This window comes from Notechis scutatus, chromosome Z (assembly GCF_049901735.1).
Source record: "Notechis scutatus isolate UNSWTSFEM ecotype Mainland chromosome Z, rNotScu1.2, whole genome shotgun sequence".
Taxonomy (NCBI): Eukaryota; Metazoa; Chordata; class Lepidosauria; order Squamata; family Elapidae; genus Notechis; species Notechis scutatus.
In genome coordinates, this window is record NC_142025.1 from 21,845,012 (window position 1) to 22,421,727 (window position 576,716).

At 38.3% G+C, this 576,716-nt stretch overlaps 2 protein-coding genes across 2 annotated transcripts; both read left to right on the forward strand.

Moving 5' to 3' along the window:
• Positions 1-73,124: 73,124 nt before the first annotated feature.
• Positions 73,125-428,907, forward strand: RBMS3 (RNA binding motif single stranded interacting protein 3). The gene is made up of 12 exons (XM_026681344.2): positions 73,125-73,288; positions 97,419-97,477; positions 112,895-112,986; positions 215,542-215,699; positions 234,665-234,744; positions 273,768-273,874; positions 300,498-300,544; positions 350,110-350,206; positions 359,072-359,122; positions 387,463-387,573; positions 417,420-417,500; positions 428,776-428,907. Exons 1-12 carry the CDS (start codon positions 73,146-73,148, stop codon positions 428,905-428,907), a joined length of 1,158 nt encoding a protein of 385 aa, XP_026537129.2. The 5' UTR covers positions 73,125-73,145.
• Positions 281,051-283,290, forward strand: LOC148128785 (uncharacterized). The gene is given in 3 exon segments (XM_087945825.1): positions 281,051-281,061; positions 282,215-283,139; positions 283,141-283,290. Coding segments are annotated over 3 exon segments (1,086 nt in total).
• Positions 428,908-576,716: the final 147,809 nt, after the last annotated feature.

Here is a 576,716-nt window from a genome sequence, read left to right on the forward strand (position 1 = left end):
AATTACTAATCTCAATAGAAGTTCATTAGAAAAAAAAAAAAAAAAGTAAAAAGCCAAGCCTCATTTTGACATCTCCTAAAAAATCGCCATTAAGTCCATCTTATCAAATTCTGTCAAAAATCTTACAGGTTTCTTCTTCTTCTAGGGTGTCCTTATCCCAAATAAATAAATAAAATCTCACCAGCCGATACACTTTCTCTTTCTTTCTTCTCTTCCTTCCGGAGCTGTCCCTGCTTCAGCAGCTTAATGGCTGCCTCTCCGCCGATGGTAAAGGGGCTTCTTCTGGATCCACCAGGGACTTGTGGTGTCCCTGTGATCAACAGAACGCGCCCCTTACTATCACCGTCTCTACGGGATGGTTTAGGTCCATTGGACCGACCAGGGGCGAAGATATCAGCTGTAACTTCGGAGCCCCGAAATTACAGCTGTAGCGCGGCGACGTGGCTCCGCCTTCTCCCAAAAGTTTTTACTTTCTTGAGTTAGAAGGAGAGGCAATCCTTACAGAAAGAGAACTTTGTCTCGATAATATTTCATACTATTACTCTGTTTTCTGGAATATAATTTTGATTGTTCTATCCAAAAAGTTCTTGCATATGTCTTTATTTAATGTCATGTGGTGAATTGTTGTTTCTCTTCATGTAGCTATTTTTCTTTGAGACAGGTGAATTAAGGTACAAACAGGACTCCTTTCTCTGCACAAGCACTGAATATGTTCTACATGGGGTTGCCTTTAAAGGCAACTTGCGAGCTTCAGTCACTCCAAAATGCAGCAATCTATGTATTATCTAGAATCCACTAGTGAAAATGCATTAAATCTGTACTATGTGGTAAATTATAAAACTTTTTTGTCAATATGCATTAAAATTGGCCAAATTTATCTTACTGGAAAAAGATCTGGCAGGTTCCCATTTTGTTAAGGATGAATGAGTGAATACAACTTTTTTTTTTTAAAGCAACATTGAACTTCTGGAATGGCTTTCTGCTGCTAATTAAGCTAACCCCAGCTTTAACTGCTTTCTAGAAATAGTTGAAGCTCTTTTGGATGACATTCCTGGTTTTTTAAAAATTGTTTTTAGAAGTTCTGGTTGTGCTTAATGTTTTGATATATTATTGGACTATAGATGTTTTAATTTTCTATTCCTGTAAAATTGTTGGCATTACATTGAGGTATTAATGTAATAAATAAATACAATTTTGAAATGAAGGCAGCTGTAATTATGATTTTATACAAAAGTGCAAATAATTGAACTAAAAACAGAATTCTAAAATATGGAATATTAGTCATGGAAGTATATCCAAGATATTGAAGGTTGTAATATTTTAGTTTTATAAACTATAAAAATGAATATTACATTCATTTCTCAGTTGTGTCAGAATCACACATTGAAACACCTTTAGCCAAGCTTATATATATGTATATGTGTATGTGTATATAAATATATATAAATGGTGTGAATCTTGAATTTAAAAAGTGCACTGTAATATTTCAGCTAAAAAAGTAAAAATAATGTATGAATGAAGTAAAACTTGTTAGGCTATGTAGGAATAAATAGATATGTAAGAGTCAAGATATCTTATTAGCTTAATTAAGTATTTTGATAATGTATTTTAAAATACTTAAGTAGTTGGACTGCATTTACTTCACATAGAGAACATTTGGTTTATTTTTCAATTCCTGGTTGCTGTTGTTGCCTGAAAATTACACATCTACAGAGAGAGGGGTTTCTCCCCCATAACAGTAGTACATTGGGGGAGGGAGCAGGAAATGAGCATAATAATTTCCTTTAAAAAAAAACAGAAGAGAAAACGACACATTTTCCTCTTCTCTAAGCATTGATTCATATAGTGACTAACATCCACATAGAATTAAGTAAAGCAATATTGAAAGTAGGCAAGATAATATCAACTTTACATACCATGTAATTTGACCTGTAGATTTCAATTCTCACTGCCTCCCATAAATGGTTTTCTATTAGTAAAAGTAACAAGAAGTAAGTTTAGTTTTTCTCATTTGTTGTTCCACTACAAGTTTGTTCAAACCTGATTATCACTTGCTAACTAAAGCAGTGGTCACCAACCAATGGGCCGGGGACCAGTAGTGGTCCGCGAGAAAATTTTGGTGGTCCACAGAGAAATGTCATCCCTAAAGCACCCCAAAGCAATTAATCCAGGCTTTGCAGGAACACAAGGCTGCACCGCCCATGGGAACACAAGGCTTGCATTGCTTGCACTGCAAACAACATGAGGTAGTGAGGGGAGTGGCGAAAGGGTGGAACTTGCCCCACTTGCCCCACACGCCTTGCTTGGCCACCGGACTGCTTCTTTCCGCTGCTTTCTTCTTCTGCTTTTGGCTGCACGCAAAGGAAAGCAGCAATAGTCTTTCTTTCTCTCCCCCAACTACCAGAAATGAGTTTTGGGACCCTGCAAGGCATCCTGCTCCAAGAGCTGCGCCGGCATGACAAGTCTCACAAAGACTCATTTCTGGTGAAGTTTGGGGGAGACAAAGAAAGACTTCTGCTGCTTCTGCTGCTTTCCTTGCATGAAGCTAAACGTCTCTCTCTCTCTCTCTCTCTCTCTCTCTCTCTCTCTCTCTCTCTCTCTCTCTCTCTCTCTCTCTCTCTCTCTCTCTCTCTCTCTCTCTCTCTCTCTCTCTCCCCCCCGAGAACAGAGCTGGAGACAGTATTCTGCAATCCCAATTAAAGAATGATCAATCAGTAGGAAAACAGGTGAGGAATTTTCTTGCAGACTTTTTTTGGGGGATTTTCCTAGGGTCTCTGCTCCGTGGGATTTAAAATTATATGGTGGTCTCTGAGGTCCAAAAGGTTGGTGACCCCTGATCTAAAGTGATTATCTAAAGTGGTACCCCAGAAGACTACTACATCCAGATTTCTTTATCTTGTTTACATATATGGAGCAATCCATGATCCAATATCTAATATCTCAGGATGATTCTTACATTAAGATATAATATGTAGAGAGTCAGTACAATCATGGCAACCAGAACTCTTGAATAGAGTTAAATGAAAGGAATGTGTTGAATGAAATAGAACAAGCTAAAATTAAATCCAACAATGATAGGATACTTTTGATAAGGAGCAAATTGGACTTGGGAACTGAAACGTTTCCTTTTAGGAATATAGTTATTCTTATCTAGAAAGAGGAAAATTACAATTTGGGAGTGCTGTTTCATCCATCTGGATTTGCAGGTGGTAATTCTAATAATGAGCACATTTGGTCAGTGATAGCTAATGTGCCACCTACAAAATTTTCCAAGTTAGTTGAATTAACAGTGGTTATCTTTTCTTGTTATGCAATGTGATTTATGTGGCACCAAACATTGAAAGGTTTCTGGAAATTTCAGTTAGTGCAAAATGTGGCTGGCCATTTGCTAACAGATGCAAGATATTCAAGTTTATTATATAAGCTCAGTTTATGGATCTGATATCGATCTCCTAGGTATAAGAGACATTGTCATTTACACTATGAATGTGCCCAGAATATATCTTCATTGCCATAAACTTGACTATATGTATGGCTGTCTTCTTTTGTATAATTCTCAGACTTTCCAAGTGTATCTGACTATTATGGAATTAATTGGAAAATATGGCAAAAATATACCTTTATCACCAATCTTGGCTTATTAATTAATAAATAATTTGTTGACATTGCCTTTAATTTGTTTATTGATTTGTCAAATTTGTATGACCACCATCTCACATGAAGTGACTCTGAGTATCATACAATAAAACCAATAGTTAATACATGAAATAAAACCAGTTAAAAACAATTAAAACAATAAACATTGATGAAAGAAGACCAAGAGGGGAAAAGATTAAAAAGTTAAAAATGAAATTGTAAAATCCTGTAGATTACATGAAAGATATCTTACATCCTAAAATTTATGAGTTGATTGAGGCATGTCTTCTTTCTTTCTTTAACAAGTCCATAAACTTATAGCAGTCTTCTGATTGATATTTCCTAACTTAACATGACTTCAAAAATATTCAAGCTACAATTCCCACTATTTCCAGCCCACAAAGGCCATATTGGCTAAGAATTCTGGGTGCTGATACTGCAGCACAGGAGAAGTTGCATCAATTTCTAAAAGGCTGGTGAATAATGAATAAAATACATTTAAGAATTAATTTTCTTTTCATTAAAACAGATAATGTATTTGGAATTGTTGTGATTGACTGTTCTAGATAAAGAGATCACAGAGAGGCTATAGGAAGCAGAATATTTTTTCTAAAAAAAAAAAAAACTACACACACACACACACACACACACACACACACACACACCATCTTTGTACATATATTATAATACCAGAATCTTGCTGAATAGCATGTCTGTACTTCTTGAAATGGGTAAGTTTCACAAAATGACTTGAGAAGAAGCTTTACGGAAACCGTAGTCATGGGTTCCCTCTTATTAGTTGGAGAACCATAAAGGTTCTCCACCTAATGAAAAATTATGCTTCAGATGATGTGTACTACTGCAGCAGAAAAGGCTCAGTTTCTAGATTCTCTCAGATGGAATTTTTTCACAGTTGGAACGTGCTGGACCCGATAGGATAGATAGACTAATTGTGAATAGGTACTCCCTTAGGTAACCTAGCCCAATGTCATGCAAGGCCTTAAAGATTAAAACCAGTATCCTGAATTATAGAATTATATTATTTGGGCTGCAAAGATGGAATGTTTCCTGAAAGCTAAGGAACTGTGGGATATTGTGGAAAACCCACCTCAAGCATCCTTAATTGTTGCAGATCAGAGGAAACATGATAAAGCAATGGCTTATATCATCTTAAGTTTAGAAGATAATCAGTTTATCAATGATTTAAAGACTGCAAATGAGGTCTGGGAGAAATTAAGGACTGTGCATGTGAGTGTGTCAGCATGCAATATTGTGCAATTATCAAGAAAGTTGTACAGAGCGAGTTTGCAACTGGAAGAGTCTCTTGAGCAGCATCTAGTGAATATGCAAGTAAATATGCATATCTAGTGAATATGTGGAGTTGGAACAGAGTGGAATGCAGATTCCTAAATCTCAGAAAGTGCTTTTGATTTTAAACAGTCTGGATGACTTGTAGGATATTGTTTCTGCAGTATTTGAATGCAAAACAGAGCAGGAACTGCGTTTGGAAGCTCTTAAAGAGTGTCTGATAGCTGAAGAGCAGAAACACCATTTTAGAAAAAGCCACGAGGAGAAATCCCTGAGGAGTAGAATGGACAATTCCACAGACAGGCTGTCTCCAGAGAAGAGAAGAGCAGCAGGGGATATCAGATTACAACCCAGCAACAGAAGAGGTGCTTCATTTGTGGTGAAATGACTCACTTAAAGAAAGACTGTTTCCAAAGGAAAAAGTTTTTGCAAGGAAGAAATTATTTACAAGACAGAAGAAGCAGTTTCCAAGGAAGACAATTAGCTGATGGACAGGCTGCTGTTGCAAAAGTCAGGTATTGCAGAAGAAATCAATGACAATGGGTTAGTCAAATTATTGTTAATAATTCTAAATTGTTTTACAGGATAGATGCAGCTGCTGGAGATGCAGTAGCCTTGGCAAATGGCCAGAAGGCTAAAGTCATTGGAAGAAGCAGTGTGCAAATTCCATATCTGGAAACAAGATTCAATGATGTTTTGTGTGTGCCTCAAATGGAGCATAATTTGCTGAGTGCCTCTAGTTTAGTCAAGCAAGGATTTGAGACCACATTTGTAAATGGGGAATGTTTCATAAAGCAAAATGGGATAATATTTGCAAAGGGCATAAAGCAAAATAACCATTATGTGTTGCAGGGACAAAATATTCATTGTGCACAAACGTGTCAATGTGGCAAAACATGATTCATATGTTCATCTATTGCACAGAAAGCTTGGTCATGCCAACTACAAAGTTGTTCAAAAGATGAAACAGTTTGCAGAGGATTGCATGTAAAGGGATATAAGGCAAACTTGGATTGTGCAGTATGCAAAACATCAAAGTTCAAAGCATTCCCATAAGCAAGAGTAGCACAATGCAGACAACAAGAGCTCTAGAGCTGGTACATGCAGATTTAGTTGGGCCAATGCAAGCCAGTTTGGAGGAGCAAAATATGCACTGGTCATTGTAGATGACTATAGCAGATTTGGGTTCTGCTAATTACTAAAGAATAAAATAGCGGTGCTACAGCTTGGGGAAAAATTTGGATATGGAATTGATTTAGAGAAATGGCAAAAATTGTGGTCTCAAAATTATAAAATGACAATGTCAACTGCTTATAAAGAAAATGTGTATAAGATGTTTTACAGGTGGCATCTACCCCCGACGAGAATTGCAAGAATGTTTGAGAACAAATCAGATAAATGTTGAAAATGTCATCAGATGCCTGGTTCATATTACCATATGTGGTGGACGTGTCTGAATGCAAAAAGATATTGGACTAAAATCCACACATGGTTGGAAAAAATGATAAAACAACACATAGATTTTAAACCAGAGATATTTTTTACTGGGAATTATACCGGAAATATACAATAAAGAATTGAAATATTTGATTGTAAATGTTTTAACAGTGGCTAGAATTGTATTTGCTAAGAATTGGAAAAATGAAAAAATACCTATGCAGGAGGAAGTTATTAAGAAAATTATGGACTGTGCTGAAATGAGTAAATTGACATTTGAAATTAGAGAACAAGAAAATAAACAATTTTATATGATATGGGATTTATTTTATCAATGGTTAGATAAAAAGACATGGTAATGAAATAGACTAGGAAATTTTATAATAGACTAATAGATTGATATAGAACATATTACAAAAATATATAACCATTGAACGAATGCATAATATAAATGTATAATAAAATCTAGAATATCTTGTATAAAATGATGGAATAATAGTTTAGTCAAATGAATGATTAATAACTGATAAATATATAAGCATATGTTAGATTGACAATGTGAGAACCTATACAACCTATGAGTAAGGACTATGAAAGGATAGCACAAAAAAATTATAAAAAAATAGAGGTGCTATAGAAATTTAAGCAATGGATAAGCTTCGTAGAAAGAAGGTATAAATGACAGGTATGTCAACTGCAAACTGACAGAGATTCAGAATTCATGTCAACAAGTTTTTAACAGTGGTTGGGATAGTTAGGAATAAAACTCAGACGCACAAATCCCTACACAGCAGCTTTGAATGGTGTTGCTGAGAGAGTGGAATCTTCAAACCATGAAGGACTCACTGCTAGAGGATTCAGGTCCAAGCAGGTCATATTGGGGTGAAGCCATGTTGACTGCCAATTATTGTGGCAGTTCCTCCATAAACAATACTCCATATGCAGTGCTATATGGGAGGAAACCATCTCTGGCACATTTAAGGGTGTTTGGAAGCAATGCATAAGTGCATATTCCAAAAGCAATTAGAAGAAAGGGACAACCAAAGGCTAGAGAGCTCAGGCTATGGCCTGGCTCAAAGGACTATCGCTTTGGTGATGGGAGCAAAAGAATAGTGATTTCAAGATCTGCTAACTTTGCAGAGCAAAATTGGAACAGAATTGATGCCAATTTCTGGAATGATCCACTTAGTGATGGTAACTCACTTAGTGACAGTAACTCACTTAGTGATAGTATCAGCATTGAGGGAGAAGAAGCTGAACAAGAAACAAGGTTAGTGGCACAACGGTTTTCAGAGATGAAAAATGTGCACTATGATTTACGCCAACTGTAAAGAGTGGGAGCATTAGACTGGCACTAGCATTGGCAGCTGCACATGGCCATAAAATGTGGCATTTTGATATAACCACTGCATTCCTCAATGCAGAATTAGAGGAAGAAATTTACATGGTTCAAGCACCAGGGTATGAAAGTAAAAAGCCTAACACAGTGTATAAATTGAACAAGGCCATTTATATGCTGAAGCAGTCAGCCAGGAATTGGAATATATGTCTAGCTAAGGCATTGAAATGTCTTGGGTTCAAGAGTTGCAAGGCTGATGGTTGCATATACACTGCAAGTTACAAGGTAGGAATAGCCAACTATTAGCATTTGTGGATGATCTTTGCTTCATTGCAAAGGATGTATCACAAGTAAATGAATTTGCTAATAAGGTGCAGAAGAAATTTGAATTAAAGAATTTGGAAGAAATAAAAAAATCTCGGTGTAGAGATAAAAAGAACTGAGAAAGGTGGTTATATTCTCAGTCAAAAAAGAAAAATTGAACAATTGTTGGACAGATATAACATGAAAGATTGTAATACTGCTCCAACACCTATGAGTACAGATTTTCATTTTGTGGACTTTGATGGACTTTGTTCTTTTCTTTTTAAATGGATTTCTGGAAACCTGATAATATGATAATATGATCATCTTTTGTGACAAAGCAAAGTCAATGGGGAAGTCACATTCACTTAACAACCATATTACTAATTAATAACTGCAGTGATTCATTTAACAATTGTGGCAAGAAAGTAAAATGAGGCAAAATTCACTTAACAACATTTAACAACTATCTTATAAAATGGAAATTTTGGGCTTAATTATTATTACCAAGGACTATCTGTATTTCATTTCGATATCTTATCCTGTACTGCATCACACATTTGATAGATACTTTGAAACAAACAACCACCCAACCACCCACCCCTGCAACTTTTGCACAGTTGGGTGGTCCTGGGAATAACAAAGTTTTGAAGATTAGATCTTATTGCAAGCATTCCTTAAACCAAAATGCAAACAAGTAGATCACAGCCAATTCATCTTAAAATCATTATAGGAATTACAGTTGCAAAGCCATTCTTTTTCCAGCTTTATACTTTAGGGTACTTTCCTGGTACTGCTATAGTCCCAAATTGAAAGATTGTTTCTTGGTTTCTTTACTGACCTTGCTAGATTGTTTGGAAGCATATAGGGAGAGGGAATCCAACAATCTGTGGAATAAATTTGCTTATTATAACAACTCTTTACACAAGTTTTCCTGATGTGATTCAGATACCATTGCTTTAACATATCTTTGATATTTCACTTATATTCCAATTTGCCATATGTTTTGGTGTTGTGCCTCCGAGGTTTGAACCAGGTCAGTCAGCAGATGTAGGCTCGAGTGAGGAGGAAGATCTGGCATTGAGATTCGAGCCTGCATTGCTGAGCGACGTTGAGAGGAGTCTGGGGGAAGAGGAGGAGGAGAATCTGAGAGATGAACCTGATTTATTAGAAGTTTCAGAGACGTCTTCCTCTTCTGGAACTCCCTCCCTGATTGCACCTCAGGTGTTAACTGTTAATCAGGAAAATGTGCCAGAGGCTTCAAGCGATGATGAAATTGCCGGATGCTGGCTGGATGCTCGGACTAGGAGAAGATTGAGACGTCAATCTCAATTAGAAAAGAAACGTCCAGCAAAGGATTAATTAATGAGACTGACACGCCCTTTCAGGGGATATTTAAGGAGCGTGCTAACGCCTTTCCCTGCTCGAAGCAAAGTGGATTTTACTTTGGAAAGAAGTGCGTCTGACTACAGCGTTGTGATTTATGAACAATTCAGCTTTGCCAGACAGATTCCAAGAAGACTGCTAAGGACTGCATAAACAGAGCAGTTAACTCTTTTGGGTCTGGTTTTGTTTTGCTTAAATATCTGAACTTTGGAACTGTGTATTCTCACCTGTGGATACAGGTGAGACCTAACATTTTGGTATGCAATGATTTATATATCTATGCCACCAGTTATTTTTTTTAAAAACCTACATGAAAATTATTACTTAAATAATATAAAATATGTGATTTCTGAGTGCATTTTTATTAAAATACATATTTTAAAAGCAGTTTGATATGCATACACTTATGCAAAGAGCTTTATTATGTTCATTTTTATCCTACCTACTCAAACAGTCATTAAACTCAAAACCAATATAAACATCTTAAAACAAGAAGTAAATCTATATAATTTAATAAAAAGCATGATTTAACAGTTTGAAAAATAACATCATGAGCAGGTCAACTTCCAAATTCATGTTTTCAACATTGTTCATTACATTAAAAGTGAGGTAGACACCTGGATATAAGAGGTAAATTATTCTCGGACCAAAACTAAGAAGATCTATTGGGTTAAAAACTGCATCTGGATAGCTGTAAAGTTTGTAAATTTGTAATTTGAAGGTTGTCTAATAAAACTTTACAAAGGATTTGGATTTAGCTTTAGGAAGTGATTGCTATAAGTCTCAATCATTTGTTTCTTGTTAAAAATTGTATGACAGCTTTCAGGGCATCTTGTCATAATTTAAGTATTCCTGAGAGTGAAAGAGTGTTGGTTTATTTTTTGCATGTAGAAGCTTGATGAAACACTATGGAAAAGCTTTTGAAACACTTGTGTTGAGTTCACAAGAAGATAGAATAGAATAGAATTCTTTATTAGCCAAGTGTAATGGGACACACAAGCAATTTGTCTTGGTGTAAATGCTCTCAATATACACAAAAGAAAAGATACATTCGTCAAGAATCAAGAATCATAAGGTACAACACTTAATAATAGTCATAGAGTACGACAAGCAATCAAATCATAGATGGTAAGGATACAAGTTACAAAGTTACAGTCATACAGTCACAAGTGGAAGGGATGGGTGATAAGGAGTGATGAGATTAACAGTAATAGTAGTGCAGACTTTGTAATAGTTGAACAGTGTTGAGAGAATTATTTGTTTAGCAGAGTGATGGCATTTGGGAAAAAACTGTTCTTGTGTCTAGTTGTTCTGGTGTGCAGTGCTCTATAGCATCGTTTTGAGGGAAGGAGTTGAAACAATTTATGTCTGGGATGTGAGGGGTAATTATTTTCACAGCTTCTTTTTGACTCGTGCAGTATACAGGTCCTTGATGGAAGGGAGGTTGGTAGTAATTGTTTTTTCTGCAGTCTGAATTATCCCCTAAAGTCTGTGACTGTCCTGTTGGGTTGCAGAACCAAACCAGACAGTTATAGAGGTCAGCTGATAGACTAAATAATTCCCCTAGAACTGTATCAGCAGTTCCTTGGGCAGTTTGAGCTTTCTGAGTTGACGCAGAAAGAACATTCTTTATTGTGCATTTTGATGACATTTTTTATGTTAGGTGTCCATTTTTGGTCATGTGATATAGTAGAACCTAGAAATTTGAAGGTCTCTACTGTTGATACTATGTTGCATAGTATTGTAAGAAATGGTAGTATGGGAGGGTTTCTTCTAAAGTCTACCACCATTTCTATGGTTTTGAGTGTGTTCAGTTCCAAATTGTTCCAGAGACACCACAAGGCAAGTTGTACAACTTCCTGTCTGTATGCAGATTCGTCGTTGTCTTGAATGAGAACAATCACTGTAGTATTATCTGCAAACTTCAGTATTTTAACAGATGGATCATTTGAGATGCAATCATTGGTATATAGGAAGAAGAGAAGTGGAGAAAGTACACAGCCTGGGGGGGGGGCTGTGCTAATTGTACAGGTATCAGATGTGATTCTGCCTAGCTTCACCTGCTGCTTCCTGTCTATTAGGAAACTTATGATCCCTTATGTTGTGTCCCTGACTAGCTAAGTCTTCAACCTGGTCCGCATTTTGAGCGGGACCATCTTACTGTTCCCATTGGTTGGTGCCGTTTGACAGCAGACTATATAAGGAGCTGTCAAACGGCATCAACTGGGGCAGTTGGGGCTCCGGCTCCAGCCAGCCGGCTGCCAGCCCAGCTGGGCAGCCACGTTAATCTGTTACTGCTTCAAATAAAGAAACGTTATTCTTCAGCTCCTGTGTCTGCCTGGTGTGTCCGTCAAGACCAATACAACACTGGCGACGAGGGTGGGATGTCAGAAGAGACACCCAGGCAAGAAGCTAAGTCACTGAAGAAAGAGCTGAAGCCACAGAATGTCTGGAGCCGCAGACAGTCTCTGCGCGCGCCAAATTTAAAGAGCCTCCTCAGCAGAGGAAAAGAAGTCTCCCTGAGCTGAGAAGAAAGTCTCCCCGAGCTGAGGAAAAGAAGTCTCCCTGAGCTGAGAAGAAAGTCTCCCTGAGCTGAGGAAAAGAAGTCTCCCTGAGCTGAGGAGAAAAAGTCTCTCTGAGCTGAGGAAAAGAAAGTCTCCCTGAGCTGAGGAGAAAGTCTCCCCGAGCTGAGGAAAAGAAGTCTCCCTGAGCTGAGGAGAAAGTTACTGCCTGACAGGCACTCTAGCCTCCCATGCGAAAGGCACCCCTGTTAGCGCTACCAAAAGCGCAGAAGTCTGAAAAGCCTCCCCAGTCGAGGAACAGACGTCGCCTCAAGGCCCGTGAAGGCTGGCGAAACCCCCGTTGGCGCTACCAAAAGCGCAGAAGTCTGAAAAGCCTCCCAGTCGAGGAACAGACGTCGCCTCAAGGCCCGTGAAGGCTGGCGAAAAACCCCACCCGTGGGCGCTACAAGAGCGCAAAAGCCTACAGCCTCTAGCAGAGGTCCAGATTTCGCCTCAAGGCCGTGAAGGCCGGCGAGACTACACTTCCACCCCCCACCGATCCGGCCGCTGTTACCGTCGCTGCCGCCGCGCCGCGACCCGACAGCCGCTCCCGCTAAGGACGCCGAGCGCCTCCGCTGCAGCCGCTCCCGCCCGAGGACGCCGCTGCGGCCTCCGCTCTTCAGCCGCTGCGCCTCCGCTCTTCTGCCGCCGCCGCGCCTCCGCTTTCCGCCGCCCGCTGCTGCCGCCCGCCGCGCCTCCGCTCTTCAGCCGCCGCTGCCATCCGCTCTTCAACCGCCGCTGCGGCCTCCGCTGCCGCCGCCGCCGCGCCTCCGTTTTCTGCCGCCGCTGCGGCCTCTGCTCTTCAGCCGCCCCGCGCCACCGTTCTTCAGCCGCCGCCGCGCCATCCGCTCTTCAGCCGCCGCTGCGCCTCCGCTACCGCCGCCGCGCGTCATCCGCTCTTCAGCCGCCGCTGCGCCTCCGCTGCCGCCGCCGCGCTGCCTCCGCTCTTCAGCCGCCGCGCGCCTCCGTTCTGCCGCCGCCGCGCCTCACGCTACCGCCGCCGCCGCGGCCTCCGCTCTCCTGCCGCCACCGCGGCCTCCGTTCTGCCGCCGCTGCGGCCTTCGCTGCCGCCGCCGCGGCCTCCGTTACTTCTGCCGCCGCCGTCGTAGGAGCCTCCACAGCCGTCGCCTCGCTCCGCCGCCGCGCCGCGCCTCTCCTGCCGTCACCGCGGCCTCCGTTCTCCGCCGCCGCCGCCGCTGGCATCCGCAGCCGTCGTCTCTCTCCGCAGCCGCCGCGCTCTCCGCTGCAGTCGCCTCCCGTCCCGGCCATCGCCGCCGCTGCCGCCTCCGCCGTGGCCGCCGACAGCCCGAGCGCCTCCTCGACTTCCACCGGCTGCCGAGCGATGGGCCTACTGCGGGTGCAGCTCTTCGTGGGCCTGCTGCGTTCAGCTCCAGGCCTTTCTCCATTTCAGGCTTTTCACCATTGTGGACATGGGTGCAGCCATTGGCTCTGCAGAGATGCAGATAATAAAAATTCTCCCTGCCCCCCTTTCCAATGGCTCTGGGGGGATGGATCCGGTATTTAGGGGGAGGGGGGTGTCAGGCGTTGAACAAGGAAGTTCCATGCACCCACCTCCAGGGTCTCTCCCACCTTGGCTTGTCTCCCTTGTCATTAGCACTACACCCCCCAGGGGGGCGAAAGCTAGGTAGGTGGGAGGTTGGATGTTCTTGTCCCAAGGGGGGCCAGGAGAGCACAACGAGCCTCCAGCCTTAGGGTTCAGGCACCTCTGCCCTACCCCATGCAGGCGGTCACCAGACAGGTTTATTCACCATCTTATCTGGTTCCCCTTCTCAGGCTCCTGCCTTGTGACAGGTGGGGTGCCATTTTTTGTGCAAGCCACAGCTAGACCTGCCATCTCTACAGCGTTGGTTCCAAGGCAGGCAGCTGTCAGTATTTGACCCACAACCCTTGGGATGTGGGGCCCCTACTCCGCCACAGGCGGGAGGTCACCTGGGCAGGGTTGCTTGCCACGTTTGTCAGGGTCTCCTTCCCAGGCCAGGTGCTCGTCCCTGGCCACTAGTTCAATTTCCTCACTAGTTCAATTCCCTGGTTATACCATTGTATTCCCAAAAGGCTGGGCAGCGCATGTCCTTAGCTAGGGGAAAGGGGTGTTGTGTCCCTGACTAGCTAAGTCTTCAACCTGGTCCGCATTTTGAGCGGGACCATCTTACTGTTCCCATTGGTTGGTGCCGTTTGACAGCAGACTATATAAGGAGCTGTCAAACGGCATCAACTGGGGCAGTTGGGGCTCCGGCTCCAGCCAGCCGGCTGCCAGCCCAGCTGGGCAGCCACGTTAATCTGTTACTGCTTCAAATAAAGAAACGTTATTCTTCAGCTCCTGTGTCTGCCTGGTGTGTCCGTCAAGACCAATACAACACCTTACAAGTGTGTTCAGGTACTGCTTGCTGGTTTAATTTAGTTAGAAGAATGTGTGGAGTGATGGTATTGAATGCTGAACTGAAGTCTACAGAGGACCCTTGCGTACGTAGTTGGAGATTCAAGGTGTTGTAGGATGTAGTACAGAGCCATATTAAGATGCAGTATATCTACCTACACCTGAAGCAGCTTTAAGAGATAATTTGACCAGGACTGGAAAATCTTTCCAAATAGTTTGCTCATTACTGATCTATTTATTTATTTATTTATTTATTTGATTTGCCAATTGTTTACAAGATAATAAGTATAAGTGTATACATAGTTGTAAATACATGAAATGGGTACATATAAGAAAAATAAAAGAATAAGAGAAACAATAGGACAGGGACGGTAGGCACGATGGTGCGCTTATGCACGCCCCCCTACAGACCTCTTAGGAAAGGGGTGAGGTCAATAGTAGACAGTCTAAGGTTAAAGTTTTTGGGGTTTGGGGAAGAGACTACAGAGTCGGGTAGAGTATTCCAGACATTGACTATTGCTGAAGTCGTATTTCCTGCAATCAAGTTTGGTGCGGTTTACTTTGAGTTTGTATCTATTGTGTGCTCTTGTGTTGTTATGGTTGAAGCTGAAGTATTCATTGACAGGTAGGACATTGCAATGTATGATTTTATATACCATGCTTAAGTCAGACCGAAGACGGCGTAATTCAAGGTTTTCTAGTTTTAGAATTTCAATTATATGTAGATTATATTTCAATTATATGTAGATTATAGTTTTAGAATTTCAATTATATGTAGATTATATCTACATATAATCCATCCTTGATCAATTATTGATTACATGGCTGCCTGAAATAGTTTACAATGTTTACTGAGGTGCATTACAAAAATAAAACTTTACAATAAAACAGCAGTAATAAAGTATTAATAAAATCACTAGTATCAATTAAGCTTTGATCTTAGTCAATTAGAGAACAATGAAATCAGACACCAGAACAAAACAACCAAGCCCATTCATGATAAGGTTTATTTTTAGAAGTGGATTTTTAGAGCTCTTATATTGGTGATCTGTTTCTTGGCGCTACTCTTCCTATAGATAACAGCAGCAGCTAAGAAAAGATTAAACCATGCGACATACTGCTTGAAGTCTTCTAACTCTGCCTATGGTTTGGTTATTTGTTTAAAAATATATAGAACTGCCTCACTCCAGAAGTAAAAAAAAAAAAAGAACTGAAAAAAGGGTTTGTAACCACATAAATCTAAAACTTCCCCAGCTTAATGCTGAAACACACATTCAGAAATAATATAAGACATAAGACATAAGAATTTATTTGTCATTACACTCGCAAGCGGGTGCAACGAAATGAGGTGCTCTTCCACAAGTAAAACTGGACAAACACCACTAAAAAAGAAAAAAAAATTAAACTAAACACAACCAACAATACAATAATCTCTATACAATTTAAAAATGTAAATACCCCACTACTCTCAGCCATTAGACTCCACAAAAATCTTATGACCCTGCATTCAGACTCAAAACTGCACTTGGATAAAAACTGTTCTTAAATCTGGTCGTCCTTGTTCTTAATACCCTGAATCTCCTTCTCGATGGTAATAGTTCAAAGAGCTGATGTCCCGGATGAGAGGAGTCATTCAATATGTTAAGTATCTTCCTCTTACATCTATTCCTATACAGTTCTTCCAAAGAGGGGAGTGAGCAGCCAATGATGTTTTGGGCCATCTTGATCACCCTCTGAATTGCCTTTTTCTCTGCCACTGTGCAGCTCGAGAACCATACACAGAGACAGTAGGATAATATACTCTCAATTGAACTCCGATAGAAGGTAGTCAATAGACTCTCAGCCAGTTGTTGTTTCCTAAGAATCCTTAGTAAATACAACCGTTGTTGTGCCTTCTTAATTAAAGCAGCGGTGTTTGCACTCCAGGTCAGGTCATTTGTAATGATGGTCCCGAGAAACTTACATTCAACCACCTGTTCCACACGAACTCCCTCTATATACAGTGGCTGAATGTCTGAATGTATACTCACCTCATCTTACAAAACAGGCCTTCAAATATTTATTAACTTTCCTGTCTGTATTTAATAAAATTGCTATATTAGACACACAAATATAGCACTTAGCACTTAGACTTATATACTGCTTTATAGTGCTTTTCAGCCCTCTCTAAGCGGTTTACAGAGTCAGCATATTGCCCCAAACAATCTGGGTCCTCATTTTACCCACCTTGGAAGGATGGAAGGCTGAATCAATCTTGAGCCTGGTGGGATTCGATCTACCATATTGCAGGCAGCTGGCTGTCAGCAGAAGTAGTTTGCAGTACTGCAGTCAACATATACTCCAAATATAAAACTAAGCTTCAAATCGCTCTGTTAATATCTGTTATATTTAACACTAGAAAGGCCAACAAATGGCTTCCAGTCTCCTATAAAATTATTGTGATGACCCAGGGCATGACACAGAGATAATACGAACAGCTGGCAGTTCAAACTGGCCCTTTTGTGCTCCAAATTTCCCCCAAACGCTCCCATGTTACTGACAAGTCCCTGAGCAGGGTGATAATAAACCCTCATACTAACCTCAAGCAGCCTCTGATTGCAATTAGTCCAGCCCAGCGCTGTCTGCACGAAGGCTACACAGCAATAAATCACAAATGTATTTGGTAAAACAAGAACAAAGCAAGAAATTCAGGGAGCAAAATATCCAGATAATCAGTCCAGAACGCCACATTCAAACATCAGCACACAATACTTTCGGAACTCAGCGTTTGTTTTCAACAAATGCCCCTCCCCACAACATCTCCTTAAGTTTCATTCCCCAAGTGTGCCTGGTGAAACTGGGTGGGGCACTCTCCTCGTGAGTGGCCTGCTCCATCTGAGCTGATCCTGTCTTCTCTGCACTCTCCAAGCCTTTGCATCAGTTCTTGCCCCTCGTCTAAGCTCTGTTCCTACCTGCCTGCAGGCCTAACTAATTCCGAAAAGTCTTGCCTGGATTGACTCTAACCTGACTTCTTTTCTCCTTTCATTCAATTGTGTCCAATTCTCATACTGGACAATTCCTGCAGTTTTCTTTGCAAGGTTTTTCAGATGCTTTCTGCTATTACAAATTCTTTCTAGGGCTGAGAGAAAGTCACCCAGCTGGTTTCTTGCCTAAGGCCAGTCTAGAACCCATAGTCTAGTACTGGTTTCTAGCCTAACCATTACACCAAACTGGCTCTCAGATTTGATGGCCATAAGTATATATAATTATTAGTTTATTGCTCCTGTAGGGCAAGTACAAAGGTATTAAGGCCTGATGGTAGAAAGGTTCTATATAATTAATTAGTTAGGCTGCTTTACTATTTTTACAATTTTTATTTCTGGTCATATTCATTTTTAAACAATAGCAAACCACCTGTAATTTTATAAATGCATGAATTAATGAACGATTGAATGCATGTCAGGAATTAAGATATATGTGATCCATGCATTTATAATGGAGAAAAAACCCTAGACTAACTTCTGGATTTCTTCTCATATTAGTTCATATCTTGATCTTTATTCTATTTACTTCTTCACTCAATAGAAGTAGGAATGTTACAGAAGGATTCAGTGTTAACCACTTTATGATATTACATAATTTCACGATTTCACTTTTGAGTTATTAAATTATCAACAACTCAGTTGATTTGAATGCCATTTGTTCAGTGATTCTATTTATGTCTCTTAAGGAGGAAACAGCACTGGGCACTTCACTTGGGTTATTTACCAATTTATTTTTCTTTAGCTTAACTTTGAACTTATGAAGAGTTTGTGATCTATTCCACAATCAACACCTGGCCATTATTGAGCTCATTTACCTTTGTGTAGTCAGTTTCATTTCTGTGTACTCCCATCTGGTGATATCCATGTATAGAAGTGTCATTTTGAAGTCAGTCATGTTGAAGTCAGTGTTAGATATGAAGAAATAATGGGAGTGGCAGAAACTGATGTCACTCTCCTCTTCATTTTGGTTTCCTAAGTCATATATGTTAGGGATAACATTGGTTACCTAACTTAGTTTGGGTAGAATAATATATAAACTATGTTAGTTAGTTTAAGTGTATGTATCACTTTAAACTGTAGACCAAGTTTTTGGATGCGGTTGTAAAATCACCATAAGAGGGAGCAAGAGAGCTCACTGTTTGCTCGGCTTTTACTGGGATGCTGACAATGAAGGATTGATGGTGATAAACTGCGTGTTTGCTGAAAGAAGAAAAGGGGTTTGATTTTTCTTCATATCTTTGACTGCAAAAGAGATATATCACAGGACTGATTGATTGTAAGTTTACTGACCTCTTTTTCGACACTAGACTTTGCAAACTGAATAACCCCCGGATGGACTGAACTTAGTGTATGATATATGGACTGTTTTGACTATGCTATAACTCTTGCTGGAATAAAAACTATTTAACTTGCACAGTGTATCTGTCTTATTGAGTGTAAGCTACTACAACGTTTTTTGTCTCACATATCTGCCTGTCTGCTAGACTGCCGTTGCACGTTCTGCTAGGGTGTATATCCCTAACACTGGTTATGGGCCCAGGTGCACAGTCAGACTAACCAGGATAACAGGCTTATATTAAAGTGAGAGTTTGTGTAGCAACACAATACTGTAAACAGACAGCTGTGTTTTATTAATTATAGTTTTCATATCCAGATAAAGATGGCACAAGTCAATTTACAAAGTTTGTCTCTAATATCCAAACTGGATGGAACAAACTATGTTTCATGGTCTATGAAATGCAGCCTACTTCTACGAAGAGAAGGTTTGTGGAATATAATACAAGACCCACCAGAAGTAGATGCATGGGATCCGGAGGATGAGGAAGATGCCCAGAAAATACAAGAATATAAAGTGAAGAATGAGCAAGCTCTCTGTATAATAGGACTGACTCTCTCTGACCAGCAACTTGTCCATATTCATGGAGAAGAAACAGCTGCGAAATGTTGGGAGAATTTAAAGAAGATTTATGTTCGAGACAGTGTAGGAGCACATATAAATCTTACACGGAAGCTGTTTAGAACACATCTTCAAAAGAATGGAGACATGCTGAATCATATAAACTCAATGAAGAGAATTTTTCAAGAACTGCATGAAAAAGAACTTATCTTCACTGAACTACATCAAGTTTATATAATTTTGTCTTCGTTAGATAAGAGCTACGATGACTACGTAACTTCACTTGAAGTGCTGCCAAAAGATAACCTTACATTAACTGACATTACTGGCAGATTAATTGAAGAAGCCAGGAGAAGGCTTGAAAGGGATCAACTCAGAAGGGAACAACCACAATGTGAAGAAGAGAAAATATCTTCGTCAGCCTATACAATTAGAAAATGTTTTAATTGTGGAAGAAAAGGACATTTGGCTAGATTCTGCAAGAAAGCAAAAAGCCAAAAAGCCAGCCAGAATGCTAAAATGCATCAAAGGGATAAGAAATGCATAGAGTTAGCCATGTATAGCAACGAAACTCTGAATAGTAATTTATGGGTTGTAGATAGTGGAGCATCGCACTGCATAACAAAAGATAAGAAGAGATTTGTTAAGATGTCCACAAGTTCACAGCAGATATCGTTAGCTAATGGATGGAAACTTAGATCTAAAGGTGAAGGTATAGCATATTGTTCTTGCATAAAAGAAAATGTAAAAATGTTATATGTATCACAACTTAAGTTTAATTTGCTTTCGGTTAGAGTTTTGGTTAAACTAGGTTATGTAATTACCTTTAAGGGAGACAATTGCATAATTGAAAAAGAAGGCAAAAAAGTGACTGCAACTTTAAAAGGTGAATTGTATGTGTTAAATGATAATTTAGAGGTGGCTAACACAGTTTATAATAATGTTAAACCTCATGATGAGTGCATACATTTGTTACACAGACGTTTAGGGCATATAAATTTTAAAATGCTTAAACAAACAGTAGAACTATCTAAGGGTATAAAATTGAAGCCTTGCAATAAGTATTTGCACTGCAATGTATGTAGTGAAGAGAAAAGCAAAGTAAAACCAGCAAATAGAGTTAATGGATTTAAAACCAAAGAGCCTCTAGAGGTAGTATTTGCTGATATTATAGGTCCTAAAAAACCAAGCGTGGGAGGTGCTCATTACATACTAAGTATAATGGACCATTATTCCAGATATGGTTTCTGTTATCTAATGAAAACCAAAATGGAAACATATCAGAATTTCTTTAATTGGCTTAAATTCGCAGAAAGAAAAACTAAAAATAAATTAGTAACTCTTATCACTGATAATGGTACGGAATTTATAAACAATAAATTCCAAAATAAACTGAAGATGGCAGGTGTTGAACATAAAAAGTCTGCACCATATAGGCCACAACATAATGCCTTTATTGAGAGACGAGGCCAAACATTACAAGCAATGGCTCGTAGTATGCTGTCAGATTCAGGATTACCTGAGAATTTGTGAGGAGAAGCAATAATGTGTGGTAATCATATATTGAATAATGTTGTTAACTCAACAACTAGTGAATTACCATTCACACGGTGGCATGGCAGAAAACCTGACCTTAGCTACATACACACATTTGGAGCACCAGCATGGGTGCATATCCCTACACAACTGAGAAAGAAAGGGCAACATATGGTTAAAAGGTTATTTTTTGTAGGTTATGAATCTAATCACAAATCATACAGATTCTGGGAAAAAGGTACATCTAGAATTTACTGTAGCGCTAGTGCACAGTTCCTAGAACATGTAGGATGGGAAAAATTGGAGCAAGATTCAAATAAGGAAGTAATTATAGAACCCTACAAAAGACCAGAAAAAATCAGTAATAAGAAGAGTACAATTAAAGAGGAAGTACAGGAAGAGCATATAGGACCAGAACAGGAAGAAATACCAGAACACGAAGAAATAGATAATCAGGAACAGGTAGAACATGAAAGTCCACCTGTAAGCCCTGTAATACCTAGATGTTCTACACGTGTAACCAGACCACCTGATAGGTATCAAGCAAGTGTAGTTTGCCTAGTTAGTAAAGTTCCAACTAGTGTTGAAGAACTTAGGATGTATCCTGCAAAGGATCAGGAGAATTGGCAAAAGGCAATGGAAAAGGAATTAAATTCATTAAAGGAAATGAAAGTTTATGAAAATGCCAAATTACCTCCAGGTGAAAGGTCCATTGGTTGCAAATGGATATTTAAGTTAAAAACTGGTAAAAATGGGACTGTTACCCATAAGGCTAGGTTGGTAGCTCAAGGATTTAATCAAACTGCATGTGATTATGATGAGGTATTTGCACCAAATTTAAAGGCAACAACCTTGAGAGCAGCTTTAGTGTGGGCAGCTAAGAAGAATCATATTATAAACCATTTAGATGTAGAAACTGCCTATCTGCATGCACCATTGCAGCACACTATATATTTAAGGAAACCAGTAGGTATAAAGGATGATAAAAATAATAATGACTGTTGGAAACTGAAAAAGAGTCTCTATGGATTGAAACAATCTGGTTATGAATGGAATCAATATATTGTAAAAGAGTTAAACAATATCGGATTTAAAGCAGGTTTAGCTGATCCATGTTTATTCAAGAGAGAGACAAATGGCATAGTATCATTATTATTGTTGTTTACAGATGATATTGCTTTAATAACGAAGACTAATAATGAAGCTACTGAGATAATATCATTATTAAGTAAGAGGATAAAATTAAAGCATTTAGGAGAAATAAGACAGTATTTAGGATTGACAATAAACAAAACCAATAGTGGCTTTAAGATATCACAAGAAGATAAAATATACCAATTGCTAAAAATGTATAAAATGGAACTTTGTAAACCGGCAAAAACTCCAATGAGTCAGGAATTTTGCAGAACTGATGCTCAAAGTTCAAAATTTGATAAGACTATTTATCAGTCATTAATAGGTAGTTTATCATATATAAGTAATTGGTCAAGGCCAGATATTGCTTATGGCGTTAATCAATTGGCGAGATTTAATGCTGAACCAAATGAACGTCACTGGCAAGCGCTAAAGCGTATATTAAGGTATCTTAAAAAGACAATGCACTATGCATTGTATTTAGAGCCAAAAGATTATTTGATTTTAAGTGCATATGCTGATGCAAGTTTTGCAACAGATATAAAAACTAGGAAATCAACGTCAGGTATGGCTATACTATTAGGTAAAACACTGATTGGTTAGAGGTCAATTAGACAGCAACGTATAAGTATTTCCACAATGGAAGCAGAATTTTCATGTTTATCATTATTATGTACTGATTTAATTCTGTATAAACAGTTGTTGTTAGATATGGGAATAACTGTTAAGGATGCCATTGTAGTTTATGAGGACAATCAAGCAGCCATACGGTTGGCTACAGATATTGCTGTAAAGACTAGATCTAAGCACACTGACCTTAGATATTTGAATGTTAGACAATCTGTGAAAAATGGTCTGATAAGATTGGAATACTGCATAACTGAAGAAAATTTCGCAGATGGATTTACAAAAGCCCAAGGTGCAGTAAAGCACAAGGAAAATTGTGAAAACTATGGGTTGAAATTGTAAATAGATATATATATTATTATATTACCCAAAAGGGGAGAATGTTAGGGATAACATTGGTTACCTAACTTAGTTTGGGTAGAATAATATATAAACTATGTTAGTTAGTTTAAGTGTATGTATCACTTTAAACTGTAAACCAAGTTTTTGGGTGTGGTTGTAAAATCACTATAAGAGGGAGCAAGAGAGCTCACTGTTTGCTCGGCTTTTACTGGAATGCTGACAGTGAAGGATTGATGGTGATAAACTGCGTGTTTGCTGAAAGAAGAAAAGGGGTTTGATTTTTCTTCATATCTCTGACTGCAAAAGAGATATATCACAGGACTGATTGATTGTAAGTTTACTGACCTCTTTTTCGACACTGGACTTTGCAAACTGAATAACCCCCGGATGGACTGAACTTGGTGTATGATATATGGACTGTTTTGACTATGCTATAACTCTTGCTGGAATAAAAACTATTTAACTTGCACAGTGTATCTGTCTTACTGAGTGTAAGCTACTACAACGTTTTTTGTCTCACATATCTGCCTGTCTGCTAGACTGCTGTTGCACGTTCTGCTAGGGTGTATATCCCTAACAATATAACTCAACTATACATTACAGTCTCCAACCACAAAGAGCACATTCTACTTGCCAGTTCACTTGATTTCATATTAAACGTAACCATAAAATTGGTCAATTTCCTTTTCATCTGCATCACTTGTTAGACCAGACGCTTGGATAATTGTCCTATTCAAGGATTGTTTGAAATCTAATTTATACTGTTCAGTCATTGACTGCATTCTACTTATCTCTTTTTGCAGAGTAGCAAAAAGAAGTTACTCTGAAAAGTTAAGGAATCAGTTCTCAACAAATGAACCAGCAAACATGTGGAAAACTCTTAAAAACATCACTGGCTACAGCAAATCTCCTTCCCAGGCAGAAACTAGCAGATGACCTGGATGTGTTTTACTGCAGGTTTGAAAAGAAACTCCAGCCACCTATCTCCACAAACCCCATCTCAAACAAACCAACAGCCAAGCCTCCTACAACTGGACCCAACCCATTGGGTTCACAACCTCTCATGATCACAGAAAAAGAAGTGCAAGATCTATTTCACAGACAAAAGCCAGGAAAAGCACCAGGGCCAGACAAGATAATTCCTTGCTTAAAAGTCTGTGCTGACCAATTGGCCCCCATCTTCACCCGAATCTTCAATAGATCACTAGAGATGTGCTATGTTCCTTCCTGCTTCAAACACTCTACTATCATCCCAGTGCCAAAGAAGCCCCCATCAAGGAACTGAATGACTATAGACCAGTTGCTCTAACATCTGTAGTTACGAAAATCTTGAAAGGCTTGTGCTGTCCCTTCTAAAAACCATCACGGATCCGCTGTTAGATCCCATGCAGTTTGCATACCGAGCAAATAGATTGACAGATGATGCTGTTAATATGGCATGTATTACATCCTACAACAACTTGAATCTCCAAATACATATGCAAAGGTCCTCTTTGTAGACTTCAGTTCAGCATTCAATACCATCAGTCCAGACATTCTTCTAAGCTTCATAAGCTTCCTAACAGACAGGAAGCAGCAGGTGAAACTAGGCAGAATCATATCTCATACCTGTACAATTAGCATAGCCCCCCCTCAAAGGCTGTGTGCTTTCTCCACTTCTCTTCTTCCTATATACCAATGACTGCATCTCAAACAATCCATCTGTTAAAATACTGAAGTTTGCAGATGACACTACAATGATTGGTCTCATTTGAGACAACGACGAATCCGCATACAAACAGGAGATTATACAACTTGCCTTGTGGTATAACCAGAATAATCTGGAACTGAATACACTCAAAACCATAGAAATGGTGGTAGACTTTAGAAGAAACGCTCCTATGCTACCACCTCTTACAATACTACGCAACACAGTATCAACAGTAGAGACCTTCAGATTTCTAGGTTCTACTATATCACATGGCCTAAAATGGATACCTAACATCAAAAACGTCATCAAATAAGCACAACAAAGAATGTTCTTTCTGCGTCAACTCAGAAAGCTCAAACTGCCCAAGGAACTGCTGATATAGTTCTACAGAAGAATTATTGATTCTATCATCTGCACCTCTATAACTGTCTGGTTTGGTTCTGCAACCCAACAGGACAGACACAGACTTCAGAGGATAATTAGGACTGCAGAAAAAACAATTACTACCAACCTGCCTTCGATCAAGGACCTGTATACTGCACGAGTCAAAAAGAAGGCTGTGAAAATATTTACAGATGCCTCACATTCCGGACATAAACTGTTTCAACTCCTTCCCTCAAAACGATGCTATAGAGCACTGCACACCAGAACAACTAGACACAAGAACAGTTTTTCCCCAAAAGCCATCACTCTGCTAAACAAATAATTCCCTCAATACTGTTCAACTATTACAAAGTCTGCACTACTATTACTGTTAATCTTCTCATCACTCCTTATCACCCATCCCCTCCCACTTGTGACTGTATGACTGTAACTTTTTCACTTGTATCCTTACGATCTATATTGACTGTTGCCTAGTATGATTTGATTACTTATTGTACCCTATGACTATTATTAAGTGCTGTACCTTATGATTCTTGACTCTTGACGAATGTATCTTTTCTTTTATGTATACTGAGAGTATTTGCACCAAGACAAATTCTTTGGTTGTCCAACCACACTTGGCCAATAAAGAATTCTATTCTATTCTGTTACCAGCCCTTCAGGATGATGAGGTTAGAAACAGATTGCCAGATATCCTAAAGGCTTTAATCTAGCCATCCAATACATAGCATTAGTCCTTGAAGGGATCCTCAATTTTTATTTTATTTTTATTTATTTATTTGATTTGCCAATTGTTTACAAGATAATAAGTATAAGTGTATACATAGTTGTGAATACATGAAATGGGTACATATAAGAAAAATAAAAGAAGAATAAGAGAAACAATAGGACAGGGACGGTAGGCACGTTGGTGCGCTTATGCACGCCCCCTACAGACCTCTTAGGAAAGGGGTGAGGTCAATAGTAGACAGTCTAAGGTTAAAGTTTTTGGGGTTTGGGGAAGAAACTACAGAGTCGGGTAGAGTATTCCAGACATTGACCACTCTATTGCTGAAGTCGTATTTCCTGCAATCAAGTTTGGTGCGGTTAACTTTGAGTTTGTATCTATTGTGTGCTCTTGTGTTGTTATGGTTGAAGCTGAAGTATTCATTGACAGGTAGGACATTGCAATGTATGATTTTATATACCATGCTTAAATCAGACCGAAGACGGCGTAATTCAAGGTTTTCTAGTTCTAGAATTTCAAGTCTGGTGGCATAAGGTATTCTACAACGAGTAGAGGAGTGGAGAACTCTTCTTGTGAAATATTTCTGGACTTTCTCAATTGTGCTAATATCAGATACATAATGTGGGTTCCAGACTGATGAACTGTATTCGAGTATTGGTCTAGCAAATGTTTTGTATGCTCTGGTTAGTAGTGTGATATTACCAGAGAAAAAGCTACGTAGGATTAGGTTAACAACTCTTAATGCCTTTTTGGCTATGTAGTTGCAGTGGGCTCTAGCACTTAGATCATTTGAGGTGAATATTCCAAGGTCCTTTACAGAGCTTGGGTCATCAACAAGATCTTGACTATTCAGCTTGTATTTTATTTTCTGATTTTTTTTGCCAATATGTAAGACAGAGCATTTATTTGTTGAGATTTGAAGTTGCCATTCTTCGGTAGCATGTTATCTGATCGGATGGTATCATCAATCATTTTATAGTGTCTATTCATGCTTTTGTTTTTGTTTATAAAACACAGGCGCCGTCTTCTCTCATGCAATATGAAATGATGCCTTTGATAATGTCACTAAAATGATCATCTTCCTCCAGCATTGTTTTATATCAGTGCTAGTCAATTAAGGTGCCTGCTTGTTTTAGCTTGGCAGCTGAGATGACCTTCATGCCTTGAGTGGCTCTGAGCATTCTTCCTCATCTCTTCCCACAATGAAGAGACAGCATAGAAGAATTTGAAGGTTGGAAAATAAACGACATACTGCAGATGTAACATCATTAAACATCCACATCTGCCTATCCTAGGTCCTTGGGAAGGACTTGATAGGTAGACAAAAATGCCAAAATCCAGGCTGACTATAGAACAAACCAAATACATGCATGATAATGTATGTGCATACATAGAAGAAAAAACACAAGGGGTTAAATTATTCTTCAATTACCTTTATTATAGTTCAGTTAAATCAGTGGATTGATTTATATTTAGTTGTTTAAAAAAAGTTAATACAAGTATTTTATTCATGTTTGTGTTAAGATTTGTTTGAAGGTGGCAAAATAATTTGCATAATATAAATACTATTTCTTGAAACACACTTCATAGCATGCTTTTTTACCCTGAAGTGTTAAGACTATAGGATTATATATTTTAGATCCCACTTTGCTCCGAAATTTGCTCTTAGCAAGTGAAAAAACTGCATTATGTTTTCCTGTTTGTTGGGTCAGATGCTATGCTTCATCATTCTCTGAAACAGACTGTCAGATCTATGGCCTTATTACCAGATCATCTGCATTGCTAATTATCAATCTGATTTCTGGTAAATTGTATTTTTGTTTTGTTTTTAAAACATACACAATTAGTGAATATTTTATATTAAATCAAGGGAAAGGGTGTATAAGAAATGAAGTGTTAAGGTAATGAAACAAACCAAACACCTGAGAAATTTCATTTCAATTAAAGTTATTTTATATGATTTAAAGTGAAAGTGTATGTAAGAAATTCTGTAGAAGTCAGCAGGCGCTTCTAGAAGATAAAGGGAGAGCAGGAACCATTTATGTGATTTTAATTTTAAATAGAAAGAGCCAACTATGAGTTGAACAATCAGGTTCTTTCTGAAGTGAATAGGACTTAAGTCTGTTCAACAGATGTTCAAGAAATGTCACAGCTTGGCACCATTTAGTCACAGGGGTTTGTTTCAAAATACTGCAGGAGAAAGGTCAGGTACCATCAGAATATTTTATTCTCTTTAGTATATTCCCATGAACACTGTTTAAGGAGAAATAACATTATAAACCTTTGCCTGGAAGAAATCTTGCCTACTAGAAATTCAAATTCAAAGGTCACTTTTTATTCCAAGAAAAGATACTGTACAATTTAATAGTGATTGGTTGCAGAATTTATAGGAACATATGAGAGAATTGGTGCTGATTTGTAGAAAAAGTGAAGTTGTGATCAAGAAGTAGGATTGCTCTTTGTTTTCCCATTACTTCTTTCTGGATAGTTACAAGAAGGATGATGAGGCCACATTAATATATGTGAAAATATTATAGCCACAAGTTTGGATTATTTTCTGAAATCTTATTTACAATTCTATAAACAATAGTATTCAGTCTGGCAATAATGGAGTTGAATTTAATTCGTGTTTTCTAGAGAGGGGAGATTAATGATCTCTGAGAAATCATCAGGTCTAATATATTATTCCTGTAATTTCTTTTTCTACTCCCTATGCAACTCCAACATACACAGTAAAAGTAAGGAATAAAAATAGTGTCCAAGGCTTATTACACTTTTGCTTTGCTCTATTTAATGTCCTTGATGTATACCAATTCCATACAGTGACAGTTAATATGCAAATTGGTGAAAAGCTCCATTAATTGTTTGAAGCTAGGGAAACCCATCTGTGACATCTTGTAACTTGAATTTTCATGTGTGAATCTCCTTTGAGATACCTAGACAGTTGAATTTCTGCTAGTGTCTAATGTTCTCAGAATCTCTGAGGAAGTAGTGATACATTTTTATAGCCTTGATGCTATAGCCCTCCCTTCTTTTGTATTTATACACAAACGTTTGGCAATGATAAAGGAAAAAGAAATAGCAAAGGGAACAAAAAGATATTTTCTTCAATAGTAATCTACTTTTCCCTGAACAAAATGTTTTATGTTAGAGAAATCATAACCAGAATTATAAGTGATAGTTATTTTTATTAATTGCCAGTTGTCCTTTTACATTATATAATTTTATTCCTATTTACATAAAAATGTAAATGAAATATCTGAACATGAACAGAATTGAATAAAATATCCATTGAATATATGTCTCTTTTATCTTATTCTAGATAAATAGATATATTTATTTGTTTTCTTGCATTTTCATCCCATTGAAACAAATTCAGTTCTAACAAAAAAAGCAAAGGGAGTCTAACAAACAGGCTAAAGTTAAAAGATTGCCCTTTATGTTATTCTGGAGTTTTTCAAATGATGTTCCATAGAACACTAAGAGAAGATCTGTTTGCATTTGACCCTACTTTTTTTCCTTCTTCTGTCATGAAACCCTCCCTCAAGAATCTAATGGGGTTTCACTACAGAAAAATCTACATTCAAATTTAGTTGCATTTCTATTATTGGAGCTTTGCCTCTTGATCTGAATGAGTTTTTATGCTTTTTTTTTAAACAGACAGGTTCATGGTCTGAAAAACTTTGAAATCTTGTAATATGTAAAAAAATCTCAAAAGCACAAGAAAGAAATTTAGAGAATTTTAGAAATCAAATTTGAAATGAAGCCATTATTCTTCCAGGGATTATTTCCAAAACATATTAATAAAATTAACATAATTGATTAATGTACATTTTATAGCTGCAAAGATAAATTTAGCACCACATTGGAAAATAGATACATTATTGAAGACTGAGAATGAAACTTAGAGAATATGCAGTAATTGCAACATTAAAAGCATAGACACTACAGAATTTTAACTATATCAAGAATGGCTTCAGTACATACTATACATTATGCAGCAAGGCAAACTTACATAATACATTTATAATATGACCTTTAAAGGGAAAAGGCACAACTAACAAATCAATATAAAAAACACCCAAAACTTTCAAATTGGGAAACCAATTTCGTTTTGGAAGTGAACATTTATTTTTGCTAATCGTAGCCTGATGATCTTGAAACAAAATAAGAATTTAAGAAAGTCCATGTGAAACAGGTCCAGCCCTGCTTTGTTAGCTTGAAAAGCATAGCTAAGCATTTTGCTGTGGTACTTTGGAATCTCCAGAGACAGTTACTGGAATAGCAGCAATTCTGTACCTTTATAGAAATCCACTTACTTGCTTCTGTTTTTCGGTGATGTTGTGGGCAAGATGATGCTTTTGTTATTTTAACAGAGTAAGAATGAGAATATAAAGCCTTATTCAGTAAGTTTTGGGTAGCAAATAAAAATAGTGTAACAGAAGAAACTACATTGGATGATTGGGCAGAGTCAGTACATGATAGGAAAGAAAGCAAAATATTGGTAAATAACCTCCATAGTAAAATCCTAATGTTGTGCCCTCCTCCTAGATGAGGAACAATTCTGTACCTTTTGAACACAAAATCATATGGGCAGTAAATATAACAGAGCTCCATATATATAATTGCCTTCTGAAACCATGGAAGAAGCGCTAATACAGTTGTGTTGGTAAGGCAGTTATCAAATGTCCACATCCAGTTTGTTAAAACATGGGAAATAACTGTCCATAACAAAAGCTTTGTTCCAGTTATATGGGAATTTCCTTCCCCACTTTGCAGACATATCTTCCTACAAAGATTCATTATTATGGTAAAAATTGACTCTTGAAAAAACAATTTTTTTGTGATGTGAAGTCGCATATTACCTTTTACATTCTTTAAAAAATATTAATTACTGTTATACAGTTTGTCAAATATCTTTATTACAATGTGAAGAACTTAGGGAAAAGGCATGTACATTTTTATTTATATATGCCTTTTGTATGGAATTTCCCAACAAATTCATTTCTATTTTATTCTGCTTGTTTCCTAAAAGTGCTCAGTTTTATGAGAAATACAATTAAGAGATCCACTAATTTTTTGTTGATTCAAATATGACATGTAAATTCCTCAGCGTTAAAACCCATAGATTTGTTTAAAACATGCTTCTAAAATATTATAAATTTGCTTTTCTAAAAGAGTCTAAATTTGTAATATTAAAATTATTAGCAATATAATAATAATAATAAAATTTATGTCCTCTTTAGAAACAAACTACTGACTCAATTGTAGAAATGCATGATATAACTAAGATATTAAGATCAAAAATATGAGGATCAGAAAGTAAGTAATTATGAAGTAAGATATATATAATCATGGACCTTCACTGATTCATGGCACTCACCAGAGGACAAATTTTTGTTAATTTATTTATGGTGGTTGTATGTTGTCTACTCCCACAGTATAACGATATAAACAGATAAAAATGCCCCCCATGAATATACTGTAAATACAATTTTAAAAAATAAACATCAACAAATCCGAATATTTGGAGCCTACAACTCCTCCTTCTAATCACAACTCTTCACCTATGCAAGGCAAAAGTACGTTTTCAAACTTTTTCTTAAGCTAGGATGGAAGGCAGAGCTGAACTTATATTAATGTTTAAGAGCTATTTCCTTCTGACATATTTTGACAATTTCCTTATTTTTATAATATAATTTTAAAAGAGTTTTGTGTTCCAACTTACTTCTGCAGAAGCACCAAGTTTTTAGAGAGATAGATATGTTTTTCAACTCTTGCTAAGAACGATGCAGCCAAATTTTGAGTTGTTTTACAGATTTTAATGTATGTCAGATTCCCCATTCATGGATTTGGATATTTCACAGCTAGTATTTGCTGACTCTCCTTTCCAGTTAAGAAGTGAGAAACACATTTGTTGTTCCTTTCAGGTATAAACACAGAGATTTTGTATATTAAATAAGAAATAAGGAAAATAGTGGTAAAAATCTCACAGTATTTGCATTTTTTCTTAAATGTTGCTTATATTTCTTAAAATAGTAGCTATTAATTTGTGCTATGACAGTTTCAAAGTGAAATGCTAAGAACACGTATTAAGCATAAATGTACATTATTAATATAAAGCACATACTTATAGGCAAACAGTGAAAATAGTAATCAGAAATGGAAGAGTGATATTATCTCAAGCAGAATGAGGTTAACAGGTTTTCCTAATTGTACTGTTTTAATATTTGTCAAAGTTCTTGCCTGTGTTTTTGCTTTTTCATTTTTGTATTGGTAGGGTAGTTATGATAATTGTTATTTGGTTTGCTTTTTTGCTATTGTGACATATTACAAATGTTAATTTCTTGGCAGAACTATTTTGGTTTTGACTATGATTGTTTAGTGGAAGTGTGGTATGAATTGTTAGTTTGATTTTGACTGTTGGCTTTGTTGTTAACATTTGTCCTTAATAGTTAGAGTCTTTCAGATTTTTGGATGTTTTATCTCAAATAATGTTAGAATATAAAAAGAACATGAGTAAATTACATTTATTCCTGCTTGAAATGCAGTGTTAACTTTTACCCCTCAAGGAACCCTTTTCTATTTATTTCTTTTTCCCAAGTAAGTTCATCGGTCCATGACTTTATGTCACTTTCTGTTAAAAGTCATCAGCATGGCATTACAACAAATCATTAAAAAGAAAATAATAAAATTATCACACTTTGAAATTAGTGGAAAAATAAACAAGTGTTTTTGTATAAATGTTGATAAAAAGACATGATTTAACATCATTTCTAAAATCCAAAATTATAGCATATTTAAAGAAAAAGTTCAGAAGTTGAAATATGTACTTTGTTTAAAGCCTTTTGTAAACAAAATGGCCTCAGTTATATTAGGAAAGCAATAGGTAAGCAATAATTTGATATTTGTACTTTTTGTTTCTCTTTTGGTCTATTGTAATCCTAATGTGTCAACTGGGACATAATGTTAATACATAATCCTTCCTTCCTTTTCTTCTTATTCGTTCCCTCTTCATTCTCCTTTTTCCTTTCCCTCTTTCCTTCTTTTTCTTTGTCTTTCCTCTTTCCCTTTCTTCTTTCCTATCCCTTCTTGTATGGTCAAATGCAAAAGGAGCAACATTTCTCCTTTTGTTTTGTTTTGCTTTTAGTTTGCTTTGTTAGCCGTCTGCCAGCGAAAACGGAGCTTGTGGGGGCCATGTACATGCTGAATAATAGTGGAGGTTAAAGAACTGCCGCAGTGGGTCTATGACAATTCGCCATGGCTTACTCACCACAGTCAACTTATCACAGCCAGCTCACCATGGCCAACTTGCCATGGCCAGCTTGCTGCAGCCAATTCACTGCAGGACAACTCACCACAGAACAATTCGCAGCAGGATAACACTTACACTAATATCAAATAAATAATGTAATAGAATAATTAAAGAAATGATATAAAAGGAGGGACAAAATGAAATGTGAATGACAAAAAATTAAATAATTTTTATTTATTTTAAATAATTAAATTGAATTGTTAAATTGTCCTGTGGCAAATTGTTCCACAGAGTTGGCTATGGTGAGTTGCCGCTGTGAATTGGACATGGCTATTTGGCTGAAATGAATTGGCCATAGCAAGTTGTCACATTCTGTGCTGCAGTAGGGAAATACTAGATATCATGGGCTGGTTGCTTAGGATGTTTAGACAAATCAGCAAACTAGAGCTAGGGGACTGAAGAACCCTCCACAAGCAAGGATAGTAACTTTTCCTCCAAATATGGTAAATTTACAAAACACCATTTTATATTTGGCATGATTTGATGTACTATAGCAACTCTCTAGGTTTCATAGTTTGAGGAAATAGTCCTATAAATACATTGAAACCTATACTTACCACTTAGTGAAGTTCAACTCCAAAAGTGTGTTAGAGATATACCCTAGCAGAATGTGCACAGTAGTCAGGGGGGAGATACAGGGGTTTTAGAGCCTTTCGCTCCCCCCCCCACTCTGGTGCCTGCCACTTTTTAAGCTGTGCTGTCTCAGCAGCGGCTTGTATTGTACGCTTCATAGCGTTTTGTTGTGCCTTCCCCCCACGAACGCAGTAGAGAGAGGGCGAACTCTCTTCTCTTCAGGCCCCTCGTTCTGCCTGCATTTCGGCAGTTTTTATTGTTGTTGAGGGGCTTTCCTTCTTCTCTGAGCCTCGCGCTGGTCCCGGCAGCCATTTTGGGCGTGCCTAGTGGCCGGCCGCCATTTTGTTTAGCTGTAGAGTTTGCTGCGATGATTTGGGAGACTTATGACAGGACCGGCAGGCCTGTTTGGAGGTTTCTTTTCTGAGGGGGTATTGTGGCTCTGTGCCCTGTTGCCTGTTGATTTCTCTGTTGGTTTGTTTCCGCAGCCTGCTCAGAGGCGAAGGAGAGGCACCTACTTCCCATGTTGCTTGGGAGGCTGCCTCAGGAGGCCTATTTTTGCCTATTTTTACCTATTTTTACCTTTTTTTTAACCAATTTTTCTGCCTTTTTTTGTTAGAAAAATATAAAACAAGTGGTTATCTGGCCTCAGCGTTCATTCAGTCTATTGGCTCTTGGATATAAAAAACCTTTTTATGTACTCCCAAGTGAAATAAAATAGTAATATATTTTTCCTTCTATTGGCATTTCTGCAGTTTAGTTAGGCCCTTTTTGGCCTCACCTCTTATATTATTATTATTATTAATAATAATAATAATAATAATAATAATAATAATAATAATAATAATAATAATAATAATAATAATAATAATAATAATAATAATAAATAAAATAAAATAAATTTAAATTGAACACATATATATTACGATACAATCAAAAATTTTTTTTACCAAAAGGGGGACGCGGCCCAACGATAGGATATCCGGCCCACATTATAGGCCGTACACCTAGGCGTGCCAACCGCCTCTTTATTTAATATTGCTCTGTACCTGGTATTTTATCATGGCAGAAGTCAATCCCAGAGGTCCTTCCTTGAAGGCTAAGTCAGAGACGCACCATTTGCGCAAAAGGGCCAAGGACTCATCCAAGGCTTCTCAAATAAAGAAAGATAAAACGCCTTAGGCGACCAAGGCTTGGGGAAGGAATTCTTTAAACGTTCAAAGGGCTCTCAATCTGTAACTCCAGTTCCTAATTTTCCCTCTGCTTCCACATAACCCACCCCTCTGCCAGAACAACTTTCTCCTCTCAGGCGCAGTTCACCTGTTTGGGGCCTCCAGGTCTCCCGGACACTGAGACTACATTCACGATCGCTGCTGGCTTGTGACCAGAGGAACCATCCGCAGTCCTTATTCCAGACAGCATTAGAGAATGGAGGCAGCTGGCCATCCGCCGAGGGATCGTGGAGGGTATCCAACAGATGACCAGACCAGGTCCTCAAGCGACGGTTCCTGATGCTGAATCAGTCTCTGGCAGATACCTCCCCAAACCGGAACTTCACCATGGTCAGGTATTTCCCCAAAGGGGATATTCCCTTTCCAGAAGGGGTGGAGGAAGTGGAAATGGGCCTCGTGCCCTTCAGGGAAACGGAAAGATCAGATAGGGGGTCCTTACACTATTCTGAACCTCTGACCAGCCCGCATTCATGGGCTTGTTTGAACCCCACTTGTTTCCAATCCTTGCTAATCAAGCGAAACGATATTTCGGGCTTGATGTCCCAGTTACCCTCTAATGCCTCCCCAGCAGCCTCTGGAGTTCCAGAGGATCCTATTTTCAGCTGGTCGTGGAGTCCGAGGTCATTCCTACTCCACTCATTTTCTCCGGCTTAGCAGCAAAACAGTTGGCCTCTTCAGCCCCCTCCCTTCGTTCCCTCCAGTCAGTCAGAGATCTTTTATTCTCAATGCGGATCTCTCTTCCTTGCCACACACCCCAGAGGTGGATGGCTCCATAGTAAGTCTAGCATCGTCCTCTACTCCAACTGGCGCTCTGGAAGCCCTAGGGCCAGAGGACAAGCGGGCCCAGACGACATTACGTCAGGCGCATCAATCCAATGCTTGGGCCGTTTGATCAGCCACGGCTGTATCCTTCTCTCTTAATCCTCTATTAGATGGCTTCGTCAGTTGAAGCTGTATGTCCCCCCCTCTAACACCAGGGCGCACCAGGACTTTTCCACGCTACGGCCGCAGCGGAATTTGCGGCCTACGCTGCCTTCCACTCCGCTAAAATTTCCTCCTGGGCTATTTCCTCTCACGTTACAGCCCGGCGGCCGCTTTGGCTTAAACACTGGCAGGCAGACATTAAGACTACAGCTGAATTGGCTTCTGGTCCCATCTCGGGAGGCAAAGTATTAGTTTGGTTCCGGAACCTTTGTTCATGGAGAGCCTAAATAAAAGAAATCTCTCCCATTGACCTGTGTCAGACAGGAGTCCAGAGTGTCCCAACTCTTTCTAAGGGGACCCGGCCTTTTCCCCTATTAGGCTCCCTTCTTCCCCAGATTTCAGAGAACCCTGCTCTTTCTGCCGGCCTTTCAGGACTGGAGCGACACGGGTGTCAGAAACAGGAGGGGAGTCAGACCATTCCGGGGCGCAGGAAGTAGATCGTCCCAGCGCCCTAGATAAGGCTTCCAGCCACCTACCCCATTGGCGGTCACTTCACATAGTTTGCCGACCAATGGGGATCACCCGCTTCTGATATTTGAGTTAGGGACAATGTTAGATTTGGCCTCTCCCTTGAGTTTTCAGTCCCCCTCTCCGGAGCATTTCAGGGTTTCCCCTCTCCCCAGAGGCCGCACCAAGCGTGTTCTCATGGGAACCACTATTAACACCTCACCAAGATTGAAGCCATACAGCTCGTACCATCCTTGCTCCGAGGAATGGGGTTTCTATTCCCACTTTTTCCTACTTCCTAAACACTCCAGAGACTGGAGGCCCTCCCTAGATTGAAGAGGTTTAAGGTGGTCCATCATGGTTCAAGATGCTTACACTTCGGTCCCTTAGGCAGGGCACTAGGAGGGGAGACTAGCTCACCTTCTTTGCCCTCTCAGAAGCGTACTTCCACATCCCCACTTATCCCTCATTCTTTAAATTTCTGAGACCTGGCTACACTGGTCAACCTTTTCAACACGTGGCCCTTCCCCTTGGTCTAGCCTCGACGTCGAGGATCCTTACCAGGGTTCTGGCGATCCCATCAGTTCACCTCAGAGACTCCCCCATTCACAGTCTCTATTATCTCGATGATATCCTCATGCTTTCTCTTAACAAATGCCACGCCGAAGGGGACGCTAGATCCATCCTCTCGATTCTTCAGGCCCATGATCTGCTTGTACAATGGGAGTAGAGTCATCTACCCCTCCCACTTGAATAGCTCACTTAGCAGCCGTGATTGACTCAGTTGAAGGGACGGTTTTCCCTTCCCCTGAAGGATTTCTCAGTATTCAGAAATTGGTCAGGAACATTAGGCGAACAAGAAGGACGCCATTACTGGTCTTCTCTAGATTACTGGGCAATTTGGTCTCATGATTATTCTTTTTTTTTTTCCTGGGGCCGGCTCCATTCCAGATCTATACAGTGGTTCCTGCTACCTTATCACCGCTCCGGAAGGAGCAATTCGAGAGCCGTGGCAAAGGTTCCCTCAAGGGGTTTCACATCGCTGCCTTGGCGGACCAGACCTGTGATCAACAGGGGCATCTCTTCAGGAGCCCCCAGGGGTTACCCTCACGACACGCGCCAGCCTACCCAGATGGGGGGCCCATATCCACTCGATCCCAGGTCAGGGCACCGGATCAGCATCCGAGCAAAGGTGCAGTATAAACTGGCGGAGGCTTCACACAGTATACCCGGCCCTACGCACTTTCCTTAAGTATGCGGGCGCCTTGTACTGGTCCTGGCAGACAACATTACGACCAAGGCGCATATAAACCGACAAGGGGGGCAGACATGACATCCGTCTCATGAGGGAGGCCGAGCGTCTCTGTCGCTGGGCGGGGACCAACCGGTTTCCCGTCAGGGCAGATCGCATTTCGGGAGTCTCAACATTCGGCCAGACGGCTTGAGCAGGGCCACCTTAGACTAGGCAGGATGGCGCCTTCCTTCCTCCCTGCTAAAATTAATAATGCAGAGGAGGCCTCAGCGATATTAGGCCACCCCCTAGGGACCTATTCGCGTCCCGGCTCAACGCCCAGGTACCGGGATTCTTCTCCAGGTACTCCCCAAGGGGCAGAGAATCACAACGCTTTACATTGGTCCTGGCCCACCGAGCTCTCTTACGCAATTTCCCCACTACCGCTAATCCCCAAAGTGATCCTAAAGCTGATCCACGGGAGGGCGGAACTCCTCCTGGTTACCCCGCACTGGCCCAGGAGACCATGGTTTTTGCAGACCCTCGTAACCTTTCAGTGGGTCCTCCCTGGAGGATCCCATCGGGCAGGAGCCCGCTAGCCCAGGGACCTCTTCAGTACAAATCCTCAGTGGCTTCAGTTAGCCGTCTGGAGGTTGAGCGGGAAAGGCTAAAAGATGAGGGCCTCTTGGTCCAGGTCATCAATACCATCCTGGCGGCAAGGCGGCCTTCGTCTACCCGCATTTATAACGCAACCTGGAACCTTTTTTGCAGGTGGTGCCATAAGCCGTCCGTTGATCCGCTCTCTCCTTCAATTGCACAAATCCTGGCCTTCCTACAAGACGGGTTAGACAGGGGTCTCTCCCCCAACACCCTGAGAAGACAGGTCGCAGCCCTGTCAATGGTGGTCTCTGACAGCTCTTCTGGCTCACTTTCCCACCACCCGCGCATAGGGGCTTTCCTTAGAGGGGCTTCCAATCTGCACCCCCCAGTGATTCACAGATACCCTACCTGGGATCTTAATAAGGTTCTCATGGCATTAACTAAACCTCCCTTCGAGCCTCTCAGGGAGGTGCCACTCCAGTTTCTCACATTCAAAGTGGTGTTCCTTGTGGCGATAACATCGGCAAGAAGGATATCTGAAATAGCAGCTCTATCCATGCAAAAGGACTTATGTGTTTTCCACACTGATCAGGTGGTTCTGAGACCAGACCCCGCCTTTATGCCTTAAATCAACTCGGCTTTTCACAGGGCACAGGAATTGGTTCTGCCTAATTTTTGTCCCAAGCCTTCTCGGGAAAGGGAAAGGCAGTGGCACACTCTCGATGTTCGAAGGGCTCTTCGCATATACATCTATTGGACGCAGTCTATCAGGAAGTCCGAGTCTCTGTTCCTGTCCTTTCAGCCAAAGACGCTGGGTTGCAAGGTATCCCCGTCTACTGTTGGCCGCTGGATTAGGGCTACCATATCCAAGGCCTATCTAGCTCAAGCTCTGCCGGTCCCTAGTGGGATAACCGCTCACTCTACCAGGAGTGCAGCTACCTCGATAGCCTGGGCTACCCAGGCTTCAATTCATGGCATCTGTCGGGCGGCCACCTGGGCATCTCCGTCTCCCTTTATCCGTCATTATAAAATCGATGCTTACGCCTTGGCTGAGGCATCTTTTGGCAGGCGAGTCCTTCAGCAAGTGGCGAGAGAGCCAGAGGAGGTTCCGAACCAGACGGAGTCCCTCCCGTAGGACAGCCATGCTTTGGTATGTCCCACTCTCTGGATGCTCGGAGCAGTTTTACGGAGAATGGGCGTTGGTTCTTACCTGATACGCCTCTTCTCGTGGAACTGCGTAGAGCATCCAGCCCCACCCTAATTAGTCCGTCTGGTGGGGAATCCTGTTTCGGCCAATGATGTTTAGTGTTGTAGTTGAGTTGTATATTAGTTGAGTTTAGAGGATCGTTGCTGTCCTCTCGTCTTCGTAAAACTGGGGGAACGCATGGAGGAGTCACGTGGAGGAGGAGGAGCATTCCTTCAATTATAGCTCAGCCTGTAAGAGTGAAGACTAGAGCACCTCCCACTCTCTGGATGCTCTACGCAGTTCCATGAGAAGAGGCATATCAGGTAAGAACCAACGCCCATTTTCTACCATGCCACCGTGTGAATGGTAATTCACCTGTTGTTGTGTTAACAACATTATTTAATATATGATTACCACACATTATTGCTTCTCCCCACAAAGTTTCAGGTAATCCTGAATCTGACAACATAGTACGAGCCATTGCTTGTATTGTTTGGCCTCGTCTTTCTATAAAAGAATTATGTTGTGGCCTATATGGTGCAGACTTTTTATGTTCAACACCTGCCATCTTCAGTCTATTTTGGAATTTCTTATTTATAAATTCTGTACCATTATCAGTTACAAGAGTTACTAGTTTTCTTTTAGTTTTTCTTTCAGCAAACTTCAACCAATTAAAAAAATTCTGATATGTTTCCGTTTTATTCTTCATTAAATAACAGAAACCATATCTTGAGTAATGATCCATTATGCTTAATATATAACGAGCACCTCCCATACTAGGTTTTTTAGGACCTATAATATCAGCAAATATGACCTCTAGAGGCTCTTTAGTTTTAAATCCATTAATTCTATTTGCTGGTATTACCTTGCTCTTTTCTTGACTGCAAGCATTGCAGTGCAAATACTTATTGCAAGGCTTCAGTTTTATACCTTCAGACAGTTCAACCGTTTGCTTGAGCATTTTAAAATTTATATGCCCTAAACGTCTGTGTAGCAAATGTATGCATTCGTCACGAGGCTTAACGTTATTATACACTGTATTAGCCACCTCTAATTTATTATCATTCAATACATACAATTCATCTTTTAAAGTTGCAGTCACTTTTTTACCTTCCTTTTCTATTATGCAGTTTTCTCCCCTAAAGGTAACTACATAACCTAGTTTAATCAAAACTCTAACTGAAAGCAAATTAAACTTAAGTTGTGGTACATACAACATTTTAACATTTTCTTTTATACATGAACAATGTGCAATACCTTCAGCTTTTGCTTTCATTTTCCAGCCATTAGCTAACGATATCTGTTGTGAACTCGTTGACATCTTAATAAATCTTTTCTTATCTTTTGTTATGCAGTGCGATGCTCCACTATCTACAACCCATAAATTATTATTTACTATTTTGCTGCTATACATGGCTATTTCAAAAAAAATTTCATCTTTTTGATGCTTTTTGGCATTCTGGCGTTTTCGTTTTTTGCAGAAACTAGCCAAATGTCCTTTTCCTCCACAATTAAAACATTTTTTAATTGTATAGGCTGTTGAAGATAATTTTTCTTCTTGCGGTTGTTCCCTTCTCAGTTGTTCCCTTTCAAGCCTTCTCCTGGCTTCTTCAATTAATCTGCCAGTAATGTCAGTTAATGTGAGGTTATCTTTTGGCAGTACTTCCAGTGAAGTTACATAGTCGTCATAGCTCTCATCTAACGAAGACAAAATTATATAAACCTGATGCAGTTCTGTGAAGATAAGTTCTTTTTCATGCAGTTCCTGAAAAATCCTCTTCATAGTGTTTATATGAGTCAACATGTCTCCATTCTTTTGAAGATGTGTTCTGAACAGCCTCCGTGTAAGATTTATATGTGCTCCTACACTGTCTCGAACATAAATCTTCTTTAAATTCTCCCAACACTTAGCAGCTGTTTCTTCTTCACGAATATGGACAAGCTGCTGGTCACAGAGTGTCAGTCCTATTATACATAGAGCTTGCTCATTTTTCAGTTTATATTCATTTATTTTCTGGGCATCATTCTCATCTTCCGGATCCCAATCATCTACCTCTGGTGGGTTTTGAATTATACTCCACAAACCTTCTCTGCGTAGAAGTAGACTGCATTTCATAGACCATGAAACATAGTTTGTTCCATCCAGTTTGGATATTAGAGACAAACTTGGTAAATTGACTTGTGCCATTTTTCTTTGGATATTAAACTATAATAAACTAATAAAACACAGCTGTCGGTTTACAGTATTGTGTAACTACACTAACTCTCAATTTATATAAGCCTGTTGTATCCTGGTTAGTCTGACTGTGCAGCCTGGGCCCATAACCAGTGTTAGGGATATACCCTAGCAGAATGTGCACAGCAGTCAGGCAGTCAGGCGAATATGAGAGAAAGTGTTTTTTAGTTTACACACTCAGTAAAAACAGATACACCGTCTTAGTTGAATAGTTGATTCCATTAAGAGTTTAGCAGGGTCAAACAGTCCAAATATCATTCACTAGTGTTCAGTCAGTTCAGTCCGGAGATTGTTCAATTGCAAAAATCCAGTGTCGAAAAAAAAAGGTCAGTTAACTTACAATGTCAATCCATAAATCAGTCCAGTAAATATCTTCTCACAGTAGATTAGATATGCAGCATTCAACAGGGAACACGCAGAACAATCAACCATCAATCCAGTAGCAATCCAGGTTCTCTAGCTCCCTCTTATGGCAGTTTCTCAACCGCACCCAAATTATATCATTTAGAGTTTAAAGTGAAAAACACATTTAAACTTTGCTATCATGGTTTATATATTATTTACCCAAACAACGTTAGGTAACTATGGTTATTCCTAACAAAGTTTCAGATTTGTCCCCTCTCGTTTCCCTATATGAACTTAACTAAAGAAAAATTAATGCAGTAACCACATCTGTTATTGTCATATAAGCTAAATTTATCAATATCAAACATCGCATTTAGAGGGAGTTAGCCAATGTTGAATGCAAATTTGCACAGGTAAAGATTAGCAAAGTCTGTACATACATAATTTAGCTTGATACTGCTGGAATTTGGGATGGAAGAACTAATCCTCCCAATTCTCCCCTCCTAAATAGAATGATTTGTGGTCTCTTATCTGAAGAATAGCTGTAATGTCTCTAGGTGTAGACCAGTTAAAGGTCTACAACAGCACAAATTCAGTTTCAGATTATGCCTGATCTGTTGCAGCAGACTCACCATTTGAGGAATGGATCAGAAAGACTCAGATGCAATTTCATCCATGATTCATAAATAATGTTCTGTGATGGTCCCCAAAAGGAACAAGGAGTCATGATCCAACAGCATGGTCTGCTTTACATTTCATGTCTCATACTTCAGATATCTGGCTTCCCCCCTTCAACCATTGGGAGAATAGCTAAAGTTAGCATGGATTAGCATCACGGTTTTTTGGCGGGGGGTTATAATTTTTTATGTTTTAACTACTTGTGTTTTTTACTTTATATGTTTTTTCTAAAAAAAAAACTTTGAGAGTTGTCCAGAGTTGGCTGAAAGATGGATAGCTAGCTATGTACAGTAAATGTTATATATACAATGTGTGTGTGTGTGATCAATGAATGAAAGAGTGAGTGAGTGAATTAATGAATCTGATTTCTTGAATTTCCATGAGAGTTCCTTGGACATCAAAGCACGATTCAAGTCTCATTGTATTTTGTATGAGAGAAAGAGTGAAGAGTTAAGAAGCAAGCGAAAGAATGAGTGTGCAGAGAGGTGTTTGGGAGAACAAGAAGAATTAGCTTCTGGCAAAAATCTTGGTATCCAGTACGTCTAACTATAATTGGATGTTGGAATAGCAGTAGATGAGAAATGTATACAACGCAACAGGACCATGGGAGTTAGAATCTAAGAAGTATAGGGACTTCCGGTTTTGAGCTTCCCCAAAGACGGACCTCTGACCACGACTATGCGTGGCTTTGGTCCATGCTTCGGCATCAGAGAGCCCTGATCAACCAGATTTGGGGCAGAAGCCACCTCGTAGGGGCGGCGGAGGAAGGGGAGACCGTCAGCTGGGTAGAGGGGAGTCGCAAATCCCCTACCCGGCTTGGCAATTGCTCCCTCCCAAAGATGCCTGATGCGGTGATCTAAAAGGGGAAGATTAGACTGGAATAAGTTTGTGCAGGAGAGAAAGAAAGGAGCGAACAGCAGGAGAAACGGAATGATATAATTAAATGGAAGGTACCCCACATTTCAAATAATTTTCAAGAAAGGACTTAAAGTGGCAAATAGAAAGAGGAAAAAAAAGTGTGAATTGCTTTTGACAGCGGCAGGGCTTTGAACTGAGAAAAGTAGAAGCTGGAGAAGGAATCATCTAATCAATTTGGATAAGTATATTTTGATTCTATATAGGCACTAATAAAGCTGAACTATAGATTGTTAAAGAGAAAATTTAGTATCAATTGGATTTGACCTTTTTGGAAGATTAAAAAGCTCTGAATAATTGAGAAGAAAAACGAAAAGAGGGGGTGTGGACTTGTCAGAACAAAGAGTGCCATCTGAGTTAAATCTAACTTGTTTTTCCTTCAAAAGACTGTTTCTTAAAATTGTAAGGAAAATTGATACAATAAAATAAGAACCTTGAAAAATTGAAACATTGAAACAAGAAAGAAACAGGAAGATTCTGCCCTTGGATTAATTGTTGATTCTGATATGGATTTGGCATTGGATTAGTTGAGGATTAAAACTTGACAGGAAGAAAATAAAAGCTGACTGTTGGAAATTAACTTTAAAGACACTATTTGGACTAAATTCCTAACTAGAAAGCTGTAAAATGGTGATCTCTCTTCTGGCATTAAAAATGGAACTTAGAAACACGAAAGAAATATTACAAGAACGAGGTGAAATGCTGGGCTTTGCTTCAAAATTCATTGAAAATGCGATAGCAGAGTATGAAAACAAAGACAAAGGTCAGAAGAAGAGGTGGAGCAAATCATAGAAGGGGCCATCTTTAATTACACAGAACAAAGAACTCTGGAAAGAAAGAGGAAAAGAGTTGGAAATAAATATTGGAGATTTGGGAAGTTGAATAAAGAGGGAAATATTCAGAAAATTTAAAAAAGGAAAAAGAATCAGCAGAAATTTGAAGGGCAGAAGGGAGTTATAAATAGAGAGGGGGATAAAAACTGGAGTGAAAGAATAAAGGGGAAAATACAAGGGGAAAGAAAGGATAAGAAATAGGAATAAAGAAATATGGGAATTCTAAAAAAAATGGGAAAAATTGTTTAATTAGACATAGAGATAATGGCTGATTGATATTTGGAGAGGGGATTCTGCAAGGTGCTGGGGATAACATAAATAAATTTGTAGTTGTGAAATGGGGACATAGATTGATAAGATGGAAAATAGAACTGCTATTTTTTGATAATAGAATTCAATGTTCCTTTCCTTTATGCATAGAGATAATTGTAACAAATAATGGAATGTGTTTATTAAATATATTGAAATATTTTAAATATACTGAAATAAATGAAATGATATAAGAGGAGAGCTGAAATAGAATTAACATCAGGGTTTAGGATTAAATGAGTAAATTAATATGTCCTTTTTTCTGAAATTGTAGATAAACCTTATGAAATTAAAAAGGGGAAACCATGCAGAATCTGATTTATATATGTTATGTAGTTTTAAATGGGATTATTAATTTTAATGTTCTAGGTAATAAAATGTTAAACATTTAATGGGATTTAAAAGGGGAGATAATTAATGAATATGTAACTTAGAGGTGGCGCACTTAAACTGATATTTTAGGGGGAAACAATTTATCGAAGGAGTGTTATTAATCAGAATTTAAAAGGAATATACAAATGTGACAGTTAAAAGTACTAAAGTATAATAATTATAAAGTTAATATGTGTGAATTAAATAATGAGATAAGCATTTGAAATAATATAATAAAATATAAAATGTATAAAAGCATTGTTAAGATAAGAAATTGAATACAAAAATTGAATATGTAATTATGGTCATATTTGTATGTATATTTGAAACCTGTAATCATGCTGTTCACTAAAAAGAGATGTTCAAATGTGGAAAACTGAATAAAACTTGTTTTTTTTTAAAAAAAAGAATTTAAGAAATATCAGTGACTTGGTAACGGAAGGATAGGATACCATACATTAAGTTTTTGCTGCTGGAGGAGGATCTTATTTTGATGGCTAGCTGATCATAATGTGGTAGGTTTTTGAGAATTATTGCATGGTGACCAGAGGTGGTATTCAGCTGGTTCACACCTACTCGGGAGAACCAGTAGCAATAATTTGGCGTGGATCGCCGAAGAGGCAGCGACTTCTGGCTGGTCATGCCCCCGAACCGGTTCCTGGTTGCAGCTTGCTCACTTGCCCCACCCTACTTTCACCCCGCCCAGTCATTCCTCACTCCACACTGGGTCCTCGTGGCTTAACCTGCTTTCCCATATGGTGCCTGCTGGCCCTATGTCCCAATTGAGCAGCTCTGATCTTCCTGCTGAAAGGTAAGCCTGCGAGTCACGCTAGCCCCCTAGCATCCCCGGAGCTTGCCTTCCCCTTCCCTACCGTCCCCTGAGCTTGCCAAGGCCCCCCCCCCACCATTCCCGGGATCGCTTGGCTCTCTTTGTTGCTGCTGCAGCCTAGCTAGCATGTGTGTGCATGAGCGTGTGTGTGTGTGTGCATGCGAGAGAGAGAGGGCTGGAGTGGGGGAAGCGCTATCCATTTCTTCCTTTTCCCCTGCCCACTGCTAACTGGAGATCGTTCCAGATCAGCTGTGTGTGTGTGTGTGTGTGTGTGTGTGTGTGTGTGTAACAATGCTATCATTTTTCCATCTAGTTCTTCCGTCTGCTGGTAGATGCTTCTTTTCTTCTTTTGGGGATTAACTCTTAACTATTTTCCCTGAATCCGTAGATATGAAGCAACAAATGGAATGGTTTATAGTAGTTTACTTTCTACATACAGTAAATCAGCAAGCACGGTAGACCCAAACAAGATTAGTGCTGGAAGCAACCACCTTCCAGCGCAATTTATCCCCTTACTCCACCCACCTAAACACTTCTACCTCCACCCTACACTTGTGTCCCAATTATCCTATTACCCCTAATTTCCCAAACCCTATAGTCCTACATCGCATGCTCACTATCCACGATTCCCAGCTATATCCCAACCATACTCCTCCTGTTCTATCCCCTCCCTTAAGCAGTTTAACTGCTTGCCAATTATCCCTTACAGCAGGGATTCCCCCTCTCATTCTGTTACAACTCCTTTCCACCGCTCCTTTCGTCACCTCAGTCCATCCCAGATAAACAAGCTGGCTGGTTAGAGCGTTCTCTACCCCTCTTTTCAGATTAAACTCTCTTCTAAACTATTCAGCCTCTAAACTACTCATCTGACATTGATGACGTTTTTCTTTTGACGAGGCTATCTCTTCTCCCGTCCGCAATCACACTGCTGTTGGGCAAGGATTCCATGGAGTCTGACAGTTTCATTATTTATCATGTGTTAATATTTTACACTGTCCCTACACTACATCTAGAGTGATTTTACTGCTATTCTTTTGCCCAGGGCTACCACATATTTTTCAGGTATTTACATCAATGTCTAGTCCAGAGCATAAATATGTATGTGTTTATTTTGTACATCAGGTTGCATAAGTCCAGCTTAATATGCTATTCTTCGTATGTGATATTTTGTATACATACAGAGAAAGAAGCACTCTTGTGATCTTTGACTTTTAGGCTGTTTTGAGACTTCCGGTTTGCAGCGCTTCGGGGCAGGCAGGAATCTGCGACTGTACGCGGTTTCTACCTGTGCTCACTGCCCGAGTGCCCCGAGCCACCCGGCTTCGGGGCTAAGCCACCTCTGTAGAAGGTGGCGAAGATAGGGGGAATCTGGCAGGGTCGAGAGATATCGCACCTCTCTTCCCTAGCCGGCTAAACCCCCTTTTCCGAAGGCAGCTGAGCGGCGGTCAGCAATGGCCACCACATAGAAGAGCTCAGCCGGAAAAAGAAAGTGCAGGAGGAGTTGTGAAGAAGTGAAAGTGTTTTTTGCTGACTGGGACAAAGTAACAGCGAAAATACTCTGGAATTGAAAACTTGCCAAAGATACATCGTTTCCAGAGTGTGATAAGCGGCGAATGGAAGTTAAAGGAAAAGTTTTTTCTTTTTTCTTTTCACTCTCCTTCCTAACGTGACAGCGATAGAACTCCAAGAGAAATCGGAAAACCCGCATTGGAGGTAATTAAATGCTAAAGGGATATGGATTTCTGAACATTTAAAGAAAAATCTTTTTTGCTGTAAGTGGAAAGGGAGAAGAAAAAAAATTGGAGCAGAATTTGAAAATAAGGAGGAGATTGCCTAGAATTCTAAAGAGCTATTAAATATTAACAAGACTTCTAAAAGACATATTTTAATTGGAACTTTGTGATTAAACAGCAACCCCAGAAAGAGAAATGGAAGAAAGGAAAAAGTGCTAAAAGAAATAGCTTATTTGGATTGTTTGGTGACTTTGGAACTTTTGGGAATTATTTTTGATTAAAAGCACTTGGGTGGTTGTTTTGGAAAAACTTTTTCTCTTTACAATGGCATCGCTTGTGGATGAACTCAAAATTGAATATCAAAAATATAAAAAAGAACAAGAAGGGAAAGATTCTTTGGGCACTCTTTTTCAATTTCTAGAAATGGCGGTTTGTACCTATGAAAAACTGATTACGCAGCAGGACGACTGGGATAAAGAAGAAGCCATCTTCGATGAACAAGTGATTCTATTTGGGGAAGGAAAGGAGAAAGAGGAAAAGAAAAAGGGGACTTTAAGACTTGAAAAAACAACCAAAAAAGAGAAAAATAAGGTGAAAGGTGGATACAAGGTTAGAAAACAACAGAAAGGGGGAAAGCAGAAGAAGAAAAGGGAGGTGGAGAGACAAAGGGGTAAAAAGGGCAAAGAGAAGAATAAGCAAGGGAGAAAGGAAGGGATGAGAAGCCTCAATGGTGGGAAGCAAGATGTAAAGAAACAAAATTCATTTAGAGACAATGGGTAAATTTAATTGAAAAGGGGATTCTGTAAAGGTACATAAGATTGTGTTTTTATATTTGTATTTAGAAATAATATTAGAAAATTGGAAATAACATGTAACCAAAAATGGGATAGAATATTTAGTGTAACTTAGTGAAATTTTTGTGAAGAAAAAGAAGGTAACGAAATAAATGAGACAATTGAAGTAGGAGAAATGGGAATATTTCAATGATATAATGATTTAAAATATGTGATGTGGGGGGGAAATAACTATGGAAAGTATAAGTGTTCCCATAAAAGTATGATATTTAATTGAAAAGTAATGCCTAAAATGTTTAAGATATAAATGAATATTAATATTTATGATTAGTTCTTTATTGACAGAAATAATATTAGAAAATTGGAAATAACATGTAACCAGGAGTTGGATGGAATATTTGGTGTAACTTGGTGAAATCTTTGTGAAGAAGAAGAAAGTAACGAAATGGATGAGACAATTGGGGTAGGAGAAATGGGAATATTTCAATGATATAGTGATTTGAAGTGTACGATGTGGGGGGGGGGAAATGACTATGGAAAGTGTGGGTGTTCCCATGGAGGTATGATATTTAATTGAAAAGTAATGCCTAAAATGTTTAGGATATAAATGAATATTAATATTTATGATTAGTTCTTTATTGGCATTGATAGTTGTTTTAACTACATTATATACCCATAATTTTTTTCCTTTTTTTTTTTTTATAAAAGACATTGTGTAACTTTAGAATGTACTAAACAGAATCCCAATACAAGTTATGTGTTATATTAAGTATTATAAATTTAGGGGAAAGAGCTAAAGGCGTCATACTCCAATCAGTGTACAGGAGAAGTTCTGTTTAAAGAGAAAAGATAAATGGATAGCTGGAAATAGAACAGACAAAGAATGATAAGTATTATGATTTGAACTGAGATGAGATAAATAAAATAAAACTAAGAAAGTTAAAAGAGGGGAGAAGCTATATAGAAAACTGAAAATGGTAACAAGATATGGAATGGTATATAAAATGAATATGATTTTTGAATTTGTGTCTGTACGAAGAGTTGTAACCCGGGATCAAGAACTTTCAGAAAAGATGTTTTATGTTTTTATGTTTTATGTTTTGTTTGTTTATGTATTGTCTTTGAAAATCAATAAAAATTTTATTAAAAAAAATAATAATTACTGTTTTGAACAATATGCGGGTTGTATTACATGAATGGCTATTTTATATGTGAAATTATGAAATAAATTTGAGTAGAGATCCTGGGAAAGTGTCAGAATAACAGAAGAACACTTAGAGGGACCTTGGGGGAACCCTATACCGTTTCAGAGAAATGGTTGTCCAGTCTTTTCTGAAAAACTTCCAATGATTGAGCATGCAGAACTTTTGGAGACAAGCAGGTCCACTGGTGAATTGTTCTCACTGTCAGGAAGTTTCTCCTTAGTTTTAGTTGCTTCTCTCTTTGTTCAGTTTACATCCATTGCTTCTTGTTTGCATTCTTCTTCTTTGGAAAATGTATTGCCTTCACTTCTTTGTGGCAGCTCTAAAAAGCCTGTTGCCTATTACACTCTTGGGTAAAGCATGTGAGCCATTTCCTCCTTTCAGTGATCCATGAAAGTACACCTATAGTATGTAGATAACAAAGTCAAAAAAAGGTGAATAACATTTTTACAGAACTATAGATATGTTGAGGCTGGGTGTGATAAGGAATGGCTGGGAGGGGAGGGGCCAGGGAAGGCACCCCTTGATGTGAGTGACATTGAGTTGGCCACGCCCACCCAACCACATGACCACCAAGCACGCCCACCCAGTCACATAACCACAAGCCACACCCACCAAATAAGCCAGCCCACAGAACCAGACTCTTTAAATTGCATTTTAATGTCTTTTGTCTTCTCTGTAGACTGTTGAAAAATGCATTTTTGTATCACTCTGACCATTTCATCATTTTTTATTTGCTTCATACACCTCCTCTTTTAATAAGTCTGACAAGACAGGCAATCTGTTCTGTCATTGGTTTTTCCCCACAGTTTTCTGTGCTGGAAATAGGGAAATCTGCACTGACTCCAGTTGCGAAGAGCATCTAACATAATGTTTTGTGAGAAAGGGAAACAGGCGATGTCCTTCAATTAAACTATTTGTTCTAGACATAGCTGTAGATTCCAGAGATTTTCACTATCTTATTTGAAGTGCCCATACCACTCTGATTCTGCTAAAGGGGAGAGGAGACAGTTGTTTGGGACTGTGCTATATCTGTGTTTCCTTCCGGCTGGATGCATGTTTGACAAAGAAGATTGGGATTCATATCAAAACGTTTTCGATAATATCCTATAGGAAATGAAATCCAAATGAACTAATTGCCTACTTTATTACATTTATTTGAAAGCCTAGTGTGTAGATATGTTTATCACAGATGGGTTTCCAAGGAGAGGTTGGCGGCTACTGGCTTGATTCTCAGAGATATTCTTCAGAGGTATTCCTGAAGACAAATATTTGATACCTTTTTAAAAAAAAGTTATTTTAATATGCATATATGTAAACTCATTATCCAGTCAAAACATGGCAGTTTGCCTTTCATTAAAGCAAAAACTAACTGAAAGTCAAGTCAGATTAGTAGCTGAAGATAAAAGTAACAGTTTAAGTTTTTAAGAAGCAGTGAAAATAGCTTAAATGGAAAACAGTTGAAAGGGTTTTGATTTTGTTTTTAGCCTATGAGAATGATTGAACTCTAAGGAAATATTGATTACTTGATACTTGCTCAAAGATTATGAAGTCCATAGCAAGAATAATTTAGCAGGATATTTTGTCCAATGCCACTGTTCTTCTATTGTTATCTGCTTTTAGTAACCAGATGATGGTCAGAAGATTTTCAATTTATTTTTACAATAATCAAAGAAGCGAGATGAATGTTTATTGACTCACTGAAGAAATTAAGTTCCTAGGGCCATGATGGCAAATCTATGACACGCGTGCCGGATCAGGTGTATTGCACATGCATACATGCCTCCTGCCAGCCAGCTACTTGTCAGGTATCTGCTGTGCCTGTGCGGGGGGCACGATGCACACAGGAGATGTGCGTGTATGCGCAGGAGGGCGGATAGGTGCAGGCACGCATCGTGCACACGAATGCACGCACTTTGGGCATGCGAGGACGGAAAGGTTAGCCATTACTGCCGTAGGGGAAGAAGGTGGTCATACAGTCTGTGTGGTTCCTTGTCCTGGCAGTGTAAATAGATCTTGTCCAAAGAGGAGAGGGAATGGGAATCTTGCATTAAAGGTACTCTTATTTTTCTAGGTAATTCCCAAGATGCTTTAAAAATAGGTTGGTTATACTTTTAAGGTGCTTCTGTTGATCATATTTATTTATTTGTCTTGCTTTATGAGACAGAACAACAAAACAAGAAGAAATGGATACTTGGCAACATCGTATGTACTGTTAAGAATATGAGGGGCAAAGTATGGAATGACTCCAAGTTAATTAGCCAGAATGTTTTAAAAGCAAATGTTTTAAAAACAAATTCAGTTTTATATTAGTTAAAAACTGTTGAAGAAGATATACCGTATATACTCGAGTATAAGCCGAGTTTTTCAGCCCATTTTTTGTGCTGAAAAAACCCCCCTCGGCTTATACTCGAGTCAGATTCCCTCTGAAAAAAAATGGTGTGGAGCTCTGGAGCTGGGCAGCCGCTTCCCTGCTTCCGTGTTTCCTTTGCAACTTGTAAGCATGGGGGTAATCGGAAGCAGAAAAGTTCTTGCATGAGGATATATTGTTTTTTCTTTTTTTTAACTGTTTTTAGGGGGAAAGACCCACCATCATGTGAGAATGCTCAGACATGAAATCTATCCTCCCGAAAATAAGTGTGTGTGTGGGGGGGGATTTTAACAGAGGGAAGACGTAGGGAGAAGGCAAAAGCAACGGAAGATCCTTCTGGGGAAACTGAGGGGGAGACTCACCCTTGGTCCAGATGAGCCCCCTTCCCCGCCCCTAAGGAAGCAGAGGCAGCCAGCAAGGGCAGGCAAGCCCCACTTCGTGGACTCCATCTGTCCTCGCTCCCACCCAAAGCCACGAAGTCCCCCAATTGCGCAGCCCAGATTCGCCCTCTCCCTCAGGGGGCAGCAACGACGCCCAGTGTTTCCCAAGACAAGAAGCTCCGCCGTGCAATGAAAGCGCCCTGGCTCTAGGCTCGCGGGCTCAGAAAACAACGCAAGCCGAGGTGGCTTCAGCTCCGCTTGGCTTCGTTTCCTCAGCCCCAGCTACTTTCAGTCCACTCGGGAGGAGGAGGAGGTGGTGGTGTGGTGGTGGCTCGCGTTGTTTTCTGAGCTCTAGGCTCGCAGGCTCAGAAAAGAACGCGAGCTGCCACCGCCGCCGCCGCCGCCACCTCCTTCTCCTCCTCCTCTTTCTCCCGAGTGGACTGAAAGCAGCTGGGGCTGAGGAAACAAAGCCAAGCCGGAGCCGAAGGCACCTCGGCTCGCGTTGTTTTCTGAGCCCGCGAGCCAGAGCCAGGGCGCCATTGCACGGTGGAGCTTCTCGGGAAACGCTGGGCGTCGTTGCTGCCCCCTGAGGGGAGGGCGATTCTGGGCTGTGCGATTGGGGGACTTCGTGGCTTAACGCGGGGATTTCTGATTCCCCTTACATGCGCGTGGATATGCCGCGGGCATTTTCTTCCAAACGCCCCACTGGCAGAGAACACTGACTTTCATAGTGAGATCGTTTTCCAAATTAATTGATTCACTTATGATCTCTCTCTCTCCGGAATAGTCAGGCCCTTTCCAGCACGCGCAATCCGCCGCTGCCCCTCCCGGGGGTTTTGCATTTGCAAGGTGCAAGGGGGGGGCGGTGGATCGCACCTGCTGGAAAGGGCTTCACTATTCCGGGGAGAGAGAGAGAGAGATCATAAGAACGGCTCTTGCTTTTTTCTTGCAAGGGAGAGAGTGACTCCTGCCTCCCACTGTCATCATCGTCTTCTTCTTTTGGGTTAGTGAATCAATTAAACCTTTCATGATAGTGAGATCGTTTCCCAAATTAATTATTTTTATTTTTGAAATTTACCAGTAGCTGCTGCATTTCCCACCCTCGGCTTATACTCGAGTCAATAAGTTTTCCCAGTTTTTTGTGGTAAAATTAGGTGCCTCGGCTTATATTCGGGTAGACTTATACTCGAGTATATACGGTAAGTTTATATTATAAGTTTACATTATATTAAGTATCTGGATGTGCAGGTAACAAGTAGGTTAGCTTGGTTGTTCAACTGAGACAATGGTGCAACCGTGCCTGCATTTTTTGTATTGTAGAAAAGAACACATCTTCCTTCTCCTATCCTTACCACTTTCTGCAGGGAGGCAATTGAAAGCATCCTGTCATATTGTATTACTGTTTGATTTTGAAGTATTACTGTTGTCTTTGGAGATTCTCAGTCATCCAGGTCATGGTTGATTGAGAGTCTGAAGAGCTGAAGAAGCTTCTTGGATGAGAAGCAAAATGTCCTCAAAGAAAAAACAGAAAGTTCAACTGCCTTTTGAAAAAGCACCTTTGGGACAAGTATTACTGTTTCAGACAGGAAGGCTATGCAGAGTGGTGAATATGGGGAGAAAGATTATTGGAAGTTCACTTCCGTCTATTCAGGACATGGCATATAAGTGTTGCTTGACCGGGGTCCATAAGTATTGTCTGGGACACGATACATCCTCTCTATGACCAGTTTCCTTTGTTACCTTATTCAAGGAAGCTTGTGTACATAGAAAAGTGACAATAAAAATGTCTGATTTATAATCTTCAAATAATTTAGGGATATTGGTGGGGAATGGTCAAATAAACCAAGATGCAAGCCTTGTCAGTGCACTGAGAGATCTACCTAGTTTTTATGTGTGTGACCATTTGACCATTTCTTGTGGACCTAAGTAGTGAAATAATATATCAGAATCCTGTAAAGCCACAACATAAAACACTGTAGACTTTTCATGAATTAAAGATGCAGTTTCCTACTCTCTCACTCCCTATTGTGCTTGTCTTCATTGTTTAAGCCACATTTGTAAATTGGAAGTGTCTCATACAGAGAAATGGAAGTGTATGTGCACAGGGCATAAAACAGGATAATCTTGATGTGTTGCAGGGACAAAAGGTTTAATGTGCCCAAACCTTTGGAAATGTGGCACAACATGATTTATGTGTTCATCTCTTGCACAGAAAACGTGGCCATGCCAGCTTCAGAGTTTTGCAAAAAATGCAACAGTTTGCAGAAGGGGTAAACTTAAAAGGGTGTAAGGCATACTTGGACTGTGCAGTATGTAAATCATCAAAGTCCAAGGCATTTCCGGTAAGCGAAAGTAGCACAAGGCAGACAACAAGAGCTCTAGAGCTGATACATGCAGATTTGGTTGGGCCAATGCAAGCCAGTTTGGGAGGACCAAAGTATGCATTGGTCATTGTAGATGACTACAGCAGATTTGGTTTCTGCTATTTACTAAAGAGTAAAATAGAAGTGCTATAGAAACTGAAGCAAAGGGTAAGCTCCATAGAAAGGAGATATAAACAACATGTATTTCAGCTACAAACTGACAGAGGTTCAGAATTCATGTCAGCAAGTTTTAAACAGTGGTTGGGACAGTTAAGAATAAAACAGATGCACAAATCCATACACAGCAGCTGAGAATGGTATAGCTGAGAGGCGGAATGGTGTCTTGCAAACAATGAAGGACTTGTTGACTGCTATTTAATCAATAGACTGTTCATCTATAAAAGATACTCCATATGCAGTGTTATATGGGAGAAAGCCACCTCTGGCATATTTAAGGGTGTTTGCATGGGTGCATATTCCAAAAGCAGTCAGGAGAAAAGGTCAATCAAAGGCTAGAAAACTCAGATTTAAAGGCTATGAGCCTGGCTCAAAGACCTGTCACTTTAGCGATGGGAGCAAAAGAATAGTGATTTCAAGGTCTGCTAGTTTTGCAGAGCAAAATAGGAAAAAAATTGATACCAATTAATGGAATGATCCACTTAGTGACTGTGATCCATTTAGTGACAGTAACTCACTTAGTGATAGTGTTCAGGGAGGAGAAGCTAAAAAAGAATTAGAAAAGGAGACAGGAGAGAATGATGACTCAGATATGAAGCCAGAGAGTGTTCAACCACAAGAGCAGTCAATGCCACGCAGGTCAGAGCAATGGAACAAGGTATTCTGTTAGTGAAGTAAAGGTATGTAATGTGTGGTATGAGCCAAGAAATTATAGGAAGTATTGGCGTTACCCAAAATTGAACAAGTAAAGTGGAAATAAACCATGGACAAAGAAATGAAATCATGGGTGAATATAAAGTGTTCACATCTACGACTTTGCCACAGGGTTGCAAAGCCATAGGATGTAAATGGGTATACAAAAAGAAAGTACTACTATCAAACAATAGTATTAGTGGCACAAGGTTTTTTTACAAGAAAAATATGCACTGTGATGAGGTATTTGCGCCAACTGTAAAGAATAAAAGCAAAAGGTTGGCACTAGCATTGGCAGCACACCTGACCATAAAATTTGGCATTTTGATATAATCACATTCTTCAATGCAGAATTAGAGGAAGAAATGTACATGGTTCAAGCACCAGGGTATGAAAGTAAAAAGCCTAACACTGTGTATAAATTGAACAAGGCCATTTATGGACTGAAGCAGTCAGCCAGGATTTGGAATATCTGTTTAGATACAGCATTGAAGGGTCTTGGATTCAAGAGTTGCAAGGTTGCATATATACTAGAAAGTTACAGGATGGGAGTTGTCAATTGTTAGCATTTGTGGATGATCTTTGTTTCATTGCAAAGGATTTGTCATAGAAAAAAGAATGTGCTAATCAGTTAGAGAAAAAAACGAATTAAAGGATTTGGGTGAAATTCAAAACTATCTTGATGTAGAGATACAAAAGCTGATGTCAGATCCGTATATCTGCCATTCTTCAATGGAAGAAGAAGGGGGGGAGTTGGTATAAGTAAACCTTTTTAATGTAACCTGAATATATTAAATCTTATATTGAATCTGTATAACTTGCACATGATATACAACTGGAGGACTGGAGCCAGATGTGTAGAAACTTGTCACCTCTTGGAAAGATAGCAAGAGGAGAAGGGGCCATAAAAATTCCAGCTCTGGAAGATAATCCATGGGAGAAACTCTTCTAAGATATGTTCCCAGAAAAGGGGAGGGGGGAATTAACATGTTGGTTCTTTGTTTGACAAAATCCACATCTAAATAAGGGGAGAGGTTCTAACTCCCTTTATCTGTTACTGTATGCCTGGAAGCATCTTAGATTCTGCTTTGACTAGTATTGGAATTATTTCCTTTCAATAAAGAATTCCTTTTGAAGTGCTTAGCTTTCAGAAGTTAATTCTTTTTTCGGTTGACTGAGAAAAGTCCATTGCTTACATAAAGCAGAATCTGCAATAGAGGTCAACCCGGAGAGGAATTTTTTTTTAAAACTTCACTCTACCAAGGGGACCCTGCAAAAAATATCTGAATATAGCAAGGAGCAAGGGGAAGCCGAATGCTGGGGAGAAACTTCAACAGCTACCCAGCCAGACACGGACTTCGCTTTTTGCCAAATCCCATCAAAGACAGTGAAGTTGCCTGCGAAAATTCCACAAAGCCCTGGTGATCTATAGGAATAAGAAAGAGAGACAACTGGGTTGGAAGAACCAAGGGAGTAACCCTCACCCGAGGTAACCGTAAACCTGGGTGCAAAATGGAACTGGAGGCCCTCTTTAATCAGGAAGAATGGGTGGAGGAACTACTGGCAGATGACCGATTGAAACGGTACATAAATTGCCTTGTGAGGGAAGCCTTAGAGAACCTCAATGTGAGGGATGAACCAGGCCATCAACATAGGGGAGCAAGTGACCCAGAAATTGAGGGAATCCGAGCCGTCACCCATGATCCAGCAGAGAATGATCAGGCATTGGAATAAACTGGAAGACCAGCAACCATACCAGGTACCCGATTCCTTGCCGCCCCAGAGCAGGGGATTAACCCTGGCCAACCCAGAGACATAAAACTGCAGAGAAAAATTCTATGGGGACCCCCAGAAACTGGGATTTTTCCTGGCGCAAGTTCTCCTACATGCAAGAATACGGGCGGAATTTCCCAATCCAGGGGGGCTGAGTGCGAGTCGTCACCCTGGCCCTAGAAGGGGTAGCAGCCAGATGGATGGTGACCCTCCACAATGTCAAGGCCCCAGAACTGAGGATCCTCAATTGATTCATGACAGCTCTAAGCCACCACCTCAAAGACCCCCTTGCCGACAGAAAAGCCCGTGACCGCATTAGAATCGTAAAGCAAGACCATTGCCTGGTAGCTGAATACACCTAGGAATTTTGTGGCCAGCTGAGTCAACTGGCCAGAAGATATCCTAATCTGTTGGTTCAAAGATGGACTCAACAATGACCTGTACACTGCCTCCCTGGCCTGTGTGGCCCCAAACCTCCTGCATGAATGGTACCTGATGGCAGAGGAGGCAGAGATAGACATGACCCGTAACCAGTATCGCAGTGGCAAAGTCTGGAGAAGATCCCCACCCCAGGGAAAGCGGGAATTTTTCAAACCCTAAACCACCATGACTCCAAGACCATCTGGCTGCTTTAAGGGTGGAAAAGAGGGGTACTGCACAGCAGAATGCCATTCGAAAACCTCTGCCAGAAAGCCAGACCACCCATTGGGGGGAAACCTGGAAAATCCAACCCTCGAGAAAAAGGAATTGGCCTGAGAAGCCGAGAAGCTGTGAGGTTCCGGTTTCCCCCCAACCCAGAGGAAGAATCCCCAACACCCTGAGGAGACCTGAGCCAGTCCAAAAGCAATGCGGAAGACAACCTGCTGGTAAGTGACCCAATTGAATCACTCACTCTACCCCTAAGACTGTCTATCCCCAGCCGAGGGAAGGGTGAGGAAGTTGCAGCATTACTGGATTCGGGATGTACCCGTTGCCTAATCAACCCCACCCTAGCAGAGAAATTGGGAATCCAACTAAGGAAAATGGAAAATGCCATTGCTTTTTGCCAATTAGATGGAACTATAGTGGGGGGAGCCAGCCAGTTTTGCCACAGAACCTTTGAAAATAAAACTAGGGAATCATAGTGAGATGCTCACATTTATTATAGCAGCAGGCATGGAAGGGCCACTACTCCTAGGACTCACAGGGCTACGGAAATGGAATCCAAAAATAAACTGGAAGAGAGGAACCATACATTTCCAGAAACATGTAGCATTTGCAAACATCCCAGAGGAAAGGAAAAGAAAGAGAACAGAGAACCACCCATGGCCGGTCAGCTGGCTGAACCCATTAACATCCCCAAAGAGTACCAGGATTTAGCCCAAGTATTTAGCGAGGAAGCTTCTGATGACTTGAGAATCAAACTGCAGAGACTCTGGCATAAACCAGTGCAGGTGGTTCCAGTGGTACTTTGGTGTTGAAGGTAAGGTTTTCCTGTCACCAGATAGACAAAACAGCATACAACAATTAGCTACAGAGATCAGATTCCTCAAGAGGGTACCCTTGGCCAACCTATCAAAATTGTTAGGCAAAATGATCTCATGCATATCCATTATTCCCTGGGCACGACTCCACACTAGATCTCTGCAGTGGTTCCTGCTTCTGTACCAGCGGTCAGGAAGAAGCAACTCCAAATACAAGGTCATGGTATCATCAAAGGTCCTCATATTTCTTCACTGGTGGACCAGGCCAATCATTTGCCAGTTCATCTGGCTCTTCGCAGCTTCCTTCCACAGATTCGGAACCAACATGTATTGATTTTGACTGACAACGTGACAACAAAGGCCCACATAAACAAGCAGGGAGGCACGCATTTGAAACAACTCATGCGGGAAGCAGAGTGACTATGTCTTTGGGCAGAGAACAACCTGCTCTCCATCAGGATGGAGCACATATCAGGTCTGTCGAATACCCAGGCAGATTGGTTAAGCAGGGCTACAGTCGATCAATCGGAGTGGCGCCTGCACCTGAGCCTGTTTCAAGAGGCGGTTCAGAGATTTGGTCAGCTGGTAACAGACCTGTTCACTTCCCCTCTCAACTCTCAGCTCCCGAAATTCATTTCCAGATACCCTTCACAAGGAGCAGAAAACATCAATGCGCTCCACTGCTGCTGGCCTCCGGGTCTTCTGTACGCATTCCCTCCATTTCCAGTGATTGCCAAGGTCATCCAGAAGCTTCTGGAAGAGAGAACGGAACTTTTGATGGTGGCACCATATTGGCCCAGGCAGCTGTGGTTTGCAGATCTCCAAGATCTGTCCTCAGCAGAACCATGGAGAATCCCGCCGGACAGAGTCTCGCTCACCCAGGGCCCTCTTCAACATTTGGACCCTCAATGGCTACACCTAGCCGTATGGAAGTTGAGTGGAGACATCTGAAAAGTGAGAAGTACTCTAGCAAGGTTATCGCCACCATCCAAGCAGCCAGGCACCCCTCAACAACTCGCATATACAATGCCACATGGACTAGTTTCTGTAAATGGTGTGTGAAATCTCACATCGATCCCACCTCTCCATCAGTAGCTCAAATACTGGAGTTTTTACAAGAAGGACTGGACAAGGGTCTTTCACCAAATACTTTGAGAAGACAGGTAGCGGCCCTGGCCTCGGTCGTCACTTGTGGAGACCTACCGTCTATTTCTCAGCACCCACGCATACAGAGTTTTCTTCGTGGTGTCACAAACTTACGTCTTCCAGTGGTTCACCGTTATCCAACTTGGGACCTTAACAAGGTTCTCACCACACTCACGAAGGGCCCTTTCAAGCCCTTGAAGACTAAGAGTCTCTATTTTCTAACATACAAAGTAGTTTTTCTTGTAGCAATAACATCCGCTCATTGTATTTTGGAACTGGCAGCCTTATCAATCAGACAAGATCTTTGCATTTTTCATTCAGAGTGGTCCTTCGTCCAGACTCTATGTTCATACAAAAAATTAACTCGGCTTTTCACAGGGCACAAGAACTTATACTCCTTAACTTTTGTCCGAAACCAACTCAGGGACTGGAACACCAATGGCATCAGCTTGATGTGAGATGGGCCCTACGTATGTATATTCACCGCACAGTGCCTTTCAGAAAAACGGAGGCTCTTTTCTTTCCAGCCAACCACTCAAGGACGCAAGGTCTCATCTTCTACAATAGGTTGATAGTTAAAGGCTGCAATAGCTAAAACATACGAGACTCAATCATTACTGGTGCCCAGGGGCATAACAGTGCCGCAACATCAGCAGCGTGGTCCACGCAAGCACCAATAACAAAAATTTGTCGGGCGGCAACCATCACCCTTCATTAGGCACTATAAAATAGATATTTTTGCCTCAGCTGAGGCTTCCTTTGACAGGAGAGTTTTAAAACGGGTCCATAAGGCCCAGGAGGGGACTCCAAGCCAGATGGAGACCCTCCCGTAGGACAAGCCATGCTTTGGTATGTCCCACTACTGGATGCTCTGAACAGCTCATGGGAGAAAGGGCTTTGGTACTTATCTGATACGCCCGTTCTCTGTGAGCTGTGAAGAGCATCCAGCCCCACCCAATTTCCATCTGGTGGGGTCCTGTTCTGTCCAACGATTAGATAGGGCATACGGGGCGAGGGTGTTCATCTCCTCATCTTCACCAAAACTGGGGGACGCTTGGGAGGAGTCCCGTGGAGGAGGAGCATTCCACAAATTAAGCCCAGCCTATACATGAAGAGACTGAAGCACCTCCCACTACTGGATGCTCTTCACAGCTCACAGAACGGGCATATCGGGTAAGTACCAACTCCCTTTTCCAGGATAATATGGATCATGCTGTGTCAATTCTTCCTTTTATTGCTTATTTAAAATGGCTTGAGAACATCAGACAGAAACAGGAGCCTTTTATAAATTTATAATTAATATGTGTCCTTTTGTATTTTGAGGGGGTAGGGGAGGGAAAGGGGCAAAATTTTTCATAGCCTGCTTCATACAGGATAAAGACATTATTACTTTATAGAATATATATTATAATTTGCATGCCATAATAGAATTCAAAGTACTCTACACAGGTTTAAAAAGAAATTGAATGATGACATATATTGACATATTATTTGAAATCTTATTGTTTACTTGAAATCTTACTGTTAATAGACCACAACTAAACCACATGATAAAGATGACTACCCATTGTCTCCTCTTCTGTTTATTTTGGTTTTGGAAATTTTGAATAGGAATGTAAAACAGCATGAAAGTATTTGAGAATAAACACTTAAAAAGAGACAAGTTAATTTTTGATGATGATTTGTTGCTGCTTTTGGAAGATCCATTAAAGTGAAGTATTAACAGGGAAACTTAAATAATTGGTGCACTTGCAGCTTTCAAGTTTAATCAAAGATATTAACACAGAAAATATGAAAATATAAGATCAAACAGAATTGGTGAATAAAAGAAATGTTAAGATTAACAAGTAGGTATTAGTATGACAAACGGATTTTATCTTGTTTTGAAGTAATTATGTGAACATACGGAGTAAAAGTAAAAAGGATATGTGAAGACAGGGAAAATTACTATTGTTATTTCTGGGCTGAATTTTTGTGATTAAGAGGAATACCATTTTGCTATTTTTGTTTCAGACAATATCTGTTTTGACAGCTAATATACCAACTAAACAATGGCAAAAAGATACACCTAAGTTTGTGTGCACTAGTTAAATGTAAAGTTTTAAAAGATGCAACAGAAAGAAGATTATGTTTGAAATTATATTGTATAATTTAGGTTTAATTTGGGTCAAAGACTGGATGCTTTTGAGAAATAGTAGACTTTTGCAGATAGAAGGCATGATTTGAAATTTGGGTTGCATTATATTTATGATATGACAAAGCTAAAATTAATATAGATTTAAAAAATTATTTCATTAGCTGTGTCATACTGAAGATATGGAATATATGTAAACCCAGGCTCAGCACAAGAAGCATATTATAGAAGAGAAATTATAAGTAAACACAAATGGCTAACTTATTGTAACATTAATTTTTTGTCAAAAAGGGAAAGTAAAATAAAGTCAAGGAAAACATATTGTGCCTGAAGGGTGCACTGGTCAATTATTCTCTTACGTATAATTGTTAGAAAGATTTAAAATTGATTTTAAAAAATGGCTTTGAGCATTGTGAGTTTGAAAAAGAACAATATACAAATAAATATATTATTTCTAAAATGTATAACTTATATTGAAATTTGAAAAAAAGAACAAGTGAAAGAATGTATGATAAATAAGCTAAAATTCTGATTACAATATATAAATGGAACAGTGGGAGAATACGTAAAGTACTTAAATTTACATTATTGAAATATTGAGAGCATTGAAATTTACATTAAGTTATATTTAACATAACTGTTATAATCTTAAAAGAAAAAAATTATAAAAAGAATGTATTGTTGGTATGTATTTCACCAAATAACCTGTTGAAATATATAAAGGTGCTTCAGATTTATGTTGGAAATGTGAAAAACAAGAAGGGACTGTTTACGATGCTTGGTGGATGTGCAAAAAAGCCAGAAAAATTTGGACGGAGGCTAATTCAGAGGATTTTAAAGATTAATATATAATAAAAATCAGATGCTTTTTAAAAAAAATTTTTTATTGGTTTTTAAAACAAACATAAACAAACAAAACATAAAAACATCAAGCCATCTTCCATATATATATATACATACAGTGTGCCGGTTGGTTTACAAATTGTTTTGTGCTTCCATTTCGTAGTCTTCAATTATAATTACATTGTATATAATCTCGTATTTTCAATCAAATATTAAATACATTAATATCATTATTAATCAATCATTTGACTATACTTTTATTCATTCATGCTTTACGAAATAATCCTATTTTACTTAATTTGTTTTATGACAGTTCATATTATCATCCCAAATCTATCCTAGAATCATTTTGTAGATATAATAAGAAAAGAATACATCTTTATATATTTAGTATTTTCTAAAAGTCTACATATTTCATTACTATATTTTATTGTCTAACCATTGATAGAATAGATCCCAAATTTTATAAAATTGTTTATTATCTTGTTCTCTAATTTCAAATGTCAATCTACTCGTTTCAGCACATTCCAATATTTTCTTAATGATTTCCTCCTGTGATGGTATTTTCTCATTTTTCCAGTTTTTAGTAAATACAATCCTAGCCGCTGTTAATACATTTATGATCAGGTATTTCAAGTCTTTACTATATATTTCAGGTAAAATTCCCAATAAAAATATCTCTGGTTTCAAATCTATATGTTTTTTTTGTCATTTTTTCCAACCACGTGTGGATTTTAGTCCAGTATTTTTTAGCATCCGCGCAAGTCCACCACATATGGTAATATGAGCCAGGTGTCTGATGACATTTCCAACATTTTTCGGATTTATTTTTGAACATTCTTGCTATTCTTGTCGGGGGGAAATGCCACCTGTAAAACATCTTATACAAATTTTCTTTATATGCTGTTGACTTTGTCATTTTATAATTTTGAGAACACAATTTTTGCCATTTCTCTAGATCAATCCCATATCCAAAATTCTTCCCCCAAGCAATCATAGTTTCTTTAACTTGTTCTTCTAGTTTAATTTCTAATAAATATCCATACAATTTTTTAATCACCTTTTCATCAGTACCTGTCAAAATCTTATCTAGAAACCTTCTGTTTTAGAATCTTTATCATACTTTGAATGTATTTGTGCATATGAGAACCAATTCATCTTTATACCTTGTTCCTCTAGTTTTTGTATAGATTTAAGTTCACCCTTTTCATTCAATATTTCACCATATCTGTTTGTTCCTTTTTGTATATTATAGGATAAGAAAATGCTTCAATAGTCGATAGCCAGACTGGAATTTTCAAATAACATTGCCTTTTAGTCTTCTCCCAGTTTAACCACAGAGACTCCCGTATATAATGTCTTCTAAAATACCCCTGTGTTTTAGTTCCTTTATACCATAAAAAAGCATGCCACCCCAACAACAGATCATGTCCTTCTAATGTCAACAATCTAGTATTTCTTAATGTTATCCATTCCTTAACCCACATCAAATCTGTAGCTTGGTAATACAACTCCCAATTAGGCAAACCAAATCTTCCTCTTATTCTAGCATCTTGCAAAAGTTTTAACTTTATTCTCGCTTTCTTACCTTGCCATATATATTTCAACACAATTTTATTTAAATCTTCAAAGTAGTCTTTCCCAAGCCTAATTGGAATTGTTTGAAACAAATATAAAATTCTGGGTAATATATTCATCTTGATTGTTGATATTCTCCCTATTAATGACAGTTGTAAATTTTCCCATTTCACCAAATCTAGAGCTATCTGCTGTTTAAGTTTGATATAATTATTCTCTTTTAGTGTACTGCATCTTGCTGTCAAGTATATCCCCAAGTACTTGATCTTATTCGTGACCTGAATTTTCAATAGGTCTGCCAGTTCTTCCTTTTGTCTTGATAGCATATTCTTTGTCAAGATCTTTGTTTTATCTTTATTTATTTTCAAACCAGCCACCTTTCTATATGTCTCTATCTTTTCTATCAATTTTGATACTGTTTCTAGTGGGTCTTCTAAGATAAAAACCAGATCATCTGCAAATGCTTGCAACTTAAATTCTTCCTTTTTAATTTTCATCCCTTTTATATTCTTTTCATCTCTAATATTTCTATTTAGCACTTCCAAAGTTAACAGAAACAACAGAGGTGATAGTGGGCACCCTTGTCTTGTTCCTTTTCTTATATCGATAGAGTCTGTCAGTTCTCCCTCTATTACCTTTGCCATTTGCTTATGATATATAGCTTCTATTGCTTGAATAAATTTTCTAGCAAAGCCCATCTGTTCCAGCAGTAATAACATGAATCGCCAATTCACATTATCAAATGCCTTCTCTGCATCTAGAAATATCAGAGCCATTTGTTTTTCAGGATGTGCCTAGTAGTATTCCAAAGTGTCCAAGATTACTCTCATATTATCTTTAATTTGTCTCTTTGGCAGAAATCCATTTTGATCAGGATGGATAAAATTATTTAAGTATTTTTTAAGTCTTTCTGCCAATATTGAAGCAAAAATTTTATAATCTGTGTTTAGTAGGGAAATAGGTCTATAGTTCTTGATTTGTAATAGATCGGCCTCCTCTTTTGGAACAAGTGTAATATAAGCTTCTGACCATGATTTTGGTATCCTCTTCTTTATCATCTTCATAACTTCTAGCAATGGAAAATTCAACGATTCTTGTAATGTTTTGTAAAATTCTGCCGAAAGTCCATCTGGGCCTGGTGCCTTTCCATTATTTTGCTTCTTTTTTTTTATATTTAAAACAAGTTTTTATTTTCAAGACAAACAATGCATAAATACACATAAACACAAAACATAAAAGCATAAAAAATCTCTTTTCTGAAAGTTGCTTAGTCCCGGGTTAAAACTCTTGGTACAGACACAAGTTCAGTTTCATATTCATTTTACATACCATTTCATATCTTATTAACATTTTCAATTTTCTATATAACTTCTCCTCTCCTTTAAATTTTCTCAATTTTTTTTCCCCTCCTCTCAATTCATATCCTAATATTTATTATTCTTTGTCTGTTCTATTCCAGCCAATCATTTATTTTTCTTCTTTAAAAAAAAAGAAATACTTCTCCTGTACACTATATGGAGTATGATGCCTTTATCTTTTTCCCTTATATTTATAATACCTAATATAAAATACATAACATACATTGGGATTCTGTCTGGTACATTCTAAAATTATACTATATAATCAAAAATAATGCAAATCTATTCATTAGTATTGATATTCATTCATATCTTAGACGTTTAACTCATTACTTTTCAATTAAATCACATACTTTTATGAGAGCCCTATTTTCCATAATTATCCCCCCCCACATCACATATTATAGCTCAATATTTCGTTGAAATGTTCCTCCTTCTTCTACTTCAAATCTCATTTCACAAAAGATTTTACTAGTATACCATGTTCTAATCATTAATTTTAACAATCATTTATATCTTAAACATTTTATCCATTTCAATTGAATATCATGCCTTTGTGGGAACACTTATGCTTTCCACGATTATTACCCCCCACATCACAATCTTGAATTTCATTACTGTAATTTCATTACAGTACTCTTTTTTTCTTAACAAAAATTTCACTTATTTATGTTAGATATTTTATCACATTTTAAGCTACATATTATTTCTAATTTTCTATAATTACTTCTAAATACAGATATAAAAATGCAATCTTATGTACCTTTCTAGAATCCCATTAACAATAAGATCTATCCATTATCTTTGAAAAACTTTTGCTTCTTAATATCTTGCTCCCCACCATTAGAGCTTCTCATCCCTTCCTTTCTCCCTTGCTTCTTCTTCTCCTTGTCCTCTTTAACCCCTTGTCTCTCCACCTCCCTTTTATTCTGCTTTCCCCCTTTCTGTTGTTTCTTAACATAATGTCCCTTTTTCACCTTATTCTTCTCTTTTTGGGCTGTTTTTTCAGATCTTAAAGACCTCTTTTCCTTTTTTCTCTTGCTTTTTTCCGTCTCCAATCAAAGTCCTTTTTTCATCAAAGATGGCTTCTTCTTCTTCTTTGTCCCCATCATCCTCATTCTGCTTCGCATAAATATAAACCGCCATTTCTAAGTATTGAAAAATAGTGCCAAGTCCATCTTCCCCTCCTTGTTTTTCTCTTTCATATTTTTGATATATAGTTCCAATCCATCCACAGGTGATGCCATTGTGTAGAGAAAATGTTTTTCCAAACAACCACCCAGATGATTTAATCAGAAATAATTTCCAAAGGTTCCAAAATCACCAAACAATCCAAACAGACTGTTTCTTTTAAATACCTTCTTCTTCTTCTTCACTTTTTCTTTCTGAGGTTAAAGTAATCACAAATCCTTTTCAAATATATTTTTTGAAAGTTTTTAAACTCTTTGCAATTCTAGGCAATCTTCTCCTTATTTTCAAATTTTGCTCTGATTTTTTTTTCACTCTCCCTTCCCACTCACAGCCAAAAAGATTTTTTTTCCCCGCTGTCACTTTAGGAAGGAGAGTAGAACAAAGAAAAAAAAAACTTTCCCCTTTAGGGTATTCGCAGCTTGTGGCTCTCACAAGGAACAATATATCCTTAACAGCTTTCAAGGTTCCAAATCACTTTCTCCCGTCTTGTCCCGGTTAAAAGCACCTTTCACTTTCTCCAGTTTTCTCCCTCCTGCACTTGCTTACCCGGCTGCAGCTTTCTTTGTGGCGGCCATTACTGACCGCCGTTCCTCCGCCTCGGGAAAAGGGAGTTTAGCCGGCTGGGGAGGGGGTTTGCGGCACCTCCAAACCCCTTGCCGGATCCCCCCTATCTTCAGCTGCCTCTATGGGGCAGCTATATCCCCCAGATCCAAATGGATCGGGGGAACCTTGGCGGCGAACGCAGCAGGGATCGCGCGGTTGCAAATCCCTGCAGCCGCCGAAGGCTAGCAAACCGGAAAGCACCATTATTTTGCTTCTTGAGTGCTTCAGTTAACTCCATCATCGTTATATTGCTTTCTAACATTGTATCAATCTCTTTAGGTATCTGGGGTAAATTAGCATTCTATAAATACTGTTTAACTCTTTCCTCATCAATATTCTCTTGTGTGTATAGTTTCCCATAATAGTCTCGAATGATTTCCTTCTTCTCTTTACTACCATAGCAAACTTGGCCTTGATCATATATTAACTGCAATATTTTCCTTGATTCTTTCTCCTTTCTCAATTTATATGCTAACCATCTACCTGGTTTATTTGCATCTTCAAAGTAGTTCTCTTTAGCACCTCTAATTTTCTGTGCTAATTCTTCTTTTTCTATTAGACCCATTTTATGTTTGGTTATATCCATTTTTAACTTAATGTCCTTTTTCTGTGGCATTTTCTGTAGCTCTTTTTCAAGTCCTTTATACTCATCCTCTTATGCCTTAGAGGCTAATCTTTTCATGGTATTTCTTTTCCTTGTATAGTCTATTATCAAGCCTCTGGCATATGCCTTCATTGCATCCCATACATTCTGGATTGATGTATCTTCTTTTTTGTTTTCTCTAAAGAAAAAAGCCAGTTCTTTCTCCATCCACTGTGTGAAGTCTTTTTCCTTTAAAATAGTATTATTTAACGTCCATCTAGATCTTCTTCTTTGTCCTTTCCATTTAATTGTCATTGGATTGTGATCAGCCCAAGTACTTGTTTCAATATTTATTTCTTGAATATTAGTTAACAATTCTGTTGACATCCATATCATATCTATTCTGGACCAAGATAAATGTCTATTTGAGTAGAAGGTGTATTGTTTAGTTTTAGCATTTCTTTCTCTCCCTGTATCTTTTAAGTTTATTTCATCTACCATTAAAAAAAAAAGATTTAGGGAGAGTCTTTCTGTTTTGCTTTATTGTTTTCTGTGCTGTATAGTCCAGTTTATTGTCTACAATTCCATCATAACTATATTAGCATAGTCCAGTTCAATTATTTTCATATGTAATTTTTTATAAAATTTTATAAAATTTTTTATAAAATTCTTCTTGATTGTCATTCAGGGCATAGATTGCAATCAGGAGTGTTTTTGTATTATTGTCCATTATTTCCACCATTAGTATTCTTCCGTTGTCATCAGTATAAATCAATTTCGCTGGGATGGTCTCTTTAATATATAAAACCACTCCTCTTTTCTTGCAGTAAATATTTTCCCTAATTTTGGCTGTATCAACAATTGTTCATATTGCTTTTTAATATGTACTTCTTGTAGGCAGATTATATCAAATTTTAATTTCTCTAATTTATGGAAGGTTTTCCTTCTTTTAACAGCTGAATTAAGTCCATTTATATTAATTGTAATCAATTTTTTCTCTTCCATGGTTATATTTTGTAGTTAGGTTTGACAGCTGTTGTGGATCTTGGTTCACATTGTTCTTTGGGTTCCTCCTTTCCACCTACTGCACCTTCTTCTTTTTCAGTCGTCATTTGGCAGTCCTCTTGGAATTCAATTAGTGAAATTTCTTTTTCTGCCTCTTCCTCTTTCCCTCTGAAAAATTCTGTGTAAAATGATTCAGCTTTCTCAATTGAGTCAATTCTATATCTCTGTTCTTGCCATGTGATCATTAAACCTTCTGGAATCAGCCATCTATAATTCACCTCTTTTTTAAGTAGCAATTTGGTCAAGAATCGGTATTCTCTTCTCATCTCTCTCACTCTTCTGGGTACTTGTTTCAAGACCACAATCTCCTTGTCTTTGTATTTCAATGTTTTCTCTCTTGCCACTTGCAATATTTGCATTTTAATGGCTTTCTTTGTAAATCTGATGTGAAACTTCTCTTGGTAAGGTATTTCTCATTGCATGTCTTGTGAAGACTCGATAGACCTCATCTATTCCATCCATCATCTTCTCTTCAGTTATTTCCAAAGCTTCAGCCAATATTTCTATCATTACCTCAGCTAGATTTTGTCCTTTTTCTTCCTCTGTTTTGGAATCTAAGATAAAATTCTGATCTGTCCATCTCCCATCTCAGCATACCACTTTTATTTTGTTCAACCACAATTAATGTGTTAACAATGTCTCCAATCTTCTTGTCTCTTTGTTTATCTTCTTCAATTTTTTGGAGTCTCTCATCATACTTCATCATCATTTGTTGGATGTTCTCCACTTTTTCATTGGTTTTCCCTGTTCTTTGTTCGATGTTCTCTATTCTCTTTTCAATATTCTCTGATCTTGTTTGAATATTTTGAATTCCTTGCATAATCATCTGCAGGGTCACTTTTTCTTGTTCTTTTTCTTGCTTTAACATTGTCTGTATTGAACGTTGTCCTCCAGATGGTGGAGAGGAAGAAGTAGAAGTTGAGGAACCAGGAGCTGTTAATTTCCTACTCATTTCGAGCAATTCAAAATCTTCAGGTTCTTCTAGACCTTAATCCAATTGTGAAATAACCAATTGCAGTTCCAAATAAAAATAGTAGGAAAAAAGAAGCCAAATAGTAATAATAATAATAATAATAATAAAAAAAATTCTTCAGGTTCTTGTATACCTTAATCCAATCAATTGGTTAGATAACAGTAAAAATTCAAAAATGAAGGAAAAGACCATAAACACACACACACAAAAGAAAAAGTTGTAAAATCCTAAAAAAGGCGGAAAAATAAAGAATAAAAAGCTAAAAAAAGAAAGGAAAAATTCTTCAGGTTCTTCAATACCTTAATCCAATTAAAAGGTCTCAAATATAAAAGGATGCATAAGAAGAAGAAGAAGAAGAAAAAAAGAAGGCCAGAAAGATAAACAAAAAAATAAAACCAATATGGAAGGTAGATGGAAAGACAAAAATACCAGGAAGGGAGAGAGAAAAAAAGGCTATTCCCTTAAAAAGAAAAGGAAGGGAATCATTAATACTAAAGCTTTTCCTTTAAAATAAAAAGCAAGCATAGAAATTTAACTTCCAAAGAGAAGAAAACAAAACAAAACAAAGACAAGTTCCAAAGAGCCAAAAATCCAAATAGCTATTACAAAAAGTAAACTGATGAGGAGGGGTAGCGCAGCTTTGAAAAAATAAAAAGAGCACACTGCACTTTGTTTAATTATCCAAGGCTCTTGTTATAACTCTCTTCTCCAGAGACTTATCACCTTTTCTTTTCCTATAAGCTTCAACACCAGACTCCAGCTGTTGATAGAAACCCAGAAGAGCACCTGCAATAATACTCTCCCATGCTCTTCCCTCTATCTTATCAAATAGCAATGTCCTTGAAAAGAAGTCTCAGTTCTTTCTCAGCTTTGTCTGGTCAAAAGAGAAATAGAATATTTCCAAGCCTCTAGTTGGCAGTGTTACAAAGTTTCTTTTGCTTTCACTTTCCCCCTCCTTTTCCAAGCAAAATATAATAAGAATTAATTAAAAAAAGAAAAAGATATTTTAAAAAAATAACTAAAAGGGAGTCTCTAGCCTAAAATATTATAAAATCAAAAAGGAGAAAAAGAATAGCTGAAAGAAAAAAACCCAGTCCAGTTTCAAAATATAAGATCATGTATAGAAAATCCAGCAATGAGAAGAAGAAAAAATTACTTTGACATTCCTGTTTAAAATCACCGCTTAATCACTTCTGTCAAAACTTTTACAGATTCTTTCTTTTCCTTAGGGTGTCCTTTCAAATCTTAGAATAAAGAAAAAGTTCTCACCAAACCGGCACACTCTCTCTCTTTCGTTTTGGAGCTGTCCCAACTTCAGTAGCTTTAATGGCTGCCTCTTTGCCGCTGGCAAAAAGTGCTTCTCCTGGATCTACCAGGGACTTTGCGGTATGCCTGGGATTGACAGGATGCGCTCTTCACTTTCACCGTCTCTTCGGGACGGTTTAGATCTGATTGGAACGTCCAGGAGCAAAGATATCAGCAGCGATTTCAGACCTCGCGATGCCAGCTCCGCCCTCTCAGATGCTTTTCTTTTTGACAGACCAACAAACAGTGGGAAAGAGTCATGGAATTTTGTTTTATAGATGGTAACTGCAATGAGATTATTATAGCACAAAGGTGGAAAGATTTGACATTACTCATAAATTGTTGAGATGGCTACATTCACATTAGATTAGATTAGATTAGAAAAAAGATAAGTAAATGTAATGCTGACTGCCTTAACAGTCTTGATGTGTGTGTTTTACAATGAATAAAAAGAATTTATGATATATTATTTCAATAATTAGAAAAATATATTGTTGAAAAAAGGAAAGTTATGTTGTAACCCAGAATAAGACATTAATTTATATCTATATTTAGAATTCCTATAAAGAAAATAAGAAACTATTTCTTTATATTTTATTTCTTTTTTCCTGCATTCTAGCTTTGTCCTTTCTTTTCTTCTTTTTTTCTGCAAAATAATATAAACCACATTATAAATCATAAAATACAATAAAACTAGAAGAAAGGAACCTCAGATTGTAAATTAACCTATTCTTTAAAAGCCTAGAAAAATGTAAGAGCTTGGAGTAAAGCAAAAAAAGTATTATGGAAAAATCAGACATTTTTTTCTTTGGGATGATCATTCTAAATCAAGTGCCTATGACTAAAAAGATTAACTTTTGGAATTTTCCTATTGTTTACAACAGTTCATTTATTACAGTAGCATTGAAAAAAATTACTTATGACCATTTTTCAGACCTATGATTGTTGCAGCATTGTCAAGAGTCAAAATTCAGACACTTGACAATGTATTTATGATGGTTGCAATGTTCCAGGGTCATGTGATCATTTTTTGCAATCTTCTGAGAAGCAAAGTCAATGGGGAGGCCAATTTTCATAATAACTGTGTTGCTAACTTAACAACTGCAGTGGTTCATTTATTAATTGAGGTAAGAAAGGTTGTAAAATGGACAAAATTCACTTAATAATTGTCTCACTTAGTAATAGAAATTTGGGCTCAGTTGTGGTTGTAAGTCATTTCATTACTTAGGATAGATTGTACAATATCCGTGAGCCCTGCACTGTATCTGCCATTTGAAACGCTTTGATATAAACTCAAGGACCACTGCCATAATTGCAATTGTTTTGTTATATGTGTCTGTGGAAAGGGTAGGATAATAAGCAGCATACTTATTAATTGTATTTAATACAATTTATATTTTGTTACTTTTAAACTGCATCCAATGTAATTGGTTTCTTTGCATGCCAGATTTTAAGGAGAATATCTCCAACATGCCAAAGAAATCTGAAAAAAGCAATGTATTCCTGGTGTATGTACAGCCCAGGGTTACTTTTGTAAAACTTATTGTATCTTTTCCCCCAATATTCCTCTCTCTCTTTTTCAGCATTCCTATGCACCAGCTTGCCATCCCATGGCTCCTCCCAGCCCCAGTAGTAATAGTAGCAATAACAATAGCAACAGCAGCAATGGTGAACAGTTGAGTAAAACCAACCTGTACATCCGAGGCCTTCCTCCAGGCACCACTGACCAGGACCTAATCAAACTGTGCCAGCCGTAAGTAAAATTACTTGTTCTGTTTCCCACTTGTTCTGTTTTTCTGAATCACATGTGCAAGGACAGATGGTTCCCAACAACTTTGAACCTTTATTTATGTGCAGATGAAGTAATTAAGTGTGTGGCTTGCCTTTGGGTAACATCTGATAAAAACTTGCATCTTGGTCTGGAGAGTGATAGAAACGTCCTGATAACCTCTGCTGGACAAAAAAACATAATGGTTATGCAGACTTTTTAGGAAAATGTTAAAATGTTCACTTGACACTGAGTAAGGCATGTATTAGTGGTTGCTGAGGAAATTTGTTGCAGTGGAAAAGAGAACAGATATAGAAAGACAACAGACATGTATCCCAATGGCTATTATAGGAGGAACTTTTTGGGTGAGATCTAATCCCTTGAAAATCTTAACCCTTCCAAATTAGCAAGCTATTAATATCAAATATCTGGATAAATGTTGCTTTGAATCTTTTTGTTTGAGTAAAATTAAAGAAATGAAATATATTATTCTTTTATTTCTACACATCTCTCAGCTTCAATGTTCTATTAACAGTATTCCTGTCATCATGAGTTGGTAATGTTTAGTTTCAATTAACTGCTCAGGACTGATGAGTTCATTTGAGTTTGGCATTCTTCTTCCGATCTTTCTTCTCAGCCACTTCAGAATTTCCCAAGCTAGGATGGTCTTAAGTGTTAAATCTTACTTTATCTGATGCTGGAAAAATAGTTTTGCCTTGGGAAATCTATAACGCAAAAGGGGAACATATATACACTAAACGTGCACTGAACATATATCACATATTTATATGCCCATCCTTGGAGTGGATCCTTGGATTTTGAAATTTGTTCATTTGTCTTTATGACTGTATTTGTCAGATTGGTATTAAATAACCTCTCAGATAGGTAAATTATATATAGTATCTATAATCAATTGCTACAGTAAGAAGACATGTATTTCATAAAGTCTTTTATTATTTCGTTTTAGCTCTGTTTATAATTAAAAATATGAAACCAATTCTGTGGAGGAGCACTGTCATCAATTACAGTTATAACCCAGCATTTTTTTGGCTCATTACAACTTACATCCTTCTTTCAACTTTCTACAGTTCTTCCTTCCTTAGGCTTTTGATATATTTCCATATTTCTCTTTTGATTAGCACTAACTTTATCCATTTCTTCTGTTGTCTAGGATCTCTTCCCTGAATCCTTGGTTTTAAAATCTAATGTTTATTTTGTCCCTTTACATTTCCTTAGCCTTCAGTTCAAGCCCACAAAGAATATGCATAATTGTATGTTATGAGGGTACATTACTGTTAGGGAGGATAGTTTTTTAATTCTACTTTCTGTTCTTTTTTTAATGTTGTCACTTAATTGCAATTGTCATTTTTTAAGGAAGCATGGCCGGTAACCCTACTCTTTCCATTGGACTCCCTTGCTTTTCCCATATTGGAGCAGGCTATTCTGAAGAGGATTTTGCAGTACATGCCTTCATGTTGTAGACTTCTTACGCAGGACGTTACAGAGTTAAGTGGCAAGATGGGATGTAGAAGATGAGAAGACCCATCCAGCCCTATATAAAGGCTTGTGATTTCTTCTGGATCAAATTCAGGTAGAATTCAGGTAGTACTCAATTTACAACCATAATTCAGTCAAAATTATGATTGTAAGTCATTGCAGTTATAAGTCAAGGCATATATGACTAGATTAGGTTTTTCAGTATTTTGTAAGGCAGTTGTAAAATGAAAGCCATGATTGTTAAGCAAATGCATTTTTCCTGATGTATGCTTATTTTTTGGCTAGGAACTGAAAATAAACACCAGGCAAAAACATTGTAGATTGCAGCCATGTGACTGCATGATGACCGTAATGGTGATCCAAATGCCAAACACCTAAAATATGATCATGTGACTGTGGGGAAGGTGGTAACTTCAAAAACAGTAATAACTAGCTCGTGGTAGATTTGAAAGGTCTGATGATAAATCAAGGACTATCTATATGAGAAATGCTGATATATTAAAAACCATTATCAATGTATAGCATTATCAATGTATAGCACAGAATAGTACTATGCTGTTCAGTGACAGGCTGCGATCATGTGCAGTTTTGATCTGTGCTCGCCGCTGGAGCGCCCTGAGCTGGCTGGTTTCGGGGCTAAGCCACCCCATAGAGGTGGTGAAGAGGGGGGAGACTGCCAGCAGGGTCGAGAAGAGTCACATCTCTCCTCCCTAGCTGGCCATTACTCCCTTTCCCGAAGGCGGTTGCAGCAGTGGTCAGAAATGGCCACCTCAAAGAAGAACTTGACTGGAAAAGAATGTGCAGGAGGAAGATAAGAAGATAAAGTTTTAGCTGACTGGGTCGACCTGAAAAAGCAACAATATAAGGTACCCTGGAATTTGAATTATAAAGAACAACATTGTTCCCAAAGAAGACTTTGAAGCGGCAAATGAGAGAGGGAAGGGAAAGGATTTGGGTTTTTTCTTTTCTTCCCTATATTGACAACTAAGAGATTTAAGCAAGAAACTGGCAAAAATCCACTTTGACGTTAACAGGCATTTAAGCTGAAAATAAAATGTCAAATAATAAAGATTTCTGGATTCTCAAAGACTTTTAAAAGAAGGAAGAAAACAAAAGGGTGGGATCTGGAAAATGGAGGAGACCACCTGGAAGTGATAGGAATTAACAGTGAAACTTTAACAAGATTCCTAAAAGATACATTTTAACTGAAACTTTGTAACAAGATAAGAGGAAGAGAAAGTGGAAAAAAAGAAGCAAGAAGAAACAGCTTTGGATTATTTGGATTACTTGGTGATTTTTGGATTTTTGTCTATTGGATCTAAAGGACTAAAATTAATTGGGTGGTTGTTTAAAAGTTTTAAAAATTGTATCACTCTTGGAAGAATTGAGAATGGAACTTAAAAAACAGAAAGAAGATGCACAAGAAGGAAGAGGTTCTTTTGGCTTCATATTTCAATTTTTAGAAGTGGAGATCCTGAACTAGGAGAAACAACAGGAAATGCCTGTAGAACAAGAAGGGCGGGACAAAGAAGAAGCCATCTTCAATGATCAAGTATTTCTATGTGGGGAAAAGAAAGGAAAGGGGGGAAAGAGAGTGAAAAATTTAAGATCTGAAAAAACAAAAAAGAATAGTTTGAAAAGTAATTACAACATTAGGAAGAAACAGAAGAGAGGATTACAGAAGAGAGAATCAGAATTAGAGAGAGAAAAAGGGAAAGGAGAAGAAAAGGGGGAAGAGGGAAAGGAAAAGAAATTATAAAGGACAGAAACAGGACATAGAGAAACAGGGAAAATGTTTCAAGGATTAAGGGTATAAGCCTATTTAGAAGACACAGAGATAATGGGTGAAAACTTAATTGAAAGGGGAATTCTGCAAGAGTACATAAGATAGTATTGTTATATTAGAAATAGAAATGAACTTTGAAAATATGAAACAAGTGTGATTAAAATGATAGATAAAATACTCATTGTAATGGAATGGAATGTTTAATAAATAAATGAAATAAAAAGAATGAGAGAATGAAATTAGGAAAGGAGGGGAACATTTCAATTATTATAAATGTGTTATAAAAATTTAAGTGAAGAGGAATATGAAACAAACATGAAAAAATTATGGAAATATTATAAGTGTTCCTAGAAGTATGATACCCTATTGAAAAGAAATGGTAAAGATATCAAAGATTATAACCAACATCAATGATAGAGCTGAATTGGAATAGAATAAGTATTTTATTTATTATTGTTATATATACATTTTCTCTTTAAGAACTTAGTGTGTATTTTAAGAATGTACCAAGCAGAATTCAACTGGAAGTTATGTGTTATATCGAATGTTATAATTGTAAAGGCATAAATTGAAGTTTAAATAAGAGTTGAATGGATAAAAATACAAGATACAAAGGTGTCATACTCCAATTAGTAACTACAGGGAAAAATTGTGTTTAATGAGAAAAGAAAATATGAAATTGAAACAGGACAGACAAAAGTATAAATATAATGACTAGAAAGGTATTGAAACTTAGAAAAAGATATATATATAATTGAATTTAGAAAGGAATGAGATAATTAAAAGTAAGATTGACAAAACGAAGGGAAAAATTATTGAGAAAATGTTAAAATAGTAATAAGATATGGAATAGAACACAAAGATGAATATGAAATTGAATTTGTGTCTGTATAGAGAAGTGATAACCTGGGACCATGCCATTCTCAAAAAAGGAAATTTTACTTGTATTATGTTTTGTGAAAATCCAAATAAATTTTTTATTTAAAAAAAAAAAAAAGAATAGTACTATGCTATATACAGGTGAAACTTGAAAAATTAGAATATCGTGCAAAAGTTCATTTATTTCAGTAATGCAACTTAAGATGTGAAACTAATATATGAGATAGACTCATTACATGGAAAGCAAGATAGTTCAAGCTGTGATTTGTCATAATTGTGATGATTATGGCTTACAGCTCATGAAAACCCCAAATCCACAATCTCAGAAAATTAGAATATTACATGCAATCAATAAAACAAGGATTGTACATAGAATAGAATAGAATAGAATACTTTATTGGCCAAGTATGATTGGACACACAAGGAATTTGTCTTGGTGTAAATACTCTCAGTATACATAAAGAAAAGGTACATTCGTTAAAAATCAAGAATCATAATGTACAACACTTAATGATAGTCATAGGGTACAATCAGCAATCAAATCATACGAGGAAACAGTCAAGTGGGGGGGATGGGTGATAAGGGGTGGTGAGAAGATTAACAGTAATAGTAGTGTACACTTTGTACATAGAGCAATATCGGACCTCTGAAAAGTATAAGCAAGCATATGTACTCAGTACTTGGTTTGGGCCCCTTTTGCAGCAATTACTGCCTCAATGTGACGTGGCATGGAAGCTATCAGCCTGTGGCACTGCTGAGGTGCTGTTTCTAAAGGATCTTCTAATATGAAAGCCAAATCGTCCGCAAAGGCTTGTAATTTAAATTCTTCTTTTTTAATTTTCATTCCTTTTATACTCTTATAAGTCTCTAATATTTCTATTCAACACTTCCAAAGTTAGTACAAATAGCAAAGGTGATAGTGGGCATCCTTGTCCTGTACCTTTTCTTATATTGATGGGATCTGTCAGTTCTCCCTCTATCATTACCTTTGCCGTTTGCTTATGGTATATGGCTTCTATTGCTTGAATGAATTTTCTGGCAAAACCATCTGTTCCAATAATAATAATGTGAATCTCCAATTCACATTATCGAATGCCTTTTGTGCGTCTAAAAATATCAATGCCATTTGTTTTTCGGGGTGTGCCTCATAATATTCCAAAGTATCCAAAATTACTCTCATATTATCTTTAATTTGTCTCTTTGGCAGAAATCCATTTTGGTGAGGATGAATAAAAATATTTAAGTATTTTTTAAGTCTTTCTGCCAAAATTGAAGCAAAAATTTTATAGTCTGCATTTAGAAAGAAATAGGTCTATAATTCTTAATTTGCAGTGGATCAGCCTCTTCTTTTGGAATAAGTGTAATATAGGCTTCTGACCATGTTTTAGGTATCTTCTTCTTTAACATAACTTCATTCATGACTTCTAGCAGTGGAAGGCTCAGCGATTCTTGTAATGTTTTATAAAATTCTGCCGGAAGCCCATCTGGTCCTGGTGCCTTTCCATTATTTTGCTTCTTAAGTGCTTCAGTTAATTCCATCATTGTTATATTGCTTTCTAACATTTTTTCAGTCTCTTTAGGTATCTTAGGTAAATTAGCATTCTGTAAATACTGTTTGACTCTTTCCTCATCAATATTCTCTTGCTTATATAGTTGTCCATAGAAGTCTCGAATAATTTCCTTTTTCTCTTTGTTGCCGTAGCAAACTTGACCTTGATCATCTATTAACTGCAATATTTTCCTTGATTCTTTCTCCTTTCTCAATTTATATGCTAACCATCTACCTGGTTTGTTTGCATCTTCAAAGTAGTTCGGTTTAGCACTTCTAATTTTCTGTGCTAATTCTTCTTTCTCTATTTGACCCATTTTGTGTTTAATTATGTCCAGTTTTAGTTTAATGTCTTTTTTCTGTGGCATTTTCTGTGGTTCTTTTTCAAGTCTTTTATGCTCATCTTCTAGAACTTTAGTGGCTTGCCTTTTCCTGATGTTCCTTTTCCTTGTATAGTCTATTATCAAGCCTCTGGCATATGCCTTCATTGTGTCCCAAACATTCTGAATTGAAGTATCTTCTTTTTTATTTTCTCTAAAGAAGAAGGCCAATTCTTTCTCCATCCACTGTGTGAAGTCTTTTTTCTTTAAAACAGTATTATTTAACGTCCATCTCGATCTTCTTTTTTGTCCTTTCCATTTAATTGTCATTGGATTGTGGTCTGCCCAAGTACTTGTTTCAATGTTTGTTTCTTGAATGTTAGATATTAGTTCTATTGAGATCCAAATCATATCTATTCTGGACCATGATAAGTGTCTGTTTGAGTAAAAAGTATAATGTTTGGTTTTAGCATTTCTTTCTCTCCATATATCTTTTAAATTTGTTTCATCTATCATTTTAAAAAAAGATCTAGGGAGAATCTTTCTGTTTTGCTTTGTTGTTGTTGCTATGTAGTCCAATTTATTGTCTACAATTCCATTGAAATCTCCCATCATAATTATATTGACATAGTCCAGTCCAATTATTTTCATGTGTAATTTTTTGTAGAATTCTTCTTGTTTATCGTTCGGAGCATAAATTGCAATCAGGAGTGTTTTCATATTGTTGTCCATTATTTCCACCATTAATACTCTTCCATCTTCATCAGTATGAATCAGTTTTGCTGAGATGGTCTCCTTAATATATAAAACCACTCCTCTTTTCTTACATTGAGTCAAAGAAGTAAATATTTTCCCTAATTTTGGCTGTACCAACAGTTGTTCATATTGTTTTTTAATATGTACTTCTTGCAGACAAATTATATCAAATTTTAATTTCTCTAATTTATGGAAAATTTTCCTTTTTTTAGCAGCTGATTTAAGTCCATTTATATTCATTGTAATCAGTTTTTTCTCTTCCATGATTATATTTTGTAGTTAGGTTTGGCAGCTCTCGTAGATCTTGGTTCACGTTGTTCTTTGATTTCTACTTGTCCACCTACTGCGCCTTCTTCTTTTTCAGTCCCCATTTGGTCCTCTTGAAATTCAATTAGTGAGATCTATTTTTCTGCCTCTTCCTCTCTCCTTCCAAAAAATTCTGCGTAAAACGATTCTTCTTTCTCAATTGAATCAATTCTATGTCTCTGTTCTTGCCATGTGAACATTAGACCTTCTGGAATGAGCCGTCTATAATTCACCTTTTTTCCAATAACATTTTAGTCAGGAATCGGTATTCTCTTCTCATCTCTCTCACTCTTCTAGGTATTTGTTTTAAAACCACAATCTCCTTGCCTTTGTATTTCAATGTTTTCTCTCTTACCACTTGTAATATTTGTGTTTTAATGGCTTTTTTTTTGTAAATCTGATATGAACTTCTCTTGGTAGGTTATTTCTCACCACATATCTTGTAAAGACTCTGTATACCTCATCTACTCCATCCATCATCTTCTCTTCAGTTATTTCCAAAGCTTCAGCCAGTATTTCTATCATTATCTCAGCTAGATTTTGTCCTTTTTCTTCCGCTATGTTTTGGAATCTGAGATAAAATTCTGATCTGTCCATCTCCCATCTCAGCATCCCACTTTTATCTTGTTCAACCACTGTTAATCTACTATCAATGTTTCCAATCTTCTTATGTCTTTGTTTATCTTCTTTGATTTTTTTGGAATCTCTCATCATACTTCACCATCATTTGTTGAATATTTTCCATTTTTTCATCAGTCTTTCCTGTTCTTTGTTCAATGTTCTCTTTTCTTTGTTCAATGTTCTCTGTTCTTTGTTCAATGTTCTCTATTCTCTTTTCAATAGTGTCTGATTTTGTTTTAAGATCTTAGATTCCTTGCATAATCATCTGTAGAGTCACTTTTTCTTGTTCTTTATCTTGCTTTAACATTGTCTGGATTAAACGTTGTCCACCAGATGGTGGGGAGGCAGAAGTAGAAGTTTAAACGTCATAAGGTATGAGTTTCCTGCTCATTTTAAACAATTCAAAATCTTCAAATTCTTTTAAATCTTAATCCAATTTATGGAATAGCCAATTATAATCCAAGGTGAAAAATAAAAATGGTAGAGAGTAAAAAGCCCAATAGTAGTAAAAAGAAAAGGGGAGAAAATTTCTTCAGGTTCTTCTGAACCTTAATCCAATCAATAGTTGAGTAAAAAGAGAGGAAAAAACAAAAAGAAGTTTAAAAAAAACAAAAAAGAAGAGAAAAAATTCTTCAGGTTCTTCAACACCTTAATCCAATTAAAAAGTCTCGAATAAAAAAAAAGGACATAAAAAAAACCCAAAAAAGATAGATGGAAGGACAAAAAATCCCAAAGGAGAAAGAAAAAGAAAAAAAAGGAAAAATTTTTGAGGCTTTCCCTTTAAAATAAAAAGCAAAAATGGAGATATTACAAAAATAAGAGTTCAAAAAAAAAAGAGAAGTACAATACAGCTGGTAAGGAGGGGTAGCACAACTTAGAAAAAATAAAAAGGACACACGGCATTTTATTTAATTGTCCAAGGCTCTTATTATGGCTCTCTTCTCCACAAACTTCAAAACCAAGCTTCAATGTTGATAGAAATCCAGAAGAACACCTGCAATAACACTCTCCCGTGCTCTTCCCTCTATCTTATCACGTAGCAATGTCCTTGAAAGGGAGTCTCAGATCTTTCTTTCTCAGCCTCTTAGCTTCGTCTAAAACATTTTCAAGCCTCTAGTTGGCAGTGTTACAAAGTTTCTTTACTGTCACTTTTCCCCTCCTTTCCCCCTCCTTTCCCAGGCAAAACGTAGTAGAAGTTAAAAAAAAAGAAAAGGGAAGATTATATATATATATATAAAAGTAACTAAAGGGAGCCTCTTTGCAAAGTCAAAAAAGGGAAGAAAAAATAGATATAAATAAGAAAGAAGCCAGTCCAGTTAGCAAATGTTAAATCGCGATAGAAGTCCAGTAATAAGAAAAAAATAAAAATAAAAAGCCAAGCCTTACTTTGACGTTTCCGTTTAAAAACCGCCACTTATTCCGTTCTGTCAAAACTTTTACAGATTTTTCCTTTTCCTTAGAGTGTCCCTTTAAGTCTTAGAGTAATGGTAAAAAAAAGTTCTCACCAAACCGACACACTTTCTCTTTCCAGTCTCTTCTGATCAGAGCTGTCCCAACTTCAGCAGCTTTAATAGCTGCCTCTCTGCCACCGGCAGGAAGGGCTTCTCCTGGATCAACCAGGGACTTTGCGATATCCCTGGGATCCACAGGTTGTGCCCTTCACTATCACCGTCTCTTCGGGACGGTTTAGGTCCATTGGGACCGTCCAGAGGCAAAGATATCAGCTGCAATCTCAGACCTCCGAGATTGCATGCAGTACTGTCGCGACGTCAGCTCCGCCTCCCCAAAAATACAGGGATATTTTAGAAGACATCATATACGGGAGTCTTTGTGGTTAAATTGGGAGAAGACTAAAAGACAATGTTATCTGAAAATTCCAGTCTGGTTATCGACTATTGAAGCATTTTCTTATCCTATAATATACAAAAAGGAACAAAAAGGAACAGTTAGATATGGGGAAATATTGAATAAAAAGGGTGAACTTAAATCGATGCAAAATCTAGAGGAATATAAAGAGGGTATAAAGATGAATTGGTTTTCATATGCGCAAATACATTTAAGGTATGATAAAGATCTTAAAACAGAAGGATTCTATGATAAATTGACTGATTTAGACAAGATTTTGACAGGTACTGATGAAAAGGTGATTAAAAAACTGTATGGATATTTATTAGAAATTAAACTAGAAGAAGAACAAGTTAAAGAAACTATGATTGCTTGGGGGAAGAATTTTGGATATGGGATTGATTTAGAGAAATGGCAAAAATTGTGGTCTCAAAATTATAAAATGACAATGTCAACAACATATAAAGAAAATCTGTATAAGATGTTTTACAGGTGGCATTTTCCCCCGACAAGAATAGCAAGAATGTTCAAGAACAAATCCGAAAATGTTGGAAATGTCATCAGATACCTGGCTCATATTACCATATGTGGTGGACCTGTGCGGACGCTAGAAAATACTGGACTAAAATCCACATGTGGTTGGAAAAAATGACAAAAAAACATATAGATTTGAAACCAGAGATATTTTTATTGGGAATTTTACCTGATACATATAGCAAAGATTTGAAATACCTGATTGTAAATGTATTAACAGCGGCTAGGATTGTATTTGCTAAAAACTGGAAAAATGAGAAAATACCATCACATCATTAAGAAAATATTGGAATGTGCTGAAATGAGTAGATTGACATTTGAAATTAGAGAACAAGAGGATAAACAATTTTACAAAATTTGGGACCTTTTCTATCAATGGTTAGATAATAAAATACAATAATGAAATATGTAGAATTTTAGAAAATAATAAATATATAAAGATGTACTTTTTTTTTCTTTTTTACTATATCTACAAAATGTTTTTAGGATAGATTTGGGAGGATTATACAAAATAATACTATTTTAAATTATAGTTATATAGTTAAATTATACTTATCTCGCAAAATATGAATGAATAAAATTATTGTCAAATGATTGATTAATAATGATACTAGGGTATTCTATTTCTGATTGATAATATGAGCTATTATGCAATGTAACTGTAATTGAAGACTATGAAATGGACGCACACAAAAAATGTGTAAACCAACAGGCACACTGCTCGTATACTTATGGAAGAAAGGTTGATGTTTTTATGTTTTGTTTGTTTATGTTTGTCTTTAAAAACCAATAAAAAATTTACAAAAAAAAAAAAAGCAACCATGGCCTACCAAAGAACAAATAATAGTTGCCTAGACCTGCATCTGGAGCTTCCATGCTTAATCATGAAATGCAGTGGACTTTCTTCTCTACAGGATGAAACATGAAACTTTGAAGTTATTGTTGCTCTACCAACGAACCTAAAGGAAAAATTCAAAATGTTAAGAGCTATGTAATGCTTAAAGTATTACAGGATCTTGTTGAGCTTAAGAATCCTACCCTTTCTTTCCACAGAAGAAGTAATCATTAACATTAGTTGCCAACTTCTTAGAAAGCTGTATTGAAAGGAAATGACAAATTCCAGGAGCACAAGGGTATATTCACGTGTTCAGACATAACTGATTATGATATCTAGATAGAAATTCTCTTGTGAATTTCTTGTCATGCAGGAAGGAGAAGGACAAATAACAACAAGAACAATTTCCTTTTGAACTTTTTGTTATTTAAATATCCAGAGAGTAATTTTCCAGAAAACAGCAAAAAACTGCAGCACAGTCTTTTTCTCTTCAAAATGAAAACCAAATAAGAATTTTAGAACTGGTTGAGAGTGGATTGATTTCCAAATTTTTATACCCACCAAGCCTTAATTGTACTTCCAAGTTAAAATGGGAACTTTCTCTATAAGCAATTCTTTCTATAGAATTCAGTGGCTAGACTTGCTCTTTGTCATTAAGTTATATGAATTTCCATAGTTAAATGAAGGATTATATATAAATGTAGTGAGGTAGTTAATTGTTTTCTGCTTAATGTACCTTAAGCCCTGGCTAATTCAAGAAACCATGTTGAAGCAAACATGTTAATGCAAGTAGGCAATATTTTGGTACTTGAGGCTACTGTTAAAATTTTGTAGGAAAGAGCTAGGAATTCTAGTAGGCAAAGTAGATGAAGTCATATTGCTTGGTTTTCCTTTTTTTGGCACAGTAGGATGAAGAAACATTTTATTAAAAATACAACATTGATTTTTTTTTGTAGGAGATGTGGTTTATCTTTTACATGTTTTCTCTTTTAGAATGCTGGCGATCTACACTGCTAATTTTAGCAATCAGAGAGAGAAAATCCTAGGGAGTGCAAACACAAGATTAAGAACTGCACACTTGTTTTGGATTGTAAATTTAGACCCTGCTTACACTAATTGTGCAGGATTAGAGTATCATTATGCAATACAGAGATGCTTTGATTTTATTTTTCCTAAATAATTTTATGAAAAAAATAAATTTAGAAACATTAGACTTGATGTGAGGAACACTTTTTTTTCAATAACTATTTGTTATCCATTAGATCAGGGATTCCCAATTCCTGGGCTGCAGACTGGTACCAGTCTGTGGCCTGTTAGAAACCAGACTGTGCAAGTGGCAGGTGAGCAAGTGAAGCTTCATCTATGTATGTGTGGGATCTAGATTGTGCACGAAACCATATCCCTTCTCCCCTGGTCTGTGGAAGACAATTTTTTCTTCCAAAACAACTCCTTGATGCTAGAAAAGTTAGGGGCCACTGCACTAGATGTCAAAGTGGAATTTTACTTACTGTGTATTGAACTAATCTAAACAATTATAGATATATGTGAAGGTTTTAGAAAGATATATTTTATCCCATATTTATCCCCCAGCAATTGCATAAGCAACACAATATGCTTATATTATTTTGCCTGTTACTATCAAATATATCAACCATCAGTTTTGTTTGCCATTTTTAGGAATAAAGAGATTTGTATATACCTAGGACCACCAAATATATATTTCTTCAGAGAGGAGCCGGGGGAAGCCAGCTGCTAGAGCACACTGCAGCAGCTCCTCTTGGCTTTATTTTATTTTATCAATTTTAGTACTCTCACTGGATCCTTTTTATTTAAATAGTATTTTATGGAGAAGATAATAGTGTAGACCACAACACAGACAAAAGTTTTTGTTTTGCTGAGAACTAACAAGGCATGGGGAAAAGAAAGAAGCACCATGGCACTAGCCCAGGATCTCTCCCACCAGTGAAGACTGCAAAACAACCAAGAATTGAAAAGCACTTTGCTGGCAAGAGATCTGTAAGTAAAACTAATGCCCCCTCCATTTCCAACAGTCTTGAGAAGTTAGAACGGGACCTGCAAAGAGAACTGACAAAACAGCAAATATTAGACTTTCCCGATCTAGTGGGGGAGGACCAAAATGACTGCCAGATTTTTTCACAAACAACTAAACCAGTTACAGCTGATATGGAGACTGTGCTAAAGACTAAAAAGGTTAACAATAAACTAATTCAAAGTGAGGAGAGCTTACCATGGGAGAATACAACAGAGTTTATGACAAAGCAATGCCTTCTCACATCGCAAACAGTTGTCTCAATATTTGAACAATTAATAACCATCCAACATGATGTGGAGACACTAAGAAAAGATATCGCTGTCTTTCTGCAAGCACAGCATCAGGCTACAGACCCCATCACCAATGTGCTTACAGCTGACCTGGGTAAATCTCATACTCAGGATGGAAGATACTCAGGGAAACAGTTAAAAAAACCTGTTAAAAAGTGGCAGCCCTCTCAGAAAAAAGCCCTTCTCCAGACAAGGCAACAAGAACAGGAGGTATCAATAGAGAAGTTTCATTGGAAGCCAGGAAAGCATCTCCCCTACAATCACATCGCTCATTGCAAACACAACAGATTGCTTTGAGAATCCATATGCACAGATTAAATTACAGACACTGGATTACTAAGAGTGCTATACTAAATTCCCTAAATCAGCTTCTTCACTGCCACTGGGGGCAGATTGATCTTCATGCTGTGGAATGGCTTCCTGAGGTCCCAAATTGGAAGCAGATACTCCTGTCTTTCAAGCAGCCCACCATACCGCTGATGCTGTTTAAGATGAAGGCACATTTAGCCTCCTTCCAAATCTTTCCCATCAGAGTTTTCTACGAGGAAAAGATTAAACCTTTAATTGTTAACATGCGAGCTCCCATGGCTGCTGTCTCTTCTGCATTCTCAATCTTGGAAAAAAGAGAGAAAGAAAGTGAGAGTCAGCCAGCCTTGGTTGGTGAAGATGTAGTTAACGGCACAAAAACGGGCCTCATTAATGCTTTTAGTGCTCTCCCAAGAAAAGAACAAGATAATATATTCAAGTTAGAAAACATGGAGATCAAAGACCAGTCATTCTGCAGGGTGCCAAGATGTCTGACTACCTATCTAGCGTTATTCCTTTTATAGGGTTTTACACAAGAAGACAAAGGCAACATAGATACAGCATTTGGATTGGTTACATTTGGAGAATAGATGCAGCATTGGTGAAACTTCTTAACCAATCCTTGAGAATAGCGATGATCTTAGAAGGAGAAATCACATGCCGGCTCGTGACAGCTCTGTAACATCTGGTTGATAAGAACAAGGTTAGATAATAGCTAGCTTGGGACTCACCAGCCCGGGAGTGAGATGAGGGGAAGAGGCCCATTTAGGAATAACAGTGCAGTTTGCTGCTCCTGCCACCTACAGGATCTTACTTACCACTACATCTCACTCTTTTTTATTTTGTTAGACAAAGAATAAACATAAGAATTAATAAAGAGATTATAATCATTAGAAGAACAAGTTTATTTGTTTATACAGGGCATATACCTGACCCTGAGGCAATGTAGGAGGAGGTTTAGGGCAAAAAGCGGTGATACATATGTTGCAAAGGGAAGGAAGACACTGAACAAAGCAGCACCTACCCATTAATTAAAATAGCATAAATAATAACTACATAGTGTAAAATATTTCCCATTAAGCCTGTGGGCAACCAAGCCCAAAAGCTTTCCCACCAAGATCTTAAATTATCAATTTTCAAATCCGAGGCCAAATAGTTCAAAATATTAATCTGGTGCTGGATGGTTCGTGACCCATCAGACAAATTAAAACAACATAGATTTTGTAGTGTTTCTCAATGCTTGCATCTCATGGTTGATGGTTGAGACAGCCGAAGAAGTAACATTAATTGTTTTTGCTAAATTACATGCAACAGAGTTAATGTTAAGATGAGCGTGAGCAACAATTGCTGGCATGCCCACTATAGGCAAAGCTAGCACTACGTATTCTGATTTATTAAGTAAGGTTGCTTCAGAGTCAAAAGTACTATCTAGTGTGACACCATGTCGAGAATGATTTGATTGATGAATTTGTTGTTTAGAAAGCAAAACAGGCTGAGGCAAGATCTCTTCAATCAAAAAAGATAACTATGACAAATTAATAATACAAATAAAAAAAGAATTGGAAATGTGGGGGAACTTACAGCTATCACTACTGGGGAAAATTGTGGCAATTAAAATGTCTACCCTACCAAAAATGCTGTATCTTTTTCAAACTGTACCAATAAAATTGGATAAAACCTTTTTTAGAGAATTAGATCGAATAATAAGTAAATTTGTTTGGGATGGGAAAAATGCTAGGATAAAAATGAAATTGTTACAGGACAAAAGAGAAAGGGGTGGCTTTGGACTCCCTGACTGGGAAATGTATTATCAGGTTGCGGCTATGGTATGGATTAAAGATTGGATCAATCTGGAAAATAGAAGAGTATTGTCGATAGAGGGTCATGACTTGCAGAGAGGGTGGCATAGTTTCCTATGGGATGGGAAATGTAAACAACATGCATATTTTCAGAGACACATGATTAGAGATTCATTAATTCGGATATGGAACAAGATTAAAAAGAATCATTATACTAAAATACCAACTGGTATGGTAGTGGAAGCACAAATCTACCCAAATGCAATGGATCTGGGAAAAAAGAGGAATTACAGAGACCTATTAGACACACAAGGAAGATTAAAAATGAGACAAGAATTACAGCAACAAAATATAAAAATAGATTGGTGGCCATACATGCAAATTCAGGCGAGATATCAGAAGGACTAAGAACAATTTGGTTTCTGAATGGAAAAGCATCAATTAGATAAAATTCTACAAGAAATGGAAAAGAAAATGATTTCATGAATATATAACTTTCTGCTAGATTTTAAAATGGAAGAGGAGGTGGTCAAAGAGACGATGGTGGTATGGGCGAAAAATGTTGGCCACAATATAGATCTGGAAAATTGGGAGAGAATGTGGGGATCAAATTACAAACTAATTACATCCACAAAATAAAGGAAAACCAATACAAAATGTTCTACAGATGGCACCTTCCTCCTGCTAGATTGGCAAAAATGTTTAACTCAGACCCAAATTGTTGGAAATGGGGAAAAGAAAAAGGCACTTATTTTCATCCCTGGTGGACATGCCAGGAAGTGAAAAAATATTGGAATACAATTAGACAATGGATAGAAGAAATCACAAATCATAAAATTGAATTTAATCCGGAAACTTTTTTATTAGGTATAATAACACAAAAATGCAATAAAACAAATAGATATATTATGTTACATATATTAACAGCTGCAAGGATTTCATGCGCACAACTCTGGAAGGAAAAATGGTTCCACCGGAAGGCATGGTTATAAAAAAATAATAGATTGCATAGAGATGGACAGGCTAACAATGAAAATAAAAGACAGAGAAGATTCAATTTGTTATAGGGCCTGGGATGCTTGGTATGAGTGGTTTAGAAATAAAAAGAAAATAAAATGGCAATTAGGAAAAGAATGAGGGAATATGTAAATATATCATGGAGAAGATTGAGATGTAAGGATAAAAGATATTGATAATAAAATTTATTTTAAAAAAACAAAAAAACAAAGTCAGTGTCTGGCTGGGCAGTTGTCGAAGTTTCTCCCCAGCATTTGGCTTCCCCTTGCTCCTTGCTATATTCAGATATTTTTGCAGGGTCCCCTTGGTAGAGTGAAATTCTTTTTTTTTTTTTTTAACAAAAAAAAATTCCTCTCTGGGTTGACCTCGATTGCAGATTCTGCTTTGTGTAAGCACTGGACTCTTCCCCTTCGACCAAAAAGAATGAACTTCTGAAAGCTAGGTACACCAAAAGGATCTCTTTATTGAAAGGAACTGATCCAGGTCAAAGCAGAATCTAAGATGCTTCCAGGCATACAGTAATAGATAAAGGGAGTTAGAATGCCTCCTCTTATTCTGATATGGATTTAGTCAAACAAAGAACCAACATGTTAATCCCCCCCCCCTTTTCTGGGAACGTATCTTAGAAAAGTTTCCCAGGGAGTATCTTACAGAGCTGGAATTTTTTATGGTGCCGCCTTCTTTTGCTATCTCTACAAGAGGTGACAAGTTTCTAGACATCTGTCTCCAGTCCTTCAGTTGTATATCATGTGCAAGTTATATAGATTCAATATAAGATTTAAGATATTCAGGTTACACCAAAAAGGATTACTTGTACCAACTTCCCCCCCACCCTTCTTCCATTGAAGAATGGCAGATACACGGATCTGACAGATTATGCTTCTCAGTAAGAAGATACATCCATAAACAATTCTGATTTACTAATTTGAAAATTTCATTCCCAGGAACATCAAAATCCTACTAGAAACATAAAAAATATATGGATAAATTGCCAATATTTAAATCTTGGAAGAATTACTTAACATAACTCTGGAGAAGTGCTATTGTATAGATATTAAAGTATGGGAATAGGAACAAGGAGATTCAGTTCCTTAATACTTTCAAACAGCTTGCTGAATTAATTTAAGATCCTATTTATATATGCATTTTACTATAGTTAAAAATTTAACATTTTTGGCATTTGATAACAAGACGTATTAAAATATGTTGGCAAACAAGTGCTGCTTTGGTAAAGTATATTCTGTACATTTGAAGATGAAACATGATGGCAAGTATGGTTTGGATTTTTATGATTCTTTAGGTAATACAACTTGTATTAATTCATATCACCATAGAAATAGATTGTGAACCAAGCATTGGAGTTTAAGAAAAGCTAGTAGTGCTATATACTTTTAGTGGTTGACTGTGCCTGTTTTATTGATCCATTGTTATTCATAGAATGATAAATTCCAAATTTGTAGTACATAATTTGGAAACATAGTCACAACTTTTAAACTTGATCTTCATAATGGTATATTAATAAATCTATGGTTATTAAATCAAAACTGGACAGTAATAATATAATAATGGGATAGAACCATATCATATGTATTGATTTTATACAGTATGGTTTTTTTTGATATTACTTGATTTCTCATTAACATTCAATAAGCTATCAAACTCCACAGATACTGTCATTAAATTTACACAGGTTTGTGCTTTCCTGCTCAGACCTGGATTGTAACTTGAGAATCCTTCTGCAGTCATCAGTGATCAAGAAGCTCTCATATTGTTCTTTCTCGCATATCAATTATAATGCTTCCTATGTTGGGAAGCCTTAGTCATACTCATTCATGCCTTAGTCATCCATCTGTTGAAATATTATAATGTGCTAATATTGAATAGCATTTGGAAACTATAGCAGGTCTAGAATGTAGCAATATTTATAGTTATGGACATGCCATAATTCATCCATGTTACAACTATACTTTGAAAGCTGCATTAGTTACCAGTTGCTTTCTGGATACAATTAAAAGCCTTTATGGTTCCAAGTCCAGATATTTAGCAGAATTCAAAAGGGTTGTTATTGCCTTTCCAGACAGTAATATCTGTCTGCCTGATAAGATTATTCAGTACACTTGCTCTTAGTACACTTGCTCCCTTTTCTCAGGAACTGCCATCTGGAAGTGTGTCTTTTAAGTTGTAGACCCATTTAAATAATATAGCTTGCTGATGGACAATAGAATAGTATAATTTTAGGAAGCTTTGGGATAGTGCGTACATAATTATAAATAAATCATAATAGATAATTTATTTAAACAGTTTATAAGGACATCCACCTTCCAAAAGTGATTCTGCATGGGGTAACATGTTAAAAGCAGCAACTGTTTGACAAAAACTTCCAAAGCCATAAACACTATCCAAACCATAAACAAAAAGATTTAACAAATAAAGCTGCATAATCTCAAAGCCCAAAAGCCTGAGTGAAGTGCTAGGGGTGGGGGTGATTATTTTCATACATAAGAATTTTGATTTCAATCCAGCAACTTTTATAGGCAAAATGTCTTTAAGCTGTCTTAAAGTTTGTTTGTTGGAGTTATAGTTTACCTTTTATTCAGGAACTGAGGGAAAGATAAAAATGCTTCCTCTTCCTATTTTTTCCACAATCTCAGTCTTGCATGAAAGTTTATGAGATATTTTGAGATATGAGTAGTTCATTCTATTTGTGATAACTCTAGCAGAAGGAACAGAATACAATTAGTAAAAACAGGAGACTTAATTTTCCAGTCACTGTTTATCTTTGGGTGCTGGTTACCTCAGAACTGAAGGCTTCAGAGAGAGGTGCTGGTTTGACCCAAGGGTATCTTTCTTATTCCAACAATGAATACATGATAAAGACAGGTATAGATGGAATGGATTGATAGATAGATTGCTAAATAGATAGATAGTTAGATGAATGGATAAAAGTAGATAGATGGCATTTGTCACTGTTTTCTTGGATATAGTTTGTGAGAAATTATAATTTATTTTGACTGCTATCAGAATTATTGAAAAATACATTTAGAGTTTTACTTTTTTCTTTGAAACGTAAGCATATATTTGTTTTATATTTCCTATTACTATTGTATATTATTTATACTGTATAGAATGCTTGGTATTATTGGTTTGCTGCTCTTTATGAAGTTAAATGCAATGCAATAGACTGCTTTTTATGAAGTTATTTTATCTGAAGGAGCAGGAATAAAAGGGAATGATTCTAAAACATGCTAAAAGTAATGAGATTCATACAGCAATGATAAACCAGAAATTAAATCAATTCTGCTTCAGAAGCCCAAACATTTCTCTAATTCCCACTAATTTCAGCAAAGGTGGTGATTTACATGAACTAGAAAATAACAGGAGCACAGGATTAGTATTGTTTTACAGTCTTATTATTTTTCTAAAAAGCTGTAAAATTGAATTCAACAAACTGATTTCAGACTTTGTTGTATTAGAGCAGGGGTCGCCAACATTTTGGCCTTCCGGGGCCACCAAACTCATAATTTTAAATACCAGGGACCACTAACTGGTTCTGTGGGCGTGGCCTAATTTGTGGGTGTGGCTTGGTGGTCAGGTGACTGACTGGGCATGGCTTGTATGTAGATATTATAAATATTTATATAAATATTGAATTCTTTAAAAAAAAAAGCAACTTTTATCCAAAATCAGGCAAAGCAGGTAGGCAGATTTAGTTGCTCATAGAATCATTCAGTGATCTATCTATCTGCCATCAGCTAGCTCAGTCTGTCACATAAAATTTGCTAGCAAGCAAACTCACAAAATTAACTCACAACACACCATGTATGTAAATACTGAATATTTTATAAAAAAAGAGCAACTTTTACCCCAAATCAGGCAAAGCAGGCAGGCAGATTGAGTTGCTCACATAATCATTCAGTGATCTGCCATCGGCTAGCTCAGTCTATCACTTAATATTTGCTTGCCGTGAGTCTATACTGAATAATAGAACCTTCAGTCCTAAGGGAGGTTCGGCTGTGCTTAAAAGCAGAGCCGAAGATCTAAAGACTAGCTAGAAAGCAAGAAACCCAACCATTTCCTGCTTTCCTGCTTTCTAGCTAATCTAAATCTAATTCCTAGCTAATCTAAATCTCACGACACAGCTGATGGTTGGAAAAAGGAAAAATAGCAATTTAGCAGACAAGTTTGCCAGGTAAGGAGTGGGCGGGGAGGGTTCCCACAGGCCATGTGGGCGGCGCAGCCTTGTGTTTCGGCGCAGCCTGGATTAATTGCTTTGGGGGTGCTCTGGGAGTGAGATTTCTCTGAAGCTGGCCAAAGCCCACCAGTTGGCAACCGCTGAATTAGAGGACTGATAAAGACTGGAGTATCTTTCCTCTCTAGAATCTAAAGAAAATGATTAGGCTGTTAGAGAACTCAAATCCAATGTAGCTGCTCAGCTAACTAGACAAGTCCATTTTGGCAACTGGGTAGTTCTTCCCTTTGGAGCTTCAAAATAAGGAATTTGGATTGCTTAACAGTTTCAAGAGGAGATAACAAATGCCTTTTGTAATACTGAAAAAATCTGCTGAATAAACTAAACTTCACTCCTATTTACAGGAAGAATATTTTGAGAAGCAGTGTGTGCATTCCACATCTTTACTTCTTTATGGCTCATTTATTGCATAAATGTACTCTAAATTGAATATTGCTCCTTCTCTCAAAGCATTTCAATCCCTGTTTAAAAGCTATTTCTTTATCACAGTGTTAATCCTTATATGTTCATTAAAAAAACTCTTTAGTACTAATTTAAGTACTGTTATAAATAGATTTTAATTTAACTGAAATGAGGTTCATTGAACCATTGTGACCCCTGCTTTGTGTTGTATGGTGATTTGCTGTATGAGGTAATTGTACATTGGGTGACTTTCGGGCAGTCATTCTCATTCATAGAACAGTTGGTATGGAACAAAATAGAAGAAACAATGTTATGACTATTATTTGAAGTCTTCTTTAAATTATATTTATCTCTCTGTATATTTGATATATATCTCATATATAAATAAATGATATAGTTGGTACCTTATCATAGGGAAAGTGTTGCCAGCAGTCTTGAATGAAGTTGAAAAGTACCCTATTCTTAAGAAGCTTTCCTATCATCCACAAGTGCTAGATAAACTCCTGGTCTCAAACTTTTCCTTTACACACACACACACACACACACACACACACACACACACACACCTGCTTGTCTTGAGAGATCAATCACTGTTTTGGAGGTTGATATCATTAGTATATTGAAGATACCCAATATAAATGTCCACACTGGATTTCAATGAAGATTCTGATGAAGTTTTGATGTCAGGAAGTTTTGAGGGTTTTGATGAGACAAAAATAACTAAAATGACAAAAATAACTGCAAGACAAAGCTATTATTTCCATATTGGGACTTTCAGTGTGATCCAGTGTTTTTTTTTTTTGATGGGAGATCCTACTACAGAATCAGATCTGTGACTTGAGGACATTTTGTATAAATGGTTTCTGTTTGAAAAGTAGGTAGAGGCCATGATACGGGGTCCTTCTTCTGCTTCAGCTGGTGTGCCAATTGGAACCTGTACCTAGAGAAAAAAGACCTTGCTGCTGTGGCTCATGCTTTTACTACAACCTGTCTGGAACATTCTAATATACTTAGGGCTATCCTTAAAAACTGTTTGGAAAGTGCAAATGATCCAGAATGCAGCGACTCACTAATAACTTTCTGGGTGCTGTCAGCTGGTGCTCCATTCAAAATCCAAGAAAGAAATACTTAGACTCCTTTAATCAGAGAAAAGATATCTTTTACTGGAAATCAAGTGGTAGCAACAAAAGAATTCTGAATCTGAAAAAATGGGCGCGTAAATCACATATACAAAGTAATGGCAACATTCCCACCCCCAATAGTTCAATTGGTTCATCCAATTAAAAGTTGTGTATATCATCATGTGGGCATCTCCAGGTGGTGAGGCTTCTGTCCGTTGACCTTGACATAGTTTGATAAAGAGTTGCAGCTGCACATAGCATAAATAGAAACCTAAGCAAGAATGTACCCCCCCCCCCCAGTTTATACAGTTCTGGTTTGTAACACCTCCAGCTCACTTCCCATAACCATTCTACCCCTCCTCCCCCCGTTACTTATGACAGCCGAAAGATGCAAAGCAAAGGGAGAAAATCTTGAAGGCTGAGAGGTGCAGTTTAAAGTGCTGTTTTTCACTTATAAAGCCCTCTGTGGCTTTGATTCAGGTTAAGTTCAAGACAACATTCCCCAGGTAAAATTCTAAGTAGTCTTTTTGGGAGAAACTGCTTGTAGTTCCCAATTTTTTTAGGGGTGAAGGGAACTGAAACCAAAATGAACTACTTCTTTTTCTGTTATATTAAATAATTACATAAATGCATCCCTCATTTATAGCTATCAGATGGTTTCTTTATGCCCATCTTCTGCAGGATCAGTTTCTAGGAGTGTTGGGAGCAGAGTTCTTTGAAATAGAAACAAGTGACTGATGTAAAAGAATATATGTAGCTTAGGGTTGACCAATCAAGAAGGAAACGCGTCCCAATCAAGAAACCACAAACTCAGAGAAACTTAGCTAACAGTAAACAACAGCCTAATCAAGAAATCACCAAGACTACCCTACCAACACTGACAAGACAATCACTAATACAAATAAAGGGAGTAAACCTCATTTTAATCTAGCACTAATGATGTTAATTAGTTTGGTAGTGAAACATCTATAAGTAAAAAACCAAGCTCAGAGAGCACCGAGGACTCCAAAGACAAGTCAGCTTGCACAATTTTAGGTTTTATGCCAAGTTCCAATGAGGTGGATGTACTCACATATTGCTTAAGGGTTGCATATATTTTATGTTTAATAATAAAATTTTTAATATGGACTTTTTATATATTTAAATGCTTGTTTTATATATGTATTGTTTCTTATTTGATTATTTTATACCATCCAGAGTCATTTCTTATGAGATGAGAAATAAATAAATAAATAAGATTAATCTTGTTATAATCAACATAATCTGAAAATACCACTTCAAACTCCTAAAGCTTTCAGCCTATTTGATTTCCTAGTTGCTAGTGCTGAAACCTACTTCTGTGTCTTAATCATGTTAATTGCCTGAATACACACACACACACACACACACACACACACACGGGTGGGATTCTACCAGTTCGCACCTATTCTCTAGAACCGGTTGTTAATATTCTAGGCAGTTCGGAGAACTGGTTGTTAGAAGAAATTACTGGCCTAATCCTGTAAGGAAGGCAGGAAGGAAACATTCTGGTGTTGCTTACAGAAACTGCCTCTCCGTTAACCCTTATTACATTCTTGGCAGGACTAGACTTCCTGTCTCAGGAACTTCTCTGGAGTTTTTTTCCCCTCCTTTGCTGGTACTTTGCTTGTGTGGAGTGACCATTCAAAGTTACAATGGCACTGAAAAAAGTGACTTATGGCCATTTTTCACACTTACGGCTGTTGCAGCATCCCCACAGTCACAAGAAGCCTGCCTCAATGTGATGATATTGAGTTGGTCACACCCAGCCAATAACATGACCACCAAACCACATTCACCTAGTCACATGACCACCAAGCCACACCCACCAACTAAGCCATGCCCACAGAACCGGTTGTTAAAAAATTTGAATCCCACCCCATATATATTTCTTTATATCTAAAATATTATTTTTCCCCTTTTGTTTTTTAGGTATGGAAAAGTTGTATCTACAAAAGCAATCCTAGACAAAAACACAAATCAATGCAAAGGTAAGTGAAAAAGTCCTTCCCGAAAATTCTACATCAGTTTGATTGACTGGTTTGTGAGCCAAAGTTCAGGCTGTGACAGTGCAATCAACATAATATACAGTATTTTGAAAGCATGTTAATAATGCCAGTTCTTGGAGCTGTACTTCCAGTAACATTGCTCATTAATTTTTTTCATTAACAAACAAAATGAATATCACAAATTAGAACAAATTGCTTCGGCAGCCAAGTAAATTACCTTCTAACTACACAGTATCATCTGATTTGAACGATATGACTGATAATATAAATTGATTTCCTACATATAAATATAAAACTCTTGTGAGAAATGCCTTATTCTATGTTTTATATGTAGATGTCTTTTGCTCCAGTCTTTAGAGAGGAAAACTTTATGCACAGTCCTGGAAACAAGAGACTATACCAACTGAAGGGACAGTGATAAAGTTCCTAGACTGCGCAGAGATGGACAGGCTGACCCTTGAGTAAAAAGATAAAAATGAATCTGAGTACTATCAAGTCTGGGATGCTTGGTATCTTTGGCTAGACAATAGATATAAAAGTAATATAGCAATTGATAGATGAACATGAATGATGACGATGCTATAATGTTATTGGAAATGTAAATATGCTTTTAAACTGTTGGAAAATGTCTAATAAAAATTATTTAACCAAAATAAAATTTTCCTCTCTAAAGACTGGAGCACAATCAAGCCCCACCTGAACAGAACACACCCCCAGCCAATCAGAACACAGCCAACCCCCCCAACCAATGAGAACACATCCCCAGCCAATCAGAACACAGCCAAGCCCCCACCCAATCAAGTCACACCCCCACTAGCAATTAAAAGGAAGAAGCAGCTGCAAGCTCACATTACTCTGAGAAGCACAAAGCCAAAGACACAAGCCTGAAGATGATGAATGAGACTTCATCGAAACGTCGCCTAGACACTTCCAATTTCACGCGGGAGAAAACCCGAATAACCAAAGATCCATATATATGTATATGTATATATATATATATATGTGTGTGTGTGTGTGTGTGTGTGTGTGTGTGTGTATGGTATTCAGCTTTGTTCAGGTATTTTCCCACGTCATTATAGTTGTGCTTTTAAAGTTGTAGCAACGTTTCGGCAGAATCTCATCTGCCATCATAAGGCTTCTGTATTGTGTTCATCTGTGAGTCAGACTTTCACAGCCATTCACAGAGTTCACAGAGTTCGTCTGACTCACAGACGAACACAATACAGAAGCCTGATGATGGCAGATGAGATTCTGCCAAAACATTGCTACAACTTTAAAAGCACAACTATAATGACGTGGGAAAATACCCGAACAAAGCTGAATACCATACATGTAAGTACCCGCGAAAACTTAAGAAACACACACACACACACACACACACACACACACATATATTCATAGATTTTCACGGGTACAGGTATGTAGGTCTAGGTTTGTTTGGGTCTTTTCCCATGTAAGATTAAAAGTATCTTGGCAACGTTTCGGCAAGGTCCCACTCACCATCCTCAGGCTGGTGCTTTCGGCTTCGTGCTAGTGCAAGCAGTGTGTGATCAGAGCTGCCGTCTCTCTATAAATACTGGTGGGGGGGCTGGTGTGCTGGTCTGGTTGGCTGTGCTGCTGCCTCTTGATTGGTTGATGGAGTTGATGTTGGTGTAATGGGCTGTGTGATGGCCTTGTGAGTTTTGTTGTGGAGATATCCTGGATCTTGTGCTTTAATCTCCTGGGTTGTTTGTGTTTTGATCTCTTTTCCATTAGCCTCCTGTGTTGTAACGGCTTGGGTAATGGGTTGTGTGGTGACCTTGTGAGTTTTATTGCTGTGGTATCCTTGGTCTTGTGCTGTGATTTCCTGGGTCGCCCTCAATATAAATCATAAGGATACAAACAACAAAGTTACAGTCATAAGTCACAAGTGGGAGGGGATGGGTAATAAGGAGTGATGAGAAGATTAATAGTAATAGTAGTGCAGACTTTGTAAATAGTAGGTCAGTGTTGAGGGAATTATTTGTTTAGCAGAGTGATGGCGTTCGGGAAAAAACTGTTCTTGTGTCTAGTTGTTCTGGTGTGCAGTGCTCTATAGCGTCGTTTTGAGGGAAGGGGTTGAAACAGTTTATGTCTGGGATGTGAGGGGTCTATAAATATTTTCACACCCCACTTTTTGACTCGTGCAGTCCCTGATGGAAGGCAGGTTGGTAGTAATTGTTTTTTCTGTGGTCCTAATTACTCTCTGTGTCTAGACTGGATATATCCAGTCATCATGTGATTTTGATTAATCAACTATTGCTTTGGGTTAGGAACATTCTTGTGCAACTGTATTTATTTGGGGTTTATACACTACATGTAGTCCTGTTTCCAAAGTTACTTTAATATTTCTAGTCAACTTGCAAGATAATGATAAACTGTGAACAGCAAAAGAAAGAAAAAAAAAGAAAGAAAGAAAGAAAGAAAGAAAGAAAGAAAGAAAGAAAGAAAGAAAGAAAGAAAGAAAGAAAGAGAAAGAAAGTGCTTGTGAAAATACTACTAGTAATAAATCAAAGAAATTGGAGAATTCCTAATGGGTAGAAAAAAACATTCCAGTAACAACTGAAACAAGCTAAATTGCAATGAAATTTCATTTTAATGTATACCAATTAGAGTACATTAAAGTGATAATAAAGCAAGTCTAAGTTTAAGCTATTAACATCCAGCTTTTATGTGCTGTGTATCTTTGCTGATGCCTTTAAAATTTAAGTGAGCTTTCTACCTTTTCTGTTTTGTCTCTATATTCAGTTTCTTTCATCCAGTCATATAAACCTATGAATAGTTTTGAATTTAATATTTATTTACATATGAATTTATAAAGTGCTTCACTCAAAGTTACTCAGGCATATATTCAGGAGCAATAGTCACACTGAATACACGTAACTCTGTTTTTCAGTAAATGTACATACAAATTCCTGTAAATCCCAAATGTGGAGTAATTTTTGAAAAATATCCATAACGTCTCAGATGACTAAACAAGGCTTTTTTTCAAACAGAAGTGCTGGATTCTTTGGAAACTGATAGAATGGATATGCTACAAGGAAGAAAAAATTTGGGGATGTAGAGCCAGGTTGCAGTGTCCCAAGGGCATATGAATTTTTCCAGTGTTGTTCATGGTGCTTCTGACAAGTTGGACTGATTTCAACCTTTTAGATACAGTAGCTACTGCTACTGTATCTAAAAGGTTGAAATCAGACCAACTTGTCAGAAGTAGTAATAATCAAGTAAAGTAGTAGTGATTACATTAAAGTAGTAATCAAGTAGTTGAACTATTGCCCATTTCTGCTTGTCCTCTGTACTACCTGATAGGCCTCTCTTTCCTTGACTCTAGTTCTGGTCATGACCCCAAAAACTGTTTGGGATAGGATTTTTTTTTTTTTTTTTGATATTCATAGCCAACTGTAGTGCATGATTAGCCTTACTCTTCCTGATCACATTGTTCCAGTTTTGGGATATTAACTGACATTCTGTCTTCATTATATAGCAATAGCACTTAGACTTATATACCACTTCATAGTGCTTTACAGTCCTCTCTAAGCAGTTTATAGAATCAGCATATTGCCCCCAACGATTTTGGATCCTCATTTTACCCATCTCGGAAGGATGGAAGGATGAGCCTGGTGGGATTTGAACTGTCAAATTGCAGGCAGCCAACAGAAGTAGCCTGCAGTACTGCATTCTAACCACCGCATCACCGAGGCTCAGTTCTTCTTTCTATATGTTCTTCTTTCCATTTTTAAAACTTGTCTTTTTTTGTTTGTCAGTTTATAACAGATATTTTGCAACCAAGCCACTCACGTCAGGTATCTCCCATTTTTCCTCTTGGTATTGTTTGTATTTATACTTTCATTATCTCTTTCTCCCTCCCTCCATGGAATCTTTCCACCTTTTACCTTAACTCATTAAAGTCTACTCTCTTGAAGCCTGAAACAATTTAGGTATTTTTAGCTTCCAACCTGGGTTGGATAATCATTAATCTGTATCCCTGATATTCTCATTCATGTAATCCCTCAAAGCATGTTGTAGGAAAGAAATGTTGAACAAAAGCACTAAACAGTTAGTTTTCTGTTACTGGCAGCAAAGATTTCTTACTTTTTCCAACAAATGTAAATTCAAAGGTAAATTTCCATGCAGAGGTAGCAAGGAAGACTCCCTATAAGCTGGATAATGAATAAATTGTGCATCCTCATTTTGTGTTAAGATTTTGTTTGGACTCAGGGTACAAATGGAAGTGAAAATTAAATGTATGTTTGCATATCATTATGTAGCAATATATACAGATATGTTCCTTCATAGTTTGCCCACCACATTCCCTTTGACCTTAGAATATAAACACAAAGTTGTTAGAATTTTATTACAATTGGTCCAATGTAATGGTGATAAGCTAATTTTATTTGTGCAGTGGTTGGAACCCTGACAATAGGCAAAATATTTAGGAAGTGATTTTGAAGATAGAAGGGGGTAAAATGCACTTAAAAATTTCCAGGCACCCCATCTGTGTTTAAAGGCACAATAATAACAAAACTTTAAATTAGCAAAAGAGATTTAAGGCATTTCAGGAAAACATTGATTAAATCTGCCAGTGAAATAAATGTGCTTGGTGAGTGATCTAATTAGTGTATACTTGGTTCTTTTTCACTGCACTGCTTATCACTAATTGCTGTTCTGCTGGTCTTCTCCTGACAAGCAGGAAAAAATAAGAATGAGGGATTTGCTACAAAAACAGTGACATTCCATTTTAACTCAGTTGAACCGACTGTCAAGTTAACTGAGAAATTGAGCCTAGGAGTTCCATTGCCATTTAGATTGTAGAAAACACAGTTACTTCATGTCTGACTATGTACACAGATACTTATACTATCAATTTTACTGATTCTTTTAGTATATCTAATCCCTCTTTCTTTATAGATCCACACACATACACAACTTTAGAAACCATAGTTATTACTTCATCTTCAGGATTAACTTTGAATACAGTCAAGCCAAGTTAAAGTAGCTCTTTTGTTTCTTTCAGAACAAGGTTTCTGATGGTTAGTAATGCTGATGGACAATATGGATTCAGAAAACTGAATGTTAGCCATGAACTGTAGAATCACTTTAGTTTAAAGCAAGGTGTATCCTTAGGAATAGAGGAGGATTTTTTTTACTGGACATAGCTATTCATGGGCAATCAGTAAATAAAGATTACTTCCCTGGGCATCACCAACAGGATGGCTTCCAATGAAAACTGCAAGAATGTACTCTTTGAATCACAATAATTTCTATAAGGAGTTTAACATTAGAAAGAAAAGTGTGATTAATGTGTGTATTTTATTCAATATGACAGTAAATTTGGCTTATTAATATGTATTCTCATCCCTTGGTTGGCAATCTCTATTCACTGGGTGCAATACTGTTGAAGACCATTACAACATATTTTTACTTGAAGTCAAAAGAGTCATCAAACTATATGTACCAACAACAACTCCCAAAACAAAACAAAAAAACAGATTACCCATAACAATAAGGAAACTTCAATCCAAAAAGAGATTACTCTGGCGGAAAAACAAATCTGGTCACGTTGCCAATTTCAAAAGCCGATACAAAAATTTATGCCACCAGATAAAGACTGAATGCACCAATTATCACATTAAACAAGAGGAAAACCTTCTAAGCACCAATTCCACCCGTGCTTTTTACAATTTTGTAAACAACAAACTAAAAGACTCAAGGTCCATCCCACCCCTGATAGGACCTAATGGTAAAGACTGCAACGATGACACCATTAAAGCCAACATCTTTAACACATTCTTCGGCTCAGTATTTGTAAACAGCAATGGATCATGCCCAGTATTTCTTAGCCGAACCACAGATAACTACAATGATCTAATACATATCGATTTTACAGAAGACAATGTTGAAAAAGCACTTCGCAATCTAAAACCATCTCTATCTATTGGACCGGATGGAATATGTGCCTACTTCTTAAAAAAGCTACCCACTGCCATAGCCAAACCTCTAAGCATAATCTTTGAAAAATCTTTCAGGACCAGCTCCTTGCCAAAACTATGGTCACAAGCCACGGTCATCCCCATCTTCAAAAGGGAGACCCCAGCCTAGTTGAAAATTACAGACCAATCTCCTTATGCTGCGTCACCTGTAAAGTCATGGAATCAATTATTAACCAATCCACCATCCTCCACTTAGAGACAAACAACCTACTCTCCAATAAACAATTTGGTTTCAGAAAAAAACTATCCTGTAATCTGCAACTCTTACACTGCAAAAACATATGGACGACACAACTCGATCAGGGCAAAGCAATAGACGCAATCTACATAGACTTCTGTAAAGCCTTTGATTCAGTGGTACACGACAAACTACTCCTAAAAATAAAATCCTATGGTATCTCTGGACAACTGCATAACTGGATAGAAGCATTCCTGTCAAACAGACAACAAATGGTCAAAATTGGGAGTGTCCTATCAAATTCTGTACCTGTCAATAGTGGTGTCCCCAAGGCAGTGTTCTAGGACCAACTCTCTTCATACTCTACATAAATGACCTCTGTGATCATATTAAGAGCAACTGCGTTCTTTTCGCTGATGATGTAAAGCTGTTCAATACCACAGACAATACTGCTACCCTTCAAAAAGATCTTGACTATGTATCAGAATGGCCAAACAAATGGCAACTTCAAATCTCAACAAATCAATGCTCTGTCTTACATATTGGCAAAAAAAATCAGAAAATAAAATACAAGCTGAATAGTCAAGATCTTGTTGATGATCCAAGCTCTGTAAAGGACCTTGGAATACTCACCTCTAATTATCTAAGTGCTAGAGCCCACTGCAACTACATAGCCAAAAAGGCATTAAGAGTTGTTAACCTAATCGTACGTAGCTTTTTCTCTGGTAATATCACACTACTAACTAGAGCATACAATACATTTGCTAGACCAATACTCGAATACAGCTCATCAGTCTGGAACCCACATTACGTATCTGATATTAGCACAATTGAGAAAGTCCAGAAATATTTCACAAGAAGAGTTCTCCACTCCTCTACTCATTGTAGAACACCTTATGCCACCAGCCTTGAAATTCTAGAATTAGAAAACTTTGAATTACGCCGTCTTTGGTCTGATTTAAGCATGGTATATAAAATCATACACTGCAATGTCCTACCTGTCAATGAATACTTCAGCTTCAACCATAACAACACAAGAGCACACAATAGATACAAACTCAAAGTTAACCGCACCAAACTTGATTGCAGGAAATACGACTTCAGCAACAGAGTGGTCAATGTCTGGAATACTCTACCCGACTCTGTAGTTTCTTCCCCAAACCCCAAAAACTTTAACCTTAGACTGTCTACTATTGACCTCACCCCTTTCCTAAGAGGTCTCTAGGGGGCGTGCATAAGCGCACCAACGTGCCTACCATCCCTGTCCTATTGTTTCTTTTATTTTTCTTTTATTTTTCTTATATGTACCCATTTCATGTATTCATAACTATGTGTACACTTATACTTATTATCTTGTAAACAATTGAAAAATCAAATAAATAAATAAATAAATAAGTATTTGACTTTAAAGTAGACCCATTTAAACTATGAGACATGAGATAATCATGGTATATTTAAATAATAAATAGCATTTGCTACTATTTACTAATGGAATTTTGCCTAAGTCGAAGTTAATGGAAATATATCTGATGCTTTCAGAGAATGAATATTTATGAATACAGTGTCCTTAGATTTTACATTATACCATTTGAATCACTAATTGTATTTATGGAGATTAAGTTGCACCATAATTCTTCTGTATGATACTATGTGATTTTATTATTTTTAACTATATTTGTTAACTGCCTTGAAATCTCAGATAATGCTGTAAATGATTAAATTGAAAATAGTCTGTGTTACCGTATATGCCGGCATATAAGATGACCCGGCGTATAAGACGACCCCCCAACATTTCCACTCAAAATATAGTTTGTTATATACTCGCCCCCTCTTCCGCACGGCTTCCACTTTTGCACTTTTTTTTTTTTGAGGCACTTTTGTCTACCGTGGAAACGAAGCCCGTGAAGCCGAAAGGAGCAGCCAGCCTTCTCCCAGCTCCCAAGGAAATGAGGCTCGCACCGCCCGGGCTCCGCTGAGGTATCCGGCTGGGGCTGTCAGGAGTTGTTACCGCTGGCGCGGCTCGCGCGGCTCCAGTCCCGCGTTGCCTCGGGAAGGGAAAGGCAAAAGGAAGAGCGCGGCGGCGCTTTGCAATGGCAGCAGCGGCTCCTGGTTTTGCCTTTCCCTTCCTGAGGCAACGCGGACTGGAGCAGCGCGAGCCGCGCCAGCCGTAATAACTCCTGACAGCCCCAGCCGGATACCTCAGCGGAGCTCGGCGTGCGAGCTCGCTTCCTTGGGAGCTGGGAGAAGGCTGCTACTCCTTTCGGCTTCACGGGATCGTTTCCACGGGCATAAAGATGCCTCAGCCTGAGCAGCCGCAGTGCTTCCCAATTACTATTTGCCGGCGTATAAGACGACCCAGCATATAAGACGACCCCCCCAATTAGAGGCATCTTTTTCAGGGCAAAAAAGTCGTCTTATACGCCGGCAAATACGGTAATTAAATTGCACATTTACATTAAATTAAATAAAACATTTAAGAGACATTGCAAGCTCCTCTAAAGTCTGTTCAACCTCCTTCTCTATTACTGCTTGAAATACAGTTTTTAAAAATGTGAATTTAAAAGAAATAAACTATCTGACAGCTTTCTAGCAGATGGTTCATCTCATAAGAAGTCCAACTCTGTTATTCTATTCTGGAATTGTATCTGCACAGTTGCCCAAATAATAAAATGCTGTTCGAAGCCACATAGTTTCTAGAAACATAGATTGGTAGTGTTAAATATTGATGTTCAGAAAAGCAAAAAGATTTAGAATGTAATATTCCTTTTTGTAGTAATAATGGGTGCACAGTTGAGAAATGTGGCATTGTGATATCGCTTTAAAGACAGAGATGAAAAAAGATAATATAATTAAGCATTCCTAAATTGAATCACCGGGAGAGAACATATTAGCTAGCTAGTTTGCCACTTATATTTTTAACACTTAAGGGCTAAGTTATTGGAAAGATAATATCTACATTTCTATGGGGCCCTATAATTCTTGTTGAACAAAATTCTTGCAAGAAGCTTTTCATTTGATGTGGACAATCCAAAATTATTTCTCCATGATAATTAAAAATTAACAAGTTGTCATTCTTTAATGATGCCGTAGCTCTGGCACCTGATACAGAAATCTCACTTAATGATAAGGACAGTTATGTTAATTATGCCATAATATATTTTGGTTAGTTTTACATCTTAATTTGGTGGCAGATGGCAGATCCTACCAATTTCAGAATTTGATTCAGTAACGGAGCTATAAATGTATACCCATTTAATTAATCTTTCTCTCTTATTTTTAATACAGGAATTGCATAAGTGTGCTATTTCTTTTATAATAGGATATTTCAGCTCCTTTGATATATTCTTTTAATAACCTCCTGCATCTTTTGTTGCTACCTATGCTATAGTAATCTGAGTAACATGTAAGGCAAAATTCACACTGAGGCTTCTATCTTTTGTAAATTTATATGGACATGAACCAATGGAAGCTGTTTTAAAGTAAATATATTTAGTTGCTGACAATATGATTTTGATTTAAAAAAAACATTATTGCAATATTATTTTAGAATTACCAAATGTGGCCTCTACACATTCTTTAAAATTTCCAAAAGATTTGGGACAGTTCCCCGAAATTCTCTCTTTAGGCTATAAGAAAGTTACAAATAACTTCCAAAGAATAAGGCTTCCATTTATTGTAATGCTAATATTACTCTTTAAAAAACAACTTTATTATTATATTTTATTAAAATGCGTTAATAAAAATAAACAACTTAATTAAAAATAATATTTAATAAAGAAAAATGAATAATTTATTTTCTGGAATTTAATGAAGTGTTGAGAGTCATAAAAGTTAGATTTTGTAATAAGGTGAAATCCAGGACATTCTGTATCCTCTTTGTCCAATCCAACACCACAATGTTCCATCCATAATTTCATCAAAATTATCTTCTCCATTAAAAATAATTTCTAAAACATTTTTTTCTTCCATCAAATTCAATAGGAACACATAAGCCAGAAAATGTAGGACACTGTTAATATCCATCAGCAGATGTCTTCATGAGAGAAAGCATTGTTAACTTTCTAGGGGAAAAATCATGGTAACATGAGAATTTGCCCTCTTCCATTAACTAGAAAAATGTGGTATGTTCTACAGTCAGTATCTGGGCATTTCTTTGGTACGATAATTGAACTCCAGTGTCCAATTCCAGTCCCCAATCACAAGCAGTTCATATTAAACTAGATCATAATACTCATCAACCTCCTCTACTTCTGCTTCAGTAGTTAGACCATAGACTTGAATCATTGCCATATCAAAAGGTTGTCCATGAGGTCTAATCAATAATCAATAATATACATTCATTGATTGTGTTCTGACCCAAACCTTGTTCCAAGGAAACAAACACAAAACAGAGGTAACAGCAAAACCTTTTAATGATTCTTTATGAATTCCGTTCCTTCACGGTTAAAAGGCTGTTTCAAACTAATTGTCTCTGATAAGAACGAGCCTTGCCAAGGTTGTGCAAGGCTGCCAAGAACTCTAGATAAAGTTACTAAGAAATATTTCAAACACAAAGAACCAAAACACCAACCAAGATATTCCAAACGTCCATAAGGCTTGAGTGCAAAAACTTCTTTGCTTCCTTCAAAGAACTCTGATTTCTCAGCTGGCTTTTATCTCTTAAGGGAGGGGCCATTACCTTGCAGCCTTACTCCCGAGTTGCCCGAGTTGCCCGTGCTGCAGCAGCTGCTTTTTCCTTCAAGCAGCCCTGCATGCACACACACTAGACAAACGCTCCTCGGGGACCTCTTCATCACTGCTGTCAGCCTCCACAATCTCCGAAGGCAGCATTCTACTCCCTGATGGTCCTGGCCCCATCCCTGCATCACACGCAGGCGCCTCATCTGAGTCCTTGTTCTCTGAGACCCCAGCTTCTGCACCTGCTGCCGGCGAACCACAACAGATTGTAGCAAACTACTGCTGTTGTTATATTCTTTCCAACTATAAAAGCAACACATTTCTGTTTTGTTTTTCATATCCTGAGTAATAAATGATGTGATCTTCTCACTGAAAGTGAGCAATCCAAGTCCATCTCAATTTGCTAATGCTTAAGATATCAATTTGTAGTCATTTCATTTTATATTCCTGTGTTGAATTTTCCCATATCTGTGTTTCTTACATTTCATGTTCTGTTATTCTGTCTTTATAGTTTATGAGCTTATTTTCCTGATTGATAACATCAGCAACTCAGATGTTCTGAAGGCTTTAATCTAGCCACGTCATGAATGGCATTTGCATTGTGAAAGATCCTCAGCTGTTCAGAAGCATATTGAGTGCCATCCAAACCTGAAAGGCCCATCATCCAGCTCCACTCAATCATTCTTATATTTTCTGCCCACGTGATTTCTTGTGAAAAATACAAGAATGGTTTACAATTGCTTTCCCTCCATACAGTATGAATTGATGCCTTTGTCATTGTCCCTAAAGTAAACATCAGTCTGCAACATATTCCTATTTGGCTGCTGCCCAATATAGGTGTCTGTTTGCTTTGGCTCCGGCAGCTGAGACGATTGCTTGGGGATATATACACTTGTAAGGTTCTTTGTTTATACCTCCCAAGAGCAACTCCTCCCTATCATCATAAAGCAGCACAGCTGGATTGGCAGCATAAAAAGCATGGAAAGGTTAAAAATCAAGATTTTGAACTCTTGTTCTTTTCCTAGCGGGCATTGTTTACAGTAATAATTTGGACACAGTTTCACTTTAAAAACCTTTAGAGCTAAACTGTAGTATCACTCCAAGTCTTTTCTCCTATAAATAAGATTGTGTTTTTTTTTAGATTCATTAAAAATTAAACTATAAACAAATACAACCATATTTGTCAAAAGCAATCTGATTTTATTTCTCAGTCATTATCTTTTATAATTCTACAATTATAAATGATACAGAATTTAACTGTCTATATCTGCTGGGAAAAGACTATGGAACTTAAGGTATCTTGGATATTTTGGGTTTTACTGATAATTTCTTTAAGCTTATTTTATCTATCTATATTTTTAGCACTTATATTTATTGTTTATTCTTGGGCATATTTTCTTAGGAATGAAATATCTACATATTCAGCATATCTACATCTGCATTCAGAGGATATTCAGACACGCTTCATTTTTTGTCAATTTTGCTATGCTGCAATCTCATTCTAAGTTGTTGAAATTCATTTTTTTTGTCGATTATCTACCTCATAATAACATATTGAAAACAGAATTTTAAAAATATCTGTAAATGTATTAAAAAGAAAAAACTCAACTATCACATTGGTATAAATATTCATACCCTTCATTCAGTACTTTGCTGAAGCACCTTTGGCAGCAGTTACAGCCTCAAGTCTTTTTGGATATGATATGACAAGCTTTACACATCTGAATTGGGTGGTTTTCTGTCATTTTTCCTTGCGAATCCTCTCAGGCTCAGTTAGGTTGGGTGGCAATCATCAGTGGACAGCCATTTTCAGGTCCCTCTAGAGATAGGGTTCAAGTCTGCCTAGACCATTCTAGGACATTCACAGAGTTGTCCCTAAGCCACTCCTGTGTTGTCTTGGCTATGTGTTTAGGATCGCTGTTATGTTGGAAAATGAACCTTTGGCCCAGTCTGAGCACTGTGGAACAGTTTTTCATTGAAGATACCCTTTGCTTCAATCAGCTTTCCATCAACCCTGACAAGTTCTACAGTCCCTACTGATGAAAAACACCCCACAGCATTATTCTGCCATCACCATGGTTCACTGTTGGGATGATATTGGGCAGGTGATGAACCATGCCTGATTGTAGCATTTAGAATTGAGGCCAAACAGTTCAATCTTTGTTTCATCAGACCAGAGAATCTTGTTCCTCACAAGTCTGAGAATACTTCAGGTGCTTTTTTGCAAACTCCAAGCAGGCTTTCATGAGTTTTGCACTGAGGAGAGGCTTCTGTCTAGCCAATTTGCCATAAAGTCCAGATCAGTGGAGGGCTGCAGTGATGGTTATCCTTCTGGAACTCTGTCTCATCTCCACACAGGATCTCTGGAGCTCAATCTGAGTCACCATCAGGTTGTTGGCCACTTCTCTTACTAAGGCCCTTCTAACTCAGTTGCTCTTGGAAGAGCCCGGGTTTTGCCAAATTTCTTCCATTTGAAAATTATGGATGCCATTGTGCTCTTAGGAGTTTTCAGAGCAGCAGAAATTTTATTGTAGCCTTCCCCAGACCTCTCCCTTGCAATAATCCTGTCTCTGAGTTAGGGAGGGATTCAAATTTTTTAACAACCTGTTCTGTGGGCGTGGTTTAGTTGATGGGTGTGGCTTGGTGGTCATGTGACTGGCTGGACGTGGCCAACTCAACATCACTCACATCGAGGCACGCTTCTCCTTGCCTGGCCTCTCGTGACTGTGGGGATGCTGCAACAGTCGTAAGTGTGAAAAATGGTCATAAGTCACTTTTTTTCAGTGCCATTATAACTTTGAATGGTCACTCCACACAAGCAAAGTACCAGCAAAGGAGGGAAAAAAACTCCCAGAGAAGTTCCTGAGACAGGAAGTCTAGTCCTGCCAAGAATGTAATAAGGGTTAACGGAGAGGCAGTTTCTGTAAGCAACACCAGAATGTTTCCTTCCTGCCTTCCTTACAGGATTAGGCCAGTAATTTCTTCTAACAACTGGTTCTCCGAACTGCCTAGAATGTTAACAACCGGTTCTAGCAAATAGGTGTGAACTGGTAGAATCCCACCCCTGTTCTGAGCTCTGCAGGCAGTTCCTTTGACCTCATGTCTTTTGATCTGCTACAGTATGCATTGTCAGCTGTGAGACCTTTTATAAAGAGATGTGTGTTTTTTCAAATCATGTCAAATTAATTTAATTTACCACAGGTTGACTCCATTCAAGGTGTAGAAACATGTCAGCAACAGTCAAGAGAAATGGGAGGAACTTGAACTAAATTTCAAGTGTTGTTGCAAAGAGTCTGAATACAATGTGATATTTCAGTTTTTTCTTTTTAATACATTTACTGGCATTTCTAAAATTCTGTTTTCACTTTGTCATTATGGGGTACTGAGTGTAGATTAATGAGGGGGAAAAAGGATTTTAACAACTGTATCAGGCTGCAGCAAAAAAAAATTGACAAAAGTGAAGGGGGTCTCAATAGTTTATAAATGCTCTGTAAATGGATTTAGTTACACACTTAATATGCATGTTTAGAATGTAACTCTTACAGAATTTTCTATTTTGAAGCAGTTACCATTGAGTTAAATATGAGAAACGAGTTATTTACAGGAACCTTAGCATAAAAATCATAAACTTCATTATATCATTAGCAATTTCTTAAAACAGGATTTATATATTTGTGATATATGGAATTAATTTGAATATTAGATTCATTTATTTTTTTCTTCTTTTAATACATGCATGAGATATTAGTAAGTTTAAAGTGCATTAAATGCTGCAGCATATTTGTGATTGCTTTCTGGTGGATGCATATTGATCTGGTAAATGGAGATGTATGCCTAAAGCTATTAGCACTCTAGTACTAAATAACTATTATAGCTTTTGAGGTGGATGCAAGCTCTTTAGATTGCATAATCATTACAAAAGATGAAGTTGTATCCTTTCTCCAATGAATACATTGCATATATTCCAAAAAGTATTCATATATCTGATATGAAGGGAAGATTCCAAAATTCGGTTCAGTGCAATAATTATCTATTGCATCATTCTGTTAGAAACCTCTGAAAATGTTTAACAAAAGTACAATTTTCTATAGCTTAAAAATGAATGAATTGCTTTGTTTGTAGAGTCATCATTGTAATCCCACAATCAGATTAATTAAGTAACCTATTCTGGATAGATAATAAGCTATTCTGGAAGTGACCATTGATTTTTAAAGATCCCAGGTTTATTTTTGGCATCTCCAATTACAAGGATCAAATGCCAAGGAAAGAGAGTCGTTTGCTGAAGACTCCAGAAAATCATTGTCAGAGCAGACAATAAAATTTTGCTGATTCATTCACTGGTTTGGCTTAATATAAAACAGGTCATGTCTTACTTAACATTTCAGCTGGGTGTGTTGAAACTCATCCAAAATCTTGAAGTAACAATTGGTATTAAATTTGAAAATGTTACATTGTTGATAGGGAAGATTTGGTAAACTACTTTATTCTTTATTCATATTATAATGAATGCTACTTTTCCCCCCCTCCTCTCAAAAGGTTACGGTTTTGTAGATTTTGATAGTCCAGCAGCTGCACAGAAAGCCGTAGCATCTCTTAAAGCAAATGGTGTGCAAGCTCAGATGGCTAAGGTAAGATTAATGTGTGAACATTGCTTGATTGTACTGCTTTATTTTAATATAATTTGATATTAGCTGATAGCAAAAATTCAGATTATTTTTGTCATTCTTTTCAGAACCAAAATGTCTAATGATTTTGCCTTATTCATTTATATTTTTTTTCTTTTCTTCTCTACTGATTTGTTTATTTCTTGGTCATCATCAGTCTTTATGCATTTGTAAATGTTATGTCCTCCTTTTGTGCATCTAAATTTTATCTTGCAAAAAACAAAAATGCAATACATTAGTGTCAAAGCTTTTTGAGCGAATCCAGATGTTTTGTCCTTCATTAATGTGTTAAATATGAACTATAAATATTGGACAATAAGAGAAGAACTGCATCCCTAAGGTACTTTCTGGTCCAATTGCCTCTTGAAAAAGCATCTTTGGGACAACCATGACCTGGATGATTGAGAATCTCCATAGACAAAAGAACTGCATGATTTATAAGAAACATCTAGGTTGGATATGAGATTAAATGGTCCCAAGACTTCAGATCTTAAGGAAGACTTTTTACTTCATGGATAGCCTGTGCAAATAGTTGCTGGAAATATGTAATGCTTTTAGCTGTAACAAAGTGGCCCAGTTGAAAACATATTTAGGATAAGTACCCAAAAGTTAACAACTATTGAGAATGTTCTATGTTTGATAACATGTTTTACATATTTGCGTGCCTGGAGCTCATCCCTTGTAATATAGAAAATGTTTGTTTGCATATAACAGTGAAGATCTAAATTGCCTGGTGTTTATGCTTTCCTAGAAATTTGCTGTCATGAATCCATTGTATCGTGGAATCCATTACTACTTTCTTTTAAATGACCCAGTTCAAATGATATTTCATTGTGTGATATTGGGATCACAATCAAAAAAGGAAAATTAGATATTATGCATTATCCCATGTAATGTTTTTAATAGGGTGCATTTGATTAGTAACAAATATTTTTGTTACTAATCAAATGCACACTAATCAAGAACGAAGGATTCTTTTCTGTTTGTACCCTTTGCACATATAAGATTAAGATATAAGGGATTTCAGTAACAGTTATGAATGTCTTAATTCATATTACCATGTATATGACATTAAATAAGAATTAGATTTCTGTATTTTTAGTCTGAAGCCCTTGTTAATGTAATAGATGTTTCCTTATTTGTTTGTGCAGCATGTCCAAAACCAGATCGTATTTTTGACTGAATGTTTAGTGGAATTGAAGAGTTCACACATACAAGAAATCTCATTTGTGACGACTGGAGTTTTATGCTAAACTCTACTTAAGTTTGATTACATCAGAGATTGCATTATTAGACCATTCATATACTATAGACCACTGTAACAGATTTTAAAACATCCTGATTTATTAATTGACTTTGTTTAAAATAACCATTGTATACCTTCTGCAGCCTAATTAATGTATGGTTTGGTGCTGTAATTTCCTTTGTGTAAAATAAACATAATTTTCTAGAACAAGCAACTGCTACACCAAAGCTACCAAGATGATATCTCATCAAAATATTTGAGAAAACTATTGCCTTTGAAATTTGATACTTTTTAATATGTTTTCTTTGCTGGCAATGTTTTTCTAAACAAGGATCTTATTTTGTACTGTTCTATTCCTTAACATTTTTCACCGAAATAAAATACTCCTCTATTGAATTTTTTCAGAGGAAACTTATGGAAATTGGCTGTTGGGTTGGAGGATGGAACAATGATGCAAAATCAAACTAGGCTTCTCGAGGCAAAAACATGGGATATTGATTCAGTTTAGAAGTTCCATAGTTTCTTCACCTGAAAAACTCATGTTACATATTTTCAATATTAATTAAATCTGTGTATCTACATAATAGGACTGGAAAATGGAGAATGAAAAAGGATTAAAATTAAGGTTGTATAGGAATATACATAAGTGTGATTAAGTTAATGAGTACTGGCTGTCCATCAGTTCTAACTGAAATTAATAGGATAGAGGTAGGAATCTTTGTGTTATTGAATTGCAACTGTCATCCACTAAACTGTGCCATCTAGAGGGAGAGAGCCAATGAAGCAAGTGATACTGAGTAGCATTATGAAATTTTGCATTATGCACATGTATGCAATTTATTTTATTTGTGAATTGATAATTATGATTTCAGCATCAGCTTTATATCTTGAGTATCTTTGGTAGATGACAATTGATGATGTATCTTCAGACTTCTGAAGATGGTTCTATTAGTCTATTGTTCTTTGTCTATATAAGTACTCTTTTTCCTCCTATCAAACAACTTCTATATATGTTTAAATGTTGTAAGTTACTATTGTAAAAGTTGCCTATTTTTTAATGAAATTAATTGCTGTTTTTTTTTTAAAAAAAAATCCAATCTATGCTTGGAATAAATAGCTATAGATATGCAATGTAGAAGTCACAAGAAATATATCAGAGAAGAGCAAGACTATTTTACTTGATATTCTATTTTTTTCTGAAGTAGACCTCCAAGGAGTTTAACAGCCATTTTTTATGAAATTTGAGAACTTTAAAAAAAGTAAATCTAAAGTGGATGTGTTTTCCTCCTATGCAAAGACCGCACAGTCTAAAGACTTAAAATGGTGGAGAGTCCAAATTTACTACTTTATCCTTATGTGATAATAATGTATATTATGTCATGAACAAATATATTTAGTCATATCAAAAAGTTTTAGAGGAATCCAATAATTTAATTACTATATCAGTGAATAATAGACAAAGCCATTTTGCATATAATACACACAGACTTATCACTTATTCAAAAATCCAAATATGCTTGATCAATACTGTAAGTATATAGAATCATTTCCATTGACTTATTCATTTTAATGGATAAAATTAAATGGAAATATCTCCAACAACTCACTCAAAACATTTACAAAAAATAAAACAAAACAATTTTTGCAGATAATACACACATCCTTTTTCTCCTCCAACAGAAGAGTCTATGCTCAGGTTCAGAGTAGGAAGCAGTTGAAAAATGAAACAATGAGAAAATACTAATGCATAGTGGATAATGACTGACACAAGAGAGATCTATTTCCTATAGGCTTTTTTTTTTTTTTTTTTGAAGCCCCAGAGCAGCTTTTAGTGGTTTAGAGGTCACAGGGTTATGGTCATGAAATATAGAAGGATGGAGCACTATGTAGGTGCCCTGAGTTCCTGGAAAAAAAATGGGATATAGATACATGCTATACATGTTTGTGTCAGTGGTGGGATTCAAAAATTTTTACTATTGGTTCTGTGGGCATGGCTTGGTGGGCGTGGCAGGGGAAGGATACTGCAAAATCTCCATTCCCTCCACACCCCACTCAGCTGCTTTCCAGCTCCGTTCTCCTGTGCAGGGCAACAAAAGAAGACCCAGCTGATCAGCTGGGACTCAGGAGGCAGAAAGAGGTGGGACCAATCAGAGGGGGTATTTGCCGGTTCTCCGAACTGCTCAAAATTTCCACTACCAGTTCTCCTAAACTGGTCAGAACCTGCTAAATACCACTCTGGTTTGTATGCCACAGAAGGAATATATAAAATAATAAATATATCAAGATTTTTCTTCATGTATCTTAACATTGTTGCTTCTTTAGAGGTATAGGATGAATACTCTCCTTGCTGCTGGATGAGGAGGGAGTAAAGGATTGCATGACTGACTGGAAAAATGTCATAGAGCATTGAAAATGAAGATCAAGTGACTATTGCAGGAGTAGCTAGTAGCACTGAAGGAGCCATAACTTCCCCAAGTTTCATTCCTTCCTTGAAAAGGAAAATCAGGTTGCAGGAGTAGCTAGTAGCACCAAAGCAACCACAAGTTTCCCAAGTCTCATTGCTTCAGGAGTTATGGGTTCTGGGATTATGAATATATTCTGTAAGTTATCCCATTGGAGGTACCTTGGTTCAAAAATTGTTTTCTATTATGCATTTCACCTATCTAACAATCATGTCAATAATCATTTGGGACCCTTCCATGGTTATATTTTGTAGTTAGGTTTAGCAGCTCTCATAGATCTTAGTTCACGTTGTTCTTTGGCTTCCACCTTTCCACCTACTGCACCTTCTTCTTTTTCAATCGTCATTTGGCAGTCCTCTTGGAATTCAATTAGTGAGATTTCTTTTTCTGCCTCTTCCTCTTTCCCTCCAAAAAATTCTGTATACAATAATTCCGCTTTCTCAATTGAGTCAATTCTATGTCTCTGTTCTTACCATGTGAATATTAAACCTTCTGGAATCAGCCATCTATAATTCACCTCTTTTTTAAGTAGCATTTTAGTCAGGAATCGGTATTCTCTTCTCATCTCTCTCACTCTTCTGGGTATTTGTTTCAAAACCACAATCTCCTTGTCTTTATATTTCAATGTTTTCTCTTTTGCCACTTGGAATATTTGCGTTTTAATGGCTTTCTTTGTAAATCTAATGTGAACTTCTCTTGGTAAGCTATTTCTCATTGCATATCTTGTGAAAACTCGATAAACCTCATCTATTCCATCCATCATCTTCTCTTGAGTTATTTCCAAAGCTTCAGCCAGTATTTCTCTATCATTATCTCAGCTAAGTTTTGTCCTTTTTCTTCCTCTACGTTTTGGAATCTAAGATAGAATTCTGATCTATCCATCTCCCATTTCAACATACCACTTTTATCTTGTTCAACCACCGTTAATCTATTATCAATATCTCCAATCTTTTTGTCTCTTTGTTTATCTTCTTCAATTTTTTGGAATCTCTCATCATACTTCAATATCATTTGTTGGAAGTTCTCCACTTTTTCATCAGTTTTCCCTGTTCTTTGTTCAATGTTCTCTGTTCTTTGTTCAATGTTCTCTATTCTCTTTTCAATATTCTCTGATCTTGCTTGAATATTTTGAATTCCTTGCATAATCATCTGCAGAGTCACTTTTTCTTGTTCTTTTTCTTGCTTTAACATTGTCTGTATTGAACGTTGTCCTCCAGATGGTGGAGAGGAAGAAGTAGAAGTTGAAGAACCAGGAGCTGTAAATTTCGTACTCATTTTAAGCAATTCAAAATCTTCAGGTTCTTCTAAACCTTAATCCAATTGTGAAATAACCAATTGTAGTTCGAAATAAAAATAGTAGAAAAAAGAAGCCAAACAGTAATGATAAAAAAAAGGGGGAGGACAAAATTTCTTCAGGTTCTTGTATACCTTAATCCAAGCTGTAGTTAGATGAAGAAAAAGGCTTGGGGGGAAAAAAAGGAAAAGGAAAAATTCTTCAGGTTCTTCAACACCTTAATCCAGTTGAGAGGTCTCAAATAGAAAAGAGTGCATAAAAATAAACCAGAAAGGTAGATGAAAAAACAAAAATACCAGGAAAGGAGATAAAAAGGCTATTCCCTTGAAAAAAAGGAAACATTAATACTAAAGCTTTCCCTTTAAAATAAAAAGCAAGCGTAGAGATTGGACTTCCAAAGAAAAAAAAAAGAAAAACAAAGACAAGCTCCAACAAAGCCAAAGATCCAAATAGCTATTGCAAAAAAAAAAAAAAGATAAAATGAAATAAAATAAAGCTGGTGAGGAGGGATAGCACAACTTAGAAAAAGTAAAAAGAGCACACTGCACTTTGTTTAATTATCCAAGGCTCTTATTATAACTCTCTTCAAAAACTTTTCACCTTTGTTTCCCCATAAGTTTCAACACCAGACTCCAGCTGTTGATAGAAACCCAGAAGAGCACCTGCAATAATACTCTCCCATGCTCTTCCCTCTATCTTATCAAATAGCAATGTCCTTGAAAAAAAGTCTCAGTTCATTCTTTCTCAGGTTTGTCTGGTCACAGGAGAAATAGAATATTTCCAAGCCTCTAGTTGGCAGTGTTACAAAGTTTCTTTGCTTTCACTTTTCCCCTCCTTTTCCAAGCAAAATATAATAAGAATTAATAAAAAAAAAGATATTTAAAAAAAAGAAATAACTAAAAGGGAGTCCCTAGCCTAAAATGTTACATAGTCAAAAAGGAGAAGAAAAAAAAAGAAAAAAAAATAGATGGAAAAGAAAAAACCAGCCCAGTTTCAAAATATAAGATCATGTATAGAAAATCCAGCAATGAGAAAAAAACATTACTTTGACATTCCTGTTTAAAATCGCCGCTTAATCACTTCTGTCAGAACTTTTACAGATTCTTTCTTTTCCTTAGGGTGTCCTTTCAGATCTTAGAATAAAGAAAAAATTCTCACCAAACCGGCACACTCTCTCTTTCTGTTCTCTTTCGTTTTAGAGCTGTCCCAACTTCAGCAGTTATCTTGCTGCTGACTATCTTCTCCTTCCACTTTTCCCAGCATTAGAGACTTTTACAGAAACCTGGGTTTTCAAATAATGTGCCTGAAATAGGATAATTTGCACCCAGTCATTTGTGCCTTAAGTGAATTCTCTAGGTTGATTTGTTCAATCATTCATTGATTTGCTTTTTGACTATATCCCTGGTTTTATCTCCCCTCATCCAAGTTCAGAGGTGTTATCTCACTGTGGCAGGATTATGTTCTTGAGAGGTATGAGTAAAAGGCATCAGGAATGAATAGTTCTATTCCTATTCATTCCTAATGATGTACTAATTGTCCCAGCTTTAATGGCTGCCTCTTTGCCGCTGGCAAGAAGAATTTTCTCCTGGATCTACCAGGGACTTTGCGGTATCCCTGGGATCGACAGGATGCACTCTGCACTTTCACCATCTCTTCAGGACGGTTTAGATCCGATAGGACCGTCCAGGAGCAAAGATATCGGCAGCAATCTCAGACCTCCAAGATCGCATGCCGTATCGTCGCAACGCCAGCTCCACCCCCACACAACAATAACCCTACAAGGCAGGTTGGGCAGACAGATGATCCACCCAGACAGCTCCCAGGCTTAAAAGAGGTCCAGAACTCACTGAAACAGTCACTGTTTCTAGGCCAGCAATTTAACCACTACATCAAACTGATTCTCTTTCATGCAAAAGTTTGGCTTAGGCTGACTTACATATTTTATTTAATGCTGTGAATGTTCTGGACCTCTTTTATGTTATTTTATTTTAGTTAATGCAGTGAATGTTCATCATCATTATTCTTAAAACTCTCCCTTTTCTAATAAAGGGTTATTCCAATAGTTAAATATTTAAAGGAAGAATTTTCCAAGTTTTCTTACAACAGAGAATTAATTAATTAATTCTTTCATTCTAGTTTTCCCCCCCGAATGCCATCACTCTGCTAAACAATGGATTCCCACTATACTATCAAACTATTTACTAAGACTATATTACTATTATTCTTCTCATCCTTCCTATTACCTATCTCCTCCCACGACTATAATCTTGTTGCTTGTTTCTCTACGATTTATTTTGTTTTGTTTCCTAGTATGATTTGACTGCTTATTTAGTAACCTATTATGATTCTTGATGAATGTATTTTTTTCTTTTTATGTACACTGAGAAGCATATGCACCAGACAAATTCCTTGTGTGTCCAAACAGTTGGCCAATAAAGAATTCTATTCTATTCCATTCTATTCTATTCTATTCTATTCTATTCTATTCTATTCTATTCTATTCTATTCTATTCTATTCTATTCTATTTGGTAGAAAAACTTGAAAAAATCTTCCTGATCAATTAATTAAACAGCTCATTATTTATCTAGAAATGCACATTACAGAATCCATATTCCCACGATTTATTATAACTTCCTTAATAATGTTATTCTCTGGCACCAAGAGTAGTAAGTTCCTGCATAACTTAGTCCTCTATTTTGATATAACTTTTATCAACCTTTTGATAACCTTATAGTACAATTTTATAATATTTTTCAACTATAACTCAGATGAAGAAAATCTTGTTCAGATTTTACATCCCACATTATAGTCAACTGAGATTTAGTAAAATGATAATGTATTTTCTTAATTTTGAGTAGTTTTAGATAAATATATATGTGTACTTAAATATCACTGCATGCTAAATAAAAGGCCAATTTTGAAATAAGCCAAACCAGGGACAGTGAAAAGTACCCTGATAGGTATTTAGACCATCACTGCACTAAAATTTGAACTGTCCGAAATTCCAATAAACTTATAAATTCACTTGTTTGTGAGATTTTTTAATTTTTGTCAATGAAAAATACATTTTAATGAATATAATAGTTAATTATTGAGAGTGTCCTTTTACAATTGAAGGAAGAAATGAATATAATTGATAACAGTGAAGAGTTGCTAGTCTTTTATATCTATAAACCTCATTTGATTGTTTGATACATACTTGTTCATCTCTGACTATAATGATGATCATAGTGTTATTTTCAGTGAAGGTATACCATATGTTTCACTAAGATTTCACAGTTTGTATATATTTAATGATTTATTTTTACATATACCTTTATGTCTTTAAAAGATTAAGGGTGTTCTGCAAAACAACAAAAGCAAAAGCAAACATAATATTGTAGCCAACATAGAATAAGACCTCTCTGGATTTTCTTCTGTAGAATAAATAAATTATATATTTGTATCTGTGTTGATATGTGCACTATTTCTTCATAAATGAATCATATAAAATTGTGTACAAGTGTATGTGGGAGATAACAAATAATCAGAGTTGGAAGGGACCTTATAGGTCATCTAGTCCACCCCCCTGCCCAAGCAGGAGACCATATACCATTTCCGATAAATGGCAGTCCAATCTCTTCTTGAAAGTCTCAAGTGATGACGCGCCCACAACTTCCGAGGGCAAGCTGTTCCATTGGTTGATTGTTCTCACTGTCAGAACGTTTCTCCTTATTTCCAGGTTAAATCTCTCCTTGTTCAGTTTTCATCCATTATTCCTTGTCTGGCCTACAAGTGCTTCAGAAAATAGTTTGACCCCTTCCACTCTGTGGCAGCCCCTCAAATATTGGAAGACTGCTATCATGTCTCCTCTTGTCCTTCTCTTCACTAGACTAGCCATGCCCAGTTCCTATAACCGTTAAGAAGAGTATATATATATATATATATCTAGGTGCCCTTGTACAAGGTGTAATGACAATAAAGTAAACTAAAGAAAAAAGATCCCTGGAAAGGACAGGATAGAGTGTATACAATCTACTCTAACCAGGAGAGAGATGGGATTAAAAAGATTTGTGAAAGTACAGTACAATTTCTTCTCCTGAACATATACGCTTGGATTTTTTTTACAGTCATAGGTAAATCTAATTCCAATTCACACTTTATTTTGTGACTTCCTGCCATAATGTCAAATTTGGTTTTAGAGAGTTAGCCTGGGGAGAGACAAATAGGCAGATAGGAATCCCAAGGTCCTTTATATAATTTCTTTCCAATATTATGTTGGGTTGGAAATAATAAAATTTGGGATATACAACCTTTTGTTTCATATCACAGTTGTGCATTCCTGTTTTGGTTTCATTAATACTTTTCACTTTGGTTTTGTCTCTGTCCACCTTATAATCAGAATTTCATTCACTAAAGATACAATTGTAAGGCATCCAGAAAGTATCCATGATATCAATCACTCCGAGACGTTATCTCTCCAATTGATTTATTAGAAACAGATCTAGCATGTCAAAAGCAATTTCCCAAGTGAAAGTTTTTTGTGCGTTACACAGAATCCACCTTCTCTCCTCCCTTCTCTCCTCCCACTTCTACACTTCATAAATCATGAGAACCAATTAACTGCAACTGGAAATTCTTAATATGACATACACAATAACCTTGAACTTTTCAACTCCTCTAACTCTCTAAAAAAATGTGGCAGCTGAATTTCAAAGCTGACAGGTGTGCCCACTTGAAAACTCCTCCTCCTAAAAGGAAAGAAAAAAAACACATACAGGGGTTAATACATTGTCCTTACTCCCCTCTGCCCCCCCCCCCCACGAGGACCCTTCGGTTTGTGGGGAAAATCCTCATGGAATTGGTTAACCAATTGATCAGCATGAACATCCCAACTCTTTACCCAACTGCCATCTGAGAGGGGATATCCTTTCCATAAGACCAAATATTGCAATCGGCCATGGTGTAATCTAGAATTGAGAATTTTTTGAATCTCATAATGTGTTTCCCCATGTACCATTAACGGTTTAGGGGGAGCAATTGGCAGTGGTTTATCATCGATGTAGTAGCTGGTTTTAGTAAACTACAATGAAAACCTCGACATCAGGTTTCATTTTTGGCCATCAGAACTGTCTTCTCAGTAAATGTAGGGTTTTTAGGAATCCGAAGTGGCCTCCCAGCCGGGAGTCGTGGCTACGCTTTAGTACCAGTAGTCTTAGGGTTGTGGGTACATAAAGCTTAGTCCCTTTCCAAGCTAGTCCATCATTCATTGTCAACTCGGTTTGATGGTCCAGGAACCAAGGGTCAGTCAATAGGGCCGTTTTCAATTCTGTAGTCAACTTATCTTCCAGGTGTTTGGGGTTGTGGTTGGCTTGGTCTCGAGTGGTCACTTGGCCTGCCGATTGAGCTTCTGAAATTAAGGCTTGTACTATTTCCTCTCGGTGGCTGTCAAACTGAGGTTTTCTGGACAGAGCGTCCGCTAGTACGTTTTTCCCTCCGGGGATATATTTAATGTTAAAGTTGAATCGCTTGAAATATTGGGCCCAGTGGACTTGTTTGGGCAATAATCTCCTAGGGGTCTTTAGAGCCTTGAGGTTCTTATGATCAGTCCATACCTCAAAGGCCTCTGGCGCCCCTTCTAGAAAATGTCTCCAAGTCAACAAAGCCCATTGTATGGCGAATGCTTCTTTCTCCCAGACCGCTCACCTTCACTCTGTATCTGTCAGCTTTTTAGACACATAAGCTCAAGGCACCAGTCGGCCTTGAGAGTCCTTTTGCAGCAAAACAGCTGCCACCGCTACATCACTTGCATCTGTTTGGACAATAAAAGGCTTGGTCGCATCTGGGTGCTGGAGGATGGGCTCAGCTGTGAAAAGGTGCTTGAAGGCCTCAAAACTTTTCTGACAGTCCATAGTCCAAGCCAGGGGTTGACTTGGCTTTAGTTTGGTGGGAGATGGGCCCGTTTTTAACAGCTTCATCAACAGGAGGGCAACTTCAGCAAAGGATGGAATGAATTGTCTATAGAAGTTGGCAAACCCCAAGAAACTTTGAAGTTGTTTTTGGGTTCTGGGGGGTTGCCAGTCCAGCACTGCTTTCACCTTTCCAGGGTCTGTTTCAATCCCCAGGTTGGATATTCGGTAGCTTAAGTAGTCCAATGACTCTTTGTGGAATTCGCATTTTGAGAGTTTCACATATAATTTGGCGGCTAGAAGTTTTTGTAGAACTTGTCGGACTAATTGAACATGTTCTTCCATGGTTTCACTGAAGATAAGGATGTCATCCAGGTACATAAAGACCCCCCCCGGTAAAGGTGCGGGTGTAGCACCTCATTGATGAGCTGCATAAACACTGCAGGAGCCCCCTGAAGTCCAAAAGGCATGACTTTGAATTGGAAGCTACCCGGAGGGCAGTTAAAAGCAGTTTTCCACTAATCTCCTTCTTTGATGCGGACCCGGTAGTAAGCTTCCCTGAGATCTAGTTTGGCAAATATCTTGCCCTTCGACAGGTGGTTCAATAAGTCCTTCATAAGGGAGAGAGGGTACATGTTTTTGATGCATACGGCATTCACGCCTCTAAAGTCAACACACAATCTCAACCCACCATCTTTCTTCTCCTTGAACAACACGGGGGCAGCTAGTCTTGATTTGGCAGGCTCAATAAAACCTCATTCCAAATTGCTGTCGATGTATTTCCTTAATTCAGTCATTTTAGCAGGCATCATGGAATACATCTTTAGTTTTGGTAATTTCGCCCCGGGCTCTAATTCTATGGCGCAATCAGTGGCTCAATGGGGAGGTAAGACATTACACTCTTTTTCACTGAATGCTTCAGCCAAGTCTTTGTATTGGTTGGGTACCTGGGGGTTATCTGGGAGAAGGTGGGATGCCATGGATGCTGGCTCAGGCTCTCGGTTCAAGCTGACTGGTGGCTTTGTAGGGGGTGGAAGAGGGGGCAATGGGCCCGGTCCAATTAGGATTTTTCTGAATTCATCCTCCCATTTGATCGTCGGGGCCCATTTGTCTAGCCAAGCAAGTCCCAGTATGATTCATTCTGACATCCTGGGGGCCACTATGAAGCATATGAGTTCGCGATGGGCCCCTAATTCCATCTTGATCAATTCAGTCATCTGAGTGGCTGCCCCCCCAATTAAGGTTCCATTCACTTTCTCAAATCTGATTGGGCGTTTTAGCGGGTTAGTCTTTATGCCCAATTGTTCAACGATGGGGAGTCTGATAAGGCATCTAGAACACCCAGTATCAATGACAGCTTCTAACTCCCCTGCCTCCCCCGTGTTTGGTACCACTAATTTGACCTTGACTGTAAAAGGTATGATGGGATCACTCATCATTGGGTCATCTTTGCAGGTCAGGTTCTCGGGGACGTGTTGACGGTCTGGTGGTCTGTTGCTCCCATCTGCGCAGAGGGGGCTTTCCCAGCTGTGTTTGGTGAACCCGCCCCTGGCTGGAGGTCTTTCTTGATTCTTCCGACCTCTAAGAGCTCGATTAGACTTCAACTGCAGAGCTTGTGGTACAGGAGCAGGGGCCAGACAGTCTGCTGCTCTATGGCCGGCTTGGCCACATTTGGTAACATTTCAGCACCCTGGTAGGTTGGGTACAAGTAGGTTTGGTTGATCTGGTCAGCGGTCTCCTAGCCACAATTCTCTTAGGCAGGGCTGCTGAAGGGGTTTCCTGTTTGGGTTGATGCTGTGATCTAAGCTGAGGGATGTGACATACCACAATTGTAAGGTCTCTGGGATTCCCCTAATTTCACAGGCCTTCTTTACTTCTGGATCAATGGCTTTTTAAAAATAGTGTAAAGTCATTCTTTCATGCCAATCCATCAGGTGGCTAGTGACCCTTCTTAAGTCCCAAATGAATTCTGACAAGGGTTGCTTGCCTTGCCTCATTTCCATTAACTTCTCTTCATTCTCTGCTACCCTGTCTGGATTTTCAAATCTGAGTCTTAATAATTGAATAAATCCGTTTACATCGTATAATTAACTGCAACTGGAAATTCTTAATAGGACATACAGAATAACCTTGAACTTTTCAACTCCTCTAACTCTCTAAAAAAAATGTGGCAGCTAAATTTCAAAGCTGACAACCATGGAGTAGATACATGGACAGGAAATAAGCATGAATTATTATGCACATTTATCTTCATAAACTTAGTGAACACAGTGAAACTTACCTATCTGTAAGAACAGACCTGTGAATCATTAATTGCATGCTAAAATAATGAAAGCTTTGTGTAGTTGATTCAAATACAGATCACTGCTGTTTGACCTCTGTATCCAATACTGTGCCATATGATGTCTCTGAACATAGAGGCTTCATCTGATTGTTCAGAATCAAGATGGCACCACCTACCAAAATGGTGCTGCTGAAGTCTGCCTCGGTGAAATGCTATCTAATGGTTTCTTTATTTTTTATTCTATGCGATTCACTACGGATTTCATACTCATGAGACCATCTGCTAAGAATTAAGCAATGTTTCTTTAAGGAGCAGCTTTCTGTGTCCTCAACCCCACCCCCAGTCTTTACAAACACGGAAGAAATTCTAACTCAGGAAGAAGCAAACTCTCTGAAGCAACGGATTACAACAAACAAACGGAGAAAGAAACAGCAGAGAAGGAGATGAGGTAAAAGAGCGGGAATTTTGAATAGACTAAGGAATGGGGGGGAACCCTCTTCTTTCAATCTTTCTGACTAATTTATATTCACTTGCTAATAAGATGGATGAAATACTCTTTAAATAGATGCAATTCTGATTTTTACAACTTAGCAGCTCTCTGCTTCACTGAAACCTGGTTAAATGAAATTCATGACAACAGCATAAATATCCCAGGGTTTCAGATAATAAGAGCAGACAGAATTGCAGAGTCATCAGGTTTAAAAAAAGGGAGGAGGTTTATGTTTATATATAAACAACAGCTGGTCTCAGGATATAACTATAATATATAAATTATGTGATGAAAACTTAAAGTCTTTACTTATCAACTGTAAACCATTTTATTCTCCATGTGAGTTCTCATTTCTCCTAATAACTGTGTATGTTTCCCCACAAGTGTGTGTAAAGAAGGCATTACTAACTCTAGCTGACCAGATAATGGAAGCTGAAGCCAAATACCCAGATTCTTTTCCCATTGTTTTAAGAGATTTTAACAAAGGCAACTTAAAGAAAAAGCTTCCAAAATATTTTCAGTATGTCAATTGTCCCACCAGAGGCAAAAATACTTTAGACCATTGCCACACAACACTAAGAGATGCTTATCGGTCTTTACCACATGCAGCTGTGGGACACTATGATCACTGCATGATTCACCTCATACCTGCTTATAGACAAAGACTTAAAATTACAAAACCAACAATTAAATCAGTGAGGACTTGGACTAAGGAGGCAAAGCTAAAGCTATAGGCTTGCCTTGATTGCACTGATTAGAATGTTTTCGAAGATACCTCTGTAGACTTAGATGAACTCACAAATACTGTAACATCGTATATCAGCTTCTATGAAGACCTATGTGTACCAACCAGGAACTTGCAAATATACAGTAACAATAAACCTTGTTTCACAGCTAAACTTACACAGCTACGTCACTCCAAAGAGGAAGCCTACAGAAAAGGTGATAGAATACTATACAATCAGATCACAAATGTATTAACAAACAGGAGATCAGAGCAGCAAAAAGAAGCTACTCTGAAAAGTTAAGGAATCAGTTCTCAACAAATGAACCAGGAAACATGTGGAAAACTCTTAAAAATATCACCGGCTATGGCAAATCTCCTTCCCAGGCTGAAGGAAATCAACAACTGGCAGATGAATGTGTTCTTCTGCAGGTTTGAAAGGAAACTACAGCCACCTATCTCCACAATCCCCATCTCAGACACACCAACAACAGCTTCCCACAACTGGCCCCAACCCATCGGGTTCACAACCCTTGGTGATCACAGAAAAAGAAGTGCAAGTTCTATTTCACAAACAAAAGCCAGGAAAAGCACCAGGCCCAGACAAGATAACTCCCTTTTGCTTAAAAGTCTATGCTGACCAATTGGCCCCCATCTTCACCCGAATCTTCAGTATATCACTAGATAGTGCAATGTTCCTTCTTGTTCAAATGCTCCACTATTATCCCTGTGCCGAAGAAGCCCTCTATCAAGGAACTGAATGACTATAGACCAGTTGTTGTAACATCTGTAGTTATGAAAACCTTTGAAAGACTAGTGCCATCCCACCTGAAAACCATCACGGATCCTCTGTTAGATTCCCTGCAATTTTCATACCGAGCAAATAGATCGACAGATGATGCTGTTAATATGGCTCTGCGCTACAACCTACAACATCTTGAATCTCCAAAGACATACGCAAGGGTCCTCTTTGTAGATTTTAATTCAGCATTCAATACCATCATTCCAGACATTCTCCTAACTAAATTAAACAAGCTAGCTATACCCGAACACACTTGTAAGTGGATCATAAGCTTCCTAACAGACAGGAAGTAGCAGTGAAGCTAGGCAGAATCACATCAGAGTACAATTAGCACAGGCCTCTCCCCCAAGGCTCTGTGCTCTCTTCACTTCTCCCTATACACTAATGACTGCATCGCAATTGATCCATTTATTAAAGTTCTGAAGTTTGCAGATGATACAACAGTGATTAGTCTCATTCGAGACAATGATGAATCCGCATACAGACAGGAGGTTGAACAACTAGCCTCGTGGTGCGACCAGAACAATCTGGAACTGAACACACTCAAAACTGTAGAAATTGTGGTAGATTTTAGGAGAAACCCTCCCATATTACCACCTCTTACAATACTAGACAACACAGTATCAACAGTAGAGACCTTCATATCTCAAGATCTAAAATGGACACCTATCATCAAAAATGTCATCAAAAAAGCACAACAAAGAATGTTCTTTCTGCGCCAACTCAGAAAGCTCAAACTGATCAAGGATTGCTGATTCAGTTCTACAGAGGAATTATTGAGTCTGTCATCTCCATCTCTATAACTGTCTGATTTGGTTCTGCAACCTAACAAGACAGACACATACTTCAGAGGATAATTAGGCCTGCAGAAAAAACAATTACTACAAATCTGCTTCCCTTGAGGACCTTTTTACTGCAAGAGTCAAAAAGAGGGCTGTGAATTTACAGACCCATCACATCCTGGACATAAACTGTTTCAACTCCTACCCTCAAAACGATGCTATAGAGCACTGCACACCAGAACAACTAGACACAAGAACAGTTTTTCCCCCGAACACCATCACTCTGCTAAACAAATAATTCCCTACTTGTATCCTTACAATTTATATTAACTGTTTCCTAGTATGATTTGATTGCCTATTTGTACCCTATGACTATATTAAATGTTGTACCTTATGATTCTTGACAAATGTATCTTTTCCTTTTATGTACACTGAGAGCATATGCACCAAGACAAATTCCTTGTGTGTCTAATAACACTTGGCCAATAAAGCATTCATTCATTCATTCATTCATTCATTCATTCATTCATTCATTCATTCATTCATTCATTACTGATCTTCATTCAGAAGAGTGTAAATATTATCTTTTCAGATCCTTTCCATCTTATATATGCTGAAACAGCTCACAGCTCAGGTTTCTTTATAGATCAATATATCAATCTACAATGTGCTAACAGTCTCTTTTATAACATTTTAATTAAAACTGTGCTTGGCTAACTTTAAAATCCTTAGTTTTTTGGTTCATTTCTAAATTAAGCATAAGCAAGGGAAATAATGGAAAATTGAATCCTTAACAATTCAAATTGAACAGACGGTTCAAAGGAAGTTATTTTCTGGTATTTCTGATGAATATTTAAAATGTAGCTATTATAATTCTGTGTGAAAGTGATATGAAGTTATCTTACCTTGAATTTGAAGGGTCAGAAGATCAAGAGACAAGTAAGGTCAAAACCTTAAATATGCTTGAGATCCTGCTCAAAAGAAAAAAGACAAGGGCTCTGTATATCTGGGTATTTTCTGAGCTTTATGCTTAAGTACTTCTCTTCTTTTTAACCTTCTCATTTCATGCACTTTTGAACATATAACACATTGACTTTTTAAAAATGGAACTTGAGATCTGGCTATTTCACAATGTGACAATTTTTTTTCTACCTGAACTTCTTACAAGTAGTCCTCAAGTTAAAACCACAATTGAATTCAAAATTTATGTTGCTAAGTGAAAAATTTGCCCCGTTTTACAACTTTCTTTGTCACATTTGTTAAGTGAACCACTTCTGTTATTGTTATTAACATGGTTATTAAGTGAATCTGGCTTCCCCATTGACTTTGTTTATTAGATGGTCACAAAAGGTGATTGCATGACCCCTGAACACTGCATTTGTCATAAATATGGATCAGTTGCCAGGCATCTGAATGTAAATCACATGACCATAGGGATGCCATAACAGTCATACATGTGAAAAATGTTCATAAGTCACTTTTTGCAAATGCCATTGTAATTTCGAATGGTCACTAAATGAAATGTTGTAAATTGAGGACTACTGTATAAATGGACTTTGAACTCTCCACTATGAAATAATGCACTGCTATCTTCTTATCTAAAACACCACATAGGAGGAAACAAGCTATCTTCTAAATTGATTATCTTTCCTGTTACACTTAATAATTTGAGATCTACAGTTTTCAATGAAGTAATTGCTATTGAAGCTTTTACCTCTAAAGTGTTGTAGTAAAGGCTTGAGGATGTTGATTTAGTTTTAGTTATTTTTTTGAAGACATCAATCAGCTAAGAACTGAAAAAATGTATTAATATGAAGGAAGATAATTCCAATTACTTGTCCAATGTTGAGAGCTACTGACCATGGCAATAATGTGTATTATTGTTGTTTTTGAAAAGTTTCTCTGAAGATTAGGAAAAATGGTGATATACTTGATCACTTTTGGGGGAATCCCTAACATAAATAGATAAAGCTCATTTTAAAACTAAGAATCCCACTTTTAAAAATAATCATAGACCCATTTCATTAATTAACAAAAGACAAAGATCTTAAATACCATATTGGATAGTCATTTAAAGAAGATCTTACCATATAGAATTTGCCCTTTCCATTCAGGGTTCAATAAAGAAAATCATCATGCATCACAATTAACAGTTATTAATGTTTACATTGGCTTTAATCAAGGATAGAATGAGGTTTACTATATTAGAGTCCATAGATACTGCAAAGGCTTTTTGATTTAGTTCAGATTAAATTCTTATAGCCAGAGATGATTAAATATAATTTTCCATTGGACTTTGTTCAAGGATTGAGATTTATGATTTGTCTTCACCTCTGTTTTTTAATATGATTCTTAATCCTCTGTAAGGCAATAATTAGACATAAAAATATTACATTGGTGGAGTATGAGAATATTTTTATATCGATGATATTTTGAAAAATGTGGATCAGTACCCTGCCTAATTTTATAAAAGTGTAACTATTTTTGAAGGATTCTGTTAACAAAATTAATTGGCATAAATTTGTTTCTTTCTCTAGGGGCCTAACATATCAATACAGATATGTAAAAAATCTGTGATATATACTGATCATATTAAATATTTGTGAATATTTCTAAATATATGAAAATAAATATGTTGAAATTTGTAGAATGTTGATAGAAGGGTTAAAATTCCTCTAAGCTTGTGGAGTAAGGTTTATTATTCTTTGTTAAATTTATATTATTAGAGGTATTTTTATCTTAATACCAAATAAATATTTCTTTCAGATTGATAGGAAATGTATTTGGCATGAGCCACAAAAGTTTTCCTTTTAACTGGAGAGTGCTATTTGATGAATGTGCCTTTAATTTATCTGATTTGCAAATATCTAATTGGGTTATTTTAATAGCCACCAGCCTGTGGAATGAAGTATAGTAAATACTACTCTTGATGGGCTATATTGGAAAGTTATTAAATATTTTTGGTGTTTATGAGAAATGCTTGGTACATCATATAATACAGTAGGAAAGGTGTTTTACCCTCAGGATTATGAGAAGTGAAATATATTTGGGTCATAACGGAGAATAAAATGGATTCTGATAACTAGGCTCATATATATTTAACACTATGGAAACATTCTACTGTGACAATTGGTGATAAATGTTATATTAGAAAATTTGGATGGAAACTAGGATTATGATTTTTAACCAGTTGTTATGTAATAATTGTTTTAAGGAGTTTTCTAAACTTCCATTTCAATTTGTCTTGCCAGTTCACAACTGAAGTAGTATTTTGAACTTAAAATGTTTTAATGAACTAGTATGGATCAGAACACTTTTGCTGCCTCAAAGACAGGGGAGACAGTCTTTTAGTTGCTGGAATCCATGACAGAAGGAAAACTTGTAGCACTTTTCTATTCAAATATTCAAGAATATTTTTCAAGTGGATATTTTTGAGATACTCCAAACATGAACTAAAAAAGTAGAATCTCTGTTAAAGTTCCAATGAATTCAAGCCCTTAAAAGCATTAACATAGTTAGGCTGTTATTCTGAGCGCCAAACATGGCAATTTCGTTGCAAATGTTTTGTTCCCATTCGAGGAGACGACGTCAGTGCATTTTGAATTGTATTTGTCACTCGGAACACTGGCCTTTAAATACCTATTTATGTGATGCAACTTAGTGTGGATGTTGCTTGTTCAGGCTACTTCTGAGTCATGGTCTGATTGGATTGGCTGGCTGTTAGTGAGGCATGGTCTTTGGTTTTAAGTACCGTCTGTGTGATGTAAATTAGTGTTGTTTGTTCAGATATTTCTAAATCATGGTCTAGTTTCAGATTGTTTGATTGGCTGGTTGTTGTTACTGTAGACCATTTTTTGTGTGTGATAGTCAATACTTAGGAAGCATCAAAATGAGTAAATGCCAAGATTAAAAAAAAAACAGTCACGTATTATGCATTTGTTATGCATCTAGCATGCTCTAGATGAAATGTTTATGTGTATAACTGTGTAGTAAAGAATAAAGAAACATTTGCTATGTTTATATTTACTACTACGCTCATTGTGAGTTTAATGCACTAATACTTAGTAAGACTTCCATTCAAATATATTTCCTCCTTGCAACTTTTTTCTAAAAACAGAGAAGACAAGGGAGATTTGATCCTACAGTTTATCTATAGAAGTGTGTGTGTGTGTGTGTGTGTGTGCAAATAAATAGAGAAAATTTATGTCTAAATTGTATTAAAGTGTGATTTTAGTTAAGTCACAGCTAGAAAAGATTCTGCATAAGCAACTGCCTTGATTAAGTTTAGAAAACAAAAAATATATAATATTGTTCTTACACTTTTGACCTAATTTGTGAAGGGCATAAGTAACAATTTGTTAATTCATGAAAATAAATCACTATCCTAAAATTTTATACACAATTGCTAATGCAGATAATAGTTAATAGATTTATAATCATGTCATTCGTAATATGCAGAATATTTTCATCTGCATTAATGTAATATCCACAACTCCTACAGGGATAATTTTGTATTGATGCAAAATTTCATGTTATTTATTTAAGAAGCTGAAAAGTGATGACAATAGAACAGCAACAGTCACTTTTGGGGTATGGTTATGATATAAATGAGTCACAGAAGTATGATTTTTAGTAAGATAAAAAATGTGATTACACTGGAAGTTGAAATTACTTTAAATATTTGTGTTATCTCTGATAAAGGTATATCATTTATGAGAATAAGGTTTTGTGGGTCACAATTTTTTCATTATTTCCCTTTTTAATGTCAGAAAGAAAACAATAATAAAAATAAATGTAATTATATCTTCAACAATTAAATGTACCCATAGTCCCTTTTCACTTTACCACTTCAATTTATGTACCTTCTGTACCATAATGAAGTGCTTTTCTTTTAATTAAGGTACAGGATATACACAAATTTAAGTGATGTTATTTATTTATTTTGCAAATAGTTTTTTATTTTTATTTCTTTAAATACATCTGTAGGTAGACAGTGTGGTTCCAGGCTTTTTACATTTTAAATCAAACATGACCATAATCACAGATACATTTTATTTTTCTAATTTCACATCATTACCTATTATCAATTTTCCTCCTTATATTCTCATATATTACTTTATATCCTTTTCTTTATTCTTAATCATTCTCTATATTCATTTACAATATATTCTTATTTTTGTCATATTTGCAAATTTTATCAAATTTATCAATTTATCAATTAGTTATTTATCAATTAGTTATTCATAAATTCATCTTAATTTAAGATTCATTATTTTATCCCTTTTATAATATTGCTTTAGCCACTGTCATGTATATTTCAAAACATTGTAGCTTTTCTCCACCTTTTCCCTTTCTTTCTTTTCCCAACAAACCTTTCTACCCCCCCTTCTTCTAGCCTCTGCCTTACCGGCTTCCCTTCTCTGTCGTATTTCTTTTCCCCTTTGTTTACAATCATCATATTGGTTTTGCACTTTATTTTTCCCTTTCTTAAATGTTTTTTGGATCTTAAGTCCTTAAATCCTTTAGTTTTCTTCTTTTCTCTTCTCTTCTTTTGTTTCTCTCTTCCTTTTTTCTGGATCAAATTCTGAGATTCATTAAAGATGGCTCCTTCCTTTCTTTCTTGTTCCTCTGCTGTCTTCATCTGTTGTAATTTTTGTTGATAATTAGTAAGCGCCAATTTGTCGGCTTCGCGAGCGGCAGGGATTTGCGAGCTGCGCCGATCCCTGCCGCGCTAGCCGTTTTTGGGGCTCCGACCCAGCCGGGTACGGAGCTAGGCTGCCCTGCAGGGGCAGCTGAAGTAGGGGGATCCGGAGAAGGGTTTGGGGTGCTGCAGACTCCCTCCCTGGCCGGCAGAACTCCCTTTTCCCAGGACGGTGCAGCGGCGGTCCGTAATGGCCGCCACAAAGAAGCTGGCAGCCGGGTAAGAATGCGCAGGAGGAAGTGGAGAAAGTGATTGAGAGGAGAAAGTTTTCTTGGCTCCTAGGACTCTAAGACATATTTAATAAAATTCCTGAAAAGTATGATTCTCTGAATAATACCTGCCAGAAGAGGAAAAAGCGGCTGCTTGAAGGTGCTGAAAGGATAGTTTTCCCTCTTTTCCTACGGAATAAATAACTGGATATTAAGAAACCTATTTTTTAGGTGGAAATTGGTTTTAAGCGATGAGTGGGAAGAGAGAGGATTAAGAAGAAAATATTTGTATGCTAAGATTTGTTGGAGCAGATGCCTTAAGGATTTGAAGACTAGAATATATTGTAATAAGATTTTAAACAGATTTGGACTTTCTTTCTCTTTGATTGATATTACCCCAGAAGGAGAAAGTGAGAACTCTGCCTTGGTTTGGACTGATTGATAACTTTGGGACTGTTTTATCTTTTTTATTTTCTTTTGAATATTCTGGTTGTTGTAAGAAGAAAGAAGGAGAAAAGAAAAGAAAAGATTTATAATGGCTCTTTCTGTTGAGGAACTAAGAAAAGAATATGAACAAGCAAAAAAAAATGGTAAAGATGGTGTGGAAGAAGCTTTCCTTTTCACTGTCATGTATATTTATATATTTCATGCACACCCTTCCCTCCAACTTCATCACATTTACACGAATTATATTTTCCATCTTATTTTCGTTTAGCCAATTATATAAACAAATAACAATATAATAATTTTTGCTATATTCATATACTCATTACCTTACCCAAATAACTAACAAATTATATATAACTAAACGAATTATATGTAGAGTATTATCATTTACTATAAACATATATATGTTCTCTATCAGATTCCACATATATTCTTCCCCATATTACATATTAATTTCTTATATCTTTCATAGACATTTATATATCTTGATTAATAATCCTATTAATCCTAGTCTTTATTCCTTTGCTTTTTAGTTTTAATATTTCAACTTTCTGGGGTCATATTAGTAGATAATTCCTTTTAGAATGCTAGTTTGAAGGGATCTGCAGGATTTTTCTTTTGTTGACAGATGGCGTTCTTAATCCAGTTTTCACTTTCCATGCTCTTTTTCTCCCCGTTTCTTTACACTTTTATAAACTTCACCAATTTTCCAAATTATCTGTTATTTTCTTTTTCGAACAGTCAATTCCAGCATTTTAAATAATGCCTTTTTCATGCCGAATCCTGCCTGTTCTGCTTATTACGCTCTGGATGGATATAAAGCAGACAGAGCAACTCCACAAAGCATCCACACAAAGTCTTTTTTATTGGTTCATCAGGCATCCTTATCAACTCACATTTATGATGAGGTTCTTCTTAATGTCCAATCCTTTGCATATCTGAATTGTGGTGTAGAAAGATAATAAAGCCTCATCCCCATGATGATTGAAGTGGCTTCAGGCAAGAGTGAGGGAGCCTCCCCCAACCCAACAAGGGTCAATTTAGTGACCAATCAGGATTACAGATGTGACCACATGACATGGACTACATTTCCCAGGATATCTGAACTACATTTACCATGATGCATTCCCTTAAGGGGACAGCTCTCAATTCCTAATTAACTATCCCAAATCCCATTAACTCTAAACTGTCTGGACAACACTCTCCCCACCTGGAATTGTAAATTCCACTAACTAAGAAAATAGGAATTAACTATATAACTAAGATAAGCAGTAAACAGTAATACTAACTGAATAACAGATAACAATATAACTAAGATAAACAGTTAGCTATATAACTCTTTGAGGTCGAAGGTGAAGGAGGCGTTGTCGGCCACCTTCCTCAATGCTGCGGCCTGTGCTGGTTTTGTTGCCAAGTCCCTTTGTCGTTCATCCAACTCCAGTTGGGCCTGAACTTGGGCCAGTTCTGCCTGTTGGTTGGCCTGGGCTTTGGCCATTTCTGCTGCTTTAGCTGCTACTTCTGCCTACTGCTGTGTCACCTCCTCTGTTGCGCATGGATCTGTGTCTGCTACTGCAGCTTCTACTTCAGCTTCTGCAGTCCGGTCACCATACCTTGCTACTTTGGAGGCCTTAGATGTGCCGCTGCTACGGGACAAAGTCTTTTTTATTGGTTCATCAGGCATCCTTATCAACTCACATTTATAATGAGGTTCTTCTTAATGTCCAATCTTTTGCATATCTGACTTGTGGTTAGAAAGATAATAAAGTCTCATCCCCATGATGATTGATCTGCATGGTAAAGAATTCAGGCTATGATAGAAGCAGCTGCATGGTAATGGATTCAGGCAAGAGTGAGGGAGCCTCCCCCAACCCAACAAGGGTCAATTTAGTGACCAATCAGGATTACAGATGTGATCACATGACATGGACTACATTTCCCAGGATATCTTAACTACATTTACCATGATGCATTCCCTTAAGGCAGGGGTGGGCAAACTACGGCCCGTGGGCCACATCCGGCCCGTTGGTCTTTTTAATCCGGCCCGCCGAAGATTGGTACAGAATTAAGGTTTGATGTGAATGATTGAATGATTGCATTCATTTGATTTTGACTTGTAATGACAGGCATTTCAACACCAGGTGGCGGCCCGTCTGTCAAATTTTAAAAGTCAATGACGCCCCCGAGCCAAAAAGTTTGCCCACCCCTGCCTTAAGGGGACAGCTCTCAATTCCTAATTAACTATCCCAAATACCATTAACTCTAAACTGTCTGGACAGCACACTGCCCAATCACCAGTTCTAATTTTTTGTTCTTTTTTAAATGAAAAATTCCTCTCTGAATTGTTTACTTTCCATTTTAATTTTTCTTTTCCCCAAAAAGTAACTTCCTTAGATCTCCCAGTTTTTCTTTCACTTCCCAGTTGCAGCTAATACAGTTCTTTATGAGAATCCTTTTCTGTTTGTTTTATTGTGGTTATCTTAAAGTTCGATATATTATCACCCAGTCCACAGCATTCACTGCTTCTTTACTCCAGCACAGTCTTAGTATTCCAGACTTCCTCCTGTCTTCATAGTAGCCATTTTAGGCTACCACTGCAGCTCGCCTTTGGAGGGGGGTTTTCTTACCAAGGAGGGGAAATGTGGTTCCCCTCGACCTGCCAGGTAGTCCCCTTTCTTCACCAACCCTACAAGGTATTTCCGGTCCCAATTGGGACCCTCCAACGAGAGAGCTCAGAGCAAAATCGCACACATTTGCAGATTCCGCTCCAACATGATGGAAGTGCAACTGAAGTTCTCAAATTTAAGTGATGTTATTGTTGTTATTATTTATTTATTTGTTGTTCATTTGAAAAATGCTTATTTCATGCCATGTATCTTCAGGCAATGGAGAATATTAAAATCAGTGGTGGGATTCAAATTTTTTTACTACCGCTTCTGTGGGCATGGCTTGGTGGGCGTGGCAGGAGAGGATACTGTAAAATCTCCAGTCAGAAGTAGTATTTGCAGGTTCTTTGAACTATTCAAAATTTCTGCTACCGGTTGTCCAGAACTGGTCAGGACCTGCTGAATACCACCTCTGATTAAAATATTTTAATATAATATCAAATGCAATCAAACATAAACTAGTAAAGTAGAAACTATATTGGCATATATTGAACATTACTATCTTCAGATATCAAATACCAAGATGAATGAGTTTTAAGACTATGCTAAATTATTATTCCTTTGTGTGACTTCAAGTTGATAAAGTTCATCAGTAGATCAAAGTTCACAAATACTTCCATGTTGGAAGTCCCAAAATACTGCTGTGGTAAAAGGATTAGCCAGTGACATCACTATTTCCCAGGGGAAGCCAGTTGTGAGCTCATGTTCCTGTGAAGGTGACCTTTGAAGTGGTACACATTTATTCACTCGCAATCACCTCCTTTCGAACTATGGCAGGAGCTGGAACATGTGATGGCAGCTCAGCCTGCCCGGCAGCAGTAGTAGGACTTGAACATGAGCCTCTGTTTATCATCAACCCAGCATTCTAACCTCATGAGTCAAAACGCTTCAATAGTTCATGAATATATATTGTCTGTTGGAACTCCATCTTTCACTTAAAGTAGAAGAGATAGAAAACACATATTTACATTTGAAACCTGATATGGAATAATAATATTATCAATCATTTTATTATAAAATTGGAGGTGGGGATGGGTGGGCAGACACAATGCAGCAGTATATAAATGACCAGAATGCATAATGGTAGTCTTTTGGAAAAATCCAGGGATTTCTTCTTTAGACACAAGATCATTTTAAGAATGAAGAAGTTGAAGTCCGTGACTTTATATTGCTTGTGGGAATATTTCAAAATGAAACTGCAAGAACATTATTCATTTGCTTATTTTCTATAGCAGATAATATTTTTTTCAGCAAAAGGAAAGAAGATAAAATATTTTTATTTCAACAGCTAAGAAGCAAATCTGATTGCTAGACAACACAAAACAACGAATTTATAATAGCTTAAAGATCTATATTAAAATAATAAGACAACAGATGATATAGATATATTAAATATCACAGATATCCTGTGTTACAAATATTTTTGGAAATACCTGAAGTAGAACATTTATCAGTTTTCCCCCTCCAAATCAATGTACTGTGTTTATTTATAGATTTCTAAATTGCTTTTCAGAAAAGCCCTCCTCAAAATTTAATGGTTCTTATACAAGGATTTCACAGATGTACACAATATAATCATAGAGGAAATAATGATAGCGGTGATCATATCTAATAAACCATCCAGATATTGGAAGAAGTGAATTCTACAAATGTGGGGATAATATGTCTGACACATATAATGGATCTGAAATGCTTGTAACAAATATTTAAATATCTATTGCATCAGATGATACTTGTAGTTTCCACTATTGTATTTGTGCTATAAATATAGTCTTTCCCATGATATCTAACCATGTTTTATGGCTTAAAATTTGAATACATAAAATTGGAAAAAATTTAAACTGTTAAAATCTAGGCATTTTTCTGATAATAAGGCGGATATAGGAGAAATGATATATGTAAAATAATTTCAGGAAAGACTCATGTCTCACCCTCAATTACTGCAATTATTTGCGCTCAGAATAATTCTTTCATTCATTCATTCATTCATTCATTCATTCATTCAGACAGACAGACAGTCAATCAGTCAGTCAATCAATCAAAATATCAGTGAGTTTTATTGGCATTGTTATCCTTAGTTCTTCTCCCTTTTAAAGGAAGTAAAGCAAATGGGATTTATTATTTCTAAGTGTAAATAAAATAATATTGGTGTGGTTTGAATAATTATTTGAAACTTTTAAAGTGAATGTTTACGAACCTGAGCATGACTATGAGTTTTGTTGTCAAATGCAAAAATAATGAGTAGAGATGAAAGAAATCCACGAAGCCAGTTTGTGACATCTGCTAAAATTGAATCTACTGTACTACAAAACATAATAAGATGTCTGCAAACATTTTAATTTTTCTGGCCAAAGATCCCCTGCATCTTAAAAATAGTTTGTTTACTAAAATGTTTACATGAGAAACTACCTTTACCAAAAATGTATGGGATTTCTGTTAGTTTTGACTTTTATCCTTTCAAAAACATTAAATATAGAAGGAAAATATTAGAGAATATTTAACGTTAGAAAATATTGTCAATTATTTTTTGCTTCAAACAAGGAAACACTGACATTAGTATATATCACAATATTAATTATGATGTAATTGTTTCTTGGACTATCATTATTTTGGGCACTGGTTAAATGAAAGACTTTCATACTACTTCAGAGACTACATTATTTACTATTCAAAAGACTAATAATATTTTGCAATTAATGTATTGCAATTAATGTATTGTTTATTTTGGCATTTAACATGGTTTAGAATAGAAACAAAGTTTTCCTTGATCACAAAGCAATTATTTACTGCAAATAATCTCCTTATGGGAAACTTGTGGATGGTTCATTGTCTCACCTGTGTCTGTGATCCAGCAAGGTTTTTTTTTCATCTATAATGAAAAAAAAAATATTTTGAAAATGTACTTCCTGGGTTCTGAAAAGTTCACAAAATCACACCATATTTCAAATTCAGGAAAACTGTTCCATAGGAATTGAGATATGTGCTTAGAAAGACCAAATCTTGCTGTTATTTTTATTATTTAATTTTTCATTGATACAACAATAAGAGTTACAGTTCCCTATGAGAAGAGTGCATTGATTGCACAAAGCATGTTATGAGCAATGAGCAAGAACTTGGAGAGCAGTAGCAAAAAAAGAACAATGGTTTTGTTTTGTTTTGTTATAATTAGTCAAGCCAAAGAAAATAGACATGTTCTCATAGAAGGTTGATGAAACCAATTCCTATAAATTGTTTTCATTCAGAGTTATTCTGAAGAGCTGTGATGGCACAATGGTTAGAAGACTATTTGCTGCAGACTATTTCTGCTGATTGCCAGCTGCCAGCCATTCAGCAGTTCAACCAGCACAAGGTTGACTCAGCCTTTCATCTTTCTGAGATCGGAAAATTGTTCGGGGTAATATGCTGACTCTGTAAACTGCTTAGAGAGGGCTGTAAGGCACCATGAAGAGGTATAAATGTACTATTGTTATTGCTATTCTCCTTTTTGGGGGTGTGGGGGGGTACTCTTTCAAGTCAATATAGATTCCTGGCAATCCCCTGCACATGTTCTGTAGCTTTCTTAGCAAGATTTTAGAAGTTGTTTGCTGTTAACTGTTTCTAGCCTGGCTCCTTAATCACTATGCCATATTCCTTTATTAGTGGACTGTAATTTGACAAACAGGTTCACAGTTGGTTTAATAAGTTTCTATTCTATGTTCAAATATAATTTGTTAAAATCATGCTTCTGACTTTGTGACCTGATCAGTGAGTTTGCAGAAAGCTATTTCAGCTTTTGTGATAACAAAGATGGTGATTAGCAAATCATTTTGTTTAGGGATGTGCAGCTACTTTTATACTTGTTAAAACATTTATACAATTATACAGTTTTTTCCTATTACCTTATTTCTGAAATACATATCATATCATATATTCATGCATACATAAGCACTTGAAAATTTCTTCCCCATCCTTAGTTATGTCACATTTGCAGAATGTTTTGATTGGTGTTCATTTGTGTTCAGACCATTTCAGTCCAGGCTTTATGAAACTAAATATTAGGAAGGAAAGGTGGGATAATTTGCAAGTACAAATGGACACTGTGAACTCTGAAGTGAACCTGACTGAGGCCATCTTTCAGGCTTCAGGATTGCCACAAGGAAAAAGAAGGGAAGGGAGGGGAGAGATAGCTAGCTAGGGGTTTGTAGACAAAACAAAAAGTTTTCCTGTGGGAATCCAGTTCAAACAGGTGGCTGGGGAGAGGATGAGTGGTGTAACCAAGCAACCAGCCAGAACCTCTATTGGACAATGTGACTGATGACTTGGGGGAAGGGGAAACTTTTACTTTTTAATCTAGTGAAAACTGTGCAAACTTTCAGAGTCAGTTTTCACCAGTTGTGCCAATATGATGTATCTGATAAACCATTCCTTGAGGAATCTACCTGCCTCAGAGTTCTGCTTTCTATGGGTGCAGAGGTAGTATTCAGCAGGTTCTGATCAGTTCTGGAGAACTGGTAGCGGAAATTTTGAATAGTTCGGAGAACCTGCAAATACCGCGTCTGACTGGAGATTTTACAGTATCCTTCCCTGCCACATCCACCAAGCTATGCCCACAGAACCGATAGTAAAGAAATTTGAATCCCACCAACTGTATGGGTGCATTACTTGGAACGCTTATTCATAGGAATAAGGAATATAGGAAAGAATAAAAAGGAGTGTAAATTAAATTAAAAGCAGAAATAAGAAAAGAGAAGAAAACAAACAATCGTTCAATTTACTATAGTGCTTTCTTTTCAAGTTCAACTTCTTGACCTATCTATCCCCCTTCTTCCTCTTGATAGTTCATCTATCCCTCCTCTATCCCTCCTCTTCCTCTTTTTATTTGTCCTTATATTCATATCCAGTGTTACTCAACTTTATCCATACCCTTCTTCACCATATCAACATACTTACTTCGTAGTAATCTCTTTCATATTCATTCTTGATTGTGCACTTCTTTCTAAGCATAGCCAATATGCTATGAAAAAGTGATTGTGACAGTTTTTGATTACATAAAGTGGAAATAGTTCAATGCCATTGCAAAGTCCATTTTTGCACATCTCACTGATGTATTATCAAAGGAAACTTGGGCAAAGTTGTTTTATATTTTTGATTCTTTGCAGCTAAGAATCTCTCTTTATAAGTAAGTATTTGATCACAGCTATCCATATTCAGATGTCATCATATGAATCACTTCCTGTGCCCTTGGGAAAGTCATTTAATCTCTGCTTAACTTTCTCTTGCCGTCTTCTTTGAAAAAGTCAGCATACAACTTTAATGTGTTCTTTACAATTTTGCTAAAGATCTAACATTGTTGAGAAGATATTTACTGTGTGAGCAGTAAATTAAATGACTGATGAAATTAATGATGTAAATAGAAGTGTATAAAATGCAATAAAATCTAAAGAGTTAAAAAGAAACCATCAGCTCTGTGTAAATCAGAATATATCAGTGATGTTTCCAAAGTAAAACAAAAATGTATATGGCATTAAATGAATTTACAATCACAATTTTCTTGTAGATTTTAAAATTCTCACTTGATCCACAAATAATTCCAAGGTGTCTCTACTGCTTTTACTTATAAATTATAATTTAATAAGATCATACATCTATTTTTAAAAAAATGAAATAATGAATATTATTATTCATTTTATAATCAAGTGAAAGAGCATTATAGGAAATGAAAATGAAAGAAAAGCCATTTGGTCATTAGTTTTTAAAAGTTTGACTTTGAAGCATAGTTTCACAATTGGAAAGGGCAAATAAATTGCATCTGAAAAACTTATTTAATTTAGCTAGCAACTAAGTTCTACTATTGTACAAGTTTAACTGAATGGAGAAATAGTTACCTCTTGCCCTGTCCTTTGGAATGTCAATGTGCATGGGAGTAATAAATACAGTCTGCTATTTGGATGGTAATGATCAAAATTACAAACAGAGGAAGAAATAATTTCCCACCTGTGTCATTTAAAATATAAATGAGCTAACAAATAACCATAACAACACAAGAGCAAACAATAGATACAAACTCAAGGTTAATCACAACAAACTTGATTGCAGGAAATATGACTTCAGCAATAGAGTGGTCAATGTCTGGAATACTCTACCTGACTCTGTGGTTTCTTCTCCAAACCCCAAAAACTTTAACCTTAGACTGTCTACTATTGACCTCACCCCTTTCCTAAGAGGTCTGTAGGAAGTGTGCATAAGCCTTTCCAGAAGAGACTGAAGCACCTCCCACTTCTGGATGCTCTTCACAGCTCACAGAGAACGGGCGTATCAGATAAGTAGCAACACCCTTTCCCTTGCCAGATGAATTTTACAGTTATTTTATTAAGTTCTTCAAAAAAAAAATGGGTACTTTGATTGGGATCGTCTGAAGTATATAGAGAAATTTTGGAAGAATATTCATTTTAATAGCAGCGATCCTGCCTAATAATGAAATTTACAGCTTGCCCCATGTTTCTAAATCCTTCTTTACCTGTTGCATCAATTTATCATAATTATTTTCCTTAAGTGTGTTACAATGTCCTGTCAACCATATTCCTAAGTATTTAACTTTCTTTATTACTTGTATTCCCATAACTTCTTCTAGTTCTAATTTCTGTTTTTCTGTTAAATTTTTGGTCATTAATTTTGTTTTCTTCCTATTAATTTTTAGTCCTGCTACTGCTCCAAGTTGTTCTAATTCATTCATCAATTTTTGTCCTCTTTCTATTGGTTCTTCAACGAAAAAAATCATATCATCCGCAAACACTTGCAACTTATATTCTTCTTTCTTAACCTTTAATCCTTTTATGTCTGGGTTCTGTCTAATTCGCGTTAATAATGCTTCTAGTGATAATATGAAGAGCAGGGGTGAGAGTGGGCAGCCCTGTCTGACTCCTTTTTCTATTTTTATTGGGTGGGTATATTCCCCGTTTATTATAATATTAGCCTGTTGTGTATCATAAATGGTTGTTATAATATTTTCAAATTTGGTGCCTAAATTCATATTATAAATTTTTTGGATTAAAAATTGCCAATTTAAATTATCGAAGGCCTTATCTACGTCTAAAAACATAAGTGCAATTTGTTTTTCAGGGTGGGCTTCGTAAAATTCTAAAACATCTAATACTATTCTTAAGTTATTCCTGATTTGTCTGATCAGGAGAAATCCATTTTGTTCTTCATGTATATCCTCATTTAACATTCTTTTTAGTCTACTTGCTACAATAGAAGTAAATATTTTGTAATCAGTATTTAACAATGAAATCAGCCTATAATTTTGTATATATAGGGGATCCGAATCCTCCTTCGGGATCAGCAAAATCAATGACCCCCTCCATGAGTCCGGCATCCTGGCTGCCAATAAGACGTCATTAAAAACTTCCACCATAAGAGGTCCTATTTGTTCTGCTATTGCCTTGTACAGCTCCCCTGGGATCCCATCTGGTCCCGGGGATTTGTTGTTTTTCTGTTCTCTATTGCTGATTTCAATTCGAACCAAGTAATGTCTTTGTTTAATAATTCTTCCATTTCTTCCCCAATTGCTTTATCCTTCATTTCATCTAAATAGTTTCTTATCCTATCTTCGTTAACTTCTTCCTTTTTATATAACTCTTCAAAATACTTATGGGCAATTTCTTTTTTCTGTTCTATCTCCTGTTGTATATCCCCCTTTCCATCTATTAGCTAGTATATCAATCTCTTTTCTTTCCTTTTTTTAAGTCTGTATGATAGCCATCTCCCTGGCATATTGGCATGCTCAAAATAAGTTTGTCTAGTTGTATTCAAATTTATAATCATTATCTCTTGTTCAATTAAATTCAGAGAGAAAATGTATAAACTGTCAAAAAAAAGAATCCAAAATTCAGAATGTCAGAAACTTAGATGTCTTGGGGTTGAAAAAATTCTTGATACTGATGATACATTTGAACAGCCTGGTCATCTACAAATATATTCCTATAGGTTCTGGAAATGAAACCAGGTGAGTTTCCATTAAAATGGAAATAAAGCAAATCTTCCTAGCCTCTGCCTATTTTTGAAAATTCTTCCTGAAATCACTCATTCTCCTAGGACACGGGTGATAAACTCAAGGCCTCAAGCTTGATCTGATCATGGGGTGCTTAGATCTGGCCACGGTGGAAACAGCAAAGGACTGGCCTGCAGATCCTTTGCCAGTGAAAACGGAGCTTGGGAGGGCTGCATGCAGCTCTCCTGGCCCCCCCCCTTTTTTTGGCAATGATGCCCTCTGCCAGCGAAAAACAGAGCTGGCAGAGGGCTAGCAAAACAAATTAAAATCAAAACAAAAGGATGAGCAGCCCCAGTCCACTCCAACCTGGCCAGATGCTTCTGCTGGGTGGCTGCAGCTGCTTCCCCTTCAGCTGCTTATTGGCCTGCAGTCTCAAGCTGGGCAGTGGGGATCAAGATTCTGACCAGTTCTGCACCTCTTCCTTCCCAGGCCAAGGCAAGACAACATTTCCCAAAGGCTGTGGGCACCCTCCCTCCTGAGGATAGCAGCAGGGAATCCAGGGAGGGCAGGCAGGGTGATCAGCCTGTCCCAGGATCTGCCAGGAAAAATGCACTTGGGTGGCCGGGCTGCGATGGGGCTTAAGCGAACACAGGAGCTCTGGGCACAGCCTCGCTCAGCACCACCTCGCAGGATGCAGGCAGCAAGCCAGGCCAGATGGAGGCAAACTGGAAGGTGGTGGGGAATTGGGCCCTTCCACTGGAGGGAAGATTCTCAGATTTCTCTCCCTTCCAAGTTGCAGTGCATTGGTCTTGGAAGAAATAGCGCTGGAACCTGACAACTGGCTCCAAGCTTGGCTGTCAGAATTTGCGGGGGTGGGGACGAGGAACAGCAGCAGTACCAGGTTGGAAAGGGGGAAATTGGGAGGAAGCAAATCTCCTCTGGGAGAGAGGTGTCTAATCCTTCCTTTCTGCCCACGTTTTCAGAGTTTTAATGCAGCTACAGATTTGAACTCTCAACTTTCCTGTAATCTCAAAGGAAATCCTGGCTTTCCTTATCCTCCTTAAGTCACTCCCCTGATCTTTTTCCGACCCTGAACACTGAAGGCTGTGGTCCTTCTGCTGGAAGCTGCTTGCTGAGAAGTAAATGGAAGGGCAGCCAATGGGCACTGTCCCCCAAAGAGCCCTTTCTGCCTCTGCCTTTATCAACTGTTTGTTGGGCTAATGCCCCTGGGCTTTCCCCGCCCAGCCTGATCTTCTGTTTACTGGGAGTTTCTAGGAGTGGGGATTGTTAGAGAAGGCTCAGCCCTTCTCTCCCCCAACAGTAGAAAGCAACATCTGGAGAAGTGAGGTTTGTCTGCCTTGCAAGCCTATCTATATAAGTATATTATACCTATATAAGCCCTCTCCAGTCCCAGGTGGGCCACAACCTTCCTATTGTCTGGGTTGAGGTAGAGATGTTCCTCCCCATCTAGATCTTCAAAGCCTCCAGTTCCTTTGCGGATGAAATCACTGGATGATGTCATTTGGTAGAACAGTGTAATACCAGATCATTTGATCTTTGTTTCATAGGGAAAAATCAGGGAAAAATCAAAAAGGAGCAGGAAAACATCAGGCCCTGAGACACCCACACACTGTCCTCTATTACCATGCCTGATCGGTTAGGTAATGTTATTCGGGCGATCACCCAATGCCTGGAGGCTGTGAGGGTCTGGATTGAGAGGAAGCAGTTCCCCATCACTTGGAAGGCTAGGAACAGGACAGGGTCAGGATACTTGCAGGATCCCCTCTCTCTGAGTCCACCTGCCCATCTCTCCAAGCCATATAGGGGAGATGCCTCCAGGACCTCCCAATGTTGTCATCTGGAGAGATCAAGCTGCCCCCATTTCTCCACAGCACTCCTGCCACTGTGAAAAAGATTCCACCATGGGATTCAGCAGCCCCCACCCTTCCCCCATTAATGAGAGAGATCTGGGCCCTTTACCTTTTTTAAAAATATATTTTTATTAATTTTCTTTTTCTTTTTACATTGTAAAACATCATGGTATCAACAACGTTCTTGGCATCTGTACAAGATTTTGATTTAAATATCATAATACATTATATTGCATTTATCTACTATTAAATAATATCTTTAGCTATAATTACTGGGCCCTTTACCTTTATTTGCATTTAGTTTCTTTTGTAAGTACAAGTTACTGAATAAGTATCACCAGGTGCTTCATCACTGGCAGTTTTTAAGAAAAGACTGGACAGCCACCTATCTGAAAAGGTATTGACTCTGGAGAGGAAGAGAGGATTGGTGGGGCAGCTGCATGAGGGAAGACTGGCTTAACAAGCCAGCATCCTTACCATGAATGATTGGAAATGGGGATTTCCTTTCAAGAAGGGCTAGTTTCCTTATGCACAACCCCTGCCTCCTCCTCCTTGCTCTCCAGAGATCTATCAAAGCAGAAGTTCAGAGGAAACTATTTCCTGCAAATTTTCTCCTCTGAGCTTTCACATGCAGCAGTGTTGTCCTCCACTGCCTGTTTTGCTGGGCAGACAAGGAAACACCAACAATGTCTTGGATTGGGAGAAGAACATTTCCTTTGGCGTGCTGTGCAGAGGCACATGTGTGTAAACACACATATCCCATTTCAAGCTTGGAATAAGGTACTGGATAGTCAGTTCTGCCATGAGTCAAAAATGATTTGAAATCACAACTATTGAGCATTATGTGATATGTGATATGTTCTAGTTTCTACTCCTGAACTAAGAAATACAAATATTACTCTATTAAACTATTTGCAATTTACTTATACTCTTGTATTGTGCTACACAAAATTGTACTTATGGTAATTTGGGAAAAATTGCACAAAATTCTGTGTGTGTGTGTGTGTGTGGTTTCCAAACTCAGTAGTCAGATTGGAGAGATCCTTATGTACAGCTTAGTGGCACCCATTTATATTTGAGTTTGACATCAGTGGTGTAAGTAATTGCATATTCTACATGAGCTTTACTATAAGGCAGTGGTTCCCAGAGTGGGTGGTACCACCCCCTGGAGGGTGATGGGATGCCTCAGGGGGCACTGAGAGGCAAGGGGGCCAGCAGGGGGGCGCTAAGAGGTGGCAGGGGGGTGCTGAAGGTGAGTGGAAGGGCACAATTCAGGGGTGAGAAAAAATCCCGCCGCCGCATTCAAGGCAAGGCCCCGCATTGACTTGCACGCTCTGGTGCAAGGAGCTCCGCCCCGAATGCAGCATTGGGAAAAGAGAATGCAGCGTTGGGAAAGGAGAGCAAAGCCAGAGTGGCTTTGCTCTCCTTTTCAAATATCCCACCGCCGCCATGTTTGGGGCGTCGGGGCATCGCCCCAAACACAGTTTTGGGAAAGGAGAGCAAAGCCAAAGTGGCTTTGCTCTCCTTTTCAAACATCCTGCCGCCGCCGTGTTCCACCCCATTGAGCCCCTTGCACCGGAGGCACCTGCCCAAGCAAGTCTGAATGAAGCGGTGCACGAAGTCAATGGGGTGAGCCTGAGAGAGGGAAAGAGAGAGGGAGAAAGAGAGAAGGAAGAAGAGAAAGAGAAAAGGGAAAGAAAAAAGGGACAAAGAAAGAGGGGGGATGAAAGGAAGGGACAGAAAGGAAAAGAAATAAAGAAAAAGGGACAAAGAAAGAGGGGGAATGGAAGGAAGGGACAGAAAGAAAAAGAAATAAAGAAGGAGGGGGAGAGGGAGGAGAAAGATGAGATATCTATTCTAGTCCAATCACCTGCTCCAGCAGGGTTAGAAGGGAGAGTGTGTGTGTGTGTGTGTGTGTGTGTGTGTGTGTGTGTATGTGTTCTCCTTGTAATTTACCAGTACATTTTGGTTTTGTCTTCTTCAGAATTGGCACTGTAATACATTGGGGAAAAGTAATTTTTTAGGGCGGTGATCTGGTCCAATGGATCCTGTTTAAAGCCTCAACAAAATGTGAGAGCTTCCTGATAGTCTTGGCTATGTTTTGTCCACAAAACCTTTTATTAATAGAAGCCAAAGATGTTTCAATGTGCTAGTAAAGATGTTTCAAATGTGGAAAAGGGCCTCTAAACTAGGCCTCATTTCAATCTGATGCATCAGCTCTCTCTCTCTCTCTCTCTCTCTTTCTCTCTCTCTCTCTCTCTCTCTCTCTCTCTCTCTCTCTCTCCCCTCTCCCTCTCCTCTCTCCCCTTCCCCTCCATCCCTCCATGCCCCCTTTTTGTCCCTTTTTCTTTCTTTCCCTTTTCTCTTTTCTTCCTTCTCTCTTTCTCTCTTTTCTCTCTCTCTCTTTCTCTCACCAGGCTCACCCCATTGATTTGGTGCACCGCTCTGCTCGGACTTGCTTGGACTCCAGTGCAGCGGGCTCAATGGGGTGGACCTGCGGGGCTGGCACCTAGAACGCGGCAGTGCCGGCACGTTTGAAAAGTAGAGCAAAGCCAGAGATCGGTAATTTTTGCTGCAAAGAATTGCAAAAGCTTCTGGGTGTCAATGCAATTCAGCAACATAAAATAAAGAAATACAAATAAAACAAATCAACAAGAACCGGCAAAGCATCTCTGATTAGATTTTATTCACTACTAGAATCTAATCAGAGATGCTTTGCCGATTCTAGTCCAATGACCTGCTCCAGCAGGGTTGGAAGGAAGTATGTGTATGTGTGTGCATGGCTGTCAAAACTCCAAAAACAGGTCAAGTAGTTCTGGGGAGGCCAGTCATAAATTAGAACACTTGCTAAGCAACTGGCCATTAAGCGAGGACCACTTGTATTTGGTTTGCCAGTCACCAAACCACACTCACCCAGTCACGTGACCAGCAAGCCACGGCACCAGTCACGTGACTAGCAAACCACACCCACCCAGTCATGTGACCAGCAAGCCACACCCACCCAATCACATTACCAGCAAACCACACCCTCAAATTAGGCCACGCCCACAGAAATTTGAATCCCGCCCCTGGGTGGGGGGCATTGAGGATGAGTTTGTAGCACCAAGGGGGCGGTGGACTGAAGAAGTTTTGGAACCACTGCTATAAGGGCTACCTTAAGACAGTAGCCAGTATAAGGTTAAAAAGCATATATTACATTAAGATTAGGAAAGATTGGATTCATTATACATTTGAACATGATAATTAGCAGTTTTGGACACCCAACTACCTGGACTTCCAGTGACAAAGATGAAACTACAAGTATTTCTTGTAAGGGAATATAACTCCATTTAAAAAATGTGAGCTCATAATACCGGAAAATAATGACATCAATGGGACTAATTTATATTGCTTGGCAACTAGGCAGCCATATAGAATGAATGAATGAATGAATGAATGAATGAATGAATGAATGAATGAATATTCAGATTCAGCCAATATGTTTTCATCCAGCCAACAATTGCTTGCAGATATTAACTTGTTTGCGGTTCAGTTGAAGCAGAGCAAGTGCTGTTTTCAAATAACTTTTATAGTCACATTGTGCTGCACCTTGGGGCATAATTACCAAAATCTAGTGCCATTATGTGAGATTTAGCAACAAGACCAGTGAAATGCCATAAGAAAATCTACCTGTGTTAGTTGCTAAGAATCAACAACTACCAGATGACCAATCAATTAGGGAAAGTAACATTTTATTTATTCGAAATAAATTGTTACAGCAAAACAGGCATTAAAAAAAAGTCTAGGTCAACTCACCACAGCCCACCCATCCTGGCCAACTCACTACAGCCAACCTACCATGGTCAACTTGCGTGGCCAACTTGCTATGGGACAACTCTCCATGACCAACTTGCTGTGGGATAACTCACCACAGGACAGGAGTTATGTTAATATTGAAGAAATATGAGTTTTACTATAAAGGCTACTTCAAGAGAGACAGTTTATAGTAGCCAATATAAAGTTGCAAAGCATATATTATACTAAGATAATAGTATGTTATTTTAATGATTAAACATAAGCATGCCAAAGGAGGGACAAAATGTGAATGACAAAAATTACTTTAAATTATTTTAAATAATTAAATTGATTCATTGAATTGTCCCACAGCAAGTTGGCCATGGTGAGTTGTCCTGTGACAAGTTTGCTGTGGCAAGTTGCTCATGGTGAATTGGCCATAGCGAGTTGGCTGCAGCAAGTTGTCCCATTCTATTCAGTAGCACATCCATTGCCATTTACCTTAATAGGAACATGAAATAATTGGCTGGAACTCTTTCTCTTTCTTTTATATTAAAAATTCTTGGAATGAACTCTCAGCACTGTGGGTTCTTCTTGTACAAGTTTATAAAGATTGGGTACTCCTGGAAGGACAGATACCATTACAGTACTATCTTATACTTTCCTTCACTGTGAACTATCTTTGACTGATGCTGAACATACTGTAGGATCATTCCAGTTTTATAGAGAAGGAAATAATAAAGAAAGGAAGAAGAAAGTTTCACAAATTTATGAAGGGTGTCACTATTTGAAAGCACACAGTTATTTACTATGTGAATTTTAAATATATATATGAAAGAACTGATAAGAAAGAATAATCATATTATTAGATGGAAGAAGGTATTTATTTTGTAAGCAAAACCTCTCTCTTCATATTCTTCTATAATTGCAGTAGGATTCTTTCCTGATAAAATGAGAAATACAGACAAGTACATAAAGATATGTATGTGGTTTCCATTTATCATTTCCCAATAAATCTTTTTGATCAGGTTTGTCTTGCCAGGGGTGCACTAATCAAAGAACATAATGTTTTGAATGAATCAATAAATATTGTGAACATTTTGGCTCACTGAAAGAAGAAAAGGCATACTTTGAACATTAAAAAGAAAAACCCTCTGTCAGTTTCTGTTTGTTATTGTAGAACATGACAGTTATCTGAAGAAAAACAGCAGGATTTAATCTGACAACCCAGTCAGGGAAGAGTGCCACCAATCTAATTATCCAGTATAGTCAGTAATTCTGTGCTTTTCTCAGGATGCTAATCACATTTCCTATGCATTAGGAGCCACACATGCTGTGCTTTTAGGGACTGGCTTTCAGGAAGACTAGCTCCAAGTTAACATAAAATGCAACATATATTTAAAAAAAATTGAAGCCTAAAAACTAGATGATAGCTGCTAAAAGCTGCTTTGTTCTCCTCCCACCCTTACCTTTAGTAATATTTTTCTTATTTCACAATTGTTAGGAAAGAGAGGGGGGAGGCAGGGAGAAAGAAAGAGAGAGAGAAAATGAATGAATGACATGACATGACATGACATGACATGACATGAAAGAACAGCTTTTCAATGAATGCATGACACATTTCTAATCTGTAGAAACAAAGTCTCATAATTTTTTCTGTTTCAAAACAAATCCAAAAGTAAACCAAAGCAATTCTTTGATCACTAAATCTAAACTGTTCTTTGAATTTTTGCTTTATATGCTGCCTGATTAGCAAGGATAGCCCCACATTTGTCACACACAACTGCTTCTTTGTGTCCATGATAAATACTCATAATGTCATCCTAATTGTTGATGTGTGAATGATTATGTCATTGGATGTGAGGATTAGTTAAAAGCTAATCATTTCTTCACCTTCAGAATATAGTCACTATTTTATGAAAGTATCTGTTGAAAATTACTTAAACAAATTTAATTTAATTTTGATGCCTTTGAGATAGGCTTGATTTCTGGTGAGTGCCAGGATTAATTTCTTGGAACTTTCATGGCAAGATTTTCAAAAGTTGCTTACAATAGCCTTCTTCCTAGGAGTGAGAAAGAGTGACTGCCCAAGTTCAACCAGATGGCTTCATACTAAAGTGGGATTAGAACTCAATCTCCTGGATTCTAGTTTAGTGCTTGCACTGGCTTTTAGATTAATTTGGAATAATAAAACAATTCTTATTTGTGGATTTTTTATTTGTGTTTTCAATGCATTCTTATGGATGGAATTGGAAATCTTATTTTCTTTGGGAACTGGTTAATTTTGGTATTCTTATTGTTAAAGTTTTTTTAATAGAATAGAATTCTTTATTGGCCAAGTGTGATTGTCTTGATGCAAATGCTCTCAGTGTACATAAAAGAAAAGATACATCTGCCAAGAGTCAAGAATTATAAGGTACAACATTTAATAATAGTCATAGGGTACAATAAGCAATCAAATCATACTAGTTGGACATTAAGTTGGACAAATTATTGGTTGGCTAATATATAGTTAAGAATGGCAATTATCTGCATACGGTGGAGAAAACTCATTTCTCTTTTTTTAGGATTTACCTGATATTATATATTTTCTTGCTGTACAAATGACATGGCCATTTCTTTAGCTTATAATAATCCCATAATTGGAGAAAGTGAGATTTCTTGGTTGATGAGGAGGAAGAAGAAGAGGAGAAAGAGGAGGATTAACATTCACCAGCTTTGCACCTGTCAGATCTGTGTATCTGTCATTTCATATAGTTCCACTATAAATGTCATTTCATATAGTTCCACTATAAAGTCCACAAAAATCTCTTTCCAGGATGCAGAAAGGTCTGTTACTGTCTGTAAAAGACCAGATTTTCCTTGTCTTTTCTTTGCAGTAGCACAGGTGGGGCAGCTCGCAACATAGTTTTCAATGTCCTTTTTGAGAGACGGCCACCAAAATTGTCTTTTGATGAGGTGCAGGGTTTTTAGAAACCCAAAGTGTCCCGCTATTTTTGAGTCGTGGCAGCATCTCATGAGGTCCATCCTCTGGCTTGCAAGGATATAAAGTTTATTTTCTACCCAGGCCAGGCCATCTTTGAGTAAGCAAGTGTTTTTGTTAGCCTGGAGCCAGTCGTCCTTAAGTAGTGCCTCCTTAAATATTGATGTCATTGTGTCTTCAGTCAGTGATGATTTTTTTTTCTCTTGTGCCCCGGTGATTACTTTGGCTGCAAGTTGGGTCAGTTGGATCATCGGTTTTATAACCTCAATCTTTTTGCTGTTGTATTAGGGTTTTCTGGTCAATGCATTTGTTAAGAAGTTTTTTCTCCCAGGAAAATATTTGAGAGTGAAATTAAACCATTTAAAATATTGAGGCCACCTTGCTTTTTTTGGAGAGTTTCTGTGGATTTCTCAGGGCTTCCAGGTTTTTATGATCAGTCCATACTTCAGAGGGGATTTGGTTTCCTTCCAGGAAATGTCTCCATGTGAGCATTGCCCACCGCACAGCATATGCCTCTTTCTCCCATATGGCCCATCTTTGCTTGGTTTCTGTCAGTTTCTTGGATGTATAAGCGCATGGTTGTAATTGTCTATTTCCATTCTTTTGGAGGAGGACTGCTCCAACTGCAACATCACTAGCGTCTGCTTGGATGACAAAAGGTTGTTCGGGGTCTGAGTGCTTAAGGACCGGTTCTGCTAAGAATAGACGTTTGAGTTTTTCAAATGCCGCTTGGCATTCCATTGCCCAGATAAGGGGTTGCTTTGGTTTGGGTTTCTCCCCCTCCCCTTTGTTTTTAGCAAGTTCGTGATGGGGAGGGCGATGTTTGCAAAAGGTGGAATGAACTGGCAATAAAAGTTTGTAAACCCCAGGAAGCTTTGCAGTTGCTTGCAGATATGAGGTGGTTCCCAATCGATAACAGCTTTTACTTTCTGTGGATCCATCTCTATTCCATCGTGAGATATTCTATACCCCAAGTAGTCAATTTTTTCTTGGTGGAATTCACATTTAGAGAGTTTTGCATGTAGTTTAGTGTCTAAGAGTTTTGTGAGGACTGCACGGAGTAGTTTCATGTGTTCTTCCATCATTTCCGTGTAGATTAAAATGTCAAGATAAACTAGAACCCCTTTATATAAAAATTCATGAAGGGTCTCATTGATCAATTGCATAAACACGGCAGGCACTCCTTGCAGTCCAAAGGGGAGCATTTTAAATTGGTAGCATCCCAATGGGGTGTTAAAAGCTGTCTTCCACTCATCCCCTTCCTTTATTCTTATGCAGTAATATGCCTCTGGTAGGTCTAACTTTGAAAAAAAAATTCCTTTCGAGAGGTGGGCTAACATGTTCTTCATCAGGGGGAGTGGGTACATATTCTCTATGCTAATTGCATTTAATTTTTTGTAATTCACACACAGACACATGGAGCCATCATTTTTTCACTGAATAATACTGGGGCAGCTATTTTTGGTCAGGTGGGTTCAATTAAACCCCTTTTTAGATTTTTATCGATAAATGCTCTGAGTTCTTTTAGTTTGCTGGGAGACATGCAGTACATTTTTGGTCTTGGGAGTTTAGCCCCTGGTAGGATTTCGATAGAGCAGTCTGTGGCACGATGGGGTGGGAGTTCATCACAAGCTTCCTCACTAAATGCTTGGACCAGATCTTGGTACTCATTGGGGATGTTAATGGGTTCAGCCGACTGTCCGGTGATGGCTGATTCTCTGTTCTCTGTCCCTTTCTTTATCCTTTCCTCTGAGCTTTTTGCAAATACTACATCTCTCTGGAATTGTACTGTTCCTTTCCTCCAATTTATTTTTGGATTCCATTTCCACAGCCATGTGAGACCTAGGACTAGCGGTTCTTCCATTCCTGGGGCTACAATGAATGTGAGCATCTCACTATGGTTCCCTAGTCTTATTTCCAATGGTTCTGTGGTAAACCTAGCTAGCTCCCCTCCTGCTATAGTTCCATCTAATTGGCAGAAAGCGATGGGATTTTCCATTTCTTCCAGTTGGATTCCCAATTTCTCAGCAAGGGAGAGGTTGATTAGGCATCAGGTGCATCCCAAATCCAGCAATGCTGCAACTTCCTCCCCCTTCCCTCAGCTGGGGATAAACAGTCTTAGGGGTAGATTGATTGGTTCAATTGGGTTGCTTACCAGCGGGTCATCTTCCAGATTGCTTTCAGACTGGCTCAGGTTCCCTCGGAGTGTTGGGGATTCTTCTTCTGGGTTGGGGAGGATCGGAATCCCACAGCTACTTGGCTTCTCAGGCCAGTCTCCTTTCCTAGAGGGCTGGATGTTCCAGGTTTCACCCTGATGGGTGGTCTGGCTTTCTGGCAGGGGTTTTCGAATGGTATTCTGCTGTGCAGTGTCCCTCCTTTCCACACTTAAAGCAACCAGAAATTCTTGGAGTCATGGTGGTTTGAGGTTTGAAAATTTCTCGTTTCCCCTGGGGTGGGGATCTCTTCCAAAACTTGCCACTGCAGTACCGGTTACAAGTCATGTCTATCTCCACCTCCTCTGTCATCATGTACCATTCATGCAGGCGATTTGGGCCCCACGGGCCAGGCAGTCAGCGTATATGTTGTCATTGAGTCCATCTTTGAACCAACAGACTAGGATATCCTCTGGCCAGTCGACTTGGCTGGCCAGGTCACGAAATTCCTCGGTGTATTCACCTACCAGGCGACAGCCTTATTTACAACTCTGATGTGGTCGCGGGCTTTTCTATCGGCAAGGGGGTCTTTGAAGTGGTGGCATAGGGCCGTCATGAAGCAGTCGAGGTTCCTTAATTCTGGGGCATTGACATTGTGGAGCGTCACCATCCATCTGGCTGCTGCCCCTTCAAGGGCCAGGGTGATGACTCGTACTCGGGACCCCTGGGTTGGGAAATTCTGCCTGTATTCTTGTATGTGGGTGAGTACTTGCACCAGGAAAAATCCCAGTTTCTGGGGGTCCCCATTAAGAGGTGGGACCTTCCACTGCAGTTGTATGTCTCTGGGTTGTCCAGGGTTAATCCCCTGTTCTGGGGTGGTTAGGGGTTGGGTACCTGGTATGGCTGCTGGTTCTTCGGCTTGTCCCACTGCCCAATCATTCTCAGCTGGATCCGGGGTGGTGGCTCGGGTTCTCTGATTTTCTGGTTCCCTCGCTCTCCTGCGTTGGCGTCCTAGTGCATCCCTCACCTCGAGGTTCTCCAGGGCTTCCCTCACAAGGTGATTTATTTACCATCTCAGTCGGTCGTCGGCTGGTGGCTGCTCCCCCCATTCTTCCTGATCTGATAGGGCCTCCAGCTCCAATTTCCACCTGGGTTTACGATTACCCCAGGTGAGGATTACTCCCCTAGTTCTCCCATCCCAGCTGTCTCTTTCCTACACCTATAGACCACCGGGGATTTGTGGAGGTTTCGTAGGCAGCTTCGCTATCTTCGATGGGGTGCACCGAGTCAGTGTCTGGCTGGGTAACTGTCAACGTTTCTCCCCAGCATTCGGCCTCCCCTTGGTCCTTGGTGTATTCAGACATTTTCCTTTTTTTTTGCAGGGTCCCCTCGGTAGAGTGAAGGTTTTTTTTTTTTTTTTTATCCCTCTGGGCTGACCTCTATTGCAGATGCTGCTTTATGTCAGGCTACAGAACTTTTCCCATTCAATCAACTAGGATGAACTTCTGAAAACTAAACGTATCAAAAGGAATCCTTTATTGAGATGAGACAATTCATGTAGGGATTAAAAGCAGTGTCTAAGATCTCTCAGGCATGCAGAGATAGATAAGGGAGTTTAAAACCCATCCCCTTATCTTGATGTGTATTTAGTAAAACAAAGAGCCAACATATTAATTCCCACACCCCCTTTTTAGAACAATCTTTTTCAGAGGTTCCCAGGACACATCTCACTATGGATTTTTTATGGTCTTCTCATCTCCTGGCTGTGCCTCTCAGAGGTGATAGGTTCCAGCCATCTGGGTTTTCTCCCTCCATTGTATCATGTGTGGGTTATACAAATTCGATATAAGATTAAATATATTCAAGTTACATCAAAAAGGATTTCTTTATCAGCCCCCCCCCTTTCTTCTTCCATTGAAGAAATGACAGATACACGGATCTGACAGCACCACCTAAATTCATTACTAATTCAACTAGCTCTAACCCTAAATATGACTTAATTCTCCAAAAGCAAAAGAAGAAAAAGTGACCACAGCAAATAACAATAAACTGTCTTGATTGTGAAGAGATGTTTACCTTTATAGAAATCTACAGAGTGAAAGCTTCCTAGCTTCTATGTGAAGATTGGAGAGGAAAGAGATAGAAATTCCCATCCTTCTGCATTCTGCTTTAATGAAACCAGGAACATTACCCAAAGTAAATCAGAATAAGGAAGGATCATCAGAGAAAAAGATCCTGTCACTTATCAAAAGAGCAAATGTTTTAACTCCTCCATGACATCATGACACCTGCTCTGGCTGCGTCAGTGGCAGGTGACATGGGTCATAAGTGGAGGCTAACCTCGGCCTCTTTCAAAGGGGACATGCTTTTCGGCAAGGCTCTAGACACCATCTTGGTGGAGTTGAGAGACAAGAGAAAGGTCATGCCAACCTGTTCTAGAAGAGGCAAATTTTGCTCTGTACCGTATTTTCATCACCCCTCCTGTAGGGCAATGTATACAGAGGTGGGGTTCTCATGTCCTCAGAGGCCCTTTGTCCCCAGACAAGAACAGCAGCAGGACCGGGCAGGTAGAAACAGGCAGTTTTAGGCCAACCTTCCCATTGGAGGCCGCCTAGCCTTGTTTGTCAGGTGTTGGGAGGAAGTCACCACGAATGCCTGAATCCTGGAGACGGCTAGGTCCGGCCTCTCCCTAGAGTTCCTCTCCACACCCCTGAGGTTTTTCATGTGCTATCCTATTTCCAGGGATAGCTCAAAAAGGGTCTTCATGGAAACAGCTATTCAACACCTGTTGGATATCAACACTATCCAACTAGTTCCAGAGGACCAACAGAGGATGGGATTCTATTCCATTCTCTTTGTAATTCCCAAAGCCTCGGTGTGTGTGTGTGTGTGTGTGTATGTGGAGGGAAATTCTGGATCTGAAATGGCTGAACCACCGGCTTACATACAGGCGGTTCAAGAAGCACTCTCTCCAGTCAATTCTACAGAGCATCAGGGAGGGTGACTTCGTCACTTCAATTGACCTGACGGAGGCCTACCTACATGTTCCTATTTTATCTGCTCATTGGCAATACCTCCGATTCTATTATGCCAGCCAGCACTTCCAATATAGGGCCTTGCCCTTTGACCTGTTGTTGGCACCTAGGACTTTTACAAAGCTGTTAGCTGTTCTAGCAGCCCATCTCAGGGCACTTCCCATGCATGTTCAGTGCTACCTGGATGACATCCTGATCCAGTTCTTCTGCTCACAGGCTAGGGAAGACTTGAAGATCACCATCCAGGTGTTGCAGGAGCACTGTTTTTCTGTCAATGCAGAGAAGAGACACTTGTCTCCTGTGAACCGTTTGCTCCATCTAGGAGCAGTGATGGACACCATTGTATGCAAGGTATACCTATTCCAGGAGCTTCAGATGAGTCTAAGGGATTTGATAGTTCGGATCAGAAAGGATAGGATGGTGCCTCTGGCTTTTCTCTTGTGGCTCCTGGGTAAAATGTTTTCTTGTATTTCCATTGTGCCTTGAGCATACCTGTACACCAAATCTCTCCAGTAATTCCTCCTGCCCTACCAAAGGGCAGGCAGGAGCATCTCACTGGCCAAGGTCAAGGTTCCCCCTGCAGTGATTCACTCCTTCTGGTGCTGGTCCTCACAGGCCCTTTTAGTAGGGAGCCTCTTTAAGGAGCTAAGCCCCTTGATTATTACTATTGAACCAGTCTTTTTGGCTGGGGGACGGGGTACATCTTCAGTCCAGGATGATCCAGGGACAGTGGTCTACGGCTGATCTGGATCACAATATAAACTTGCTGAAACTTAGGGCAGTCCATCTGGCCCTCAGACATTTCCAGGCATGGTGTTGGAAAGACATGTCCTGGTCCTAACAGACAATGTGACCACCAAGGCCCATATAAATCACCAGGGGGGCACCCACTCTAAGGCCCTGATGCTGAGGCAGAAAAGCTATGCCTCTGGGCAGAGAGGCATCATCTGTCCCTCAGGGCTGAGCATATTTTCAGAGTATCCAATGTCTAGGCTGACTGGCTTAGCAGGGCCACGATCGACCATTTGGCGCCTGCATCCTAATTAATTTCAGGAGCTGACGGATCGCTTCAAAATACCAGCAATGGACCTGTTCGCCACCCAGGACAACACGCAACTACGGAGATTCTTTTTCAGGTTTGTGATATCGGGGGCAGAGGGCATTGATGTCCTTGGCCGAGGGGACTCCTCCACGCCTTCCCTCCCTTTCCCCTCATTCTGAGGGTGTTATGGAAACTGTTGGAGGAAAAGGCAGAGATAGTACTCATTGCACCCCAGACGGCCATGGTTTGCTGATCTGGTGAACCTATCTGTGACCAGAACTTGGAGGATATCACTGGACAGGGTCTCTCTCAGCCAGGGGGTCTTGGTCCACCCAGACCCTCAGTGGCTCTAGCTGACTGCCTGGCTTTTGAGCGGGAATTTCTAATCTAGGACAATTATTCCTTCAAGGTCATCCAGACCATTCATGCCTCCAGGAAGCCTTCCACCAATTGCATATATGATGTGACCTGAAGGGATTTCTGCACCTGGTGTGCTAGGTCAAATTCTGCACCTGGTGTGCTAGGTCAAATTTGGACCCTACAGCGGTGTCAATGGCCCAGATGCTGGAGTTCCTCCAGAAGGGGCTGGACAAGGGGCTATCTCCCAACACTATCCAGCATCAGGTGTCAGCCCTGTCTTCGATCCTTTCCTTGGGGGCCAGGGAGCCCTTCACATGGCATCCAACCATGTACAGGTTCATTAGGGGTGCCATGAACTATCAGCCTCCAGTGGTTCATCAATATCTGACATGGGACCTGTCTAAAGTACTACAGTCACTGACTGAAGCTCCCTTCGAACCACTGAGGTCGACCATCCTGCACCTTCTAATGTGGCCTTCCTAGTAGCCATCACATCAGCTCAATGGATTTCGGATTTGGTGGCCCTCTCCATCAGGAAGGACCTCTGTATCTTTCTCCCAAATAGAGTGATTTTGCATTTGGATCCCTCCTTTGTACCAAAGGTGAACTCTTGGTTTCACAGAGCTCAGGAGGTTATATTGCCCGACTTCTGTCTGAAGCCACTACACACACTTGAGAAGAAGTGGCACACTCTGGATATAAGAAGGGCTCTCTGCATATATATTAAGAGGACTTCCCCCTTCAGGAAGATGGAGTCCCTCTTTGTTTCCTTCCAGCCCTCTACCCTGGGTTGCAAAGTCACTCTATTGACTGTGGGGTGATGGATCAGGATGTGCATTGCCAAGACATACAAACTGCAGATTCTTCCATTGCCACAGCACATTCCACGAGGAGTGCTGCCACGACAGCAGCATGGGCTACCCAGCTTCTCTTGAAGAGGTTTGCCGAGCAGCTACATGGTCCTCACCGACCCCTTTAATCAAATATTATAAGCAGGACTCCTTTGCTTCAGCTGAAGTGGCCTTTGGCAGGTGAGTCCTTCCAGAGGGTTCACTCTGACCAGGGGACTTTGGACCAGACGGTGGCCCACCCTTAGGACAGCCAGCTTTGGTATGTCCCACTCCTGGATGCTTTTTCCAACCACAAAGGAGAAGGGGCAATGGTCTTACCTGATATGCCTTTTCTCTTTGGGTGGAGATCGTATACAATCCCACCCTGGAGGAGGTCTGATCCGAATCCAGTGGTGCACGCCATATTCAAGAAAACACCTTCGCCAAAAGCTGGGGACCATTGGTAACAGAGGTATGTTTTCACAGCTCTGACAGACTTAGTCCAATCAGCTAGCAAGACGAGGTCAACCAACTCCTGGATACTATCTCCACCCAAAGAGAAAAGGCATATCAGGTAAGACCAACGCCCCTTTTGCATCAATTATAGCTTCCAAATGCCAAATTGAAGACAAGTGCAACCTCATGTAGAACACTGCTGTACCCAAGTTTATATGTTTACATGACAGAATCCAAAAATTGAATTGCTTCATACCATATTTTTTCTATTTATCATATTATGCATTTTTATATTTCCATTTATACATGAAAATATTTTATAAACTATCTAGAGTAGCTTTAAATCTCACATAGGCTTTATTGCCTTCTGTGAAGTATAAGTGTTTTCCCCAAAGATGTTGGGAGACATTGGAGACCTGACAATTGTTCTATCTGATATATTGGTGGTTGTGATCTTATTTATCATTTTATTACTGTTGTGAACTGCACAGAATTATTTTTTTACAGAATGAGTGGCCATATAAATCAATTAATAAATGGGAGAATATGTTGTTCATCAAAAGTTGGGAAAAACCTGCATTCTTTTTCTTTTCTACTTGGGCACAATAGTAACCCACCTGCCCTGATAAAGAGACATTAATGGATCACCATTGGTCCAACTTATAGGAGTGAAAGGTATACAAAGCAGGGCTGAGAGAATGGTGGATGGATATTTTTCTCTGGTACAGTGATTTTTTTGGTTATATTTGTTTTTCCTTATAACACTAATTGGTTAAGCTGTAAAGGATGAATGACTGGAACTTGAAATTACTGACTGAATATTGACAGTTTTAGCAGAAAATGGAAGATGCATTGTATTGGTGTAGAAATTCAGTTGTTTGAATTAAATGTTCTCAGATTACAAAATTATAGGCAACCAAAATCTGTAGAACTACATCATAAAATATGTTGTGATGTCAAGCTGTAGTAAAAGGCAGTTTTTTCACTTTGTGTCTCTATATGGGTGTAAGGACTGTACATTTCTCTGGAAAAGTTTTGAACATGAACTAACACTAATAAAAGTTGTCCAGCAAGCCTGCATTACACAGACATTCACTATTGCTTTTCACCAGTAATTGGTTGAAATTCTTTTTACCCTTTGCAAAATGTAATGAGCACTATTGTACACCTTTTCCAAATGTTTTTTTTTTAAAATCATATCTAACATTTGCATTGAGGCAAGCTACAGCGATATGATAGCGTAGAACTATACTGCTAAATATAAAGATCCTCATGAAGTTCTGCCCACCTACATGATCTATCAAGCCACTTTTGCCAAAAATGGCCAGTCTATCAGGAAAACCTAGCAATTGGTTCTAGCTGTTGATAGGTTTTGACATTCCCAGACCACAGAAGGAAAAACAGCCAAACAGCTCGCTCATGCTTCTTCTCTAGCCCTTGTTTGATATTTAAGCTGCTAATGGTAGTCCAAAGGATTTCAAATTGAAACTGCCCATACATATGTGTCAGTTATTAAAAGGTTTAGTAAAGAGAATGCCCAAGAATGCAAGGATAATTTAAGGGGTTTTGAGGAAGAGGATATTGGCACGCAGACATCTTTTTTACGATATCACATGATAATCTATGATTGAAAAGAACAAGGATTTTATTTATTATGGCATGTTAAGTGTGAGAGTGTGTGTGTGTGTGTAAGGGACAAAATATATTAAAAGGAAAATAACATTTAGTTATTTTAGTATTTTTATTTTAAATCAATTTTATTTTCTGTGGGCCTCATCCACTTTTTCAGCATATAAATATGAAGTATCCACAATGCCTTCTAGCTAAATTTGCAAGCAAGACATGGAATGTCATGTTCCTGTGCATCTAATACTTAGATTCACAGGCATGTTGCATACTTATATATAATGCCAGTTGAAAAACATTGCTTTAGGCATAGTATAATGACACCCCCCCCTCCCCCAGTATGTCTTCATGGTAAACAGAATTTAAGTAAATAAATAATTGAAACAGCGACAGAGGAAAAAAGTATGTTTATAGGCACTGCAGGATAAAACCTATTGCTGGCCCAGTGCAAGTTGGTAGATAGATGGTGCACATTTCTCTATCTTGGCTCTGCTGTGTGGCCTGAATGTGAATATGTAATATGTGAATATGCACATACAGTACATACATATATTTTTCAAAAGAGAGCCCCTTAGTCTCTTGGATATAGTTTAGCTAAAAATGACATTCAAAAATGAGGGCATTTATTAGTAATTGGTATTAAAATAGGGAGGAGGGACACTTAGCTTACCATGAAAATGCTTACAGCAGTGCATGGAGAAATCATCTAATATATGCTGGCAGTAATTTATAACACTGAGGTAAATATGATCATTTCTTTTTCTAGTCATTTGTGGTTTAGCTTTGCAAACTGCAAGCCTGGAAGAACAAGTTTGATATAATGCAGCTAATGAGAATAAATAAGCATGTTGCAATGTTATTCAAGGGTTATGCTGCTAAGTCTTTTACTCTCGATGCTTTTTAATTTCATTGTACAAACAACACAGACAAAATGGCAAAATCTGTTTGGTTGATCTGTTATACAAATTAAATCCTTGATTAAATCTTGATGATTATTACCATTTGGGTCTTTCTGCTTTCTTCGTTCCCATCCTTTAAACATTGGAATGCATTTGAATAAGCTTCTTAATCATGATTCTGGGATTGTATTGTTCATAAAAATAAGCTATAATAAATCTATCAAGGTAACTTGGTAACTCCTCCTCTTCAGCACATTTCCTCAGGTGGTTCTGAAACAATTTTTTTGGCAATCTTCCAATTTGCCCATGAGTAATTCAATTCAGATTTACCAGCCCAGTGGCTATGTTGTCTTTTGGGAATGTATTTAGACACTTCCGCCATGTATTTATTTATAGAAACTAACAATCTATAATCAACAACCAGTTGCTGTCTAAGTCCATTTCAGTGGCTTTCAGTATCTACATTTCTAATCTTCTTTTTTGCAAACTTCTATTTCCCAAGGGTGCTGTTTAATAATGATTAGATTATATTTTAATGCCAGCATGGAGTCTGATACAAATACTAGTTCACTTGCAACCTCTCTCTCTCTCTTTTTAATGAAAGTTTTCCTTGTAAGCCTAAACTAACTCCTATTCTAAATGCTTTCTCAACAGAACATGAACAAATTCTTATGTTTGGGTATCTGCATGGATATGAGAAAAGTCAGGAAAATGCAATGAGAACAAGCATTTAAGAAGAAGAGGAAATTTTACACTTTAAAAATGTGGTTTCTGTTCAGATAGTTTGTTTCTGGGACTAGCTTGCTTCTATCTTTGAATCCCTCTTAAAAGTTTCAGCTTCTGTCTGTGAAATTGCTTCATGCTGGTACAATGCCAGTGAGATTATATATATTACATCAATTGGCATAGGGTTGAGACAGCCTGTCACTAAGTGAACTGCTTTGTAGACAGTGATATCAACTTGTTTCACTTGTGCAGATGCGCCTCACCCTGGAGTAGCATACCCTGCTGCAGAGACACTGAAGGCCAATTGATGTGTGCAATGCAGATGGCTGAGCTCCCCATGTGTAGTTTATCAATTTTCTGATGATAGTGTTCCTCGAGCTGACATTAGCATTTATGCAATGCTGTTTAAAAGAGACTGTCCTGTCAAATGTCACACTGAGATACTTCGATGCTGGACAGTGTTGTAGTTGGTTCCCTTGCTGCATAACATCCAAGTCTTCCCTTGCATTTTGATTTTGGAAGTAGAAAGCACATACTTGGGTCTTGTTTGGGTTGGGCTTTAAATGGTTGATGGGGTAATATCTTTAAGTGCTATCATAAATTTCCCAGCTACCTCATCAAAAATTGATCCTTCTATAGCCCCTGATGTATCGTCTGCATAGATTAATAGATGTGGGTAATCAGGGACTAGTTTATTGTTCATTATATGTTATGCTATGTTGGAGACGATGGATCTTTTATGACAATCCATTCTTCTGCATTCTTCATCTACTGTTCTTACCATTCAGCATCACATTAAACCTTCAGTTTTGGAAGAAGCTGCCAATGGCCTTGGTAAGTTTATTATTCCTGATGATATTATTTAATTTGCATAACAATATCCTGGGGTTAACAGTTGTAAACACAGTATGTATTGTATCTCAGATACTAAGTGTCTCCTATTTACAATACAGTCCTTTCAGCAGTTCCAAAAAGATTCCACATCCATTTGCACTCTGAATCAGGTGGTCCCAAGGCCACAGATAAACCCCCAAGTGGCCTCAACAGCTCTCAGAGAGAGTGTTAATGACCATATAACTGCAAAGGAATATAATCCTTTCATTCTCCCACCACCACTTTGTCATGGATCATCTCCTAGACCCCTCTCCACAAGTGAGTTCAGAGGAGCCAAGCATTGGTCCAATTGGGACTCAGAGAATGTTAGCCTAATGGAGCAGCTTTAGCTTGGTCAATCAGATGAGTGACAAGCTGAGGCTGAAGGAGGCCAGCTACAGCAAGTTGGTCAGGAGACTCCAGGTGATGACTGGGAGCAGATGCCACCCATTAGCAATTAGGATAAGGTGAAGTCCACACCTCCTCCTGATTCAAGTAGAGCTAAGAAGCTAAGTAGAGCTAAGAGAAGACAAGCACAATGCCAGTAAGCTAGATTACTCATGAGGAGGCTCCCTCACTCTCATTAAAGGTTGCACTGGCAGTGTCTACTTAACTCCATACTGAGGACTTGAGTGTTGCTGGAGCAATGTTCCGAGTTCTGTGCCTTGTGTGTCTTGTATCTTGGCCTGTTTGACTCCTGAACTTTGTGTTTGCCCATTGGACTTGATTACCCAATGTCTTTTGTTGTTCAAAATCCAGAACTGGACAACAGGGGTGCTTTCTGAGGACCAGTTTAAGTGGTTTGAATAAGCACCAAAATAATTATTGCCATACATAGGTGTTCTGTCTCACCTTTCCTCTTTCCCAAAATATGAAAGAGAACAAATTCACACCAACACAGGCAGGCAAGCTGGCTCGGACTTCACAGAGTTAATTCTTTGGAACTGATAATATTCTTGGCATTCCCACATGTCCTGCCTGCCAAGTCCAACCTGATAAAGTTTTACTCACAGAAAATCACAAGGCAGTCCACAAAAATAGTCATTCACGAAGAAAATCTGAAGTAAGGTTAAACTTTGTCCCGTACGAAGTTTCAGGAGAAAACACACCCACTTTTATCCTCTGTGGGGTGTGGCTCAATGACTCAGCTCACTCTCTGACCCTCCCACACCTCCTACGTTGCTGCTCACATTTCTCCCTACGACGCTGCTTAAGATCAAGCCAACACTCTTCCTCTTTACTCCCTGTCAGGGGCTGCTCCGATATGCCTTCCTCCTGATTAATCTCAGGCTGTTCCTCTCGGTTGTCTGATGGAACCTGAGGCATTATCAGGGAGGAAGGTCCTGGGGAGGAAGGCATTGCCAGAGAGGAAGGTCCTGGGGAGGAAGGCATTCCCAGTTCCTCATAATCATCTTCCAGGTCCTCTTCCTCTGACAGCATAGGCTTGGGAATTGGGGCCACAACACATAGGGGTGTGGGAAGCAGGGACAGCAGACATCCTGTCCTAACTGAAGAAGCTTCTTGGATGAAAAGCAAAACACCTTCCTCAAAGAAAAAAAGCAAAATCCAGTTGCCTTTTGAAAAAGCACCCTTTGAGACAACTGGACTACTACTTAACAAGATCATTCATTCATTTTATGAGGTTGCCATAGCTCAAAACCAGTTTAGGGCAGCATCCAATTAAAAACAACATGGTATTTAAAGTAGCAGAAAAAAGAAATCTGTCCTAAAAATACTAAGGATCTATATGGATACTGCAGAAGAGAGAATAAACTGTCTGCATAAAATTACCTGGTTCTGATGGCATGACATCTGATTAATACAAGTGATATCATGTGTATTATGTGTTTATTATGACACAAAGATATCAAGCTTGCATCTGATTTCTAGTCTATTTGGCATCTTTTTGTGAATTCTGAACTCAAAGTTCTGAATTTAGAATTTAGAGGTGAAGATTACTGGTTTAATAAAAATAAGTTTTTGGACTTGGCTTGGTCTAGGATAGTGTTGGTGAACCAAGTGCTGAAATGTGAACGTGCGCATTGGAAACTGGAAGAGCAGCTTCCTGACATGCCACACGGGAGCACCAGAAACCGGAAGTTCAGCTTCCTGGCGCACACATGCATGCTGACCACCTGGTCTTCCGGTTTCTAACATGCATGTGCGCATGAAGACTAGATGGCCGGTGCACGCATGCGCACACTGGAACCCAGAAGAGCAATGGACAACAGCTGGCATGCCCAGACAGATGGCCCTGTATGCCACTTCTAGCACGCATGCCATAGGTTCGCTATCACAGATCTAGGATGATCACAGTTTCAATTTTGAAAGTATAGTTAAGTCTGCCCATGTATTGTGAAAATAAGAAGTTTTCATTATGTCTTATGCTTTCTAGTTGATATTCATAGATGCACTCTGCTAGTCTTCAGTATTCTGCCTGTCTGTCCTACATAATAGTTCTTTTATTGCACGTTGTAAATGATTCCTGTTTTTTCCCCCTTTCTGAAACTGCTGGATCCATATAACTTTATGTTTTATGTTTTACTTAGGATAGTTTTGGAGGGCTTTAGTTGCTTTGTGTACTATGCTGATGCCACATGGTTGTAATAGTCCATTGGTTATTTCTGCAATGTTTTTATGTATGGCAAGGTTATCCTTTTCATAACTTGTATTTCATTTTTTGGTAAAGTTGCGTGGGTATCAATTTTGTTGGAAGATGTATAAATCTGTTTCCTATTCCTGATGTTCAGAGTTGCTGCAATGTGTTTGTGTTGATCTAATAGTGTTCTTATACAACTTCTCTTGTGGGAGATTGAACTCTTATTTTGGCAGTGCAGCACTTGATCGACATGGGAGATTTTACAATACGCTTTATGTTTCTAATTTACCATCATTACTTCTGTTGATGAGGATATCTAGGGTGGGTAATGTGATGTTACTTTCTTCTTCCCTTGTGAATTCAAAGTAATAAATTATATTTTCACACCATTTTACAGGTGTTCAAAATTCACTAAAATGATTAAAATCTCTAATGAGAATTCAGAGATCTAATAAATAAGTAAAATAATTGGGGGATGGGGGATAGACAGACACACAGAACCACTGATCATTATCTAATAGCATTATAGCAGCACAAATAAAAGTATAGAGTTGTTCAGTGGGATAGAAATTTGGTCCATTTTAGTAAAAGAAAGTGCCATGTATCATCATAGAATTTTGTATGCGGTCTATTAATAGCTTGTATTAATTTCAGTCTAATTATGTCAATAAACATTCTCAGCTCTCATTATGGCTATTCTTCCTTCCTTCCTTCCTTCCTTCCTTCCTTCCTTCCTTCCTTCCTTCCTTCCTTCCTTCCTTCCTTCCTTCCTTCCTTCCTTCCTTCCTTCCTTCCTTCCTTCCTTATTTTTATTAAATAATTAGAAGATATATAATATAAAAAGAAGAATCAAAGAGGAAATAAAAAGTAAAAAAAAAATGAATGAACAGGTGACTTAGAAATGTCATCCAGATTTATTTATTTTTAGATTTATTTTACATAACTTGTGGATAAGAGTAATATAATAGATACTTTTTCGATACTTTTGTTCCAGAAATCTTTCATCACTTCTATTACAGCCCTGAACAGAGACTCCTAAGGAAATTTAGTAGTTATAACATTATGAAAATCATTTAATGATTGGTCATTTAATGGACCAAATAATGGTTAAAAATTAGCAAAGATATGATGAATAATTCATGCAACTAAATAGGATCTTTGGAATTATTGGTATAAAATACATAGTTTCTGTAAATCATCCAGAATCTGAAGGAACAATCAAATGCTGTTGACATGAAAGCACCTCTCCAAATTAACAGTGGATAGATTTTAATAGCAAATATGTTTCAATATAACAAAGTTATATTCACAATGACATATGCATTTACAATTTTATTTTTTTAAAAAAATGTTAAATAAATATATTAAGTGAAATCTGAACTAGTGATATTTAACCAGGAAAGAGAGCAAGAGGTGCACTCAGAAAACTGTGCGCTAGTCTAATAATCACACCTCTGAATAACTCAAGAAGAGATGAGTCAATATGATCAGAAAGATGAAGAATCTTTCTATGAGCAAGTTACAAGATATGGTGTGCAGTAGTTAGAAAAAAGATACGTGGTGAGATGTTATGACAGAGTTGACAAAATTATGCATGAAGTTGGAAAAGTGAATAGGAAAATATTTTTTCTTCTCTTACAAGAAACTACTTTATACCAAGACCATTAATTTGCAATTCTTGACACTGACTGTCAATAAGAATTTCTAGTTCTTTAAGAAAATGCCAGGAAATAAATCTTGAACCTTTTACATATAAAACATACATTAAACTGTAGATTTGTTGATACAGCTCAGCATTTTCTGTGAGCTAATATCCTATGAATAATCTAAATTGGTGATCTAATTAAGATGCTTTTTCTTTCGTAAGTAGTCTACAAGAAAATCTCATTGATTAACTTTGACATTTTGGTATATCTTTTAGTTTTAACATGAATCTCAAACATAGCTAGCATTAGCATGCTTAAAATTAGTATTTAAATACTAATTTCCGTAGTATTTAAATACTATGGAAACAGCAGACCAGCAAATGGTACTCATGTTTAATTGAGAAATAGATTGGCTCATTTTCCCAGATGGTTTGGCAATAGTATGAACTAGATGCACAGATAATTTCAAGGTTGGAGGTTCAACAGCCAAGGCATCAATACTAAGAAAGTTTTTCTGCAGAAACAGCATCTAAAGTGGTTCCTGTAGTATCAGGACAATTCTATCCATAAATCTTTGAATAGTCACTAAATGAACTATTGTAAGTCGAGGGCTAACTGTATATTGTTCCTGTGTGCAGCTGCCTCTTTCATCTCAAAAGGAGAAGTTACAATCCAGAATATCTTGAAGGGCCTCAAGCTGGAGAAAACTTCAGAGTGCCAAATTTGGTAATGTAGTTACTAAACTAAACTAAACTAAACTAAACTAAACTAAACTAAACTAAACTAAAGCAAAGGCAGGGAAACTCTGCTCTTCGAAATGCTGTTGAACTGCACTTCCCAGTGTCCCTCTATATTTATCATTTTGACTGGAAGTCATACTTCAGCAATATAAAGAGAAAATAGAGGTTCTCTCCTCTGTTATACAATACAGACCTCTGGAGGATTTGTTTCCCACAGAAAATTGGCACAATGAGTACATGAGTTATTCTCACAAAATTAGTTTTTCAAATTAAAAGTACAACCAAATGCTAGCTTTGGCTAGTGATATTTAATTGATGCTTCAATTGAGACACTGAATCCAAGAGCAATAATGAAACAAATCAGTTGCTGAAATTTTATGATTATAATTTGCTACCTTCCTAAATCCCTTCAGTAAATGTTATTGTTATATGAAGCAGATATCATATTCAAGGGGTCTGAAATTCCTTGCGGGCATGGCTCCCATGCAGCCTAGAGACAAATCTCTTCATTTTGATGTCCATGTGCGGACATCAGCAATGAATTGGAGTGGTTTATTTCTGGGCTGTGCAGCAGTTGTTCCTACCAGGAAATGCAAGCTAGAAGCATGACCTGACCTGCTTCCCCAACTTGAAGTCTGGAGATCTTCAAAAGATAAGTGAGAAAGAAAGTGTATAGCCTGGTGGGATAGAAATCAAGTCTAAGGCCTGTGGGAACCCACTGGGAAGATAAAAAGGCCTTCAGGACCTTGTGGGAGAGAAAAGACCAGCGAGGATCCAAGCGGCAGAAAGTTAAGACAATACGAAGAGCTAAAATCAGTCTTCATTTATTTTAGTTACTAGTTGAAATTTTGTGGGCATACAAGTGGAAAATGGGATATAAAATAAAAACACAGTAAAATCAAATCTGTTCTAAATATCATTTCAAATGCATTGATTTGACATAATCATAGGTTGTCATGCAAGATATAGATATTGATCTTGGTTTAATGGGTTGTGTGAACTTAGTTGTCAAGGTTCCAAGTAATACATCCCATTCAATAAGAACTTTGAGGCAGGTGTATTCCTCAAAGAAGATTTTATTGGGACATATCAAATTGGCACAAACTGGCTCTAAATTCCTGCCAGTTTTACATCAATTAAAAGTAAAAAATTTTCACTTCCCCCCATAGTCTCCAGTCACATGGTCCAATCAGCATGTAGTCCAGCTGCTAGGCGACCTCAGTCTCTACCTTTCGAACACCTGCACCAATGTCCTTAATTCCCAGGGAAAAGAATTTTATTTAGGCTACAACACCCTAGCTCTGTGCTGGCGAACCTATGGCACGTGTGCCGGAAGTGGCATGCAGAGCCACTTCTGCTGGCACGTGAGAGGTCACCTGGAAGAGCCCCACTGTGCATGCATGCATGCTGCCGCCATCCAACAACTGAATGTTGGGTATTTGGCGCACATGCACGGGGTGCGGGGGTGTGTGGGAGATGTGTGTGCATGTGCAGAGACACATGGGGAGTCTTGCGTGCATGCACAGATGCATGGCATTGGGGATCATGCACGCATGCGCAGAAATGCACGGCATATGTGGGGGGGTCATGCATGTATGTGCAGGGGGCATGGGGGCCCCCAGCAGGCATTGCCTTCTGGGTGCTGGCATGTGAGCACATGAGCGCGTGCGCGCGAGCACAAGTTTCGGCATGGCAGCCAAAAAAGATTAGCCACCACTGCCCTAGCTATTCCTACACCCCCCTCCCTGGCCCCTTAGCACCAGGCTTTATTAGCCTTGAAGCAGTGAGAAGAGAAACCTCTCTAAAGAAAAGTTACAAGGAGAAAATGGCCACCGTTAGGCCAACTTCAGAGTTGACAATAGTCACGGTGCATTATTTATCAAGTCATGACTTTTAACATCATGCGTGCAGTCAGTCACACTCTCCCCAGAAATTACACTGGAAACTCATATATGCAACTACTAATGTTACTTTTATTCAGGGGTGGGATTCAAATTTTTTAACAACTGGTTCTGTGGGCGTGGCTTAGTTAGTGGGTGTGGCTTGGTGGTCATGTGACTGGGTGGACATGGCTTGGTGGTCATGTTATTGGCTGGGCGTGGCAAACTCAACAACGCTCACATCAGGGCACGCATCTCCTCACCTGGCCTCTCATAACTGTGGGGATGCTGCAACAGTCGTAAGTGTGAAAAATGGTCATAAGTCACTTTTTTCAGTGCCATTGTAACTTTGAATGGTCACTCCACACAAGCAAAGTACCAGCAAAGGAGCGGGAAAAAACTCCAGAGAAGTTCCTGAGACAGTTCTGCCAAGAATGTAATAAGGGTTAACAGAGAGGCAGTTTCTGTAAGCAACACCAGAATGTTTCCTTCCTGCCTTCCTTACAGGATTAGGCCAGTAATTTCTTCTAACAACCGGTTCTCTGAACTGCTTAGAATGTTAACAACCGATTCTAGCGAATAGGTGGGAACTGGTAGAATCCCACCCCTGCTTTTATTACAGTGAGATTTCGAAAATTATCTTTCTTAATTTACTATGCCTTCCTGAAAGAAAATTATACAAATACAGTGGAGAAATTTGCTCTATAAGAGTTATGCCAGGAGACAGCACCTTCAAAGATAAAGATACATTACCTATTCAGGTGTCCCTCATATTTCTTTGGCACAAACAAAGCCTAAGTCTTTAGGTAGATGGAGATTCTCTAATACATCTTTGTATTGGCCTGACAACATTTGAAAATAAAGCTGCAAATAACTATATTCCAAGCCCTCCCCCAAATGCCTTGCAATATGTTCTCAACCTGTCTTTCTCTGTCAAAATTATTACATCAACAAACAAGGAAATAGGACACATCAGGCTTCTTCAGTACAGCTGCTCAAGCTGTCCAAACTTGATTATGTGTCATAGCTGATGGATGTCACTGCAGTACCTTTCTTTGGTTCTAGGAGTACTCAAGGGGAAAAATATTATGCTGACAAAAACATCAGTGAATAGCTTACTTCAAATTAAATGAATTACTTGTTGTGGCATAAGAAAATACATTGATAAGTCTGGAAGAATCTCACAAAGCTTTGATGCCCAAAGGATAAGTAGTTCCATAAGGAAATACAAATTTGACACCCAAATACTACTGAGAAATAACAAGAAGGTAGTTGTTGTTTTTTCAGAAATATCCATGAAGGGCACAGGTTGCATTTGCTACAACTAATCTGATATAGCCATTAACAATAAACAACCATGCATTTGTCATTTTGATATTTTCAAAATTCATTTTAAAATATCTGTGTTTCCTCATTGATGAGGAAATTTACACTTGTTATTAAATTCTTTTAAGAACAATACAAATAACCTGGATGTCTTCATGTTTTGTACTACCACTGATTGTTATTATGGATTCATTTGCTTGATTAAATGGCATCAATTTACACATATCTAGATTAAACCATTATGTTGAATAGGTTTGTTATCCACGTTTGCTTTAAACAGGCATTTCTATTGTTACTTACATTTAAGTTTTATTTTTTACCACAATGCATTAAGAAATGTCTTCATCAAGAAATCAAATCAGCATAAAACTGCTACTGAGAATCTTTTCATTGTCTCCAGGACATCATGCCTTTCTGGTCTCAAACCAAGTCTTAAAAAGAAACAAAAATAAAATAACCCAAATCAGTCCAAAAATAAACAAAGCTCTGAGGCCCAAAGCAAAAGTCAGTTCCAGAAGGAAATACAAATTTGACACTCAAAATACTACTGAGAAATAAGTGTCAACTTTTTTATGCTCAGTCCCAAATCTCAGTCAAGCATATCTCTATTCTTCAGTACTAATAAATATACTAGAGTCCATATGCCATCTCAATCTCTTAAACTTCTAATATCAATGAAGTATTTTGCTCCAATAACCCATATTATTAGAACTCAACAGCAAAGCAGATACAATTTTGCAACCAACTGACTTCTCTTCTCACTGCTTCAAGACTATTGTAAATCAAAAACTACTTATAGAAATAATTAATATATAAAGATATATTAATTATATCTATAAGTAGTTTTTGATTTATTTAGTTCATTTAGTGATCACTGAAATTATAACAGCATTGAAAAAAAGTGACTTATGACCATTTTTCATATTTATGAGCATTGCAGTATCTCCATGGTCACATGATTTACATTCAGGTACTTGACAACTGACTCACATTTATGATGGTTGCATGGTCCCAGAGTTATGTGATCCCTTTTTGACACCTTCTGACAAGCAAAGTCAATGGAGTATCAGGTTTACTTAACAATAGTGTTACTAACTTAAGAACTGTAATGATACACTTAACAAACGTGGCTAGAAAAGTCATAAAATGGTGCAAAACTCATTTAACAAATTTATCATTTACCAACATAAATTTCGGGCTCAAATGTGGTTGTAAGCTGAGGATACTATATATCCATCTTTCATTCAAGAACCCAAATACACTTAAATTCTCCATTTTACCCCTATAAATACCCCTTCAGCATAACATCCAACTAGTTTCATCAAGGAACATGGATTAATTCAACATCCTAATTGTGATATTATTTTGACTATCTACAGAAGGAAAAGGGAATCCAAGGAAAATATGAAAACCAGAGCACACAATGTAACACACAATTTGAAAGGAAGAAGCCAAAAACTCCAGGACATATTATCTAGAATATTTTGTCAATCAGAACAGAGCTGGAAGAAACCTTGGAGGTCTTCTAGTCCAATCCCCTGCTCAAGCAGGAGACCCTACACCATTGAGATAGGTAGCTGTCCACCTATCTCCTCCTCTTCTTAAAAATTTCCAGACAGTAATGAAGCACTTACAACTTCTGACGGCAAGATGTCCTAATGTTAGGAGGTTTCTCCTTAATTTCAGGTTGCTTTTCTCCTTGAATAGTTTCCATTTTGAGTTAAACTTTTCACAAAAGATAGAAGAGATGCTACTCTGATACTAAAATGCTTCTTAGCTTCAATACGATTCTAATATAGGAACTTCTGTGTAAATCAGAAAGATGAAAATGATTTAAATCAATGAATATATAAAGTTTTTGGATTGTTTTGCAGCAATCCAACCAGCACACAAATAAGTAATTCAGCAGGGTTCATTTCTAGAAAAAAACTTGTTTATATATAATAATATAAAACATGATGCATGTATACAATACCCATGCAACTCTTGCAACGTAGTAACAAGGACAAGGACAAAAAGCAGAAGCTCAGAACTCAGAATCCAGAAGTCAACATCGCAGAAACAATAGAAGCTATATATGTATACCAACCAATTATCCTAAGCCATGCCCAGTTTCCAAGCTGTCTGACATGGCTCACAACAGGTGCTGTTTCTTAATCACCAAACAGTTCCCAATGGCTGACTTGTTGTTATGGCTATGCCAGTTCATAATTTCTAATACTCAGGGGTGGAATTCTACTGTTGGGACCAGTTCAAACAAACCGGTAGTTCCGATAATCATTTGGCCCCGCCCACCTGCCCCTGCCTTTTTCCGGTGCTTTATTTCCTTGTTTTTGAGCATAGCTGCTTCGCACAGCAGAGCAATTTGCTGCATCTGTTTTACTCACTGAGGCTGCAGCAAAAGATAAGTATTATAGCTAAAAATAGTCTTTTCTAAATGTGCGTACGAAGTGCAGGTTTGGCGCATACACGCACAAAGCGTACGCTCACCAAACAGTTATTACATTGGTTGAATCGCACCACTGTATATACTGACAGTTCTAACTCCAGTCTTTGGAGTTTACAAGGCTAAAATAAATTTTATTTCTAGAACCTACTGGAGATTTCATAGAATTTCTAACTGAACTCACAATAACCATTTTCTTTTGATTCTGCAAAGCAGCTCTCCCTCCCTCTCCCCCTCTCCCTCTCCCTCTTTCTCTCTCTCTCACACACACATACCTCAAATATGTGCTACTATTTCAGAAGGGATGTTACTTTCATCCAGATATAATTAAGACTTCCTGGCAACTTATGAAAAAGCTAATTTTCAGCTTACACATTTTGCACCTTGCAAATAGATATGTTTACATTTTTCCTTGTGTAGCAATGATAAGAGTCTTTCAAACCCCAACAATTTCCTTTCAGCAGGGTAAAATAAAATACATATACTATTGTAACAGATAATGAGAGCTACAGCATTCCTTATTTTGCTGAAGTCTAATTCTCGGCATCTTCAGTCAATGTCATGCCCCTGCATTTAACTTTTATATATCGTTGTTGTTCTGTAGCCCCATTTAATGACCAGAGAGTCAAATACCAAGAATATTGTTTGAAGCTGACCCTACCCCATTACCCATCAGTCCGCACTCTCAAAACAAGTGTATGCTGGAAAGCCAGGCTCCATTTGGAGAAGGTAGAAGAAGCGTACCAACGTGTCTACCATCCCTGTCCTATTGTTTCTTTTATTTTTCTTATATGTATCCATTTCATGTATTCATAACTATGTTTATTCTTATAGCTATTATCTTGTAAGAGATTGACAAATCAAATTAAAATAAAAAATAAATAAATAAAAATAAAAATCGTAATATGTGACACATGGTCATCCAAAGACAAAACTACATTCCACACACAGAGCATCATTTGTGAGATTTAAATTGCTTGTATTTATTAATTGTTATGTTCATCAGTAACTCAATATTGCCTACCTTGTATTTGGTTCTCATTGTATATATTCCTATTTTCCCCAATTTCACCATAACCTGTTCTTTCAATAAAGCATTCAGATCTAGGGGATAGGTAGGTTTAGTTGCATGTCGAGCTGCACACAGAATAATGTGTAGTGGTTATAGAACAGTGAAACAGTGGCTACCCGGCAAGTGGGATCCAGGGCAATAGTGGGATCCACATATTTTTACTACCGGTTCTGTGGGTGTGGTTTGGTGGGTATGGATAAGGGGTGTGATTCAACTGGTATAACAATCAGATCGATGAGCACATGCTTTGCTACTGACCTCCTTCAATCCTGCAGTTTCCCTGTGTCTTCAACAGCTGACATGCCGCAATCCGCTGTGCCACACGAAGCAGCTGAACTGGAAAACCAGGAAATAAAGGCCAGAATAGAGCCTGGACAGGCAGGCCCAGCAGCTGATCATTGAAGTGAACCAGTTTGCTCACAAATGATCCTTGGAGCTACTGGTTTGGCTGAACCAGGCCAAACCAGAAGAATACCACCATTGATCCAGGGCAATGACTATATAGAGAACTGCTATTCTGCCAACACAACTATCTGCATATGGCCATACAGCATCCTGTCTAGACAATCACGCACCTCCAGAAGACACCATGTCACAGAGCCAGGTATCTTCATACAAGACAAGGTCTCAAGTCTCTAATTCTTCCAAACAGCCATCAGCCAGTTGTGTACTTGCTATTGCCAGTGCAAAGGCTGAACCAGCAAAAGCATGACCAGCCTTTGCTGAAAAAAGAAATAGAAATGAAAAAAGAGAGAGCATGATTAGAAGCTGAAAGAATGCAGCAGGAAGCATCCCAGGAAATGCAGAAAGCACAGTTAGAGATTGAAAAAATGCAGCAAGAAGCATCCCTGGAAATTCAGAAGGCCCTTTTAGAAGCGAGCCTAGAGCAGGTCACCATAGATAAAGGAGTAGTGGCCACAGCCAAAGTCAAAGCCCTAGAGAGAGCTGTATATTCTGATGATGAATGCAGTAAATGTAGCAATGTGCTTGAGTCAGAAGCTGAACCCCAAGATCCTCTGCAACACACTTCAGAGTATGTCTATCAGCACTCCAGGCCAAGCAGCAATACTCACTCAATAGGAAAGACAACCTACAAGAAACAAGACAATGATGCTACTCAGCACCACTACAGGCTAACAACAGACCCTTCACACCCAAGATACTTGATCCTGCAAATTATTTGACAGGATCAGCCTTCATGCCAGAGCAGCATAGAAAGGACTAGCTGAAACAAGAGACTCCTAAAAGGTATGACCATACAACACCTTTTCACCACTGCAATGTACAATCAGCTAATCAAGCCATCATAGACCTTGCCAAGTTCCTTGCACGACTTGAGTTAGTCACACAAGAACTTGAAAACTGATTGTCCTGGAAGCCATAGACCCTGGCAATCTTCCTTCCAAAATGCCATCAGAGGCTCTGATGCATTGTATAGTGAGGAGACAGATTTAATAATTAAATGGCTCAGAATTGAATCTGCTGAGCATGCAAACCGAATCAGGACAATAAACTACCCTGAAACAGACCTTAAAACAATCTGGGACAGACTTGATGTATACTATGTCTCAGCAGAAGCAGTGGAAAATGCACTGTTCAAAAGATTTGATAGCTTTCCCAAAATATCTAATAGAGACTTAGGGAACTTGGCAATTTACTAATGGAACTTCAGAAAGGGACTTGCAAGGACTTGCATTCCTTGACACAGCCAGAGGTGCCAACCCCATCGTACAAAAGTTACCCTATAACTTACAAGAGCATTGGATCACACATGGCTCCAAATACAGGAGAGTACAATGTTCTATTTCCCCCCTTCTCTGTTTTTGTGGATTTCATGTACCAACAAGCTAAAACAAGAAAAAATCCTAGCTTTGACTTCACATTGTGATGTGCTGCTCCTTCAGAACATAATCCTTGCAAGCCTCCAGTAGCAGTCCACAAAACTAATGTGACTCCTCCAGATTCCTTCACAGGTCTGCCAGCTCCTCTCACATAGTAACTGAGATCAGAGATCCTGGTAAGCAGTGCCCTCTACACCAGAAGCCACATCCATACTGGAGTGATTAGTGGATTAAATAGAAGATTCAAGATCCCTCCTTATTGGACACTGACCTCTATCTTAGCTAAATTTCTGTCTATGGCTCTGGAGCTGCATGAAGCTCTTTGACCCCTCTCCTTCTGCAAAACTTTAATAAAATTTATTTTTTTTAAAAAAAGAACTAAACTTCCATCAAGATAGTGAAGCTAGGTAGTAGCCTGGGATAGATTGCCTCCCATTTTGGGGGAAAGTGATTGAGAAGATGATTGACAAGGTGAAGGCAACAATTTCAGAGGACTGTGGATGAAATGGATTATCTAAATCCTTTTCCATAAGGATTCAGAACCATATATGAGATGTTAAAAAACATTGCTTTTTTTGTCTCTGGCCTGGCTGGGAAGGTCTAGGACAATCTCTCTTGTTGACTTTTCTTTGGTTATCTCTGATTTTTCAGTTCACTTATTCCTCTATAGATCATCTCACTTATCATCAACAAAAGTTCTCTGTCATGTAAAAAAGATCTTGTGAGGATCTTGTATTTTGTTTCTCAAAATAAGGACATTTGTCTTCCCTCTTTGTGATGACCTTTCAGCATAAATAACTCAAACAATTCTTATTCAGCCCTCTCTCCACTCCATACTATTTTCAAATATTTTTTCTATTTCCACAATCCAGACTGTATGGTGCTGGATTATGTAATAATTTTGTCTTCTCCTAACTAAAAGATCAGTGTCAAGAAGTATCAGCAATTATAAGGGGATAGCGTTGCACAGCATTCCCAAATCAATTTAAAATTCCCAAATCTGAATTTAAAAGGAAATTAGGATAAGTACACTGTTCAAAAAAATAAAGGGAACACTTAAATAACACAATGTAACTCCAAGTCGATCACACTTCTGTGAAATCAAACTGTCCACTTACGTAGCAACACTGATTGACAATCAATTTCACATGCTGTTGTGCAAATGGAATAGACAACAGGTGGAAAGCAGAGGCAGTTAGCAAGACATCCCCAATAAAGGAGTGGTTCTGCAGGTGGTGACCACAGACCACTTCTCAGTTCCTATGCTTTCTGGATGATGGTTTGGTCACTTTTGAATGCTGGCGGTGTTTTCACTCTATTGGTAGCATGAGACAGAGTCTACAACCCACACAAGTGGCTCAGGTAGTACAGCTCATCCAGGATGGCACATCAATGCGAGCTGTGGCAAGAAGGTTTGCTGTGCTTGTCAGCATAGTGCCCAGAGCATGGAGACGCTACCAGGAGACAGGCCAGTACATCAGGAGACATGGAGGAGGCTGTAGGAGGGCAACAACCCAGCATCAACACCGTTACCTCCACCTTTGTGCAAGGAGGGACAGGAGAAGCACTGCCAGAGCCCTGCAAAATGACCTCCAGTGAGCCACAAATGTGCATGTGGCTACTCAAACGGTCAGAAACAGACTCCATGAGGGTGGTATGAGGGCCTGACGTCCACAGGTGGGGGTTGTGCTTACAGCCCAACACCATGCAGGACGTTTGACATTTGCCAGAGAACACCAAGATTGGCAAATTCGCCACTGGCACCCTGTGCTCTTTACAGATGAAAGGTTCACACTAAGCACATGTGACAGATGTGACAGGGTCTGGAGACGCCATGGAGAACATTCTGCTGCCTGAAACATCCTCCAGCATGATCGGTTTGGCAGTGGGTCAGTAATGGTGTGGGGTGGCATTTCTTTAGGGGGCCACACAGCCCTCCATGTGCTCGCCAGAGGTAGCCTGACTGCCATTAGGTACCAAGATGAGATCTTCAGACCCCTTGTGAGACCATATGCTGGTGCGGTTGGCCCTGGGTTCCTCCTAATGCACGACAATGCTAAACCTCATGTGGCTGGAGTGTGTCAGCAGTTCCTGCAAGACAAAGGCATTGATGTTATGGACTGGCCCGCCCATTCCCCAGACCTGAATCCAATTGAGCACATCTGGGACATCATGTCTCGCTCCATCCACCAACGCCACATTGCACCACAGACTGTCCAGGAGTTGGGGGATGCTTTAGTCCAGGTGTGGGAGGAGATCCCTCAGGAGACCATCCGCCACCTCATCAGGAGCATGCCCAGGCATTGCAAGGAGGTCATACAGGCACATGGAGGCTACACACACTACTGAGCCTCATTTTGACTTGTTTTAAGGACATTACATCAAAGTTGGATCAGCCTGTAGTGTTTTTTTCCACTTTAATTTTGAGTGTAACTCCAAATCCAGACCTCCATGGGTTGCTAAATTTGATTTCCATTGATAATTTTTGTGATTTTGTTGTCAGCACATTCAACTATGTAATGAACAAAGTATTTAATAAGAATATTTCATTCATTCAGATCTAGGATGTCTTATTTTTGTGTTCCCTTTATTTTTTTGAGCAGTGTACAATATTTAATATGGCTACTGGAGTCTATGATAGAATAGGGTTAATAAGGATCTGGCTCTCTAATAAGAAAATATATTATACTGTTACTAAAAAATTATAAGAATTTACAAATAAAACGCAGTTAACCAAATTTCCAGCGAAATATCTCAGCTAGTTGTCTATACCAATTTCAGAGTCCAACAGGACAAGTATTGTAAACTCTCCTATCCATGATAGCTTGAACAGACACCCAAACACCCTTTCAACAGCGCCTGCTGTTTTATTGAAATTGTAGTCTGTACTATTCCAGCTAGCTCTTTGAAAGGGTGTTTGGATGCCACTATGCATCTGTACTTATAAAGATTAGATTATGGAAACAAAAGTTGAATTGTCAAGCAGGATAGAAAACATTAATGCTTTTGAAATTTGGTATCGGAAAAAACTCTGGACAATACTATGGAAACTCAAGAAAACAAACAAATGGATAATTGACAAATCAACCCAGAGTTCTCTCCCATAGCAGAAACTATCATATTTTAACACCTTATGCAAAGAGTACCTTTCTTTTATGCAAAGAGAAAGCATTGTAAAACATCTTTCCCCCGACAAGAATAGCAAGAATGTTCAAGAATAAATCCGAAATATGTTGGAAATGTCATCAGATACCTGGCTCATATTACCATATGTGGTGGACTTGTGCGGATGCTAAAAAATACTGGACTAAAATCCACACGTGGTTGGAAAAAATGACAAAAAAACATACAGACTTGAAACCAGAGATTTTTATTGGGAATTTTACCTGAAATATATAGTAAAGACTTGAAATATCTGATTGTAAATGTATTAACAGCATCTAGGATTATATTTGCCAAAAACTGGAAAAATGAGAAAATACCATCACAGGAGGAAATTATTAAGAAAATATTGGAATGTGCTGAAATGAGTAGATTGACATTTGAAATTAGAGAACAAGAGGATAAACAATTTTATAAAATCTGGGATCTATTCTATCAATGATTAGACAATAAAATACAGTAATGAAATATGTAGACTCTTAGAAAATAATAAATATATAAAGATGTATTTCTTTCTTATTATATCTACAAAATGATTTTAGGATAGATTTGGGATGATAATATGAACTGTTATAAAACAAACTAAGTAAATTATGATTATCTTGTAAAACATGAATGAATAAAAGTATAGTCAAATGATTGATTAATAATGATACTAAGGTATTTAATTCTTGATTGAAAATACAAGATTATATGCAATGTAATTGTAATTGAAGACTATGAAATGGAAGCACAAAACAATTTGTAAACCAACCGGCACACTGTATGTATACATATGGAAGATGGCTTGATGTTTTTATGTTTTGTTTGTTTATGTTTGTTTTTAAAAACCAATAAAAACTTAAATAAAAAAAAGATAACTAATTTCAATAACTTAGAGAGAGCTTGGGAAGGATTCCATGGATGAGAATCCTCAAGAAGCTTTGAAAAGTGAAATTATAAAAGCCCAGTCTAGCATAATACCAATGAAGAAGAAAAATAACAGCTTTCAAAAGAAACCAGCATGGCTGCATAAACGACTCTGACAAATTGAAAGACAAAATGGATAAGTATAAAAAGTGGAAAAAGGGGTACATAACTAAGGCAGAATATCAGCAAATATCCAGAACCTGCAAAGATGAAGTGAGGAAAGCTAAGGCTCGTAATGAACAAAGGCTTGTGACAAAAGTAAAATATAACCAAAAAAAAAAAAAAAGGTGCTTCCAACACGTTAAAAACAAGAAAAAAGTTAAGGAAATTGGTCCATTGTTGGGAGAAAGTGGCAGGAAGGTAACAAGCAACAGGGAAAAAGCAGAACTACTTAACTTATTTTTTGCATCTGTCTTTACACAAAGGGAAAAAAAGTCCAACCTATCAAAAGCAGCACCACAAAAACAGATTAGGATCACAAGTTAAAATAGAGAAAAAATGGTAAGTGAGCACCTGTCTACCCTAGATGAGTTCAAATCACCAGGACCGGATGGATTACACCTGAAGGTTCTGAAGGAACTGGCAGACAATATCTCAGAACCACTGAACTATATCTTTCAAAGATCCTGGATCACTGGGGAACTGCCAGAGAAGTGGAAAAGAGCTGATGTAGTTCTCATCTTCAAAAATGGGGATAAAATAGATCCAGGAAACTACAAACCTATCAGTCTGACCTCAATACCAGGGAAGATTCTGGAATCAATGAGTCAGTGAACACCTAGAAGCAAACAAAGTAATAACCGAAAGCCACATAGATTTGTCAAAAACAGATCATGCCAGACTAATCTTATTGCATTCTTTGACAAAGTGACAAAATTAGTGGACCAAAGGAATGCTGTCAATATAATTTACTTGGATTTCTGTAAGGCATTTGATAAAGTAGACCATAACCTATTACTTGATAAAATAGATAAATGTGGTTTATCACCACCAGATGGATTCATAATTGGCTGACCAAGTGCATTCAAGTGTAGTCCTCAAAGGAATTGCATCTACATGGAGGGAAGTATGCAGTGGGGTTCTATTTTCGGCCCAGTACTGTTTTAGGCCCAAGGTTCTGTTTTAGGCCCAGTACTCTTCAACATCTTCATCAATGATTTGGATGAAGGGATAGATGGGGAACTCATCAAATTTGCACATGACACCAAGCTAGCAGGAAAGCTAACACTCCAGAAGATAGGCTTAAGATACAGAAGGATCTTGACAGACTTGAACATTGAGTGCTGGCTAACAAAATGAAATTCAATGGTGAAAAAAATAAGGTTCTGTATTTAAGCAAGAAAAACAAATTGCACATGTACAGTATATGTCAGTAACTGTGAAAGGAATCTTGGAGTCCTAGTGGACAACCGTTTAAATATGAGCCAGCAATGTGTTCTGACCCAGGCTTTGTTCAAATTAAAGAAACACACACGGTCTGTAAAAGCAAAGCTTTTTTAATGCGATGCTGGGGATTCCTTGCATTCCCAGCCAAAACTCATTAAACACAACTGTCTGAGATAAGAGCATGCCTTTCAGGGTTGTAAAAGGCTGCCAAGAAACAAAATCCAATTGCTGAGAAATACCAACTGACAGAAGTTTCAGCAAAGGCAAACCAGAGTTTGCAGGGCTTAAATGACTAATCCGAATCTAATTAACTTCTTTGCTTCCTGCAAAGAGCACATCACCGAGGGCTGGCTTTTGTCCCTGATTGGAGAGCCAATCACCTCCCAGCCTTACTCCCAAGTCGTCCCTGCTGCTTCAGCTGCTCTCTCCTACTATCAGCCCTGCGCACATGCACAGGCTCCCCGGGGTCATCTGCTTCGCTGCTGCAGACTCCAAAGGCTCTGAAGGCAACACCTGACTCAGATAGTCCTGGTCCCATCCCTGCATCAGATGCAGGTCCCTCGTCCAAGTCCTCACCAGACTCCCTGACTGATTCCCTTTCGTCCTCACTGTCAGATACCTCTGCCGTCCACACCGGTTGCCGGCAAACCACAACACACTGTGCAGCAGCTGCCAAAAAAGCCAACACAGTTTTAGGCTGCATAAACAGAGGGATAGAATCAAGATCATGAAGTGTTAATGCCACTTTGGTCACTACGACATAAAAAAGTTGTGGAGACTCTGGAAAGAGTGCAGAGAAGAGCAACAAAGATGATTAGGAGACTGGGGGCTAAAACATATGAAGAATGGTTGCAGGAACTGGGTTTGTCTAGTTTGATGAAAAGGACTAGGGTTGACATGATAGCAATGTTCCAATATCTCAGGAATTGCCACAAAAAAGAGAGAGTCAAGTTATTCTCCAAAACACCTGAGGATAGGACAAGAAGCAAAGGGTAGAAATTAATCAAGGAGAGAAGCAACTTAGAATTAGGGAGAAATTTCCTGCCAGTTAGAACAATTAATCAGTGCAACAACTTGCCTCCAGAAGTTGTGAATGCTCCAACACTGGAAGTTTTTAAGAAGAAATTGGATAACCATTTGTCTGAAGTGGTGTAGGGTTTCCTGCCTAAGCAGGGGATTGGACTAGAAGACCTCCAAGGTCCCTTCCAACTCATTCTATTCTATTCTATTCTATTCTATTCTATTCTATTCTATTCTAAAAAATAGAAATCAAGCCATAGGTATCTCAGATCCAGGATTTAATTCCTATATCATGTTTCTCTGCTTTGTATAGTAATCAATTTTTGAAATTTATTTCTTTGCCTTGGATATGGAGACGAAAGCTACTGTATTTTGAAAATGATTTTTTTGGTTTCAGATCTCTTTTTTCCAACTTCCCCAAATTTGGCCCTCATTATGTGCAATGCTTTGAAGGAAAAATGCTGTTTTTGGCATGCAGGAATATAAATGTAACACCTGTTTGTAATTCCTTAAACTGTGGGTATCAAACTCGATTGCGTCATGGGATGTTTCATGATGTTTTTACCTTTGCAGAACCAAGGTGGGTGTGGCCTGCGCATGACAAATCTGGCCTGCAATTTAACACCCCTGTCTAAAACCAAGCTAGTCATATCCTAGGATCTTGTTATAGCTGCAGAAGACAATTTTCTGAAAAGACTGCTTAAAAAAATGGTCAGGTATGATGTTTGAAAACCTCATTAATCTGAAGTATCATTTGCTTCTAAATATGAAACAACTGCACATCAAAACTATTGCATAAATTTGACTTCCGGTTTGAAGGGTTTTGGCAACAGACAGGAATCCGCGATCGTGCACGGTTTCTGCCTGGGCTCGCCGCTGGAGCGCCCCAAAGCCGGCTGGCTTCGGGGCTAAGCCACCCCCTAGAGGTGGTGAAGAAGGGGGAGACTGCCAGCAGGGTCAAAGAGAGCCGCATCTCTCCTCCTCAGCTGGCCATTACTCCCTTTCCCGAAGGCGGTAGGAGCGGTGATCAGAAATGGCCACCTCAAAGAAGAACTCAACTGGAAAAGAAAGTGCAGGAGGAAGATAAGAAGTGAAAGTTTTGGCTGACCGGGCTAAGTTGAAAAAGCAATAACTAAGGTACCCTGGAATTTAAATTTTACAAGAAATAACATCGCTCCCAAAGAAGAGTCGGAAGCAGTGAAAGAAAGTGAAAAGGGAAAGGTTTGACTTTTTTTTTCTTCTCTCTCCTTCCTTATATTAAGAATAAGAAATTGGAAAAATCTGCTTTGGCATCAATAGGCAATTAAGCTGAAAATATAACTAAATGCCAAAGGGACAATAAAGATTTCTGGACATTAAAACCTTTTTCTTCTATAAGCAGGAAGGGAGAGAAAAAGAATAAGGGCAGGATCTGGAAGAGGGAGGAGACTGCCTGGACTTTAAAAGAATCTAAAGTAAAATTTCAATAAGACTTCTAAAAGATACATTTTAACTGAAACTTTGCAATTAAATAGTAACCCCAGGAAGAGAAAGTGGAAAAAAAAGAGAGCAAAAAGAAAACAGCTTGTGTGTATTTGGATTACTTGGTGACTTTTGGATTTTTGGCTATTATATTTGAATGACTAAAATCAATCGGGTGGTTGTTTAAAAATTTCTACAATGGCATTACTTTTGGATGAATTGAAAATGGAACTTAAAAAGTACAAAGAAGATGCACAAGAAGGGAAGGGTTCCTTTGGCTTCGTTTTTCAATTTCTAGAAATGGAGATTTGGAACTATGAGAAACAACAAGAAAAGACTGCAAAACAAGAAGACTGGGACAAAGAAGAAGCCATCTTTAATGAACAAGTAACTCTATGTGGGGAAGAAAAAGGAAAGGGGGGAAAGAGGATGGAGAATTTAAGACTTAAAAAAGCAACCAAAGAAAAGAAAAATAATTCGAAAAATAAGTATAATACTGGAAAGCAACAGAAAAGGGGAATACAGAAGAGGGAAATAGAGGTAGAGAGACAAAGGGGTAAAAAGGGGAGAGAGAAGAAGAGAGAGAAGAAGGAGAGGAAAAGAAGTTACAAAGGTCGGGAGCAAGATATAAAGAAACAGGACCTATTTAGAGATAATGGGTGAAAATCTAACTGAAAGGGGGATTCTGTAAAGGTACATGAAATTGTGTTGTTATATTTGAAATAGAAATAACTTTAGAAAATTGGAAACAACATATGATTAGAATGAGGGATAGAATGGTTAGTGTAACTTAGTGAAATGTTTGTGAATAAAGTAAATGAAATAAAATAAATGAGAAAATTGAATTAGGAAGGAATGGGAACACTTTAATTAGTCAATGTTTTATAAAATATAAGTGAAGAGGGGGGGAAATTGATTATGGAAAGTTTATAATTGTTCCCATAGAAGTATGATATTTAATTGAAAAATAATGTGAAAAATGTTAAGACTGTAATGAATATTAATATTAATGATAGAATTGAATTGGAATGGAATGGAATGTTGTTTTAATTATATACATTTATAATTTTTTCTTTTTTTTTCTTTTTTTAAGAATACTGTGTGTAGTTTAAAAATGTACCAAGCAGAATCCGAATGGAAGTTATGTATTATATTGAATGTTATAACTTTAGGGAAAAGATATAAAGGCGTCATACTCCAATCAGTAACTACAGGAGAAATTTTGTTTAATGAGAAAAGATAATAGACAATTGAAACAGGACAGACAAAAAATATAAATATAATGATTTGAATTGAGATGAAATAAATACAATAAAATTGAGGAAATTAAAAGAGGGGAGAAGCCATGTAGAAAATGTAAAATTGTAATAAGATATGGAATAGAATATAAAAATGAGCATGAACCTGAATATGTGTCTGTACGAAGAAATGTAACCTGGGATTATGCTGCTTTCAAAAAAGATGTTTTAATTGTATTTCTTTTCTTTTTGTGAAAACTCAAATAAAATTTACAAAAAACAAAACAAAACTATTGCATAAATTTATTCAGAGAAGTTTCTGGAGAAGGAGTTGCTTTGTCTCACTTAGGTTCATTTCTGCTGTTAATAAGAGTTTAGATTTGGGGTGATGATAGAAAGAATTATAGTTGTGCATTCTCTTGGTCTTCTGTATTTTTTATGCTTTTTTATCACATAAAGTAAATCAGGATGACCAAAAAAATGCCATAAATATAAGTTTAATAACATTGTATTATCTGAATAATAGAATTAAGGAAGTGGTTAAAATAACATATGTTTTAAATTAATTTAAATGTGGTTTACATTTGAAATAATCAAAGAATTGTAAGATATCCTTTTTCCTTGGAGGATTTTAATTGCATTTATATTAGTACTTGAGAACCTAAACAGCAGTTTTCTTCAAAGCTGCTTCTTTTGTTACTGAACACAGCAGTAGACCATGCATAGATGCTTTTTCCCTTGGAGAAAAAGCTGCTCGAACAAGGTGATTTAGAACATGTTTAATTGCTTTTTGGATTAGTACAGTATTGTTTTTTTAATAATACTTGAAATTTTAAATGGTCTTTTTAACTGAATCTCTTAGTTTTCTTAAAAATAATGCTATCATAGGTGGAGTATAAAATCAGATAACAGTAAAGAGTTAATATTTTCTGAATCTCTTTAGTTCCTCCTAGTGATCATCTGAATTTTTGAAACTGAAGGATGGAATCATATTTAACAGCTATTGAAACAAACCTTAGAAATTGGTAAGGCAATGATTACTTTGAAGCTGTTCTGTTTCATTCATCTAGGCTTTCTTTTAGTAACTGGCACAAGACTACAAATTAGAAGAAATAATAGCAGAGGAAGTTGAAGAAGTCTAGATGATTTAAAACTACATAGTCTAGTAAACGGGAACAGTATTATATAAATGCCTGCAGTTGGTTTGCTGCTTGAATGTGTTTGGTTTGTCTTGAATGTTAAATTACATATGTATCAACTAGTAGTTCCTGGAGATGTCAGTATAGTGGAATTGTTCTTAATAGCAGATGTAGTGTGGGGTGATTGATCCATCCATTTGGGAAACAATATGCCTTTTGAAGTCAAGAGCCGATGAAAGGGCTTCCTGATTGACAGCAATTTATGTTGTTTTTGTTTTTAATTCTTTAACTTCAGACATTTTAAGACAGAGCTTTATAAATAAGGATACTGTCTACTAGGGAAACTGCTGTATTCATAACTCAAGAAATCTTCCAGTAAAAGGCTGACACTCAAATCTCAACGATATAAGGTTTTTGTTTTGTTTTGCTTTTTAAAATGGGGTATAGAGGTTTGTGGGCCTTCTGTTTCTGTTATTAAACCATTATGCACCTACCTCAGGGGTAGACACAAGGAGTGAGATAACAATATGAGCAGAATAAAGTTTTTTCATTCTCCATAGCATGAAACTTCTATATTAAAAATGCCTCAGCTAGATAACCCTAACAGATGTTTGCTCAAATAAAAGAAAGCAACAAATAGTAAAATATTCTCCATGGAGTTAAACATTAAATTGGGTGGGAATTATATACTTTCTCTTACTAATTATTTAGATAAGCTTAATTTTCTGGTATTTAAATTTCAACAATTTCCATTCCTAGATCATGATTCATTTTTCTTTTTTCATTCTGGTTTTGTTGTACAGTCTAGACTCACAAAGCAGTTTAATCACAAATTTGTTGATTTTGGTTTAGTGTGTGGTTTAGTATTTTGGCCATTTTGGTTTCGTATTTTGGTCAACTTAACCATGGTATATTTTTCCATATACCTGGGCATGGGCAGAGACAATATTGGTCATGCTTTTGAATAATCTCTGAAGACAGCAGGATGGAATAGTAAATATGTTCTTACTCTTCTTGACCTCTAGGCAACTTTCAATACCATCAGTGGTATTCTTCTGGATCAGTTATCTGTGTTGGAAGTGGATAGCACAGTATTGGTTTGGTTTATTTCTTTTCTGTAGGGCCAGTATCAGATGGGTTTTTTTTTAATTGGGATGGAGAGGTCCTGCCTTCAATTCCCATCATGTGGGATTCTGCAGAATTTAGCACTTTCTCCTATCTAACACTTCTATCTCACTGAATGAGATAATTTGTTGCCATGAGTATCACTAATATCCAGTTATGAAATTTCACCCCTGATGACCTAAGTGTTTATGTTCATGTGTTGCCCTTGTACCTATAGACTGTGGGGTTCTGAATGGGGGAAACAGGCTTCAGCTGAACCCTGTCAAGACTAAGTTTCTTTGGCTTTTGAGTTCTTCTAGCAAATATTTTACTGTCTTTTGTTCCGTATGGAGTTGCACTATCCCAAATAAATTCCATGACAATCTGGACCCCTCTAGATTGACAACTCCTACTCAAGAATCAGGTGATGCTGGTGGCTAGGAGAGCCTTTGTACTGTTTTATTTGTGTGCCAATTGTATCCCTTCCTGGGATACAATACTCAAAGTCACTCATGCACTGGTCATCTCCAGATTGGATAACTTTTATCCACTCTACATAGGGGTACTCTTGGAAAGGATCTGGAACCTTAATCTTGTGCAAAGTACATCTGAGTGCTCAGCTATGCACACCCCAAGGCAGTGTTAAGTTGCATTGGCTATCCATTAGTATCTGGAACCAAAAAAATCTGGTTTTGATCTTTAAAGTACTACATAGTGCGGCACCAAGTTATTTGAAAGATCACCTCATTCCAGTCACATCTACTCATCCCATCAATTTGAACAGGAGAAGTATGCTGAAGGACCCATCTACCAAATAGTTCCATCTGGAAAGACTCAGACATCATGCCTTTTCTGTCATGGCCACCTCTCTTTGAAACCTCATTCCCCTCATTTGTATTTACCTTGTGGAAGGCCCATAAAACCTGATTTTTTCCCCCATCAAACTTGGGGACCTCATGGTGAGCATGAAAATTTCAAAAAAAATATATCAATGACTGATGTTCTCCATATTGTTTATGCTCTTTATGTTTGTCTGATTTATACATTTTATTTATGTTTTTCTGTTTTATGGTTTTAATTGTTAATATATTTGTATGCTACCCAGGGTCTTGTTTCATTAAATGGGTGGCTATGTAAGTCTGTTAACTAATAGATGGCCACCATAGTTTATTGAGATGGGGGTGAACCCAGATAGTGCTAGAAAGTAAGTCTAGAATATTAATTTGGATTAATATAAATATAAAATATGTTAACTGTTGTTCAGATTATTATTTTCTAGACAGTAACAACACAGTAGCTTGATTTTTCTTATATTCACCCTGAGTCTGACTCCTAAGATCCTTTGATTAAAATAAATATATATCCTCTGGTGGAAATTGTATTTTATATAAATAATATCCGCACTTTTTTATCCAAAAAGCATCTGTCCTATTCTTTGGATGATGTGCCTACTGACACAGCTCTTTCCATCAGTGACAGGAGAAGGACCTTAGATAGGATATAAGAGGCTCCATTTCACAGGAAGGCAGAGGTAGTTCCCATGCCTTGTAGAATCTGTACCTTAATGTCTTTTACAAAAACTCTTTGTTCCTCCAATATTGCCATAGCATATTGTCTATTAAAGAGTTCCTAGCCTTATCTCAACAGTGACATTTAGGACATTGATATGATGAGTCTGACACAAATTCTACTTCTGGTTGTACCAAGAAAAAGAAAACAAAATGGCAGAGTTTAACTCCTTCCCCATTTTCTTAGCAGGAAAGAGAGAAAGCTGGACATGTAAAACATTGTTTGTAACTTATAGGGCAAGCACAAAGAGATTAGAAGTAAGGAAAAATGATAAGAGTACAACCTGGAAGGATTGCTGAGATTAAGAAGGAGTCAAAGCAAATAACTTATCAACGTCAGTAGCTTGCAGAGCTCTTAAAGAGATGGCTGCTCAGACAGAAGGCAAATCCTGATCTACGAGGTACACAGAGTGAACTGGGCCCATTAGTTTTTTCAGTTGAATTGATCTAGCTGAACAATAAGTTTCTCTCTATAGATTATATGACTAATTAGTAGCAAAGAAAATTCAGGACCCTGTACGAGTGAATTTTATGATGCGAAGAAAATAGAAAAGCATTTTATTTAATTTGAACCTTAAAAACATTTGATATGACTTTGGTTGCGTGTGTCAGTTTTTAGGAATGTTCTGGCAAGCAATTAAGGGGATACCAAAAAAAGTTGTAATTAAATCAAAAAGTTTCTAAACAGAGATAGAAATATATTATCCTTATTTAACAAGGCTCTCTACATCTAACTTTATCTGGGAATTCATAAGACAGAAAGAAATTTAGGAACATGTACAAGCAATATATAAAGGAATTATTGTTGTACAAAATAAACAAAAAGTTTCTGTAGTATGTTGGCCATGCAAAAGTTTCCCACTGAGTGGTATCCTATAGAGCACTGGATAAAATTTCTTTTCTCTTAAAATGCTCTGATTGAAATAGATTCTGACGTGACAGGAATGGCAACAAAAGAGCCTACTGCTGCATTGTTATCTTTATTGTCAGAGTACAACATGAGTACAATGAGGTTGGCTGAGCCTCCCTTTGTGCACTCCCCCCAACGCAACTCACAGTGAGGACAGAAGTCCCTAACCCAGTCCCAATCTTATTACACTATGTGACCTTGTTCAACAATGCACTGGCCCCGCAAGTCTGTCATATTATGTTGACATGAAGTTATTTTCCATTCAGAAGTCTGACCGCCCATGGGTATAAACTGTTCTTCAGCCTGTTGGTGTGGCTGGCTATGCTTCTATATCTCCTACCCGATGGTAGGAGAGTGAACAATTGCTGACCGGGATGTGAGTCATCCCTGAGAATTTTCCTCACTCTTCTAAGGCAATGAGCCCTAGTGATGTCATCTAGTGGTCTCAGGGAACAGTCCATGATGTTTTATGCTGTGCTCACCACCCTCTGTAATGTCTTTCTATCAGCGGCTGTCAAGCCAGCATACCACAACGTAATGCAATATGTGAAGACGCTTTCTATTGTGGACTGGTAAAAGGAGGTCATCAGTCATTGTTCCACTTTATTCTTTCACAAGACCCAAAGGAAATGGAATCTCTGTTGGGCCTTTCTGGCCACCTGGGTTGTGCTGATTTTCCAGGTAAGATATTCGCTGAGGTAGACTCCCAGGAATTTAAAGGATGAAAGTCTCTCCACACAGACCCCTCAATGTAAAGTGTGGCGGGTTCCTCTCTCTTCTTTCAGAAGTCTAAAACCATCTCCTCTGAGTTGCTGATATTCAGGTGCAGGTTGTTTTCTAGGCATCATGAGGATAATTTTTGAACCTCCCTCCTGTATGCTGTTTCGTCTCCACCTATAATGAGACCCAATACGGTAGTATCATCTGCAAACTTAATGATCACAGTGGATGGGTCAGACGGTACACAGTCATGTGTGTACAGTGTGTACAGGTAGGGACTGAACACACAGCCCTGTGGAGAGCCAGTGTTAAGCTTCAGGAAGGTGGATGTGACATACCCAGCCCTCTCTGTTTGTGGTCAGTCCCTCAGAACGTGTTTGATCCAGTCGCAGATGGAAGAGGGAAAATCCAAGTCAGTCAGCTTTTTGATAAGGATGTTCGGTAGGATAGTATTGAAGGCCGAGCTGTAGTCAATGAAAAGCATCCTGACATTCCAGGTTTCTCCAGATGGCTTGCTACAGAATGTAAGGCAGTAGCTATGGCGTCGTCTGTCGACCTGTTCCCCCTGTAGGCAAACTGATGTTTGTTAAAGTCTGTTGGGGGCACATCCTAAGGTGTTGGAGAACCAGTCTTTCAAAGCATTTCATCACTACTGACATTAATGCGATAGGTCTGTAGTCATTTAGACAGTTAATTGCTGTTTTCTTGGGAACTGGGACAATAGTGGCTGTTTTCAAACATGATGGAACACAGGCCATTTGCAGGGAGATGTTAAAGATCTTTGTCAGGACCCTGCTAATTGATCGGCACAAGTCATTATCACTTATTTCAGCACCCCACCTGGACCTGCAGCTTTATTGGGATTCACAGCCTTCAGTGAAGCTGTCACTTGATGTTCATATAGGGTGAGTGTCTGGGAATCAGAAGGCTGGGAGGCAGAGGCTACGCGGTCTGGTCTTTTCACCCCATAGTGGGTGAAGAAGATGTTTAACTCCTCTACCAATGAGTGTCAGCATTGACAGTGTTCATGTTGCCCTTATTGTTAGTTCAGTGCTGCAGTCCCTGCCACACTTGCTTCAGGTTGTTATCTGCTAGGTGGTTTTCCACCTTATATTTGTATTGTTGTTTTGCCATCTTAATGCCTCTTCTAAGGTTTGCCCTGGGCTCTCTCTATATATACCTGTCTCCTGCCTTAAAGGCAGAATCCTGGGCTCTCAGAAGTGTCCGTCCCTTGGCAGTCATCCAGGGTTTACAATTCCCATAGACTCTGATGCACTTGTCCGTTGTTACATGTCAGTGCACACTTTGATGTAAGAGAGTATGACATCAGTGTACTCATGCAGGTCTTGATGTTCAAATACATTCCACTCAGTGGTTTCAAAACAGTCCTGCAGCTGACTGAGAGCACCCTCTGGCCAGATTTTAACCGTTTTCATGACTGGCTGAGTTCTTTTCCTAGAGAGACATACTTCAGGCATGATAGAAGTGAAAGATGGTCTGATGTACCCAGGTGGGGGAGGGGGATTACTCTATATGCCTGTTTCAGGTTAGAGTACACACAATCTAAAGTGTTCTTCCTTCTGGTGGAAAGCTGCACATACTGCACAAAGTAAGGGAGAAGTGTCTTTAAACAGGCTTGATTGCAGTCCCTAGCCACGACAAGACCGCTTTCTGGTTGAGTTTCATATCATATAGCTTAGAAAGCACCGCACTGACATTGGCATCAGGTGGAATATAAGCAGCTATATAATTATCATAGTGATTTCTCTAGGCAGATAAAACGCCTACATGTGACAGTCATCAGTTCCACATCTGGGGAGCAATACGTATAAGCTACTCGGCTGCTAACACACCAGTCACTGTTCATATAGATACAGAGTCCTCCCTTGCTCTTACTGGAGTTGCCATTTCTATCAGAGTGATAAATGACTCAACTTGTCAACTCCACTGCCGCATTGGGTATTTCGTGGAGAAGCCTGCTTGCTGCCATCTGCAGCTCTAATTCATCAATTTTGTGGTTGAGGGATCTGGCATTGCTCAAAAAGACACTTGGCAGTGCTAGTCTATGGGGCTGTTTTCAGAGCTGAGGCAACAGATCAGCTCTACAGCCATGCTTTTGTTTCCACTCCTTTTGCTTTCATCGGCACCTCCCCAACCCAATGACAATCCATGGAGATCCTGGAAGCCTCGCTATGCAGTTCGGTAAGTTGTGGGACTACTGAAAATTGCTGCTAATTCCAGACTGACTTGCGAGCCTGATGTTTAGCAGCTCTTCGCATATGTAGCTAAATTTTGCTTCTTGCTGTACACTGTGCACACACATCGATACACATTCCAAACACCACATACTAATACCAGGAGCTTGAGGCCGCTGCGTGTGAATGCACCGCCATCTTGGTGGCCGAAAGGCAGGATCAGGAATTGGGGTGGGGAGGAAAATAGCCTAACTGCCTGTTTGGTGGCAGAAAGGCAGGATCAGGAATAGCGGGGGTGGGGAGAGTAAACTGTAAACTGTTGTGAAGAGCCAGCATTTTGATAAAGCTGCATAAACACTAATGATATATTTAAGAATGTTACTTTTAAAATGCTTTAGAGCTAATTTCAATTGATCTAAATATACTAAGGAAAGTTTATATTTAATAGGATAAATAGCTACATCAGAGGAATTAGCATAAAACAAAATTGAATCATGATAAATAAAATATGCCCATTATTTATTTATGACTACTTCATTTAGCAGCATTTCCAAATTCATTTTCCAACCAGTGCTCACATTTACAATCAAATTTTATGTGCCTGACGTATAGAAATGAGAGTAATGCTGGCATATTTGAATGAGATGTTAGCAAGCAAATGTTCTCTCACTCACTTTCTCTTTCCCTCCCTGCTCCCTCCCTCCCTTCCTCCCTCTCTCCCTCTCTCCCTCTTTTTCTCTGTAACATGGTTTGGTTAACAACAATTTCACTTAACAACCTGATAGTTGGAAGAAAATTTGATTACTGAATAAGGAATAGATATAGTTGCATAAAACTGTATATTATATTTATCATTATTTATCTTATATTTATCATTTTTTAAATAATTATTTTTATGGGGAATTAAACAGAACAGAGAGTAATATGCAGGTATTTGCATACAAACTATGCATATACAAACCCACATGCATCTTTATTATAAAGAGCAACAAAGAATAACTCTTACCCTGAAGAGCCTTGTAGGACAGTGATTAAATGTAGTATTGCAGGCAAACTCTCCCATGGCTTGGAGTTCAATCCTTAGAGGGTTCAAGTTTGACTCAGCCTACCATCCTTCTAAGATTGGTAAAATGTGGACTCAGATTGTTGGTGCCAATAATTTTATTTTTTATTTATTTGATTTGTCAATCGCTTACAAGATAATAGGTATAAGTATAAACATAATTATGAATACATGAAATGGATACATATAAGAAAAATAAAAAAGAAACAATAGGACAGGGATGGTAGGCACATTTGTGCGCTTATGCATGCCCCCTACAGACCTCTTAGGAAAGGGGTGAGGTCAATAGTAGAAAGATTAAAGTTTTTGTATTAAAATATTTAACCTTAGGCAATACATTCCTGCATATGTTGTAAATCAGCAGCACAACAAATAAACCAACAATTGTGAGAACACTTCAGATATTCTCTGCTATTCTGGTTGGCAGAAACAAAAGACATGATTTTTATCAGGGGTGGGATGCTACAGGTTTGGCCTGGTTTTATAGAACCTGTAGCTGTGAAGAGCAGATGACATTGAACTGGTTCGGTGTTTGGCCCACCCGCCTGCCTGGGCTCTGGCTGTCCTTTATTTCCTACTTTTCCCTCCTCAGCTGCTTTGCGCAGCACAGCTTAGGTTGAAAAAGCAGGAAACAAGAGGATTTCCTTGTCAGCTATCCAGGCGGCGCAGCTGATGATTTCTTGCAAACACTGCACACATGGATGTTATGATTGTCTGTAGTTCGGAGAACTGGCAAATCGCTCCACTGGATGGCCCCACCTTACCCCACCCACTCACTCCTTACCTGGCATGTGAGCCATCCAACTTGCCTGGTTTGGTAAGTTGCTATTTTTCCTTTTTCCACCGACCATCAGCTGTTCTGCTCTGCGGGGAGATTTAGATTAGCTAGAAAGCAGGAAATCCTTGGATTTCTTGCTTTCTAGCTAATCTAAAAGCAGAGCCGAACTTTCCTTAGAACTAAGCTTTTCAGTGCAGGCTCAGGTAGCCGATTGCAGATAGATAGGTCTCTAATATTTATAATATTTACATACAAGCCATGCCCACCAAATCACATGACCACCAAGCCATGCCCAGTCAGCAAGCCATGCCCATCCAGTCACATAACCACCAAGCCACACCCACAAATTAGGCTACACCCACAGAACTGGTTATTAAGAAATTTGAATCCCACCCCTGATTTTTATAGATCAATTTTAAACACATTTCATTTACAAAGTCAAAGCTAGAACAGAGAGCTATATAGACATACAGGAATTTTTCTAATTCTGTATCTAGTTCTGGTTTTCAAATTTTTGCATGAACTGAAACTCAAGTATTCCTCACTATATGCACTGTCTTGAATTTTGCATTACAAATTGCAATTTTATATGTAAGGAAAATATATAGAAAATTATAACATACTGTATGAGGAACACAAGCTTCTTTTCCCCAGTTGATACCTACTAATTCAATTGGAGCATCTTCTATTTGCTGGGGGTGGGGAAAGGAAGATACTGGCTTCATTCATAGAATTGCCAGGCTCTCCTCCTATCCCAGAGGTAACAGAAACTCATGCCACTTTATATCTTGAGGTTCATACAATATACCTTTACTTTCATCTGGAATTATTCTTGTTGCATTGCTGTCCCATACAACTTTCAAGTGAACATTCTAAGGACAATGATTGAATGCTCTCTTGGCTGAAATTCCAGTCTTGTCCATCACCACTTTGTGTACTGTATTGCAGCGTCTTGTTTATTTCTGCACTTCATTTTTTTCTTCTCAATTTTACTGTTTACCAATTGAATGTTCCCTTGCCAACTGTTGATTATCACTGATGACCAATAGTGTCAGTAAACATTAAGGACTTTTTATATCTATCATCTGCCAGATTTGTGCAACTGAGACAAGTGGCAAATATTCCTGACATGTTACAATTCTGAAAAAATAATTTAGTTGAAGGACTCTGGGTGACAATTGTAATGTAGCCTAAGAGCATAACGTTATTTGTAAAAATAATAAATGCAAGACACAAATTAAATTAAACAATGTGAAGGAATAAGATACCAGGATTAAGATTAAAGGCCCAATGGAAAAGAAATCTCCAGCCATTGAGATTAAAGGAGAACAATTGTCCTTTCAGTTAAAGATCTGGTTAACTCCATTAAGCGTAGAGAGGGGGTCAGTTTTTAGAACTTTACATTATATTGGTTGATGACTAGGCTTGGCTGCCATTTATTGGTTACCAAGATTTGGGTAATCCAAATGCAACTGATGGCTAAATATTGTTGAAGAGCTAGAGTTTCAGAAAAGATTTTAGCTTTAGTGATCAAAAACCTGATGTAAGAACATAATGTTTATTTGTTTGTTCTCTGTACATTGCCTCTTTCCTTCAGCTCATTTCTATCCATAATTTCTCCCTTCCTTTTCTAGTCTACCTACTGTTTCTCTTATTTCATATCCATCCTGTTTCTTCCTTTTGTTCTTTCCTTTCTCTCTTGCTGAAAGAGACCCATTTCAGCTGAAAGGATGGGAAGAACACTTATATATTATAATTGTATGATCATATATATGAGACAAAATGGTTAGTGTGTGGAGGTCAGTTAATGGAAACAATTGGTTGTTATGCTTTACAGACAAAATTGGTAATGGAAGATTTTGGTTTTCTTCCTCTACCCTTTTTTGGAATCTGGCTTCAGGAAACACAAAGTATCCATAGACTGATAGTTTTGCAAATCACTCATTGTTTACTCACCCATTTGCACACAAAGATTAAGATGAATACACATGTACCAATTTGTTATTTAGCATACTTAGAGACTTGATAATTTAGATCAATCAGTTGGATTATTTAAATTTAGAGATGTTTTCTTTTGAGATAGGTACAGTTTGTGAAAAATATATGAAACTATAAAGGAAAGTCTTGTGCAAATATATAATTCTCTTGGAAAATATTGTAAGCCAAAATATGTAAATATTAGAAGAATTACATATGTATATATATTAATTCAGTAGAATTTCACATTAATCCAGAAATAGGAGGAGCTGAATTAGAGATTGGAGAAATGAGAAATTCAAACAACTGATCTTGAAATATGAAGGAATTTCAAGTATATCCCTAGAAAGTTCCCAAATGGAAATCAAAGAGAATTTTCAAGGATCTAATTTGGATTATCTCAGTATACTTTGCAGTGCTTCTTCCATTAACCATTAGATTTGCCGACCAATAGTGTTTAGGCAGGGGCAACCAACCTTTATTACTTATTAGACCACACTGGCTCATATTTTGAGAGAAAGGTAGCACAGTCTAGTCTGACTAGGATGAATATTAAATTTTCCTGAATGGTATTGCTATTTTTTGCTTTGAAATTAATGAAGACAATATCCGTTTATTCAAGAAAGATGTGTAGAAAGACAAATATTGCTCCCTGCAGTCACACAATTGTGATACCTGATTTTTTCATTGATTATATTTGTGGAAAGTTGGTAAGCAATACAAGAATTCATGATTATAAGACTACAATGATGCCATAAGTTTGCAAATTAAACTGGTCTCAAAATCCTAGAAATTTCAATTCAATGGAGTAATGGGTGCTGAGTTTTTTGCTTGTTCTGTAAGTTATCAGATATTAGGTACCTTGATTCAAACAATGTGGTTTAATGCCCCATTTGGACTAATTTGAGGGTAGAAATAGACAAACACAATGAGAATGTTAGTAATATATGGATAGATTGGTACACTATATTCTTATAAAATAAACAGTAGATCTTTATTTCTCCAAATTTGTAATTATTATATTTTTATCCTTTCTTTCAATTATGTTTATTTGTATCTTATGGTATATATCTCTAACTCTTGCTTTTAAATTCTATTGCCTAAAGGTTCTTAAAGCTCTAAAATTGAAAATACTGCAGCACCCTCTGTTGTCCATAGTAATAGAATAGAAAGGTTGTAACAGACTTTGGTGATATAGTCTAAATCTCTCTTCTCACTCTCTTCTCTCTTCTAATCCACTATTACAGATGTCGATTCAGTCTCAGTTTTAATGCCTTCACTGAAATGAAGGGGAGTTTACCATTTTGAAGTCAGTCTGTTCCATTATTTGTGTTCCAATTTGGGTGCAATTCGTTTGGTGTTGAAGAATGTATGCACATAAACTGTGCTACGGGCCTTCAAATATAATGACAATAATTTTAACCATAGAGTGCGCCATGGCCATAATTTCACCCCATTTTAATTCAGAAAAGAAATCTGGAACATCCCTTGAGGAATTTGCAGTATTCATTTTTCAGAGCTGGGCTTGGGAAATCTCTATAACACATTAGTTTTTTTCTTTCTTTTTTCCCCCTGAACCTTAGGAAAATCATGGTATGCCATAATGTGTCCATTCTTCAACAGATTTATCTATCCAAATGATACAAAGTAGACACAAACTTTCTAATGTAATTTTGATTTTGAAATGAATAGTTTTTGTCATAGCTGTGTGCTGGAGAAAGAGAAAGACTAAAGAAATTTTAAACTATTCACATTCTTCAGGACCATAAAAATTGCAGTCAAGCAAATAACAGCAGTTTTCATTTAGAGCAACTCATAAGGATGAAATAGACTTCATTGTAACTGGCACCAAAGTATTGGTTATCTTGTCCTTCAAATTAAAGGATGACAGCTGAAAAGTGGCTTCTCTCTTGTGGCGCTGAATTTCGCATTCATTAAGCAGAACAAGTGTTTTGTAACTTTGAATGTGACTTCCTCATTATTGGCAGTGAGGCTACAAGAGTAGCCACGAAATGCCAAACCTGCCAAGCAAATAATACCACCTCCAGAAAAGCAATTCATGAAGGAGGAAGACCCTGGGCACAGAAACCATTTGAAAAGATCCAAATGGATTATATACAGCTACCTAAGGCTATCAATATGCTCTTGTCTGCAAGGACCAACTAACCCACTGGGTAGAGGCCTTCCCATGCCGCCATGCTACTGCCCTAGAAACAGCCAGACATCTCCTCAAAGACATTGTGCTTAGGTTCGGGGTCCCCACCATTCTGGACATGGATAGGGGAAAACACTTCATAGCACAAGTCCTCACACATATATTCCAGGCCCTGGGCATTACCCAAAACCTCCATGTGCCCTATTTTCTGACATCATCAGGAGCCGCGGAGAGAGCAAACAAAGAGGTGAAGACCCTACTGGGCAAACTCTGTCAGGAGACACACCTCTCCTGACCATAAGTGCTCCCAATTGCCCTCTTTTATATCAGAACTAGACCAAGACAAGATATAGGTATTTCCCCCTTTGAGATCCTTTTTGGTCGCCCCCGATACCCTACAGTGCCTAGATCCTCATTCCCTTTGCTTAGATAGGGGGGATAGGGTTCTCTCTTCTTATCTTACAGCCCTGCAAAAGAGACTACAGACCCTCTGGACCCAGAGTGTGCTGACACAGACCTTACCCCTGGAAGAAGCCTTGCATCCATATGAGCCAGGAGATTGGGTGTGGATCAAGTTCTTCACCAGAACCTCACTTTTACAACCCAGGTGGAAAGGACCCTACCAAGTCTTACTAACTACACACACTGCCATAAAGGTTGCAGAACAAGACTCTTGGATACATTGGACACATGCCAAGCCAGAAGTCATAGACCATAGCCAAACTCCACCACAATCAATCCCACCCATCAAACTCAAGAAAAATCTGGACACAGATCAATGGACGCTTGCAGCATTCTTCAACACCATTGAACCACACAACTGTGAGGAACCAAGTGCAAACGTTGAATTACACAAAACTGGACTCTCAGGTGTTGAGTTATAAAACTCTATTTTTATTTTTTATTTTTTTAAATTTTTCTCTCACCTTCTCCATTTTTTTCTTTTTCCCCTTTTTTCTTCGTATTTTTTTTAACAAGGAAGAGACTTCAGCCATACCTTTTAGTAATTTTTGAGACTTGACCTATACCTTTTTTTTACATTTTATTGTTACCTTTTTTTACATTGTACTAAAAAGGGGGGGGGGGGAGAAAAGGAATCTAGCAATGGGAAACATGAAGTGCAATATATACTATGTACAAGTGTAACACTTGTAACACAAGCAAGTGCGTTCCTGGAACCAAAGCTTATCCCAGAGAAAGGAAACATATGGGAATATTTAGCAAGGGAAATACTCAACACCACTAACTTTTGCTTAGCAGGAGGGAAATCAGTCAAGGACATCTTAACCACATGCCTAATGGGAGTGGCAACTTGACCACATAACATCATTAACTACACCACATTTAGAAACCTTCCTGACTCCTACGAAAGCATTTTTAGCTGGGGCCACTCTACAAAAACCAAAGATCACACCATGTACACCCTACACATTGCTGCAATAACCACCTCTGAGAGATGCTTTAATGTCACTGGGTGCAGCACACCTAGGGTCACAGAATGCACCAGCCTTAGCAACACAGAACTAAAATGCAACTACACAGAGACCATATAGTTACCTGAAGCTCCCACCAGGGTGGTTTTTTTCCTTTGTGGCTTAAAAGCCTACTCATACCTTCCTGCAAATGCCACCAACGGCCCTTGCACTTTGGGAAGGTTAACCATGCTTACAGAGACAGCACAGGAGAGCCTTCCAAACCCTAGACTCAGACTGTGACTCCAAAGTCTCCCTTCTCACCAAAGCAGAATATATCTCATTGGCAATATCCCTAGTGGGGGTACCTGGATTGGCAGTGCGAAATTCTAGAAATTTGAATAGCCTAGCATGTACCCTAGCAAAAGGCTTGAATTCGACCTCCCATGCCCTGGATGCCCTTAACAGAGAACTGAGGGAGGTCAGAGAAGCCACCCTGGAGAATGGGGCAGCAATAGACTTCCTCCTCTTGAAGCATAATTATGGCTGCAAAACATTCTACGGGATGTGTTGCTTCAACCTAGATGAAACCTCAGGACTCGTAGAGAGGGACATCCACCACCTGAAAGAGCTAGCTCAAAATATTGGTCATGAGCAATCATTCCTAGACTTTTCATGGCTCTTCTCGTGGATACCAGATTTCCATTGGCTCAAAATCCTTACAACAACCATAGTCACGATTTCCCCTACTTTTAATTATAATATAATATTCTCATTATAAAATTCCAATATGATCCATATTTTTTATTTTCTCATATCCTTTGTTTAGTCAATTATAATTTCTATTTCATTTAGTGTGTGTGTGTGTGTGTTAAGTTTTTGTGGGTATTTATATGCACCAAGTTCTAATATAATATGACAACTTAAACACTATGCTTAGCTTCCTGATCGGTGCAATTTTGTCACTTACTACATACCCACTTGTTCTGGTTGAAATACTGATCTCTGGCCCTTAAAAGTATGGGGATACTTCCTGGAAATACAAGCTTAATTCTATTTTGGAGTTAATAATTTTCTTCCTTTTGGATGGTTTTTTTTTTTAAATCAGCTACAGGACATAATTAGAACAAACCCAGTGAAATTAATTATACATAAGTGATATAATTCCTCCCCGCCCCCAAATGCCATAAACATAAACTAGCAATATTCCAGAAAGAAACTAATAAGTGAACTAATGTGCCCAAAATGGACACATTCTAATATAGAATGAAACATGTTTATATATTCATAGTGTTTACTCATTTCGACATGCCAAATGTACCATCTCATTGTTTCCATATTGTAAATCAGCTGTATAACCAAAGCTGTACACAATATTTGCATATTTCAATGTAAGTATAATCTACATCTTATGAACCTGTCTGGTAAATTGGTAGATTAGTAAAATAAAATGGATATTTTATACATTAATTTGCCTGTAATGAGAAATCTGAGGAGCTAAAATTGATGATAATTTTAACTCCCATCATTTCTGTCAGAAGACCGCACACTTTTTGGTTCACCTTTTGTTAAACGTTTCCCCTAATACTTCCCACCATATCTTTATTGTACTTAGAATGAAGTCTGTTTTATCTAGAAAGAAAGAAGAAAGCACTTATTGACACTCTTTTTTAAAATCAGGATTTTTTTCATACTTTTTTTCTTAATTAATGATTATTTGCTTGATAATAAAGTAGGTTAATTTTTAAAAATTGGATGTGTCCATAATGATTTGAGAGTAGTAAGCACTAAAGAGGGCAAATAATGTCTCATTATGACCTTGTTTTATTTTTCTTTTATGTTTTGTTGTTTGCAAGTACATATTTTAATAGTGTTTTACCACATAGCTTTCATGTGCTTTCTGCAAGACCGCTAGGAAGCCCAAATTCAATTATGCAGCTTAGGGAATGCTGCATGGGTAGCCTTGGTATTACTCTATAAATTGACTTCCTACATCTCTGTGGATTACCTTCTAGGGAAGACCTGATATGTTCAGCTGTGAATCTATATATTTAGTTAACTCTATTAGATATATTGAAACCATAGTTATAATTTAATTGCATTGTTGTATATTTGAAAGTATCACTTGTTATATTATGGTATATTGATTCATAATCTGATTCAAACATAACACCGTACATTGTAGATATTTTTCCAGAAATAGCAAAGTTTAATATTTGACTTAAATATTAATCTACTTTAATTAAGTCAAAGTCATCTATGATTTACTTTTCCTCTTGAAAAGGTCATAAGAGCAACAAGTGGATTGTATTTATTAATTCTACATACATGAGAAGAAAATTCAGACAACCCTCAAAGATTGCTGAAAATATCAATGAATGTTTAAAACAGGTGTAATACGCAGCATATCTAAGACTACTCTTGATATTTGCTCAAATTGAAAACTGAAAAATTAAGTTAATTTTATGGTATGTATTTAAAGTCTACATTGAATTTTACAATTCCAAAAGAGGCTTTTTCTGTATTGTACTAAGACTGAAATTAATTGATTTCTATAATACTCTTGTTAAAAATAATTTTCTGTATTGTTCCATCTATAAAGTGAATGTGTGGGAGCATATCAGCACTTGTTTTTGATTGGCTGATTAATAAAATTTGCAATAATTATAGCATCTGGATTTGATAACAATTAGAATAATGATGTTGCAGAAATAATAATATCTAAAAGACAGTGAAGAAGATACATTCACGTTAATATACAAGGTAGGCTTATTTTGTATTAGAGAGCCAAAACTGGCCTACAGGAAATAATAAATGAAGAACAGAAAAAAGAAATGGAAAGACAAAATATTACATAGTCAGTATTGTGAGGCATGGCTAGCGCCTTGGCAATATGACAGAATTCTACGGGGCTCCATGGAAAACGTCAAAATCCCCCTGCCCAGGAGTCCATAGCCATCTCTGTAGGGGTGAAGAAGAGAGGACACTCTGTGAACTGCAGGGAGACTGAAAATCCTTGTGGGAGCTGGGAAAACCCTCTCAGACCAACAAGGAGTGATAGATGGCCATTATGAGTTGTCAGAAGCCACGGCAGCCAGACCAGAAAGTTAAAAGAAGAAGATCATTAAGTGGTGTGTTTTCTCTAGGTGAGATTTTTCTGATCTCTGCTTTAAAAGAAGTCTTGGCTCTCCCTCAAAATTGGACTTAATTGAGAGTGAGACTAAAGAATAAGAGGTGGTATTTTAAACTTTCCATCTCTGGATTTGGCGGTGAAGAGGCTTTTAATCATTAATGAAAAAGACATAGAAGGACTTATTATTTTGCTACAACTAAATGTGGAAGAGATAGAAAGAAGAGACTAAGGCATTAATTGGGGTGAAGTTTTGTTGTCCCCTTTTTTAAAAAATTGGAAACTTTTGACTGTAAAAAAGAAAAAAACTTTAAGCTTTGAAATTAAGGAATGACAGGACTAAAATAGAGGAAACAGAACAAGTGTGCCATCTACTGGTACCTACTGGCAGAGAAAGTGTTTAAGAAGTGAAAGAACTTTTGAATAGACATGAACTAGGGATGTGGATTATAGTAAATGAAATAAGAACAATCTTCTGACACCTGCAATTTGTTTAGTTTGGAAGGCTGGAGCAAAGAGTGGAAGAACTATGACAGTGTAAAATTAGCAGCTCTCTGGCTATAAACAAATAAGTTAAACAAGTAAGCAGGCTGCAGCTGTGAACATTCTGAATAGAACACCTTTGGGTCCCATCCCCCCTTTGTCCTTTCCCACCTCCCTTTGAGATTTTCAAAACCTAGAAGTTTAGAAACTACAAAGTTTTGTCAAATCGGGCTGGATTATAAAATACTCTGATGGAATAGAATTAATTTTTGATATTATAATGGTAGGAGAAGAAAAGAAGAGTGAAATAGTTTTCAAGAACTCTTGGGATATTTTGTGAAAGATTGTTGGAGTCATATGTGGGACTAAGTGGATTACAAATAAACTTTTATAGCCTATTCACCAAAGAGGAAAGAGAAGAGGAATCAAAGACGTGAGAGATATTTTGGTTTGCCTTACAAAATCTTTTAGAACTCTGTGGACTCTAGCAAATTAATTAGTACTCATATTCTATTTCTACATAACATTATCATAAAAAAGAGAAGAAGGGCAAAAAACTATACTTAAAAGTACTTCTGAATTGATATAGGCTATCTGGACAGAAGTGGTAAAAAGATTGATAGAGGAATTTAGTAGTGAGAGTGTGGTTATAAAAAGGTTATTGAAGTTGGGAGGCAACTGGGAGGGAATAGTGGAATAGTTGGGAGTGTGTTGTGAGGTTATTGTTTATTTTATCTGTTTACATTGAAGGATGAAGAAAACTACTTTGGCTCCCTCTTCAGCAGCAGCATCTGCTGCCTCAAGTCCGGCAAACCAGAGATCCCTGGATAACTTTTTGTTGCAGGAAGGAAACACAACGGAGGCGGAAAACAAAAACAATGTTTCAATCAATACAGGAATCAATGACCAAACTGCATGAAAGAATACAAAAAATGGATGATAAAGTGGAAAATATGTGACAAAGAATGACAAAGAATGAAGAAAGAATTTAAAAAGTAGAGGAAAAAATCAGAACAAACCGAGAAAAAGGTGCTGGAAATGGACCAGAGATTAACTCAGGTGGATAAGAGCCTGGAGGCCTTGATAATATCCCTGGAGATGGAAAAGATTGAATACTTCCTAAGATTTCAAAATATAGAAGAAGAGAAAGGGGAAGGCCTCCACGATAAAATGGCAGAGTTGTTGGCTGAAGTGTTGAAAGTGAGCAAGCAGGAGGCACTATCTGAGATGCATGAAATTTTTCGGGTCCACACAGGCTATGCAAGGAGAAATAAGCTCCCCAGAGGAGTACACATTAGGTTCCTGAAAAAGACTACTAGAACGGAAATACTTCAAAAAGCTAAAGGAAACCCAATGGTGTGTAAAGAGAAAGAAATAACAATTCTAAAACAGATACCAAGAAGAGTGTGAGATATAAGACGAGAATATCAATTTTTGTCAAGAAAATTTATTAAATATGATGTACACTTTAGATAGTTGATACCTAAAGGCCTATTGGTGACTTCTACATGTTAGATTCAATAGACAAAGCAATTGAATTTGATGATCAACATTTCAGCATGGAGAAAGAGAAGGAGAAAAGAGAGAAAGCAGATGATAAGAGATAAGAAGTATCGATCGGAGAGGAACCATTACAGTTAAAAGAGAGTGAAATGGAGCAAAAGGAAAAAGCAGAATGGCAGGGAGCTAGAGCAAAAGAACACAGAGAAATAAGAACCGTTAGAACAATCAGATTTATTTATAAATAAAAAAGATAGAAGAATAAATTATTTTAATGTCAGTTAATGTTAACAGATTCAGTGAAAAGGAAAAGCTTTTTCAACAAATTTTAAAAAATGATCACTATAAACTAGTGGAAACCCCTAAAATAAGGAAACTATATGCATTAACACAGCAGAGAAAAAAGAGAGGTAGCCCTCTTCATCAAAGAATCAATAGAATCAAAACAAATTTACAAAGATGAAGAGGGGAGAATCTTGATGGTGGAAGTAATGATAAATTATAAATGGATACTATTAACAGTAATATATGCACCAAATACTGAGCAAGAAGTTTTTTATGAACAGCTACATAAGAAAATTATAGAAATTGAATATGATAACATTTGTACTGTGGGAGATTTTAATGCAATTGTTGATGTAAAATTAGACTATAAAAGTTGTAAAACAAACCAAAAATCTAGGAGAACCTTACCAAAGACCTTTTTTAAAATGATGGAGGAAATAGGAATTAAAGATGCTTGGAGAGAATTAAAACCAGAGAAAAAACAATATACTTTCTATTCAAATATGCATAAATCATGGTCAATAATTGATATGACATGGATGTCATTGGAATTGCAAAAGAATATACAAGAAGTAGAAGGGGAGTCGAGCGTTTGGGCTTTTATTTAATCCAATAAAAGTTAAATGGAAAGGACAAATAAGAAAACCAAGATGGAAATTACAGCAGTCAGCATTGAAAGATAAAGAGTATATACAAAAAATGGAGAAGGAAATAGATTTATTTTTAAAAAAGAATAAAAGTGGAGAAACATCTTTGGAAAATGTATGGGATACTACCAAGGCATATTTTAGATTAGTAATCTTCTATAGAGGAAGGAAAAATAAAGAAAAAAAGAAAAGACGAGATGGATTAGAAGAAGAATATACAAGACTTGAATTGGAATTACAGAGAGACCTTCAAAACTAAATGGTAAAAACCAAATGGAATTAGTAAAACATGAATTAAATATTCTAGAGAAAGAAGAATTGGCACAAAAAACTACAGTAGCCAAACAGAACTTTTTTGAAAATGCAAACAAACTGGGGAGATGGTTGGCATTCAGACTCAAAAAAGAAAAAGAAAAGAAATTGATATAAAAGCTGCAAGATGTGTGCAATTCGACACAAAAATGAAGATAAGAAAAAATAAATAAAAGAATTTTATGAAAGACTATACAGTAAAGAAAATATACTAGAAGATAAAATTAAACAATATATGGAAGAAGTCAACCTACCAAAGTGTCAGAAGAAGTGAAGATAATATTGAATGAAAGAATAACAATGATGGAATTAACAGAAGCAATTAGGAGGCAAAAACAAAAACAAAACAAGACACCAGTACCAGATGGCCTGCCAGCAGAATTTTATAAATACTTATTATTACAAGATACCTTAGGTCCATTTATGCTTGAAGTCTACAATGAAGCATTGTTTGAAGCTAAGATTCCTGAAACATGGATAAAGCAATTATAACATTGATACCTAAAGAAGACTTTGATTTACTACAAATAAAAAACTATAGACCAATATCATTGTTAAATTAAACTATAAAATGTATGCCTCAATAATCACAGAAAGACTGAAAAGATTTTTGAATGACATTATACATGTAGATCAGAATGGATTTTTATCTAAGAGATAAAAATAATATGCGGATGGTTTAGAATACATTGGAATATTATGAGACAAATTCTGGAAAGCCATTTGCTTTCCAGAATGGATTTTTCTTGATGCACAGAAAGCTTTTGACAATTTGAGTTGGCAGTTTATGTTTTTACAATTAAAATATATGGATTTTGGAGAGGTTTATTAATATTATTAAGACCTTATACCATAAACAAACAGCAAAGGTGATTATAAAAGTGACATGACTGAGAACTTCAATATAACGAAAGGCACAAGGCAAGGTTGTCCTTTACCCCCTTTGTTGTTTATATTAACTTTAGAGGTGTTAGCTAGAAATATTAGACAAGACAGTGAAATAAAAGGCATGAGAATAAAGGAGAAGCTTAAGTTACAGGCCTTTACTTAGCTCAGCTCTGGTGGCCTAGAGGTGGAGCAGCTCTCACTTCACAATCAGGAAGCTGTGAGTTCAATCCTAGGTAGAGGCTATTATTTGGAATAGACTCTCTTGCTCGAGCACGGAGTTGGACTACCTGACCTCCAAGGTCCCTTCCAACTCTGTTGTTTTATGATTTGGTGTTCATTTTAGAAGATTCACAGGACCTAAATTAATTGCAAAGATAGAAGAATATGGTGCAGTTGTAGGATTGAAAATAAAGAGAAAACGAAAATATTGGTTAAAATTTTTACAGATAAACAAAAGAGAATTTACAAGAATGATGAACATGCAGATTGTAAAGAAAGTTAAATATTTAGGAGTTCAATTAACAGCAAGATGTGTATCTCTCAAAGAAGATAACTATGACAAACTGAAAGCACAAATTAAAATGGACTTGGAAAACTGAAAAAATTTACAACTGTCCCTATTGGGTAGAATAGCTTCAATTAAGATGAATATCCCGCCAAGATTATTGTACCTGTTTCAGACAGTCCCAATAAAGCCGGGGGAATATTTTGAAGAATTAAATAAGACGATATTAAAATTTATATGGCAAGGTAAAAAGCAAGAATAAAATTAAAAATGTTACAAGACATTAAAACTAGAGGAGGTTTTGGTCTCGAGGACTGGGAGCTATACTACCAAGCATCAGTACTTGCATGGGTGAAAGAGTGGATTAATTTGAGGAATACCATATTACTAACATTGGAGGGCTATTATCTGCAATTGGGATGGAATGTGTGATAACCCGGGGCATGGCACAAAGGCAACACAGTCAGATAATTAATAAGAGTCCCTTTATTACGTCCAACTTTGCCCCCAAAATCCAGGTTACCTTCTGGCTAGAGAAAAACTCTTCTAGGAACAGCCTTTGACTGCAGAAAATTAAGTCCAAAATATGGTCAACAGAAACAGTAACTTTAAGTCCAATCAAGCCAAACTGAAGTAATTAGTTTGGCAGGTCAGGAGCAAGAATTTCAAACTTGAGGGTACAGCAAAACTCACATGGTTGGGAAGATGCCAGGAACACGGATAAGCAACGACAACACAAGATAAAGTCACATTTGCTCCCAGAAGCCTGTCTCATGTAATCTGCCTTTCTTATAAACTGTATTCCCAGCTGTTGCTAATGAAGGGAATCAGGGCCCTTTCCTCTCCTGTAAGCCAAGCAACCCATGTTGCTTTCTTCTATGTTCCTCCCTGTGTATCCTATGATGAAGAGGGGGTGGGCCTGGGTCTAATCCCCTCTCCCTTGTTCTACCTCTCCCCTGCTCTGCCCAGCCGGACTTTGCCCTTCTTCAGTTTCCTCCACAGCCAACGGAGCCACACACCCACTCCCTGTCAGCTGTTCAGCTTCCTCTTCGGATTCCGACTCTGACAGGGGCATGACAGAAAGGTGAGATACATAGCTATTTCCAGAGGCATTACATTAGGAATGCATTACTGCTAGTATGGACCAAAATCAAACAGCAACATTAATTGAAAATACCAGTCTGGTTATCTACAATCGATGCATTGATAAATCTAAATGTTATGAATATGGAAAAAAATCATAAGATACAAAGACATATTAAATGAAAGTAGAGAACTAAAAACTAAACAAGAACTAAATGGAAAGGGATTCTAGACATTCTAGACATTTTAACAGTAGCCAGGATTGTATACGCACAATATTGAAAAAATGAAGAAACCCCCACAGATGAGAATATAATAAAAAAAAATAGTGGAATGTGCAGAAATGGATAGGTTAACACTAAAAATCAAAGAAAAAGAAGACACTGAATATTTTATGGCATGGGATTTTTTTTTAATGGCTAGTTGATAGATATAGAGGTTAGATGGGTGGATTTATGTGAAAATATGGACTATATGAGAAAGATAAACTGATTAGTAAATATTTTGATGGTTATATAATTGATGTCAACATGGAAGATAGTATATTTTATAATAATGATTGATATTATGTACTATTCGTTTGTGAATACAATGATTATGATGATGTTTATATTTTAACACTTTTGACACCGGAAGAATGAAAAAAGCAATCAGCCATGGGACATCCACCGCTCACCCAGTTGGAGTACCTCTGTCACTGCTTGTTTCTTCTGAGGGATGAAAGTGAGTGGCCGCGGCAGTAGCAGCAACAATGGCAGTGCTGCTGCGGGAGGCAGCCTCGAGAGTCCCTGCCCTCCCAGTCAGAGCACCTCCACCACCGCTCACTTCTCCTGGGGGATGAAAGGAAGCGGGTGGCGGCGGTGCTGCTGCTGTAGGAGGCAGCCCCAGGAATCCCTGCCCTCCCAATAGGAACACCTCCGCCACCACTCGCTTCTCCCAGGGGACAAAAGGAAGTGAGTAGCAGGCAGGGTGAGTGAGCATCGGGCAGTCAGGGCAAGCGAGTGAGCAGTGACCGGGCAACCAGAAGTCACTACCAGTTCAGCAACCCACACCAAATCATCGCTACCAGTTCGCCTGAACCAGTGCAAACCAGCTGAATACCACCCCTGGTTCTATCATATGGACAATTAACATCAAAAATGTCATCAAAAACACAACAAAGAATGTTCTTTCTGCACTAACTCAGAAAGCTCAAACTGCTGATAAAGTTCTACAGAGGAATTATTGAGTCTGTCATCTGCACTTCTATAATCCCTATATACCAATGACTCATCTCAAATGATCCATCTGTTAAAAAAGTGAAGTTTGCAAATGATACAACAGTGATTGGTCTCATTTGAGACAATGATGAATCCACATACAGACGAGAGGTTGTACAACTTGCTCCATGTTGTGACCAGAACAAACTAGAACAGAACACACTCAAAACTGTAGAAATGGTGGTAGACTTTAGGAGAAACCCTCCATACTAGACAATACAGTATCAACAGTAGATATCTTCAAATTTCTAGGTTCTATCATATCTCAAGCCCTAAAATGGACACCTAGCATCAAAAACATCATCAAAAAAGCACAACAAAGAATGTTCTTTCTGTGCCAACTCAGAAAGCTCAAACTGCTCAAGGAGCTACTGATACAATTATACAGAGGAATTATTGAGTCTGTCATCTGCACTTCTATAACTGTCTGGTTTGGTTCTTCAACTCAACAAGACAGACACAGAGTTTAGAGAATAATTAGGACTGCAGAAAAAACAATTGCTATCAACCTGCCTTTCATTGAGGACCTGTATATTGCACAAGTCAAAAAGAGGGCTGTGACAATATTTACAGACCCCTCACATCCTGGACATAAATTGTTTCAACTCCTACCCTCAAAATGACACTATAGAGCACTGCACACCTGAATAACTAGATACAACAACAATTTTTTCCTGAATGCCATCACTCTGCTAAACAAATAATTCCCTCAACACTGTCCAACTATTTACAAAGTCCGCACTACTATTAACCTTCTCATCACTCCTTATCACCCATCCCCTCCCATTTGTGACTGTATGACTGTAACTTTGTTGCTTGTATTCTTACGATTTATATTTTCCTAGTGTGATTTGATTGCTTATTGTACCCTATGACTATTATTAAGTGTTGTACCTTATGATTCTTGACTCTTGACAAATGTATCTTTTCTTTTGTGTACATTGAGAACATTTGCACCAAGACAAATTCCTTGAGTGTCCAATCACATTTGGCCAATAAAGAATTCTATTCTATTCTATTCTATTCTATTCTATTCTATTCTATTCTATTCTATTCTAAAGGTCTAAGAGGACTGTTTCTTTTATTTTAGCAACAAGAACAAGACCCCACAAATCTTTATATCTCAAACTTGCCCATTTCCATGGATGAGCAAGAGTTGGAGAATATGCTTAAACCTTTCGGACATGTCATTTCCACCAGAATATTAAGAGATGCAACTGGTGTCAGTAGAGGAGTTGGATTTTCCAGGTAAATAGTTGTTGTTGTTTTTAATTAGCATGCTGGAATTTATTTCCTTTTCTCTTTAGATTTATTTATTTATGCATGGCAAGACTATATTTGCTATTGCTGAAAGGATTTGCAGTCATACAACATGCAGAATAATTCAAGGAATTAAAGGAAATTTATCTGAATATATGGGTACATCTTTTCCAGAAAATTGAAAAATCACTGCTTGACAATAACTTTATTTATTCAAATAACAGTAAAATATCTTTGTGTAATTAAATAGCAATTTGGTTTCAACATGAAACTAAATTGAAATGAAATGTCATTCTTTCTGAAAATCTGTATATGATTATGCTAGATAATTTAATTTAAGATTGAAAAAAGTAGGTGGGAAGAGTGAATATAAATTTACTATAAAATATAATGAATAAGTAATTCAATAAAACAGAAAAGTTTCTTACCAATTGGAATGGGGTATTCCAGGATCGCCGTTGTCATGCCTGATGCTCAGCCATACTATGGATCAACACTCTCCATGCCCCTCTGTCTCACACCACCTCCTTCAGATCCACCATGGTCACCCAGTGTTATCTTTTATAGCATCTAGCCAGTGGGTGCTAGATGGCCTCCTTTCCTTTTTCCACTGATCACTCCCAGGATGATTGATTTTTTTTGAATGAGTCAGTTATCATGACATGACCAAAGTCTTTGTTTGGCAATCTTGGCTTCAAGTGATATTTTTGGTGAGGTTCATTCTAGGACTTATTTGATATTTTTGCAGTCCATGTGGTGCTGGAAGTAATAGTTACTTCCAGCATTACAGTTCAGAGGCATCCACCCTTCTCCTATCTGCCTTTTTCAGAATCAAAGTATCACAGCTGTTAGTAGCATTAACTAATCTGCATTTGGTTGTGAGGCTGATGTCTTTATTCTTCCAGATGTTATATGCCATCTGATCTCAGAGCTATAGTCACCATTTTAGTCAGTTTTTGAGGATTTGTTCTACATTTCCAGAGTATAAAAATTTCCAGGATATAAAAAAGTTAATTAGGGGTATATACGCATTTGTACCAGTGCCAGGGTTCAGGCGATTGCCCCAATTAAATCATGAGCCAGACAACCAGTCTGAGTGGCAGTTGTAGCTTTTGTGTATTAGTTTCAAGAATATTTTGTTATATGCTGAAATTCCCAATACATTTTTTAAAGTAAACCCTGGGGAATACAGTGGGTTGACTCAAAATAAATAAGACTGAGATATATTACTAGTGATAAAGAACAGTAGTAATAAAACATATGAAATCAGCTTTGAATACTGTGGCACATTAGCTTCCTTTCTTTTTGTTGGTACTCTTTTCTTCAAAGTTGGAATTCAGAGATAATATCAAGATTCACAAGAAATCTATTTTAAACTTAATGAAGATGAGACAGTCTGATTTAAAAACAATTGTCCTGTACAACTTAGTTTGACAGCATTAGATTGGATAAATTGTAATTAATGAATACATTCAGCTTGTTCTTCCTTCTAAATTTGTTCCATGTGGAATTCAGTTTATTATCCCACACATCTGTGTTAGTTTTCCTTATAGCATTCCTGAAACGTTCCTCAATTTTTGTCTCATATATTATATATTGTAGAAGAGAAATAATGCCAGATTTTATTTTTAATTTTTTTTTCCAAAAAGTTTTTTTTTATTTTTATCTTTTACAAACATCTCTTTTGGTGAAAAGTGTGGTTCCAGGTTTTTACATTTCCATACAAACATTACCATAATTACATATCTATCTTACATATTCATTTTCTTATAATATCATTACATTTCCATTTTCTATAAATTTTCACAAGTATTATGTTTTTCACATTTATTTTATCCATTTTTAATTCATATCTTAACTTGTTCTGTTTTTCTAATTATACTCTTATCTTCTTTATATAACATCTCAAAATTCTTATTTCTTAATCTATTTTCATTATACTTTTATATCATATTTGCAATGCCATCACATATTCTTATTTCATTATTCAGTAAATTTCATCTTGATTTTAATAATTCCAAACATTTCCCCCTTAATTACCTTTGAGTGCACCACACTTTTATCTTATGCATCATTTAATTTACTCCCCTTTAACTCATATTAAAAAATTACCATACTATGATCATTTTTAGTTATCACCTAGGTACTACATATCCCATATACATTTTACGTTAGATTCCACATGGTATTCTTTTCTTTATTCTAAGACATTTATTTTATCTAATACATTGATCTTTTCAGCTAATTGTAGAAACTGATATTTGTCTTTTTAACACAATTCTCATAGTTCATTTTAACTATATTTTAATTTCATTTAATGTAATTAACATTCTTATAATAATTCTACATGTATTCCAGTTAATTTAACAATAATTCTTAGAAAATAACCAAATAGAAAAGAAAAAAAAATCAGTTCCAAACATTCCATTTTTTACAATCTATATTTTTATACCACTTTATGCATTACCTTGTAGAATCCCCTTTCGTATTCTCTGACTACCCATTATCTCTAGGTCTTCTAGCCATACAGCTTTTTTTCTTTTCTTTTTTCTTTTTTGATTTTCTATATCCCCTTTTTTTCTGGTCCTTTCCCTTATTCCTCTTCCTTTATTTTTCCCCTCCATTTCTGGCTCCAGTTTTTATCCCCTTCCCTCTTTTGAACTTTCTCCTGTAATTCCCTTTTCTGCTCTTTCCTTTTTCTTTGTTTGACTTTCCGAACAATTACCTCTTTAATTGTCTCCACAAACCTCCCGATTTTAATTTCCATCCCCCTCCCCCGCTTCAATGTTTGTTTTATAGTTTGTTCATTGAGGCTGGCCTCTTCTTTAATCAACTCCTCCCCTTATGGTTCTCCTTGTTCGTCTTTGTTCTCCAACGACACCATTTCTAGCATTCGTATAGCAATATTGCACAATTCCATTTTCCTCCATATCATTTCCCTTATACTTCTTAAGTCCGATTTTATTTCCAAACAGTATTCTGCTGTTTTTGTGCACCTCTTTTAATTTTAGTTTTTTTACCTTTTTCTTCAGTATTTAAGTTCAGTCCAGTTGTTCAGTAGTTAGTTTAAACCAGCTTCTAATCATCCACTTCTGTTAAGTTCTGTTTCAATTTTCCAGGGTCAAAATAGTCCAATGTTCATATATTTTTATTGTTAAGTTCCTTCTGTTAAGTTTTAAATTTTTCCCAAAATCACCTAGTATTCCCAGGGTTCAGGCTTCTTTCTTCTTCCTTTATGGTATGCTAGTTTCACTTTTCAGAGTTTATATCTTATTGTTTCAAGGTTCCTCTTACTTTGTATCAAGTTCCAATTGTTAAGGAACCAAACACTTTTTAAAGAGTCACAGAAATTTTTCTTTTATCATTAGGTGGCACTCTCTGTTATGTCCAAAACCTTTTCTTTTCATTTTCCTTTCCCTTTTAGGGTTTTTAAGTTTAAAAAAATCCAATAAATCCAATTATTGCATGCTTTTTCTCTTTTTGGCACATTGAAGTTTAGTATGCTTATTTAGTGCCAATTATATTATTTAATATAATCCAATTAACACAGATATCTTCTTTTAGTTTCCTTTTTCAATTTAATTATTTGTACAGTTCAAAGCCACTTTCACTTATGTCCTAATTTTTTTTTCACTCTGGTCACCGCTTTTCTGATCCTTTTTTAAAAAAGTCTCTTTAAAGTTTTAAATCCGGAGTACCTTATGTTTAGATATTGTGCTTGAGTTGCCTGGTCTCCACACTGTCCATTTCTTCATTGCTCCTGCACAATCTTTGTCCCAGCTACTGTGTTTCTCCAACAATACGGCCTCCACCAATAGGAAGCCCCACCATGTTTTATTGGCATAAAATCAAATTAAGCCCCTCCCCCCAAATTAAGGCCCATATTAAACATGCGAAATGGGGGGGGGGAATGGCGGGGGGCTTGCTGTTAGGAAGTACTTTTGTTGCATGCCCGGATATGGTGCTGCCTGCGTTGGTGGGGCACTTCGTATTGGGAGACCTTTCACCACCGTTGCTTTCCCTTCTCCCTTGCTGCCGCAACGTTTAGAGCAACGCCATGGTGTATAGCGCAGCCATGCGTGACCAGCCAGGTCTCCTCCCTGCAACCGGAGCCCGGCGGAGACACTCGGCTTCAGGTGCTCCTGTTGCCGCTTTCCCTTTGCCTTCGAAGGTAAAGCCAATTCTTGTAAAAATGACACCCTACTACAACAAAGCCTCCCCTGCCCGAGAGGGCAGCCCAACCCCACGTGGGGAGGCGAATCTCCTGGAGCCGCAACGCAGGATCGGCCCACCCCGGGAGAAGCACCCAGCCACCATCCCTGCCTGGCACCGGGCAGAGCAGGAAGAGCTTCACCTGGGGCGCCCAGCACAGCTGACAGGCGGGCCCTCCTTCCTGGCAGCAGAGCTCTCGCCAAGGCAGCAAGCGCCTCCCTGCAGGGCCCTCCGCTCATCCCACCAGGACCGTGGTGGAGCTGTGCGGGCTGGGCAGAGCTGGGAAAGCGAGCCGTGGGTGTGCGCCTGCCTGCCAGCCAGGTGAAAGAGCCGGGCCGACCCAAGCTTGGCTTCCTTCCCAAGTCCCTCCAGCCCGAACCCGAAGGGGCCACCAGGAGAGGCCGCCCGAGGCAGTGAAAGCGCCCACCCATCCGTGGACAGGGAGGCAAGGCGACGGCCTGCGCCACGTCCTCCCCCAAGCTGAGCCCTGCTGAGTCAGCGCCTCTGCCTGATGCCCATTCCTCTGCAGTGTTTGGAGCTGCTGCCGCATTTGGAGATGCGTGAGGATGGGGATGGCTGGGCGAGGGTGGAAAGGATGGGGGCTTCGGGCCTCTCCGACAGCCAGGGAAGAAGCGCTGCCATCACCTCGCCTCCCTGTCCGCGGACGGGTGGGCGCTATCACTGCCTCGGGCAGCCTCTCCCGGTGGCACCTTCAGGTTCGCGCTGGAGGGACTTGGGAAGGAAGCCAAGCTCAGGTCGGCCCAACTCTTTTGTTTGGCAGGCAGGCGCACACCCGTGGCGCACTTTCCTGGCTCTGCCCAGCCCGCAGGCTCTGGCAGGGCCATGGAGGGATGAGCGGAGGGTCCGGCGGGAGGCGCTCACTGCCTTGGTGAGAGCTCTGCTACCGGGAAGGAGGGCCCGCCTGTCAGCTGCGCTGGGTGCCCCAGGTGAAGATCTTCGCACTCTGCCCGGTGCCAGGCAGGGATGGTGGCTGGGCACTTCCCCCGAGATGGGCCGATCCTGCGCTGCGGCCCCGGGAGATTCACCTCCCCACGTGGGGTTGGGCTGCCCTCTCGGGCAGGGGAGGCTTTGTTGTAGTAGGGCGTTGTTTTTAAAATAATTGGCTTTACCTTCGAAGGCAAAGGGAAGGCGGCGACAGGAGCGCCTGAAGCCGAGTGTCTCCGCCGGGCTCCAGTTGCAGGGAGGAGCCCTGGCTGGCCACACGTGGCTGTGCCAAACACCGCGGCGTTGCTTTAAACACCACGGCAGCAAGGGAGAAGGGAAAGCAACGGTGATGGAAGGTGTCCCGATACGAAGTGCCCCACCAACGCCAAGGTCAACAACCAAGCTGTTGCCGCCTGCCCACCCGAGGATCAAGAGGGGGGAATTAAGTCACCCCTGAAAAGACGGCCTAGCCATTTTTTCGGTGGTCAAAAAAAAATAAGGCCCGGCCTTATTTTGTGAGAAACACGGTAGCTCTCCTTCTTCAGGGTGACCATACTTTGCCACCATTTCAGCCCGTCTTCGGGGAGTTTGCCTAGCCAAGGAGGGGAGATGCAGCTCCCCTCAATCTTCCCCACCCCTCCAAGATGGTTCTAGCCCCATTTGTAGCCCTCTAACACAGGGGTCGCCAACCTTTTGGACCTCAGGGACCACCAAACTCATAATTTTAGATCCCAGGGACCACTAACTGGTTCTGTGGGTGTGGCCTAATTTGTGGGTGTGGCTTGGTGGTCATGTGACTGGCTGGGCATGGCTTGTATGTAAATATTATAAATATTTATATAAATATTGAATTTTTTATAAAAAAGAGCAACTTTTACCCAAAATCAGGCAAAGCAGGCAGGCAGATTGAGTTGCTCACAGAATCACAGATTCATTCAGAAATCTATCTATCTGCATTGGCTAGCTCAGTCTGTCACATAAAATTTGCTTGCAAGCAAATTCATAAAATTTGCTAGCAAGCAAACTCACAAAATAACTCACAACACACCATGCATGTAAATATTGATTTTTTTATTAAAAAAGAGCAACTTTTACCCAAAATCAGGCAAAGCAGGCAGATTGAGTTGCTCACAGAATCATTCAGTTATCTATCTATTTGCCATCGGCTAGCTCAGTCTCTCAAATTTGGTTGCCGTGAGTCTGCACAGAATTTGCTTGCAAGCAAAACTTCAGTCCTCAGGGAGGTTCAGCTGTACTTAAAAGCAGAGCTGAAGATCTAAAGACTAGCTAGAAAGCAAGAAATCCAACCATTTTCTGCTTCCTAGCTAATCTAAATCTCCTGTCACAGAAAACAGATGATGGTTGGAAAAAGGAAAAACAGAAATTTAGCAGGCAAGTTTAAGGAGTAAGGGTAAGGAGTGAGTGGGCGGGAAAGGTTCCTGCGGGCCATGTGGGCAGTGCAGCCTTGTGTTTCTGCGCAGCCTGGATTGATTGTTTTGGGAGGTGCTCTTGGGGTGAGATTTCTCTGCTGCCCACCAAAATTTTCTCATGGCCCACCAGTGGGCCACGCCCCCCCTGTTGGCGATCACACCTCTAACAGGAACAACATGGAATGAAGCTGTGCACGATTGCAGTCTTCGGTCCATCCTCAAAGAAAACGCTACCAGAAGTCCTTTATTTTTAATTTTTGATTCAGATAAATTTGGATTTAATTTCATGATTTTTATTACTATCTTAAGATTCAAGATGAATTCTGGAAAGAAGAAATAAGAATCAATTGAAAATCAACATAAAAGCCCTTTCAGTCAGACATGTTTTGAATGAAATCTGCCTTTACTTTTATTACAAAATAAAAATCATTCTGATTTTTTAAAAAAAACCACATGGAAAGAAATATTTGATGTGGAGGCAAAATGTTGATAGCTGTTTCATTCATCCCTGTATGGAGCAGAATATTTACTTCATTGTGGGTAATGTGAGCTTCCCTTGTGCTAATAAGGTGGTATGTTAATAGGCAATGCAACTTGATATAAAAAGAAACACTACTTGTAAGAAATTGTTGAAATAACATTGTCTGCATTCAAATGGCAAACAGAATGAAAGATGAAGTGGTCTCACTTTTATACAATTCTTTAAGTTGCTTTACTAAAAATTTGCTAGCAGGAGAGCTGGACCTGGAACATTAACTTGCATTTGGAAGTTAGGTTTTTCAACTGGAATCCATTTTACAGAATCTGGAGAAGAGAGTAGATGACACATTACACTTTTTAGAGAGAGTTTTTGATTTGTCAATCACTTACAAGATAATGGGTATGAGTATAAACATGAGTAAGAATACAGGAAATAGGTAGGAATAAATGGGGACAATAGGACAGGGATGGTAGGCACAATTGTACACTTATGCACGCTCCTTACAGACTCTTGGGAATGGGGTGAGGTCAATAGTGAATAGTTTAAGGTTAAAGGAGTGGGGGTTAGAGGATGTAACAACAGAGTCAGGTAATGCTTTCCAGGCATTGACCACTCTGTTGCTGAAGTCGTACTTTCTGCAATCAAGTTTGGAGTGGTTTACATTGAGTTTGTATCTGTTGCGTGCTCTTGTATTGTTGCGGTTGAAGCTGAAGTAGTCATTAACTGGTAGGACATTGCAGCAGATAATTTTGTGTATTACACTTAAGTCTAACCGTAGGCAGCATAGTTCAAGGTTGTCCAAAGCCCAAAATTTCAAGCCTGGTGATATAGGATATTCTGTTGCAAGCAGAGGAGTGTAGTACTCTTCTCATGAAATACTTCTGGACTTGCTCTACCTTGCTCAATTGTATTAATGTCCAATATATAGTGCAGATTCCAGACAGATGAGCTGTATTCAAATATTGGCCTAACAAAGGTTTTGTATGCCCTAGTTAGCAATTCAATATTACCAGAGGAGATTAGATTTACAACTCTTAATGTCTTTTTGGCAATGCTGTTACAGTGAGCTCTGGTGCTTAGGTCGTTTGATATGAGTACTCCAAGATCCTTGACAGAATGAGGGTCGTCAACGAGGTCATATCTGCCTAGCTTGTATTTGGTGTACTGATTTTTTTTGCCAATGTGTAGGACAGAGCATTTGTTGGTCAAGATTTGGAGTTGCCATTTTTTTGACCATTCAGACAGATAATCAATGTCGCTTTGAAGGACAGTAGCATTGTTGGTGGTGTTGAATAGTTTTATGTCATCCACAAAGAGGACACAGTTGCTTATAAGGTGATTGCAAAGTAATTTATGTAGAATATAAAGAGGGTGGGTCCTAGAATGCTGCCTTGGGGGACACTGCTGTTAACTGGATCAAGGGTTTGATATAGCACTCCCTATTTTTCCTATTTGTTGCCTGTTTGATAGGAACACAGTAATCTACTTATGAAGGGATCCGGAAATGTTGTAAGAGTTTACTTTTAACAGTAGTTTGTTATGTACCACTGAATCAAAGGCTTTGCAGAAATCTATGTAAATTATGTCTATTGCTTTACCCTGGTCGAGTAGAGTAGTTCATATATTTTTTTAAAAAAAAATTATTTGGGTTTTCACAAAAACATAATACAAATAAAACTTTTTTTTTTAAGAATAGCATGATCCTGGGTTATCACTTCTTCATACAGACACAAACTCAATTTCATATTCATTTTTGTGTTCTATTCCATATCTTATTACTCTTTTAATATTTTCTCCATAATTTCCCCCTCCCTTGGTTTTCTCAACTTTATTTTTAATTATCTCATATCTAAATTCAATTGTATATCTTTTTCTAAGTTTCAATGTCTTTCCAATCATTATATTTATACTTTTGTCTGTCCTGTTTCAATTTCATATTATCTTTTCTCATTAAACAAATTTTACCATGTAGTTACTAATTGGAGTATGACACCTTTATATCTTTTAATTTTATCCATTCAACTCTTATTTAAACTTCAATTTATGCCTTTAAAATTATAACATTCAATATAGTACATAACTTCCAATCGAATTCTGCTTGGTATATTCTTAAAATACACACTATGTTCATATATATATATGTATGTATGTATATGTATATGTGTATGTGTGTGTGTGTGTGTGTGTGTGTGTGTGTGTGTGTGTGTATTCTTAAGTTTTCGCGGGTATTTATATGTATGGTATTCAGCTTTGTTCGGGTATTTTCCCAGGTCATTATAGTTGTGCTTTTAAAGTTGTAGCAACGTTTCGGCAGAATCTCATCTGCCATCATCAGGCTTCTGTAGCGAACACATCAGACGAACACAATACAGAAGCCTGATGATGGCAGATAAAATTCTGCTGAAACGTTGCTACAACTTTAAAAGCACAACTATAATGACGTGGGAAAATACCCCAAAAAAGCTGAATACCATATATATATACATATAAAACAGTAGTAAATAAAACACTCATTCTAATTCAATTCTATCATTAATATTAGTTAGAATCTTAACATCTTTAACATTTCTTTTCAATTGAATATCATACTTCCTTGTGAACACTTACAAACTTTCCATAATTGATTCTTTTTTTTCTCCATATTTCTCTTCACTTATATCTTTATAAATCATTAATAATAATTAAAATGTTCCCATCCTTTCCTAATTTCATTCTCTCATTCACTTTATTTCATTTATTTATTAACAAACATTCCACTGCATTACAATAAGTATTTTATCCATCATTTTAATCTTACATTGTTTCATATTTTCTAAAATTATTTCTGTTTCTAATATAACAATACTATCTTGTGTACCTTTGCAGAATCCCTTTTTCAATTAAATTTTCACCCATTATCTCTAAATAGGCTTATACTTTCAATCCTTATACTCTATATATCTTGTTTCTCTATATCTTGTTTCTGTCTTTTATAACTTTTTTTCCTTTACTTCTTCCCCCTCTTGTTCTCTGTCCCTCATTTGCCCCCTTGTCTCTCTACTTCTAATTCTCTCTTCTGTTGCTTCCTAATATTGTAATTATTTTTCAAAATATTCTTTTCTTTGGTTGTTTTTTCAAATCTTAAACTTTTCACTCTCTTTCCCCCTTTCTTTTTTCCCCCACATAAAATTACTTGATCATTAAAGTTGGCTTCTTCTTTGTCCAAACCTTCTTGTTCTACAAGCATTTCTTATTGTTTCTCATAGATCCAGATCTCCATTTCTAAAAATTGAAATGCAAAGCCAAAAGAACCTCTTCCTTCTTGTGCATCTTTCTGTTTTTTAAGTTCCATTTTCAGTTCTTCTAAAAGTGATGCCATTTTAAACACTTTTAAACAACCACCCGATTGATTTTAGTCATTTAAATCCAATAGCCAAAAATCCAAAAATCACCAAGTAATCCAAATAACCCAAAGCGGTTTGTTCTTGCTTCTGTTTTCCACTTTCTCTTCCTGGGGTTCTATTATTTTGTTACAAAGTTTCATTTAGAATGTATCTTTTAGGAATCTTGTTAAGGTTTCACTGTAAGTTCCTTTTAGTTCCAGGCAGTCTCCTTCATTTTTCCAAATCCCGCCCTTTTATTCTTTCCTTTTCTTTACTTTCCTGCTTTTAAAGGTTTTTGAGTATCCAAAAATCTTTATTATCCCTTTGACATTTTATTTTCAGCTTAAATGCCTATTGATGTCAAAGTGGGGGTTTTTTGTCATTTTTTTTAAAAAACAATTTTATTGGTTTTTAAAGACAAACAAAACAAACAAAACATAAAAATATCCAGCTTTCTTTCATAAATATACAAGCAGTATGTCAGTTGGTTTACCAGTTTTTTGTGCATCCATTTCGTAGTCTCAATTACAGTTACATTACATAATAACTCATATTATCAATCAGAGATTAAATACCCTAGTATCACTATTAAACAATCATTTGACTATAATTTTATTCATTCATACTTTACGAGATAACTATAATTTGCTTAATTTATTTTATAACAAATCATATAATCATACCAAATCTATCCTAAGAACATTATTGTAGATATGATATCAAAAAAAGAAATATATCTTTATATATTCATTAGTTCCTAGAATTCTAAATATTCTATTATTGTATTTTATTATCTAACCATTGATAGAAAAGGTCCCAAATTTTATAAAATTGTTTATCCTCTTGTTCTCTAATTTCAAATGTCAATCTACTCATTTCAGCACATTCCAATATTTTCTTAATAATTTCTTTCTGCGATGGTATTTTCTCATTTTTCCAGTTTTTAGCAAATACAATCCTAGCCGCTGTTAATACATTTACAACCAGGTATTTCAAATCTTTACTATATGTATCAGGTAAGATTCCCAATAAAAAGACCTCTGGTTTCAAGTCTATGTGTTTCTTTGTCATTTTTTCCAACCACATGCGAATTTTAATCCAATATTTTCTAGCGTTCTCACAAGTCCACCACATATGGTAATATGAGCCTGATGACATTTCCAGCATTTTTCGGATTTGTTCTTGAACATTCTTGCTATTCTTGTCAGGGGAAAGTGTCACCTGTAAAACATCTTATACAAATTTTCTTTATATGCTGTTGACATTGTCATTTTATAATTTTGAGACCACAATTTTTGCCATTTCTCTAAATCAATCCCATATCCAAAATTCTTCTCCCAAGCAATCATAGTTTCTTTAACTTGTTCTTCCTCTAGTTTAATTTCCAATAAATAACCATATAATTTTTTAATCACCTTTTCATCAGTACCTGTCAAAATCTTATCTAAATCAGTCAATTTATCATAGAATCCTTCTGTTTTAAAATCTTCATCATACCTTGAATGTATTTGCACATATGAAAACCAATTCATCTTTATACCTTGTTCCTCTAAATTTTGCATCGATTTAAGTTCACCCTTTTCATCCAATATTTCCCCATATCTAACTGTTTGTTGCTTCTTATAAATTATAGGATAGGAAAATGCTTCAATAGTCGATAACCAAACTGGAATTTTCAAATAACATTGTCTTTTAATCTTCTCCCAGTTTAACCACAAAGACTCCCGTATATGATGTCTTCTAAAATAGCCCTGTGTTTTAGTTCCCTTATACCATAGAAAAGCATGCCAGCCCAACAACAAATCATGTCCTTCTAGTGTCAACAATCTAGTCTTTCTTAATGTTATCCATTCCTTGACCCACATCAAATTTGCAGCTTGATAGTACAACTCCCAATTAGGCAAACCAAATCCTCCTCTAATTCTAGCATCCTGTAAAAGTTTTAACTTTATTCTCGCTTTCTTGCCTTGCCATACATACTTCAACACAATTTTATTTAAATCTTCAAAATATTTTTCCAAGCCTAATTGGTATTGTTTGAAACAAGTATAAGATTCTGGGTAGGATATTCATCTTGATTGTTGAGATTCTCCCTATTAATGACAATTGTAAGTTCTCCCATTTCATCAAGTCTAACGCTATCTGTTGTTTAAGTTTAATATAATTGTTCTCTTTTAATGTACTACTTCTTGATGTCAAATGTATCCCCAAATACTTAACCTTATTCGTAACTTGAATTTTCAACAGGCCTGCCAGTTCTTCTCTTTGTCTTAATAACATATTCTTTGTCAAGATCTTTGTTTTATCTTTGTTTATTTTCAAACCAGCCACCTCACCATATGTCTCTATCTTTTCCAATAATTTTGGAGCTGTGTCTAAGGGGTCTTCCAAAATAAAGGCCAAATCATCCGCAAAGGCTTGCAATTTAAATTCTTCCTTTTTAATTTTCATTCCTTTTATACTTTTATCATCTCTAATATTTCTGTTCAACACTTCCAAAGTTAATACAAATAGCAAAGGTGATAGTGGGCATCCTTGTCTTGCGCAAAAGGCATTTGATAATGTGAATTGGAGATTTATGTTATTATTACTGGAACAGATGGGTTTCACCAGAAAATTTATTCAAGCAATAGAAGCCATATACTATAAGCAAACGGCAAAGGTAATGATAGAGGGAGAATTTACAGATTCTATCAATATAAGGAAAGTGGATTTTTGTCAATTTCTTACTCAAATCTCTTAGCTGTCAGTATAAGGAAGGGAAGAAAAAAAAAGCCAAATCCTTTCCCTTCCCTCTCTCCTTCACTGCTTCGAAGTCTTATTTGGGAACAATGTTATTTTTTATAGTTCAAATTCCAGGGTACCTGATGTTGCTTTTTCAGTTTAACCCAGTCAACCAAAACTTTCTCTTCTTATCTTCCTCCTGCACATTCTTTTCCAGTCGAGTTTTTCTTTGAGGTGGCCATTTCTGACCACCGCTGCAACCTGGGAAAGGGATTAATGGCCAGCTGAGGAGGAGAGATGTGGCTCTCCTCGACCCTGCTGGCTGTCTCCCCCCTCTTCACCACCTCCTAGGGATGGCTTAGCCCCGAATCCAGCCAGCTTGGGGCGCTCCAGCAGTGAGCACGGATCGAAACTGCGCACAATCACGGATTTCGGTCCATCGCTGAAGAAGCTCAAACCAGAAGTCAGTAGTTCATATGTTTTTGCAGTGTAGGAGTTGTAGATTACAGAACATTTTTTTCCTGAAACCAGATTGTTTTCGGAGAGTAGGTTGTTTGACTCTAAGTGGAGGGTAATGGATTGGTTAATGATTGATTCCATGACTTTGCACATGATGCAACACAGTGAGATTGGTCTGTAGTTTTCAACCAAGCTGGGGTTACCTTTTTTGAAGATAGGGATGACTGTTGCTAAGGACCATAGGTTCGGTAAGGAGCTGGTTCTGAATGATATATCATAAACAATGCTTAGGGGTTCTGCTATGGCAGTGAAGAGCTTTTTAAAGAAGTATGCACATAATCCATTAAGGCCAATAGATAGGGATGGTTTTAGATTACGTAGTGCCTTTTCTACATTATCTTCTGTAAAGTCAATATGTAGTAGATCATTGCAGTTAATTGTGGTACAACTAGGAAATGTGGGGCATGTGCTATCGCTGTTTACAAAGACTGAACTGAAGAATATGTTGAAGAGATTGGCCTTAATGGCATCATTGCCGCAGACTTTCCTGTTTGGTCCTTTTAGGGGTGGTGTGGTACTTGAGTCCTTAAATTTGGTGTTTACAAAATTGTAGAAGGCGTGGGTGGATTTTGTGTGTAGGAGGTTTTCTTCTTGCCTGCAGTAGTAATTGGTGAATTCTGCCTTTATCTGTCGGCATAAGGTATTGTATTGATTTTTAAAGTTTGCTACATAGCTAGTTTTGTTTTTACACCATAGCGATTTTTTTTATTGAAGTTTCCTTATTGTTATGGGTAATTTGTTTTTGCTTTTGTTTTGGGGGGGTACTAATGGTACATATAGTTTAATGACTCTTTCAAGTTCAAGAAAGAATGCATTATAATGGTCTTCTGTAGTATTACAGCTAGAGACAATGTGCCAATTAAGAAATGATAAGTCAGCAGCTATGAAATCACAGTTGGCTTTTTTGAAGTTGTATTTGATGAGCCCCCTACCCTTCGGGAGCACTGCTGTTCAACAACGCCGGATGCCTCCTTTCATCTAGTGCCGGCCGCTGTCCTGCTGATCATGGTGGCATCTTCCAAGGGGCTAGCTGTGTAATAGAAGGCTGTGAGCAGTGGCGAAAGACTCCGGAGGCTGTTGGTGATGATGTGGTGCATTGCGATGCTCTGGACAGACACTACAATGGCAGCTGCTAATGGCCTTGTTCGGACTTTAAGGATAGGGAGGGCAAACAGGATGATTGTCTCTGGGGCTGCAATAACAATGCCTCTAGGGCTGTAATTGCTGTTAATTGCTCAGGGCTCATCATGAGAGAGGGAGGGGCTGCTGATCATTATTCAGTACTACCAACAGTCTGAGTGGAGTTGAGGTAATGCTGGCCAAGATTGCATCAGCAACCTCCTTGGGAGCGTCAGGAAGACGGGTGGTGGGAGGTTATGGGGTTAATGAGATAATAATAACATGGGTGTGTATAAACGGGAAGAGGAATTGTTACTCTGTGAGGCTGTTTTTGTGAGGGCATTGTTTCTATTTGCCCCATTTCAAACCTGTTGCCTAACCATAGCCATCATTGACAATAAATCTTCATCACGACGTCTGGTATGTAGTGTTACTTGTAAGTAACTATGGTTCTGGTCCTAAGGGCTTTGAGAGTATTTTGTGGATTCATCATTATGTTCCTCTTTGTGAGGGTGTAAGTTGAGACAAAAGTCAATCATACTGTGGTCATTGTTTGAAAAGGGTTCTTGTATTTGTAGGCGATAGATTGAGTTTGAGCTGTTGCAGAAGATGAGGTTGAAGCAGTTGTTGAGTCTAATGTTGTTAGTTACTAATTGATCCAGTCCCAGTGTAGTAATGGCATTGTACAGGGTTGCATGTGTGGGTTCTGATGTACATTCGTTTAGGATCCAATTTATAAAAGATAGATTGAGGCCACCATGGAAAATAAGAGGGTGTGGGCAAGAGGCAGTCCACGTTAGCAGTGAGGTTAGCTTGTTTGCATGAACTATGTCATAATCTGGGGCTCTGTAGCATAGTAAGAAGCGGATTGTGGTATTTAAGGATAGTTCACAGACAATGGTTTCTGGAAGGTGTTAATTTGTATGATTTTAATCTTTTTTAGATTTAGGGACTTTTTATAAAAGATAGAAACTCCACCTCCTCTACAGATTTACATGGTGATTGAGGGCAAGCAATGTTGGAGATTTTTCTTCAAGATGAGTTTTTCTACTGTGAAATATAACTATATATCACATTCCTATGGATATACTGTTTTTCTTCAGAGAGGAACAACTTTATCAGTTAAATGGGATGGTTAGGATAATTTTCCTTGTGTTTCTAGCAACAAAATGAACAAAAGCCTCATTCGAACATTCAAAAATCACAATGCTGACTATATGAACACTTCAGTTATAATTGCCTGCCACCAATGTCATTCAAATAGCAAAAGATTCCTTGTTGTCCAAGTATGTGTTGTGTATAATTATCTACAAGAAAATAAGGAGATTTAACTCTGTGGTACAGTTGAATTCATGCTAGTCTGCAAAAGTCAAAAGTAAAGAATAAAATATTTTTTATTTTCCTTCCTGATATCATATATCTTAAATTAACCTCCCCAATGGCATAGAAAACAGGATAAAATGAAGGCAATTACTGACAATAATGCATTCACCAATTTTATTGCTACTGGATACTTTTACTACTTATCTTGAAAGAGATTAAATCAATCATTGCTTATTTTTATTATATCTCTTTACCTGTTCAGAAATAGTAGATATTTAAAAAAAAACTTTTAAAATTTTATTAAGAAAGCATAACAGCAATAAAAATAATAATAGAATAATGATAATACAATAAAGAATTATATATATAATAGTGATAAAAATAAATTTGGTGAAGAAACTATAGAACACAAAAAACCCCACTGTTACAACATTACTGCTGTTGGATTTATTATCAAATCTTTTTAAATATATAATGCAAGATCATATATAGAAACAATGTTCATATTTTTTGCATATGAAGACATATCAAAAATTAATAAAGAAAACATATCTTGAATCCATTCTTTCACAACTGGAATAATAGATTTCCTTCCTTCCAGTTTGGTCTAGTGGTTAAGGGACAGGCTAGAAAGGAAGAGACGGTGTGTTCAAATCCAACCTTAGCCATGAAAGCCAGTCACTTTCTCTTAGCCCAACTCACCTCACCGGATGGTTACTGTGGGGAAAATAAGAGGAGAAAAGTTGTTGGATATGTTCACCACCTAGAATTATTTGTAAAAATAATAATAGTGGAATATAAATAGATAAAATAATACATATTATAATACTCATAAACTCATGTATTCGGAAGATGAGGAGGAGGTGGAATTGGGAATGCCTTCCTCTCCGGCAATGCCTTCCTCCCTGATTATGCCTCAGGTTTCCGCAGATAACCGAGAGAGACATCCTGAGGCTAATCAGGAGGAGGAGGAGGGCATATCGGAACAGCCTTTGACAGAGAATCAAGCAGATGAATGCTGGCTTGATGCTAGGCAACGTCGCAGGAAAAAGTGTGAGATGCAACGCAGGAGACATGGATGAATCAGAGACTGAGCTGAGTTAGTGACACACCCCACAGGGAATAAAAGTAGGTGTGTTTGCTCTGGGAACTCCGTACGGGACAAAGTGTGAATTTTTCTGTGGAGCTTCGGTGTATCCTGTTTCTTGAAAACTTTAGTGATTAATGCTTCTGTTATCTTGTCGGACTTGGCAGGCAGCGTGTGTGATACTGCCAAGAACATAGCCAGCTCAAAGGAATTAACTCAGTAAATACTGAATCTTATTGCTTGCTTGTATTTGGTCGGAGTTTGGACTTCTCATCTATCTTGTGAAGGTGAGACATAACACATACATACATGCTAAATGGTAACAAATTCATTTGAACCCATCCAAAAGACTTCCTAAGATCTTACCTCATCTCAGTGGAGATGGGGATTCTAAAATATTTTCTATGGCAGTTTGTGACTCTCCAAAGAGGCATGGTGGAACTCATGAAATGTTAAACACCTCATCATTTGATCTTACATGAAAATGAAAACAGTCTTGTGAGAAAAAACAGATTTGAAGCATGCTGAGATAAACTAATTCTACTTTATTGCAAAGTTACATTAATATTGCAAGCTGAAAATACATTTCTCTTCCATCTTCTTTATAGCTCCCCCCAAAAAAAAAACCCTAGAAAGTGTCTCTCCTGAAATGTTGGCTACACCCACATTCTGTGGGTTAACCTTCTCTTATATTCCACAATCACATTATTCCTTAATTGTGGCTCTTTCTCAAGTCTCCTAATGTCATTCCCCCATTATATTTACATACAGGATTTTGCAAATTCAAAACTGTTAAACTAATGTTTAGGAATCATGTAATAACCTGACATCTGTGAATTTTCTATATTAAAGATTTTGTTTTAAGTCCTATGTAAACAAAGTATACAGTATGTACTGCCAATGGATTGCTCTTGGGCCCTGACATTTGAGACCCATTAATTATGAAACTTGAGAAGCGGACTTATTCAAATGATGCCTTCTTCTCCCACTTTAATTCTTTTCCATATTAAATGCACAAAATATACAGCAGCTTTTTCACTTGGCAATTCACAACTCAGGATTTTGAGTATTGACCAATTTGAGAAACTATCTGGAAGCTATTCCAAATATCATTAGCAGATTGGTCAACAAACATAGAGGCTAGGATTCTCTGATCCTTTTGGTTATTCGGGTTTGTCGTATTTTGTAATAATACTCCTAACATGTGAGTTCTCTGCACACAAAACTACTTTATTTTTCTTAACTCCTCCTTTCCGGTTCCTTCTTACTGTGACACCTCAAAATATGTCCCTCACTACTCTCTGTCTAACATTGGTTCCTCTTCACAGTTAAACATCAACATGTTCCATTTACCCTACACCACAGGATCCAGAGTGTCAAGGAGGCAAATCCAGAAGGCTTCAGATGTTTCATCTTCTTTGTATACTATGTGTTATAATTCAAACTATTTTAATGGTTTCTGTCCCAACTCCTGAAGTGCTTATAGTAAATTTTCCTTACCTTTGGAGTATCATCTATGAATCACATCATTGTAGTTGCATGTAAGGCAGTTTACTGACCAGTTTACATTTGTGCTACCTGTCCAAGGGACTGGGTTTTATACTGTTTCATCAGTTTTTTGTCAAATAACTTGTAGAACTTGTCCTTTATGAGGAAAGTATTGATTACTTGCATCATATTCTTCCAGGAAGACAATGAGACAGATATTCAGTAATAATGACTATATTTACTTATTTATTTTTCTTCCTCAGAATGGAATCCACTGAAAAATGTGAAGCTGTAATTCAACATTTTAATGGAAAATACCTGAAAACACCACCAGGTGTGCCAGGTAAGCATTGTCTTCCACTGTTCATTCAATGAAAGATCAATAAAAGGACGGAACTCTGGGGCTGTAAGGTCCTAAAGAATAAATTTCTATTTCCATATACAGTTAGGAGTTATTGCTTGTTTAATGAGGTATCCATAGATCAGGAAAATTTATCACATGTTTAGCTTATCAATTTGCATGCATTCCTATTCCTCAGGTAAACTATTGGTGATTTAAGTATTTAATAGCTGATGTGAATTTTATGAATTTACATGTATTATGCATTTATTTTCTATATATTACTCAAGCTGAGATAAACAGTTATATGGAATAGACATCTGTTGGTTGCCAAACCTGAAGGCATTCTCAAAATGTTTTGATTTTAAAAATTAAACCAAAAACTGAACTTTTACACATTATTACTTTGAATGTTTAATGCAGTTGTAATTTATAGTGACATGCATTATTGTAGCATTAATACAAAATAATTAATGATAATTAATGGAAAAAATAGACTTACTTTTTTATAAGTAATTACACCTAATATTTGGATCTCTTTTCTTTCTTTTTTTTGCTAATCAGTTTTCTTTTCACTTTTTGTCACTTTTAGTTTATGTTAAATCAAAACACTTGAACAATAGTAGTTGATACTAGTTTATTGTATTTCAAGAGACCTGTCTCCTGAATACTTAATTTGTCTTGATGTAAGTTATGTTCTTTTAAAATTTGATTTAATATGCAGTAAAAGGGGGAGAGGAAAGATTCAAGAAAAACATGAAAGCAAGAGAAAAAAGACAAAAATGTATACATAAAAGGCAGTTCCAGTTTTAAACAAAGTTTTGTTTGATCATTAAATTTATATGTCATCCATCTCTTCAATAAAGTGCTTGTTGATGAGTTACTTTTTATCTGTAAAAAGATAACTAGAAAACCAGATAAAACTTTAAAACTGTGTATTAAAGAAAAATAATACCAGGAAACAATAGAAAAATACCAGGAAACAATAGAAAATGGTTTTGCATCAAGAATCTCTGATGGTGATATGTGAAAAGTATTTCAACAAGGCAGTATTAAAAGTTAATCAGATGAAATAGTAGTGGCTATGTTCTCATTAGGTCAGTACACAACCAGTTTATCAGCAGAGAACAAACATATTATCACTAGAATGATATGATATTTCCAGTACAAAAAAGTGATATTTTTGTTTTACCCATGTTCAATAAATCCTTAATTTTTCATATGGTAAATTCCATAACTTTGGCCTATAATTCAGAATCTGTTCTACTTTTTTAAAACTATGTATTCTTTTATAAATGCTATTAATATTCTAATGAGTATTAAACCAAAACAGAAGGTTAGTGTGGCAAGGCTATATCATATGAGCAAATAACCCTGAACAATTTTATATTTCTAATTAAATAGTCAGAAAGCATTTTCTAAAGACTAAAACCAGAGGTGGTATTCAGCAGGTTCTGACTAGTTCTGGAGAACCAGTAGTGGAAATTTTGAGTAGTTCACAGAATTGACAAATACTACCTCTGACTCGAAATTTTATAGTACTTCCCCTGCCACGCCCACCAAGCCACGCTCACAGAACCGGTAGTAAAAAAAATTGAATCCTATCACTGACTAAAACAGTGAAAAAATGTTGATTTACACTCATCTCATGATTGTAACAATATTAATACAGGTGACACTTGGAATTGGGACCAGAATTGTCATTACTAAGAGATATAGTTATAAAGCATGATATCACATGATTGCATTGCTTAGCAATGGCAATTCTTGCTAATGTCATTAAGTGAGAACTGTACAGGTCATTCAGCAATGATCTCACATGACTACAACTTTTACCATTTTCTCCATTGATCTTGGTTTTTGAAAGCTGCCAAGGAAAATCAGAAATCACAATGATGTGACTGTAGCTCATTGAAATGTGATCATTGTAAGCCAAGATTATGATCACATAGCTACAGGGCTAAGTCAACTGCTGGAAATTTAAGAACCTTTCTTGAGTATTCTTCATTTAGCAGTGTTATAATTTTGAATGACCACTCAGAGTATGACCATATTCTGAGGACTGCCTATAGGCAATATTTTTAATAATGTTAATATTATAATTCTAATATGATATATTCCTATTCTTTATTCCTAAGTTTTTTCAAATAACTAATATCTTCTTTAACAATACTTTTTAGTTGTTCGTAGAAAATACTATATTTTTGGAATTGCTCAACATATTTCAAGGCTGACACTAATTTGGGAATTTTAAATGCTCCTACTGCACGCTGGATCAAAGTATGAACTCAAAATATATATTGATTGAGTATACTGCCATTGAAAGAATTGTTGTGCTTTAAATAAATAAAACTTGATTGACAATTAGCTAATCTGCATATTGATAAAAATGTATTCTTTCAAAATACTGACATCACTTTATTGCAAGGTTTACAGCAACCCATCTCTTTAATTCCCTGGATTTTATGGTAGGAATCATATTAGAACTTCAACTCTTTGATGAAGAGAGGCTAGATGGAGTTTGAATCTAAAAAACACTAGCCACTTTCCAAATAACTGTTTCCAATTCCTTTATTAAAATTTTAAATTCAAGAAAGATGAGTATGAAAGTTGCATTTATAACAAAAATAAAAATTACTGTCCAATTGACATTAACACTTACTTATTGTCAGTATATGAGAGTTCATGAATTGGAATAGACATGATAACAAGTCAGCCAATGGTAACTATCTGGTGACTAAGAAACAGCACCTGTTGTGAGTCAGATGGCTTGGAGACTGAGCGTGGTGGCTTCGGGTTACTGGTCTGTATATAAGAGTTAGTTTCTCTGTAATCTTGCTTCTGTGTTTATATTGCTTCTGTGATTATGACTTCTGGATTCTGAGTTCTGGTTCTGGGTATTGTATACATGCATCATATTTTATATTATTGTATATAAACAAGTTTCTTCTACAAATGAATCATGCTGAATTATTTACTTGTGTGCTGGTTGGATTGCTGCAAACTCTGACAGGTTATGGGCCACAGTAAGACTGAACTGTAATCAAACTGATGGATTGCTTGCAGGGGTGGGATTCAAAATTTTTAACAACCGGTTCTGTGGGCATGGCTTAGTTGGTGGGTGTGGCTTGGTAGTCATGTGACTGGGTGGACGTGGCTTGGTGGTCATGTGACTGGGTGGACGTGGCCAACTCAATATCACTCACATCAAGGCACGCATCTCCTCGCCTGGTGTCTCATGACTATGGGGATGCTGCAACAGTCGTAAGTGTGAAAAATGGTCATGTCACTTTTTTCAGTGCCATTGTAACTTTGAGTGGTCATGCCACACAAGCAAAGTACCAGCAAAGGAGGGGGAAAAAACTCCAGAGACGTTCCTGAGACAGGAAGTCTAGTCCTGCCAAGAATGTAATAAGGGTTAACGGAGAGGCAGTTTCTGTAAGCAACACCAGAATGTTTCCTTCCTGCCTTCCTTACAGGATTAGGCCAGTAATTTCTTCTAACAACTGGTTCTCCAAACTGCTTAGAATGTTAACAACCGGTTCTAGCGAATAGGTGCAAACTGGTAGAATCCCACCCCTGATTGCTTGTGTTAAAAAAGTAAAAGGAACAAGGCAGAGAGGCTTGCAGGATGGTTGTTGAATTCAAGTAGAGGTCTCTGCCTCGTTTGGGACAGAAAAACAATATTATTTGGGCTGGAAAAATGAAATGTTTCCTGAAGGCTAAGGAGCTTTGAGATATTGTTATTAATCCACCCCAGGCACCATTAGCAGCAGCAGATCAAAGGCAACATGATAAGGCACTGGCCTATATCATCTTAAGTTTAGAAGATGAACAATTTTTGATTGTAGCTGATTTAAAGATTGCAAATGAGATTTGGCTGAAATTGAGAAATGTGCATGTGAGTGCATGAGCATGCAATTGTGCAATTATGGAGACAATTATAAAAGAGCCTGGTTGAACCACAAGAGAGTGTAGAGAGGCATTTGTTGCATAGGCAAACTTTATTTATTGAGTGTGGAATGAAGATTCCTGAATCTCAGAGGGTGCTGTTGGTGTTAAATTGTCTTAATGAAATGTGGGACATTGTTTCAGCAGTTTTTGAGTGCAAACCAGAACAAGACTTACAAATGCAAGCTCTAAAAGCCTGTTTGGTTCCAGAAGAAAACAAACACCATTTTAAGAAAAGGCAACCAGGAGAAATTCCTTCCCCTCCTCCAAGTTTTTTTATTTTATTCTACATATACACATCAATGCATCAACAGTGTGGCACCTAAACATCATACATTTTAGTGCAAACAAAAATAGCAACATTAATCATATCTCTTACATTCATCAAACTTATATAATTCTAATGTTAATACACATTTTTGTATTAAGTTATAGTCCTTCATTATTTAATTATTCAATATTCCAGTACATTCTTCTAATGCCAATCACCGTATTGTTTAAACATATATGATAATTTCATTATTCAGTTTCTTCTTTTGTTTTTATACATATATTTTATAAAAACATATCTTTTGGCGAGCAGTGTGGTTCCAGGTTTTTACATTTCAATACAAACATGACCATAGTTACATATTCACATTTCTAATTCAATTTCATATCACATTATTACTTATTCTATTTTCTTTTAAATATTCTCAAATATTAAATTCATTAAACTTATTTTATCCAATTTCAGTTTATATCTTAAGTTATTTCATTTTTTAAAAAAATATTCTCATATCTTACTTTACAATATTATCTGAAATTCTTATTTCATTTCTATATTGATTACACATATTACTTTTATCTGTCATATTTGCAATTTTATCACATACTATTCCATTTATTATTCAATAATTCCATCTTTGTTCTAATAGTTCTACAAATTGTCCCCTTTGGTTGTCAATTCGAGCTTACCACCTATTTACCTTGTACTTTCCCTCCATTTATTCCCTTTAATTCATTATAAAAATTTACTATAGTGCAGTCATTTTTTATTTTATTTTATTTTTCTAGAAAAAATTTTTATTTGACATACATTTAAAACAGACAAATCTCTCTATATATATGTATGTATGTATGTATGTATGTATGTATGTATGTATGTATGGCATTCAGCTTTGTTCGGGTATTTTCTCACGTCATTATAGTTGTGCTTTTAAAGTTGTAGCAATGTTTCAGCAGAATCTCATCTGCCATCATCAGGCTTCTGTATTGTGTTCATCTGTGGGTCAGGCTTTCACAGCCATTTCTGTTTTAAATTTGGTGCTAGCCTACTACCATGTTAGAATGTTTTTTTCTTCATCCTGGTTGGTTGGGAGTCTTCGTCTGTGTTTATTGGTCTTGGAGTTTACTGTGTTCTGCTTGATTGGTGTTTCTAATATCTTCTGTCTGTTTTGTGGCGTTTTTTTGTCTTGATTGGCTGGTAACATTGTATTTCCTGTATTGGAGGCTTTTAGTGCGGCTTGGCTTCGAGTAAACGGACAGCTATCATTTATTAGGAAGCTAGGTTTCATCTGGGTGCCTGGTTGGGGTGTGTCTTTGTGCCCAGGTGTTTGCTTGGCTTGTGGTATGGAGATTTTTTTGTTTGTGAGTGCAGGCTTCCAAATAATTGACAGTCTGGTGGAGTCACCTCTTCTATTCATGCTTTCTGGTCTTTTTTCAATCTCTATGGCTTCTCTGATAATTCTGTAGCTGGGGTTTTCTATAGTGGCTAGGGTTTTGGTGCCATTGAAGTGGATGCTACAACCTGTGGCTTTCATGTGTTGGACTAGTGAGGAAGTGTGCTCCAGCTTTTTAACTGCATTTTTGTGTTCATCCAGGTGGGTACTTATTCTTCTATTGGTCTGTCTGATGTATGTGGCAGGGCATGATGCGCAGGTGACTTCACATATGCCTTGGTTTTGACACTCATCTCTAGAACAAAATGCTTAGCCGACGAACAACACCTAAAAAACGAACTACACACACTCACTAATGTACTAACAGCCAATGGATTCCAAAGAAAGAAGATTACCCACCTAATCCAAAAACAAACCCCAACCAAAATCCAAGACAGAGAACAAGAGAACGACAAAGCCCTCCTCCCATATATAAAAGGCACTACAGACAAAATCAGCAAGATCCTCCAAAAACACAACATTAAGACAGCAGTCTGCACAAACAGAAAAATATCCACCATCCTAAGAAACCCTAAAGACAGAATTGAGTTAGAAAACCAAGGAGTATACGAAATCCCATGCACCGCCTGCCCTAACACATACATCGGACAAACCAACAGAAGAATTAGTGCACGCATTGAAGAACACAAGAACTCAATCAAAAAAGAAGAACCGACCTCTTCCCTGGTCCAGCACCTCAAAGCCACAGGACATGAGATTGACTTTAAAAATACCAGAACTATCGCCAAAACTCAACACTTCAACAACAGAATAATCAGAGAAGCCATAGAGATAGAAAAACGCCCATACAGCCTGAATAAACGAGATGATACCTCCCGCCTACCAGCCATTTGGAAACCCGCCCTCATTAATAAACGAGTACCTAACATGAAGAATGACACCAGACCCATACCCACGAAGGCTACACGAGATGCTACCACCACACTTCCACGTAGAAAGCAGATTGACACCCACACAGATGATGAGACACGACCACGGACCAGAAGCCGTACCGCAGCTGCATCACTACCCGCTTCAAACCTCTCCGACCCATACATGAAGCGAACTGACACCCAACATGAAGATGTGGCACGACCACGAACGCGAAGCCAAACAGCAGGATCACAGCTCACCAGCTCAAATCCCCCAGCAACTAAGACTAACCTGAGCACAACCAAGCCCCCACCTGAACAGAACACATCCCCCAGCCAATCAGAACACAGCCACCCCCAACCAATCAGATCACAGCCAGGCCCCCAACCAATGAAAACACACCCCCACCCAATCAGAACACAGCCAAGCCCCCACCCAGTCAAGCCGCACTCCCACTGGCAGTTAAAAAGAAAAAACAGCTGCAAGCTCACATTAGTCCAAGAAGCACAAAGCCGAAGACACAAGCCTGAAGATGACGAATGAGATTTCGTCGAAACGTCACCAAAATACTTCCAATTTTACGCGGGAGAAAACCCGATATATATATACACACATACATATATATATACATTTTTCAGCATATATTGAGCAATGGTTAATTTTTTTTTCTTTATCTTTATCATTGACGTGATCTGCTTTGTTACAATAATTCCTTTGTTCTTTTAATGTTTTAATTTCTCTATATAGTTTATGATTAAATGCACATCTTCTGTCATTTCCATAACTTATCCAAATATCAAATATTACCTTTTCTTTTACCACTCATACCAAATGTTCCATATTTCATAATAGTCACTATCTTGTTTATTTTTTCACAGTTTGGTTAGGCTATCCATCTCAGCGCATTCATGTATTTTTTTAATTACCATATCCTCTGAAGGATGGAAGACAGTTTCCAGTTTTGTGCATAAGTTATTCTGGCTGCAAAGTGTGCAAAATTAAATATTGATATTTTTTTCTCCATGTTTGAATCTATCATACTTAGCAGAAAGGTTTCGGGTTCAAGTTTTAAATTTTGTTTTGTTATATTTAAAATCCAATTTCTAATATTTCTCCAAAATTTCTGAGCACATGGGCCCACCACATGTGAAAATATGCTCCTTGTGTGTAGTTACATTTCCAACAGTTGGGTGGTAAGTTAGGGAACATCTTAGCCAGTCTCGCAGGAGGTAGGTGGCAGCGATGAACCATTTTATATAAGTTTTCTTTATACAAGACTGACATGGTTAATTTGTAATTTGTTTGCCAGATGTGTTCCCACTTATCTAATTCAATACTATGACCCACGTTTTTAGCCCAAATTATCATAGATCCTGTCACTGTTTCTTATTTTAATTTGTAGTCCAAAAGATATTTATATGTTTTACTAATTGTTTTCTTTTCTTCTCCTAGCCATATTTTATCTAATTCTTGTGGGGTCATATTAAAGCCAAATTGTTCTATATCTTTTTTATAATGGGCCACCATGCTATCTCCTTTCCTTGAATTTGGATTTGGTTCCTATTTTTAAGCTCTCCAGTGTCATATAATAAATCTTTATACCTGACAAAATTTTCATAATCCAATACATTTGGATGTGTGACTGCTTCCAATGTAGATAGCCACAATGGAACCTTTGGGTAGTGGTTTTTTTTAAATCTTTCCCCAGATATTGAACAACACATTTCTTACATGGTGCCTTTGGAAATATGAATGTTGTTTAGAGTTTCCATTCCACATGAAAGCGTGCCAGCCAAGTTGGAGATCAAAACCTTCTAATACTAATAACCTTCTATTTTCTAATTTAACCCAATCCTTAAGCCAGTTTACTATAGCGGCATAATATAATTCAAAATCTGGAAGGCCAAATCCTCCTTTTTTCTTGGCATCCTGTAATAATTTATATTTCACTCTGGGTTTTTTCCTCTGCCATATAAATTTAGATATACATTTGTTTAATTCTACAAAAAAATTCTTTTCCAACTTGATTGGCACTGTCTGAAAAAAGAACAATTTTGGCAAAATATTCATTTTTACTATCGAAATACGTCCCAATAGCGATAACTGCAATTTGGCCCAATTCTCTAAATCTTTAACTATTTGCGTTATTAACTTATCATAGTTATCTTTTTTAAGTGACGAACATCTAGCAGTCAACCAGATCTCTAGGTATTTTACTTTATTTACCACCTGCATACCTAATTTATTTGCTAGTTCTTCCTTCTGCTCCTTTGTACAGTTTTTTGTTAACACTTTTGTTTTTTATTTGTTAATTTTTAACCCTGCCACCTTTCCATATGATTCTATTTCTCTTATTAGTATAGGGTTCGCTTCTAAGGGTTCTTCTAATATAAATGCCATATCATCAGCGAATGCCTGGAGTTTATATTCCTCTTTTTTAATTTTTAGTCCTCTAATATCTTGTTTTTGCCTAATTTGTACTAGGAGAGTCTCTTCTGCCAATATATACAATAGAGGAGCTAGGGGGCAGCCTTGTCTTACTCCCTTATTTATCTTTATGGTATCTGTATTTTCCCCATTTATTAATATTTTTGCAGTTTGCATGTTATAAATTGTCTTAATGAATCCTATAAAATTTGACTCATTACATTATAAAATTTTCACCAAATTTCATGCCTATCAATTGTTTAATAAGGAAGTTCCAATTCAGGTTGTCAAATGCCTTCTGGGCGTCTAAAAATATCAATGCCATTGTCTTGGTTGAGTATACTTCATAATATTCTAATATATCCATAATGGTTCTTGTATTTGTTTTTATTTGCCTATGGGGAGGAAGCCATTCTGATCAGTGTGGATAATTCTACTTAATACTCTCTTTAATCTTTCCGCCAATATTGTGGCCATTATTTTGTAATCTACATTTAAAGTGATATTGGTCTATAGTTTTGAATTTTTTGTGGGTCTGATTGTTCTTTATAAATAAGGGTAATATATGCTTCCATCCATGATTTAGGCATGTTAGCATTCTCCAGGGCTTCATTGTACAAGTCCACCAATATCTCCTCTATTGTTTCTTGGAATTCCTTATAGAATTCCAAAGGAATCCCATCTGGGCCAGGGGTCTTATTTGCTTTCTGTGTTCCATTTGCCTTCCTAATTTCTTCTATAGATATTTTATTATTCACATTTTGTTTCTCTTCATCAGTAATTTCGGGCAAATTCTTTTCATTCAAATATTGATCAATAGATTATTCTGGTATTTCTTCCTGTTTATACAATTTCATAAAAAAACTCCTTAGCAATTTCTTTCTTTTCTTGGGTCTGCTTGCATAATTTCCCTTCCTGATCTTGGAGAGCTACAATCATTCTTTTTTCTTCTCCTATTTTAATTTTATGGGCTAACCACCTCCCCGGCTTATTTGCATTTTCAAAATAATTTTATTTTGCTAATTTAATTTTTCGGGCCAGATCTTCCTGTACATTTAGATTTATCTTATGTTTTACCAGATCTATTTCTTTCTTAATGTTTGAATTGTTCGGGTCCTTTTGTCTACTTGTTTCCAAATCTTTCAGTTTCTCCCTCCATATGTTTTGTTGCTGTCTTTTTTCTTTATCCTTTTTAATATTGTAAGCAATAGTTAGACCTCTCACATAGGCTTTGGCTGTATCCCAAAGATTCTGTAGGGAGGTATGTTCTCTTTTGTTTATTTTAAAAAATACGTTCAATTCTTTCTTTAACATTTCAATATATTCTTTAAATCTTAATATGGTATTGTTAAATGTCCATCTTCCAATTTTTCTTTTTCCTTTCCATTTAATTTGAATGGGATTATGATCAGCCCATAGATTTGGCAAAATCTCAATCATTTCAATATTTTCCATTAACCCAGGGTCCATCCATATTTGATCTATTCTGGACCAAGAGTGGTGGGGGTTCGAAAAAAAAGTATATTGTTTTTTATTTGGATTTAATTCTCTCCACACATCTTTCAAGTTAAGTTCTCTACACTGACTGTGTGAGGCATTTCTCATTTAATTCCTTGTTCTAGGCTCTCTTCTTCTTAGTCTGTTGCCTTCCCCTTATTAAAAGATGAAGGGAGTATTCTTCTTTCCTTTGGGGGAGGGGGAAAGTTCTGTAATCTTTATCTTTGTCTGGGATTGCATTATAGTCCCCAACAATGCATACATTAGCATACTCAAATTCTATTATCTCATGGTGAAGCCTATTATAAAAGTCTTTTTGATTTGTATTTGGGACATATATTGTGACTAATAACATCTTTTTCTGGTTTACATTTATTTCAATAAAGAGCATTCTCCCTTCTTGATCTTTGTATATTTGTTTATGTTGCAACCAGTCCTTTACATATACTACAATACCCCCTTTTTTTTTGTTTGCAGTGCCGAATACATTTTACCCAAATTTATATTCTTTAAGATGTCTGCTTGATTGTCTGGAATATGCATTTCTTGGATACAAGTTATGTCAGCGTTTTGTTTTTTGAGTTTCTCAAATATCTGTTTTCTTTTTGATGATAAATTTAAACCATTGATATTGACTGAAAATAAAGTGATTTCTCTATCAGTGTCACTGACTGTGTGAGGCATTTCTCATTTAATTCCTTGTTCTAGGCTCTCTTCTTCTTAGTCTGTTGCCTTCCCCTTCTTCTCTAAGATTTAGTGGTTCAGAGTGTGAATCAGATTCTTTTTCTCCGGAGAGTTGTTCCTCTTGGCTTCTCGTATTTAAGTCGTCTCTACTTTCTTGTTCTTCCTCAGGTCCTAGGTGTCATTCACAAAATTCCTGTGCTTTTTCAGTTATATCAATTTTGTATTTTTGTCCTGCCATGAAACTAAAAGCCCCTCTGGGGTGAGCCACCTAAATGGAATACCATTTCTAATAAGTTGAGTTGATAAAAATTGGTAGCACCTTCTCTGCTCTCTGACTCTCCTGGGTATCTGTTTCAGTGTAACCACTTCATGATCTTTGTATACAAGTGGTTCATCTCTGGTCTTGCTATAGAGCAGGTCTCGTGTTGTCTTCCTCGCAAATTGAATGTGAACCTCTTGGGGTAGTCTATGTCTCTTTGCATAGTGTGTATATATACTCTGTAGACCTCGTCTACATCATTTTCAATTTCCAATTTGGGTTTCTGTAAAGCTGCCGCTATCATCATAATTGCACGTAAATCTTCCTTTCTGTCTTCCACCACATTTTGGAACCTAAGATGAAATGATGCCTTCTCCCATGAGCTGTTCAGAGGATCCAGTAGTGGGAGGTGCTTCAGTCTCTGCATGTCTAGGCTGGGCTTAATTTGTGGAATGCTCCTCCTCCTCCACGGGACTCCTCCCCAGCGTTCCCCAGTTTTGGCTCAGCCTCGTTGTGGATAGGCAGTGCTTTTTGTTCTTCCTTGGCCGAAACGGGAATATTACTCAGCAGGTTTGGATATAGTCCAGTTTGTTTTTTCAGGCTTATAGCCTCCAAATCACATTAAGATCTCCCGACGTTAGCTCTCTCCATCTGGTCGTCGGAGATCATTTGCATTTTCGGGCAGCGCTGTTCCACGCCCCAAAGCAGCGGGCGGCTTTGGCATTGCTCTGAGCCCAACCCATCTGCTTGTTCTACCCCCTGCCATTGTGATTCTGCATTGCCTTTCTCTACATCGGCAATAGCGGCGTGGGCATTTTCGCTCTCATCCGAGTCATATCATTTGATTTTTCCCCTCAGAATGCTGTCTTGGTGTGGAAAGCAGTAAGCTTAATTCTTTCCACCCCTTTCCCAGCCGTTTCTTTTAGCCACAAGGAGAAGCTGGCATTTCCCCACACAGTGGGAGTTTGTTGCTGGGAAGCGTGTGTGCGCCAAAAGTAACGGCCATTGTTTTTGCCTTTGTTTTAAAAACTGTGTGGCTGCGCTGTTCGTTACTCAAGCTGTGTGAGTAGTTTCCTTCCCGATCAGAGGTTTTTCTTCTGATAACCTAAGGAATTATTACACCTCATTTTCTTATTAGATTTGAGGCCATCCGTGCATTATTGTTGACTTAACCCTCACAGACTTACCCACTCAGTGGCACAACAGTGAGCACCCAGGCCCGTGTCCACCTGTGCAGGGAAGCTGTTGAAGGCCTCTATTATCTTGGCCTTTTCAGGCGTTCTTAATTTGGCTGTTTGGATATTCACTATATCAAGCTGTTTTTCTATTAATTTAGATATATATATATTTATATCTCTATACATTGGTAACTATCATTCAATCCAATAATAATAATAATAACAATAACAACAAAATAACAACAACAGCAACAACAACAACAATAATAATAATAATAATAATCTTAATATCTTAATAACAAAAGATATTATTACTGTGATACAACTCATATTATATATACATATATCTTAATTAAAAAAAAACAACAAGGGGATAAGATATTATCAGGGCAACTGGTCCCTTCTTGGATCAGGCCCCTGGGCATGCCAACCGCCTCCACAGTATCGCTTTGAATAACAAGCATACTGCATCTCTTTCAATCAAAATGGCAGGCGGTAGTAGCTCTCAGACCTCAACATCAAGGGTCAAAGCTAAATCTCAGCACAAATCCAAGCAGACAAAAGGTCATTCTAAAGCTTCAGAAAACAATGCCAACAGGTGCCATAAAGCATTAGAAAAACAAATAGATAGGCATGCAAGGGAGGCACACAGGGCCTCACAGGACCTTCTGCCCCCCAGTCCAGTACCGTCTACCTCTTCCCCCCCCTCCTCCCCCCCTAGATCTCTCCCTCTCATCCAGACACAGCTTGGTTTCCCAGAGTCAACAGGCCCAGTTACCTGGAACACAGACCACGCGAAGGGCTCCTGAAGCTACATTCACTCCGACAGCTGCCGGTCTTCGACAGGACGACATTCTTCCAGAGGAAGTTCCAGAGAGAATGAAGACGTGGATGGAGCTGGCAATCCGCCAGGGAATTGCAGCAGGTCTTCAACATGCAGTTCTGACCAGGGAACGCCCTGTAACCACTGACTATGATTCTCAATCGGTAAGGTCGTTAACCAGATCGGAGCAACACTATACCCAGGTACAGTTTCAGGGGGACATTGCCCCTCCAGGGGCTGCAGGAGGAGGAGGAGGAGGAAGAGGCCGAAGAAGTGGATCAAATTGATCAAATGGAACAGATTGAATCAGGATCAATACATGACAGTGACCCGGCCCTGTCAGAAGCGGAACCCCTAGAAAGGGGGATGTCTGAGGATGAGGGCCTTGTTCCTGATCAACCTGTATTTACAGGCTTATTCCGCCCACAATTATTCCGATCACTTTTGTTTAAGGCAAAAAACATTGCACGCCTGAACAAGTCGGCCCCTTCTACCACTCCAACTCCTTCAGAAGTAGGACCAGAAGATCTAATTTTCTTTTCTTTTTTTTAAGTTTTATTTGGGCTTTCACACACACAAAATACAAGTAAAAAACTTTTTTGAAAATAACATGGTCCTGGGTTACACTTCTTTATACAGACACAAACTCAATTTCATGCTCATTTTTGTGTTCTGTTCCATATCTTATTACTATTCTGCATTTTCTATATAGTTTTTCCCCTCTTTTAATTTTCTTAACTTTATTTTGATTATCTCATCTCAATTCAAATCATTATGTTTATACTTTTGTCTGTCCTGTTTCAATTTCACATTATCTTTTCTCATTAAACAAATTTTCTCCTGTAGTTACTAATTGGAGTATGACACCTTTAAATCTTTTAATTTTATCCATTCAACTCTCACTTAAACTTCAATGTATACCTTAAGGTTATAACATTCAATATAATATATAATACATAACTTCCAATCGAATTCTGCTTGGTACATTTTTAAAATATACACTATATTCTTTAAAAAAAAGATTATAATTATATGTAATTAAAACCCTCATTCCATTCCAATTCAGTTCTATCATTAATATTCATTAAAGTCTTAACATCTTTAACATTTCTTTTCAATTAAATATCATATTTCCTTGGGGACACGTATAATCTTTCCATAATTAATTTCCCCCCTATTTCTCTTCACTTATGTTTTATAAATCATTAAATATTCATTTTATTACATTTATTTATTCACAAACATTCCACTAAATTACGATAACTATTTTATCCATCATTTTGATCATACATTGTTTCATATTTTCTGAAATTATTTCCATTTCTAATATAACAATATGTACCTTTGCAGAATCCCTTTTTCAATTAGATTTTCACCCATTATCTCTAAATAGGCCCTGATTCTCCATATCTTGTTTCTGTCCTTTATAACTTCTTTTCCTTTCTTCCCTCTCTTCTTCTCCCTCCCCCTTTTACCCCTTGTCTCTCTACTTCTAATTCTCTCTTCTGCATTTCCCTCTTCTGTTGCTTTCTAATTTTATACTTATTTTTCAAACTATACTTTTTTGGGTTGTTTTTCCAAATCTTAAACTTTTCATTCTCTTCCCCCCCCCCTTTCCTTTTTCCCCCACATAAAATTACTTGTTCCTTAAAGATGGCTTCTTCTTTGTCCCAGTCTTCTTGTTTTGCAGTCTTTTCTTGTTGTTTCTCATAGTTCCAAATCTCCATTTCTAAGAATTGAAATACGAAGCCAAAAGAACCTCTCCCTTCTTGTGCATCTTCTTTGTAGTTTTTAAGTTCCATTTTTAGTTCTTCTAAAAGTGGTGCCATTTTCAACACTTTTAAACAACCACCCAATTGATTTTAGTCATTCAAATGCAGTAACCAAAAATCCAGAAGTCACCAAGTAATCCAAATACTCCGAGCTGTTTCTTCTTACTTCTTTTTTCACTTTCTCTTCCTGGGGTTTTACTATTTTGTTGCCATGTTTCAGTTAAAATGTATCTTTTAGAAGTCTTGTTGAGATTTTACTGTAAGTTCTTTTTTATTCCAGACAGTCTCCTCCCTTCCAGATCCTGCCCTTTTATTCTTTTTCTCTCCTTTCCTACTTTCAAAAGCTTTTGAGTATTCAGAAATTTTTATTATCCCTTTGACATTTTATTTTCAGCTTAAATGCCTATTGATGTCAAAGTGGATTTTTTTTTTAATTTCTTGCTTAAGTCTCTTAGCTGTCAGTATAGGGGAAAGGAAGAGGAGAGAAAAAAACCTAAACCCTTTCCCTTTTCTCTCTCTTTCGCTGCTTGAAAATCTTCTTTGGGAACAGTGTTATTTTTTTTATAGATTAAATTCCAGGGTACCTTATTTGTTGCTTTTGCTGTTTTACCCGGTCAACCAGAACTTTCTCTTCTTATCTTCCTCCTGCACATTCTTTTCTGGTCGAGTTCCTCTTTGGGGTGGCCATTTCTGACCACCGCTACAACCGCCTTCGGGAAAGGGAGTAATGGCTAGCTGAGGAGGAGAGATGCGGCTCTCCTCAACCCTGCAGGCAGTCTCCCCCGTCTTCACCACCTCTACGGGGTGGCTTAGCCCCAAAACCAGATGGCTTGGGGTGCTCCAGCGGTGAGCACGGATCAAAACCATGCAGAGTCACGTTTTCGGTCTGTCGCTGAAGAAGCTCAAACCGGAAGATCCAGAAGATCTAATTTTCAACCAACCAGTAGTCAAGGCAGATGTGATTCCAGTTCCTCACATGTTTTCAGACCTGGTACAGAAACAGTGGGCGTCTGCAGCGGTGTACCCTGCCCCCATGGGATATGACAGGAAATATTTTAATTTGGCCCCTGATTTCTCAAAATTGTTGAATACTCCTGAGGTAAACGAACTATTGTGGGATTAGCTTTCTTATCCTCCATTCCCAGTGAAGCGCTGGAGGCATTAAAGCCGGAGGAAAAATGGGTCAAACTTGCCCTACGCAGGGCCCATCAGTCTGATGCATGGGCCATCAGAGCGGCCACGGCCGCTTCCTTCTTTACCCGTGCTTCTCTCAGGTGGCTCCGTCTCTTACGGGAGCATGTCCCTAATTCCAACATTAGAGTGCACCAAGATATTGCAAAACTTATATCAGCCGCTGAATTCTCAGCTGACGCAACTTATCATGCGGTCAAGTTTTCAGCCAGGAACTTCACAAAGGTTCTTGCAGCTCTTGCTGCTCATCTCTGAGGTGTACCTGTACAACTCCAGTGTTACCTTGATGATATATTAATTTTGTCATCTTCTGTTCATCAAGCAGAGATACTCAGACCACATTACAATCCCTACAACTACATGGGTTCTCAATAAATTGGAAAAAGAGTCATTTAACATCATCGACTCAATTAATCCATCTGGGGGCAATCATAGGTACAGTGGAAGGCAAAGTTTTCCTTTCACCAGATAGACAAAACAGCGTCCATCAATTAGTTAAGGAGATCAGAGTTCAAACAAGGGTACCCCTAGCTGACCTATCAAAATTGTTAGGCAAAATGATCTCATGTATATCTATTATTCCTTGGGCCCACCTTCACACTAGATCCCTCCAGTGGTTTCTGCTCCCGTACCAGCGATCCGGCTGAAGCAACTCCAAATGCAAGGTCAAGGTTCCATCAAAGGTCCTCATATCTCTCCACTGGTGGACCAGACCAGTCATAAACAGAGGTTGTCTCTTCAAAGAGCCCCACAGACTTATCATCATCACCTATGCCAGCCTGTTTGGATGAGGAGCTCACTTTCAATCGCTCACAGCCCAAGGCCGCTGGTCCTCCACAGAACAGTTGTGCAGCATAAACTGGCTGGAGCTTCGAGCAGTACACCTGGCTCTCCGCAGCTTCCTTCCACAGGTACGCAATCAACACATACTTATATTGACTGACAATGGAACAACAAAAGCTCACATAAACAAACGGGGGCACACAGTTGAAACACCTCATGCGGGAAGCAGAGCGCTTGTGTCATTGGGCGGAGAGCAACCTACTTTTCATTAGAGCAGAGCACATTTCGGGACTGCTGAATACACAGGCAGACTGGCTAAGCAGGGCCACGGTCGATCAATCATAGTGGTGTCTCCATCCGACCCTGTTTCAAGAGGTGGTCAGGACATTTGGACAGCCGGTGGTGGACCTGTTCGCTTCCCCCCTCAACACTCAGCTCCCAAGATTTTTTTCCAGGTACTCCTCGCAAGGAGCGGAGAACTTCAATTCGCTCCACTGTCATTGGCCCCCGGAACTTCTGTACGCATTCCCGCCACTTCCACTGCTTCCCAAGGTCATCCAGAAGCTGCTAGATGAGAGGGCGGAGCTGCTTCTAGTAGCTCCTTTCTGGCCCAGACGGCCATGGTTTGCAGACCTCCTCAGTCTATCCATATCAACACCATGGAGAATTCCACCAGACAGGGTCTTGCTAACCCAGGGACCCCTTCAACATCCGGACCCTCAATGGTTGCACCTGACCGTCTGGAGGTTGAGCGGAGTCGTCTGAAGAGTGAAAAGTTTTCCAACAGAGTTATTGCCACCATCCAAGCCGCCAGATGCCCCTCAACAACTCGCATTTACAATGCCACATGGTCCAGTTTCTGCAAATGGTGTACCAAGTCTCAAACTGATCCCATCTCTCCATCTGTGGCTCAAATCCTAGAGTTCTTGCAAGAGGGACTTGACAAGGGTTTATTACCTAATACATTGAAAAGACAGGTGGTGGCCTTGGCATCAGTTCTCACTTGTGGAGGTCTACTATCTCTTTCCCATCACCCACGCATACAGAGTTTCCTTCGAGGAGCCACAAATTTACGCCCACCAGCGGTACACCATTATTCCACCTGGGACCTTAGCAAGGCTCTCATTGCACTCACTAAGGGCCTTTTGAACCCTTGAAATCGTCAAGTCTCCAATTTCTGAGGTATAAAGTAGTTTTCCTTGTAGCGATCACTTCCGCTCATCGTATTTCGGAACTTGCAGCCTTGTCTATCAGACAAGATCTTTGTGTCTTCCATTCTGACCAGGTGGTGGTCCTACGTTTATACCAAAAATTAGCTCAGCTTTTCACAGGGCACAAGAGCTGATACTTCCTAATTTTTGTCCCAGACCATCCCAAGGGTTGGAACTACAATGGCATAGGCTTGATGTGAGGTGAGCATTGCGAATATATATTAACCGCATAGCAACTTTCAGAAAAACGGAAGCCTTATTTGTGCCCAACACTCAGGGACGCAAGGTCTCATCTTCTACAATAGGCCGTTGGCTACGGGCCGCGATAGCGAAAATGTATCAGACTCAATCACTACAGGTGCCCGGGGCATAACATCTCATTCAACAAGGAGCGCTGCAACATCGGCAGCGTGGGCCACACAGGCACCAATAACTGAAATTTGTCAAGCTGCAACCTGGGCCTCTCCATCGCCATTCATTAGGCATTATAAAATAGATGTGTTTGCATCTGCTGAGGCCTCCTTTGGCAGAAGAGTTCTGCAACAAGTCCACAGGGACCAGAAGGGAATTCCAGGCCAGAAGGAGTTCCTCCCGTAGGACAGGCCAAGCTTTGGTATGTCCCACTACTGGATGCTCTGAACAGCTCATGGGAGAAAGGGCATTGGTACTTACCTGGCATGGCCATTCTCTTTGAGCTGTGAAGAGCATCCAGCCCCACCTTTTTTCCATCTGGTGGGGTCCTGTTTCAGCCAATGAATTGTTAGGGCATTGAGGACGAGGGTGTTTATTTCTCTCGTCTTTGCCAAAGCTGGGGAAAGCTGGGGAGGAGTCCCGTGGAGGAGGAGGAGCGTTCCACAAATTAAGCCCAGCCTAGACATGCAGAGACTGAAGCATCTCCCACTACTGGATGCTCTTCACAGCTCAAAGAGAACGGGCGTGTCAGGTAAGTACCAACGCCCTTTCTCTAATTCCATGTGTACCATCGAATCCCGGAGTTTGCAGTAAAGCACTTTCCAATTTTGTTCTGAATCCTCTGATTTCTTCTCCACCATCTCCATTCTTGCCTCTACTAATTTTAATTTCTGTTCATTTTTTATCACTTCTTTCTGCCTCTTTCCAATCTTACTATTCAAATTTTGTATTTCATTTTTCACTTGTCCTATTTCAGTTCTCATCTCTGTTTTCATGTCTTCATGGTTCCTCACTATCAATTCGTGGGTTTTTGCCATCATTTCCTGCATCATAGTGAGCATTGCCTGTACTGTCTGCAGGCTTTGAGCTGAACTAGTTTTTTCTGCCAATAGCATTGCATGTATAGATCTCCACCTCATAGGTGAAGACATCGTTGTTGTAGTTTTCTTTCCTGATTTTACATTTGTAATTGATGTTGTCACCATTTTAACTATCTGTAGCAGCTCTTTCCAATCTACCATCAACTATCCCTAGTAGAGCACTATTTTCCTCTCCTTTTCAGTTCAATAGTAATATTAATGCATATATCATTATATTATTAATTAGCAAAATTCTATATGGAAAATCACAATCAGCTCTTATTTCTATTTTTTCTTATTGAACTTATTCAACTATTACAATACTTAAGAGAATTCAATATTAATCAAATACAGATATATTTACTCACAAAATCAACAGTCTTATATGCCTAATTAATTAATTTAAAGCAGCCAGTTCATTCAAGCAATTAAATTCTTATCTATATATAAATATCAATTAATCTATTTCTTTAGAGTTCTTAATTATATGCTTACCTCCGAATAAAAATATCTCAATTTCTTACTATATGATTATTATTTAAAGGTCTGAGTTCTATATTTATACAACACCCTTTCAATTGTCCAGTTATTCAAAAATTATTAACCAGTATTCTTAGCTCAATATTCTAACAGATATATATCTATTAAGATTATGTTTTACCAATATTATTTAGTTACATCTATGTTTGACCAGTTGAGTCATGTCTATGGATGATCTTCTTCTTCTTCTTCTTCTTCTTCTTCTTCTTCTTCTTCTTCTTCTTCTTCTTCTTCTTCTTCTTCTTCTTCTTCTTCTTCTTCTTCTTCTTCTTCTTCTTCTTCTTCTTCTTCTTCTTCTTCTTCTTCTTCTTCTTCTTCTTCTCCTCCTCCTCCTCCTCCTCCTCCTCCTCCTCCTCCTCCTCCTCCTCCTCCTCCTCCTCCTCCTCCTCCTCCTCCTCGTCCTCCTCCTCCTCCTTCTTTTTTGGATAAATACCTTATTACAGTTCTTAGTTCAAGTTCAAAATGTCATCTTTAAATTTGCACAGTCACTTCTACTGTTTTGTTTCTCCTTTCTGTTTTGGCTTCTTCTTCTTGCTCCTTTATTCTTTTTCTCCACACGTCCTAGTTCCACTTATAAATCTTAGTTATCTTATTTCTTCCTTTTTTCGTTATCACAGTTATCAGACAAATATTGCAATTATAAAGTTTCTTTCCTCAATCCTTTCCTTAAATCTTTCAAAGTATCAATTGTTCTTTCAAGTTTTTACTCTCAGCTGTTCTTCCGATCTCTCTGTCTCACTTGGACACCGTCACTGTCACTTTCTCTTTCTCTTTCTTCCCACAGTGCTCAAACGTCAAACGCCAAAAATATAATTATACAACCCACTTTTCAACTCCCAAGATAAAAGTAAACACTGTTGTCTCACCCTTCAGCTCCTCCGTTTTCAGCACTGCATTAATCAGCATGAATTCCTGCCATTTCTTTAGTTAGTACTTCTTCCGATATTTCTGCCGCTTCGCTACACTGTTTGGTTTGGAGTTTCAATTTTCAATTTCCCTTTGTAGTATAAATCAGTATTCTGGAAATCTTCTTTAATTTCACCTTTCCACTACTCAATTTGCTGTTCTCCACTCTTTGCTTCCTTTCTTCTTCTTTAAGCTGCTGGGCTGCAACGTCTTTGGTTCCGATCTGTACGATCTCCCTCTTCTGCTGCTGGTTTTCGGGGGATTCTCTTGTAATTTCTGGGATGGCCCCAAGATCTCCAGGTCTTCCCCTTTCGTCTCTCTACCCCTCCAAGGTCCGACACGCTCCTGGAAGCCACCAAACAGTGAAAATTGGATCCTTTCAGAGCGGCGATCTCAACTACGCATCAATGCAGCGCCTAGCCGGAAGCCAGTATAGTCATTTTTTAAATTACCTCATTCTACATTGATAACAATATTCTCCTATCTACTACATATCACATATGCATATATATTTTAAGTCAGATTGCACATGGTATTCTTTTTCTCAATTGCCTTATAAATCATCTATATATTTCAAAAATATTAATCTATTCAATTAATTAAAGAAAATAATATTAATCTTTCCATCACAATTCTCATTATTCATTTTAATTTTATTCATCACTAATTGTCAATTAATATTCTTATAATAATTTCCCATTTCCATGTCTATTTCAATAAAATCTATATCTGGTATAACGATAACCTTTAAAAAGAAAAAATATATCAGTTCCAATCTTATCTATTTTCAAATCCTTATTCTTAAATATCACAACACATTACCTTGCAGAATCTCCTTCCCTATCCTTCTTTAACCCATTGTCTCATTCTGCTAACGATGTAATTTCTTTTCATTCTTGTTTGCTTCCTGCCTCCCTTTATTTTCTGGTCCTTTCTCTTAATTCCCCCTTTTCCCTTTATATTTCCCTCCATTTCTCATTCCAGTTATTTATTTTACCCACCCTCCCTCTCTCAATCTTTCTTCTGTAATTCCCTCTTCGGCTTTTCCCTTTTCCTTTGTTTAACTTTCTGAATCATTCCCTCTTTCATTATCACATCAAACCACAGATCTTTAACTTTAATTCCCCCCCCCCTCCATTTAAATGTTCGTTCTTCCACTTGATCTTCAAGACTGGTTTCCTCTTTATTTAACTCCTCCCCCTCTGGTTCTCTTTTTTGTTCTTCCATCTGAATGGCCATTTCTAGTTTTTGTACTATAGTACTGCACATTTCCAAGCTTACTTTCACCATTTCCTTCATGTCTTGTAGATCCAGTCTCATTTCTGTAAATAATTCTCCCATTTTATACACTGCCCCTTTTTCCCCCTTCCTCAATAATTATATCCAATCCAAATGACCAGTAAGTTGTTTCAACCAGCATCTTTTATATTTAATTTCAACAATCAATGTCCATAAATCTTTGTTTCCAGGATCCTTCTATTAATTCCTTTTCCAACTTTTTCCCAGAGTCACTGGGAGTTCCAAAGCAATTTCTTCAAATATCCTTTCCTCTTGAATATTCTAATATTTCACTTTTTCAGGATTTTTATTTTATTATAATAGAGTTCTTCTTATTTTCTTTTAAGTTCCAAAATCCAATTTTAAAAAGACCAAATGCTTTTCAAAGAGTCCTGAAATTTTTCCTGTACCATTAGGTGGCGCTCTCAGTTCTATTTCCACATTCCACCCTTTCTTTCACTTTTCCTTTTTTTGTAAAACTTTTATTAATTTCACTAATTCCACTTTTTAGCTATTATTTCTATTTTTTTATAAAAAATTTATTGGTTTTTAAAACAAACATAAACAAACAAAACATAAAAACATCAAATCATCTTCCATATATATACATACAGTGTGCCGGTTGGTTTACAAATTGTTTTGTGCTTCCATTTCGTAGTCTTCAATTACAATTACATTGTATATGATCTTATATTTTCAATCCAATATTAAATACATTGGTATCATTATTAATCAATCATTTGACTATACTTTTATTCATTCATGCTGAGAAAATACCAACACAGGAGGAAGTTATTAAGAAAATATTGGAATGTGCTGAAATGAGTAGATTGACATTTGAAATCAGAGAACAAGAAGATAAACAATTTTATAAGATTTGGGATCTATTCTATCAATGGTTAGACAATAAAACATGGTAATGAAATATGTAGATTTTTAGAATATAAGGAATATATAAAGATGTATTATTTTTATTATATCTACAAAATGATTATAGGATAGATTTGAGATGATAATATGAACTGCTATAAAACAAATTAAGTAAAATATGGATTACCTTGTAAAACATGAATGAATAATAGCATAATCAAATGATTGATTAACAATGATATTAATGTATTTTGGAATATTTGATTGACAATACAAGAACATATACAATGTAATTGTAAGTGAAGACTATGAAGTGGAAGCACAAAACAATTTGTAAACCAACCAATACACTGTATGTTTATATATGGAAGGTGGCTTGATGTTTTTATGTTGTGTATGTTTGTCTTAAAAAACAATAAAACTTTTATTAAAAAAAAAAGAAACTAGGATCTGGTTCTCAGGAATGACACCCTTTGACGGTCTGTTTTTAATTAGTTCTAAGAGACAAACCACATTCACATGGCCATGTTTTATGGTGAAACAGAAAGAAAGTTAATAAAACATTCTTATATTTCTGACAATTTTACCTTATGAGAGAAAACCAGAAAAGTAATAAATGATTTATAAAGAAAGTAAACCCTGATGCTGTTAAACATTTAGAGTGAGGGTGGAACTGATGTTGCAGCAACATGACTGACTTCCACGGAACTCCTGGGGAATCCATTGATATCCTGACAGCCATTCTGGACCTAAATTGCCTCGGAGGGGTGATAATCAAGGAGGGGATGCTCTGTTGATCCCAGGGACACCGCAAAGTCCCTGGTTGATCCGAAGACAGCCTTTCCAGCCAGCAGGAAAGGAAAGTGGCCATTGCAAGCTGCTATGAGGTTGGGGAAGCTGCCGACAGAAAGAAGAAATAGAAGGAAGTGTGATCAATCTGGGTGAGAAAAAGAAATCTTTTTTTAAAATACTAAAGAAAGAGCCCCCTGGGAAGAACAGGGTGAAGGAAAGAGCCAAAGACAAAGGTGGAGGTGGGTTAATACTCCCCCTGGAAGAAAGCAGCGAGGAAAGCAGTTTCTGGCACAAATAGAGAAAGGAAGTCATTAATTAAGGACTTGTGAATGGATAGTAACTTTAAAACTGGACTGGATTTACTGGATTTACTGGACCAAGCTACAGGAAAATAAGAGGTATTTGCATTTTCCTTTTTCCTTTTTTTCTGATTTTCTAACTTCCTATATTTGAATATAAACTTTGAAGAACTTTAAATAATAAGGAATTGTTATAGTAAAGAGAAATGAGAAAATAATGCAACAATGCCACCTAAAGGCGAAAGGAGAAATAGAAGACAGAGGGAGAAATATATGACCTTGAAAGATAATGGTACTTTGTTGACAGTCAGAGTTAACACTAGCTGATCAAAGTAAGAAGAGAACAATTATCACATTGGAAATGGACTATTATTTAAGGTTTCAAAATATAGAGAAAGAAAAGGGAGATAATTTATCAGAAATAATGGCAGACTTGGTGGCAGGGGCATTAGAGGTGACTAAAGAAAAAGTGATGGTTGACAAAGAAGAAATATTTAGAGTCCAGATCAGATATGCATTGAGAAATAAACTACCAAGGGAGGTACATGTGAGATTTACAAAGAAAGATATAAGAACAGAAATCCTACAGAAAGCAAGAGATGACCCATTGAAGTATAAAGAAAAAGGAATAACAGTTTTGAAACAAATTCCAAGAAGAGTTAGAGATTTAAGGAGGGAATACCAATTTGTGACAAAGTGCCTAATTAAAAAAGGAATTAATTTCAGATGGCTGATACTACAGGGAATAATGGTGACATGGCAGGAACAGAAACACAGGTTAGACTGTATAGAGAAAGCGGAGCAGTTTTATTATCATTTCAGCGAACAAGAGAGAGGGGGGGGAATGGAAGAAATTAGCCATCGGGAAGAAGCTACAGGAGAAAGGAATGGACGACAAAAAGGAGAGGAAAGAGAACAACAAAAAAAATCAACAAGAGAAGAAAACAAAGGAGGCAAGAGAGACAAGAGCGACAAGAACAACAAAACCTTATAATAAATAAAGATATGGAAGAGGAAATAAAGTTAATGTAAATTAATATAAATGGACTGAATTCAGCAAGAAAAAGAAAAATGATTTTTAATAAATTAGAGAAATTAAAATAGGATAATTTGTCTACAGAAGGTTCACATCAAAAAGCAACATAATAAAGTATTGGACTACCCTAAAATGGGAATCTATACATCTCCCTGGCACAACAAAGCAAAAAAGGAGTATCATTATATATTAAAGATACAATAAAAGCCAAACAAATGTTCCAAGATGATGATGGGAGAGTATTAATAGTGGAAATAACTGTAAACAGACATTATTAGTGGCAATATACGCACCAAATCAGAATCAGGACTAATTCTATAATAAACTACACAAGAAAATAATGGAATTGGAGTATGAAAGTATATGCATTTTAGGAGACTTTAATGCAATAGTGGATGCTGAAATGGACTATAAAACACAAAAAAAATACACAGGAAAACATTACCAAAATCCTTCTCCAGGATGATGGAAGAGTTAGCAATCCAAGATGTATGGTGAGAAATGCACCCAAAAAATAACCAATATACATTTTACTCAAATAGACCAGGATTGATATGATACGGGCATCAAAAGATGCAATCTGTAATATACAAGAAATAAATATTGAATCAAACACTTGGGCAGATCATAATACAATAAAAATAATATGGAAGGAACAAAAAAAGAGGTCAAGATGGACAATGAACAATTCAATATTGAAAGAAAAGGAATTTATTATATATATGGAAAAAGAACTGAAATTCTTCTTTGTTGAAAACAGAAGAGAAGAAACCTCACTACAAAATGTATGGGACATAACAAAGGCTTACATCAGAGGACTAACTATAATGTATGAGGAAAAGAGAAATAGAAAAAGGAGACAAGCATAAAAGACATTAGAAGAATATAAAAAGCTGGAGAAGGAATTACAAAGAAACCGACAAAGAAAGGATACACAAGATAAAATGAATTATATAAAGCATAAAATGGAACTAACAGACAAAGAAGAACTAGCACAAAAAATTAAAAGATCAAAACAAAACTTCTTTGAAAATGCAAATAAACCAGGAAGATGGTTAGCATATAGAATTAAAAAAGAGAAGGAACAGAAGTGGATCTCACAACTGATAGATGACAAAGGAAACCTTTGCTATAGAAATAAAGATAAAAAAGAAATAGTCCAAAAATAATGTGGGGAATTATATGAACAAGAGCAAGTTGGAGAAGGAGAAATTAAAGAATACTATTTAAAAAGCAGAACTACCTAAAGTACTAGAAGATATTTTAAAAAATGTTAGAGGAAAGAATTACAATGATGGAATTAACAGAAGCAATAAAAAGACAAAATAATGGGAAAGCACCAGGGTCGGATGCTCTACCAGCAGAATTGTATAAAAGTTTTCAGGACTCCCTTAGCAATACAGTGTTGGAAGTATTAAACAAAGTATTGATAGAAGCGAAAATACCCAATTAATGGGTGGAAGCCTATATTACCCTCATACCGAAAAGAGACTCTGACTTACAACAGATAAAAACTTATAGACCAATATCGTTATTGAACTCGGACTATAAAATATTTGCTTCAATAATGGCAGAGAAACTAAAGAGATTTTTAAACCATTTTATACACCCAGATAAAAATGTTTTTTTACCCAAGAGACAAATAAAAGACAATATGAGAATAATCCTGAACACTTAGGAATACTATGAAGCACATTCAGAAAAACAGATGGCATTGATCTTCTTAGATGCACAGAAGGCATTTGACAATGTGAACTGGCAATTCATTTTGCCAGTTTGCATCATGAACATTTGCATCATGGGGAGAGGTTTATTAAAATGATTGACAATATATTATACACAATATGCAAAAGTGATGGTAAATGGAGAATTGACTGGAAAAATTGATATTAAGAAGGAAACAAGACAAGGGTGTCCCTTATCACCACTATTATTTGTATTAATGTTGAAAGTGTTAAATAGGAATATTAGGAAAGACAAGGAAATAAAAGGGATGGAAATAAGAAAGGAAGAATACAAACTACAGGCATTCGCAGATGATCCGGTTTTTATATTAGAAGACCACTAGGAGAAGGACCCAAATTGATAAATAAGATAGAAGAATATGGGAAAGTGGCAGGATTCAAAATAAACAAAGGGAAAACTAAGATTTTAGCAAAAAACATGACAGAGAAACAGAAAAGAGAGTTAATAGATAGATTAGACATTAGAAAGTGAAATATTTGGGGATCCAACTAACAGCTAGATGTGGAACAATCAAGGAAGATAATTATTATAAACTGAAACAACAAATTAAGACAGATTTGGAAAAATGGGGTAATATGCAGTTATCGTTAATAGGAAGAATTGACTGCCAGATTTGTATTTACTCAGAATTGGAAAAGCGAAAAAATTCCAGCACAGGGAAAGGTGATTGAGAAAATATTAGAATGTGCAGATATGAAGAGATTAATATTGGCAATCAAAGAAAAAGAAAAAACTGAATATTATATGATATGGGACTCATTTTATCAGTGGTTGGAAAATAAAACAAGTTAAAACTGAGTAGATGAATATATAGAGAAATAAGTTAAGATTATTATAAAGATAATAAATATAAGAGATAAAGGTTTATAAAGGAATGTTATATTGATTATTGTTATATTGGTAAGAAGGTATTAATTACAATTGTTCACACAAGATATATCTACCCAGTCAACACACTGTTTAAATGAAAGATGGATTTATTGTAAGTATAAAATAAAAAACCTTGGAGGAAAAAATTTTATTTAGAGTAATCAAAAGCTACAGCATAGAATAGATTTGGATTATTTTCAAATAATAGGCATTTTGTTATTTTTATTTTTGATCAACAACCTTTTGAACATTTGTTGATTAATATTAACTGTAAATGACTATTTTATGACAGTAGACAAGGATCTCAGCTGGGAAGCATATGGAAGGTCATATGCCATCTATCTTAAGCTATGAGGATTTAATGGGGGAACCAAATTAAGTTGATTGAGGAAAAATGCCCTTGATCTTTCATTTTCTCAAATAGATTATTTTTTTCTAAACATTTAGATTTAAATTACATCCCAATGACTACATGGACACATTATGTAGTTTTCTTGGTTTGCTATTGTCTTCTTCTAGGATGTTTATCAGTTTACTGGGCAAATTAATCATGTTCAAGCCAACTGCATTTATGTAGGGTCAGCCAAGGCTACCATGTAGCTACCATTTCTAAATTTAAATGGTAAGTCAATTTGTATTGTTATAAAGTTTGGGATATTATAATTTGAGTGCATCCAAAATACAAGAACAGAGGTGGTATTCAGCAGTTTCTGACCAGTTCTGGAGAACCGGTAGCGGAAATTTTGAGTAGTTCGGAGAACTGGCAAATACCACTTCTGACGGGAGATTTTACAGTATCCTTCCCCTGCTACAAAACCAGTAGTAAAAAATTTTGAATCCCACCACTGAACAATAAGAATTTCATCAAAATGATAACGTGTTTAATTTGTCTTTTTTCTTTGCTTTGATGCATGGAATGCTGATTATAGGAGCATAAAGAAATATTATTATATGTGAGAAATCTACAGTTACATTTAATCCAAGACTGGTGAGAATATAATTCAAGTCTTACCTAAGGACCTAGTAATTATTAAGATAGCATCTAAGAATTTAAGCAGGATGGTCATTTGTAAAATTAGAGTATTCAGGATGATAAATGTATTATTCCCAAATATCTAGGAAGTTTTTTGAGATGGTTAGATAATGTTATTTATGCAATGGGCATGAATTTGGGCAAACTCATAGAGACAGTGGAGAACTGGCATCTTATGGTTCATAGGGTTGTGAAGAGTCAGACACATCTTATCAGCTGAACAACTACAAAGGGAAATTCTTTAGTATCACTTCAAGTTTTCCAGTCATGATTGATAAAACAATGGGTTTCTTCTTCCATATTTACCAATATTTAATAATTATTTCCAGCTGTTTTTCCTCAATACTATTATCAACAGGTACGGTATAGCAACATCCATAACCCAGATTTTTTTTCAACAATTGTTATACCAGGCATGCCATGAACAAGATGCTAGTCTCTTTGTATTTTAAAATTCTGTAAAAACTTAACCCACTTGTTTTCTAAAACCTTATCAACTCGATGCTCCAGTAATTTTTACTACATTCAAATCAGAGTTGGTATTCAGCAGATTCTGACCAGTTCTGGAGAACCGGTAGCGAAAATTTTGAGTAGTTCAGAGAACCGGTGGTAACCTTCCCCCAGGAGTGGGGAGGGAATGGAGGTTTTACAGTATCCTCCTCCTGGAGTGGGGTGGGAATGGAGATTTAACAGTATCTGTCAGATGGTGCTCCATTCAAAATCCAAGAAAGAAATACTTAGACTCCATTAATTAGAGAAAAGATATCTTTTACTGGAATTCAAGTAGTAGCAACAAAAGAATTCTGAATCTGAGAAAATGAGCGCGTAAATCACATATACAAAGTGATGGCAAGGTTCCCACCCCCAATAGTTCAATTGGCTCATCCAATTAAAAGTTGTGTATAGCATCATGTGGGCACCAGGTGGTGATGAGGCCTCTGTCCGTTGACCTTGACATATTTTGATAAAGATTTGCGGCTGCGCGTAGCATAGGATAGAAGCCTAAGCAAGAACTCCTCCCCCAACTTATACAGTTCTGTTATGTAACACCTCCAGCTTGCTTCCCATATCATGTTCCCCCTCCTCCCCCCATTACTTATGACAGCTGAAAGATGCAAAGCAAAGGAAGAAAATCTTGAAGGCTGACAGTCTCCTTCCTCTGGAGTGGGGTAGGAATGGAGATTTCACAATATCCTTGCCCTGCCATGCCCACCAAGCCATACCCACCAAGCCATGCCCACAGAACCAGTAGTAAAAATTTTTGGCTCCCACCACTGATTCAAATCCCAACTTCTGGCAAATATATTATTATTATATACTTTATTCATTAAACATAAAACTCAGTCAACTGAACATTTAAAAATGTATCACAAATACCAGTGACTTAGCACAGGTAGCACAGTTTTTTGCAGTTCCGCTGGTGAGATTGCAGGAAGCTGCAATTTCTTGATGTGTTTTGTAAAATTCTTAGACATGGTATCAAGATCCCCTATGACAATGGCTATCACTGTTACATGTTTCATCCATAACCGTGTAGTTTTGATGACCAGGTTGCGATATTTCGTGATATTTTCCAGTTCTTTTTCTTCAATTCTGGCATCTCCTGATACAGCAATATCAATAAATTGTACGCTTCGGCCCTCAACAACCATAATATCTGGTGTGTTGTGTTCCCAAGTGCTGATCCGTCTGTATTTGAAAGTCCCACAAGATCTTCACCATCTCATTTTTGACAACTTTTTTCCACTTTATGTTCCCATGGTAACATAAAGGTAGGGTGTATCTTTTACATAATGACCAGTGGATTAATTTAGTAACTCAGTTATGACTAGCTTTGTAGTCAGTTTGCGTGATTTTTCTGCACTCACATATTATGTGTGAAACAGTTTCAACTTTGTCATTGCAAAGTCTGCAGTTTGGATTGTCAGTGGATTTTTCTATCTTTGCTTTCATGGCTTTAGTTTGTAGTGCTTGTTCTTGAATAGCAAGTATTAAACCTTCAATTTCTTTCTCTCTTAAGCCATGCCCATGTCAAGTTGTTATCACATTTTCCTTCAATGTTTTTCGAGTGCTGTCCATGCTTTGGTTTTCCATCTATTTAATCTGTCATCTTTTCTTATATTCTGCCTTTTCCCCCCTTATATTCTGCCTTTGTTTCTGTTGTTTTTATAATGTTCTCCATTTTTACAGCCTGTAGCAATTTTTCTGTACTTTGGTTCACATAATCATTCAAACTTTCTTTTTCTTCTTCTACAGTTTGATGGATTTGCAATAGCCCTCTGCCCCCTATTTTTCTTAGCAGGTATAACCTGTTGATGTCACTTTGTGGATGTAAAATATGGTAAATATTCAACAGTTTACACATTTTATGGTCCAGGTTTTCCAGTTCAGCCACAGTCCAGTTGATGATTCCAGCTGGGTAGCGTATCACTGGAACTGCCCATGTATTAATGGATTTAATTATGTTTCTAGAATTCAATTTTGATTTTAATATTTTGTGGACCTTCCTGATGTATTCTTTTTGCTTTGACTCTTTGACTTTTCCATTCAAGATAGCATCTGCTTCCAATATGCTTAGGCATTTGTAACCGTCATCCTTTACTAATGCTTTCACAATGCTTCAATTTCACAGTTCTAGTCCTTCTATTTTTTCCATTTTTCCTCATTGCATGGAATAGTATAGCACATTTTTCAAGTCCAAAGTGCATTCTGATGTTGTTGCTGAACAGTTGAACTGTGTTGAGCATTGATTCAAGTTAAGCTGGACTTTTTAGAGTTTTAAGTCATCCATGTAGAGTAGATGGTTTATCTTGCCATGTTGGCTTGAGATTTGGTAGCCCAGTTTTGTGTTTTGTAGAATTACTGCCAGTGGAATTTATGCGATGTTGAATAGTAGTGGCGAAAGTGAATCCCCTTGGAAGATTCCTCATCTCATATTGACTTCACCAATGTTCTCCCCATTTGCTATTAGAACTGTTTTCCATTTTTTCATATTTGCTTTCAAAAATGTACAAATATTCCAAAGTTTTTCAGACATGCATTAATCTAGCTGTGGAGTAGAGTGTCAAATGCCTTCTTTTAACCTATCCATGCCATATTTAAATTTGTTCTTCTTTGTTTTGCATTTTGTAGTACCATTTTGTCAATGAGCAGCTGATCTTTTGTTCCTCTTGATTTTTTTGTAATTTCCTTTTTGTTCTACTGGGTACAAACTGTTTTCCATCATATGATTGAATACTGAATTTGCCAGTACACTTGTAAAAAGTTTGAACATTGTTGGCAGACAAGTAATTGGGCGATAGTTGCTTGGTTCTATGCCCTTTTCTGGATCTTGCATTATCAAGTATGTTCGGCCAGCTGTTAACCATTCTTCGCTTGTTGCATTTTGAAGCATTTCATCAAATTGAGTGGCCATGCGATGATGGAGGCTGATCAGGAGTTTTAACCAGTATCCATGCAGTTTGTCCAGGCCTCCAGTTCTTGACCTTCTTTACTTGTGCAACCATATCAGTTGTTATTACAATATTTTCCATTTTGTTTTGTGTTGTTTGTTTTGAGTATCTTTGATCTAGGAGGCAGTTTTATCATGCTCCACTGGGTTTTCCCACAGTTGTTTCCAAAAGTTCAAAGTTTTTTCTTTACATAGGTAAACATTAGTATGGACTCGACTTTCATCAAGTGACTGGTAGAAGAGATGTTGGTTTCTTCTGAACTGGACATTTTCACGATATAATTTTATTCATCCTTCGTATTTTTCAACTTCCTTTGCTGCTGCTATTACATGCTGTTGTTGTTGTTATTATTATTATTATTGGCTAATCTTTAGTGAGATTCACAACCTTTGGGGCTGGTTGGTAGCTCAACAGCTCGAGTCCTAACCAAGGACCTAGGAAACTGTTCAGCTAGCGTCAGAAGATATAAGCTGTTCCAAGGAGGGTGTTTTTTTGTAGAATCAGGGTAGGAATATGTGCCTACTTCTTAAAAAAGCTATCCACTGTCATAGCTGAACCTCTAAGCATAATCTTTAAAAAATCTTTCAGGACCAGCTCCTTGCCAAAACTATGGTCACAACCCACGGTCATCCCCATCTTCAAAAAGGGAGACCCCAGCCTAGTTGAAAATTACAGATCAATCTCTTTATGCTGTGTCACCTGTAAAATAAATAAATAAATATTCAAGTCTGATAAATTCAGGATTTCCAAATAGCGAGGTAGCCCTTTAGATATTGCTCCAAGGGCTCCAATTACAATTGGCATAACACACAATTTCTTTTTCCAAAGTCGCTCAACTTCAATTTGTAAGTCCAATATTTTGTGATTTTTTCTTGCTATGTATCTACAATTCGTGCATCACCAGATAGTGCAATGTCAATGAACCAAACCCTTTTCTTCTCAACTATTGTTATGTCAGGCATGTTGTGGGCCAAATGCCTTTCTGTCTGAATTCTGAAGTCCCACAAGATCTTGACTTTTTCATTTTCCAGAACTTTCTCAACCTGATGTTCCCTGTAGTTGTTACTATACTCAAATCCAAACTTTTGGCATAGTTTCCAGTGAATGATTTTTAGCAACTCGGTTATGGCATTCTAAATATTTATTTATTTATTTATTTATTTGTTTGTTTGTTTGTTTATTTATTTATTTATTTATTTATTTATTTATTTATTTATTTATTTATTTATTTCAATTGCTTACAAGATAATAGGTATAAGTAAAAACATATGGATACATGGATACATATAAGAAAAATAAAAAAATAAAAGAATCAATAGGACAGGGATGGTAGGCACGTTGGTGCGCTAAGGCACGCCCCCTACAGACCTCTTAGGAAAGGGGTGAGGTCAATAGTAGACAGTCTAAGGTTAAAGTTTTTGGAGTTTGGGGAAGAAACCACAGAGTCAGGTAGAGTATTCCAGACATTAACCACTCTGTTGCTGAAGTCGTATTTCCTGCAATCAAGTTTGCTGCGATTAAGCTTGAGTTTGTATCTATTGTTTGCTCTTGTGTTGTTATGGTAGAAGCTGAAGTATTCATTGACAGGTAGGACATTGCAATGTATGATTTTATATACTATACTTAGATTGGACTGAAGGCGGCGTAGTTCTAAGTTTTCTAGTTCTAGAATTTCGAGTCTAGTGGCATAAGGTATTCTGCAATGAGTAGAGGAGTGGAGAACTCTTCTTGTGAAATATTTCTGGACTTTCTCAACTGTGTTAATGTCAGATACGTAATGTGGGTTCCAGACTGATGAGCTGTATTCGAGTATTGGTCTAGCAAATGTTTTGTATTTTCTAGTTATTAGTGTAATATTACCAGAGAAAAAGCTACGTAAGATTAGGTTAACAACTCTTAATGCCTTTTTGGCTATGCAGTTACAGTGGGCTCTAGCACTTAGATCATTAGAGATGAGTACTCCAAAATCCTTTGGATCATCAACAAGGTCTTGACTATTCAGCCTGTATTTTATTGTCTGATTATTATTTTTTTGCCAATATGTAGGATTTATTTGTTGAGATTTGAAGTTGCCATTGTTTGACCATTCTGATACATAGTCAAGGTCTTTTTGAAGGGTAGCAATATTGTCTGTGGTGTTGAATAGTTTTACATCATCAGCGAAGAGAACGCAGTTGCTCTTGATATGATCACAGAGGTTATTTATGTACAATATGAAAAGAGTTGGTCCTAGAACACTGCCTTGGGAGACACCACTGTTGACAGGTACAGAATTTGATAGGACGCTCCCAATTTTGACCATTTGTTGTCTGTTTGACAGGAATGCTTCTATCCAGTTATGCAGGTGACCAGGGATACCGTAAGATTTTAATATTAGGAGTAGTTTGTCGTGTACCACTGAATCAAAGGCTTTACAGAAGACAATGTAGATTGCGTCCATTGCTTTGCCCTGATAGAGTTCTGTAGTCCATATGTTTTTGCAGTGTAAGAGTTGCAGATTACATGATAGTTTTTTCCTGAAACCAATTTTTTTATTAGAGAGTAGGTTGTTTGTTTCTAAGTGGAGGATGATGGATTGGTTAATAATTGATTCCATGACTTTCCAGGTGATGCAGCATAAAGAGATTGGTCTGTAATTTTCAACTAGGCTGGGGTCAGTTTGTAAAATTTTGCTGCATCCACTGATTAAATGGTCAACTGTTTCATCATTCTCATTACAGAGGCAGCATTTGCTGTTGGTGGTGACATGCTGAATCTTTGCTTTCATGAAATTTGTGGCTAAGGCTTGTTTTTGAGCAGCCAAGATAAAGCCTTGACTTTCTTTTTTCAGTATTCCTGATTTTAACCAATCCCAAGTAAGCTTTTGGTCAGCTTTGCCTTCAATACTTTTCAGGTATTGGCCATGCATAGCTTTGCTTTTCCAATTTTCAATTTGCTTCTCAATTACTTCTTTTTTATATTCAGCTTTTGACTTGGTTGTCTTCAAAAGGCCTCCTTTATGTACTCCCTTAATCATTGGCTCTTCACTTTTCTGGATGTAGTCATTCAAGCCATGTCTTTCTTCTTCTACAATCTGCTTTACTTGTAGGAGACCTCAACTACCCTCTGCTCTCGGTAGATATAATCGATCAACATCACTTTTAGGATGCAAAGCATGATTCATAGTCATAAGCTTCCTTGTTTTTCTGTCCAAATTGTCCAGTTCCATCTGGGTCCAGTCAATTATTCCTGCAGAGTATTGAATCACAAGTATAGCCCAGGTATTTATTGCTTTTATCATGTTTCCACCACTCAATTTGGACTTTAAAATCTTGTGAATTCTTTGAAATTACTTGGCTGAAGTTGATTCCTTGACTATATAATGCATTAAATCAGAGGCTTCTAAAATCCCTAAGTACTTGTAGCCTGCTTCTGGTTTCATTGCCTTTATCATTTCTTCATTGTCAAGTTCTATTCCATCACCTTCTATGACCTTGCCTGTTTTGATTGCCATTGTTGCATGTTTGTCAATTCCACAGTGCATGCCGATGTCCTGGCTAAATTCTTTTGTACTTTCAATTAGTGAATTCAGTTCACTTTTTGTTTACCAAACAGCTTCAAATCATCCATGTACAACAAACGTGAAATTTTCAATCCTTTCTTTGCAAGTTCATATCCACCGTTCACCTTCTTTAAAATGGTTGACAGTGGTAGCATTGACAGAATAAATAATAGGAGTGACCCTGGAAGATGCCTCGTTTAATTTCAACACCTAGTTCTTCTCCATTAGCCATAAGCTTTGTTTTCCAGCGATTCATTGAAATTTCCATGAATTTTCGAATGTTGCTGCTGATGCCAAAGATTTCCAGGCATTTCTTAATCCAGCTGTGGGGGACTGAATCGAACACTTTCTTGTTGTCTATCCAAGCCATGAACAGATTGGTTCAATTTTTGTTTGAATTCTTCAGAATTAGCTTGTCAAACAGCAGCTGGTCTTTTGTTCCTCTTGAGTTTTGCAGCACCCTTTCTGTTCTACTGGAAGCAGATCTTTCCTTTTCAAGCATCCATAAATTTGATTTGCAATTATGCCAATAAGAAGCTTATAGCTTGTTGGCAAGCAGGTAATTGGTTGGTAATTTCCTGGATCATTTCCTTTGTCTTTCTCTTTCTGAATTAAAAAAATCTTTCCAATTGTTAGCCATTCATCATTTTCAGGCATTTCTATAATTTGATTCATTTGGACAGCAAGTCTTTCATGTAACCTTGTTAATGCCTTCAGCCAAAAGCCATGCAGCTCATCTGATCCAGGTGCGCTCCAGTTCTTTATTCTTCTTGACTGCCTTTGAACCATTTCATTTGTTATTTTCACATCTTCCATTTTGGGCACTTTCATTGTGGACTCAATCTGTTTCATCCAGTTTGCATTTGTTTTGTGCTTCTTGTCATTTTCCCACAGGTTCTTCTGGAATTTCAGAGCTTTTTCTTTATCAGGCTTTTCATTTGTTGTTACCCCGTCTTCCCTTTCCAGGTTTTTATAAAACTGGTGCTGATTTGCTCTGAACTGTGAGTTTTGTTAAAACTGGATTAATCAATTTTCATATCTCTTAATCTTTTCAGCAATGGCAACAACTCTGTGCTTCAGCTCTTCAATTACTGCAGCAATCTCCTTGCATTCCAAATCATATCTTGCAGCCAAGATGCTTTTGATCTGCTTGTTCTTTAGCTGGCCTTGCCTTAGATTCTTCGGGTTGCTCAAGTCTCCACGTAGTTTCTTAATTTTCAATTCCACCCGAATTTTCCACTTTGACTTCCCTTTCTTGCCTCTTTGGTTCTTTTGTATTTTCAAACCCAATTCTTTTGTGGTTATGTAGGCTGCTGCATACATCAGCTGATTAGTTTCAGCTAATGTAGTAATTGGGATGGTTTGCACAGCTTCATTGACTTTCTCCAGTGCATTTGCTAGTGCTTTCCGATTAACTTGGTTCAGTTTTGGCAAGCGCGTTCTTTCAGTGTCTTCCATTTGATCCTTTATTTTCTCAGCTAATTTATCTTTATCTGCTGGTGTTTCTTGATCTTCACTTTTTTCTTGTTCTTTATCTTCACCAATTTCCACAACTTCTTCCCCTCTTTCTTCTGCAGGTTGTTCTTGAATCTGCAATTCACTCACATTATCATTTTTCTCTGTTGGTATGGCTCAGGCCATTAGTTGCTTTCTTTTCAATTTCTCTTAATTCTGTTGCAGTGAAAAAAATGTGGCTCAGAATCACACATCGTTGGTCCATTAACCTTTGTTCACTGATGTCACAGTCCATGCAATTTGCCTTCCAGATCTGCTACATTTGTTTTTGAAATCCACGTTTTGCTGACTCAGATTGGTAGTAAGCTTCCATAATCAAGATATTTTCTTCCCTGGTCCAGATTTTTCGCTTTTTCACTTTTTCTTCCAGTAGCTGGTCAGCCCCATGCCCTGGTTGCCTAGCAGAGGGAGCTGAGCCCTGTAGCTCATTTTGCGAAGAATGCCCAGGAGCCATAGCATCCAACGGAATCCTTGTTAATCTGGGCGACGATTCAGCCGGCGTAAATTTCATTTTTCTTGTATTCACCATGTTTAAATGGGTTGTGGAGCAAATTTTGTCTGGCCCTTCACCTAAGACCTGTCTGATATGGTTGCACCTGTTCATCATAGCCCCTAGGATCACTAGGACATGCAAGCTGCTCAACCATGATAGGGTAAAGCTTCTCGGAGGGGTTGTTATTATAATAATGATAATGATCGTGATCATGATCATCATCTTCATCATGATGATGATGATCATCATCATCATCATTATCATTAATAATAGTAATAGTAATAAAATTAGCATCAGACCTTAGTGACCTTTGTGGTGATCAGTTCTCAATCTGGTGCTTCAAGTCTTCCAACATTGTGTCCATCACCACTGTACTCATGTTCATCGATCTTGCTGCTGGTTATGCTCTTTTTCTCCTTCCTTTCACATTACTCAGCATTATGGAATTATAAAGAAGCCAGAATCTTCTTATAAAGTGACCCTATTATGATAGTTTGAGCCTGGTCATTTGAGCCTCAAATGAGAAATCTGGATTGATTTATTTTATCTATTTGTGTGAATGTTTGGCTATGCATGTTATTCTCAGGAATCTTCTTTTAACACCAATATTTAAAAGCACCAATACTGTTTCTAGCCTGCCTCCTTAAACTCCAACTTTTAGAGGGTTACAGGGAAAGCCATTATCTACATGATATTAAGCATTGTAAATATAAATACTTTAAATATTGCAAGATATACTGCATCTAAATATATAAAATGTTGCCCTTTGCAAATTTTCCAATTCTACATAAAGTAATCTGGTTAGCTTTTTAAATTATTATTTGCTATTCTTTTTAAGGATGCTCTTTTATATCTCTTCCTACTTGTAAAAGTTAGGAATATCTATATTGATAAAGCTATTTCTAAAAATCTCAATAAATGCACAGGGTAGGTGAAAAGATTAACATTAAACATTTGAGGTTATAAGAGGTAGGGATGGCTGAATTTTTCTTTGGAGGCATAGTTAACACACACTGGGTTTTCCTGTCTTTACAGCCCCAACAGAACCTTTGCTGTGCAAATTTGCTGATGGAGGGCAAAAGAAACGACAGAATCAAAGCAAATATATCCAGAATGGGAGACTCTGCCCAAGAGAAGGAGAGGTAAGTCAAAATAGTTATAATTATTTTTGAAGAAATTGACAAACTTGAAGAAAATGAGTTTTCATCATTACTAAAGTCAAAATAAGAAAAATGCAGCAAAATTCAAATGAGTTTAATTCCATTTATCTTTGATTCAGGGGCATGCGCTAGTTATCAAAAGACTTGAGACTTCAACCTGATACTCAATGAATTCATAAAAATCAATATTTTGCAGTGCTGATAAAATAAGATTTTGTACATCATTATTGTTCATTGTAGTTTTGATTGCATTCAGATTGGAACTAACTTAACTTTCATTTTAAAGGGAACTAATATTATGTGAATCCATTAGCACAGCTCTTGTTATTAAATAATATCCAGACATGACAGAAAAACATAGATGCCATACTTTGATTGTGACAGAGAAATTAAGTTGTATTAGATTGGCTTGCTCTATTGCAGGAATGTCAAACTCAAGGCCCAGGGGCCAGATACAGACCACAATGTGGTTATATCTGGCCTGCAGAACCACCCTAGAAACAGTGAAGGACAAGCCCGCGGCAGCCCGGCTCAGGCCAACCAAGTGCTGATTTACAACCTGATGGTGGCCATCCAGGATGGAATGTGGTCAGCCTTAGATCCTTGGGGATGCTCTATAGTCAGTGAGGGGCCACCCCCTCCCCCAGGTGCAATTAGAGGAAGTGGCAAGCTTCTATGGGGCTTGGCATTCCTGGGCACCATCTTGCCCTGCAGGCTGACTGTGTTCTGAGTGCTTCTCTTTCACCCAGGATGCACATGCTCATCGCCCAGGAGGCCGAGGTAGCAAAAGAAAATTGAAATCAGGGAAGTGAAAGGGGGTGTCTATATACCGATATATTTGGGGAGGGAGGGAGGGAGATTATAATGAGAGGGAGTGAGGGTCTGACGGAAGTTCTATCTTAGCACTTAGCACTGCTGTCCTTTTCCCATCCCCTTATCTCCCCCTCGTACCTTCCTGATGGTCTCCCATCCAATAAACTTGACAACAAAACACACTGTAGTTTCTCCTAATCTGTTGTAATTGTCTTCTTCCAACATCTTTTCTTGTCTACAAATTTTTTGTTTTGATGCTGTGTGAGAGGATGACTAAGTAGGTTTCAATTAATGCAAGAAGTAGAAAGTGAATTACCATAGCATTAAGCAAAATATATAATTTTACTCTTCACCTTACACCCAAATCATGGACCTGACATCAATTATTGCTATTTTGGAATATCAGAAAAGAAAAGAAACAAAGAAAACAATAGTAGATCTCCATCCATGGTCATATTTATTTTCTATATATTGATTTGTATAAAATATTTACCACAGTGCTTCCAGAAGCAACAAAGCTAATCTTTAAGTTGCTAACAAGAGGCAAATGGAAACAGGGTGCGTGTGTCCCCCCACGTAGCCTAATCATGATACAAATATACCTTTGTGATGCTCACTATCCCATGAATTTATTATCTATGAATGAGATGAATGAATGAATGAATGGTCAAGTATGATTAGACATACAAGGAATTTGTCTTGGTGTATATGCTCTCACTGTACATAAAAAGAAAAGATACATTCGTCAAGAATCATAAGGTACGACACTTAATACAGTCATAGGGTACAAATCATACTAGGAAACAGTCAATATAAATTGTAAGGATACAAGCAACAAAGTTTCAGTCATACAGTCATAAGTGGGAGAGGATGGCTGATAGGAGTGATTGATAGATTTAATCATATTTTAAAGGTACTGTTATTAGAGTGTTTTCTCATTTATGCCATCAGTTAAATTTTCTTATCAAGCTTTACTTGATGTGAAAGTTAATTTGGCACCATTGGCACTGAATTTTTCACTTGATAATTTATGTCAACTCTGACTGGAAAAATAGTGGAATTAAAAGACAAAAATTAAAACAATACATTAAATATTTTGATAAGTCGTAAAATTTTAAAATATGTTACATTTTGGGCTATTTTGCAGCAAAATCATAACAGCAGTTGCAACTAAGATCAGAATAATGTTTATTGCCAATTCCATGAAGATTTGAGCACATTTCCTTTGCCTCTGGTCCCAAGTCAGCTCATGCCATTCTTCTTTTGCTGCACTTCTTGTTGCACTGGTATATTTGGTGACTATCTCCCATAATGTAGGGAAGGAGAGCAGTCACATAAGATCAGAACAGTACCAATTTATGCTCCCCAAGATGACTGCTGCGTGGTAAAAGCTTTTCTTTTCTCTTACCCATGATTTGCTGATTTTACTGTCAATGCTGGTTCTCTGGCAGTGCTGCATTTGAATGGGAGCATTTAGGAATAACCAAAGACAACTTTTGAATAACCATGGATCCAGTGGGGAAAGAGAGTCTTGAAAATTCTAGTTCCCTCTGGAAGCAATTGAAAAGTCATTGGGCATATACATGTTCCTGCTATCAGGTTCATTTTCTTAATCAATGCCTTGAATCTTGACTTTCACTTTTGAATTTATTTATTTATGTATTTATTTAGCTTGTTTATTTATCTTTGCTTTAAAATTGGATTAGCAGCTGAACGCTGATTTATTTCAATCCCTTTCTGGACTTTTTTTCTTTCCCCCTCTCCCTTGGTGTATATTGTTTTGGATAACTTTGATTCCTTCCATAAGGAAGCATGACACACTTTGGCTGAAGACCTTTTATTTGACTTCTTTCAAAATTAGACTTTCATCACAGAATTTTTGTACTTTTTGAATTTATAAAATATTTGGAATTTATCTTTTAAAAAAAAATTTTTTAACCTTGGATTGAAATATACAGAAAAATTTAGAAAACATCCTGTAAGCACTGGACCCAGGAAGCTTTGCAGTTGTTTGCGAGTATGGGACGGATCCCAATCGATGACAGTTTTTACTTTTTGTGGGTCCACCTCTATTTCCTCGTGGTATATTCTATATCCCAGGTAGTCAATTTTTTCTTGGTGGAATTCACATTTAGAGAGTTTTGCATATAGTTTGGCATTTTGGAGTTTTGTGAGAACTGCTCGGAGTAATTTGATGTGTTCTGCTTTTGTTTCAATGTAGATTAAAATATCATGAAGATAAATGAGAACCCCTTTGTACAAAAATTCATGGAGGGTCCCATTAATTAATTGCATGAACACAGGAGGGGCTCCTTGTAATCCAAAAGGGAGCACTTTAAATTGGTAGCATCCCAGTGAGGTGTTAAAAGCCATCTTCCATTCATCCCCTTCCCTTATTCTAATGCCTCTCGTAAGCCTAACTTTGAATTTTTTTTTCCTTTAGAGAGGTACATATTTTCCACACTGATGGCATTAAGATTTTTGTAATTAACACATAGATGCACCGAGCCATCTTTCCCTTCACGGAATAATACTGGGGCTGCTATTTTTGGTTGGGTAGGTTCGAAGAAACCCCTTTGTAGATTTTTATCGATAAATGCCCTGAGTTCTTTTAATTCTCTGGGGGACATGCAGTTCATTTTCAGTTTTGGAAGTTTAGCCCCTGGTAGGATTTCAATGACGCAGTCTGTGGCATGATGGGGTGGGAGTTCATCAGAAGCCTCCTTGCTAAATTCTTGCGCTAAATCCTGGTACTCTTGGGGATGTTAAGGGGTTCAGCAGGCTGACCGGCCATGGCTGGTTCTCTGTTCTCTGTTCTCTTTCTTTTCTTTTCCTCTGGGCTGTTTGCAAATGCTACATGTTTCTGGAAATGTACGGTTCCTCCCTTCCAGTTTATTTTTGGATTCCATTTCCATAGCCACGTGAGTCCTAGTACTAGTGGCCCTTCCATTCCTTGGGCTACAATGAATGTGAGCATCTCACTATGGTTCCCTAGTCTTATTTTCAATGGTTCTGTGGCAAAACTGGCTGGCTCCCCCCCACCGCTATAGTTCTATCTAATTGGCAAAAAGCGATGGGATTTTCCATTTTCTTTAGTTAGATTCCCATTTTCTCTGCTAGGGTGGGGTTGATTAGGCACCAGGTGCATCCCGAATCCAGTAACGCTGCAACTTCCTCCCCCTTCCCTCAGCTGGGGATAAACAGTCTTAGGGGAAGAGTGATTGGTTCAGTTGGGTCGCTTACCAGCAGATCATCTTCCGGATCGCTTTCAGACTGGCTCAGGTCCCCTCAGGGCATTGGGGGTTCTTCCTCTGGGTTGGGGGACCAGAACCTCACAGCCTCTTGGCTTCTCAGGCCAGTTTCTTTTCCCCGAGGGTTGGGTTTTCTGGGTTTTCCCCCGATGGGGTCTGGCTTTCTGGCAGGGGTTTTTGAACGGCATTCTGCTGCATGGTGCCCCTCTTTTCCACACTTAAAGCAGCCAGCTGATCTTGGGGTCATGGTGGTTTGGGGTTTGAAAAATTCCTGCTTTCCCTGGGGTGGGGATCTTCTCCAAAGTTTGCCATTGTGGTAGTGGTTTTGGGTCATGTCTATCTCCGCCTCCTCTGCCATCAGGTACCATTCATGCAGGAGGTTTGGGGCCCCATGGGCCAGGCAGGCAGCATACTGGTTGTCATTGAGTCCATCTTTGAACCAACAGACTAGGATATCTTCTGACCAGTCGATTCAGCTGGCCAGGTCACGAAATTCCTCGATGTACTCAGTAACCTGGTGACGGCTGTGCTTTACGACTCTAATGTGGTTGTGGGCTTTTCTATCAGCGAGGGGGTCTTCAAAGTGGTGGCCTAGGGCTGTCATGAATCGGTCGAGGTTCCTCAGTTCTGGGGCATTGACATTGTGGAGCAACACCATCCATCTGGCTGCTGCCCTTTCTAGGGCCAGGGTGACAACTCGCACTCGGGCCCCCTGGCTTGGGAAATTCTGCCCGTATTCTTGCATGTAGGTGAGGACTTGTGCCAGGAAAAATCCCAGTTTCTGGGGGTCCCCATCGAATTTTACCCCCAAGGGTGGGAGCTTTCTCTGCAGTTGTATGTCTCTGGGTTGGTTAATCTCCTGCTGTAGGGCGACAAGGGTCGGGTTCCTGGTATGGCTGCTGGTCCTTCAGCTTGTTCCACTGCCTGATCATTCTCAGCTGGATCAGGGGTGATGGCTTGGGTTCTTTTAATTTCTAGTTCCCTCGCTCTCCTATGTTGGTGACCTGGTCCATCCCTCACATAGAAGTCCTCCAGGCCTTCCTTCACGAGGCGATTTATGTACCGTTTCAGTCGGTCATCTGCCGGTGGTTCCTTGACCCATTCTTCCTGATCAGACCCATTCTTCCTGATCAGGCCTCCAGCTCCAATTTCTACCCGGGTTTATGGTTACCCTAGGTGAGAATTACTCCCTTGCTTCTTCCATTCCAGCTGTCTCTCTTTCCTACGCCTATAGACCACCAGGGCTTTGTGGAATTTTTGCCGGCAACTTCACTGTCTTTGAAGTCAGTGTCTGGCTGGGGAGTTGTCGAAGTTTCTCCCCAGCATTCAGCTTCACCTTGCTCCTTGCTATATTCAGACATTTTTGCAGGGTCCCCTCAGTAGAGTGAAGTTGTTTTTTTAAAAATTCCTCTTCGGGTTGACCTCTATTGCGGACTCTGCTTTGTCAGATCTGTGTATCTGCCATTCTTCATGGAAGACGTGGCGGGGGGGAGTAGGTATAAGAAATCCTTTTTGATGTAACATGGATATATTAAATCTTATATTGAATTTGGATAACCCATGATATACTATGGAGGGACGGAAACCTGTCTGTTCTGTCCCACCTGTATCCACAGGTGAAACTTCAAGTCACAGAGTTCACAATACTTTACGTAATCAGAGACAGAAGATTCAGTTGCTCTGTTATCACAGTCCTTTGGCAATCCTCCTAGAATCTTTCCGGCAATTCTGTAAAGTTTGTAAATCAGACGCAGTCCTTTCCAAGGCAACACTCACTTTGTTTCCAGCAAATATTACAAAGTCAGGTGCTCCCTTTTATCCTCTAAGGGAGGGCATGACAGTCTCATTAATGAATCCTTTGCTGAACGTCTCTTTTCTAATTGAGATTGACGTCTCAATCTCCTCCTAGTTCTGGCATTCATCCAGCATCCGGCAGTGTCATCTCCACTTGAAACCTCCGACACACTTTCCTGATTAACAGTTAACACCTGAGGTTCAATTAAGGAATTAGATTCAGGGGAGAGAGAGACCTCTGAATCTTCTAATAAATCAGGTTCATCTCTCAACTCTAACTCGTCTCCCTCTACGTGACTCCCCTCTAAGTCACTTAATAATGCAGGCTCGTATCTCAGTGCCATATCTTCTTCACTCGAACCCACATCTGCTGATTGATTAGGTTCAAGTCTCGGAGTCACAACACCTGTCACCTCTGAAAGAGACAGCCACAGGATGAAGAGACCGTAAAAAATCCTGCTGGGAGATGTCTTCTGGGAACTTCAAAAAAGATTGTTCTCAGAAGAGGGGGGGAATAATCATGTTGGCTCTTTGTTTTACTAAATACACATCAAAAGAAGGGGAAGGGTCTTAAACTCCCTTATCTATCCCTGCATGCCTGAGGCACGTTAGATGCTGCTTTTAATCCCTACATGACTATGCTTTGACTAGTGCTGGGATTCACTCCCTTTCAATAAAGGATTCCTTTTGATACGTTTGGTTTTCAGAAGTTTATTCTTGTTGATTGAATGGGAAAAGTTCTGTAGCCTGACAACTTTATGTAAGCACTGGACTTTTTCCCTTCAATCGAAAAGAATGAACTTCTGAAAGCTAGATATTTCAAAAGGAATCCTTTATTGAAAGGGAGTGAATCCCAGCACTAGTCAAAGCATAGTCTAAGATGTTTCCAGGCATACAGTAATAGATAAAGGGAGTTAGAATCCATCCCCTTATTTAAATGTGGATTTAGTCAAAGAACTAACATGTTAATTCCCCTCTCCCCTTCTCTGGGAACGTTTCTTAGGATAGTTCCCAGGAGTATCTTCCAGAGCTGGAATTTTTATGGTCCCTTCTCATCTTGTTATCTCTTCAAGAGGTGACAAGTTTCTAGACATCTGGCTCCAATCCTCCAGTTGTATCTCATATGCAAGTTATACAGAATCAATATAAAATTTAATATATCCAGGTTACATCAAAAAGGATTACTTGTACCAACCCCCCCTTCTTGTTCCATTGAAGAATGGCAGATACACGGATCTGACACATCCCTTTGGTTTCCTTCTGCTTCAGTGCTCCCTGATCAAGTTTCGCAGACTAAGGAATGACTGAACAGTAGGTGAAATCAGAAAAGATGGTTGGGTAGTATGCAGCTTCTAGCTGAATGTCTTTTTCTAAAAAGCTTGATGAGACAATCATGATCATGCAAAATATGCTGGGGCATAAAAGTTTGGATAAAGACATACAAAAAAGACTTTATCCAGACAAAAGTGATATTTTCACAGCTGGAGAACTAACTGACTTGATTCCATCTATTTCTCTGAAGTTTTAAGCCTGCATACAATGTTAGGACATGATTGAATGTGGAAATGAAAAATTTCTTTTTCCTATGAAGATTGTGGAAGACCTGATAGTTTTATTACACCTAACTAGAAACCACTTCTATTTGGACTTTGATGGGAAGATATAATAATCTATTATATTTAATTAGAAGATATAATATTCTATTATATTTAATGAGACAACAAATAGATAAGAAATGATGTTAAGAAACAAACATAGATATTTGATCCAGGTTGAACTATTTTTTAACTTTTGGGATGATTTGGAATAGATAAGATGCTGTGGTAAACTTTTTAGTAGTGGATTGCAATAACAATTTATTAACAGAGTTTTGAAACTTTAATTTTGTTTCATTTTAGTATTATTTATTCTTCGTCTTAATGATTTTGTTACTAATATAATATATAGAAGACAGGTCAATAAGTTGCAAATAGATTTATTAGTTTAAAAATTGTGGGGGGAGCTATTTCACAGGGGAGGGAACCAATGTCATAGTAATGTATTAATCAGTATTCAGTTAATATGTGTTTATGTGTTTGGGTTTTTTTGATGCACCTTTTTTCTTTTTTTTTCTTTTTTAATGTCTTTTTTCAATTTTTTATTTGTTTTATTTATTCATATAACATATAAAAATTCAATTTCAACAGTGTGTTGGCTGCAATTATTTTTAGAAAATCATAATCAAAATCTTTACAATAATATTCATCACATTGATATTAATTCAATGATAATGACAACAACAACAACAACAACAATAATAATAATAATACCTGGGTATACTGCAGCTGGATAATATCAAGCACGAGCAAGTGAAAAATGTGGTCAGTAAAGAATACACACAAAGGGTCAGAAAACTTCTAAAAAGCAAACTGAATGGCGGTAACACCATCAAGGCTATAAATACCTGGGCCATACCTGTCATCAGATGTACTGCTGGGATCATAAACTGGACACAGGCAGAGCTGGACAGCTTGGATAGAAAAACAAGAAAACTGATTACCATACACTATGTGCTGCACCTGCGTAGTGACGTCAACAGGTTATATTTGCCCAGAAAAGCAGGAGGCAGAGGACTTTTGCAAGTGAAGCAGACAGTCGAAGAAGAGAAGCACGCTCTGGCAGATTATGTGAAAGACAGTGTTGAACCAGCTTTGATGGAGGTCAACAAGAGGAAGCTGCTCAAAGTGCAGCAAATCAAGAATCAATATAGAAAAACAGCGATGCAAACTCAGGCTGACAGCTGGTGTAACAAAGCATTGCATGGACAGTTCCTTGAAAAGATCCAAGGAAAAGTAGATAAGGAAAAGACCTGGTTATGGCTGACCAACGGAACACTGAAGAAAGAAACAGAAGGCCTGATTCTTGCAGCCCAAGAACAAGCCATCAGAACGAATGTAATCAAAGCCCGAACAGAAAAATCTGCTAATGACCCCAAATGCAGACTCTGCAAAGAAGCGGATGAAGCCATTAATCACATACTGAGCTGTTGCAAGACAATAGCTCAGACTGACTACAAACAACATCACAACACAGTCACTCAGATGGTCTACTGGAACTTGTGCCACAACTACCATCTGCCTGTAGCAAAGAACTGGTGGGATCATAAGCCTGAAAAAGTGGTCGAAAATGAGCATGCAAAACCACTGTGGGACTTCCGAATACAGACTGATAAAGTTTTAGAACACAATACCCCAGATATCACGATTGTGGAGAAGAAAAATGTGTGGATCATCGACATTGCCATACCTGGTGATAACAGAATCAACGAGAAACAACTTGAAAAAGTTACCAGATATCAGGACTTGAGAATTGAACTGCAGAGACTCTGGCATAAACCAGTGCAGGTGGTTCACAGTGGTGCTTGGCACATTGGGTGCTGTGCCTAAAGACCGAGGCAAGCACTTAAAAACAATTGGCGCTGACAAGATCACCATTGGTCAGCTGCAGGACACTTTACTGGGATCTGCTCGCATAATCTGTCAATACATCACGCAGTCCTAAACACTTGGGAAGTGTTCGACTAGTGATTTGTGATACAAAACCCAGCATGGTAATCTCGTCTGCTGTGTATACTGTCATTTTTGTGAATAATAATAATAATAATAATAATAATAATAATAATAATAATAATAATAATAATAATAATAATAATAATAATAATATTATTATTATTATTATTATTATTATTATTATTATTATGTATTATGTGTATTATTATTATTATTTTCTTAACAACTTTAACAAATCTCTTTTATAACATTAACCCTTTTTGTATCCCCATGTTTCTAACTTCTGTTTTTATTATCTAACCATTGGTAAAATAAGTCCCATGTTGAGAAATATTTAGTTCCTTTCTTTTCCTTAACTATAAGCATTAATCTGCCCATTTCTGCACATTCTAATATTTTTTTTATTACATCTCATCTGTTGGGATCTCTTCGCTTTTCTATTGTTGTGCAAATACAATTCTGGCTGCAGTTAGTATATGTAAAATCAAATATACCATACCTTTACCATACTTTCCTGGTGGGATGTCCAACAAAAATATTTCTAGTTTCAAATCTATATGTTGCTTTATCATTTTTTTCCAATCAAGTATGTATTTTTGTCCAATATTTTTTGCCTTTGGGCATGTTCACCACATATGATAATACGAACCAGATGTCTGATTATACTTCCCATATTTAGTGGACCTGTCTTTAAACATCTTTGCCAATCTTGTTGGTGAAAAATGCCATCTATAAAACATTTAATACAAGTTTTCTTTATATGCAGTTGACATAGTTTATTTAACATTCCTATCCCACAGTTTCTGCCATTTATCCAGTTCTATTATGTATCCAAGAATTTTAGCCCAAACTATCACTGTCTCCTTTACTTGCTCACTTTTCAATTTTATGCTTAATAAATAGCTATATATTTTCTTTATTAATTTTTCATCTATCCCAGTTAATATCTGGTCTAATTCTGTTAGTTCTTTATTAAAATAATACATTTTAGTATCTCTCATATCAAGATTGTATCTGCACCATGCTATATCCTTCTCTTGACTACTCAATTCTTGCTTAGTTTTTAATTCCCCTTTTCATTCAAAATATCTTTATATCTTATATTTTTTTCCATATTGATAACATTTGGATGTATCAGTGCTTCCATTGTGGAAAATCAGACTGGTTTTTCAAATAGTGTTGTTCTTTAATTTTTACCCATACTGATAGTAGTGCATTTCTAATATTGAAAATAGCTATGTATCTTATCTTTCCCAAACCATAAAAAAGCATGCCAAATCAATTGAAGTTCATGTCCCTCTAAGGTCTTTTGTGCCTCAAATTATTCCATTCTTTCACCCACATAAGTACTGACACCTGATAATACAATTCCCAATCTGGCAACCCAAAGCCCCCTCTTTTTTTTTTTTTTGCAATCTTGCAACATTTTCAGGCTTTGATTTTTTCCTAGCCAAATATATCTTAGTATTATTTTTTTAGTTCTTCAAAATATTTCCCCCAGTTTTATTGGAATTGTTTAAAATAAGTATAATAGTCTTTACAAAACATCCATTTTTCTAGTCGTTATTCTTCCTGTCAATGACAGTTGCAAGCTTTGCCATTTCTCCAAATGTGATTTGATTTGTTGCATCAGCTTATTATAATTGTCCTCTTTAATTGTTGCACATTTTTCTGTTAGTTGCATCCCTAGGTACTTTACTTCCTTGACTATCTGTATATCAGTTCTTTTCATTAGCTCTCTTTTCTGTGTATCTGAAAGATTTTTAACTAGTATTTTGATATTTTCTTTGTTTATTTTCAGTCCTGCAACTTCATCATATTCTTCTTTTTTTAAAAAATTAACTTACGTCCAGTTTCTTGTTGATCTTCTAAGATATTTTCTTGCTTCTCTCTTTTTCCTCATATGACTCAAAATACTGGTTGTAGAATTGCTCTGCTTTGTCTATTGTATCTAGTCTGTGTCTTTTTTCCATCCAAGTCACCAATATTCCCTCAGGTGTCAGCCATCTGAAGTTTAATTAATTGTCTTGTCAAAAATTGGTATTGCTTCCTTGTGTTTCTTACTCTTCTGGGTATCTATTTCAGGACTACTATTTCTCTCTCTTTGTATTTCAATGGTTCATCTCTTGCTCTTTGAAGTATTTCTGCTCTTTTTGCCTTCTTTGAGAATTTCACATGCACATCTCTGGGGAGTTTATTCCTCCTCATGTGCCTTGTGTGTATTCTAAATATTTCATCCATCCCAGCAAGTATTTCCTGTTTGATCACCTCCAACACATCCACCAACAACTCTGCCATCTTCTCAGTCAGATCTTCCTCCTTTTCCTCCTCAATATTCTGAAATCTCAAAAAATATTCTGCTCTATCCATCTCCAGCGTAATTACAGTTCACTCAAGATTCTTATCTGCCTGGGTGAGTTTGTAGTCCATCTCTTCCACATTTTTATCTGTTTGTTCTGTTTCTGTTCTTCTTTCTGGATCCATTGGTCATTTTTAGTTATTATTTGCTGGATGTTATCCATTTTATCCTCCATCTTTTGCACTCTTTCCATCATGTCATCATGATTCTTGGATATGGCTTCTTATTGGAACATTTATTTTATTTCTGTTTGGAAAGTATCCAGTTTTTCCTGTTGCAACATACTGTGTAATGATCATTGATTAGCTGGACTAGATGCTGCTGCTGCTGATGGCGCAGATGTGTTTTTTCTCCCTATTTACTTAAATATGAATTACTTGTCATTTGATTATCTTAAATAATAAGATATTTAGAAGAAACAATCAATAATAAATCAAATGGTACTCTACAATGCTCACTTTACAGAATTAACCTCAAAACAATCCACCACAAAATTCTCTTTCTTTCCCCCTCCCCCTTCTTATTTTCAGTCCCCAGGCAAGAGTAAACACTCTTTACTATTAGGATTCACAAAACCAAATTATCCATAGTCCAAAGTTTTTTTTCAAAAAGTTATTTTCTTCTTAATAAATTTGTAATCCACAAAGGCCCACTAAACCCCAATATTGTGCCAAAAGAACTTATAAGTCACCAAATAGGAGAGCTAAAAAATTCTTCCACTTGATTTAAAAACAAATCCTGCTGCTTTCCAGCTTCAATTTACTCAATCTGTTTAGAATCCATATACATTCAGAGAACTACAATGTTTTAAAAATCACAATGTTTCCCCTCTCTTTCTCTGCAGTCGTCTATAAACAATTTAACTTTCCTTTACTTTCACTTCTAAGTGTTTTTTCCAGACTGTCAATGTTGCTGTTGCTCTATTTCTCTCTTTTTCCTCTCCTTTTAGCTTAACTTTAGCTTAAGCCAAATCTTTTTGGGGGGGTGGGGGGGGAGGGAGGGTTTCCAAGCTCCAAATTTTACATTCTGAAAAGGTTTTCAATTCAGTAATATACAATTAGTATTGTCATTAAAATAACCAGTCCAAATTTCCTCATTTTAAACTTATTTCGTTTAAATAGTTCACTTTTCATTTCAGAATCTATAGTCAGCTCTTATGCTTGCTTGCTTTCCGCTATTCCATCCCCTTCTTTTTGAGTCCCACTTTCACCCAGGCCAAATATTAAGGGGAAAATTCCTCAAAGAAGTTGGAAAGTTCTCACCCACATTGGCCACACTGTTATTCAATCTTTATTCCATTTTTCTCCAATTGAGCTGTCACAGCCTCAGTCAGGCATGCAATGGCCATCTTTTTCTTCCTGCCAGATTGAGAGCTTCCTCTGGATTAAACAAGAATTTTGCAGTCTCGGCTTCTGGTTTGAAAGGCTTCGGCGGCGGCAGGAATCTGCGATCGTGCGCGGTTCCTGTCGCGCTCACCGCTGGCATGCCCCTGATCCAGCTGGATTTGGGGGTTAATAGTCACCCCGTAGAGGTGACTGAAGATAGAGGAGGCCCAACAGGGGTCCGGGGGGATCGCACCCCCCCCCTCAGCTGGCTCAACTCCTTTCTCCAAAAGTGGTGGAGCGGCGGTCAGCAATGGCCGCCACAAAGAAACTTTCATCTGGACAAGACTGCAGGAGGAAGCTGAGAAAGTGAAAGTTTTTGGCTGAACCGGGATAACAAGTAACATCTAAATACCCTAGAAATTCAACTTTGTTAAAGATACATTGTTCCCTAAGAAGATCGTAAAAAGTGGCGGAAGAAAGTTTAAAAGGGAAAGTTTTTTTTCTCACTCTCCTTCCCTATGGAAATAGCAGAAGGAAATCAGAAAAACCCGTCTTGGCAACAGAAGGTAATTAAATTTGAAAAATAAAACCAAGGGGATATTAAAGTTTTCTGAACATTGGAATCAAAAAATTTAAAAATTCTTTTTTTGCTATAAGTGGGAAGGGAGAGATAAAGAATTTATCTTAAGACTTTGCTGGAGGAGATTGCTTGGAGCTTATAAGACCAGAGACAAACTGTAATAAGACTTCTAAAAAATACATTTGGGAACTTTGCAATTGATTCTACCCAAAGAAGAGAAAGTATAAAAAGAAGAAAGTGCTAAATGAAACAGTTTGTGTAGATTAGGGTTGCTTGGTGACTTTGGGACTTTTAGAAACTATTTTTTGAAAGACTAAAAACTTTTGGGTTGTTTAAAAAATCTCACAATGGCATTATCTGTTGAAGAATTGAAAATGGAATTTCAAAAGTTAAGAGAAGAGGAACAAGAAGGGAAGGGCTCTTCTGGATCTGTTTTTCACTTTTTGGAAATGGCGATTTCTACCTACCAGGAATTACAACAACAAGAAAGCTGGGATGAAGAAGAAGAAGCCATCTTTAATGAACAAATAACTTTAGTTGAGGAAGAAAAGGGAAAGAGAGGAAAGAGAATGGAGAATTCAAGACTTAAAAAAAACAACCAAAAAAAGGAAAAATAAGGTGAAAAATCGATACAATGTCAGAAAGCAACAGAAAAGAGGAATACAACAGAGAGGGGAGATTAAGAGGGTGGAGATTAAGAGATTGGGGGGGGGGTAAAAAGGCTAGATTTGACAAGAAAGGAAGGGGAAAAGGGAAGAGAAGTTACAAAGGCTTGAAACAAGATGTAAAAAAACAGATCTTTTTCAGAGACAAAGGGTAAAATACAATTTAAAAAGAGATTCTGCAAAAGCACACAAGATTGTATTGTAGTATTGTATTTGAAATAGAGTTAGAAAACTGGAATATTATATGATTTAATAAAATATTAAAGGGAATATGTAAAATGTTTAAGACTTAATGATAGAGTTTAATTTGCTTTGGATTATTGTTTCAACTATATTATAAACATATCATTTTCTTATTTTAAAATATATGTAGAATGTACTAAGCAGAATCAGAATGGAAATTATATATTATCTTAAGTGTTAAATTTAGGGGAAAGATAGACCCCAGGAAGAGAAAGTTTAAAAAGAAGAAAGGGCTAAATGAAATAGCTTGTGTTTACAGAAGAGAGTGGAGATCAAAAGGGTGGAGATTAAGAGACGGGGGGGAGGGGGTAAAAAGACTAGGATTACAAAAGAGATTCTGCAAAAGTACATAAGATTGTATTCTTGTATCTTTACTTGAAACAATGTTAGAAAACTGGATCTTTATAGGATTTAACAAAATACCAAAATGCATAAATGATAAAGTTTAATATACTATGGATTATTGTTTCAATTATATTATAAATTTATTATTTTTCTATCTTAAAATGTAGTAGGTAGTTTTAGAATGTGCTAAGCAGAATCAGAATGAGAATTATATATTATTTTAAGTGTTAAATTTAGGGGAAAGATATAAAGGCGTCATACTTTAATTAGTGATTACAGGAGAAATATTGTGTTAATAAGAAAAGAAAAATAGATGATTACAGAACGGACAAAAGATATCAGTATAATGATCTAAATCAAGATGAAATAAAATAGAATTAAGAGAGTGAAAAGAGGGGAGAAGCCATATAGAAAATATAGAATGGTAAAAAAGATATGAAATGGTATATAAAGTGAGCATGAACTTGATTTATGTCTGTACCAAAAGATGTAACCCGGGACTAGGCCACTTTCCAAAAAGAAGTTTTATGTTTTTATGTTTTGTGTTTTGTTTGTGTATGTTTGTTTATTGAAAATTAATAAAATTCATTAAAAAAAAAAGAATTTTGCAGTCTCCTTGTGATATATGGAGATCTCTATCTTCATCACCTTTCCAGGCTGACTTAGGTCCCAGAAGACCTTCTAGCAGAAAGAATTTGGCGAACTCCCATAGAGCTCTGTGAAAGTGCCCCATATTGCCATGATGTCAGCTCTGCCTCCTTCTCTTTTTTAATCTCTTGATTATTTTGTATTCTTTTCTTTTTTTGTCCTTTTTGTGGATTTGTTGGAGTTTTGTATTTTAACCTTGTCTTGAATAAAATAAAAACAAACAGAAAAAAATAAGACCAGAACAGTACCATTTGTGTCATGACTCACATTATAAGCAGAATATGGATTAGCAATAACAATATTAAATTTCAGGCTAGCAGGGTTTGTTGATGACTCACCAATAGGATATATACAGTGGTGGGATTCAAAAACTTTTACTACTGGTTTTGTGGGCGTGGCTTATTTTGTGAGTGTGGCTTGGTGGTCATGTGACTGGGTACTTGGTGGTCATGTGACTGTGTGGGCATGGCCAACTCAATGTCACCCACGTCAAGGGGTGCCTTGCCTGGCCCCTCCCCTCCCAGCCATTCCTTGTCACACTCAGCCTCAGTGTATCTATAGTTCTGTAAAAATGTTTTTTTTGACTTTATTATCTACATACTATAGATGTACTTTCATGGACCACTGAAAGGAGGAAATGGCTCACATGCTTTGCCCAAGAACAGGCTTTTAAGGGACTACCAGAAAGAGGGGGGGCAATATATTTTACAAAACACCAGAAGGCAAACAAGAAGCAATGGATGGAAACTGAACAAAGCAACCTAAAACTAAGGAGAAATTTCCTGACAGTGAGAACAATTAGCCAGTAGACCTGCTTGTCTCCAGAAGTTCTGGGTGCTCAATCACTGGAAGTTTTAAGAAAAGACTGGACAGCCATTTCTCTGAATGGTATAGAGTTCCCCGCAAGGTCCCTTCTAAGTGTTATTCTGTTATTCTGACACCTTTCCCAGGATCTCTACTCAGATTTTGGCACCCTCAGACTCTTAGCTATTTAGCTGAGGAATAACAGAGTTGAAAGGGACTTTGGAGGTCTTCTAGTCCAACCCACTGCTCAGGCAGGAAAACTGAGGATGCCAAAATCTGAGTAGAGGTCCTGGGAAAGGTATCAGAATAACAGAATAACACTTAGAAGGGACCTTGGGGGAAAACCCTATACCATTTCAGTATTTCAACTGCAGGTTTCTAAAAATCTTATTTAAAAATTAGATTAATATCCTAATAACATTTTTAGAAACCTGCAGTTGAAAGTTCTTTATGTCTCCTTACCCTGAAGACCCAATTTCATTTGGAATTTAATCCCAAACTGATTGCCTTTTTAGCATTTCTCTTGATACTTCTCCAAATACATCTCCATTTCTCTCTCTCTCTGTCAAGAGATCTAAAGGGGGAGAAACTACAGTACTACTGGCATTAATAGTCTTTCCAAAGACATGTACAAGGGTCTAAACAGAAAATATAAGCAGGAGTCAGAAAATATTAACATTACTGACAAATCCCTCCTGGAAAATCAGTTTTAATGTTTCCAAAATGCAATCCTTTGTAGAGCAAAATGCTCTGGACTACAGACATTGAATGCATGTAAATCAACCCACACACACACACACAAACACACACCTATGTCTCTCTCTCTCTCTCTCTCTCTGTCTCTCTCTCTCTCTCTCTCTCTCTCTCTCTCACACACACACACACACACACACACACACACACATCTGGTCTGACTGGAACGGCATAAGAAGGCAGAAAGCGAGCAGCGAGGGTGGCGACCAGAGCATGCCGCTCGCTTTGTTTATTTTGTCCCCCGAGAGAAAGGCAGAAAGGAAGTGGTATTCCTGGAGGGCAGGGCAGGCGGATGTACTGGGGCTGCTGCACATGTGCACCTCCACCACCCCTCTCAACCCCAGCACAGCGGAGATGCCCTCCGAGGGCTGCCCGCCCACCTGCTGGCCAGGCCAGGTCAGAAGCGGCACATTCCCAGGGAGGAGGCACAAATCGAGTGGCAGGATCTGGGGCATGCAGCCACCTGGCTGCATACTTTCTTCATTCTGCTGTCCCCAGGGAGAAGGCATGCTTTATTTCTGCCTTCTCCCTGGGTACAGTGGAATGAAGAAAGCATGCAGCCAGGTGACTGCATGCCCTGGACCCCGCTGCTCGATTTCTGCCTTCTCCCTGGGGACAGCAGAATTAAGACATCTCATGACAAGGGGGGGCAAGATGCAGGCTGGCAGGGAGTCCAGCGGCTCTCAGCCCTGGCTTGCCTTCCCTGGCAGCCAGGGCTGGGAGGAAGGTAAGGTCGCAGCCACGGACTACAAAAGAGGCGGTTGTAGGGCAGTGAGGAGATTAAGGGCTGGGGCCTCTGAAGAAGAGGAAACTGGACAACGCATCGTGCTTAAAGGAGAGCATGTGGTGAGTGGGCGGCGGTTCCAGGGCAAAGCTGGAGCCAGGGAATCACGTTTCCTGACCTGGCTAAGGTCCCACCACCGCTGGTAATTACAGAGAATGAGGTGCCAGGTCTATTTCATAGACAAAAACCAGGGAAAGCACCAGGCCCAGACAAGATAACGCCTTGCTTAAAAGCTTATGCTGACCAACTGGCCCCCTATTCACCCACATCTTTAATAACTAGAGATGTGCTATGTTCCTTCTTGCTTTAAATGCTCTACTATCATCCCAGTGCCGAAGAAACCTTCCATCAAGGAACTGAATGATTTCAGACCAGTTATTCTAATATTCATAGTTATGAAAATCTTTGAAAGGTTAGTGCTGGCCCACCTGAAAACCATTATGGATGTGCTGTTAGACCCCACACAATTTGCAAATAAATTGATAGATGATGCTGTTAATATGACCCTGCACTATATCCTACAACATCTCCAAAGATCTATGCAAAGGTCCTCTTTGTAGACTCAGCTCAGCATTCTATACCACCATTCCAGATATTCTTCTAACTAAACTTAAACAGCTAGCTGAACTTGACCACACTTGTAAATGGATCATAAGTTTCCTGAAAGACAGGAAGCAGCAGGTGAAGCTAGGCAAAATCAGATCAGATACCTGTACAATTAACCCCCCAGGGATGTGGGTTCTCTCCACTTCTCTCTATATACCAATGACATCTCAAAAGATCTCTCTGTTAAAATACTGAAGTTTGCAGATGGTACAACAGTGATTGGTCTCATTTGAGACAATGATGAATCTGCATACAGACGGGAGGTTGAACAACTTAGCCTTGTGGTGCAACCAGAACAATCTTGAACTAAATACACTCAAAACCATAGAAATGGTGATAGACATTAGGAGAAAACGTCCTATACAACCACCTGTGATGACCCACAAAACAAACACAGTCACAGAAAACAGGTGAAACCCCTTTTATTCCTTCACTTTGCTTCCAAGCTCTGAATATTCTTGACGGAAGACAAAAAGCTCCCACACAAACAGTTACAAGAAGAAGGGAAAAAGCAATACAAACCAGGCAAGGTAAGGGTTGGAGGACGTCCACAGATAACACACACTGGGAAGGACGCCAAACTCAGAGAGGAACCATAAACTAGAGATATTTCCATTCTTTGTTTCCAGCGTTCCCCCGTACGCATGTCCGTCCTCTTATTCAGTTGTCACAGCTGCAGTCCATGAAGAAGATCAAGGCCCTCTCCTCCCGAGTAGACCATGTCTCTCCCTTATCCTCTCCTCCCTGTGTGCCCTAGGATGGATAGGGAATGGGCCTGAGTCCTCCTCTGACTGCTCAGCCAGCCTCTACTCTTCCCCAGCCTCCTCCACAACCTCCAGAGCCACACTTCCACTCCCTGTCAGCTGTTCCTCCTCTCCCTCAGTCTCCACCAGGTGCATGACACCACCTCTTACAATACTAGACAACACAGTATCAACAGAAGAGACCTTCAAGTTTCTAGGTTCTATCATACCTCAAAACGTAAAATGGACATCTAACATCAAAAACGTCAACAAAAAAGAACAACAAAGAATGTTCTTTCTGTACCAACTCAGAAAACTCAAACTGACCAAAGAGCTGCTGATTCAATTCTACAGAGGAATTATTGAGTCTGTCATCTGCACCTCTATAACAGTCTGGTTTGGCTCTGCAACCAGACAAGATAGACACAGACTTCAACGGATAATTAGAACTGCAGAAAAAACAATTACTACCAACGTGCCTTCCATTGAGGACCTGAGTCAAAATGAGGGTTGTGAAAATATCTAGACCCCTCACATCCTGGACATAAATTGTTTCAGTGAACAAACTGTGTGTTTGCGGCAACTGCCAACTGCAAGCTTAGAAGCTACCCAACTGCGGGTGAGTGTCTCCCCCGGCTCCTTATAGATCGGTGGTGCATTTTTCAGTGGGAGGAAGGAGCAGGTAAACGGCTCGAAGATTTACTGTGGACTCAAGTCAGAAACAACTTAAAAAGAGAAGACTCCAGAGCGGAAGGGGTGAGTGTGGAGATTAAGCGGCAGCGGCTTAATTTATGTTTTTACTCTCAAACTGGAAATTAAATGGCAGCTTGAGAAAAGAGTGATTAAAGGAGAAAAAAAGAGAAAAAAGGGGGACTAGACGAGAAGAAGAGGTGTGAAGGTTTTTATTCAGGAAAACTGCCTTTTGAAACTGAGATTGATTGTGAATTCCGATGATGGAAGAACTGGAATGATGTCTACAGTCTCCATTTAAATCAAATCACCAAAAATAATTCTAAATGGCCACCAATTGGTGAGACAAAGGAGACTCATGGAGACTCATTGATAGTCTCCATATAAATCACCCAGCTCCATTTAAACAACCCAGCTGATTAGTCAGCCTGAATTTAAATTCCCACTCAGCTGATTTGACAACCTCCACTAAACCCCCACCCAAACTCCTTTCCAAACTCCAAAGTAGATGATTGGTGAGCTCATTCAAATTTTCTCCATTCAAATCTATCAAACAGCAACGCTTCCTCTTTGAAACAAAAACAAAACAAAACAAAAACCAAAAAGCATGGCTTTAAGGAAAAACAAAGGAACTTTTCACAACCAACCTCCAATACTATACTACTTCCACTATTTCAGTACCTCAAGACCAAATATTTATAGATAATGCTTTGTCTATAATCATTGATTTATCATATAATAGTATAATAATTAATTGTTAAATGACCACTAATTTACTGATTCATTGAACTATAGAGATTTAATACTGTATCATTGATTATCTAGTCGATTGATTGATTGATTCTTAGTGATTCATTGATTGATTGATTTTTAGTAATAAGTAACCTTACTTTTGATTTGTTCTCTAATTTATCAATTAACATTTGTTAATTATCAACATTCATTAAGTAACTGTCTACCTATCACATTAATTAGCTATTGTAATTGTTTAGTGTACTATTGTCATTGACCATGCCAGCCAGAAACTCCAGAAACTCCAAATCCTCCACTACCAAACAACAACAAAAAATATCTCTACCAATGACTTCCCAGACTCCTGTACATGCTTCAGATGTCTTAAAACCATCAACAAAAATGAAAATAACATCAAATGTTACCTATGTGACAATCAAGCCCACCTTACCTGCTTAAACTTAAACAAAGACCTAGCTAACCTCCTGAAAGCATCAGATACTTTCCCTTGTCTAGGTCCATCATGTTTTCCTAAGCTAAACAAACCAAGTACCCTGCCTGAGTTGATAGCATAGAATCACTCATGCACTCAATAGAAAAATGCTGAGCAACACATTTTGAAACAATTATACAAGAAAGCCTAATTTTTCTTGAAAAAAAATACAGCACTGATAAGCGACTACCTATCAGCACAAAATCAAATCCCAATCCAACAACCACTACCACAACTACTACCTCAACTACAATCACAACTACAACCAAAAATAACCACCAAACCACAACCACAAATAATTACTATCCCATCGAATAATTCCACAAATGATATCTCCTTACTCATCAGAGACACCATTGAACGTGATCAGAAACGTCCAAATGCCATCTTATTTGGTCTTGAAGACACCAAAGAATCAGATGACATCACCAAAGTTTGTAATATCATAAGCAACTCAAATACAACAAACATCTCTCCTGAAGATATCATTGAAGTAACCAGACATGGCCCTGAGTCCAAATACAATGATGGCTCGGTGGCCCCAAAATTTTGTAGAGTTGTTTGCAAAAATGAATCCCGCAAACGCATATTCATTCATACAATAAATGCCATTGCAAAAATCAGTCCCAACCACAAAAAACTTCGCTCAAGACCAGACTTATCCATACTGCAAAGAATCCGCTCCCATGAACTCTGTAAGGGACTCAAAAGACATCTAGACAATGGAGAGAAGGATCTCTACATTGACTACCGCGCTGATTGTATCAAAAGTAAGTCACACAACCCACAACTCCACATCCAACCTTACCTAATCCAACCCACCATCACTCAAAACTAGGCACGCATGCCCCTAACTACCTCAATTCCAACTACAACTGACCTTAAATGCAAGCTACTCAATGCAAGAAGCCTTGTGAATAAAATACCTGAATTTCTCCTCTTACTAAATATGGCTAAATTCTACATCATATTTGTCTGTGAATCAAGGCTCAATGCACCTCTCCCTGACTCCATTACCACAGTAAGAGACTATCATGTTGACTGATCAGATCGTGAAATCTGTAGAGGAGGCGGTATTGCTATCTTCTATAAAAAGTCCTTACATCTAAAAAATGTCCAAGTTACCCAAGAGCTTGCTCTTCCTGAGACCATCGTCTGTGAACTGTCCTTAAATATCATATTTCGATTCTTACTATGTTACAGAGCCCCTGATTATGACATCGAACATGTAAACAAACTAAATTCACTACTAACATGGGAAACATCCTGCCCACACACTTTTATCTTTCGTGGTGACTTCAATCTATTTCACATTAACTGGACCCTAAACGAATGTAAAACTGAACCCATACATGCAACCTTCTACAATGCTGTAACAAATCTGGGACTGGAACAACTAGTAACCAACAATATTAGACTTAACAACTGCCTCGATCTCATCTTCTGCAATAGTTTGAATTCAATTTATGGAATACAAATTAAAGAACCCTTTTCCAACAGTGACCACAGCATGATTGACTTTTGTCTCAACATACGTCCACACAAAAATCAACACAATGATGTGATCCCCAATTATAACTTCAAAAAAGGCAACTATGATCTTATAGACAATGATCTCTCATCCCTTGATTGGCAATTTCTATTCACTGGATGCAATACTGTTGAAGACCATTACAACATATTTTTACTTGAAGTCAAAAGAGTTGTCAAACTATATGTACCAATAACAACTCCAAAAACCAGAAAAAAACAGATTACCCATAACAATAAGGAAGCTTCAATCCAAAAAGAGATCACTTTGGTGGAAAAACAAATCTGGTCATGTTGCCAACTTCAAAAGCCTATACAAAAATTTATGCCACCAGATAAAGACTGAATGCACCAATTATCACATTAAACAAGAGGAAAACCTTCTAAGCACCAATTCCACCCGCGCTTTCTACAATTTTGTAAACAACAAACTAAAAGACTCAAGGTCCATCCCTGAAAGGACCTAATGGTAAAGTCTGCAACGATGACACTATTAAAGCCAACCTCTTTAACACATTCTTTGGCTCAGTATTTGTAAACAGCAATAGATCATTTCCTAGTCGAACCACAGACAGCTACAATGATCTAATACATATCGATTTTACAGTAGACAATGTTAAAAAAGCACTATGCAATCTAAAACCATATCTATCTATTGGACCTGACGGAATATGTGCCTACTTCTTAAAAAAGCTATCCACTGCCATAGCCGAACCTCTAAGCATAAACTTCGAAAAATCTTTCAGGACCAGCTCCTTGCCAAAACTATGGTCACAAGCCACAGCAATCCCCATCTTCAAAAAGGGAGACCCCAGCCTAGTTGAAAATTACAGATCAATCTCTTTATGCTGTGTCACCTATAAAATAAATAAATAAATATTCAGGTCTGATAAATTCAGGATTTCCAAATAGCGAGGTAGCCCTTTAGATATTGCTCCAAGGGCTCCAATTACAATTGGCATAACACACAATTTCTTTTTCCAAAGTCGCTCAATTTCAATTTGTAAGTCCGATATTTTGTGATTTTTTTCTTGCTGCATATCTACAATTCGTGTATCACCAGATAGTGCAATGTCAATGAACCAAACCCTTAATCTTTGAAAAATCTTTCAGGGCCAGGTCCTTGCCTAACCTATGGTAACAAGCCACAGTCATCCCCATCTTTAAAAAGGGAGCCTAGTTGAAAATTACAGACCAATCTCCTTATGCTGCGTCACCTGTAAAGTCATGGAATCAATTATTAACCAATCCATTATCCTCCACTTAGAGACAAACAACCTACTCTCAAATAAACAATTTGGTTTCAGGAAAAAACTATCCTGTAATCTGCAACTCTTACACTGCAAAAACATATGGACTACACAACTCGATCAGGGCAAAGCAATATACATAATTTACATAGACTTCTGTAAAGCCTTTGATTCAGTGGTACATGACAAACTACTCCTAAAACTAAAATCTTATGGTATCTCTGGATACCTGCATAACTGGATAGAAGCATTCCTGTCAAACAGACAACAAATGGTCAAAATTAGGAGTGTCCTATCAAATTCTGTACCTGTCAATAGTAGTGTCCCCCAAGGCAGTGGTCTAGGACCAACTCTCTTCATACTCTACATAAATGATCTCTGTGATCATATTAAGAGCAACTGCATTGTCTTTGCTGATGATGTAAAGCTATTCAACACCACAGACAATACTGCTACCCTTCAAAAAGACCCTGACTATGTATCAGAATGGTCAAACAAATGGCAACTTCAAATCTCAACAAACAAATGCTCTGTCTTACATATTGGCAAAAAAAATCAGAAAATAAAATACAAGCTGAATAGTCAAGACCTTGATGATCTAAACTCTGTCAAGGATCTTGGAGTACTCATCTCTAATGATCTAAGTGCTAGAGCCCACTGTAACTACATAGCCAAAAAGGCATTAAGAGTTGTTAACCTAACCTTACGTAGCTTTTTCTCTGGCAATAATACACTACTAACTAGAGCATACAAAACATTTGCTAGACCAATACTTGAATACAGTTCAACAGTCTGGAACCCACATTATGTATCTGATATTAACACAGTTGAGAAAGTTGAGAAATATTTCACAAGAAGAGTTCTCCACTCCTCTACTCGTTGCAGAATACCTTATTCCACCAGACTCAAAATTCTAGACCTAGAAAACCTAGAACTACGCCGCCTTTGGTCTGATCTAAGTATAGTATATAAAATCATACATTGCAATGTCCTACCTGTCAATGAATACTTCAGCTTCAACCATAACAATACAAGAGCAAACAATAGATACAAACTCAAGGTAAATCACACCAAACTTGATTGCAGGAAATATGACCTCAGCAACAGAGTGGTCAATGTCTGGAATACTCTACCTGACTCTGTGGTTTCTTCCCCAAACCCCAAAAACTTTAACCTTAGACTTTCTACTATTTTACCTCACTCCTTTCCTAAGAGGTCTGTAGGGGGCGTGTATAAGCGCACCAACGTGCCTACCGTCCCTGTCCTATTGTTTCTTTTATTTTTCTTATATGTATCCATGTATTCATAACTATGTTTTACTTATACCTATTATCTTGTAAGCAATTGACAAACCAAATAAAATAAATAAATAAATAAACTTCTTCCATCAAAACGACACTAGAGTGCACTGTACACCAGAACAATTAGACAGAAGGACAGTTTTTCCCCGAACGCCATCACTCCACAACACTGTCAACTTATTTACTAAGATTGTATTACTATTCTTCCTCTTATCCTTCCTAGTACCTATCTGTTCCCACTATAATCATGTTGCTTTTATCTTTACAATTTATATTGTTTTAATTTGTTTCCTAGTATGATTTGATTACTTATTAGTAACCCATGACTATCACTAAGTGTTGTATCTTATGATTCTTGATGAATGTATTTTTTTCATTTATGTACACTGAGAGCATATGCACAAAGACAAAGTCCAATCACATTTGGCCAATAAAGAATTCTATTCTATTCTATTCTATTCTATTCTATTCTATTCTATTCTATTCTATTCTATTCTATTCTATTCTATTCTATTCTTTGTTTAATTTTCCTTGCCACATTACTTTTCATATTTTAAAATCATATTCATACCTTTATAACCTCTTTCCTCTGTATCAGTCTATCCCTTGCTTTGTTTTATTTTGAAATTCTGGTTCTTATTTACCACCTAATTACTATATGATTTCTTGTAAGTCTTCCATTTCATACTCCACCTAATTTATTAGTCTTTGGCAACAGTATTCATTGCTCACGTTATCTATTTGATACTCTACATGTTTGATATTCTTGCTCCTTTAGCAAGGCAATTTATTTTGATACTTCCAAATGTTTAAGATGAAAAAGATAAAAATAATTTACTTGGGTTTCTCAAAAAGAAAGCTTTCAAAGGTACTAATTTCACAGCACTTTCAAAACAAAGAGTGCCAGATTTCTTCCCCCCTCTCGATAAATTGGTTCTTGGTTATAGTGATATGACGAGTTGACTATTATGGCTGAACATTCTGAGAATAATAATCCCAAACTATCTGGATGGCAGATTGAGGAAAACTAGTTTCACTGATTTCTGGTTTGCTATGTCAGTTGTGGCTTATATTTTAGGGTAATGTTTTGATGGTAGAACTGTTTTCAATTTCAAAATTGGACACATAAATTGCACACACAATCATATTCAGTTTCTTAGAAAACAAAAATCAGTACCAACACAGAACAGTTTATATCAACAATGGAGGCTATTTAATGCTCTCCTCTATTTAATATCTCTTCAAATGATGATACAATGGCTTATTAATCTCTTTCATTTGTCTTGAAGTAGTATTATATTTTTTTAACTCAAGAAGAGTAATCTTCTTATTTCTTTCTTCTGTATAGGCTGGCATGGCCTTGACATATGACCCTACAGCTACTATACATAATGGGTGAGTAATATATTCTTTACTGTTTTTAATGGCATTGTGATATTTTCTAAAGCATTTTAAATTGTTAGCACAATTTCAAAACAACTCAAGTGGTATTATTTGAGACAACTTAAATATGCATTAAGCAGGAAAAATCATTTCCCCTCATTTATTTCTAGACTATTAATTATGAATTGGGAATGATTGAATTGAATTTTAAAAATGATTTGCTTCAATTTTAATATTCTCTAAAGCTAACTTATTGACACTGATCAAGTTGTTCAGTGAGGCAGGCTATGAATAGGAGATAGGCATGTTTTAAAGAATCTTGAATAAGGCAAACAGTTCTATTCATTTATCTATTCATCATGTATAAATGCTATTTATATCTCACAGTGCAATACTCATTTTATTCCTACAACAAGTATAGGTAAACAGAACTGAGAGGTAATTGAATGGGCCAGTGTAATTTGTGAAATCCACAGTTGGGTTTAAATATGAATCTCCCTGCTCCAAGATCAACAACTCAACCATTAGACTAGTCTTTCTCTTCAGAGAATAGTTACTAGACTATTACTGAATAATGTGAATATCAAAAAGTTACCTTATTTTTGTTTGTTTAGTAATTTCAGGCAGATGCTGTACTTGACGATGTTTTGGAATCAGAAATGGGGCAAGGTTATTCCAGAATGGCTCACATAGCATATTACACAAATTTTATTTTGCTTCTCTTCCACTTGGTACATCTTATGTTTTTCAGGAGAGATAGACTTTGTGTAGAAAAATATCCAATATTTCTAAAATAAACAAACAATCAGTTGCATCCCCCCTTCCCCTGCAAGCCATTCAAAAGTGAGCAAGACAATTGGTTGAAAAAACAACTATTTAGAAGTAATTCTAACAACATTCAGCAGAGCCCTAGCTGCCCTCTTCCTTGGCAGGGTGAGGCTTGGAGCATTCGGTGGCGCAGTGGTTAGAGTGCAGTACTGCAAGCTACTCCCACTGCAATTTGGCAGATTGAATCCCACCAGGCTCAAGGTTGACTCAGCCTTCCATCCTTCCGAGCAGTGGTCGTATTCAGCTGGTTCACACCGGATCGGGCGAACCGGTAGCAAGAATTTGGTGCAGGTTGCCAAACCGGTAGTAAGTTCTGGCTGGCCATGCCCCCCCACCCGGTCACCCTCCTGCCCGATGCTCACTCACCCCGCCCACCCGCCTGACATTTGCTTAAGGTGTTTCTTTCTTTTTTTTCTCTACCGATAATCAGCTGTAGATAAGATCAGCTGTGCCGGGATTCCCCTTGCTGAGGCCCAGGAAGGCAAAAAATGGAGGGAGGAGCTCAGCTCACCTCCATTTTTTGCCTTCCAGAGCCCCAGAGGAGCCTTAGGGAGCAAAAACATTCCCTCAGAGGCACTTCTGAGACTAGGAAGCTCCCAAAATGGAGTTTGGAGGGGTGCTGCATGCCCCTCCCATGCTCTGTTCCTTTTCTTCCAGAGCCCCAGAGGAGCCTTAGGGGAGCAAAAACGCCCCCCAGAGGCTCTTCTGAGGCTAGGAAGCTCCCAAAACGGAGCTTGGAGGGGTGCTGTGTGCTCCTCCCATGCTCTGTTCCTTTTCTTCCTGAGCCCCAGAGGAGCCTTAGGGGAGCAAAAACACCCCCCAGATGCTCCTCTGTGGCTAAGAAGCTCCCCAAAATGGGTGGGGGCTGCAAAAAACCCATGCCCACCCAGTCACATGGCCACGCCCATCAAGCCACACCCACAGAACCGGTAGTAAAGGTTTTTGAATCCCATCACTGCCTCCCATGGTCTGTTCCTTTTCTTCCTGAGCCCCAGAGGAGCCTGAGGGGAGCAAAAACACCCCCCAGAGGCTCCTCTGTGGTAAGAAGCTCCCAAAAATGTGTAGGGGCTGCAAAAAAAGCCACGCCCACCCAGTCACATGGCCATGCCCACAGAACCAGTAGTAAAAGTTTTTGAATCCCACCATTGCTTCCGAGGTGGGTAAAATGAAGACCCAAATTGTTGGGGGCAATATGCTGACTTTGTAAACTGCTTTGAGAGGGCTGTAAAGCACTATATAAAGCAGTATATAAGTCTAAGTGCTATTGCTATTGCTATTCAGCCTTTAGTTGGGGCTCCCAGCATGGCAACAGACGAGAGCATTGGGTGAGCCCTGCTTTGCAGGATGAAGCAGGCCGATGTAATTGCAAGTCCGGCCCCGGCTATGACAAGGAGTAGCGATTGCATCTAGGCCCAGGGGCTGAGAAAAAGGAACAGGTGTTAAGCCCCAAGTAACATGTCCCAAAAATAAAGTCCATGGAACCCATTTTCTATTTCAAGTCCATTTATTAGGAACACATTAAATTGGCACAGACTTGATGTAATTCCGACTCTGAACCGGATCTGGAATTACACCCAATAAAATAAAAAGTGTGAAGCATTCTCCCTGAGTCACAATCTGCAATCACTTCTTGGTTCCATAGTCCCACAACTCCAAACTCCACCTTCATCTAGCTGCAGGCATCTTGAGCCGTTCTCACGGGAAAGGAATGCCACCTAGACATAACATTCCCCCTTTATCTCTACAACCCCCCTGGGCGAACCTGAAGTATCACTAAATTCAATTACTATAAATCTAAAAGCTAATAGAAAAAGAAATATTAAGGCTAATATAAAGTATGGCTACACATATGTCATCTTCAGGGTCGACAACAGGAGGGGTGTGGTGGCTGGGCTGCATTCTGGCCTATTGCATTTGGGTTTTTGCTTTGGTTACAGGCATATAGCCTGACCATTGCTGAAATGCAAGAGGGTTTCTCTATCAACAGGGTTTGGGAGACTGAAGTCCTCCATTTTTGTGACCATGCAGTTCTAAAATTGATGGGCTGCTGCTAGGGAGGGGAATCAATATAGGTCAAAACAAGCATTGTCCACCACAGTTTATTATGTGCCAAGTTTTCCTTGGATTTTCCTATCTCTTCTGACTATTAAAATCACATTGGCAAGGTCTGTACCAAACACCATGCGGCAGTATTACTTGGTCTGTTGTGTGGATGCTTGTGTGTTTTTAGGAGGCAGGGAATTTTGGTGGGTGGGGAGGTGTTTGGGGATTATGTTATGTGAAATTCGTTGTATGTGTACTGTGTATATATGAGGGCTATCCAAAAATTTTGTTTTTGCATGACAATGCCTGACCACACACAGCAAATCATACTTGAGAAGTCCTGAATGCTTTCAAGTGGGAGATTTTTCCTCATCCGCCCTACAGCCCCGATCTTACACCAAGCAACTACCACTTGTTTCCGAGGATGAAGAGCTGGCTTGGAAAAAAAAAATTGAGCTTAACTTTCCTCTACGCTTATTCTGAATTGCTTTTCTTAGTTTTTCAATTTTTCAATTAAAATTTCAATCGGTTTATGGTTTTTTGCCAACAAAAACCTTATCACTGATCGCACCTCACAACTCGCGGGATTTTCAATTGCAGCACACATTTCAAACGTTTGCTGTGACATAACGGGCAACGATACGAACCTCCCACTAGCATGACTAGATGCAGACTGAGCGGCAGACGCACAGACCAAAGATGGCCACGCTAGCTCCACCCCTTCTTGCTACAGACGAAAACGTAATCTATTTTGTGGATACATACAATGACAATAAAGAATTCAATTCAATTCAAACTAGTCAGCCAGATTTTAGCCTAACCTGTAGTGCAATACCAGGCCACATTCTAGAGGTAAGAGCTGCAAAATTGCTCCATTATCTACTCTTGCCTTTAACAGCAATAACTACGTTCTTTGATGTATTTGCTAGCACCCTTTATGCTGTGAACTTCTCTTTCCGTCTTGGGGAAAGAATTCAGAAGTGCTAGATTTATTTTTCCTGCTAATTACGGTATACTTTGTGGGTTTTTTAAGAAGCTGTGAGAAAAAAATGTGCCTGAAAATTAAAGGATGTATGGATTGAGTTGTGAGACAGGAAAGGGAATTACATGGACTTGTGTACTTCCAATTGCTGACAAATGAGAGACTAATGTTCTAACCTGACACCTGCATGCTCTCAGGTCCCAAAGATTATTTTCATTCTTCATAGGCCAGTATTGTGAATTAACTAAGTTCTTCTGGATTTTGATTTTAAGGTGAGCTATAGAGGCCATTGATCTTCTTAAATGGATAATAATAAAATAATAACTGAAGGCTCAAGGGGAAGGCAGATTAGAAAGACCTTTTGGAGTCTTCAATTCCCTTCATGTTAAGAGTTCCTTAATAAGGTTTGCTCTTCCTTCCTAAACCAATAATCAATTTTCAGATTTTTTTACAGAAAACATGTGAAACATGCTGTAGTTAGCGATTTAATTGTTTTCTTTTTGCCTATGTTTTAATTTGCATAATGTATGTTTAATCGAGGGGGCTTGGAAAGGTTGAAGTGGCCAGTATGGAGACTGCATCTTGCCTTCCAGATGTGTCTTCCCTGCAGATTTCTGGAGACGAGACTGTGACAGGGGAGCTGCATGATGGAAGACTTCCCCAACAAGCCTGCATCCTTATTATGCATGATTGGAAACAGGGATTCCCTTTTGGGAAGAGCCAGCCTTCCTTGTTGCTTCCCTGCCTCCTCCACTTGCTCTCCAGAGATCTGTCAAGGCAGAAGTTGGACTCAGAGGAAATTCCCTCCTGCAAACTTTCTCCTTTGTGCTTCCATACGCAGCAGTGTCATCCTCCACCTCCTGCTTTGCTGGGAGCAGGCACCAGACAGGAAAATGCCAATGATGTCTGGCATTGGGATGAGAAAGTCTTTGGCGTGCTGTGCACATGCATGCACACACCCCATTCCAAGCTTGGAGACTTTTATCCACATCTGAGCTTACAAACTGTCAATCATGACTGGACTTGGGGAAAAGGGCCCTCTCCTTCCTCTGTGGAAAAAAGTCTGCAAATTTGGAATGGTGTGTGTGTGTGTGTGTGTGTGTGTGTGTGTGTGTGTGTGTGCATGCACATGTGCGTGTGCACGTGCACACATGCATGCACACACACACACACATGGGCATGCACTTGGCTGCAAGCAGTTTGGGGAAGGGAGGAGCTTGTGGGACACCAAATTGTCCCGACATCATGTTAACCCATGCAAGTTGTTTCATCCCAACCCAGCTGTCCTGAATCAGCCACACCCAGTGAGTAGCATTGAGTTGACTACGCTCACCCAGCCACACCTACCTAGTCATGGTGATGCCGCTACTGACCCTTTGACAACAACCATAATGCTGATGCAGCCCTTAATGAAATTGAGTTTGACACCCCTGGTTTAGATAAACTACTGTTTGCACAATGCAATTGTGGCTGTACTTAGTTATGACTTTAAATAGACACATATTTATCTGATGGAGATGATACCTGGAATTCCTTCCCATTAATTAAGACTGGGAACCTTTCTTCTGGGTGAGATCAATTGTTCCATTACTAAGAACGTCAGATAGGTTTCTTTGGAAGGATGTTTCTCAGCTGTCCCTGTCTGATGATGGAATTAGCTGAAATGACAAAATCGACCTTTTTGATCACGGACAAGGCAATAAATATGTTTCTTAAAGACCAAAAGCCTTTTTAAAATTATTTTAATTATTTTTTTACTAAAAATGAAAACAATATCCTTTGTGATTTAGGGATTTGTTGATTAAAAGGGTTGAACAATGGGAAGAAGAAAAATATATAATTTTAAAAAATGAAATTGTGAAGATTTATTTGCCAACTTCTATATAGGAAATATAGAAAAAAAGAGTCACTTTTTTTACATTCTCTTCTTGTTTCTATTTGCTTTTTTCCTCATAATTTTCTAATTTTTTCACTATTCACTATTTTTTCTTTTTTTAATTTAATTTTACTTTATGTTTATTTTTTTTATACAAAATTTTTTATTTTTTAAGACAAACGTATACAAACAAAAAATAAAAATGTAGAACCGTCTTCCATTTTGTACACATAGTGTGTCAGTTGATTATAAATCTTTTGTGCTATTCTTTTGTAGTCATTACTCACAGTTTATATAATTTTTCACCTTGTCAAAGTAACATATGCTTATTTATCAGTTATTAATCACCCATGACTGAACTATTTATTCCATCATTTTATATGAGATATTCTAAATTTTATTTTAAAATTTATATTGTACTTTCATCCAATGGTTATATATGCCTACATTGTGTTTTATATCAATCTATTGAACTTCTATTACAAAAATATCTAATCTATTACATTACCATGTCTTTTTGTCCAACCATTGATAAAATAAATCCCATATCATATAAAATTGCTTATCTTCTTGCTCTCTAATTTCAAATGTCAATTTACTCATTTCAGCACAGTCCATAATTTTCTTAATAACTTCCTCCTGCATAGGTATTTTTTCATTTTTCCAATTCTTAGCAAATACAATTCTACCTGCTGTTAAGGCATTTACAATAAAATATTTCAGCTCTTTATTGTATATTTCCGGTATAATTCCCAATAAGAATATCTCAGGTTTAAAGTCTATGTGTTGTTTTATCATTTTTTCCAATCATGTGTGGATTATAGTCCAGTATCTTTTTGCATCCGAGCATGTCCACCACATATGGTAATATGAGCCAGGTATCTGATGACATTTCCAACATTTATCCGATTTGTTCTTGAACATTGTCACAATTCTCGGCGGGAGTAGGTGCCACCTGTAAAACATCTTATACAAATTTTCTTTATATGCAGTTGACATTGTCATTTTATAATTTTGAGACCACAATTTTTGCCATTTATCTAAGTCAATCCCATATCCAAAAATTTTCCCCCAAGCAATCATTGTTTCTTTAACTTGTTCTTTCTCTAATTTAAACTCCAGCAAATGTCCATAAAGTTTTTTAATTACTTTTTCATCAGTACCTGTCAAAATTTTATCTAAGTCAGTCAACTTATCATAGATGCCTTCTCTTGAGGTAATTCCCCGTTAGGAGAATGAGCGCATACAGGGAGACGTATTTGAGAGTAGTGTTTGAATAATACACACACAGAACACAGGTACACTGTACAGTAAATGTTGGTTTTTACTTCCAGAAAGGTTTAATCAAAGTCTGAAATAGGCAGTCCAAAGTCATTCACAGGTAAATCAGTCAGTTTTTCAATCCAGGGATAATTCAATAACAAAGTCCAGTGTCAAAAATAGTTCAGTATCAGACTTACATCAAATCCAGTAATATCAGTCAATTAGAAGAAATGGAGGAACGGCAATACTTTCCAACAGAAGGAAACAGAGAGACTCACTCAGACACACTCTCTTCTGAGACTAAGACTAAGACAAACCAGGTTTCTGGCTCCATCTTATGGCCGTTTGAGAAACCACACCTAATTAGTTTTGCATTTTCTTAAAGATACAGTTTTAAAATGTTTATCCTGGTTTATATATTTCTAACCCAAATACCTGTTAGGTGACTTATATTCCTAATACCTTCTGTTTTAATATCTTTATCAAATCTAGATTGTATTTGCAAATATGAAAACCAATTCATTTTTACACCTTGTTCTTCCAATGCTTGCATACGTTTAAGTTCACCTTTTTCATTCAATATCTCACCATATCTAACTGTTTGTTCCTTTTTATATATTATTGGATAAGAAAAAGCTTCAATAGTAGATATCCATAATGGAATTTTCAAGTAATATTGTCTTTTTATCTTCTCCCAGTTGAAAAACAATGCCTCTCTAATGTAATGTCTTCTAAAATACCCATGTGTTTTAGTTCCCTTATACCACAGGAAGGCATGCCATCCCAGCAGCAAGTCATGCCCTTCTAAAGTCAATAATCTACTGTTCCTTAATGTTATCCATTCCTTTACCCACATCAAATTTGTTGCTTGATAATATAACTCCCAGTTAGCCAAGGCAAACCCTCCTGTTGTTCTTGCATCTTGTAAGAGTTTAAGTTTTATTCTCACTTTCTTGCCCTGCCAAATATATTTCAGCACAATTCTATTTTAGTCTTCAAAAAATTCTTTCCCTAGTCAAATTGGAATTGTCTGAAATAAATACAGAATTCTAGTCAATACATTCATCTTAATTCATCTTAAAATTTTATAATCTGAGTTTAATAGGGATATAGGTCTGTAATTTTTAACTTGCTGTGGGTCTGTGTCCTCCTTCAGTACAAGTTTCTTCTTGTACAGTTTCTTCTTGTACATACTTCTTGTACAGAAGTATGCTTCTGACCATGTTTTGGGTATTCTCTTCCTTGTCATAACTTCATTCATAACTTTTAATAAGTGAAGATTCAATGATTCAATAAGTGAAGATTCAATGTTTCCTGAAATGTCTTATAAAATTCCGCTGGCAAACCGTCCGGACCTGTGCTTTCCCAATATTTTGCTTTTATAAAGCTTCTGTTAATTCCATCGTTGTTATATTCCCTTCTAGCATTGTTTCAATGTCCTTGGGTATCTGGAGTAAATTCGCTTTCTGTAAATATTGCTTAACTTTTTCTTCTTGGATATTCTCTTGATAATATAATTTTATATAGTAATCTTGTATAATTTTTTTCTTCTCATTTTCATAGCAGACATGTCCTTCTTCATTTATTAATTGACTAATCCTTCTTGATTCTCTTTCCTTTCTCAATTTATAGGCTAACCATCTGCCTGGTTTGTTTGCATCTTCAAAGTAATTCTGTTTAGCATTTTTAATTTTCTGTGCTCATTCCTCTTTTTCCATTAGTCCCATTTTATGTTTAGTTATGTCCATTTTAATTTAATGTCTTTTTTTGCGGGGACTTCTGCAATTCTTTTTCCAGTCTTTTATAGTCATCTTCTAATGCTTTGAAAGTCTTTTTCTATTTTCTGTTTCTTTTCCTTGTATAATCTATTATCAAGCCTCTTGTGTAGGCCTTCATCGTGTCCCAGAGATTCTGTAAAGATGTATCCTCTTTTCTATTTTCTTTAAAAAAGAATCCCAATTCTTTCTCTATTTTTTGTTTAAAGTCTTTTTCCTTTAATATCATATTATTTAAAGTCCATCTAGATCTCCTCTTTTGTCCTTTCTAGATGACTGTCATTGGGTTGTGGTCTGCCGAAGTGCTTGTTTCTATTTCAATTTCTCGTATGTTAGAAAGTAATTCTGCTGACATCCATATCATGTCTATTCTAGACCATGATGCATGTCTGTTTGAGTAAAAAGTATATTGCTTGTTTTCCACATTTCTCTCTCTCCATGCAGTTTGCTCCATAAGTTTGCTTCTTCTATCATTCAAAACAAAGATTTTGGTAGTATCTTTCTAGTTTGTTGATTTCTGCGTTTTGTAGTCCAACTGGTCAATAATTATTCCATTGAAATCTCCCATCATACAAATATTAGTATAATCCAGTTCAATTATTTTCATATGTAATTTCCTGAAAAATTCATCTTGATTGTCATTTGGGGCATAAATTACAATTAAAAGTGTTTTAACATTATTGTCCATTATTTTTACCATCAAAATCCTTCCATCGTCATCTGTATAAATTAGTTCTGCCAAAATTGTACCTCTAATATATAAGACCACACCTCTTTTTTTTACATTGCTCTAATTTTTTTTGTTTCAATATATATTCATGTTGTTTTTTGATATGAATTTTTTGTAAGCAAATTATATCAAATTTTAATTTCTCTAATTTATGGAATACTTTTCTTCTTTTAGTAGCCAAATTAAGTCCATTTATGTTAATCATAATCAATTTTCTTTCATCCATATTAAGCTTTATAAGAGGGTTTTATTGCTCTAGTAGATCTTAGTTCTCGTTGCTCTCTGGGTACACCACCTACGGCTCCTTCTTCTTTTTCAATTACTGCTATACATTTCTCTTGAAATTCAATTAACAACTCTTCTTTTCTTGTATCTTCCTCCTTTCCTCTGAAGTATTCCAGATAGAATAACTCAGCTTTTTCAACTGCATCAATTCTGTGTATTTGTTTCTGCCAGGTAAACATGAGACCTTCTGGTATCAGCCACCTGTAATTTATTCCTCTCTTGAGTAGCTCTTTAGTCAAAAATAAATATTCTCTTCTCATCTCTCTTACTCTTCTTGGTACCTGCTTCAGCACCACAATTTCTTTGTCTTTGTACTTTAATGTTTTCTCTCTTGCCACCTGCAGTATCTGTGTTTTAATGATCTTTTTCGTAAATCTGATGTGAACTTCTCTTGGTAACCTATTTCTCATTGCATATGTTGTATAGACATGGAACACTTCATCTATCCCATCCATCATCTTTTCTTTGGTTATCTCTTGCACTTCTGCCAGTATTTCTGTCATTATTTCAGCAAGGTTTTCACCTTTACCTTCTTCTACATTTTGAAATCTCAGATAAAATTCTGATCTATCAATTTCCAAGTCTAATGGTCCACTCCTGCCCTTTTCAGTATCACTCAGTCGAGTATCAATATCTCCAATTTTCTTATCCCTTTGTATATCTTCTTCAATTTTCTTAAATCTGTCCTCATAGTTCATCATCATCTGTTGAATGTTCTCTATTTTCTCACCTGTCTTTTCAGTTCTTTGTTCAATATTCTCAGCCCTTTGCTCAATATTCTCTGTTCTCTTTTCAGTCTTCTGAATTCCTTGTATAATCATCATCTGCAGTGTCACTTCCTTCTCTTTCTCCTGTTGTAACATTGTCTATATTGATCGTTGTCCTCCAGATGGTGAAGAGGCTATTGATATTCAGGAAGCTGGAGCTGTTGTCTTTCTGCTCATCTTGTAATACTTATCTGTAAAAAGAAGAAAGAGAAAGAAAAAAAAGGGAAAGGAAAAAAAAAGAGCAAAGGCAGACAACTGCCACTCCAAAAAATAAAAAGGGGGAAAAGAAAAAAAAATCTTCAGGCATTTGTATACCTTAATCCAATTAGTCTTTTTGAAGAAAAAGAAATAAAGAAAAAAAGAAATAATAGTCTATGTATTTCTCTTAGTAAAAAAAACAAAAAGAGCAAAAGAAAAAAATTACATTCTAGTTCCTGGGTTAAAAAGTTAAATTCCAAATATAAAAATCCAGTTAGAGGGGAACTAAAAAAGAAGGTAAGAAATAACAAACAATTGTAAAAGAAAACAAGCCACTGCCACTAAATATCTAAGGCTCTTTAGTAAATCAACTCAGACTTTCAAGTTCCAGTATTTTCTATTTCATTACCATGTCTTTTTATCTAACCATTGATAAAATAAATCCCATATCATATAAAATTGTTTGTCTTCTTGTTCTCTGATTTCAAATGTCAATTTACTCATTTCAGCACAGTCCATGATTTTCTTAATAATTTCCTCCTCCATAGGTATTTTTTCATTTTTCCAATTCTTAGCAAATACAATTCTAGCCGCTGCTAAGACATTTACAACCAAACATTTCAGCTCTTTATTGTATATTTCCGGTATAATTCCCAATAAGAATATCTCAGGTTTAAAGTCTATGTGTTGTTTTATCATTTTTTCCAGCCATGTGTGGATTATAGTCCAGTATCTTTTTGCATCCGAGCATGTCCACCACATATGGTAATATGAGCCAGGTATCTGATGACATTTCCAACATTTATCCGATTTGTTCTTGAACATTGTCACAATTTTTGTTGGGGGTAGGTGCCACCTGTAAACCATCTTATACAAATTTTCTTTATATGCAGTTGACATTGTCATTTTATAATTTTGAGACCACAATTTTTGCCATTTATCTAAGTCAATCCCATATCCAAAATTTTTCCCCCAAGCAATCATTGTTTCTTTAACTTGTTCTTCCTCTAATTTAAACTCCAGCAAATTTCTATAAAGATTTTTAATTACTTTTTCATCAGTACCTGTCAAAATTTTTATCTAAGTCAGTCAACTTATCATAGATGCCTTCTGTTTTAATATCTTTATCAAATCTAGATTGTATTTACAAATATGAAAACCAATTCATTTTTACACCTTGTTCTTCCAACGCTTGCATAGATTTAAGTTCACCCTTTTCATTCAATATCTCACCATATCTAACTGTTTGTTCCTTTTTTTATATTATTGGATAAGAAAAAGCTTCAATAGTAGATATCCATAATGGAATTTTCAAGTAATATTGTCTTTTTATCTTCTCCCAGTTGAAAAACAATGCCTCTCTAATGTAATGTCTTCTAAAATACCCCAATTCCCTTATACCAGAGGAAGGCAAGCCATTCCAGCAGCAAGTCATGCCCTTCTAAATCTACTGTTCCTTAATGTTATTCATTCCTTTACCCACATCAAATTTGTCACTTGATAATATAATTCCCAGTTAGGCAAGGCAAACACTCCTGTTGTTCTTGCATCTTGTAAAAGTTTAAGTTTTATTCTCACTTTCTTGCCCTGCCAAATATATTTCAGCACAATTCTATTTAAGTCTTCAAAAAATTCTTTTCCTAGTCAAATTGGAATTGTCTGAAATAGATATAGAATTCTAGGCAATACGTTCATCTTAATTGTTGATGTTCTCCCAATCAATGATAATTGTAAATTTTCCCATTTTATCAAATCTGTTGCAATCTGTTGTTTGAGTTTAAGATAGTTATCCTCCTTAAGTGTGCTACATCTTTGTGTTATGTGTATCTATAAATACTTAACCTTATTTGTGACCTGGATCCCCAAAACTTCCTCCAATTCTTTTTTTCATCTTGCTAATATGTTCTTTGTTAAGATCTTTGTTTTATCTTTATTTATTTTCAGACCTGCTACTTTTCTATACTCTTCTATCTTTTCTATCAGTTTAGGTGCTGACTCCAATGGGTCCTCTAATATGAATATCAGGTCATCTGCAAAAGCTTGCAATTTATACTCTTCTTTTTAAATTTTCATTGCTTTTATTTCTTTTTCTTCTCTGATGTTCCTTTTCAGCACTTCCAGTGTTAACACAAACAACAGAGACGACAATGGACAGCCTTGTCTAGTCCCTTTTCTTATATCTATAAAGTCTGTCAACTCTCCATTTATCATAACCTTTGCAGTTTGTTTACAATATATCGTTTCTATGGCTTGGGTAAATTTTTTACCAAAGCCCATTTGGTCCAATTGTAGCAGCTAAAACATCTAAAAACATCAAAGCCATTTGTTTTTCGGGATTAGCCTCAAAGTATTCCAGTGTGTCTAAAATTATTCTCATATTATCTTTAATTTGTCTCTTTGGCAGAAATCCATTTTGATCAGAATGAATAAAATTGTTTAAGTATCTTTTCAGTCTTTCTGCCAGAATTGAAGCAAAAATTTTATAATCTGAGTTTAATAGGGATATTGGTCTGTTTTTAACTTGCTGTGGGTCTGTGTCCTCCTTCAGTACAAGTGTAATATATGCTTCTGACCATGTTTTGGGTATTCTCTTCCTTGTCATAACTTCATTCATAACTTTTAATAAGTGAAGATTCAATGATTCAATAAGTGAAGATTCAATGTTTCCTGAAATGTCTTATAAAATTCCGCTGGCAAACCATCCAGACCTGGTGCTTTCCCAATATTTTGCTTTTATAAAGCTTCTGTTAATTCCATCGTTGTTATGTTACTTTCTAACATTATTTCAATATCTTTGGGTTTCTGGGGCAGATTTGCTTCCTGTAGGTATTGTTGAATTCTTTCTTCCTGAACATTCTCTTGATGGTACAATTTTCCATAATAATCTTGAATAATTTTCTTCTTCTCCGCATTACCATAGCATGCATGTCCTTGTTCATTTATCAATTGATTTATCCTTCTTGAATCTCTTTTCTTTCTCAACTTATATGCTATCCATCTGCCTGGTTTATTTGCATTTCAAAATAGTTCTGCTTAGCATTTTTATTTTTTTGTGCTATTTCCTCTTTTTCCATTAACCCCATTTTATGTTTAGTCATGTCCATTTTAATTTTAATGTCCTTTTTTGTGGAAATTTCTGTAGCTCTTTTTCCAGCCTCTTGTAGTCATCTTCCAATGTTTTAAAAGTTTTTCTCTATTTATGTTTCTTCTCCTTGTATAGTCCATTATCAAGCCTCTTGTATAAGCCTTCATCATGTCCCAGAGGTTCTGTAATGATGTATCCTCTTTTTCAAAAAAAAAAAAAAGTCAGTTCTCTCTCAATTTTTGTATGTCTTGTAATGTCTTGTATGTTAGAGGGCAATTCTGTTGACATCCATATCATATCTATTCTGGACCATGATGCATGTCTATTTGAATAAAAAGTGTATTGTTTATTTTCTGCATTTCTCTCTCTCCATGCATCTTTTAGGTTTATCTCATCTACCATTCGAAAGAAGGATTTTGGCAATGTCTTTCTAGTTTTCTTTGCTGCTTTCTGTGTTTTATAATCCAATTTGTCATTTATTATTCCATTAAAATCTCCCATCAGACAAACATTAGCATAGTCCAGTTCAATTATTTTCATATGTAATTTTTTGTAAAAATCTTTTTGATTATCATTTGGATTGATTGCTATTTATTTATTTTAATAGATTGCTATTAAAAGTGTCTTTAGATTATTGTCCATTATCTCCACCATCAAAATCCTTCCATCATCATCTGTATATTTTTGTTCTGCAGGGATTCTGTCTCTAATGTATAACACCACTCCTCTCTTTTTACACTGTGTCAACACTGTAAATGATTTCCCTAATTTTTGTTCTTTCAATATATATTCATGTTGTTTTTTTGATATGTACTTCTTATAGGCAGATTATATCAAATTTTAATTTCTCTAACTTATGAAATATTTTTCTTCTTTTAGTAGCCGAATTAAGTCCATTTATATTAATTGTAATCAGTTTTCTCTCATCCATTTTACACTTTATAAGTAGGATTTGTTGCTCTGCTACATTTTGGTTCTCGTTGCTCTCTGGGTACACCACCTACAGCTCCTTCTTCTTTTTCAATTACTGCTATACATTCCTCTTGAAATTCAATTAACGACTCTTCTTTTTTTGTTTCTTCCTCCTTTCCTCTGAAGTATTCCAGATAGAATAACCTAGCTTTTTCAACTGTATCAATTCTGTGTCTTTGTTCCTGCCAGGTAAACATGAGACCTTCTGGTATCAGCCATCTGTAATTTATTCCTCTCTTGAGTAGCTCTTTAGTCAAAAATATTCTCTTCTTATCTCTCTCACTCTTCTAGGTACCTGTTTCGGTACCACTATTTCTTTATCTTTGTACTTTAGTGTTTTCTCTCTTGCCACCTGCAATATTTGTGTTTTTCTTAATAAATCTGATATGAACTTATCTTGGTAGTTTATTTCTCATCGCATATCTTGTGTAGACATGGAAAACCTTGTCCATTCCACCCATCATCTTCTCTTTAGTTATCTCTAATGCTTCTGCCAAGATTTCTGTCATCATTTCAGCAAGGTTTTCACCCTTTTCTTCTTCTATATTTTAGAATCTAAGATAGAATTTTGACCTATCAATTTCCCATCCCAGTGATCTGCTCTTGTCTCTTTCAACTTCACTCAGTCATGTATCCATATCTCCAATCTTCTTATCTCTTTGTATGTCTTGTTCTTCTATTTTCTTAATTCTGTCCTCATATTGCATCATCATCTGTTGGATATTTTCAATTTTCTCATCTTTCTTTTCAGTTCTTTGCTTGATATTTTCCATTCTCTTTTCAATGTTTTCCATTCTCTTTTCAATATTATCTGTTTTTGCTTGTATCTTTTTAATTCCTTGCATAATCATCTGCAGTGTCACTTCCTTCTCCTTCTCCTATTGCAACATCACCTGTATTGATCATTGTCCTCCAGATGGTGAGGAAGAAGAAGTTGGGATTGAAGAATCTGAGACTGGCACCTTAATCCAATTGGTTCCAATTATATAAAAAGAAAAAGAAAAGAAAAAAGAAAAGAAATGTAAAATGGAGAAAGGATGAAAAAATAAAAAAAATTTAAAAGACAGAAATCTGTATATTCCCAATGCTAAAAAGGTAGAGCAAAAGGAGGAGGGAAGGAGAAAAAGTGTAATCTTATTCCTGCATCAAAAGACTCAAGTCCAAATATAAAAATTCAACTGGAGGGGGAGTAAAAAAAAAAGGAGGGAGAAAATGCAATTCTGTCAGTAAGCAAAGCACTGTCACTAAGTATTTGAGGCTCTTTACTAAATAAAAAAAAATTACACTTCTCTTTTCAAGGTCATTTCAAACTTCTTTTTTTCAATTTCAACTCCAGATTCCAGCTATCAGTAGTTCCACAGAAGAGCACCTGCATAAACAATCTACATGCTCTTCCCACTATCTTTTCAATGAAAACTCAGAGTCCTTGAATATAACACCAAATGTATCAACAAGAAAGAAAGAAAAACAATGTATCCAAGCCTCCAGTGGCAGTGTTACTTATTTCCCTTTCCTTTCCAAATTCCAAGTTCCAATAAAAGGGGGGGGGAAGGAAACTTTCAATTTAACTAGCTTAATCTCACCGCTTGATCTCTTTTCTCTTCACTTTTAATTCCTCTTTAAATCTTTCAGGGTGTTCTCTCCAAAAAGATAGTAAGTGAAAGTTCATCTCACCAAGCTGACACACTTTCTTCCGATCTCTTCCTTCCGGAGCTGTCCCAGCTTCAGCAGCTTGAACGGCTGCCTCTCCACTGCCGGCAAAAGGGGCTTTTCCTGGATCAACCAGGGACTTTGCAATGTCCCTGGGATCAGCAGGACATGCCCTTATTGATCACCATCTCTATGGGACGGTTTAGGTCCGTCGGGACCGTCCAGCAGCGGAGATATCGACAGTGATCTTGGAGGATCAAAATCATGTGTCGTACTGCCGCAACGCCAGCTCTGCTCTCCTACTTTATGTTTATATTTTAGATCTGAGAAAAATCTTCAATAAAATTATTTTTAAAAAGGGGGAAGAAAAAATAAAATACAAATATATGATCATGGCAAATGTCATTGAGTGATAATTTTCTGGTATAGCATAGTTAGCTGATGTTATTCAGTAAATGACTAAATAAATTCCATCTGTTTAACAGACCAAAATTATTAAACTCTAAACATAGGAATGAATATCAAGCACTGTGGACAATACAGTTTAAATCACCGAGTAAAATATAGGATATAATAAATTAAATCCATAATAAAAAAATCTTAATAACCTGCAAAATTAAAGTATAAATTTGATACATAAATAATTAAAATTTTGTAATTCTTGTATGACATTGTAGTCCAGGATTGGTTTTCTGTTTAAATTGAATTCTATGCTAATATTGCTGTTAATGACACATTGTGATGACCCAGACTGTGCTAGAATATTGAGGTTCGAAAAACCTAAATAAAAAAGTAGGGGGAAAAGATGAAGACTTTGTATAATGGAGAGTGCCACCTTTTGACAAAAACTTGAGCTCAAACAAAAGGGAAAGCATCCTGTTTCTGAATGAACTTGTGTGGATATAACATTAAAGAAATATTGAAACAAAGTAAGAATCTTAGAAAGTGAAAGCAGAACCAAAATAAAGAAAAAAGCAAGGAAAGACTGACTGTGGGATTGATTGATGTTTTTGGTATAGACTCTCGCCTGGAATAATTGAGAACTTTAGAAAACTGAAAGAAGAAAGAAGGAAAGTAAAAGTGGTTTTTTTGTGGACTTTAACAATCATAAAATATAAGAGTGTGTAATGATGATATCTCTTCGGAATTAAAAATGGAACTTAAAAATATGAGAGAATTACTACAGGAAAGAGGCGAATCACTTTGCTCTGTGTTAGAAAAAATGGAAATGGCGATTGAAGAACAAGAAGAAAGAGCTTCAGAGGAGGAGGAGTCGATTCAAGGAGAAGACATTTTAAATAGACAATTAACACAAAGAACACTACAAAGACGTGGGGAAAGAAGGAAGGTTAAAAAGTTGAAATTTAAGAAGGCAATCAAAAAGGGGAATACCTGTGAAGTCAGGAAAGGCAGAAAGACCCAGCAGAAAAGGGGAAAGGAAGATATTAAGAAAGAGAGGGATATAAATTGGAATGAGAAAAGATATGGGGAAAAGAGGGGGAGGAGAAGCAGTAAGAAACAGGTACATGAAATAAAGAAATACAGAAATAGTAAAATGTTGAAAAGAAATTGTTTTTTTTCAGAGATAATGGTTGATGAATTAAAAAGGGGATTCTGCAGAGTGACAAGGAGTAATGAGAATATTGCTGCAATTAAAAATATTTAGAAAATAGGGTAATATAGATACTTATAACTCTTATTAAAAATCAAGCGGGGAAAATATGCTGCAGAATCCAAATGAAAAGATGTAATGATTATCATTGTAACTTCTTAAAAATAATGGTTTATTGGGAATCAAGATGAGGGAATAAAGGTATATTTTAATCATTGAGGTGTCACACTCAAAACAGTAAAAGGGGGGAAACCTATACTTGTTGTTTTTTTTAGTGTTAAAATTTGTATTAATCTAGAATTTATAAAAAGAATGTGTAATGGAAAGGGAATATGACAGACTAAAGAACCAACTAAATTAATAAGTTAATATAGACTATTAAAAGCAAGGAGAGACATTGGTAACCTTTTTTTATTATTATCATTATTATTATTAGGCAAACACATATTGTTTATCTTTATTTTTAAAATAAATATTAAAGGATTATATTTGAAATAATTGAAATGAAACAAAAAGATGTTTTGATTGAGATTAATGAAAGAATTCATTAGGCTAGAATTAATGTGTTTGTTTCTCTCCTTACTGAAAATTTGGAATAGAAAAGGTATAATAGAATTAAGTATGCATATATGAATGTATAATTGCTGTCATATTTGTATGTAAAGATGATGACCCGGAAATATGTTATCCGCTAAAAAGAGATTTTTGTTTTTAATGTGAAAAACTGAATAAAATTTGTTTTTAAAAAAAGACAGTTAATATCAGTTAATGTCAGTATACTTTATAAGAATATATGGTCTGATAAAGTTCAATAAAACTATAGTGGGCTGAAATTGGATTTCAGTTTTAAGATTATTTTTATTCTACTAACTTCATTCTACAGAAATATTGAACTTTATAGCATTTCCACCAAATATTGGGGGGGACACCCCAAACTGTTTATCCAGAGTGTTTTAGAAAATGTATTGTTAATCCTAGCAATCAAAACTGTGACAAGTGTACAAGTTCATATTGTTACATCTCTCTAATTGCTTTCAAATCCTGCATACTTTCAATTTTTGTTTTGTTTGGATTCTGATCATGCTGTAATAATTTTTAGATAAGACTAGAAAATGTACTAAATGTTGCACTTAAATACATTCAAATTCAATCAGTATTTTTCAGTATCTTCCTTTATTGCTGCAATTCTATACTATAGTTTTCTTTAGTTTACTATACTACTTTTTTGAAAATGCTAAGAGCAAAATGGTTTCCTGAATGAGCTCTAATATCTGAGTTCACAGGCCATCTTAACTCCCCAAAGTAACTGCATGACTGGATACTTTATGGTCCAGTAAGCACTTCTAATAAAGTGGAATCATTCTAATGGCAGAAGAAATTATCAGAGATAATTTCCATTCCTTAGGATATGAGAATTATGGGACTGGTGGTCCACTGGGGGGCAAGGGGGGAGATGTGATAAACCTCCAAGTGATTTCATCTTGAAGTATACCATGTTGTCTAACATAGCAAAATGTCCACTTTTTCTTTTCTTTTCTCTTTTTCTTTTTGCATGGTGATTAATGTTTTTAGAGTACAATTTTAATGAAACTGCCATGTATATAAATGGCAAAGGGAAGCCTAGGAATTTTCCTTCCATGCTTGTATGTTTGCAAATATCTTTTGCATTCTGTGCCCATTTCCTCAGAACTAAGTATTTAGAAGAGCTGATATTAATTCTCTACCCCTACTGGAACTCACTTTTTGACTGTGTTTACAAAACATACTTCATTTTAGCCTGCTGTATTATACTCCCTGTAACAAGGCATTCTGCCACATCAGAAGGTTGGGTTAAATAAGTAAGCCAGGCATATAGTGATTAATAGATGCATGTCTGCTTTCTCAGTTGAAAGTAGTATTTGAAGCCCTATTCACAACTTTAATCCAGGAGCTTTCAGTGCAGGCTGGATGACATGTGGCAGTCTGGTTTGGAGACAGAAAATTTATTTTGTGTATTAAATTAATTGAATTTAGTTTCTAGTTCATTTTTATTATCCTGGTTCTGTCTACATTCCCATTTGCCCTATTTTGTTAGTCCTGCCACGTGCAGTTTTTAAACGCGTCATTAGGTACAAGAATGTGACCACTACACTAAATGTGATCCTCAAATCCTAAAAGTTTAGTAATTCCTGATACCTAGAACTCTAATATAATCATATAAATCATGATTGGAGGGGAGGGTTCAAAACTTCTGCAAGCTCCGTCCAGTTGTATTAAATTTAATCAAAATTTAACTTAAGGTCTTAGCAATAATCTAACGTCAGTATAAACAAATATTTTAAGTTATGGTTTAAAACATGGATAGCCAAGTGAATATTTGTCCAGAGTTTGTTTCTGAAAGACTGCTACTTTAAAAAATGAAAATCATTTTGCAAGATGAGCCAGATCTTTAGCCATATAGGATATGAATAGCTGAAACTGCTTGTTTTTGATTTGGAAAGTTCTGTGATAGATGGAGTTGATGAAAGAGAGAAGCAAGATATTTAAAGAACAGAAGAAATGCACAACAGCAAGGTATATGAACAATGGTAAAAGCAGCACTCTGCCAGCTGAAAATGGGCCATGCAGAAGCCCCACACAGTCCATTTTCAGCTGGTAGAGTGCTGCTGGAGGCCAGAGAGGCCAAAAACTGCTGATGTGGGGGCCTCATGCGGCCTCTGCGTGGCCCTTTTTTTGACTGGCAGAGTGCTGCTGGAGGCCAAGGAGGCAAAAATGGGCAGCGAGGGGCCACACAAGCCCCTCTTGCAGCCCATTTTGGCTGGCACAGGCACTGCGGGCTGGTCCTTCGATATTCCCAGGCTGGCCCTGTGGGCAGGATCCAATTCGCAGGCCTTGAGTTTGACACCTCTGATCTAGACTCATCTGTAGAAGGGCATGTTATATGGCTTTTATTCTTCCACATGTTCTGCTTTCCCAGTACAAGGCCTGCATACTACTTTGAAAGGATACAGAATGTAATATACAGTGTAATCCTAAATCTATCTCCAACCTGTTATGAATCAGCCACTCTATGGATCAGCATTCTCCATGCTCCTGGGTGTCACACTGCCTCCTTCAGATATGCCATGGTCATTCCAGTGTTGTCCTTTATAGTGTGCAACCAGCAGATATTGTGGTTTTTAGAGTACAGGTGGTCCCTTCTTTTTCTGCTGATCACTCCCAGTATGATGAACTTTTCAAATAAGTTAGCTTCTATGACATGACCAAAGTATGATCTTGACTTCAAGGGATATGTTTGTGTAAGATTTGGTCTAAGACTTCTTTGTTATTTTTACTGTCTATTTGGATGTGAAATAGTCACCACCTACATCACAATTCAGATATGTCCACATTTCTCCTTTCTACCTTTTTCAGAGTCCAAGTTCACAGCCATAAGTTGCAACTGGAAAAATAATTAACTAATATGTATTTGGTAGGGCTGCAGTCACCATTTTGTGATATTAGAGACCAGGAAGAAGAATTCCTTTATTGTTTTTATGGTTTTATCATCACTCTGATCTGTGTATTCTCTGCAATTGTCACTATCTTTGTTTTCTTGTTGTTAAGATACACTCCAAATTTTTCACTTTCATCTTTGACTGACAGGATTAGGCACTCCAGATCCTCCTGGATTTCCATGACCAATGCTGTATAACCTACATATCATACGTTATTGATATTCCTACCACCAATTTTAACCCCAGTGGTAGATTCCTCCAAATGTGTATTTCTCATAACTATGTCTGTGTCTGTGTACATGTACATGATAACAGGATGCAACCTTGCCAAGTGTCCTTTTCAATTCTGAACCATTTTGTGTCTTCTTCCGATGGCTATCTATCAGAGTACAATGACTGAAAGATCTGGATGTGGTATGGTGATATTTCCAGTTCTTTGAGGAAGTTCCAGAACTTGTTATGGTCAACACAATCAAAGGCTTTGTATTTAGTCCTCATATTTCTTCCCTGTCACCAATGGCTTTTGTATCCATCTCGTCAATTTCATTGGTTTCTTGTATGTAATATGTTTTTGTGCTACTTCCATGACCATAGTGTTTATTCCTCCGACAACTTATTTAGTTGTCTTTATGTGAAGTTGAACAGTTCAAATATGTTTTTAACTTCAACTGCAAATTTCTGAATCATGGGTAGTTGTTTGATACTGCAATACCTGAATTTTACTTTGGCAGCTAACAGTTCATGACCCACAATCTGAATCTGATAATGTTTCACACTGAGGATGGAACTTTTGAACTTCTTTTGACATAATATGTAGCCAGTTTGGTTTTAATGTTCTTCATTTGGGGAAATCAAAATATATAATTGTTGCTTTGGTTGCTCAAACCATGTGCTGATTATGCTTTGCTATTGTTCATGGCATAGCTGAATCAGATGTTTTAGGATAGAGGATACAAGAAATAGGAACTAATAATTGGGGACAATAGGACAGGGCCAGTAAGCACGATTGTGCGCTTATGCATGCTTATCACAAAATATTTATTTATTTATTTATTTATTTTTATTTGTCAATCGGTTTCAAGATAATAGGTATAAGTATATACATAGTTATGAATACATGAAATGGGTACATATAAGAAAAATAAAAGAAACAATAGGACAGGGATGGTAGGCACGTTGGTGCGCTTATGCACGCCCCCTACAGACCTCTTAGGAAAGGGGTGAGGTCAATAGTAGACAGTCTAAGGTTAAAGTTTTTGGGGTTTGCTGAAGAAACCACAGAGTCAGATAGAGTATTCCAGACATTGACCACTCTGTTGCTGAAGTCGTATTTCCTGCAATCAAGTTTGGTGCGGTTAACCTTGAGTTTGTATCTATTGTTTGCTCTTGTGTTGTTATGGTTGAATCTGAAGTATTCATTGACAGGTAAGTCATTGCAATGTATGATTTTATATACCATATTTAGGTCACACCAAAGACGGTGTAATTACAGGTTTTCTAGGTCTAGAATTTCCAGTCTTGTGGCATAAGATATTCTACAACGAGTAGAGGAGTGGAGAACTCTTCTTGTGAAATATTTCTGGACTTTCTCAACTGTATTAATATCAGATATGTAATGCGGGTTCCAGGCTGATGAGCTGTGTTCAAGTATTCGTCTAGCAAATGTTTTGTATGCTCTAGTTAGTAGTGTGATATTACCAGAGAAAAAGCTACACAGGATTAGGTTAACAATTCTTAATGCCTTTTTGGCTATGTACTTACAGTGGGCTCTAGCACTTCGGTCATTAGAGATGAGTACTCCAAGGTCCTTGACAGAGTTTGGATCATCAACAAGGTCTTGACTATTCAGCTTGTATTTTATTTTCTGATTTTTTTTTGCCAATATGTAAGACAGAGCATTTATTAATTGAGATTTGAAGTTGCCATTTGTTTGACCATTCTGACACATAGTCAAGGTCTTTTTGAAGGGTAGTAATATTGTCAGTGGTGTTGAATAGCTTTACATCATCAACAAAGAGAATGCAGTTGCTCTTAACATGATCACAGAGGTCATTTATGTAGAGCAGTGGTTCCCAAAGTGGGTAGTACTGCCCCCTGTGGGGGATGCCTTAGGGGGCGCTAAGAGGCAAGGGGGCCGGCAGGGGGCACTAAGAGGCAGCAGGGCAGTGCTGGCACTCTGTCCGGCAGCCTCGGGGGGGAACAGGTGGCACTCAGATGGCTACCTCTCTCTCCCCCCTTGTTGTCCTGTGCAGCAGCTCTTCCCATGGCAGAATCTACCCATGAAATGAACGTGTGTGTGTGTGTGTGTGTGTGTGTGTGTGTGTGTGTGTCAGAGAAGGAATGTGTGTCGAGGGGGAGGAAACGTTTTTCTCAAAACTCCAAGAAAAACGGGAATGGGAATTCTGTCTCTATCTCCGGGCAGAGTCTCCCTTGACTTTGCCTGATGGAGGAAAGAGTTCTGAGCAGAGAGAGAAGCAGAGAAAGTGGGAGGGGGATCTTTTCAATCTTGGGGGCTGAATTCTAGGGGGGTCTTTCATGCCAGGTCCAGAGGGGAGGGTGGACTTCCTTTGCACACCCCCATGATTCTCATCAATCTTCCTTTCTCTGTGTGCCTGGAGGGGTGGACTCGATGCCCTTTAAGTTCCCACAGTGCCCAGAGGGCGACCAGGCTGGAGCTGCCAAGACTCCAGATGGGTAAAATGGAACCAGAGCTCGAGGGGTCCTTTGGGCTCCCCCCCGCTCAGTCTGGAAGGAGGGAGCCCCCAGCAGGTGCTGCAGAGGACAAGGGGGGAGGCGCAGCCCCACAGCCAGCCAGGACTTGGGAGTCCCACACTTCCCCCAATCCGAAGGGAAGCCAGGAAAACTCTCAGCTGACAATCCATGCAGGAAGAGACTGAGAGGATCTGCAGGGAAACCCCCCCTAATCTGGCCAGATCCTCTCCCCAGGCCCTCTCCCCTTGATGGGGGGATTTCCATAGGGATCTCTCGGCTTTACCGGAGAAATCAGTGTTTTCCGTCCTTGAAACCCGCGTCTCACTCGAAGAGCCCCTTCCGATCTCCCCTCAGCCCCCAATGGGAAAGCATCTCCCCCTTTCTTTCTGTGGCTCGGGATCCCACTTTTCCTTGCAAAACAGCCCCTGATGAAGATCCCGGAACAAAGTTTGGCTGTTCCTCCTCCATTTTCCGCTCCTTTCCTCAGACAATTTCAACATCTGCCCATCATTTCAAAAGCGCAATAATCAATACTTTCATCTGAAAAGAAATATACAAAGTAACATTTTGGGGGGAAATTGTCAATATGAAAATGCGGACATAGAAGTGGAGTTGGGATGAACTTTTTTTCCCTCAGAAATTTGTATATCTCAGCTGTGGAATAGGAAGCACTGCTATAACAAGGGTCCTTTTTCTAATGGTTTTTCTTCATTATTTCTTTATTATTATTTTATCATGGTGTAAAATAGAAAAAAAAATAAAGCAAGTGAGGAAATGAGAAAAGGAAGGGAAGGGAAGGAGAAATGTGGGAGAAAGGAGGCGCCGGCCCCACAGGCACGTAGGGAAAGTAGAGCAAAGGCAGTCTGGCACTCTATTTTTCAAACGCGTCGCCACAGCTGCGTTCTAGGTGTCTGCCCCACAGGTCCACCCCATTGAACCCGCTGCAGTGGAGGGACCTGCCCAAGCAAGTCTGAGCGGAGCAGTGCACCAAATCAATGGGCTGAGCCTGTGAGAGGGAAAGAGAGAGAAAAGAAAGAGAGAAAGAGAGAAGGAAGAAAAGAAAGAGAAAAAGGAAAGAAAGAAAAAGGAACAAAGAAAGAGGGGGAGGGAGGGAGGGAGGGAGGGGGGGAGAGAGAGAGAGAGACCTGATGCATCAGATTGAAATGAGGCCTAGTTTAGATTTGAGGCCCTTTTCCACATTGAACATCTTTGCCAGTACATTGAAACATCTTTGGCTTCTATTAAAGGTTTTGTGGATGAAACATGGTCAAGACTATGAGGAAGCTCTCACATTTTGTTGAGGCTTTAAACTGGATCCATTAGACCAGACCTCCATCCTAAAAAATTACTTTTCCCCAATGTATTACCGTGCCAATTCTGAAGAAGGCAAAACCAAAATGTACTGGTAAATTACAAGGAGAACAAACACACATACTCCCTTCTAACCCTACTGGAGTAGGTAATTGGACTAGAATAGATATCTCATTATCTTTCTCCTCCCTCCCTCCCCTCCCTCCCTTATTTCTTTTTCTTTCTGTCCCTTCCTTCCATCCTCCCTTCTTTCTTTGTCCCTTTTTCTTTCTTTCCCTTTTTCTTTTCTTCTTTCTCTCTTTCTTTTCTCTCTCTTTCTTTCCCTTTCTCAGGTTCACCCCATTGACTTGGTGCACCACTCCACTCAGACTTGCTTGGGCAGGTCCCTCCGGGGGAATGGGCTCAATGGACCTGTTGGGCCGGCACCTAGAACACAGCAGTGGCGGCACGTTTGAAAAGTAGAGCAAAGCCAGAGGTCGGTAATTTTTGCTGCAAAGCATCACAAAAGCTTCTGGGCTGTGCACAAGAAGGGACACACATGTCAATGCAATTCAGCAACATAAAATAAAGAAATACAAATAAAACAAATCAACAAGAATCAGCAAAGCATCTCTGATTAGATTCTATTCACTGCTAGAATCTAATCAGAGATGCTTTGGTGATTCTAGTCCAGGGGTTCCCAACCTGGGGTGCTCGCACCCCCTGGGGGTGCGAGACGATATTCCAGGGGGTGCGAGAAAAGTCCAGGTAAATAATAGGATATTGGCTATATGTTGGCATTTTTATTTATTATTTATTTCAGGGGGTGCGAGGTTTGAGTGAAATTTCTTTTTTTTTTTTTGAAAACAGTTTTATTAATTTTAACAACAAACAAAATCTTAATAAAATTTTAGAAGGATAGTATCAAAGAAAAAAAAAGAAATATATATTCATTGTTTCCTAAAATTCTAAATATTCTATTATTATATTTTATTATCTAGCCATTGATAGAAAAGGTCCCAAACTTCATAAAATTGTTTATCTTCTTGTTCTCTAATTTCAAATGTCAATCTACTCATTTCAGCACATTCCAATATTTTCTTAATAATTTCTTCCTGTGATGGTATTTTCTCACTCTTCCAATTTTTAGCAAATACAATCCTAGCCGCTGTCAATACATTTACAATCAAATATTTCAAATTTTTATTGTATGTATCAGGTAAGATTCCCAATAAAAAAAATCTCTGGTTTTAAATCTATATGTTTCTTTGTCATTTTTTCCAACCATATGCGAATTTTAGTCCAATATTTTCTAGCGTCCTCACAAGTCCACCACATATGGTAATATGAGCCAGGTATCTGATGACATTTCCAGCATTTTTCAGATTTATTCTTGAACATTCTTGCTATTCTTGTCGGGGGGAAATGCCACCTGTAAAACATCTTATACAGATTTTCTTTATATGCTGTTGACATTGTCATTTTATAATTTTGAGACCACAATTTTTGCCATTTCTCTAAATCAATCCCATATCCAAAATTCTTCCCCCAAACAATCATCATTTCTTTAACTTGTTCTTCCTCTAGTTTAATTTCCAATAAATAACCATATAATTTTTTAATCACTTTTTCATCAGTACCTGTCAAAATCTTACCTAAGTCAGTCAATTTATCATAGAATCCCTGTTTTAGAATCTTTAACAAACCTTGAATGTATTTGCGCATATGAAAACCAATTCATCTTTATATCTTGTTCTTCTAGATTTTGCATCGTTTTAAGTTCACCCTTTTCATCCAATATTTCCCCATATCTAACTGTTTGTTCCTTCTTGTATGTTATAGCAGTGGTCCCCAACCTTTTTGTACCAGGGACCGGTTTCAAGCAGAAACATTTTTTCAAGGACCGGGGGAGGAGGAGAGAGAATCCGACTTTTTGGTAGTTTGCTTGCAGACGTTTCATTACCTGACTAGGTAACATCTGATGTTGTTACCTAGTCGGGTAATAAAACGTCTGCCAGCAAACCACCAAGTTCAGGGAGTGCCTCGGCCCTGCCTCCCTCAGCCCCATCCCTCAGGTGTCTCCCTCCCTCCCTCCCTCAGGTGTCTGCCTCGTTCCTCTCTCAGTCACTCTATCGCTCCTACAGCAGCCCAGGAAGAAACTGCTTCAAAGAAGCGCGGGGTGGGGGTGGGGCGGCTTTTCCTGTCGCCACAGCTTCCCGAAGCGCCCGTTCACCCCACCCGCCCGCCCGCCCGCTCGCGGTTCAATCCACAGTGCTCCGTTCTACCTGCCTGCCTGCCTGCCTTCTTCGTTTCGGAGCAGCTTCGGCTGATAAAAAGAGGCGAATAGTTATTATTCTCAGCCGAAGCTGCTCCCAAACAACCAGACAGGCAGGCAGGCAGAACGGAGCACTGTGGATTGAACATGAGCGGGCGGGCGGGCGGGTGGGGTGAAACGGGCGCTTCGGGAAGCTGCGGCGACAGGAAAGCCACCCCACCCCCCACCCCGCGCTCTTTGAAGCAGTTTCTTCCTGGGCTGGTGGAGGAGCGAGAAAGCGACTGAGAGCTGAGCCAGAGAGCAGGACAGGCTTCGGTTGCTTCCTCCCTCCCCTTCTTTCATTTGTGTCCTTGATCCCGATCCCAGCAGCATTCACCGAAGGCGAAGAAAGCCGCCATTTTTTTAAATTTTTTTTCTTTGCGGCCCGGTAAAGAGTGCTCCACGGCCCGGTACCGGTCCGCGGCCCGGTGGTTGGGGACCCCTGTGTTATAGGATAAGAAAAAGCTTCAATAGTTGATAACCAAACTGGGATTTTCAAATAACATTGTCTCTTAATTTTCTCCCAGTTTAACCATAAAGACTCCGTATATAATGCCTTCTAAAATAGCCCTGCAATTTAGTTTCCTTATACCACAGAAAAGCATGCCAGCCCAGTAATAAATCATGTCCTTCTAGTGTCAACAATCTAGTCTTTCTTAATGTTATCCATTCTTTGGCCCACATCAAGTTTGCAGCTTGATAATACAGCTCCCAATTAGGAAGGCCAAATCCTCCTCTAGTTCTAGCATCTTGTAAAAGTTTTAATTTTATTCTAGCTTTCTTACCTTGCCGTATATACTTCAACACAATTTTATTTAAATCTTCAAAATAATCTTTGCCAAGCCTAATTGGTATTGTTTGGAACAAATATAAAATTCTGGGTAAAATATTCATTTTGATTGTTGAAATTCTGTCTATTAATGACAGTTGTAGATTTTCCCATTTCTTCAGATCAAATGCTATCTGCTGTTTGAGTTTAATATAATTGTTCTCTTTCAATGTAGTACACCTTGACGTCAAATATATCCCCAAATACTTAACCTTGTTCGTGACTTGAATTTTCAATAGGTCTGCCAATTTTTCTCTTTGTCTTAATAAAACATGTTCTTTGTCAGAATCTTTGTTTTATCTTTATTTATTTTCAAACCAGCCATCTTACCGTACATCTCTATCTTTTCGAATAGTTTTAAAGCTGTCTCTAGAGGATCTTCCAAAATGAAAACCAAATCATCCGCAAAGGCTTGTAATTTAAATTCCTTCTTTTTGATTTTCATTCCTTTTATATTTTGGTCCTCTCTAATATTTCTATTCAACACTTCCAAAGTCAATACAAATAGCAAAGGTGATAATGGGCATCCTTGTCTTGTGCCTTTTCTTATGTTAATAGAGTCTGTAAGTTCTCCCTCTATCATTACTTTTGCCGTTTGCTTATAGTATATGGCTTCTATTGCTTGAATAAATTTTCTGGCAAAACCCATCTGTTCCAGTAGTAGTAACATAAATCTCCAGTTCACATTATCAAATGCCTTTTGGGCATCTAGAAATATCAAAGCCATTTGTTTTTCAGGATGTGCCTCATAATATTCCAAGGTGTCCAGAATTACTCTCATATTGTCTTTGATTTGTCTCTTTGGCAGAAATCCATTCTGATCAGGATGAATAAAATTATTTAAGTATTTTTTAAGCCTTTCTGCCAAAATTGAAGCAAAGATTTTATAATCTGCATTCAATAAAGAAATAGGTCTATAGTTCTTGATTTGTAATGGATCGGCCCCTTCTTTTGGAATAAGTGTAATGTAAGCTTCTGACCATGTTTTAGGTATCTTCTTATTTGACATAACTTCATTCATGACTTCTAGCAATGGAATGCTCAACGATTCTTGTAGTGTTTTATAAAATTCTGCCGGAAGCCCATTTGGACCTGGTGCTTTTCCATTATTCTGTCTGTTGAGTGCTTCGGTTAGTTCCATCATTGTTATAGTACTTTCTAGCATTTTTTCAGTCTCTTCAGGTATCTTAGGTAGGTTAGCATTTTGTAAATACTGTTTAATTTTTTCCTCATCAATATCCTCTTGTTTATATAGTTGTCCATAAAAGTCTCGGATAATTGCCTTTTTCTCCTTGTCACCATAGCACATTTGGCTTTGATCGTCTATTAACTGTAATATTTTCCTTAATTCTTTCTCCTTTCTCAGTTTGTATGCTAACCATCTACCTGGCCTATTTGCATCTTCAAAATAGTTCTGTTTAGCACTTCTAATTTTTTATGCCAATTCTTCTTTCTCTATCTGACCCATTTTATGTTTAATTATGTCCATTTTAAGTTTAATATCTTTTTTCTGTGGCATTTTCTGTAATTCTTTTTCCAGTTTTTTGTGGTCAACTTCTAAAGCTTTGATGGTTTGCCTCTTCCTAACGTTCTTTTTCTTTGTATAGTCTATTATTAATCCTCTCGCATATGCCTTCATTGTATCCCAAACATTCTGTATTGAAGTATCTTCTTTTTTATTTTCACTAAAGAAGAAAGCCAATTCTTTCTCCATCCATTGTGTCAAGTCTTTTTCCTTTAAAATAGTATTATTTAATGTCCATCTAGATCTTCTTTTTTGTCCTTTCCATTTAATTGTCATTGGATTATGGTCTGCCCATGTACTTGTTTCAATATTTATTTCTTGAATATTAGATATTAATTCTGTTGATGTCCATATCATATCTATTCTGGACCATGATAAATGTCTATTTGAGTAAAAAGTATATTGTTGAATTTTAGCATTTCTTTCTCTCCATATATCTTTTAAGTTTAATTCATCTATCATTTTGAAAAAGGATTTAGGGAGAGTCTTTCTATTTTGTCGTATTTCTGTTGCTGTATAGTCCAGTTTATTGTCTACAATTCCATTGAAATCTCCCATCATAACTATATTAGCATAGTCCAGTTCAATTATTTTCATATGTAATTTTTTGTAGAATTCTTCTTGTTTGTCATTCAGGGCATAAATTGCAACCAGGAGTGTTTTTGTATTATTATCCACTATTTCAACCATTAATACTCTTCCATCTTCATCAGTATGAATCAGTTTTGCTGGGATAGCTTCTTTAATGTATAAAACCACTCCTCTTTTCTTACAGTGAGTCAGGGAAGTAAATATTTTCCCTAATTTTGGTCGTGCCAGTAATTGTTCATGTTGTTTTTTAATGTGTACTTCTTGTAAACAAATTATATCAAATTTTAGCTTCTCTAATTTGTGAAAAAAATTTCTTCTTTTGGTAGCTGAGTTCAGTCCATTTATATTCATAGAAATCAGTTTTTTTTCCTCCATGATTATGTTTTGTATTTAGGTCTAACAGCTCTCGTAGATCTTACTTCATGTTGTTCTTTGGTCTCCGCTTGTCCACCTACTGCGCCTTCTTCTTTTCCCATCCCCATTTTTTCTGTCTCTATTTCTCTTCTTTCGAAAAATTCATTGTAGAATATTTCTGCTTTCTCAATTGAGTCAATTCTGTGTCTCTGTTCTTGCCATGTAAACATTAATCCTTCTGGAATCAGCCATCTATAATTCACCTCTTTTTTCAATAACATTTTAGTCAAGAATCGATATTCTCCTCTCATCTCTCTCACTTTTCTGGGTACTTGTTTTAAGACCACAATCTCATTGTTTTTATATTTCAGCGTCTTCTCTCTTGCCACTTGTAATATTTGTGTTTTAATAGGTTTTTTTTTTGTAAATCTGACGCGGACCTCTCTTGGTAGATTGTTCCTCATCGCCTATCTTGTAAAGACTCGGTATATTTCATCTACTCCATCCATCATCTTTTCCTCTGTTATTCCCAGAGCTCCAGCCAGGATTTCTATCATTATTGCAGTCAAATTTTGTCCTTTTTCTTCCTCTATATTTTGAAATCTGAGATAGAATTCTGACTTGTCCATCTCCCACTTCAACATCCCACTTTTATCTTGTTCAACCATTGTTAATCTGCTATCAATATTTCCAATTGTCTCATCTCTTTGTTTGTCTTTCTCTTCAATTTTTTGGAGTCTCTCATATTTCACCATCATTTGTTGAATATTTTCAATTTTTTCATCGGTCTTCCCAATTCTTTGTTCAATACTCTCCATTCTTTGTTCAATACTCTCTGTTCTTTGTTCAATACTCTCTGTTCTTTGTTCAATATTCTCAGCTCTTTGTTCAATATTTTCTATTTTCTTTTCAATGATATCCGATTTCATTGCATAATCATCTTTAAATCCACTTGTTCTTTATCTTGCTTCGACATTATCTGGGTTAAACGTCGTCCTCCAACTGTTGGGGAGGCAGGAGCAGAAGTTGAAATGCCAGAAGATATGAATTTCTTACTCATTTAGGTAACTCAGGGTCTTCGAGCTCTTTTAATCCAATTAGTAGAGTGGCCAATTATAATCCAATTAGGGAAAAAGAAAGAAAAAAAAAGAATAGAAAAAAGACAATAAAAATTAAAAAGCCCAAAATTAAAAAGAAAAAAGAAAAGGTTCTTCAGGTTCTTCTAGACCTTAATCCTATTGTGGGATAGTCAATTATGATTCAAAGTAAAAATTAAAAAGAAAAAGAATAAAACCCAATAGTATTAAAAAGTAGTAAGAAAAAAAAAGAATTATTCAGGTTCTTCACACCTTAATCCAGTTGAAAGATCTCAATAATAAAAAAATAGCCATAAAAATGGATCAAAAATGAAAATGGAAAAGGCAAAAGTCCCAATAAGAAAAAGAAAAAGATATTCTGAGGCTTTCCCTTTAAAAAGAAAAGAAATAAAAAATAAATATACAAATATTACAAAATACTATGGGATTGAAGAGGAGGGATAAGACAGCTAAGAAAAAATAGAAAAAGAGCACACTGCATTTTATTTAATTATCCAAGGCTCTTATTATGGCTTCTCCACAAATTTCAAAGCCAAGCTTCAAATATTCAATTGTTGATAGAAGTCCCAAAGAACACCTGTAAAAACATTCTCCAGTGTTCTTCCCTCTATCTTATCAAGTTCCAGTGTCCTTGAGAGAGAGTTTTTCAGTTCTCTCAGCTTCAAATAAAGTATTTTTCAAGCCTCTAGTTGGCAGTGTTACAAAGTTTCTTTCATCCACTTCTCCTTCTTTCCCAGAAAAAGCATAATAAAAAAGAAGATATGTGTGTGTGTGTGTGTGTGTGTGTGTGTAAATTACTAAAGGGAGCCTCTATTCTAAAAAATAAAAAAAGTCAAAAAGGAGAAGAAGAATAGGTAAATATAAGAGGAAAAACCAGTCCAGTTAACAATTGCTAAATCGCAATAGAAGTTCAGTAAAAAAAAGTAAAAGTAAAAAGCCAAGCCTCACTTTGACATTTCTCTTTAAAAATCGCCGCTAAGTCAGTTTTGTCAAAAATCTTACAGATTTCTTCTCATTCTTAGGGTGTCCATTAGTCCCAAATATTAATAATAAAAAAAAAGTCCTCACCAAACCGATACACTTTCTCTTTCAATCTCTTCCTTCCGGAGCTGTCCCAGTTTCAGCAGCTTAATGGCTGCCTCTCCGCCGATGGTAAAAGGGCTTCTCCTGGATCAACCAGGGACTTTGCGATGTCCCTGGGATCAACAGAAAGCGCCCCTTACTATCACCGTCTCTATGGGACGGTTTAGGTCCATTGGGACCGACCAGGGGCGAAGATATCAGCTGCGATCTTGGAGCCCCGAGATTGCAGCTGTATTGCAGTGACGTGGCTCTGCCTTCTCCGAGTGAAATTTCTTTAGGGGTGCGGGGCGAAAAAAAGGTTGGGAACCACTGTTCTAGTCCAATGACCTGCTCCAGCAGGGTTAGAAGGGAGTGTGTGTGTATGTGTGTGCATGGCTGTCAAAACTCCAAAAACAGGTCAAGTAGCTCTGGGGAGGCCAGTCATAAATTAGAACACTTGCTAAACAACTGGTCATTAAGTGAGAACCACTTGTATTTGGTTTGCCAGTCACCTGGCTACGCCCACCCAGACACATGACCACCAAACCACAGCTACCAGGTCACGTGACCAGCAAGCCACACCCAGCCAGCAAGCCATGCCCAGCCAGTCATGTGACCAGCAAGCCACGCCCACCCAGTCACGTGATCAGCAAGCCAGACCCTCAAATTAGGCCACGCCCACAGAAATTTGAATCCCACCCCTGAATGGGGGGCACCCAGGATGAACTTGTAGCACCAAGGGGGTGGTGGACTGAAAAAGTTTGGGAACCATTGATGTAGAGTATGAAGAGAGTTGGTCCTAAAACACTGCCTTGGGGGACACCACTGTTGACAGGTACAGAATTTGATAGGACATTCCCAATTTTGACCATTTGTTGCCTGTTTCACAGGAATGCTTCTATCCAGTTATGCAGGTGTCCATATATACGATAAGATTTTTGTTTTAGGAGTAGTTTGTCATGTACCACTGAATCAAAGGCTTTACAGAAGTCTATGTAGAATGCGTCTATTGCTTTGCCCTGATCGAGTTGTGTAGTCCGTATGTTTTTGCAGTATAAGAGTTACAGATTACAGGATAGTTTTTTTCTGAAACCAAATTGTTTATTAGAAAGTTTTCCTCTTGTTTAATGTGATAATTGGTGCATTCAGTCTTTATCTGGTGGCATAAATTTTTGTATTTGCTTTTGAAGTTGGCAACAAGACTAGATTTGTTTTTCCACCAATGTGATTTATTTTTGGATTGAAACTTCCTTATTGTTATGGGTAATTTGTGTTTTATAGTTTGGTGGGTTGTTATTGGTACATATAATTTGATGACTCTTTTGACTTCAAGTAAAAATATGTTGTAATGGTCTTCAACAGTATTGCATCCAGTGAACAGAAGTTGCCAATCAAGAGATGAGAGATCATTGTCTATAAGATCATAGTTGCCTTTTTTGAAGTTATAATTGGGGATCCTGTCATTATGATGATTTTTGTGTGGACATATGTTGAGACAAAAGTCAATCATGTTGTGGTCACTGTTGGAAAAGGGTTCTTTAATTTGTATTCCGTAAATTGAGGTAATTTATGTAGAGTATGAAGAGAATTGGTCCTAGAACACTGCCTTGGAGGACACCACTATTGACAGGTACAGAATTTGATAGGACACTCCCAATTTTGACCATTTGTTGTCTGTTTGACAGGAATGCTTCTATCCAGTTATGCAGGTGTCCAGAGATACCATAAGATTTTAGTTTTAGTTTAGGAGTTTGTCATGTACCACTGAATCAAAGGCTTTACAGAAGACTGTGTAGATTGCGTCCATTGCTTTGCAGTTGTGTAGTCCATATATTTTTGCAGTGTAAGAGTTGCAGATTACATGATAGTTTTTTCCTGAAACCAAATTTTTTATTAGAGAGTAGGTTGTTTGTCTCTGAGTGGAGGATAATGGATTGGTTAATAATTGATTCCATGACTTTACAGGTGACGCAGCATAAAGAGATTGGTCTGTAATTTTCTAGGACTAGGCTGGGGTCTCCCTTTTGGAAGATGGGGATGACCGTTGCTAGTGACCATAGGTTTGGCAAGGAGCTGGTCCTGAAAGATTTTTCAAAGATCATGCTTAGAGGTTCTGCTATGGCAGTGGATAGCTTTTTAAAGAAGTAGGCACATATCCTGTCCGGTCCAATAGATAGGGATGGTTTTAGATTGCATAGTGCTTTTTCAACATTGTCTTCTGTAAAATCGATATGTATTAGATCATTGTAGTTTTCTGTGGTTCGGCTAGGAAATACTGAGCATGATCCATTGCTGTTTACAAGTACTGAGCCAAAGAATGTGTTAAAGATGTTGGCTTTAATGGTGTCGTTGTTGTAGTCTTTACCATTAGATCCTATCAGAGGTGGGATGGACCTTCAGTCTTTTAGTTTGTTGTTTACAAAATTGTAGAAAGCGCGGGTGGAATTGGTGCATAGAAGGTTTTGCTCTTGTTTAATGTGATAAATGGTGCATTCAGTCTTTATCTGGTGGCATAAATTTTTGTATTGGCTTTTGAAGTTGGCAACATGACCAGATTTGTTTTTCCTCCAGAGTGATCTCTTTTTGGATTGAAGCTTCCTTATTGTTATGTGTAATCTGTTTTTTTTTTGGGGGGAGTTGTTATTGGTACATATAGTTTGATGACTCTTTTGACTTCAAGTAAAAATATGTTGTAATGGTCTTCAACAGTATTGCATCCCTTGCGGTATGGCGAGATGCCCTTTCTGTCACCAATGTGGAGTTTTTTTCAGCAGATACATTTTCAGTGTGCCCAGAGACAGAAATATCTGCCTCTACCCAGGTTCAAAGTCACAGCCTCCTGATTGTGAGGGAAGAACTCCATCTCTAGGCCACTGCACTAATCCTTTTGATAGTATGGACCTACCTATAAAGACTATCTCAATGGAAGTATTATAGTTCATATTATATATGACTATAATATGAGACTTGAATCATCCATTATTATATATGACTTTGTTATGAGACTTGAATCACCCATTTTTGGTTTTGATAGGGGTAAAAAGTTGAGTGTCTCCTTAAGTCTCAATCGCCAGGTGTGCCTTAGGAATAGGGACAGGGCGCTCTCCTCTCAAGTTGTCAGGTCGGCCTACACTCTTCCCACCTCCTCTCCATCTCCGTGCTCGGAGATCAGGAGGGGGAGGTTCTTGCTCATCGCCTGAGCTCCGTCTTTCCTCATTTCCACTGTCTGCCGCTCTTGGTTGTCCTGGCCCCGTTCCTCTCTGCTAGCAAGCCGTTCAACTCCTGAGGGGCCTGGCCTGCCTCCTCCCCACATTCCTTCAAAGCCAACCAAGCCTCAGTCTTCAACTCCAGCTTGTCTTCCTCCAGAGATTCAGGGTCCGACGGGGACGTGACCAGCTCTCCATAATATTCTCATTGGTCCTCAAGTCTGCCTTTTCCAACAGAGCTATCCAATTCTATATTTGAGATCTACATATACAAAATCTTGCTACTTTATTATTTAGTAAGACTTGCTAATTCAAATTAGACTTTTTGAAAATTCTGTTTCAGTAATAATTTGGTAATATTTAAGTATTAATTTGCCCAGGAGTAATATTTTTCCTGTATTATGCCTTGGCATGTCATGTGGTAACATGGATTATTGCATCCAGCTTTTGTGGCCAAAATGTAAAAAAGATATTGAGACTCAAGAAAAAGTGCAGAGAAGAGCAACAAAGATGATTAGGGGACTGGAGACTAAAACATATAAAGAACAGTTGCTGGAATTGAGTATGTCTAATTTAATGAAAAGAAGGACTAGATAGCAGTTTTCCAATAGTTGAGACCGCAAATGAAAAACCATGGATGACATCAAGATGCTAAAAGTGCTAAATGTGGCTTTTAAATGCAGGGATATGCTGGCACTTAAAACTGCCAGAGCCAATTCGAAAAGCGTCATAAAAAGAGCAAAGAAAGCCCATAGTCAGAAAATTCAGAACTATTTTCAGGACCTGACAAACACTAAGTGTATGTGGCAAGGCATCCAGGCCATTATAAGATGGCTCCATTGTGTGGCAAGGGCGACACAGACTTTTAAAATGAGCTGAACAAAGTTTTTGGAAGATTTGAGGCATCCCTGCGAGGAAAGCTGTGCCCATCCTGATGAGCAAGTGATTAGCTTTGATACCACCGCTCTTCGGAGAACATTGCAGAAAGTTAATATTCGGAAAGCAGAGCCAGATAACATCCCTGGCTGAGTTCTTAGGAATGTGCAGACGAGTTGGCTTGTGTTCTCACAGATATTTTCAATCATTCACTGCAGCAAGCAATGGTCCTGTCATGTTTTAAAACAGCTATTATTTTGTCAGTGCCAAAAAAAAGTCTACAACTATGGGTCTCAATGATTACTGTCCAGTTGCACTCCCATCCATCATAATGAAATGTTTTGAGGGGCTGATTAAAAACATTATTGTATCCAGCCTCCCTCCAACATTTGACTCTCTTTAGTTTGCTTACTGTCCAAATCACTCTACAGAGGAAGTTATTTCTTCTGTTCTTTATCTGAACATGATACACCTAGAGGAAAGAAACACTCATGTGTGAATGCTGTTTGTTGATTTCAGTTTGGCATTTAACACGATCATCCCACAGCATCTAGCAGACAAACTGGGCCTTTTAGGCATCAATACTCCTTTGTGCAACTGGATTCTTATTGCCCTGCCCCAATATGTGCGAGTTGGGACTAATATTTTGAACACAATTTTTTTAAAACAAGTTTTATTCAATTTTTCCAAAACAATATTTAAAAAAAGCTCTTTTCAGTGTACAACATAATTCCAAGTCACCACTTTTACATGCAAATATGACAGTAATTATATATTCATTTTTACATTCAACATTCTGTCTTGTCCATTTTTAACTTAATTCTATTATTACTTCTCCATTTCAACTTTTACATAAGAAAAGAAACAAACACATTAATTCTGTTAAGTGATATTACTTTCATTCTAAGCATCGTCTCAATTCATTTCAATTTATTTCAGTTATATTTTTTAAACATTAACATTTCTTTTAAGTGTGGCATTTTCCAAAGTACTCTTTTCTCATTTTACCTCTCAACTTTTATATAAGAAAAGGAACAGGCAAGTTAATGCTATTCATTAATATTACTCTCATTCTAAACATCTTCTCAGTTCATTTCAATTTATTTCAAATGTATTTCTTAAGCCTTAACGTTTCTTTTAAACGTTGCCTTTTCCAAAGCATTCTTTTCTCATTTAAATCACTAATAGTTTCCATATCTTCATACTTATTCCCTTTTAATTCTTTTTTATCTTGTCAAATTTGCAATTCCATCGCATATTCTTTTCACAAAGTCTGGATTAATACAAGTTTTTCACATAAAACAAAACATAAATTTCCCCTCCTCTTTTACTAGTTTGGGGTGTCACCTCAGTGGTTTAAGTATGCCTTAATTCCCTCATCTGTAATTCCCAGTTAAACATCTATTTTACTTGGTTATTGTACTAATTAATCCCTAGAAAAGTAAACTACTTTACGTTGTACTTTTCAGTCAGATTCCGCAATGTATTTTCTCCTTTTACTTCCATAAAATTTTATTTATAGTATCAAAAAAATAAAATAAAAATAAAAAATAAAGAAACAATTAATCCATTTTGCTTGGTCACTGATATTAATCTCATTTTTAAACTCCACAATTTATTTCAATCATTTCAATATATATAATAAACATTAACCTTTCTTGTAATAATAAAAATAAGAAAATGCATTCATCTTCTAAAAAGATATCAGTGCCCCTCCCTCCTCTCAATAAACTATATTCTATAATTTGTAATTGCAAAGTACATTATTATTACCCCTCATATCAATGCATATCAACCCCTCTTAATTCATTAACTATTGTCCTGATGTATTCTAGGTAAAGAATTTTTTTCCTTTATTTTACAATTCCCATATTTCTTTCTTTCCTGTTCCTGTTCCTCATTACCTTTTGTTTTTCCAAATCTTTTCTCCCTCTGATTTATATCCCTCTCTCTATATATATTTTCCTTTCCCCTTTAGCTTTTTTGCTGTTTCTTTCTGTCTTTCCGATTTTCATAAATATGCCCCATTTTAGTTACTTTTTTAAATCTCCCATTTTTAATCCCCCTTCTTTTTCCTCTTCTTTGTGGTGTTCTTTGTGTTGATTGTCTATTTAAGATGACTTCTTCATGAACTAACTCCTCCTTCTCTGAGGTTTCTTCTTCATATTCTTCAATCGCCATTTCTATAGCTTTTAACTCAGAGGCAAGTGATTCACCTCTTGCATGTAGTAGTTCTTTCAAATTTTTAAGTTCTATTTTTAGATCCCACAGAGATATCATCGTTACACACTTTTATATCATATAGTCATTAAAATCCACCAATCACCAATCTTTTTCTTTTTTCTTCTTCAAACTTTCTGGATTAACAACTATTCCCAAACTGGGTTTATAGCAAAATCACCAATCAGTCCAACAATCCATATTTTTTTCTTTTGTTCTAATTCAATTTTCACTTTTTAGGATACTTGTTATATTGTTTCAATATTTCCTTTTCATTGTATCAGATCTGATTCATAGAGAAATAGGAACTTTCCCTTTTTCAGCTTAAATTTTTGTCCACCAGATGGCACTCTCCGTTATACAATGTCCTCACCTCCCCCCCCCCCCATTTTATTGTTCGGGGTTTTCCAAACCTCGGTATTGCAAAACAATAAAATCTTCAATTTGAATATTTCCCCCTTCTTTTTGAAAACTCCTAAGTCCAGCTTTAAATTGTGCCTGTTTGTTAGCAATGTATTTTAATTCAATTTGTTTGGATATCTTTTTCCGGCTTCTTCCAATCCTGGTTCGAAGCCCTGCTCAGCTGTCAAAGATATTTTCACTTTTTTTTCCTTTCCCTTTAAAAATCTGCCACTTTCTTATTCTTTCATAAAATTCTTAAAATACCGTCTTGGGGTACCTTTTAATTAATTGTTGCGCCAAGTTGCCCGGTTCTTATGTTGTTCTTATGTCTTCCTTCTCTCCTGCACAAATCTTAGTCTAGCTAAGTCCTCCTCTTCAGGGTGGCCATTTTAGACCACCGCTTGGTCGTCTTCAGGGGGAAAAATTGCCTAGCCCAGGGAGGGGGGATGCGACTCCCCTCAACCTGGCTGGCAGCTTTCCCTTACTCCGCCGCCCCTCCGAGGCAGCTTCAGCCCCTAATCACAGTGATTGGGGCTCTCCAACGAGAGCACAGACCAAAGCTGCGGACAGTCGCAGTCCCCAGTCCGTCGACGAAAAGGACTTTGAACACAATTTTCTTGAGCACAAGTTCGCCTCAGGGCTGTATTCTATGTCCGCTGTTGTTCACCCTGTTGACCCATAACTGTTGTGCTATGTTTACCACCAACTATATGGTGAAGTATGCAAACAATACAACAATAGTGAGTCTTATTCAAGATGAGTGAGGATGCTTACCGCAAGGAGGGAAAAGGATTAGTGAACGGTGTAACAAAAACAGCATCATTTTAAATGTAAGAAAAACTAAAGGGATTATTGTCAATTTCAGAAAAGGCAGGCACAACCACACCCTCTAAATATTAATAATTCACCTGTGAAGGTGCTTAGCAGCATAAAGATTCTGGGTGTGCAGCTAATGAGTAGGCTAGCTTGGTTGCTCAACAGTGAGACACTGGTGAAGCGGGCTCAACAGCATCTCCATTTTCTGCATCATGAGAAAACTTCATCTTCCTTCCACTTTGATTACCACTTTCTATAGGGAAGATTGAGAGCATCCTGTCGTATTGCATTACTGTCTGGTTTGGAAGAATTACCACTTCGGACAGGAAGGCAGTGCAGAGGTGGTGAGAATGGCAAAAAAGATTATTGCCAGTTCACTTCCTTCTATTCAGGACTTAACACAAAAGCCCGTGATGGCGAACCAAAGGCACGCATGCCGGAAGTGGCACGCAGAGCTATTTCTCTGGGCACTCGGAGCCATCGCCTGTTGCTCTTCCAGGTTCTGGCATGCCGGCCAGCTGGATTTCACGTGTGCATGTGCACCAAAAACCAGAAGAACAGCCGTCTGGTGCACATGCACATGCCAGGATGATCTTGTTTCCAACATGCACATGTTTCTGGTTTTTGGTGTGCATGTGGGTACAAAGACCAGCAATGGGAAGAGTTTTGGGCGCACATGCCAAAAGACCTGGAGAGGGGTAGAGCTGTGGGCCAGGATGGGTGGGCAGGGGCTTCCCTCCCTCTCTGCCTGAGTGGGATTCTTGTGTGGCCCCAGCCACAGCGCATCCATGCTCCAGAGCACCTGGCCAGCTTGAGTGCCTCAGAAGAGGGAGGGAAGCCCCACCTGCCGTCCTGGCCCACAGCTCTGCCCCTCTCCAGGCTGTTGCACTGTTGCTTCCAGGCAGGATGCTGGAGGAGGAGCTGCCGGCGGGGAGGCAAGCTGCCCAAATGGAGACACCACCAAAGGCCTGGGAGCGGCTGTGGTGGCTGCCCAGTCACTCCTGCCTTTGCCCTTGCGGCTGTGGCTGCTGCGGCTCCTGCCACCCCTGGGGGCTTGAGGACATGGGTTGAACCACGCACAGTGCCATCTCCCCAAAATAGCAGTAACGGCAGGCACAACAGGGCGAGAGACAGGAGCGAGAACTCTTGCTGCCCTTTCGCCCACGGTGGCAGGAGCAGTGGGCAGGGCAGTTGACTGCCCAGCCAGCAAATGCTTGCAGGAGGAATGCCAGGTTAAGAGGCGCAGTGTCCAAGAAGCAGTAACGCTTCCTTGGCAGAAGTTGGGGGGGCTGGGTTTTTGCTAGCTTCTTCTCTGTGCCGGGCTGGAGAGGGGCGCTTCATCCTGGCTAGAGTTGGGGTGAAGCTCTCCCACCTGCTGGGTCCCCAACACAAGCCTCAGGAACACCAACACCCCTTCCCTTCAAGGCCAGGAAGGGGCTCCAGCTTTCCAGCAGAGGGAGGCGGCATTCCCCACCTAACTTTCTCTCCCTGTCCCGGCTGTGGAACCGGTTGTCAATGAGGATGTCCCGCCATCCCAACGGGGACCAGGGGGACAGGCAGGGAGGTGCAAGGACCCCAAAAGGCCAGGTTGAGCCAACGCATGCACCTGGCCAGCTGGTCTGCACATCCGCACCAGAAACTGGAAGACCAGGCTCACCGGAAACCGGAAGTTCATCTGGTGGGGTTTTTTTTTGTTCCGGCATGCACACTCCCGTTTTGGTTAGCCATCACTGACATAAGCGATGCTTGGGCAGAGTCTGCAGGATTGTCTGGGATGCTACACATCCTCTTCACAACCAGTGTTCCTTGTTACTTTCTGGGTGGAGGCTTTGTGGTATCAGGTTCATCTAGATTCAGTCACATTTTTGTTTCATATAGCATCAACCTTGTGAATTGTCAGGTTTTTCTCTTCAAAGAAAAAGAAAATACATATTCAAAATGTATATGTATGATGCAGTTATATATTTATGTTTGTATATAGCATGTGTCTATGTGTGTTAAGTATGTGTATATACTTTCTCTTGAGAGCAGGCAACAGAATTTAATTTTTAATGTGGGCCAGTGTTTGCAGTAAAAAAAATGACAATAAAGTTATCTTTATTAAAGTTATTTCACAAAGAAGAGATGATCAACTTATTTTCCACAGCACCAGAAGGCAGGACAAGAAGCAATGGATGGAAATTATTCAAGAGAGAAGCAACTAGAACTAAGGAGAAATTTCCTGACAGAATAATTAATCAGTGGAAGGCCTTGCCTCCAGAAGTTGTGGATGTTCCCACACTGGAAGTTTTAAAGAAGAAATTGGGCAATCATTTGTTTGAAATGGTATAAGGCTTTCTGCCTGAGCAGCAGGTTGGACTAGAAGACCTCCAAGGTCCCTTCCAAATCTGTTATTCTGTTTTGTTGTGGGACTCTATTTAATTACTTGAATTGTAAGATGAGGGGGAAATATTTACTTTCAGACTTGGAAGGTGCTATTAATATCTTACAATAAAATCAGAACTATTACTTTTGGATGTGCTTATCTGGACTATCTTGCAATGCTGACATAAACCGAGTGTCTGAGAACTCATGGTTAAACTTGTTAGGAAGTGATACTCATGGATTTTTTTTCCTATTCTCTTAAATCTCTTGTGTTTCTTGGAAAACATCTCTGCAATTTGCAGAATCCCTTCAGTTTATAATAAAAGATTGTGATGAAAAGAGAATGGGAAAAATTAACGATCTAACACTTTTTTTCATCCTCAAAATATTCTTTTCCTAGTTTAATTGGAATTGTCTGAAACAAATATAAAATCCTTGGTAATATATTCATCTTAATTGTAGATATTCTCCCTATTAGAGATAACTGTAAATTTTCCAATTTTTTCAAATCTTTACGATCTGCTGTTTGAGTTTTTAGTAGTTATATTCTTTGAGTGTCCCACATCTTGCTGTCAGTTGTATTCCTAGATACTTAACTTTGTTTGTGATCTGGATGTTCAATCTCACTATCAATTCTTTCTTTTGTTTTTCCACCATATTTTTAACTAAAATCTTAGTTTTATCTTTCTTTATTTTCAAACCTGCTACCTGTCCATATTCTTCAATCTTTTCTATCAGTTTGGGTGCTGTTTTTAATGGTTCCGCTAGTATGAAAACCAGATCATCTGTGAATGCTTGTAACTTGTATTCCTCTTTTTTATTTTCATTCCCTTTATTTCACTGTCATCTCTAATATTTCTATTTAGTACCTCCAAAGTCAAGACAGAGGCGACAGCGGGCATTCTTGCCTAGTTCCTTTTTTAATATTGAAATTATCTGTTAAGTCTCCATTTATCATTACTTTAGCAGATTGCTTATGATATATTGCCTTTATAGCTTTAACAAATTTTCCACTAAATCCCATTTGTTCCATTTGTAATATCATAAACTGCCAATTTACATTATCAAAAGCTTTTTGTGCACCTAAATATACCAAGGCCATTTGTTTTTCAGGATGTGTTTCATAATATTTCAAAGTATTCAAAATTATTCTCATATTATCCTTGATTTGCCTCTTTGGCACAAATCCATTTTGATCAACATGTATAAAATTATTCAAGTATCTCTTAAGTCTTTCTGCCATTATCGAGGCAAAAATTTTATAATCTGAATTCAACAGGGAGATACACCTATAATTTTTGATTTGTTGTAGCTCAGTGTCCTCTTTTGGTATGAGGGTAATGTATGCCTCTGTCCATGAGTTAGGTATTGCTTAAAGTGATGAATGATGACAAAACATCATTCATCACTTCAAGCATTGGGATACTTAAAGATTCCTGTAGAATTTTGTAAAATTCCACTGGTAGCCCATCTGGGCCCGGGGCCCTTCCAGTATTTTGTCTCTTTAATGCCTCAGTTAAGAACTTGGTTGTTTTCTTGATCATATTTCATTACTCAAATTAGGTGACTTCATCAATGCACTGATGATGTTTGTGTCAGGATTTGACATAAAAATTGACAGTTTGTATATTTTTATTATGAAATTTATTTATCACCTCTCTTGTATTCAACTACTTTGTATACCTTACAACATAAAAAAAAATTTGACCACTACATGACTGCTGCAAAATTCTTACAGGGAAGTATTGCAACATATTATCTTAGGAGGTAAGAAGTATTTTGAAAAGAAACAAAGAAACAAAGACTTTTGAACTAGTCACTAAAAGAGCCAGGAGGAAGTGAGGATACAGTAACAACAGTTAATTGCTTGAAAATAACATTAAACATATGAAAAAATAAATAAAGTTGATTTCAAGTCCCATTAGGAAAAGCTCAAACAAGGACAGGATATGAAGCTTTTTAATTTCACCCTAAAACCTTATAACAGGCAAAATAAAAAGGAAAAGACCGTAGTGTTTTCTCTCCCTCTCTCTCCCTCTCTCTCTCTCTCCCTCTCTCTGTCTCTCTCTCTCTCTCTCTCTCACACACACACACACACACTCACTCACTCTCACTCTCACTCTCTATTTGTGTGAGAGAAAATATAATAAAAAATTGTATATAGCAATTAATTTCTTTATATAGTAATTAATTTCTTGTTGAATTTTATTAAAACACTTTTGCAGCAGTTTGAGAATATGAAAAAACAAACAAACATAAATCTATCTTTACTTCATCTTTGTGGTTGATTATATTATTTTCTATGGCTTGATATGTTCCAGATTGCTTGTCTTTATTCATAAAAATTATTTGTTTTTCCACTACCAAATTTCAGAGAAATATTAATTTTGATAATTAATACAATTATCCTTACTTTATAATTATTTTTATATTTATAATAGATATGTATTTTAATTTATTTATGAATGTTACTTGCCAGCCATCTCACGGATCAGAAGTCTCTGAGATGCTTACATCATAACAACATATAACAGCAATTATAATTTAAAAGTGAATTAAAATTACAAAAATTAAAACAATTTTAAAAACTTGTGGAAAGGAGAGATGGTATTAGGGTATCAACCACATCTAATCAGCAGCATCTTTCTGGACCCCAAGCCTAGCCAGGGTTTAAGGACTTTCCTAAAGGCCTAAAGAGAGCGGGCGGATCTTATCTCTGTGGCAAGATGTTCCAGAGAACAGGAGCTGTAATAGAAAAGTATCTTCTAGATTCCACAAGCTGAAATTCCTTGGCTGATGTGGTCCTTTTGCCAGCACAAGTGAGGTCGGCCAATCCCATTAGGAAAAACAATTCCACAATTATCCTGGACCCATGCCATAAGGGGCTTTAAAGGTAATAACTAACATCTTGAATTACCATATATGCCGGCGTATAAGACGACCCGGCGTATAAGACGACCCCCCAACATTTCCACTCAAAATATAGTTTGTTATATACTCGCCCCCTCTTCCGCACGCCTTCCACTTTTGCACTTTTTTTTTTTGAGGCACTTTTGTCTACCGTGGAAGCAGAATCCCATGAAGCCGAAAGGAGCAGCCAGCCTTCTCCCAGCTCCCAAGGAAGCGAGGCTCGCACCGCCCGGGCTCTGCTGAGGTATCCGGCTGGGGCTGTCAGGAGTTGTTACCGCTGGCGCGGCTCGCGCGGCTCCAGTCCGCGTTGCCTCGGGAAGGGAAAGGCAAAAAGGAAGAGCCGTGGCGGTGCTTTGCAATGGCAGCAGCGGCTCCTGGTTTTGCCTTTCCTTCCCGAGGCAACGCGGGACTGGAGCAGCGGAGCCCGCGGAGCCGCGCCAGCGGTAATAACTCCTGACAGCCCCAGCCGGATACCTCAGCGGAGCTCGGGCGGTGCGAGCCTCGCTTCCTTGGGAGCTGGGAGAAGGCTGGCTGCTCCTTTCGGCTTCACGGGATTCGTTTCCACGGTGCGCAAAAGTGCCTCAGCCGCGGGCAGCCGCAGTGCTTCCCAATTACTATTTGCCGGCGTATAAGGCGACCCGGCATATAAGACGACCCCCCCAATTGGAGGCATCTTTTTCAGGGCAAAAAAGTCGTCTTATACACCGGCAAATACGGTACACCCAGAAGCAGTTTGACAATCAGCTTAGCTTGCATAATACTTATATTACATTTGCCACCTTAAGGGCCTCCAAAACTTTCTGAGTACTGGATTATGTAGCTTCTGAAAGCTCTTCAAGAGTAGCTCCATATATAGCGTATTGCAATAATCCAAGCAGGATATGATTGGTGTGTGAATAACTGAGCGCAGGGCTTCACAGTTCAGTTATTAATTAATATTACTAAGCTATGTTACATTTTTAGTTAAAGACTCTTTTTTCTTTTTCTGAGAACATTAGTTTTTAAAGGTTACCTATATAATCTATAAATTAACACACATATATACATATATACATACATCTCTCTCTCTCTCACACACACACACACACACACACACGCACACACGTGCACACACACACACACACGAGGTGGTATTCAGCAGGTTCTGACCAGTTCTGGAAAATCGGTAGTGAAAAGTTTAAGTAGTTCAGAGAACTGGCAAATACCACCTCTGACTGGCCCCACCCCCATCTATTCTTTGCCTCCCGAGTCCCAGCTGATCACCTGGATCTTCTTTTGTTGCCCTGCACAGGAGAACAGAGTTGGAAAGCAGGTTAGTGGGGTGGGGAGGGAATGGGATTTTGCAGTAACCTTCTCCCAGGAGTGGAGTGGGAATGGAGATTTTGCAGTATCTTTTCCCTGCCATGCCATGCCCACCAAGCCACACCCACAGAACCGGTAGTAAAAAAATTGCATCCCACCACTGATATATATTCTAATTCTATTTTATTCTATTTATAATTAGTTCATTTTTAGTTTATTTCTCATCACTTTTATCTTAAAAATTGGTCTTTCATCAGCATTATTGCAAAACAGAAACATATTAGAACCCAAGTTTTTGAATAAAATGCAATTTTTATTACACTGAAAATATTCACTGCTACAATATTTTTTAAAAAACACCTCCACTATAATTTGGAAACTGAAAGTGAATGTAAGTTTGGTGTAGTTTCATTTTGAACTATTACTAACTATTTTGTTAATCCATGGCATTAATTATCTTTAAACTGGTTAATATTATTTATTTATTCTAATGTGTTTAGTAATTAAAGATTTTTATTTATTGGGAAATTTGAATCAATTGCATTAATCATGAATAGAGTTTGTCAGAATTGAGTGGGACACTTTAAAAAAAAGTTAAATAATCAGTAGTTAAATTAATCTAAGCAGTGCAATGGTTATAAAGTCAGAAATAACCCATGTAATTATTCAGTATTATTCATAATGGTATTCATTTTGTGGCACATAATTTTTTGTTCCTTTTAAGTTCCCAAAGCAATTAATTATCAGTAAAGTTATTTTATCAACAAAGTATAACCTGTTATCAAATTCCAACATCATCCTTATGTCTGCATATATCTGTCTCTCATCTATTCTGTTCTGAGGTAAATATGTAACTGCAGGCTTAGAAATTAAGGCTTCATCTTGTTTTAATTGTTGCTACAATTTTATGGAGAAATAAATTTCTCCTCCCAATTCCCAGATGTTGATGAAGCCTTTAGAAAGTCAAGAAAGGCAAAATCCCTCCATTTTCATTCATATTTTCTTTTTTACCATCTGCAGTACAGTGCTCACATTGATATATGGACTGTTTGACTATGCTATAAATCTTGCTGGAATAAACTATTTAACTAGCACATTGTATCTGTTTTACTGAGTATAAGCTACAAAAACGTTTGTCTCACATATTTGCCTGACTGCCGTGCAGGTTCTGCTAGGGTGTATATCCCTAACAGCAACCATCTCAAAATTCAACAAAAAAAAATCAAAAAAGGCAACACAATAGTTAATACAATTGATTATGTTTGTCGGGTTTAACATTAACTTTGATAATACCTTTTAAGTGTGGGTACGCTTTATTATGAGCACCTGTTTCCCAGTATTTATTTTTTTAACATGGATGTTCCTTAATATGTACATTTTGAATACTGTTTTCAGAAATAAAACCTACAAATCCCTTAACAAAGTAGGGGTTAGAACTTTTTTTTCTTGAGGTGCAAGGCTGATATAATAAAGCTAGGATAAAATATTGCCTTAATTGCGCAGCTGTGGTTGCCATATTGTTTTTCTTTTTCACAACCTCCTCTTCATCATCCTACAGCAGACATTCCTGTTACTCATATTGATTGAATATGAACTATAAATCCATTAAAACAGTATATATTCTTATGTTCATATTTCAAACAGACCTCTCTTCCTTTCTAAAAAGGGACTGTGTATTATTGCAATATGAAGGATTGTAGTCCAAATACAATAAACATAAATTTTATGACAAATCTGAAAAAATGCCCATTTCCAAGGCTAATATGAAATAAAGACCAGAATCTTATTTCAACTTTATTTTGGTTAGTCTCTGACTTCACAGTTAATTAGAAATCTGAGTAAAACAAGTTTTTAATTAAAAACTCCCAATGTCTTAATGTTAGTCCAAAAATTAGTACAGGATTTTTTTTTAAAAGAAATGATTTTGCTAATGAAAAGGCAGAAGTATAAAAGGGCGATTATTCCCATTTACTGCTTTATTTTGTTAATTTCTCTATCTCGCCATTCTTTTCTAATTAATATTCTACAAGGTTAACAATAATTACAATTGAGATTTACATTAATTACAGATACATTTATCTTTAGTTGGTAGTGGTTTATGAAGCAGTCCATGTCAGTCCATTACCTCTTTTTTCTTTTTCTTACTTTTTTTGTTTTGTTCACAGATTTTATTCCTCAACGTACAATATTGCTACAAACCGCATGATTCCACAGACATCTATCACGCCATTCATTGCTGCTTCCCCTGTCTCCACATATCAGGTATGTTTGAATTGCCTCGTATACCCCTGATTCAATATCTGTGATCTGAATAACAATGGAGGGTAAATGTATACAACATATAATCCAGACCTGCACATTAACTTTGTTGTTTAGTAGCACTTAAAAAAGAGAGTCCTTGACAGCAGTTCCCATTGGAGAGCAGCTAAAATTGTTTGCTGATCAATGGGACAGCTCCACCTCTAATGCGTGGGTCAAGGACACTATTAGGTTTGGTTTGGCGCTAGATATTCAATCCTCCCCCCCGAACTTTTTCATTAGGAGCCCTAGGTCCACGGACCCCATTAAGAGGGTGTTGATGCAGGAGGCTATCAATCATCTTCTACATATTCGGACCATTAGAGAGGTCCCATCTGAACAGCGAGGTCACGGCTGTTACTCTCTATTGTTTGTGATCCCAAAGAGTTCGGGGGGCTGGAGGGCAATTCTGGACCACAAACGTCTGAACAGATCATTGGTTTATCGAAAATTCAAGATGACTACTCTCCAGTCCATTCTGCTCAGCATCAGAGAGAACGATGTCCTGACCTCTATAGATCTCACAGAGGCTTATCTACATATACCAATTAGACCTGCTCACTACAAATATCTTAGATTCTGCTATTGTGATCGGCACTACGAATATATCGCCCTACCATTCGGTCTGGCTTCAGCCCCTAGGACTTTTACCAAGGTCCTCGCGGCTTTGGCTGCCTCACTCAGGATCAAATCTATTTGCTTACAATGTTATCTGGATGATATTTTAATTTTGTCATCTTCCAGACATCAAGCAAAATTGGATACCAAGATTACTCTGGAGACCCTTCAAGGTCATGGCTTTTCCATAAATTGGGATAAAAGCCATTTGATCCCCTCAACTAGGTTAGTTCATTTAGGGGCAGTGATAGATACCGTGGAGGGTAAGGTCTTTCTCTCTCAGGACAGGTTAAACAGTATCCAGTCTTTGGCCAGAAAGATCAGAGCCTTAAAGAGGGTTTCCCTGGCAGTGCTGTCTCAACTGTTAGGGAAACTGATTTCTTGTATTTCCATTGTGCCTTGGGCTCGATTCCATTCTAGAGAGCTGCAATGGTTCCTGCTACCTTTCCAGCGACCCAGAAGAGCCACTTCCAACGTCCGGATAAAGGTACCACACAATGTTCTCCGATCACTCTGCTGGTGGTTGGAAAAAACGATAAACAAGGGGTGTCCTTTCAAGGAACCTTACAGGGCAACGATCACAACCGATGCCAGCCTGGTAGGATGGGGAGCTCACTTCCAATCCCACACTGTGCAGGGAATTTGGACTATTTCCGAACAATCACAAAGCATCAACCTGTTGGAGCTGCGAGCAGTTCACCTGGCCTTACGCAGCTTCTACCCCTTTTCCAATCATGCCACAATCTGGTCGTGACAGACAATATCACAACCAAGGCCCACGTAAACAGACAGGGGGGTACCCATTCCAAACTTCTGATGCTGGAGACGGCCAAGTTGTTCAAGTGGGCCGAGGCCAATCTGTTTTCACTCAAGGCAGAACACATAGCAGGGGCCTTAAACACACAAGTGGACTGGCTCAGCAGGGCCGCGATAGATCAGGCAGAGTGGCGCTTACACCCGTCTGTCTTCCAGGAAGCAGTGTGGAGGTTTGGGCAACCGGTGATCGATCTATTTACCTCTCCTCTCAACACCCAATTGCCCCAGTATATTTCAAGGTACCCGACTCAGGGGACGGAGGCCATCAATGCCCTGCGTTGTCAGTGGCCTCCCGGACTTCTATATGCATTTCCTCCACTCCCGGTAATACCCAGGTTGATCCAGAAGTTATTGGAGGAACGAGCAGAATTGATATTGGTCGCCCCTTACGGGTCCAGGCGAACATGGTTCGCAGACTTACAGGACCTGTCGAGAGAACAGGAAAATTCCACCGTCGAAGGTTTTCCTCTCCCAAGGGCCGATACTTCACCCGAACCCACAATGTCTCAGTCTAACCGCATGGAGGTTGAGAGGAGCCGTTTAAGGACCCAACAGATTTCAGAGGATGCTATTGCCACCATTCAAGCATCCAGACGGTCCTCAACAAATCGTATATATGAGGCCACGTGGTCTGCCTTCTGTTGCTGGTGCCAGGGGTCTTAGATCGACCCAACTGCCCCATCAATACGACAGTTATTGGCCTTTTTACAGGAGGGGTTGACCAAGGGCCTATCTCCAAATACTTTATGCAGACAGGTGGCGGCTTTAGCCTCGGTGATAGCCTGGGGTGACCTCCGGTCCATAGCGCACCATCCACATGTCCACAGCTTTCTTAAGGGTGCTGCAAACTTACGACCTCCTGTAATTCACCGCTATCCCACCTGGGACCTCAACAAGGTGTTAACCGCACTTACAACTGGCCCGTTCGAGCCTTTAAGAACCGATAGTCTTAAATTCCTGTCATATAAGGTGGCCTTCCTAATTGCAATCACATCAGCAAGGAGGATTTCCGAATTGGCAGCATTGTCAATGAGAAAGGACCTGTGCGTGTTTCATGCGGACAGAGTGATTCTCCGATTGGATCCATCATTCACTCTTAAAGTAAATTCAGCCTTCCACAATTATGCAGGAGTTGGTGCCTCCAATTTTTTGTACGAAACCATCTCATAGACTGGAGCATCAATGGCATCGACTTGACGTTCAAAGGGCCTTAAGCATCTATCTAGACCGCACGGTGGCATTTCAAAAATCTGAGGCTCTATTCCTATCCTTCAACCCATCCACTTTAGGGCAAAAGGTGTCATTGACGACCATCGGTAGATGCTTGAGAGCCACCATAACTAAAAGTTACGATTGCCAGTCCATCTCAGTTCCTAAGGGCATTGCAGCCCACTCAACAAGGAGTGCGGCAACATCAGCAGCATGGGCCACACGGGCTTCCATAGATGAAATTTGCAGAGCGGCAACTTGGGCTTCACCATCTCCCTTTGTCAGAAATTATAAAATTGATGTCTATGCCTCAGCGGACGCTTCATTTGGCAGAAGACTCCTGCAGAGGGTCCACAGAGTTTAGGAGTGGATTTCGATCCAGACGGAGTCCCTCCCTAAGGACAGGCCAAGCTTTGGTATGTCCCACTTCTGGATGCTCTGAACAGCTCATGGGAGAAAGGGCGTTGGTACTTATCTGATACGCCCATTGTCTGTGAGCTGTGAAGAGCATCCAGCCCCACCCATTTCTGGTGGGGTTCTGGTGGGGTTCCGTTCCAGTCAGGGATCTAGATTAGATGATGGGTCCCGGACTTTGGCACTCAGTCTTCGCAAAACTGGGGGACGCTGGGGGACGCTGGGGGATGCTGAGGAGGTGTCCCGTGGAGGAGGAGGAGCGTCCCGGAGTTTTAAGCCCAGCCTTTCCAGAAGAGACTGAAGCACCTCCCACTTCTGAATGCTCTTCACAGCTCACAGAGAACGGGCGTATCAGGTAAGTACCAACGCCCTTTTTCTAGGTGTCTACCTGAGCTTCAAGTAGCAAATGCATAAGTAGCATAGCATGTCTAGAGTAAATTATATTTTTGTAAAAATAATTTTAGATTGACTTTTAAATATCGGTTAGTTTACGGAATGATTAGTTGTCACAACTTTTAGTTTGTAAACGTATTATCATAATGCATTTGCCTCTGCATAATATTTTCAACCAACACTGAATATTTTGTAGATGAAGAGGACATATTAAATTATAGTATAACTTCACTGTAAGAGGTGAAGTTGGCAGGGCTGAGGGAATAAGGCATGCCTGTTACACACATATCAGTTAATTCAGAAGAAGAAGAAGAAGAAGCCATCTTTGATGAATCTCAAAATTTAATTAAGAAAGAGAGGAGAAAGAGAGGAAGGAAAATGAAGGACTTAAGATTTAAAAAAACACCCAAGAAAGAGAAAAATAAGATGCAAAATCAATATAATGCTAGAAAACAAAAGAAAAAAGGAACACAACAGAGAAGGGAAGCTAACAAGGCAGAGGCTAGGAGAAGGGGTGGGGGTAGAAAGGCCTGGTGGGAGAAGAAAGAAAGGGAAAAGGTGGAGAAAAGCCACAAAGCTTTGAAACCAGATGGGAAAAGAGGAATTTTTTTTAGGGACAAAGGGTAAGGTATAATTTGTTTTAAAAAAAGATTCTGCAAGGTACATAAGATGGTACTGTAGCATTTGTATTAGAAATAGAAAATTAGAATGGTTTAAGAGTTAATAAGAGATTAAAATATTGAAATGTTTAGTAATGTATTTAATCATTTTGGATTTATTATTTTTCTTTTTTAAAAATTAGTAGATAGAATGTACCAAGCAGAATCAGATTGGGTATTAGGTGTTATTTTAAATGTTAATTTAGGGGGATGATAGAAAGGCATCATACTCTGATTAGTGATTTCAGGAGAAACTCTTTTTTCTTTTTACTATAGGGAATGAGACAAATGGATAATAAAGAATGGACAAAGGATACAAATATAATGACTTAAATTAAAATGAATTAAATAAGATAGAATTAAGAAAAGTGAAATGTGTGGAGAAGCTAATTTAGAAGATATAGAATGGTAAATAAAATAGGTAATGGCATGTAAGATGAGCATGAATATAATTGAAGTCCATGTAGAGAGAGGTTTCTGGGGCCAAGTTACTTTCCTAAAAGATCTTTTATATTTTTGTGTTTTGTGTGTTTATGTATGTGGGAGAATTAATAAAACCTTGCAGGAATATAGAATGAGAATAATGGTAACCAAGTCAAAGAGAAATAGATGATAATTATAAATTGGATAAATATAGAGAAAAATAATAATAGTGAAATTGGATAAGAGTAAAGAGTAATAAAGAGAAATTGGATAAGAGATATTTGTATGCTCATATGGAAATGGTCTAAAATAGAATTATATTGTATAAAATAATGTTTTATTTGGCTTGTAAAATTTATAATGGAAAGAGGTTCATGTATTAATGGTTAATGATGGTTTGTTTGTCTTTAAAATTAATAAAATTTGTTTAAAAAAAAAAAAGGTCAGAAGGCTATTTTACCACATCTGATAGAGCTATGAAAAAAAACCTCAAAAGTGCTGGAAACTCATAGTATAGTGCAGAAAATCTTGAAATTTAAATTTGAAATGAAATCACAACTTTTTATACTACATATGATCTCTGAATCAATAACAATCAACAAGAAATATTAATTCAGTTAGATAAACAGTAGCAACAATAAATTTCACTTGAACTGGAAGAATGACACAGTTCAAACAATCCCTGATTGGGAACTTGTAGAATATGCAGAAGTGGTAAAATTAACAGTTTTAATTAACAATTAAAATTAACAAAAGTTTAATTAAATTTAAGCCAAAATAGTTCCCATAACTATAACATATCATACAACATAGAAAATGTAATTAAATGCTGTCTGATTTCTAAGAGGACTTATATGTCTACAAATATTGTGAATCAGAAAATATATTAAAAGGAAACAGTCACAAACTCAGAAATTCTTTTTAATATTCCATTTTCCACATTTTTGGATTGTAATTCTTTTTCCATTTGCTCCATTTATCTATTTTTTTCTTTTATTAACGAGTGTTTGTGTTAACAATACAATAGAGACTTCAATATTAAGTAAACAGATTGAAGTATCTACAACACAACAAATAATTGTGATAATGATTCTTTTTTACTATTATACTCAACTTTGAATGTATTATTTTATGCTTGTATTAGTGCACCATAAATTGTAATTAAAATTGATAGAATATTTTTTCCTTTTTTTCTTTCTTCTCAGTACTCTAAGCCATGGATGTCAAACTCGCTGCGTCAAGTTGCCGTCATGTGACATATTGCAACTTTTTTCCCTTTGCGAAGCTGGGATGGGTTTAGCCTGCACATGACGCATCCGGCCCATGGGTCACCAGTTTGACATCTCTGCTCTAAGCTAGCTAAACAATAGATTAATAATCTTTAATACTGTTAGATAAATATATTATTTTGAAACAACACATCACAAAATGTATAACAATGTAAGAAAAATACATTAAAAAAATCAAGATGATGGCCACAATTGCTCATGAGGGAGGGTTACCACCTATGTCCCTGAGGACACCTTTTGTTTATTAAGCATCTGAGGATAAATTTTCAAGTATATAGAATCACAATAAATTAATTTGTCGAATGGAACCTGTTAGTGAAATCAGAAAAAAAATAAGAATGATTAGATCTGTGATACTGTGATACTTGTAAAAGTTTACAAGTGTTTCATGAAAAGAACTGTTTAGCCACCAAATAGTTAAATGACTGATGAGATAATTATTTGAAGAGCTGAAAATACAAGAAAAAAAATTGCTAATAGCCTACAAAAGCCTAAGAAACTTAAGGCAGCCATAGAGTCCATGCAGCCACAGCCGGTGGAGTGAGCAAGCATGAGTCATGCAGGGGAGCCCATGCAGGAAACATTCGCCTGCCTGGGACTGCCCAAGGACACTGGATGGGAGCTTGAAGCAGGTGTCCCTGCTTAAAAACACCAGAAAGGAAGGGGCCCACATGGGGGGGAAACAAAAGATGGGTAGACAGGAGGCATGGAGGTAGCTGCATGATTAGGTGGGCTGACTCTAGCTCTGCATGGCTACAAATGCAGTCTGGCCCCAGCAGCTGCAATCACTGGCTGGCCTGCTGCTACCATCACAGCCGCCGCCACTGCTGCTGCAGCATCTGGTGTCCTGTCGCACTGCCGTTAGGGCACTCTGTGGGGTTGACACATGCGAATCACATGTTGTCTCCTCCAGTGGCCTGGGTCAGGGTGGGCCTTTTTCTTCCCATCCCATGAAGAGCAAGAAAGCTTGGAGGAGGGAACCATCCTGCTTCCCACTCCTCTTTGCTGCTTCAAAGGGCCCTTGGATATTTTGTGCAGCCTGTTGCCCTGCACAGCAACCACTGAGTCACTTGCCTCCTCGCCCAGTGCCCAAGACTGCTACTTGCCCCACCTGGCTGCTGAGAGGCACATTTAATTGTCCCACAGAACAGATCATCCAGGTACAAGTGTTTCTCTATGATGGAACAAGAGGGTGGGACAGGAATGTAAGCAGACCATTGTCAGGGGAGAGCACCAGTGGAGGACCCACTGAGCATAAACATCAGTGATGGATTGGCTGAGGTGGGGAGCCCACGTTGGAGTACGCATGGCAATGTGCCTGGCATCAATTATCCTGGACCCATTCTCAATTAGGTTTTAAAGAGAAGTGATGCTTCCTTGTTGGTCTACTGGAAGAGACACTAATTAGTGTTGATTAAAGCATGTTCTTTGCTTGTTTTTGCCAGTAAAGGCCAAAAAGACAGCAAGTAAAACTTTAATTGATTATAAAAATGGCTTCCAAACAGATGGGAAGAACCAAAGAGGGTTGATATCAGTGCCATTTTGAAATGTTTTGAACAATATATTACATGCCACCATGCTAGACTCCATTACATAATACCCCACAAATTATTGGAACAGGCTTGGCATAATTCCTTAATTTGTTATCATGCTGTTGTTCTGATAATTGTATTATAGTTGCTGCTCTGTAAAGTGAGAAATAGTTGCAGAAAGAATTAAAAGCAAACAGTGGCCTTGGATTTGTGACCTTTTATATATTTATGTTACATTAGGTAATCCAAAGTCTATTACTGTCTGATTTGATTATTTATTGGTCTTTTTAAGCTTGATTAAGCCTGATATTTGTCCCTTTGTTATCTGAAAGCACCATAGCATTAGTAAACAAGATCTGTGAAAGTAGGATTATTTTTAACGAGTAGAATTGCAAAAAGTTCAGGATTATTAGAAAATACATTTCTTTGATTTTTGAAGTAGTTTTAATTTGAAATTTATTTGTCAAAAAAGGATCTGTATATTTCTTCCTCATGAGAGTGTTATTTATTATACAATATGAGATAATCATCACTCTCTGAGCTAATTGATCATAAAAACTCATTTAATATTTTTAAATTTTAGTGTCAACCCTAATTGTCTTGCTTAATAACTTTATGCTAAATCCTTTCATGGCATCAGCAAAGAATTATTTACAGTATTCATTCATTCAGTCAGTCAGTCAGTCATCCAGTCATTCATTATTTGGGTCCTGCAGTAATATATATTGCTTTCTTTGTATTAGTCATAATATGTGATATTGATTGTTGTGCATGTACAATTTAATCTTCATTAAATTTCTCAGTTAATTGCTGTGTACATCAGCCTTGTATTTGATCCTGAGTAAAAGATAGTATTCAGATCTCTGTGTTATTTGATATTGCTGAATACTGAATAGCAGTATCAATCCTGTCCAACTAGATCAGATCTTTTTTTAATGTCCAAAATACAGGTAGTACTCAACTTTACAACAGTTCGTTTAGTGACTGTTCAAAGTTACAACAGCACTGAAAAAAGTGACTTATGATCATTGCAGTATCTCCATGGTCACATGATTTATTATTCAGATGCTTGACATCTGATTCACATTTATGATGGTTGCAGTGTCCTGGGATCATATGATCCCATTTTGTGACCTTCTGACAAGGAATTTCAATGGGGAAATCAGATTCACTTACAACCGTATTATTAATTTATCAACTGCAGTGATTCACTTAACAACTGTGGCAAGAAAAGTTGTAAAATGAGGCAAAACTCGCTTAACAAATGTTGGACTCAATTGTGGTCATAAGTTGAGGAATACCTGTATTACTTCCAGCTCTGATATAATTATAAGTTATAAACATTTAAAATTGTGAAATTTTCAAAATGTAACACAAAGTTTTCATTCTAATTTTTTTTTCAAAGCAAGACTATTTATTGATTCCCCCCTTTTTTTCTTGCCATTTAGCTAATAGACTGTTCTTTCTGGTACACAGGTTCAGAGTACTTCATGGATGCCCCATCCATCATATGTTATGCAACCAACAGTAAGTAAATACAACAACAACTGCCTTTCTTGTTTCTTTCTTAATTAAGAATTAGTCAGATGCTCTCCACTGCTCTTGCTGAAACAGATTCATTAAACTGACCATTTATTTAAGTGATCTAAACTACAAAACATTAAATATTAGTGGGGAATTAGATGGAATTCTCTGTGGATCATATGTGTGCACATTGCTTCTATGGATTGCTCTTAAAAGTACATGGATTGCCAAAAGCAGTAGTTAACATGTCATTTTTGCAGGAATTCAGAGCTGTAATTATGACTAAGAATTCCCTGACAATTTCCCTGGGCTAAGAGCTCAGTGTTGGGCACTCTTTTAGGGACATTCAGTTTATTTCCTAGAACTTCAGGATAAAAAGCCAGGTAGCAAGTAATGAGAAAAATCTACTGAAGGTTTTGGAAAGTTTCATGCATATATTTATATGTGTCTTTGTGTTATACTCCTCACTATCAGAGTATCTTGTGGAAGCAAAGTTTATATTTTCAGAGGTAACTTGATCTGTCCAAAATGATAAAGAGGATTCTGCTACATAAGGGTATGATAGCAGGTATGACAACATTTATTAAGCAGGTTTTTGTATGGCTGTAGTGGAAATTCCGTAAATAAAATATATACAGTATTCTGTTTAAGCTCAGGTGAGGTGTTTTGTTTTGTTTTGTTGCAATGAACCCTTGCATTCATTTTTTTTTGGAGCAATCTTCTGTTTTCTTTTTGTACTAAGAAGTGGCAATCCTGAATGATTTCCATGTGTCAGATGTATTGAAGACATCTTCATTCTGGAAATGTCCTTAGGGAATCTCGTTAAATTCAATATTGTTTGTACTGAAAGATGATGTTGATAAATATGCTGTTTTTCTTGATGGTAAGGGAATTACTAAGTAGATATTGCATACTTTATGAATTATTACATTAGAAAGAACAAGAAAACCACACTTCTGTGAATACTAAGTTGTCAGGACAAGTACATCTGCTGCCACTCTTGTTTACATCTTTTTTAAAGAATGAAAAAAGTTTTTATTGGAAGAACAAATCATACTGAAATATTCACCAAAATAAAATAGGGATGGTGTTTTGATTTTTTCTTGATCAAATTGTTTGGTTAGAATGTGACATAAATATCCCATTCAAACTTGATTAACTACCGTATATACTCGAGTATAAGCCGAGTTTTTCAGCCCATTTTTTGTGCTGAAAAAAATCCCCCTCGGCTTATACTCGAGTCAGATTCCCCTCTGAAAAAAAAATTGGTGTGGAGTTGCTGCCGCCGGAGCGGCCCCAGTCCTGCCGCCTCGGGAAGGAAAAGCAAAGCGCTTTTTGCCTTTCCCTTCCCGGCTGGGGCTGTTGGGAGTCGCTGCCGCCGGCGCAGCCCCAGATCTTGCGCCGCCTCGGGAGGGAAAGGCAAAGCGCTTTTTGCCTTTCCCTTCCCGGCTGGGGCTGTTGGGAGTCGCTGCCGCCGGCGCAGCCCCAGTCCCGCCGCCTCGGGAAGGGAAAGGCAAGGCGCTTTTTGCCTTTCCCTTCCCGGCTGGGGCTGTTGGGAGTCGCTGCCGCCTGCCTTTCCCTTCCCGGCTGGGGCTGTTGGGAGTCGCTGCCACCTGCCTTTCCCTTCCCGGCTGGGGCTGTTGGGAGTCGCTGCCACCGGCGCGGCCCCAGTCCTGCCGCCTCGGGAAGGAGAGGCAAGCGCTTTTGCCTTTCCCTTCCCGGCTGGGGCTGTTGGGAGTCGCTGCCGCCGGCGCGGCCCCAGTCCCGCCGCCTCGGGAAGGAAAGGCAAAGCGCTTTTTGCCTTTCCCTTCCCGGCTGGGGCTGTTGGGAGTCGCTGCCGCCGGAGCGGCCCCAGTCCCGCCGCCTCAGGAAGGGAAAGGGAAAGCGCTTTTGCCTTTCCCTTCCCGGCTGGGGCTGTTGGGAGTCGCTGCCGCCGGAGCGGCCCCAGTCCCGCCGCCTCGGGAAGGAAAGGCAAAGCGCTTTTGCCTTCCCTTCCCGGCTGGGGCTGTTGGGAGTCGCTGCCGCCGGCGCGGCCCCAGTCCCGCGTCGCCTCGGGAAGGGAAAGGCCACGGCTTGGAAGGCCGCCGCTGGAGTGAAGCTGCGCGCAGCCGCTGCGCTAGCATTGGATCGGGCGCGCCGGACGGTTCCGACCGAGCCCCGAGCGTCGTCTCTGGTGCCCGCCCAGCACCGCGGAGCTCCCTGTACTGGGAGAAGGGGAAGACACCCCCCCGGGGCAGGGCAGGGAGAGGAGCTTCTCCCGCCCGCGCTTCTTTCCGCGCCCACCAGTGTCCCCGCAGGACGACCCCCGCCCCGCAGTCGCCGCCGCTTGAAAGAGACGGGACGGGGGTGGGTAGAAAGGCGCCAGGCGCCCTTGGAGGAGAAGGTCCCGCATTCGCCTGTCTGCCCGCGGATGTCAGCGGAGCTTTGCCGCTGCTTCGTCCGGGGTCTCTGGGCAAACACGTCCACCCGAGCGGGGCTTGTCACCTCCGGCACGCAACGAGCGCTGCCCTTGGATTCCCTGTCCGGTTGCCCCCCTTTTGAGGGCGATGGCAGTAAACTGTTCCCGTAGCAGCGGTTGCTCCTCTTTCCCGGCTGGGCTGGTGAACGAGGCTTCGCAGGGCACCTTCGGCTTAGCAATTCTCTCCGCCGGAGCGGCTGGTCCCGGGAGGCCGGCCCCTCTGCCCGGAGGGGCTGGGGGGGAGGGGGCTCCGGTCCGGCCTTCCGAAGCCGTGAATTCGTCCCTCTCGCTGATACGCCTGAGGCACCCCTGGTTGCCTTGCCGGCTGGTTCCTCCGCCACAGAGCGAAAGACACGCTTCCCTCGAGGAGAGCAGGGGATGCGGGTCCTGAGGCAGCCAAGTCCCCCCAAATGCTCGCAGTCCCATCTGCCAGCCGGACGGTCGCCGCGCTCTTTCCATGGACTCTGCCGGCGCCTGTGCCCTCCAGAAGGCAGGAGGGTCACCCGGGTGGTTTTGTTTTCAGCAAACCTGAGAGGAGCACCAGGGTGGGGGAAAAGGGAACACGTGACTACGCAGGAGCTGTTCTGGGATTCTTTCCTGCTTCTTGTGCAATCTCATGCCTCTCCCGAGAAGGGACACCCTGACCCCCATTTGGGACTTGCGCCTGACAGGGGCCTGATGGAGTCCAGAGCTTTGGAAGTCATTCATTCTTCCAGGCTGCACATGAAGGACATGAAGAGCTTCCAGGCTCTTGAGAAGGGTGGGGGGGGGAGAGGCCAGCCTGATGAGGTCTCTGCTCCATCTGACCCTGGAGTAGTGGGGTAGTTGTGATTGCAGGGAAGCCAGGCAACAAATTACAACTCTGGCCTGGCGGGTTGATTCAGACCGCCCTGAAAGAGGACAGAACCCATGTGAAGTTGTGATAACATTCTGAGCCAAAAACAGCCCCCACCCCTCTTCGGAGAACCCAGTAGTTCCCACCAAAGAGAGGGCGAGGGTGCAAAGGCTGGTCTGAACACAGCTCAGATCTGGCTTTTTAATCAGAGCCAGGGGAGCCCCTGAAATGCAGGTCCTGGGCCGCATCCTGATACTTTCCTTGGTGCTCTGGGCAGAAGTAACTGGCCTGCTTCAGTCACAGTTCAGCAGAACACCCCACTAAGTACCCCAAGGTTTAGTGAACCATAAACCACTGTTGGCTCCAACAAGGGGACAGGCCAGGAAGAAGTAACTGGGGTTTAGTAAATCTAGAATCATTTTAATCCCAATCCAGATTGAATCCATACAGTCCATACAGTCTTAACTCTGCGAAGCCTCGTTCACCAGCCCAGCCGGGAAGAGGAGCAGCCGCTGCTACGGGAACAGTTTACTGCCATCGCCCTCAAAAGGGGGCAACCGGACAGGGAATCCGAGGGCAGCGCTGCGTTGCGTGCCGGAGGCGACAAGCCCCGCCGGGTGGACGTGTTTGCCCAGAGACCCCGGACGAAGCAGCGGCAAAGCTCCGCTGACATCCGCGGGCAGACAGGCGAACGCGGGACCTTCTCCTCCAAGGGCACCCGGCGCCTTTCTACCCACCACCGGCCCGTCTCTTTCAAGCGGCGGCGACTGCGGGGCGGGGGTCGTCCTGCAGGGACACCGGTGGGCGCGGAAAGAGGGGCGGGCGGGAGAAGCTCCTCTCCCTGCCCCGCCCGGGGTGTCTTCCCTTCTCCCAGTACAGGGAGCTCCGCGGCGCTGGGCGGGCGCCAAAGATGACGCTCGGGGCTCGGTCGGAACCGTCCGGCGTGCCCGATCCGATGCTAGCGCAGCGGCTGCACGCAGCTTCGCTCCAGCGGCGGCCTTCCAAGCCGTGACCTTTCCCTTCCCGAGGTGGCGGGACTGGGGCCGTGCCGGCGGCAGCGACTCCCAACAGCCCCAGCCGGGAAGGGAAAGGCACGCGGCGGCGTCCCAACAGCCCCAGCTGGGAAGGGAAAGGCAGGCGGCAGCGACTCCCAACAGCCCCAGCCGGGAAGGGAAAGGCAGGCGGCGGTGACTCCCAACAGCCCCAGCCGGGAAGGGAAAGGCAGGCGGCGGCGACTCCCAACAGCCCCAGCCGGGAAGGGAAAGGCAGGCGGCGGCGACTCCCAACAGCCCCAGCCGGGAAGGGAAAGGCAGGTGGCGGCGACTCCCAACAGCCCCAGCCGGGAAGGGAAAGGCAGGCGGCGGCGACTCCCAACAGCCCCAGCCGGGAAGGGAAAGGCAAAAGGCGCTTTGCCTTTCCCTTCCCGAGGCGACGTGAGATAGTGAGATCGTTTCCCAAATTAATTATTTTTATTTTTGAAATTTACCAGTAGCTGCTGCATTTCCCACCCTCGGCTTATACTCGAGTCAATAAGTTTTCCCAGTTTTTGTGTAAAATTAGGTGCCTCGGCTTATATTCGGGTCGACTTATACTCGAGTATATACGGTATACATTGTGTGCACAATTATTAGGCAAATTGTATTTTGAAGGATTAATGTTATTACTGAATAACTATTGTGCTCTCAGTCAATCCAAAATGTTAATGAACTTCAAACCTGAATACATAAGAAAGTAAAAGTGAGGTTTGTGCTTTCTTAGAAGAATATGTGTGCACAATTATTGGGCAATTATTAGCGTGCAGAATTATTATGCAACTAAATGAAAAACAAAAATTTGCCCATCTCACTCATTTATTTGCATCTGTTAAAGTGAGAATAATGAACAAGCAACTCAAAATTTACAAATAAACATTTCTGACATTTCAAAAAAAAAAACAGTGACCAATATAGTGACCTTCTTTTCAATAATAGTCATAAGCCTACCATTCATGGAGTCTGTTATTTCTTGATCTGTTGATGATCAACTTTTTATGCAGCAGCAACCTCAGCCTCCCAGACACTGTTCAGAGAAGTGTACGGTTTTCCTTCACTGTAAATCTCCCTTTTCAGAAGGGCCCACAAGTTCTCAATAGAGTTTAGGTCAGATGAGGAAGGTGCCATTATTCTTTCATCTTTAAGTTCACTGGCTAGATACTCCATGGAGTACTTCAATACATGCGGTGGAGCATCCAGCATAAAAATCATGGTTTTCTTGAAAGATGCAGACTGCTTCGAGTACCATTGCTTGAATGGTACCATTGCTTCTAAAAACGGTCAGGAGGTTTGGTAGTTGATTTTGAGGCTATCTTCAATCTGAAAAGGTCCAATTAGCTCATCTTTAATAATACCAGCTCATACCAGTGCTCCATTCCCACCTTGCTGGCATCTGAGTGGAAGTGGAGCTCTGGGCCTGTTACTGATCAAGGTTTGGGCCCACAGCCAAGGTGCAATGCGACTTTTGCAATAGTGACCAGCACCCAACCGTGCTGCATCCAGACTCAGAGCTGCCATGGCAGATATCTCGTAACCTTCCCTCGGACAAGGAGCCTCAACATAACACAGAGGCATGCAGGGCTCCTCGACAGACTGCCAAACTGCAACCACAACCAAGGCTGAGCGTCAACTGCACAGCACTGTGCGCCAACTCACCACACCCTCGTTCGTGTCTTCCCATCTGTTTAGTCAAAGTGTACCCTGAAGGACGTCCTGAAGATGCCGTGAAAATGTACGTGCAGATAGACACTCAAAGCACCTGCACCCTGGCCAGACCTGTATTCTTCGACCGCAACAAGAAAAACTTCCCTTCACTGTATCAACATGCCATGGACCAAGAAGCACGGCGGGGAGGAGAGCTACTGGACTCTGCATAGAGTCATTGGATGGAAGTTCCCAGTTCCCACTACCACCCATATTTGAATGCAATGGGATACCGAATGACTGCAGTCAGATTGCAACACCTGAGGTCATAAGCAGCATGCCTCACCTACAGCACCTGGCTCATCACTTCCCCACTCTAGATCCGGAGGCTGATATCCTACTCTTGCTGGGAAATAATTTCCCATGCGCCTTTCTCTTCTCCGAATCAGTTGGTGGCCCTGTAGATGGCCCAGTGGTCATCAAATCTCCACTAGGATGGGGGATCATAGGAATTGTCAGTGTCGATCAGATGCAGACTCCAACCCAGGCAAATGCCTTAGCACCATCCAATCCAACAGCCTTCCAACACCCTTTAGCACCATTGAAAACAAGAATGACGTTCCAGCCTAAAAGGCCACCGCCGATCACTACACATTCACCAGGACACCCTAAACAACCACCAGCAACCACCAGACGTCCACTAAGACGGTCTACACGGGCATATGCATATGCAACACCCTTTCCAACAGCTTCCCGATGCCCTATGACACCGTGGAAGCAAGAGTACCGTTCCAACCCTAAATGGCCGCCAGAAGCGACCAGCAGACTTTCACCTTTGCTGCCAAGAGTACCTGTACACCCTAAAAGGCCGCCAGAGGTGACCAGCAGACTTTCACCTTTGCCGCCAAGAGTATCTGTACACCCTAAAAGGCCACCAGAGGTGACCAGCAGACTTTCACCTTTGCCATCGAGAGTACCTGTACACCCTAAAAGGCTGTCAGAGGTGACCAGCAGACTTGCACCAAGAGGCCGAACATGAAGATTGAACCTCAAGCTTTGCATGCTTTGCTTTGTTTGATGCTTTATTAATGTTTACTGTTTTTCTCTTAGTTATACAGCTTACTGTTTATCTTAGTTATATAGTTATATGCTATTCAGTTAGTATTACTGTTTACTGCTTATCTTAGTTATAGTTTTTTTTTCTTTTCTCTTAATAGTGGAATTTACAATTCCAGGCGGGGAGTGTGCTGTCCCAGCCAGTCTATGGGAATTGGATAGTTACTTAGGAATTATGAGCTGTCCCCTTAAGGGAATGCATCATGGTAAATGTAGTTAAAGGTATCCTGGGAAATGTAGTCCATGTCACGTGGCCACATCTGCAATCCTGATTGGTCACTAAATTGATCCTCGAGGGACTCATGAACTGATAGTAGCTTTTTCTACCGCTATGAGGTGGGTTAGGAGATAACCATCTTTTACCTGCAAGGCTGATATACAAAGGATTGGTCATTAAAGAAGAACTTTGTCACAAATGTGAGTTATGAAGATACCTGATGTACCAATAAATGTACTTTGTTATGGATGTTTTGTGGAATTTATCTATCTGCATCTGCACAGCTACAAATCCACCTCTGTGCAAGAGACAGAAAATTTTGTGTGCTTTCAGGTCAACTGGTTAATACCCTTTTATGTCCTAAATAAATGAAATAAAATATTAAATTGTAGTAATTCAGTTATATTAATATCAGTTCATGCTGAAACTCTTTTTCCCAGTAAGAAAATAAAGGTTTTATGGATTTCATGTTTAATACAAGATAAAATGGTTACCTTTTCAAGAATTACAGTTTTATATAACAAATTATATATTCTTTTGAATAGGAAGAGTACCCTGAAACCCAAACATTTTGTGCCCTGTTTTTTCAATTCCACAGTACTTTCTTTCAAATCTTTTTAAAAAATGATAATACTTCATTTTTTCCCTGTAATTTTGAAAGGGAAAACAGAAAAATGGTGAAAAATGGTAGCCTTTAATTGAAAAAGAAAAAATAGAAAGAGAGACAGAGACAGGAAGGAAGGAAGGAAAGAAAAAGAAAGAAAGAAAGAAAGAAAGAAAGAAAGAAAGAAAGAAAGAAGAAAGAAAGAAAGAAAGAAAGAAAGAAAGAAAGAAAGAAAGAAAGAAAGAAAGAAAGAAAGAAAGAAAGAAAGAAAGAAAGAAAGAAAGAAAGAAAGAAAGAAAGAAAGAAAGAAAGAAAGAAGAAAGAAAGAAAGAAAGAAAATTCTCACACAACCTTGAAAGAAAATCCTGATGCCGGATTGAAAGTAATCTTTTTATTCTATCCACTGTGATTTTTAGCCCAGCTTCCTAAATATTAAGCATGGCCATCCAAAGGCATTTCAGAACCTATTTGAATGGTAGAAAAACATTTTTTTTGTTTTTAACTGAACGTTAGCTACAAGAACTATACTTTTAGCTGTTGTTATACAACTGTCACTTTTGCCCCCCAGAATTTAACACAATTCATTAAGATAGTGTCTTAGCCAGAATAAAACAAAATGTTAAATCATAATTATCAGATTTTTGAATTTGTAACTTCACAAAGTCAGAGTGTAAAGTCCACCCGTGTGTGTGTGTGTGTGTGTGTGTATGCAACTTTGGACACCAATTTTCATTTGTTATATAAATTTTTTTTAAAGGATTCAGATTTCTCATTTTAAGATGTTACTGCTTTTAGTTTTATAGTTGCTATTTTCCTGTTTTAGTTAATAATTCCAGATCAGTATTTTGAAATATATTTAACCTTTTTGTTGTATATGCTCAGAAAAAATAGCATTTATTCATTATTCATGTTAATTACTATAAATAAATATTAATAAATATTTAATATTATAAAATAAAATGACTTTTGGAATGATAAAAGACTTTGGATTATGTGAACAGCTGTGTTTATTGTTCCAAATGAAATGTAATAGGTTCACTTACATAAAAAAGCAAATAGAAAATGTATCATAAAATAGAGTTTTCCTATCCTTTCTACAAAAGAAAAAAACATACTTGAACTTGTTAAAACATATAAAACTAAAGAATGGAATAATTAAATCTCCAAGTATTTCTGAGGCAGAAAACCATGAACTGCTCCTTGATATACCTTAGAATCAAGCCAGACATTTATAAAATCAGTCTCGGATTGAGATTGCATCGTTGTTCCTTCTACTGTTCTTTGTTAAATTAGTTAAATGATATATAACCATGCAGTGTATGAACTTCTAATATAGAAAAATATTGGTATTATCAGTGCACATACATGTGGGTGTGGGTGTGCGCTTGTGATTTCAGTACAGTGCCCAGAAATAACTATTTAGCAGCAAATATTATTTAATAGCAGTAAATATTATTTAATATTTAATTATTATTTCATAATTTACCAGAAATTATTTTAATATTATTTACAGAATAAAGTACATATTGCATCTTTTATGAGTTATTACATTAGGAAGAACAGAATATTGCACTCCTGTGAATCCTCAGTTGCTAGAAGAGGTAGTTCTGCTGCTATACTTGTTTATACTTTTTTTTAAAGAATGAAAAGAGTTATATATAAAAGAACAAAAAGAGTTATATATAAATACTGTATATGATTTTGCTAAATGCATTGCCATTACTTGTAGTCAATTTGTGCAATCTAGCAAGATGGCCCACTGTTTTTTCAACTCCTGCATAGGTTGCTTTTTGGCTCTGTATGAATTTGTTCTTAAGACCTGGTCTTGTGCAGCTAGAATTAGTCTCTTTCTAATTGGTCTCTTTCTTCAACTTTCTTGCTCTTAGCCATTGCCAGGTCTTGTCATTATCAGCTTTCCCTGCTTTTTTTTTCCTGGCCATGTAATTCTGTGACTTTCTGTTTCCATTTTCTTGTTCATTTGGTCATTCTTGTAGGCCAGTTTTGTCTCTCCAGTAGTCAGTAAGCCTTCCTGGTATACTAGCTTCAGTGCATCTTCTTCACTGCCCTTAACAAATTATTATGGAATTACTTCAGAACAGTTTAAAATGATTTGATTTTCTATCTCACAAATACATAAAATATAGAAAAGTGCTCACGGAGTGAATTGGACTGATGCTATAGCTCTTGAAATAAGAATTGTTTTTAGTGAGAAATGATAATTGAATGATCGTGTGGACATCAAATTAATCAAATGTTCTTAGCATCATTATAGGAACACAAGCCAGTATTCGTCTCAAAAGCAGCAACTCTAGAAGATTAGAATATCTTTCTTTGGCACTGGTCGCATTCCATTTAGAAATGCTTCCTGTCTGGAAAAAAAAAACACATTACTCCCACACTGGAATTTTTCTTTTTAAGAAATGGATGTTCTCAATTGTCCCTCTTTGTTTCTTCCTTTATTTTCAACTTGGCTGTGGTTAGTGAGTTTCTATGAGATCAGAAGAATGGAATGAAAATGTCTACAAAATGGCACTTGAACTATTTTCACAGCTGGATGCACCTCAGCAAGTGAAGGCAATTCCTTGCAGATGATAAATATATGTGATACAAAACATCTTTTATAAACAGACCAAAGAGAACATTTTAACATGAGTGCTTTCTGATGATATTGAGGCTATCAATTTCCATTTTTTGGCCAGACAAGAATAAATTCAGTAACTTGAATCTAGTCAAGTTAAAACCTACAATAGAAAAATAGAATATATTATTTATTGATAGACTCCTGGTCAGTGGTGGGATTCAAATTTTTTTACTACCGGTTCTGTGGGTGTGGCTTGGTGGGTGTAGCAGGGGAAGGGTACTGTAAAATCTCCAGACAGGGTTGGTATTTTCTGGTTCTCTGAACTACTGAAAAATTTCCGCTACCGGTTCTCCAGAACTGGTAAGAACCTGCTGAATACCACCTCTGCTCCTGGTATATATAATTCTTAAAAATATTGCTTATATTTTTCAGCTAGTCAAAGGAAATTTCACATCAAAACTATTGTTAGTTGGAAGAGAAGACTAGCTGGTTTTGAAGGGAGAATAACATTTCCACAAGGAAAAACTTTCATTTGATATCTTCAATTAACTGTGCAATTTAAAGCAACAGAGACTATTTTACATATGGATCCATTGCTTTCTTAAATTTGCATTACTTTGAAATGAGAGGCAGAACTCTGCAGGGACCACTAGTCAGCGGGTGATTGAGAAGTAGCCTGCAGTACTGCACTCTAACCAGTGTGCCACCGTGGCTCATTATTCACTAATCCTAGGGATGTTGTTGTACTTACTTATCAAGGAACAGATCGCCTTTGCTATGTTCTCTGAAACTGCTGGCATATCTTGTGGCAAGCAGCCCTGGTAGAAACTTATCCCTTGTAACCTGAGTCTGCCCACAAATTTTCAGTTACTATTTCCGGTTGTCTGGTGGCTTTTGAAACTAGAAATTTGATTACCCTTCAGCTTTTGATTTGAAGACATCAGAAGAGACCATAATAATTGCAGGTGTCTTCTGGGGAAGGGGCATGAAGGGGGAAATGATGAAATGTGAGTTGCAGTGCAAACCATATAACTTACATACTTGCTTCTCATATTATAATGCAGGCATGAAAATATGGATCATGAGTTATCATTCACATTTCATTTTTGCTGTTGATACCAAATGCCAGCCAGCTAAGAAATAAATATTTTCCCCAGTCAGTTAGTTAGTTAGTTTACTTTATTGTAATTGCATCTCATAGAACAAAATTAAATGCCATTTTCAGTGTACATTATACATAAAAAATAAAACAAAAACAGATTCCACACTTCACCTTCTATACAATTGAATTTAAAATCCCTGATATTGCATTAATATTGCACTAAACAGTAGAATTCAGTATAGTTACTGCTCTGGGATAGTAGCTGTTTTTCAGCCTATTTAACCTTGTTTTTATTGTCTTGTACTGTCTGCCAGATGGTAATAGTTCAAAAAAAGGGTACCCAGGATGAGATGGATCTTTAAGAATGTTTTGAACTTTCTTAAGGCAGCAGGAGTTATAATGCTCTTCCAAGGAGGAAAGAGGACAACCAACGGTCCTCTGGGCAATGATGTTATCCCTCTGGAACTCTGTCCTATCTGCCACTGTGTAATTTAGCAAACCGTACACAGGTGCAGTAAGTTAAAATACTCTCTATGGTGCAGAGGTAGAAGGTCACCAGCAAGTTTTCATTGTTTTCATTGTTGTTTCCTGAGAAGTCTCAGGAAGTATAATCTCTGCTGAGCCCTTTTGACCAGTGCTACAATGCTAGTGCCCCAGGTCAGCTCCTCTTTTATGATAACATTCAGAAACTTAAAACAAGCCACTTGTTCCACTTGGTCTCCATTGATAATCAAGGACTGGATGTCTGATCTACTCCTTCTGTAGTCCACTATAAGCTCCTTGGTCTTATTGATGTTCAGGACCAAGTTACTGTCTCCCCACAATGAAAGCAACTAGTCCCACCTCATTTCGATAGGCAGACTCATCCCCCAGACTTAACCCAAAGAAAGCCTACAAAGTCTGATAAGTATAATCCTGCTATGTAAGACAATATAGCTAAAATGTTTTATAAATTATAAAATAAAATATTTATTTATTTATTTATTTATTTATTTTATTTATTTATTTGATTTGTCAATTGTTTACAAGATAATAAGTATAAGTGTATACATAGTTGTGAATACATGAGATGGGTACATATAAGAAAAATAAAAGAATAGAGAAACAATAGGACAGGGACGGTAGGCACGTTGGTGCGCTTATGCACGCCCCTACAGACCTCTTAGGAAAGGGGTGAGGTCAATGGTAGACAGTCTAAGGTTAAAGTTTTTGGGGTTTGGGGAAGAGACTACAGAGTCGGGTAGAGTATTCCAGACATTGACTACTCTATTGCTGAAGTCGTATTTCCTGCAATCAAGTTTGGTGCGGTTTACTTTGAGTTTGTATCTATTGTGTGCTCTTGTGTTGTTATGGTTGAAGCTGAAGTATTCATTGACAGGTAGGACATTGCAATGTATGATTTTATATACCATGCTTAAGTCAGACCGAAGACGGCGTAATTCAAGGTTTTCTAGTTCTAGAATTTCAAGTCTGGTGGCATAAGGTATTCTACAGCAAGTAGAAGAGTGGAGAACTCTTCTTGTGAAATATTTCTGGACTTTCTCAATTGTGCTAATATCAGATACGTAATGAGGGTTCCAGACCGATGAACTGTATTCGAGTATTGGTCTAGCAAATGTTTTGTATGCTCTGGTTAGTAGTGTGATATTGCCAGAGAAAAAGCTACGTAGGATTAGGTTAACAACTCTTAATGCCTTTTTGGCTATGTAGTTGCAGTGGGCTCTAGCACTCAGATCATTAGAGGTGAGTATTCCAAGGTCCTTTACAGAGCTTGGGTCATCAACAAGGTCTTGACTATTCAGCTTGTATTTTATTTTCTGATTTTTTTTGCCAATATGTAAGACAGAGCATTTATTTGTTGAGATTTGAAGTTGCCATTTGTTTGACCATTCGGATACATAGTCAAGATCTTTTTGTAGGGTAGCAGTATTGTCTGTAGTATTGAACAGCTTTACATCATCAGCTAAGAGAACGCAATTGCTCTTAATATGATCACAGAGGTCGTTTATGTAGAGTATGAAGAGAGTTGGTCCTAGAACACTGCCCTGAGGGACACCACTATTGACAGGTACTGGATTTGATAGGACTCTCCCGATTTTGACCATTTGTTGTCTGTTTGATAGGAATGCTTCTATCCAGTTATTCAGTTGTCCAGATATACCATAGGATTTTATTTTTAGGAGTAGTTTGTCGTGTACCACTGAATCAAAGGCTTTACAGAAGTCTATGTAGATTGCGTCTATTGCTTTGCCCTGGTCGAGTTGTGTCGTCCATATGTTTTTGCAGTGTAAGAGTTGCAGATTACAGGATAGTTTTTTCTGAAACCAAATTGTTTATTGGAGAGTAGGTTGTTTGTCTCTAAGTGGAGGATGATGGATTGGTTAATAATTGATTCCATGACTTTGCAGGTGACGAGCATAAGGAGATTGGTCTGTAATTTTCAACTAGGCTTGGGTCTCCCTTTTCAAGATGGGGATGACTGTGGCTTGTGACCATAGGTTAGGCAAGGAGCTGGTCCTGAAAGATTTTTCAAAGATTATGCTTAGAGGTTTGGCTATGGCAGAGGATAGCTTTCTTAAGAAGTAGGCACATATTCCATCCGGTCCAATAGATAGGGATGGTTTTAGATTGCGTAGTGATTTTTCAACATTGTCTTCTGTGAAATCGATATGTATTAGGTCATTGTTGTTATCTGTGGTACGGTTAGGAAATACTGGGCAAGATCCATTGCTGTTTACAAATACTGAGCCGAAGAATGTGTTAAAGATGTTGGCTTTAATGGTGTCGTCGTTGCAGTCTTTACCATCAGGTCCTATCAAGGGAGGGATGGACCTTGAGTCTTTTAGTTTGTTGTTTACAAAATTGTAAAAAGCACGGTGGAATTGGTGCTTAGAAGGTTTTCTTCTTGTTTAATGTGATAATTGGTGCATTCGGTCTTTATCTGGTGGCATAAGTTTTTGTATCGGTTTTTGAAATTGGCAACGTGACCAGATTTGTTTTTCCGCCAGAGTGATCTCTTTTTGGATTGAAGTTTCCTTATTGATATGGGTAATCTTCTTTTTTGTTTTGTTTTGGGAGTTGTTGTTGGAACATATAGTATGATGACTCTTTTGATTTCAAGTAAGAATATGTTGTAATGGTCTTCAACGGTATTGCATCCAGAGAATAGAGATTGCCAATCAAGGGATGAGAGGTCGTTGTCTATAAGATCATAGTTGCCTTTTTTGAAGTTATAATTGGGGATTTGAAGTTATAATTGGGGATATAGTAAGAATATGTCAAAGATAATATGTAAAAATAGTAAGAATATGTCAAAGAGAAAGAAGAAACAAGTATTTTCCCACATTTATCATAACAAACAGAAACAAATTTTGCAACATCTTTTGAAACTTTCTGTTAAAATGCAAAGAATGATCTCTTTTTCCCCTACTCCGTATCTTATATATGAACAAATTGATAAAATATTTTCATTTTAGTTCTGGTGTCAGCAAATACCCATTAGGAATTACCATAAAGTCCATTAGAATTACTATAAATAATAACTTATATATTGTAACCTTGATCAAATAAACCAATTTTATATTCCCTTTACTTCTAACAACCTTAATCTTTAGTCTATTCAAGTAATGTAGAACTTGGTTTTTTTCATTTTGTCTTTGTCTTTTCTCATTCCTCAATTCCTCAAAATTTTAATGAGCCTCTTTTTAAATCCAATTTTAAAAAATTATCCATGTCACTCTATTGCTTTATTGTTTGTATATCCCCTTCAATTATTAAAATATTCAGCTGGTTTCTTTTGTATTTCCACTTTCAATTCAATTTCATTTAGTTTGGTAAAAACTAATCTCATATCACATTTTACAAAAGATAATCTTCACCATGTCCAATTTTAGAATGTTTTGTTTCATTCTGTAATTACACATCAAACTTATGTGTTCTTCTCTTTTTCTTAAAATGTTTAGTTTCTTCTAATATCCATTTTTTAAAATCTGTTTTTTTATTTAAAAAATCAAAACAAGAGCATTTCCCACAGGAAGAATTCATTATAATTAATTCCAAAATATTTTTTTTCAATTTTATTGGAACTTCTAAGCGATTTGTAACTTTCTCTTGTATTATCAAAATTTTGATCATGTTTTACTGCTCATTTTAGCAAAATAAAAAATAAAAATTCAAGTTCTTAAGCTTGAAGTTAACATTTTTGTTCAACAAGGATTGAAAAATTTTTACAAGGTAAAGAGTTTTCCAGAGATTTCTAATAGCTGAAAAGCAATTTCCAAAATTGATTCATAAAGGAAGTATGCAAACTTAGTGTCTTTTCAAAGGCACTAATCACAGTTTGAGCAAGATGACCTCTTCTTCATTTCCCAGTGCTATAAACCCACTAAAGATTGGGGTCTCCTTGAAAAGAACAGCTGTCCAGAGCACTTGTGAGTGCAATCTTCAGCAGTCTCCTTGTCCTAAGAAGTTTCATTTTTTGATTCTAGAAATCCAGGGCTTTGCCTACATTGTAATATTCTTCCCCATGCCCCCAAATAAGAATTTTGTGAATAGAATAGATACTATTTCTGGGAGATAGAAAAGTTATTGTCAAAAGACAGGTACCAGTCATGTTAAATTATAATTTAGTGTTACATAAATAAACTGATTGCCTCCAACATTTAAAAATAAGAAAAACTAAGCTAATCTTTATTGTGAGGCTTACACTATAATTGTGTTTTGCTGTTCCAAGAAATGAGAACTGGTTCCATCTTAGAACAGTTTAAAAAGTGTTCAAACTTTTCAGTGGAGTTTGTCATTGTTGTTAAGAGCAAATTTTATTGCAAAATAAAGTTCTACTTTACATTTATCGAATGCCTTTTGGATGTCTAGAAACAATAATGCCACCTGATCACCACTATATTCTTCATAATATTCTAAAATGTCCAAAATTGTCCTTATATTATTTTTAAGTTGCTTATGTGGAAGAAAGCTGTTCTGATCAGTATGAATTTAAGATTTTTTAAAGTCTGTCAGCTATTATTGTTACAAAAATTTTATAGTCCACAATTAGCAAGGATATTGGTCTATAAATTCTAATATTTGTCTGATCATTATTTTCTTTAGGAATAATTATAATCATCACGTCGTTCCAGGTTTGTGGGACTTTTGCCTCTTCTAAAACTGCATTAAATATTTTAAGTAGTTTTTCACCTAATATATCTTGTTGACTCTTGTATAGCTCTGCTGGAAGCCCATCTGGTCTTGGCGCCTTGCTATTTTTTTTAATTTATCGCCCAAATTACTTATTTCCTCATTTAGCATATTTTTATTTTCTTCCGATATTTTTGGAAGTTCTGCTTTCTTTAAATATCACTTTTTCTAATATAGGGTGATTTTCTTCATTATATAAAGTCTCATAGAATTTCTGGGTTATGTTTCTTTTTTCCTCCTCTTATAGCACAACTCCCCCTGTTCATTTTGTAGTTTAGTAATCTACCTCTTTTCTCCTTGTTTTTTCAATTTGTAGGCCAGCCATCGTCCTGGCTTGTTAGCATTCTCAAAAAAAATTGTTTTGTCATTTGTTGTCACAGGTTTCTAATGCTCCTCCCCAATATGTGGTAATCAATAATCAATAATTACTTAATTGCTTATTCACTTATTGGCTGTTCAATAATCTCAATTTATCAGTTATTAAAATCAATGCTATCTATAAATTTATATTATGCTAATTAGTTTATATTGTTATTATATAAGTCTTACTCCAAAAATTAATTCTTAATCAAAACTAGAATAACAGTAATATCACTAATGCATATTATTAAATATACTAGCAAGGTTAGATAATAATATGTAATAATCTGATATAAAATAACATATAATAATATAGTAGTATCAATCAGTATCCAAAACATTAATATCAAATGTATGAATCTAGAGACAAATGTGATGTAATATATAATAATGTGATACTATCAATTTCAAGTATCAGAAACCTTAATATCAAATATATAAGTCTAGAAACAAAATTAATATCGCTGTCAAATATCAGAAACCTTAATATCAAATATATAACTAGAGATAAAAATAATACATCAATATCTTAGAAATCATAAATATCTTTTCTCCGTTCCCCCCTCTTTCACCTTTATTTTTTTAATCTATTACTTTTTGTTACTTTTTAGTTTCAATCCAATCTTTCCTCTTTTTTAATCCAAAGTCCCACAGTTCAAGTATTCTCAGTTTTCAGTTTCAAAAAATGTCCAGAAAGTAATCTCTTGCAATTATCAGCTCTCCAAGTATATTGCCAAATCTTCTCACCGCTCCTGTTCTATATTCATATCCTGTACTCTATTTCCCTGGCTTCTTCTCTATCTTCCTTCGATCTTTCTGCTCACAGTTTGTCTCACCGTTCCTTTCGCTGCTAGCTAGGGCTGGCTCAATCTGCCAGACTTCACTTGTTAACACTCCTGTCGCACTCCGATTTTTTTCGCTTTACTCACTTTGAAGTTGGTTTTCAAAATCGTCAGTTATGATTTCACTGTCATTCTGCTATATCACTGCTAATGTGTCCTGCTGTCAGCCTTCATGGACAGCCATTGCTGGTCCTCTGTCCGCTCGCTCCACATTAAATATATTGATTTCGGACAGAAATTTATGAATGTGATTTCAGCAATATATAACAATCAAGAAGCCAAAATATTAATGAATGGGGAAACAACCAACAAATTTAAAATACAAAAAGGAACAAGGCAGGGTTGTTCATTATCACCGCTTTTGTTTATTTTGACACTAGAAATACTAGTGAGAACAATTAGAAAAGAAACACAAATAAAAGGATTAAAAATTAAAAAAGAAGAGTTTAAACTACAAGCCTTCACAAACGACTTAGTCTTTATTTTAGAAGATCCACAAGATTTGGGACCAAAACTTATAGAAAATCTAGAGGAATTTGGAGAGGTCGCGGGGCTGAAAATTAACAGGGAAAAAACAAAAAACATTACTAAAAATATGACAAATAAGCAAAAAGAAGCATTGATCAAGACAATGGAAATCCAGATAACACATAAATTAAAGTATCTGGGAATTAAGATTTCTGCAAGATGTGTAGCAGTTAATGATGACAATTACACTCCATTAATTAAACGCATAACAGAAGTTTTGGAAAAATGGAATAAACTAAGATTATCCTTCATGGACAGAATAGCAATTATAAAAATGAATATAGTACCAAAATTATTGTTTCTTTTCCAAAACATCCCTATTAAACTAGAAAAAAATATTTTAATGATTTGGACAAATTAATACTGAAATTTATATGGCAAAAGAAAAAAACCTAAAATTAAATTAAAATTGCTACAGGATGCCAAAGAAAGAGGTGGATTTGGCTTACCCAATTGGGAAATTTATTATCAGGCTGCAACCCTCACCTGGGTAAAGGACTGGATAACTCTTGATAATAGAAGAATGTTAGCTTTAGAAGGCCACAATCTACAAACAGGATGGCACAACTTTTTATGGCAAGATAGACAAGAGACTCACCGATACTTTCAAAGACATAAGATCAGGCAGGCATTGTTATCAACATGGAACAAAATTAAACAAAAATATGTAGAAACATCAATATGGTTATCTACACTGGAAGCTCTGAGGTACCCAAATTTGCTTCATCAAGGAAAAATCATAACATATAAGGATATTTTAAATGAACGGGAGAATTGAAATCAAGGTGAGAATTGAAACAGCAAGGAGTAGATTTGGAATGATGGCCAATCGAGATACAGGAAAGATATGAAAGATCAGGGAATTAGTAGACAAAAAACACAATTAGATGAAATATTACTGGGAACAGATGATAAATTGGTAAGGAAAATTTATAGAGTATTATTGGAATGTAAATTAGAGGAAGAAAAAGTAAAAGAAGCAATGTTGGCATGGATGAAAGACATTGATCATGGTATTAATTTGGACAAATGGCAAATTCTATGGCAGGGGTCCCCAACCACCGGTCCGGGGACCGGTACCGTCCGCATGGAACAAGTCCTACCGGGCCGCTGGTTGCTGGGCGCCGCCATCTTTTTTGATGAAAAAGTGCTTCCGGTGAGCTTTTCCGGGTAGAAAGCTCACCGAAGCACTTTTCATCAAAAAGATGGCGGCGCCAGCGCTTCCGTGAGCTTTTCCGGTAGAAAGCCATTTCTACCCAGAAAAGCTCACCGGGCGCTGGCGCCGCCATATTTTTGATGAAAAAGTGCTTCCCGTGAGGTCACCGGAAGCACTTTTTCATCAAAACAAGATGGCGGCGCCCAGCTGATGCCGGTACCGGGCCGCGGCGCCCAGCTGATGCCGGTACCGGGCCGCGGCATAAAAAAGGTTGGGGATCACTGTTCTATGGGACAGAAATAAAAATATAACATTGGCCACATCATATAAAGAAAATTTATACAAAATGTTTTACAGATGGCACATCCTGCCAACAAAATTAGCTAAAATGTACCCATATTTATCCCCTATTTGTTGGAAATGCTCCCAGGAAAATGGATCATACTATCATGTATGGTGGACTTGTAGGAAAGCCCAAAATTTTGGCATAAAATTCAGAGCTGGTTAGAGGAAATGGGTGAAAATTGAATATGAACCGGAGTTCTTGATGTACCTAATAATATACATGATTACGGCTGAAGTCTATCCTCAAAAAATGGAAACTTAAGGAAATTCCAGATGAAATAGAGATATTGAATGCACAGAAATGGATAAATTATCACAGGAATTAAAAAATAAAGACGAATCTGAATATTATAAAGTATGGGAAAAGTTTTACCACTGGTTGGGAAAAAGGAAGGACTCAAAATGTAAATTAAAATAAGATAAGGATGTTAAAACTATAGACTAGTATTAATTAAGAATTGTTGATATTGATGTATATATTATGTATATACTATGTAAATATATATTATTTATCATTCGAAATAGCTATGTAAGACAATTAGATGTGGTCAGGATGATTACAATGTTCACTGTTTTTAAATGTTTCTTTTTTGTTCAATAAAATTTTAAAATTAAAAAAGAGCAAATTTTATTCAAAACACATGGAGATTATATGAGTTTTCCCCAACTGATGGCTCACTTAAAGACTGTGGAATGGACAGATCTATTTACTCTTGTCAGAGTTTCATTAAAGACTTTTCTTTTTAAGACAATACAATCAGTCTTAGACAAACTGAGTTCCAAAGTATTTCTGCAAGTTTTGGAGTTTTGATTCTGGTGTCCCACAGTAAAGTCCAATAGTAAAAATAAATACAACTTACATTAGTGCATATATTGTGTTGCATATATATTGCAAAACAAAGCTTTTCATGTATTTAAAAAATAACCTTAAATTTGTTACTCATTACTAATACCAATAAATATATGCCTCTACTAATTGGAAATAACCTACAAAGACAGTTATTAATAAATCAGCATGAGTAAAGATGGATTATGGCACTGTAGACTAGATCAAAATAAGATTTAAAATCAGATGAATTGAAAAAGGAGATTAATTTATAATGCACCCATATATTAAGGTTGCATAATATATATTATCTCACACATTTATTTTTTGTAAATTTCAAGTACTGTATAATCATAGTATTGATTTTAACTAGCATACAACCCACTTCAATCATTATTAAATGAATGCTAAACAGTAGAATCAGGGAAATGTTTACATAGCAAGATAATCTAATGCCAGTTAATTTTGTCTTATCTATATTCCATTATTTCTGACACATAGGTGTATTTTGTTTGTAGCAATGGTATTGTGGTGGTGGGGGGGTAATGGTGGTGGTGGTTTTGGAGATGCCAAGTTTGTGTACTCAGTTTGAAAATATTCAGTAAATTCCTATAGACCAGAGGTGATATTCAGCAGATTCTGACCAGTTCTGGAGAACCGGTAGCGGAAATTTTGAATAGTTTGGAGAACTGGTGGTAACCTTTCCTCAGGATTGGTGTGGGAATGGAGATTTCACAGTATCCTTCCCCTGCCACACCAACCAAGCCACACCCACCAAGCCATGCCCACAGAACTGGTAGCAAAAAAATTTGAATCCCACCATTGCTATAGACATATTAAATGCAGCTCTTCTGGAATATACTGGTATTTTATTTCAAATATGATTAGATTTCTCTTTTGCTTTTTCTCTTAAGGATCAAGATGGAACATGTAAGAAACTCCCCTAAACATAACAACCTTATGAGGTTGGTTCAGCTGGGAGATTATTGGCCTAGAGTCATTTATGTTTTCCACAATTAAGTGGGAAGTTAAATCTACATCTAAAACTTTTCTTACTACAGTATACGTCAAGAGAGTTCTATAGAACTTCTAATCAGATCACAATTCTAATACTAAAGGATAGCATGCTTATCTCCTCTTCTGTTTTCCAGAAAGAGGGTGCCAGGGTGCCAACTGTGTTTCTTATTATGTCACATAATACTTTTCTGTTAGTAGATTTGCAGCAAATACCTGGTTCTTATACCTTATATTGAATAATATAAGGTAAATGTAAAGTTCTGCTCAGCTGAAAAGTAAAATGTTACTTATCAAATATGTGGAATGATATACTTGAATTATATAATCATAGATTTCTAATCTATGATTAGAAATTTAGAAAAACTTAATGAAAAAATTGTTAAAGGGTTGCTTAGTAGAAGTTAATCTTGCTGTTTCAAAAATGTTTTTCATAATATATCAGAGTAACAAATTAATAGACATTGACCTGTTTTCTTGTTATTATTTATTGTTTGTTTGTTAAATTTATTTGCCACCCATCTTGCTTTAGGGTTCCTCTGAGTGGCTTAGAAGGGTAAAACAGAAGAAAAGAAGCATTTCCTTGTAAAATATATTAACTTTTTTTTGTAAATTTTATTGGTTTTTAAAAACAAACATAAACAAACAAAACATAAAACATAAAAACAAAAAACATCTTTTTTGAAAGCAGCATAATCCCGGGTTACATCTCAGACACAAATTCAAGTTCATGTTCATTTTTATATTCCATTCCATATCTTATTACTATTCTACATTTTCTGTATAGCTTCTCCCCTCTTTTAACTTTCTTAATTTTATTTTATTTATTTCATCTCAATTCAAATCATTGTACTTATATTCTTTGTCTGTCCTGTTTCAACTGTCTACTATCTTTTCTCATTAAACAAAATTTCTCCTGTAATCACTGATTGGAGTATGACGCCTTTATATCTTTCCCCTAAAATTATAACACTTAATATAATACATAACTTCCATTTGGATTCTGCTTGGTACATTCTAAAACTATACACTGTATTCTTGAAAAAAGATGAAATTATAAATGTATAATATAATTAAAACAACAATCCATTCCAATTCAATTCTATCATTAATATTAATATTCATTTAAATCTTAACATTTTGCACATTACTTTTCAAATAAATATCATACTTCTATGGGAACAATTATAAACTTTCCATAGTTAATTCCCCCCCCCCTTCACTTATATTTTATAAAACATTGACTAGTTAAAATGTTCCTGTTCCTTCCTAATTCAATTTTCTCATTTATTTTATTTCATTTATTTTATTCACAAACATTTCACTAAATTACACTAACTATTTTGTCCCTCTTTTTAATCATATGTTGTTTCCAATTTTCTAACATTATTTCTATTACAAATATAACAATACAATCTTATGTACCTTCACATAATCCCTTTTTCAGTTAGATTTTCACCCATTATCTCTAAATAGGTCCTGTTTCTTTACATCTTGCTCCAAACCTTTGTAACTTCTCTTCCTTTCCATCTTCCCTCTCTTCTTCTCTCTCCCCTTTTTACCCCCCTGTCTCTCCACCTCCATTTCCCTCTTCTGTATTCCCCTTTTCTGTTGCTTTCCAACATTATATCCACTTTTCAAATTATTTTCCCCCTTTTTGGCTGTTTTTTTTTTAGTCTTAAATTCTCCATTTTCTTTCCCCCCTTTCCCCTTTCTTCCCCACATAGAGTTACTTGTTCATTAAAGATGGCTTCTTCTTTATCCCAATCTTCTTGTTGCGCAGTCTTTTCTTGTTGTTCCTCATAGTTACAGATCTCCATTTCTAAAAATTGAAAAACGAAGCCAAAAGAGCCCTTTCCTTCTTGTGCATCTTCTTTATATTTTTTAAGTTCCTTTTTCAATTCATCCAGGAGTGATGCCATTGTAAAAAAATTTAAACAACCGCCCAATTGTTTTTAGTCATTCAAATATAATAACCAAAAATCCAAAAGTCACCAAGCAATCCAAATACACGCAAGCTGTTTCTTTTTACACTTTCTTCTTTTTTTCACTTTCTCTTCCTGGGGTTACTATTTAGTTGCAAAAGTCCAGTTAAAATGTATCTTTTAGAAATTTTATGGAGATTTTACTTTAGATTCTTTTGAAGTCCAGGCAATCTCCTCCCTCCAGATCCTGCCCTTATTCTTTTCCTCTCCCTTCCTGCTTATAAAAAAAAAAATTAGTGTCCAGAAATCTTTATTGTCCCTTTGGCATTTAATTATATTTCCAGCTTAATTGCCTATTGATGCCAAAGCGGATTTTTCCAATTTCTTATTCAGATCTCTTAGTTGTCAATGTAAGGAAGGAGAGAGAAGAAAAAAAAAACCTTTCCCTTTTCACGTTCTTTCGCTGCTTCCGACTCTTCGATGTTATCTTTTATAAAATTTAAATTCCAGGGTACCTTAGTTGTTGCTTTTTAACCCGGTCAGCCAAAACTTTCACTTCTTATCTTCCTCCTGCACTTTCTTTTCTGGTTGAGTGCTTCTTTGAGGTGGCCATTTCTGACCACCGCTCCTACCGCCTTTGGGAAAGGGAGTTTGGCCAGCTGAGGAGGAGTGATGTGGCTCTCCTCGACCCTGCTGGCAATCTCCCCACTCTTCACCACCTCTATGGGTTGGCTTAGCCCTGAAGCCAGCCGGCTCGGGGTGCTCCAGCGGCGAGCCCAGGCAGAAAACACGCACGATCGCGGATTCCTGCCTGTCACTGAAGCCCTTCAAACCGGAAGTTCCTAAAATATATTAACTTTTAAGAGTTGTTACATTTACTTATTTAAAAGTTTTATAAGCCATCTTTTAATACTGTCCTTTTAAAAGCAACATAGAAAAATATACAAATTATAAAAACTCTGTGATATCTACAGAAGATCCACAATGAAAAATTAAGATTAATGCAATGATAAAGAGACCCAATAGAATTCTGTTTTAAATATTGACCAAGTTAACTGGTCAATAATATACCCTAGCAGGCTTTACAGGTAGTCCTTGAATTACGACAGTTCACAAAGTAGTGGTTCCAAGTTACGTACCCCCCTCCCCCAAAAAAAAAATACTATCCAGGCCCAAAGTTATAAATATTGCAGTACCACAACAGTTGTTCATGCTCACAACCAACCGCAGAGATCTTGCAGTATGCCCCATGCCTATTCCCCCCAACAGGATCCACACAGGCATTCTTCTCCATTTGCAATTTTTCCAGTTGGCTTCTGACAAAATCAATGGGGGAAATCGGATTCACTTACTGATCTTATGATTCACTGAACACCATGGCAATAAAGATCATAAAATTAGGTGTGTCTCACTTAACAATCACCTTGCTAGCAATAGAAGTTCCAAACCAAGTTGTGGTTTTAGGCACAGGTTGTAGACAAGGGCTATCTGTGCAATTTAAAAAAAATATTTTTAAGGATTTGAGGAAGATTCTAATCAAAGAATTAAATAAAATAACATATCAGATGTTACCATGTTACTAGATTGAATTAGCTGATATTTGTACAAAGTTTGTGGTAATATAGTGAACACTAATCCTTCAAAAGGGGGTTATCCAGCAAATAGGACCTTATAATATCAGTGCTATAATGCTAAACACTGCTTTCATTTGTGGGCATCGGAGTTGGTTTGACTCTTTTTAGCACAGTAGAAGATAATAACATTGAGAGATGCGGTGGCCGAGTGATAAAGACGCTCACCTCTATCCCGGAAAGTTAAAAATTTAATCCTAGGTAGCAGCAGTTATTTTTTCTCCTAGGATGCAAAGAAAAAATATCTGCTGCGAACTCCACATTGCATCAGGAAGGGCATCCAGTCAGTGTTTACTGATGCAACTCCACTCAGCTCCATCTAGTTGGCCCGACTGTACCCGAATTAAGGATTTACAGGATCATAAAATGGGTGAATATAATATAACTGTTTACTTTTACACAATAATTACAGGATACTAACCACTCCTATAACAACAAACTTATCTAACCTGTCCTCAGGTGCTTTGGAGAATAACTTGACCCCCTCTTCTTTATGGCAGCCCCTGAGATATTGGAACTGCTATCACTGCTAGCCCTTCTTTTCCTGTCTAGCTTGATAAATATGGATTGAATTTAATTTCTGAATGCTATAAAAACTATAATGGTAGAGTAAATGAGACTAAATCAAATTCTTAGTGAATGATTCAGCAATTAGCATTAACACAAGAATATATGATATCCCGTAGTTGTTTAAAACCTTCAAGAATAAATAAATAAATAAATAAATATTGCAGTGACATTAGAGGTATGTTGGTACAAGGTGTATATCTGAATTTTATAAGCAGACAATCCTAACTTGGTGCCTGAAAACTTAAATGATATACATAAAATATTAAACAGCTTATATCATGCAGTTGGGACAATGATTCCATAAAAGGAAAATGGATGAAAAGAATTTAAAGCATGTAACTATTGACAGACACATTGTGTTTGTATGTGTATGCCTGCTTTGAGGAATACAGGTGAAACTCGAAAAATTAGAATATCGTGCAAAAGTTCATTTATTTCAATAATGCAATTTAAAAGGTTAACGTAATACATGAGATAGACTCATTACATGCAAAGCAAGATAGTTCAAGCTGTGATGTGTCATAATTGAGATGATTATGGCTTACAGCTCATGAAAACCCCAAATCCACAATCTCAGAAAATTAGAATATTGTGAAAAGGTTCAATATTCTAGGCTCAAAGTGTCCCACTCTAATCAACTAATTAAGCCATAACACCTGCAAAGGGTTCCTGAGCCTTTAAATGGTCTCTCGGTCTGGTTCAGTAAGAATCACAATCATGGGAAAGACTGCTGAGCTGACAGTTGTGCAGAAAACCATCATTGACACCCTCCATAAGGAGGGAAAGCCTCAAAGGTTAATTGCAAAAGAAGTTGGATGTTCCCAAAGTGCTGTATCAAAGCACATTAATAGAAAGTTATGTGGAAGGGAAAAGTGTGGAAGAGAAAGGTGTACAAGCAGCAGAGATGACCGCAGCCTGGAGAGGATTGTCAGGAAACAGCCATTCAAAAGTGTTGGGGACTTTCACAAGGAGTGGACTGAGGCTGGAGTCAGTGCATCAAGAGCCACCACACACAGATGGATCTTGGACATGGGCTTCAAATGTTGTATTCCTCTTGTCAAGCCGCTCCTGAACAACAAACAACATCAGAAACGTCTTACTTGGGCTAAAAGAAAACAGAAGTGGCCTGTCGCTCAGTGGTCCAAAGTCCTCTTTTCTGATGAGAGCAACTTTTGCATCTCATTTGGAAACCAAGGACCCAGAGTCTGGAGGAAGAATGGAGAGGCATTGCAAGATGCTTGAAGTCCAGTGTGAAGTTTCCACAGTCTGTGTTGATTTGGGGAGCCATGTCATCTGCTGGTGTTGGTCCACTGTGCTTCATTAAGTCCAGGGTCAGCTCAGCAGTCTACCAGGAGATTTTGGAGCACTTCATGCTTCCTTCCGCAGATGAGCTTTATGGGGATGCTGACTTCATTTTCCAGCAGGACTTGGCACCTGCCCACACTGCCAAAAGCACCAAAACCTGGTTCAATGACCGTGGGATTACTGTGCTTGATTGGCCAGCAAACTCGCCTGACCTGAACCCCATAGAGAATCTATGGGGCATTGCCAAGAGAAAGATGAGAGACATGAGACCGAACAATGCAGAAGAGCTGAAGGCATCCTGGTCTTCCATAACACCTCAGCAGTGCCACAGACTGATAGCTTCCATGCCACACTGCATTGAGGCAGTAATTGCTGCAAAAGGGGCCAAACCAAGTACTGAGTACATATGCATGCTTATACTTTTCAGAGATCCGATATTTTTCTATGTACAATCCTTGTTTTATTGCTTGCATGTAATATTCTAATTTTCTGAGATTGTGGATTTGGGGTTTTCATGAACTGTTTCATAACCATCACAATTATGACAAATCACGGCTTGAACTATCTTGCTTTGCATGTAATGAGTCTATCTCAAATATTCGTTTCACCTTTTAAGTTGCATTACTGAAACAAGTGAACTTTTGCATGATATTCTAATTTTTCGAGTTTCACCTGTAAATGTTTGCTGAAAGAAATGTTATGTGGAATTGCAGATGTCAGGAGACATATGAAAGTAAGTTGAATGCTATAGGAATTGGTAATTTAGGGAGTATGTGTGGAAGAAGAGGGCAATAAAAGCAATACTTTACAAATATTTAATCAAAAATTTAAAAAAGCAAATAGCAAATGTATGAAGTATATAGATACTTACGATAGAAATTGTGGATATGATATAATTAAGAATGGTTTGCAAGGATATGTATAGAGAAAGATATTACAGAAGGACTAAATTGGATTTAGTTATATTTCCTTTTATTTATCTTTTAAGTTCATGTCCTGGTTTTGGCTAACTTTTGTTTATTCCTTTTCTAGACTTTGCATAATTTATGTATATTTATAGGGTGCTGTGTTAACGCCAGCAATGGATCATACAATGTCCATGCAGCCAACAAGTATGATGGGCCCCTTGACACAACAGATGAGTCATCTTTCCTTGGGCACTACAGGAACAGTAAGTTTAGAGAACGTGGTTAAATTTCACTTTTTAAATAGTGCTCTTTCACTCTATAGACTCCAGCAGCCTTTCTCAATTGAAACTCTGCATAGACCTAGGGTAGTGTTGGCAAACCTTTTCAGCACCGAGTACCAAAATGGGAGCGCGCACAGGGGGAGCACTAGAAACTGGAAGAGCAACTCTGTGGTATGTGCATGCAGGACTACTGGAAACTGGAAGAACGGCTCTGCGGTGTGCTTCCAATTTCTGGCGTGCACATGTGTGTCGGCCACCTAGTCTTCTGGGTTCCAACATGTGAATGCGTGTGCAAAGACCAGCTGACTGGTACACATTTGTGTGCCAGAAACTGAAGCTCAGCTTCCCAGCACAAAGATGTGTGCCGGGGAGCTGCTCTTCCAGTTTCTGGTGCTCTCATGCGTGCGAAGACCAGTTGGCCGGCACACATGCGCGTGCCAGATCCCAGAAGAACAATGACCAACAGCCATGCCCAGAGCGATGACTCTGTGTGCCACTTCTGGTATGTGTGCCATAGGTTCACCATGACAGAGTTCAAAGGGGTTGCTAGGGATTCTCTGACTTAAAAAATAAAAAATAAACATTTTTTAAATTTTATGTGGAAAGCAATGCTAGCACTTACAATGCTACAAACTTACAATGATAAAACCTTCGCTGTGCTGTTTGTAGATACTGTAAAATGTGTGGAATGTGTAGTTAAAAATGAATTGTACTGTGCAGTTTTCATGTTTTGTGAGATTTTTATGCAACAGATTCATGAAGATTGAAAATTATTTCAAAGATTACTTCACATCAAAAAGGTTGAGAAAAGCTGCTCTAGATAGTTCTCTATTCTTCAGTGTATGTCCATTTCTGTCTATTATTTGAGCATTATTAGCTAATAAAATTGTAATTTGTCATTTAATCACTTTCAATTTATTTAATATTAAATATTGATAACAAAATGCAGAGATAGTAAAAGTGATCTCAGTGCACAGCTGAAGATGTACAATATAAGAGTATCATAGTTTATTCAACACAGTAATAGTAGCATTTTTCTTTGAATCATGCTGTTTCAGGCTATTTTGTGCTGTTTTCCTACTCCAAATTACCCTAGTTGCCACTGTGCTCCATGTAAAACTTGCAGATATCCTCATAATTTTTGAACAGTTTTCAATATTTCATTATTGAAAGTAATGTCAATTCATTCTGTCTGTAATAATAGAATTTGTAATGTATAGAAATAATATAGTACAATTGAAATTCCTAACTACAAAAGTCCTTATTCATGTTATCTTTACTTTTGCTACAATTTTTAATTCCAAATTTGAGATCAGACTTCAAAATAAGGACATTGTAAGGCAGTCTATGGAAGCTCTTATAGTGACTGTTTTGGAAAAAGTAAATATCAAAGGTTTTCTAGGCAATCTCAGAATGCCTCAAGAAATATAATGTTTCTAACACATTACAATTGTGAATTAATGAGGTACTTATAATCTGTTTCATATGTAATTTCCACCTTTATAATCAACCTGTCTCTATCTTGCGTCAGTTTAAAACCTGAATCAGTATGCCTCCCAGTATCAGATGAAGTGAATTGCTGCTTATGAAAGCTTACACTTTTAAATGAACTTTGTTTACCCAAAAAGTTACTACCTCCAGAGGCTAACATGGCTCTTTTCTTACTATGCCATGTATGAAATATTTGCTTCATCATCCATACACAATATGTACAAACATATAATTTGCATTTTTTTCAGAAATTATGTGTGTCATGGCATACTGAACTCCAAGAGTGTGCAGTTGGTTAGTGTGAATTTTAATGATGACATTAAATTCTTGTTCTAGTTTGTGTCTTGTTGTGTTTGTGTCTATTATAGAAGACTAAATTGATTATGGTATGTGAGGGAAATATTAAATTGGTTAAAATATTATTAGTAACTAGTAAAATTAGATTTTCTTTAACTTTTTTTCTGTCAGCAAATATGAGCAACAGATCTGTCCAGTGATCATTTACTCTCTTTTTTCCTGTCTTTTTACATGACTAATTTATAGATTTGCAAGATAATAAAGTAGCAACTAAGTATTTAGATTGATATATGCTGAAAGCCAGAGTTGATTAATGAGAAAGTTTGCTATTTCTTAGAAACTGCTAAACCATAGAATGGTGTTCATTGACAATGCTACATTTGTATCAGTTGTTTGACTTTACCAGAAAAGAATGGCAGGAAATTAATGTTTGTGTTAATTTCCTGTGGAGCAAATTGTATCACTGATAGAGGAACTTTAAAACAAAGAAATCCATAGGCATCATCATCATCTGATTGGATTACCCTTACATATTGTGACCACCTTTTAACTTAATTTTTAAGTTAGGGACACATTTTTGTTTATAAGCATGCTCATGTAATGTAATTATAAACCTTAGATTGTCTACAGAGCTAAAGCATTTTCATGTTCATTATCACCTTTGGTAAATGGACAAAGCTTTTCATGCCAATATTGAGTACTGCCTAAAATAAAGTCTATGGATGCCCCAATATAGGAGGTTTACTTATTTATTTAGTCAGTCAGTCAGTTTTTTTGAGGCTGCCCAAATACATGATAAGTCTGATCAACCTATAACTAAAAAAATCTAAAAGGGAACAAAATACAAATCAAGAAAAAGAAAATCACTGACAAGAAAGCAGAACCAAAAAGACTAAGTAGCAGAAACAAAGCTTTCTAACTCTTGTGACAACAACCAACTCTATAGCAGAGGTGGTATTCAGCTGGTTCACACCTAATCGGGAGAACCGGTAGCAATAATTTGGCATGGGTTGCCGAACAGGTAGCGACTTCTGGCTGGCCACACCCCTGAACCAGTTCCCGGTCGCAGCTTGCTCACTTGCCCCGCCCAATGCTCGCCCCGCCCAGTCACTCCTCACTGGGTCCTCGTGGCTTAACTTGCTTTCCCACATGGTGCTTGGCCCTATGCTCCAACTGAGCAGCTCTGATCTTCCTGCTGAAAGGTAAGCCTGCGAGTCACACTAGCCCCCCCCACCAGCATCCCTGGAGCTTGCCTTCAGGGCCCCCCACTGTCCCCTGAACTTGCCAAGGGCCCCTCACCATTCCCGGCCTCACTTGGTTCGCTTCGTTGCTGGCGCGGCTTAGCTAGCTGTTCCCCCCATCCCCGGGCTCATCTGGTGGGACCTGGAGGGCGGATGTCCTGGGCTGCACATGTGCACAATATGATGTGGCTGTGCCTTTTTTCATTCCCCCCCCAGAAGGAGGACGCGGGCAACAGAGGCCGGAGCAGCAGCGCCGCTTGTTTTTTCCTCCTCCCAGGAGACACGCTGGTTCCAGCCTGGCCTGGCCAGCAGGTGGGCGGGCAGCCAGCCGTTGGGGGGCATCCCTACTGCGCTGGGGCTGAGAGGGGTGGCAGAGGTGCCCCATGCAGCAGCCCCAGTACTTCTGTCCGCCCCACCCTCCCGGAATACCACCGCTGTGGACGTTCACTTATTTCCTTTCATCCAGCTGTGTCCTCCTTCTCCCTGGGAGAAAGAAAGAAAAGTATGGGCGCAGCATGCTCAAGCTTCCATTGCCCTCTTCCTCCCTTCTCCCGGGGGAGGAAGAAAGGCACGGGTGCAGCATGCTCAAGCCTCCATTCTGCGGAGATGAAACTGCCGTCCTTTTTCCAGAGCAGCTCCATCCGTGAAAGAGACTCCTCCGAGAGATTCAGCAGCCCCCCACCCCCAGGATTTGGAGACTGGGCTCCGGTGGGAGCCTTTGCGACTGGATGGCATTACGAAAAGAACGTGGATTTTTCTGTACGTTAATTGTGGGGAATTGAGATATTCCGGGGAGCAGTTGATTGGCGCAGAGCATGAGGTCGAAGGGTCGATACAGGTGAAGGCTTTGCCCGTGCTTTTTTTCATGTCTACTCTTTTAAAACTCGTATATTCTCAGCAACCAGCCAGCCAGTGAGCTACCAGGCTCTGGACAAAATGCAAATTATTTCGTTGTTCAAACGGTTTGCGCTCCAGTTCCTCCCCAATGAGTGGCAAAGGTGTGGAGCAGCACGGGGCAAGGACTTCAAGGGAGGTGGAGGAGGAGGAGGCAGTCTGTTGCTGGTCGTGGCTGGTGCAGCTGCCCCGTTGGGGCAAGGTGAGGGGCAAGCAGGGAGGCGCAGCTGCAGGATGAGCATTGGGAGCTGCCTGGGGAGCTGCAAGGGGTGCAGGAGGAGGTGCGGTGTTTGTTGTTAAGGGCAGTGTTTGGATATGAGTGTGGGCTGTGGAGCGAACAGCAGTGCCCCGAAAGGGAGGGTGGCAACTCCCAGGGTAGTCTCTCCGCCCTCCGCTCGCCGGAGTACCTCCACAAGCTTTCTTGTTCTCCTGCTGATCTGGAGCTTGCTAAATCAGTTTGTTCCAGACCAGTATCACTAGAGAGTGGAGTGTGTGTGTTTGTTTCAGGTGGGCACTTGGAAGTGTGTGTGTGTGTGTGTGTGTGTTTGTTTGTTTCAGGTGGGTCTCCTCTCCTAGCTTTAGAAGGAGAGAAGGAGAGAGGGAAGCGAAGGGATAGAAAGAGAGGGAAAGAGAGAGAGGGAAACAGAAAGAGAGAGGGGAAAAAGAGAGGGAAATATTCTAGTCAAATGGTCTTCAAATTTGGCAAGTTTAAGACTTGTCGACTTCAACTCCCAGAATTCCTGAGCTAACATGACTGGAGGAGGAATTATGGGAGTTGAAGTCCACAACTCTTAAAGCTGTCAAGTTTGAAGACCCCTGTTCTAGTCCAACCCCCTGCTGCAGCAGGAGATCCTTACAGAATCATAGAATATCAAAGTTAGAAGGAACCTTGGAGGCCATCTAGTCCAACCCCCTGCTCCAGCAGACATTATATCACCTGGAATCTGGATTATTTTGGTGCCTCTAACAGAGAGGAACATTGGCAGAGGAGTTTACTAGGACAAGGCTGCCATGCAGAGGAAAGCAGAAATAGTCCTTCACTTATGACCACAATTGAGCCCAAAATTTTAGTTGCTAAGCAAGAGTGTTAAGTGAGTTTCACCACATTTTACTCAATCCATAATATCTCCTGGGTCTAGTGGTCATGTGCAGGCTAGGGAAGTAAATTTGAAGGTATGTGCAATGTTCTAATGTACAGACATTAATGCGTTAAATGTGTGGCAGAAAGTGGATTATGGGTGTGTTTTTCCAAATGCAGTGAGGTTGAATGTATATAGTTTTGGAAGAGCTGTGTGTGTGTGTGTGTGTGTGTGTGTGTGTGTGTGTGTACATACACATACAGTATATATAGTAGATAATGTATCTTTTTGTGTGCCTTTACACACACTATACTGTGTAATATGTATGTACACATATGGCATATATGCATAGGATTAAATAGTGTATTTTGATTTTTTCAATAATGGTAAATAAATAGAGAGGGAAATTGTATCTTTTTGAGGCCAGGCAAGGCACCCCTTGATGTGAGTGATGTCAAGTTGACCACGCCCACCCAGTCACATGACCACCAAGCCACGCCACCCAGTCACATGACCAAGCCATGCCCACCCAGTCACATGACCACCAACCATGACCACCAAATAAGCCATGACCACAGAACCCTTAGTAAAAAAATTTGAATCCCATCACTGCTCTATAGCAATATGTGAAAACTCATGTCACCGCTGTCATATATCTCAGATAAACCTGTGTGTTTTATGAGGACAAATGTGGTTCTTAGCTATAGCAAGTTGTCATTCATAAATACATAAATACAGTATGCTAAATCCCTTCCTGTGATTTCCACTTTCCAACTCCCTTAGACTTTTCCAGGACTACCTTTCAGCTAAGTCTTCCTCCTTTTGTGCCTGAATTTCCAGAGCTATGGGTGTAAATGTCTTCTCACATGATGGACAGGTAATTAAATAGGAAGGTAAGAGTGTTGTCCCCTTCTTTCCCACTTTCCCAGGATTTCGCTTTTATAAAAATGACCCCAGTTTTCTTTGTCCAAGATGACCTGGTATAAGCTGTCCCGCAAAAATTACACTAAACATTTCTAGGACCTGAGGATCCAAACTATCACAACCATGCAGACTCAGGCTGAGTCTTATTGTATTTCTACCTGTCCATCATGTGAGAGGACATCACATGTGAAACAGGTTCTTAGTAAAGATTAATGCATTAGAAGTTATTGATTTTGTTTAAACAAGCTGTTTTATTCATCTTTATATTTAATATCTTCAGGTAGTATAACTTTAGCTGTCTTTGTTTTTCCTTGCCTTTTCTACTCTTATAATTCATTTATTACATTTGAACTTTCAAACACTCTCTTTTTTTGTAAAAGGTTTTTATTATATTCCCTATTATATTCACTATTGTTGGTTATTTTTCATATTTTTCTCCAAATATCCTAAAAAGCTATATTAAAAGAAAGAACATTCCCCAGTAGACTAAAATGTTTCTATTACATTTTATACATACTGAATTAACATGAGCTCTTTTTTGTACTAAGTTGTGACCTTTTCTGGAATACATTATGATTGTTCACATTTTCAAGGAATTTCTTGGTCTATTAGTTAAAGTTGGGTTATATTGAAAATCTCTGAGAGTGCTTCTCAACTAAACTTTCAGATTTATTTTTATGGACCATAGATTGACCACCAAAGTTTTTCTGACATGAAAAATAAGTCTTTCTCTGTCCCACGCAATATAAATTTTGTTGTATAGATGATGTTGGTGATCACTTTGGTGGTGGTGGTGGTGGTAGTGGTAGCAGTGGTAGTAGCATTGTTTTAAGGCAGGGGTGTCAAATACAAGGCCTGTGGGCCCTATGTGACCCATGATGTGGTCAGATATGGCCAGTGGAGCTGCCCTGGAAAATGTAAGAGACCCGCATCGCTTCGGCCTGGTCTACCCAGTGCGAAGACGAAACATCAGGCCAGGGTTGCTTCGGCTCAGTTTACCCAATGCAAAGAGGAAACATGCCAGCAGTTTGGGGAGTGGCATCAAGCTGGCCATGCCTACTTGCAATGTTTCCTTGTATGCGGAATTTGCCATTCCAACACTGTATGAACTTTATTCGGATCCATCTCAAGACCATTTACTGAAATGCAATATTCTAGGTAATCTAATTTGGTGGAATGGAATTCGCATTTGGATAATTTAACATACAGATGTGCATCTAAATGAACTTGTACTAGCTGAATGTGCTTCCATAGTGTTTGTATATATTAGAATATCATCCAAGTAGACAAGTACTCCCCAATATAAATGTTCATGCAATATGCCATTTATTATTTGCATAAAAACTGCAGGAGCTCCCTGTAATCCAAATGGCATGACATTAAAATGATAGCTTCCCAATTGGCAATTGAAAGTGGTTTTCCACTCATCCCCAGCACGGATACGTACCCAATAGTATGCCTCCCATAAGTCCAGTTTGGTAAAAATACGGCCCTGTGCCAACGTACATAATAAGTCTTTTATCAACAGGAGTGGGTATAGAGGTTCAACACATATCACATTAAGACCTCAGAAGTCAACACATAGATGCAAACTGCCATCTTTCTTTTCCCTAAATAATACTGGAGCGACTATATGAGATCTGCTAGGCGTAATAAATCCACGTTTTAGATTCTTGTCAATATACTTTCTCATTTCTTCCATTTCTTTGGGGGTCATGGAATACATACGAGGTTTTGGTAAGTTAGCTTCCGGAATTAACTCTATCGCATAATCAGTTGGTCTATAGCAGGGGTGGGCAAACTACGGCCCACGGGCCACATCCGGCCCGTTGGTCTGTCCAATCCGCCCGCCCCTGAAAAAAATCGCTGGGCGTGGTGTATTGCCCTGTGCCGCATGGCCCCAAAGCTGCAAAACAGTGCGGAGCGCCTCGGGTAGGAAAGAAAAGAACTTTGCAAAGGCCTCGGCTGGGAGTTCAAATCACCTTCGAGTGAGACTTCTCCGAAGGTGAGTCCCCGCCGATCCCCTTTTTCCGGGGCTTTAGGCTTAAACTTTGCAAAGGCAAAGTTTGCAGGCTGGAGCGTCTTCCCGCCGAGGAGTGGGAAGGGTTCCGCCTGGGGGGCGGGCAGGCTGCTTAAACTTTGCTTGGGCAGCACTTTGAAAGCCTGCTCCCAGCACCCGAGCAACTTCCCAGCAACTTTCAGCTTCCTTTTTCCTCGTGGGCGCCGCGCTGGCTCCTAAGCCGCGCAGCGGAGGGGAAACCCAGAGCGCCGCCGGGTCGCCTCCTCCAAGCAGCCCGCCCACCCACCGGGCGGAACCCTTCCCGCCTCCTCAGTGGGAAGACGCTCCGCCTGCAAACTTTGCCTGTGCAAAGTTTAAGCCTGGAAGCCCGGAAACCCGAGCAACTTCCCAGCAACTTGCGGCTTCCTTTTTCCTCGCGGGCGCTGTGTGCCTGGCCCCAAGCCGCGCGGTGAGGGGAAGCCCGGCGGGCAGGCGGGCTGCTTGGAGGAGGCTCCGGGCTTCCTCCGCCAGGCGCGAGCGCCTGTGAGTTAAAAGGAAGCCGAAAGTTGCTGGGAAGTTGCTCGGTTTCCGGGCTTCCAGGCTTAAACTTTGCAAAGGCAAAGTTTGCAGGCTGGAGCGCCTTCCCGCCGAGGAGCGGAAGGGTTCTCCGCCCGGTGGGCGGGCTGCTTAAACTTTGCTCGGGCGGCACTTTAAAAGCCTGCTCCCAGCACCCGAGCAACTTCCCAGCAACTTGCGGCTTCCTTTTAACTGGTGGGTGCTCGCGCTGGCCCCGAGCCGCCGGGCGGAGGGGAAGCCCAGCGGGCGGGTGGGCTGCTTGGAGGAGGCGACCCGGCGGTGCTCGGCAGCAGCAACAGGCAGTTCCGCCCGGGCTCCGCTCAGGTGTCCGGCTGGGGCTGTCAGGAGTTGCTACCGCCGGTGCAGCTCCACGCAGCTCCAGTCCCACGTTGCCTTGGGAAGGAAAAGGCAAAACCAGGAGCCGCTGAGCCTGAGCCTCCAGTGCCGCTGCTCCCGTTGCAAAGCACCACCGCGGCTCTTCCTTTTTGCCTTTCCCTTCCCGAGGCAACGCGGGACTGGAGCCACGCGGAGCGCGCGCCGGCGGTAGCAGCTCCTGACTCAGGGGCCTCCGAGGGGAGGGGAAGGAGGAGAAGAGGGGGAAGGGTGGGGGGGCGATTCCCAAAAAATCTTGTGCTGACCCAGCCCGTCTGTCAAATTTTAAAAGTCAATGCGGCCCCCGAGCCAAAAAGTTTGCCCACCCCTGGTCTATAGGGAGGCAGGCAATCGGTCCCACCTTCACTAAAGACCTCCATTAAGTCCTCATATTCCTGAGGATATTTAGTTTTGGGGATAGTTGATTCAGTATCTTGGCGTATCTTTACAGATGTCTCAGATGACCGATCGTTTTGTGATGGCGATGGTCCTATGGCCAAACGTATCTTGTGAAAACCTCCTTCCCACTTTAAGGCAGGAAGATCACAACCTAAAGGTTGGCCAATTCTGGAACAGTCTGGGTGTTTGGAGAACCCATTACAAGGGGGACGAGTAACGATCATATAAACTCACTATGAACGACGATTATGACAATTGACCTTCCAGAGGTGCTAGCGAAAGATCTATGGTTATCTGCAAATAAAGATCAGGTTATAATGAAAGATGGCATAGCCTGGTGAGGGAAAAAATTGTTTGTACCAGAAATATTACGTTCTATAGTATTGAAACATTGTCATGACAAGCAGGTCATTATGGTTTCCTTAAGACTTTACATTTAGCTAGAAGACAGTTCTGGTGGCCATCTATGAAACTTGATATTGAAAAATATGTGAAAGGATGTCTGGTATGTGCAACCACTAAAATCCAAATTGGTAAGCCTTTTGGATTACTAGAAATGGTAGCCGAACCCACAAGACCGTGAGAGGAGATTGGAATGGACTTCATAGTAGATCTACCGAAAATCAGGGATATACAGTTATTTGGACAGTAATTGATTTGTTGTCGAAACAAGCTCATTTTGTTGCATGTAAAGGGCGATCCTCAGCAAAACAATTAGCTGATTTGTTTATAAGGAATGTGTATCTATTGGAGTACCAAAATGAATAATTTCGGATAGAGGAGTCCAGTTCACAGCTCGTTTCTGGAAGAAGTTTATTCAACTTATTGGCTCATCACAAGGACCAAGTACTGCGTACCATCCATGTACTAATGGAGCAGCCGAAAGAGCTAACACAGCTATCGAGCAATATTTGTGATGCTATATAAATTATCAGCAAACCAATTGGGTTGATACATTGTCGTTCGCTGAAGTTGCTTATAATAATACTGTTCATAACAGTACTGGATATACTCCCTTTCGAATAGTGAACGGGATGGATTTTATTCCTATTCCAGAATAGCTCCATGTGCCTAACGAACTAATCACCACCACTAAATGGATTGTATACAAGCTCGTTGGAAAGCAGTCAAAAACGTGTTGGTCAAATCCACTGAAATATATAAAAAATATGCAGACAAGAAACTATCAGAACAGGAATCATGAGAAATAGGAAAATGGGTATACCTATCCACAAAATATATTAATTTGGGTTTACCATGTAAAAAACTGGGCCCAAAATATATTGGTCCATTTCAAATACTTAAGTGATTAACCCAGTTATAATCCATTTACAATTACCATCACAGTTTAAAAGAATTCATCCCATTTTCCATAGTAGCTTGCTGAAGCCTGCTGACATGACACGGCTTGAACCTCTCTTAAAGTGCCCAGGGCCCATTAGGGATGCTTATTATGAAGTAGAGGACATCCTTGATTCCCGATGACGAGGGGTCCTACAATACCTAGTGAAATGGAAAGGATATCTAATGGCAGACACTTCTTGGGTGACATCTGCAGATATGTCAGCCCCAAAATTATAAAGACTATTTCATTGGCAACACCCTTCCAAAGCAGGGGGGAGGGAAGAGATCTATCAAAAGAATTTTATTAAAACTGTTAATTCTTTTCCAGAAGGATCCATGGTAGAGGGGGCGGCATGTCGAGCTATACATATTACCAGCGTCCTGAAGCCCGACATTATAGCTGTGCCTTTGAGCTGTGAATCCCTTATAGCTGTGAATCCCTGATCTGCACTTCGAGTCCGGCATTGCAACTTGGCAGGCAGCCAAACCAGACCAGCAGAGAAGGAAGGGAGGGCTGTGGGTGACATTTCACAGCCTCAGAAGTCAACTTTGGAATGTGGGAGGGCTTTGTAGCCTTGGAACTCAGATAATACAGATAGATGTTTCTTTTGCAATGTTTGGCTTTAACACAGTTCTGGGTTTAAAGTAAAGTGATCATTGTTATTTAGGATACTAATGGGAGGTAGGGTGAAGGGAGGAACATAATATTAGCTTACGCGTGGTGTAATTAGGCATGGGGTGGTGGTGTGGATAATTAGATAATGGGCGGATTAGGGTGAGGTGGAGGTAATTGGGCAGGGATGGATAAAACAATGTTGGGAGTTAACTGTTTTCAACGCTGACTTTACACAGACATCCATTGTTGCAACTCTTACCACGATTGTGAACACAGCAATAAACTCTTCAATTTCCACTCTACAAGTGTGAGTAACATGGTTTATTGATTAAAGTCTCCAGTTCTTAGCAGAGATCGATACCTACCCAGTCAGCCATGCCCAGTGAGTGGTGTCAAGCTGGCCATGCCCACCTAGTTGGCCACTCCCAACCAGTCAACCACGCACACATGCCCTTCCCTGAGATCAACCACAGCCTTGATGTGACCCTCAATGAAATTGAGTTTGACACCCCCTTTAAGGCTAGCTATTTTGATTTGGTAAATTTGGTCTGTTGTTTTATAGTGTTTATCATATTTTAACTGAAATGTAGCTTTTACTTTCATTGTTTTTACAGGTGTTTTAAATTAATATAAAACTTATATGTGTATGATGCTTTATGGTTAATCCAACCTATATATTCTACTCTTTATGCTTAAAATAAATACATAAATACATAGAATTATCTCCTTTTAAAAATGAATACTTACAAAAGTACTTCATATTGAAATGTCCATGTTGCTGTAGTTGCATTTCACTATATGTCACCTCTTTTCCCACCAAAAACTCAAAATCTTCAAAAAAAATCTTTTTTTCATTTTAAACTCATGGCTCTTTCTTTTCCTACCAATGAATTTAATCAGCAGGCTAGACTGAGGCCTAATATCCAATAAAAGCTGTTGAAATAACCCCAATGCTTAAAATAATCAATACTCCAAGGGTCCTTTTTTATGATCTGTGGACTTCAGGCATAATGTTCAGCATTTTAAAGTAGTAATAACTTTTCAAACTAAAAAAGGCATTCGCTGTTAATATATCAGCAAGAAATGTGAGCATTTCCCCAGAATTCTTTTGTCAATAGTCTGTATCATTGGTTTGGGTTTTAGTGATTTCAACCAGTTTTGAAATCATTCATAATAATTCTGCTCTGTTTTGCAAAAGTGAATCTTTGTCATCCAAACAATTGCAGTAGAAAGCATTACAAATGTAGTTAGGGGATTACAGTAGTTAAGTGATTACATTTCAGGGCATATGCAAATATGAACAATCCATTTCCATTGTGTTTAGAATTCCAATGTTGCCCTTTAAAAATCTGGAAGAGGGTGCTATAAAAGTTCATTGGCTAACTTTCAACAAGCCATTTTCTGCAGACAAGCTAGAAATTAATGAACTCTGTGTCATGAGTATCTGACACAGAACAATGAGCAGCATTGTTCTGTCCCACATTAATTTAAAAGCTTGCAGTATGAAAAACGCTGTTATTTAAAAAGCTTTCATATCCGCACTTGCTTTGTTAATCAGCATAACATATATTTCAGCCAAAAGTATTCGTCCTCAGATTTTAGTCAGCAGTATGGCTTGAACTGAAGTAACAAACATTGGGCTTCTAATATAACTCACTACAGGTAGATGACTTGAGCTCAAAATTTTTGTTTCTTAAAGAGATAGTTGTTAAGTGAATTTTGCCCCATTTTTATGATAGTTTTAGCAAAGTTGTTAACTGAATCACTGCAATTGTTTTTTTTAATATAAATTTTATTTGGGTTTTCACAAAAACATAATACAAATAAAACATCTTTTTTTGAGAATAGCATGATCCTGGGTTATCACTTCTCCATACAGACACAAACTCAATTTAATATTCATCTTCAGTGTTTTATTCCATATCTTATTACTATTTTAACATTTTCTCAAAAAAATTTCCCCTCCCTTGGTTTTCTCAACTTTATTTTTAATTATCTCATATCTGCTGTGTTTCTCCAACAATACGGCCTCCACCAATAGGAAGGCCCAGCATGATTTCTAGGCATGAGGTAAAATTAAGCCCTACACCCCCAAATTTAGGCCTATTTAAACCATGCGTTTCCTCACCATTTCTCACATCGTTCGTTAGAACTACACGAGGTGAAGAGAATTGGGGAATGGAAGGGGGGGAGAAAACCTGCCTTTAGGAGCACCATGCAGGCTAGAACACCCTGATCTACTACCGATAGAACGTCGGCTGATAGAAGCTCCCTGAAGGCAGAGTCACTATCGGCCAGTAGAAGCGGCCTTGGGGCGAGCGCTTGTGCACACTCCCCTCGCCACGAGGCCATGGAAGCTCCCCAAAGGCAGAGTCACCAGCTGCTTCTATCGGCCGGTAGAAGCGGCTGGTGACTCTGCCTTTGGGGAGCTTCCATCGGCCGATAGAAATGGCCTCATGGTGAGGGGAGCGCTCATTAGTTGTCTTTGAATCTACCAGTGGGAAAGCACACATGTATCTGTGTCTGGATAAAAATTGTGAGATTGCGACGGAGGGAATGGGAGAAAAGGCTTTAGCCCAAATGTGTTCTTGTTTTGCTTTCCTGCCCATTCTCTGACTAATCTCTCTGGGGCAGTTTTTGGCCTAAAATCGCCCAGGTCTCCCTCAGCTAAAGGAGAGGGGAGGTCTCCAAAGACCGTCCCTAACCTCCACCATTTGAGAGGACCGAACTCATTGCTTCCCAAAGTTAGACCCACAAGCTTTTCAGAAGTTCTTCTGAACGCCTCGGACGTCCGATGAAATCCAGAAATGTCTCGTGATTGAACTCAATCAAAAAAACCAAACGGTAGTCCATTCAGAATAAATCATATGTGAAGATCTATGAGGGCGTCGCTGGCGTCGCGACGATACGGCATGCGATCTTGGAGGTCTGAAATCGCTGCCGATATCTTTGCTCCTGGACAGTCCAATCGGATCTAAACCATCCTGAAGAGATGGTGAATGTAAAGAGTGCATCCTGTCGATTCCAGGGATATCACAAAGTCCCTGGTAGATCCAGGAGAAGCTCCTTTTGCCAGCGGCAAAGAGGCAGCCATTAAAGCTGCTGAAGTTGGGACAGCTCTGAAACGAAAGAGAACGGAAGGAGAAAGTGTGCCGGTTTGGTGAGAACTTTTTCTTTATTTTAAGATTTGAAAGGACACCCTAAGGAAAAGAAAGAATCTGTAAAAGTTTTAACAGAAGTGATTAAGCGGCAATTTTAAACAGGAATGTCAAAGTAATTTTTTTTTTTCTCATTGCTGGATTTTCTACACATGATTTTATATTTTGAAACTGGATTGTTTTTTCTTCTTCTTTCACCTATTCTTTCTCTCCTTTTTGATTTTATAATATTCTAGGCTAGAGACTCCCCTTTAGTCATCTTTTTAATATCTTTTCCCCTTTTTAATTAATTTTTATTATATTTTGTTTGGAAAAGGAGGGGGAAAGTGAAAGCAAAAGAAACTTTGTAACACTGCCAACTAGAGGCTTGGAAATATTCTATTTCTTTTTCTTGACCAGAAAAAGCTGAGAAAGAACTGAGACTTCTTTTCAAGGACATTGCTATTTGATAAGATAGAGGAAAGAGCATGGGAGAGTATTATTGCAGGTGCTCTTCTGGGTTTCTATCAACAGCTGGAAGCTTAGGGAAAAAAAGGTTATAAGACTCTGGAGAAGAGAGTTATAAATTTTAACAAAAGCCTTGGATAAATAAGGTGCAGTGTGCTCTTTTTATTTTCTTTATTTTCTTTTCAAGCTGTGCTATTTCTTACTTCAACAAATCCCCTCCTTACTAGTTTACTTTTCGTAATAGCTATTTGGATTTTTGGCCTTTTGGAACTTGTTTTTGTCTTTCTTTTTGTCTTTTGAAGTCAAATTTTTATGTTTGCATTTTATTTTAAAGGAAAAGCTTTAGTATTAATGATTTCCTTCCTTTTCTTTTTAAGGGAGTAGTCTCTTTTATTTTTTCTCTCTCCCTCCCCTTTTTTTTTTTACCTATTTACCTTCCATATTGGTTTTTTATTTTTTTATTTTTGTGGCTTTCTTTTTTTTCTGATGCATCCTTTTATACCTGAGACCTCTTAATTGGATTAACGTGTTGAAGAACCTGAAGAACTTTTCTCTTTTTTAGTTTTTTACTTTTTACTTTTCTGCCTTTTTCAGGATTTAACATTTTTTTTCTTTTTTGTGTGTGTTTATGGTCTTTTCTTCCATTTTTGAGTTTTTACTGCTATCTAGCCAATCGATTGGATTAAGGTATACAAGAACCTAAAGAAATTTTATTATTATTATTATTATTGCCACTATTTGGTTTCTTTTTTCCTACTGTTTTTATTTGGAATTGCAATTGGATATTTCACAAGTGGATTAAGGTTTAGAAGAACCTGAAGATTCTGAATTGTCCGAAATGAGTAGGAAACTAACAGCCCCTGGTTCCTCAACTTCTACTTCTTCCTCTTCACCATCTGGAGGACAACGTGCAATGCAGACAATGTTATAGCAAGAAAAAGAGTAGAGAAAAGTGACCCTGCAGATGATTATGCAAGGAATTCAAAATATTCAAATAAGAACAGAGAACATTGAAAAGAGAACAGAGAACATTGAACAAAGAACAGGGAAAACTGATGAAAAGGTGGAGAACATTCAACAACTGATGATGAAGTATGATGAGAGATTCCAAAAAATTGAAGAAGATAAACAAAGAGATAAGAAGATTGGAGATATTGATAGCAGATTAACTCTGTTGAACAAGATAAAAGTGGGATGCTGAGATGGGAGATGGACGGATCAGAATTTTATCTCAGATTCCAAACAGAGGAAGAAAAAGGACAAAATTTAGCTGAGATAATGATAGAAATATTGGCTGAAGCTTTGGAAATAACTAAAGAGAAGATGATGGATGGAATAGATGAGGTTTATCGAGTCTTCACAAGATATGCAATGAGAAATAGCTTACCAAGAAAAGTTCACATCAGATTTACAAAGAAAGCCATTAAAACGCAAATATTGCAAGTGGCAAGAGAGAAAACATTGAAATATAAAGACAAGGAGATTGTGGTTCTGAAACAAGTACCCAGAAGAGTGAGAGAGATGAGAAGAGAATACTGATTTCTGACCAAAATGCTACTTAAAAAAGAGGTGAATTATAGATGGCTGATTCCAGAAGGTTTAATGTTCACATGGCAAGATCAGAGACATAGAATTGACTCAATTGAGAAAGCTGAACTATTTTACACAGAATGTTTTGGAGGGAAAGAGGAAGAGGCAGAAAAAGAAATCTCATTAATTGAATTCCAAGAGGACTGCCAAATGGTGGAAAGGTGGAAGCCAAAGAACAACGTGAACCAAGATCTATGAGAGCTGCTAAACCTAATTACAAAATATAACCATGGAAGAGAAAAAACTGATTACAATTAATATAAATGGACTTGACTCAGCTGTTAAAAGAAGGAAAACTTTCCATAGATTAGAGAAATTAAAATTTGATATAATCTGCCTAAAAGAAGTACATATCAAAAAGCAACATGAACAACTGTTGATACAGCCAAAATTAGGGAAAATATTTACTTCTTTGACACAATGCAAGAAAAGAGGAGTGGTTTTATACATTAAAGATATTATCCCAGCGAAATTGATCTATGCTGATGACGATGGAAGAATACTGATGGTGGAAATAATGGACAATAATATGAAAACACTCCTGATTGCAATCTATGCCCCAAATGACAATCAAGAAGAATTCTGTAAAAAAAATTACATATGAAAATAATTGAACTGGACTATGCTAATATAGTTATGATGGGAGATTTTAATGGAATTGTAGATAATAAACTGGACTATACAGCAAAGAAAACAACAAAGCAAAACAGAAAGACTCTCCCTAAGCCTTTTTTTAAAATGGTAGATGAAATAAACTTAAAAGATACATGGAGAGAAAGAAATGCTAAAACTAAACAATACACCTTCTACTCAAATAGACATTTATCATGGTCCAGAATAGATATGATATGGATGTCAACAGAATTGTTAGCTAATATTCAATAAATAAATATTGAAACAAGTACTTGGGCAGATCACAATCCAATGACAATTAAATGGAAAGGACAAAGAAGAAGATCTAGATGGACGTTAAATAATACTATTTTAAAGGAAAAAGACTCCACACAGTGGATGGAGAAAGAACTGGCTTTCCTCTTTAGAGAAAACAAAAAAGAAGATACATCAATTCAGAATGTACGGGATACAATGAAGGCATATGCCAGAGGCTTGATAATAGACTATACAAGGAAAAGAAATACCATGAAAAGACTAGCCTCTAAGGCATTAGAGAATGAGTATAAAGGACTTGAAAAGGAGCTACAGAAAATGCCACAGAAAAAGGACATTAAGTTAAAAATGGATATAATTAAACATAAAATGGGTCTAATAGAAAAAGAAGAATTAGCACAGAAAATCAGAGGTGCGAAACAGAACTACTTTGAAGATGCAAATAAACCAGGTAGATGGTTAGCATATAAATTGAGAAAGGAGAAAGAATCAAGGAAAATATTACAATTAATAGATGACCAAGGCCAAGTTTGCTATGGTAGTAAAGAGAAGAAGGAAATCATACAAGACTATTTTGGGAAACTATACACACAAGAGAATATTGATGAGGAAAGAGTTAAACAGTATTTACAGAATGCTAATTTACCCCAGATACCTAAAGAGATTGAAACAATGTTAGAAAGCAATATAACGATGATGGAGTTAACTGAAGCACTAAAAAAGCAAAATAATGGAAAGGCACCAGGCCCAGATGGACTTCTGGCAGAATTTTATAAAACACTACAAGAATCGTTGAAGCTTCTATTGCTAGAAGTTATGAAGTTATGTTAAAGAAGAAGATACCTAAATCATGGTCAGAAGCTTATATTACACTTGTCCCAAAAGAGGAGGCTGATCCATTACAAATCAAGAACTATAGACCTATTTCCTTATGAAACACAGATTATAAAATTTTTGCTTCAATATTGGCAGAAAGACGTAAAAAATACTTAAACAATTTTATCCATCCTGATCAAAATAGATTTCTGCCAAAGAGACAAATTAAAGATAATATGAGAGTAATCTTGGACACTTTGGAATACTACGAGGCACACCCTGAAAAACAAATGGCTTTGATATTTCTAGATGCACAGAAGGCATTTGATAATGTGAATTGACGATTCATGTTATTACAGCTGGAACAGATGGGCTTTGCTAAAAAATTTATTCAAGCAATAGAAGCTATCTATCATAAGCAAATGGCAAAGGTAATGATAGAGGGAGAACTGACAGACTCTATCAATATAAGAAAAGCAACAAGACAAGGGTGCCCACTATCACCTCTGTTGTTTTTGTTAACCTTGGAAGTGCTAAACAGAAATATTAGAGAAGAAAGGGATATAAAAGGGATGAAAATTAAAAAGGAAGAATTTAAGTTGCAAGCATTCGCAGATGATCTGGTTTTCATCTTAGAAGGCCCTTTAGAAACAGCATCAAAATTGATAGAAAAGATAGAGACATATGGAAAGGTGGCTGGTTTGAAAATAAATAAAGATAAGACAAAGATTTTGACAAAGAATATGCTATCAAGACAAAAGGAAGAACTGGCAGATCTATTGAAAATTCAGGTCACAAATATGATCAAGTACTTGGGGATACATTTGACAGCAAGATGCAGTACATTAAAAGAGAATAATTATATCAAACTTAAGCAGCAGATAGCGGTAGATTTGGTGAAATGGGAAAATTTACAACTGTCATTAATAGGGAGAATATCAACAATCAAGATGAATATATTACCCATAATTTTATATTTGTTTCAAACAATTCCAATTAGGCTTGGAAAAGATTACTTTGAAGATTTAAATAAAATTGTGTTGAAATATATATGGCAAGGTAAGAAAGCGAGAATAAAGTTAAAACTTTTGCAAGATACCAGAATAAGAGAGGATTTGGTTTGCCTAATTGGGAGTTGTATTACCAAGCTACAAATTTGATGTGGGTTAAGGAATGGATAACATTAGGAAATACTAGATCGTTGACATTAGAAGGACATGATCTGTTGTTGGGGTGCCATGCTTTTCTATGGTATAAAGGAACTAAAACACAGGGGTATTTTAGAAGACATTATATACGGGAGTCTCTGTGGTTAAACTGGAAGAAGACTAAAAGACAATGTTATTTGAAAATTCCAGTCTGGCTGTCGACTATTGAAGCATTTTCTTATCCTATAATATATAAAAAGGAACAAACAGTTAGATATGGTGAAATATTGAATGAAAAGGGTGAACTTAAATCTATACAAAAATTAGAGGAACAAAGTATAAAGATGAATTGGTTTTCATATATGCAAATACATTCAAGGTATGATAAAGACTCTAAAACAGAAGGTTTCTACGATAAACTGACTGATTTAGATAAGATTTTGACAGGTCCTGAAGAAAAGGTGATTAAAAAATTGTATGGATACTTATTAGAAATTAAACTAGAAGAAGAACAAGTTAAAGAAACAATGATTGCTTGGGGGAAGAATTTTGGATATGGGATTGATTTAGAGAAATGGCAAAAATTGTGGTCTCAAAATTATAAAATGACAATGTCAACAGCATAGAAAGAAAATTTGTATAAGATGTTTTACAGGTGGCATTTTCTCCCAACAAGAATAGCAAGAATGTTCAAGAACAAATCTGAAAAACATTGGAAATGTCATTAGACACCTGGCTCATATTACCATATGTGATGGACTTGTGTGGATGCGAAAAAATATTGGACTAAAATCCACACGTGGCTGGGAAAAATGACAAAAAAGCATATAGATTTGAAATCAGAGATATTTTTATTGGGAATTTTACCTGAAATATATAGTAAAGAATTGAAATACCTGATTGTAAATGTATTAACAGCGGCTAGGATTGTATTTGCCAAAAACTGGAAAAATGAGAAAATACCATCACAGGAGGAAATCATTAAGAAAATACTGGAATGTGCTGAAATGAGTAGACTGACATTTGAAATCAGAGAATAAGATGATAAACAATTTTATAAAATTTGGGATCTATTCTATCAATGGTTAGACAATAAAACATGGTAATGAAATATGTAGATTCTTAGAAAATACTAAATATATAAAAATGTATTCTTTTCTTATTATATCTACAAAATGATTGTAGGATAGATTTGAGATGATAATATGAATTGTCATAAAACAAATTAAGTAAAATATGATTATTTTGTGAAACATGAATGAATAAAGTATAGTCAAATGATTGATTAATAATGATATTAATGTATTTAATACTTGATTGAAAATATGAGAATATATACAATGTAATTGTAATTGTAATTGAAGACTATGAAATGGAAGCACAAAGCAATTTGTAAGCCAACCGGCACACTGTATGTATATATATATGGAAGATGGCTTGATGTTTTTATGTTTTGTTTGTTTATGTTTGTTTTAAAAACCAATAAAAATTAAAACAAACAAACAAACCTGCACCTTGTTGCCTAGTCCCTGGTTTTACGGCTCCTATCTCATCTTGAATTATGCCGAAATAAGGGATTCCGAGGCTGGCGTTGGTTAATTGGTTAATGACGGGCGCTCTTTCAGGTGTTCAGAGAGAGAGAGAGAGAAAAAAGGAGACGTTGCTGAAGTTCTCAGATTCCCCCCAACTGTTAGCAGCGCCACCCATGAGCTGTGGCAGGATTGCCTCGGATCATGTTCAGAGTGCCTTCGCCGTTCAACTCTCCCCATGACTCAAGGTTCATACTAAAATTAGGCCTTTCCAACCAGCCCCTGCAAATATTCAGCCCTCACCAGAGGAATAGAAAGGACGGTTTAGTTTCTCCCCGGCCCTTTTTCACTCCAGCTCCCTCCTGCCCTCCTGTGCCGCCACGGCGACCCTTTCACACTCACCCTGCTTCCCCGCCGCATTCCCACGAGGACCGCTCCCACATCTCCTTTCGGGAGCCCACCCGATTTCCCTTCTAAGGGTAGCCAAGCTCTGCTGTCTCCGCTTCCCTCCCCAATGCACCCCCCGCTCCCCAAACCAGCGACGGCAGCAGGTAAAGGGAAGTCGGCTGCCTTGGGACTTTGGCAGGCTGCCCAGAAAAGGTCTGGCCTGGGGAGGGAGGACGGCGGTGGGAACCCCGTCTGTTTGTGCCCAGGTGTTTGCCTGGCTAGTGGTGTGGAGATTTTTTTTTTTTTTTTTTGTGAGTGCAGGCTTCCGAATAATTGACAGTCTAGTGGAATCATCTCTTCTATTCATGCTTTCAGGTGCCCTGGCTAATGCCACCCACAAAGCCAAGCAAACACCTGGGCACAAACAGATCCCCCCCCGATACCTCCAGTTCAAACACACCCCAACCAGGCACCCAGATGAAACCTAGCTTCCTAACAAATGATAGCCGTCATTTACTCGGAGCCAAGCTGCACTAAAAGCCTCCAATACAGGAACACAATGTTGCCAGCCAATCAAGACACACAAAAAAGCCACAAAACAGACAGAAGATATTAGAAACACCAATCAAGCAGAACACAGCAAACTCCAAGACCAATAAACACAGACCAAGACTCACAACCAATCAGGATGAAGAAAAAAATATTCTAACAAAGCACGAGGCTAGCACCAAATTTAAAACAGAAACGGCTGCAAAGACTGACACATAGACGAACCCAATACACAAGCCTGATTTTTATCCACAGAAGAGCATTTCTCAGATCATTGTTGAATGATATAAAATAAAAATACTTGAGGTTTTTGTTCAATTCCAGTATATGATTTTAATATGCAAAACTAAGAAGTACTACCTGAGAATGAGAAAAGTACCTACATACGCATATATTGTGCTAAGTAATAGAATGACGTGTTTTAATAAACTAATGTGGATTATAATGTATTTTGTCAGTCTCATTGCTTTAATACAGTGTTTCTCAACCTTTTCTTCACCACAGGCCAGTGGTGGGATTCAAAAAATTTTACTACCAGTTTTGTAGGTGTGGCGTGGCTTGATGAGCGTGGCAGGGGAAGGATACTGTAAAATCTCCATTTCCACCCCACTCCTGAGGGAAAGATACTCCAAAATCCCATTCCCTCCCCACTCCATTAACCTGCATTCCAACTCTGTTCTCCTGTGCAGGGCAACAAAAGAAGACCCAGCCGATCAGCTGGGACTTGGGAGACAGAGAATAATGAGGGCGAGGCCAATCAGAGGTGGCATTTGCCGGTCCGTTGAACTACTCAAATTTCCACTACTGGTTCTCCAGAACTGGTCAGAACCTGCTGAATACCACCTCTGCCATAGGCCCTCTTTAAATACCTGTTGTGGCCATAGATCGTGTTTATGGATTCCCAAGACCTAACTCAAGATTTAAATCATATGATTTTTTAAAAAAAGATTTCACGGAACCCAGAGGTCTGCAGACCACAGGTTGAGAACTACTGATTTAATATATTTGGAGAAATTCAACCCTTAAGGTACTTCTCACTGTGGTAATAGAGGAGGAAACTGGGGATTTACCTGAAACTTAGAATCGGTAAAGAAATGTGGACTTCCGGTTCGGGCTTCTTCAGTGACGGACCAAAATCCGTGAATCGCTGAAGAGATCTAAACCGGAAGTCCACAATGATACTTTTAATACTATCAGAAATCCATATCTGCCTATCACAGGTCCTTAGAAAGGACTTGATATGTGAAAGGAAATGTCAGATCCACTCAGGACATTAGGTTGACTGTGCAATGAACCATAATTTTGTAGTGCTTTCAGCAATTAATGTTACCTCACACAAACACAGGGAGATAAGCACTCCTAAATACATATATATTAGCCAGGCGGAGACAGAGTTGTGTGTGTTCCTGACTGATCTCAAATATTAAATTTTATTTTAACTTTCCCAAAATGATTTATATATTCATAAGTTTATTTCTTCCTTATTCTGTAATATTGTTATTTTAAAAATGGATATGCATAATTATAGATAGTTTATTACTTGATTAGTCTTACAACCATATGAAAAATATAAAACAAAAATAAAATACAGGATCTGATTCTAGCATAAAATAGATAAAAGAAAATACATTAATAAAATACATATGTGATAAATACAAAGTTAAACATTCAGGTAAATAAATTACCTTTACAAGTTACCCCATCTGTTCAATAGGTTCTTAGATCAACTGCCTTAACTGCAAACATAGCAGTTCTGCTCACAATGTATACATTAGAACCCAGGAGGAAATAGGATAATCTGTTATTCAGATCCCAACAGGCTGTTCTTTCAAATAGTGACATTAAGAATCTAAACCTGTTCTGACCCAAACCCTTTTCCAATAAGACAAACAATAACCAAAAGGAACAGAAACCTTTTAATGAGTCTTACGAATCCCTGGTTAAAAGGCTGCTGCAAACTAATTAACTTTGATAAGCACAAACCTTGCCAAAACTACAAAACTGCCAAGAATCACAGATAAAAAATATTTCACAATACAAGAGTCTTCAAATACCAACTGTAATGTCCATGAGGCTGAGTTTCAAAATGTCTTTGCTTCCTGCAGAGAATGTTTGCTTCACAGCTGGCTTTTATCTTCTTGAAGGAGGGGCCATTACCTTACATTTGTCCACTACTACAGTGTTTGGTTGATTATCTAATGCCTACCTGTCCATCTGGATCTGGAACTCCCACAGATTCTTAGCTCTATTATTCTCCACAACCTTCTGTGGAAACTTCTTGCTGGATGGGGAATTCTGGGAGTTAAAGTCCACACATCTTTCAACTGAGAGACACTGATCTACCCCTTGGGTTCTATCTAGTGTGGTAAATCCCTGCTTCTATGAATCTGGTGCTTAGTGCTTGTTCATGTGCTGTTATGATCAGTGATCAGTGCTGCCTTTTACACACATGCACACGCGCACATGCACACAATGACAGAATCAACTTACAAAATAAACCTATGATAATGCCAATTCATAAATAAATATGGCCTTTATTTGCTTCTCTGGCTGGAAGGAATCTTTTGAAACACACCTGGGATGCTTTCTATCTCCAGATTTCATGGTAGCAGGTGGCAAATTCCTGCACCTGATTTCAGCAAAACCCTTTTTTCCAAGCCCATTGCAGAAAGGCAGAAGTTAGGGTGGGGGAGGGAGGGAAGGAGAGGAAATGACATCTGTCATTGTCCTCATCCCTATTTCATGAATCAATCTGGCTATCAAACTTACAAACAACTGCAGCGAGAAGAAATATCTCTGGTCTCTCTCCACCCCAAAGCCCTTGCCTTTCCCTCCATCTCCAAGATGAATACAAAGTTTGGTTGGAGCGCTCCAGGCCAGAGAGAGAGCTAAGAATCACTTTCCTTTCATCTCCCTTTCTTTCCCAGCCCTCTGCTCACCATTCTCCCTCCCTTTCCATCCACCCCAGGGCCAAACCCCCCGAAAATGACCACAAACCTGCCAATTTTCCCAGGCCAGTAGCCCCCACAGAGGAGGCAGTTGAAGCGATGTCCTTGGAGTTTTTCTGGACCAGCAACAGCCCCTTCAGCTCCAGCAGCGCCCTTTGATACTTGCCGATGGCTTCTTGACACTCCTCCTTGTAGCACTGAGTTCCTTGGCTTTTGAAATCTAGCGCTATTGGATCAGCTGCTCAGCTTTGACATCCAGAGAAGTGACAATGAGGCCAGGTGAGCAGATGGCCAGAAGACCAGGCAAGCCACCAGCTCTTGGATCAGCTACTTAGGTTCAGCAGCCAGAAAAGCTCTTCGGGCTGCCCACTTGATTGGCCTCACTGCCACTTTTCTGGCTGCCAAGCCTGAGCAACTAATCCGAGAGCCGGCAGCTCGCCTGGCCTTCCATGGCTGCTCGTTCACCTGGCCTTGTTGCCACTTGGCTGCCAAGCCCAAGCAGCTGATCCAAGAGCCATCCGCTTGCCTGACCTTGCCTCCACTTCTCCTGCTGAGCTCAAGCAGCTGATCCAAGAGCCACCTGCTGGCTTGACCTTCCAGCCGCCTGCTCACCTGGCCTCGTTGCCGCTTCTTATGCTGCTGAATAACATTCATGAAACAGTATATTTTGATTTATAGGTCCATCAAAGAAAGCTATTTGAATTAATTTAGAAAAGCCATAGTGAAGAACGTTTAAACTAGTATTAATGTTTAAAACGTTAACCATTTTCAGTGTTGATAGTTTTAATTAGCAGATTTGGTCTCTTTTAATACGTTCCAAATTATCACACACATTTGTAGAACACTTAGATCTTCAATGCACCAGATAAAAAATATTAAGAGGTTTGTGCTGACAGCTATGAGTATTATGTCAGTGAATAGAGCATAAATGAAATTATAGCAAAACAAAGCTGTGTTGGGATCTGACAGTTTAATACCAATAGGACATTGAAGGATTTGAGTAATTTGTTGCCTCCAGCAAAATTCTTCTATAAGTAACACACAGGAAAGGAGTAATGCTATAAAAGTGTCAAAAAAATCCCATTTCTAATTAGGGACATTTTAATAGGTCTTGAGGATAAGAATTTTCAGAAGGGTATCTGGAACCTAGAAGCAATTCATGCATAGAAAATATTCAAGTGAACAATCTAGGTTAGGAAGGGAGGAACTCTGGAACATCTGTTTCCTTTATTATTTTATGTTTTCTGCTCTTTCTCTTTCTGGGTAATTAGTAGCTAGTCTCATTTTTAAAAATTGCTGGGTAGAATAGATGCTGCTGTGATGATATGCATATAATGTACAAAGTTCAATTCAAGCAGTGGCAAACTTTTAGACTGGATCACATTATGCAGAGTGCATGTAGAGATTGCAGTATGCCCTCAGGATTTTCAAGGGCCTTCTAGGGTGAAATGGCAGAAGAGGTGCTTAAATTAACACTGGAGGAAAACAAAGAGTTAATCCAACTGGAGAAAAATAAGAACTTTATTGGAACTTATCTTGGGGCAATGCCCTTTGGCTATCTATCAGGGCAACCCAGTCCCTCCTGGGTTAGTATATTATCTACAGGATAACTGTAAGAATTATTATTGACAGTTGATGAATTAAACCACTCAGATTTGCTCTGAGTTGGACTCTAGATTGACAACTCACTGAAGAAGATTGGGGCACAGTCTTGTAATGATATCTAGAAGGAGTTTGACTCTGCTACTCCTAGAGAGGTAGACAAGATTTTCAGCGCTGTGGGTGCATGCACTTGTTATTTTGATATATATCCCTCATGGCTGGTTAAAAGACTCCAGGGAGGGAATGTGTGAATGGATCTACATGGTGATAGCTATTTAGAGAAGAGTTGTTCTGCTGGCTCTTAAAATCCTTCTCATCTTTGCTAAATTGGACAACTTTCACCAGGTCTATCACAACTTGCTGCATTCAATTTGCCATGACAATCTTGCCATGGCCATCTTGTTACGGTGTCACCATGGTCATTTTGCCCTTAGCCAACCCACTATGGCCATCTCCCCATGGCCAAAGTGCTGTGGGACAACTCACCACAGCCAACTCACCGCAGGACAACTCACTGCAGACAGTTCCACATGGGATACTCAAGGCAATAAATGTTATCTGCCATTTTTTCCTGACATTATTTCCATTGATAAAAATGGAATAATGTAAAAAAACAGTGGCAGATAATATTTATCATGCTGAGTTATCCCACATGGAATTGTCTGCAGCAAGTTATCCACAGCAAGTTGTTCCATAGCAATTTGGCTGCAGCGAAATGTCAGATGGTGAATTGGCTGTGGCAAAATGGCCATGCCAAGATGGCTATGGCAAGTTGGCTGTGGTGAATTGTCCTATTTTGACTTTCACCAGTTTCCAACCTATTCAGAAGGTAGCTGCCCTCCAATTCCATGGAGTCCTAGAAAAAGTAGTTTATCTAGATTCTTTTAGCCTGTTTTTCAACCAGATTATAGTTCTGAAGTACAGGTATTCATCTGTATGATATTCATCACAAAAGTGGCTCATCTTTGGTGAACTTGGATTGGATATAGTGCTGCCATTCTGCCCTCTTTTGACATCTTAATTGCCTTCAATACCATGGTATTCTTGTGGACCAGTTTAGGGCATTGAGAGTGGGTTCTTTTTCCTCCTTCATGGCTACTTCCAGTTGGTGTTTCTTGAATTTCCGCAGAGTTTGGACCTTTACTCCCCCCTCTTTAACTTCTACATGAATCCTCTGAGAGAGATCTGTCTGAGGGAGTACAATATTATACCATGGCATATCTTCAGTATCTCTGGCCATCTCTGCACCTGGAGGCTATGAGTTGGAATGAATAGGTTTCACATCAATCTTGCTAAAACAGAGGGTCTAGGGGTTTGGGTGCCTCAGTTATAGAATTGGAAGGTTTCCAATCTTGAGTATGGGGTAGAACTGCACAGTTGGGATTTCTTCATGAAGTCACAGAAACTGGGTTGTGGCTTTGACAAAGGCAACCTTTGCACAAGTTTTTTGTACATGCCAATGAGCCACTTCATGGATTTAGAGAACTTGCTTATGGTCATTCATATGTTAGCCACATCCCAGCTAGATTGTTACAATATACCTTATATGGGACTGCTCTTGAAAACCATCTAGAATCTACAATTGGTCTAGAATGCACTGTGCAGGTAGTCATGCATGCTTTTAACTATGTCCACATGTGACACCATTACTGTGCAATTACATTGGGTCTCAGCCATTCAAACTAGCAATTAAAGGTGCTAGTTGTCCCCTTTAAAACCCCATATGGCATACAATCAAGTTACTCAAGGAACCATCTTCTGCCTATGATACATGTTGTCCTACATCTTGTGATAAGGAAGCTATGCTCTGAGTCACTCACTTCATTAAAATAATGTTATTTTATGAGATTCCAGATTTCAACTTCTCGATGATGGCTCTCATCTTTCAAAACAATCTTCTTCCTGACATTTGGTTGTTATTCTGGTTTTTAGAAATGCTGTCAAAATCTTTTTTCCAAAGCATTTGGGAAATTAAAATTCTGATTAGATGTTATTGCTGTTTGAATCACCATTTATTGTTTTATTTTTGTTTGTTAACATGTGTTTTACATATTGGGGGTGAGGTTTGCTTCATTTGCTGCTCAGAGTTACTTTGGCTGAGTTGGATAGTCATATAAATGTTTTAAATATAATCTGGTTTTGCTCCAAATCATATAAATAGTATGTGTGTGTAAAAATGACAAATCTATGCCAGAGAAAATATGCTGAAAATCTTGTATTTAGTTCTAATCTCCAGACCATTTATTAAAGAGGAGTAATTGTGGTGTCAGACATTTCTTTTTCTTATTTTTCAGATCAAATGTCATTGGGGAAAAAAACCTTTAGCCCATAAGCATATTGTGTTGAGCATGATATTTTTAAAATCTTGAATATGTAATCTTTGGGAGATTGGGTCAAACACATTTCAGTTTTTTCTTGCATTCTACAAAAGTGAAAATATGTAGAAATTAAAGCATCCATTTTTTAAATTAATGCTTTAATGTTTTAGATTTTTTTCTATTCCTCTGTGTTCCTACTCTGCCATCACATATTTATTCATTAAATTTATGCATACATAACGCCTGCTCGTCTTCTTCCCACAACAACACTATGGGGCAGGGCTGAGAGAGTTTGACTTCGCAAAATAATCTGGCCAAGTTCCATTCTAAGGAAGGCATTTACACTCTTCCAGTTTCTAGTCTAGCACTTTAACCATTACACCAAACCAATGCTGGTGTCCCAGAAGACAGCCTCATTAATACCAGTGGAACCTTCTTTCTAAACCAAATAGTAAACATGTGAAAGGAGTTATTTGGGATTTTAGAAAATAACATTCATTTTTCTATATTATAATCCTGATGAAAACCTTTTCCTATCTCTGCAAATCATCCATATTTTCTTTTAAAATGCAATAATTAACATTATTATCAGCAAATCCAGATTTGGCCCTAGGTTTAAAGGAATGATAAAAATCTGCACATACTTTAATATATCAGTAGATTCTGTTATTACATTTGCTTTGAGCCAAACAATTTAAAGCAATTCCAGCATTAATGATTTTCAGTTGGGAAAAAGCATCCAATGAGTCATTTTCCTGCTGAAATCAATACAACTTTAAAAACCCTATTATTTATTCCATGAAGTAACTCATATGTTTATGTTTATTATAAGACTAGTATAAAAACAGTTCTGCTGCATGGTATTTCAGTTGTATAAACTGTTTACTGCTGGTTAGCAATATTGATTGAAGTTTATTCAGCCATGATAAAGGCACTGCATACTATACTTTTAAAGAATTATTTTATTTACAACCACCACCTCAGCTATAGTTGTTCAGAAGATTTGGAGTCATAATACTGTGTGAAATTCAGTACTGTATATAATTGGGTACAGTATAGTGACCATTTCAGTTAATCCAACAAGATTGACTTTCTTTTATTCCCTTCCTCTATGATATAGCTAAAATAAATAAATAAAAATATTTGGCCTGAATCCTTCTCTTCCAATTTTAGGATGCTCTAGTTATATAATAATGATCATTTCTTCTTCTTCCAGTATATGATGACTGCTGCACCTTTGCAAGGGACCTATATTCCTCAGTACACTCCTGTGCCTCCAACAGCTGTCTCTCTTGAAGTAAGTCTATCTTGTATATTTTTATGCAGGTAAAGTCTGCATTGTTTTAATCATTTGGATGAAAATCTAAAGAGTTTTAAAAAATATTTTTTTAAAAAAACCATATCCTTGAAGAAATAGGTAGATGCTTAGTTTTTGTTTTCATCCAAGACAAGATGGAATATTCCATGGATAGTTTCTTGCTCATAGGTTAACAAATGGCACAAATGCTGAGATTTCTGGTTTGCAAGGCTTCGGCGGCGGCAGGAATCCGCGATTGTGCGCGGTTTCTGCTGCGCTCGCCGCTGGAGTGCCCCCGATCCAGCCGGATTTGGGGGCTATTAGTTACCCCGTAGAGGTAACTGAAGACAGGGGAGATCCGGCAGGGGTCCGGGGGAATCGCAACCCCCCTCCTCAGCCGGCTTAACTCCCTTTTTCAAAAGCGGTGGAGCGGCGGTCAGCAATGGCCGCCACAAAGAAGCTTTCATCCGGATAAGAATGCGCAGGAGGAAGCTGAGAAAGTGAAAGTCTTTGGCTGACCGGGATAACAAGTAACATTTAAATACCCTGGAATTTAAGTTTAATTAAAGATACATCGCTCCCGAAGAAGATCGGAAAAAGCGGCGAATGAAAGTAAAAAGGGAAAGTTTGTTTTTTCTCACTCTCCTTCCTTACGGTGATAGCAGATGAAGAGAAATCGGAAAAACCCGTTTTGGCATCAGCAGGTAATCAAATTGGAAAATTAAAGCCAAGGGGACAATAAAGATTTCTGAACATTGGGGAAAAAAACAACAACTTTTTTTTTGCTATAAGTGGGAAGGGAGAGGAAAAAAATTAATATTAAGATTTTGCTGGAGGAGGCTGCTTGGAATTTATAAGATCAGAGCTAAATTGCAACAAGACTTCTAAAAGATATATTCTAATTGGAACTTTGCAACTGAACTGCAAGCCCAGGAAGAGAAAGTATAAAAAGAAGAAAGTGCTAAATGAAACAGTCTGTGTGTATTTGGATTGCTTGGTGACTTTGGGACTTTTGGAAATTATTATTTGAAAGACTAAAAACTTTTGGGTTGTTTAAATTTTTTTCCACAATGGCATTACTTGTTGATGAACTGAAAATGGAATTCAAAAAGCTAAAAGAAGAGGAACAAGAAGGGAAGGGCTCTTCTGGATCTGTTTTTCATTTTTTAGAAATGGTGATTTCTACCTATCAGAAACTACAAGAACAAGAAGATTGGGATGAAGGAGAAGCCATCTTTAATGAACAAACAACTCTAGCTGGGGAAGAAAAGGGAAAGAGGGGAAAGAGAATGGAGAATTCAAGACCTAAAAAAACAACCAAAAAAGGGAAAAATAAGGTGAAAAATCGATATAATGTCAGAAAGCAACAGAAAAGAGGAATACAGAAGAGGGTGGAGATTAAGAGGGTGGAGATCAAGAGACAAGGCAGTAAAAAGGCTAGATTGGAGAAGAAAGGAAGGGAAAAAAGGAAGAGAAGTTACAAAGGTTTGAAACAAGATGTAAAGAAACAGGATTTATTCAGAGATAATGGGTAAAAATATAATTAAAAAAGAGATTCTGCAAAAGTACATAAGACTGTATTGTTGTATTTATATTTGAAATAATGTTAGAAAACTGGAACATTATATGATTATAAAATGGGATAAAATATTAAAAGGAATGTGTAAAATGCTTAAGATTTAATGATAGAGTTTAATTTGCTATGGATTATTGTTTTAATTATATTATAAACTTATTTTTATTTTTTATTTTAAAATATAGTACGTAGCTTTAGAATGTACTAAGCAGAATCAGTAATAAGTGTTAAATTTAGGGGAAAGATATAAAGGCGTCATACTTCAATCAGTGATTACAGGAGAAATTTTGTGTTAATGAGAAAAGATAATAGATAATTGAAACAGAACAGACAAAGGATATAAGCATAATGGTTTAAATTGAGATGAAATAAATAAAACAGAATTAAGAGAATGAAAAGAGGGGAGAAGCTATATAGAAAATGTAGAATGGTTAATAAGATATGAAATGGGATATAAAGTGAGCATGAATTCAAATTTATGTCTGTACAAAAAGATGTAACCCGGGACTAAGCCGCTTTCCAAAAAGAAGTTTTATGTTTTCATGTTTTGTGTTTTGTTTGTGTATGTTTGTTTATTGAAAATTAATAAAAATTTTATATATATATAAAAAAGAAATGGCACAAATGCTGTCTCTTTAGACAAAGGAGAAAAGACTTCAAAGAATATTTTGATTCCATCTTACCACAACGATAAGAACTACTAGCAACTGCTAAAGCCAAGAGTGACCACAAAACAGGACTTGGAAAAAAGAAAAACTTTCCTCATCAATATCATTATGATCTTTAGGATCTGATCCCAAGCTTTATCCCCAAAACAACCAATCAAACAATGAGATAGGAAGTGATAGAAAGGAAGAAAAACTCAGATATAAAGTAGGAGATATAAGAAACCGTACGTCAAAGATAAAGAACTCAAATGCCTAACCACATGTGTTCAAAGTTTGGTGAACAAACAAGATAAACTTAAATTTTACTTTAAACATTACTGAAACTTGGTGGGGTGAACTCATGATGTATAATAGAAGGATACAAACTATTCAAAAGTAACGGATCTAACAATAGAGGAGGTGAGCTTGCAATATATGTAAGAGCATTGCATCTCTACAAAATGCACAAAACCATGAATGAAAGCCTCCTGAAATACATATTGGTCAATATAAAATGAAAAAAAGACATTGTCATGGGTCACCCAACCCCCAGAAGAAATATATACCTTTTTGCTAATCAGTTAACAAATGGAGAAATAATCAGTTAAGTAATGGAGAATTTTAACTGCCTGACATCAACTGGGAAACAAACTCTGCATCAAGTGAGAGATCAACAGCAAAGGTGGGATGCTACTGGTTCGGCCTGGTTCGATAGAACTTGTAGCTACAAAGAGCAGCTGACACTGAACCAGTTCAGTGTTTGGCCCACCCGCCTGGCCCGGCTTTAGGCTGTTCTTTATTCCCTGCTTTTCCCTCCTCAGCTATTTTGCGTGACACAACTGAGGTTGAAAAAGCAGGAAATGAGGATTTTCAAACGCTAAGCACCCAAGCGCAGCGCTTGTCAGCTGTCCAGGCAGCACAGCTGATGATTTCTTGCAAATGGGATTGTCCCCAGTTCAGAGAACCAGCAAATCACTCCACTGGCTGGCTCCACCCCTCCCCGCCCACTGACTCCTTACCTGGCATGCGAGCCATCCAACTTGCCTGTTTGGTAAGTTGCTATTTTTCCTTTTTTTTCCCCCGACCATCAGCTGTTCTGCTCTGCCAGGAGGTTTAGATTAGCTAGAAACCAGGAAATCCTTGGATTTCTTGCTTTATAAATAATCTAAAAGCAGAGCCACAGGACTGAAGCTTTTCAGTGCAGACTCAGGTAGCTGATTGCAGATAGATCTCTAAGTGAATCTGTGATTCTGTGAGCAACTCAATCTGCCTGCCTGCTTTGCCTGCTTTGGGGTAAAAGTTGCTCTTTTTTTACCAAAAAAAATATCAATATTTACATAAATATTTATAATATTTACATACAAGCCATGCTCACCCAGTCACAGACCACCAAGCCATGCCCAGTCAGCAAGCCACACCGACCCAGTCACATGACCACCAAGCCACACCCACAAATTAGGCCATGCCCACAGAACCGGTTGTTAAGAAATTTGAATCCCACCCCTGATCAACAGGCTTGCAACTTTGTCATCCAAATGTAGAAGAGGGAAATAGAGAGACAGCTATACTATATCTAATTCTTCCTAACAGAGAAGAAGTGATAGAAGGGGTTGAAGTGGCCAGAACTTTGGGGGAGACTGATCATGTCATATTGGAATTTAATATAATGCAAACACAAACAATAAAACATAATAAAAGCATTTAAAAGATCTGATTTTAACAGACGGAGCTTAGGAAGGATTCCATGGATGAAAATATTAAAGGAGGAAAAAATTAAAGAAACTATGGAAACTCTCAAAAATATGTCCAGCTCAATAGCACTGAAAAAGAAAAACAAGAAATCCGAGAAGAAACTAGCATGGCTACACAAAGGATACTCTGATAAACTGAAAGACAAAAAGTATAAGTACAAAAAAAGGAAAGAGGGACACATAACTAAGGCAGAATATCAACAAATAATCCAAACTTGCAAAGATGAAGCCAGAAAAGCTAAACAAGCAATAGAGAGAAAGCAGAGCTATTTAATTCATTCTTCGCACCTGTCTTCATGCAAAAAGATAATCCAGCCCAATCTACCAAAAACATAACATAAAAGACAGACTAGGAATACAAATTAAAATAAGTATGTTCTAGATGAATTTACATGATCTGGTGGATTAAATCCCAGAGTTGTAAAGGAACTGATAGAGATGTGATCTCAAAATCATTGAACCATGTCTTTCAAAGATGCTGGACCACTGAGGAGTGGACTGGAAAAGAGCATGTGGTTCCCATGTTCAAAAAAAAGGGGGGGGGGAGCAGAATCAGGAAACAGACAATCAGCCTGACATCAATAGCTGGAAAGATCCTTGAAAATATAATCAAGCAACAGATTTATAAACACCTATAAAAATCAGGTTCTTTTTATAAAGAACAGACAATCTTCGATCAGATATTGTTGAATGAAAAACTGATTAAAAACTATATAACTTTCTATTAAATTTGAAAATGGAAGATGAGATCTATGAACACGTAGAAGCAAGCAAAATTATAACTAGATGGCAACATGGGTTTGTCAAAAACAGATCATGCCAAACAAATCTTATTTCATTTTTGACAAAGTGATAAAATTAATGGACTTACAAAATGTAGTAGACATAGTATATTTGGATTTCAGTATGACATTTGACAAAGTAGACCATAACCTACTTCTTGGTAAGTTAAAAATAAATATCGGATAGACAATATCAACACCAGATGGATTTGCAACTACTGACAAACAGCACTGAATATGTCCTTAATGAGTCCTTAATGAGCTACATCTACATGGAGGAAAAAAAGCAAGATTCCATTTTATGCCAGTACTCTTCAACATCTTAATAAATGATTAGATGAGGGAAGAGAAAATAATCAAATCTGCAGATAACATTAAACTGGCAGAAATAGCCAACATCCCAGAAGATAGGCTTAAGATTCAAATGGATCTCAACATACTTGAACACTCAGCCCTATTTAACAAAATGAAATTCAGTGTAGAGAAAAGTAAGGTTTTTACATATAAGAAAAAAAAAAAAAAACCAACCCAAAAAACCAAATGTATAGGTACAGGTGAAACCTGGCCCAATAGCAGTAACTGTGAGAGGGATCTTGGAATCCTAGTGGACAATTACTTAGCTAGCAGTATGAGGCAGCAACCCAAAACATTAACAGAGAGATAGAATTACTATCACTATCACATGAAGTATTAGTACCACTTCATAAAGCCTTAGTAAGACCAAATTTAGAATACCGCATCCAGTTTTGGTCACCATATTATAAAACATATGTTGAGTGCAGAAAAGAACAACAAAGTTGATTAGGGGACTGGAGACTAAAACATATGAATGGTTGCAGGAATTTGGTATGTCTAATCTACAGAAAAGAAGGACTCAGGGTGACATGATAGCAGTGTTCCAATATTTAACGGGCTGCCACAAGGAAGAACGGGTCAACCTATTTTCCAAAGCACAAGAAGACAAAACAAGAAATAATGGGTGGAACCTAATCAAAGAGAGAAGCAACCTAGAATTCAGAAGAAACTTCCTAATAGAACAATTTGCCAGTGGAACAGCTTGCCTTCAGAAATTGTGGATATTCCATCACTGGAGACTTTTAAGAAGAGGCTGGACAGCCACATGTCTGAAATAGTATAGGTCTCCTGCTTGAGCAGCAGGTTGAACTAGAAGACTTTTGAGGTCCCTTCCAATTCTCTTATTCCGTTATATTAGAAAACTAATTCTATAAGCATGTTATTTTGTCAAATTCTTAGCAACTATGTATGCAGTGTTAAATTGTATACACTTCTATATTACAATTGTATTATACTTATATGATTTTAAATGTTTCTAAATTGCAATACAAAGCACGAGATGAATATTACATGTTGTGTGCCATAAACCTAATTCTTTTTAAAAAAAACATAACACATTGTCCCCTAATTAGGTCAAGACCCGTTTCAATCTGCATTCTGTTTCTCATGTGGCCAATCAGATGCCTCTGGAGTGGTCATAATCAGAATATTTCTTTTCTCCACTGTCATTCCCCTGCTGCAGGCATCACTACAATCTTGAGTTAATATTGAGCTAAGACCTGTTCTCTATCGAAGTTCAGTTCAATTCAGTGAATTCTTTAGATCAGACGTGGATTATCTATGACGAAATGCTTTTGTCCCACTCTGAAACTGCCAATGTGACTTTTAGATCTTTTTCTAATTAATTAGGGACAGTTCAGGCTAAGTCATTATTTCTGAGTATATTTTATCAGTTTACATTTACTTAAATAAAAATAAACTTGCAGGATTCTATTATTGTAGTCTTGAAATAAAAGCAGTATTAGTATTTTAGTCTTATTAATAGCTTTAGAATGAACTACAACACGGCATCAACCCAGCACCCAATCAACTGAAGCCTATAAAATAAGTAAACCAAAAGACCCAGTAGCTTCAGAAGAAAAATCAGGAATCTTGTACAACTACATTGTAAGGATTTTAACCAGAGGTGGTATTCAGCAGTTTCTGACCAGTTCTGGAGAACCGGTAGTGGAAATTTTGAGTAGTTTGGAGAACCGGCAAATACCACCTCTGACTGGCCCCACTGCCACCTATTCTCTGCCTCCCGAGTCCCAGCTGACTCTTCTTTTGTGCACAGGAGAACAGAGCTGGAAAGCAGATTAGTGGGGTTGGGAGGGAATGGGATTTTGCAGTATCCTTCCCCTGGAGTGGGGTGGGAATGGAGATATTTTTTTTAATTTTCAAACAAACTTTATTTACAAAGATTAAAAACATACAAGTTTAAAAAAAAAAAAACAATAGTGTGTATAACACATTCCATTTGTTATCGAATTTGATAGCCCTAATAATCATTACTAACTGATACTTATTGCATTTTCATTTACTATTACATCTGAGTTACTAACTGACTCACAATGCTCTACTCAGGGAATGGAAATTTTACAATATCCTTCTCCAGCCACACTTACCAAGCCACTCCCACCAAGCCACACCACGCTTACCAAACCACACCCACAGAACCAGTAGTAAAAACATTTTGAATCCCACCACTGATTGTAACAGCTAGTATATACATACAGGCAGAAGACCAGGAGAGTGCTCCATGAACACCAATTACCAATCAGAAGACATGATGAAAATGCCTGAATTGCATAACACATGGATAGACTCAATCATACTTTCAACTTGGAAATTGTAAGCGTCCTAGACCAAGCTAAATCCAAAAATGCAAGATAATTTCTGAATCTTGGCACTCAGACAAATCAGCCATCAATAGGCACATAGAAATAAACAACATCTTCATACAATTCGAAAGAAACAACCAAGAAGCTAAAAACTAATGAAAAAGACCAAAATACCAGAATTAATATTATTTATTTATTTTTATTTATTTATTTTTGTCAATTGTTTACAAGATAATAGGTATAAGTAAAAACATAGTTATGAATACATGGATACATATAAGAAAAAGAAAAGAAAAAAGAAAAAATAGGACAGGGGTGGTAGGCACGTTGGTGCACTTATGCACACCCCCTACAGACCTCTTAGGAAAGAGGTTTTTGGGGATTGGGGAAGAAACCACAGAGTCAGGTAGAGTATTCCAGACATTGACCACTCTGTTGCTGAAGTTTTATTTCCCACAATCAAGTTTGGTGCGATTAACCTTGAGTTTGTATCTATTGTTTGCTCTTGTGTTGTTATGGTAGAAGCTGAAGTATTCATTGACAGGTAGGACATTGCAATGTATGATTTTATATACTATACTTAGATTGGACTGAAGGCGGCGTAGTTCTAAGTTTTCTAGGTCTAGAATTTCGAGTCTAGTGGCATAAGGTATTCTGCAATGAGTAGAGGAGTGGAGAACTCTTCTTGTGAAATATTTCTGGACTTTCTCAACTGTGTTAATGTCAGATACGTAATGTGGGTTCCAGACTGATGAGCTGTATTCGAGTATTGGTCTAGCAAATGTTTTGTATGCTCTAGTTATTAGTGTAATATTACCAGAGAAAAAGCTATGTAAGATTAGGTTAACAACTCTTAATGCCTTTTTGGCTATGTAGTTACAGTGGGCTCAAGCACTTAGGTCAAGATCCAAGATCCTTGACAGAGTTTGGATCATCAACAAGGTCTTGACTATTCAGCCTGCATTTTATTTTCTGATTATTATTTTTTGCCAATATGTAGGACAGAGCATTTATTTGTTGAGATTTGAAGTTGCCATTTGCTTGACCATTTTGATACATAGTTAAGGTCTTTTTGAAGAGTAGCAGTATTGTCTGTGGTGTTGAATAGCTTTACGTCATCAGCGAAGAGAATGCAGTTGCTGTTGATATGATCACAGAGGTCATTTATGTAGAGTATGAAAAGAGTTGGTCCTAGAACACTGCCTTGGGGGACACCACTGTTGATAGGTACAGAATTTGATAGGATGCTCCCAATTTTGACCATTTGTTGTCTGTTTTACAGGAATGCTTCTATCCAATTATGCAGGTGTCCAGAGATACTATATGATTTTAGTTTTAGGAGTAGTTTGTCATGTACCACTGAATCAAGGGCTTTACAGAAGTCTATGTAGATTGCGTCTATTGCTTTGCCCTGATCGAGTTGTGTAGTCCATATGTTTTTGCAGTGTAAGAGTTGCAGATTACATGATAGTTTTTTTTCCTGAAACCAAATTGTTTATTAGAGAGTAGGTTGTTTCTTTCTAAGTGGAGGATGATGGATTGGTTAATAATTGATTCCAAGACTTTACAGGTGACGCAGCATAAAGAGATTGGTCTGTAATTTTCAACTAGGCTGGGGTCTCCCTTTTTGAAGTTGGGGATGACCATGGCTTGTGACCATAGGTTTGGCAAGGAGCTGGTCCTGAAAGATTTTTCAAAGATTATGCTTAGAGGTTTGGCTATGGCAGTGGATAGCTTTTTTAAGAAGTAGGCACATATCCTGTCCGGTCCAATAGATAGAGATGGTTTTAGATTGCATAGTGCTTTTTCAACATTGTCTTCTGTAAAATTGATATGTATTAGATAATTGTAGTTGTCTGTGGTTCGACTAGGAAATACTGGGCATGATCCATTGCTGTTTACAAATACTGAGCCAAAGAATGTGTTAAAGTGGTTGGCTTTAATAGTGTCATCGTGGTATATTATACAAATAACCAAGCCCTAAACATTACCCCAATCAAGGAATTACAAACTCAGTAATACTGAAAGAACAAATAAATTAATTTTCTTTTGATGAGATCCAAATGAGACTGTCTTGTTAAATGATAGCAGTCTAGAGTATTATCAGGGTTTCATTATAAATATAAACTATTCTAGCAGCTGGTGCAAAGTGCACCATAGTATGTTTTTCTTTGAAACTTTATAACATTGATGTCCTAATAATAGAGTTGTGACTGTAACCAAGGCAATACATTTGATTAAATAAACAGTTTAGCAACCCATGACTCCTGTTATATCTGAGATTGACAAATTAAAAAATGGTACCACTGCCCTTAAATAATGAAGTTAGTTAGGTGCTGGCTATTGTATTCTACAATTACTGTTTGTAGTTAAAATTATAAGATGCTCTGTGTCAGGGGTGTCAAACTCACATCATCATGGCAGTGTCACGTGACATATCCACAGGTGGGATTCAGCCGGTTCTCACTGGTTTGCCCGAACCATTAGTTAATTGCTTGTGCAGTTCGGAGAACTGGTTAAAAATAAAATGCAGGAGATATTTCTCTCTCTCTCTCTCCCTTCAGTCAATAGCTCCGGGAAGACAGGGAAGAACCACTTAATAGTTGCAGCTGAAATGCAGCTGATACATGCTAAATCAAGTCAATAAACAGAAATTGACAGGATTAGGGCAGGGAAACCCATCAATTAGTCATCTAGGGATGGGATTAAGCCCTTCCCTTCAGGAAGAAGGACAAGATTACAAACATTATCATTATAAAGAGTATTAAGTAATAGTTCTCTGATCAGCTGATACTCCCTGGAGTTCTCCAAGATCTTTTATAGCTGCTGCAGTGTTGGCTACTTCTTGTTTCTTCCTGGGGGAAAAGATACAGGAAGGGACAATGATGCAACTTGATCATACAGGCTGTGAATTTAATGCATGTGTGGTCCAGTCAGCTATATTGCTTCTGCTGTGAAGCATCCAATTTAGAACATAGAGAACATAGAATAATAGAGTTGGAAGGGTTAATGGCTTTTGGCAGCATGCCCAGGCTTTCAATTAGCATGAGCAGCTGCTCTTAGTTTCCCTCTCAGCTGCTGTGTTTGCTTTGGGGTTGACTTTTTTTTTAAGGGGAATGTCTCTTGAGTCTGCACTGTTTTAGTGGTTCCTGGCACTGTCCTTTGGGGTGTACTTTCCTCACTCTTTTTGAAAGCCTCTAGTGATGGAGCACCCACAACTTGGTTGATTGGTCTCACCCTTAGGAAATTTTTCCTTAATTCTATGTTGCTTCTCTCTTTAGTTACTTTCCATCCATTGTTTCTTGTTGTGCCTTTTGGTGCTTTGATGCACCATTAGATTGACTCCCTCATTTTTGTATGAGCCCCTCAAATTTCCTGACAGAACAATTAATCAGTGGAACAACTTGCCTCCAGAAGATGTAAATACTCCAACACTGGAAATTTTAAAGAAGAGATTGGATAACCATTTGTCTGAAGTGGTGTAGGATTTCCTGCCCAAGCAAGGAGTTGGACTAGAAGACTTCCCATTTCTTTCCAGCTCTGTTATTCTATTTTATTCTATTCTAAATATCAGAACAGTGCTATTTTATTGTGAGTTAGATTAAGGAGAAATTTCCTAAGGTGGAGACCAATCAAGTTAGCCATGTCACCCAGTCACATGACAACCCAGCCACACCCACCCAGTCGTTAGGGCAGAGAACTGGTTGTTAAATTTTTTGAATCCCACCACTGCCCATATCAGGACTTTATTTTCCTTTGCTAAACTGTGCGGGGGAAGGCCAACACATGACACATCTGGCCCATGGGTCACAAGTTTGACACCTTGTTCTATGTTCTTCAGGGTGTAGTTGCTGATACCTCTCCACAGACAGTAGCATCTTCATCACAGGAATCCAATGGTCAACAGCAACAGATAGCTGTCGAAACATCCAGTGAACATGCATCTGCATATTCATACCAACAGTCAAAGTAAGATATTTTAATTCCACTAAAATTAGGTTTTTTTCTTAAACACAATTCCAGATTCATTAACAGTGTCAATATCCACATAACCATTTTGAAACTGATGAATAGATGTGAATGATAGGCTAAATATCAATCATTTTTCTATTTTATGTTACATAATATTTTGCTGTCTATAGATACACAGATAAACAATTCAAGATTGTCATCAAGCAACATTAAAAAGTGGGTGGCTGCTATTTCAATTTATATAAAGAATTATAATCCTGTTCACATATTAAGGCCATCTAATTAGGTGGGACTTTCTTGAAAGTAACAGTGCAGATTGAGCTAAGGGAACTGATGTAGCCTTCTAAAACTGAGTGATAAAGACATGATAGAAGTGTTGAACCCTTAATCTTCAGTAATACATGCTTATTACTTCAGTATACATGCTAAATGTAATGACAGAATGGCTGTAGATGTATGAAGAAACATACATACAGTTTTGTTTCTATCATGGGGCAGGCAAAAATCATTTACAAATCCTTTCAAAAAAAGTTTGAAAACTTTTGGGTCAAATATGCAGCCTGCTTTTCTTTCAAATCAAAATCAGAGGTGTGTTTAATTTTATATCCAATAGAAACCAGCTTCCAAAGTATCCACCTCTTTATATCTATGTGAACCACTGATCTAAGAATGGTCTCTCCTTGGAAAAATATAAAACCAAAACAGTCCTCATGCAAAAACAGGAAGTTTCCTTGGAGGAAGGGAAGTCTGTTACCTCACTGATATGAATAAGGTAAAGTCTCCCTTGATTTGAGCTCCATCCTGGTTACTTCATGAACTTTTCCACATAGTTTACTTTACACCAGTATAAAAGTGTTTTGCCATTGTCTTTTGGGATATTTTTTTTCCAATTTCCAAGTCTAGTTTAAAGCATTGCAGTTTTCCAGTCTTCTCCTATCCATGTACTAGTCAAAGCTTGCTTAGCTTTCTGAGATCAGCCAACATTGACTTGGTACTGCCATTTAGGGTTCAAAGGAATTGACTGAATTACAGAAATATTAATATTTGGAATTCCTAGGCATTTTTAAAATTTTAGCAGCAGTTCTTTCACAATGTATTCCCAAATAAATATTATAGTATAGCCATTCGACATTAGCAATCTACTTTTATCATGACATGGCTCAAGAGCTCCTTCAAGTAATCCAGGTAGACTTTAAGATTTTTAAAAATATTCTTGAGTAGAATTCAGAGCTGTATATATTGCCAAAGCAAAATTTCAGTAAGTTTAACTTATTTAGAGGTACAAGAGACAAATACATTTGTTGTTCAGGGAATGAACAACATTAGGAGATGGGCATTCATGGGTTCCTACCAGTTCCTTGCAATTAATTTGTCAGGATGTTTTGGAATTATGTTGGCAACTGCCAACAATGATGTTCATGTCATCCTAAATATTCTTTCAAATTATGCTACCCCATGATATGCTACATTCTTGCAATATTTCAAAGAAATTATTGAAATCCCAAAAATTCCATGAGAAATGCCATGTTCTTCATTAAGTGACCTTCAAACTAATTTTTAAAAAAAATTACAAATAATTGAATTTATGCTTATAATTCATTCTCTCTAGGCTAAGGAAATTTAGCTTCAACAGAATTTAAAAGAAATAATATTTTTAAAAGACAGATATTTTTACTTAAATGAATGTTTTAGTTCATTCTTTTCACAGACAATGAACAGACCTGAAAAATGTCAGTCAGCAAAGCTTGCCTTGAATGAAAAAAACTTCATTGAACAAGAAGATGGCTTCCCATTTGCACAGGCGGTGACCTTTTTTCCTACTTTATCCAGCAAGAGTGTTTCTGTGTGCTGTGCAATTGTTTGGTCATATAGTCTAAAAGTTTTATTTTTGCTAATTTTTTTAATTAAAGGGGAAAACATGGCAAAAGACTATGTTAATATTTTATCTGAATGAACATTTGAAATTCAGAATTTACTTGGAACTGTACATTTATAGTTTTTGTTTGTTTTGTTTTTTTGTTTTGTTTGCTTTATTTTGTTTTATTTTGTTTTCCGAAAAAAAAAAACCAAGAATGATGATAATAAGAGGGAGAAAGCTGAGATGAAAACTAGTGGTCTTCCTCAAGAATCCAGCTAATTCTTTCTCCATTGTTGAAATCAAGTGTGTCTTTCCTTTTGAATTTGTTTGCATATGTGTGTGATTTTTTTAAAAAAGAAATGTTTAGGGAAGATTTATATTGAATCTTAATTGCCTTAAATTTAAGGATGTCAAAGGCTTTCAAGGTGAGCCATCAACGTTTTGGTAGAAGAAAAGCAAATGGATTCCAATGTATGTACACCTGGATCAACTGGTGCTGAAGTTCAACAGACTGAATTTTTAGGGTTAACAAACACACAAACAAATAGCAAAAACATAAAAATTGTATAGCTTAACAGAAAATGTTAAACAAAAACTATTGATTAAGGAAAAACTGTGGCAACTTCAAGAATTGAAAAAAAGATCAATGCGAAGACTTTTATAAACTTTCTTAGTGTTGACAGAGAAGAATATAAAAGGCTAAAGTATTTTACAATAACATTATTGAAAAGGAAGGTCAACTTGCATTTTAAAGAATTGGTGAGGAGGATTCAGATTTTTTTTTAATTTACAAAATGTGATTGTTGGCCAAGCATTAGAGCTCTGTATCTGCAGTCTTTTTTTTATGAGCTTTAAAAAGTTTTTAGTAAGCTTTGCTTGTCACATTGCAAACACCTAGCTTAAAAGTATTGGGGGGAAATCTTAGATAGGAGCTTATGGTCAAAAAACTGCAAAAAAGCAATAGCTAGAAGAAATTGTTGACAATTTCTGTAGTCTTTCCTAGTTGTGATCAAATATGGATGGCCTACTTTATACCAAAGATGAAATGACACCCTACCACAGTTAAGAAGATAGAAGGGTTTTCTTTTCTTTCTTTCTTTTTTTTTTTTTATTTCTTTCTAAACAAAATCTTTGCTTAATTAATATGGCCGGTCCAGTTGTTATCTTTATGTATTGTTTAAAGTTTCTTCCACTGGTATTTTATATTTTGTGAACTTGGGATTCTAATAAAAAATCCTGATTAGTTGGTACTTAACAGCACTTAGCAGTATTCCAAAATACGAGGAAGATTCAAGTTGCCAGTTATTCATGGTGTCTTTTAACTTTTCTGTGCTTTTTTGTGCTTTTTTTTCTTTTTTACTGAAACAAGAATCTTCCTTCCTTATATCATCCCATGGGCTTTTTCTTTTTTCTTTTGCTTCCTCTTTTCCTGTATTGGTTTGCAGTGCTGTGACCCATCCATGATCATCACCTTGATGGTATTTGAGTCACTTGGAAGAGGCCACTGAAAATGGTTAATTTTTTTAATTGTCCCAATCAAGATAAAAGTTTAAAACAGCTTGTGTTAATTTTCATGCTAGCATGAAATTAACAATCACTTTATACTAAATGGATTTCTGTTGTCTTGATACGTTTACTGACAATCAGCGATTAGTTTAATTAGGTAAAAGACAAGAATAACTATATTGAATCGGTGCAAACTTATTTCATGGTAGTTGAAGGACTGTTTTTTTCCAACAGTATATGAAAAAAAAATTAAATTATATATATATATATATATATATATATATATATATATATATATATATATATATATATATATACCGTGTTTCTCCAACAATACGGCCTCCACCAATAGGAAGCCCCAGCATGATTTATTGGCATAAAATCAAATTAAGCCCCTCCCCCAAATTAAGGCCCATATTAAACATGCGAAATGGGGGAATGGCGAGGGGGCTTGCTGTTTGGAAGTACTTTGTTGCATGCCCGGATATGGTGCTGCCTGCGTTGGTGGAGCACTTCATATCGGGAGACCTTCCGCCACCGTTAATTTCCCTTCCCCTTGCTGCCGTGGCGTTACAGCAACGCCCCGGCGTTGGCGCAGCCACGTGCAGCCAGTCAGGGCTCCTCCCTGCAACCGGAGCCCTGAGGAGACATTTGCTTCAGGCGCTCCTGTGGCGCCTTCCCTTGCCTTCGATGGTAAAGTGAATTATTTTAAAACCTCCGCTCATCCTATCAGGGCCGTGCGAGCTGAGCAGAGCCGGGAAAGCAAGCCGCTGGTGTTTCCTGGTTCTGCCCAGCCCGCACGGCTCTGCCGCTGCCCTGGCGGGATGAGCGGAGGTTTTTAAAATAATTCACTTACCTTCTAAGGCAAAGGGAAGGCGGCTCACAGGACGCCAAGCTAAGTATACCAACAACAAAGGCAAATCCTCAAGGTGGGCTGGAGGGAGGTGGCTACGTGCCCCCGGGCTGCTTCAATGCAAGGTCCTGACTTGCAGCATCCTGCCGTTGCCGCCGCGTCCTCCCTCTCCGACTGCAAAACTCGTGTGCTTCAAAACGCTCCGAGCGAGGCGAGCTCTTTCATACATAGAGAGAGGGAAAGACGCCGGCGTGCTCCGAGAGGCTGGCTCTTTTATCTAGCCGAGGCTGACAGGAAGTGCCTCCAGGGCCGTGGCAGGCAAGCCGCGGGGTTTCCTGGTTCTCCCCAGCGCGCTGCTCTGCCATGGCCCTGGTGGGATGAGCGGAGGGCCCGGGCGGGAGGCACTCGTTGCCTTGGGCGATGGGCAGGAGGCGGCGGAGGCACCCGAAATGTCACCAAGGCAACGAGTGCCTCCCCGCCGGCCCTCCGCTCATCCCGCCAGGGCCGTGGCAGAGCCGCGCGCTGGGCAGAACCAGGAAACACCCGCGGCTTGCCTGCCACGGCCCTGGAGGCACTTCCTGTCAGCCTCGGCTAGAGAAAAGAGCCAGCCTCGGAGCACGCCGGCGTCTTCCTCTCTATGTATGAAAGAGCTCGCCTCGCTCGGAGCGCTTGGCGGCACACGAGTTTTGCAGTCGGAGAGGGAGGACGCGCGGCAAGGGCAGGATGCTGCAAGTCAGACCTGCATTGAAGCAGCCCGGGGGCACGAGCCACCTCCTCCAGCCCACCTTGAGGATTTGCCTTTGTTGTTGGTATATTATTAGGCGCTCTGGCCGCTTCCTTTGCCTTAGAAGGTAAAGTGAATTATTTTAAAACCTCCGCTCATCCCGCCAGGGCCGCGCAGAGCCGCACGGGCTGGGCAGAACCAGGAAACACCGCGGCTTGCTTTCCCGGCTCTGCTCAGCTCGCACGGCCCTGATAGGATGAGCGGAGGTTTTTAAAATAATTCACTTTACCATCGAAGGCAAAGGGAAGGCGGCCACAGGAGCGCCTGAAGCCAAATGTCTCCTCAGGGCTCCGGTTGCAGGGAGGAGCCCTGACTGGCTGCACGTGGCTGCGCCAAACGCAGCGGTGTTGCTGTAACGCCACGGCAGCAAGGGGGAAGGGAAATTAACGGTGGCGGAAGGTCTCCCGAACATCCAAGCTGTCGCCGCCCGCCCACCCGAGGATGCAAAGGGGAAATTAAGTCACCCCCGAAAAGACGTCCTAGCCGTTTTTTCGGGGGTCAAAAAAAAATAAGGCCCGGCCTTATTATGTGAGAAACACGGTATATATATATCATTCAGCTTTGTTCGGGTATTTTCCCACGTCATTGTAGTTGTGCTTTTAAAGTTGTAGCAACGTTTTGGCAGAATCTCATCTGCCATCATCAGGCTTCAGATTTAAATTTGGGGCAGCCTATTGCTGTGCCAGAATGGTTTTTTCTTTATCCTGATTGGTTGGGAGACTGTCAATCATTTGGAAGCCTGCACTCACAAACAAAAAAAATCTCCACACCACTAGCCAGGCAAACACCTGGGCACAAACAGATCCCCCCTGATACCTCCAGCTCAAACACACCCCAACCAGGCACCCAGATGAAACCTAGCTTCCTAACTAATGATAGTCGTCCATTTACCCGGAGCCAAGCTGCACTAAAGGCCTCCAATAAAGTAACACAATGTTGCCAGCCAATCAAGATACAAAAAGAGCCAAAAAACAGACAGAAGATATTAGAAACACCAATCAAGCAGAACACAGTAAACATGACTCTTACATGAACCTAGTGAAATAACACAAAGTTTTGACAGGAGCATTATTGTGCACAAAATCCATGGTTACCTTTGAATGATGTTTTTTTAAAAAATTTGAATATTTTTTTAAGAATACTAAAAACAGTTCATTATTTTTAATGTATTTCGTGTTTGGTGGGGTTGGGTGTTGGCTAACCCCCCAAAATGGTTGCTAAATGCAAACATTAAAGTAAAAGAAGAAGAAAAGGAAAACAAGTTGTCACCTGACTGGCATAATGAAAAGAGCCTGGTTATTTGAAATTCATGTAGCTTTTGATAACCACATAGATAATTAAAAGGACCACACAGAGAAAAAAAAATCAGTATATATTGGTAAGGAGCTCTAGCTTCCTTTTTTCACATGCTTTGCCAATGCTGTTATTTTCTATGAACATCCCTTGATTTTTCTCCCTTGCTTTCATTTCGAATAGGTTAAAAGGGGTATGAGAAAAATGATCAAGCCAGCCTGCTTTTCTTCCATTTTATTCTCTCTCTCTCTCCTTCCCTCCCTCCCTCTCTTTCTTTCTCTCTCTCTCTCTGTGTAAATATAGAGGTTATTCTTCTGTGGCACAATTCTGTTTTAATATGAAAGAAGCATGTATTGTGGGTTTGCTTGTTTGTTTTTTAATTGTCTCTGTGAATTCTTGTTTGGTGCAAAGAATAGTCTCACTGCTGTTGACAATGAGGCTATAAGGTAGCTACTGTGTGGTAGATGGATATGGCTGAGATACCTTCTTGTTTTGGATCAGCCCTCTGCTTTTTTCTATATACTTTGGGTCATTTTCTTTGGGTCGGTGTCCCAAATCAGGTTCAAAACTCTGTGTAGGATTTTTCATTAAGTCACGCATCTTCCTCTTCCTTCTTACTGGTAACCATTAATTCATCATTATCACCTGAAGTGTCTAAGAATTTTATATGTTTTAATTTTGAGGCATCCTAACAATTCTATCATTTTGCAAATATATCAAAAGGGTAAAGTCTCTTGGATCAAGTGTGACTCTTAGTGACACGTGTACGTTTTTTTTTAAACAAGTTTTATTTTCAAGACAAACAATACATAGATACACATAAAACAAAACATAAAAGCATAAAAAATCTCTTATCTGAAAGTTGCTTAGTCCCGGGTTAAAACTCTTGGTACAGACACAAATTCAAATTCATATTCATTTTACATACCATTTCATATCTTATTAACATTTTCAGTTTTCTATATGTCTTCTCCTCTCCTTTAAATTTTCTCAATTTTATTTTATTTTATTTATCTCCTCTCAATTCGTATCATAATATTTATTATTCTTTGTCTGTTCTATTCCAGCCAACCATTTATTTTTCTTCTTTAAAAAAAAGAAAAAACTTCTCCTGTACACTATATGGAGTATGATGCCTTTATCTCTTTCCCCTACATTTATAATACTTAATATAAAACACATGACATATATTGGGATTCTGTCTGGTACATTCTAAAATTATACTATATTATCAAAAATAATACAAATTTATTCATTAGTATTAATATTCATTCATATCTTAAACATTTAAATCATTACTTTTCAATTAAATCACATACTTTTATGGGAGCCCTATTTTCCAGTTATATATTATATCCCTCATCATATATTATAGCTCATTATTTCATTAAAAAGTACCTCCTTCTACTTCAATTCTCATTTCACAAGAAATTTCGCTAGTATACCATATTCTAATCATTAATATTAACAATCATTTATATCTTAAACATTTTATCCATTTCAATTAAATATCATGCCTTTGTGGGAACACTTATGCTTTTCAAAGATTATTACCCCCCCCCCATCACAATCTTGAATCATGTTTCGTTACAGTACTCCCTTTTCTTAACCAAAAATTTCACTAATTTATGTTAAATATTTTATCACATTTTAGGTTACATATTGTTTCTAATTTTCTATGTTTACTTCTAAATACAAGTATAAAAATGCAATCTTATGTACCTTTCTAGAATCCCTTTAACCATAAAGCTTATCCATTATCTCTAAAAAAAATTTGCTTCTTAACATCTTGCTCCCCACCATTAGGACTTCTCATCCCTTCCTTTCTTTCTTGTTTCTTCTTCTCCTTGTCCTCTTTAACCCCTTGTCTCTCCACCTCACTTTTATTCTGCTTTCCCCCTTTCTGTTGTTTCTTAACATAATGTCCCCTTTTCACCTTATTCTTCTCTTTTTGGACTATTTTTCCAGATCTTAAAGACCTTTTCCCTTTTTCTCTTGCTTTTCTCTTCTCCAGTCAAAGTCATTTGTTCATCAAAGATGGCTTCTCCTTCTTCTTTGTCCCCATCATCCTCATTCTGCTTCACATAAGTATAAACCGCCATTTCTAAGTATTGAAAAAATAGTGTCAAGACCATCTTCCCCTCCTTGTTTTTCTCTTTCAAATTTTTGATATATAAGTTCCAATTCATCCATAGATGATGCCATTGTGTAGAGAAAAAGTTTTTCCAAACAACCACCCAGATGATTTAATCAGAAGTAATTTCCAAAGGTTCCAAAGTCACCAAACAATCCAAACAGACTATTTCTTTTAGATACCTTCTTCTTCTTCACTTTCTCTTTCTGGGTTAAAGTAATCACAAATCCTTTTCAAAATTTTTTGGGAAGTTTTTAAACTCTTTGTAATTCTAGGCAATCTTCTCCTTATTTTCAAATTTTGCTCTGATTCTTTTTTCACTCTCCCTTCCCACTCACAGCCAAAAAGGTTTTTTTTCGCTGTCACTTTAGGAAGGAGAGTAGAACAAAAACTTTCCCCTTTAGAATATTCGCAGCTTAAAACTCTCACAGGGAACAATATATACTTAGCAGCCTTCAAGATTCCAGGTCATTTTCTCCCGTCTTGTCCCGGTTAGAATCAACTTTCACTTTTCTTTCAGCTTCCTCCCTCCTGCACCTGCTTGTCCGGCTGCAGCTTTCTTCGTGGCGGCCATTGCTGACCGCCGTTCCTCCGTCTCGGGAAAAGGGGTTTAGACGGCTGGGGAGGGAGTTTGCGACACCCCCAAACCCCTTGCCGGATCCCCTGTCTTCAGCTGCCTCTGCGGGCAGCTATATCCCCCAGATCCAAATGGATCGGGGGAACCTTGGCGGTGAACGCAGCAGGGATCGCGCGGTCGTGAATCCCTGCCGCCGCCGAAAGGTTGCAAACCGGAAGTTTCACGTGTATTTTTTCATTAATGAGGAACATAGTATTCCTTTTCCTGAATTACTATTAATTTTGTTTTACTTCCCAGTCTTGCTTGTATCATTGTATTTCTTGGTGGATCCTATCCATGTACTAATCAGAACTGTTCCTCTTCATCTTTCTAAAATCAGCCAAAGTCAGCTAAGTGCTTTATCTATCTGGCTATTACAAATGGAGAAGGAAATGTGACCTATTCTTCCAATAAATTGCTTACTTTAATAGATTCCCCCTTTGATGCATCACCAAGTTAATAATTGATAGTTTAGAGCAGGAGTGTCAAACTCAATTTCATTGAGGGCTGCATCAGGGTTGTATTTGACCTTGGGTGGGCAGGGGTGGCGTGACCAGAGTGGGCATGGTTAGCTTGACATCACTCATGTCACAGGGATGCCTTTGGTGGCACGAGTGCTCTGCCAGCAAAAACGGGCTCCCAAACTCCATTTTTGGCTGCAATGGCCTCCTGCAACCCTCTGCCAGCAAAAATGGAATTTGGAGGGCTGCACACGGCCCTCACAAGCTCCATTCTTGGCTGAGCCAGCCTCCTGCTACCCTCTGCTAGCAAAAATTGAGCTCGGGATGGCCACTTGCAGCCCTTATGAGCTCTATTTTTGGCTGGGTTGGCCTCCTGCAATCCTCTGCCAGCAAAAATGGAGGTCAGGAGGACTGCATACCACCATTCTGAGCTCCGTTTTCACTGGCAGAGACACCACTAGCCAGTTCTTCGTTGTTGTCAGGGCAGCCTGGAGGGCCTGATCTAATCACCCCTCAGGCCAAATCTTGCCCCGGGCCTTGAATTTGACACCCCACATCTAGAGATTATGTAAACTGCTGTAATCTAAATTGGAATGTGCCTAAATCAAAAGCTAATGCTTGATTTAAAATTTAATTTTATCAATCCTTTTGGCCGTTTATACCCAACAGATTTTATAATAGCATTAAAGAGGCTATATAACTTGGGTTCAGTATTTACAAGCTGTATGACTCTGATTTATCAATCTGATTATATTAACTATATGATGCCAGTGACATAGAGAAATTATTTTTCATCTCCTAGGAAAAGTCAGCATATACTGTAAATCTGATCCCAACCTGGAATAAAATATAAGTAGAATTTCCTATGATAGCAGAATAGTTATAACTCATTGTAACTTTAGATTGACAGATCTAACTTTTCAAAAATTGAAAGACATTTGATTCATTTAGTAAGACATTAGAATTTTCCTTTCTTTCACAGCTATATGTGATGCGACAATCTAGAGAAGATTGGAATGTTCCAGAACTCAAGAGCAATTTGCAGTTAGAGGAGAAAAGATAAGAAGGTCCAAAAGCACATGGAGATTGCAGGTTTTGTATCAAAAATATATCTTTCTAAATCTCTGCAATCTCTGCACAGAATATATCCTGAATATATTTGAATATATCCTGTATTTTTAACCCTTATCACCTTAACAGTGAAAAGGACCATTTTCTTTAATGCTACCCAAAACATTTCATTATTTCTGACAGTGCTAAAACCACTAGAAATTATTTTTGCTTCATTCAATGAATATAATTAATTAATTCCTTGAGATCTATGCTTCTCTGCCCAGATGATATTTTCCTTGTCTGATATGTAGAAAGATACTTTGGGTTATATACCTCTGGTCTTTGAAAGTTTTAATATTCAAATATGGATAATGACACTAAACAGCAATGCAAACAAGGTTTCTACCAGTACTTGTGCAGAAGAATTTAATAGGCTTTCTGGATAACCACAGTTTGCCCTCCTCTGCTAGCCCGCTCCTCAGCTTCATCCATAACTGAGATGGGATTGCTAGTTTTGAGATAATATGATGATGGTGACCCAGTTGCTTATAAGACAGCCCAGAGCTGGACTGCTGAACTATGAGATTTGGAAAACTAATATACCATTGCAATAATGTCAGAATAAACCTAGGCTAGACTTCAATATTGCTAGGATTCGGAAAGCTTTCCTCAGATCTCTTTAATTAATGTGCAGTTAATCCAAGTATTGGAGCAAGAAAGCATATATATGTGTCTACATATATGTATATGTGCATATCAGTGGTGGGATTCAATTTTTTTTACTACCGCTTCTGTGGGCGTGGCTTGGTGGGCGTGGCAGGAGAAGGATATTGTAAAATCTTCAGTCAGAGGTGATATTTGCCAGTTCTCTGAACTACTCAAAATTTTTGGTACCAGTTCTCCAGAACTGGTCAGAACCTGCTGAATACCACCTCTGGTGCATATGTACATGATGTACACACACACACACACACACACACACGTGTGTGTGTGTGTGTGTGTGTGTGTGTACACAGCCTGAGGATGGCAGATGAGATTCTGCCGAAACATCGCCATAATAAAAGCACAAATATTAAGACGTGGGAAAATACCCGAAGAAACCTAAATACCATACATATATACATATACATATATATATGTTTTCTTAAGTTTTTGCGGGTATTTATATGTATGGTATTCAGCTTTATTTGGGTATTATCCCATGTCATTATAGTTGTGCTTTTAAAGTTGTAGCAATGTTTCAGCAGAATCTCAACTTGCACAAAGAGGAACTAAAAGCCCTGCAAGCCCTAAGGAAGGACAGCACCATAATCATACTTCCAGCAGATAAAGGTAATGCCACAGTAGTAATGGATAGAAAAGACTACGAAACAAAATTGACAGACCTACTCCAAGACTCCACATACAAACCCATAAACACGGACCCAACCACATATCTGGAAAAAATAACCAAGAAGAAAATTATAACCAGCCACATGAGCAAAGAGATCCAACAGACGATCATCCCAAGAGAAAAATCTTCCAGATGCCCCAGACTATACAGCCTCCCAAAAATACACAAAGAAGGCATACCTCTCAGACCCATAGTCAGCTCCAGAGGAGCACCACTACAAAACCTAGACAAATACCTAGCAAAGCAGCTACAGCCCCATGCTGAAGCAGCAGTTTCACATGTACAAAACTCATACCACCTCTTGGAAATGATCAAAGATCTACACGTGGAACAAGAAGATCTGCTTGTAAGTTTTGACATGGTTTCACTAGTCCCGATAAAAGAAACTCTCGAAATCATCAAAAATAAATACCAACCACCCAAATACCTCATGGAACTAACAGAACACTGCTTAACCAACACATATTTCATATACAAAGGACAAAGATACAAGCAAATTGAAGGAGCCCCTATGGGATCACCACTGTCACCCGTCATTGCAAACCTGTTCATGGAAGAATTTGAATCCAGAGCCCTAGCCAATGCCACCCACAAACCCAAACTATGGTTAAGATACATCGATGACACATTTGTGATTTGGCCCCATGGAAAAGAAAACCTAAACAATTTCCTAACACACCTAAACAGCACACACCCCAAAATCAAATTCACCATGGAAATGGAAACAAACAACAACAACAATCTACAAAAAAACAGATGACACACTAGGACACACCATATACCAGAAGAAAACACACACCAACCACTACCTCAATGCCCAATCCCACTACCACCCAGCACAGATAAACTCCGTGGCCAAAACACTAATTGCCAGAACCAAACACCTGGCAGACAAGACACACATAAAGACTGAACTATGCACCCTGACTAAAGTACTGACAGCCAACGGCTTCCACAAAAGCATAATCACCGGCTTGATCCACAAAAACACACTGAGACATAATGGAGAACTAGAAGATGAACAGACCTATGGAACAGCTGTCCTGCCCTACACAAGAGGTATTACAGACATAATCAGTAAGATACTACACAGGCATCACATCAAGACTGCCTTCAAACAGACAGAAAAATAGCAGCCATCCTAAGAAACCCCAAAGATAAAATTGACCTGGAAAACCAAGGCATATATGAAGTCCCCTGCGCTTCCTGCCCTGCCTCATACAATGGACAGACCAATAGAAGAATAAGTACCCACCTAGATGAACACAAAAATGCAGTAAAAAAGCTGGAACACACTTCCTCACTAGTCCAACACATGAAAGCCACAGGTCATAGCATCGACTTCAATGGCACCAAAACTCTAGCCACTATAGAAAACCCCAGCTACAGAATTATCAGAGAAGCCATAGAGATTGAAAAAAGACCTGAAAGCATGAATAGAAGAGATGACTCCACCAGACTGGCAATTATCTGGAAGCCTGCATTCTCAAACAAAAAAATCTCCACACCACAAGCCAAGCAAACACCTGGGCACAAACAGACCCCCCCGATACCTCCAGCTCAAACACACCCCAACCAGGCACCCAGATGAAACCTAGCTTCCTAATAAATGATAGCCGTCCGTTTACTCGGAGCCAAGCTGCACTAAAAGCACAGACCAAGCCTCCCAACCAATCAGGATGAAGAAAAAACCATTCTAACACAGCAGTAGGCTAGCACCAAATTTAAAACAGAAACTGCTGTGAAAGTCTGACCCACAGACGAACACTATACAGAAGCCTGATGATGGCAGATGAGATTCTACCGAAACATTGCTGCAACTTTAAAAGCACAACTATAATGACGTGGGAAAATTCCCAAACAAAGCTAAATACCATACACATACACACACACACACACACACACACACACACACACACACACACAGTATATATACTGTATGTAAAGAAAAATATTTTTGATGGTAGTCAACAATATTGAGGAATGTTTAAATTTCTTCTGAATATGCTTTCCTTGGTACATTCCTGATTACATGGTTCTAGTTTTTCCAAGAGGCATAGAGAGAAATGCCCAGTAGGAATAACCAGATGTACTGTCACATGATTCACCACATATAAAACCTTGCCAGTGTGTGCCATATATGTAAGAACTGAAGGTTTCTTTCAGGTGATTTCACTAGATTATTTTTTTCAAGGATTTCATTAATTCCCCACTCACATATCTGAGCAATCAACAGAGGGTATTGCTTCGTACTGGGAACGAACGCACTACAAACTGAGGCGAGGTGGCTAAATTGGTTGCTCGGGCTTTATTGAACTTGCGCGCTAACAGTGAATGAATCACTCGGCCGTAAGGCAACAGCTGTTGGCCTGTTTGACAGCTCCTTATATAGTCGGCTGTCAAACTACCGGCCAATCAGGTTGCGGCTGGGCGCCCCCTGCTGGAAACCAGACCAGAGGGGAACTTCAGAACATAGCACTCCTTCCCACCTTGACAGCGCATGCGTAGTCTTCGAGGTAGGCCGGGCGGCGCCGGATCCTAGTTGATCTGCGCAGCGAAGGCTCGTTGGATGCGGCAGGAACCTCTTTTTCTGGAACCTCTTCAACCAGAACTGCCGACTGCTGCAGTTGGACCTCTGCAAGTGATTCCTCGACCCATGGCTTCTCTGGTGAGTGTGGCTGCTGGTGTGTGATTGGTGCAGACGGTCTTGTGTCAGTTCCTGAGAATTCATCATTCTCCCTCGTTAATACAGCTCCTGGCTTCAGGTTCCCTCGCCCCCTTAATTGATTAATGTGGCACCTCCAGGTCCGGCCATCCTCTAACTTTACAATGTATGAACATGGCCCGGTTATGCAAGTTATGGATGCCGGTACCCACAGGGGATTACCAGTGTAGTTCCTAGCGAATACCTGGTCCCCCACATCAAATTCCATGATATTGCTATGTGAGTCAAGGGGCTTGTCTGGTGTATAGGCAGGATGCAGCTTATCTAACACTGTTTAAGTCTTTGGCCCATTAATAAGTCTGCTGATTTGTGGATGGACATGGGGTAGAATGCTGGATTAGCAGATACTGGGCTACTCTAGTTGGCCATGGCCCTGGGCCCATCTTTGCTAGTGCCTCTTTTGCAGATCTTACCCCTCGTTCTGCTATTCCATTACAAGAGGGATTGAAAGGAGCAATTAATGCATGTCTTATGCCTAAACTAATGAGAAACAGCTCAAAACTTCTTGAGGTAAATTGTGGCCCGTTATCTGATACAAATAGATCGGGAAGCCCATGGGTGGCGAACACCTTTTGTAAAGCTAAGCTGACAGCTTCAGATGTTGTAGAGGTCATTAAAACTACCTCAACCCACTTGGAGAAAGCATCTACTAGGATGAGGAAAATCTGGCCTTGGAAGGGCCCTGCGAAATCAATATGCAGGCATAACCATGGACCTCTGGGGGCTTCCCACTCTCTTACTGGGGCTTTTGGAGGTAACGGCCTGGTTTCCTGACACTGCTGACACCCATTCAGATATTGCCTGGTCCATCCCTGACCACCACACATAACTTCAGCCTAGGGACTTCATACGAACAATACCCAGGTGACCCTTGTGGAGTGCCCCCAGTACGTGCTTTTGTAAGGATGAGGAAATTACCACTCTATTCCCCCATAGTAAACAACCCTTGCTGCAAGACAGCTCTTGTTGCCTTATTTTGAAGGGACGACAATCAGCAGGCATAGACCCTTGTGGCCATCCCCTTTTCACCCAGTCCAGAATTTGCCTTAAGAGTCTGTCTTTAGCTGAATGGGCAGCAGTGTCTGCAGCAGTCAGTAGGAAGTCCTGTTGATGGTCAATGAGGATGGATTCCTCAGCCTCGTGGTCCTCAGCTGCAGCTGGAATTGGGCACCTGCTGAGGGCATCAGCATGGCTGAGATGTTTGCCCGGCCGATATGTCAGTGTGTATGAATATGCTGCCAAAAAAACTCCCCATCTTGTCATTCGAAGGGAGAGTATTTGAGGAGTCTGTTTATCCCCAGCGAATAACCCTAGTAAAGGCTTATGATCCGTGATAAGTTCAAACTTATGTCCATAAACATACTTGTGGAAATGTTTAACACCAGTAATGGCAGCAAGGGCCTCACGATCTATTTGGCTATACTTCTGTTCTGCCAGTGATAGGGTCCTAGAGAAGAATGCTATAGGGACCTCAGAGCCATTAGGCAGTCTGTGACTCAAAACTTCTCCATATGGAGAAGCGTTGCATGCTAACACTAATGGTAAGCATTCGTTGAACTGTATGAGAACAGAGTCTGAAGTTAACAAGTCCTTCACAGCCTTAAAAGAGCTAGCCTCTTTCTTGCCCAAACCCAAGGTGATTCTTTTATCTAAAAGTCTGTGTAGGATTCAGCTACTGATGCCTTGTGAGGAATGTAAATGGCATAGAAATTCAGGAGGCCAAGGAAAGCCTGAAGCTCAGTTTTGTTGTTTGGAGTGGGAGCGCTTTTTATGGCTTGAACCTTAGCTGTCGTGGGATGAATTCCAGCAGCATTGATCAGGAACCCCAGGAACTCCACCCTAGGCATGCCCAAATGGCACTTACTCTTTTTTAGTTTCAAACATGTTGCCTGGGATCTCTTAAAAACTTCCCTTAGGCTGTCTAAAAGTGTCTTTTCATCTCTAGCTGAAACAATAATATCATCAAAGTATGGAACAACTCCAGGGATGCCTTGGAAAAGTTGTTCCATAAGGGACTGGAATATCCCAGGGGCAGCACTAATGCCAAATTGTAGCCTATTGCATCTAAATGCTTCCCTGTGTGTTACTATGGTTTGGGCTTCTATGGTTGCTGAGTCCACTGGCAGCTGTTGATATGCTTGAGCCATGTCAAGCTTTGCAAAAAGATTTCTGTTACCCAGTGAATGCAACAGATGTTGCACTACAGGCACTGGGTACACACTTTGCTGTAATGCCAAATTAAGGGTTACCTTGTAGTCTGCGCACACCCTGACCGACCCGTCAGCCTTGAGTGGCGTGACAATTGGGGTCTCCCAAGGAGCGTGATCTATTGGCTCTAATACCCCTTGTGATATAAGCTTATCGAGTTCAGAATCGATTTTTGGACAGAATGCGAAGGGCACTCGCCTGGCTTTCAATCTCCTAGGAATAACTGTAGGGTCTAAATTCAGTGAAATTGGTTTCCCTGTATATTTACCTAGGTCATTGTCAAAAATACTAGCAAATTCCTTTGCCAGTGCGTCTATGGTGTCAGTGCTTTGTCCATTTGTGGCATGCACTCCACATGGCCAGACCTAGGGATTCGAACCAGTCAAGGCCCAGTAAACTTGGCAATGCCCTTTCCACAACTATTAGTGGGAGCGGCCTTTGAATTGTTTGAAAACTACTGTAACTTTAGTGAGACCCAAAATGGGAATTATATTCCCTTGATAGTCTCTTAATGTGAGAGAACAGGGACTTAATCTTTTCTTTGCCATTTTGGGCACCAACCGTTTGATTGTGCTCCAACTAACCAATGACAAAGAAGATCCTGTGTCAACCTCCATTTGACAATCCTGTCCCTCAATTTTCACTGAAAGAAAAAAAAATTCTTTAGTGAGACGTTTGTTTGCCCTAATCTGGGGTTGATGTGGAAATTATCCCTTTGGATGGTGAAACACTCTTCCCCCAACCTAGGAACCTTTCTAGGGGTCCCCTTCATTTGCCCTTGTTTTGCCTGGACTCTGTCATCAGGCAGGATAGCTCTGCACTTCCTAGCTAAATGGCCTCTCTTTCCACAGCGCTGACAATTTGCAGTTCGAAATCTGCATGCTGCTCGTGGATGGTTTCCTCCACACCCTATGCAGGATTGTGCCTGGGTTGTTTTATTAGATTGCCAATTATTACATGACCCAGTCTTTAGCCGGTAGATGTCGTCATCCCCTGGCAGATCGAGGTCTTCCTTGGTAGCCTCTTCCTGGTGGACAGCTAAGGTTTTTCTCCCTGAAGCTGGGCTGATCACACCATGAATCTCTACCACTTGTTGGATAGCTCCACAGCGCAGGCTTTGTCCAATGCTGATTGTAGTGTCAGGTCAGGCTTTGCTAGTAGTCTGCGCTGGATTCGGAGGTCTTTTAACCCACAGACTAAACGATCCAGCAAAGCATCATCCAGCTCTTTAAACTCGCAATGGAAAGTAGCTGTTCGGAGACCCGCCATAAATTGATTAACAGTTTCCCCCTCAGCTTGCTCGCGCCAGTGAAATATGTGCCTTCGGGCAATTCGTGAGGGAGTGGGAGCATAATGGTTCTTAAGCTTTGCCATTAACGCCTACCCAGGTGACAGAATTCAGGGGCTGAGGTGCTAACAGAGCTCTGGCTGTATCAAACATTTTTTTTTGCCACAGAAATTTAGAAACAGCGCTCTTCGCCGGCTGCCTGTCAAATCCACCAGATCATTTGCCTCTAGGAAACAGTCAAAATGCTCAATATATGACTCCCAAGTCTCTGTGGATGTGTCAAATGGTGCAAATGAATTTAACGCTGCCATTCTGACAGCTTCACAGGACCCTTGATCCTTAGGCAGGTGTACTTTATCGAGCTCCCTCAGCGTGACTTGCTCTTTTTGTATGCCCTTCTGGCTTGTTTGGCTCTCTCTGCCACCGTGATCAGCTCTTTTGGTTGCCCACAGGAGGACTTCAAGTTTGCCTAATGCCTCGAGGGTGGCATCCCACCCTCGTCGCCAGTGCTTCGTTCTGGGAAAGAATGCACCACAAACTGAGGCGAGGCGGCTAAATTGGTTTCTCAGGCTTTATTGAATTTGCACGCTAACGGCGAATGAACCACTCAGCTGTGAGGCAACAGCTGTTGGCCTGTTTGACAGCTCCTTATATAGTCGGCTGTCAAACTACCAGCCAATCAGGTTGCGGCTGGGCGCCCCCTGCTGGAATCCGGACCAGAGGGGGAACTTCAGAACATAGCAGGTATCTTGCTGGAAAATGGAGGCTTTTGAATTTGCAGTTTAACTTCCACTTTATCCATGAACCTCCTATTTGGAGCCAGCCATTCACAGAACTTTAAAAAAAATGTTTTCCCCTCAAGCTGGTCAATACTTTCTCTTTTACTGGAGAAACATTTTTGTCCTGGCAAAACCTTGTCTAAATTAGTAGATTTGCAAAATTAGACTGCCTATACCATAGTGTCTTTGCAATGGTTTGTTCTGAAGTATGTGTATGGGTTCTTTGGAATCAATCCACCATGTTGTAGTATTTTCTGCTACAATAGCTTTCAGAAAACTGTTGATTAAGCAAATAAGTGATTCTTACAGCAAAGTTAAATATTTAAATTCATTTGACATTAATCAGAATAACCAAGGATACGTCTTTGTAAGTTTGTCTATCAATCCAGCAGACTTAAGAATGCCTGCAATGTAGCAACAAAATTTATTTTTAATATGTCACAGTATTTTGATCTAAATTATCTTGCCTGTGGTATTGAAGAAATGATATGAAATGCATAGAAAGTTGCCTTGATTTATAACTTGAAGCCTGAAGATGGCATTACCAGCCTTGTTCTCTTCATTAGCTGAGACTAATGTGAGTGGAATAGATTTAAATAACATCACTTGAACTATTATCTATGTAATAAATACGTAGTCTACGTAGCCAACTTTTTATTTCAATGCTTTATTTAATATGAAATTACTTTTGGCGTACAAAGAGATAAAAGTTCTTTATTTCTTTTGAATAGGTTAAGGATGTTCAAGCAGTATTCTGGAACTGTAAAGGAAAGCCCAGCACATATTTTTAAAAAGCTCTTTTTTATGTTATCAAACTTTTCTAGAGAATTAGATTATTTCATTTTAAATAAAGCATAACATCATAATGCATGTAATAAATGGTGTATTGGACTTGGCTTTCACCACTCCTGAAAGCCAATTGTTAAACAATCAAGAATTTTGTGGCTGATTGACAGCAGAACTGAGCTACCACCAAATCAGCTTTTTGGCAGCAAATGAAGAAAATGGCAAGAAGGTTATGATCAGCAGAGAAAAAATAGAACTGCCTAACTCGTTTTTTTTTTTCATTTGTCTTTACACAAAAGGAGGGGAAAACCTCATCAAAAAAAGCTGTAAAATTCAGAATTTTATAATTGAAAATAAGCAAGAAAATGGTAAGAAAATACCTATTAGTCTAGACAAATTCAAATCACCAGGATCAGATGGATCAGAAGGTTCTGAAGGAACTAGAAGATGTGATCTCAGAACAAGTGAAATATATCTTTTAAAGATCCTAGGACACTGGGGAACTACAAATGGCTGGAAAATGGCTGATGTAATTCCCATCCTCAAAAAAGGAAGTAAATAAAGGAAGTAAACTACAGACCTATCAGCCTGACCTCAATATCTGGAAAGATTCTGAAAAAGATAAGGAATTAATCTGCAAAACAAGAAGCAAACAGTCATAACCACAAGGCAATATGGGTTTGACAAAAACAGATCATGCTAAAGAAATCTTATTGTATACTTTGAAAATGTAACAACATTAATGGATCAGAGAAATGCTGTGGATATAATTTACTTAAACTTCAGTAAGGTATTTAATAAAACAGACCACAACCTATTATTTGATAAGGTAGAAAAATGTTGGTAGGACAGCATCATCATCAGATGGATTCATAACTGACTGACCAATCAGACTCAACATGTAGTCCTTAATGGAACTGCATTTATATGGAGAGAAGTATGCAACAGGGTACCCAAGATTCTGTTTTAGGCCAGTACTCTTCAATATCTTATCAATGATTTAAACATTGAGGAATTCAGCAAATTTGCAGATGACACCAAACTGTCAGGAACAGCCAACACTCCAGAAGACAGACTCAAGATACAGAAGCATATCGGCAGACTGGAACATTGGGCTCTGTCTTAACAAAATGAAACTCAATGGTGACAAATATATGGTCCTATATGAAAAACCAAACTCACAGGTATAGAATAGGTGATACCTGGCACAATTGCTACACAGTAGTAATTGCGAGAGGGATCTTGGAGTCCTAATGGATAATCATTTACATATGAACAAGCTGTGTGCTGCATTGCCAAAAAAAACATGCTAAACATGAAGAATGGTTGCAGGAATTGGGTATGTCTAGTTTAATGAAAAGAAGTACTAAAGGTGACATGTTAACAGTATTCTAATATCTAAGGGGTTGCCACAAAGAAGAATAGAACCTATTCTCCAAACCATATGAAGGCAGGACAAGAAGCAAGGGATAGAAACTAATCAAGGAAAGAGCCAACCTAGAATTAAGAAGAAATTTCCTGACAGAGCAATTAATGAGTAGAATGACTTGTCTCCAGAAATTGCAGTGTTCCAACACTGGAGGTTTTTAAGATCAACCACTTTTCTGAAATGTTATAGGGTTCCTGCTTGAGCAGAGGGTTGGACCAGAATCCCTCCCAACTCTGTTATTCTGTACTGGCAGAGTTGGTTGTTATGTATTTATAAGTCCACCATTGTTTTTAACACATATGCATACTTGGCAAAATGAAGATCAAAAATGCATAATTATAAGTCTGTCTCTAGGATCTGGTCAAAAAAGACAAGGTATCGGTTCTACCATAACAATACAATCACAGCTCTGCTTCTTTTTGTATGTATGTTATATATGCAACACATAAAAAACAAGGAAAACTTTTATTGTGCTGCCATAGTTGATTTTTTCCCCACTATAATCTGAGGACTCCCTGGATCATCCTGTTCCTTAAGAAGTAGATTTTAGGAATCAGCCAAGAATGCAAAGAAAATGGGAAGGAACTTTTAATTCTTTGGGAAAATAATCCCCCCAGTATAGTTACATTACCTAAAGTGGATTTCAACTTTGAATTCATTTTCATATCTCAAATTACAGAAAATAAACAGTGTGTTTTAACATTTACTAACATGTTCTTTGTATAATTAAATAAACGGAATATATGACAAACAGTGTAAAGTGAATGTCAGGTTTGTTTCTGTGGAGTTTAAAATGCCAGTGCTTACATAAAAGGATTTCTCTTTTGACAGTTATTACATCACAGGTTCTTTCTATAACTCGCAATTTCTTAGCACATTATTCTTTTGAAAGCTGATGAACACATAAGGATTTCAGTGCTTGTCTTTAAAGAACAAGCAAGGACAACAGATGCCAACTTCAAATATTTCTGCAACAGAAAGGAGAAGCCAATGTGACACACATGTGATTTCAACAAATGACAAAATTACTCAAGGAATAGCTTTATAAAAATGTCCATTAATTGAGTCAAGTAGAAGGATGCAACACTAGAAGCCTCTATTCCTCACAAACAAATCTTATTATCTGAACATTAGAAGCAATAATTCCTTGTAAAATAAAAATATTCAATCTTCCTACCTGTGTAATGACTTGGCCTTAACTTACCAATTAATATTCTAAATAAACTGTTCAGTTGATAGGCAAAAACAAAGCAGAAGTTAGATCAGGTTATAGTTTGCTACAACAAATGAGATTTCTGTATTGGTCTTAGAACAAGGATTACAATCCTACTCATTGCTCATTTTAGATTTAAAGCTGACAGAATTTTATTGGATAATACTGAAACAGCCATACTTCCCACTAAATAATCATTCACATTACTTATATGATTCTCATGGAAGAAAATGAATTATTTTAATATTACATATGTTATAATTATTTAATTTTTAAATTTTGATTTTAAAAAAGGAATTTTAAAAAGGTTAAAATGAAACCAGTTCAATAAACTAGGACTCTGAAAGTAGATAAATTTTCTATGTCATGGTAAAGGGAGGAGACCTTTGTAAATTTCCCAGGTCCCAAGATGTAAGGTAATGATTCTAACTTGTAAAAATCAAGGGTGTGTTTATGGTAATGTTTCATAATGTCATTAAAAATTCTATATTGCAGAAGATTGCTTTTTTCCTCTGCCTTTTTTGTTCATTTATATTGTAATCCTTATAGCTGCCATTTTCCCAATTCCTGGGGTTTTACGTAAATTAGTGGATGTAAGAATTAAACCTGTCTTTTCTTTGATGAAGCTTTTAATAAAAAAGAAATAAAGCATGACTTGTGTTTCTTGTGTTAAGGCTTTATTGAGACAAAAATATGAAAGAAAGATATGGAAGTAGCAAAACACCTAAGTGAGATTTCTAAAATTCTTCTATGAACATTACATTCGCACTATTTGAGTACATATATACATATACATATACATATACACACACACACACACACATATATATATATTATAGAATATTACACACACACACACACACACACACACACACACACAAAATACATGTGCTTCACGGTGAAACTTTGTGATCGGGCTATGCAGGAGAAATTCGGTTCAAATCCGTTGGCTCAGTGGTAGTCGGTGATTGAAACACATAAGTCTTTCCTTTCCTTTCCTTTCCTTTCCTTTCCTTTCCTTCTTACAATTAAAAATAATAGCAGTTTCCCCCCCAATTTCTTCCTATTTCTTTTTTCTCTCTCTCTTTCTTTCTCCCCTTCCTCTTTGTTTCTTTCTCTCCCTTCCTCTTTCCTTCTTGCTCTTTCTTTCTCTCCCTTTCTTTCTTGCTCTTTCTTCTTTCTCTTTCTCTCTCTTTCTCCCCTCTCTCCCCTTCCTCTTTCTTTCTTTGTTTCTTTCCCTTCCTTCCATCCCCCTTTCTTTGTCTATCCCTTTTCTTCCTTTCTCTTCCTTTCTCCCTCCCTTTTTCTTTTTTTCCCTTTTCATTTTTTTCTTTCTTGTCTCTTCCTTCTTTCTTTCTCTCTGTCTTCCCCTCTCTCTTTCCCTCTCTCTCTCTCTCCCCTCATTCTCTTTCCCTCTCTCTCTCTCTTTCCCCCTCTCTTTCCCCCTCTCTTTCTTTCACTCTCTCTTTCTCTCCCTCTTTCTTTCTTTTCTTGCCCCCTCCCCCACCACACCTCATCTGGGATGAACTGAATGATCAGGCAGCTCACGTCATCACTGGGCTGAAAAAAATACTTCCATGCGCTGTGGCAGCGGTGTTTTGCATGCCCACCCCCGGGACATTGCAAAACACACCCGCAGATGGCAGAGGCAGCGATCCTGTCTCTGGGGGCCTCATGTAAAGGGCTGCAGCGGCTAGGTACTGACTGGGCATGGAGCAGAGAAGTGGGTGGAGAGTGGTGGGGCCAGCCAGAGGCCCGATTTACCAGTTCTCCGAACTACCGGGAATGGTAACAACCGGTTCTATAGAACTGGTCCGAACCAGTAGAATCCCACCCCTGGAAAAATCCCTGTTGGCTTGACTGCAGCTACCCCAGAAAAGGTTCGCATTGAGCCAATCTTTCTGCAGATGCCCAGCCACAGTGTACTCACTATTCCTTCCACAGAATCTAAAAAAGAATTGCATTTCCTGGCTGGAAACATTCCTGTCTGAAAGCATGGTGACCTGATCTTTGACAATACCAGAATAGAAGGTCAAATGTTCCACAACCATAGAAGATAATGTCTTTCTTTGGAGCTGTTGGACTAAGCAAGTATTTTACACCTGAGTTCACATAGAACATATAAGCAAATATGGTTTATTTTGTTGTGGTTTAGCATATTGGATAAATCTAGCTATTCTGATTTGAAATCTTTTTAAATATCTTTTTGGCATAGGTAAATTGCCTTTTATAGTTACCAAAATTATAGCTCCTTCTGCATAAGCGCTGCATTGTTTAAATTGGCTAGCAGCTTATCTTGAAGCTTGGCACTGGAATAACTTTTTATTATATAGTGTCTTGCACAGTTTCCCAGCTTTTTATATTTTAAATCACTGTATAAAAATCTGAGCCTTACCAATAGCAATAGCAATAAGCACTTAGACTTATATAGCACTTAGACTTCACAGTGCTTTACAGCTTTCTCTTAGTGGTTTACAGAGTCAGCATATTGCCCCCAACAATCTGGCTCCTCATTTTACCCACTTTGGAAGGATGAAAGGCTGAGTTAACCTTGAGCCTGGTGAGATTCGAACTGCCAAATTGCAGGCAGCTGGCTGTCAGCAGAACAAGCCTGCAGTACTGTATTCTAACCACTGTATCACCAAGGCTCTACCAAGATAGAAGCAAAACACTTTTCCTATATAGTAGCTATTTCCAGGCATTTTGTCATTATATTCATCAGTTATTGCAACTTTTGCGGACATAAAAATGCACTAACAATGTTTAAATTTGCAAAATAGCTATAACTGTAAAATAAAAAAAGGGAGCTAGCAGAATGAGGAACAGGGGTGGGATTCTACCAGTTGCACCTATTTGCTAGAACCGGTTGTTAACATTCTAAGCAGTTCGGAGAACCGGTTGTTAGAAGAAATTACTGGCCTAATCCTGTAAGGAAGGCAGGAAGGAAACATTCTGGTGTTGCTTACAGAAACTGCCTTTCCGTTAACCCTTATTACATTCTCAGGAACATCTCTGAAGTTTTTTCCCCCTCCTTTGCTGGTACTTTGCTTGTGTGGAGTGACTATTCAAAGTTACAATGGCACTGAAAAAAGTGATTTATGACCATTTTTCACACTTACAACTGTTGCAACATCCCCACAGTCATGAGAGGCCAGGTGCGGAGATGCATGCCTCGATGTGAGTGATATTGAGTTTGCCACACCCAGCCAATAACATGACCACCAAGCCATGTCCACCAAGTCACATGACCACCAAGCCACTCCCACCACCTAAGCCACGCCCACAGAACCGGTTGTTAAAAAATTTGAATCCCACCCCTGAGGAGGAAGTATTTCTCACTGTGAGAGTAGCTTTCCCCCTAGCCTTAAAACCAAAAAGTACACAGTGGGAGAACACTAACTAGCACAAATGCTATTTTATATGACTCCCAATCCTTAAACTCACTGAAATTGCACCAGTCTTGTCCCCAATGAAACAGGCTCCATGAAGCCTCATGCACTTGGAAACAGGAGACTTTGTTCATCTTCCATGTTCCCCCTTGTCCCCACTCTCAGTTTGGAGAAAGAGAAATATATCCAAATTTGGAAATGACATAATGGCCAGCGGATTGAAAGTGGTTACTCTATACTGTATATTCCCAAAAACGGAGATTTAACAAAGTGTGCAAGCTGTCATATAATATCCTTACTTTCACAATCTAGCAACATAATGCTTGGGATCATTCACTGCAGATTAAACTCTTATATAGAAAATGAGATGTCAGATGTTCAAGCTGACTTTACAAATGGCTGAAGAACAAGAGACATTATTTATGATCCATGCTGTATATTAAGAACACACACACAAAGTTAATAAGTACTTCATTGATTATAGAAAGGCTTCAACTGTGTTCTCATTCATGAGACATCTATATACCATAATATATAATAATATAATGCCACAGTAGAGACAAAACATAGGCAAAAAGGATTGACTCTGAGTCAGCAAAGGACTGCAATCCAGCTATATACTCTCCTTTAATCAATTTATATGTAGAATAGAAAACAAGAGAAGCTAAAGTGGAAGACAATGAGCATGGTTTTAAAATTGAAGGAAGAAACATGAATAATCTATGCTATGCTGATAACATTACCCTAATAGCTGAAAAAAGAATGGAAATAAAAATGCAAGTTCTAATAATAAAAATCAAGAAGCATGTTATAAATGGATCTAAAGTAAATATAAAGATGATCAAACTAACAATAACAGGTACAACAATCATCTTTAAAATTTATGAAGAATATATTGAAATTGTAGAACTACCTTTCAGGATCAACAATTAACAGTAATCAGTCAAGATATGCTGAAGACTAGCAATGGTACATCAATCATAAAGACCTTGGAAACTATATCTCAATTCTCTTATATATCTATACCTACAAAGATCAGAACAATGTCAACATGGTATTCTCTGTGATATAATCTGGAAGCATAAATTGGACTTTGAAGAAGCATGTTGGGAAAAGTACTGACATTTTAAAACTTTAGTCTTGGAGACTCCTGAAAATAGTGTGGACAGCCAAGAAAATAAACACACAAATCAAACAAATCAACCCAGTATCAGTCAAGGCACAAATAAGCAGGCTAAAATTATGCCATTCAGACACATGTGAAGACCAAGAACTAGGTAAAAGGAATCCTAATGCTTGAGAAAATAAAAGGAAAGAGAAGAAGAAACCAGCAGCAAGATAGATAGACTCTTGCAATGGCGATGAGTGCATTGAAAGACTTGAAATACCAGATTAGGGATCAATTGCCTTGGATAAAATCTATATGATTGCTAAATCAACATCAATCAATCCAATCAATAAATCAGAATACTTTTACATACCAAAGTGCCAGTATATCACTGGTTGAAAAATCCCAATCTATTGGCCTTTCTTGGAGGACCTTTTCTGATTGCTTGTAAACACATCACCAAAGATTGAAATTTATATATATTTTTATATAAATATAAATTTTTTATTTTTAAATAGCCTTAGTTTCAAGGGAAATGGAGGAATGACTCAAGTTTATGAAATGTATAGATAGCATTTAACCTGATATGACAGTTATTTGCCCTAGGATATATATTCCAGGATATATATTCTAAAATTCTCCTTATCAGTTAGAAAATCTTTTCCATCTTAACTTTAAGCTGTCAATACAAAAAGCTTTGAAGCCTTGTTTTATTAAAAACAAAGCTTTAAAACAGAGAAGCAAGAAACATTCATTGCCAAATTAAGCAAATGTTGAAATAAAGTCCCCCTCCTCCTTCCCTTGAAATATAATATGCAATATTTAGAGCCAACTGTGAATTTTTTACACTTTGATTTTATTTGATGTACAATGTTAGGGAGGATTTAATGAGTGGAAATTATCCTTTCCCAGATAATAATGAGGGAACAGGGATACAAAAAAACAAATCTCTGCAAGATTTTGAATCATGAAGACAAAGAGGATAAAAGTTCTCTGTTAAAATAAAAACAAAACTGTAGGGTTTGTGTTTATCTTTTTTTAAATAAATATCTTCATGTGTATCTCATGGGTATGTCTCTTGAATCACACAGAAAATGACATCGTATATATAAAAGTAATCCAAATCCTCTAAATGACACCAAGAAATATTACAAAAGCCCAAAAAAGAGTATAAAATAAAACAAAACAAAAATTGGATATAGGAACCTGCTGAAGAAAAAAAGGTAGGTAGGGGTGTGTGTGTGTGTGAGAGAGAGAGAGAGAGAGAGAGAGAGACAGACAGACAGACAGACAGACAGACAGACCTTGGAAGAATATCTGCAGAACAACATTGAAGATGCACTGAAGCTATGATAATACCAGGAGGCCAAACTAGCCTACAAGAAAAATCAAATGAAGAAAAGAGACATGGCATGGAAAATATTACATAGACAGTAAACAAAACACTAGGAGGCAAAGCAGATAGCAACAAGACCTGGTAATGGCTAAGAGTAGGAAAGCTGAAGAAAGATTGAGAGCTACTTGTTGCACAAGACTTAAAAATGCACACAAAACTAGAATTGAGAAGACAGCAACAAATAGTAAATGGACCATTTAATTAGCTGCTGCACAATTACACGGACTGACTACAGACAATGGATGTCAAAGTATTAACAATAATACATTGGAGTATCTGCAAGAAATACCATTTACCTGCATGCAAGAACTTGTGGAATCAAAAAGTAGACAAATTATTAGAAAATAAAGAAGCTAAACTTCTCTGGAATTTTAGAATTCAGACAGGCAAGCACCTGCCATATAACACTCCGGATTTAAGAATTGTTGATAGGAAAGACAAAAAAAATCTGAATAGTGGACATGGAGAAAGTAGAACAGAAGAGAAAGAACTGGAGAAAATCACAAAAAACAAAGACTTCCAAATAGAAAGAGAATGGTTGTGACAAAAGAAAGTAAAGTAATAGTTGCCTTGATGCAACCACAAACAATTGGAACACTATTGGCATTGACAAAATAACCATCATGTCAGGCTACAGAACTTTTTCCCATTCAATTAACAAGAATGAACTTCTGAAAACCAAACGTATCAAAAGGAATCCTTTATTGATATGAGACAATTCATGTAGGAGTTCAAAGCAGCGTCTAAGGTCTCTCAGGCATACAGGGATAGATAAGGGAGTTTAGAACCCTTCCTCTTATCTCGATGTGTATTTAGTGAAACAAAAGCCAGTATGTTAATTCCCCCCACCCCTTTTGTAGAAACGATCTTTTTCACAGTTTCCCAGGGCATACCTAATTTTCCCCACCTTCTTTTCAGAACAAACTTTTCCAGAGGTTCCCAGGACACATCTCACTGTGGAATTTTTATGGTCTTCTCATCTCCTGGCTGTGCCTCTCAGAGGTGATAGGTTCCGGCCATCTGGGTTTCCTCCCTCCATTATATCATGTGTGGGTTATACAAATTCGATATAAGATTAAATATATTCAGGTTACATCAAGAAAGGATTTCTTTATCAGTCTCTCCCCCCAATTTTCTTCTTCCACTGAAGAAATGACAGATACGTGGATCTGACACATCAGTTAATTGCAAAAGTAAGCTTTATTTGAAACATTTACATTCTGTAATAATATATTTAACACCATCAAACAGCTTATCTAAAGTCCTTGGAAAGAACTTGATAGGTACTAAATCCAGCCTAAACATCTGACATATTGTACTACAAATCAACAATAAATCACCATTACATGTAAATTTAAATTTAAAATTTCAATTTGTGTTTCAAATTGCAATTACGTTTACATAGTATTAAAAAGTATTAATTTTTCTTAGACCTAAACAGAGGTTTTTTTCCCTTTATAAAATATCAAGCTTCACCAGCCCATGAATAACACATTAAATATTTCACTATAATACATGTACCAGTTTGTAGGATGGATCTAGAAGAAGTCAGTTTACACTTTTCCAATTCTTTCTGTACAGTAATTTCAGAAGATGGTATCAAATTATTTCAACATTTCATGCATCTGTATTAAGATACTTTAGGCTTCTATTTTATTACCCAGGCTACTAATATACTAATGACAATTTTAACAACAGTCTGTATAGCTGTCATGCAAACCTTGGAAGAGGACATTTAGCCATTGTCACAAAGGGGTGAACACAGCCAACTCTGTCTTACTTTTTCATCATGTTCCAGAGAAGCAACTGATACAGGAATAGAGGTCACAATGGATTGAATGTGGACTAACAGGTGAAAATGAACCTAGGGTTAGTTTGGATTCAGTCTGTGATAGGCTGGATAACATTCCCATGAAAAGTATAGACCACAATACAAGGCAATTTTGGATTTGGATGTGTTCTTGAACAGTCAGTTCACAACAACAATAAAATATGTCATTGTCTAGCTCAGTAATGGCGAATCTTTTTGGCACCGAGTGCCCAAACTACAACCCAAAACCCACTTATTTATTGTGAAGTGCCAACACGCAGGGTGGGATCCAACCAGTGTTACAACTGGTATGGTGAGCGCATGTTTTGCACGCGGCCATGAATGCGGCCACGCCTAACATGTGCTGTGTGCACGTGCACAGCATTTGCAAGAAATCATCAGCTGTGCTGCCCGGACAGCTGACAACGCGGTGCGCAGCATTTGAAAATCCCCTTCTTTCCTGCTTTTTCAACCTCAGCTGTGCTGTGCAAATCAACTAAGGTTGAAAAAGCAGGAAATAAAAAAGAGCCAAGAGCCCAGGTGAGCAGTTGGGCCAAAACAGAAGTCTAGAAGATGAGCAGAGAGAGAACTCCCAGCTACCACCTCGGCAGAACCCCACCCCTGACAACAAGGCAATTTAACCTGAATAATGTTTTAGTTTAGAAAAAACTCATGCATGATCAATTTATTTTCTCTGAAACACCCCACACACACACACAATAACAGCGCTTTCAATGATACAAATAACTTTTTATTAAAGTTAAACGTTTGCATTTGGCATGCTTTTGATTAATGTGACTTTTGCTCTTGTATACATGCTGATAATTTTTTTATCCTTGGTGCATATTTTGTAAGTTTGAGAGCAACACATGCTGCACTCATTTTTGAGTATTCAAGACTGTCTTGGAGTCTACAAAAACACAAAATTCTGGAATTAAAGGTCCATTTTTAGCTAAAATTTAATTCACACCTATTAGTTTTACTTTAAACAAATAGCTTTGAGTAGTGTGAACAATTGACAGTGTGAACCTCCAAAGGTCTGAAAAATATATCATTGATTTTTCTTTGGCATTTAAACTAGATATCCAATGTAAAAAAGTGCATCAAGTGGGGACTGGAAAGCCAATTCATTGTGTATTGGTTTTTTTGTTGTTATTTGAATAAAATGAAAAGAAAGCAATCCAGTATTTGTACCTGGTGTGGGGAAATAGAAGAAATCTACTTAAGTGTAGAGAATGCCCATTCCATCTCTTTTCCCACACTAGGTACAAATACTGGATTACTTTCTGTTGTGAACTAAAGAAATGTAGTTAATAAAGATTCATTTGCATAGCAGGATCGTAATCCTGCACTTCCTATTGGCCCATATAATGGCAAGTTATGATTGGTTCATTCCGAGCAATCTGATTGGCTGCTGGCGGGCCACGCCAAGATTCAAACGCTATAACGCTATCCATTGGTTATCCGGATAGCAGCTTACTCTATAAAAGAGTGACTGCTAGCCGGGTTTTTTTTGTCTCTGTTATGCTTGTGAATAAAGAGCTGAAGTTCACGGTTTACAGTCTGGTCTCCATTCATTAAACCCATGCCTCAAACATAACACTGGCGACGAGGATGGGATGCGGAGACAAAAGAGCTGACTAAACCCTACAGAGCACCAACCGAAGCACGTGGCTGAGAGCGCATCTACATCGGCAGGATGTCAGGTGGCGCTATACCACCCGCTCCTTTTGACCCGGAAAAGGAAGACTGGGAGTCATATATGGATCGGTTTCAAATGTTTCTAGAAACCAACAATTTGAAAGACGCTACACCCGAAAGAAGCGGGCGGTGTTCTTGACCCATTGTGGACCGGCCGCTTTTAAGATGGCGAAAGCGCCGCGAAACCGGCTGAGGTGAAATCAATGGATTGGGACAACCTCGAACCTATCCTACGGGCTCACTATGCCCCCGCCGTACCAACGTTGGTCCGGAGACACGAATTTTATCAATGGGATCAGCGGAAGGGTGAAAGTATTGCAGACTTCATCGCTGACCTTAGAAACCTGGGAGGCCTCTGTGGTTTTTCAGACCTAGAAGAAGCTATGCGAGACTGCATAGTTCTGGGATTAGATGACCACACAGTACAGAGCAAGATCATGGAAAAGGGGGACATCGGTCTTGCAGATGCCATTGCAGATGCTACTGCAGCAGAGGCAACCAAGAAGTCGGGCCGCTCGAATGCGCCGCACCAACGCACCGCTCCGTCAATTCGCCCGTGAAGCCTCGCCTCAACTAGAAAGACACTCAGCAACAGCGCACCATGAGGACCTCGAGTCCCAGTCCGAGAGTGATGAAGAAGAGGTTAACAGACTTCGGGCCAAAACGAGATCAACAAACTCTAAAATTTCAGCGCCCATGTGCGGGTTGTGGGGGAAACCACCTGCGATCCGGTTGCAAATTCCTCGACGCAATCTGCCGTTCCTGTGGGAAGAGAGGCCACATCGCACAGGTCTGCAGAAGTAAGAGGGAATCCAACACGAACAGAAAGGAGAACAACCTCCACCAAACCACAGGAACCTCCCTGCAAATCGGGATCGTTTGAATAACCAATGGAATAACCATGCCTACAGCAGCAAAACATCTGCTCTTCCAGCAAGATGAGAAGAGGCACACCAGACTATTATTATCGGCCATGCTTCGTCATTAGACAAACAAAAGATCCGAGTGAAAGTTGCCATCGAGAACCAACCTTGCCTGATGGAAGTCGACTCTGGATCGTCCCTCTCGATGGTTTCCTGGAAGACCCTTAAACAGCTGATCCCTGCCATCCATCGTCAAGACCTCAGGACACAGAAAATCATCCTCAGAGATTACCAAGGGAACATGATCCCAGTCGTTGGAGTGAGTCAAGTCCAAGTATCTTTTAAAAACCGTGCCGTGTCACTCCCATTAACTGTCGTCGATGGTGACCGGCCCAGTTTACTAGGCCTACAATGGTTCGCCCCACTCGGGATCGAGGTGGCCGGCATTCACTGGGCCGGAAGCGACGATTGGGAAGAGAGCATCGTCCAGGAATTCCACGACGTGTTTTCGGACAACTTAGGCAAGTACAAGGGGACCCCTATATCCTTTAGCCTCAATCCAGAAGTAGCCCCTATCCGCCTTAAGCCTCGTCGGGTGCCGTCGCCTTAAACCCAAGATTGACAAAGCAACTTGATAAGTTAATAGCCCAAGGGGTGTTGGAGCCTATTGACCATGCCCGTTGGGAAACCCCAATCGTAACCCCCATCAAACCGGATGGGTCGATTAGAATTTGTGGAGACTACCGCGCCACCCTGAACCACACACTCCAACAGAGTGCTTATCCGGTGCCGGTGGTTCAACATCTTCTCCACTCCCTGGGCGGCGGGAAGATCTTCGCAAAGTTGGACTTAGCCAAGCGTATCAACAACTACCCGTTGATGCGGAAACCGCAGAGGCACAGACTATCGTTACACACCGAGGTGCCTTTAAATGCAACAGACTCCAGTTCGGAGTGAGTGTAGCCCCGGATATTTCAGAGTCTAATGGAGAGACTTTTACAGGGAATAAAAGGGGGTGTACCGTACTTCATGATGACATTTTAATTGCTGCCCCAAATAGAGAAGAGCTTGAAAGGCGTCTCAGATTGGTTTTACATAGATTTAAGGACGCCGGTCTCAAGGTTAAAAAAAATAAATGTCAACTATGCACTGAAAGAGTTTCTCGGATACCTCCTCGATAAACAAGGTATTCACCCTACCGAAAACAAACTCAGGGCAATCAAGAACGCCCCAAGACCTAAAAATAAGACTGATCTCCAGGCTTTCCTGGGACTCATTAACTTTTACAACATCTTCTTGTCCCAGAAGGCGACCGTAGCTGAGCCCCTACATAGACTTCTCGACAAGAAAGCCACCTGGGTCTGGGGACATCGAGAAGAACGCTCTTTTCAAAAAGTGAAAGACTTATTAACATCCGATGCTGTTCTAATGCAGTACAACGAGACTTTGCCATTAAATATTACGTGTGATGCATCACCATTTGGGGTTGGAGCCATTTTGAGTCACGTGTTACCAAACGGGCATGAAGCTCCCATTGCGTACTTTTCGCGGACATTATCGAAGGCTGAACGGAACTATAGCCAACTTGACAAAGAGGCTCTTGCTATTGTATCGGCCGTGAAGCGATTTCATGAATATGTTTACGGGCGGCCCTTTACTCTAATTACAGACCACAAGCCTTTACTTGGCATTTTAGTAGGTGATAAACCAACCCTGCATATATTATCGCCTAGAATGACTCGCTGGTCAGAATTCCTAGCAGCCTACAACTACGTACTGCAGCATCGCCCGGGAAAGCTATTCCCCACGCTGACGCTTTGAGCCGTTCCCCACTTCCGAAACCGTCAGCGACCCAGCTCCAACCCTCACTACGCTGCAAATTGAAACCCTCAACTCGCCGCCACTAACGGCAAGAGATATCGCTGCCGGCACAAAATGAGACTATATCCTCGCAAAAGTTCTCAGTTGGGTCGAACGCAGGTGGCCAGTCGAAGAAACCCCGCCACTTTTGCGCCCGTTCAAACACCGGCAAACGGAACTATTTTCCCAGAAGGGCTGCATCCTATGGGGAGATAGAGTCGTCGTGCCAGAGAGACTACAGCGACTCGTGTTGCAAACCCTGCACGAAGGACATCCGGGCATCGTCCGCATGAAGGCTCTCGCTCGAAGCTACGCCTGGTGGCCAGGCATCGATAAACAAATTGAAGCCTGGGTAACCACGTGTAGAAACTGCCAAGAGGTCAGCAACGCCCACCGAGAGCAATTCCCACCGAATGGGAAACTCCTCAAGGCCCGTGGTCCCACATCCACATTGATTTCGTGGGACCCACTAAAGGACACACCTTTCTTCTAACCGTGGATGCTTACTCCAACTGGCTCGAAATCCACAAGATGAAAAGCACGACTACTGACTCCGTTATTAAAAACTAGATAGATTATTTGCAACACACGGTTTCCCGGACGTTCTAGTTTCCGACAACGGATCCCAGTTCACGGCCCTCACCTTCGAACAATACCTGGCGGACCGGGGCATCCGCCATGCCTTAACTCGCCGGCTCACCCTGCGGCAAACGGTAGGGCGGAACGGATGGTCCAATTCGTTAAAAGACACTACAAAAAATGGATCCTGGGGACATCGACACTAGATTGAACAAAATACTTTTACTACAGCACATTACCCCCACAGTGTCACCAACAAGACTCCAGCCGAACTTTTAATGGGGCGGAAGCTTCGCTCCCACCTCGACTGATTACACCCGTCTTATTCGCCAGAGAAACCTTGTGGATCCAGCGGAACGTATCGCCAATTCAAGGTAGGCGACTTGGTCTATGCCAAAAACCTTTCCGGCGAACCGTTGTGGGTCCCAGCCACCGTAGTCTACCTCACTGGCCCTAGATCTTACCGCCTTAAACGACAGACAGCAAGATATGGAAATGCCACATAGATCAACTTTGATCTCGTTTAAAACCCAATATCCGCGACCCCCGGACCTCCAAACTCAAGGGGAGGGAATACCGAGAGGGACGAAGGCCATATAGACGACGACGTAATCGAGGACAGACGGCCGCTAAATCAAGTACTCGCACCACCTGAAGAAGGTCCGGGATCGGGGGCATCCTCCCGCAGAGGAACACCGTAGTGGAAACATGCCCACCCGATCCAGGAGTGGACTTAAGGGACCCTGATAGTATCTAAAACAGCACCGCGGAATCAACCCCGTGCGAAGACGAGCCTTGCGTTCCACGGAACCGAACTTTAAACAAAAACCGGTGGAACAGCGAAAATCAAATAGGCAGGTAAAACGACCTGCATACCTGCGTGATTACGTCACCACGGCCGTCAAATGGAACCCAGGGGAGGGGTGTTGTGAACTAAAGAAATGTAGTTCATAAAGATTCATTTGCATAGCAGGATCGTAATCCTGCACTTCCTATTGGCCCATATAATGGCAAGTTATGATTGGTTCATTCCGAGCAATCTGATTGGCTGTTGGCGGGCCGCGCCAAGATTCAAACGCTATAACGCTATCCATTGGTTATCCGGATAGCAGCTTACTCTATAAAAGAGTGACTGCTAGCCGGGTTTTTTTTGTCTCTGTTATGCTTGTGAATAAAGAGCTGAAGTTCACGGTTTACAGTCTGGTCTCCGTTCATTAAACCCATGCCTCAAACATAACACTTTCTTTTCATTTTATTCAAATAACAACAAAAAGAGACCCCCTCCCCTTTCAGGTGGGGTAAAGTGAGGAGGGGGCTCTTGCTTACATAACTCCCCTTTCCCATAATAAGCAACATCTCATCTCTCTCTCTCCCTCCCTTTCTATCTCTGTCTGTCTCTCTTTCTCCTCTCCTTCTCCCTATCTTTCTCTCTGTGTTTCTCTTTCTCCCTTTCTTCCTCTCTTTCTCTCTCTTTCTCCCAGTTCTCTGGCTACACAACTATTGCCTGGAGATGAACCAAGGGGTGAGGAGGACTGTAGCCCTCCCCACATGGCTCCTGAACTGACACCTGTGACAGAGGGATACCGAGAGTAGGAAGCTGAGCTTTGGATTGCAGCAGGTGTTAAATTACCCGGCGGTGGCACTTCCTTAGCCACGACTGCCGGGCGAGAGAAAAGACGTTGGCCTCCACCTCCACAAAGGGGAACAGCAGCAATTGCAGACAGCCCCGGCTGGCTGGGAAGGGGGACGCTTCTCCCGTCTCCCCAACTTTTCCTCCTCGCTTTTCCCCTCGGCTGCAGGGCTAGCCAATCGCTGTGAGAATGCGGCTCCTCCTGTACGTGGAGAAGAGGTGCTGAGAGACAAGGCGGAAGGGTAGAAGAGGCTTTTGGAGGGTAAAGGGGATTAAATCGCAACCTTTCTCCACACTCAAGGGGAGCCTCTTCAGGTGACCGTGGCTTTCTCTCCTGCTTAGAAAGAAGTCTGGCTGATCAGGATTTATTTATTTTTGTCTCAGAGCTAAGTTAAATGAGAGCTTTAAACTAGACATGGGGGTGACCAGGCGGGCGGGAGCGGGGCCAAGGAGGGTAGGGGTGATTTTTTTCTGCAGTCTCCCTAGCAAACACGTGTCATGGCTGCTGCCTCCTGCCTCCACACATCGAGGAGGCTGAGCAGCAGAGGGAAGAGCGCGGAACTCCTGAGTTGCAGGAAGTGGCTACCAGTGATGCCCTCAGATGCTGAAGATGCTGTGAGTGGGAGGCTCAATCTCCCCAGGAGCTGCAAAGGGGAGGGCACAATCTCCCCCCACCCCAGGAGCCACAACGTGCTCGCTGCCCCACTGCCCCTCGCCAAGCTGCCTCCTTCCCGCTGGGCATGCAAGTACTTCTGGTGAGGAAAAGAAGTGCTCATTTTTGATGAGGCTTAGCAGGTGCCAGAGGGGAAGTGAATGCTTTGAGGCTCCTGGAGTGGGTGAGGGAAGCGCGGGAGATCACACCCTCCCTTTGCAGGCCAGGGAACACCTGGGAAGTGCTCCGATGCCACAATCTCCCACGTGGTACCCTCCCTCCCCATTTATCACCCCTGTTACCAACACAGGTATGCTGCGGACCACCGGCCTTTCCTGGTGGCAGTGGCAGTGGTATGAGTGGGTGTGGGGCACAGGGATACCCACTCCTTCTCTGCAAGAATCACACTCCAGGCAGCGTCCAGCCAGCCATGCCTGCCCTCCCCCCCAGCTCACATGGATCCCGGGCCTTTCCTGTGGCATTGTTAAAAGCCACCGGGGACACGAGGTGGGCACAGGGGAGCAACCAGTGGCAGCGCTCCTGACTTGCAAGGAGGCAGATGCGGGCACCGACAGCAAGTGGGCCAGCTGGGCCTGGGCCGTGGCAAGCAAGCGAGGGGAGGAGTGTCACAAAGTCAGCAACTTAGCAAAAATTATGCAGTCAAGCGAGGTGTCAGGGCAAGCAGGCAGGCAGGAAGGCAGGCAAGCAAACAAGTAAGCAAGTAGCAATGAGAACAAGCAAGGAGCAGGAACCAGAGAGCAGCCAAAGAACTGTTAGGTGGAGCGCATGACTCTGGAGGTGGGAGAGGCAGATAGGGCAGGGCCAGCTAGTGAGGCAAAAAATTAAGGTTTTTGCATATAGGATGGGGAGATCAGTGTGATCGACAGACCCAAAAATCAACTGGGAGGCATGCATGCACAGTGGAGCTGAGTTGGGCCGATTGCTTGCGTGCCCGCAGAAAGGGCTCTGCGTGCCACCTGTGGTACGTGTGCCATAAGTTCGCCATCACAGGTCTAGCTAAACTGATGTACAAACTGCAAATTGTATGCCTGCAAATTGCAAATCCAGCTAGGGGACCAAATTTAGTTACAGCATCTCTTGATTTTACATGCATAGCTTAATTCAGGATGCCTTGCAAGTATAGGTGGAAATTAGAAATGGCTCAAAATCAAAATTCAGATTGATGCAATTGTTTAAATGCAGTAGTTTTATTGATTTCCTATATTATAAATGTAGCTAGTTACATTTCAGAAGCAGAGCAGATTCCACCATGCAACATTTAATAAAAGATCTAATTAAGAACCTTTAAATAGTACCTTATAGCAAATGGAAATTTCAATTTAATCAATAACTCTTTCCTAAGGAGGTACATTGGAAGGAATCAGGAGAAGTGGTTGTAGCTGCATCCCTTCGGAACATCATTCCTGCTGAGATTAGACTGGCACCCCTTTCACACTTTTTCATGAAGCCCTGAAGATCTGATTTTGCCAACAGGCCAGAGAAACCCAGAGTAGAATGGAGCCTATCCAGTGGCTTTTTTGACTGATAGCTGTCACCAGGGGGATGGGGATTGATGTTTTTATTGTTCTATATTGGGTTTTTATTTTTTGTAAGATGCCCAGAATTACCTTACAAAAAAGAGACTTGGCAGCTATAAACAAACAAACAAACAAACAGGATGAAAAAGCCAGGCTCATAAAAATATATAAATAGGTATGTAAGAAAGAAGTGGTTACTGGAAACATGTTGATGAAGATTCTCAGTCATTCTGGTAGAGTTGCCTAGGAGTTGCAATATTATTGGAAACTGGGGAAAAAACTAAACCACACATTTCTAGTATGTATTTATGTGTATGGGTGTATATATTTTTCTTTTGAGAGAGGACATCAGAATTTCATTTTTTAATGTGTGCCAGTATGTTCACAGAAAAAAGTGATAATAAAGGTTATCTCATCTCATCTTATACAGTAGTAGATGTATACTACAGTAGTAGTAATAACAGTGCTACTACCTCAGTAGTAGCAAATCTGTCATGGTTTAGAATCATTAAGAATGTTGCAAGAGTGCAAATTTGTGGAATATTTTTAGGATCTGGCTGATAATTCCTTCAGAGGTTCTGAACTTTAGAGTTAGCAAATAGGATCCTCTTGCTTTCTGCTTATTTTCACATATTTTACAATCCGCTGGTGATATTCATTAATATTACTCAGTAATAGTCATCAATCTACCACCTCAAGCATACATACTCCTGGAAGGATGCAAAGTCTTGATATGATTAGCTGTCAAAGAGAGGGGGACACACACACACAAAACACACACACACGAGAAAGATGAGAGGATAACTTTTGTCCTCTACTGTTTTAGTTTTCCTGATACCCCAGAAAGTTTAAAGCTTATAGTCCCCATCTTCATTACCCTAACTCCTTGAAAAGATATTGAGAAAACATTAATTCTAAAAATTTTGCTCAACATTCAAAATATTTGTTAATGTTCACAGTTTGAAATATCATTGCATGTTCATCTTATAGAAGCCAATGTAACACTTAGCAACCATAATCTTAAGAGAATATAAATGGAAGAGATGGGATAAAAGGGGATTATTGGATAAAATGGGATAACAGGCAATGTGCTGTGATTTTCACAGGCTTCTATCAGTATGAGGCACGGGTGGGATTCTACCGGTTCTGTCCTCTTCTGTAGAACCGGTTGCTCTGAAAAGCAGCAAACAGAGAGCATACATAGTACCGGTTCTATGTTTGCTGCTGTTTTGGCCCGCCCACCCACCTGGGCTCTTAGCTGACCTTTATTTCCTGCTTTTTCAACTGCAGCTGTGTCACACAAAGCAGCTGCGGTTGAAAAAGCAGGAAAAAAGTGCTTTTTCAACTGCTGCGCACCTTCGTGTAGCGCTGCTCAGCTGTCCAGGCAGCTAGACCATGACGATATACACGTGTGCGCAAAGTGCACATGCGTGCGCAAAATGTAAAATCACCGAACTGGTAGTTACACCGGTCAGATCCCACCCCAGTATGAGGTATGGGGAATACTTAGCTGAAAATTACCATTCCATGTTACTCATTACTGTAGGATGTCTTGAAGCTTACCCTTCTGTTCTCCCTTTCCAACTTTAGACAAACAAATCTTAAAGTACACCTGCTATTTCCTGAAAGTAAAGTGTCATCTTTTGATGTTAATAGAATTGCAACATTGGCCAACAATATATAAATGAAGTATTCTTGTGGGTATAATGCATTTCTCAGCAACCTTGATCTTTCCTATTGATTCCTATTTAAAGTACCTTGGTCAAATAAATGTTCATATTACAGATAACTAATACAGGGACAGCTATGAGATTTTTATTCTGTTCACTGATAGGAAGAAAAATATTTAATTTAGAAACTTCAAATGCAGTAAACTACATAAAATTAAAGATAACTTTGATTTGGAAAAGATACTATTCTTTAGAATCTTGTTTTGAAACACAGGCAGGTTTTATTTTATCAGGCTGCATTGAAATGACTGAGGAAGTTGGTTTTGAAACAACTGCAATAGTTCTGAACACAATTCCATTTATTTTATGGTTCAAAAAGAAGCAGAATCAGTGATTAAAAAGTTTCTTATTTGTATTTTTGTGAGGATGATTTAAAGTATAATGTTCTTGTTTATACAGTTTATTTAGATGTTGTCAGGATAATATATTTTATTTTCACAGTACACTAAAGCAAAGCAATTAAATTAGGAGTTTGTGACTGAGGAATGAAATAGGTCACAGATATGAAATATTTTAGCAACCAAAGATATATCCCTCATCCTCTTGAGAACAAATGGGTTTTGATTTTCTAATATTTATCTATAAATAGATGCTCTATATGGTGAAAAAAGAATTCTGTAACTGTGGCAAAATCCAAGTGGAATAAGATGGCAAATATAAACTGATTATGTGAGAAAGATAAGGGCTGCATATCAGTTGCTAGTGATGTTTGCATGTATAAACCAAAAATAAAAACCTTTGGGAAGTGTTCGTAAAAGTGGCATCACGTCACAAGCAGTTTGTGTTAGTTTATTATAAACTCACCCTCAAGTTGAAATTTATATCAGCATTGTTTGTTTAGCAAGAATGTACAGATGTTTCTTGGTTATCTCCCATTTTCTAATCCAGTTTACCAACTTGGAATTTCCTTGTGGTTTCCAACCTTGTTTAGTTTTTTTAAGATCAGTTAAAGATTGCCACTTGTTCATCAATACATGAGTCAAACAATACTGAACATTTGTCGAATAAGACAAAAAACAATGACATAACTGAGATAAGTTTTTCTTTTTGAGTTCTAGCATAAATGTTTACAGACAACAAATGGTCAAAATTGGGAGTGTCCTATCAAATTCTGTACCTGTCAATAGTGGTGTCCCCCAAGGCAGTGTTCTAGGACCAACTCTCTTCATACTCTACATAAATGACCTCTGTGATCATATTAAGAGCAACTGTGTTCTCTTCACTGATGATGTAAAGCTGTTCAATACCACAGACAATACTGCTACCCTTCAAAAAGATCTTGACTATGTATCAGAATGGTCAAACAAATGGCAACTTCAAATCTCAACAAATAAATGCTCTGTCTTACATATTGGCAAAAATAAATAAAATACAGAAAATAAAATACAAGCTGAATAGTCAAGACCTTGTTGAGGATCCAAGCTCTGTAAAGGACCTTGGAATACTCATCTCTAATTATCTAAGTGCTAGAGCCCACTGTAACTACATAGCCAAAAAGGCATTAAGAGTTGTTAACCTAATCCTACGTAGCTTTTTCTCTGGTAATATCACACTACTAACTAGAGCATACAAAACATTTGCTAGACGAATACTTGAACACAGCTCATCAGCCTGGAACCCGCATTACATATCTGATATTAATACAGTTGAGAAAGTCCAGAAATATTTCACAAGAAGAGTTCTCCACTCCTCTACTCTTTGTAGAATATCTTATGCCACAAGACTGGAAATTCTAGACCTAGAAAACCTTGAATTACACCGTCTTTGGTGTGACCTAAATATGGTATATAAAATCATACATTGCAATGACTTACCTGTCAATGAATACTTCAGATTCAACCATAACAACACAAGAGCAAACAATAGATACAAACTCAAGGTTAATCGCAACGTGCCTACCGTCCCTGTCCTATTGTTTCTTTTATTTTTCTTATATGTATCAATTTCATGTATTCATAACTATGTATATATCTATATACCTATTATCTTGTAAGCGACTGACAAATCAAAATAAATAAAAAAATAAAAGAAATAAAAGAAATATACTGGGAAAACCCTATTTATTTTTATGAGAGGCAACACGTTAGATCAGTTGCTCACTTCAATAGTTTGATGAGCCTGTGAGGCAGAATCAATATATTGGGTTAAGTCATGCTTAACTTTATTCTGCTGGTATGCCGTATGTCTTGCATGTACATATGTAGACAGAAAAAGAGAGGAGGGGGGGAGAGAGACAGAGACAGAGAAAAGAAGGAGAAGAAGATGAAAAAGAAGAAGGCACATTTTTATTGTTTGAAATGGTACAAAAATTGGTCAAATGAACATTCTGTTCTAGCCCAGGTATTTCTCAGAAAAAAAATGCCTATCTGAAGCAGCTCCAGATCACATGAAACCTTCACTCTGAGTACATCAGTGGGTGCACTTATGTGCCTTGCAGTATTCAAAAAGAGTGGGATGCACCATATCCTAATGTGGTTTTGAGAGGCTCCAGAAATCATACAAGAGCATAGCCTTCTTGCATGATTTCCAGAGTCCACAGCCTGCATCAGAACATACCACATTCATATACTCTGCAACTTTAGGAAAGAGAGAAACAATGGGGTATGCTACCATATCACTAAAAATGACACAGCATGACAACTGTGACATGCATACTATAAGTTTGCCATCCATGCTATAAGTTTGCCATCACCAGCTCAGCACACACCTCATATCAAAAACAAGGTAGTTCAAATGCAAAAATATCACTTGAAACTTTCAGGAAGAGAATGGACTCTCATCTGTCAGAAATGGTGTAGGGTCTCCTGCTTGGGCAGGGGGTTGGACTAGATGACCTACAAGGTTCCTTCCAACTCTGATTATCTGATCTATTAATATAGGTTATAATTCTAGCAATTATAACCTATTCTAGCAATTATAATTTTATAGCTTTTTATAAAAGCTATAAAAAACAGGAAGGAAATCACTTTTATGTGATTTCAACCACAAGGCCTATTTGAAAAAGTATATTACATGATATGGGAAGACATGGAGATTATCTTGAAGTAAGTATTCAGAAACGCTTAGGAGCAATCTCCCCTCCTACCCCACCCAAAAATATGACAAAAGCATGCTTTTGCCCTGAGCAGGACAAATTAGCTCCTTCCAGAGTTGCAGTATAAGAAGGAGGAAACAGAAAGCATAATCACACTTGCAATATTCTATTACTCTAACCCAGGAGTCCCCAACCTGTGGGCTGTGATCCACTATAGGCCATGGCCTATTCATAACTGGGTTGACTCGCATGAGTTGTGAGCGCTGGTGCTCGCAGTCCTACTTGTGTGGGTGGCAAGCACCAGTGCTTTCAGCCCCTTCATGAAACGGTGGGTGCATACACCTGCCCCTCACACAAATGAAGTGGTGAGTACATGCATGCATACCTGCCCCTCACACAAAACCATCCCCTCTCCCCCCCCCGCATTATCAGTACCCTCCCCTCTGAGGCAGGAAAAAATTCAAACACAATACAAATAATTAAATCACAAAAGTTTAAATGAGGGGTGTCAAACTCAATTTCATTGAGGGCTGCATCAGGATTGTTGTTGATTTCAAGGGTATGGGTGGACTTCCGGTTTGTCGGCTTCGCGAGCGGCAGGGATTTGCGAAGCTGCGCGATCCCTGCCGCTGAGTTGTGGGGCTCCGACCCACACGGGCAGCGGAGCTAGCTGACCTGCAGGGGCAGCTGAAGGTAGGGGGATCCGGAGAAGGGACTGGGGTGTTGCAGACCCCCTCCCTGGCCGGCAGAACCCCTTTTCCCAGGACGTTGCAGCGGCGAACCGTAATGGCCGCCACAAAGAAGCTGGCAGCCGGGTAAGAATGCGCAGGAGGAAGTGGAGAAAGTGATTGAGAGGAGAAAGTTTTTCTTGGCTCCTAGGACTCTAAGACATATTTAATAAAATTCCTGAAAAGTATGACTTTCTGAATAATACCTGCCAGAAGAGGAAAAAAGCGGCTGTTTGAAGGTGCTGAAAGGATAGCTTTCCCTCTTTTCCTACGGAATAAATAACTGGATATTAAGAAACCTATTTTTTTAGGTGGAAATTGGTTTTAAGCGATGAGTGGGAAGAGAGAGGATTAAAAAGAAAATATTTGTATGCTAAGATTTTGTTGGAGCAGATGCCTTAAGGATTTGAAGACTAGAATATACTGTAATAAGATTTTAAACAGATTTGGACTTTCTTTCTCTTTGATTGATATTACCCCAGAAGGAGAAAGTGAGAACTCTGCCTTGGTTTGGACTGATTGATAACTTTGGGACTGTTTTATCTTTTTTATTTTTTTTTGAATATTCTGGTTGTTGTAAGAAGAAAGAAGGAGAAAAGAAAAGAAAAGATTTATAATGGCTCTTTCTGTTGAGGAACTAAGAAAAGAATATGAACAAGCAAAAAAAATGGTAAAGATGGGGTGGAAGAAGCTTTCCTTTTCTTAGAAATGGCGCTTACTAATTATCAACAAACATTACAACAGATGAAGACAGCAGAGGAACAAGAAAGAAAGGAAGGAGCCATCTTTAATGAATCTCAGAATTTGATCCAGAAAGAAGGAAGAGAGAAAGAAAAGAAAAGAAGAGAAAAGAAGAAAACTAAAGGACTTAAGGACTTAAGATCTAAAAAAAACATTTAAGAAAGGGAAAAATAAAGTGCAAAACCAATATGATGATAGTAAACAAAGGGGAAAAGGAATACGACAGAGAAGGGAAGCCGGTAAGGCAGAGGCTAGAAGAAGGGGGGGTAGAAAGGTTTGTTGGGAGAAGAAAGAAAGGGAAAAGGTGGAGAAAAGCTACAATGTTTTGAAATTAAATGGAAAAAAGGAATTTTTTATGGATAATGGATAAAGTATAATTTTTTAAAAAAAAAAGATTTTGCAAGGTACATAAGATGAGATGGTAGTATTGCAATGGTTTAAGAGTTGATAAGAGATTAAAATGTTAAAATGTTTAAAAATGATTGGCTTTAAAACTTAATAATAGGAGAGGTTTAGAATATTGTTTTAATTAAAGAGTTTAATAAAATTATGGTATTGATGTTATTATAAAATTTTTATTATAGTATTTCTTTTTAATATTTGGATTTATTGTCTAATTATGCACTTAATTGTGTTGGATGTATTAGTTAGATAGAATGTACCAAGCAAAATCTGATTGGGTATTAGATATTATTTTAAAGATTAATTTGATTAACTTAGGGGGGAGATAGAAAGGCATCATACTCTGATTAATGATTTCAGGAGAAACTGATTTTCTTTTTTTTTATAAGGAATGAGACAAAGGGATGATAAAAAATGGACAAAAGATACAAATATAATGATTTAAACTAAGATGATTAATTAAGGTAGAATTAAGAAGTGTGAAATATGTGGAGAAGTTAATATAGAAGGCTTAGAATGGTAAATAAAATAAGTAATGATATGTAAGATGAGCATGAATATAATTGAAGTCCATGAAGAGAGAGACACCTGGGTCCAAGTTACTTTCCAAAAAGATTTTTTTTATGTTTTGTGTGTTGTGTGTATATGTCTTTTTTGGGGGGAGAATTGGTAAAAACTTGTAGAAATATAGAATGAGAATAATGGTAACTAAGTCAGAAAGAACCAGATGAAATAATAATAATGATATTGAATAAGAGTAAAGAGAAGTAAAGAGAAATTGAATAAGAGGTTTTGGTATATTATATGGAAATGGTTTAAAACAGAATCATAATTTATCTGACTTGTTAAATTTACAATGGAAAAAGGTTTAAACATGTAATGAATAATGATAATTTGTGTGTTTTAAAAATTAATAAAACTTGTTTTTAAAAAAAAGGGTATGGGTGGAAGGGCATGTGCAAGTTGGGCGTGGGTGGGTGTGGCCAGCTCCCATGGCTGCTGTGCTCGTTCTCCTTGGCCAGGTGTGTGCATGAGGGCAAAGAGTGTGGGTCAGAGGGAGGCCCACTCCATCTCCTTATGAGGAGACCTGGCTTTGTAACCAAAGCATCCTCAGTGATAGGATGGAGACCACCAGAAGAGGTCAGAAGGAGGGGACAAGAGGATGGCAAAAGGCAGCAAGGCTGCTGGTTGCCAACTGCTAAGGCAGGATTTACCTCAGATCTTCACTCTCTCTCATAACCTCCCTCCCTCCCTCCCTCCCTTCTATTTCCTTTCCTCCTCATTCTTTCTTTCTTCTTCCTTTCCCTCTTTCCTTATTTTTCCTTCCTTGCTCTCTTTCCCTCTTTCCTTGTCCTGTTTTCCCCACTGGAAATAGGGATCCTTCATGGTTTCATTCGAATAGGGGTGATTTGCAACACACAAGGAGGGAATACTTTCCTAAGAGGTCACAATTCAAGAATACCAATGTACACATGAGGTACTTCAGGATGGGGAAGGCCATGTGGGGGACACTACTGATAGAACAGGCCCTCGAGGCCTCCCCTGCTCACTAAGATACCTCATGCTTCTCCCTCCCATCCTGCCACAAGGACTCACTTACCTTGCAAACATCTGTTTCCTCTCTTTGTTTCTCTGTTTCTTTGCCTTTGCTTTGAAGAAGGGAGAGGAGAGTGGCTGGGAAATGTTTTTTGTGCCAAGAATGGATGCTCCTGAGTGCTATAATATTGCGCAGATTCAGGCACCCATCCTGTTTTGCAGAGTCAGGGACCCATAAACTTTCATTCTCAGCACGAAAAGGTGTACAAGTAGCAACCCATTCTGTTATGTCCCTGTCCATATTAGGCCACCAGTCATAGCTCCTGGCCAGTGCCTTCATTCTGACTATGCCAGGATGCCCCATGTGCAGAGCCTCTAGCACATTTTCTTAATTTATTAGGTACAATGACTCAGTCCCCCACAGTAGACACCCCTTTTGGGCTGACAATTCATGTTGCCATGCATGAAATGGTTTCAGATCAACCCCCACTGGTCCCTTAGGCCATCCTCTCCACACCCAGCTTAGAATTTGTGCCAAAGTTTTATCTTTGGCTGAATGTCCCATATCTCGGCCAATGTGATAGGGCTGGAAGCAAAGTCCTCAATAAGGAGTATGGGTGCAATGAGGGTTGGGTCTTCCATGATTTCTGGAAGTAGGAACCAGCTGAGAGTGTTGGTGTGGCTTAGGGTATTGCCAGGCCAGTGGATTAGCCGGTACTTGTATGCCACCATGAAAATCGTCCATCTCATCATTCGTGGTGATAAAATGTTTGGGGTGGGGCGGTCCCCTGCAAGGAGGCCCAGGAGTGATTTATGGTCAGTAATCAGTTCAAAGTCTATACCATAGATGTATATATGGAAATGCTTGACCCTCACCACTGCAGCTAGTGCCTCCTTGTCCAGCTGGCTGTAGTTCCACTCAGCTGCTGATAGAGTCTTGGAGTAGAAGGCAATCAGGGCCTCAGTCCCATTTGGCATCTGGTAGCTGAGGACAGTCCCGACACCACAAATGGGGTGGCATCACAGGTCAGAATGAGGGGCAGAGTCTCATTATATTGTATTAGAATGCTATTGGAGGACAATAGTCTCTTGACTTCAGCAAATGTGTCCACAAGTCCATTTCACCTTCTTGTCTAATAATTGGTTTAGTGGTTCAGCTACTGTCGCCTTCTGTGGCAGAAAGATATTATAAAAGTTTAATAGGCGCAGGAATGCCTGGAGTTCAGTCTGATTTGGTGTGGGGGCTTCCTTAATCGCCTTGACTTTGCTTTTGGTGGGATGTATTCCCAAACTATCAATTAAATATCCTAAAAATTTGACTCTTTGCATGGTTATCTGGCACTTTTCCTTTTTTTCTTTAAGCCTGGGCTCTTGAAACCGAACTATCCTTAGTCGGTTGATGAGTTCTTCTTTGTTGGCTGCAGACACTAGAACATCATCAAAGTAAGGCACCACCCCTGGAATACCCTGGAATAGGCATTCTATTATGCTTTGAAAAAGTCCTGGTGCAACGCTTACACTGAATTGCAGACGGCGGCATTTAAATGCTCTGTATGTCACAATGGTTTGTACTTCTGTGGTAGCATCATCCACTGGCAGCTGTTGATATGCTTGGGCTAAATCGAGTTTTGCAAAAGTTTTGCCCTTTCCTAGGGAATGCAATAGATGCTGCACGACTGGCACTGGATAGGCGCTGTGCTGCAATGCCTTGTTGATTGAACATTTATAGTCCACATAGATGGAAACTGAACCATCTGGTTTTATCAGCATAACTATAGGGGTCTCCCATTTGGCATGATCTACCGGCTGTGAAACCCCATGGGCAATTAGCTTGTCTAAATTGCTGTCAATTTTGGTCAGAGAGCAAAAGGGATCCTTCATGGTTTCATTCGAATAGGGGTGATTTTGGGGTCTAGGCTGAAAGAGATGGGTGTTCCCATATACTTGCCTAGACTCCCGTTGAAGACTCCTTAATCAGCTCATTGATGCTGTCATCTTGGACAGCATGGATACCTGTCACTCCTAGCCCCAGGGAGTCGAACCTGAGCAGGCTTGGCAACGTGCCAGTCACAATGGCCAGCTGAAGCAGTCCTACAAATTCTTTAAATTTGACCTGGAAGGACCTGTTTCCTATGACATGGATGCAGCTCCCTTGATAGTCCTTTAGCTGCACCCTCTGAAACTTTAGATGCTTCTTTGCCAGCCCCAGAACTGCCTTCTTTATGGTTGTCCAGGATACAATGGGCAACGGTGTCTACTTCTATGTCACACGGGGATCCCTCGATGAGGACCGTGATATGAATTTTCTTGGCGCAATGTGCACTGACATGTCTGATAATTGTCTGGTGGTTTCTTTAGTTTCTGTGGCTCGATCTTCTCTTCGCCGGGGTCTCTGGAACAGCACCTTCCTGGGTCCCATCTGAGGTACAGGCTGTCACTGGCAGTATAGGGCAGGCTGTCTGGTGTGGCAAACCCTTGTTAGGTGACCCTTCTCCTCCTTGTCCTCCTCCCCGACCAAGCAACAGCAGACTCCATGGTTCAGGATCTCATTCCTGCCCTGGCACAGCAAACTCTGGTGGGCTGGAGGTAAGGATGAATGGCCCTGCAGTGCTTCCTCACTCAGTTGAAGGCTTCATTCAGCCTTCAAACAGTAAGGCTATCCCACGTAATTGAGCAGCGGACCAGGGCCATGGATGGCATTGGTTTTTGCACCCTGCCCATTCTGATTCCATGGCCGGCCTTACTGTTTGAAGTCTGAATAAAGCCTTCAACTTAGCAAAGACTTACACTCGTGTCCAGCCCACCAGAGTTCGCTGTGTCAGGGCAGGAATGAGACCCTGTGCTGCAGAGCCTACTGCCCTTTGGGTGGGGAGGAGGATAAGGAGGAGAGGAATGGAGAGGCTTGGCACTGGCTGGCCAGGCAGTGTAGGCTGGCTGGTTGGGAAGAAGGCAATCATTAGGTGGCCGCTGCCACTGCCAGCAGTTTAAATGTCCCAACCAAAGCTGGGATTGTGTGCTCTCTCTATCTCTGTAACACACACACACACACACACACACACACACACACACACACACACACACAAAGAGTTTGGAGAGTCCCCCATCTCTCTGTCTCTGTCTTGCTGTGGTGGCAGTTGCAGCACTTCAGTACCTGGCTGGTGGGACGCTCAGGTAAGCTGGTGCAGGCTGAGGGGACAGCTCTGCACACCCACCTTGTTTTATACTCCACCCCCTGCCTTGCTGCTTAGGTGGCTCCTGTTCGCCCACACCATTGCCAGAAGCTTGGGTACCCTGACTAAAGCAGGGATCACGTGCTCTCTCTCTCTCAAATATACATACACAAAGACAGAGTTTAAAGAGCCTACATCTCTCTTTCTGTCTCTGTTGTGCTGTGGCAGCAGTTGCAGTGCTTCAGTGCCTGGGCACTCAGATAAGCCAGTGCAGAGTGAGGGGTGGCAGCTCCGCACCATTGCACCAGTGTGTTCCTCCTGCTAGGTTATGGCAGTGAGCAAGGAGAAGTGAAGAACAAAGCAAGGTGGGAGGTAGAAGACAAAGCAAGGCCCCACCCACCCTCCCCGGCTTACCGGAGGGCACTTCAGCAGGCCACCTTAGCCAAACCCTCATCACCCCACCCTGCCACCCATGGCAGCCATACCCCTCTTCACTGACCTTTCCAGCTCCTTTCGCTGCTGCCTCGTGCAGAGTAACTAAAGTAGTCTGTGGACTACAGTAAAAAAATAATTCAGACCTTCCAACTTCTCACAGGGAAGAAAAAGATCTCGCAAGGTTGGAAGGTCTGAACTATTTTTTTTTAGCATAGTCCCACAGACTACTTTAGTTGCTCTGCACATGGCGATGGATAACTGGGCCTGTGAACATAAACATATGCAGGTATGGTGGGGGCTGGGCCGAAGTGACAGGGGGCAGACCCCTACAGTTTCCAGGATGATCACATGGGCTGGATTTGGTCTCATTGTGGGCTGAATTTGGCCTGTACGCCTTGAGTTTGAACCCCTGGTTTAAACCCTTTTAAAACTAAAACACAAGCCAAGAGGGCGGAGCTGGCGTCACGACGATATGGCATGCGATCTCGGAGGTCTGAGATCGCAGCCGATATCTTTGCCCCTGGACGGTCCAAACAGATCTAAACCGTCCCGAAGAGATGGCGATAGTGAAGAGCGCATCCTGTAGATTCCAGGGATACCGCAAAGTCCCTGGTAGATCCAGGAGAAGCTCTTCTTGCCAGCGGCAAAGAGGCAGCCATTAAAGCTGCTGAAGTTGGGACAGCTCCAATACGGAAGAGAGCAGAAAGAGAAAGTGTGCCGGTTTGGTGAGAACTTTCATTTTTTATTCTAAGATTTAAAAGGACAACCTAAAGAAAAGAAAGAATCTGTAAAAGTTTTGACAGAAGTGAATAAGTGGCGATTTTAAACGGAAGTGTCAAAGTAAGGCTTTGCTTTTTTTTTTTTGCTGGACTTCTATATGCGATTTTGCATTTGCTAACTGGACTGGGTTTTTTCTACTTATTTATATCTACCTTTTCTTCTCCTTTTTGATCTTGCTATATTTTAGGTTAGAGGCTCCCTTTATATATATATATATTTGTTTTCTTAAGTTTTCGCGGGTACTTACATGTATGGCCTTCGGCTTTGTTCGGGTATTTTCCCACGTCATTGTAGTTGTTCTTTTAAAGTTGTAGCAACGTTTCAGCAGAATCTCATCTGCCATCATCAGGCTTCTGTATTGTGTCCGTCTGTGAGTCAGGCTTTTACAGTGGTTTCAGATTTAAATTTGGGGCAGCCTATTGCTGTGCCAGAATGGTTTTTTCTTGGTCTGTGTTTATTGGTCTCGGAGTTTGCTGTGTTCTGCTTGATTGGTGTCTCTAATATCTTCTGTCTGTTTTTTGGCTCTTTTTGTATCTTGATTGGCTGGCAGCATTGTGTTACTTTATGTGGTCTGTGTTACAGACCAAGACTCCCAACCAATCAGGATGAAGAAAAAACCATTCTGGCACAGCAATAGGCTGCCCCAAATTTAAATCTGAAACCACTGTAAAAGCCTGACTCACAGACGGACACAATACAGAAGCCTGATGATGGCAGATGAGATTCTGCTGAAACGTTGCTACAACTTTAAAAGAACAACTACAATGACATGGGAAAATACCCAAACAAAGCCGAAGGCCATACATACATACATACATACATACATACATACATACATACATACATACATACATATATATATATATATATATATATATATATATATATATATATATGTATATATGTATATATGTATATATGTATATATATATATTCCTTTTTTTAAAACTTTCATTACATTTTGCTTGGGAAAAGAGGGGGAAAGTGAGAGCAAAGAAACTTTGTAACACTGCCAACTAGAGGCTCGAAAATGTTATAGACGAAGCTGAGAAGGCTGAGAAAGAAAGATCTGAGAACCCTTTTCAAGGACACTGCTACGTGATAAGATAGAGGGAAGAGCACGGGATAGTGTTATTGCAAGTGTTCTTCTGGATTTTTGTCAACAATTGAAGCCTGGTGTTGAAGCTTACAAAAAGAAAAGCTGATAAGTCCTTGAAGAAGAGAGTTATAATAAGAGCCTTGGACAATAAAATAAAGGGCAGTGTGTCCTTTTTATTTTTTTTTAAGTTGTGCTACCCCTCCATACCAGCCTTACTGTACTTTTTTTAAAACCTTTATTTTTGTAATATTTTTACATTTGCTTTTTATTTTAAAGGGAAAGCCTCAAAAATTTTCTTTCCTTTCTTTTTTGGGATTTTTTGCCTTTCTATCCACTCTTTTGGTTCATTTTTATGTACTTTTTTATTTTTTCATTTGAGACCCTCCAATTGGATTAAGGTGTTGAAGAACCTGAAGAAATTTTGTCTCCTTTTTATTATTATTATTATTATTGGGCTTTTTTTCTCTCTACCATTTTTATTTTTCACCTTGGATTATAATTGGCTACTTTACAATTGGATTAAGGTTTAGAAGAACCTGAAGATTTTGAATCGTTTAAAATGAGTAGGAAATTTATAGCTTCTGGCTCCTCAACTACTACTTCCGCCTCCCCACCATCTGGAGGACAACGTTCAATACAGACAATGTTAAAGCAAGACAAAGAACAAGAAAAAGTGACTCTGCAGATGATTATGCAAGGAATCCAAGATCTTAAAACAAGATGATTATTGAAAAGAAAATAGAGAACATTGAACAAAGAACAGAGAACATTGAACAAAGAACAGAGAATATTGAACAAAGAACAGAGAACATTGAACAAAGAATAGGGAAAACCGATGAAAAAGTGGAGAACATTCAACAAATGATGTTGAAGTATGATGAGAGATTCCAAAAAATTGAAGAAGAAGATAAACAAAGAGACAAGAAGATTGGAGATATTGATAGTAGACTAACGGTGGTTGAACAAGATAAAAGTGGGATGCTGAGATGGGAGATGGACAGATCAGAATTTTATCTCAGATTTCAAAACATAGAGGAGGAAAAAGGACAGAACCTAGCTGAGATAATGATAGAAATACTGGCTGAAGCTTTGGAAATAACTGAAGAGAAGATAATGGATGGAGTAGATGAGGTATACCGAGTTTTTACAAGATATGCGATGAGAAATAACCTACCAAGAGAAGTTAATATCAGATTTACAAAAAAAGCCATTAAAACACAAATATTACAAGTGGCAAGAGAGAAAACTCTGAAATACAAAGGCAAGGAGATTGTGGTCTTAAAACAAATACCCAGAAAAGTAAGAGAGATGAGAAGAGAATATCGATTCCTGACTAAAATGTGACTGAAAAAAGAGGTGAATTATAGATGGCTGATCCCAGAAGGGTTAATGTTTACATGGCAAGAACAGAGACACAGAATTGGTTCAATTGAGAAAGCAGAATTATTTTACTCAGAATTTTTTGGAAGGAAAGAGGAAGAGGCAGAAAAAAAGATTTCACTAATTGAATTCCAAGATGACCAAATGGGGACTGAAAAAGAAGAAGGCGCAGTAGGTGGACAGGTGGAAACCAAAGAACAACGTGAACCAAGATCTACGAGAGCTGCCAAACCCAACTATAAAATATAATCATGGAAGAAAAAAAATTGATCACAATTAATATAAATGGACTTAACTCAGCTGTTAAAAGAAGGAAAACTTTTCATAAATTAGAGAAATCAAAATTTGATATAATTTGTCTACAAGAAGTACACATCAAAAAACAACATGAACAACTGTTGGTACAGCCAAAATTAGGGAAAATATTTACTTCTCTTACCCAATGTAAGAAAAAAGGAGTGGTTTTATATATTAAAGAAACCACTCCAGCAAAACTGATTTACAATGATGAAGATGGAAGAGTATTAATTGTGGAAATAATGGACAATAATATGAAAACACTCCTGATTGCAATTTATGCCCCGAATAATAAACAAGAAGAATTTTATAAAAAATTACATATGAAATTAATTGAACTGGACTATGCCAATATAGTTATGATAGGAGATTTTAATGGAATTGTAGACAATAAACTGGACTATACAGCAGCAACAACAAAGCAAAACAGAAAGATTCTCCAAAAATCCTTCTTTAAAATGGCTGAGGAATTAAATCTAAAAGACACATGGAGAGAAAGAAATGCCAAAACTAAACAATATACTTTTTATTCAAATAGACATTTATCATAGTCCAGAATAGATATGATATGGATGTCAACAGAATTACTATCTAATATGCAAGAAGTAAATATTGAAACAAGTACTTGGGCAGACCATAATCCAATGACAGTCAAATGGAAAGTACAAAAAAGAAGATCGAGATGGACGCTAAACAATACTATTTTAAAAGAAAAAGACTTTACACAGCGGATGGAGAAAGAACTGGCCTTTTTCTTTAGAGAAAATAAAAAAGAAGATACATCAATTCAGAATGTATGGGATACAATGAAGGCATTTGCTAGAGGCTTGATAATAGATTATACAAGGAAAGGGAATATTAGGAAAAGACAAGCCACTAAAGTTTTAGAAGATGAGCATAAAACACTCGAGAAAGAGCTACAGAAAAAGGACATTAAGCTAAAAATGGATATAATTAAACACAAAATGGGTCAAATAGAGAAAGAAGAATTAGCACAGAAAATTAGAGGTGCTAAACAGAACTACTTTGAGGATGCAAATAAACCAGGTAGATGGTTAGCATATAAGTTGAGAAAAGAGAAAGAATCAAGGAAAATACTGCAGTTAATAGATGACCAAGGTCAAGTCTGCCATGGCAACAAAGAAAAGAAGGAAATTATCCGAGATTTTTATGGGAAATTATATAAGCAAGAAAATATCGATGAGGAAAGAGTTAAGCAGTATTTACAGAATGCTAATTTACCCAAGATACCTAAAGAGACTGAAAAAATGCTAGAAAGCAATATAACAATGATGGAGTTAACTGAAGCACTTAAGAAGCAAAATAATGGAAAAGCACCAGGCCCAGATGGACTTCCGGCAGAATTTTATAAAACATTACAAGAAACGTTGAATCTTCCATTGCTAGAAGTTATGAATGAAGTTATGTTAAAGAAGAAGATACCCCAATCATGGTCAGAAGCCTATATCACACTCATTCCAAAAGAAGAGACTGATCCATTGTAGATTAAGAACTATAGACCTATTTCCCTATTAAATGCAGACTATAAAATTTTTGCTTCAATATTGGCAGAAAGACTAAAAAAATATCTAAATAACTTTATCCATTCTGATCAAAATGGATTTCTGCCAAAGAGACAAATCAAAGATAATATGAGAGTAATTTTGGATACTTTGGAATACTATGAGGCACATTCTGAAAAGCAAATGGCTTTGATATTTCTGGATGCACAAAAGGCATTTGATAATGTGAACTGGCAATTCATGTTGTTATTGTTGGAACAGATGGGGTTTGCCAGAAAATTTATTCAAGCAATAGAAGCCATATACTACAAGCAAACGGCAATGGTTATGATAGAGGGAGAATTGACAGACTCTATTAATATAAGAAAAGGAACAAGACAAGGGTGACCACTATCACCTTTGCTATTTGTGTTAACTTTGGAAGTGTTAAATAGAAATATTAGAGATGAAAAGAGTATAAGAGGAATGAAAATTAAAAAAGAAGAATTTAAATTGCAAGCCTTTGTGGACGATTTGGTTTTTATCTTAGAAGACCCTTTAGAAACAGCACCAAAATTGCTGGAAAAATAGAGGCTGGCCTGAAAGTTAATAAAGATAAGACAAAGATTTTGACAAAGAATATGTTATCAAGACAAAAGGAAGAATTGGCGGATCTATTGAAAATTCAAGTCACGAATAAGATTAAGTATTTGGGGATACATCTCACAGCAAGATGTAATACATTAAAAGAGAACAATTATATTAAACTTAAGCAGCAGATAGCTCTTGACTTGGCGAAATGGGAAAATCTACAACTGTCATTAATAGGGAGAATTTCAACAATCAAGATGAATATATTACCCAGAATTTTATATTTGTTTCAAACAATTCCAATTAGGCTTGGAAAAGACTATTTTGAAGATTTAAATAAAATTGTGTTGAAATATATATGGCAAGGTAAGAAAGCGAGAATAAAGTTAAAACTTTTGCAAGATGCTAGAATTAGAGGAGGATTTGGTTTGCCTAATTGGGAGTTGTATTACCAAGCTACAAATTTGATGTGGGTTAAGGAACGGATAACATTAAGAAATACTAGATTGTTGACATTAAAAGGACATGACTTGTTTTTGGGGTGGCATGCTTTTTTATGGCACAAGGGGACTAAAACACAGGGATATTTTAGAAGACACCATATACGGGAGTCTTTGTGGTTAAATTGGGAGAAGACTAAAAGACAATGTTATTTGAAAATTCCAGTCTGGTTATCGACTATAGAAGCATTTTCTTATCCTATAATATACAAGAAGGAACAAACAGTTAGATATGGAGAAATATTGAATGAAAAGGGTGAACTTAAATCGATGCAAAATCTAGAGGAACAAGGTATAAAGATGAATTGGTTTTCATATGCGCAAATACATTCAAGGTATGATAAAGATCTTAAAACAGAAGGGTTCTATGACAAATTGACTGACTTAGATAAGATTTTGACAGGTACTGATGAAAAGGTGATTAAAAAATTGTATGGATATTAGAAACTAAACTAGAAGAAGAACAAGTCAAAGAAACTATGATTGCTTGGGGGAAGAATTTTGGATATGGGATTGATTTAGAGAAATGGCAAAAATTGTGGTCTCAAAATTATAAAATGACAATGTCAACAGCATATAAAGAAAATTTACATAAGATGTTTTACTGGTGGCATTTCCCCCCGACAAGAATAGCAAGAATGTTCAAGAACAAATCTGAAAAATGTTGGAAATGTCATCAGATACTTGGCTCATATTACCATATGTGGTGGACTTGTGCAGATGCTAGAAAATACTGGACTAGAATCCACATGTGGTTGGAAAAAATGACAAAAAAAACATATAGTTTTGAAACCAGAGATACTTTTATTGGGAATTTTACCTGAAACATATAGCAAAGATTTGAAATACCTGATTGTAAATGTATTAACAGCAGCTAGGATTGTATTTGCTAAAAACTGGATTTAGATAAAATTTGACTGATTTAGATAAAATTTTGACAGGTACTGATGAAAAAGTAATCAAAAAACTTTATGGACATTTGCTAGAGTTTAAATTAGAGGAAGAACAAGTAAAAGAAACAATGATTGTGTGGGGGAAAAATTTCGGATATGGGATTGACTTAGATAAATGGCAAAAATTGTGGTCTCAAAATTATAAAATGACAATGTCAACTGCATATAAAGAAAATTTGTATAAGATGTTTTACAGGTGGCACTTACCCACAATGAGAATTGCCAGGATGTTCAAGAATAAATTGGATAAATGTTGGAAATGTCATCAGATACCTGGTTCATATTACCACATGTGGTGGACATGCTCGGATGCAAAAAGATATTGAACTATAATCCACACGTGGTTGGAAAAATGACAAAACAACACATAGACTTTAAACCTGAGTTATTTTTTTGGGGAATTATACCAGAAATATATTGTAAAGAATTGAAATATTTGATTGTAAATGTTTTAACAGTGGCTAGAATTGTGTTTGCTAAGAACTGGCAAAATGAAAAAATACCATTGCAGGAGGAAATCATTAAGCAAATCTTGGAATGTGCTGAAATGAGTAGATTGACATTTGAAATTAGAGAGCAAGAGGATAAACAATTCTATAAAATTTGGGACCTTTTTTATCAATGGTTAGATAATAAAATACAATAATGAAATACGTAGAATCTTAGAAAATAATAAATATATAAAGATGTATTTTTCTTTCTTTTTTACTATATCTATAAAAAATGTTTAGGATAGATTTGGGAAGATTATATGAATTGTTACAAAATGATACTAAGTAAATTATAGTTATCTCACAAAATATGAATGAATAAAATTATTGTCAAATGATTGAATAATAATGATACTAGGGTATTTAATTTCTGATTGAGAATATGAGTTATTATACAATGTAACTGTAATTGATGACTATGAAATGGATGCACAAAAAATTTGTAAACCAACCGACACACTGCTTGTATACTCATGGAAGAAAGGTTGATGTTTTTATGTTTTGTCTGTTTATGTTTGTTTGTTTTTAAAAATCAATAAAAAAAAATTTTTAAACCCTAAAACACAAGCCTTATCTGGCTAATTGCTAGAGCTCACACCCAAGGCAAGCTCAAGTGTTAACACTTGAGATAAGCCTAACTACAGAGAAAGCAATTAGCGCTAGAATGTAGCAAAAGAGCAAACACAGTAGCTGTTGCTTTTTAAACAAATTACCAGGAAAAATAGATACAGGAACTATCCTGATTTCTCAATCCAGTTTCTTTTCAGGAACAGAGATTAACCACTTTTAGACCAAAACTCAGAAAGGATATATAAACTCACATTTGAATGTCAATCTTTCTAGATAGCCAAGAAATCTTGCTGAATGTCACTCATCTTGGTTCCTTGTCATTAAAGCTTATTTCCGGAAGCTCTGCTTCATTGTTCAATTATTTCTTCAAAGTGCTGATCATTGCATCCCAGCTGAAAGAACTCCAACAGGGGAGTACTTCCTCCCAACAGCAGTGTAAAAAGCTTAAAACAATCTTCCCCTTAAAGTAAGTCAAGCCCCAGAAAAGTACCAGCAAAGAGGGAGGGGGGGACTCTGGAGCTCAGGTGACAATAAGTCAGGGCGTACTGCCGAGAATCTTTAGCTGTTATAAGGGTTAACTGAGAGGCTGTTTCTGTAAGCAGGGCAATAAAGATTAGGCTAGAACACCAGAAAGTTTCATTCCTGCCTTCCTTACAGGATTAGCCCTGTAAAGTGGAAAAAACAAAAGGAGATTTCTTCCAACAATTGGTTCTCTGAATAGGTGTGTACCGTTTGAATCCCACCACTGTATGAATATCATTTGTGGATATATAACCTTTTAAATAAAGAAATGTTTATGGTGTGTTCCTTAATCTAAAATTCCCTGCATCTAAGTGAGTTACACAGGAATATATTTTATCACCTTTTTTGTTCAATCTGTATACTGAAGTGATCATGTGAAAATTAAATCTGGAACTGCCTGATGTTGGAGTGAAGATTGGGGAAGGAACCATAAGTAATTTGATGTGCACAGATGATACAGCACTATTGGCTGAAAATAAGGAAGACCTGGATAAATGATTTGGAAAAGTAGAGATATTGATATTTTTTTAAAAGAAACCGGCCAGTTAAAACAATAGTCTTCCTTATAATCATGTATAAGTGTGAGACACTAAAAATGGCTGATCAAAGAATAATTGATGCCTTTGAATTGTGGTGCTAGCATAAATTATTGCATATACCATGGACAGCCAGAGTAGCTAACAGAGAGGTGTTGAATCACATAAAGCCAGACATATTACTAGAAGCTAAAATTCATAAGACTATGTCTGATTTACTTTGGCTAAGTTATGCGCGCAAATTCATTGGAGAAGGCAAAGATGCTAGGAATGGTTACTGGAACAAGAAGAAAAAGTAAACAAAGAACATGATGGCTTAATAACATCACATTTAGTACAAAATTGAACAATCAAAAGAAGCTCTGTTTGACAGGGTAGCATTGGAGAGCATTACCTATAAAATCCCAAGAGTTAGACTAAAACAACAAATATCACAAACAAACCATTGAGCAAATATTTTATTACATGCTAAAGTTGAGATCACAAAAGTGAAAACAACCACAAATACAAAACACAATAACTTCTTATTAATTAAGTAAATTGCCTATTTCTGTTGTCAGTTCCGAACTTATCAAAGCTTCTGGCCTGGCACAGGATCTCATTATATAGGTGTTTACAGGGTCCTTATCTTTTAGGAAAAATTCTAAATACCAATGGTTTGAATGGCCAGGCAATCTGCCTGATAAGGGAGATAGTTACTATATAATATAATCCAGAAAGGAACTTTTTTCTTCTGATGGAGGAAGAATGCTATTGGAATGTCAAAGTCTGAATCACAATGACCATAAAAGTCTGTGAATTGCATTGTCAGCACAAGTGGGTGTTACAAGCTTAGGGAGAGTTGGATGGAGAAAATTCTTTCTTTTGCAAGGATACTTGCAAGACAATGATTTCTTCACTGGACTATTTTATCAACAACAACAAAAAGTGGAGATGTAATTTTAAGGAACATCTTGAATTTGTTTAGTAAGGCCTTATTTGATAGGCATTCTGATACATTCTTTTGCTCTGTGAATTAGTTCCAGTTTAGGAATACCCAGGAGTTCTTCAGAGGTTTATGAACAGTCAACAAGGATATCTTCAACAAGCTGATATTTCATCCAAATGTTCATAATGCAAGCTCCGCCCATTGCATACCAGAAAGTAAAAAGAGTTTAAAGTTTGACTTAAAACAATATGGTGCATGTTTTGCTATTTGTCCTCTAGATGTCCCTGCATGCATAGTTTTTAAACTGTGGTTGATTTATAGTTTTAAAGTATTGACTCAATGATTAATGTTACATTATCAATCATAGTTATTTTAGTCTTGCCTTATTTTTTAAATCTAATTGGACTAAATTTGATTCTAACCATTGAAATGAGAGTTACATATTATAAAAAGTGTTTTGTACAGCCAATTATTAAAGAAATAGTTTCACTTTTTTATATAGATAAATATGTAAAAAAGTTATGATACTACATATAATAACTGTGGAGGAGAGAGAGAATGGAAATGGCCCAGAGGTGTTCCAATCTTTTGCACATTTTACACCTCACTTTACTATTCTAGCAAGCATATCAGTTTACAGCATGAGATGATTTTATTTACCATTGTATTTTATATGGCAATTTCTCAGAATTTCTCATTTTATTGTACTTCTAGTAGTCTAATCCAGGAAAGTCAGTAAGCAAGGCAAGATTAAGATGGCAACAAAGCAGGATGTCATAATCAAATCAATCATCCGCCTCACTACATTCTGGAATAACAAATGCTATCTTTGCTCCTTGTGCAATAACTTGTCAGTCTACATTCTATACCATGACATTCTTCTATTAGGTTTTGTGTTGATGTCTGCTTGTTTTTTGGGAGGATCTTGCTTTCTGGCAAGTATTGATTGTTATGAAACTCTAGTAAAGATAGATGCTTTAATCTCGATCAGATCAGATGTTCAATGTGTTCTAGAATCCATGAAGAATATATTAGATAAGAGAGAGAGAGAGAGAGAGAGAGAATTGACATAATTCTAGCAAGATACATATTGCACCCATGTTGTTCAGTTTAATCAATTGACTCATGTAAATGCATATTTGCATAATCAAGAACTGTGGAATTGTTCAAAAGAGAAAGTATGACAGATATGCTTATATGGTGAACAGTGAAGGGAAGCTGTATAATATCATCATAGGAAGGGAACACAAATATTTAAAGTGTAATTGAGAGCAAAGTAATTAAAGTTTATTTAGTCCTTTTTTAACCAATAAAAACTTCTTTTCAATTTTTGAAATTTTACATTTATGCTTTTATGATGGGATGCATTTTTGTCTCTTTGAATTTATCTTCATTTCCAGAAATTTAGACTGAATTATGATTGTACAGTGTACTGAACAAGAAACAAGAATTTTGAAATGCCACAATCTCTGAAAAAGATGAATTTATCCATATGTTATGAAATTTCAATGTGTGCCAATAATTTTATTTCAAAATTCCAATTATGTCCATTTCACTTCCCAATTTAGATTTGAAATTTCATATGAAGTATTTAACCCAAAATTAACTTCATGGCAATCTGCTAGCACCTTCTGGTAACTTTATTTTGGGCAAGCTTTTGAATATGAATGTTCATATTATGATGCAAGAGACCTAATGCAACTGACCAAATAAATATTAAGTTGTTTTTTAACTGGTCAGATTCTTCATCCATCTTCCTCAATACTATATAAAGGAAACAATCTCTCAAGTAGATTTGTTCCATTCTTTTATCTACAAATTCCAGTGATTCTGAATGAATGTCCTTTTCATGGGCCTCTCTCTAATTATTATTACTCCATATTTTCAATTTCACCTTTTTTTTAATAACAGACAAGACAACAAATAAAACCTTCTTTCAGTTGTACAATGTGTCAGTTTGGTACATATCTCGTGTGCACAATATCTATAATCCTTTTCTCTTAACTTTACATTCATATTATATTCTAATCAACATTCCATATTATATTATATCATTATTATACTATCATTGAAGTTTTAATTTCAATTTTAGGCTATCTTTGAAGGCAAATCTCAATTCTTACTAAATTATATTCATAGTATAACTTTTTCAAAAATAATTGATTATAATATAACATTACTATTACAATATATTTCAATTTCTTACTCTTCTATCTAGCCATTGATAAAATAAACCCCAAATCTTATAATATTCCTTTTAATCTTGCTCTCTGATTGCTAATGCTAGTCTACTCATTTCTGCACATTCCATTATTTTCTTAATCACCTCCTCCTCTTGTCGGAATTTTCTCATTTTTCCAATTTTGAGCAAATACAATTCTAGCTGCAGTTAAAACATTAATCATCAAGCATGTTGTCTCTTTACTATAACCTTCAGGTAAAATCCTCAATAAAAATATATCTGGTTTTAAATCTATATGGTGTTTTATCATTTTTTCCAACCATGTGTGTATTTTATCTTTTAGCTTCTGTGCATGTCCACCACATATGGTAATAAGATCCAGGTATCTGATGACATTTCCAACATTTTGCCAATTTGTCTTTGAACATCTTTGCTATTCTTGCTGGGGGTAGATGCCATCTGTAAAACATCTTATACAAATTATCTTTATAAGCTATTGACATTGTTAATTTATAGTTTCTAGTTCAGGGGTGGGATTCAAATTTTGTAACAACCGGTTCTGTGGCTGTGGCTTAATTTGTGGATGTGGCTTGTTGGTCATGTGTGGGCATGGCTTGTTGTTCACATGACTAGATGGCCATGGCTTAGTGGCCATGTGACTGGGTGGGCATGGCCAGGTGGTCATGTGATTGGCAAACCAAATACAAGTGGTCCTCGCTTAATGGCCGATTGCTTAGCAAGTGTTCTAATTTATGACTGATCTCCCCAGAGCTACTTGACCTGTTTTTGGAGTTTTGACAGCCATGCACGTGCACACACAAACACACACACACACACACACACATCTAACCCTGCTATTCTTTGATTCTGTAAGGATCTCCTGCTGGAGCAGGAGGTTGGACTAGGTGACCTCCGAGATCCTTTGCAGGCCAGCCCTAGATTGCTGTGCTGCTTCAAAGAGTCTTCTGAAGCCAGAGTTTGTGTCCTTTCTTCCTCTCTTTTTTTTCTCTCTCCCTCCCTCCTTCCATGTATATATCTCATTCACTTTCTCCTCTCTCCCCCTCTTCCTTCCTTCCTTCCTTCCTTCCTTCCTTTCTTTTTCTTTCTTTCTCTTTCTTTCTGTCCCTTCCTTCCATCCCCCTTTCTTCCATTCACTTCCTTTCTCTCTCCTTTTTCTTTCTTTCCCTTTTCTCTTTCTTTTCTTTCTTGTCTCTTCCTTCTCTCTTTCTCTCTCACTTTCTCTCCTCTCTCTTTCCCTCTTTCTCTCTCTCTCTCCACCCTCTCTTTCCCTCTCTTTCTCTTTCTCTCTCTCTCATCTTTCCCTCTCTCTCTCTGTCTCCCCTTTCTCGCTTCCCTTTCTCTCCCCTCTCTCTCTCACACACACACACCCCTGGTCTGGGATGAACTGTGATCCGGTGAGCTCCAGTCAGCAGCGGGTGGTGGGAAAAGGAAGAACAGGGAGGAGGAGGGGGTGACATGCAGCTGCAGTGGAGCCTTGAGCATCCCCCACCCCAGCCCTCCAAAGCACCTCTGTGTGCAGTGGCGGCAGCAGCATCTGCAGTGGAACCTTGAACACCCCCACCCCAGTCCTCCCAAAGCACCTCTGCATGCAGCGGTGGCGTTGATGGCTGCAGCAGAGCCTTGAGCACCCCCCAGCCCAGCCCTTCCAAGGCACCTCCACATGCAGCATCGGAAATGACGGCTGCAGCAAAGCCTTGAGCACCACCCAGCCCAGCCCTCCCAAAGCACCTCCGCATGCAGCAGCGATGGCTGCAGCGGAACCTTGAGTACCCTCCACCCAAGCCCTCCCAATGTATCTCCATGGGCAGCAGAGGCGGCGGACCTGGTTGCCTCCTGTTTTGCCCCCAGGAGAAGCAGGCAGAGGTGGCGGAGATGCTGTGGTGACCGATCAGAGCACTGCCATGTGGTAGAGAGAGCTGGGAGAGCACCGCGTGGTGGCTTAGCCAGCCACCTGAGCCCAGGGATGTTGGAAGGGCAGCTGGGTAGGCTGGGTGAGGCCCTTGGTACCCCAGGGACAATGGGGGAAGGGCTAGCATGACTCACAGGCTTACCTGTGAACAGGCAGATCAGTGGAGATGCTCGTGTCAGTTCCAGGCTGCTTCTCTTACCTGCTTTTGCTGGAAGAGCCTCTCCCAGCAGAGCAAAAAGCTTGCAAGTTCCCATCCTTTCGGAAAATGATTCCTGGGCAGCAGGGATGCTGGGATGCTTCTCTGTTGCCCAGGAGCTGTTTCCCAAAGGGAGGGGGACTTGTAAGCCTTTCGCTCTGCTGCAATGAAAGGCAGGCAGCAATGGCTGGCCTGGCGGGCAAAAGCAGGCTGTAGACATGTCGCGCATGTGCACAATGTTGCACATGTGCAATAGGGACTGACTGGGCAGGGGGCGGGGGTGGCCAGGGCCCGTTTTACTGATTCTCTGAACTACCAGGAACCATAACAACCGGTTCTATAGAACTGGCCGAACTGGTAGAACCCTCCCCTGCTTATGACTGAAGCTTTTATTTTTCAGTGCAGACTCACGTAGCAGATTGCAGAATCATAGATCTCTAAGTGAATCTGTGATTCTGTGAGTAACTCAATCTGCCTGCCTGCTTTGCCTGATTTTGGGTAAAAGTTGCTCTTTTTATATAAAAAAATCAATATATACATAAATATTTATAACATTTACATGCAAGCCATGCCCACCCAGTCACATGACCACCAAGCCATGTTGTCAGCAAGTCATGCCCACCCAGTCACATGACCACCAAGCCACACCCACAAATCAGGCCACTCCCACAGAGTGGGATCATCCTTGTAACACAGCTAGTCAACAAATTGGTGGATTTTACTTAGAGACCGTTCAAATATATATCTAATAGTTTTCTCCACAAGATATGTTTCCTAAATGCTTACCAGTATATCAGCAGACTTAACTCCACAAAATAGACTAAAACCTATTTGGCTCTTTTATGTTTTGTGTTATATTTATAGTTCATTGTTGTTTCTAAACAATCCAGAATCACTTAGATGAGATGAAACAAATAAATATTTTGTACTAATCCAAATTTAATTCGGTAAACTATGGTTCACTAATCATGGATTAGTGTACTGTGTGAATACAAAGAAAGTGGCATAATGTTGCTTAGATTGCCCAGAATTTAACTCATCAATTATATGAGATCATCATTTCAAAGGATACCTTTGTATAACTTGAACATGTTGACATCTGTGATTGCATTTTTTGTGTAGGTGTACCAAGTACATAGAAAAAAAGGAAAATGAATGCTGTAAATATGTTTGTATCGAGTATTTATGAATTTGTAAATAAGATACATAGTTCAGAAATACAGTGAATAGCTTGTTATCCTTGACCTCTCAAATGCAGATAGTGCTGCTTCTAGAACAGTTCCTTGCTTAGGGGAATTGAAGTACAAATAAAATGGTTATTAGTGGAGAAAGCTAAGTTTTATTATGGTAGACAAAAAGATGGTTGCCTGGAGTTCCTGGAAACACACAGCACTGATCGAGTCATCAGATTATTGGGCCATTTACAGTATTAAGACAGACTTTGATAAGATGTGTTTTCTTGGGAGGAAATAACTAACGTATGGCAAATAAAACCTGAATTTGTAGTAGGAAAACAGGAAACTGCCCTGATTTTAAAAACAACATAAGTTACTCCCAAACTAATCACTTATCTCTTGCTGCCACTCTCCAAAAATACATCCTTCCTCTTTCTGGGCCATATAGGTTGGATGCAAAAGTTCTCAGCTACACTTGAGAAAAATCCATTTGGTTTTGACTTCAAGAAGCTCGAAGACAAAATTAATAATTTCTGTGAGGATTCATAAAAGTGCTTTTCCAGTAGAGACTTTTACTGCATAATTTGTATTTTCTACCAATAGGATTGCAACTGCAGCCAATGTAAGCATGAAAAACAGACTACTTTTTAAATATAGCTAAGCCTTCCCACAAGACCTTGGACAATCAAGCAGTCTTTCAATCTTCCTGGTGATAGGCAGCCAGATTTTAGATTATGAAAGATGCTCACTGTCTCCTTACCATCAGCGTGCCTGAATGGATGTTTCCAAGCCTTTCATGGTTCTTTTTCTGCTTCTTTCCCCAACAGGGCAGCATTATAGAGCTGATACACAAATATACTTCAACAGTGACACCAGTGTGATTAACAGAAGCCAATGCATTTTCAGAGGAATGATCTGGTAATACAGCTCTTCATACCACACTCAGTTTTAATTAAATAACTGAAGCATACTTCTCATTTAGCTTGTGCAGTGCAAGAACATCACACTTGTCAAAATAACTTTGCCCAGATCAATTACATTAATTTATTTTGAAAGTCTTTTCTCTGTTCCCTTAGCCAACTGAGAAAGAGGGAAGGAATGTACTGGTTCCAAAAATTCCAAGTATTCCATTAGTAATTTTACAGAGAAGCTATGCAGAACCATGAAAAGTGGAAAAGAGGAAAATGTGACCAGGAAAGAATTCAGTTGATATTTTACACTCTCATGGCCACTCATTTTCTACTTTATTTTAGAGTTATTTTACTGCACGTCATCCACTAGACATTTGTTTTATTCAATTTAGTCTAAGACCTGGTAAGACCACAACCAATTTCTTAGTAAGCTAGAAAACAGTGGAATAAATAGCACCACCACTAGATGGACTCACAACTGGCTGACACACCATACTCAATGAGTAGTCCTTAGTGGGTCTAAGTCTACAAGGAGGGACATAAGCAGTGGGGTGCCACAAGGTTCTGTCTTAGGCCCGGTACTCTTTAATATCTTCATTAATGACTCAGATGAGGGAATAGACGGGGAATTTACCAAATTTGCAGATGATACTAAGCTGGCAGGAGTAGCTAATACCCAAGAAGATAGGCTCAAGATCCAGATGGATCTTGACAGACTAGAACACTGGGCCATATCTAACAAAATGAAATTTAATGTAGAGAAAAGTAAAGTCCTACACTTAGGCAAGAAAAACCAAAAGTACACATATAGACTGGGTGAAACCAAGCTCAATAGCAGGAACTGTGAGAGGGATCTTGGAGTCTTAGTGGACAAGCAGCTAATATGAGCCAGCAGTGTGCAGCAGCAGCCAAAAATGTTAATGCAATCCTAAGTTGTATTAACAGACGAATACAATCGAGATCAAGTGAGGTAGGTGCCTTTAGTCAAAAAAAAAGGTCAGTTAACTTACAATGTCAATCCATAAATCAGTCCAGTAAATATCTTCTCACAGTAGATTAGATATGCAGCATTCAAAACTCTTTCCTCCTTCGACGTCAGCAACAGGGAACACGCAGAACAATCAACCATCAATCCAGTAGCAATCCAGGTTCTCTAGCTCCCTCTTATGGCAGTTTCTCAACCACACCCAAATTATATCATTTAGAGTTTAAAGTGAAAAACACATTTAAACTTTGCTATCGTGGTTTATATATTATTTACCCAAACAACGTTAGGTAACTATGGTTATTCCTAACATACTCCCCTTTTGGGTAACATAAAAATATATACATCTCTTTACAATCTTAACCCATAATCATCACAACTTTCTTTGTGTTTGATTGAACCTTGGGCCTTCGTAAATTGATTAGCTATATTGTCTTCAGACATACAATATTCCAGTCTTATCAAATTACTTTGTACAGATTGCCCTTACATTTAGATATCTAAGATCTGTATGCTTAGTTCTCGTTTTCACAGCAATATTTGTAGCCATTCGTATGGCTGCTTGATTGTCCTCATATACTACAATGGAATCATTTACATTTATTCCCATATCCATTAACAATTGTTTATAAAGAATCAAATCAGTACACAACAAAGATAGACATGAAAATTCTGCTTCCATTGTAGACATACTTATGTGTTGCTGTCTAATTGACCTCCAACCAATCACTGCCTTTCCTAACAGTATAGCCGTACCTGAAGTTGATTTCCTAGTGTTTATGTCTGTTGCAAAACTTGCATCAGCATATGCACTTAAAATCAGATCATCTTTTGGCTCCAAATACAATGCATAGTGCATTGTTCTTTTAAGATATCTTAAGATACGTTTTGTCGCTTGCCAGTGTCGTTCAGTAGGTTCAGCGTTGAATCGTGCCAATTGATTAACGCTATAGGCAATATCTGGCCTTGACCAATTACTAATGTACGATAGACTACCAATTAGCGATTGATAGATAGTTTTATCAAACTTTGGACTTTGAATATCAGTGTGGCTAAATTCTTGACTCATTAGAGTTTTAGCCGGCTTACAAAGTTCCATCTTGTATGTTTTTAGTAATTGATAAATCTTATCCTCTTGAGATATCTTATAGCCACCTTTGGTTTTATTTATGGTTACTCCTAGATACTGCTTTATCTCTCCTAGTTGCTTTATTTTTATCTTCTTACCTAATAATGATATTATTTCAGTAGCTTCATTATTAGTTTTTGTGATTAAGGCAATATCATCAGTGAATAATAATATGTTCCATTAATCTCTCTCTTAAATAAACATGAATCAGCTAAACCTGCTTTAAACCCTATATTGGTTAACTCCTTAACAATATATTGGTTCCATTCGTAACCAGATTGTTTTAATCCATAGAGACTCTTTTTAAGCTTCCAACAGTCATTATTTGTTCTATCGTTCTTAATTCCTACAGGTTTCTTTAGGTATATTGTGTGCTGCAATGGTGCATGCAGATAGGCAGTTTCTACATCTACGTGATTTATGATATAGTTCTTCTTAGCTGCCCACACTAAAGCTGCTCTCAAGGTTGTTGCTTTTAGACTCGGTGCAAATACTTCATCATAATCACTTGCAGTTTGATTAAATCCTTGAGCTACCAACCTAGCCTTATGGGTAACCGTTCCATATTTACCTAATATGCCAATTTTCTTGATCCTTTGCAGGATACATTCTAAGTTCTTCAACAGTAGTTGGAACTTTACTAACTTGGCAAACTACACTTGCTTGGTACCTGTCAGGTGGTCTGGTTTCAAGTGTTGAACGTCTAGGGTATTACAGGGCTTACAGGTGGACTTTCATGTACTACTTGTTCCTGTTTATCTATCTCATCCTGTTCATCTATTCTTTCCTGTTCTGGTTTTATGAGCTCTTCCTGTACTTCTTCTTTAATTGTACTCTTTTGCTTACTGATATATTGTTTTGATCTTCTATAGGTTTCTATGATTATATCCTTACTTGAATCTTGCTCCAGTTTTTCCCATCCTACATGTTCAAGGAATTGTGCACTAGCACTACAGTAAACGCTAGATGTACCTTTTTCCCAGAATCTGTATGATTTGTGATTAGATTCATAACCTACAAAGAATAACTTTTTAGCCCTATGCTGCCCCTTATGTCTCAGTTGTGTAGGAATGTGCACCCATGCTGGTGCTCCAAATGTGTGCATGTAGCTTAGGTCAGTTTTTCTACCATGCCACCATGTGAATGGTAATTCACCTGTTGTTGTGTTAACAACATTATTTAATATATGATTACCACACATTATTGCTTCTCCCCACAAAGTTTCAGGTAATCCTGAATCTGACAACATAGTACGAGCCATTGCTTGTATTGTTTGGCCTCGTCTTTCTATAAAAGAATTATGTTGTGGCCTATATGGTGCAGACTTTTTATGTTCAACACCTGCCATCTTCAGTCTATTTTGGAATTTCTTATTTATAAATTCCGTACATTATCAGTTACAAGAGTTACTAGTTTTCTTTTAGTTTTTCTTTCAGCAAACTTCAACCAATTAAAGAAATTCTGATATGTTTCCGTTTTACTCTTCATTAAATAACAGAAACCATATCTTGAGTAATGATCCATTATGCTTAATATATAACAAGCACCTCCCATACTAGGTTTTTTAGGACCTATAATATCAGCAAATACGACCTCTAGAGGCTCTTTAGTTTTAAATCCATTAATTCTATTTGCTGGTATTACCTTGCTCTTTTCTTGACTACAAGCATTGCAGTGCAAATACTTACTGCAAGGCTTCAGTTTTATACCTTCAGACAGTTCAACCGTTTGCTTGAGCATTTTAAAATTTATATGCCCTAAACGTCTGTGTAGCAAATGTATGCATTCGTCATGAGGCTTAACGTTATTATACACTGTATTAGCCACCTCTAATTGATTATCATTCAATACATACAATTCATCTTTTAAAGTTGCAGTCACTTTTTTACCTTCCTTTTCTATTATGCAGTTTTCTCCCCTAAAGGTAACTACATAACCTAGTTTAATCAAAACTCTAACTGAAGGCAAATTAAACTTAAGTTGTGGTACATACAACATTTTAACATTTTCTTTTATACACGAACAATGTGCAATACCTTCAGCTTTTGCTTTCATTTTCCAGCCATTAGCTAACGATATCTGTTGTGAACTCGTTGACATCTTAATAAATCTTTTCTTATCTTTTATTATGCAGTGCGATGCTCCACTATCTACAATCCATAAATTATTATTTACAATTTTGCTGCTATACATGGCTATTTCAAAAAATTTTCATCTTTTTGATGCTTTTTGGCATTCTGGCATTTTCCTTTTTTGCAGAATCTAGCCAAATGTCCTTTTCCTCCACAATTAAAACATTTTTTAATTGTATAGGCTGTTGAAGATAATTTCTCTTCTTGTGGTTGTTCCCTTCTCAGTTGATCCCTTTCAAGCCTTCTCCTGGCTTCTTCAATTAATCTGCCAGTAATGTCAGTTAATGTTAGGTTATCTTTTGGCAGTACTTCCAGTGAAGTTACATAGTTGTCATAGCTCTCATCTAACGAAGACAAAATTATATAAACCTGATGCAGTTCTGTGAAGATAAGTTCTTTTTCATGCAGTTCCTAAAAAATCTTCTTCATAGTGTTTATATGAGTCAACATGTCTCCATTCTTTTGAAGATGTGTTCTGAACAGCCTCCGTGTAAGATTTATATGTGCTCCTACACTGTCTTGAACATAAATCTTCTTTAAATTTTCCCAACACTTAGCAGCTGTTTCTTCTCCACGAATATGGACAAGCTGCTGGTCACAGAATGTCAGTCCTATTATACATAGAGCTTGCTCATTTTTCAGTTTATATTCATTTATTTTCTGGTCATCATTCTCATCTTCTGGATCCCAATCATCTACCTCTGGTGGGTTTTGAATTATACTCCACAAACCTTCTCTGCGTAGAAGTAGACTGCATTTCATAGACCATGAAACATAGTTTGTTCCATCCAGTTTGGATATTAGAGACAAACTTGGTAAATTGACTTGTGCCATTTTTCTTTGGATATTAAACTATAATAAACTAATAAAACACAGCTGTCGGTTTACAGTATTGTGTAACTACACTAACTCTCAATTTATATAAGCCTGTTGTATCCTGGTTAGTCTGACTGTGCAGCCTGGGCCCATAACCAGTGTTAGGGATATACCCTAGCAGAATGTGCACAGCAGTCAGGCAGTCAGGCGAATATGAGAGAAAGCGTTTTTTAGTTTACACACTCAGTAAAAATGGATACACTGTCTTAGTTGAATAGTTTATTCCATTAAGAGTTTAGCAGGGTCAAACAGTCCAAATATCATTCACTAGTGTTCAGTCAGTTCAGTCCGGAGATTGTTCAATTGCAAAAATCCAGTGTCGAAAAAAAAAAGGTCAGTTAACTTACAATGTAAATCCATAAATCAGTCCGGTAAATATCTTCTCACAGTAGATTAGGTATGCAGCATTCAAAACTCTTTCCTCCTTCGACGTCAGCAACAGGGAACACGCAGAACAATCAACCATCAATCCAGTAGCAATCCAGGTTCTCTAGCTCCCTCTTATGGCAGTTTCTCAACCGCACCCAAATTATATCATTTAGAGCTTAAAGTGAAAAACACATTTAAACTTTGCTATCATGGTTTATATATTATTTACCCAAAGAAGATGCCTGGTTGCTGTGCTGGATAAATTCTATGGCAACCAGGTTGTGTTTCCAGCATTTTTGGGACAGTGCCGGCTCTTCATTAGTTTGAGAGCAGAGGACTTCCCCACTGATTGGGATAAGGTGGGTTTTGTAATTAGCCTGCTCTCTGGCTCTGCAGCATGCTGGGCCACACACTTGCTGGTGCAGGATAGTGCTCTACTAAATGACTTCCGGGGGTTTTGTGACCATCTGCGGTTGATGTATGAGGACCCCATTAAGACCTAGACTGCTGTTCATCACTTGAAAGACTTGCAGCAGGGACAGCAATCCTTGCAGGAGTACGTCAGTGAGTTCCGGCTGCTTAGCCAGGATTCGGCCTGGAATGAGACAGCACTTATGTACACATTCCAAGACGGGCTTGCTAATGAGTTGCAGGATGAGCTGGCAAGGGTGGATTGTCCTGCAACCCTCAACGCATTGATTCACCTGTGCCTGAGGATCGACACCCACCTACAGAGGCAGAACCGTTACCGTGCTTCCCAGGAGACTGCTGTGGCCCCTGTTGAACCTGAGACCCCATTCCCACAGGAGGAGCCCATGGACCTAGGTGCTGCCAGACCCTGCTTGTCTGTGATGGAACAGACATCACGCCGAGGGGTTGTGTCTATACTGTGGGGAACCTGGACATATGGCTGCTTCATGCCCCAAGAAGCAATGAGGGGCATCAGTCCCAGTGCCTGCTCCCTGGACCCGGAAAACTTTGTCAGGAAAGGGCAGAGCCCGATCTAGAGGAGACCCTGGATTGGGTGTACACAGGATTCGAGTCACGTCCCGCAGACGTGGATTCCAGACCCCCTCGGCATTTGATCCTGGCGACCCAAGTGTTCCTGGCCAATAGTTCCCAGGGGATTCCGGTGCACACTCTGGTGGATTTCGGTGCCACCACGAACTTCATGGACGTGGCCTTCGCAGCAAAGTATGCAATTCCCCCAGTGCTCTGTAGAACCTCCTCTGCTTGTTGAGACCATTGATGGCTGGGTGATTTTGTCTGGGCCTATCAAGGCCCCCACCCAGCCCTTGCACCTGACTATCAGCTCGCATGAGAAGGCAACCCAGTTTTATCTCACTTCCGGATTGCATTTCCCTGTGGTCTTGGTCTTGGCGTGGCTTCAGACTCATGACCCCCAAATCTATTGGTCCCAGAACATGATCACGTTCCTGAGCCTGCAGTGCATAGATCACACCCATCAAGTCTGCTCAGGGCAGGTGATGAGTCCACCTGAGGTGTCTGTGCCTTCAGAACTCAAGGACTTTGCAGATGTTTTTAGTGAGCAGGAGGCAGACCAATTGCCCCTGCACCCATCTAATGATTGCTCCATTGATCTGATGCCCGACGCACCCCTTCCCATGGGCCATTTGTATTACATGTCAGATCTGGAATTGGCCATGTTACAGGATTTCTGGGACAAAAACCACGCTTGGGGTTTATTCAGCCCTCATCAATGCCTTTGTCTGCTCCGGTCCTGTTCATGAAGAAAAAGACAGGTGACTTGCGCCTGTGCTGTGACTACCATCGGTTGAACGCCATTACGGTGTGCAATCAGTACTCTCTACCTTTAATTCCAGAACTGATGGAGCAGCTCCGGGAGGCTACCGTGTTCACGAAGTTGGACCTGCATGGGGCATACAATTTGGTGTGGATTCGGCCCAGAGATGAGTGGAAGATGGCATTTGGGACCAGATACGGGCATTTTGAATATACAGTCATGCCATTTGGGTTGACCAATGCTCCTGTCGTATTCCAGCATTTTATGAATGACATCTTCCGGGACCTCCTTGATCAGTTTGTGGTGGTTTACATCGACAACATTTTGATTTACTCTAAATCGAGGGATAGCCACCTGCCCCACTTGCACCTGGTTCTACAACAGCTCCAGGACAACCACTTTTATGCCAAGTTGGAGAAGTACCAGTTCTTCCAGTCCACCATTGAGTTCATGGGACACTGCATCTCTTCAGAAGGCATTTCCATGGAGCCAAGTAAGGTCAAGTCGTTGCTTAGTTGGCAACCTCCCTGGCGAGTGAAGTATGTCCAGAGACTCCTCGGGTTTGCCAACTATTATCGGACATTCATCCCTGGCTTCGCTTCCCTGACTGCGCCTCTCACTCAGCTCCTCCAGAAAAAGGTTCCATTCCGGTGGGGTGTTCCTGAGCAGCAGGTGTTCCAGGCTTTGAAGCAGGCCTTCATGACAGAGCCAATCTTAAAGCACACTGATCCACACTGTCCATTTGTGGTGAAAGTGGATGTGTCGAATGTGGTGGTCGGTGCGATGCTCCTCCAGGCTCACGCCTCTGGTGGTACCCTTTTCCCTTGTGCTTATTTTTCCAGGAAGCTCAATCCTGCTGAGCATAACTATACCATCTGGGAGAAGGAGTTACTGACCATTAAGATGTGTTTGGGGCCTGGAGGCACCATTTGGAGGGGGCGTGCTATCAAGTAGAAGTCTGGACAGACCATAAGAATTTGGAACATTTAAAAACTGCCCGGAAATTAAATCAGTGCCTAATCCGGTGGTCCCTTTTCTTTACCCAATTTAATTTTCATGTCACCTACATTCCAAGTGGGCAGATGCAATCTCCCGGAAGCCCGAGTACCTGCATCCAGAGGATCAATCCCCACTCCAGACGGTGCTGCTGGAGAGTCATTCTCAGCTGTGCAGGAGCCAGTGGACTTAAGAGTGCAGATACAGGAGGCACAGCAACACGATGCTTGGGTGGATCAGTGGAGGCAAGAAGTGGGACCCAACTCATTGTGGTCATTCAAGGAGGAACTCTTGCACTATTGCAACAAACTCTATGTCCCAGCAGGACCGTTTCAGGGACTTATCTTGTCGCAGTGCCATGATAACCCTGTGGTGGGGCACTTCGGCCTGTTCAAGACGTTGCACTTCGTGTCTCGGACTTTCTGGTTGCTCCGACTATGACACGACATGCAGTCCTATGTGATGTATTGTGTGTGATGCCAGCAGGCCAAGTCAGCAACATAGGCTCCCCTGGGATTGCTCCAGCCTACACCAGAGAGACTTTGAGGTGCACTGTCGATGGACTTCTTGACAGATCTGCCCCCCATCAGGATTCACCATGGTGTTTGTGGTGGTTGACATCCTGACTAAAATGGTGCACTTCATTCCATGTCGGGACTTACCCATGGCTTGCGCCATGGCCCACATGTTTATCCAGCACATCTTCCGGCTACATGGACTCCCAGATCGGGTGGTGTCAGACCGAGGGACACAGTTTACCACCCAATTCTGGAAAGGGCTGACGATGGATTTGGATGTTAGAATCTGTTTGTTATCTTCTCACTATCCGGAAACCGATGGCAGGATGAGAAAGTGATCGGAATCCTGGAGCAGTACCTGCGCTGCTTTGTCAATCAGCAACAGGATAATTGGGCAGACTACTTAGCAGTTGCAGAGTTTGCATTCAATAACTCTCAGCATACCTCTACGCAAACCACCCCATGCCTTGCCAATGTGGGTTACTATCCTTGGTTCTTCCCCTTGATGTCACTCAACTCGCTGGTTTCGGAGGCAAAGGATTTCTTGTCAGAGTTACAGGCCATTCACCAATTGATGCAACGGTATTTGGAGAAGGCTAAGGAAGACTATAAGCAAGCGACAGAATGCTCTCGGAGAGCGATGCTGCCATTGGCTGTGGGGGATCGGGTGGGGGCTGCTGCATTTGTTTGTGTTTGCTCTTTGGGAATCTGGTTGGGTCAGAACACATGATAGCAGTGTTCTAATATATGAGGGGCTGCCACAGAGAGGAAGGGGTCAAGCTATTTTCTAAAGCACCTATAGGCCAGACAAGAAATAATGGATGGAAACTGAACAAGGAGAGATTTAACCTGGAAATAAGGAGAAACTTTCTGACAGTGAGAACAATCAACCATTGGAACAGCTTGCCCTCGGAAGTTGTGGGAGCATCATCACTTGAGACTTTCAAGAAGAGATTGGGCTGTCATTTTTCAGAAATTGTGTAGGGTCTCCTGCTTGGATGGTGGATTAGATGACCTATAAGGTCCCTTCCAACTCTGATTATCTGTTATCTGTTATCTGAGTTGACATAACCATGACAATTCAGTTGTCTAAGTTAATACAAACTTTTCTTTTGTATCTAAGAACAGTTGGAGTCCATTTTAATACATTCTTTATCATACTGGATTCTTGCACAGTATGCTAAACTAATCTAACTCCAGCACACAACAAAATAGTTTTGTATCGTCATTTCACCTCCATCAACGTTGACACATAATTGGTAAAAGTAAAGACTTCTTCCAGACAAAGTTGACCACTAAGAATAATCTGAGCTCCTCTGTGTAGGGGTTTGGTTAATGTTATGAAAATGGTTTTATTTTATTTTTTTCATTGCCTTGCTTTCCAGGATATGGAGTGTTACACTTTGAGGTAAGGGTAGCATTGTCTTATTATATAATATTAGGGTAAAATAAAACAAAATCAAGAGAGTTTTGCAGTATTTTCTTTTATTTTGATAATAATGTGATAAATTAAATGTAGTATTTCACTGGGAGAAATTGAATGATAACTTCAATTTTAAAAGCTGTTGGAAGTTTCTCTTCAGAAAATTCAAAATCTAAAATTATGCAAATTTTAGATGAAAAATTTTGTTTAATGGAGAGGCATACACAAGTGTAATCTTTGCATTGTTGAATGGTTAGCCTAAATAAAAAATGTTACCTTATTGATAACAAAATGTGAAAATTCCCTGCTTTTGCAAATGAAAGGGAGGACATGTTTAACTGGCTGTTCTTAACATATTTGAATGTTTATTTAGTAATACATACTTGCCAAAAGTTGAAAAATTGTTGTCCTATATCATTTGCTAACAATAGATTCATTCAATTATTTATAAAAATAGACAGATATTACATTTTTAAGTTAACCCAAAGAACTCTGTAATTCTAGATGTTTTATAATATATTGGCTTTGGTTGTACAATTTTAGATTATAAATCTAAATATACAAAGTCTTGAAATTTTGTATATCCCTACATTTGTATCTTATCACAGGTGTCTCTGTGTGTAAAGAAACAGGTTATAAAGGATATTTACCAATTAACTTCATGTCATTTCTTACACAGCACATGGCTAAGAGAATTCTGTTCTTCCATACTTGGGAGAAAATTAATTTCTTAAAATCCTATTAAATCTATTCCAGAATACAATGTGTCATTTTAACAGATAACAGATAATCAGAGTTGGAAGGGACCTTATAGGTGATCTAGTCCAACCCCCCACCCAAGCGGGAGACCCTACACCATTTCTGACAAATGGCAGTCCAATCTCTTCTTGAAAGTCTCAAGTGATGACGCTCCCACAACTTCCGAGGGCAAGCTGTTCCATTGGTTGACTGTTCTCACTGTCAGAAAGTTTCTCCTTATTTCCAGGTTAAATCTCTTCTCGTTCAATTTCCATCCATTATTCCGTGTCTGGCCTACAAGCGCTTTAGAAAATAGCTTGACCCCTTCCTCTCTGTGGCATTCTTATTTATATTTTGGTTCCTCAGGGTTTCATTTGTGGAAACACTATCCTTTGGGGCTTTTCTAGAATATGTTTGAATTATTTGTCACTGTTAAGAGAGATTTAAAAATAATTTTAAGTGTGTTTCTATAAATTAGTAATTTGGTCATGATTTGTTTGGGTCTGAACAAATGAATGTAAATCTCATAGGGAGAAAAAAGATGTACCTTAAGCGTAATCAACATGCATGTGTATTAAATACCATTGTATATCTTCCCTTCATCCATCTATTCAATAATTGACTATTCAGACTAGAAATCTTGCTGAATCAATGGTGGAGAGGAGAATTTCAGAAGTAGTGACACACTTCAGTAATATCAGGTTTGGGCTTAATACACTGAATGTCAAATCAAAATGTGAATATCTTCATTTATTTTAATTTTGTATATTTTACCATCCTGGTACTGTTTACCTCAAAATTCTGCCCTGGCAGAACTGTTTCTATTTTGCTACATAAGTACATATATACAGCTATATATATTTTCATTTACAAAATGTTACATGATTAAATTATAATTTCACACTGCAATTCAGTTACTAACCATGATACGATGCCTTATTTCTAACAGTCTTATCTCTTGTGGCTTAATTTCCTAGAAAATGCATATTACATTGTTATCTTTATCTGCTGAGCAGAGGGAATATTCTCTTTCTTTAACAATCTTTTTGAGAAAGTTATTATTTTGGTGGCATTTTATATACTGTATGTGTGTGTGTGTGTGTTGTTATTGTTATTTTTGATGATAATACTACATAATACATAAGTCAGAAAGGGTCAATAATTATAAAAATTTCAGCCACTATAAAGAATGTATATCTTAATAATCATTACAATAACATTTCTATTTACAGCTAAACTGGACCATGAGCCCACAATCATATTACTTAAAGTAACATATTACGATGTGGAGGAGCATACATAGAATCATAAATCATACTTAATGTAAAGAAGATGTTAAACTGAGAATTGTCAGCATAATGAAAATTGGCTGAGATAAGAAGAAACTACCTATTCAAATAAAAAGATCTTAAACTACTTTTATAAAGTAATTGAACTATCACAAAGGGGGAGAGAGAAAGTGGAGAGGAACCTGATTCAGGTATACTGGGCTTGTATTCCTGGAACTAGGACAGTGCAACCTACAGCTCATCAGTCTCGAACCCGCATTATGTATCTGATATTAATACAGTTGAGAAAGTCCAGAAATATTTCACAAAAAGAGTTCTCCACTCCTCTACTCATTGCAGAACCTTATGCTAGCGGACTTGAAATTCTAAACCTAGAAAACCTAGATCTACGCTGTCTTCGGTCCAATCAAAGTATAGTACATAAAATTATATATTGCAATGTCCTACCTGTCAAAGAATACTTTAGCTTCAACCACAATACAAGAGCACACAATAGATAAAAACTCAAGGTAAACCGCACCAAACTTGATTGCAGGTAATTCGACTTTGGCAACAGAGTGGTCAATGTCTGGAATACTCTACTTGACTCTGTGGTTTCTTCCCCAAACCCCACAAATGTTAAACTTAGACTGTCTACTGTTGACCTCATCCCTTTCCTAAGAAGTCTGTAGGAGGTGTGCATAAGTGCACCACTGTGCCTACCATTCCTGTCCTATTGTTTCTTTTTATTTTTCTTATATGTATCCATTTCATGTATTCATAACTATGTTTATACTTATACCCGTTATCTTATAATCACTTGACAAAATAAAAAAATGAAAAAAATAAATAGAAAGATGTCAGCTGGTGCTCCATTCAAAATCCAAGAAAGAAATACTTAGACTCCATTAATTAGAGAAAAGATATCTTTTACTGGAAATCAAGTGGTAGCAACAAAAGAATTCTGAATCTGAGAAAATGGGTGCATAAATCACATATGCAAAGTGATGGCAACGTTCCCACCCCCAATAGTTCAATTGGCTCATCCAATTAAAAGTTGAGTATATCATCATGTGGGCATCTCCAGGTGGTGATGAGGTCTCTGTCCGTTGACCTTGACATATTTTGATAAAGAGTTGCAGCTGCACATAGCATAGGATAGAAGCCTAAGCAAGAACCTCCCCCCAACTTATACAGTTCTGTTTTGTAACACCTCCAGCTCACTTCCCACAACCATATCCCCCCTGCTCCCCCCATTACTTATGACAGCCGAAAGATGCAAAGCAAAGGGAGAAAAGGATAAAATCTTGAAGGCTGACATTTGGCCCTCCTGCAAAAGAGGTGTTAGTCGTATAAAAGATAAAAATAGAAGGTAACAGAAAATATACATGTAACACCATAATACTATTTTTTAGGGTTTATCAGGATATTTAGTACGAAATGCATTGATAAGCTTAGGAGCTCTAACATCCTTCTCATTCACCCATTCAGACTGGGAAGGACAAAAATGTTTCCAAACAATCAAATATTGGAGTCGACCCCTTTGTTTTTGAGAATCCATAATTTCTTTAACTTCAAAATGTTGTTCACCTTCAATTAGCAATGGCACGGGGGGATCAACCTGAGTTGGTCTCAAGTCGGAGGTATGTTCAGGTTTTAATAAACTAACATGGAAAACCGGGTGGATTTGTCGGAGGGTTTTAGGTAATTTCAGTTGGACTGCCACAGGGTTCACAATTCGTTCAATTGAGAAAGGTCCAACATACTTAGGTCCAAGCTTTTTTGACTTTTGTGTGGTCTGCAAATATCTGGTGGATAAGAAGACCTTATCTACAACCTGATATGGTTTTTGTGGAGTACTCTTTTTTATCTGCAAATTTTTAATGAGCTTGATGAGCATTATCTAATGCTTTACAGGTAACCGGCCAGGTAAGCTGGAGCTGTGTTATCCATTCATCTAATGACTGAATGTTAGGTGTCTCCTATGGTAGCTCGGGTATGGGTACAAAGTCTTGTCCCGAAGCCACTTTAAATGGAATAAACCCAGTACTACTATGTACTGAATTGTTATATGCCAGTTCAGCGAATGGCAATAGGTCAGCCCAATCATCTTGCTAATAATTTATATAAAATCTAAGATACTGTTCCAATGCTAAGTTAGTTCTCTCACAAGCCCCATTGGTTTGTGGGTGGTGGGTGGAACTTAAGCCCTGGGCGGAGCCCAATAACTTCAGAAACTCCTTCCAAAAGTTTGAGGTAAACTGGACACCCCTGTCTGAGATTATGCGTTCAGGAACATCATGTAAACTGTAGATATGTAAAATAAACAGTTTAGTCAACGTTTTCGCAGATGGGATTTTTGGACAACAAATCTGTTACCATGCAAATAACTGTATTTCCCCCACTTTCAGGTAATTCAACTATTTTCCCACGTCATTGTAGTTGTTCTTTTAAAGTTGTAGCAACGTTTCAGCAGAATCTCATCTGCCATCATCAGGCTTCTGTATAGTTTTCGTTAGCCAGACTTTTACAGTGGTTTTAGATTTAAATTTGGGGCAGCCTATTGCTGTGCCAGAATGGTTTTTTCTTCATCCTGATTGGTTGGGAGTCTTGGTCTGTGTTTATTGGTCTCGGAGTTTGCTGTGTTCTGCTTGATTGGTGTCTCTAATATCGTCTGTTTTTTTGGCTCTTTTTGTATCTTGATTGGCTGGCAGCATTGTGTTACTTTATTGGAGGTCTTTAGTGCAGCTTGGCTTCGGGTAAATGGACGGCTATCATTAGTTAGGAAGCTGGGTTTCATCTGGGTGCCTGGTTGGGGTGTGTTTGAGCTGGAGGTATCAGGGGGGATCTGTTTGTGCCCAGGTGTTTGCCTGGCTTGTGGTGTGGAGATTTTTTTGTTTGTGAGTGCAGGCTTCCAAATGATTGACAGCCTGGTGGAATCATCTCTTCTATTCATGCTTTCTGGTCTTTTTTCAATCTCTATGGCTTCTCTGATGATTCTGTGGCTAGGGTTTTCTATAGTGGCTAGGGTTTTGGTGCCATTGAAGTTGATGCTATGACCTGTGGTTTCCATGTGTTGGACTAGTGAGGAAGTGTGTTCCAGCTTTTTGACTGCATTTTTGTGTTCATCCAGGCGGGTACTTATTCTTCTATTGGTCTGTCCAATGTATGTGGCTGGGCATGATGCACAGGGGACTTCGTATATGCCTTGGTTTTCCAGGTCAATTTTATCTTGGGGTTGCTAAGGATGGCTGCTATTTTTCTGTCTGTTTTGAAGGCAGTCTTGATGTGATGTCTGTGTAGTACCTTACTAATTTTGTCTGTAGTACCTCTTATGTAGGGCAGGACAGCTGTTCCATAGGTCTGTTCATCTTCTGGGTCTCTATTATGTTTCAGTGTGTTTTTGTGGATCAAGCTGGTGATTTTGCTTTTGTGGAAGCCGTTGGCTGTCAGTACTTAGTCAGGGTGCATAGTTCAGTCTTAATGTGTGTCTTGTCTGCCAGGCGTTTGGTTCTGGTAATTAGTGTTTTAGCCATGGAGTTTATCTGTGCTGGGTGGTGGTGGGATTGGGCGTTGAGGTAGCGGTTAGTGTGTGTTTTCTTCTGGTATACGGTGTGTCCTAGTGTGCCATCTGTTTTTTTGTAGATTAGTACATCTAGGAATGGTAGTTGTTTGGTTGTTTCCGTTTCCATGGTGAACTTGATTTTGGGGTGTGTGCTGTTTAGGTGTGTTAGGAAATTGTTTAGGTTTTCTTTTCCATGGGGCCAAATCACAAATGTGTCATCGATGTATCTTAACCATAGTTTGGGTTTGTGGGTGGCATTGGCTAGGGCTCTGGATTCGAATTCCTCCATGAACAAGTTTGCAATGACGGATGACAGTGGTGATCCCATAGGGGCTCCTTCAATTTGTTTGTATCTTTGTCCTTTGTATATGAAATATGTGTTGGTTAAGCAGTGTTCTGTTAGTTCCATGAGGTGTTTAGCTGGTTGGTATTTATTTTTGATGATTTCAAGGGTCTCTTTTATCGGGACTTGAGTGAATAGTGAAACCACGTCGAAACTTACAAGCAGATCTTCTTGCTCCACATGTAGATCTTTGATCATTTCCAAGAAGTGGTATGAGTTTTGTACATGTGAAGCTGCTGTTTCAGCATGGGGCTGTAGCTGTTTTGCTAAGTGTTTAGCTAGGTTTTGTAGTGGTGCTCCTCTGGAGCTGACTATGGGTCTGAGAGGTATGCCTTCTTTGTGTATTTTTGGGAGGCCATATAGTTTGGGGGCATCTGGAAGATTTTTCTCTTGGGATGATCATCTGTTGGATCTCTTTGCTCATGTGGCTGGTTATAATTTTCTTCTTGGTTAATTTTTCCAGATATGTGGTTGGGTCTGTGTTTATGGGTTTGTATGTGGAGTCTTGGAGTAGGTCTGTCAATTTTATACACACACACACACACACACACACACACACACACACACATTAGTAAACAAAATAGTTATTCAAAATCATTCTAGTACTGGTATGAACCTGGTAAATCTTTCATGTTTCTTTTCAATATCTATCAATCTTTGAGAACAATTGAAATGTTTCCCTCCCTTCTTCATTATTACTTAACTGTTACTAAGCATACCATTGGATAGTCATACAGTTTTATCTTATAAATTATTTACTATTAATAAGCAAAATAATTATTCAAATTCATTCTAATAACTGGTATAAATTTCCTTATAAATCTTTCACATTTCTTTTCAATATTTTATCAATCTTTAGATATAATTGCAATGTTTCCCTGTCTTCTTTATTATTGCATTAATTATAAATAAACATACCATTATATAACAATACAGTTTTATCTCAGATTATTTACTTATTTCATTTCTAACTCATTACAGTATTCTACTGTCACAACACTATCTTTTGTACCTTTGCAGAATCCTCAGTTTTAACTTAATTTAACCATTGTTTCTGTGTTTTCTAGTTGAGCAAATACCTTTAATCCTAGTACGTTTCCCCTTTTTCTTTATTTCCTGTTTTTGTCCCTCATAAGTTCTTTCCCTTTCTATCTTTCTCCCTTTTTCTCATCCCTTTTTTTATGCCCTTCTCTCTCTAATTTTCCTTTCTGTAGTTTTCTTTTCCGCTTCTCCTTGCTGTTATACTTCTTTTTCACACTATTTTTCTTTTTGGCTGTTCCCTTTGATCTCAAACTTTTAACTCCTTTCCCTCTTTTTCCCTTTATTACCACACTTTGCATTATTTGATCATTGAAAATGGCTTCTTCTTTGCCTTTCTTCTTGCTCTTGAAGCTTTTCCTTTTGCTTTTTATAGTTCAGGATCTCCATTTCAAAAAATTCAAATATGAAGCCAAAGGATCTTTCTCCCCTTTCTGCATCTTCTTTCTGTTTTTTAAGACTCATCTTCAATTCCTCCAGGAGTGATGGCATTTTAAACACTTTTGAACAACCACACGATTGACTTTAAGTAAAAACAAAAAAAGAAAGAAAAAACCAATGCCAAAAACTTTTTTTTAAAATCACCAAATGATCCCAGACTGTTCCTTCTTGTTTCTTTCCTTTACTTTTCCTTTCCGTGGGTTACTGTATCTTTCAATAAGATTTCAGTTACAATGTATCCTCAGGAGTCTTTTCAAAGTTTCACTGTTAATCCTCTTTATTTTTCCAGGTGGCACTCCATTTTTCCATTATTCCAAGTCCCACCCTTTTGCCTCCACTCTTCTCCTTTTTAGGGCTTTAAAATGACCAAGAAAAAATCTTTATTCTCCTTTTGACACTTAGATTTCAGCTTAAGGTTGCCTATTAGTGTCAAAATAGATTAATATATTTCTTTCCATACCATTTGTAATTGTCAATATAAGGTAAAAAAAAGGGTTTTTAACCTCCTTTTCTCTCTCCTTTGCCGCTTAAAGATTTTCTTTCAGAAGTATCCCTCTAGGTACCTTGCTTAGATGTTCTCTGTTGTTTAGCCCGGTCTGTCCTGCTTTCCTCTTTGTCTTCCTCCTGCACAATCTTATCCAGTCGGGTTCTTCTTTGAGGTGGCCATTTCTGACCACCGCTGCAACTGCCTTCGGGGAAGGGAGTTTAGACCAGCCAAGGAGGAGAGATGCGGCTCCCCTCCACTCGGCTAGCAATCTCCCCCCTCTTCACCACCTTTACAGGGTGGCTTCAGCCCTGAATCCAAAGGATCGGGGTGCTCCAGCGGCAAGCACAGATCAAAACGGCGCACAATCACGGATTTCGGTCTGTCGTTGAAGAGACCCAAACCGGAAGTCGATGCCTGTTGAAATTCTTGAAGGTAGCACCACAAACTGGACTTTATGACACAAGTACAATTCTAATATAGATTTAAAATAGAAGCAGAAATGGAAGAAAACTAAATAAGGTTGTTGGGAAATGAACTGTTGCTTAGGATAAAGGAAGGAAATGAAAGATGCATGATTATTTACACTATTTGGGCTACCTATGATCATGCCTCTTTACTTCTGAAAGTAAAGAAAATCACTCTGAATAGTATCTTTGCATATGATCACTGTATGCTTTCTTATGAATAATTGATGTCATATCTATATTTAACAAGTTGCATTAAACTTAATTCCAATTGGAATAATGAGGTTTCAGATATAACTCCAAGCAACCTAATCTCCACCCAGTCCCAAGAAATAGAATTCCCAATGTGTGTGTGTGTGTACATACATACATACATACATACATACATACATACATACATATGTATGTATCTATGGTATTCAGCTTTGTTCGGGTATTTTCCCACGTCATTATAGTTGTGCTCTTGAGGGAAAGAAGTTACTGGTGCATGGTCTATTGCCTGGCTTCATGCTTTATGAATGCTCTCGTTGCCTTGTTGTGCCTTGTTTGTTAATAATTGAAAACTGTCTCAGCTGTAAATTAAAAAAAAACCTAAAATAAATGAATGAAGCCTTTTATATTGATAGAAAGGGCTGTGTATGGAGTAGAGTTGCACAGTTAATAATAGACAGGCTATATTTGTGTCCTAGAAACCATATGATAGATAGGCTGTTAGTCTGGAGATCTGGAAGCCTTCACTTTAAATTTCAACTAAGCACCCCCTTTCAATTGAGGGAATGTAAATCTAAAATTATTTAGGACTTCAGCAAACTCTCTTCATTATTTTCCAATAAAAATATAACTCATTATTAACAGACCTACTAACGCTTGCCTAACATTCAAAATATGCTCCTGAAGCAGCTGTCCTATAACTGAATGAAAGAATCAGTTCCAATCACAACCATCTGCACCAATATGTGGGTACCTTTAGGTGCATTGACTTTGGAGACTGCATATTTTGTTACTATTTCTTTTATTCACTTATAATCTGAAGAGCATTATGCCACTAAAAACTTAGACCAGCTAAAGATTTCATATATTCCACAGAAACTGCTGTGATAAATCCAAAGAAGAAGCAAAATAAATATGCTGCAGAGGCATATTCTCATGCAATTGCATTATGCTTAAAGTAACAACTGGGACAGTGGTGAGATTCAATTTTTTTTACTACTGGTTCTGTGGGTGTGGCTTAATTGGTGGGCGTGGCTTGATGGTCATGTGACTGGGGTGGGCATGGCTTAGCCATGTGACTGGGTGGCCGTGCTTGGTCATGTGACTGGGTGGGCATGCTTGGTGGTCATGTGACTGGGTGGGTGTGGTCAACTCAATGTTGCTCACGACAAGGGGTGCCTCACCTCACCCCTTCCCACCCAGCCATTCCTTGTCAATTAAAAATAATAGCACAAAGTTTTTTTCTCTCTCTTCCCCTTCCTTCCTATTTCTTTTTCTTTCTTTCTCTCTTTCTCTCTTTCTTTTTTTCTTTCTTTCTTTCTTTCTTTCTTTCTTTCTTTCTTTCTTTCTTTCTTTCTTTCTTTCTTTCTTTCTTTCTTTCTCTCCTTTCCTCTTTCTTTCTTGCTCTCTCTCTCTCTCTCTCCCTCTCTCTCTCCCCCCCTCTCTCTCTCACACACACATGCCTGGTCAGGAGTGCGGCAGAGGCACTGCTGCAGCAGGTACTGCTATGGGAGGCAGCCAGGATCCCACCCTCCCAGTCAGAGCACTCCACTGCCAGTAGCTTCTCCTGGGGGATGAAATGTTTCATGTTTCCTCCCTTCATGAAAAGCCTGATGCCACTTTCTTCTTCGACCGCAGCGGGACCCCATAGCCAAGTTCCCTTCCCCGATCGAGAGGAGAGCTTCCATTGTCTGCAGCCCTGCAGACTCCCAGGAAACAGGGCATTCTGATCTGGCACAGGAAGCCGGGAAAGCCAGTAACTTCCAAGGAGCTAAAATCTCATGCATGCCCATCACAGCAGATGCCACAAGGGCCACACAAACTTCCCCAGACAGTGTCCAGCAATCTGGACTCGGAGCGCTGAGGCTATGTGCGTTTTGCATCTGGTCCGACCCTCGGTGGTAAGATAGAAATGGGGCTGGGGGGACAGGAAGGATAGTCTCTAGGTGACTTACTTGGTACCCTGGCTCTTTCCACCTCCAGGACAAGCACTGCAGATGCAGGATGGGGAAAGGAGGAAAAGAGGTGCGAGAAAGGCCAGGAAAGCAAGCAGGGGGACACACCACCATTTGCTGAAGGATGGTTGCTTTGCACCACTATGGAAACACAAGTCACGTCTCAGCACTTAGTTCAGGGGCCAATCTCCCCCCGCCCTCCCCGAGTCTGTCTGTCTGTCTGTCTGTCTGTCTGTCTGTCTGTCTGTCTCTCTCTCTCTCTCTCACACACACACACACACACACACCCCTGCTCTGACTGGGACAAAATGATCCAGCAAGCTCCAGAGCAGCGAGTGGCATGAGAAGGCAGAAAGCAGGCAGTGGGGGAGGTGGGGCGGGGCAGCAGAGGTCAGAGCATACTGCGGCCATGCCTTTCTTCCTTTCCTCCCGGGAGAAGGAGGACATGGGTGGCGGCAGTCCCGGGGGACAAAAGGAAGAAAGTGAACGCCCGCAGCTGTGGTATTCTGGGAGGGCAGAAGTACCGGGGCTGCTGCACATGGGCACCTCTGCCACACCTCTCAGCCCCAGTGTAGTAGAAATGCCCCTCAAGGGCCGGCCACCCACCCACTGGCCAGGCCAGGCTGGAAGCAGTGTGTCCCCTGGGAGAAGGAAGAAAACAAGTGACACTGCTGCTCCAGCCACCATTGCCCGTGTCCTCCTTCTCCTGGGGGGAAATGGAGAAAGGCCCAGCCGCAGCATGCTCTGGCTACCATTGCCCACGTCCTCTTTCTCCCAGGGGAAAGGAAAAAATGCAAGGCCGCAGCAAATTGGGCACAACATGTGCAGCCCAGGACATCCACCCTCCTGGTCTCGCCAGATGAGCCTGGGGATGGGGCATCCAGCGCTCCCACCTGGGATGGGGCTGTGCCAGCCATAAAGTGAGCCAAGCGAACCTGGGAATGGTGGGGAGGCCCCTGGCAAGCTCAGAGGACAGTGGGGGAGGGGGAGGCAAACTCTGGGGACACTAAGGGGGGCTAGCGCAACTTGCAGGCTTACCTTTCAGCAGGAAGATCAGAGCTGCTCAATTGGGCACAGGGCCAGGAACGATGTGGAAAGGCAGGTTAAGCCATGAGGACCCATGTGGAGTGAGGAGTGACTGGGCGGGGTGAGTGTCGGATGGAGTGAGCAAGAATTGGGTGGGCGGGGCAAGTGAGCAAGCTGTGACCGGGCAACTGGTTTGGGAGTGTGGCTAGCCAGAAGTTGCTAACGGTTCAGCAACCTACACCAAATTATCTCTCCTGGTTCTCCCAATCTGGTGCAAACCGACTGAATACCACCACTGAACTGGGAGATGTTTTTCACATAGGTCAGAAAAATAGCAATGCATTTAAGCATGTGTTCTGCTTTATAGCTAAACCTTAGTGTTTCCTTCCTTCTTCACCCCTGGCTAATGTCTGCACAAAAACGGCAATACCTTGAAATGCAGCTTTAATGTCCTTTGACTGTTTCTCTGCATGTTCAGAGACAAAGGAAACAGATGAGCAAAGAAGTCAGGGGGCAGAGAAGCCACAATATACAGATGCACACTTGTCAAATCCCCTCAATCATCCATTTGATCACATTGCTTTTCAAGGCCTAAAAGATCAAAAACATTCAGCAGCCCCGGAGGAGGCAGGCATTGAACTCCATATAAGAAAGAAGCAGAAGGAAATTGATGAACTGTTGGTCTCCTGGAAATAAGTAACTGTTTCAGAATTGGTAACTAGAGTAACAGGAGATATTGATAAATTCCATGCAGATACTTCATTGAACTTTTTTTTTTTAAAGTGTGTGTCTATCTCTCTGTGCATATTTTTTTCTCATTAGTTACTGTAAATGCACAATGTCCCAGTTTAGTTTAACACCAGCTCATGTTGGGAACAATAACCCTTTTCTTTGTAAAAAAGGAAAATCAACCCATTCCCCAAGCCTACATGAGTTTTTAAATAAGAAATCCATTAGAATGAGAGGGACAGGTTTTCCCTTGAAATTCCTGGAGCAGGATGCAATGTTGAATTTTTATCAACAAAGGAACTGAGGGAACATATTAGACTCCTCCCTCTCCATCACGTATGATCTTGACTGGGTTTCTGTGAACCTGCAGTCAAATCAAAGAGAACAAGAAGAAATAGGACAAGATATGCTTTAATGGACAGTGTTAATTAGATTGATAATTGGATCTTTCTGTCATTCACCCTAACTAACCATATCCTTAGAAGAAGGGATCCAAGGGAAGAACTTTGAAACCACTTAATGAGGACTGAACATGTAAGTGGGGAGAAAATGCTAATTATGAGTGAAGAGGAGAGTTCGATAATGGAAAACTAAGAACAGACAATATAGTATCTTATAAACAAGCAATGACAGATAGCAGGGGCTTAAATAGGAGTTTTACACACTATAACATTGGTTGCAATTTCCATTTATAATTGCCTTATTTTGTAAAAGTACATTCAAATGACTAACAGCTGCAATTCAGACAGAAATTAAACAGATGTGCATTCCCCAATTACTAAATCTTTAAAAGATACTGGTTATGCAAACTGGCAAATGTAGATTACATTTTAACAAATTGAACCTCCTTAGTCAGGTTATATATATTCACCCTTGAAATTAAGCAATAATCTTATTACATAGGTATCAGCCATGTAAACAGGCTTAATTTGGGTAGAGGATTCACATAATATTAACATAGATCTGCTAATACTTATTAGCTATAATATAATAGCAAATCAAACTTCTAAGTATAGGATACTTCAGCAAACAATAATTGGCAGTGAACTTATCAATAAATTGTTAAACAGTTCCATTGTTTTATTCCAACTGCCTCCTCAAAACCTGAATTCTGATTATACTACTTTAAAAGTAACAATTGTTTATCTCTTCTAATACCTGATCTTACTTTCCCTTCTTTCTCTCCACAGATCTGTCTTCAGCTCCTTCCCTCTCCCAGGGAGGAAGATAATGTATTCCATAATGTATATGGAAACATATTTGCTCCTCTGCCAACTGCTTTTCACTTGTAATTTGCTCATTTCTTCAATTGTGAATAAGTATTTGTGTGCCTAGAGAGAGTGTGTATGTCGTATATAAATAGTGAAACAATGTATTGTTACCTACTTTCATTTGGGGTAATTAAGTAGATAGTTCTCATTAATAGCCAGAGGACCAAACACTGAATGTTTCCTTTAATTTTTTTTACAAACCCTGTTAAGCAACATATGAGATATCATAATGGTTCAATACCTCCATGCTGCTTGAAGGAAATTAAAAGTTATTTATGATAAGGTAAAAGAGGCTTAAACCACCATTAATAAATGCTTTCTGTTATATTTTTCTCACTAATTACATAAAGTATAGATCTTTTTGGGAATTTAAAAAAATTAAGATAAGAGAGAATCTCCCAGGACCATTATCTAAACAACCACCACATGGCAATAAAGAGACCTGAACTCTCTGTTGCCATCTACAACATTGGATTTTTATAATTTCAGACTCAACTTCAGAGAATAAGCATAGTGTCCCACATCTTTTTCAAATGTCTCTGAACTAAATTTTAATTCTCATGATAATTAATCATTTGCATGTTTGGGTAGAAAAGTGATTTACCCAGATAATTAGGGCTTAATAAGACAAGTAAATGTTAGTAACAACAAAAATTACTAATCAGAAGTAATGTATTGTTGCTGCCACCTTATGCTTGCTTGTGCCTTGCTATTATGCACTCTACCATGAACTGTAGGGAGAGGAATGAAGGTAGAGGGATATTTGATGGAAAATGAAAGTAGCAACTGCCTTGAGATGATACTCCAAGGTCACCAGGCTGGAAGGATGAGGGAGCTGCATACAAACCTAGGCTTAGACTGACCATTATAGAAACATCTTTCAGGAACTTGATTGGTGGGCGAGAGATAGAAGGGGGCACAAGTAGAACTTAATGGTTTGATGTCTAGTTCTGGCTTTGCATTACTGTAATTCACTTGACCTCTATTAAACTATACCTTCCCCAACAAATGGAGATAGGGACTGTTTTCATTTAGAGATTCAAACTCAGACAGGTCTGAAATGAATTTAGAAAGTGCCATTTTTAGTTCCGGAACATACTGTAATCATCACTGAATCTACACATATTTAAAGGAGATTGGACAGCAGTGAATTTTTTTGTGTATTGGTTCATTTAATGTGAATAGCACTTTCATGAATAATTTCAGTTTCAGCCCCACTCAATCAATTATCTCAGGGCTGAAGTCTCTTCTGAATGAAGGAGTAAATTTATTATATATAAAAAGAGTCAAGAGACTAGGTAAAATATAGTAACTAGTTAATATTTTCATTAGCTCATTTTTCTTCCTTGCCTACTGACTTACTATTTGTAAGGTTGAAAGAAACACTAGATTGTTTTGGATTTTAATATGAACTGATTGAGTTTAGATTTACTCAGTCAACAAATTGAAATATTCTATCATTTTTAGAATTAACTATATTTTGTGATGTGCTGTCTTCATTAAATAAACAAGCATAGCAAATAAAAAATAGGATATAAAGTTAACTATATTACAACAAATTATTACAAAAATATGAATTTTGTACCCATTTAGATATCTTTTCTAAATATATTTTTTATTCTGCTGTTATTTTTATACATAAAAGAAGTCTGTAAATGCCTAATGCTCCTTTCTCCTCCTGTTTTCCATACAGTAATAAGTCTATGGGGTGAGTTGGGGAGAGAGAGAGGGAGAGGGAGGGAAGGAGAGGGAAAGGGAAAGAGGGAAAGGGAGTGGGAGGGTGGGAGAGAGAGAGGGAGAGGGAGAGCGCTAATGCCTTAACCACTAGCCCAACTGGCCCTTCTTAACATAAATGAACTTTGGAAAAAATATATTAGAAATTGTAAATTAGTGTCCATTTTCACAAACATGCTATTTATTTTTTGTTTACTTGATTCTGTCTTTTTTCTTCAGCTAAAAGTATTATACACATGACTCCTCTAATTTTACATCAGCAGCAGCAATAACTCCTCCTCCCCACCTCCTCTATTGAGATCAGATGACTGATCTAAAGTTCCCACAATTGAGGGTAGGCTTTAATCTGTGCCTCCTCCAATCTAGTCCATCTCTTGACAAGAACACCTTGCTGGATATTTCTGGATATTTCTGGAAAAATAATTCAAAAATTTCAGCCTACTGCATATGATTGCTACTATTCTACAATGACAGAAAACACAGCTGACTTTGGAATGAGGATTGAATGAGCATACCATTATGGGGAAATTCTTTTCAAAGAAGATTCCATAAATCCAAGAAAGAAAGAAATATGCGAAAGAAATTCAAAATAATTCTACCTTGATTTAGTTTGGTATAAGATGGAATAGAGAGAAACAGACCATCCTCTCAGGGTTCTGTTATTCTACAACAATAGCATTAATGCAATAATAATGCAATAATAAATTATTATTTTACCCTACAATGATGAGCACTCCTAGAATTGCTGCGATGCTTGTCTCACAACTTTGCTTAAATTCAAGGGCTGACATTTACATTTTTACATCAGCTTACCCACTACTGCCTTTGATTCCCCAATGAGTAAAACAAGGTCCACTGCCATTTTTTGCTTTAGTCCACTTCTGCCCTTAGAGCCTCGCCTTAATGGATAAGAGATGAATGAATAGATGAACTAGCAATAGTATAGAATATGGATTATGCTGGTTGGAACATTGAGATCTTGGTGTTCATTGAGCATGATTTCCTGATTGGAACTCATTGGAGATATTTGATGACTTTTGCCTATTGTAAATGTGAAAATGTTCAGACAACCACTTGCCCCAGTGCCCTGCTCAATGTATTCTTCAGGAGCTTAGAGCAGCACAACAGAATGCAATTACATTTAAGATTTTTGAGCAAATACATTTAAGATTTTTACACATGTTAATTTTTGTTCCCATGTTTGTACTTTTTATGCATAAGATTTTAATAATGATGCTTCTGACATGAATAAATAAATAAATTGGAAGATTCAAGGGGACCTCAGCTATAAACCTATCAGCAACAGACGTACCAAAAATGTTACATGAATAGAATTATGATAGATAATTATTTATAAGCTCACAATAATATTGCTTTTCAAGAACTGTCATCATAGAAATTGTTTCTGATTGTATCTGTATGTTGCTTTAGTCACATAGTTTTGCATTTATATACATGGATGTATTGGCTGAAATTATGGATATAGATGAAAGTCCAGGGTAAATTGGACCACATAAATTCTTCAATGTGTCATCTCTTGTCTTTTCAAAGTTGCCACCAGCAAGCTCTTATTGTCAAGCTCCTGGAAAATCAGGGAATCAAGACAGTTCAGATGAGTATAAAGATTGATTGCAAACTTAAGCTCTGTATAAGAATCTGAATTACTAATGGTCAAAACAAATTGGCAGAAGATAAGAGTGAAAGGAATGCAAGGTGGGCTGGACTTAGATTTGTAGTGGGTGCAAAGGAACTCATGACTGGTGACACATTTGACCCTTTCCTCTGGCTTAATCTGAACCATTTCCTATATTTATTTTTTATCTTAATTGGTTCTTTCTACTCTTTTGCTACTCCCAACGGAAAGAAGAGAAAACAGACCTGGGAGGTGGAGGAAGAAATCCATTTCCATCTGTTAGAAAACAGATGTAGAGCTTTACAACTGAAACATTGGTGAAATCTTCAGGCAATTCAAAGGAAATCAACAATCTTGAATCCTTCAAAGGTGAGTGGAATCACATATTCCAGTGGAGCCTTTGAATATAGTGAACATTGCATTTTTCCTAACTATAAAATCCTTAGAGGTTTTAACTGGCTCTATTATTTCAGCCAACAACCTTATATCTTATTTTCTACTTTCTTTTCAAATGCTGAAGTACAACAAACAAGCAAACATTAATTACAATCCACAGTTTTGTTTAAATATTCCAGTCTAACAGATTTGGATCTATAGAAGAATGCTTCCTGAAGATTGTTTAGCACATGATGCATAGGTGATCTTCAGATATACAATGTGCTTCCTTTCATTCTTGGTTAGGAAGGAACAAAATAAATGTTGCAGAATTGACAATGGCTTTTTCTATTTTGGGTTACATTGAAAGGTGTTCCTTCCTGTTTGTCCATCATGTGCCTTCCTGGGTTTTAGTTTCTGGCAAAAGAATGTGCTCTAGCCATGGATATGCCTGTAAAACAAAGATTACACTAAAGATAATCTTTCCATGGCACTCTCTGTTCTGAAATGGTTTCCTGAAAAAGTCTCAGGAGAGTAAGAGACAACTTTGTAAATCTTAGGTATTCCTAGCATTTGAAATCAAGGTCACAGCACAGTGGTGCCTTTGATAATCCATCTAGATAAAGAATATTTTCACTTAAAGCAGTTTTCTCACAGAAAATAGTGTCCTTTGTGGGTTATGGGAAATGATATTTAAGTAAAAGCAAACAATATTTCATTTCAGCTTTAGCCCAGGATTTTGACAGCTGTATGTTGAGTATTCATCATTATCATCAATAGTTGTTCACTTAATTGAATTTCCTTTTTCTCTATTCCAAGATTTCTATTCCATTGCAATATACACCAAACTGTTTTAAAATTAATGTATTCTGTGTTTATTCTGTCCCATGGAATAATCCAATGGAACTTATATCAGATACTTACATTCTTATATTCTTTACCCTGAGCACATAATCTACTTTTAACTAAATATAGCTACAATCTGCCCTACTCATTATACATAGATCAGGTGAGTCTTATTTTTGTGTTTGGGGAGCCGTTGAGAGTGTAATTGGTGGAGTAATGAATAATATCATACAAAGAAGCAGGTTGCATTTTGGAGGGACTTTCCTCCTGATTGTTCATTACTCTTCCTACTTCCACCTATAAAAGCTATTTTAGTAGCTTGCATATGTATTTTGTTTTACTTTCTGCTAAAATAACTTGGCAAATTATACTTCTTCTTTTCACCCTTTGCCACAAATTGTTGGCAGCAAAATTTCAAGGGGCTCTAGGGGCTACAAAACATTAACACAAAGAAGCCTTCTGAGCTCAGATTGCCTTCCTTTCATATTGGAACAATACTGAAATTATAATCGTGGAAAGTATCAGAATAATCTTGGGGCACATCTAATCTATGTCAAAAAATTTACTGTCCCTATTGTAGATCATAGACATGGGAGGGGAAGCATGTAGGACACGATTTGCAAAATTCTTTCCCACCCCTTCCTAAGAGTTCCATTTTGGTTTATGTGATGAGGAGAAAAATGTGCTTAAAAGGATAGGTTCTCAGAATTCTGAGCTGCTGTTCAACTTTGGGAGATGTTTTTATGCATTGTTTTCCTTCAGCCTGACCAGCCTGTTTTGCAGGCAATCTTTCCTTGGCTAGGGTACTCTCTCCACACCAATTTTGGTCCTGTTCTATCTAATTTGTGGAGAGTTGTCCTTTTGATATAGTCCCAACTCCTGTATAATTTCTTTTTAGTGTTCTGTTAGCCTGGAAAGAATAAAAAGTCCTTATGACAAGAATTACCAACAATTAAATGCTTCAATAAAGACAAATTATTTATGTTTCATGATTATGCATCATGATGCTCAATACTTTTTTTTTCTCAATTTGCTTTATCATGTCTTTACGATAAAGCAGATGCAATTATTCTGTATCATTTTGCAGCATGTGGTGAAACAGAAATATATGGAAGACACTGCCCATCTAGATACTGTGCTTTATTTTGGTTAGAAGAGATCTCTGCACATGTTTAGCCTTCATGTTTCTTCAGTTTCTAAACTAATCTGTTTTTTAAAAAAGTTGGAAATTGGGATTTTAGTACTTATTTAAATACAATTAAAATACCTTTCTAATTCTAACATAATTTTTAAAAACTGTGTTGGACAGATTTTTTTTATTTGCTTTCTCTCTCTTTTCTTTTCCCTTGCTCTATTTGCTGGCTAAGGGTGGGATAAAATTTGAACTAAACCAAGTTGACCAAACAGCACATAAAAATGGAATTTTGATATGCACATTGTTCAGCTGGGACTGATCAATTTCCAAATTCACAAAGATTGCCTCCCACTTCTACTGAGTCAGTTCTATAAGAATTTGTTCAATTGTTGCATCTAGAATTGGGAACAGGCCCATACTTTCTTAACAGGAAATTACTCAGTCAGTTCATTTTAAACAATACAGAGTTAGGGTGGTTAACTCTGTAGTCCAAAAACACAAATCTATCTTCAGGTTTTCTTTAACTGTACAAAGCCTGTACATATAAATGTGAGCACATGCTCACATTTACATTAGTTGAGCATTAATGTATTCTTTTTCAACCCCTGATATATGTGATGCTTGTTTAGCATTCAAAGCACATGCCTGACCAATTGTAGGCGTCCTCTGGCATTCAATTCCCCCCAAAACAAGTGTCTGTTTTTTTCAAGCTTTCTCTCCAAATACTAGCTTATTAATTCCATAGTGAGCATTATTATGCTACAGCTTGCTTAATAAATATTGGCCATTTGTTGCTGATGAGACTGCAGGCCTCTGGGCATTCAAAATACTACTAATAGGAAGGAAATAAATGTGGGGATGTGTTGCTGAAATCTTGTTTGTTATGGTATATGATATTTTAAGATGGAGTAAACCCCACCACTGCATCTTTGCTAAATTATCTGCAATGTCACTACTCAATTGTAATCAGAAACAGGACAGGATAATGAGGTTGTAAGCCAAATTATAGCCAAAGGCAGCATTGACAAATCAAAGTGTTCTTACATTTTAAGGAGACTCTTAACATGCCTTGGTACTTCATTATAATTGTTGCCTCCTCTACACATATCATTTCATTACTGTATCTTTAGAGATACAATAGAGAAAGAACCAACCCATACTGCACACGTATCCCTCAGTAATGTAACACAGTGACATGATTTTTGTCAACTTGTGTCTCTATAGTATTCATAGCTTACTTTTTCAGATTTAACTTTAAAAGATCTTTCACTTGGTTAGATTGTTTGTCCTTGCTTCTCTATACTCCCTTATATTTAGAATCAATATTTTTTATAATTAGAACACCTCCATGATCCTTGCTATACTCTACTTTTCTTATTAACTTTAAAATATTATTTAAAAATAACTTCTTCAATAAACCTCAAATTGAAGCTCAAGTAACTAAAAGTATCAGATTAATTTCTGTGGCCACATTCTTCAGTGTCACCTAGCTGATTTTGCATTATAAGTCTAATGTAATATAAAGATCTTTTGTCATTCCCTCTACAATGCACACTGTGCCTGAAAATTAGAATTGAGCATCAGAATAGTGCTTGTTTTTTTCATGAAAGGATCATGAAGAATGGTTTTAAAGACCAGGCATTGATTAAATTTTCAGCTAAAATTCCACAAGATGCAAGAAAGTAAGCAATGAGAAAGCAAAGCAAAGCAAAGCAAAACCAGTTGCCTAAATGTAGCTTCTCTAATTTCTATTATATACAGACACTTTTCCAGCAACTCCAATTTCAGGGAAAGCTTATAAATAAGCAAGGATCCTATCTCTGTCTTTAACTTCATATTAACTCCTCAGAGTGATCAGAGTCCTCATCATATTGAAGATCAGATGGGCTAATCTTTTCCTGTAGTCTTCCCCCTGACTTTCAAATTCAGTGAACCTTTAGTTCATAGCCCTTTCCCCTAGACCTAATCCTAAATTTCAACCTACAATCCTTCACATCCATTGTCTGTCATTATCCCAATACAAAGCATTTTTCAGAAAATGTCAAAAAACTATGATTCTTTTTTTTAAAGTTTTGTTTGCTTTATTAGTATAATATATAAAAAAATCAATTTCAATCAAACAGTGTGTTGTCTGGGTACAATTGTTTTTAGGCAATCATAATCAAAGTGTTTACAATAACAATACTGTAATAACAATAATATTTAGCTTGTCCATTTTAACAGATTTCCATTTTAACATATATCCTTGTTATGTCCCTATCTTTCTTACTTCTGTTTTTATTATCTAATCATTGATAAAGTAAGTCCCATGTTTAAAAGTATTTAGTTTCTTCTTTGTCCTTAATAGTAAGCGTTAGTCTATCCATTTCTGCACATTCTAGTATTTTCTTAATTACATTCTCTTCTGTCAGGATTTCATCATACTTCCATTGTTGAATATTTACAATTCTAGCTACAGTTAGTACATATAAAATCAAGTATATAGTCCCTTTATTATATTTTTCTGACAGAATGCCCAATAAAAATATTTTGGTTTCGTGTTTATATGCTGTTTTATTATTATTTTTCCAACCAGGTGTGTATTTTCATTCAATATTTTTGACTTTTGGACATGTCCACCACATATGGTAATATGAACCAGGTGTTTGATTACACTTCCAACATTTAGTAGATCTATCCTTATGTATATTTGCTAATCTTGTTGGTGCAAAATGCCATCTATAGAACATTTTATACAAATTTTCTTTATATGGAATTGACATAGTCAATTTAACATTTCTACCCCACAATTTCTGCCATTTGTTTCTATTGCATATCCAAAAATTTTAGCCCAAACAATCATTATCTCCTTTACCCACTCACTTTCAAGTTTAATTCCTAATAAATAACAATATATTTTCTTTATCAGTTTTTCATCCATTCCAGTTAATATATGGTCTAATTCTATTAATTCTTTATTAAAATCATACATTTTAGCATCTTTCTCATATCGAGATTGTATCTGCATTTGTGGCCACCATGCATTGTCCATCCCTTGACTACTAAGTTCCTGTTTGGTTTTTAATCCCTTTTTTTCATTCAGAATATTTTTATATCTTACCATTTTTTCCATATTAATAACATTTGGATGTATCAATGCTTCCATTGTGGAAAGCCAGACTGGTATTTTCAAATAATAATGTTCTCTAATTTTAAGTCATACTGTTCACAATGCATTTCTAGCATAATGTCTTTGAAAATAACTATGTATTTTATTCTTCCCATACCATAAACAAGCATGTCAACCTAGTTGAAGGTTGTGCCCTTCTGAAGTTAATAGTCTTTTATGCCTCAAATTGATCCATTCTTTCACCCATGTAAGTACCGAGGCCTGGTAGTACAATTCTCAATCTGGCAGCCTAAAGCCCCCTCTTTTTTTTGGGGGGGGGGGGTTTGTAATATTTTCAAATCTGGTCTTGTTTTTTCCCCCTAGCCAGATATATCTTAATATTATTTTATTTAGTTCTTCAAAATATTTTCCTCCAATTTTATTGGAATTGTTTGGAATAAATATAATAGCCTTGGTAAAATATTCATTTTTTATGGTAGCTATTCTTCCCAGTGGTGGGAGTCAAAATTTTTTACTACCAGTTCTGTGGACATGGCTTGGTGGGCATGGCTATGTGGTCATGTGACTGGGAGGGCATGGCTATGTGGTCATGTGACCGGGTGGTCAAAACACAGAAACTCACTTTCTGGAGTAGGGGGCTGGACTAGGTGACCTCTGAGGTACCTTCCAGCCCTGGATTGCTGTGCTGTTTCAAAGCATCCCCTGAAGCTGTGTCTAGTGCCAAGATTTGTGGTCCTTTCTTCCTCTCCTTTTCCCCTTGCTCTCTCCCTTTTTCTTTTTTTTTCTTTCTTTCTCTCCTCCCTCCCTCCCTCTTTTTTTCTCTTTCTTTTTTTCTTTCACAGCACCCCCATGCACCCAGTTTTTGGTCTAGTGGGCCTCAAGGAAGCCTCCTAAGAGCAAAAATGGGGCACAAGGCAGCATGCAGCAAGAAATCCGATGATTTCCTGCTTTCTAGCTAATCTAAATTGCGCAGCACAGCTGATCGCCACCCAGCTGATTGCCAGAAATACTGGTTCAGCTGAACCAGTAGCATTTTTTACTACCAGTTTGGCCAAACTGGGCTGAAACAGTAGAATATCTCCAATGATTTTCCTGTTAATGACAGTTGCAAATCTTTCCATTTCTCCAAATCTAATTTAATTTGTTGCATCAGTTTCATATAATTGTCCTCTTTAATTGTTTCACATTTTGCTGTTAGCTGTATTCCTAAGTACTTCACTTTTTTGACTATCTGCATATAAATTCTTTCCATCAACACTCTTTTTTGTGTATCTATGAGATTTTTTTTAACTAAAATCTTTGTCTTGTCTTTGTTTATTTTCAATCCAGCAACTTCCCCATACTCTTCTATCTTTTTAATTAATTTCGGTCAAGTTTCTAATGAATCTTCTAATATAAAGACCAAGTCATCTGCAAACACCTGTAGCTTGTATTTCTCCTTATAAATTTCCATTCCAGCCCAGGGACAATCTTGGCCTTTGAATCACTAATTAATAGTGTTCAAAGGGAGCTAGGAGCTGCCGTAGGCCGAGTAGTCCATATCATTCAAGAAGTAATTTTTGGTTTGACAAAGAGTGTCTGATGCTCAGGAACCAGATTAATCGGGTTTACCTGTTCTATCGTAATCAAGGGGATAAATGCCCACCAGAGGACAACTATTGCTTGAAGCGGGAGTATAAAGGATGAATTGCAAAGAAAAAGAAAGCTAAAGAGAGAAAGAAATGGGATCTACTTCTCCTCTCCATCCAGCAGAAGAACACTTGATTATTTTGGCAAATTGTTGCCAGCTCCTTGCTGGGTCATCAAGAACTCCCTCTCTGCTGTATTTCCAACAGAGATTGGGAAAACCATTTCTTGGCAATTTTCCGGGCGTCAACAAGTTCAACTGTGCTTCGGCCATAGCTGCCTCCTGCAGTTCCTGACTGGCAACCTGTGACTCATGCTGAGATTACCGAGTTTATCTCCGAACTCAAGTCAGGCAAAGCCCCTGGCCCTGATGCTATACCCCCTGATCTGCTAAAATCCAATCCCGAGTGGTGGATTCCTCTCTTAGCAAGCCTCTTCACGCATATCAATACCTCTGGCAGGATCCCTACCTCCTGGAGCTTAGCAATTATTGTTCCAGTTTTTAAACGAGGAAACAGGAATAATCCAGCCGACTATCGCCCCATAAGCCTGCTCTCCATCATTGGGAAACTGTATGCTAAATATCTCCAACGTAGACTCCTCACTTGGGTTGAGGAGTCCAATATTATTGGTGCTGAACAGATTGGGTTTAAAGTGGGCTGTGCCACACTGGACCACTGCTTTGTCTTAGTGCACTTGGTCGATAAATATACTACCATAGCAGGTGGCAAACTTTTTACTGCTTTTATCGACCTAGAGTCAGCATTTGACTCAGTCCCTAGGGGACTGTTGTGGTCAAAACTGCTCAAAATTTCTATCGATAGATGTCTTCTGTTCCTAATTAGATCTTTGTACCACCAGATCTCTAGTCAGGTCAGGTGTACTCTGCAGGGAGAACTTTCAAATCCTATCCCGATTAAGAACAGAGTAAGGCAGGGTTGTGTTCTGGCTCCTCTTTTGTTTAATGTATTCTTATCTGACTTGGCCTTTCACATTGGACGTATTGAGTCCCACGCCCCAAAGTTGTCAACTACAAAGATCCCGCTTCTCCTTTATGCTGACGATGCGGCCCTCCTTTCATTGTCAAGGCCAGGTCTAAAAAGATTACTTTCTGCATTCGGGTCCTACTGTGCTGAGAACCACTTGTCTATTAATTATGACAAATCCAAAGTATTGGTTCTCTAGAGCCCAGAAATTGTATAAGTGGGCTATCAATGGTAATGCTGTTAAGCAGGTTTTCCATTTTAAGTATTTAGGTATTCAATTTCAGAACACTGGTGCTTGGACTAGACATCGAACCCAGGTGCTGAATTCGGCCTCCTGTAGTCACCAGCAGATTTTAAGATTTTTTTTATAGCCAAGGAGGCCAGTTTATTCCTTCTGCTCTGTATATTTACAAAGCCAAAACTTTGGCTCAAACTCTTTATGGAATTCCCATATGGATACGGGGCTTCAAGGATTGTATTGAAAGAACCCAGGCTGTCTTTTTTTAGAAAACTTCTGGGTCTTCCTCCTTGTGTTGGTTTTGCTCCAATGTACCTGGAACTGGGCACTTGATCAGTTGAATGTATGGCATGAATTAACACCTTTAAATGGTGGTTTCGGGTCCTCTTTCTGGCAGTTCCTGGTAGCTATCTTTCCCTGGCATTTGCTGACTCTCATATTTCTCATTGGGAGAGGGAGCTGATGAAGAAATTACACCTGCTAGGTTTTACAGGGGATGCCCTGGGAGATTATGGCCCTAAGGACACCCAATTTAGGGTAGTCCAATGGCTTGTGGACATTGACTTGCAACATCTACGAGCCAGAGCTAACAAAACTTGCTCCCCTCTGATCTTCAATTTAATAATTACGGACTGAGGATGGCTTCCTATTTTTACACTCTAATCATTCCCAAGTATAGAAGAGCTTTCTCCCTAAATTGCTTTAATGTTTTGCCCTCAGCACTACTGGATGGGCAATTTAAGAGGCTCCTGATTAACGAGCGGCTATGCCCCTCTGACAGAGCTGAGGTTGAAACTGTGGAGCATGTCCTTTTATATTGCCCTATGTATAACGCAGGCAGATCTAAGTTACTGTCTCTCCTTGAAACAGACCCTTCTAGACCCAATGTTAGTAATTTGTTCTTATATTGTCTAGGGGATGGCTCCTCATATATCACTTCTTTGGTTTCCAAATTTTTTTTAAGAGCTGTAACTATCAGAGAAGAATGCTGTAATTCCCCTTAGTCAAGTTTTTGGTGACTAATTGTTCATGATTAATTTTCCCATGTTCTTTTGTTGTACTTGTTTTGGTCTGTGACTGCAAATAAAGTATTATTATTAATTTCCATTCCTTTTATTTCTTCACCTTGTTGAATATTTCTGTCTAATACTTCCAAAGTCAATATAAATAGCAGAGGGGACAGTGGACATCCCTACCTAGTGCCTTTTTTTAATATCAAAGTTCTCCATCATGTCTCCATTTACCATCACCTTAGCTGATTTTGTGAAATATTGCTTTAATAATATTAATAAATCTCTCCCCAAAGTCCATATATTTTAATTGTAATAGCATAAAATGCCAATTAATGTTGTCAAATACTTTCTGTGCATCTAGAAAAATCAATGCCATTTGTTTTCCAATATGTGTTTCATAATGCTCCAATGTATTCAAAGTCGTTCCAATATTGTTTTTAATCTGTCTTTTTGGCAAGAATCCATTCTGATGTGGATATATAAATTCATTCAAACCCCTTTTTAATCTCTCTGCTATTATTGAAGCATATATTTTATAATTTGCATTCAATAGAGATATTGGCCTGTTAGGAATATGAGTCACCTAACAGCTATTTGGGTTGGACAATATATAAACCAGGATAGACATTTTACTACTGTCTCTTTAAGAGAATCCTAAAAGTGTAATTGGGTGTGTTTTCTCAAACGGCCATAAGATGGAGCCAGAAACCTGGGTTGTTTTACTCTTAGTCTTAGTCTCAAAAGAGAGTGTGTCTGAGTGAGTATCTCTGTTTTCCTTCTGTTGGAGAGTTTTGCCATTCCTCATAATTGACTGGTATTCTGGATTTGATGTAAGTCTGATACTGAACTGTTTTTGACACTGGACTTTGTTACTGGATTATCCCTGGATTGAAACCTGACTGATTTACCTGTGAATGATTTTTGGACTGCTTATTTTGAACTTTGCTTAACATATCTGAAAGTAAAAAACCTACATTTATTGTACAGTGTATCTGTGTGCTGTGTGTGTATTATTCAAACACTACTCTCAAATACGTCTCCCTGTATGTGCTCATTACTTCAACACTGGTTTGGGCCCAGGCCATACCAGGCTCAGATAACTGAGGGTTAGTGTGAATGTGCAGTACTGTATACAGACAGCTGTTTACTGTTTAGTTGTGGGTTACTATCCTGATAAAGATGCACAAGTCACTTCAACAAGTCTATCACTGATAACCCGGTTGGATGGAACAAACTATGTTTCCTGGTCTATGAAGTGCAGTCTACTTCTGCGTAGAGAAGGTTTATGGAATGTAGTTCAAGACCCACCGGATGTAAATGCTTGGGATCCAGATAATGAGGACGATGCCAAGAAGCTTGCTGACTTTAAACAGAACAACGAACGAGCTCTTTGTATAATTGGACTAACATTGAGTGACCAGCAGCTAGTCCATATTCGTGGAGAAGAGTCTGCTGCTAAGTGTTGGGAGAATTTGAAGAGGATTTATGTTCATGACAGTGTAGGTGCACACATACATCTTACACGTAAACAGTTTAGAGCATGTCTTCTGAAAGGTGGAGATATGTTAGCTCATTTAAACTTCATGAAAAGAACTTTTCAAGAGCTACATGAAAAGGAACTGATATTTTCAGAGCTGCATCAAGTTTACATCATTCTTTCCTCATTGGATGAAAGTTATGATGATTGTGTATCTTCACTGGAAGTCCTGCCCAGAGATAAACTGACATTGACTGACATAACTGCAAGATTGTTAAAAGAAGCAAGAAGACGGCTGGATCGGGACCAACTGAGGAAGAAACAACCACAAGAAGAGGATTTGTCTTCAACTGCCTATACTGTTAGGAAATGTTTTCCTTGTGGGGCTAGAGGACATATAGCTAGATTCTGTAAGAAGGGAAAACAACAGAATACTGGTAATCACCAGAAGGCTAAGAAGAATGTTAGTTTAGCTATGTGTAGCAATTCAACTGTAAACCATGATTTGTGGGTTATTGATAGTGGAGCATCGTAATGCATTACTAAAGATAGAAAAAGGTTTGTAAAGATGTCCACCAGTAAACAATATGTATCATGGGCAAATGGATGGAAGATGAATGCATCAGGTGAAGGTACTGCATATTGTTCTTGTATAAACGAACATTTAACTATGTTATATGTACCAAAACTGAAATGTAATTTATTATCAGTAAGGGCTTTAGTTAATCTTGGTTATGCAGTAACCTTTAGGGGAGATAAATATATATAGAGAAAGAGGGTAAAAGTGTTACTGCTACATTAGAGAATGATTTATATGTGATACATGATGACCAGTTGCAGATGGCTAACTCAGTTTATAACAATGTTAAGCCACATGATGAATGTATACATTTACTGCATAGATGTCTGGGGCACATTAATTTCAAAATGCTCAAACAAACTGTTGAATTGTCAGAGGGAGTAAAATTGAAACCCTGTAGCAAGTATTTAAACTGTAATGCTTGTAGCCAGGAGAAAAGTAAGGTTACTCCTGCAAACAGACTAAATGATTTTAAGACCAAAGAACCTTTAGAGGTTGTTTTTGCTGACATAATTGGTCCTAAGAAACCAAGTTTGGGAGGTGCCTGCTATATTTTGAGTATTATGGACCATTACTCATGATACGTTTTCTGCTATCTTATGAAAAACAAAACAGAAACATTCCAACATTTTTTTAACTGGCTAAGGTTTGCTGAGAGAAAAATGAAAAGTAAAGTGATTACTTTAGTTACTGATAATGGGACTGAGCTTTTTAACAAAAGATTCCAAACTATGCTGAAATTGGCTGGTGTTGAGCATAAACGTTCTGCACCTTACAGACCACAACATAACTCGTTTGTAGAATGGAGAGGGCAAACATTACAAGCCATGACTCGTACTATGTTATCTGATTCAGGTTTGCCTGAAACACTGTGGGGTGAGGCCATAATGTGTAGTAACCATGTTTTAAACAATGTAGTTAATACAACAACTGGTGAATTGCCATTCACTCATTGGCATGGCAGAAAACCGAATTTAAGTTACCTACACACATTTGGAGCTCCAGCATGGGTGCATATTCCCTCACAAGTAAGACTGAAAGGGCAACATAGAGCTAAGAAGTTATTTTTTGTAGGTTACAAAGCCAACCATAGATCGTTTAGATTTTGGGATCAAGGCACAGCTCATGTTTATTGTAGTGCTAGTGCAAAATTTCTTGAGCATGTTGGGTGGGATAAACTGGAATAGAAATCCAGCAATGATATTATTATTGACACCCAAATAGTCCCTAAAGATAAAATAAGTAAACCACAAATAGCCATTAAAGAGGAAGAACAGGCACAGGAGGAGGTAGAAGAACAGGAGCAGGTGGCACCGGTGAGTCCACCAGTAAGCCCTGTATTACCAAGACGTTCAACCTGTGTAACACGACCACTTGATAGATATCAGGCTAGTGTTGTATGCCAAGTGAATACAGTTCCAAGTAATTATAGTGAACTAAAACTGTATCCTGCTAAGGATCAGGATGCTTGGCAGAAAGCAATGGATAAGGAACTAGAATCTTTAAAAAGACTGGAGGTATACGAAAATGTTAAGTTACCACCAGGTAAACATGCCATGGATGTAAATGGATATATAAACTGAAGACAGGTGGAGATGGGACTGTTACCCATAAAGCCAGTTTAGTAGCACAAGGGTTCAATCAGACAGCAAATGACTATGATGAGGTGTTTGCACCTAGTCTGAAGGCTACTACATTAAGGGCAGCATTAGTGTGGGGCAGCTAAGGAGAAATATATTGTAAATCATTTGGATGTAGAGATGGCATATCTGCATGCACCGTTGCAACACACTATATATTTAAAGAAACCTTTAGATATTAAAACTGATAATACAACTGATTGCTGGAGATTGAAAAAGAGTCTTTATGGCTTAAAGCAATCAGGATATGAGTGGAACCAATGTATAGTTAAAGAATTAACTAAGATAGGGTTTGTAGCTGGCATAGCTGATCCATGTTTGTTCAAAAGAGAAAGTGGTGGTATAATTTCATTGTTGCTATTATTTACTGATGACATAGCATTAATCACCAAAACTGAACAAGAAGCTACTGAGATAATTTCACTATTAGAAAAGAAATTTAAGATAAAATGGTTAGGAGAAATCAAACAATATCTTGGTTTAAAGATAGATAGAACTAGGGGAGGATACAAGATCTCACAAGCAGATAAAATTAACCAATCGCTAAAAAGTTTTAAAATGGAACTTTGTAGGCCGGCTAAAACACCAATGAGCCAGTTTAGCCATAGTGATGTTCAAAGTCCTATTTTCGATAAGAACATTTATCAGTCTTTGATTGGTAGTTTATCACATCTCAGTAATTGGTCAATGCCAGATATTGCATACAGTGTTAATCAATTAGCGAGATTTAACACTGAGCCAACTGAAAGGCACTGGCAAGCTGCTAAACGTGTGTTAAGATATCTGAAACAAACAATGCATTATGCATTGTATTTGGAGCCTAAAGATGAACTGAGTTTAACTGCATATGCTGATGTAAGTTCTGCTACAGACATAAATACATGAAAATCTACATCGGGTACTGTAGTATTATTGGGAAAGGCATTGATTGGATGGAGGTCTATTAGACAGAAACATCTAAGTTTGTCAACAATGGAGGCTGAATTCTCATGTTTCTCTTTACTATGTACAGATTTAGTTTTGTATAAACAATTACTAATTGACATGGGAATTGATGTAACAGATTCTATTGTTGTTTATGAAGACAACCAATCAGCAATACAGATGGCTTCAAATACTGCTGTTAAAACAAGAACGAAACACACAGATTTAAGATACTTAAATGTGAGACAATGTGTACAAATAAAATGATTAAGCTGGAATACTGTATGTCAGAAAACAATATAGCAGATCATTTTACAAAGGCCCAAGGTTCTATAAAGCATAAGGCGTGCTGTGAGGATTATGGACTTAGAATGTAAGGTTGTATATATTGTCTTACCCAAAAGGGGAGAATGTTAGGAATATGAGTCACCTAACAGCTATTTGGGTTGGTCAATATATAAACCACGATAGACATTTTAATACTGTCTCTTTAAGAGAATCCTAAAAGTGTAATTGGGTGTGTTTTCTCAAATGGCCATAAGATGGAGCCAGAAACCTGGGTTGTTTTACTCTTACTCTTAGTCTCAGAAGAGAGTGTGTCTGAGTGAGTATCTCTGTTTTCCTTTTGTTGGAGAGTTTTGCCATTCCTCATAATTGACTAGTATGACATGGCCTACAATTCTTTATCTGAATTAAATCTGAGACATCTTTTGGTATAAGAGTAATATTTGCTTCTATCCATGAGTTAGGTCTTTTTGCTTCTAGCAGAACTTCATTATAAACTTCCAACATCACTGGGCCTAATATAACTTGTAACTTTTTATAAAATTCTGCCGGTAGCCCATCAGGCCCTGGTGTTTTATTGCTCTTTTGTCTCCTGATTGTTTCTGTCAATTCCATCATAGTTATTCTTTCATTCAACATGACTTCAACTGTTTCAGGTATTTTAGGGACTTCAGATTATTCCAAATATTGTTGTATTTTATTTTCTGGAATTTTCTCCTGATCATAGTTTCCCATAATACTCTTTATTATTATTATTATTATTATTATTATTATTATTATTATTATTATTATTATTATTATTATTATTATTATTATTATTATTATTATTATTATTATTATCCTCATTCTGATATAGAATCTGATATAGAATAAAGAATCCCTTTCTCATCTATTAATTGATGTATCATTTGGTTTATTCACAATTTTAAAAAAGGTTTTTCTTTTTTAATTGTTTGTGCGAGTTCATCTTTTTGCAATATATTCATTTTGTGTTTTATTAAATCTATTTGATTTTTTAATTTCTTTTTTTGTGATTCTTTCTGTAATTCTGGTTCTAATCTTTTGTATTTTTGCTCTAGCATTTTCTTATTTTGTTTCTTCTTATTTTTCTTTCCATGTAATTTATAGCTAGTCCCGGATATATGCTTTAGCAGTATCCCATACAGTTTGCAGGGAAGTCTTTCCTTTCCTGTTCTGTTTGAAGAAAAAGTCTTATTTTTCCATATTTTGCATAAATTCTTTATCTTGCAATATTGTTTGATTCAATGTCCATCTCACTTTTATTTTTGGTCCTTTCCAAACAACTTTTATTGGATCTGCCCATACATTGGGTTCTATTTCTATCTCTTGTACACATGTTTTCAATTCTGATGGCATCCATGCCATATCTATTCTAGACCAGGATTTATGCCTATTTGAATAGAATGAATATTGATTTTTCGGGGGGGGGGGTTGTTTCTCTCCAAACATCTTGAATTCCTATTTCTTCCATCATTTTAAAGAAAGATTTAGGTAGTGTTTGGGCAATCTTTTTTACCTGTTTTACTGCTCTTATAGTCAAGTTCTGTATCTACAATTGCATTAAAGTCTCCTACCACACAAATATTTCCATACTCCAATTCTATAATTTTATTATGAAGTTTTCCATAAGACTCATCTTGTTTATTATTAGGTGTATATATCACTATCAACAATATCTGTTTCTGGTTCATTGTTACCTCCATCATCAATATTCTCCCATCTTCATCTTTATTTGTTTAGCCTGTATTTTTTCTTTAATATATAGAACCACCCCCCTTTTCTTTTGCTGCACTAGTGAAAAATATAGTTTCCCAATTTTGGGATACTCAACAGTTTACTATATTGTTTTTTAATGTGTACCTCTTGGAGACAGATTAAATCTAATTTCAATGTTTCTAATTTATTTAAAAAAAATATTCTTTTCATAGATGCGTTCAGCCCATTTATGTTGATTGATAACAGTTTTGTTTCTTCTTCCATTGTTTACTTATAGATAGGTTTTGTTGTTCTAGTTGATCTTATTTCTCTCTGTTCTTTCTGTCTTGTTCCTTCTCATTCCCTTCTCTCTTTTTGCTCTGTTTCAGTTTCTTGTTGTGTACTTCTCTCTGCTATCACTTCCTCTTATTTTTTCCATCTATTTCCTCCCTTCTCTTTTCTTCCTTGTATGCTGCAAAGTGCTGGTAATAAAATTAGTCTGCTTTGTCTATTGTGTCTAATCTGTGTCTTTTTTCCATCCAAGTCACCAATATTCCCTCTGGTATTAGCCATCTGAAGTTTACATCGTGTTTTATTAGTTATCTTGTCAAAAATTGATACTGTTTCCTTGTGTCTCTTAGTCTTCTGGATATTTGTTTCAGAACTGCTATTTCTCTCCCTTTGTATTTCAATGGTGCATCTCTTGATCTTTAAAGTATTTCTGCTCTTATTGCCTTCTTTGAAAATCTCACTGGGAAGTTTGTTCCTTCTTGCATAGCTTGTATATATTCTAAATATTTCATCAATCCCAGAGTGTACTTCCTGTTTGCTCTTTTCCAATGCATCTGTCAACAATTCTGCTGTTTTTTTCAACAAGATCTTCCCCTTTTTCCTCCTCAATATTCTGAAATCTCAGGAAGTACCCTGCTCTATCCATCTCCACCATAATTATAGATTGCTCAAACTCATTATCTACCTTAGTCAATCTGTAATCTATCTCTTCTACTTTCTTATCTGTTTGCTCTATCTTCTCTTCCATTTGCTGAATCTGTTGTTCATTTTTAGTGATTATCTGCTGGATGTTGTCTATTTTATCCTCCATCTTCTGTTCCATCTTTTGCATCCTATCTGCCAAATCATCATGATTCTTAGCTATGGCTTCTTGTAGTAGTTGGAACATAGTTTTCATTTCTGATCGAAAAGTATTTAATTGTTCATTCTGCAACATAGTATCAATAGAGTGTTGGCTTGGTGGGCTCAATGCTGCTGCTGCTGTTGATGCAAATGATGCATTTTTTTCTCCCTGTTTTACTTCAGTTTGTATTGCTTGTCATTTTAATAATTTTAAGTAATAGAATATTTCAAGTAATAATTATTTGACAGAGTCAAACAATCAATAATAAGTTAAACAGTACAATACTCTACAATGTCCAATTTAAAGAATACATCTGAAGCAGTCCAACAATTTCCTTTCTTATTCCCAGTTCTTATTTTCAGACCTTGAATCATTTCACTCTTTTAGCTGTTGTGTTTCACAAAGCCAAAATACCCATAGTCCTAAGTTCTCTTCAAAAAGGTTGTTTTCTTTTTTGATAAACTGTAATCCACAAAGGCCCGCCAAACTTCAAAGTTGTATCAAATAAATTATGAATCACCAAAAAGGAGAGCAGAAGGATAAAAGTGTTCACTAGCTTTATAAACAACTTCTATTATTTTGCAGTTTCAGTTGCTCAGTTTATAAAACCCATATACAGTCAGAGAGCTACAATGCTTAAAACTTACACTGTTTCCACTCTCTCTGTAGTTCTCTCTGTAAACAGTTCCCAGATGCAGGCAGTTTATCTATGTCTTGTAACAATGTTCTTTCAATAAACCACCCAAGGTCAATTGTTACTCTCCCTTTCTTTTCTTTACTTTAACTGTAATAGTTTTTTTTTCCAGCCAGCAAGTGTCACTGTTGCACTATTTCTCTTCTACTCCTCTCGTTTAATTTCCTTTAACATAAGCCAGATCTTTTCCTTTCTTTTAGGGGTTCCAGAGCCCACGTTTTATATTTTAAAAAAAGGTTTTAGTTCAATAAAAATCCAATTAATAATGTTCTTAAAATAACCAGTCCAATTTTCCTCTTTTAACACTTGTTTCTCTCAAATAGCTCAAATAATTCAAACTTCTTATCAGGGTCTATTTCAGCTTTGAGCTTCTTCACCGCTATTCTCCAGGGGTGGCAGGCCCACTGTCACTCAAGCCAGTTTTAAAAGGGGCAAATTCCTCAACAGAAGTTGGAAAATTCTCACCCAGTCACCACACTGTTCCTCCTAAATCTTCACTCATTCTTCTCCAGTGGGGCTGTCACCGCATGCAATAGCAGTTTTTTTCTTGCCTGATTGAGAGCTTTCCTCCAGATCAAACAAGTAATTTGATGGAGTGTCCTCTCTTCTTCACCACCCTTCCAGGGTGGCTTAGATCCCTTGAGACCTCTGGCAGAAGGAATTTGGCAAATTTCCATGGAGCCCTATAGAAAGTGCACTGTACTTTCTCACAATGTCACCTCCACCAAAAAAAAAAAAAAACCCTTATGATCCTTATTGTAGAAAGTTGGCACCCACCCCTCTCCTTGAAGAATGAACTATTTTGAGAAATATTTAAAAAGGGCAGGATAAAATATTTCTTCTAAAAGAGAAATAAAAATCTTAAGGGAGATTGAAACTCAGAGCCCCAGCTTCCTGCCCCCAATCAGATTTGGTAATCCATTACTCCCTGCAGCAAAGTCTGAACAAAGATAGGTTAGCCCTCAGCTACAATAGGAATTGCCCAAAGCCCCTTCCTTGCATCATCTCAGTTGCACCATTCCGAGCAGTTCAAACTTCAACCAAACATAGCTCAGATAAACTCCTAGGATTTGTATATGGCCCCATGGGAGTCTGAAAAGACCCAATAGAATATATGTTCTTGCATATGAACAGGAATTTCATGCCTCCCATTCTCAACTCCATTTGATCAACTGCATCAGAACTACAAGCAAGTGGTTCTGTTCATCAATAAATGGATCCTCTAGAAATTAAATGACAAATGATACTAAAATATGTAAAACTTTCAACACATACTATATATTACTATTACTATTACTACTACTACTACTACTACTAGTAGTAGTAGTAGTAGTAGTAGTAGTGTCAGATAGTGCTCCATTCAAAATCCAAGAAAGACACTCTTAGACTCTATTGTTATAGAGAAAAGGACTTTTACTGGAAATCAAGTGGTAGCATCAAAACAATTCAAGATCTGAGGCATTAGGCGTGAAAATCACATATACAAAGTTATCACAACGTTCCCACCCACAATAGTTCAAATAGTCCATTCAATCTGTGATGTGTATAATGTCATGTGAGGCATCTTCAGGTGGTGATGCAGACATCTAGCCATTGACCTTGGCCTGGTTAGATAAGATGCTGTGGCTGCACAGTAAGCAAGTAAGCATAAACAATAAAGTTTTCCCAAGTGTTACAGTTCACTCTCTAAAGCCTCCAGTATACTTCCCCCCAAAAGCCCAATTTATTTTTCCCTCCCCATTACTATGGCAGCCAGAAAGACAGCAGAAGAAAAGATTCTTGAAGGATGACAAGTAGTAGTATTAGTATTACCATTACTACTACTACTACTACTACTACTACTACTACTATTATTATTATTATTATTATTATTATTATTATTATTATTATTATTATTATTATTATTATTATTATTATTATTATTATTTTGTCTCTAGTGCCTTTCTTCCAGCTTGGAACTGAACCAGATGGATATTTCTTCCAACATTATAAAGTAGTATTTATTCATAAAGAATTTTTTTTTCAGAAGAATGTTGTGTGGAGCTCCATTGTTGAGCAAAAGACTTTCAGTGGGGGCTGTGGGAATACAGTTTTAGAAACTTTTAGTTCCAGGCTCTTGGTTGGTGGAAACAATCATTATCTTTTATGCTAAATCATGGTTTATTTAACCATGGCTTACTGAATAATCCAGAATTGGTTTGATTTGCTCAATATTTTAAATCATAAGCATAGTTCATAAACTACATTGGCTGAGTTTACACAATAATGTAAGCCCAAGCCAACAAACAAATATACTATGGATTAATTTCTTGTGTGAGACCAGTCATTAGCTTTTGAACTTGCTGCCTTTGTGACCAACCCTGAACTCTGTTTTTATACTATTTTATTTATTTTTGTCAAACATGTACAAGATAACAAGCATAAGTATAAATATAAACAAGACCGAAGGAATTAAATACAGATAAATAGGGACAGTAAGACAGGGATGGTAGTCATGCTGGTGCACTTATGCACGTCCCCTTTAAGGACCTCTTAAGAATGGGGTGAGATCCATGGTAGACAGTTTGAGGTTGAAGCTGTGAGGGGTTGAGGCTGTAATGAGGGAGTTGGGTAGGATGTTCCAGGCGTTGATCACTCTGTTACTGAAGTCATATTTTCTGCAATCGAGTTTGGAGTGGTTTACCTTGAATTTGTATCGGTTGTTTTCCCCTTGTATTATTGTGATTGAAGCTGAAGAAGTCATTGACAGGCAAGATGTTATAGCAGACAATTTTGTGAACTATGCAGGCGGTGCAGGCAGCAAAAGCGGCACAGTTCCAGATTGTCCAAGCCCAAAATTTCAAGCCTGGAGGCATTGGGAATTCTATTGTGAGTGGAGGAGTGGAGTACTTTTCTCAAGAAATACCTCTGAACCCGCTCAATTGTGTAAATGTCCAATGTACAGTGTGGGTTCCAGGCAGACAAGCTGTATTCGAGAATTGGCTTGGCAAAGGTTTTGTATGCCCCAGTTAACAATTCAATGTTGCTGGAGAAGAAGCTTTGCAAAATAAGGTTAACAATTCTTAAAGCCTTTTTGCCAATGCTGTTTACAATGAGCTCTGGGGCTTAGATAGTTTGATAAGTACTCCTAGGTCCTTGACAGAGTGAGGGTCATCTATGAGATTGCTTCCACCTAATTTAATAAATAATGTAATAAATGCTCTGTCTTCCATATTGGCAAAAAAAATCAGAAAATAAAATACAGGCTGAATAGTCAAGACCTTGTTGATGATCCAAACTCTGTCAAGGATCTTGGAGTACTCATCTCTAATTATCTAAGTGCTAGAGCCCACTGTAACTACATAGCCAAAAAGGCATTAAGAGTTGTTAACCTAATCTTACGTAACTTTATCTCTGGTAATATTACACTACTAACTAGAAAATACAAAACATTTGCTTGACCAATACTTGAATACAGCTCAACAGTCTGGAACCCACATTACGTATCTGATATTAACACAGTTGAGAAAGTCCAGAATTATTTCCCAAGAAGAGTTCTCCACTCCTCTACTCATTGTAGAATACCTTATGCCACCAGACTTGAAATTCTAGACCTAGAAAACCTAGAACTACACCACCTTCAGTCTGATATAAGTATAGTATATAAAATCATACATTGCAATGTCCTACCTGTCAATGTATACTTCAGTTTCAACCATAACAACACAAGAGCAAACAATAGATACAAACTCAAGGTTAACCGGACCAAACTTGATTGCAGGAAATACAACTTCAGCAACAGAGTGGTCAACGTCTGGAATACTCTACCTGACTCTGTACTTTCTTCCCCAAACCCCAAAAACTTTAACCTTAGGCTGTCTACTATTGACCTCACCTCTTTCCTAAGAGGTCTGTAGGGGGCGTGCATAAGTGCACCAAAAAAATCAGAACACCAAATACAAGTTTTTTTATTATTTGGTTTGTCAATTGCTTACAAGATAATAGGTATAAGTAAAAACATAGTTATGAATACAATAAGAAAAATAAAAAATAAAAGAAACAGTAGGACAGGGGCGGTAGGCCCCTGTCCTACTGTTTCTTTTATTTTTTATTTTTCTTATTGTATCCATGTATTCATAACTATGTTTTTACTTATACCTATTATCTTGTAAGCAATTGACAAACCAAATAATAAAAAAACTTGTATTTGGTGTTCTGTTTTTTTTTTTTTTTTTTACCAATGCGTAGGACAGAGTATTTGTTAATTGAAATTTGGAGTTGCCAATTGCGCTACCATCCTGACACATAGTCAATGTCACTTTGCAGGGCAGCAGCATTGTCAGTGGTGTTAAATAATTTTACATCATTGGTGAAGAGGACGCAGCTGCTTTTAATGTTGTCACATAGGTCTTTGATGTAAAGCAGAAAGAGTGTGGGTCCTAGGACACTGCCTTGGGGGATACCGCTATTAACTGGTGCTGGATTTGACAGGGCCTTCCCTATTTTGACCATTTGCTGCCTGTTTGACAGGGACATGGCTATCTACTTGTGCAGGAGTCCAGAGATGGTGTAAAAACTAAGTTTCAGCAGTAGTTTGTTGTTTTACAGTCTCTGCATGAAACTCATATTTCAATTTTGGTTTGGTTGACTACTGTTTCTTCTACCTGTGGGTTATGGGCTTTCTGTATCACTAGCTTGGTTGTTAGCCTGCTTATTCAATACTGTATCTGAGCCCTGGAGAGGACACTTGATTAAGAGTGTATTAGTTTAAATGAAGGCAATCACTTTCTTAATAGGTCACTGGAAGCTAATAACACTATAGTGATGAACACTATTTATCTCATATATTTAAAACTGATGCTGTACTAGAATTTCCATTTGTGTTTTTAACCACCCAACTTTAGCTTAATGGAAAATACATTGTTTTCGGTTCAATTTATTCTTCTCCACCCAAGGAAAAAATATGATGGAAATGATCACTAATTGGAATGAAAGTTCTTATATTTAGTTATAAGGTTGCTGAAAGGATATATGACTACTGTTTTTTTGATACCATAATCAATTTTCCAGTGATCTGCAGGTTCTCTGGCTTTCTATATTTGCAGTTATATCCCAAGGGAATTCTGCTCAAAGGCCTTTTGATGTCAAGAGGAGGAAGCATCAGGGAGATTGTCATGTGTTGGAGAATACCTTACAGGAAAAAACTAACAAACAGCAAAACCTCCTTTATTATTTTGCAACAATATACAAAAAGGGAAAGAAGGAAAGAAAGATCTGTACTGTACTGTGTATGAAACAAAAAAGCCCCAATCCTTTTTTTTGAAGAAGAGAATTATTAAGAATATGAGAGACAATTTAATCTTTAAAACATTCTTTCCCTTTATTCCTTAGTAATTCAGAAGATGAATTTTTATTCTGTGCTCAGCAAATTTTCCTTTAACTATAAATTAGCCATAGCCAAAGTAGTTAAAAGTGAAGCTTGTGTGAACCTTATGTCTATATACACTTCATTGTGACTATGAACCTAACTGAAATCACTTGCTCCCAGCTGCTCAACTCACAAATGGACCCAAAACCCTAAATCCCTGTGGTCTCCTCACAAGGACAGCTATTCAGAATGTAGGTAGGCAATCCTACAATCTATTTCAAGAGACATTCTACTAGCCAGAATTCACTGTCTAGGTACACATCTCTGCCACTATGTTATCCCTACTTCTTGCAGTTATATCCTAGTCTAGTTCACCATAATTTGCAATGTACACTGTTTTTGTGAAATTGCTTTTGAATAAATTAGAATTAAATTAAATAAGTGAAGTAGATCTTTATGGGTATGTTTTTTTTGTTTGGAAAATTCAACACTATCTGCAGCTGAGAAATGATTGGAGAAAATGATAGAACTTGCGGTGATAGCTAAACTGACTTTGATCAGAGAAAAGACAATATGTTTATTGCTGAGTGGAAACCTCTTGTGGTCTTTTGCCATAAAACAGAAAGAAAATGATTTTTGGTTCTGATAACTGCACAGGCTAGATTATATATATAAAAAAGATGAATGTTGTAATCATGCAGTAAGAGGTAAATTGTATTAACAACTGCTGTAATAGAAACCAGAATAACACACACACACATATGTTTTTATATTCCTTTCAAATCTATATTAATAAAATTATATATAAAGAAATGTGAGAGCAGTCTAAAGTTATATATAAAGGAATGTAAAGCATATATAAAGGAATGTAAATTATGTATAAAGGAATGTAAAGCAGTCAATTCTCAAATTTGTACTTGAAGAGGTTCAACCATATAGCAGAAGTCCAAGACAATTCAAGATTCATTTCATGTCTCTGTTTGTGCTTTAAGCATTAGAATGGAAAAACAACAACACAAATGTTCAATTAAAAGTCCAATTCTTTCAGTGTCTTCCCCCTTTTCCCTTAATTTATACCAGTTCCTGTATCAAATTCAGTTTCATTACTTATCTAATTTACAGAGCCAATCAACTATATGCTTCTAGCAGCCAGTTCTATTTAATAACATGAGGACATGTTAAAACTGTTCAGCATTTTTAAAACATGAATAAAACATTAAACTTCAATTTTACTTTTCTAAGATTGCTGACACATATATTCAAGTGTACCATTAATACTATCAACTGATGCAGTATTTTCTATTTGTTACAGCAGTTGTCACATTTGTGAAATGTTTTATGTTAAATATTCAGGTAAGTGCTGCTTTTCCAACTTACAGAATAGCATCTTTTGCACATTCAATTAATGTACACACTTGGTCAATATTATAAATCCAAGGCTAAACTAATACATTATGTATTGTTAAATTTGCAGAATTTGAAGATGAACCAGATCAGTTTTAACAGCATCTTCTTTCCTATCAATAATTATTATTTCCTTCTGAAAATAGAATGTTTTTCTACTTACCATATTAGTAGATTTGTGTTCCATTAAACATGTAATGGAACATGTGATGAAATAACGAATGACCAACTCATGGATTTTTCCTACCAATTCTCTCTACAGAATTCAAGAATATAACTCTATGATAGGTAGTTAGACCTTCCTTACTAACAATTATTTTGATTTTTTTTCCTTGGGATTTTACAAACATTGAGAGTTTTCTCATTACCTTTTCTCTCAAGTGATATTTTTGAACTTATTTAATTACTGGAAGTGAATACAACTAATTTCTTCGGTAACAAGTTTTTCCTTTACTTTGAAGGGTCAATAGGTACCATACTTACCAATTACAAATAGCCCAATATGTAAACAATAAAGTACAGAATGACCAACGTTATCTGTTTTTCACAGATGAAAAAATCAAGAACCTTATACAGGGCTCAATGATGAATATCAAGAACCCCCACTGAATATCAAGAACCTGACAGGGGATGAGAAAAAGGAACTCTCAGTTTGGTTCATAATTGAGATGTATGTGTTTTTTAAAAAATAAAATAAAATAAAAGTGTCGCGTCGAGCGACCGGTCTGTTGTTTCGATCTTCCGGCTTGTTGCTGAATCCCTTTCAGAAAGCAATTTAATGAGACCCTCGCAAGGGTGAAGTTTAGCGGAGCCCTCGCAAGGGTGAGTGCGAAGCACAAAGAAAAAAGACACGAAACAAATGATTTTTTCAGGTGAGGCAGCATATCGCGCCTGGGGCAGATGGAATTGTCCCGGCGGCCCCGATTGCTTTGCGCTGTCCTCTTTTATTGTGCTGAATCAAAGAAGGGGGTGCAGGGGGATAGCAGGAAGACAAAGAAGTTACAAAGTTAATCATTGAAACCAGGCTACGTGATACAAATAACGAACGTTGTGACTGATACTTTCAGGCAAACATGTCTTAATATTGAATACACATCTTTTAGCTGACACAGACTTCTGAAGTTAATCCTGTCAGCTTCTTTCCTGTCAGCTCAGTGGATTTTGACCTGAGAGGTATACGTGCTGGGCAGGATTTGTCCTATGGAAAAATACTAAGGCAGAATAGCCACAATTCCTCCTTTTCTTTATTTTTGTGCTCAAGATTCTAGGTAGAGTCCTTTCTCCTCCCGAGTAGTCCCATAAGGTGGCAACAAACCCTTCGGTTTGTTGATGCCTTGCAGAACCAACTCATACGAGGAAAAGTCCTCATCCCCCAAATCGTGGCTAGGCAGAGTTAACAAAACTTCTTTGGGAGAAAAGGAGTTATTAGTGTCTATTTGCTCTTCTGACTCTAGGTCAGAGTACCATTCCAGCAAAGGTTTTTTGACAAGATCTTTTGTGAGAAAGCTAACTGATTTTTGAGTATTGTTAACTTCATTATCAAGTGTATTCAAACGATCCCTCAAAAATGTAAGTAAACGTCCTAATACACATGGACCAATAGTACATGCAAGAAGCAATAGCACAAGAGGACCTATTAAAGCAGACAATAGTGTGGTTAACCAGGGAGAAAAATTAAACATGCCTTGATACCATGGCTGACCTTGTTGTCGTTCATCCTCTCTATCCTTCAAACGTTTTGTAATTCAGCCATGGAATCTTTGACAATTCCTGAATGATCAGCATAAAAACAACATTCTTCCTTTATTGCTACACATAATCCCCCTTTGTTTAAAAATAACAAATCTAGACCTCTTCTGTTCTGAAGAGTCACTTCAGCTAGAGATGAGAGAGAATTTTGGAGAGCAGAGATTGAAGTCTCTATGCGTTTGAGATCTTCATCTATTTGTAAACTAAGGGTTGCTAATTGTTGATGACCAACAGCTAGAGCCGCTACACCAGTGGCTGCACCTGCTGCTCCAAGACCCAGCAATACAGATAGTGTTACAGCTGTTATGACTCTCTTTTTTGTGAAGGGGGAATTGTGGAGGTTCAAGTTCATTGACAAGTTCTGACCCTGGATAAAAGTGATCTTTGGGATCAATTTTACCTGAATGCAAAAAGATCCCTGAGCAATAAGAACATCACCATGAACACAAGCAGTTGCTCCTGTGGAGCAGGCCCATATAGAATTATTACCTGGGATAAAGAATTGTCCCTTGAGGCGAGCTGTGATATTGCCATTGGAGGTGGTGTATAGAGGACCGTAGCCTCCAATGTTAAGGTTTGATCTCTCTTTTGGTAGATATACATTACAGTGATATCCTGATGAAACATTCTGACAATATTGGGAATAATTAGTAGGTATGTGTCCTAGGCAACATCCTTGACCTACTATGTCAGTGATAGTGATGGAGGAAGTGTTCCATCGGCATTGTGTGTCACTGGTGGAGTTACTAATGGGTTCATTGGAAGCTACTGCATCATAGAATGGTGGCAATTCAGATAAGCAAAGCCAACATTGATCAGTTTTAGATGAATCATTAAGTGTAGTTGCTAGCAATGTGTAAGAAGAATTGACCAACTGTACTAATGGATTCACCTGGATATTGTGTTTTTGTAGAAAGTTTGATTTCAAATTGGGATTGGGACCAACATCATAAGTAGACATGGATATCGAGAGACGAATTGTAAAAATATTCCCTTCATCTCCTTGACCATCCCACTGACGTCCTCCCCAAGTAAACCCAACCATCCATTGTTTTCTTGCAAGTGTCTTTCCTTGTGCAGTAAAAGTGATTCTGAGTGGATTTATTCTCTGTCCACAACAAGGCCATGAAGAGCAGGAATGCTTTGCTTGGGCACGGGTAATATGAATATAGTCATTTTTGGTAGGTGCTTCCCATCAGATATGACCTGTGGATACACAACTCCATTTTTTTTACAATATCTGTCAACTACCCCACCGCAGGCAGAACGAGAAGTACCAGTATTGTGAGCAGGGCAAAAATATAGTCTATAGTTGTCAGCAGGTGCTGGAGAACAGGAGCCTTGCTTGTCCCATGTATCAGCTTGCAATTTTTGTCTGCAAATTTTTCTACTCCTGTTCCCATTTCAGCAAAATCCATGAAAAGCTGAGGAAACCATGGCCATCGAGTATAGTTAGTGGTGGTATTTAAAATTTTTCCTTGAAAGTCAAGGATAGTCCAGGTATAATTTTGAGGTTGATGTTCATTTGCAGAAGATGATTGTATGCTTCGAGGAGTGCGATGATAGCCAAATCGTGGAATAGCATGAGATGCAGACTGCTTAGAGATGGAGCTGTCATCAATGAAGGCAGGATACGAAGATGGCGAGCTCGAATGAGAGCCGTAGTCTTGCGATGAGTGTCATCATGGATGAGGTGGCGTCTTCTCACGACAGGTGGTTTGTAGCGATCAGGAACCCAGGAAGATGGATGATGCCAAATGCAGTTGGTGACATCACAGGGTGGAAAGCAGCAACGAAGATGCCATCGTAGTTTGTCTCCAGGAAAAGTTGTCTCAGAATTAGCTTGAGATGGCAATGTAAGGAAAACAGAAGATAGAGGAGGAGATGCCACTGAAGGAGTGGAAAGCAATAGAACAGTGTGATTGAAATAGGTATGATTGTGGAAAAATCCTAAGCAAGAATAGGAACCTATAGTAAGCTGAGTGACATGTATAGTTAAAAATATTAAACAAGGAGAATAGTAATAGTGAACAGTTATGTCAGAAGTAGGAGAAAAGAAACGACCGTTGTGTTGGAAAACATAATTACATGCAGGAAGGAGATTATCTTTAAAAACAAAGGTAAAAGTGTCAGCAAGGAAAGCAAAAATAGCATCAGGAGATGCCCTAAATTGAGAAAAGACAGGAAGTATTGATATCAGAAGAAAGATTAGAGTTAGAGTCAGGTTTGCCATGGTAAGGTCTGACACAGCGAGCAGGAACCCAAAGCACTCGATCAGGAAGTTGGACAGCAGCGTAACCTCGATCCCAGGTGAAGAGACCAGCAGGGCCCTTCCAAGTAGGGTCTGGCAGTTGGCGGTAGTATACCTGTGGTTTGGGAGAATCAGGGGAAGGGGGAGGAAAAATATCGCTCCGCTGCCGTCATAGCAGGGGTGCTGGAGAGATTGAGGAAGTTGAGGGTATAAAGACAGAGATTAAAAGTGTCTTGCATCGCCGGGAGGCTAAGGGTTTTTTTCCCCTTTGATCAAATGTCGTTCTAACGCTGTTTTTAGCGTTAAGTTGGTCCTCTCTATCAGGGCTTGTCCTTGACTATTAGCTGTGCTAGTGTATGCAGGACCATTATCTGTTTATATTTCATTTGGGCGTCCCAATGATGCAAAGTTGCGAATGTAATGATTGATGACATGTTTGGAGGCTTTTTCCCTATGCGGGTTTGCCATTATAAACCCTGAATAGGTGTCAATAGACACGTGAAGGTATTTCCAAGGGGCGAAAGGTGAGAATTGAGTGACATCCATTTGCCATGTTTCGCAGGCTTTCTCCCTAAGTAAGGGCTTCAACCAATGGAGAAAGAATATCAGTGGTTAAAGACAGGAAAAGTCGGGCCCAGTTTATGGTACCCAGATATTGCTGAAGTTGAACCAAGGTAGGTTGAGAAGGTAAAGACAGAGAGTTTTATTCAGAAAAGCAATGGGCTGGTATTGCCCCTCCCTTTCTCTGATATTTTGGTGGAATCAATCTATGTTCTCTGGAAAGGCCAGCCACTAGGGGTCGCCCTCCCATTTCTTTTTTCTTTGCTACTTTCTTGTTTACTTTCAAACAAACACCCAGAATTCCCCTCATTGCATTCACAGACACACACATCCTTCTCAATTTGTACACACATCTTTCCTCTTCCAACTCATCTTTCTCTTTTTCCTCAGGTTTCCAATCCTATTCTGATTTTCTCTTCTATTTCTAGCAAGGGAATTGATGTCATTACCAGCTCTATTTCCCCTGTAGCTTCAGTCCAGATTGTCACATCAATCCCTTCAGCTAACTCCAGAGGCCTCTTCAAAGCCTCTTTCCTTCCTTCAAACAACACATCCACAAACCATCTCTCTCCTTCCTACTTCCATTTCCTTCCTCATCTTTATCATCAAATCTACGTGCAACAAACAATCTTAGCTTCCCACTCCTGTCTTCTCAAGTACACCAGAAATTGTGGAAAAGCAGAACAATAGGGTAGCAAGACATTATTTACATAGTGTTGACACATGGTAGAGTTTTAGCAAAAGATTCCATTAATCAATAATGAGTTTTGTGTTAAGTTGAGACATAAGATCATGGCCCCACAGGTTGAAAAGTTCCCAGATTTCTTTTTTATGACAAAAACAGGAGTATTGTAGGGGTTAATGGATGGTTCAATGTGGCCAGCGCTCAATTGTTCAGAGACTAGAGTGGTTAGAGCGAGCACTTTTTCTTGAGTGAGTGGCCATTGATCTACCCATACAGGGATAGAGGACTTAAGAGTAAGTGGAAGAGAGGCAGGCATAGTGATATTCACGGAATGTGAAAGGTAGCTCCAAGCTGTCCTAAAAGATCCCGACCCCACAGATTGAAAGCAAGGGGAAGGATATAAGGTTTGATGAGAGCAGAAGAATCATATAAGTAAGGAGCAGCAACCACACCCTCTATGGTAAGGGAAGAATTGGGAATAAGCAAGACAGGTGTGGAAGGAGGCAGAGATTTGAGAAGTGTTGTAGTTAAAGGAAGAGTAAAAACAGCACCAGGATCATCATACACAAGATCCTCTAACAGCACCATAGGAAATCTTGTGGCAGGTAATTCAGCCTTTGTGGCGGGGCTAGCTGAAGACCCCTCAATTAGTTTCCCGAAGGCTGGGAAGGAGAAGGATTAGAACGACATTTTGAAGCCCAATGATAGCCTTTCCTGCAGCGAGGACAGATGGTTTTTGGCTTAGATGAGGAAGGGGGACCTCTGGTTTGGCCACAAAGAGCAGCTCCACCCCCTGGCATACGACATTGATTTTTAAAATGTCCAGGCTTGCCACAGTTAAAGCAATTGCCATTGCGTGTTACAGCAAAAGCATCAGGAGGAGAAGTGGAGGCAGAATTAAGATTAGGTAATGAAGCAGTGATAGCAGTGGCAAGCATATCCATTTTATGAGTGGTTGTTCCTACAATTCTACAGAGTTGTAAAAACTCAGCCAAAGTCACGCCTGACTTATTAGCGACTGGCTGTAGAATTTTTTGACAATCCTGATTTGCATTAGAAAAAGCCAATTTTATAAGTAATTCTTGTTTAGCAACAGAATTATCTATCTGTCTATCTAGGGCTGTCTGAAGGCGACTGATGAATGAAGCATATGGCTCATCAGGACCTTGCATAATTTTTAAAAATGCTTGAATGGACTGCGAATCTGAATCATCCACTCGCTTTAAAGCATTCATAGCACACATATGAATAATGGCAAAACTGCGACGGGGAGAATTTTGTTGTTGTGCTAGAGTGGAGGATTGACCTTTTCCCATTAAATGATCTACAGTTACTCCAGCAGGCAAGCCCCTACGAATTTCAGCCTCAACACCCTTTTCATATTCAGATTGCCACACAACATATTGCGCTGGAGTCATAAGCATAGAAAAAGCATTTTCCAATCATACAGTAACATAACTGTATTAGCTGTAACCAAAGAATCAAGTATTCCCTAGTAAAAGGAGAATGTAATCCATAAGTTGTAACTGCATCTTTTATATTTTTAAAACTTTAAACTCAATGTTGCTATGAACATTGCCTCCTGCTGCTCCAGGGATGATAGTCATAGGATAAGCAGAAGGATCTTCTGTTTCTAAAGGCAGAGATGATGACAGAAGATTAGTTATAATACCTCCCACAGGTTTCATCGTAGAAGGATCAGAAAGAGAAGAAGGAGCAGAAGGAGGAGGGGAAGAAATGTCAGGATATGGAGGTGGTAAGGAAGAAATTGTATCAAGATGAGCCGCAAGAGGCTTAGTAGTTTTTGAATGAGAAGAAGGGGAATCAGAGGAAACAGGAGAAAAAAATGTTTCAGGAAGACTAGAAGGAGGATAAATAGTAGTTATAGCAGCCATTATCGCTCTCCAAGAAATGAGTATATCCATGGGAGCTCTAGGAATTTCATGTAAATATTTCCCTAATTTTTCCCAGAGAGAATGGCTAAGAGTTCCAGCAGATGGATAGGCTGGACAATGTGCCTCAAAGTAAATTATAATTTTATTTAAAGATTTTTTCGAAATAGGGTACACAGTGGTACCATTGATTTTCTGAAAGGAATTAGCCTTTTTCACTAAATCATAAAAGATCGTCCCTTTGCCCTGACGAAACTTTGAAGTGAGGAGCCCATTACTTACGTCGTACGAAACCTATGCCAGGTGCGTAGAAATGGGAGTGAAGGCGATGCACCCCTAGACAGAAGTCACACCGTGGAACCAGAAAATCGAAGAGATCCCGGACGAATCGAGGGATCCCGGACGAGCCCCCAGCTGTCGCGTCGAGCGACCGGTCTGTTGTTTCGATCTTCCGGCTTGTCGCTGAATCCCTTTCAGAAAGCAATTTAATGAGACCCTCGCAAGGGTGAAGTTTAGCGGAGCCCTCGCAAGGTGAGTGCGAAGCACAAAGAAAAAGACACGAAACAAATGATTTTTCAGGTGAGGCAGCACATCGCGCCTGGGGCAGATGGAATTGTCCCGGCGGCCCCGATTGCTGCGCTGTCCTCTTTTATTGTGCTGAATCAAAGAAGGGGGTGCAGGGGATAGCAGGAAGACAAAGAAGTTACAAAGTTAATCATTGAAACCAGGCTACGTGATACAAGTAACGAACTTTGTGACTGATACTTTCAGGCAAACATGTCTTAATATTGAATACACATCTTTTAGCTGACACAGACTTCTGAAGTTAATCCTGTCAGCTTCTTTCCTGTCAGCTCAGTGGATTTTGACCTGAGAGGTATACGTGCTGGGCAGGATTTGTCCTATGGAAAAATACTAAGGCAGAATAGCCACATAAAAGAGCTTCCCATAGTTACTAATTTAAAATATTCAATGAATGAGGTTTATTTTCATTCACAAAGAAGCAACACAAGACTACAAAACAACAGTGCTAAAACCTGCAATATTGATTGAGGAAGTGCAAGAATTATTAAAAAGTCACTAAAAATGAAAGCACCCAGAATAGATAGATTATCAACAGAAATAATTCAAGCAGTGGGGGAAAGCGGCATCAGATGGTTACACAGACTCTTTAATGTAACACAGACACAGCTAACTGCATTAAACAGTAATCATACCAATGTGGAAAGACAAAGGAACAAATGAGAATGCACAAAGTATTTATAGTTTCATTCTTGAGCCACATAGGGAAAATATACGCTAAGGTAATAGAAACAAGATTAATACCAGTTAAAGAAAAACAGCTACAGAAGAGCAGATGTATTTTAGAAGAAATAGGAACTGCACAGATGTAATTTTTGTGCTTAAACTACTGTAATAGAAAATAATATGGAATACAATAAGAATCCCTTTAACACATTTATAGGCAAAAAGAAAGCATTTGATAGAGTTGATAAAAAAATTGTTATGGCAAGCATTGACCTAATATGAGCAAGTGAACATCTTAGTAGAGTATGCAAAAGCTTATATAGTGTTTACAGAAGTGTAGACAGAACAAATCAAGGAACATCAGAATCTGTCACAGTAGCATCTGGGGTAAAACAGATATGTGTACTATTCTTCAAATATCACCAATATTGTTTAGCCCCTATATTGACAGTGTAAGCAAAGAAGCAAAGAATGGAAATAATATCAACAAACTACTCTATGCAGACGATCAGGCAAGTCCAGCTAAAAAACTGCAACGAAATCTTATCACTCTGAAAGAAGAATGCAAGACAAATAATATGAGAATGAGTAAAGAGAAAACAGAAGTTATGGCAATTGGAAGAAAAAAGCATATCCTAAACATACAAATAGAAGGAATAAGCATAAAACAAGAATCAAATTTCAAATATCTAGGAACTACATTCACCAAAGGATGAAGAGATTAACATATCATGCAGTAAGGCCAACCAAGTATCGGGACAGCTTGCTCCATTCCTACAATATAAGGCAGTACTGATCAGCATAAAGAGGCTTCTCACACAAAGCATATTCATCCCTACCTTATTTACAACAAAACATAAACAAAAGTTAGTCACTATGGAAATGAGATATTTGAGGAAAGTTGCTGGAATGATCAGAAAAGCCAACATCAGAAAGGACATAATAGGAGAAAGAATTGGCAATATTAAATTGCATACAAAAACAACAGATAAAATGGAGAGGATGTCACTGGAGAGGATGTCATGGGATTCCATACCATACAAGGCATATACAAAAACAGCAGGTCAAAGAATACAAGGCAGACTCAAAAGAAGATGGAGAGACATAACGACATCAATTAACAATGTTTGAGGCTGCCAGGACTTTGTATCTCCCTCAACACCTGAAGCAGTAAAAGAGGATGAGAAGAAGAAAGGAGGAGGAAGAAGAAGAGAAAGAGGAAAAAGAAGAGGAGGAGGAAGAAGAGGAGGAAGAAGGTTTCTACAGGAGGCTTCTTTTAGATTTATCTGAGTTATAGGAATCTAGATAGCCTGCAGACCATGGAGAGATATTCACATTCAGTCTTTGATCATCTTGTAATTTATTATTATTGTTGTCGCCTAGCTAGTTTAGTTTAGACTAGATTTGATATTTTTGTCCATTCACTGAATTTTTTCCAGGGATCTGGGATATAGAGATGTTGATTTCTGATAGTTAAAGATATAGTTATAGGATATAAGCTATTAAAGCTACCTTTTACAATTGACTGGTGGGGATTTTATCAATACTGTTCGAGTGGCACTTTATATACTTTATGACTGGACTCATGGTATCTATTAATAGATGAAATTCAAAAAAATTGTCTGTGTGTGGCTTGATATACTTGTTATAATAGTAATAGCAACTAGGGGCGATTTTTTACAGATTCAAATCGTCCCTGCCACCTCTTCCAAGGTGGGCCAAGGTGGTTGAATTTCACCCCTGATAGGTACTATCTTTGCTTTATTTTGTCATCCATGTTTATTTGTGAGTGTTTGTATTTTGTGGGTTTTTTTTCCTGTTTTTTTCCCTTCTATTCTGTTGTCTTCACATATTGCAGTGTCCACTGTCCAGACTTTGGCTTTCTTATCCAAAATTCTTAAGTCTGAGATGCTGTCTGGAAGGTGTTTATCTGTTTGAATTATAAATAACTCTGGGCAGCACAGAACAAGTAAAATATATCCAATAAAACCAAGTTTAAAAACCCATATACAAATATATAAAAACAGCAATATTCTATTTTTCAGAACTCATGATCAATGGTAGAAGCCATTATTCCATCAGTTCAACATAGTCACTGTAAAAAGCTCCCAATCATGACTCTTGGCAGCAGAGCCAAGTCTTCAGAGCCTTCTTTTAAAAAAATGTTTTTCACCTTTGAAAAGAAATTTCAGATGTATAGCATCATTCATTCTAAATGAGAAATTGTAAGAAATGTAGATTTTTTTTTCTTAATTGAACTCTACCCAATGAACAAATTAAATTAAATGTTGCTTGAAGCACCTCCTTTTTTCTTCTCCAGCCTATTCTTCCATTGTTGCTACTTACTCCTCTTCCTTTGGCAGCTGAAGTTAAAGCTATCAGGTTCTTGAATTGTTGTGGTTGTGAGGTGAAAACAAGGATGCCCGCTTGGTGGAACATCTAAGATAAGTGGTTTATCACATAGAAACTGTTGTCTATAAACATCTTAGCATGGTATCAATACAGTTGTTTTCCTCTCACTTCCATTGCAAACAGACCCCACAAAATCAGGATTCTCAGAAATGGCTAAATATATTAACTGGCTAGCAAAATATTTCCAACATCAGTATGTTATCTGATCACTGCTTACATCATTATGCAAAAACAGTTATGAGAAATAATTGATGGTAATAGCAAATGAGTAGTACAGTAATTGAATTCGAAGGAACGGTTGGCTGGTTTCCCAAGCTGTTCAAGCAGTAATTAACCGAGCTATTCAACGATTTTATCCATTCAAGTTTGTTTATTAGTTTAGTTTAATTTATTGTCATTGCACCTCATACAATGAAATCAAACACCATCCACAGTCCACATCATGACCATGAGCATGAAAACAAACACAAACACACATCCTTCACCCTTCACACATTGAACCGGAAACCCCCGACACCACACCAACACTGCACAATACAGCAGAATTCAGAAGAGCTACTGCCCTAGGATAGAAGCTGTTTTTCAGCCTATTTGTCCTTGTTTTTATTATTCTGTACCATCTGCCAGATGGTAATAGTTAAAAAAAAGGGTGCTCAGTATGAGATGGATCTTTGAGAATGTTTTGAACTTTCCTAAGGCAGCGGGAGCTATAAAGCTCTTTCAAAGAGGAGAGCGGGCAACCAATGATCTTCTGGACAATGACATTAACCCTCTGGAGTGCTTTCCTATCTTCCACTGTGCAATTGGCAAACCATACAGAGGTGCAGTATGTTAAAATGCTCTCTATGGTGCAGCAGTAGAAGGTCACCAGCAGTTTCTCATTCAGTTGTTGTTTTCTGAGAAGCCTCAGGTAGTATAATCTACTCGGCCCTTTTGATCAGGGCTGCAATGTGGGCACCCCAGCTCAGGTGCTCTTTTATGGTAACACCCAGAAACTTAAAACTGGCCACTTGTTCCACTCGGTCTCCATTGATAAGCAAGGGCTGGATGTCTGGTCTGTTCCTTCTATAATCCACTATAAGCTCCTTGGTCTTATTGGTGTTGAGGACCAAGTTGTTGTCTCCACACCACAAAAGCAACCGGTCTACCCCATCTCGGTAGGCAGACTCATCCCCCCCAGAGTGCCACCACTGTTGTATCATCTGTAAATTAAGCAATAGTATTACTATCGTGAGTGGGAATGCAGTCATGCACATAAAGAGTATAGAGTAAAGGACTCAACACGCAACCCTGTGGTGTACCAGTATTAAGAATAAGGGCTGAAGAGGTATGATTACCTAATCTGACCCTCTGTGAGTGGCCAGACAGGAAAACCATAATCCAAAGTCAGATTGAATTAGAAAGCCCAAGGTCCAGAAGTTTAGACACTAGTCTATGTGGAAGAATTGTGTTAAACGCAGAACTAAAATCCACAAAAAGCATCCTCACATAGCTCCCCCACTGTTCTAGATGATTAGATTAGCAACACTTAATGCCTTTTTGGCTATGTAGTTACAGTGGGCTCTAGCACTTAGATCATTAGAGATGAGTACTCCAAGGTCCTTGACAAAGTTTGACTACAAGGTCTTGACTATTTAGCCTGTATTTTATTTTCTGATTTTTTCTGCCAATATGTAAGACAGAGCATTTGTTTGTTGAGATTTGAAATTGCCATTTGTTTGACCATTCTGATACATAGTCAAGGTCTTTTTGGAGGGTAGTAGTATTGTCTGTGGTGTTGAATAGCTTTACATCATCAGCGAAGAGAATGCAGTTGCTCTTAATATGATCACAGAGGTCATTTATGTAGAGTATGAAGAGAGTTGGTCCTAAAACACTGTCTTGCGGGACACCACTGTTGACAGGTACAGAATTTGATAGGACGCTCCCAATTTTGACATTTGTTGTCTGTTTGATAGGAATGCTTCTGTCCAGTTATGTAGGTGTCCAGAGATACCATAAGGTTTTAGTTTTAGTAGTTTGTTGTGTACCACTGAATCAAAGGCTTTACAGAAGTCTGAATCAAAGGCTTTACAGAAATCTATGTAGATTGCGTCTATTGCTTTGCCCTGATCGAGTTGTGTAGTCCATATATTTTTGCAGTGTAAGAGTTGCAGATTACAGGATAGTTTTTTTCTGAAACCAAATTGTTTATTAGAGAGTAGGTTGTTTGTCTCTAAGTGGAATCTGTGCATAGGTTTTCCTGTTGTTTAATGTGATAATTAGCGCATTCAGTTTTTATCTGCTGGCATAGATTTTTGTATCGGCTTGTGAAGTTGGCAACGTGAACCTCCTCCTTTGATCTTGCCAGAATCTCTACTCCTGTCCTGGCGGTGAGCTATGTAGCCTTTCAGCTCAACAGCTGCATCTGGAAGTGAATGAAGTGAATGAGTGAAGTGAATGAGTGAATGAAGCCAAGTTTCTATGATTAGCAAAACAAAGCAGTTCTTGTGACATGTGACTCGTTTTTTCTCCATAAAGTTCAGAGCAGAGGTAGGGATAGCATTTTCTCATCTCACTAGTTTAACTACGGTGCTGTGAGATGGCCTAAGCTAAGAGATATCATCTGGCTTAACATCATCAAGTGAACTTTAAAAATAAGCACTATTACATTCTATTACAAAGTAATAGAAGCTTCAAATGGGTCTTTCTGATTCAAATTCGATATTTTCTTCATTGATTTATGTGCAGATATATAAAATGATAATTTTTACTCTGCTTTCTGACTCTGAAAAGGACCATGAAAGCACTTTATATCTGTAAAATTGTAGACATATAAATAGACAATAAAGATAAAAAATATTACTCATTAAGAAAATAAATATAGTTGTTTAATTTACAACTTACCTTTTTCATAAAATACCTTTTTCATTGCCTTTAAGCACACTTTAAAACAAAAATTTAAATAAAATATCAAATTATAAATAAAGAATTAAAGCAGTTAAATCATATGTTTAGAGTGATTAATGGATTTAAAGAATGTATACCTTACATTCAGCAGCAGCTGAACAGCTTATGGATCAATAAAAAACATGGCTATTCCTTTCTTCAGGCTAGCAATTTAAAAAATTATAACTTTAAAGAAAATAGACATGGAAAAAGTAACAAATATATTAAGATTCACATAAAGATAGATTTCCTTGGGCCCAAGCAATGTGATCAAAAGGCATATTTGTAAAACTAGGAAAAGGAGACAGTCAATCATGAAATTGAAAAACAATAGCAACCATAGTATTCTGTCCTTTATAATTACTGACTGAATGTATAAAGGAAGACAGATTACTCTACAAAGCATCCATACAAAGTTTCTTTATTGGTTCATCAGATATCCTCATATATAACTCATGGTTAGGTCGAGATTCATCTCAATTTCCAAATCTTTGCATAGCTGAATTCATAGTGTAAAAGGATAGTGATCTTTTCATCCCCATAATGAAGGAGAAAGGGGGTGAGGCACCAGCATGCTGCTGGGGTCCAGGCAAGAGTGAAGGAACCTCCCCCTAACCCACTAAGGGTCAATTCAGTGACCAATCAGGATTACAAATGTGACCAGGGAGATCCAGTTTGAGCTTCTTCAGCGACAGACCGAAATCTGCACTGTGCGCAGTTTCGATCTGTGCTCACCTCTGGAGCGGCTAAGCCACCCTGTAGAGGTGGTGAAGAGGGGGGAGACTGCCAGCAGGGTCGAGGAGAGTCACATCTCTCCTCCCCAGCTGGCCATTACTCCCTTTCCCGAAGGCGGTTGCAGCGGTGGTCAGAAATGGCCACCTCAAAGAAAAACTCGACCAGAAAAGAATGTGCAGGAGGAAGATAAGAAGAGAAAGTTTTGGCTGATCGGGTCAAACTGGAAAAACAACAATACAAGGTACCCTGGAATAAATAGACCTGCTGGATTGGGTCAAGCACCACTTATTCAACACTTTGTTTCTCACGATGGTAAATTAGAGCATTGTGGTGCTCAGAAGCTGAAAATGGAGACCTTCCCCACTGTTCTTTTCCTGGGCATGTTCTGATTATAGTATGGACAGATAATGTGCATCCACTACAAAAGGCTCCCACTCTTGAACTGCATTCTCATTGCTCTTGCAATTCTCCCTTTACCTCAAAAATCAGTAAGATTTATCCAGGAGCTTGCTCTTCCTGAAACCATCATCTGTGAACTATCCTTAAATATCACATTTCGATTCTTACTATGTTACAGAGCACCTGATTATGACATCGAACATGTAAACAAGCTAAATTCACTACTAACATAGGCATCATCCTGCCCACATGCTTTTATCTTTCTTGGTGACTTCAATCTACCTCATATTAACTGGACCCTAAATGAATGTACAACTGAACCCATACATGCAACCTTCTACAATGCTGTTACAAATCTGGGACTGGAACAACTAGTAACCAACAATACTAGACTTAACAACTGCCTCAATCTCATCTTCTGCAATAGTTTGAATTTAATTTTACAGAATACATACTAAAGAACACTTTTCCAACAGTGACCACAATATGATTGACTTTTGTCTCATCATACGCCACACAAAAATAATCACAATGACGTAATCCCCAATTATAACTTCAAAAAACGCAACTATGATCTTATTGACAACGATCTCTCATCCCTTGATTGGCAATCTCTATTCATTGGATGCAATACTGTTGAAGACCATTACAACATATTTTTACTTGAAGTCAAAAGAGTCATCAAACTATATGTACCAATAACAACTCCCAAAACAAAACAAAACAAAAAAACAAGTTACCCATAACAATAAGGAAACTCCAATCCAAAAAGAGATCACTCTGGTGGAAAAAGAATCTGGTCACGTTGCCAACTTCAAAAGCCGATACAAAAAATTATGCCACCAGATAAAGACTGAATGCACCAATTATCACATTAAACAAGAGGAAAACCTTCTATGCACCAATTCCACCCGTGCTTTTTACAATTTTGTAAACAACAAACTAAAAGACTCAAGGTCCATCTCACCCCTGATAGGACCTAATGGTAAAGACTGCAACGACGACACCATTAAAGCCAACATCTTTAACACATTCTTCGGCTCAGTATTTGTAAACAGCAATGGATCATGCCCAGTATTTCCTAACCGAACCACAGAAAACTACAATGATCTAATACATATCAATTTTACAGAAGACAATGTTGAAAAAGCACTGCGCAATCTAAAACCATCTCTATCTATTGGACCGGACAGAATATATGCCTACTTCTTAAAAAAAGCTATCCACTGCCATAGCAGAACCTCTAAGCATAATCTTTGAAAAATCTTTCAGGACCAGCTCCTTGCCTAACCTATGGTAACAAGCCACAGTCATCCCCATCTTCAAAAAGGGAGCCTAGTTGAAAATTACAGACCAATCTCCTTATGCTGCGTCACCTGTAAAGTCATGGAATCAATTATTAACCAATCCATTATCCTCCACTTAGAGACAAACAACCCACTCTCTAATAAATTTGGTTTCAGAAAAAAACTATCCTGTAGTCTGCAACTCTTACACTGCAAAAACATATGGACTACACAACTCGATCAGGGCAAAACAATAGGTGCAATCTACATAGACTTCTGTAAAGCCTTTGATGCAGTGGTACACGACAAACTACTCCTAAAACTAAAATCTTATGGTATCTCTGGACGACTGCATCACTGGATAGAAGCATTCCTGTCAAACAAACAACAAATGGTCAAAATTGGGGAGCATCCTATCAAATTCTGTACCTGTCAATAGTGGTGTTCCCCAAGGCAGTGTTCTAGGATCAACTCTCTTCATACTCTACATAAATGACCTCTGTGATCATAATAAGAGCAACTGTGTTCTCTTCGCTGATGATGTAAAGCTGTTCAATACTACAGACAATACTGCTACCCTTCAAAAAGATCATGACTATGTATCAGAATGGTCAAACAAATGGCAACTTCAAATCTCAACAAATAAATGCTCTGTCTTACATATTGGCAAAAAAAATCAGAAAATAAAATACAAGCTGAATAGTCAAGATCTTGTTGATGATCCGAGCTCTGTAAAGGACCTTGGAATACTCATCTCTAATGATCTAAGTGCTAGAGCCCACTGTAACTACATAGCCAAAAAGGCATTAAGAGTTGTTAACCTAATCCTACGTAGCTTTTTCTCTGGTAATATAACACTAATAACTAGAGAATGCAAAACAATTGCTTGACCAATACTCGAATACAGCTCATCAGTCTGGAACCCACATTACGTACCTGATATTAACACAGTTGAGAAAGTCCAGAATTATTTCACAAGAAGAGTTCTCCACTCCTCTACTCGTTGCAGAATACCTTATGGCACCAGACTTGAAATTCTAGACCTAGAAACCCTAGAACTACACCCCCTTCGGTCTGATGTAAGTATAGTATATAAAATCATACATTGCAATGTCCTACCTGTCAAAGAATACTTCAGCTTCAACCATAACAATACAAGAGCAAACAACAGATACAAACTCAAGGTTAATCGCACCAAACTTGATTGCAGGAAATACGACTTCAGCAACAGAGTGGTCAATGTCTGGAATACTTTACCTGACTCTATGGTTTCTTCCCCAAACCCCCAAAACTTTAACCTTAGACCATCTAGTATTGACCTCACCCCTTTCCTAAGGGGTCTGTAGGGGGCGTGCATAAGCGCACCAACGTGCCTACCGTCCCTGTCCTATTGTTTCTTTTATTTTTCTTATATGTACCCATTTCATGCATTCATAACTATGTATATATTTATACCTATTATCTTGTAAGCGATTGACAAATAAAATAAATAAATAAATGTTCTAGAGCACCAGTCCTTTACCTTTCTAGCTCCATGGACCGGGGCAGTGGCAATGGCAGGGGAGAAGGGAGATAGGATTGTTGTACGCACACAGCCAGATCTTGTGCATGCAGAAATAAGGCTTCATGCATTCACCTGCAACTTATGTGACCTAATTTCCAACAGCAGCAAATCAATACTGGTCTGCGGCCCAGAGTATAGGTACTCCTACTCTAGAAGTTGCTTAGTAGCATCAATGGATGGTAGGATAGAAAATGTAGAGATTTGTTGAGACATTCATGATTTGAAGAGCTCATCCCATTTGAAAAACTGCCCTAGGAAATAGGCATTTTTAAGGAAAAATAAGGCAGGCCTTTGTGCTTGGAAGATTTATAATTCTGTGCCTTTCAGTTATAGTTTCCCTTTCTTGCCCAGTTGCTACTATCTTATATCCTGGCTGAAGAACAAATGCTGCTGATACTTCTTCAAAAAGGTGAAGGAAACCCAAAGCAACCCTTAACATCAATGCATGCTGAGAAATACCATCTCTGCATAACCATTAGCTCCCACTGTGGTTGTTCAGACATACTATTTACCCCTGAAGGCCCTGTATACAAGAAGCCAAGAAGAGGGGAGAATGGTAGAGAGGTAGATATTTATGACTTGCACAAGAAGTGGACTGGTCCGGTGGAAGGGAAATGCTTGCAGGCTGCTGGGCCAACATGTAAGGCTATGGAGGCATTGGAGGTGCTGATGGGCCACGGCACTGCTGCTGGTGATCTTTGCGCTGCTCTACTACAACTTTGTGGTGGCCAGAACATGATCAGCCTTAGATCTGGACTGTGGAGCTGCCCTGGAGATAGCAAGAGGCCCAGTCTTGTCCATCTCAGCCTCAGTCTACCCAGGCTTGCCAGGTGCTCCCCATGGTCTCACGCACAAGAGGGGGTAAAGTACACAGGGGCCAGCATCCTGGGTGACCGTCTTGCCCCACATGCTGACCATGTTATGAGTGCTTCCCTTTCACCAGGGATGCTAGTCCCCACATGCTCAGCACTTCCTGTGCATGGTCCCAGGGGGAACACCTGGTTGGGCTGAAATGGGCCAGGCCAAGGTGCTGTCTCTAGCCTATGGGCCAGATCTAACCAAGGCCTTGAATTTAACATGTCTGATTTAGGAAGACCAGTAACAAGCAAGATATAATAGCTCATGCTTTGCATGTGGGTTTGATGAGCCTGAATCTACAACAATGGACAGCAAAGATTTCATTTCTACTGGACTGTTAGGATAGTGGTTAGAATCAATGGTGTAGAGTGCATCAGTTGCTTCAGAATCTTGTGACCTCACATTGAGAGTAGAGAAATGAATCCAGTCAGATGACCTTGGGAAGCTGAGTACAGGAAACAGCCAAGAAAACTGGCCCTTTTGCCAGCTCTGCACTGTACTTCAGAAAACTATTGCTTGCAGATGATTGGAAGTGAATGAGTAAAAACAAAGTATCAATGTTTGTGTCTGAATAATATGGCTTGTCACAGTGATTTTTGATTTGCTTAATTTCATTATGCAGAACACAAAATAAGCAAATGTCTCATGGAATGAAATTTTCTACTTTGGTAGGTCTGATTTTTTTTTTTTTTTTGATAAAATTATGAAATATCAGTGGATACTAGCCATGATATTTAAATCCATTTTTTAAGTTTATACAGAACATATGAATGCCATACAGCTATCTAGTTTTTCAATGCTGTCCTGAGTTGCATTGGATTCTTGATATATTTATTAACACATAATTGAAGATGTTCTATAGAGGTTTAAACTTATGATGACTAATTTAGTCATATGTTTTATGACACTGATTAATAAGATATTAAACACAGGATATTTTACATATGCTCAGATATATCTAATTTAGCTTTTATAACAATAAACATACAAATTAACACTCTGCATCAGATATTGTAAAACAAGGTGGTGGTGGTAGAGAAATGCAAGATAAATTAGAAAGAGAAATGTTAAGAAAGGAAATCACTCAATAACATATTGGGAAATCTATTAGTCTATGGATAACCTGTAGTTCACCAACCTCCCTAATATCTGGAAAGTGTTCATGCTGGCTCAGGTTCTTATGCATTTGTTGAACATCTGAAAGGAATAGAATAGTAAATGGAATGAAATAACTGTTCACTGTGGCTAGCTACAAAATCAATTGAGTGCATTACAAAGTAACAATTCCTGGAAGCTTGAAGATAATGAGAACAGGATGACTCAGAACAATACAGAACTACTAGGCTTGCTGCGTGAGATGGTACAATAGGGAAGAAATTGTGCTACAATTTTACAGCAAGTAAAAGCCAAGCAAATATATAGCAACTAGAAGATAGCATTATTTGAAAAACTGGTAACGTATCAAAAGCCAATGTCAGTTCTTTCACCCCCTGGCCTATTGATGCTATTCTCTGCTTTTGCTGCCTTTTAGCAGGGATATAAATCATGAATAGGCACTTATTAGTAGAGATGGAAGTTGCAGCTTCCATCTCTACTTAGGTTAGTGACAACATCTTGACAAGGGTTCCTCCAGACATGTAGTTGTAAATGAATATGTAATTTGTTTTGATTTTTAGCAATAGCATTAGCACTTAGACTTATATACCACTTTATATTTACAGCACTCTCTGGGCGGTTTACAATATCAGCATATTGTCCCCAAAAATCTGACATCAAAAGGATGGAAAGCTAAATCAACCGTGAGCCAGTAAGGATCAAACTCCTGGCAGTAGGCAGAGTTAGTCTGCAATACTGTATCACCATGCATCTCTTGCATTTAACATAGCAATAATGAATTATTCCTGTAGCTCAGTTTGGCAGCCTCCATTTGGCAGCCTCACCAGTATTTATAAAAATATTTGCTAGTAGCTACTTGAACTCACTAGGATACTTTCTTGTTGTCACTAACTCACTTTCTTGTTAAGTATATTCAGGATTACAATCTTTCTCTTTTTCATTTTTCTGCTTGATGACACAATTCCTTTATTTTGATTCCCATACATACCTGGGATTCAGCTATTGAGAATTTGAAAAGGAAGAATGGGTGAAACACCTGTTGCAAACCTTTGATCTTACTACAGGGCCTCAACACTATCAGATATTGGGAAAGTTTGTCTGGACAGGAAGCAAATATGTAGAATACTTTATGTTGTCCAGTGATTAATTGTTCAATTGATTGACTGTTGAGATATTGTAGTGTCAGCAACTAAACTGATATGAAAGTTTCATTTTGAAGCTCCTTCATGTGATAAGTTTTATCTGAAAAAATCTCCTTAAACATTGTTATGACTAAACGTTTTTGCTAACTATTCAACATTTGAAGAAATCATGCAGCCTAGGGTTGTGGAAATCACTGAAGGAGAGCTTCTCTTTGATGCAAATTCTATTCTCTCAATGCTGCTTTGTGAAGCAATAACACCAGTGGTGGGATTCAGCTGATTTGCACCAGTTCAGGCAAACTGGTTTTTAAATTACCCACTCCCCACTATCAAAGTAGATCCTGGGTACTGCACTGTGCTGCAATGGAGGAACTGGCAATGGAGCATATGGCATAAAGGAAAGAGAAAGCCACTTCCCCTCTTTTTTCTACCTGTTCCTCCTCATTCCCTTGTGCCAGCTGCTCCATTGCCCATTTCTCAATTGCAGTGCAGTGCAGCGCAGCACCCAGGATTCACTTTGATAGTGTGGGGGGCTAATTTAATAACCGGTTTGCCCTGGGATAGGTTGGCCATTGTGGGAGGATCGTATTGCATGTGTGGAGGAGCTGGAGGACAGGGATGGGTCACACCTCCCATGACAGCCAACCTGACCCTGGGTGAACCTGCTGTTAAATTATTTGAATCCCACCATTGAATAAAGTTTTCTTACCTTTAAGAGCAAAGTAAAAGGACAAGATCTCGAGAGGCCTTTGTGAGGGTGAAAGTGGGAGTTATATCAAAACAGGCAAGATGACTATCACCGAAGTGTAATTGAAGCTGTATCAATTTACTATCGGAAGAATTCAAGCCTTGATAAGAGAGAAATGCTCTGTGAATCATAGTAGTCTTGATATATCAGTTTACTTGATCAGCAACCTTAAACAGCTTATTTCTGGACAAAGCAACCTTCCTGACATTTTTTAAAAGAGAGAATAATCATTAACTATAGCTCTACAATTTTTAAACTGGGAACTATAATTTTACTTTCTGTCATTAAAAAAAAAAACAAGTCTATGAATTTGCCTCCCTGATTACATGTTTTTAGAGTTAATGGCTTGTTTTGGTGGGGAGATACTTATGCAGTTAAAAGATAAAGCTCTCATTACAGCCACAGCCAAGTTACATAGACATCTCTCTTGCCAAGAAAGTTATCTAATTTTCCCATTTCTGGCAAAAGGTTTGGTCCATGCTGCCAGTTATTCTGACTAAACTCTGTAACAAAACTCATTTATCTATAAAGTAGCATTGCAATTACCAACTTATTTCTTGGTAGGGCTCCTCTGCTTTCAACAATTTGCTTAACTGGCCATTATTATTCAAGAGATGCCATAATGCTTTATGTAGATGGGCCGGATGCTATTGCATACAGATGTTTATCATACAGATGTTCATACAAATCATACAAATTTCAGATGTGGTATAAGTTTATATATGAAATTACTTCTAATCCACAAATTTTCCAAATGAAATTTAATTCTATGGAAGATTCGAAGTTATTTTGGACATCCAGGTATAGTCCCAAAGCATAATTATCATTTTTCTGCAAAAGGAAGCAGGTGTTCTTTTCAATAGGAAGCCCAAAGTATCCCTGCAGCAAATACTACCATATATACAAAGCTAATTTAGAACACTGAGGAATGTAAGGTAAGTAAAAAGTATTTTAAAAGTAGCAGGCTGGAAAGGAAATTCAGCTTTTAAATTTTGTTTCCTTTTATTATAAATCATTTTTTTAAAAAAAAAAAAAAACACCATTGAGCTTTATAATATTGCCACCAAAATTGGGTGGGGGGAATGATCCAACCAATTCCCACAATTTTTAGAGAACAAACTTTAGCAATCTAAAGAAAAATATTCTTACACTCTAAAGAAAATATTTCAGCACTGAAATATGTTACACCAGTTTTCTGTTAAGCATAATATTCAGTGTGAATTTAATATTTTTCTCCCTTTGAAATTTCCATTGTTCCATCACCGGAGTTCTCCCAGATATTAATTAAGAGATAATGTTTGATTATACTAATTCTGAGATCCCAGGTGCCCCTTTTGTCAATTAAATTTTAAGGGCATAGCACGCTATTGTCATTCAGTCAACAAAGACATTGCCCTGTCTAATATAATTCACCAAGCCTCCTTTTCCTTCATGCAAACTGCTGTTGCTTCTTTTATCTCATCTGGTGAGAGATATTTGCCAGTCTGAAAAGCTTAGGAAGATGAAGCATAAGAATCCTTTATTTCTGCAGACTCGTAAGCCACTGTACCTTCTAAGTTCCTCCATAATTACTGGTGAAACTGACTACCTAGAATCAATTTGCAGAGGCAGCTGCCCTATCATATATCCAATTTCTGAATTCCCTGGCATACATCTGCCACCATTATTCCAGTATTATCTTGACTCTCATATCAACGCTGCACTTTATAATGGCTTGTATAATATCATTTCTCTTGGCACTTTCATTGTTCCTCTCAAATTAGACTTTCATAATAAGGTGTAAAGTAGAAAATAGTGAACAGGTGAGATTATTCATTGTGAAGCTTGCATGAAATATAATAGCAACATAGAGCAAGGCACGCAGAGATGGAAATGCAGATGCTACCTATCTCAGAGGTGATTCTGGATAAAGAAAGTGAAAGTAGAGTGAGTTTTTTCTTACATTCAACTGGATATATAAGAAGCTTGTAAAAAAAAATCCAGCTGCTTTGTTGCTAAGAATGAACAATTGGGCAGATGATAGTATGTAGGGGATTAGTCAAGATAGGATCAGTTCTCCTCTTTAAAAAAGGGAGGTAAGTATCTCTGACAATAGCAATGCAGATGGATAAAACAACAGAACATGTTGTATTTCCTCTTAAATTAGTCTGCTACTTTCCATGGAGAAAATGCTATCAGCATTTTCAGTTCAGCTGTTGAACTGATCATCATTTATTTATGTAATGCAGGCATGTCAAACACAAGGCCCACGGGCCAGATCCTGCCTGCGATGTGGTTAGATCTGGCCTGTGGGGCTTCCCTGAAGACAGTGAGGGGCCCCCATACTCAGGCCACCCCAGCCCAGGAGGCGGTGAGTGTGCAGAGGTGGCCTCCAGGGTGGCTCCAGGGCCAGATCCAGTCTGGGTGGCCACTACAAACTTATTGTAGATCAATGTGGGGCCAGCAGCAGCACAGAGCCTGGCACTAGTGCCTCCATCACACTTTCACTGGGATGGCCCATCCCCTCCTACACTGCCCCACACCTGTGTGGGAAGCCATGGCCACTGATAGCACTGTCATTCTTTCCCACTCCCCTTATTATTGAGAGTTTTGCAGCGATAATTCAGTGCCAGAAAAATAAACACAGATGGCTGATGCTTCATTTAACATCTTTATAAACATAATAAGAATTTACAAACCAGTTATAGATTTCTCCAACATGGAGCAAATTCAAACAGAAACATGTTGCAAGTTCAGAGCAGAACTCCAGTCTTCAGCAAGCAAGCAAGCTAGTTTCATCTTCAATAGACAGACTCAGAGCTCAACATAGCCGCAGAGTTGCAGAGCTTAATATAGAGAGCCACACTTTTAGTTTCAGTTTCCAGCCTAGGCTGTTTCTAGTTTCAGTTTCCAAAACAGTCCTCATTGGCTGACTTAATTGGTATGCCTATTCATTGGCTGACCTTGTTACCAAGCTCTGTTCCAGTTCATGAATATACATTGACACTCGTCCCTTCATAACTGGAATAGACATAAATTCAATTACCTTTAATATTCTTCAGATACCTGTATTTGAAGACCCATATCCACAGTTCCCTCCAAATACCTGAGAATTCATTATTATACCTACCCAATGCAATTGTGTTGATTCCCACCTTTTAACTTTCCAGTGGATATGCAACTATCAGCCTTGCAACGCTTGAACCCAAGACCCTCCAATGCAGTATCTAAACCACTGGTTCCCAAACTTTTTCAGTCCACCGCCCCCTTGGTGCTACAAACTCATCCTCAGTGCCCCCCACCCAGGGGTGGGATTCAAATTTATATGGGCGTGATCTAATTTGAGGGTGTGGCTTGCTGGTCACGTGACTAAGTGGGCGTAGCTTGCTGGTCATGTGACTGGCTGGCATGGCTTGCTGGCTGGCTGGGTATGGCTTGCTGGTCACATGACCGGGTAGGTGTGGTTTGGTGGTCATGTGACTGGGTGGGTGTGGCCAGGTGACTGGCAAACAAGTGGTCCTCACTTAATGGCCGGTTGTTTAGCAAGTGTTCTAATTTATGACTGGCCTCCCCAGGGATATTTGACCTGTTTTTGAAGTTTTGACAGCCATACACACACATACACACACACTCCCTTCTAACCCTGCTGGAGCAGATCATTGGACTAGAATCGGCAAAGCATTTCTGATTAGATTTCAGCGTTCAGGAAGGAGAAACTGAACAAGATATGAAGCAAGAGAAGGTTGACACACAAGAGTAGTCAGTGCCACACTGGTCAGAGCGATGGAACAAGAGGATTCCACCTGACAAGTATTCTGCTAGTAAAGTTAAAGTGTGTAATGTATGGTATGAACCAAGGAACTACAAAGAAGTATTAGAATTACCTAAAATTGAACAAGTAAAGTGGAAAGAAGCCATGGACAAGGAAATGAAATCCATGAGAGAACATGAAGTGTTCACATCTATGACTTTGCCACAGGGTAGCAAAGCTGTAGGATGCAAGTGGGTATACAAGAAAAAAAAGTACTACCCAATAATGAAGTACAATATAAAGCAAGGTTAGTGGCACAGGGGTTTTCACAGATGAAAAATGTGCACTATGATAAGGTATTCGCCCCAATTGTAAAGAGTGAGAGCATCAGACTGGCACTAGCATTGGCAGTGGCACATGGCCATAAAATTTGGCATTTTGACATAACCACTCCATTTCTTAATGCAGAATTAGAAGAAGAAATTAACATGGTTCAAGCACCAGGGTATGAAAGTAAAACAACTAACACAGTATATAAATTGAACAAGGCCATTTATGGGCTGAAGCAGTCAGCAAGGAATTGGAATATGTGTTTAGATCAGTGGTTCCCAAAGTGGGCAGCACCGTCCCCTGGGGGGGATGCCTTAGGGGGATGCTAAGAGGCAAGGGGGGGTGTTCGAGGCGCCGGCCCCTCAGGCTCACTGACTGCCGGCCACGCAACTCATTAACTGCTTCATCGCTCTGTAGCCGGTGCCTCGAATGCGGAACCCACATGCAGTGAGCCTTGCCAAGCCTGGGGGGAGGGGGAGGTGGGAGGTGGTGGAAGTGGGGTGCCTTAGCTTGCAGGCTGCCCTCTCCGGTGGAAGTGGTGGAGGTGCGCCAGAAGGCCTGAAAGCAAAACCGTCCCAAGGCTTGCAGTAGAAGGAGTGGGTGGTCTGGTGTTAGGGCCCCCTTCTCTGGAGGAGAACCAGGGAACGTGCAGCGCCTGGCCGGCCTCCACCTCTCCAGCCAGCCAGGCTTGCATGCAGGATGCGGGTGGGTGCAGCTGCGGCTCTCCAAGGCGCGTGGCTCAGTTCGGTTTAGTCTACATAGCTGCCCCAGACCTAGAACCTAGCCTCCCTCCGAAGCCTAGTTCTTCAGACCGAGCCCTGCGCTTGCTTGCTTGCTTAGTTTCCAAGCAATCATTCCCACTGCCTCCACTGGTCTCGGCTGCTTCTGCATGCCTTCCTCCTCCCGGGCGGAGCATAAAGATGGGTGGAATGCTTCCCTGAAGTTGGGAGTCTCTGAGCGTGTGCAGAGTACCTCCCCTTGCTTGGCCCGATGGAAGTGGACCTTGGGTTAAAGCAAAGAGGGTGAAGTCAGGCGTATTGCTGCCCTGGGGAGGTTGGCATTGCAAAATTGGATGCCACAGAAAGAACAGGGGCAGGGAGCTGGAGGGGCAGAGGGGCAGCTGCATTAAGGAGCAGGAAGATCTAAACACATGAGCTAATCTATCATCCATACACCCAGGGGAAAGGTTCCCAGATTCTAATACAATTGTTTAAAGCAGTGGTTCCCAAACTTTTCAGTCCACCGCCCCCTTGGTGCTACAAACTCATCCTTGGTGCCCCCCACCCAGGGGTGGAATTCAAATTTCTGTGGGCTTGGCCTAATTTGAGGGCGTGGCTTGCTGGCCATGCAACTGGGTGGGCATGGCTTGCTGGTCATGTGACTGGGTGGGCGTGGTTTGGGGTCATGTGACTGGGTGGGCGTGGCCAGGTGACTGGCAAACCAAATACAAGTGGTCCTCACGTAATGGCCGGTTGTTTAACAAGTGTTCTAATTTATGACTGGCTATTTGACCTGTTTTTGGAGTTTTGACAGCCATGCACACACACACTCCCTTCTAACCCTGCTGGAGCAGGTCATTGGACTAGAATCAGCAAAGCATCTCTGATTAGATTCTAGTAGTGAATAAAATCTAATCAGAGATGCTTTGCCAATTCTTGTTGATTTGTTTTATTTGTATTTCTTTATTTTATGTTGGTGAATTGCATTGACATGTGCACAACCCAGAAGCTTTTGTAATTCTTTGTAGCAAAAATTACTGACCTCTGGCTTTGCTCTACTTTTCAAACATGCCGCCACTGCCGTGTTCTAGGTGCTGGCCCCGCAGGTCCATTGAGCATGCTGCACCGGATGGACCTGCCCAAGCAAGTCCGAGCGAAGCAGTGCACCAAGTCAATGGGGTGAGCCTGAGAGAGGGAAAGAGAGAGAGAGAGAAAAGAAAGAGAGAGAAGGAAGAAAGGAAAGAGAAAAGGGAAAGAAAGAAAGAAAGAAAGAAAGAAAGAAAGAAAGAAAGAAAGAAAGAAAGAAAGAAAGAAAGAAAGAAAGAAAGAAAGAAAGAAAGAAAGAGGGGGGGATGGAAGGAAGGGACAGAAAGAAAAAGAAATAAAGAAGGAGGGAGGGAGGAGAAAAATAATGAGATATCTATTCTAGTCCAATCACCAGCAGGGTTAGAAGGGAGTGTGTTTGTGTGTTTTCTCCTTGTAATTTACCAGTACATTTTGGTTTTGCCTTCTTCAGAATTGGCACTGTAATACATTGGAGAAAAGTAATTTTTAGGGTGGAGATCTGGTCCAATGGATCCTATTTAAAGCCTCAACAAAATGTGAGAGCTTCCTGACCATGTTTCGTCTTGACCATGTTTCATCCACAAAACCTTTAATAGAAGCCAAAGATGTTTCAATGAGTTGGCAAAGATGTTTCAATGTGGAAAAGGGCCTAAGTCTAAACTAGGCTTTATTTCAATCTGATGCATCAGGTCTCTCTCTCTCTCTCTCTCTCTCTCTCTCTCTCTCTCTCTCTCTCGCTCTCTCTCTCTCTCTCGCTCTCTCTCTCTCTCTTTCTTTCTCTCTCTCTCTCTCCCCCTCCCTCCCTTCCTCCCAGACTGGCTTTGCTCTACTTTCCCGATGTGCCTTCAGGGCCGGTGCTTCGAACATGGATGGATGGATGGATGGATAGAGAGAGAGAGAGACAGAGAGAGAGAGACAGAGAGACACAGGTAGGTAGGTAGGTAGATATATAGATAGGTAGCTAGGTAGATATATTGGTAGATAAATAGGTAGGTAGGCAGGCAGGCAAGCAGGCTGGAAGACAGGCAGACAGATCTTTTGGATGGATGGATGGATGGATAGGTAGGTAGGTAGATAGGTAGGTAGGTAGGTAGATAGATAGATAGATAGATAGATAGATAGATAGATAGATAGATAGATAGATAGATAGATAGATATTGGTAGGTAGGTAAGTAGATAGGGAGGTAGGTAGACAGAAAGACAGGCAGGCAGGCAGGTAGGTAGTAGGCAGGAAGGCAGGCAGGCAGGCAGACAGACCTTTTGGATGGATGGATGGATGGATAAATAGGTAAGTAGGTAGATAGGTAGATGAGTAGGTAGATAGGTAGATAGATGGATAGGTTGGTAGGTAGTAGATAGGTAGATAGATAGGTAGATAAGTAGACAGACAGACAGACAGAATGCGACAGTGGTGACACTTTGGGAAAGTAAAGCAAAGCAGCCGCCACCGAATTCGAGTCGCCGGCTCTGGAGTGGTGCAACAGTCAATGGGGTGAGCCTGCAGTGCTGGCACCTCAAACGCCCCCCTGCCACCTTTTAGCAC

Bases quoted from the DNA above. Each gene is read 5' to 3' on its own strand.
- RBMS3 (XM_026681344.2), top strand. From the start codon at position 73,146: ATGGCTCCTCCCAGCCCCAGTAGTAATAGTAGCAATAACAATAGCAAC. The intron at 112,987-215,541 runs GTAAGATTAATG...CTTTTATTTTAG, and splicing joins TGCAAGCTCAGATGGCTAAG to CAACAAGAACAAGACCCCAC. The intron at 350,207-359,071 runs GTATGTTTGAAT...TCTGGTACACAG, and splicing joins CCCCTGTCTCCACATATCAG to GTTCAGAGTACTTCATGGAT.